Below are 451,238 nucleotides of genomic sequence, written 5' to 3'. Positions count from 1 at the left end.
CCAATTTATTGCCAATTTATTGCCAATTTATTGCCAATTTATTGCCACAGATGAGTCAACCACACACCGAGGAAATGAAAACTAACTGCGAGATGGTCATAAATACAAAGTTTATGTGGAATTTCAGTAAAAATACCCAGAGTATAAATTTGCAACACTTCCATGTAACAGACAATCCCATGACATTTCCAGGGAGAAAGCCCACATAACACAGCCCACCCAGGGGGCAGCAGACACAGAGCATTCCAAGACTCACAAGTTTCACACAGACCTCAAGGACAAGAGGTTTGGAAGGTCGGATGGATTTCCAACCCATTGGAATTTCTGACTGACTTGCCGTTAAGGATTCCTGTTCAGATCCATGAGGGATTGGTGCCAGCAGCACAATTGACATTTAAATTGGTTCTCCGCCACCCCAAAGTAATTTTGACAGACATTTTGGAGGCCCTGCAGCCCTGTCCTTAATCCAAACGCTCTGAACAGTGGCAGCAGCAGCTCCTCCAAGGCCATTTTGTCTACACTGAGGTTGCAAGAACGAGCTCCAGTTTTTAACAGAACACTCAGATTGCACAAAAGGTTGATCCTGACTTTTTGGAAACACATCAAGTTTAACACAATTGTAAACAGTCTAATTAGTACTACTGGCATGATTCAATTAAAATGTGTTTTAGCGGGAAGAAAACTGATCCTGGAAAGTGTATTAACATGACACCTTTACTGCATAGCTCATAGTTTTTCTGTTGAACACAAATTCAGCCTTTGCAGTGTTTGCTACTTTGCTGTTTGCCAGATGAACTTTGGTCACAGCTGGGTATGTCCAGTATCATGCTCCAATAAATCTCCTCCAAATGCACAGCAATGTTGGAGGGATCGATGGCTGCACAGCATCTCTTTTGCTAAAGCCTAATTACAATTTAGTGATCATTGTAATGAGATACACCAATACATGTCAAACCCCATTAATATTCCCTGCTTTATTGATGAAAACACAGGAGCAGTGACATCCCTACTAAGTTCAGGAACCCTTAGAAGCCTGGCATAGCTCATTTCCAGATTCCCAAGACAGATCTAAACTGTGGTCACTTGCTGCCTGCTTACTTAATCCCTGCTTAGTGACCCCACAGTTCAGTCTATTAGGATGGAAAACACTTGATCTCTTCGGTTTAAACAACCCAAACTCAACAGTGCCAGGCAACAACAAAGGAAATGTCAGCAGAGATTCCACTCACCACACAGAGGAGCTTCTGATCTTTCTCAGAGCATCCCACAGCCCCTGTGCCTTGTAGGACAAAGTGACACTTGTGGGTTTGTTTGCCTTTGCAATCCAAAGACAGCGCAGTGAAACCCAACTCCTGTGAGAACTCCTTGTTGTCTAAACATCCAAACACCATGAGCTGAGCACCGAGAAGAATTACCCCTGACTTTTTCATCCTTCAATTCCCAACAGTGTTCAAGAAAGCCATGTGAGGTGTAGGGATGTGCTGTACCTTTTAAAGCTCTTCAAACAGCTGGAGAGAACATCAGGTGACTGGCTCCAGGAGAATACAAAAGTGAAGCGAAATCCAATCAAAATTCCACATGGACACGCTCCCTCCTGCACCCTGAGAACCACAAGACCCTCTGGGGTACAGAACATCCTCTCTGGGGACAGGCAAAGGCATCACTGCCCTCAACCTGCGCTGGATCCAGTCCCACTGATTTTTCAGTGCCCAGTAGGTTTGGAGCCACAATTTAGGGAATATGTCCATTCTTACATTAGCTTATGCAAGTTCCTGTACCTGAACACACACCCCAGCTCCTGCTCCTGTCACGAAATATGGTCACACTCCTGGTTCTCTTTCAGACTTCCCAGAGCTCCTGATGCACAGATAATGGAAAAAAGAAACATCAGGGAAACAATTCTGTACTCTGATCTTTGAAGCGCATGGTTTTCAAGCTACAGTGGTCACAGAGGCTTTTTTTTTTTTGATTTTTGGATATAAAAGTTTAGCTTTTCAAAAGCTGCTGTGTGAGCTCCTACAACTGCTCATTCCATGGGGCACACCCCACACAGACTCTTCTCATTATAGTACAATGGATGTTATAAACCATCACATGAGACAGGACACAGACAGGAAAAGCTAAGCTTTCTTAGCAAATATGTTCTTTATGAGCATTTAAAAAAAACAAAACCCAACAGCAAAACATTACTTTCAACACAAATTGCCCTTATTAATCTCAGTCTCAAAGGAAACCAGCATTTTGCACTTGCAAGCTTGTCTCTTCTAATGAGAGATGATCTCGTCTCTGATCACTCTCCATTCTTGAAGAACAAGGTGAAATGCATGCATGTGAGCAAGGCTTATGCTATATATATATATATATATATTTTAAAAATAGTATCATGATTAAGACACATCTTACACACAGGGTCACACACCAACAGAAACAAACATACAGGACCTCACTGTAATGTTCCTTCCCAAAAAAACTCACGTATTAACCCAGTCAAAGGAGTGATATAGTGATTTCTCTAGTGACCTAAGTCTTCTAACCAACCTAATGCTGCCCAGCTGACAAGCCATTTTCCCTGTACATGTTCAGCACATGCATTTTTATTCTGATATAAGTAGCAAAACCAACAGCTTCTCCCCACCACCCACCTGTGCCCCTCTCTTTTCCCAGTGACAAAAAAGTAGAAAAAAGTGATCAAAGGCAAACCCCCAAGTGCCTCTTCAGTTCTGCCAAAAGTATTCCCAGTTGGAAATGGCAGGACTGCACTGTATATGACAAGCTTGGATTGGCAAGAGACACACAGCTCACTGACTGCAAAGTATTTCTTGCTACAGTCTCCTGATGGGAACAAATTGGGGAAAAAAAAAAACCCACAAAAAAAAAGAGTCATGCTTTGGCAAAAATTCCCCCTGAACAAAATAATTTCCTTTAAACCTTTTAAAAAGTTCCAAGACATTTTCAACATTTAGCTGCCACTCTCTTTCTGCCTGAGGTTTTCAATTATTCCAGCTTCATAGGTCAAAGAACTTGAGCTGTGCCTCTGGATCATCAAAAACTGACACATCCGGGGACGTGCTGTGGGACAACAACATGAACAAAAATGAGTGAGAAAGGTGCTTCAGTTGACAGTGATAAAACCAAACCCATTGTACACAACATTTTTGAGAGAAGACTGGTAAGGTGCCTTCTTTCGGGAGTGTATCCCTTATCTGTGCTCCTGGGGCGTTTGGGAACAATAAACATTCAGACAGAGAAGTCACAGTCCTTGCCAAGCTACCGTGGAGTTAAAAGCCCTGATCTTGCTCAGGGAGGGACACACACACACACACACAGACATTCCCCAGCTGGTGAACTGAGGCTCACACCCCCTTTTCTCTCAGAAGACACGGAGCAGATAAGACCCCCTGGTTTTGATTGTCACGGCTAAGGTTACACAGCATCTGTGCTTATCCAACAAAGGAAGCGAGTCCTAGCTTAAAAAAAAAAATAATAAAATACAAGCCTGCTGACAGAGCAGAGGTTTTGGTAAACACAAATGACAAATCAAGTTTAAGCTCCAGCTTCAGACCCTGGTCTGACACTTCTTTGGTCCAGGTGCACAAAATCCCCCAGGGAGCACTAGAGTTCCTTCTCAGTCCCCTGACTTTTGCGCTGCCTCACTGAGCTCTCGGTCTCTGACTCAGCCAGAGGTTGTTCACTCAAGTCTTCTGTTTCTTCTTCCCCTGATTCTTTCCCAAGTGCCAAATCCTCCTCGGACTCCTCAGCACTTGAGTTCGCTGCATCTTCTCCCTCTGAGAGATCCTTCCCATCCGCAGCCTCTTCCGCTTCGTCCGCAGAAGGCTCCGTAGGCTCCTCCGGCTCCTCCAGCGCCGCGTTCTCCACGTTGTCCTTTGTGACGGCTTCCTCTAAACACAACAAGAGTTTCAAAGGCTGCAGTGAGACTGAACCCCAGGACAATGGCCTGTGAAGGTGCATCACCACCTGTGTGTTCTGAAATACTGAGGGATGTCACTGACTGGGGTTATTGTCCCAGCTGGGACTGGAACCGCACGATCTTTAAGGTCCCTTTCAACAAAAAACATTCTGTGATTCTATTGAAAACTTTTATTTTTCAATTCATTCAAACAAATCTTCAGTAGTATTTCTCCTCCACTTTCATTTGGTTTTCTTGCTTATCAGGCACAGACAATGTCCACTTTATTCCACTGAGTTACAAACCCCAGACAACCCAATTTTCCCTGACTCCTGGATTATTGGTTCCATGTATTGCCCTCCCTCCTGCAAGTTTACACTCGAACCTACAATCTCTCACTCACTTACCAGGTGTTTCAGCTTTGTATTTTGAGCTGGCTGGGCAGAGGCAGTCTGAAATCAAAACCAGGATCTGTGGAAAGGACAAAAAGGCATTTATTAGCAATAATTACAAAGGCATTTATTAGCGGTTCCAAAAGTCCCTGCACTCGTTCTTTTTTAGACAGATACACACAATAAGGCTTTCTAAATTATATTATCTTGCTTGGAGACAAGAGCTAAATAAAAACATGGGAAGAAGTGCTTTCCCAGTGTGTACTAACCAGCATTCTCTGCTTTCTACTACCCATTTTCTGCCTCCTACTTGCCTAAATTTATTCAGTATTGAAGCTTCTTGCATCTTAAGCAGACAAGTTCAGAACACAGTTGAGGATTTTTATTCCTTGAAAACTTTGAAACAATCTTGGTCAAGTTTTTCTGTATTTTGGGATGTTATTCCGTTCCTACCCCTGCCTCCCCAGCATACAATGTGTGCTTCCACCTTTTGTGCTTGTTATTTAAACAGCCCAGTGCAGTTTAACCTAAACACAAGGAAGACATTTGTGCCTCCTTGTCACATGCCGAGAGTAATGCAAAGAAAAAGAGAGAGCTGACACCATGTTCAAGAAATACATTTCAATCACTGACAAGCTTTTTGGAAAGAGCTGAGAGATTAACTGTACATTTTTTCAGCTTTTGCAGTTTGGGTTGTTTTTTTTTTAAGTGAAGAAAGAAGAAAGTTTCTTTTAAATCATCATATTCATTTGCAACCAGTTACACTGACTTGATTTGCACTCCTTTGGTGAAAATCTACCATCTAGAAAAAAGGAGTTGTTTAAAACATATAATGAAAGATATTTGCTTTTATACAACAATTCTGTCCATATATTATGTATGGGTTTGCCTAACTTCAAATTTCAACTGCTTTGAAATCACTTCCCAATAATACTGAGAACGAGACTCAAATTTTTTCTTTATTTCACTAATATTTGGGCTGAAGGGCAGAGATTCAAGTTCCAAAAACAACCTTTACACTTCCTACAAGGAATAGTGACTTAGCAGCAGGTTAAACCAGTGACCAGCAGAACTGTTTAAAATGCCTTGGCAGCTGCAAAACACTTGTGGACCAAGTAGTTGGTCTGAAAGAACTTGCACTCCCATCTATATCTCCTTTTTTTAGCTCAGTTTCTTATTTGCTATTGATATTTGAGAGGTCACGGAGCCACATCATTCAAATATTCCGTGAGGAAACAATCCCAGCTCCACAGGTAAAGCAACTTGGAATTGTTTCCACTGATAAAACAACTCAGGAGTCAGGTTCTGGTCCTTCACATTCCCACAAAGAGCCAACAGGCTTGCTTGGATCATCTTCCTGATGTTTTGGAGGTGGATATGTGAATGCACGAGTAACAAGTGAGATCAGATTTGACTGTCACCAATGAGGACTCAACCCAAAAGGTCACGGGGCAGAAAGAAGTCAGATTTTGTTAAAACCAAGCTGTAATCGAGTCCCAACCTTTACCACAAGCAGGGCAGTGAATCTGCAGTATGGAATGCCTCAGAATTTTAACAGAATAGATCAAACTGTTCCAGCTGGGAGGGACCTACACGACCCTCTAGTCCAGCTGCTGAGCAAGGTGGAGCTGACCAGGTTAAAGCACATTATCGTGGGCATTGTCCACAAGAATGGAACACTGACAGGCCTGGGGCATCACCCACCTCCCTGGGAAGCCTCTTGCAGTGTTTGACCACCCCCAGGGTGAAGAAACACTTCCTAATGTCCAGTTTAAACCTGCCCAGCACAGCTTTGAACCCCCTCACATATTCTACCACTGGACACCAGGGACTGGATATTAATATTTAATAATATCTTATTAAAGCAAGGTATTTATGTATGAGGGAAGTTGGGTTTATTTTTTTCCACAAATTAATGCAAAGCAAAAGTTGTAGGTAAATGAGAAAAAGAAGTCATCTGCTTTCTTACCAAACCCAGGAACAGGCCAATCAGTAAAGTGGCCAAGATGAAGATTGCATAAGAAGCCCAAACATGAATTCCAAGAGTGCCGGTGAGGTAGTTGTGGATTTGCTGGAAATGAGAAAAAGATAATTAATAACTTTATAGCTAAAACCAGGTATGATTTCTACTGCCCACACCATTGCATAAATTGCTCTCTGATTAAGCCCTTTCATTTAACAGTATTTATACAAAAGTCTCCCCTTTTTGACACTGTTAGATCATGTTTTTCTTTACTGAGTTGTTCGCATTAAAAGGCTTTTTAGGCAAAGGATGCAACAATTCCTTCTTCCTGAAACACTCATCATTAGAGATGCCATAATGATTTTACCGGGGATGAATTTCTGAGGGAGCCTCAGAGCACACAGGGAAGTGTCCCAACATCCTTCATCCTCATGTGGCAACTCTCCATTAACTGAAATTAAGCCATTTATTTCTTACTTAAGCTGTTCAGCTCTCATAAGGAGCCACCCATTCTAAGCAGACACTGAATAAGTGATTTCACTCATAAACTCGGAGATAATAATCCAAATACAATATTAATATTGCTTTGCAACTGCAAACCTACAAATTCAACTCACTGAATGAAGCAGCCCAACGAGCCAGGTGGTCTGGGAGGAAGTCAATTATGACATTAGATCTTTCCAAACAAACCACAATTAACACTTACAAGAGCCCAGATACTGAAATTCCAGAGTACTTTAGAGTGTTAGAACAGCTTCCAGTATTTATTAAAGCACAGCAAGAAGAGTGAGGAAATGCACAGCTGAAATATTCAGCCAAGGGGAAAGTTAATTAGAGAAGGTTCCTTCCCAGTTAATCTTTCAGGAAGGAAACTATGGAGATACAACATCATTACACAACAACCACGGAAGAGAAACACCACAAGGCTATAAAAAGTTAATAATATCCAGAGAGAATCAAAGAGAGTTGGCACAGGAAACCAACAACTCCAAGTTCTGTTTGATTCCTGGTGAGTTTGATGCTGACTGGAAGTGATACAAACTATTCAAACTCTCTACTGCATTTATTTTTTGAAGCATGTTACAATATTAAGATATTTTGCTACAGTCAAATACAGTCTCAATCTTGGCTACACTTGAAGATTTTTAAGTGGATGTTCTCTGCACAAAACGGGAAAGGTCTGAAAATTCTCAGTATTTGCATGCACAGGAAAAACTTGGATAGCTCCCAAATGAAAGCATCTCAAAATATTTAAGTAAAATATCTTACATGTAAAATGTTTTATAGTGTACACTAAGCATTTCTCCTTTACTTCTGATAATCACTCTATCATCCAAATTTGTGTCCCTATGCAAATGGTGTCGACAGTTTGAATCCCCCCAAAAAATAAACCCTTTACCCTCCCTTCTCCTTTACAACACACAGTGCAAACAAACTGCAGAAGAACAAGATTTAAACTCTGAAAATGAGGTAATCTTGAGGAATAGTATTAAGTGAGATAATCTGGTAGATCCTAAATGTATTCCTGGTATTTACAACCATTTTTGCAGCAGCTCTCAAAAAAAACCTACTTTATCCCCTTAGCCCAGTTTGATAGAGCTTTGTAACTACAGCAAGATAATAAGAAAAGGAAGTGTTTTTATTATTGATGATAATCTTTGCAGTCAAACTGCCATTTTTTGCATAGATTATTAGCACTTTAAAATATATAGTGCAAAGATACTATAAACCCTATATATATATATATATATATATTTATGTACACACACTACATATAAGGCAAACTTCAATCTGATAAAAGGATAATAAAAATTTCAGTTGGGTTTTGACCACTGGGATTATTCTAATCATAAAAAGGGGGTGTAGGAAAGCCCACCACACAGTCACTTACCCTGATCCACCCCGAGAAGTGGAACAGCCCTGCCATGCCGTGCATCCTAGAAAACAAGGACATGGAAGGAACAGGTTCTAAGATGGGGGAGTTGGGATACACAGCAAACTGCACAGAAACCAGGATAAGATTCCATAGACTTCCAATGCCCTTCAGGCCCCAGTAATCATCAGGAGGAGGCCACTGCAAACCCATTTGAGACCCCGAAACCCTAAACCAGTCCCTTGAAAGAGGACTTTTGATTCTACCAAGGAAGGGCAGTTTCACAGCACAACCCTGTGCAGCTCTAACCCCCTTTTCCCCAGCTCCCAGCAGCCCTGTAGCTCCTCTCCCCATTACTAAATATCCTACAGCTCTTCTTCCTTCTCAGATAAAAAAAAAAGGACTCTCTGTGGATCTTTGAGGTGAATTTACACATAATGGCTTCAGCCAGGATGAAATGCAGGCCACTCACATCTCAGGTTCATCCTTTGTGCCATGGAAACACTCTATTTGGTATTTCAAAGCAAATCCACCCTGAAAACAAATTTTGATACACTGTGTAAGCACTACACTGCTTCCCATTCCACAGGAGGACAAAAGGCTCTCTTGTAAAGACACAAACAAGAAATCCTTAAAGCTAAAGGCTGCCTGGCCCAGTAGCCAGGAGTCAAGGAAGGAATAATCTACATAAACATGCTCTTGATTCCAGCACTCAGCAATTATTGGAAGTGGCACTTACATAATGCTCAGTGGCTGTATTATTTTTAATCTCTTTTCAAAGATGACAAACAAGCCTTAGCAGGCAGGAACAAAAGGGAATGCAGCAAATAAACTGCTTTTAAAGGTGAGAAACTGGAAAGCAGGCTGTCAATCCAGATTGCTTCTGCAAAGCTACACGTCTAGGGAATAAAGGCCTTTTGTCTGTAAGCTGTCAACGGAGGGCCCTCAGTGAATAATGAGCTATAAAACATGGCTCTTGGTAATAAAAACAAAGTGTTACATTATGGAAGATGGAGATTTCCATCCTGCCACAGGTTCCACAGCTTCCCATTTCCTCTCTAAAATGTAGCCTTGAAGATCTTCCAGTGTCCGGGAGCCTCGGTACCTGCGGAACACTCCATCGTTTGCACTGGAAAACAGGAATACCCATTGACACACACATCCCTTAAAATGGGATCCACGGCAAAAAAACCCCAAAGCAAAACCCCACATACATTCTAGATTTCACCTGCTCGGAAATCTGAGTGTTTTGGAACTGCATTCCATGATGGAAGGTCTCAGTTTTTACCAAAACTTGTTAAATATTCACTTGCACTCCAGCAAACACAAAGCACATGAGGTTAACAACCAAACCCTTTTTTAAATACAACTCAGAATTAGAAGTGTGCATATAGATGTGTATATATATCTGCATGACTCATGACACCCTGACTTAATAAAGGGTTCAGTGTTTTAGGGATGACATCACCTTACTGGAGTAGAGTTACAGGAACTGCCGTCTCTGATCCATTTTTTAAAGTACTGGTAACAGGGAAACTTAGTAAAGTCCCTTAAAGTAAGATGAGGATTTTACCACACAAGCAAAGCTCCAGCAGTAACCTGAGCTAAAATCAGAAGTCAGTACTCCTTCATTCCCCCCTACAACTCAGAGTTACAGTCCCAAACAAGTGACAAGCAGGACCCAACAGCTGCAGCTTCCAGCAGGAAACACTTACTGGTAAATTGTAGGAAGTGTCGTGACGAAGAAACGGCCACTCAAGCCTAGAAAGGGGAAAAAGAAAAAGCCACAAGCAGTTCAGTAAAACTGAAGTTTCTCAGCATTCTGACTTACCTATAAATACCTACAGATTTGAACTAGAAAGCAGCAGATGCAGAGCTGTTACCACTGTTTTGTAAATACAGGTTTAACAGTTTGTCTTCAGAAACGCTACAAACAGTAACAGATACTAAATACTGACAAACTACTGAAAAATGGTGACCTTGGAGAGTGTTTCCTGCAAGCAAATTTTTCTAATTAATGGGTTTCCCTGATCAATATTTGCAAAGAGCTGAAGTTTGTGACCAGACCAGCTCCAACCAAGAGGAAGAGCCACACAAATGCACATCGTGTTCCAGGATGTTTCCAGGTTCTTATTCTCCCTTCCCACATATCATTCCTCTTCAAGTAACTACAAATGCCATGCCAACAGAGGGAGAAAATAGCTTGGGATGGCTCAGCATTCTGTTGGGTAAAATACTGCCAGTTTAAGCCACGACAATCACTTTTGGAGCATCAGTCATGAGACAGCAGAAAGGACAAAAAAACCCCCAAATAAACAAAAAAAGAGCCTTCAGGGGTGATCAACCCCTAGATGTGCAGTCCAACTCCATTAGGAAGGGTTGAATTCCTCAAGCCAGCAATTGCCATTCATCTAAAGCACCAATGTAAAGAGTACAGTTATTTAACTTGGCCTTTTGTAAAATTCTGTGAAAATCTTTGAGGAAACTAAGTCCCTATTCAGCTTTCAATAATGCAAACAGCTTTAGGCACCAGGATTAGCCATGGGAAAGTATTGGAGCAAGAATGATTCTGCCTTTAAAGACAAAGATGAGCCATACTGCAACAAGACAGGTATTTTTAAAAGGAGTTTCAGTGGTAATGTTTTTCCTAGTTTGAATTCCTCCATGGAATAGGCAAAAAAGTGTTGTGGCTCCTTTTGTTGTCTGGGGGCTTTTCGTGGGTGTTTAAAGCAAACCATCTTTAAAGCTCCAAAAAGGAAACTTTCTTTGCTTCAACTTTTCAGCTCTCTGCCTTTACTGCTGTGAGATTCAAGGTGGTGGCAAACTTTACAAACCAGTTAAAAGCTGTGCCAGCACAGGAGATGCAAAGTAAACAACCCCCCAAGTGTAACACCGGAATTAATAAAGGACAAAGCACAGCTGCACAAGGAAAACTGGGTGGAGAGTCATAAAGAACATAATGAGCTTAAGAACAGAGAAAGTCATGGGCACACACTGAAAAGACTCCCTGAAGTTCTTACAAATACCGGGCAGGCAAAGAGAAAACAAAATAGCTGCTTTAAATCTCTTATTGGTAGCCAATCTTAGAGCAAAGATGGTCTCAGGGGAATAATAAAATCTAAAAGTTTAAAATCCGTCGCCAAAACGCATTTAAGCATCCCCAAAACTTTAGCTGGAGGTTTGCTGGTTATCTAAGGCACCTCTTTTGATCAGCAAAAGCAGATGTGAGTCAGTTACAAAATTTAAGCACAGACAGTAAGTTTTGGCGTGTGTTTAACACAAATTTAAAGTGGCTACTAGTTTAACTTGAAATACAGTTAAGCATCTGCTTGCAAATCAAAAACTGACATCCATTATGAAATCAACAGCTAATCAAGAACAAAGAAACCTTCAGTATTTGCACTCAAACACCCCCTAAAATACACAGAGGTCTAAAAACACAGCTGCTTTCATCCAACAGCTACTCAAAGAAGATCCAGAAGACCCAAGAAGACTCATTTTAATTCACAGGTGAATGCTGCAGCTGGGAGCTTAAAAAAGGCACCACAAACACACAGAACCTGGGGATCCAGAAGCACCTCCAGGACTTGCTTTTTGCATCCTGAGTGTTTCAATAGAGAAGAGGAGGCACTTTAAAGCCGGAACATCCAGTGACTGAGATGTGCTGAAGGCCATTAAGGCTCTGGAGGGTTTATTCTTCAGGCATCTGCTGCAATTAAGCCCCATGAATGGCCACTTTCTCCCGCAGGTTTTGGCAGTGCAGTTTTCTGCAGCTCTGTGCACTCATCCCGTGGGTTTCCCCCTGTTCAACACGTTTTGGCCACTTTCAGTTTGATGAAGGGGTTGCATAATCAACACTAATTAAGGTACCATTGTGCAGGCAGGAATAGGAGACACTTCAACACACCGACTGAAAGGATGGAGCACAGCTTGCGGTAAGAACACCTCAGGAACCTTGGAAAGCTTCCAAAGGAACTCATGGACCTTCAGAATTACATCAGCACCAAAGGTCACATAAGGGAATAAATGTTTGTTTTCCAGTCTGAGTATGAAGTATCTGATCCCTGCCATTCAATTTTTTTACCTTTGAAGTCCCAAGTATTTTATTTTTACAGCCTCGTATCTGAAAGTGCATTTTTGAATTACAGTCTCATCCCAGTGCCACAGTCAAGATGGAAATCCTTTCATTGGAACATTACATAAGCCAAAGAATCCCTGTCTAATTGGGAGAAAATAACTGGATGGGATTATAATGAATGCCCATTTGCAGCCTCACTCCAGGGTAACCATTGCTTTGTTAAAGTGAGAAGTTGGCTTTAAATTTACATCTATTTAAAAAAAACGTAATATTCAAATTAATCTGTTTATTAAGCTATTGATGATTACTATATGCAGCTTTTTGGCATAAGAGTTTTTGCATATGTGTGAACTTTTAACAAAACATGAACCCATAAAAGCTGATTTTAAGACCAGAGTTTAAGTAATTTCCCCGCTGTTATTTGATAAAGCGACTTGTTCAGCATGTTTTCAACTAGTAAAATGAACACATTTTACACACACTTTCTAAGGCAAAAAAAGAAAAAAAAAATCAGTAAAGCTCAGCCTTTTTATTCTAGTAACATCTCTCTGATACTGCTGACAAAATCCTTTATCCCCTCAAAGCCAAGACAAGCGTGAAGCATTCCCAAGGGATGCAGAGGTTTATACAATATTAGCACTGCTTGTACAAACACACATCCAAACCTCTGAAGGGAGACACCAAAGGAATAAATTAAGATTGCAGTCCTGCTTCTGTGGACAGCCAGGAAACCCCTTCCATAAACACATTTGCATATGTGCATCACCAACAGAAAACAACAATAGAAATAACAAATAACTGCAATTTAAAGCACTGCCACAATTAAACAAGACAATAAAGCAGCACCATCGTGGAAACAGTTGAGGACTTTAATTAAGGCAGTGCTCCCACACCCTGGAACTCTCCAGTTACAGAGCTGGAATCTTCTGCAGACACTTTGGAGGAGACAGGAATGAGACAGGCAACAGCTTTCAGGGAAGTAGATTAAAATAGAGAATAAGCCTCTTTTATTAAGTATTAAGCCAGATCACTCCCCCAATTCTTTAATCCTTCAAATGGAGTTTATAAACTTCACAGATAGGAACTACATGGAGAAATGAAAAGGTGCATGAGGTTATTTCGGTTTTAAAAGCTAAATAAGTACTAAGTGGTGCTTTTATTGAATAATTCCTGTTATTAAAACAGTCTGTTTCGTGCTATACCTGGTTCCTGAGTGACATCCACCTTCCCAACTGTGATGCCGAGATGGTCACTCTCCTTGGCAAAGCTCTCCCAGGTGGATTCAATCTGCTGACAAGCTGGACACCAAGGAGCATAACTAAAGGGGAAAAACAGGTTAAATACTTTAATATTCTTACACTTAAAGACACTCAAATTGATTCATCCTACAGAGAAAACACAAACATATCAATCACAAAGGAAAAAACCCACAGCTTTTCTTGATCAAGTCTGCTGAATAAGACAATCAGGTAGTTTTTTATCAATCCCTACGTTCTCTCTCCTGTTATTAAAACAAAAGCAAATCTCCAAAGGTTGGAGAAATTCATATCCAAACTCCTCAGCATTGTGATGGATTCTATTTACATAGGAAATAAATCCATTCCTGTGGCAGCTCTCTGAATTATTGATGCCAGGCTGTGCTCTGCAGTGGAATCCTTCATCCATCATCCCAACATTTTGTATCGATTTCCCACACCTCAGAACTTCTAGAAATTACATTTGCCTCAGCCCACTACTCCATACAGCAAAACACATCCTTTTAGATAGCACCCATTAGAGATTTAAACAGAGTGCACATCAAATCCCTACTGCTCAGACTTATTGTCTTGCTCAGGTCTTGTTTTCTCCCTGGATAATTGCAGAGCAAGAATGTTTCAAAAGATGAATTTCTGGTCATTTCTCACAGAGGAGATCGAATCAAATTTACTCTGAGCACTTCATGGGAGCTTTGAAACTTTAGTATTTAAAAATAGGAACTCTCGTCCCTTGGGAGTTAAAATGACACCATTTAAAAACACTTGTTGTATTTAAGTGTACTAGGAATTTTTAACTGTGAAAGCCACTATGTTGGGAGTTTTTTTTGAGTCACCATCATCCTGCGTGAAAGCATCTGAAAAAAAAGGACATAAATCTTATCCTGCCAAAAGACAGCTCCTCAATACATTTCAAAAAGCTGCTGGAAACAAGCCTCACATGCAGCACTGTTTCCATTGTGCTGCTGGCCTACAGAGGGCTTTTAATAATAGTCTGACAGGTACTGTACTTCACAAACAGCACTATTTCATTAGAGCAGCTTGACTGATAAGTAAGAACCACATGCATCCATCAGATAACGCTGCTGGTGTTGCTCTGAAACGAAAGACAGAAGTTGGACTGTTTTCCAAATGTGTCAAATTCATGCCATGAGGTTTTCACAATTAATACACCTGTTTAGTCTGATCTTCAAATAGAAATACGAGCCCTATCAAAGCTTATATTTACATTTGACGTTCACTAGCAGTTCTGAATGAAATTAGGTGGTATATTCAACACACATGGCTAACATTCTTATCATTATAAATATTTTCTTTAGTGCAAAGCAGCGTTAAAATCCGCCCATGTCACGGTTTGGCAGTGACACAACACAGCAATGAACTTGCCCAAGAGCACTAATTGTTGACTACCTAGTTTTTATTACTGATACTGGACATGGGATGGCAACAGTTCCATCCCATGCTACAAGTTCCAGCCACTCCAGCTGAACTTGGGCACAACCAGGATGAAAATATTTGCTTTACATTCCTGAATTTACACATCCAGCTCCTGCCAGCCAGGAAATACACTCTGTCCACATGTGTACAAGAGAGAACGTGCATGAGAAATCAGATTTCTGCAAGTTAGCACTGCTGTTTACTTCAGCATCCTCTCTTGTCTGAAGCTTTAGTGCCTGCATTTGTTATGCAGCACCTGAAGCACCGAGGAATTAAGGAGTGCTTCTTGGAAATAACAAAAAAGAAATTATATTAACAAAGTTTTATTGTGCCTCAGTCTTAAAAACATCTTCCCTTACACTTTCTCTTTCAGGAAGTTACTGGAGAGCAAAATACTTGATGCTTAGATCATCTTTATCAAAACTTCCAATTTTCTGCACCCTGAAGAACTGAGGCTTTAAGGAAGTCCTTGATTTCAACGTGGGCTTCTAATGAATCCTCTAGAACTGTGGCTGATTCATATTTCCACAGAAGTCACAGTACAACTGCCATTCTTATATTCCCCAGAAAAAAAAAAATAAAAAATCTGTAGGAGCAGGAAACAACACAGCCCAAATTTAGGGCTGTTCCCCCTCCTGCTCCTGCCTTTGCACAAGGGGGTAGCTCCAACTGTTACCTTGTTTGCAGTGCTCCCTGTGCCTTACAAGAAAACAGGCCTTTCCAATTTCAAAAATATCAGTCCACTGGAATTTAAATCAAGACTTGGGCACTTGGTTAAGGAGAGAAAGTTTTCAGTAGCCTGTTACACCTTAAAAAAGCAATTTGCTGTGCTTCACCATTTAACAATCAGATGGAAAACACCACATAGCTACAAATCACATTTCCAAACTGTTCACTGCAGGCAGGTTTCACACATTTCTCAACGCGCAGCTCTCACCTGGCACAAATTTTTACAGCTGAAATATTCCCATAGGCTGTCAGCCCTCCAGAAAAAGAGGCAGCTGACATCTATCACTGCAACAACAATTGGCCTCAGGGGGTTAAAATCACTATTTCCAAGCAGCCAGGAGTTTTCTGGTTCCTACTCCAACCCATTACACCTGAAGCTTTACACCATTACACGCAAGCACCTGAAGCTTTTTGCAGAGGGCACAGAGAAAAGCAACACACAAAAGCCAAATTTGAGGCTCTCAGACACAGACTTTGCTTTTGACTTCTATTTATCTCTGATTTAAAGCATAAAAGCTTTGGCTTTCACACACCAGCAACTTCACTGAGGCAATACAAAAAAAAAAATCCCCACCACAAGTAAAAACCAGTTTGAGCAAAGTGCCATTCAGTGTAGAGGAGATCAGGAAACACAGTGACTTTACTGAGATGTCCTGATAGTTTCCAACTCTGAGCCATTCATGTCTCTTCTTGTTCTGTTCACCAATTCCCTCATTTTCAAATAAATGTAACTGACTCCTTCTGCCTGCTCTTCCCCTCCCATTATTGATAATCTCAGTGAGGAGGTGTAACATCAAAAGTACCATTTCTTAAACCAAACTGTTTGATGGAGTTCACCTTGGGAGAACTATTAAAAATAAAGCAAAAGTGTTCAGACAGCATCTAGCAGTGTTAAAACAGTATCAGAATTCAATTATTACTTTTATTCTTTTAAGTAGTTTTGCCTTATTTGCTACAGATTTCACAAGCACACAAAAAGAAAAGACAGTCCCTAAATACAGATAGGTCTTGAGGGAGGAGAGGCAGCTTTGTAATTGCAACAAAAGAGAAGCTTCAGAAGATCAACGACATGGTTTTAGTTGACTTTTCAAGTGAGCAGGTGGAAGCCAAAGATACACAAGTTGCTCCCTGTCATTTACTGAGATCTGTATCACAGCAGCACATGCTCTGGAAGAGAACAAGGAGCTTCCTGCAATGTGCCAAACCCCTCCAAACCAGGCAGGGGAGACCTCCCAACCCAAACCCAGCTGCTCTGCCAAAGTTAAACAAGGTTTTTGTTTGTTTGGGTTTTTGTTTTTTTTACAAATTGCCCAAGTCCGAGCTCCCTCACAGAGCAAACAAAGGAGGTTTGTTATTACTTCCACTGTTCTCACTATTTTCACCTGGCTAGAATTAAAATAGAAAATTAAGATTTTTTTTTTTCTTTTTGGACTATCATCAGCAATTAAAAAAAGGGACCCTCAACAACTTTCCATTCACAAGTGTTTTTTGTTTAAGAAGGAGAAATCATCTTTAAAATATAAAGCAAACCAATCACTGAAAAATTAAGTAAATATCCTAGAGCTTCAGCAGATTAAGTTCCATCACTCTCCATGGTTTTATGTCCCCTAAGCATCTGCTACAAGAATATTTCTGCTTCATATTTTATCAGTTTTGAGAACTTGACTTTCATTCTCCCTGCTTTTTGGGTTTTATTGGGTTGTTTAGTGCTTGGAGTTTTTTTAAGAACAGGACAAAGAAAATCTTGGATACTAGCAAGAAATAAGAGACTAAACTCCTAATGACAGAAAATTCCCAATCTTATTGAACTTTCCATCTAAGCTACAGCAATCGTTAAATAATTTATTAAATCCTTCAGGAGTTTATTTACAAAAAGTGTTTCAAGCCAGCCGATTAAAAACATTAAACCATCTAAACACCAAAACATTCAGCTACATTTTTAGCACCCTGCCTTGGAACTGCAGCCAAAAGTGCTGGTGGGAGGACTGAACCCTTGTGATTATCTGGCCTAGGAGACAGCAGGGCAATATTTAATGATATATGACAAGGAGAAAAGAAAGTATGGACCTTTTCTGTAATAAGCTAGCCTTAGAAACGTGACTATTACACTGATTTTCAGAATTAAAATAGAAAATTAAGACATTCTTTTTCAGGTGCTGAAACAAAGGGGAAGCAAAACATTTAGCAGCTGGTGTAGAAACAAGTACCTAAAGTACTGCAGATGCAACAAAAGTGTAAATAGTTCCTTTTGTACTCAGAGAAGAGATCAAGTTCATTGATGGTGGGTTTTTTTTTTGTCTGCTTGTTTTAATTTACTTCAAAAAAAAGAGAACGTTAAATTAAGATAAATCGAGCTTGGAACAAGTTATGTTTACAAACACAAAATAAGCAGAGCAGAAATTAGCTCCCTACATTCCGAACAGGCACAATATTCAAGACAAAAAGAAAACTCCGGGCGTTAATGAATCATTATCTTGCTCCCACAGACCGGAGATAAGGAAATAAGGAAACTTTGTTACACGGCTCATCCCGGCAGCAAATTTGCAGCCCTCCAGTGAGGACCTGTGTGCTGCGATAGTTAGAGGAGGCAAAAAGTGTTGCAATGTCTTGCAGAGACACTTTATCCAGAACATTTTTATCAATGAACTGCAGCGGCACTTCCAGGGCCTGCAATTTTGCCAGCTCTGAATAACCGAATATTTACAACAAGTCAGCCAAGTACACACACTTCAGCTACAAGGGATGGAGGGAAAAAATACTATTTCCACCACAGGTCCCACACACAAGTAATTTCAAACTTAAGTTTCTCTAGTTGTGCACGTGGGAACAATAAAAATTAGAATTTCAGAGTAATTTTCCAGAAAAACTGACATTAAACAGCAGCAGTACCTGTTCCTCACCATGGCAAAAGGCTTCAAGAGCAGGTGACCAAAATAAGTATTTTTTTTCACAGAGATCCTATAACAACATTTGCATTAATTAAAATAAGTGCTGCTTGGAAAACAACGGTCTTGTAAAGAAACAGGAGGTTCTTCTAACAAATGAGGTTTTAATGAGCTTTATTGCAGTCCTGCCAACAGACCCACCACACAGCACGGGAGGAATCAATGGACTGACAGGCAGGACTCCTGGCTGGGATCACCAGCTCTGAACCGGATAAAAACCACCAGGAACCAAAATCCATCAGCACGAGAACTGCTGCAAGAACAGTGAAAACAAAAAAATCAATGCTAGATCTCAAACTCCTGATTAGACACGATTGGAAATGTCAAACTCTCCCTAATTCAACAACACCGGCACCGAGTTTCAATACTCAATGAAGACAAAGATCCCTCCTCAGTAAAAAAAAAAAAACAGAAAGCACTAGAAGTGCACGACAGAAAGAAGCACAGAGAAGTGAGGATCTTTCACACATCACACACTGCACAGAAAATTAAATAAAGTCTAATTTAAGCAATGCAGCAACATGTTCCACACTCTGCCAGCACTAAAGCTGACCCTGCTATTGTCAGTGCCTGTCACTCCAAGCCAGAGGGGAATGTTGCAAGTGGAATTTAGACTTGCAAAGGATTTTAACTGCTTGCTATCCCAAGCACTTCTGATTTCAGTTAGTTCCTCTTTTTTTCTTTCTCAAAGGCATACATCACTAATTATTGAAGTATTTTGTACTAGAAATAAAAACTTGTAGTTGCCACAAATAACCTTTTTCCTTCTTAAAACTCACCAACACACACATGAATCAGTAACTTCCATACAGTTGCTTCCACATGTGACTAAGATGTACCAAGTGAAAAGATTTCAATTGAAAAAATAAATTTATTTTCTCCCACTTTGAGGTTCTCTCTTTCCCCACCTTTTAGATCACAATAAATGAAAAGGGAAAGAAAGAGACTCAAAATCAAATCCAAATCCTGAGCCACCACAGTGGGCACCCCCGGGTCTCTCAGCCAGCTATTTCAGGATTGTGCCCACCTAGTCATTGATTAACACCAGGTGTCCAGTAGGATCCTGAGCAGTAAAGCCCTAAGGGAAGTGATAGTCCCTCCCCCTAATCAGAGACTAACAAGAGATATTTGGAGATATCTCAAATTCAACAGTAAAGCAAAACTTTAGGCAGCTGAGCAGGTATTTGTGCTGGAGCATGAGTTCAGCTGTTCAACCTGTTTCAAACTTAAGCACCTCCACAAAGCAGCACACACACCACAATAAAATCCTGCTTCATAGCTGCACAGCCCACAGGCACCACGTGAGTTTACTGCCTACTTAAACTACTTTTTTATTCATTGCTGTCTTAAAAAAAACCCCTCAAGCTCCTACCCCTCCTAAATACAAGCAGGTGAGCGAGGCTCCAAGAACAAAACACCGGGTGAACTTCAAGAACTGTGTCATGTCTTAAAACTCCAAACAGACAAACCTCTCTTGATGTCACCAGGACTGGAAACAGCAGCACTGGAATGTTAATGAAACCTGAAGGATCTCCCTTGAAGGAGAACTCCAGAACTCAAGGTTTGGAGTGAGGGTGTGCTGGGATATTATGTAACGCTGCTTTGGAAGCCTACTCCTGCTAAGTATTCCCTATGGAATTCAGCCCTCCTAGAGCTCGCACAGAACCCAGCGACAGCCCCAGATGGGGTAGCAGGGCCAGGAGCAGCACCTGACACTATTCCCCAGCAGGGAGCTGGGTGGAATGATCCCGTTTAACCTTGGGCACTTGGACAAGAACCCGAGGGCCAGCTGCTTCACAGAATCACAGAGTGGTCTGGGTTGGAAAGGGGCCTTGGAGATAATCCACTTCCAACTCTGTCATGAGCAGGGACACCTTCCACTAGACCAGGTCGCTCAAAGCCCCATCCAAACCGGCCTTAAACACTTCCAGGGATGGAGCATCCACAACGTCCCTGGGTAACCTGTCTTAGGGCCTCGACATCCCCACAGTATATTTTTCTAATATCTAATCTGAGCGTACTCTCAGTTGGAAGCCATTCCTCCTTATCCTGTCACCATGTGCCCTTGTACACAGTCTTGCCCCATCTTGCCTCCCAGTTCCCTTCAGGTACTGGAAGGCTGCAATGAGGTAACCCCAAAGCCTTCTCTTTCCCAGGCAGAGCAAGCCCAGCTCTCTCAGCCTTTCCTCACGGGAGAGGTGCTGCATCCCTCTGATAAATTTGGTGGCCTCCTCTGGACTCGCTCCAACAGGTCCACGTCCTTCATTCAGTGTCCTTCATTCCCCAGAAAGGAGTGGCCCGTGTAACCTTGGTCCCTCTGTGCCCACACAGGAGGAGAACCTGAGGGGCAGCTGCTTCTGTCGGGTCACCCCAGCCGAGGGCAGCGAGGGCCCGGCAGGCTCAGGGCGGGCAGGGGGGACCGCGGGCACCGCCGCCTCCCTCACGCCGTGCCCGGGCGGGGGAGCTGCGCGGCCCCTCCAGGGCATGGGAAGGCCGGCAGTGCCCGGCCTCCTCCTCCCCACTGCGGGACAGGAGGCACCGGCCGCACCCGCCCTTCAGCGGGAGCCCCTCACCGGGAGCTCCCCTCGCCCCCCCCAGCACACGCTGCCTCCGAGGCGGGCGGGAAAGCGGCCGCTACTCACAACTCCAGCATCCACTGGCCCTGCAACACCAGGCTCCAGTTGGAGCCGCACAGCACTCGCACGGGGCTCCGCGGCTCGCCGGGGCTGGAGGAGGAGAAGGAAGAGAAGGAGGACACGACGGCGGCGGGACCCAGCAGCGCCGCGAGGAGCAGGGCGCTGAGCAGCCGCCACCCCCGGCGCCACCGGCCCGGCGCCATGTTCGGCCCGGCCTCCCGCCCTCAGGAAGTGCGGGCGCGAGCGGCCGCCGCGGGGGCGGCGCCTGCGCCGGGCGGGGGCGGCTCCTCCAGGGCGGCTCCGCCCGGGGACCGCCCTCCCCTCACGGGCAAAGGCCACCTTCCCCTCGCGGGAGAAGGCGCTGTCCTCTCACGGGAAAAGCTCCCCTCCCCTTCCTGGGAAAGGCGCCCCTTCCCCTCAGGGGCAAAGCCGCCTTCTCCTCACGGGCGAAGCCTCCTGCCCCTCACGGGAAAGGCGCCCCTTCCCCTCACGGGCAAAGCCGCTCTGCACTCACGGGCGAAGCATCCCTTCCCTTCACGGGCAAAGCCTCCTGCCCCTCACGGGAAAGGGGCCCGTTCCCCTCACGGGCGAAGCGTCCCGTGCCACGGACCTCGGGGAAGGCTTCAACCCCGATGTCCCGCTCCGAGCATGGCCACCGGGCAAAGCTCTCCGGCCCCAGCGCTGCGGTGGCTGCCAGGTCGCTCGGTCAGGTTTTGTGATCCCCCTCTTCGTATTGGGGCGCCCATAATGAGGAGGCCCGTTCGCGGTGCCGTGTGGTGAGAGCTGGTTAAAAGGCTGTGAGGCGCCAGCGCGGTCGGGGTGTGCTGTGGGATCACGGTAAAACAAGTGTTCCCCAGGGCCAGGAGGGATTGTCACGGAATCCCGGCGTCTCAGAAGAGTTCGAGTTGGAAGGGACCTTTGGAGACCATCCAGTCCGAGGCAGGGTCACCTGGAGCAGGTGACACAGGAGCTTGCCCGGGTGGGTTTGGAATGTCTCCAGAGAGGGAGACTCCACGCCCTGCCTGGGCAGCTGTTCCAGTGCTCTGCCACCCTCAAGGTAAAGTTCTTCCTCATGTTGAGGTGAAACTTTTGTTTTAGTTTATAGCCATTACTCCTCGTCCTGTCGCTGCTCTGCCCCAGGCAGGCAGCCTGTCCATCCCAATGCATTGTCTACCCCATCCTAGACACATAATTCCGTGTTTTCCCTTGAATTCAGTGAGATTCCTGTCAGCCCCATCCCTTTGGCTTGTCCAGGTCCCTCTGAACAGCAGCCCTGCCCTTGAATGGAATGATTGCACCCTCAATTAGTGGAAATTAAGACAATCGACTTCCTTAGTTAGCCTGGTAAATAGACCAGAAAAAGAAAACAAGAAGACGTCATTGTACAGGTCTGGGCTGCCTCCTTCTTGTCCAATATGGAAATTCTTATTTGGCTGGAGATTATCCTGGCTTGGAAGTAACTTATGATGAAAGATTTTCTACCATTTACTGCAAAAAAAAAAAAAAGAAGTTGATAAGCTGTTGCTAAAGCATTTCTACCTTTCTTCCCCCCTCCTCCCCCTCAGTAAGCAGTAGGACTTACACCTCTGGATTTTATTCCACTTCAACAATTTATCTTATGCGGCTCCTTTGCATCACTCCCATATTTCCCCATAGGAATCTGGGCTCGATGGAACCATTCCTTAAAGCCTGAGTATTGCTCTGACCTTGATTTACTGACGCTGGAGCGATCTCGGTGTGTTTGGGAACAGAAGCAGAAGGTGCCCATAGCACCGCTCACGCTACGCAGAAATGAAACAATTACGGTGGTTTTTCCTCTTTTGCTGCTTCTCAGGAGTCATGAGGCCTCTCCCAATGACTCAGTGATATTTTCTCCTCACTAGGTGTTCCAACAGTACCTGCCATTGCCAGAGATCTGCTGACAGACATCCCTGCCTTTCTGTGCTGTGAGCTTCTTGCCACTGCAGTTAATGCCAGCTGAGGATTAAGTAAGTGAGAGCCTCTCAGAACACATATTTTCCATGTGATACACATACACTGAACTCAAAGTCTCTTTATTACAAGTTTTCTAATCCTTTAAATATTCCCGTGGTCTGTAAAAAACAAAACAAAACCCTCTAATTTATCAGTGCCCTTCCTGAGTGGACAGTTTGAAAACTGGATGTGGTGTTTTAACAATGTTTAGACCTGAGATATTTAGGGAAAGGAAAGAAATACAGCAGTAGCAATTATTCGAGAAGACACACACGTGGCTGAAGCTGCTTTGTGAGGAGATAATACAGAAAGCACTTTTTTTCTGCTGCTAGTAAGAACTGGAGAAACCTGAGAGAAATGTTAGTTTTTCTATAGATTCTTTGGAGGAAGGAAAAAAAAAAAGTGATTGGCCAAAACAGAGACAGGTTTGAGATCTGGTGGAGCCAAATTAAGAGAATCTACGTGACAACGCTGTGCAAAAGGGAAGGCTGAGGAACATTTTATTGTGGGGTGGTGCAGGGTGGTGAATAATTATATTTGCATCGTTCAAGAACATGGGAATGAATGGGGTGGCAAAACAGAGCTCCATGAAAGGGCTGAGGAGGAACATGGAAAATGATGGCTCCAGATAAACGTAAATTCAAAATAACAAGGGAAGAAAGACTTGATAATAAAAAGAGTAAAGGACTTTACAAGTAATTTTTGAGTAATTTCTAGCCACGTTCAACACAGAGGAGGTTTGCATTTCAGGCAAAGCTGCTCAGGGACGAACCAGAGTTGGTTTCATTCCTAAAAGAGAACAGAGCATTCCTGGAACAGGGGAGACATGACATGGTGCTGCTAATCCCTGGGAAGTAGGTCAGGCTTGCAAAGATGGAAGAAGGTACGTCTCATTTGAACCTGATCAGGAGCATGAAACAGGAAAAGGATAGAAAGAGAAAGCAAGGAAGGGCCAGTTAGAGAAGACAAGTGTCTGAGCCAGACTTTTTATTACTCCTGTGATTGCTTCAATTACCAAAACTTACAGAAGTTACTCTCCTTTAGCTTCATTTGGCTTCTGTTAAATCTGTACTTCTTCAGCTTCTATGTGTGTGTTGCTCTGCTGGTTTTGCACAGACCTGGAGAGCTGTAGTTGTCCAACTTCCATAATCCCACTGCTGTTAAAGAAAAGGTTCAGGAATCAAGCTGTCACTTTAGGTTTCCACAGCTGGAAGTGTATCCGTGAATATGAGATAAGTTTTGGATAGAATTTGGAGAAAAAGAAAAAAAGAAAGGTTAGTTCAATTCCATGTTTTAATCTTGACTATAAAATGTAAAGGTCAATTATAGGATGGAGATGCCAACGTGTCTTTCTCTTGTTCTGTGACGCTGCAGGCACCCATGGCACAAATATTCCTGTGCTGGATGATAATTTACCTTGGTGCACCAAAATCCATTGTTTCCTAGACTTCCCCATCAGTAATTCCACTGCTTCTCTTGAGGGACCTGAGGAAGACTGGGCCTTGTGTTCTACAACTATTTTCTGTGTGGGGAGGTTGGACTGGGTCATTCTGTGTTCACTGAACCAAGATTTTGCCTCCTGATCACGTGGCTTTCTCGTGGAAAAATGAAGGCAGTTAAAAACTTAGTGGTTTTAGTTGTGTGGTATAGAAGGTGTAGTTAGAAAATTCCTTCTGTAATTTGTTTCTATTAGGTTTATTTTCTACTATACTGAATGTTGTCCTGTTGTTGTTTTGTGTGGGTTTCTCTTGGTAAAGAAAGGTATTCCAGCATTCCCGACGTGTTTTCTTTCACTTTGTGCCATGATGGATTCATGGCACTGCCTAGAGCAGAATAAATTACTGTAACACTCATTTCCCTAAAATACACTTAATATCACCATCCATGTAATTTTTTTTGCAGTTCTATACTGGATTTCCAGAACTACCCTCCTAGGCTTTTGGAATCTGTTCTCGATGGATTGTTTGCAAAACTAGGAAATAAGAAGTTTTTTTATAACACAGAGAGTAATAATTTTATATTTCTGATTTTATTTAAATTTGTACACTTGCCTAACAAAATAACAGTTCCAATATATTTTTTATGACGTGAAAGCTAAAAGAGGTTTATAGTTTCAAACAAATAATGAAGTAGAGAGTAAACAACATGTGGCCAAAATAAGTATTCCCTGCAGTTTCTAACATGGATTTATTAACCATAAAGCTCGTTGTATTCAAGGCAAATGGTTTAGTTTAGAATAGATAAATCTGTAAAAACACAACAACACTGTAACTGTTGGGAAGTCACCACGGCTCTGCCTTTGCTATCTAATTAAAATTAACCAAAGGTTTTATACAAGACTGACCAGGAATGTTCATATCTCTCCTTCAAAAATAAGACTAAAAAAATTCCTTGGAATATTAAAAGAAATATTTAAAGAGCTTTCTTGTTCCTATGAGTGATGTTAGTGTGAATCTAATGGCTACTCACCAAAAGGTAGGTATGTAATGAGAAGAGGAAATCATATTTACAGGGCACTGTACCCATAATCCTTCCAGTTGAATGTGGCTTTCAAGAACATCTCTGACTAACTTTGGGCTCTGTTATCCTGCAGAAATGTGAACAACTGGTTGTCCTGTCAGGCTTTGTGATTTGGAGACAAGTTATCAAAGGTATTCAGCATTGGAAAATGTACCTTATTATCAAAAAATCCCACCATTCACTTGTTTTTGCTTCTTATAGTAATGTGCAGTTCCTCCCTACCTTCCTGAATGGCTGTCCTTGATCTTGCATTATTAAATAATATTAAAAAATCTGCTTTTTCATCTTTTATCCGAGTACAGAAGACACTTGGCTACCGAAGTGCAGTTTGTCACACAAAGCCTAAAACAGAAGCACGCCAGAGTACAACAGTGCCCAGTGTACTTCCTGCAGCCAGAGGTATCCACAACCCACAGGGAGCAGGGATCCCTTGTCCAGGAAGCAGGAATGCCTGTGTGGGAGCTGGAGGAACAGCTTGCTGCCTTTGGAAAGGTGACTGCTCAGCAGGGGAGCTGGGACACGAGGAAGGAGACGTGGAACCTGAAGGGCTGCTTGTGTCTTTATTTGGGATCTTCATTCTCTTCCAAGGTACCAAAGAGAGGGACAGGAATTCATTTGCAAGCCTTATGTAATATCCAGCCCTGCCAAGAGGTGCATGCTGGGGGCTCCCTCTCCCCACACAGCACTCCAGCATTCAGGAATGCCTCCGCTTCCTTATCTTTGCAGAAGGCAAGCACAGACCTCCTACAAGATCATCTCCCACCTCTACTGTGCATCTGTTCATTTTCTGCCTGTCAAGCCTCTTCAGAATTTAAAAGATCTTGCAGGAGATAGGAGAACAAGATTTCAAGTTTGAGCGCATCAGATCCGACGTGAAACATGAATTTTTATTGCTTGACTTATTTTTCTTACTTTTTTCTTTTTTTTTTAAGTGGAAAAGAGAAAGGAGAACTGCTGTGTAGGGAACTGTTGCTTGCAGTATATCTTTCTCAGCAGTAAAAATATCTCCAAGACAGAAGTACAGTTCTCTTTTTAGTCCTGACACCTCCAGAGCCTGATATATGGGGCTGAGTTAGATGGAAAGGTATTATTAGGTTTTTTCTTAGATTATGATGCAAGCTCAAGCTGGCTGGGCTCATCAGGCAGTAAATCCAATGCAAACAGCTGTGGCCAAATTCTGCTCTTTTCCATGTTGCTGTTTGTGGCCAGAATTCCTCTCCACTGGGATCCTGGTTCCCTTCTACCACTTGTGAGGGTGTGCCCAGGGCATGACTTACAGTGCAACTTGTCATTGACAGAGTAATTCTGAGTGAGTGCTATTCAAAAAAAAGGGTTATTCTTCCTTACACAATACAGGAATCCAAAATTCAGGCCTTAATCACACAGCTAAGATTTGTTAGGTATGGCACAGGGAGTTATTTATACAGGACTTTTACCATCAGTGACTTCTTTTTTCAAAAATAAGCCCTTTTCAACTCCTTTCTGGTGTAAAGAAGTGAATCAAACTGTGTTAAAGCATGTAAAGGCCTGGAGATCTCCTGTTGACTTCAGCAGGGACTGCACAAGAATTGAGTATCTGTGAGCACAGCCAGTGCTTTTCCTGTTCCAGGCAGTGTCCCAGTCTCACTAACAGCTCCCTGCAGGAATGTCAAACCCATTTTAAACCTGCTCCTAGTGCTGCCTGTGGAACAGGCTGCCCAAAGGCACAGATATAAACCCAGGCCAACCCCACAGATGTTCTGCAGCAGAGGAGCAACTGCACACTCATAAACACACCAAATAGGTGCTGTAATTCTAAAGGTCTCAACACTCCAAGATTTGCTGCAGAAAGAGTAAAAGCTCACCTGAAAATATGGCCAGTTTGAGAAAATGAAAACTGTCCTGTCAGAAGCCAAGTTCTTGCTTTAATGTCCCAAAGACATATTGCAGCAGAGCCGTAAATCCAGATGCCACTGTGTGTAGTTCTCAAGCCAAGCTTCCAAAAACCCCAACCTTTGTGAATATCTTTATTTATCAACCTAAATTTAGCGCTGAGATGAGTGACTTTGGCTGAAAGCAGCAGAATATACAGTAAATATTTTCCAATTTATTGCTGTTTTTGCAGCATCACCTTTTCAGAATTTGTAGTCATTCTTTCCCACACTAAGAAAATATGTCTTCATCTAAAAGCAGTGAAAAATAATATTTCTGGCCCCCATCTTAATAGGCATTCTGGCTTGACACAGATGCCAGTACTCCTGAGGCTCTTGTGGGGACAGTCTTCTCTAAAAATTTCCAGATTTTAACAAAGTAATGTTCATCTCCTTCAGTGTTTCAAAACAAGTATAAAATCCTTATCCTGGCCCTCCTGTTTAAGCAGTTTTCCCGTTCCTTTCCCATTGACCTGTGCATTAGGTGGAGCAAGGGCAAATCAGATTTCTTTTATTTTTTTTCCTGACAATGATTTAAAAGAGGTAAAAATTACACGAGACATTGCAAGGCACTGGAATTGCCTTGAATTTGCCACTGTAATTCTCCTTTTTCTCCTTTTCCCAGAGACAGTTGAAAATAAGCTGCTCGAAAGAAGAATTACATGCGATACGATCTGAGTTTTAACTCATCACTTATCTTGCATCACTAGTGTCCAATAGACACTTCAGGCCATTTGTTCTTTGGACAATGATCTCAAATTGTTCCTGGAATTTTAGGAAAAAGATCCCTTTCAGCTACAGCCTAAAATCAGTGGGGTGATTTTATGAGAGATTAGTTACTCGGGTGAAAATTGGAATCAATCCAAAAAGTTTTCTGTTCTGAGTTCAGAATTCTTGGCCCTGACAATACCTTTTACATAACCAAAAAATGCAGGTGAATGAAGAGCCAACTGAACAGAGGTGATTTTATTACCAGGCTGGATTGTCTCTGCAGCATTCCTATGAAATGGAACGTGCTTACATTTCATAGGAATTTATGTGGTCAGAGAAATATCTCTGCTCCAAGGAGAGGTGGTGTATAGATCTCATTGCTGGGCCATATGAAAAGAAGGTTGCAAACTCTCTGCCAGAAAAGGCTACTCAAGCTTTGAGGAAGCTGAAATTCTCGTGTTTTGTTTGCCAAGGCCACAGAAATCTTCAAATATACAGTCACCCACCAGTGATTAAATGCAACTTCCAAAGTGCCCATAAATATTTAAGCCCGGTGCAACTTTCAGACGTGTGGTTTGGTAATTAAGGTGATCAGTGCAAAGAATTGATTTTCCCTCAGGGTTTTCTGTGCAGAGCCCCAGAACACAAGGGTGTCAGGCACAAAGTCAAGTTAAGGTTTTTCTTTTGAAAGAAAGAATTAAAACAAGAGAGGGTGGGTATTTCTCTGAAGTGTGGGCTGCTGATGGGGCTTATGTAAAAGTTTCTTTCAGAGCTCCCCTTTTGCCAAAGAATGCATTAGCAGATATCCAGAAATAGCAGGTTTTATGTGGAATATGTTAAGCTGGTGAGCGCTCAGAGCCGCATTTGCCATCCTTTAGCTGTTCAGTGCTGTTCAGCTCCACGAGTGGACAACGTAAACCAGTTATAATAAGTGGATTATGTGTGGTAACAATCTAAAGGACATAAATACATAGTCTTACATGGCTTATTCCAGCAGAGCCCTGTCCTGAAAGTTCATTTTTATTGCTGAAATATTCCAGCCACCGTGTAGCTTTCTGCGTGGCAACAGTGTTCCTGGTCCTCCAGCTTCATCCATAAGCTCTTAAGTATGGATGCATTTCCCCTTGAAAGAAATGTGAAATATATCATGCACTTTTAAAGGTTTACATATCCTCAAATATCTTCTTTTTTTCCCATCTGTATCAGATGATTAAGAGCCATGTCCTTTTTCTTTGCAAATGGTGTGTAGTTCCTTATATCCCAGTTACTGAGGAGTAATTCCCAGGGACCCAGAGCCTTGCTAAGCTGCTGTTGGCACACACTTAAGGTGTGGGGCAGTTTGCACAGATGTGCCAAGCAGGAGCTGCCTAAGCCAGACTTTGGTTTTAGACCCACCTGTCTCTGGTGAGGAGATGGTGGATCCAAGCCTTTCATTCTAGTTCTGTGGCTCTCCAGTCACTCCCAGGCAGCTCTGTCCCTGAACCAAGTGTACCATTTGGCACACTGCATTCTAATTACAGCTCATGTCACAACTCTCTTTCCCAGTGGGAATGTTACTGTGCCACTGCTCAAAACACTGGGAAAGGGTGGAATTCGTATTCCTGGGCCTCGCCCAGCAGAACAGCTTTAGATCCAAGTGCCTCGGTAGCACGAGTGATGGGTGTTCTTTAAGCTGCTATTTTACACTTTATTCTCCTATTTCTGTGAATTTTCCCATGATAAATGAATAGGAAAAATGGGAAAGCATAAGACAATGACAACCTTCTCAGGTAATGCCTAAAACCCCATGGGCAGACATTTTGCTTCTGTCTTGGAGACACATTAAGGTAAGAAAACCACCAAACCTGGAGGCAACTGAAGCCAAAGGCATTTTCAAACAAGCCACATTGAGTGGCTGAGCAGACATTTGCACTTGTAACACTGGCAGAGCCTTGGCCACAATGACAGGAAAATCACTTTCTGATTTGGCCTCATAGAGAACTATACTTCTGGCAAACTTTTAGGACAGAACTGAAAATGACCTGTTTCGTTTTGATCTAAATTCAGATCCATGTGCAAGAAATGTGTCCTGCTAAAGCACAGCTTCCAGCAGCACTCCTGATCCTCCTGTCACACAATTTTTGAAGGAGCTGAATTCCATGCATCACTGAGACAGTAGGAAAAAATACTTTGTTGCAGTTTAGAAAACAGTAACAAATATTTTTATGTTACCGACCACCCCCTCCCTCACAATTTCTTAAATGCAACAATGTGATTTCTGTTGCACAAAGAATAATAAAAAAAAAAGCCATAAGAATGTGCAGGGAGTCAGGCAAGTCCCACCACACCCTAAGAAAAGAGCTCTGCTGTCATTCCCTAAAACAGAGGGCTGTCATTTGGAAATGTAACAGACAGTTCTGTAAGTCCTCTTAGCTCTCTGCCTACCATTTGCTGCTACTTGTGGTTCAGTTATTTCCCAGTAAAAATCTGTGCTGTGAACAAAAGGCCAGACAATTACAACAACTTTTTTTGGCTGGTAACAGGAACTGGTTACTTCTCCCTAAGGAGGGTTGTGAATTTTATGCCCAGAATTTCTTTTGGGGTCAGCATTACTCCTTAACACAAATGTCAAACGGAATATTAAATCTCAGTAATGCTTGGGGACTGTAAAAAAGGTGTAATGCTTCCCTTGGGGCTACTGCAGCACCAATCTGCATTTTTACATTCTATTCTTATTTTCTAAGGGTCCCTGTTAAAAGCACAAATCACTTCTAAAGGCTCTGTTTGCTCATCAGCAGAGTAATGACCAGAATCTTCTATAAATAGAAAGAAGGTATGTTACAGAATGGGCTTAAAAACAAAGAAATCCAACCACTACTTTGAGCTTCATGAAGTCTGCTTGACTAGGTAGAGAATCTTAGAATTACAAGGTCAAAAAATGAAGAGTATTATCTGCTAACCCAGGCTCAAGGAAAGGCAGAAATCACCGTAGTAGGTGAATAAGCCAAAAAATCAAAACCTGACAGAAACCAAACCAAACAAACCCCCCAAAACAAACCTCCCAAACAAACGTAAACCAAACTGAAACAAAAACAACCCAACCCCACACCTAATGTTAAAAGCCATTGCAATAGATATAAAGAACCATGTAAACAGCATTTTCCTACTCAACTGCATTTTAAAAAAACACATTGGAAGCTGCAGCCCACCACAGACTGAACTTCTCCCTACATGCCTCAAGCCTGTCTCCCTGGATAAAAAGAACCTTTTGGGTCTATGTACTCACAATGCCTGGTCATTACACAATGCCTGGCTATCCCAGAGAATTCTCTTTTTAGAAGCAGCTACACCTGAGGGCACTGATACACTCCTTGGTCCTGACCAGCCTCAGCTGGGGCCCTGCCCACACCCCTTCCCATAGGTCCTTGGGCCCCATTTAAGCTCAGGCTCGAGGGCTGTGTGCTGGTTTAAGCTGTGCTGGTCTTTAGGACTGTTTTTAGTGCCTGTATTGCAGCTTTACCTCCTGTTGGAACAGTTCCTGCACGTGGTTCATCCCCTTGCTACATTTGAGGTAATGGATGGATTTTGTTGCTTGTAACTGGTGTTCTGTGCCGTGCTTGGATCTTGGGGCATGCTGTTCTGCTTGGGTCTGTGCTGGGATCCTCCTCAGGTCCTGGCTCAGCCCTGCTCCTGGAGTTGCACTGCTTTTGTTCCACATTTTGATGTGTTAAATGAGGCAACAAATAGACAAGGGCTGGAGTGAAACCGTGGAGGGGGAGAGATAATGTAAATTGTAAGAATTAAACTTATTTCCCTGACATTGTGAAGCATCTGGACTTGCTTTAAAATCTCTGTAAGTGGTTCAGTATTTCCTGTATTAAGTTTTTTTAGTTTAATTGGCCTAAGCAAGGGAAGAAATCTTCTCAAAAGGCAAATGCTGTAATTCTGTTGCACGCAGAGCTGTGCTTGTCACAGGCTCCTGTCTCTGAAACCAACAGGATTAGAGAGTGGGATTTGCTTCTGTGCTTCAGAATAGCCTGTTTAGAGAAACAGATTACTGGATGCTAAACTAATCTTCTGAAAGAACCTACTTACTTTCAGTATGTGAAGCAGTGGAGATTACTGATGGCTCCTCGGGAGGAGGGAGCCAAGGAGTGAGATGTTTAGTGCTGTCTGTAGCCAGAGACTTTGTGTATCTTGTACATTTATTCTGAAAGCATTAATATTCAGGTGTCATATTCAGATCAAATATCTGTTTGCAGAGTGTCTACTTTCCACGAATTGTCATCAGCAGGTTCCTGGAGAAATCAGATAAGGCATGTGTATATATTCCCACCCCTAGGCAGATGCAGTTAGAGCTTTTGGAAGTGTTGCAGTTTCTGCACTCGTTGGATTCACCCAGCTACTCCTGGTTGCATTCTAATTACCATCACTGGATCTTTGTGCAGGGTAGCAGAGCAAACCTGGCATCTTTAATAAGATTGTTGTGCTGCTTTCACAGGTTTAGCTGTCAGCCTGCCTTTGTTCTCATGAAAGGGAAGGAGTGTTTGTTAGAATACAAGCTGGAAGGAGGGGAAAAAGCTAGAGGGGATGTTGGGACTTGTGAGGTTTCCTGAGGCATGAGGAAACAATGGGAGTGTGTAACTCTCCTTTACACGGGTGACTGCCTGGTAAAAATGTTTCTTCAGATCAATATTTCCTTCCTTTCTGTCCTGAAACTAATGTGTTTCCCTGTGCCAGTGCATCTTGCTGTTCTGGAGCAGTTTGCAGTATATGTTGCTCTCTGAGCTGCTTTGCAGTCTCTGCTCAGTTGAGTGTTTCTCAAAGCACCCCGGGGAGTGGAGCACTGTGAGGGGTTTGATGTTAATGAAGATAATGTGGAAATAAACTGTTCTTTTTGCAGCATCTGGTTTTAAGAGGCTTGAAAAGGTCTGTGTAAGTCTTCTTACACACAATACTGTGTGCATACCCCAAATATCCTCTTGTCCTGAGCATCTCACCAAAGGTAGGGGAGCTGATGCAGATGGAGAATGACTGATGTGGCCCAAAGTCTTCAGGCTCCTCTGAGTAGAGCAGAGTTAAAGTTGCTGCCTTCATTGCATTCTTCTAACAACTTGGTTATGGTTTTTGCATGTCTTCTCAGTACTTTCATTTATTTGGCCAAAACAAATACCTCCTGCTCTTCCCCTTCCAAATAGCCATCCTTCGTGTGAGGACAAATATTGTATTGTTGTGTTTGCTAGTAGGATTTTTGCAGCCTATATTTTTATTTTGTCCTCAGGAAAGATTTCTTTGTCAGAGGCAGGGGATTGAAAAATTTGGGCTTCTTTGGGAGGGTGTTCTGTTTCTGTGTTCTGATGCACTTGACAAGCTGTATGGCATTAAATGCAAGCTGAGGGCTTTTTCCAATGCTTTCCCTTTGTTCCTACTGGCCCCTAACATGCTGCACATCACTAATGCATTGTACAGGTGAGTGCCTTTAAAAACACCTGTGTATCAGAAAACCCTAGTGAGGAATGTCAATATTATTGCTGTGCTTGCTTGCAGATTAGAGATTATAGCAAAATACCATGTGCCAACTCATCCTGAATTAATGGAGTTGAAAGGAAAAAAAAAAGTTGCTTAGACTGAGTATGTAGAATTTCCCTTAGTTACCTGTTTATGGGCTCTGAGATCAGGTTCCTTTTTTTCTTATCTGCTTAAACTTCAACTTAAGGATTGCAAGGCTGGATCAGACATTTCTGTCAAATTAAGGCTCCTGTCTCAACACTGGTTAATAACAATTCCCTAGGGAAAGAGTACAAGTCTGGGCTGTGTGTACTATTTTTATGTTGGAAACACCTGGCACCAAAAAGGGTTGCTGGAGCATTTAGTTTAAGTATCAGCACTGAACTTTGGTGAATTTGCTTTTCCCTCTTTGAACTTGTTCATAGGTCCTTTAGCAGAAGGTTCCACAACTAAATTGTGCTTCATATTGCAAAAGCAGTTCCTGTGTTTGCTTAAGGTCTGTGGCCTCACAACCAGTGTGCTGCCTCTCAGATCTAATACTGCAAACACTAGACAACAATTTTCTTCCTCTCTTTTTTAGCATCCTGTAAACCAAGTGCTGCTCCACTGACTGTGGTGGAATCTGGGCTGCTGATCTAGGAAGTGAAAGTAAATTCCTGCTCTACATGCAAATGCAACTTGCATTTTCTCCCTCTCTCCCAGTTCCCTGGCACTGTAGTATGTTAATGACAGCTCGGAGCAGGTGTGATTTCCATTTCTGTGTGAGGAACCAGTTGTGTCCTTATCTTTTGAAAACGTGCTGACAGATTGGAAATGCATCCAGTCAGACAACCCATGTCCTCCTCAACACTTGCCTGTGTTGGTGGATGCTGTGCTCAGTCAATTAACGGTTTGTCAACAGCTGATTACAGGACAGCAAAATTAAGATGGCACCTCCTGCTCAGTGGGTTTTGCCTCTCAGGATATCAGCACCTTGGTAATGACATGGTTTTCAGGCTGAGCTTGGTTTCCTTGCCGGTGCTTCTCCCCTCCCTTGCTGGGAACCACAGTCTGAACAGCACTTTTGTTGAAGGTTTGGAAATGCTGAAGGCTTCTCAATTTTCCTTTGTAATGACGAGGAGTTAACACTGCTCATGAAATGTCTTGGTGACAAATCAAGCCTTAAGTCACAGTAAGACTGTGGAAAAATATTCTGCTTCCCAGAAGATGAATTAGCTATTTTAAACATGGAATCATAGAACAGCCCAGGTTGGAAAGGACCTCGAAAGATCATCTGGTCCAACCTGTCATGGAAAAGGGAGCACAGACAAGACTATCTAGCACCATGTCCAGCTGCAGCTTGAAAACCTCCAGTGATGGTGTCCATTTTCCTTTATGTGTTTTCTGATGCTTAGTTGGTTGTTTATTTATGGGTTTTTTTCCAGTCTGTGTTCCAATATGTCCAGCACCTTCTATCTGTTTGTACCATTTTAGGGTGCATCCCTACAGATCCAGTTCTCTGCAAGGAACAGGTACCAGGCAACTCATTATGCATTTCCTTGGCTTATAATGAGAGATAATAGGAACATAGAGTGCTTCAAGGAAAAATAATAATTAGCAATTACTTATTAATAAGTAATTTGTAAATAATAGAAATTTCCTTTTCTGCACTTAGTGCCAGGCAATAAGAGCTGCGTGGGCCAATATTTCCATCAGTGCAGAGTGGGAGGGGAAAACCACCAACAGATCAGAAGGGCAGCATTCAACGCTCGCTTTTTCCAGGAATGCATAAATGCCCAGGCTTCCTGGGAGAACATCATGATCTGTGTGTACTAAGTAAAGGTGGCTTTCTCAACTTCCTTTGGGCTTGAAATTGTGGGTCAGTAGCTTCACATCCTTCCTGCCTTGTCTGCCCAGCACACAGCTCTGCATGGCTGAGGAAAGAAGCAGGAGCCATTATCTGTGTATTTTTTTCGCTTTTCATGCTGCTTGCCATGTATAATTTACATCCTGTATTTTGTTTGGGAGTAGTACAGGGAAGAGGGTCTGGAAGGGAAATATGCCCAGATTAATTTCTAATAGTTCATATAATCTAACCTGCAGTGTTTTGAAATGTATTCAGAAAGCTTAGCAATTAAAAGTCTAAATCAGTGTGCCCACATGAAAGCATATTGAATAGATTTTAGTGTACTCTCCCTTCAGGGATAAAAGAACCCCTAATACAGCCCTAAACATCCTTCAAGATCCATTGATTAGAGAAAATGCAGTATCATTCTAATCTTGGAGAGATCTGACTTGAGTTTTTTAATGTTCTGGAATTTACTCTTTTGACTTTGCTTTAGGAGGAGAAATGTGTGTGGTGGTGAACCCGGTTTCAAGTCGCTTTAAAAGGAAACCTTTATTGAACACTTCACTGATAGTTTTTCCCCTTTTCTTCTTCTCTTCCCCAGCTTTTTATGGCAGAAATCACTTCTGCAATTTGCTTCAATGGGACTTTCCCAGTCCAGGGCCAATTGCTGCAGGCCAGGTGTAAACTGGACTGATGTTTGTCACGCTGAGTTCTTGATGAACCCTGTGTTCAGAGACACCTCACCTTGACAGAGCTCCACTGATTGCAGCAGATTGGTTTCCAACATTCCCATTTTTAATGGCATCCAAGCAATGGGGGCAGTACCATTAGACACACTAGAACTAAATTTTCATGTGAGCTTTCACTGAATTTTCACTTCTTTTTTTGGCTGTTTTCCAGTTTACCCACAGGTGTGTTTTAGAGGAGAAACTGTAGGGGAAAGTTCCATGTAGGTCTTGCATTGCAGTTAAACTTTATTGACTTCAACCACAAAGAATGTAAGAAATTCTTACTTAGCCTAAATAGTGTGTTAATAACCTACTGTTTTCTTCTTGGGACATATTTGAGCTCAGGACTCTTGATGGCTCTTGCTCCAATTTGTATTTAGAAAATTCTTCTGCTGCCTCTACAGAGATGAGAGAACTTCTCACCTTGTCCATATTATAAATGACAACCCCAACTAAAAGCAAAACTATTAAATTACACAAACTGAATCATCTGCATCTTTAGCAGCATTTTTTCTTATTTTGACAACAAGGGGAATAAATTGAATAAAGCAAAATGTGCTGTGTCTGGATTTTGGAGGTTGCAGCTTTTGACAGTCAGTTTGTTCTGTGCCCTGGAGAAAACTCAGCTGTACATAAATATAGGAAATAAAATTACTTCTTGGAGGCCTTGGTGTTTAACAATCTATGTTGGCTGAAACTTGGCAGCATGCTCACAAGCCTTCTCACCTCATTTATGGAAACAAGATTTGTCATTGCACTGTATGAAAAATGAGTCCTCTTTCTGGAATCATCTCCATTAATTATTGGGTTAAAGCTCAGATTTCCTTGCTAAAATGAATTTGGACTTTGATAATTACTTTAAAAGGAACAGTTCTGTAGTCTTGCCTTGACTTCTCTTGTCAAAACACTGCTTCTTAATGCATTGCTTTTATTGCAATAAATTGGGGGAAAAGGAAAAAAAATGTCCTAAAAAAAGTAACATGAAAAGTGTGCAAGGCAGGTGCCAGGTTGGGAGGAATCAAAATGCCCCCTTTGCTCCCTGCCACCAGCTGCTTCCATGGTGTTCCTGGAAGCAGGAAAAAGGAATTCTTGGCTGTTTCTTTTCCTCTGAGGTGACCAGCCAGGGGCATGGAGAGAATAGGAATAAACAACCTTTCCAGTTCTTCTTCCAACCCCATGAGTGGGTGAGGAACCAGGAAGCTCCTGTGGACATGACCTGTTTTTAAAATGCTCTGTGAATAACCAGCACTTTGTATCCTGTGTCTCCTTGAAACCCAGGAGAATTGGGCTCTTTGCCAGGTTTCAAAAGGTATTCAGGCTGAGCATTAGAGATCAAGCATTTTCCTGTGAAGTTGGCTTCTTAATTTAATTTCATTTTTTAAATCAAACGCAGTTGGCTTTGAATCTGTTACACAAGGGCACAAAGGAGAAGGAAACAAAAAAAATATTGGGCATCACAGTAAGTTGTGAGCTGTAAAGCTCCTGCAGGCTACTTGTGAGACATGTTCCAGCTGCAAAGCAAGTGTTGCTAAAAATACCTTAAGATCACTGTATAATTTAGTCAGCTTTGAATGTCAGATCATACAATGGAGCACATGTGCATATTTTTAAAAGAAGAGAACTGGTAAAATGAGCCTCTTTTCTGCTCAGATGTTGCTTGGAGAGATGCTTTGAGCTGGCACTGTCTCAGGTGAGGAGCAAAGGTTCTGCTCCCTCCTCTGCCACTGAACAATTCCTCTCAGCTCCTGAATGCTTCCTCTGTCTCCAAATGGATGGAGGAGCACTGATAAAAAGCTTTCTGTAAAAGGTAAATAAGAAAAGAATTCTATACTCCCAAAGTTTTTACTGTCATTATATTTATATCTTGTGTTTAACTAGCAATGACACAATCATTTAGCATTTTTAAGGGTTTTCTTCATGTTTTAAGATAATCTTTCAGTAGTGTGATAGTCTGTGGACAGCATCTTAATTGAGCTCTCATTGCTCTTGAAATACCTTAATAAGAAATCATTTTAAAAAGCTTCACTCCAGAGTAACTTTACTTAAAAACTAGGAAAACTGTTTTCCTGGTTTCTTTCATTGACCTAAAAATGCTCAAAGCATCCTCTGGAAATTCATCATCTTTTAAACAGCTTTCTCTGAAAATGGCAATGAACTTTTTGGGTAAATGTAACAGTGCATTTCCTGAATGAGAGTGTGCCGAGTCCTTCATCTTCTGAGAACCAGAAACTCCTTGGGAAAAGTAATGAGTTGTTACTGCTTCTCTCCTGGAAATGGATGGCACAATTCACCCCAGATTGCTCCATGCAATCCAGTTTTTATTGTTATTAAAGATAAATAGCCACAGGTTCCCTTAGTGGGATGTTCTTACACGAGCAATCTGGGAGTGATAGTCATGATGAAACGCTGAGCTCATGGTAGAGGAGAGAAATATCCACTCCAGTGAAATCCAGATGTTGAAATAAAAGGAGTACTAAAAAATGCCAATTTGTTTCCTTCTAGTCTACTTTTTGCATATTCACTACTATCAGTTGTGCTTGATATGCTGATGAACATAAGTTCATGCATTAAAGACTCTGGAGAAGCCATTAAAAGGAATAAGAGTTGGAAAGAAGAGGGATGCTGCCTTTGAATATCCAAGGAGAAATAAAGCCAGCAATGCAAACCTGTCCTGTCATAGGCCATCCTGGAGAAACAATCCTTTTTAATAGATCACATTATCTTTGTGATAGTATTTTAACTGTGTGTATATTAATTTATATGCATAAAGCCGCTATTTAAATGGGAATATCCAAGTATTAATTTTTGCCTAACTTGAGTGAATAAATGCTTGCTTTTATTAAAGCATTTGAGCCCAACCCTGCTCTGGAAAGACTGCCTGGTATTTTAGGAAAAGGAGAAAAGGACTCAAATGGAAATATTTTTTTTTTTAAGGTTCTTTGTATATTGGATAATGGAGGCAGGAGGGCTCAGGGTGGGATGTAGTGCGGGGACCATCAGCTGTGACAAGGCAGATCTGAGGCCAATCCCAGAATCCTGGGCAGTGGGTGTTGGTCAGTCCTGCAGATGTGTGGGCACAGATGCAGAGCCAGGATCAGCAGGAAAGTCTCAGCTTAAGATCAATTCCTGAGAAAAGGAAGTGCAAGTCCTCACTTCCAGCTTTCTTCACAGCCACTCCCATCAGCCAAGAGCTGACCTTGGGCTCAGCCAGCTAAACTAATTCCCCCCATTTGCATTCCTAGAAGGAGAACGTGCTGTGGGCTGCCAGCTGGGTCTTTAATTTCTGAGTCATTTATTTATCTGGGAGGGTCTTCCACGTGCTCTGCCACCAGCCCAGGCTGCAGGTGATCACAGCACAATCAGATTAACATTTGGCATTTTGCTTGCTGCCTGCTGACTATATTTTGAATATTTTTTTGCTGTTGTTGGTCCCTCTGAAACCAGTGGAATTGCTTTCATTGGCTTGGTTGAACTTTGGGTGAATAATTAGGCATCACATTGCAAGTTGAGAATTGTGGGTTTTGAATGGAAGTATGTTCTGGCTGCTTTTGTTTCTGCCTTCTGTGTTTGTGCATTCACAAACACCAGTTAAAATTCTTAGCAATTGCTAAGTTAGTGTGAATTTCCAAGGATTTGAATGTTTTGGATCTCACTTGGCAGAAACTTGTGGGCAACAGTTGCAGCTCTGCTAAATTGGCCATTGCCCTGCCAGTGTTTTAGATTACAGTTCACCTAAATTTTTACTATCTATGAAAAGATTAAAAACTAATTCACTGCCACACTCTGAGGCTTTGAGCTTGTAATCAATTAGACCTAGAAAAGGTTGTGAAGTTTTAGTGGTGTGGAGCTTGAAAGTGAGTTTTACTGCTGCTTTTTTGGCTCATGCAGAGATTATAGAGATGAACTCTTTCCAAGTTCAAAAATTACTTTATAGAAAACGTACAGGCCCAAACTATAATGATTTAAATTAGTGCTTTGAAGGTCAGTAAACTAGGCCTGTCTTCTTCACAGGGGAAGCTGAGATTTGATAAAAACATTTCATCCCTGGATGACGTATTTCAGCTGTGAATTGTCATCAAAGGGCCTCAAAGTCATTTCTCCCTGGTCTTCTACATAATCAGAGCAGTGTAGTGGAATTTTCCCTTGTATTTTCGTTTTTGGCTAATATTTATCATGTTTTGGGCTTATTCAGTGCTTACTCAGGAACAGAGATTTCTGCCAAAAAGCCTCCATGAAAGATTTCATGTAAAGATGTGGCTTTCCCTTGAAAAATTTACCTTCTGATAAACTCTCTGCCCTGTGAGTCACATCAGATCTGTTCCTCCTGGACAGTGACACTATTCAGTGTTGCATATTTTTATGGTAGTGTGGACTTCTTTAAGTCACTGCAGTTGTAGGTCTAGTTGAAGGACTGTCACACCTAGAAATAGGAGCAATTTGATTCCATCTGTCTGATTAACAATTAGGAAGTGTTTTTTCCAGATAATACCTCACTTGTTCCCAGCTACAAATGGAGAAATTCAGTCCAGGATTGGATCTAAATGCCTAGAACAGCTCAGATTGAAAACACTGAAGGCAAGGCAGCTCTGTGTGCACTAAAGTAGGAGAGGCTACTGAAAGGTACCTTTTAATGGGATTTTTCCCAAGAGGAAAACCTGTTTTCATTGATGTCTGTGTAGGACAACGAGTGGTTCAGACAGGCCAAGAAAAAAACAAAGGGAATTAGAACTGGAAGGAGGCCTGCAGAGTGATGGATAGCCAGTGGATTAGTCAGGACATGGAGACTTTATTTGGCATTCATGGAGCCTTCAGCCTCAAAGAAGAACCACAATGTTCCCTTGGGAGATTATTTTAAGATCCCAAAGAATGTGTGTGCCGTTCCTTGGTATCGAGCGATTCCGTCACACGCTCATCCAGCCTGGGTTTTTTAATTTAGCAGTGAAAGTGCAGAGCATCCCTTGGATGCAAAGTTACTGCTGTTTTATGGGGGAAAACTTGTTCCAGTTTCCACATCCACAATAAGTTTTATTTTCCCCCAGGATCCATTTTGCAGCACACTACAGCCTTTGGATCTCTCCCTTATATTTTATAGTCATGAGTTCTCTGCCTCTAGAAAGGCAAGAGAGATCACATTTGGCATAATGGCATTTAGGGGAAATTGTTTCAGCTGCTAAATAGAAACCTAATTCCAATTAATTGTAGAACTGTTTTCAAGGTTAACTTTCAAACATTTCTTGAGGCTTAGTTTTTAAAAGTGGGGATTTTGCAGGGTTTGTTGTTTTGGGATTAAATTTTGTGTAATCAAACCAAAATAGGGTTTGAAATGCAGCTGTGTGTGATGTTGGCATTTGGACTTGAATATCCAAATAGTTATGAGATATGAAATGTCCTTTTCCTGTGCAATGCACTTTCACCAACAGCATTACACTTGCTATTAGAATATCAAACTATGGGTTATTGTGGACATAATGCACAAAAAGAAATAAAAGGTTCACGGAGGAACATCCAGCCTAGAAAGTCTTGTCCTCTTGTCTGATCAGATGTTAAAATAAAGCACTAATTACTATCAAAAGCTGGGTGACACATATGGGCTGATTCAAGCTGATTAAAAGAATAAGGGCCTTTTCTGCATCCTGGAACAGGAAAGAAGATTTAATGATAACATATGAGTTAGTTGATCTGTATGATCAGAGTGCCCTGATCTGTATGATCAGAGTGAGATTAACTTTAGGGGTAAAGTCTAATGTACTACAATGGAACACTTCTACTTGTTTCTCCTTAAAGGTTGAGTAAAGATGAAGAAAATCCAAATTGAGAAACAATTTGGAACCTGTTGTACAGAACTTTATCAACTATTCATTTGCCAAAATGCAATATTAGCTCAAAGTTTTAGCAATATTAACAACAGCAATATAAACAATTAGCAATATTCCAATTTACTCTCCAGTCAGTCTTAACTGGTGTAAGTGACTGAGGGGTAGAGACAGGCAAGTAGAAGATGAAAATACCTTTAATTCCACCAGAGAATCTTAAAGAAGATCCACAATGCAATTCCATTAAAATTAGCTGCTTAATATTTTATGATAGATGCAGCCTTGATGTTGGCAGCATCCATAAAGGAGAGAACTTAGATTTATTTATTTTTTAATTTGCCTTTCTAACAATAGGACCCCGTTGTGCTGTTTGGCTGCTGGCAGTGTTATGCCTGAAGGGATTATGGCTCTTGGATGCTGACAGTGCCTTGTGGGACAGAGCAGCCAGGAGGTGTGGGAGCAACAGCCATGAGGGACCAGTTCTGGACTTACTTAGTCTGTCACAGCCCAGGAAAGGGCTTTTTCCTTCTTTTCTGTCACTGCAATAGTGGGTGAAGCCATGTGAGCCTCACACTGTGCTTAAAAGACTCAGCATTCCTTTCTCTTTAATTTCTCTTTCAATTCACATCTCTAATAGGCAACTGGGAAAGCAAGGCATGTGTCAAACTGGGCAGGAATGTGCAGTGTTTCCCTGTCTGATGTAAGAGGAGGATGCTATAACCAGGTGGCCCTGTCCCTAGAGAACATGCTGGGGACAACAGTGTGAAGGGACTGAGTGGCTTCTGCCACAACTCACACAACACTGCTGGCCAGTGTGGTGGAACAGTGTGGCCAGCAGGTCCAAGGATGTGATTCTTCCCCTGTACTCAGCGCTGGTGAGGCCACACCTTGAGTGCTGTGTCCAGTTCTGGGCCCCTCAGTTCAGGAAGGACATGGAGGTCCTGGAGCAGGTCCAGAGGAGGGCAGCTAGGCTGGGGAAGGGACTGGAGCACAAGTCCTATGAGGAGAGGCTGAGGGAGCTGGGGCTGTTCAGCCTGGAGAAGAGGAGGCTCAGGGGAGACCTCATCACTCTCTTCAACTCCCTGACAGGAGGTTGTAGCCAGGTGGGGGTTGGTCTCTTTTCCCAGGCAACTGTCAGCAAGACAAGAGGGCATGGTCTCAAGTTGTGCCAGGGGAGGTTTAGGTTAAATATTAGAAAGAATTTCTTTACAGAGAGGGTGATCAGCCATTGGAATGGGCTGCCCAGGGAAGTAGTGGATTCTCCGTCCCTGGAGGTTTTTAAGAAGAGACTGGATGTGGCATCAGTGCCATGGTCTAGTAACCACAGCGGTGTTGGATCAAGGGTTGGACTTGATGATCCTGGAGGTCCCTTCCAACCCAGCTGATTCTATGATTCTATGAATTGGTTAAAACTGCAGTGAACAACCCCTGCCAGATCCAAGCTGGGACTGGGCTCTATTTCCAAGCCCATGCCAGCTTTGGAAGCCAAATCCTTGGTTTGCACAGCACTGCAGCTGCACTCCAGGATCCTGCTGAACCAGCCCTACCCAGCCGAACCCCACGTCTGCACCAGGACCTGTGCAATAGGTGGCACTGTGAGTTTGTGGCTCGGGCAAACCACCCATGGGCAAGTGGGAGCTGCAGCCCAAAAATAAACGCGCGTGTGGTGGGCTGGGCAACAAGGGAAAGCTGCCACTGCAGGCAGATTGACTGACAAATCTGTTCAGATTCCTGCAGAAGCCAAATCAGACACACAGGAGCAGCACTGAGTGTTCTTCCCAGCCATGCATGTTGTAAACATAGTTGTACCTTCAAACACACCTGAGTGATCCCCCAAAAAGATGAGCAAAGCTTTCAGTGCGTGACATAATTCAGCACTTTAGGTTGGGGATCTTTGCTTTGAAGTTCAAATTTGGCAGATGGGCCCACTTTGTTCCCTCTCTCCACTATTTTCTTCTGTAGCTCTAAGAACTGCTTTTGCTCCCCATTCCTCTCTCCAGAAAGGAAGGTTTTCAAAGCATTGTGATTCCCTGTTTCTAAGTGACTGTAATTTTAAGTTTTCTACTGCTGGGAATGACATAAGTGGCTTGAGCAGAGGAATTGTGATGCTCTAAGTAGCCAGTATGCTCAGCAAATGCCTTGTGTGATTGAGATGTGTAGATGATATGATTTCAGAACTTCACATATTTCCCATTTCAGTACTTTCACCCCTCATATTGCAGTAGGTGAAGGCTCTCTGTGCAGGATGGATACCCAGTGGAGACAGACTGTTCTAATTTTTAGAATCACGAAAGGCTTTTGACACTTGCTCTATTAATTTTCCACTAAGGACACTGAGTCCTTAAAATAATAGTTTAGCCAACCTCTGTATGCACAGGCTCTGCTTGTTACTACTAAAATTGGAAGCACTCACTGTACTAATGGATTTTGGCTCTTCTCTGCAGCTTCACCTTTATCTCTTAAGCATAGATGTGATTGTTTGAACGCCGGTTTTCTGAGTAAAAAGATAAAATGTGAGTTTTGAATTAATCCTCCTTATCCTCTTTGCTGCCCTCTTCCTGTACAGTTTCCTCTTAGAAGCCCAGAACTGCTGAACACCAGTGCAGTTGCTGTTGTGTGTGAGATCAGCTGAACCAACACCGTGGAGACTTTATCTGGCTTTTTTAGCACTCCTCTTCCTAGGCTGGGGCAATATTTTAGCTTGGCCTCTGTAAGTCTCCTCTCCCAGCACATGATTTTACTATCCCAGTTAATAAAGATAGAACCCTCTATTGTGAATTTGAGACATGTACAGGCTCAAAGTTTGGTGCTGTCAGTGTATTACCAATTATTTCCTTGTGTCAGGTATTTTATCCTATTTTGATTTTTCCATTCCACAAGTTTAAAAGCTCAGTGCGAAGGCTCAGGGCTGTTTTGATGGACAAAGTTAATCACTTCAGTGATTCAAGCCCCCTTCAAAAATGTCTTCACTTGCTAACCTCAAATCCTAAAATCCCAGCTGAAGTATTAGCAGAGTTCAAAGTCATTTCCTGACTACCTAGAAGGGGAGAAAAATCAGCTGCAGCTGTATACAAGGGGGGTGAGCTGAATCTTGGAGTTGCATCACACATTTGCATGCAATTAATTTTCATCTGATTTAAGATCTCAAACTTTTTGAAAAGGAGAAGATTACTCTTCAGAGACTCTTTATAAAATTGCTTATCTTCCATATGTCTCTTTGTGAGGGGGAGAAAGCTTGTTCTAGAACACTTCAAGTGTATTCCGTGGAAAACATGTATGAAGCCATCCTAGCATGAGATTATTCATTGGCTGCATTCAAGAACTGCTAGATAAAAATATAGAGTATGAACCTGCAGCATTTGAGTCAGGGGTTATGTAAATTTTATCTGATTTTCATCCATTTCAAATCAAAAGTAGCGCATTTAGCAACTGATATAAATTCAGAAATGGAGTTGTGTATATAGTTCCTGGTGCATGCTCTGAGGCTGTCTCATACTTTTAATGCTTTCTTCTCAAAAATATCCAATTTGAAGTGGCTCTCACACTAATATGTCTGACAAACACTTTCTCCCCTTTTGATGAGCCTTTAATGCAAGTGGTGCTGTGGAAAATATCGCTGGTTTTGCTTATGCTGAGGCCCCATTTTTTCCCTTCTGTCATGTCACTATTGAATTGCTGTGATGTCTTCTCCACCCAGCAGTCCTGACCCAGCCAAGCCATGACTGCTGCCTGGTGCTGGCATGAATCTTTTGGGGTCGTCTTGGCCTGTTTCTAGAAGCACTGCTTGGCCCTTTTCCATTCCTTAGGCACTGCACCTGGGACATGCCCAGGGATTGCCTCCAGGACACTCCCAGGTTTGTGTGTGGGCTGTGAGGATACTGGTTTAGATGTGGGATAAGCATTTCAACTTCCCAAGTGAATTAGAGCACATTTCAGCAGTGCCAGGCAGTCCCTTAGATACCATTTACAAAGCCTGCAGCTTCTGTGACACTCTCCACTGTTGACCCTTCCTTTTTATTGTGCTTTCCCAGTCGTTGAAAATAGCTGAATGTCCACTATTCTTTCCAGGAATAGAAATCATTGTGTTGTGGGTTTGTTGTTTTTTTTTTTTTTTTTTTGAGAAGGTTGCAAGCAAACTGCCTAAAATCTGTGAGCAGGAGAAAAAGTACTACTGGCATTGGGTAAAAAACTGCTTGACTTCTTTTCTTGGACAGAACATGCCCCGAGTAACCCTTTCTGTTAGGAAGGCAAACAGAAATGGCCCCACTAATGACTTTGTTCATTGTGGAAACTCTGCTGTGACCCTGCTGCACCAGGAAGAGCATCCTTTTTAAAGTGCCTTGGCCACACAATTAAAGCTGATGTAAAGATGATTTTCTTTAGAGTAAAACTGCTTCTACCTGCAGTTCAAATGGCTGATGGAAGGGATGTAATGGTTTAACTGCAAATCACAGTAGGTTTCAACTCTAAATGACAAATTCCACCCTCCATGCTTTTGGAGTGATAGGAAATAAATTGTAATTCTTCAGGTGGAATATTAAGGTGCTAAGAGTTGCAACTGGACTGCTAATTAATTCTTGAAGTTTAAAATGCCAATTAAAAAAGGTACATGCCCTTGCACACACCCCCTTCCAACATATCTTAGCAGAGCTATTGAGGCAGCTCCCAGCTTTCCTCCCAGAGCTTACCAGCTCACCAGCCTCTAGAATTTAGGGGGGAGTGATATGCTTTAGGCCCTGACATCAAGAACCTGTGCAAATGGACAGAAAATAAAAAGGAAGAAAATCCCTGGGATTCCACTGTGCTTGTTCCACCCCAATTGTGAAGAGCAGCGTCAGTCCAGCAGTACAGGCACTTGGGCTGCAGAACTTTGCTCTGCTGGTATTTGTTGCATACAAATCATTGCTTTAGTTGCACTAATGAACTCCTTAGTTCATTGCTGCTAACAAAGGAATTAATGGTGGCTGCTCACACAAGCAGGGCAGCACGCTGGCTTCCAGGATAACAATCCCATTTCCTTCATCGCTGTCGTAATCAGGGAGGTCGAAGCGGGGCTAAGAATGGCAGTGACTCACAAGTGATAGCAGTAGGTATGACGAGGGCAAGGGATTAGGATATATTGGAATTAGCACACTTGGCTGGCTGGGGATACAGGTGTTGGAGAGGCTGGACAGCTCACTGCAGTGGGACTGTGCTGGAGCAAGGAAGGGAACTGGAACCTGGATGTATTTTATCTCCACTTCCCACCATATTAAGGCTGTCTTGTGTTTGCAGACCACACAATTGTTGGACAGGCGTGTTCTCAGGCAGCACATCTCCGAGTACAGCTTTATAAATAAACGTGCCATCTGCTTTGCCAGGGAGGTCTGTGACGCCTTTCACACGGGCTGAGTCAGACGGGAATTGCACACAACCCCGGGCACGTGACGGGAGAAGCGTCTGCTTTGTGACACGGGGACAAGTGTGAAATGCAGGTAAATCACTGTAATTGGTGTTCCTGGAATGCCCATCGGCCCCGTTGGTGTGTTGGAGCTGCACTCTGCCAGGCACTGTGCAAAGGGAACAGAGCCACTCCAAGATCCAAGTACTTGGAAGTCTCCATGTGCTGGATTTGAAAATGCACTAATAGGAGAGTCTGTGTGAGGAAGAGCCTCTTGCATTATTGCACTGAGATCAGCTCAGGGTACTATGAAATATTCAGATATTCTCATCTGCTACAAACCTGGCATAACTCAATTGAAATCAAAGATAGCACGGCAAGATTGATCTAACTAAAATAAACACTTTATTCTGCTGTCCAACCTCATCTGTGTTTTAGCCAGAGAGTCTGCAAAAAAAAGTGCTTTTAAGAATCAGCCTTTCCTTAGTAAGCCTTAAGAAAGCAGCACAGTTGTTTTAGATGTTATTTATTAAATATTGCTTAATTAAAAACTGGTTTAACTGAATTTGGAGCCTGAAACAATTCCCACTAATGCCTTTGAGAATATTTTATTCAACTTTATTAGCAATTAGATCTAGCCCTTAACCCTTTGGAGGCTGCCAACAAATGTGTATTTAGGACAAGCAGCTTAGCATTCATTTGGTCAGCTGTCTGGAGACTGCAAATGTTCCAAGGATTAAATAGGGTTGTTTTGGTTTTTTTTTTGCCACTGGGCAAAGCTTCCTGCCAAGTTTTCACCAGATGCATGTTAATAAAGCTGGGATTTATAAACAGTTCTGATGCAGGGATCAGAGCAGTCTGAGTGACTCAGAGCTGCTCACAGGGTAAGCAGAGTTCTCTAGTGCCTCCTCTTAGCCCTTGGTTGAACTGAGAGGCTCTAAGTAAATTAAAGTATTATTTGATAGTCAATAGTGAGAGTGAAATCCTTTCTCTGACATATCCCAGAAGAGCTGTGTAGTTGGCATGACCTGACTTATTTTGGGAATGCTCGGAGAGGCCAAGGACCAAATAGCCCTGAAGGATTAATTGCCTTGGTGGCAAACAGCAGTGCCTAACCCAGGCTGCAATTCCTTGCCAAAAGCAGCTGGGAAAGGTTGTGTTCCTGCCTGCAGAAGGTGTTCTGGGCAGTTGGTGTGACACTGAGGGATGAACATTCCTTCCTGAGCACAGGAGTCAGGTTGGAATGATGTTTGCTTTGCTGAGTTCTGCTCAGGCAGAGGTTTAAGAGCTGCACACTGAGGACACCCTGCAAGTAGCACCAGTCCAGCTGTAACTTAGAAAGGGCCTGAGACAGATAAGCCTAAATCAAATATCTCTTCCTCTTCAGGCTTGCCACCCTCAATGTAAGAGTGGAGCAGCTGTGAACTCAGTGACAAACTGAGGTGAGCAGGGAAATGTAGGAGGCAGCTTCATTCCCAACCCATTTCTGCTGACAGGACAGAAATGGGCAGGTGTGTGTGGGAGTACAGGAGTGTAAGGTTGGAAGGAGGACTTCTATGTCCTGTTCTTCCTTTCCAGGGGCTCAGAATGACTTGCTTCCTGAAATTCATGTTGATTTTCAGTGGCAAAGATGAGCCTTTTGTGACCTTGTGCTCTTTTTTTACTGCCAGGGTAGATGAGAGTCCAAAGGAACTGTCACTCACTGAAAGGAGCCCAGAGCTAAAGCTGAGACAGGAAAATCTCCCCCCAAGAAGAGACATTTAAGTTGGCTGAGAAAATATACCTGCTGTGTGGCTCCACAAATGTCTCTGGTCTTATTTTAGAAACCAAGAATCCTTCCCAGCAGCCAGAGTCTTTATTGTCTGCAACTATAAACACAAGAGTTACTGTGCATGATTGAGGCAACAGAGGTTTTTTTTTGGTTATCATGCAAGTGAAATAAAATCAGGGCTTCCAAGACTGTGCTTCCTCTCTTCCAGGATTGCTTTTTTTGATTGGCCTTGCTAGTCCAGGGAACTCACTGCTAGAGACTTGTTCCCACAAACATTTATGTTTCTATTGCAAACTCAGTCTGGTGTTTTGTCTCCTTTATTGCTCTTCCACTGAGTTGTCTGAATTTATAATATTAATAGCTACTTCCTTCTAATGCTAAGAGCTGCTTCCTTCAGAGTTGTGCACCAACATATGACCATTCTGGAGATTTTAATTCTTGCCAAATAAGATAAAACAATGGCTATATCAGAAAGGAAATCCTTGGACAAGATAGATGGAGGTGTGACTGCTAACCAGCAGCTTAGGACACTGATCACATTTTTTAGCTCAGCCTGGCCCTTATTTCATCTTGGACAGTTTAATTAACTTTAATCTTTCTGTTTGTTCATTGCAAAAATGAGGATGATACCCTTTCCATAAGAATGTGTGGTAACTTGTTAACTCCTATAAGGCTCTCAAGCTGCATTGCTATATAGTATTGAAACACACCTTCCTAATCAGAGCAGCATTATTACTCAAATTATTAACTAATTTTGCATTTTGTCTAAACTAACTAAACGCCAATTTTCTCTCATTGCATGTGAGCCTTTCATAATTCATACTCAACTTCTATTACCATACCAAGTGCAAGCAAAGGTAGGGCAGAATAAAGATACGTATTTTACAATCTATTAATTCTGGGCCAATTTAGAGAGAGCAAAATACTTAGTGGATTACTTAGGCTAATATCTGTTCTCAAGGTCAGAGATAATGGATGATGGCCCTTTCTGTGTACAATATGCATTATGCATAGTTTTTGGACAAGTTGTAATCAAGTCTAGGAATTATGCCAGTTCATTATTGGAGGAATTTATGGCATTTAGCACTTATGTAGCATTTTACATTTTTCCAGGGGAGTTCTAACTAATTAACCCTTGCACACCTACAGAGCACAACTGTGAAATACAGTTACAGGAAGTGATTTTTTTTTTTCAAAGCTAAATCAGAATTAAACTTCAAACTGTTTACCATTTGTCTTGTGATCCATTTAATAGGCCTTCCTTTATCTCTAAAAAGGAGATGCTGAAATAAGGAATGGGTTGGTAGAATTCAAGAGTGGATCCTGGAGTTTTAGTGTGACAGGTGAGCAAGTAGATAGGAAATGGAGGCATCCTGTCAGCAGGGCTTACTCTGAGATCATCCTGCTGTTGCTTAGCAAGGCCCCACAGCTGTCAGGGCAGTGGGGGCTTATTTGTTTTTTATTAATTTACCCCACTTGTTTGACTTTTGTCCTCTCCAAACACAGACCACGACTTGCAGGGTGACCAAGTGAAAAGTTGAGAACCACACTGGATGTAACAGAAAGGAGGGACTGAGGAGGTATAGAAAGTTCCTTGGCTAAAGAAGTTGTTGTTATGAGTCATTATTGCCTGGGCTTGCCAAAACCTTCTGATGGTTTTCTGTTTGCTAATTACCTACGACTGTAGGAATGCACCTCTTTATAAAGCCAGTTCCTCCTTTCCTGGGAAAAAAGCAGTTATGGCTTTAATGAGCAGACTTGTAGCCCTGCACTAGACAAGTGAGCACAGCTTTAGATGAAGGTCTTGGATGGCTCCATTTTTCTTGTGCTTGCCCCCAGCAGCCCTGCCTTTCTCAGGGAGTGAGTAAAGTGTTCTGAAAACCCTCTGGAGCTTGTTACTTAAAAACAACTCACTTCCCAAACTGCCCTGCTGTAGGCTCAGAACTGGCATGGCTATAAAAATCCGTGTTTTTTCCTCTTTCTGGGTGATTTCACTGGCTGCTTGCACTTGCCACTGGTGTTCTCATTTATTATTTCAATGTTTCAGTGTCAGGGAGAGTTGAATGAATGTGATTAGACCTGATGGCATGGACTGGTCTGATCTAACCCCCGTGTAAATCAATGTTTTCCAATCTCTTGTGAAGCACTAGAGCCAACGAGTAAGGAGCACCAGACACAATTGAAGTGGCATTTAGCTCTTAGTTATGTTTTCTGCATTACACACACAACCTGTCCTTTGTATACTGATATATCTGCTGTTTTTGCTGAGCTTTCCATAATTACCTGATTGGTTTGGGTTTGGTTTTTTTTTTAACCAGCATCTTTCTGCCTTCAGGAAGCAGAAAGTTTGGTTCGTTTTTGTTTGGTTGGTTGGTTGGTTTGGTTTTTTGTTTTGGTTTGGGGGTTTTGTTTGTTTGTTTTTGGTTTTTTTTTTTATTTCAAAAAGATCTCTGGCTGAGATCTTAATGTGCATGGATTCTTCTGACCTTATTGCTTTTTTTAAGAGATTATATATTCTTTGGCACTTTATGTTTCTCTGTTTCTCTCTACTATTTTATAAACACTAATAAGTGTTATATATCATTTTTGCCTGCTCCTCTGAACTTTCTTCCTCCTTTTTCATCTATGAAATTGTGTGAGGAAAGAGCTTTTTGGGAAGTCTCCCAGAATCTGTATTTCACTTTTAAGTCAATGTATCTTGGGCAAATTGGGGAAGCAAAAACCAGCAATATTGGGCTCTATCTCAATGTTTTACTGAGGCAGTTGCTTTTTCACTCTGGGAGAACATTGGATGCTCTAAAAAATAAATACCTTTTCTCCATAAATGCCCTTTATTCCAATGAAAATCGCCGTGGCTGCTCATATTCCCATTCAAGTCCCAATCCTGTTTTCCCACATATTAGATTTTAGAGTAAATTGTCTGGGCAGAATAAACCAAGGTATAATGAGACCTAAAAGGATCTCAGGATGTGCATTTGAGGTCTCTCTAACCCAGGGTACTGTTTTTGAGTTTGAACAATGAGGGAATGACAGGATAATGATCCTGTGAGGGCATAATTCATGGGGATATCTTTCAGCTCCCCACACTATTAGGCCTGTTAAGAATCTGAGACACTCTGAAGAGGCATTAAAAGCTGTTGATGAGAGAAGTTGTTGCCATCGAAGTCCATTAGCATAAATGAGTGGTCAGAGTAGCTGGGGCTGAGATATTTTATATTCTTCTGCTCTAAGAGGAAGTCTGAGCTTCTGAAGAGCTTTCAGGCTCAATCTTACTCGAGATGATCTCACACGCCACTTAGCATTCCCAAAGCTTTTCAGGCACTCGTGTGAGGAGCAGGCATCCTGAGAACAAGGCACACGTTATCTTTAGTGGATAAAAGAAAGGTGGGGGGAGGGAAAAGACCTCGGAGCATGACTGCAAGGGAAGACTCGTTCCTGGATTCTGAGCTTTGCATACCTGGCACAAAAAAAGACCTCAAATTGGTCACTAGAGATTCTATAGGGAAGAAAGAAAAGTTGCCATTCTGCTGTCAGAATGAATAATACATCCTTAGATACTGAAACACCACGTGGACACAGGAGACATCATAACTCTGTGATAAACTTGATATTAGGACTGGTGATACTTAGCAGTTCCAAACAGGCTGAGCTACACAGAAAGGTCACTGAGCAAAATCTGTAGCTTTTTACACAAAAAAAATTAATCCATCATAATTTCCCTCATTCCTGCCTGCAATATAAGTCACCTCAACTAATTCAGGTTTGTTTATAAATGTCTGTATCCACCAAAAGTTAGAAGAACACAGTGTTCTGGCTCAGCCTCCCGTGGCAAACAGCCTGGATGCTCCACCTGCCAAGGTGGGAGCAGCAGTGTCAGTGGGATGTGTGGCTGGGCTTCACAAGAGGGCTCTGAGCACTTTTGTCTCAAAGTGAGACAAGCAGCAGTCAGACTGCTGAAATAAAGAAGGCAGCAGCTTGAAAAGTGTCAAAAACCCCCAAAAAACTCCCCCAAAAAAGGCATAAACACTTGCAACAATGGGGAAGAGACCTTGAAGCAGCTGCCAGAACTGGGTTTGGCACTGCCAGGAGTTTTCCGGTGGCATCCAGACTTTGTTCCCACCTGGCCCTGGCTGAGCATCCTCTGTGGTGGGCACCAGGAGTAGCCTGCAAGCAAGGTAGGGCACTGCCAGCACAGAGTGCAGCAGGTAGGGGATCCCCCCTGGGGGAAGTTGTGCATGTTGGCATGTGTTCAAATCCTGCATTGTGATTTTTCTGGTGTGTCACTAGTGAAAACAGCCACTGGAATGTGGAAGTCGGGAAGTATTTTAGAACTCAGAGTTTTAAAGCAAATTTAAGTTGAATTACAGCTGTTTGTTCTCATCCTTGGGGAGGGTAGGACGTTAAATCAGATGTTGAGTGGTTTATTTAGCTGTGTTTTCAGATAATAGCTCAGCATGCAAATCAGAGCTCCATTTCTCCACGCAGTCTAGGCAGTTAAATACCTGGTGTTTTCCTTTGGATATTTTGGCATTGAGTATTCCTGAATTATGGACCTCTTAGGGGATCCCAAACTGGGATCAGAGGTCTTTGTGTCGGTCTTGATCCAAATACAAGCACAGGGCATGTGCAGATGTGGTCCAGTGTTTACTTCATCCCACTCAGCTACATACAGGCACATCATAATTTTTAGCTGTCTTGCAGTAATTACAGCAAGTTCTGTGTTTATTTAAAACATGCCATGAGAACAAATTTTAGAGGAAAATTTTCTGTCTCTTCAAACAGCACTGAAATGGACTCAGAAATTGAATTTGGCTTTGCTGCCTGTGATGTAAGTTCAGAAGTATCTAATGGAAAAAAAAAATTCAGCATTAATTGTGTATTTATACATTTGAGCCGTTTACACTCTAAGCAAATTTTACATGTTTGCTTGTAATTATGTCTTAAAATTATTTGTTTAAGAAGGAGAAAGGTTAAATCACTTGTGTATTAGACTGCTTTGCTTATTCATGTCAGCATAAACATGTGAAGTAGGGAAGAAAATGAGTATCCTTAACAGCAGACAGTAGAACAAGACTATCTGTAATCATGCTGGTGTTCCTTTGCCAGCTGGTCATATTGTGCTGATAAATGACATGAGACAGAAATAATATCTTAGAGGGATTAGCCACTGACTAATGCCTCAGTATTCCATGCAAGCATGGATCTTGGAGAGGCACATCCAGCACTTTCTGTCATCTCTGCAACATCCCTTTGAAAAAGCAATAGCAGTTACCAAAGGTTGTTCTGAACAAGGTACTTTCCTTTTTCAATTCACATGTCATTTCATAGCTTTAGGTGATCAGACAAATTATCCCTTCAATAATTGCAACCCTTTGGTGAGTGATGTTCTTCCAAACGTAATAAGTGAGTAAAAGATGGGCTACAACTTGTTATAGTAGCATTGTGGTCCTTCTACTGTCCTTGTCCCAACAACAGAATAAGTTTTTCTGATTTGTGTGTTGATCACAATTGTTAAACCACTTTCCCAAATTATTGCTGGCACATCTGCCAGCTCCCTCATTCCCTTGGGTGGATCCCATAGACCTGTGGTGTAGCAGATCACTGGCTGGTTTTCCTTGGATTATGGGGGCTTCATTCTGTTCCCTGTCTTCCAGTTCAGGGGACTGGGTACTCTGACAACAACTGGTGTTAGCATTAAAGATTGAGACAAAAAAGACATTTAAAACCCTCAGCCTTCTCCTCATCCTATGTCACTTTTCCCCTTGTACCCAATAAAGGAGGGAGATTGTCTCTTAGTGTTGCTTTGTACCAGTTCATATCACTTGGTTGGGTCTTGGTTTTCTCCTCAGTGGCAAATCAACTCTAGTGGTGAGAGATCTAAAATATTACTGGGAGAAGACTCGTGGTAAATGCTCCTATTCTCACCTCTTGCTTTCTTCTCTGTATGAAATTCCAGAGGCTGTATGTGCAGGCATTTGCTACACATGCTGTTTCTCCATATTTTTGCTCCTACTGTCTTCCCATAGTCTTGCAAACTATGGAATTTCCTGGTCTGAAGTTGGTCCTCTTGCACAAGTTCTGGCTCTACAAACACCATTTGTGTGCTTTTCCTGTGCTTTTCAAAATCCATGTGTCAGGGGTTTGTCCCGTGTGGTACAGCCCAATAAAACAGTTTGGAAACTTGTCCTGTTTATGGAAACAAGCTCTGGTTATCCGTGTTTTCTCTCACACTTCTCCTGTGTAAGACTTGTCTGCTGTAAATGCCTGTTGACTGGCAAGATTTGCATTGGCTTCTGATTTTATTGTCATTAAGGAAGCTTTCAGGTGAAAGACTTAGGAAAATCATCAAGGCTGAACCTGGAGTAAAACAAACACATAAGTGCCACCTAAAAATAATATATGCCAGAATTACACTACAAAGACTTTGAGAATAAGTTTGATGGAAACCCAAGTGCCTTTGCTAGGAGCCTTAGAGCTGAAATACACTGGTAATAATTCCTTTTATGTTTTAGAAGTATACTGTAATGAGTAAGGATCTTTTTCTTTTCATCTGATCTATTGTACTCCACCAGTTGTATTTGTATTACAATACCTGATGAATATTCATATGTAGCTCTTCATAAAGTTCTCTTAAAATCGATACTAAAAGGCTGAGATTGTTTGAGAGGTGGCAATTACTGGCTGCAACAAAATTGTTCTCTGCTGAACACTTGCAACAAACAAATCACTGCCAGAAGTGCTGCTGTTGGAAAGGGTGTTAAATAGTGAGTGTAAATCACAAAGCTATTATGGTGTTTTATATAAAATAGTTCACTAATGGATCACAAACTGTGGCAGTTACACTTATAACAAGCAGATCCCTGAGTTGAGACAAATATTAGGGTGTTTTATCGCATGAGGCTTTGAAGATCACTATATTCCTTAATTAGTGAGCTATTAAACAGTTACTAGTGAGCCTGTGAACTGTCTCCACTGAGTGACTGCTCCCATGCTTTGGAGTGGATGTTGGACTATGCTGTTAAATCAGGCACATCTTTTGGGTCCAGCTCTTTGGGATTTGATGCAGCAGTGCCAGCTGAATGTATTTTAGGAGTGCTCCAGAGCTGTTTTGGCACAGCCAACCAGGATGGCTTAGAGGGCCTTTGGAGCAGAGTTTCAAAAATGCAACCTTTGATCTGTATCTGCTCCCCTTCTGTGTGCAGTGGTGGGTTAAACTGGTTGCCAGAGAAGAACATAAAGTTATCTCTTGCTCACTGATGTGAGGAGGGGCAGATGGAGGTGTAGAGATACTGTACAGCTTCCTGTACAGCTTCCTTTAGAGGTTCTGGCAGCATTCCATGTGCACTTTGCTTGGTTGCCTCTCTTTGTTCCATGTGGGCTCTGGCTGTGGCAGAACAGTTGGTGTTTAAATTACAAATGGAGGGGGAATGGGAGTGTACTTTGAAGACATCTTACTAATACTTATCTATTTGTGAAGCTGCCTACCTGAAATAGGAAACAAACTTCTGAGTCCAAGGTGTGAGCCAGGTAAAGCAAGCAGAGCTAATCAGGAGTGAACAGGAATTCCAAGGGAAATGATCACAAATGCAGTGCAGCACATACACATCCGTGTGTGTGTCGTGGCACAGACACAGCAGCCCTGCTTGCCACTGTGGCAAAGCTGGTTAGCCCTGAAGAGGCTTCTCAGGTGAAACACTGCAGTGTAACAAATCCACAGAGAGCAGGATGGTCCTTGGGTGTGTAGCAAGCCCACCTCTGAAAATCTGACTCTGGGAAAGGCAGAGAAGTATCAGGCCAAAGGGTGCCTATTGCAGACCACTAAATATCCAAGATCAGAAAGTTAGAAGGAAAACATGTCCAAGGATATAAGGGCAGCAAATCCATTAGTCAGACTGTATCTTCTGTAGATACAGTTCCCTTTGATAAAGTCATTATTTTTCATGCACAGCTGATCTCGCATCATTTGGTATTAAGGGACACACATAATAACCCTTTAAATATTTAATAGCATTTTCATTTACTGAAACCTGTGGGTGCTATTATATATTATACATAAAGCAACCTCTCCTTTTTCATTTTCTACCTACAAAGATGTGTTGCACATGTTTCCCTCTCTCAAATTTATAAGAGACGAGAGGTTTCTTTCGGAGTAGCTGGAGATATAAAATACCTGGCAGCAAAATGGCTTTTAACTCATTTTTATAGCACTGCAAGGCAGCATCTTCTTAATAGCCTTTTCTCAGACCATAGAAATGCTGCCATTAGAGGAGAGCTGTGGCTCTATCCCTTAGGAAGGAGGTCTTCTTTCACAGAGGTTAAGACTCTTCATTAGGCTTCACAACTTTATATATCCAAGCAAAAATAGATGCCCTGTCTGTTTTCGAAGCTTTGAGTTTTTGGTTTCTTTGTGTTTTTTTTATTAAAGTGATGCAGAAAAGCCTCTTAAAGCTGAACTGTTGGAAGCAGCACAGGCCAAATTCAAAGAGCTGTTACATGGAGTGTGTGCTACCCAAGTAGGAATCTTCCCCCTTCTGCCAAAATGTCAACTGCCTCTAAATAGTTCCCCCAGCTATCCTAACAGGCATCCTCTCACTCACTTTAACTTGGTTGGTGAAGCAAGATAAACCTTTCCCTGGGAATAGGGGGAAAAACTTTGCAGATGTAACAGCAGTGATTAAAACACGACCTCCTGGTAACTTCAAGCAGAGATATGGAAGACAAAGCTACTTTAAGTACCAAAAGGCAAGTCCAGTTCATGCCTCCTGTCACTCACATTACAGAAGGCAACTAATCCCAGCACCTCCCCACTATTCCTAGAGCATGGCCCGGAATACATCCCGAGTTTTGCAGCACCTCTTGAGAATTGAGAGGTGCAGGCCACAGGTCAGGTGGAGCTGTGGCACAAAGGGTTAGTTCCTCCCTCAGAGCAGGAGGGAGGAAATGAAGAACGGATGGCTTTTGTTTCATTTGGGAAGTGGTGGGTAGTGGTTTCCTAAACCAAGAGCCCCATAAAGTGCTCTCAGCAGGGATTTATCTGCTGGCCTTGCTGCAGTCCAGCAGGCTGCTTTTTTTTAATGGCAGAAATGGGTTTTAAGAGGTTGGCAAAAGGAGCTCTAATTGGGCTTGAGGATTTAAGCGTTGCAGAGAGGAAAATAAATACTCCTTCTGTGGAAAACTTACAATGTTTCAAATAACTTGATTTAGAAAATGAAGAAGAAATTTCAGCGTGAGGCCTAATTCTCCATGTAGGCAGACTTGTATGCCATGCTTCAAACATAGTATTTTTAGTTTAATATAAGTAGGAATGTGTGCATGCATGGGTACAACATAGCTACATTGCTTATTTTATCCACATAAAGGGGAAAAAAGCTTCTCAATTCCCTTTCTCATGCCTCAGAAAACTCCTAAAAATGTGCTTGTACTCAATGTTCCTGTAAAATCCCCAACAACATGCTGAGAAAATACTATCCCCAAATGCTAATTCTTGCAAAAGATGTTTGCATGAGAACAGAGGACATAAAATGGTTCAGCAACCAGCACAGCCTAGTTTTATTTGAAATGCCTCCTTTTCTAATGGAGGAATAAACTGTATTTCTCAGATAATTACCCTTTTAGCTGTGGTGGAACTAGATGGTCTTTAAGGTCCCTTCCAACCCAAGCCATTTTGTGATTCTCAACTACCTTTGCGTGTTTCTGAGCACACAACGCACTGTTTGCCCAGAAACAAGCCAGGCATCAAACTGGCAACTTGCTGCCCAGCCCTCCCAGGGCAGTGCCTGCAAGCCAGTGCTTCCTAAAGTTTCCCAAATTCAATGCCCACTCTCCCAGGGAGACACAAATCCCTCTAGCAGGAGGAGTAGGAAGTTGCTCAGGCTGATGGAGCACAGAGGAACAGTGACAGAGCTGCTAAAACCTTCTTTGGACTTTAAAATCTTCCAGAGTCTGTGGGGATCCATTATATCCCAAAACAGCTCAGGAAGGAAATCAAGAGGACTGGTGGCATATTGGAAATCAGCCACTTCCTACCAGTGAGTGGTAGCGTGTTAGGGCACTGTTGGATTATCCTGCTGTACAAAAATAAGCCTTTTATCTTTGCAGTTTGGTTTGCACTTGCTGGTTGACTCCAGAAGTTTTTCCAATCTCCCACACGCTGACTGGAATTACTCCCCTGTATCAGCAGTCTGGTATTTGTAGCAATGAGATGGTCTGATGTCCAATATTGGGGCCTGGGGATGGGCTGAGGTGTCCGTGTACTGCCCTGGCGTAGGAAGATGCTGAAAAAATTAAGTGAGGAGGTTTTAGGTGTGGAGAATTTCCCTATAGAAAAGACAAAGTCACAAAGGCATGGAATCTCGGGACTTAATTCCTTTAGTTCCTCACCTTTCTAGTCCACTTTATATAATTAAAAGGCCTGACTATTTCCGTGAAATTGTTAGAAGGAAAGTTTTCTACCAGGGAAGCAAACTGGTCCCAAACCAATACCCGTGTCCCCACTGCCAAAACTTTACTGTGGTTTCGATTTTTCTCCAACAAAGCTGACATTTTTCAAGGCAACATTATATGGTGCAATTAGATATTAAATACAGCTTGCAAGATCCTTATTTTAGGTGAGGTTTTCCCTGGTGAGCAGTGGTGGGAAAGGCAAGGAGCTCTGACTCTGGAATAGCTGCTTCCCAGGCTGCAGAGCCACCCTTTGTGAGAACGCAGTCACGTGGCAGCACTTTGTATCTCCTGACAAAAACACAGATTCTAATCGTTCATTTCCATGTGAAAAGGCCCATGCAAAGGGCCTCTTGAGCTCCCGTGTCCCGTTTCTGCCTGTGAAAATCCCCTTTTATGAACCGATCCCCGAAAGCAATCAGTACCTCCAGCTCCGAGGAAATCAGGGAAGTGCCAAGGAGGATCAGGGCTGTGCATGATCAGGCACTCGGATTTGAAGCAGGACTGACACTGCTCTGGCTCTGTGGTGATGAGCTCATGTTATTGAATTTGGGATGACTTTGAAATGCCAAGCTGAAGTCACGTTCCTGTTTCTCCTCTATTTTATGGACTTTTCCTGAAATAGTCTGCAATGCTTTGATTCAAATCCTCCTTCAAAAGTAACTCCTATTGTGCCAGCTTGGAGATGGTATCAATGACTAGGATTTTATTGACAATAAAATATACCAATATATATCAAACACCAGCCACTGATTGATGTTTATATAACATTGATCACAAGATCCTTTCCCCCACCCTACCCTGCTCTGATTCTTGCTATTGCATCATATCTAAAACATCTCTTTTTTTTGTTTTTTTATCAGTGTTGTGAGGCATGGAGGAGAACATGGTATTTGATTAGGTTTCTTGGAAATCTGGACTCTGGTCTCAGCTTGTCTAAGACTTCTTGTAAGATCATGGTCTCTTAGGGGAGTGATAATGCTCATTTTGAGCAACTTCCTTTCTGTGTCACTGACTTAGATGGTAACAAACAGTCCCAACCTCTCAAAATGTGTATGTGCAAAACGAGCCCACACTCCTGCTTGAATTCCTGGTGTATTACAAGTTTGTAAATCATGTAGCATCTTCTTGGAACTGTAAAAGCAAATAACATCTATTATTCTTGGATTTTCTGTTGAAAAAAATAAAAAATTTGCTTACCAAATTAATCTGAATGTAGATGTCAGTTAAAGTACATCTGCTTGCAGATGGTCTGTGAAATACTGGTAACACTGATAAGGGAATATTAATTCAAATGATGACGTGCCAGGTATTCCCTATGACTGCTGCAAATCCCACTGTGTGTAGAGAAGGTATTTTTTTATTACCATCTGTGATGTTCACTCCTAGCTTTGTGCTCGTAGTTCTGTAGCTGCTGGCTGCTCTGGAACATGAGCTTTCTTTACAATAATTGCTCTTCCTTCTTTCCAACTATGTCATGACCTTTTATATATTTACAAGACCGCTGGGAAAACGAGTGTTGAAACCTAAATTCATCATCAGCTGTTTCATCGAAACCCTTGCATAATCCCATAAAAAGACAATTGCAAGATAAATTGTTATTTGCTTTCCAAGGGCCTGTTTGAACTCTCACCAAAGCTATGGAATGACTGTAACCAAAGCGTGATTGGGCCCTCTCACTTTGACCCATTAGTCCCATTCATCTCCCTTTGCCTAAAACGAGAGGACTTTGGGTGTTGTGGAGCTCAATGTCTGACAGGGAAGGGGAATAAGGAATACTCTGGAATAGTCAAACATTGCCTGTTTCTCCCTCTCCTCCTGCTGGCTGTTTTGCTGATAAATACCAACGTGTAGCCTGTGGTGGTCTCATAAAAGCCATTTTTCCTCCTCTGTTTAACCTCCTACCTTTCTCTGACAATGCCTTTTTGCTTCTAGCAGTGTCTTCTGGTGGGGAGGTCGGTAAATGTTGTTTCTGATTGCTCAGCAGGCGCCCTGTTAGGGCAGATTGCCTCCCAGACAGCCAAGTGCTTTACCCTTGAGTGCTTTCCTTGCCTCAGAGTGACAGGACCAGCAGTTTGTACCTCTCTCCTAAATCCCAGACTGCTCTTAGTTCCTGGAGAACGCTGCTCTGTTGTTTTGGGTTTTTTTTCCAAGAGAATGATGTTGGGAAATGCTTATTATAATCATTGATTAAGCAGCATATAAGAGTTTGGATAGGCCAGAACAGCTTTGAGCTTATGTGATTCAGCTTGAGCTTTGTGAGCATGGAGGACATTTGTTCTTAGTTAGACTGCCTTCAGAAGTTTTGCTGAGGCAGCTCATGGATTGTAGGAGACTAACAGGCTCTTCCTTCCATTATCCATGTTATTTTTTCAGATGAGCAACATTAGGAAGAGAATTAAATTCAAACAAGCTTCTCTGAAATGTAACAGTTCTGTTTGGTTGGTTTTTTTCCCATTAAGAGTTAACAATTCATTCCAAGAGGTATTGTGGCTCAAAGATTTGCATCACAGCAAAATTGCTCCAAGTTTTAGAAACATATTTTAGAGCAACTAGGTAAGTGGTGTTCTATTGCTTTGTGACTAATGTGTTGTCAGTTGTGGAACTTCACCCTTTACAAGTGCAGGTTCTGTAAAATAGGATGGTAATGAAAGTCTGGTGATTCAGGGTAGTGTATTATAAGAATATTTCTGAAAGCAGCATAGAGAAAAGTGTTGGTGGGTTATCACAAGCCATAAAATCTCCAGAGATGCTTCAAATCATCAAAAATCTTTTTGGCTGAACTTGTGAGGAGTATCAAAAGACAAAACAGCACTTGGGAACTCTAAAAAAAAAAATTCGAAAGCACTTCAAATTTTCAAATTTCCAGTGCATGAAATTCAACACAAATGTTCTCCTTTTTAGCATCTGAAAGAGTTATAAACCTCTTTCTATAAAGGTTTAATGGAAATGAAGTAACACCTGCTGGGTGCTCTGGTGATGCCCAGAATCCAGGGCAGGCACATTCTGGGCTGCCATCCTTGAGGAATGAAAAGGGCAGGAGTCTTCTAGAGGGACCTGAAGGATTCATTTTCATTTAAGGAAAGAGGGTTGGGCCAGATCTGAGAACAGAACTCACTTTTTCAGACTTATAATCTCACATCCTTTCTTAAGATGATCCATCCTGCTGCCAGCTTTAATATGTTTGTTTTTTTTAAACTGTACCAAATCTGTAAGCTAGACCTAAATTAATCAGCTACCATGGGAATGGGAAATGCAGCTGAGGGCTCCTTTCCTTCTTCCTGAAAGGGAAATGTTGTTCTGTCATAGCAATACACGCAATAGCTTTGTGGGAATCATGGAGGGGAATCCAGAGAGAGTGTACACTGACTCTCATTGTGCTTCCAAAAGATACCAGGAGATCTCTAATTTTCAGATGCTGCAAGAGAAGCATAAGCCAGCAGTGTCCTCTCTGCATGAAGCACAGAGGTCCCATTCACATCGTACCTACCTTGTTTAGAGCACAGAATTTCTGGAGAATTTCAAGGCAATTTCTGCTTTGCAACCCACTTAAAGCTCGTCTTTCAGTTCAGCTCACAGCTAAACTTGGATGTAAACTGAAGCAGGTGAGAGAGTCTCCTTTTCAGTTGCTTCTAATGTGCCTATATGGGGTTCTGGGACAGAAGTTGAGAGCTAGAAGAAAATAAAAAGGGCAGAGGTGCAGCTATTATACTGGCATAAACAATTGCACAGCTTTGAAGTCAGTGGACCTTTGGTGGTTTACACCAGCTGTGATTTAACAAACCTGGTAGGCCATGAAATCTTTCATAATTAACTTGGACATTGTTAAACGTGTCGGGTGTTTTATGGAGCGGTTTTAACAGTCTGCAAAAAAGTGTATTATGCTATAAACTCAACAGGGAAGCAAGAACAGGTTACAGTACATAAAAAGGGTGAGTTAACACTTTCTAGGGAATGCAGCAACTGACTTTTTGACTTGTAATTTTAACTGCTGCAAGTATTGCAGTCACTTAGTGTTCTGTTGGTAATAGTTTTTTTAATAACATGGAGGTTAAGTAGGTGGGGAGTGCTGGGGCTCAGTTTCAGCTCTTGATTCTGCACATGAAATGCTCCTGTGAAATGCAAGAGCTCAGAGCTCTGCTGGTTGCCCCAGTACTGAATTAATCCTTCCATGACGAGTAAAGGCTCAGGGTGGAGGTCTCAGGTTCCCCAGCATCTTCTATCCAAGCCATTCTTCCTCACATAGGGTGTTATATGGAGAACTGTGGGATGTTCCCTGTGGCACAGATCCCCAGATGCCAGCTGTGTATCAGGACAATCCATCTGGAGTAAAATATGGCCCCAGTGAGTGTAGCAGTGACCCAGCCAGTTCATACCCACACAGACACTCTTTGTGTAGTGGTTTCCAATGTTGTGCATTCATCTTTATTCCCCCAGTTCTTACAGGCATTTGTGATTCTAATGATTTCAACAGGAAATGGACTTTTGTACAAGATTTCCCCTCCCCTTCCAGTTTCTCTTCGTGCAGCAGCTGCTGTTGCCAGGCTGTCTTTGTTGCTATGGTGGTGGTTTATGTGCCAGAATTTTATATTCACTCTTGAAGAGTCACCTGATGGAGTGGCTGTGCCACATAACTTATCAGTCTCCCTCATAAAGATAAAGGCTGTATCTGACTGCTGTTCTGTACATATGACATCTAGTAAATGGATCAGATCAAACATAAACAGATTCCAATGGCCACTGGCCGAGAGTTTGAGGTATTAACAGCTGAATTCTTTTAGTAAATGAGTGACTTTGAGTTTGGGAGCTTTCATTTCTTTGCACAACAGTCAGAAAGCAACTTCTCTACACCTTGTGCCACTTGTCTCACTGGTGAGGTTTGAGTTTTCCTGTCTGGATGATGTGAAAGGAGCTTTTATCAGGAGGACTGAGCTTTGATCAGAAAGACTGGGTCAAATTTTCTATATTTCCTTGCTGGAGAATTGTTCCATACAACTTAATGATCCTGCTCCCACTGATAATTAAAGTATCATTTGACCCAATTTAAAATGCAATTAGGATGATAAACTCAGCTCCACCAGAAGTATATCTTTAATCCCAACTCCTGCAAACACTTGCCACTTACGTTTAATTCTTGGTATGTTCAGTCCACCACTTGCAGTGAAGCATTTTCAAGGCTGAGGCTACTGCTCCTTTTGAGAATCTAGATTTACACCAATAAAATTAGGATAGCAAGTGACGTGGAGATAATTGATACATATTTTTCTAAAATCAACTTTAAAATAGTAAAATGAATTTTTAATGCATTTCTTGTATCACCTCATGATACAATCTTGCAGTGTAGCTTTGGCTGTGTCTTCATTTGACCTGACTTTGATCAATGCTGTCTGTTATTTAAATCAGTTATTGCTCCTTTGCCCTATTTGTTTACACACATTTCCAGATGTGTATCTGAAACATTCTGTGTACTCAGTTATTCTCCTGAAAATGAAATACTGGTACCTAAGGCCATTACATAAAAAATAGTGCTTTATGGATATATTGCATTCAAATAACTTGTATTACTTACACAAGGCAATCATTTTGCTGTGCAGACTGAGAATTTTTTTTTGAACCTGCAGCAACAAAAACATCCAGAAATAGTTCCTGCGGCAACATAAGGCCAGCAGGTGTCACATCTGAAATGTACAATTTGGAATAACTATCTGAATTAGCCCATTGAGATTTTTTTTTCTAACAGCAGGTCTTTGTTTCACTGTTGGAGCTGAAAGGGACTGAGTCAAGAAGTAACAAATATACATAATATGTTAGATGTTTGCTGAGCTTATGGCACACTTGGAGGAAGGTGCCTGCTTCTTTTTTTGCCAGTCTTGGTCCAATCATCTGATGATAAGACCTTTGTACTCCTTCTGGGTGTAACAATCCCGCTGAGTGTAGCTGGTTTCCAGGTCACCAATCCCAGGCTTCGTGGAAAAGGAAGCTCAGATTTAGACACACGCTGAATTTTTGTGTTGGCAATATGTACTATGTACTAAGAAATGTGCTCCTAGCTGGAGCAGATGCTAGTGAAGCACTAGCAAGAACACAGAAGCCAGCTAGCTGGGTTGAAATTCAAATTCCCACTGATTTCACAGAGCCCAGGATTTCAGCCCAGGCTGAATCATAAGCGCTTTGCAGAGCTGTTGTTTAAAAGGCACAGTCATAGTGCCATTTCCTATTGTGCTGCTTCTTCCTTTTGATGCAAAATCCATTAGATATCTGCCATATAAATGGCGTATTTCTCTTCAGCCAGATGCCATCAGATGAGAATACTCAAGGCTGAAAAGCCTCCGAATTGCTGCAGACAATCCTTCCTATCTGTCATGCCAGACACCGCTATCAGAGCCGGTCCTGATCTCTGGGCCCAGCTCTTCGGTGTTCAGATCAGTGACTGCCAGGATTCACCAGGAATCCTGAAGGTATCATCAAAAAGTGAGGTTGTTTTTCCCTAACAAAGGTTGTAAATGAGGCCAGGCCAAGTGAAAGTGGATTATGGACCTGTTGAGAACTGCCATGGAGTTGGCACCACCCATGACACGTTTGCATCTTCCCAAGGTCTGATTTCGGTGGACTGCTGCGAATGCAAGTGCTGAAGGGATCATGGATAAGCACTGTAGCATCTGTGCTCTTTGCTTTTGTCTTCTGAGCATTTTAATGTTATTTTATTGTTATTCTTTTGTACACTATACGCTGAGATGAGAAGCCAGTTCTGAAAATGATCCTGAAAATCTCTCTCCCTCACCCCATCACTGAGCAACTCCAAATCAGTGAGGCCAAACTCAGAATTTGTTATCCTTCCTTTAAGTCATGGCAAGTGAATGGAAATGAAAGCACAGCACCACAGAGCTGGCTTTCCTCCTGATTAATGCAACACCCACATTTACACAAGGTTAATAAGAATAAAAAAAAAAGAGATCAAGTGGGTTAATTGGCCTTAGAATGTGTACGCTGCAGATTCATCTCCCACTGAAGGCAATGAGAAGCTTTTCATTGAGGGGGAGAATTTGCAAGAGGCACAGAGGAAAAGCTTTAACAACTGTGTTAAAGAGCAAATCAGGAGTCCAATATGGCAGTTTGGTAGCTTTTTCATTAAAAAACCCAAGCAAACATCTTCCCACTTAGATTGTATATATTTTTACCTAGAGCTGTTTTGAAATACTGTTCCTCCAAACCAATTTTTTTCTTCAAAGACCTTCTTTCTACATGGTTGGCTTTGTCTGTAGGAGAAGCTTGGCCTGCTGCCCTGAAATCCTAAGGGTCAATTGGAAACCTCGACAGAGAAATTAGAAATCTCATGTGCTGTGTCATCTGATGCTTTATCACTGCTGTGACTGCACAGGGGCACAACCAGAGAGAAGGTCATTGGTGGAGCACATCTAACTTTGTTCTTCAAAAACCTTTCTTTTAAACTTCTGGGTTTAGGATTTTTCTGGGCAAGAGGATGTTTTGCCATCTTTATGCCTTTTTGAACTGAGTATTCCTAAAACTCATTTAAAGTCATGTGCCTTTGTTCTTAGGAAGCCCCTTCATCCTACGAAAGCAAAAAGCTTTGGTGAAGCAGTTTCTGTGTATTTAAAGCCCGGAGCCTTTTTGGGAGTTGTTTGTGCTGCTCTCTTTAAGAGTCTTGGCATCACTGTGCAGGCCCAGCGCTGCCCTTCTGCTCTGCTTTTGCCATAACTATTCCCTCAAAGCTAAAACTAAACTAAAATGCGAGAAGTTCCACATCAACATGAGGAAGAACTTCATGTTGAGAGTGGCAGAGCACTGGAACAGCCGCCCAGGGAGAGTGTGGAATCTCCCTCTCTGGAGATGTTCCAAACCCACCTGAGCAAGTTCCTGTGTCACTTGCTGCAGGTGACCCTGCCTGGGTGGAGAGGTTGAACTGGATGATCTCCAGAGGTCCCTTCCAGCCCGAACTACTCTAGGATTCTGTGACTCTGTAACATTGCAGGGGGACCCTTTTTTCATCCCCGTCTCTCAGCAGGACAGGACACACGGCCGCTCACCCTCGCTCCCTTCTCGGGCATTTCGCGGCGGTGCCTCTCGCGGAGGGAAGATATGGCTCTGGCATTCCCAGCGCCTCCCTGCCGTCCTTCTGCCCTCCTGGGAGAGCCGGGAGGGCCGCCCGGGCCCGACCCCGCTCGGGGGCCGGCGGTCCGTGCGCTCCGGCGGTGCCGGTGCCGGGAGGTGGCGCCGCGGTGCCGCCTGCGCTGCCCTGGGCGCGGGGGAACCTCGGGGGCCGAGCCTGGCGGGGCGGGAGGAGGAGGAGGAGGAGCGGCACGGAGGGGAGGGAGAGAGGGAGGGAGCGGAGCGGGCAGCGCGGCGGCTCCGTGCCCTGCGTGCGTGCGCGTGTGTTGCGAGGAGCGGGCGGGCGGGCGGTATAGACAGGATATATAGAGGATGTGCCGCCGCATGGCTCGCCCCGGCCGCCGCCGCCGCGCCAGCTCCTTGGGCGAGCGCCAGTGAAGCGTCGTCTCGCCCTCGCCGGCCGGGCAGCGCCTCCCTGCCCGCTCCAGGCGCTCCCTGCCGGCCTCGCTCCCGGGTTTCCGGCGTCCCTCCCGAAGCGGCCGCGCCGCGGGCGAGCGGCGCGTCCATGCGGGGCCGATGGCCGGGGCTCAGCCTGGGGTGCACGCCCTGCAGCTCAAACCCGTCTGCGTCTCCGACACCCTCAAGAAAGGCGTCAAATTCGTCAAGTGGGACGATGTGAGTACCAACCCCCCCCGCCTTACCCCGCTTCCCGCTGCAGGGGCACGGCTGTAATCCATCCGTAATGGGGCTCCGGGTGCACGTGTTGCGGCCCCCCGGCCCTGCCCGCTGCGGGAGGGCAGGTGCGGGACCCTGGGGACGGGCGATGGGTGTCCCCGTCCGGGACTGGCGGCCGAAGGCCGGGCAAACTTTCTCCGAAGGCTCCCCGGTCTGCTTTCGCTTGGCCGGTGCGAGCCGCGTTGTGCTGGCTCCTTTAGCGAGCGCCTGCCTCTCCCGCCTCCCGTGTTTCAGTGTGCATGTTGCCACCTCTGTCCTCGTAACATAGTTGTTTCAACCTGTTCTTTCATCTCCCGTCTCCTTCTCCCAGCCTCTTCTTTCTGGCTCCTGTCCTCGTCTCTCTCTGGTGGGGTTGTTAAGCCCTTGGATTCATTCTCCCAGGGCTCACAGCTTTGGTGGTACCCTCGTTCATCTTCCTCTCTCCTTTCTTGCCTCAAAATCCTCTGCTTTACCTTTACCACTTGCTGCTTCCCAAGCCTTTACACTTGCATTGCCTCACACAGGGAAGGAGTGTGGTTTCCACTTCACCTTCAGTAGCACAGCTGTTCAGCAGCTGGAATTTCCTTCTTCGCGTGCCGACTGTGCCCGGGACAGTTTCAGAGAAAGGGAACTTTTCTTTATTTAGTTTTCCTTTTCCCAAAGCCCGTTGTGTCCTCTGCTAGCCTTTCTCCTGCAATACAGCATCGGGTGTTCGTGTCTCAGCTGTGCACGGAGGAGCAGGTGCCCCAAAAGGTCCGTCTGGAGACAGAGGGGCATCGTGAGACTCGAGCTGCGGTAGAGAAATGGTTGGGAAGGAAGGCAGGCGGTCTGAACATCAAAACTGTTGAGGATGACTCGTTTTGAGTGCTTTTATATTTTTGCTGCGAGTTTGGGTGTGCTAAAAACATCCACAGCAACAGCTGGAGGGGCAACAGAGAAGGGAGAAGGAGCAGTTCCTGTGTAACCACTGTTCTTGTTACATATTGCTGTTTTGCCGTTGCTTTCAGCCTGTCCAGCAGCCAAATGTGTGAGCCTGACCCCTATAAACCTGTGATAAATGCTCTCAAGGAGAGAGAGAGAACATAAGAAGCCGAACAACTTGCTGCGTGAAATTTTATTTACAGTAATAAGCAAACACAGCTTTAATAGGCTCGGCAAACTGACCTTGTCCACGGTAGTAAACATTGGCTTGATACAGGTTATTTATGTTCAGGAACTAAACCTGAATGACTTGCCTGGGAAAATGTTTTCTTGCAGTTGACATTTTCCTTAGGATAGGAAAAGGCAGCGCAACCTCAGCCTTGTCACTGCAGTTATTGTTTTATTTTTGGTAAGCTACCAAGAAACTTCCACAGGTCTATGCAGAGGTCAAGTGATTGAAATCTCCAGATTGACAGTCCAAGCTATCAGGCAGCAGTTTAAATTACTAGTTTAAGTGCTGTTTCTATGTATTGTACACATAGAATCAAGAGGAGAAGAGGTGTTCTCCATGCACGGTGGATGTTCAGTGACTAACCTGTCTGCTCTGGACTAATAGGAAAAAAGATTAAAAACTCTAAACCTAAAGGTTACAGTAATAAAATGTAGCTAAACTCTAGCAAAAGATGTGCATTTCAGGCTAAAGGTGTTACTCAGGGATGCAAAGGTGTCACCTGGAATGTGTGACTGAGGTGAGAGTCCTTTTGTGCTCAGTGAGTGCTTTCGTTGGCAATCTTGTGAAAGTTGATGCGTATTTAGCTACACTCTTGCAAAGAATTCTGGCATTAACTGATGGTTGTCTGTGCTTTGTGGATAGATCTGCACATTTCCCACCCCTCAGCCTCCCTGTCTTGCCCACAGTGTTTCTTCTCAGCAGTGGAAGCCCCACAAACTCCAAGATTTCAAGGAAAGTGTGTCCCTTTGCTACACTGGCTGTAAAAAAGATCTTGACACAAATGTGAGTTAGATGACTTTGAAAAGTATTTGCTATTGAGCAGCCAGTAAGCAACTTCAGAGCCTTTGTTTTTCAGGAAATTATTCTGCTTGAGGGTTTTAAAAAATGATTATTAATGTGACCCTCTGTGGTGTGTCATGTAAACAGGCATGCACAACCTCAGCAGTGAAACAATGGGCTCTAACGAGCAATAGTAAACTGCAACATGGAACAGTAAAACAGAATTGACCATAATGAGTATTTGGGCTCTGCTGTGCTCCCAGGGTTGCTCAAAAAAGCCAGGCTCACATGCTGATGTTGTGCACCGTTTTCCTTTTACTGGGGGAGTGAGAGCAGGAGTTCAGTTCTTCCATGTGCACTGGGACAACATTTGTTCCTCTCTGAGGCATGTCCTTGTCGTTCCCTTCCCTGCTGCTTTGAGTTGCAGTTTAAAGATGGTCCTATTGACTTGCCTTTGTGTTTGTGAAGCCAAAGTGTAGTTTTTGAATTCTTATGACTTGCACTAACTTTGAGCCCAAAGCCAAATTTTTCCAGCTGAGTTCTAAACCACCGGAAAGCAGTGGCCTTTTTAAATGGGAATGCTGGGAGGATTTAAAGCAGAGCATGAGAGGTGTGTAAGGAATTTCATGGTGTCTGGAGTAATGGTTGTTAAAGAATGTACTTGCCAGCTTTGAGAAGGATGCTGTGCTGTGCAGAACAGGGACAAAAGCTGGAGTGATAGAGACTTTAAAACCAGCTCACACGTTGGTATCCCACCCTGAGCCTCTGTGCCTGATTGGGAACTCTGAAGCACTGATAGATGTGGTACTGATGATTTGCATGGACTCCCTCTCTGAGGAACAGCAGTGGAGTTTGCTGTATGTCACTCATGAACCTCAGCACTGTGCTGATGATCCAGCTGGAGAGAGAAATGCCTGGCCCGAGCTTTGCTAAGAGGAGAGGAGGAGGTTATGGCAGCCCCTCAAGATCACATACAGGCAGGTGGAAAGCTTAAAATTCCATTTCCTTTGCAGACCACCTTCAATAGGATCAATTAAACATTTCTGGCTTTGCAAGACCAGTCCCTCTTTTGTGCCTCAGGATTGGATGTGGTAGCGCTCACACCATCCAATGCCTAATACACTCTAATACAAAAATTCCATTTGGGATCAGGGTATAAAGCACTAAAGTCAAACAGATTACTGTTGTCCGGTAACTTTGCCTTTCCTCACGCTGTTCCTGTTTTATTGTGTAACAGTATTACAGGTTGGAACACATATTTTAGAAAGAACTCTTGCTCTTGACGTGGAGTTTGGCTTCCCAAGGCATTGAGCAGGAATAGCTGATGTTGGAACAGGTGAAGGATGAATGTGGCTGGTTGCTTCAGTGGTTTTTTTGTGGATGTATCCACCTGTGTGCCTGGTTCCAGATGGTTAGTTGGCTGAGCACTCGCTTCTCCAGATCATATTTCTTCAGTTGGACTTCTATAGCTGCTTCTCCCTTAGTGGGGGAAGAGACTGAGCCCCTTAACTCCTGCTCTGGCTTTGAACAGATGTGCTCATATTCCCAGAGAGAGGGAAGGCTTCAGGAAGAACTGGCCTGCTCCCCTCTGCTGTAGTGATACCCGAGCTGTAATAGCTCTTCCTGATGAGAGCTATACAGCAGTTTAATAAATAAATAAAAAGGTGGCAATTAAGCCCATGGGTGAAGCTTTTTGGGTAGGGGGTTAAGCGTAATGTAGCAGAATGTGTTGATAGTGGAGAGGAGTGATGAATCCTGAGTATAAAGTATGACTTCACTCAGGACTGATCTGACTTCTGAAGGGCTGAAACCTGCCTTGCCTGACTCCTTTCCCTGTTTTTCTCTGGCCTGTGGTGGGAACAAGGTGGGCATAACAGAAATATAAATATATAAATATCTCAACAGCCAGAGCAGAGCTGCTGTTTTCTAAGAGCAGCACTGTAGCGAGTGAACATGATGGGACATATTCAGAAATAGATTTGTTTTCATTTCCTGCTTAAAGGCTCCCTTATCTTGCCCAGTGATAATGTGTACTCTGCATAAACACTTTGCCTGCTCTCTGGGTGGCTCACACTGTCACTTGCAAGTTAAGTGTACTGGTAAGGGAGTGTAACCACCCAAATTGAGGGCCATCACTCCGATTTTCTAGCCATGACTTTTATTTTCTCAAACTTTGGATTACTGAAGGATAGGTAGGATTGCTCAGGGGCTACAGCACTTGCTCAGTGAGCAGCAAAAACAAACCCAGGTCTTTTAAGTTCTCTTTTAATGCCTTTCTCTTGGAGCACTTTATCTTAACAAAGCATTTTTGAGCTCAGATGGTGAATGTTATGTTTGCAGCCTTCTTTATTTGTTTAAAGTCTTCGAGAAGATTACCAGGAGCATGAGATACATCCCCTTTTAACCTTAGAAGTAAATGTAACATCGGAATATCATTATTATAGATAAGCTGGGATGAAACAAATAAACAACCTGGAAGTTTTCAGAAGTTATTTTAAGATCTTGATGCTGAAGTGACTTTCTTTTTCCCCTGCCTTTTTGTGTTTGTTTTTAAACTCTGCACAAGCCTGTCACTCCAGTACATTAGTGAGGCCATGAAAAATGAGCAGCCATTGTTCTGTGTGTATAAAAGTAAAACAATGAGCTGAGGAGTTTATTTTTTTTTCTGTTTTCAGTCTGGAGGGAAGACGTTAGTCCCAAGTTCTAGTGTTTTTGCTGGCTCTTCTTTGTTGCTGATCTTTATGTAGTAAACAAATATCATCTCTGTGCTGTATAGAAATACTGTAAATGAGAAGTTATGGTTTTGGTCTTTTGCAACATAGGAGAATAGATGGAGATAAAATTTTTAACACTTAACATATATCAAAGGGGAAAGCCCTAACTGAACTCAATTAGCAAGCTCTTTATCACTTCAGTGTGGGGGGAAAAGGATTTGAGAATGAGATGCCTGTCTGGGAAGATCTGCTGGAGACTTTACATATTTAAATCATAGATAACATCTGTTATTGTAGCATCAGAGCTCTTTGGAGTGTTGGTGGATAGTAGGGAAAGTGAAAGCCAGAAAACAACTCCTAAATAAATGAGAATTCTTTGTGAAAGAGAAGTTAACTCTGAATTTGGATTGTGCACTGGATGCTTTCTTCTCTTCAGTGTTTGAATGCTCAAGACTTTTTGGTTTTTTTTAACAAAAGCTGTAGTGAAGTAGTTGACAAATAGTTAACTAATCACTATGAAGTCTTTTACCTTTTATAAAGTAAATGCTTCATAAGCTCTTTTGAATTTATTTTCACGAGGCCCACTAGATGACAAAATGTGTTCCCAGTTGTGCTGTTGTAGGTCCAAAAAAGAAACCAACATAAAAACCTACTAATTTTTAATCTGCCATTAGATACCTTGGACCTAATTTCCAGCCTGCACAGCACCACACAGTCAGATGTTCAGGATGCCTCCCCAGTGACTTCAGATGAGTTTGGGCTCAGCATCTGTGGAAATTAGAAGATGAAATGTGGAAATGTAATTCCAGCATTCTCTCAAAATCAGAAGGCAGCATTTATTCTGATGAACTGGCTTAAATGAGACTTCCTCAGCATCACACAAGAACTCTCTGGCTGAGAAAAAGAATCTTCTGTTTGGCATTTGGCTACTTTTGCTCCAAAGTTCTCCCTTCATTCCTTATTTTCTGTGTACTGGGCAACATTTAAGGACTCCTGCAGACAAATCAAGACTCCAGGCAGTGAGGGTATAATTAGCCCAAGAGTGGGGACATCCTCAGAAATGATTTGGGGTAGGACAGACTTCTGAGAAACAAATCCCACTCAGGGTGGCTCCTGTCAGCTTGCAGGACTTTAGTCTTTGATCAGCACATTGACTCATGTCCTGTGGTGCCGTCACCAAAGCTTCCCTAGGATTTAACCACTCTAACAATGAAGAATATTTTCCTACATGTTCCTGGTGAATAAGTGGGTTTCCATTTTATGAGTCTTGTAAGCTCAATTCCAGTTTTTATTTTTTTTTTTAATCCTGCTTCCAGCTTCCACTCATTTCACTTTCTCCAGCATTTTCTTCTTGCAATCTGTTGCTTTGCGTGGCAGATTTGTTTTTTCTGCCTTCGGTACGGGAGGACATCTTTACCCTTCCAGATGATTCCAGGAGTTCATGTGGGATGGGGATTTTCTCCCTGTCACTGTGGCTCAGCTGTCAGCCTGAAAAACTTCACAGTCCTGATTGTTTGGGTCATCCTGCTTAGTTCCAGTCTGAGTACACCCAGTGTATTATGGAATTTCCAGCTGATACATCTGCTGCCTGTGTGTGAACTGCAGTGTTGCTATTCCTTCTTCTCCACTTCCCCAAGCCTGGAATCCCCTGGATCTGTGGGGTGTCAAGAGAGCTCATTTTTGGGGCTGTCCCCACACTTGCTCAACCACAATTCACGCCCCTTTGCCCAAGTGAGTGAAAGAAATGCTGAAGAACATTTTGCCTCTGCCAGAAACAATTCATGTTTCTTAGCTTTGAGGTTGGAAAGCAGCTTGGCAGAAATTTTCCAGCAGGAGATGCAAGCAAATGAAATCATTGGTGTGTGTCAAAGTTCTCAGGTTGTATTTGGGGATGTTCAATGTCTCTGGAAATCCAAGGCAAGCCCAGGAAACAACAGCCTGGCTTAAGGCAGTGTCATGAGCCCCCTCTGTTGTAACAGCTGAAGTAGTATTAAAATGTTAAACATAAAAAAAAAAAGGGAGGTGGCACTTTTTGCTTGCTGATACTGGATGTAGTTTGGGGGACCCACACTAAAAATCAGACCTTGAAACAGTTACCTGGTAGGTACTTAATTATGGATTTGTCCATTGATCTTCTGTGCCTGTTTGGTAAGGATCCCAAAGTTCTCCGTGGCACTTTGTGGGCATAAATTTGAAGGCTTTTTGTTTAAAAGTATAAAACAAAGAATATTGCTAATGCAGGACCTGAGGTTGCACAGCCAATTAGGAGGCAACCTAATGGAATAAGTATAGAACAGCCACATTACTCATTTGAGGCTGTGGAATTGGAAGAAAGTAGAGAATTGGCCCTAAGTCAACAAATAAAAAGGTGGAATTAAAAGCCCTTCAGGAAAATTATTCACTTAAGTTTAGACCCAGTGTGATGTGCAGCACACTGGGACTGCCAGGCCACCCTGTCATTCCAGGAATTTGCAGCAGGAATCTGTTGGGAACTGAGCCACTGCTTGGCACAGGCACCCATGGGTGGCTCTTACAAAGCCTCATAACCCACAGTCATTTGCACCAGTGACTGGGACACCCTTTCTCCTTTTCCCTTTCTGGTCACAGCTGATTTTTGCCTTGGTCAGCTCCTCCTGAGCCTTTTTTTTATATAGTTGGAAGTGTCCCAAGAATCTGGGGCTCCTACCCAAAGGGCTGCTTGCTGTGGACCTCCAGAGGAATGTAAGAGCTCCACCCCTACTACACATTGAAATTTAATTTTAGAGATGTACAACACTGACATTTTGTCTCTGTTTTCTCATGTTCTGGATCTCAATGGGTCAGCAAAGGCACAAATGTCTGCTCCTGATTTGCTTGTCCATGAAGTTTTGTTTGCTGTTTTTTTTTCCTCCCCCTCTGTTGTGTCCTGCCCTTTACCTGCTTCTTCAGAGCTGTGTGGGGTTGGTCAGTCTGCTCAGGGGAGTTACCAGGGCAGCTCTTTGGGTGAAAAAATTGAATTAATGGCCTTCAGAACACTCTCATGAATGACTGCAGGCGTCTTATGGGTCATAAACCACATATAGTCCAGCAGTGTTTGTAAATAAACGAACCAGACAATTGTTAGTTGAAACAAGTTTCTATTTCAGAGCCTTGAACTGCTGCTCTTCTCGAATGTGTGCTGCAAAAAGGGGTTTTCATGTAGCTGTTTGATTGCTGCTGCCTTTGCAAGCCCTGATTGCAGAGTAGGATAAAAGCAACGGAGCTGTTCCAGGTGACAAAGGACTCTGTTCATATGGAGTGAGGAGAAGGACTTTCAGAGCTGACTCAAAGAAAGTTTATTTCCATTTCTCTACACCCAGAACACTGTGGCATTTGATGGTTGGGACTTTAAAACAGTTCTGGTTAGACTGTAGAATATATAAAACATTCAGAATGTAAAAACCATTCTGTTAATTGTGCTGTGCCCAATGTCAGAGTGATATAGTTAATTTAAAAAAACCCCCACAACCAAACAACTTCCTGGGGCAGGGAATCTTAGATATCCAAGACTCATCATTATCCCTGTCACGATAAGGTTTCCCTTGTGTCACCTGATGGATATTGAAAGCTCTTTCCCCTCATCCTCTGCTTTTTCCAGTCTGATTTCAGTCAGTATTTTACAACCCCCACCTACAAAAGTATTGCTTTGATAGTTCAGGCAAACCCAAACACCTTTGGGTTAAAGCAACTGGTTTGAAATGATTAACCAGCCAAATTGGTTAATCCTGGAGATAATTGCTTTGCTCCCCTCTGCTTCCCATCACTTCTCTTTCCCCCTGAAGTTGCACATATCTCATCCAAAGGGAGAAGGACACATAGGCTTTATCTTTGCTCATTTTAAATTATTTGCACACAGGCTGCACAAAATAAGCTAAAAAAGGAGAGTTATATTTCCAGAGCAGTTTGTTTCCTCTTTTTTGAATGGCACAGGTCTGAGAACCCTTTTGTAGCTGCTTGTGGGTCCACTCAATGTCCCTTCAGGGCCTGGTATATTTTAAAAATAAATTTGCCTGCTGTATCAAACAATTCCCAACTTTCAAGTGTACAAGATGTAGGAACTATGGAGAAATGGGGGGAAAAATAGATTCTACAGATTCTGATTGTCTTCTTGTACCAGAAATGGCACTTGCAGAAGTTGGGGTTTATTTATTTATGATAATGTCACTTTGATCAACTCTATTTGCACTTAAAAAAACCCTCCATGCTCAAATATATTTGATTTAAATTTGAACCTATTAGAACCCACTTTTTTTTTTCCCCTCAAAGGAATATATGTGCCTCACATATTAATGCTTTGGGAATAGGTGAAGGCTAAAGCTGTAAAACACCTGTAACACTTGAACAGAAATATGAACAGAAATAGAAATCCCTCTTGAGGAGGAAGTGTATGTTTAGCCTGGGTTCGTGGGGAGCTGAGTTAAGCTGAGGCAATTTTTCTGCCTTCTTGCCTTTCTCTTCCTTCCTGTGCTCCCTCCAGAACTTCTAAATTGAGTTTGGCACATGGGTAGAGGTCTCTAGACAGCAGTGTCTTTGCAGATGTCATGAAAAATAGAAGAGGAGAGAGGCCAGGCTGCAGTGGTGTCAGTTATTGTCAGGCACTAGAGAATCCCAGGGGTGAGGGATGGGATGAACTCCCACCTCCTGTGGAAAAGGCTTTGGCTGGAGCCTGAATCTCTGGAGTCAGGTACCTGCTGTCAGTCAGAAGCCATAAATATGGAGGTAACCAGGCTGCCTCTCTCAGAGTGCTTAGAAACGTGCCTGGTTTTAATGGATGTCACCAGACTAGACAGATGTTTAACTGATGAGGTGGAATATATATATATGTATATGCTCCCACTACTAAAACTTTCATAACTTGGCTATATAAACAATAAAAATATGAATGGGAAGTAATTGATAAAAGTCTTTATGTAGCAAATGCTGTTTCAGGTTTTCTAGGCAAATTCAGCCTTTGTAAAATTAATTTTGTGGGCGTTTATCTTGTGTGGGTACCTGAAGGTCAGGTTGTCTCAAGGTGGGCAGTGGGTCCCTGATAACTGGAGTGCTCTGCTGTGTGGGCTCTGGTTTGACAGTCAGTGTGTTGTGCCTGTTTAACTTCATCTGCTTCCAGCTTTTCTGGATTAACTCCATGTGCTGACAGGTCTGGAGTTCAGTGCTGCCTTCACAGTCATGGAAAGATGTTATGTCTGAAAAATGGAGATGAGGCAGGTGATCCTGATTTCTTTAGGGGCACCTTGCTCGTGATCCTGAATCCCTTCAGGGTGATTTCTGGATGCTGCAATTCATTACCAAGGGTGGCAGAGCAGCCTGTGCATAATTACGTGTTCTGTGTGCTGACATGGATTTCCTGTTTGTCCTTTTTCCTTCCAGGACTCCACTGTTGTGACTCCAATTATTCTCAGAACAGACCCACAAGGATTTTTCTTTTACTGGACAGATCAAAACAAGGTAAGAGAAAAGCTTCCAGCTCCAGAATGGTTCTTCCTTTCGTGTTGTGGTGTGATGGGCAGGAATCAGGAGGCTGGCACAAGTGTTGTATCAGCACACCTTCCTCTCAGGAGCAAATACAACAGGCCTGTGGCTCATCCCTGGTGCACAAATCTTGGAGAGATGGATGGAAGAGTTGGTCATTTCCAGCCATGTCAGTGATCTGATGTCCGGTGAGGTGTGTAATTGTCCTTGGAAGGACAGGCAAGGATGTGCCTGTGATGCTGTTGTGGTTTCTCTTGCCTTCTGTACACTGAGGAATTGGTCTGTGGTGCGTGGCAGGCCCGGAATTCCCAGAGGCCATAGCTCCCTTTGGATTCCTCCTCCTTGGTGGCCACGTGCTCCCCGGCCGTGCCTGGTGGGCCATGTCACCAAGTTCTCGCTAATCCTCGCTGGACACTTTCTTTCAAAAACATTCCGGTGTACTGAGGTCACCGGGATGACTGGGGAGATGTTGGGAAAGCTCATGGCCTGATTCATCCCTGCATTGCTCCCCTTGGACATCCCTGTCACCCCTTGGAATCGGCGCTGTCGCGATTCCAGCCGGTGGAGGCCGTGCCATGGTGAAAGAGCTCAGTACCCTGAGTTGGGGGCAGTTTGTGTCACACACCTGAGCAGGCATAAAAGAGTAAACTGTCGTTGCAATCATGAAGCAAAACACTGTATCAAAGCTGGGAATGAGTTCCTCTTTTTTTTACAGGTGAATTTTCAAGTGCTTGTACTGGGTCCCTGTTGAAAATGGTGTTAGAACTTGGTGGTGAGCTCTGAGCTTTGGCCTTGTGAGGAGCATCTGCCAAAATGGTGCTTCTGGCTCCAGAAACCTGGTTTGCCAGTTTGGGAGCTGTTTTTTTCAGGAATTCCTGTTGATTTTAAGTTTAGATACCAGGGCAAAAACAGCTTGAGGAGGTAGCACCCATGAAACATGCGGGCTGAACAGGCCTTTTGCTGCTGCATTAAGTCATGTTTATCTTCCCATGTTTGCTTTTTAGAGGAGATGGAACCTGGTTTGGAGTTGGTGTGTTTGGGAATCCTCTCCTGGAGTTGTAGCACAGATCCTGCATTTGCCTGTGCTTGTGCAGGGTCGTGGTGGGCCATGGGGGGGTTCATCTCTTGGCAGTCCCAGAGCTGTCAAATTGCTGCCCTCAGAAGCTGAAGGCTGGGACTGATTCACGCTGTGGCTGTGCCAGAGCACAGAGCAGGCCTCTGGTGTGTTCCTTCCCTTGCATAAACTGATTGTAGGAGCCGAAAAATAACCACCAACTTCGTAATAATAAGTGGAAACCCAGAGTTGATTGGAGAGTTTATTTCACTTTTAATATGTTTGGCACTAAGACCTCCTTCAGTTTCCTACTGTTGTCTGTAAAAACAATGTCTTGAAGCAGTTCTGTGCAGAATAGCTATTTATAGAATTGTTGTTCTCATATTCATGAAAAAATGTATTTATAATGCTCAGGGCATTTTTATTTTTTTTAAAGGTTGGGTGTTTGTACCAGAGGAGTAAGTGTCAGTTTGATTTTTAAACTTGCAAATCAAGCCTCTGTAGAGAGCAACGAGAGGGATTTTTTTCTGGTTAATAATTCATGACAACTAGGTGAAGCTTGTTTCTGAACACCATCCTGGCAGTGTCTATTTAAAGAGAGTAAACTTAGATCCATTGGGGTGCTGATGGTGCACAGACCAGGAAGGAAATGCCATTTTCTCCTTTTACAGAGCGTGGTTGGGTTCATTTTATTGTGAAATTGCAAACATATGAATAAAGGAGGCTATATAGGAAATTCTCTTTAATTTCCTTCTCTTTGTGTCAAGTGATCCTGTGGTGATAGTGGAACTATGTGAAGAAATGCCAGGACAATGCAACCTCTGTGTGATTACTTTCTCTTTTTTTTTCCCCATGCTGTTATTCTTTTAAGCAATTGCTTTTGTCATGAAGAAATCCTGTTATTTTCCGTGCCTGGAAAGACAGGCCTTGCTCTAAAGCAAGTGATGAACTGGGAGGAGGTGCCTGCCAGCTTCCTGGAGCAGACACGTTTTCCCGGGAGCTGACTCCAAGCAGGCGTGGAGGTGAGGCAGGAGGAGCAGTTGTCTTCGTAGCCCTTTGTGTGTCCTGGTTTGCCAGAGCCTGTGCAGAGCAGTAAATCACTGCCTGGATAATGGCACGGTGTTTAAATCAAAAATCTGGCTCCTGCAGTTGCTGTTGCCTTATCAGTGAAGTTACACAAATATTACGTGAATTACTGGGAGGGAAAAACAAAACAATCAAAAAACCACTCCCCTGTGCTGAAATTTTTATTTAGCTTGAGGAGCTGGTGGTTGCAGCTCTGCACCTTTTTGTGTCTCTTTGCCCAGTTGAGCTGCTTCTTGTATTTTCTTCTTCCCTTCCTTTCTGTTTCTTCTCTGTTGCAGAGAAAGGAAAATAACCTGTAGTGTGTGCTGTCTAGCAGTGGGTCTGGACAGCTTTTTAGATTTTTTTTTTGTGCAGCTAGAGCTCAAAATTCCTGGTAAAGTCGTTGTCCCTGACCCCACCTTGGAGTTCTCCGTGAGTTGCCTGCGGGGTTTGCATCCCAGTTGGTGAGCCTGGATAATGCTGTAGTTGAGCACATGAGGGTCAAAAAGGCTGCTGAGAGTCATCCTTAAACCCAAGAAGTTTTACAGACGTGACCAGTGTGGACTCCTAACTTGCTGTCCCCTGTAGCTTTCTGATAAATAAGTTAGTGGTATTTTCCTGCCACGTGCTCCTAATGAACCATCCCAGGTTTGTAGTTGTAGCCCCATGGAGACCTTTCCCACCCACACCACCCATGGGAGATGGTGAAGGTGGCAGTGCTTGTGTGATGGTCTGACCAGCAGGTCTGTTTGAGCTCTGACCTTGCAGTTTGGTGGCGGGAACGTGGCATCCTGCATCTGGAAATGCTTGCTGTGCCTGTGCATATTTAAGCATATATTGCTGTCATCAGTCAAGGTAATCCTCCAAAATCAAGTCATACGTGGCATTTTGCTATTTCCTCATAACAGCAAGGAATTAAATGCAAACCATTTTGTTTTAGGCAGATGGCAGGACAGCTTTCCGATGTTAATTGTATTTTTTGGTATGAAATTCTGTTGTTGCTGAAGATTCTGGAATATTTTCTTCATCTGTATTGCGGAGTGCTGGCTGATTTCATATTATTACTTGAATGATTCTCAACATGGGTTTTAAAAAAGAAAATTAATGTGACAAGCTAATGTCTGTTACTTATCTTATTGTTTTGGTAATGTTTCTTAACTATAGCAAATCCAGACAATATTCATTGTGTTGTCAAATTTTTATGACCCGACTAAAACATATCTCAATTCCTTGCTGCTTTTTATTTTTTTTAAATAAAATCCCATTTCTTCCAATAGTTGTTATTCTGGTCATGAGCACCGAGGAAGGATAAATCCAAACTTGATGAGGTGAAGGGAAAGTCTGCTGGAATAAAAGGGAGGGATAATCAAAGGCATTTCTCAGGAGATGAGCGGAGGCTGGAAGTGTTTGGCATGTTTAGCCAAGCCAGCAAAGCAAAGCCAGAGAGACTGTGGTTTCTGACTATGGCTAAATACATTAATGAATGCATTGGCAGACTAGGAGAAGAAATAGGTGTTGTCAGATGGTGTGTGCATTAATATCTTGCATCCTTTAGCTGGAAGTTATGTTACACAATGAAAAGGATGTTAGGAGAAGACACTTAGTCACTAACTCAGTGCAGTTCTGACACTACCCAAGAAAAGGAGGAAAGCAACTAATTGCTTTTATGATGGAACCATTTAGGTTTTTAGAAGTCTGGGGTTGGTATAATATGCTGTCTTCTTGCTCTCACTAGCACACACTGATTTCTCCCTCTTTATTTCAAAAGCTCCAGTGAGATGGCAGCATGGTAAAAACAGAGGCTGCAGGCCCAACCTCTTTAGTAGTGGTGGTTCTGCAGTTCTGGAGAGAAAGAACGGGGGTAGTTTCTCCTCTTGGAGGAACAGGGCTGTTGTAGCTCAGCCACAGACTGTGGGGTTGCTTCAAGAGCCCTTAGCAATAATCCTTGAGCTGGAGCTCTCTCATTCCATGAGGGTGCGTGAAGTGGTTCCTTATGATAAAAGACAAGAGGATTTCTCTGACCTGGAAGGTCCTCTCCCCTCTGGTGTCCTGAGGTTATCCTGAGTTCCTTTGGGCTGAAAATCCAACCCAGACTGCGAAGGGAATGTGGGAAGTGGAGTCGGAGGGCTGTTGGTGGGATTCTGGAGGAGTAGGTTTGGCTTCAGCATGTGTGTAAACTCTGGGGCAATCCTGTTGCCCTCCTCCAAATGGAAGAGGATGTGGCAGTTTTCCAGCTTCTGGGGATTTTGGCTGTTCAGTAAGAGAGTTCTTTGGTGTCTGTTTTGAATCAGAGCTTTAAAACAACGGGGTCAGTATTTGTATTGCCTGATGGGTCAAAGATATTTACATTACATTTGCATGCAAGCATACAATAAAGGTTGAAGTTAATATTTCAGTATTTAACTTACGCCTAATAATTTAATGAGAATGGATTATTGAGTAGTTCCAGGTTTAAAAATACCTGCTCGAAACCTCAACTGTTTTGGCTTCATTTATTCCAGAGCAAGGTTACCCAGTCATGCATTTCACTGCTGAAAACATCCAAGAAGTGCATCATTAAACACGTATTCACATTTCTCTTTCTGGCATGTGAAAGGGGAAAAAAAACCCCTAAACCCTTTGAAAACCTGAGATTGTAAATATCATTAATGAAATGAAAGAAAATAGCACATCTGTGTCCACAGAAAAGATGTGCAATGAAAAACTTGCTCTTCATTTTTTTAGTGTCTTTAACATTTCAGCAGTCAATGTATTTCTGTTAATTCTCTTTGATAATGAATATTGGATACGTGGGCCTCTCTGTCACACGTTTTTCCATATGAATGGATTTGCCTTTGCTTCAGCTGCAAAACACAGGAGTCGGAATGACTTGAGTCCGTGCACTGGCACAGCAAATAATCTGGGTTTTGGAGTCCTCCTAATTCATGAATTCGAGGTGTAATGTTGGGAGACACCATAGTGGCATCAGGAATGTGAGACCGGGGCTGTTGTGGCTGGAATGCAAAGGGAATTGTTTGGATAACAAAACAACCTGTAAATATTAACATCCAGAGTCGTGTGTCTGGCACATTTTTAATGGGAAATGGAAGAGAATCTCTTCGAGGACACAACTTGCTGAGGGATTGTTGTGACCATCCAGCTGAGTAGTGCAGAAATTGGAAGTGAAATCCCAAAGGTGAGTTGTACCAGTGCCTTTTCCAGGGAAGAACTGCAGAGATTGTTTTGAAGTGACCAAAATTTCTAGCTCTGCAGACAATGCAGTAGTGGAGTCAGCTTGGTCACCTGAAAGCTGCAGCTCATGGTTTATCCCAGCCACAAATCAGCAGGTGAGGGGAATAAAAGAAGACGGTGGAGAGTGGTAGGGAATTGCCACAGACAGTGAAAATGGGAGGAAATATTTCATGGAGGTCAGCTTCCCATCAGGCTGCTGATTTAAAGGAAATCTCTCAGCTTTCAAAACATGGAAATTGTTCAAGGCCCATTAGGGAAATGGTACTGCATCAAACACAGATCTCCAACAAGCATTTCCCACTGCTAAATACCTCCCTTATTGTGAGGGAGGCAGGAACAGAAAATGAGTTTTGGGTTTGATCCACAACAGAGGTTCAGTTTCTGATATGAGGAAGCTGAGGAACTTCAGAAAGGGAGGATGACTCTGGAGTCAGCCAAATTTAGGTACTGTTGAGTTCTCAGGCACAGAGACCAATCCTAACATTTTATGTCATGTGAGAACATTGTCCTTGCTGTTGAATTGAAAAGGAGCTGTGACTTTCCTATAAAAATGAGATTGTAGGTTGCCTTTTGTTTAAATGGGCTGATACTTGGTCAGCTTTGGCTGTAAATGTTGAATGTTATGAAAAAAATTGGAAATTTGAGTTTTTGTGCAAGAGACCCTTGTGATCTGGCCGCTGGAGGCTTTTTAGTTGTTACAATTTTCAATTTAAATATCTCAGTGAAGAAAACTTGTTGTCAAGTCAACTGAGATCCGCTGAAGTGACTTCCACAGAAGCTGTCTGTGTTCGAGCTGAGCTTGTGGTAACCAGAGCCACTGGTGTGCAGTAAACCAGGCCTGCAGTCTCTTCTCTTTCTTAATTAAAAAAAGTCTCTTGTGTTCATGCCTGCAGCCTGGACATAGATTTGGCTGAATGTGCAGCATCAGCTTTGCTGGCTGACCTATTATTAGCACAGTTCAAAAATTGGCTTCTAGGCCGTCGTCTTTCCCGGTGGTTGGAAGGATAACGGATCTCTGTGTGCCCATTGGATTGCCTTCCCTGCTGCAGCTCTGCCACTTCACACACTGCTCTGGAATGCTTCATATCCTGGCTGTTCAGGCTGATTTTGTGTGGGGTGATTTTTTTTCCCAGCTGTTTAAGAATAATGACCTTTAAATAACATATTGTATCTCCATACATGTGATCTTCCTGTGTGAACATACACTAGTAATCAGTGGTATGTGATAAATGTGTTAGGAGATTTTGGATGGTTTTTTTTTAGGAGTTTTGAAAATAGTTCTTGACATACAAGTGACTGGCAATAAATCCCAGGTGTGCACCAACGCTTGCTTTACCTGCCTTGAGACTTTTTCCCATTAAAAATGTGGAGTTGACCCTGCTTCCCTTTCCTGCCTACTCCTATAATTTTGGTGTTTAACACACTCTGCACACTCCAGCTGGCATCAAACAGAGCAGAAATGCTAAAGCCCCAGGCCTGGATGTCCAGTGATAACAATGTGCTCTTTTGTGCAACACTGGCTTCCTTTTTGGTTTGGGGTTAATGTGTAAGGACAGAAGATGCTCAGTAGGATCCTTTCCTAGGGAATAGTCTCTCAATCCCATCTTTGTTTCACTGACAACTTTTATTATCTAATATAACCCAGAGCTGGGAAAACACAGCAACAGCCTCATGCTACAAATCACAGGAGTTTTAAGCTCCCTCTGTGTGTGTCTGGGTGGCTGTTATTTTTGAGCAATTCCAACTGCACAGATAGTGTTTGGTTTGCCAGTCTCCTGCAAAGATTCCTCTGGGTTAGATGGTCTGTAAAACCCGCAGGCAGTCCCTGCCAGTGGTGTGTGTATTGTCCTGTCTGCAGCCTGCCTTTCCCTTTGCCTGAGGTTCTGTGCAGCAGCTGTGCTACTACAATTCTGAACTGCCTTTGGAGGGTGTCAAACCCCCCAAAAAAGGGGGTTTCCTGTGGCTGTGCTTTGTGTGCGTGTGCTGCCGGCAGCAAACCTCCTGCCTTGCCTTTTCACAGTTGGGGCTCTCCACCAGGCAGGAAATGGGAATTCATCTTCATTGCTACTTCTAATTAATCTTTCCATGTAGGCACATTTACCAGTGTCACGTGACTCCTTGATGTCGTTGTCCACCCTTTCCTTGTTAACAAAACCCAATAATAGGTGTGTGTTCTCCTCCCTGATACCCAGGTTGTGACGCTGTAGCTCTGCCGGTGTTGAGCTGTTCCTCACACACTCCCTGGGGGAAGGAGTAGGGGCTGGCATGTGAGGATATAGATTTCCTGGGATATGAATGAAGGCAGGAGAGTAATTTCCAGCATCTGGATTTTTAGTGTGAGGACTGAGCCTGCTTTGAAGAGTGGCACATGGCTTTACCCAAGACTGGCTCTGCACCATGAGAAAGGAACAGGCTGTGCTGTTGTACCAGAGCACTGCTGGTGGCTGAAGAACAGATTTAAATCCTCATCTCCAGGGCATGTCAGGCACTCACCGCCCAATTAACCCAGTACAATTGGGGGTGTATGTCTAACACTGCTCTTTCAAGGCTGCACTTAGACATCAGAAGTGAAATTCTACTCCAGGGCCACATCCCAGAGAGCTCTTGTGCTGTCTGAGGCTGGGGATTACCGGAGCCTTCCCCTGAGCCAAGGCCGGACACGGTGTGTCTGCCAAGCTTTGCTGTGCACACACCATCGGGCTGGGCTGGCCCATCCCTGCCTGCTCTGGGTGTTGGAGTCTGCCTCCAAGCTGGAGAAGTCCGTGGGTTGTTCCCTGCTGTCCCACAGCTGCCCTGTGAGCTGTTCAAATGCTGTTTGTTGAAAGCCAGCTCCCAGCAGAGTGCGGTGGATTCCGTCCTGCTGAACAAACTGCGTGGAGTGTAACGTGGTTGCTGGACAATATGTCTCACTTAAGAGGACCATGGATAATTTGGACAGGTGGTTTACTACCCAGGGAGCTGGTTATCTCTGACTGATAAACAGCAGTAAGTGCTGCTTAACGAGAGCCATAATAAAAATATTGATTAGCAGGGTGCAGCTGGCTGGTACCAAGTGATGCTCATTGAAGCCTTGTTAAAACAGTAATGAAATTCTAAAGGAAGCTTCTTTTTTTTTATTCTGGCTGCTCTGGATTTACTCAGGACACTTAGACATGAGGGCTTATTTAATAAAAAGTATTATGAAGTGGAAGACTGATGCTTGAAAGTTAAGAGTGTGGCCAAAAAAAAACGTGCAGGGAGTGGCACTAGAGAATTCAGGTGATTGATCTTGGCACTTTCAACTTTGAGACTGGGAGGAATAAAAAACATTCTATATTTAAGGCAACTTTTAGAACAATAGGGTATCTTACAAGTGAGGGATTTATTTTGTAATTTCCCTAAAAATAAAGGGATAAGTAAAATAAATGTGGCTTTTCTGCCCTCAATCCAGACTTGCTTACTCAGTAAAAAAACAAGCATAAGACCATGTTTGTCCATGGAGAAAATCCTTCTAATGAAGGTAAGACTTAAGACTTGCTGCTTTTCCCTTTTACCACTGCAGTCTGTGTTGCTTTGGCACATCTTAAAGTCATCTGCCAGGCACTCCTGCCAGCCAGTCTTCCATAACCAGATCTCTCACCCTTCACTAGCCCGTGCTGTAATTAAAACTTCCCAAAGGCATGGAAGGGAAGCTGGAAGGGGAGCTGCCATCATGTGTGTTGGGCAGCAGCAGGGCTGTCCCAAGGACAGGTGGAGTCTTGGAATTGTCCTCCCCTTCTGAGCAGTCACAGACCGCAGTAGAAGACCAGGCTGAACCATTAAACATCAGAAATGCTTCCCTTGCCCGGGAAAATATCTGCTTATGATGCTTTTGGGATTTGAAGGTGGGGGAACTTTGCCTTTCAGTTCCCTGCTCAGGGGTGTTCCCCTGAAGTTGAGTTGTCCTTAGGTGCAAATCCAGGCTATTTACCTGGAAAAAAAAAGGCATTTCCTCAAAAGCAGTGTGATTAGTTATAATGATAAAGGGTCCATAATTCAGCTGATGAGTAGCTGGTGTTTGACAGCACAGAAATGTGCTTTAGCAGCAGTTTGGAGTGATGTGTGTCTGTCAGTGCCTTGTGAAAATGGCATTCAGAGGAACTCAGTAGGCAGCAGGTGCCAAGCCCATCACCACACTGCAGCGTGTGGCTTTGGGTGTGAACTACTTGTTGCAGAGTGAGTTGGGTTATTCACATAAAATGTTATCAGTAAGTGTCACAGTTTAAAATGACCTCTGATAAATCCCTGGCTTTGGACCATTCCCTTTTGCAGCCACATGAAGACAAACCTCCAGGCATTTTTGCCAGTGAAAAGTGCTGGGGAGAGGCTGTCAGAGAGGCTGCAGTGGAACTCTGAGCACAGTGATGTCATACATCTTAGATGGATGAGGTGAAAAATCTTCTCTCATTAGACTTGCATGCAGTATGTTTTAAAATATGGAAGATCAGTTTGGAAAGTGGCCCTGCTTTGCTGCTGCCAGAAGTAGGTTTTCATCTACTGACAACTCCTACCAGGAGCTTTTGCATATCTGGGTGTTGCATATCCAGATTTAGATGCTTCTTTCACATGTGTTGAACTTCCAGTCAATATTCCCACTGAAATCAGGTACCCAGGGAGGGGGTATAGGTAAGGGAAGGAAAGCTGGATGTCCAGGCAGCTCTTCTGACTTGCAGACTAAAATATTTGCACTCACCTCCACTGTTCCTACATTTCGCTGAGGGAAATAATTCTGACTTTGCAGCCTTTGTGTAAGGGGAGAATTATCTACCCTTTTGTAGTTACAGCGTGGAGGGGAAGTGTCTTCACCGTTATCTTAGTCCTGTTGCAAAGCTGATCGTTGAAACAAGATCTCTTAATTGCTTGAAAATGCTTTTTCTCTGGCATTTCATAATGCTCAGTGAAGCCTTTCTGTTCTGCATCCCCCTTTCCCTGGCATTTACCTTGGTATTTGCGGGGGGTTCAGGCTAAAATTGTGGTCCTTCATCTTGTTGTTCCTCCTGCCTCAAATTCTGCTCCGCTACACAGCTCTGTCTTGAGTGATATCTGAGTTTCCTGGGCATGTCCTGTGTCCTCCTGCCAAAGTTGGCTTGTGCTGAAGGATGGCTTTTGCCATTTCTTTTGCTTTTCTGGATGGACTGTGCAGAGCACATGGGCTGTGCCACTGATACATTTGTGTTTTAGGTTAAAACAGCTCCTCACAAATTCCCTTCAGAGCAGGTTTAAAATGTGACAGACTTGCACGTGGGTTGGACTGGCAACTCCAAACATAATTGTGTGTGACATGTCACTCTGTGTCACCTTTTGGGTTCTCAGGCACATGTATAATATTGTAGCTAAAAATGTGGGCTTGGAAATAACAATATAAGGCTCCTTACCAAGGCCATCCATCTAAATCCTTTGGATTTGTGCTGGTACTCAGTCATGGCCACTCAGCAGCTTCCCTGGATCTCTGCCAGGAAGATGGCTAATGGAACAATCTTCTTATGATCTGTTTAGCTAAATGGCTCTAATAATGTGGGTTATTAGAGTAACAGATGCTGTTGACCATCCTGCAGTAGATCAAAGTTTGTACATGCAGGAACTGTGCACTTCCTCTCAGAGCCACGGCTGTAATTTGGAGCTTCTCATCTGTTGCCGTGCTATTGGATTATCGGAGCGCTGAGGAACAGGAGTGGTAATTCTAATGAACCAAGTCAAAAGTCTGAAGAGCCTGAAGAATGGCTCTTTGGCACCAGCAGTGGCTCTGACTGGACTTGTTCTGTGAACCTTTGCTTCAAGACCAACCTGCTTTGGTTTTCCTGTCGTGTAAAATAAGACCACGACAGACCAACAGGAGATCCCTCAGGGTTTGGGGAGAATTAAGCCCCAATCCCACCCTGCCTGGTTCAAAAGAGGGATTTGGAGCACAGAGCTTTGACATCTCTATCCCAGATTGGTGGCACTGAGCTGTTTCAGCCACTTATTAATTTTGTACATTGGAATTTAATCCACACGGTGATGGCACCAACATGAGGATAATCTCTGAGTCACGAGGGTGTTATAAATTGACAGCAAATTCCCTGGAGACTAAAAAGATGCCAATTAGATGGGTATGACTGAAAGAGTAGGATCTAGGGGAATAAAATCACTTCACACATAATCTTAATGCACTGTTTCAGATATTGTAAAATCTGCTTCGTCAGTATAATATCCCAGTGTCATTAATACATTATATAATTGGCTTGGCTTTGTTTGGAATATAGGCTGTTGGGTGGTCTGAACATTCATATATTTATATGATTAATTACACTGTAAACGATTTACAGAATTAGCCTGAGACCATGGGAACAAGCTTTTATGAGCTAATAAAATTACCTGCCAAAAAAAATAACCTCATTTCAAGTGAGGCTCAAACTGAGAAGGCTACTGTTGTCCACCATTGCAGATCTAGTGGATAGAAGACACTAGAAAGTTGTCTGAGCACCAGAGGAGATATAACTATTTACAGCTCAGGCTCCCACCTGCCTGTTTTCTAGGGATGTGGGGGAGCTTTTCCTTCTTGCCAGTGGGTCCTGTTTTAAAACTATTTGCAAGGCAGAGATTGAAATCCCTTGATTTCATACTTGCTTGTTTGGTTGTTTTTTTTTTTTTAGATGTGTTTTTTCTTCCTTGATTCTATAGGTTGTAAACAATGAAATAGTTTAACTTGCACAGTCAGACTCTTTACTTACAGAGTAAGGAAGCTTCCTTGCACCCAATGGAATGTTTTTGGACATCTTGAATGTCATGTTTGACTTGAGTTACAGTCTTGGGGAGTAGGAACAGACACTGGTATCTGCTTCCTGTCACGTAAGGAAGGATGAACAATCCTGGTTTAAATCCAAACATGCTTGAATTTTGTTAAAGACAAATATTATGATGTTATTTCTGTCTACGTCTGTACCTTTCCCTGCACTGATTAGTTGAGGTGAACATGGGGTACTTTAACCTGAATTTGCCTGAAGACACAGGCCACATTTTAATGTGGATTAATAAAGTTATGTTCTGCTTACTTTGGAGATAAACCATATCTCCCATGTCTAGATGTGCCTGTTTTTTCCCCAGAGACTGTTAAAAAGGAGATTTTTGAGTTTTAAATGTGCCACAAATGTGGACCTGGGTATGTGTGGGGGTTCTTTCTCCTCTTTGACTCCCAAGAAGTGAATCTACCTGTGAAATGCAGGATCTCCCAGGAGGGTCTGTGGCCAATATCAGTCTGACAGGAATGTTTGCTCTGGAGACTCAGTTCCAGTCAGACAGCTATTAATGAACAAACCACTCTATAAATCTACAAAGTAGAGAAAAACCACAATGTATGGCAAGGTCCTGTATGATCTGGAAATCTTTTTTAGCCATGCCTTGTGTCAACGTGATGGGGACTGGTCACAGAGCAAATGATGAGCCTTAACTTGGTAAACTTGCAGAATCCAGGAAAGCCTGTTCCTCTTACATAGTGGTTTTTTGACCTGTCCTCTTCTTGATTGTTTTGTAGCCCCTTCAGAATGTTACACTGATGATGAACAGCTTTTGAGACTGAAACCTTTAGATTAGGAGGCAAATAACTGGTGAATATTGCATTAAAGAGCAAAAAACCCTCCCTTTGCAAGCCACAGGGAGATACAGCCCAGAGCAATCCCTTGGAGCTCCAGGACCTCTTTCACTTAGACCATTTTGTAGGTACTCAAGCTAAACTGTGTGGGTTTTAAACTTTCAGAGTGAGATGAAGATGTATAGCTTTGCACTTGCCCAACTGGGTGTTGGAGGGGGCCCTTCACTGAAGTGGGAAAACATGTTTGTTCTTCTTTGGGTTTAGTTGTGTTTTTTTTTTAGCAAGATGCATAAATTTCTGTGCCTCCGAAAATTCAAAGCTGTGCAGTGTTTTTTAAGTGGGCTCATGTTGTGCATCCTGTCAGGATAGAAAGCCAGTTAGAAGGCTTGGTCTTTGAAGATAAATTGTTTTGCAGAGAGGAGCCTTTTTGTGTTGTCTTAGATTTCTCCCTAGCGATGGACCTTCTTAATAGGAGATAATTTAAGTGATCATTCACGAGTATCCACATCACCAACACACACTGGGATAGACATTTGTGTCCTCAGGCCTTTAAACCTTGTCCAGCCTGCTGAGTGAGTGAGAAGAGTCACACTTGGGGCTTCTGGCTGAATTTGGGATGCTTCATTTGGTGTCCTGGGATAAACTGGGAGTGCTCTTCTTTCGTGGTGGTTGATTTTGTAAGGTTTGTGAGGTTTACGTGGGCTGTCCAGCTTCTTAGCCCTTGCTCATGTACTCCCCTCTGTGAGGTGCTGCTGGTAAACCCCAGACCCTTGGGTTTATCCTTGAAAGGTCATTCCCATGGCTTAGGGGAAGCCACCTGAACGCTCCCATCTACCAGGCTTTGTTTGAAGGTGCCACTGATGCCCACACAACTCCCTCCAAACTCACCTGGGGCATTAGAGCTGTCTAACACCGGTATGATGCTCTGAAATAACATTTGCTTTCACAGAGTCACACAGGATAGTTGGGGTTGGAAGGGATTTTTTTGTAGATAAAGTTACAGGTGAGTTCTTTAAAGGCTTTCTTACATCAGACAGGTGGTGATTTTTAGGAGGCATCATGGCAATGCTGTGCCTGGGCCAGCTCTGATCTGCCATGGAGCAAGCTCTCCTGAGCACCCTCATTCCTGATGGTAGGGAAAAGTGAATCATTTACTGTCCAGCTGTGTTGTCAGAGCAGGATTCACTGCACCTCGTGTTTGGGGATCCCTTGGCATTCTCTGCAGTGTGTGAGCAGAGCTGCTGCTCCTTGCCTGCTACTGGAGCTGCTGGCTTGACTCCTGCCTCTTCCATCTGGCAGCAACCAGACAGGTTCTTCTCTGGGGTTTGTCCTTTTGGCAGCAGCCTTTCATTCCTTGACCATTTAGGAGTCAATTAAAATGATGGAGATATCGATGCCCGTTTCCTCATCGCCTGTGGCTGCCTAGTCCTGGAGTGACAGGTCCCAAATAATTTGAGCCTTCCTTGTGGAACTCTCAAAGGAGTGGACTGAACTTCTTTCCTTCCTTCTAATCCTACAGCAGCTGCAGGAAAGGGAAAGTCTGGTGAGGGAATATGGATCATATTAAATATTGGTAGGTGGTTTCAACTCCGACTGGATTTTTTTCCAGGCTTTTTTGAGTTTTCTGCAGTTGAATGCATTTCTCTACTAATCTGAAACCATATGAGAGTCTGATATCTTCATTAGGGGATGTGTTGTTTCTTTTCTGGCCCTATCACACCTCTGTGGATAATCATTAGCTGCGCTTAAAACTTCTCCCGAGGGCATTCCCGCTTCCTGCTTCTGCGGGTGAACAGCAACGAGCCAGAATTCGGCAGAGGGAAGGAGTTCTGCCAGCTGTGGATAACCCACACCTGTTACTACGAGTGTAATCATTAGCTTGGCCTTTTAAAGTAACTGGAAATAATTATCAGCTCAGAGGATATTAGGTGTCAAAAACCTCCCAGGCATGTCGCCTTCCCTCAGAGTGTGCGTGTGGCTGATTGTGTGCAGCCCTGGGGCCTCGCTGAGAACTCCTGTGCTTAATGACACTCAACTCCTCTGCAAGGGCGAGAGCCGGGCAAGAAAACTCGTAATTAAGGGAATGGTTTCATTTGGAGCTTTCTTTGTTGTTGTTGTTATTGTAACTTTCTGCAGTTCAGGTAATTTCGTGGTGCTCTCCCGGAAGGTGGAGTTGGGGAAGCTGCAGAACACGGAGGTTGTTGTTGCATAAGCTCTGTTTGCAGAGAGCAAACTGAAATGTTTGGATGGGCGGTACCACGGGCACCTCAACATCCCCACGGAGCTGCGTTTGGCAGCCAATAATGTGCTGTAGTGATGCCTGTTGAATCTTTCGGGTAGCAGAGATATTAATGTTTTATCCAATGCAGTAATGCTGTAGCTTAAAAAAAAAAAAAACCAGAAAACCAAACAACAACTCAATTTTAAAACAGAAATATATTTTAAAATAGAGCTATAATGGAAGATGCAGTAATTGTAGCTTTTCTGGCCCTGTCCTTGTCAATTGTAGCTTTTCTGGTCCTGCCATTGTCTTTGGAGACATAAAAAAGAAATACTAGAGATATTAATGAATTTTTGTTTGTTTTTTTGTGGTTTTATTTTTTTTGATTTTTTTTTGTTTGGTATATATAATTACTTAAATTTCTTGAAAGTGGGGAGAGCAGTCTTGGGTCGAAATTCTGTTCATGGTTCATCCTCTGTTCTTGTGAAGGGAAAACAACTTGGTTGTGTGATTCCAGAAGCATCTGTACCTGCTGTGTGAGCTGGTCTGACTCCCAGAGCTCAGGGATGCCCCTGTTGCATCAACTGAAGAAAAACCCTGGAATTAATGAGTATATTTGCTAGTTTTTTAGGGTGAATGACCTGTTTACTTTGCCTGGGGAGGGAGATTAAAACTGAAGCTGCATCTTGGTACAAGTGAAAACTGGGAATTGAACTGTGGAGGACTGGGAGAGGAGCTGCATGATCTAAATCTTGCTGGATCGCTGCCTTTTCATGTCATTTTGGGACAGGATTATTCTGATAACCATTCTGACATGCAGGTCATAAATCTCACTGTGACATCAGTGATTTGTGTTGACTTCTGTGTATTTGGGGGCAGTGATTCCCCTTAGTGAATTTGTGCCACTGCTGCCATTTGTGTGTTCAGTGAAGAAAAGTAGAAGTACTGGTTGGAAAAGTTCACTTTCTCCTTTTTTGATTGACTGGAATAATTAAGGAAAATAAACTTATAACTTTGAAGCTGACAGAAATGTAATCTGATGTCTTGTCAGGTGCATTGACATTGCTTTGCAAGGGACTGATTGACAGTTCTGGGGGAAAAAAAGCTGTAATTGTGTCCCTGTGAAACCTACAGCATTTGTCTTTAACTCATTAAACAAAGGTTATTTAAAATGTCCCTAGACTTTTCTACTAGCCTTGATGTTGTACGAGTTCTATATTTTTAAGGCAAAATGTCAATTTAAAAGGATTTCTTAAGTTGGAAATGCAAAAATGAGGAAAATTTATGTCTGCAGCTGAAGAAATGAAATTTAAGTGGATCAAGGCAGGTATTTTACTGTGTCCTTGGGAAATCTTACAGCTTTTATAGATGGATCTATGAGGCAGAGCAGCAGAACTCAGATCCTTGGATTTTGAGTTGAGCATTGGTTTGATTTTAGCAGGTGCTTCAGAATGTAGAAAATACTCCTGAGACCTCACCTTTGAGTGTGAGTCAGTGGAGTTATTCCATTACTGTGTGTTGGCTGCTGGCTGAGATTTGGGGAATGCTGGGACTCCTTCCCCAGTTTGTGACAACATCCACTTCAGGTGAAGCAGTGGGAAGTTAAGTCACACAACACCAGAGAGTTTAATGGAGGCACCTTAGAGTGTTTTTCATAGAAATCACAGTGTAATCTTGTTTTATAAGGTCCAGTTTGGTGTTGGTGTTCATTCTCAACGCTGATGCTCTGATGTGGTGTCATTTACTGTAAAATCCCAGGGTTTTTAATGCAGTTCTGAAATTCATAGCTGACCTTTACCCAATAGGAAAAAGGTTGAGCCTGGGGCTGCGTCCTTCAGATGAAACATTAAACCAAGGTCTCTTTGGCTGGGAAGAAATAGTTCCTTCAGACGGGGGGCGATGACCTTGGTGGATGGGCCAAGAGTCCCTCTCTGTCAGGTCGTGTCATTCAAGGCTGCCTGAAAAATAATATAATGCACTTCTGCTGCTCTCTGCCAGTGCCAGCCACAAACTAATTGGGAGAATGGGATCCTGACCTGTGACTGGCCATCCTGCAATGCAAACAATCCCCTGTATTTTTTTTTTTAAGCAGTCTCTAGTGTATGTTTAATATTTAAAGCCTCAAGTCAAATGTAAAAAGCTCCTTTAATAGTTACCTGCTGAATGCTTTATTGTTGGTTATTATGCTGCTTCTCACTAGGCATTTAGGAACCAGGGGAAGTTTAGAATTAAGTTTTGGGGTTTTTTTTTTAATACCTACCTGAAAGAAATTCAGTAATTAGTTAGAAGGTGCAATAGTTTATGGTGCTGGGGAGAAACCCTAGAACATTTCCACATAATCATTACCTCAAGTGTGATCCTTGCAAGAATGAAAATGTCTTTTCAGTTCATGCAATTCCTTTGCTTTGCCCCTTTTCCCTATGTCAGCTTTCCCATTAGATTCAATATGTATTTCTGATTACCAAGTGTGTGGAGAATAATAGTAAACAAATTGCTGTTGCCTTCTGTCGTGGGTCTTCTCTAGAAATTCCAGCCACTTGAGCCCTCAGCTTGTTTTATTGCGTGCCTTTGCTTGTATTGAATGTGTTCCAGCTCTTCATTTCCCAGGGCATATAAAATTGGTGAAATTCCATGGGAAAAGGGCTGTTTTGGGTACGTAAACATGCTGTCAAGGGCTTCTAGAGCTCAGGAAGAGCAGGCACTTAAAAACTGTGGGAGTTGAACACGTCCATGCACCTTTCTCCAGGCGCCGTGTCGTGGTGGGACATCAGAAGATGGGGGGGGGTTGAGATCAGGTCTCCCCCAAGAGCTTTTTCCACGTGAAGGAAGTCAGGAGAAAACAAATGTGCTGTTATTTCCTGGATTATATGTATTTACCTCCTAGAGAAGTTGTGCAATAAGTGAAGCAAGGCTTGGCCTGGCCGAGGTGGATGGAAAGTTCCAAAGGGAACGTCTGTGCATGGTTAGTGCTTTTGTTGGAGATTTGTTGCACTTGCTAAAAGGAGAAGAAGACCTGTAAACAAACAAGACAAGCTTAAGCCAGGCTAAACACAGAGATTTATTTTCCAATTAATCAGGTATTTATTATGAAATGTGTAATTTGCGAGTACTCCTTGCAAGACAAACAAAGACAGCAAATCTGTGTGTTCACTACTGTCCCAAACGTTCCATTTTCCAGCTGTCCTGCAGCCAGTGACCAAACCTGAACGTGCTGTGCTGATTCAAAGGATGTTTTGTCTTTTCCATGTTGAGCTGTTCCTTGCTTTGCCCGAGCCAGCTCACGTTTTTCCTGCGTGTCTCCTGTGGTTGTCCAGCCAAGCTCTGTCTCCTCAGCATCCTCCCATGAGGAGTCTGCCTCTTCCCCAGGACACGGGGAAGAGCTCCATGCAACCACAAATTGCCATCCAAGCTCCCCCTTCCCAATCCTGAGGCGTCAGAAGGGGAAGGATCTGTGTGCCCTGAAGGCTGGGCCTGTGACCAACACGCAGAAAAAATTTACCCTCCTCGTGTGTTGTGAGGGGCTGCCAAATCCCTGGAAGGGCAGAGGTGGTGCTTGGTTCTGTAGGGATTCTTTGGGATGTGGTGGGCACGGGGGCTGTTGCCTTGTTTGCTTTTAGTGGTGCTGAAAGTGGATTTGCAGGAAGGCAGTTGGTCTTATGAAAAAAATGGCTTTTGCTGAGAACCCTGTGAGAAATTACCATAAAAGTCAGTGTGCTGTGAAGTCCTCCTTCTTCCCACCATCCTGCTGCCACTTTTGTATTTATAGAGCCTTTCCCAAGAACCTCCTTGCAGTCCCACTCTTGTGTGTTTAAAAGTGCTGGAGGAGCAGCACATGCTGCCTTTTGCTTCTCCACCATCCTCAGTGGGAAAAGGGCTCCTCTTTTAAGGGCCTTTGCAAAGCTTTGGGAAAGTTTTGTCCTCGCTGCTGTCCTTGAAATTACTCTTTTTTTTCTGAAGGAGTGAACTTAGGGATAATTAATTGGACCTTGAAAATGAAGTGATTATCTCCCAGATAGCACGTCTGAGATGTATGTCTGCGTTCAGACAGCAGTGCCTCAGATGCTTAACATTTTAAAATGCCATTGTAAGTAAACAGTCCTTGGAAGTGTTTGCTGGAGATGGCACTGCCAAATTAAGGTGAAAATTGTAGAATCGTAGGACAGGAACTCCTGGGATACTGGGAATTTTTCGGGGGGGGGAGGAGGGTGAGTTTAACAGGTAGAATACCTTTAAAAAAAAGAAGAAATGCAGAATGCACATAAATAGAGAGAAGTGGACCCTGGGGTGATCAGTGGAAGAGGCAAACACTGCTGGTGTTATTTTCTCTGGTGATGAGGGTGGGAAATGGAGTGACAGAGTCCTGACATTTGCAAGAACTTCCACCTTTTTGACCAGCAGAAAGTGCTATTTGTCTCTTGGCTGGCTTAGGGGCATCTCTGTTACTTGTAAATACTTCCAGCAGATATTTTGAAAACAGCAATCAATGGCACAGCTTTTACTTGAAGATTTCCAGGTAACTTTCTGAGATAAACTGATAGAAATAACTCTTCACCATAAAATTGTTGCCATTCTGTTGACAGCCCAGTCAGGAGTATTTTCAGCCATTTGATAGTCGAGGCTTGAAACAGCAAAGCTTGCAAAGCTCTTACTCCTTGGAATTGTATCATTTGTATCTGTGATCCTCCCCAGTGCCAGAATCAAGTTTATAATATGCATCCTCAAGTGCTTTGAGCAGTGTTTGGGTTCGTATTTACTGGAGGGATAAGTGCTCCTTGAGCGTCTCCAAACTTGGAATGGACATGGAGGACCAGATTTAAGGCAGCCTTGTCCTGACTCTGATAATATTGTTGAACTCTTGGGCATCAGCAGAGCTCAAATGCCTGCTCACTCCTTTCCTGCTCTGCCTCCAGCACAGTAAATGTCAGGAATTATCCCCACATTATTTTAAATGCCATTGCTAAGGCCAAGTGTTTTTAAATGCCAGTTCTACTTAAACTTTTATAGATATTGTCATTGTGTTTAGGCTACAAGGAATGTTAAGGAAACAAATGACCTGTGGCTCCATGAGAGTTCAAATAAGTGATTTCCTTTGCTAGCAACCCAGAATCTCATTACCCTTGTGTGTGATTTCAAAGAAATATCAATGCTCCCAGTACAAGTGTTAACACAAGTTTTGTACCTTCGTTAAGGTGTCTATTATGGATAAGAGGAAATGAGGATTTAGAATGGTGAAGTCAAATCCTCAAGGGTTTTTAGAAGTTACTGTCAAGATTGGAGGAAGTGCTTGTAGGGACAGAAGACAGGTAGGATATTCCTTTGGGAAGGTGTGAGGGCTGGGAGTGTGTGCCAAGGGAGATGGTGGTTAGGTCAGAAAAGAACCCCCATTTCTGAGGAGCAGTGGGGATGGAAGGGCACCTTTCTTTGATCATCAGAACAGAGTTCTTTGAGCTCTTGGCAGCTGGAGCAGCAGCTTCAACACACACGTGGAAAATGATGCTGGAATTTGTGCATTGTAATAATGAACTGAGGTGCTTCTGCTTTATTCTCAGAGTAAAATAACTTCTGTCATTCATGTTCTGGACTAAAAGTGTTATTAGTTCTCCAACAGCAAACACCTTCATGTTTTTTCTATGTACAGTCTGGGTAATAAGGTAAAAGAGGAAGGAAGGACTGGGGAGAGATGTGGAGTGTTTTGATGACTGTCTTCTGGCCGTGTAGGATATGGCTCCTGCATCCTAACTGATGATTTTGTCTCCTAACTCTGTCACAATATTCTCTAGGCCAGTCTACATTTGAGTTTCAATTCATGTTCCCCCTTTCTGTGAACTCCTCAACTACTCCTTCCCTCTGGACACAGACTGATCTTGACCTTTGAAGTGTAGCTATGTTTAGAAGGTGAATTTTCTTTTTACTTTTTCTTTCCTTCTGTTCCCCAGCATACCTGACACTTGTAGGCCATCATTTAGTTCTTTCCTGCTGTAACAAAAGCAGCTCAGAAGAACGTGGGTCCGTTCACTGCACCTAAACTTCATGTTTCCAGACATCCAGGCCTCAGTCCTGCTGCTTCAATGGCATGTCCTGTCCTTAGGAAATGATGTTAATTGTCTGACAGCTCCCCAAATGCTCATTTCAGAGGGAAGGACACTGCTGAGTTGCACAGAGAGAGCACTGCTTCCACAAGAATCCTTCCATGAACGTGCATTGATATTCCTTCTGTGTTTGCCTCGCTCCGAGGAGTGACAGTCTGAGCCACACTCAGCTGCGCCCTTGAGCTAAAGGAAAATGTTACTTCCAGAATGTCTGTTGTACTCCCAAGGTTTGACATCACTGGAAAAAGAAGTTTGCATGCACAGACCTTCAAATGAACCCTTGCCTGTTGCAGCAGTTCCACGACACGCGATGGGAGCGGCTTCATGAAATTTGTTTGCCCTGTCCCACTTCTTGGTGCTGACAACTGAAAAGATCATTTCGTGGCATTATTGAAATCACTAATCCCTGCTGTCCACCCACAGCAGGTGTGCATTCTCCTGCTGAAAGGGCATGCAGAAAGGTCTTCTACCTTTCAAAAGTAAAGGGGGAACTTTTCTTTTACTTTTCCGAGGGGAACTTTGCAAAAGGCTGGCAGAATGATTTGTGCTGGTAGTCCAGACTACGACTGTCCTATCTGTTTCCCAGTGGTTAAATTGGCAGGCAGCAGTCAGTCAGCTGACTCTGCCAACTAATGAACATGGTACAATTAACACAAGCTGAACTGTTCAGTCAAAAATTTCACTTTCATGTAACAGCAGCATGAAATTTGCTGTGGAGTGCGCCCTGGATTTCATACGGTACTGGCAGTAAGTGATCATCAGAGATTAATTTAAAATATATTTTTGACATGTGACTGAATAAGCTCTTGCCAAAGGCATCTCTGTTAGTTTGTGGCACTTCTGATCTCTGCTTAATTAGAAATACTGATCTGTTCCAGTGTGTTTACGAACAGACTCTCATCACCCAAGTCTTTTTTCCCTGACATCCCTGTTCCAGTTAGTGCTGTTGTCTCTGCCACACAGGGAAAATTGGTGTGAGAGCAGAACTGGGTTTCAGAGTCTTTCCAATTTCTCCTGTCTCTGATACGTGCTAGGCCCTTAGGTGTATAATAACATTGTAGCTCAACAGATAAGTAGTGTATTAACCATTAATCTAGAATTGTGGTTGAGACACTAATTGCCAACTATGAGGACAATATTGGATACCTCTTTTAAGTGCATTAAATACATGTAATATTGTCCTGATCTGGCACAAAAGTCATCCTTCTTTTCTGTTTTACACAGCCCCTGTAGCTGCAAGGACAGCGTAAAATGAAATTTTCAAGATGTGCTTTAAGTTCTTTAACTCCTGTAGCTTGCGCAGGCAGGGCTTTCTTGTGTGTTTGCTGTGGGAAGTATCTGTCAGGCTAAAGTTAATTTATCAATGACATGATTGTTAAAATGCCCTGTCCAAGACATTCTGATTTCAGATCAATGCTTGTAAAAATATTGCCTGAGATGTGGAGTTGCCTTGAGAGCAAGAAATACGAGCCCAGAGTCGGTTTGTGAGAAGCTGGCTTGAGTGATTGCTTATTTCTGTGGAAATGGCTTTTTATATCCAATAGACACAATTAAAGCTGCATTTATTGGCATGAACAGCCTCGCTGCCATACAGGTGGAAGACAGATTATAAAGACATATGTGATATTGTAGTGAAGCCCCTGAGAATGAATGTGCTAATCAGGATGAAATCAAATTGTCTGGGTGCTGTAATGAGGAGACTCGGGTTTGCTTTTATCCCTCCAGCAAGCAGGGAAAACTCTGGGCTGCATTTTGCCAGGAGAGATTGTGCTATCATTTGGAGATCATAATAGGAGCAACAAAGAGAATGCAAGACATCTCCAATTTATTTTGGCCCACTTAGTCCAGCATTTGATGTCTCTGAGACATTGCTTACACTGTGAAGTTAAATATTTTATCTGCTACATTTAAATGAAAATAAACAGAGCCTAAAACGAGGAAAAAGGCGTGTTAAGTAAATACTTGGGGGAAAATATTCCTCTGTACTTATAGCACTTTAATAGGGAAGAGAAAAAAATAATGCTTGTAATGCATTCTTGTGATGTTTCTTTTATATCGTTGGTGCCTTTAAAGAGTGAATTAACACAGTGCCTAATTCCAGAATCCTACAGGCCATGCAGCCTCGTGGGTTAAGGGAACACAGGATTTTCCATGCTCTCCAATGGATTTAGCCTATGGCTGAAAGTCCTGTAGCACACAAATATGGGCCTTTAGGAATGCAACTGCCAGTGGGACCTTCTCTTGTATTAATGTTCGTGTACTAACCCTTAGTGTTACTATTTCTCACATAAGTTGTGAACTCACAAAACCAGGCATTTAAACAAAGTGTGGATCCTGAGGTTGCATGGGGTTAAGACCACAGTCGAACATTTTGAGATAAAATGTTACTATTTTTGGAGACACTTCACTTTCCCAGAAGCAGAAGTTATTTAGCAAGCTATGAAACCATCAGATTTTACAAGACCATCCAAACTCAACTCCAGTTTTTAAATATGCTGTTTGTACAGCTCAAAAGGCTTCAGACTCCTCTGGGAGTACTGGCAGTGGCTGGTGGGCATGGATTGAGGTTTCCCTGGGTTTTGTGGCCCTTAGAAGCCTGTTTGGGTTGTTGGTGCCAGGTTCTCCAGCAGGTCTGGTGGAGTCCTGCATATGCTGTCACAGACACTTTATGGTGCAGCCCTGGGAAGGTGTTGATATCAGAAGACTTAAGACTTAATGCTCCAGCTGGTTTTTGTTGAGCCTGATCTAACCAGCATCTCTGAGAGACGCCTTGTCCTTGCCTGGGCTGGGTACAGCCCTGGCAGCAGCTGCAGGGAAATCCAGGGAAATTCTCTGGAGGCTGTGGAGCCATCCCTTTAGCACTGACCTTTCAGGAGGGTGAAGGAACACTTGAGATGTAAGACACCTTTCTGCTCCTTGCTCCTCAAGTGTAGCACAGCTGTTTAGTGGGAATTCATGTTATACTCTGGAAGACCTGAAATGACTCACCTGGGAGTTCTTTGATTGATGGCATTACATAAGGATGGGACTGGGAATGGGGCTTCATCTTATCCTTGTGCAATTATACGCAAATATAGAAGTTTTTTTTTAACATTCATTTCTTTTTAGCTGACATTCTTGTAAAATATTAATTTACAGTGGCATTAGTTCCCTTTCGTATGTTTGCTGACTGATTCTTGTGATGCTGCAGTGCTAGAGCAGAGTTGTTTTCTAGTTGAGTCTCTTCCCACCTGGACTTCATCGCTTAAATAATAACAATTAAAATGCTCAAATGTGTGTATGATGCTCTCTGAGGAACAACTAGTAGCTTAACATAAGATCTAGGGAGTTTTCATCCTTCAGGGGGATGTATGGGCTGACTCTGGTTAGGAGTTAGTGCTTGAATACAAGAAATCCAGGGTGAGAAATGCAATGGAGTGAATAAAAGCCCAGTGCTAATAACGCACCTGGTGGTGTTTGACAGGCTGTGTTGTTTTCCTTCAGCCTTCTGATGCCTGTAAAGGGGAAGAAAATAAAGACAGCGTCAGAAATGGGCTGCAGTGAGTAAAGGACAGGGGAGAGAGAGGGTGGTGTCTGTGATATGGATGCACATCTTGAACTTGTTTATTTATAGCCTGCATGTGTCATGTATTTGGAAATAGAAGAGCTCTTTGGTCGCAGTCCTGCAGTACTTGGCAAGGTGGAATAATTCAGTGTTTTCATTTTTTAATTTTTTTAAAGACATTTGTTAGTTCTGGTGGCTTCTAACAGTTTATTAATCTGGTTCTTCTAAGGTGAGCGTGTTTCTCTTGAGACTGACAACCACTTACCGTTCCTAAATCACACACACTCAGAGCCATCAGCTTCATTTTCAGGCCTAAGCTTGAGATGTGTTTCAGCGTTGGCAAAGGGATAAATCTTGGCCTGTGCTCAAGGCCTGGAGATTTTACCATATCTGGATGTCCCCTTGCCTGCGTTCGTTCCCCCTTTGGCTCCCATCTTCCCTCAGCTCCCTGGCACCGAAGGGAACGGGCAGTTTGGAGTGACAGACGCGTGGGGTGATCTCGGTCAGGGCTTCCTCAAGGAGCCAGTGCAGCTCTTGGCATCACAAGGCTTCATTCCCAGAATTTGTCTCCTTTGTTTGGAGAACAAGAAGGATGCTTTGATGGCTGTGCAGCTGATTAAAAGTAACCAGGCTACACAAATTTCGGAGCCGGAGACAGCTCTCAGTTGCCAACTGAGTTAAAGCAGATTGTTAATGGGCGCTCCGTTGATTTGATTAATGACCCGAATCAGCTGGTTTTGAGCACATCGCTGCCAAAGTTTGCTAAACAATGGAAGCAGGAAACTTGTGCGTCTTGAATCTCTTTGCCACCGCGGTGTCACCACACATAACAAAACGGCTTTGCCGTGCCTGGGGAAGAAAAGGATATTTAAGGACTGATTACACCCCCGCCACACCCAGGCCTGGGGCCGAGCTGAGAGGGGGAACTGGCAGCCGCCTCTGAGGAACCACCTGCTTCCTTGAGATTGCAGGGATACATCTCAGCTTTCGCTCTCTGCCCCGGCATATGTTTCCTGCTCTTGGGTTTGGGACTGAAGGGAGTGTGGCTGTAGGAAAAGGAATTTCAGAGTTGCCCTGGGAGTGTCTCCAGGTGCCTATCAGACATGCTGGGCTTCCTTCTCCTTCTGCTGTGCCAGCAGGGAGGCAGGAGGGGAGGAGGACACAGCGGAGAATGTGTCCTAGCTGCGGCAGGTACCGGGACCAAGTGGCAAAGAGGAGGAGGAAATCAAGCTTGTTGATTTTGGTTGTGACTGTGTTCGGAAGTTTGCACCAGGTCAGGTGCAGGCAAACTGCTTTTTCAGCATCCCAGTCTTCCCTGGAAAGCTGAGGGTGTTTGCCTCCTCCTGGGTTGCTTCACCACAGTGTGTTCAGCGTTAGCTGCAAACTTTCCCCACCTGGCTGTAAGTGGCTGAGAGTGAGGCTGTGGATGTCCACGGCTGTGGCTTTTGCAAGGCTGGTGGGGCAGAAATGAGTGTATGAGATGACCTTTCTGATCCCTGGGGTTCAGTGTTTTCCTAATGACTGGTGGTGTTTATTCTCAGTGTAAGAGAATGTGCTGTGAGCAGAAGGCAGGGGATATAGCAGGTGTGAGCAGGTCCTTCTTTATCTCCTGCAACACCTTTCGTTTTCATCTGTGTTAAATGTGATCACCAGCTTCTATAACATACTTTGTACTAAATGCAACAGTGATGATTAAATCATTTCTAGGTTATTACAAGTCTAAACTTGAGAAAGCTCAAAATTATTTTTATATCTAATAAATATATGGAATTATTAAATAATTCTTATGTAAACATCTGAAGGTAAGACAAATACAAGTCTGCCTGCTGATAAGCCAGGACCAATTAATTAATGAAAGAGCTGGTCAGCCTGTTAGTAGAAGTACATTAAGCACTTTCCTTTTCCTGGAGGAGGTTTTTTGGGAAACCATTTCCCTGACAGACCTGACCAGCATCCGTCTTTCCGTGCGCAGTGCGGTAGCGAGCGAGGTGGCAGAGCTTTCCTTCTTCGACAGAACCAGGTGAGAACAATTTCATTGCCAGGCTTTTAAGCCAAAGATTCCCCCATTTAGGTTTTGATCAAATATTTTCTTTCATTAAGCTTTAATAATCTTATTGATGATGTATTTTTTTCATTTCAGTAAGCAGGCAGTTCGAATCGTTATTTTGCTTGGATACACGTGGCTTAAATCAAGGCATGTTTTCTGGTATTCCTGTAGGATCTAGGAGCAGCCAGGCAATAAAGCAAACTGTTGTAGAGGATCGGGGGGAAGATTTCCCTGTCCACCATTCCAAGCCCACATACTCGCAATTCTCCTGGTAGATGTTTTACAGCTGTGTAAATACTCAATTTCTGTGCCGCTGCTTATCTAGCTTGCCTGCTCCATTTCTAAAACCATAACACTGATCTTAATTCTGTGTATAATGTCTCCCTACCAACTCACACAGCTCCTTCCCCTGGGTTCTTGTTTTTAATTGCAGCTGCAGATCAACTCCCTTCAATGTAACATATCTTTCCTTTTGATCTCGATGCCTGCTTCAAACACACTCTGATTAAACATGCATCTGCCACATCCTGGGCGTTCAGCCTGAAGAACTGCTGGGAAGCTGAGGTTGCCTCTCTTCTTTCTTAGTTCAGACAGCCAGGATAGTCTACAGAAAAAAATCTTACGAGCCACTGATTTTGTTTATACTGCTATTTTAGGTGTTATAATAACTTAAGCCTAGTTTTAGTTTCGTTGTTAAAAGCACTGGGAACTTCCCTCAGGCTCCAGAGGGCTGTTGTCAAAGCACTTAAAACAGTCTGTAGATCTTTCAATAGCTTGGTTTTAGATGTGTCTGCTAGGGGGAGATGTAAAGAAAATGCAGATTTCTGTGCTGTTGTGCCCCATTTCTTCACGATGAACAAACAGGATCTTATCCATCACATCATGGTGGCTCTGGTCATGTTCTGCCCTAACACAAGCTGTGCCTGACTTGTTCAGGAGTGCAAGGACTAGGAGAGAGTCATTTATTATTCATTATTTAAGACACCTGAATGCCTGTAAGACCCCTGACATGTCCCGGTGCAGCTGGAATTCGACAGATATGTGCGTGTGCATTTTTATTTTACTGTAAAAATGCCTGTAAGTGCCCTGCATGCTTAAAATCTGTTCTGTGAGGAGATGTTTCTTTTATAGCCCTGCCAAGAGACCTCTCCACCTTTAGTGTGATGGTGTCTGCAGGTTCTCTGTGCAAACGTGACAGAAGGGGAAGTGTCGGACCGAGTTTAAAATTGTCTCGCAAAAAACAGCGATATTTTTGGAGTGTTGGAGATTACCTTGGAGCTCATTGTGGATTCAGCTTCTTCATTCTTCCTCTGCCAGCAGAGTTATAAAATCCAGCATCCAGTCTTAAGACAGTACATGTCAAATCATCCTTTCATTCTTACCCAACAGCCTTGTCTTTTCCCCGGGGATGTCTGATAATGATTTAGCCATTATTATTTGACTTTCCTGAATTGGTTTGAGTGAAAGGCTTTATAAGATGCTAGAGGTCACTTTTAGATGGAAATGTGCTTTGTGATAGTACATATAGAATATGGTCTCTGCTGATGAAGTTGTTCGGCCTTAGAGCAAAACCGAAAGGGGCTTCAAACCCCTCTTCTCACCCCTGCAAATACTGCACCGGATGTCACTCATCAGAGTCTTAAAAAGGGTGAGTATTTTTCTAGTCCTTTAGTATAACTCATGAAGCACCACAGCAAAAATACTCTTTCCTCTGGAACTGGATGACTTTTCCAGGGAGCTCACTTGAACTTAGTGATATCTTCACGCTGGCGAGCGGAACAGAGTAATGTGATGAAGTGAAATTTCATTTCGTCGGGTTAATAATGTTAAAACCATAGCCTTCCTAAAGGGTTAGGGAATGGAAGGACACATGGGAAAACTAATATAAGTTAATTTTTAAAGCAGCCTGTTGCACTGCATCAGAACTCTGTGTGGATGCTTTTCTTCACCATTAAAGTGACCTAATTCAATTTAGTTTGCTTCACTTCCAAACTTAAGTAATGAAATCATATTAAAGTCACTTTAATTCTGAAGGAATGCATCCACATGGAGTTTAACTGATCTTCTTTAGGTCCTGTGTTAAACTAATGCCAGTTGACTTCCCAGAGCATCCCTGCAAAGTCATGCCCTGAGAGCTGGAGCTGTTGTCTGGGAACTTCCACGGACTTCAGTGGCGATTTTATATCAGATAAACGTGGCAGTGAGGCCCAACTGTGTGAATTGTATAGTGTGACAAAAATGCAAATATGTAATTCATTTCTACCCTGTAGATATGCCTGCTATATCCTAATTTGGTTTAATGCTGAGTTAATGAAGCTGTAAAGAAGTGTTTTCCAAGTAGCACGTTATAATTTGTTTCATCATTATGCATATTTACTATTGCAGCCTTTTGAAATGAAAACCCACCCAGAGCATTTCCAGTGCACTTTACATTTCTGTTAGAGGTGAGACAGGGTACCTGTTGAAATGTATTTCTGGTTTGAGTGTAAAAATTGGGATTGGTTGCACCCAAGTAGCTGTAACCTCTTTGTGTAATTGATTTGTAGGATTTAAAAGAGATAATGAACGTCACAAGGTAGAGAGGCTCCTTGTAGGGTCCAGGGGATGGTTGTGCCCGTGGCATTGGCCACGTTCTGCTGTGGAGAGGGAGGGCTCTGAGCAGGGCAGACAGGGATTATTCTGCACAGTTTGGTGTGTGGGCAGGGATCATTCCTGAATGTGCCTTTTGGAGGACTGATCCAGCAGCCGCTGAGGATGTGCAGGAGGGGCTTTTTACCACTTAGCTGCTCAGAATATTCAGTAAAACATCAGGTGAGGTCTTGGCATCCAGAAGACAGGAACAAGTTGAAATCAGAAGATACACCATTTAGTAAATGCATTAATAAAGGTCTTCTATTGGTAGGTAACTGTGATCCAACATGAGAAGATCTCGTGAGTGTTGGTGGTGATGTCCCAGAAATGTTTAGCAGAGGACAGGCATAGGTTTGTTTGAGAAGTTGTATGCAAGTGTTACATTTTCTTTCTTCTACTGTTTCCCCAAAGACTAAATCTAGAGCTTAACAAAATTTTGCACTGACCTCACTGATGGTTTTTGAAGCAAACCTCAACACTCAAGGAAAAAATCCTTATGTTTTGATATATTCCTTTCGGGACACCCCAGGAAGAAACAGCCTGAAAATATCCTGGCAGATAAAAATGTTAGAAGTCCATAGAATGAAGCCTCCCAGGCATCGTGCTCCAGCTGAGCTGGCATTCTGTTTGGCAAGCAGGAATCCAGGGGGATTCACACCATATTGTGTGCCCTGATCCTGACCATTCCCGACAGCAGCTGGGCTCGGTCTGGCTTTTTGGTTTTGCATCATCATGTGTTAGTGCCTCATTGTAAGACAGTGTTGCCAATGATCGGCAGAGGAAAGGAAGAATGCTGAATTCTCAGATTCAAAATATTTACAGGAATGTTGACTCTGACTTCAGCACCCTGGGACTGGGGCCCCGTGTGGAAGTCAGTGTTTGCAGGGCATCAGTGGAATCGGGATCCGAGCTACCGCTGTCCAGAGAGCTGGGTGTTCTTCTGTGGGCTTCCTGAGTGTCCAGGGGAAACACCGGCATGAGAACTGGTAAACTTGGGTCCTGATTCATGAGTCTGAACAATGGCACGGCAGGGAAGGTTTATGCCTTCCTTTATTGGTTAATTTGTGAGGCGTTTGCAGCAGTGAGATACTGTCCCAGAGATCGGTCTGTGTGCTGCAGGGCTTCCCCGGTTTAGAGGCAATCACAACAGTTGATCTCTGACCTGAGAAGAGAATTTAAAGCCTATTAGTGTGTGATAATTGCACCCATCAGCAGTCACAGCCACAGCCATAGGTGACACGGTGGCCTTGAAATCCTGAAATGGGTCAAGAGCTGTGTCAGGTACAATTGCCTTTGAAAGTGCGGAGCTGTCTGGGAGATTTACCAGGCAAGTGGGGCAGGGTTGGCATCTCCTCCTCCTTAATCCACCCCTGCACCTCCCTGTAAAAGCCTCTGCTCTTTTTATAGGATGGTTGCCTTGACCAGACCAGATCCAGCACAGCCCTGTCTGGCAGCTACTCTTGCTGACAGTCTTGTCATCTCTGAAGAGAATCATCTATTCCTTGTCGTGACGGGGATCCTCCTCCCTGCATCACCCCATCTGTTCATCACACTCTCACCCACTAATAGAAGCAGATCCTGGAGTTTTGTGTTTGCTTGTTAGAAAATTGTTTCAGTATTGCCAGTGGAGAATTCCCATGTTCGATTCCCTTTCTTGGATTCGGTCAGTTGTCTCATGGTGTGGATGATCAGACAACAGGGGCTCTTCCAGGCTGATATATGTCTCCCATCTCTCCAGATCCTGTTTTCCGTGTGTTTGTGCTGGCTGTGTGTGAAATATATGTTGTTTCCCTGGGTTGTTAGTGGTGCTGTTGGCAGGACTAGATGCCAGAGAGAAACACTTTGCCATTAGTGTAACTGTGCATGATCCTGGTATTTTGACTTGTAGGAGGGCTGCATTTCCCAATAGAATAATAAAGGGGAAGAATGTTTAGCAAGTTGTTCATCATTTGTTGAGATGATTATGTGTCTTCTCTTCTTCAGTCTTTATCCATTGTGAATGATTGTCATGCATTCCTCTTGATGAACCTTCCCAAAATAAAAGGTACAGAGCTAAAATTATACACCTTTAGAACTGCACTCTGCCGGTGAAGAGATGTTTGGTCTTGTGGGTCAATACCCAAGAGAACACACAATCCTGTTTTCATTTCAGCTACAGAGCCTTGGCTTTACCTTGGTCAATTCACTTCATCTGTGGCCTTTTCCCCAAGAGTGGAGTAAAAGTAACACTTTTGTCTTCCCTCTGTAATTCTTGCTTTAATTTGTAACCTCTGGGCAGGGACTGCTCTGTATCTTGCCCAAGCCACCACTCACTGCTTTTGTCTCACAGCAGTAAGAGATGGGAGAGCACAAGGATCTTTAACCCTGTTTTTATCACCTTGTGCTGACAGACATTGCTGTGCCTGCTTAAAGATGTTTTGTTTTTCTTGGTGTGGCTCATTTTGTTTTGCTGTGGTTGACAAAGCAAACCCAGAAATCGTTAGGACAAGTTTGTTCTATAATAAGCATATTTCTTGATGAGGTGTTGTGTCAGAGTTTATTAAATGTAGTCTTACTTCACCCTGGTGTCTACACAAAGCTGAAGGCAATTAAGCTGTGTCATGGGCAAAGCCTTATTGTAATAACAGACAAAATCCTGAAGCTGGTCTTGCCTTTAAAATGGCACCGCCGTGCTGAGCGACAAATAACCCAGTGCTTCCCTCCAGCTGAGCTGTTTACCCAACCATCCTCTCTTCTCCACGAGAAACTTTTTAAGGTGGATGTGCTTTGCAGTCTGTCACCGGAATTGATACAAGCAGGAGGTTTCCCGTGGTGTGAAATGCAGAGTTAGTGGGTTCCCCCCGAGGGCATCATGCTGCCCTCTCCCTCACGCCACCACAGCCCGGCTGGGAGACCTTTGCTTGGGCACAGGCAGGAGTTTAGTCACGTCTAGACTGGGCCCAGCTGGTTACATCTCTAAATAGTTACTTAGTGCTGGGCTGGAATTAGTGCAGTTCAGAAAGGAAAAGTTGGTTTTTCCTGGTTCAGTAGGATACTGCACTCACCGAGACCACATTGAGCTGCTGGGAACAAGACCCTTGGGTCAGGCCAGCCTGTGCTGCTCCGGTGCATTCCCTAGGCAGCTTTTCCTGCCTGTAGCCCAAGGATTGCTGTGCAGACCTGGACTGGAGGCTGTTGGTATAAGCCTTGCTCCTCTGCACGTGGAGGTGAGTCCAGGACACAGCAGCCTCTGGGAGTCTGGAGCGTGCAGATGGCATTTGTTGTGCTGGGACACTGGGAGCAGGCAGGGATGTGGCTGACTGGCCAGTGGAACGGAACACAAGGCTCTTGTTAGAGGCAAACAGACTCATGCTTCAGTCTGAGCCTTCACATATTGTATTTATCAATACCTGTGTGGGAGAGGAAAGTGCCACAGTTCACCCTCTTGTCCCACAGAGTGAAAATGGAGCAATTCCATGGGCTTCCCCAGAGCTGGTCCTCGTCTGTGTGGGTGATGCAGACAAAAAACCCCTGGTTTTGAGGCATTTTAAATGCTTTGAGTTTGCTTTGTTTCTTGTGCCCAAACCAGAGAGAGGAGCAGTGCTGTGTAAGAGGGTGGGAGGCTGTTAGTTCAGCAATTTTTCACAGCATTTCAGTGCCTTTGGGCCTGTATTTTCTTTCCAGCTCTAGATCTGCTCAGAGCATATTGAATATTCCAGCACAAGTGTGTAATGCTACACTGAGGGAAGAGATGCTGGTATTTTTATTAGATAACTTTGTGGTTCCTCACCTTACAAAAGCCCTTGGTGTCAGTTGTGAATTTTCTGCCCTGTTTCTCTGCTGCATTTTGCTCACCAGAGCCATCCCCTGCTCTCAGTTCTAAAACTGGGCTCCTCTGTCACACCTTGGAGTTCCCATGTGTGCTGCTCAACAAATATGCAAGGCCATACTTTCACTGGGAGTGTTTTCTTTGTGAGTGAAGACCTGGTGAGGACTAATTTATTTTTTTTTAATCAAGCCACAAGACGATATTTGTTTATTCATTAAAAAATGAGCAAAAAAAGATTGAGGATGGGACAAAACCTTCCTCAGAGTGAAGGCAGTGCCTGGAGCATCTGCCAGTTTATTGGGGAGAGCTGAAGCACTGAATGCCCTGGGGCGTTGATCAGTCTTGGGAAAGCCCTGGCCTTCAGAGGGGCTGAAGGAAACAAATCCCTGACCTGGTGACTTGATGGAGATGCTGTGAGCTGTCTCTGATGTCTGCTCCTCATTGTGGTATTTCTCCTCTAACTGAGCATCTGTCCATGGCAACAGCCTGTTTGTCTGACAGAAATAGGCATCAACTTCTTTCTTTTACTGTGCTTAGAATTTATATTTTCAAGGGGGTAAATAATTTCCTTGCTTTAGACACGGGGGATTTGTGTGGGAACTACAGAGTGTGACAATTAGTGTGCCAAGTGTACAGACACCTTGGAATACAGGCCATGGTGTTGACCATTCCAGCCGTGGTGTTGAATTCTCCTTGAATGGGAATCTCAAAATGACGTTTGCAGCATTCCACAGCCTTTGAAAAATATTTATTTGGACTTGGAAGCTTCCAGGTTAAATCTGGGAGCACGCTGCGTTCGTGCAGTGGCTTTACTTTGAGAGGTTGATTAACGCTGCACTTGTAAAGTTAAATGATTTCTTCCAGTGACTTGACTGCAATAACTGAGAAGAATAAATGTCCTAATTTAATATTTACGTAGGTGTCCTACTAAAAGGCTTCCTACATCCTAATTATGTAAGAAAGAGAAGTGCTGACAGGAGACCATATATACTTGTAGGATGAGAGGCACAGATTATATATCCCTTATTTTACCTTCTTGCATTAAAACATCTTTAAACGAACTAAACCTGTTTTTTAATGCATTAAATTACAGTTGTTTCATATTTTGTTAAATAAATCTGACATTGTTCTCAGCATTTCTTAGCTTACAGATTACACTGCCTTACTTCACCCCCCCCAGACATTATTAGGGCTATTAGAGAAAATACTTATTCATAAGGAATTTGTACCTTAATGCATCTTAATTTTCTGATTTTGCTGCCTTGGCAGTTTTGTTTCATATTGGATATATTTCTTCTAATTTTCTTAATTTTATAATATTTTTTGATAGCCAGAATATAACCCCATCCTGTATTTATGGATAAACCAGGAAATAATTAGTTACTTTCTATTGTTTATTTGTGCATATTAATTTTGAAATATATTGGACCGTTTTATTTACAGGACAACTTGTGAGGGAGAAACGTTACCAACTTCAGTGCGTTTAAATCCAGCAAATTTGAAGGAGCGAGCATCTTTAGAATTCAAGTGCTAGATGTAACTGGACATGAATTTTTAAGTCCTTTTAAACCAGAACTTCATTTGTTGTGGCCATTTGTTTTAGCAAGGACTTTTCCGAGTCACACACGGCTGTTTCCTAGGGAGTGTGGGCTGTTTAAATGTCCTTTTGTGCCTTTGAGACCTCTGCTAAAGTTTTTATGAAACCCAAAACAGAGGGAATGCAATTAATTAGTGCTGTGCCTTATCATTCAGCAGCAAAGAGGAACTGTTAAATGATTTTAGAGCGCCACGTTATAATAGAAAATTATTGTTATTCTTTAATACCAAGCTGACAAATCAGGGAGTACAAGGACTAATTATGAAGGATGGAAAACAATCACACTTTACAAAGGCTTTGTTTATGGCACAAGTTTGCCCGTCAAAGCAGAGAGGATAAAGCAACTAAATTATGTGGAATCTGTCGTGCTCTTAAAGTCACCATTTATTTTTTTTTTATTGGTTGGGAATTGATGCTTCTTGGCGATTCAGATAAATCCTTTAAATCTCAGGTGCTCTAATAAAATTGTCTCCCTTTTGAGCAGCTCTCTCTGCTTTGCAAATTCAGGTGTACCCAGTGGTCCAGAGCTGCTGGTGATAAAAACAAGCAGAAGGTTTAATCAGAGCAGGATAAGGGTTGATGGTTTGGTTCAATTTGACTGTTGTGTTTTTAGTGACTGTCACGTCCCAGTTCAGACACATTTTCCCATGTCAGGGTGTAGAATAGAAGTTATAATTATGTTTAACCTGTTCCTGGGTAGGGATGGAGTTCTGCCCATACACTTCCCAGGGGGAATGAGTTAAAGCCAATTTGATTAAACGAATCTGGGTGGTAAAACAACTCCAGGCCACAAGTAACAGCCCCAGTGCACCCAACTGGTTGGCTCGTGGCTAAACTGCAATTTAAAAAGAACAAGCTAATTTCACTCTGTTCTTTAGCAGTAACAGTTGCTTTGTAAACTGTGTCCATCTGTTGGTTTTGGAGGAGCTTTCAGGGAGGTAAGAGCCGGTGGAATGTTTGCTCTGCAGCTCCGAAGTCCTTCTCAGCGCTGAGAAGTTCCTGAGCCTACAATAAACATCCTCTTCTTCCATGAGTACCTTCAGCACGCCTGGGCTGCAAGGTTAATGCTGCAGCTTGGAGCAGAGCCTGAGTGGGAATAAAAGGGAGCTGGATGATGAGGATGAAACAGGGGAAAATTCAGGCTCTGTTAAAATCAGTACCAGAACTCCCATGAGCTTTGCTGGGCTGGGCTTTTCGTTCATGGCACTTCGTGTGTCCCTTGACATAAGAAAACTTTGGACAGGGACTGAGGTGTTTGTATTTTAAGTAATTGGTGACCAAGCCTGGTCAGTAATTTCAGTAAATTTTCAGTAAAAAAACCTGGAAATATATAATCAATAATAAAAAGTAGAAATATATAATCCCTGTTAAAATTATATATGGAGGGCAATATTCTTTCACAGTGAAAAGAAGTCTGGCACAACTGTTCTTAATGTGGGTCCTGTTTTATCCTCATGAACATAGACACACACACACAGAGTCCCCTGTGCTGGCTGAAAAAATGAAATTAATGCCGTAAATCAGCTTGAGAAATATTGTTGTTTAAGTGTACTTTAGAAGATTTAAAACTTAGCTTTACATTGTCACAGTAATAGAGAATATACAGAGAACACTTTTCTCCACACAGAGAATACTTTTTCCCTCAGGATCTTCAAATGCTTCAAAATAAACCTTATGCTGCACTGATGTGTTATGTTGTGCTGAGATGTGCCATTATAGTCATATATAGATCATCCAGTTGGACTTGGTGATCCTGATGGGTCTCTTCCAACTCTTTCCATTCTACCTTTCATAAGGAGAAAAAGCTCCTGCCATGAAACATGGATTTTTTTCCACTTCTTTGCATGGTTAATCCTATGGCCCATTCCAGACCCCATTGCCTGCATTGCTGCACTGAGGGCTGGCACCTCTCATTGTCAAGACTTCTGTCATTTCTTTTGCTACACTTGTTTCAGGAATAAAATAATAAAAATTGAGAGGGAGAGGAAGAGAGAAACACTGTGCATGTGGCTTAGCTACCCAGACAGTGTACATCCCGTGGCTCCAGCAGTTATTTCATATTTTAGTTGCAATCTCTCCTGCCTAATTCTTGTAGAACAGTGTTTCTGAGTGTGAGCTCTTGTACATTTAGAGCTTTACTCTCAGGTTACTCCTGCCCTTCTTAGGAGCTGGTAGAACTTTGTTCTCTCCAAGTGGTTTCAGATGTTAAATTTTTTAACAGAGAGTGCTTAGTTCTTCAAATAGACAGCTTTTATAAAACACTTCTGTTTTCATGTGAAATATGTACGGTTACACTGGAGAACATGGAACTGTTCCCTTTTTTTGGAGCTGCCAAAGGGAAAACGTTTCCTTTTTCCCCAAGAAAATATTTTTTTTAATAAAAGTCTGAGAGTTATTTTTATCAAAATTTCCTGTGAGAAAAATTCTCCCTTATCAACTCTTCCCCTAACCCAGGGCAAGGGCTTCTCGTGCTGCAGCTTTTCCTTTTAGGAGAGCCCTGGCCATGTCCTGGTTTGGCTTGGGGAAGGACAGGGTTTTCTGGGATAAGTTAGCAATGCCATTTGGCTGTGGGAATAATGGATATGGTTAAATGCCACAGCAAAGGATGTGGTTGGTTTAGGAAGTGTTTGGGGTTTTTTTTATTCTTGTTTTAATCTTTAGCGCTTTCTGATCAGAATTTCACTTTTTCTTTCCTCTCCCTTCACAAAGGACAAGTGGGAGAGCAAGTAACTCACCACCAAATCACTCCTTCCATCCAGAAAAATGTATTTTGCTCTTGCTCTGACTACCTGTTTACTTACATAAGAAAACAAATACAGGAATTCATTATGGCAAGTGCAAAACAAAGATTGTGTCTTTTCAGATGGGTACTGGCAGGTTACTGTTGGGTGGTGGTTGTTGGCAGTAAATATTTAAAACTTAGAAATAATTTATTTTAAAAATTCACTAAAAGTTTTATGCTCTAGCATAAAAAGTGAGTTTAGGAAATATTCCCAGCTCTGTGGGGCTGGAAATAGTTTTCTTCTTTTTCCTTTGTTGTCAGGAAGAACTTTGTCCTTTTTTTTCTTTTCCCCCCAGCATGAATTACTGTAAACTTATTGTGCTGCTCATTTGTGGTTGGTGTGAGAGACCAACTTGTTGAGTGCACCTGAAGAGCTGGTTTAGGGAAGGACCAGTGTGTTGGACAGGTCCTGCTGCTTGGAAAAGGCTGGAATTAGCTGGCAGACCAGCTGAATTGTATTTCTCATCTTTTCAGGCAAAAGTAACTTTTTTTTCCCCCCCTTGTGCATTAAATATTGAACCTGTTTAATGAAACCAACTAATGTTTTGAAAAACACTCCCATCAAAAATCAGTTGAGGGTTTATTTGTTGTTTGTTAGGTAAAGTAGTCCCAAGGGAGCTGGGAAAAGTGGAGACAGGGAAACTGGTGGCTGTGATGATAGTGGGGAATTCCTGATGAGTGTGATGTGATGAGGCCTAAATATCCCCTTTTCTTAAAACACAGGATTTCACAGGCAGCTGTGGATTCCCCTTGGAATTCAAATCCATTGTAGTCACTCAAATGCTGCCACGAAAACACAGTTTGTCAATAATAAGTCACCTCATTGAGTGCAACATTCAGTTCCTTTATACTGTAAGTATCTCTTCAAAATGCTCCCATGCCAAGCAGTAGTTACTGTGTTGTGTTCTCCATCCCTCCATTGTACTTCTTACACCAATCCTCCCATTCAAAAGCACAGACTGGGGCTGAGATCATCACTAAATAAGCAGCAGTCCTGTACTTCCTTTCATCTGGTGCCTATCAATAAGTCCATTTATTAGCTGACTATTTGAAACTGCAGAATTTCTGAGATTACTTCTGTCTATTCCCTTTCTTCTTTTTTTCCTCTTTTCAGTGTACAGTAGAGCTTGTGGGTGTTTAATGGCTTTTTATAGTTTTCTTTTTTTCTTCTAAATGTACTTAACATTTCTTTTTTTTTTTAAAGAAGTGCAAGGGAGTAGAAGCAGTGAAACTGCCTGAGTGTTTGGAGCTTTTATTAACATGCTCCATCCCACAGACAAGAACATGTCTTCAAGTTCTTAAGTTCAGGTTTAATCTGGGCATGAGACCAAGGACTTCAAATTTACATCCAAATCCTATATCTGATCCTGTGTTGAACACATCCAGATGGAAGGTGATATTCCAATGTTAACAATCTGCTTCCCCTCCCTCTGTTGCCTTTCCAAGAACTTGCTGACAAGTCTTTCTGACAGTCTTTTTTAAGTAAATGAGATCAAGTATATTGAAGGTCTTTCACAGCAACAGCCTCTGAGAAAAATGAGACTTTGCAGTAGTGCTGCAGAATGGGAGTTTGCTTTTGCTCTCCCCCAGCCATGGATGGCACAGCTCAGCCCAGGGCTCCCAGATCATATAACAAGGCTTATTCTGGTCTATTCCGTGCAAATGGATATCATTTGTACACTTAACCATTAATAACTTGTGAGAATTTAATAAATAAACACATTTCTGCTTAAACCTGTACAGTTTTTCATCTGCTCTGCTGAAGAACAGGGTTTTATTTTCCCCTATTTTGTTGTGATTTTGGCTTGTCCTGGGTATAAAGCCTTGCATCTAAATTATGCACATTAGGTGATGTTATTCTAGTTCATTTGAGGGATGCACAAGCTAAATGTTTTCCCTTTATGACCAGACTATAAAACGATACAATCTGTCTTTGACAAGGGTAATTTTGTTCGTTTTCAGCTAACAATTGTCCTGCTCTTGCTGCATTTCAGCTCTGTCACTCCTCCTGTCTCTGCAGTTAACATGGCACTGTATGAGCTTTCCTGCTCAGCACAGGCTGATGTTGAGGGTTGTGTTAGAAGAGCTGTGTTTAAATTACCTGGCACCCCTGATACCTCCAATTCCCAAACAGATGCCGCCCTGGGAACATGGGGCTCTTTCTGCATGTAGGGTTGGGCCTCCCATCCCAGATCCATCCTGCTATGAAATTCCAAAGCCTCCAGCAAAGCCTTCTGTGTCCAGCCCGGGCTTCCTGCTGTGCAAATCTTGAGGAACACTTGCCCAAGAGGAAAAGGTGCTGGGGTGGAGGTCAGGCCAGGTGAGCCTTTGGGCAGCCCTGCTAAAATGCATCACAACCCATTAGGATTCCCCGTGGGGTTTTTAGCAGAGCTGATCCCCTCTGCCTTCCCCGAAACCATCTGGAATCCTGAGTGCTGCATATGTTAAAATTGGCCTGTTTGTGCTTGCTGCATAAAAGCCCTTATTTCCCTCCTACAGGCCCTGTGTGCAGTGCTGTGAAGGCAGTCCCTCTCCTAAAGAAATGGCTGGGGAGCCATTATTTGCCTTCTGCCTTTATTTCTCTTTGAAAGAAATATGTGGTAAGATTGATCTATAAAAGTACCAGTGAACAGACCCCATAAAGGAACATTTATTACAGCGTGTTTCCTGATGTGTAAAATTTGCTCTGCTGTGTAGGAATACAATTCTGAAGGAGTTTTACCAGTTGTTTCATAGAAATGTTTAGAAGTGTTTAAAATTACTCCTTTTAAAAAATGACATTTGCATACCACGGGCTCTGACTCGAACTTTTACAAGTTGGTGATGCCTGGAAGTCTGCAGATGATGTTCACTGCTGTTGGACTGGGGCCAGGTGTGATTCTGGGTTTCCATCCAACTGGAGAAACAAACACTGCTGACAGGACAGCAGCTCTTTGGGATACACAGTGGCTTGGCAGGACTCGCAGAGCACTCCCAGGTATGCAGCAGAGCCTGAGCTGGGGCTGTAACAGATGCATTCCAAGTGTAGGTATCTGCAGATACACTCAGTATTTTTGTCCTGACAATGTATTTTGCACATCTAAATAAACATCACCCTGTTTTGAGGCGACGTTCTCCATGTGCTGCCCAGGACTGTGAAGGTTTGTTGGGGACAGGCATGATGTGAACTGGAGATTTCCAGCTGTCACTTTGCACCCTCTGGGCCCAGACAGGCTCCTGGGCTTGCTGCAAACCATGATGTCAGGTCAGCCTAGAGTTGAAATTCTGTGTGTTTTCTGGAAATAGGCTGCATGCAACTCTGTCTGTCAAACTTGAGCTGCAGTGCAGTGCCACCAGAGTCCCCTCTGACCAAAGGGACACAGCCCTGAGCATTCCTGTCTTCTCGGGGTGACATCACTTTGTCTCTTCGACAGCAGCTTCTCACTTTAGGACTAATTTGTATTGACTGAAATCCAGCCTGGCTCTGGGAAGCTCAAACCTGTGCTGGATTTCTAGGTTATGCTTCCATGACCGGGAATACAGGCCATAGGTAACATCCAGTAACTTTGGTTACTGTGGAGAATCTCACAGCTCCTGGTCTGCAGTGGCTGGTCAGCTCCTGGGAAGGGACCTGCACTTCCACACCCCCCTGAAAGCCCTAAAAACTAATGGACATGACTGCAATCAGCTCACTAATTGTCTTTCCTTTAACTTTCATTAGTGGGGTTTGCATCACTCCGTTTGTCTCCCTGGACAAAGATGAAGATGAATTCAGTGGGGTTACAGCAGTGAAACAAGCTGCGTGTACACGATGTGGGGACATGATGATTTATCTGCCTGTGTGGTGGCAGGAGAGGGTGGGCTGAAGGGCTAGAAAAAAAAATGTTTAAAGAGAACTAAAACAGCATTTTTATCTATCCTTTTTTTTTATTTTCTATGTACATCTGTTCTCTGTCTCCTGCTATGAAAGTCCTGAATTGCCTGCGTGCTAATGTTGAACTAAAATTGCTGTAAGCCTTTATTAGTTGGAAGGAAGTCTGTTTTGTGGCTAAGAGGCTGGACTGGAAATTAGGAGACTTGGACTTGTTTTCCAGGCTGGATACAGACTTCCTGGGTAAACAAGAAAGGTTCACTTAAAGTAGATCAAGGTTAGGTCTTGGTCTCTAATGTGGGGATTAATAGTACTTCCTTTCTCTCTTCCTAAATGTCCACTCTCTGTTGATACCTCTTTGAGATACTTTGGATGATGTAACTGAAAATATGCTTTGTGGTTTTTTTAATTTATTCCATAGTCTTAGGAAAAAATTGTCCTTCAGTTGTTGTGGAGATGTAGGAAGTTTAAAGCAGCAGCAAGACAATCTGTGACCACTGCTGTGCTCTGAGCGGTGCCACACAGGGCTGTGGCTTGTAGGGCCCTGTGGCAGGCACTGGAATGTGCTTAATTGATCCAAGTTTGGTCAAACACTGGCCCTTCCTCATTTTAAGGCAGCGCTGCATTTATTCTAATGCTGAAAGCAGCCAGAGAACCATGTGATTGAAAAGCAAAAGGGTTAATTGTAAAGCCTCCAGGGGGTATGACTTCAATTGTTTTATAGATAAAACACAGAAAATTGGTTAAATAAAGGAAAGGGGATTTCAGGTGTGATCCTATGACCAGCTAAAAGGTGATTTGGAGCAGATGCCTTTGATCTGCAGAACACTGGAAGAAGCCTTCAGGAGGTTTTGGGGATGCAGCGTGACTAATGCAAGGCTGATGTCAGCCTTTAAGGGGTTGTTGCCAGCTATGATAGGAAGAGGGTGAAAGGTTTCAGTTGCTCCTGGTGAGAGTTCCTTGGCAGCTCCCAAAGCAGCATCCCTGGGAACATGCAGAGCAGACAAATGGGGTGTTTTGGCATCCCGTGTGGAGAGCAGCGTGGTGCCCAGCCTGCTCTGTGGCCTCTGCAGCGTGCAAAATTCCCACCAGTGGGAAGCTTTCTCAGCAGGGTACAACCATGGCTGGGCTCTGCATGGGGATGCAAAAGGCCAGAGCAGCTTTCATTGTGGTAAACTTTAATCACTGCTGCTTCAGAGTGACATTCTGGCCTGGCTCTGTGTGTCTGATATTTCCAAAGCTTCAGGTTCTCTCCACATGGGACTTTCTGCCCTCAGAGTAAGGTGTGTGGAGCTGATGCTGGAAAAGCCTTGCCAGAGGTTGCTGTGCCTTTGTCAGAAGTCCCAGTGTGTAAAGGAGCAGTCCTGCCTGCTTTAAACTGATCCATGTGGAGAGAGAGGCAAGGAGCTCTCCCTGCCCCAGTCGTGCCTGCAGCACAGGAGTGAGGAGCTCCAGAGGAGGCTGCTGAGGAACTGTTTGATTCAAACCATAGCAGGTGACAGCAGGGTCTGCTGGGACTACCCAGGCTGGGTTAGCAGTGACTGCCTGCAAGCAAAGAGCTCAGTGACTCACTGTTCATCTCTGGAGCCTTCTGGTTTCCTCAAAATGTTCCTGCAGTTGGGCTTAAATTAACTGTTCATAATTATTTCAGGATCTTTCCTTCCTCTTAAAGCTTTCTTACCCCTGCGAATGCACCAGTAGCCCTGAGACTCCAGAATGTTCTTCAGTTTACTGGAGAGGACAGAGGTGAATTCAAAGGGTTTACTTTAAATTCTTTCCTTAATACCACTCCAAGCATTATTTTGTCTTTACAGTGTGCACTATCTTTAATCCTTCTGCTGAAACTTAGAGGAATCTGTCCAGTGTTTAATTTCCCTTCCAGTTCAGTTTCTGAGGTGGAATAAAACTCACTTAGGCTTGAACTAGTGGTAAAGGTGGGAGAAACGAGTAATGACCAGTGTTCCTGCCTGTCTGACCTACAAACTAGCCCATCTGGAATTCAGCATGAAATATTCCTGCTTTCTTTTCCTCAGAGACAGCCCTTCATGGCCAGTGTTAGCAGGTGGGTTACACAGAGGGCTATCAGCGAGGCCACCTCGGGGCAGGGGCTGTGTGTGACCAACAATCCCAGCTGGAAGGCAAAGACTGAGCTGCTGGGAGCAAGGACAAAGAGCCACCACCAGAAACACTCGAGTTTCTCTCTGCAAACAACCAGGACATCCATCAGCCTCAGTAATCCAGCCAGCCCTGACTCTGCACACTCGTCTCCTTTGGGCTCTGTCGAAGTGCTGGCATGAGACTTGAGAAACACTTGACACTGTGGTCAGCAGGCCTGAGGAGAAGCTGCCTGCCCCGAGTGTTTCTTGTCCTCCTGTGTCCTCTGTCACCTGTCACAAGCAATCAGTTTGCTGCAGTGATGAAGTCAGGGCTGAAGGTGCTGAAGGCTGTGCTGGATAAGGTCTCTCTTACTGTCATCTGCTGGCCTCACTGAAGCCTTTCTCCAGACCTCTCGCACCGTGGAAGAGGTGTCTTAATGGTTTAGGAGTTGAAAAATGTAACCTCTTCCCCTTCTTTTTCCTTTAAATACCTCCTTTTAATTCTGCCTTCCTGTGCCACGTGAGTTTCTGCCAAAGCATTTCTTATTAATTCTGTGGAGTGTACACAACCTTGAGGGATATTTCATTGCATGCTTGAAAAATGAGGTTCTCATTTTTCTCATGGCTTATTTCAGACCGGGGTGATCATCAGATATGCTGAAATTATTATTTTTTTTCATTCTCTATTCAGTATTTCTCCTCAACACGGTTACATTCCTTCTATTCATAGCAGCAGCATGGTGTTGTGTTGCTCTCCAGTTTGCAAAACTTGGGTAACGTGTATTGGTGATTAAACGGGAAACAGCCGACAGGGAAAGAGGCTTGGAGAAAGCTCGTGGTACCAAATGAACATTTTGTGTCTCCGGAGTTCTGCTTTCCAAACTATCTCAGGCTCTGCATCTGTTTCAAGTGAAGCATCAATCTGAAGGTGTGTTTGACTGTGTATGGGGGGGTTTGGTTGATGTACAGTGGTACTGAGTCAATACAACAGATTCTCCAGCTATCCGTGTTTTTTTTTTTTTTTTTTTTGTGTTTTGTGTTTTTTTTTTAAAAGGAGGATAACTCTGAATGTCTATGAGTGTCCTGTTGTGCTCCAGTTGTCACACTCCTGAAAGCCTGAGAAAAGCAAATGTGGCAGTAAAGCAGGAGTCTCCAGGCTTGCTTTGTTTGGTGTTTATTAAACATCACACTTCATGTGTTCTGTCTGGTTTTCCCAGACAGGAGGTTTGGGCTGGGTTTTTTTTTTTCTCAGAACTGCTTTTTCTCAGAAGCTGGAGAGAACTCCCCTCTCCTGAGGGAGTCTTCTGCTGCATTTCCCTGGCTTGCAGATGCCTTTAGTCCCCTTCCCTCGGACTGGAAAGTGCTAAGAGGGTGGGTCATCAAAATTTGCTTTTTTACAGCTGTGTGGGACAGCACAGAGGAACATTACAGATTCCTTGGTCCTCAGTCCTCAGCAGTGACTTGCATTTTTTGAAGGGAAGAGGGTTGGGAGGCTGGAAATTCACCTCTGCTTTCCATGGAACTGTTCACTGTTGTCCTGCTCTGCGGCCCTGTTACAGCCTCCCGAAAACTTTAAAAACGAGTCAGATCACAACAGATCTGGTGATTTATGGGCAGAGCCATCCTGTAGCCGTAACTGCCTGGCTGTCAGCATGGTCACATCTGGTTGGGACTGGTGTTGTGCTGTCAGGAGCCTTGGCACAGACAAGGAGCTCCTCCACCATGAGTGCGGGGCTGGGATGAAAGGGGTGTGTGGGGAGCCCCGGTGGGGTTAATGGGAGCTGACAGTCCAACATCCCGCTCCATCTGCTCCCAGTTCATACCTCCACATTTATTGACCCTTAGGAAGATAAAGTAAAGGCTTGAGAAGCGGAATTAGTGCTTCTGAAGGCTGCAGGGGAGGTGTGGCTTGTTGCTCCTTCCATCCTTTCAAAGCTGGAAGGCGGAATAAAGGCATTTTTAAATCGAAGCTGAGCTCCTTCCCAAGGTCTGCTGGGGACGGACTGTAACCTGTCCCTCCCTCAGGGTGTCATTTGGCCCATGCTTGGCTTCAGCAACAGGGGCTTTCAGGTCTCTTGTGTTTCTACAGCCTGACCATGAGAATTCCATTCATTTACAGCTGGGAGAGAGGCACAAAGTCTCCTGGCCAGACCCAGAAGCCCGGATGTTTTGGGCAAGATGCCATAGCTCTTGGGGTTTTTTTGGCATTTCTTTCCCTAAAAAGGGTTGAGCCCTGTAGGTACAGAGTGTTGAAACATCGTGTCAGTGAGAGCCAAGGCCTGTTTTTGGGGTGGAAGGGGAACCTTGCTGAGGTTTCCCTGAGGAAACTGCAGGGAGCTCCTCAGTGCTTGGAGTGTGGCTCCTGTCACTCCAAAGCAGAGCCCAGCCCATGCTGGGCACTCATGTCAAGAAAATGTCAGAGGCTGCTTTAGGCTGATGCTGGAGCTGTTTATGGAATTTGAGGGAAATCCTGAGGGGCTGAAGGTCTGCCAGAAGGCTTTGTATGCTCTTGGCAGGTTTATACAGCTGCAGGTAACCTAATTCTGGGTCAGCCGGGGACTTGCAGCTGTGGCAGGTGGTGGCATTCGGGGAGTGGGGGAAGCTCTTTGGTGGGCCTGAGGGAGTCCTGCCAAACATCTCCAAATTCTGCCTGCCTGGTGGTGCAGAGGGAGGGAAGGGCAGCATCAATCACCCAGGACAATGGACATAACAAATGAAGCAGCAGTTGGGGCGGGAAGGGAAAAGGTGACGTGAGAAAGGTTATTGTGACAGTTCTCAGGAACATCACCTCCATTTCACCTCCTCATCTGCACGGCTGCGCTTGGAAGTTTTGATTTGTTGTGCCTTTGGAACAGAGGAAACGACCTGAAAATAAAAATCTTATCAAAGGCAAAAAGAGGGAGTGGAGGAAAAAAGAATAAAATGTTGGAGTAACCACTTCTGTGTTTTTCTTTAAGACCTAAAAAATCCAAAAAGTGGAGTCTGTGTATAGATATTTCCAACTAATGGCTGTAATTGTAACCTTGTGGGAGAGTTCCTAGACGGGGAATTGAGGATATGGGCATGACAAGCACCGGTGGTTTAGAATGATGCTGAGAAATGTCACTTTTACTGCTAATGTGCCTCGAAGTTAACGTTTTCACACCCATCTGAAACACCTCATCTATCTCCCCTCAACTCGGGATTTGGGCATTTGGAAAAAAAAAACACCTCAGTAAAATTACTGTTCTGGAATTGCTCAATGACCAGGGAGGAAAAATATTCACAAAGGAGGAACAAGTGTTTGTCAAAATTTCTGATCTGTGGAAGTGTCAGAAACGTGCTGTTTCTGTTAGAGTATTGTGTGTATTCAGCTCTGTCGAGCTGCTTGTATTGCATTTAATGTGTTTATACTACTTAATTGTCTGCTATTAAATGACACAATTTAAAGTTTATCTGTTCTGCTGTAGGAAGTGAGGGAAGTTTCTATAAAAAACATGTTAGCATTTTCATTGGCAGAACAGCCTTAAACCGTTTTTTTTTTTCTAGAAATCCGAGCCTTAAATGTGCAGCACTGTTTTCAAAACCTTAGAACAAAAATCTGCATTAAAAACATAAAAGATCTTTAACGGCCCTGGTCACAACTGATTGATAGCTTTTCCCAAACTCCGTGGCATTCCAGGTGAGATGGATGCATTTAGTATTCTTCCTTGTAGGAAATCTAGGCTTTCTGACTTGGGTTTTGCAAATAGAAATCCTAAAGTATTAAAATGTTTGTTGTTCTTAGCCGTGTGCTTTCAGTCACGTGAAAAATATCTTCCATTTTTTTCGGTTGAACTGAGACATTTGCTGCAGAACACGCTCTTATTAAAGAGGTTTGAAAGAAGTGATGCTTTGGGATTGTAACTAATATATTGCTGATGCTTTGTGGGTTTTCACGTTGTTCTTGTGGGTGACCAAGGTCATCCCATTGACAGCTCATATCCACAAGTGACACAGGAAGTAAAGATAGTGCTGGGCTTCTCCTGACCTGACAGCCAGGTTTTTTCAGGAGCCTCCCAGCTGGCAGGTCATGGTCAGACAAGCACTACTCCTGCCTGTGATCCGGGAATTCCACAATCTGGGAACCTCGGGCCGATAAAGGCTGAACTCACTTTCCGCTGGCGTCAGGGCAGGTCTGAATCAGCCCCACAGTGAGAGCAAAACAGGAAATCACCCATTCAAAAAGCCAGATTTGGTGAGTAATGGTTGAAATTATGCCATTGGTCACTTCACTGGGATGCTGGGGACTGTATAAACAGAAATGGTTAAAAGGCTCCTGTTGCAGCTTTTAGATAAACATGTTATTGGAGAATTTTAGGAGGAGTGAGAAATGTAGCTGAAGGGGCAACTTCACCCTTTTGTTTTGGGTTATGGTGAAAGGCTCTTTTTTGTTGTTTTTTCCTTCTTACTGTGCTGCTTGAAGGGTTATGATTCCAAAGAAAAGAGAAAAGGGGAGATCACACCTCATTCACATTTCCTGCTCCCACACTATTTTTTTTGTAGATCATCCTCAACACTTGCTCCAGGTAACCTCTTACAAGTGCTGGAGTTGCAGGATTTAATTTACTTTCCTCTGTAGAGCCCAGTGCTGGCACAGAGCCCATGTCTGTGTTTCCTGTAGTTTGGGTGATCCATAATATTCCAAGCGTCCATTGGAACTTGAAGGCAGTGAATGTCTGCCATGAGTAGTTTAGATTTTTTAGGAAGAAATTCTCCCCTGTGAGGGTGGGGAGGCACTGGCACAGGTTGCCTGGAGAAGTTGGGGATGCCCCATCCCTGGAAGTGCTCAAGGCCAGGTTGGATGGAGCCCTGAGCAACCTGGTCTAGTGGAAGCTGTCCCTACCCATGGCAGGGGGGTTGGAACAAGATGAAACTTAAGGTCCCTTCCAACCCAAACCAGTCCATAATTCTCTATATATGCAGCATCTAATTTGAAAACAAATTTTCCAAAACCGGAAAACTCTGAGTCTTTCAGAAATTCTCAGCCCCTTGCAATAGTGCTGGTCAAAGAGCAGTGCCAGAGTTGTGAGGTGTGTTATATGGCTGGTGTTACATGACTCACTTCTCTGATAGTTTTGGCACCTGTGTTCACTGGCAGTTGACCAATGACAAGATTATCAAATAAGACTAGATGAGCTGGATTGATGCTCTGCTGCCTCAGCCCCCTGAGCTCAGGGGGGATTTATGTTGTTTTCTGTCCTGCAGAAGTCGCAGAGCTGGGCTCAGACAGATGTCCTGCAGGAACCATCAGTGGCTCTGGGCCTTGCTGAGGGCAGGGCAGCAGAAAGGCTGGTGTGAGAGCTCAGATTTATCCTCCCCTCTGGCTGCAGGCCCCGGGCTGTGCCTCGAGTGTGGCACCTCAATCCTCTGTTCTACCCAGGTAGAACAGACACATCCACAGCTCGTTTCTCTGGAGAACATCTGGCAGAGCCTTTGCCAGCCTCTTCAGCATATGCTGCCTCTTTATCCTCTCACTTCCTCTGCACCCTCTTTCCCTCTCTCCGTTCTGAGCTGACAGCAGACCATGAATGATCAGCAGTGATGCTGAACGGCAGAGGAGCAGCATTCCCTGAGCCTCTGGTTGGATGTCACAGGAACCTGTGGGAGAGAGAAGCAGATGTTTGCCTGTGCATGGAGCTGGAGAGGGAGGCTGCCCTGCTGCAGAGTCGTTTGCAGATTTTCTTCAGAGGATACTCAGGTTCCTACCGGCTTGGGAACCAGCCCTTTGTGTGTTGTTATTGAAGTTCCAAAGGGCAGTGGGACAATCCACGGGCTGCTCTCTTTGCTTTCTCTGGGAAGCAAAAAGTGTTTGGGTTGTGCTGCATAGAAAGGTATAAAAGTCCAAGCTGTAGAAAGTGAGTAGAAAAGGCTGTTGAAATGAAGAGATAAAGCTGAAGTGTATCCTTTTTCTCCAGGCCACAGGTCACACCACTGCCCTTCTCGTTATCTGGCCGGGCAAGTGATAATGTCATAGCTAATCATGAAGCAACAAATGTCTGTCCAGACTTCTAAATACCATCCTGCAGCACTACTGTGGGCTACCCTGTGAAATGCAGTCTGTGGCAGTGATCCTGCTGACAGCTGTTCTGCTCAGCCCTCCATTCCCTGCTCACCTGGTGACTGCCCATTGCCCTCGTCCCACGCTGGCGTTCCTCCGTTTCCATGGCACTGCCTGGCATGTGGCAGCAGTGCTGGAGTTGTGTGTTCACTGTGTGAACTGTTCTCACCTGGGAAGGACGGATCAGGTCAACAGGCTCACTAAACTTTGCCAGAAATGAGGTACCAATCAATACCTTCTATACCCAGAAGCCTCGTGCCAAGGGACTGAAGGCTTGCTGAGGTATCTCTCAAAAATGTAAAAGTAGTTTTGTCTCATTACAAGCTTGGTTTTGCTCTTTCCTACAGTTTGGGGATTAAGCTGTAGGTTTAGGGTAATATCCTCAAGAATCTAGGTGATTTAGAAGATTAAATTGCAATTTTAAAAGTGAATTTTTTCCTGGCGGTGATTTAGAGTGTTGGCTCTGGTGCTTTGATGAGGACAAGGAATGCTGGATGGCTTTTAGTATTTATAATCCTTGCGGGCATTTTTGACATGGGGATTAAATAATTGTCTTTTTAAAGAAAATGGTTTTGTTTCTTACTGCTTCTGCTCCATGTGACTGTAACACCATAATGTGTGTTGATGTGCTGGTGGGCACATGCAGCAGATAGGAGGGAATAAAAACTTCCTAGACAAATGTTTGCCATGGATGCTTTGTAGCTTGTGAGTGCACCCCAAATCCTTCCTGTAAAGAAGGACAAATGCCTGACTAATTATGAGTCATGTTAATTGTCTTGGTGACAATTGTACACAGCAAACCTCACTGAGGTATCAAAGAGAACCACCACAAAGAATTTATCTGTTTACTGCCCCACGGTTATACAGGACAGGTTTCCACCTTGGATTAAGAAAGGAGGGCACAGAGTAGGGAGGCAGAAGTGTCCCTTGACTTTGAGACATGGAGGCAGGATTATTTTACAGGCTTCTTGAAATTAGGCAGCATTTTATACGCTCCAAGTACAGCTCTCACTGATTTTGCTTGGAATTAAAGATATTGGAGTCTCGGAGGTTCCCTTTCTCCTGAAATGGGGAGTGCATGGACAACCTCTTATGCAGGATTAAAAATACTACTTCCTGCAAAGGTTCTGGGGCATTTGGCACCCAGTTTGTAGGGCTCAGGTGTGCTGAAAACCCGTGTTGCCTTTCCTAAACACCAGGGGGGCTGGGATCGTGTTGGAGACGAGCAGGGAGGGTTAATGTGTGTCTGCTGCAGGGAGGGCTGGGTATGATCCAGAACAGAAATGGATTTTTGGCATGTGCCCACAGTGCTGCCCAAGCCAGCTCCCCAAGGTCACACCAGAGCTGTGTGATGATGGAAGAGGTGTGGGACCAGCCTCTGCACACTGGACTGGAATAGCTTGGAATAGGCTGGCCTGGCATCTCCAAGAAACTCTGGAGAAAAGCAGGATGCTGATGGCAGACCTGAAATTGTGACCGTAGGAATTTTGCTTGTCTTCCTGCATTTCCCAGCCTCCTTTCTCTGTTTTGTTTGAATTCCCCTAACAGCTGGAGATCAGCAGCCTCTGGCACTGCACATCCCCCTGGGAAAAGGGGACTTTCTTGGGACAGCTCTGGTTGGCAAAGCCTCCAGTGCAATCAGTGCCCCTTGGGCCGGGTGACAGACACACACAGAGATTTACCACGGGATTTATGGGCACTGGACAGAAGGTCTTCAGCATTGAAGTTACCAAAAACTACCAGTTTTGAAGTTAGCAAAAAAAGAGGAATTATTAGAGAAACCCATAAGTGGTATTCTCTTCTCTAATTGAAAGTACTGACTTTGCATTAAAAATGTATTAAAAGGAAAAAACCCAAGACATTTGAAATGCCTTGTTGTCCTTGTGAGATCACCCTATAGATATAGTCCACTTAATTGCAGAGTGCTTAATTGAGACAGCCACTGTTACTGGGACATCTCCCAGGGAGCCATGGCAGCCTAATGATTATCAATGCCGATGGGTGGGGCCTAATCAGGTCATAAATCATAATCAGTGCCATAAATCCTGCCCGGCAGGAGGGTGTTCAGTGACAATCGGGTGATTAAACGGTGTTTAAACAGGTGTTAAGTAAGTATGGGAGGCCACGTTTAAGCACAGGGAAAACCAAAATAAGATGGAAGGCAATAGGGGGCGAATCTCAAAAATAAGAGGTGCTATTTTTGTCCTACCTTTTCATTTAGTGCAGGGTTTTCCCTGATCGGTCTCAAATCTCACGTGGAATTTTTCATCTCTTATCGTGGGATGAATAGTACTGTGAATGAAAGCTGGCCAGAGGCTTAGGGAATCAGCACTAGCTCTGATTAGATTTGCCACTATATAGGGCTTCCCACAGATCCCTAAATACTCTAGGAATTTGGGTAGATTAATTTGTATATGTTCTGGGCTTGGGATTTTTTTTAGAGTGGTGGGAGGGTGTGTTTTAGCAGTAGTTGGAATAGCCCAGCTGTGAAACAGAGCAACAGGGATGCTGCTGGGATAGCTGGATCCTCCTGGGGATATGGCTTTCAGAGCCTTAGGATAAGGTGGAAAGCCAGTGGTGTGTGTGCTTGTGGTCCTTGTGTTCTGCTGCTGCCCCCTTGTCCCAAATACAAATGGCACTTGTCCCCTTTGTCCCCCTCTGGCCAAATGTCCACCTCCTTTTCCCATGGCACAACTTTATGCCGTGATGGGGAGGTTTGTTGTGTTGGGATTCTGCTGAGCGAGTTGTTCTCTCCGTTTTTGATCTGATTATGTGCCCTATTGATTTATAACCAAATACCCCTGTGACATATTTCAGGAGCGTGCAGCACTAAATTGAATTTGGGAGAGGAGCTTCATCAGCTCTCTCTGTGAAGATTAAGAACAACAGGTGTGTATTTTCTAGCAGAAAATTGCTGTTTAAGATCTGATAGAAATTCTGTGGCATCAAACAGGAACCTCTGGAGTGCAGGAATTTCATGGAAGCCTGGAGTCTGTGTGAAATCCATCCATGCATCCAAAACAGCTGCTCACAGCTGCCTTTCCTCCTCTTCATTTTCTTAGAAACAGGTCCCTTTTTGGAGCGTTTCCAGGGCTCAGGTTTCTCCAAGGTTTTCTGTGCAGATTTCCAGGTTTTCCCAGTTGTTTTCCCAGCAGCCCTGTGGTTATGAGAGCAGTCGGGTCCCATTTGTTCACTTGCAGCGCAGGAAGAATCTTTGGGATTATCAAGGAGGTTTCCCCATTGCTTCAGATGGAAAGGCAACTATTTTGTTGTTATTTTTATTTCGACGTGAGGTTAGATCTGGGTGCAAAACAACTGCAGTGCAAGGAAGCACCAACCCTCAGCTCCTGCTGTTTATTAATCAGCAGCTGGAGCTCTGGTCCTTTTGGGAAAGTTGATTTTACCTTTTGAGTCTGGTTTTGTTGTCTCCTTAGTGTTCAATAATGGAGTGGCTTTAGCAGATCAGAGAAAATATTCATCTTTTTCTCCAGAACAAGTTTTATGCGTTGGATCCCTCCACTGTAGCAGAATAAATTTTTTTTAAATTCGCAAAAAGCCATTCAACTTTAAATTTCCACGTTAAAATTTGAAATTTAATATAAGGTGTGGCAAACTTTCTTTTTTTAATTTACGCTGTAACTCCTATTGATGTTTCTAAAATAAACAATCAGCCAACCAAAACACACCTTTCCCACCCCCTGCCCTCCTCATTCCATACACTCATTTAAGGGATCATTAGGAGTTTTAAATAGAAATAGCCCTGTATTTTGTTACACAGCAAGCCTGGTGTCAGAAGATATTTTGGAACTCACAGGAAGCATTGCTGGGATTGCAGCAGCTCCTTGATTTTTTTGCAGTGCCTCCCTGGCTCTGTGGTGCACAGCCACCAGGTGCAGAGGGACAGGTGGTGATAAATCTTTAATAAGAACCATATTTAATATTGCAGAGCTAAAAACTTCCATAGGAATGGCAGAGATGCTATTGGGATGTGTTCACAGCCTCCAGGTGTGTTCCCAAGCTGGGGTAATTTCCATTCTGGCACAAAATTGAAATATCTCTCATTTCAGGTGTTCTAGTGAAGTACTGAGATATGCAGCTTTTTAAAAATATTTTCTTTTTCAAATTTCATATTATTTCTATTTCATTTGTAGATAGAAAGTTCCAAACAAGCCTGAAATTTAGTCCTTATCCTGGAAAAAACAAAACAAACAAAAATGAACTGCTAAATGACAAAGCAAAGCCTGGAATGGAAGGAAATGCCATTATTATTGCTTTCACCCTGTGAGCCTGAAACACGGTTCTAGTTGGGGGTCTGGTGAAGGGGTTTAGCAAAGACAGAAAATTAATGTTAATCTCCTGGAAGTATAAACCCAGCTTTCCTTACAACAGGAACAGTCTGGGTTGGACCTATTGCATCCCTGGATTATGAGGCCCCACTGAGGGGGTGTGTGATGGGAGGGACAACACAAATCTCTCTGAACTCTGTTCTTTGCACAAGCCCCAAAATCCCCTCCTAAAATAAGCAGAAAGGCCAGTGGGATGACGGGAGGGTTTTGCTGCCTGAGCAGGAGGGGCTGTGTTCCATCAGAAAGGAAATCATCAGGGAGAGGGATGCCTGTGCCTCGGCTCACTCCCAGGGCTGGAACACGTGGGAACTGGCACGGGAGAGAGAGCAATGGGAGCAATTCTGGGAATAAGGACTGAGGATGTGAGAGGAGAACAGAGGAGCCAGCAGGGAAGTGGGACTGAGGGGATGTGGAACAGACCTGAAGGGTGAGGTGGAACCAGCCAGCTCAGGGGAGGTGCAGAGGAAGTAGAGAAATAGATATTAACTCCAGAAAGTTCTAAACAGGTGGGAGAGCAACTCCCTGCCACGTGTTGGAAAATTTGGGCGCTTTCTTTTTTTGCCCAAATGAGAACTAACTGAGCCCTTTTTGGAACTTTGGTCCCAGTGATGAGTGTTGAATGCTTTGGAAGTGCTGGCTGTGGATAGGATCAAAATCCTGGAGTTTATTCCAAGTCTGAATTCCTTCTGTGGCAGCAGCCATCCTTTGGGATGGCTTTATTGTTTGCTTTATCCCCCCCATCATGCTGCTCTGCTGCCTTCCTGTATTCATGCTGTCTTCCTTTGTAACTTATTTTAGGGGCTGCTTTGGGCTGTTACTTGGTTCCCATCCTAGAGGATTGACCCAAAGTTAATCCAGAGATCTAAAACTATTTTTTCTTGGCCTTTCCACCTTGTTTTGGGGTATTTTTTGGCTTGAGGAACCCTGCAGGGAGCTCTTATTGACAGAGATCTGATCACAGGAGTCCCCCACAGCAACATTCTGCCTCCGGAGCAGGAGAGAGGTGATTGAAGGCAAAACCCAAACAAATCAAACATAGCAGGAAAAAATCCCCTGCCTCCAAATCCTGCAGATTTTCAGAGCTGTGTGTTTTGGGATTGTGTGGATAAGAGAGGAAAGGCATTTTTTTGATTAAAGGAAGGAAATCAGCTCTTTGGATGGCTAAAATAATGCCAAAGTAAGCAGGTGAAAAGGCCAACAGAAGAAAGAAAGAGTAGGTGCTACTGACACGGAGAAGTAACAAATCACGGGAGTAGGGGGCTAAAGGTGCTTGGTGTAAACAACACAGAAAGAGAGGAAAATGGGAGAAAAGATAGCTCTTCCTTCCCTCCAGCTTGATGTACCTTCCAGCTGCACCCAAAATTCAGGCTGGATTTTCAGCATGACTCTCCCCTGCATGGCAGGTTTGCCCTCGTGGCAGCTTCCCAGGATGGCTCAGCAGCAGCTGGACATGGAAATAACTTCAGAGCAGAGTCTCCTCCAGGCTCTTATTCCTGTCAGAGCAGGCCAGAGAAAGTAGGATTGAGGAGTTGTTGCTGTTAGTGGGTCACACGAGCACCAAAACCAGCATTTTCAGAAGACCTCAGTTTGCTAAGAGGGGGACACACTTTGTGAAAATAGTCTTTAAATTAGAGCTGACCCGTTTTGAAAGCAACTGCACGGGATCTTGTTGGATTTGTGTACTTGGAGACTGGTCTGAGCTGTATATCTGAAGATCCTCGGGAATGTTTACTGAAACTGCTGTTCTTTATATACTTGATGTCCTGAGCTTTGTGTATTTATTACCAGGCTTTTGTCTGTAGCTTCTTGGAGGTATTTTGACATTCTTCTGTGGCACTGACAATGTGGGGACTGTTTGCCTTGTTCCCAGTTCGGGGCTGGCTGGTCAACAGAAATAAAAAGGTGGTTGTGCCAACAGCTGACAGTGTAAACTCAGACTGGTGCGGGGCATCAAACTGGTCATTCTTCTCTCCTGAAAAGTGTGCTCAGTCACAAGCTGCCTTCAGCCCTCTCAGTTCAATCCCTCCCTTCTTTGTTTTCGGGGAGAAGAAATTGTTGACTTGCGCTTATAAGTTTAATCATTTGATAGAGTAGCTCTGTTGTCTTGCCAAGAAGCCTTTTTGCCTCTGCTGTATGAACAGAAAGCTGAGTAAATCAGCTGGAGATGGACTGGGAGCCTCAGAAGTGTCCATATGCCAGGAGGGAAGGCTTAGGGCAGCAGATCTGAACACCTGGTTCAATATAACTCTACAGATGCAGTGGAAGCAATTCTCTTTAATGGGATAAGCTGCAAACACAAGTCAGTGTGTCCGTGGTGAATGCTCAGTGCTCTGCCTTCCAGGGAGCCTTGGCATACCTATGATAGCAGGTAGAACTTATTCTTAGCCCTAGAAACCCGGGATGGGGAGGCTGATGTCACCGGCTCTGCAGCTCTCGCTGTATTTGGTTTCCTCCTTCCTCGGCTCTGTTTCCATCCTGTCTGTCTGCGGATCCTTCTCGCTAAAATAATCCCTTGTGAAGTGACAGGCACACGGAGACCTGGAAAAGCCAAGCGAGCTGAGGATGACTGAAGCTGCTGATAAAAGGCAATCAGCTGGAGAGAGCGAAGCTTGAGGCGTCAGATGTGATCTGTCTGGCATGTGCCTAATTAGCATGTGCCTGCAGGCATGCAGCGGGCAGGAGCCGGGAAGTTCACTGAGCAAGTTCACTTCATTTCCCTGCGCTGCTTTTCACACTTAGGGGGAAAAAAAAGGTGGGAAAAAAAAATTACTCCTTAGGATAAGCAACAGGACCACGAGAGGCGATGTAGAAAAGAAAAGAGCTTGACTGGAGTAGTGAAGCAGATAATAAGGTAATTAGAAGTGTGAAAAGTTGACAAAGCACTAGACCAAGATGAATCGCATCCCCAAATGCTCGGGAGATGGGCAAGGAACTGGAGCAGCCTCCCCGAACGAGCTGCTGACAGGTTAACCCTCATTAACTAGAGTAGGATTGGCATGTTTGCCACAACGAAGAGGGTTTTGTCCTTTTGAAGCTTCCAAAAGGCCGGGAGGGGGGCTGGCATTATGCACGCAGGTTACAAGGAAAACAAGAAGGAGTCAAAATAATACGGACGCCTTTGCTTAACAACGAGGGAAACTCGGGAGGGAGGGAGGGAGGAAGCTGCTCAAAGTTGGTGACAAGATTTATTTGCCGGGAGCGGCAGAGCTGCTGCTGAAGTAGCTAAAAGTCAACAGTGAGGTAAAAAATATTTTCGTTCCAATTCTGTATCCGGTTGGCAGTGATGAAACGAGCATCAGTGTAATTTGTGTTCCTTTGAGGAGGGTCTGTCTGGCAGCGTGTTTGTGTTGGACCCGGCCAAAGGCAGCGCTGGGGTGACAGGGGTTTGCAGGCGCTGCTGTGGGCCACGTAATAACAACCCTACCCCTCCTTGCAGCTTTTCCTGGCGTGTTTTGCTCTGGTGCAGCCCTCCCTCCCTCCCACCTTGCCATTATTTAGTATAAAAACAAGAGAAACTCTAAAAGAAACTCGTAAAGATTTATCCGTGGGGATGCTGCCGCTTGCTGCCCTCAGACAGGGGTAACAGGAGAACACAGGAGGCCTTTGCTGGAGTCAGAATCCCTGTTAAAATCTATCATTTAGATAGATGTTTATGTGGACAACAACTTCAGATTTATGCAGAGGAGAGCATTGTTTGCTTTGTTTTTTCTTCTTGTAAATGATGGCTTGAAATGAATCAGGTTGTTTCTCTCTGGGAAAAAAAAATGAGGCTGTTTCTTCAGTTTCTGTTTTTAAATACTGCATTTTATTTTCCTTATACCCATAACATAAATACTGCCTTCTGTAACAGTGAAAGGATCTGCTGCACCAGAGTTCTCTGCACAGATCCCACATATCCACATTTCTGCTCTGTCAGAACCTGCTGAGATTTTTCACATCATGTTTAAGAGCATGGGATTATTTTAGTTCGAAGATAACCTTGGAGAAAAAGTAGAGAAAGGGAAACAGGTAGCTACTTCCTAATGACATAAGGTTGTACATTCTTTTCTTCTGGCCTGACATGACTAGTTTTTGGTGTGGTAAAATTGTCCCAGGACTCTTCTGAACACACCAGGCAGAGTGAGTGCAGGGGTTTGCATCTGGTGTTGCACGAGTTGCTTCGGGTTCATTAAGACAAATGGGAATCCTGCCATTGATTTCAGTGGAGCTGCATCAGGCTCATATCCTCAATTTAATGGAAAACATTATCTGCGTGGCTCTCATTAACTCTGTTTGCAAAACAGACAGCGAGATAGGGCTCCACATTTCTTCTGAGACACACCATGATGATGATGATGATGATTATCCTGTAGAACAGACAGATGCCCCTCGTGTTTAGGAGAGAATCACTTACTGCCTGCATTTTGCCGTGGATTTTTTTCCCCCCCTATTGCACCTTGAAATGAAAACACAGAATCAGGTTTTGTTTGTTTTTTTTTTTTTGCTGGAGTTTATTTTTAACGTTTTCTTATCAGCAGAGCCCACCAACGTGCCCTTTGGAGAAAGCCACTGCAATACTTCATTGTGATGTTTGCTTGGCAGTAGGAAATCTCATTTCCTTGCACCTTTTTTCTTTTTTTTTTTTTAACCTTGAAAACTCATTTGCAAATTGTGGCTCCCAACAGGAGGGCAAGATGCCAAAGCATAATGGGCTGACACAAAAGAAATTAAGCTTGAGCAGGCAATAGAAGAACCTCCTCCTGTTGAAATCAAGGATGCAACTCCTGCTGCTGTTATTTCTACATTTGCTTTCACCTGTTCCTTCAGATGTTCATAGATTTTTTTTGATTGTTCATCATACTTGTCCCTCATCATATTTGGTGTTTTGTCCCTCCTCATATTTGTTGTTTTGTTAAAAGTCCCAATTTCTGCAGTCCCAGAACGACGCTCGCTTTGAGAGGGGAATTTTCTTGCCGTTGCAGGCGAAAAGAAAACTTTTAAATAGTTAATAAAACCTGACCAAGAGCATATAACAAAGATGCTTAAATGCATTATTTAAAAAAATCTTACAATAAGTTTGTTTAGTGGTTATTTATTGGATCACTGGACACAGCTGTAAAATACAAGATGTCATGTGCATGGACATACCCTGGATGTGAGGTTTTTGGTGATGGGGGAGAATACCCAAAACACTGTTAATTTTTCCAGCCAATCTAAAGGATATTCTGGAAAATTGAGATGTGACTTTCTTTCTTTAAATACTGAGCTACAATTTGAACAACATTTGATACTTTTTGAAAATGGCAGAAAATCTGCCAATACTGCAGATCTGCAGACACACACATTTGTAAGAGCTCTGCTGGTTGTTTTGGTTTTTTATTTTTATTGATGGATCTTTTAAGTGTCCCAGCATTTCTCAGTTTATTCCTGCAAAGGGAGGAGATACAACATGGGCTGCATATCCCCGTTTTGTTATTTTGATGTGGTTGCCAAATATTCTCTTTAAAGGTGGGACGTTTTAAGGAATTTTAATGCTTGTTTGTTTTTTTTAAACATTGATTTCCTCTTCAGCTTTTGCTTGTTTGGTTTTTACTTTCTGGTGTGTGTGTGTGTGAAGAGGACTAGAAGGGGGTAGTTTATTTTTCTTTTTTTTTTTTTTAACCACAAAAAGAAATAACTTTCTCTTCTCCCTTGTGGCCAAACAACAAGCCATCAAAGTCTAGGAGAAGTTGAAGCTGATGGTCCATGACATGCCCCACTGGTTTAAACAAACCAAAAGTATTTTTTCATATATATTTTTAAACGTGCTTGTGATTTTAAAATTATCCCCCCAAATAATTTTGGCTCGTCTGGTCGTGGGAGGACAAATGTGGTTTGGATTTCAAGAACAGGCACGTGCTGTTGCTTGCTGTAGGTTACTAAAGGCAGATTCAGATGCTGACGAGATCTGTGAGGAATCACCTCCTGTTTCTGTGAAATAGTTACTGGAAAGAAACGAGCTTCTTTAGAGGGGCAGAAAGGAGAAAACAGGGTTAATTTGCTTCTCGTGGAAAGAGAATGTCTCCTTAATATCTTTATTTTTAAATAAAGTCTGCCTTTGCCTTGCCCTACCTGTTTACCCGGTGAATGTTCTGAAAGGAACTTCATTTTCTGCTCGCTCCAAACCTCCTCCAGGTCTGTAGAAACTATGGGAACAGGGCAGGTTTAGGAGATTGTCTTCCAACAGCCTGGAATTTCCATCTCTGGGTTGGTCAAAAGCTGTGCTTGCTACACCTTAATGTGTAATGACAGGCTGAATAAACCTCAGGCACTTCATTGTGGTCAGAGGGAACATCCTGATTCTGAACTAAGGGAGTGTTCGGGTTGAGTGTTCGGGTTGCACGAGGAGGGAGATGTTATTCTCAGGAAGGGTCATTGGTGCAATCCTCCCTTGCTGACTCTGAGCAGCCCAGCCTGCTGGCAGGGAACATCAGTGTGGGGGATTGAGTGACAGGAGCTGCTGCCAGCAAATCTGTTCGGCTGCTGGAGCGGCTTTGGAGTGAAACCGAACCTCGGGGCGTCACCCCGCGGATGGAAACTCGGCTGCTCCAGGGTCTCCTCTGGAAAAAACGAACTGGCAAAGCGACCCCGGCACAACAGTGCTGCTGCAAAGCCTCCCAGGGGCAGCCCAGGCAGGGCAGAGGTGGAAAGGGCTGTTCATGGGGGACAGGAGAGGTCTCCTGCCAATGTTGAGGCGTCAGGAGGGATTGCTCCGGGAGGAGGGCCGGTCCCTGAGCAGCCTGGTGAGGAGCAGGGGTCTCTCAGATGTGCTGAGCCCTGCTCCCAGCTCAGCCTCAGGGCACCTTTCTGCTCTCCTGGGACAGGAATCTTGCTGTCCCTGCAGCTGGCCAGCCCGCTTACAGTAGTCCAGAACTGGGAGTATTAAAAGAGGAAACTCTAGGAAGGCAGTGGCAGATAAATGGAAGCAGGAACTCCAGATTGGAAGCTGTGGCACTGTGTGCTCCCACAGGGCCTCGGCGAAGCTGTTACGCTCTGCTGGGTGCCAGGATGTCACTGCCAAGGAATGTTTGCTTCTAAAATTCCCATGTAACCTTCATAGGTCTTTTAGACCCTGCCCACGTGTAGGCTGGCATAGCACCTAGTATTAAATTTGCAAATATATGCTTAGTATAAAATTACATTTTGTGCTGACTTGTAACAGTTCTCGTGTTTGTTAATACGAGAGTGGCCCTAAAAGTAACACTTTTATGCTGCTGCTGATTTTGGAGAAAATTTTAGCAAGTATCAGAAGTAGTGGAAATAGAAATTGGGTCTTTAACTTCCCCTTCCTTCCTGCACTCTGGAATCCTTGGGCTGTGTGCTGAGGGAAAGGTGTCTGTGAGTGTGGTAATAACTTGCAGCTTTCTGCTGAAGGAGTGCATGGCTGGAAGTGTTGGCTGGATAGCTTTGGGAATTCAGACCCAAGGGAGTCTGCTGGGACTTAGTGCTTTTCTCAGTGCTGTTCGTGCAGAAAAAGCTGCTGCCTGAGGTGCCTCACTTTGCACTGGTGAGACTGGCCCAGGAATGACATCCCTGCCTGCACTTGGATGGCAAAGCTTCCAGGCCTAATCCAACCCTGTGAGAAGCCACCAGTGAACTGTGCACACCCTTCCCTTAAGCCCTACAGGCAGCAGCTGAATCCATCAACCATGTGGGGACAGAGGGCACGAGTGAGCAGGAATCACTTGCTCAGGGGAGAAGAGTCCCAGCTCCTCCTGCTTCCCAGGCCAGGGAGCCTGGCTGAGGCTACATGGAGCATGTAGGAAAAGTATCTGTTTGTCTCCTGGCTGTCCATTTGTGTTGTAAAAGTGACTCTTACAAGAGGTCACACTGTCACTTTTGTAAATGCATGGGAAACTTGGAATATACAAGTTGGCAGGGTGAGGAGATGGCGAGCCTGAGGAGGGGATGCCAAGAGAGAAGTCTTATGGATGGCAGGAAGTCAAGTAGGAGCTGCAGTGAGAGGCAAGCATTTCCTGCCTGTGGCTACATCCTAGGGATGCTGTTAGTCAGGAGTCAGGGCTGGCAGGGCTTCTGGAGCTGGGTAGGGAATTTAGCCTTTTTGTCCCTTAGCACTTCCTCAGCGTTCAGCCTATCTGCAACAAGCCAGGAGTATTTTACAGCAAATTCAGATTACCCATGGCCAGCAAAAATGAAGAGAAGGGAAATGATGGGCTCTGTCAGCTCAGCATGCCAACTAGAGCCTTGCTCCACTGCTTGTCTCTCTGGATCGTGGGAACTTTTATTCCTCCTGTTGGAGTGGGGCTGAGCTCATCAGGTTGTGTCGCCTGTGGAGGCAGGGACAGGGACTGGTGGGTGCTCTCAGCCCGGCTTTGCAGCAGAACTGGCAGCCTGTGGGTGTGCAGTGGCTTCTTTCCTGGCAAAGCCTGGAGTAGGTGTCTTGCAGCCTCCTTTAGGGGGAACATCAACCTGGTTCTGCCACGGCTGCAGGAGCTGCTCACACGGGGCGTCGCTGAGAGACACGTGAACAGCCCAGCAGAACGTTTCCTTCCATCCCTCGTTCACATCAAGAGAAGCAGAACTTGCACAGGGTTTGCTGAGCAATCTGTGGCACTGCACTGGTCCATTCCTGTGCTTGCTGAGGAGCAATTTTTTTTCTTCCAGTTTTGCTTCCTGCATTCCCTGCGTGACCAGTGCAGGAGGTGCTGAGCTCTGCTGCCCCTCAACGTGCAGCAATGGTCATTTGTGTTGTGGTGTCACCCTGCAGTGTTTGTGCTCAAGGCCTGCAAAAGCTGGGTATCATCTGAGCCTTCATCTCTAGAAGGGACATGCAAAGAAAAGTTTTAGGATAGGGTTTAAAAGTTATCCCTGCCTTTCAGAAGAGAACGCTCACATTTGTGCTATATTTAGTGCGCAGCAAAATTATATTGCTGAAGCTTTTTTTGGCCTGCCATCGTTCATTTACGCTAATTTTGCTGGCTTAGAAAGAAATGTTCAAAGCACAGCTTCGCCAGAGCTCCTCTGTCCTCCAAGAGTCCTCGCAGGGTAGGGAATTCAGACGAGCTCCTGTCCCAGAGGAGTTATTCCTGGCTGCCTCCCTCCATTAGCACTGCTCCTCCTTACACCCGTTATTCCAGGGGGAGTTGAGCAACTCCCACACGAGGAGCATTTGCAAATTCCAGCCTGCAGCTTGCTCTTCTCACTCACTAGAAAGGTGCTTGCAAAAAGGAGTGTGAAAGGAAGGAGATGCATCAAGCTGTGGTTACTTGCAAAGAGCCCTGAAAGCGAGTACAGACATATTTATTTCGTGTCATGTGGTTGATATTGAAACTGCTCTGGCTCCCTCCCACCTCTCCTTTCCACCTTTCCATAGAAAAAGTCTCGGCTGTGCCGGCAGCAGGAGAGAGAAGCTGGGATGTGGCCGGATAATAAACCATTACCTGCCTGGTCTGCCCTCAGCTGAGCAGAGGGAAGGTTCAGGACCCGTGGGCATTAGATGGTTTTGTCCCATGGCAGACTCTACTGGCTCATTACAATTTTGTCACCCTCTTGAAATATCGTGTCAAAAATTTATATCAGCTGAAAGAAACCCCATAACCTGCTCAGTGGAATTGAGTCAAGCCGAGTTTAACTTTCGAACGGTAACTTTTGGAGGCAGCAGGTCCATGCTTGCACCAGGTCCTGTCCCCAGCCCTGCTGTCCCTGTGACCCTGTTGTAGGGCACAGGTTCTTTCCTTCTGGGGCTCTTTTGCTGTAGCAGGTGGCTGAGGTGCCTCCTGGCTGCCTGGTCATGGCTCTTGGGCAGTAGTAGAAGACAAAGTAGGCTTTGTCTTCTTGGCCTGGAAAGGAAAGAAGGGCTTGCCATGTAGGTATGTGTGTTGTTTAATTTCAAAGGACAGCATCGAAAAACTTTGAATTTTTCTTATTAAAAATTATTAATGCTATTTATATTTTTCTTTTCCTGTTGATGTTTGTTTGGGATTTTTCACCAGAGAAGATGTTCTGGGAGAAAGTAACTAAACAGTTTATGTTCTGCCAACACTTATGCCCCTGTCTCTTCCCTGGAGTCTTTTGCTTCCTCCTGATCCAGGCTTGTTCTGAAACCGGGAATAACTTTGCCTTTCAAGGCAGAGCTGTCCCTGCAGTGCTGTCCATGGGTGTGTGACAGCACCATCCTGTCCCTGACACACCAACGAGCTGCTCAGAGCAAATACACTGAGAAGGCAAAGTTCCCTGCACTTCCCTCTCTTGGTTTTTGAGGTCTCAGGTGTTTTTTGCAGCAGCCCTGCTTAAAACATGGATGTAGGAGACTCCAGTAAAGGTGTGGGGTTTGTCCTAAGCAGGATCTGTGGAGCTGCATGGTAGGAAAAATGGGATTTTGCAGTGCAGCTCCAGGCAGTAGATAATCCCTATAGATTAGGGGAAAAAAGGATGTTGAGTTACTGAAGGAAACATGAACAAAGAGTGTTTTTAGTAGAGGTTTTTTAGTGCTAACTTGCCATATATTTTCTGCTTAGAGGGATGCACTGCTGTTAGGAATGTAATTTCATACTGGCTGGTACTATTTCCCCCCGTATCTTGCATCTGCATCACTTACTAAATGCATTTTGAATAATTATATGGTGGAGTCCTATCTTGGCTTGACAATTAGGCAGAGATACTGCAGCGGAAACACACACAAAAGCATAATTGTAAATAATGGATATTGACTGGATCTGCCAAAAGTTGCAATAAAAAAGTCTTGCCTTAGGTCAATTGTTCCTGGCATATGGATGAAAAAAAGGAATCCAGTGGTGTTCAGTATAATATGAGCTGCTGCACATCAACATTTGCCAGCCAGCCTTTTTTTTTTTCCTTGTTTTTTTTTTTCCCTCTCATGTCTCTCACAAAGGAAGACACGAGATTTTAGAAGCATGCAAGTGCCACAGTTCACAGCCAGCACTTTGCACACCGTAGAGGTACATGTTGCTTGTATTGTTATTTTCTTTTTTTTTTTTTTTAGATAATACAGTGAGGTAACTGAGGTAACCAAGCTAACACTTGCTGTTCATCCTTCCCCTGAAAATCAGTGGTTTGGTTGTACAGACTGTTGTTGGACAGGACTTGGGTGTCACCCAGAAGGTTACCCATGAATAGGAGAGGCCCCCTCTGGGATGGACTGCTGAGTTCTGCAGTAACTGGGGTGGGGACACTTTCTCCCTCACGTCTGTAGCCCTGTGTGGTCCCATAGCCACTCCCTTTCCATGGCAACTGCATCCCAAAGACCTGATGGCTGGGGCTGAACGACCCCATGGAATCAGAAGGCTTGCTAAGGAGAAGCCATCCTGTCAGTTTAGATGGGAATTGGCCTTTGGCTCCTCCTCGGGCTCTTGGTGTAGCCAAAGGAGAGCAAACCACAAGGAGTGTTGCTGACTGTGCATCCTGGGCTCTGGATTAAGGCTCTTGGGAGCTGGAGGGAGTTTTGCAGTTGTTTGTGCCAGTCCTTGGAGAATAAGTGTGAAATTAAGATCGCTGCCTGATCTATATAAATAATTTCCGTGATGTGCTGGTGCGATGCTGCAGAGCTAATTATAGATAACTATAAATATGCCATTGGGAACCTTTTAAACGTTTATTTTAGTGCTTTTGAGGAAGTCAGTACTAAGTTTAATAGAGTGTGGTGAATTATTGACCTAACAAATTATAGCCATGGACCACAGGATGGTGTTGACATTAGAGATTGTATTGTGGTCTTTTGGAAGTCGTTACAGGATTTAATTCAGGCCGTGCTGAACTTTGAGATTTACATTGGGTGGGATGTTGACTCCATCGTATGAGGGACATATGTTAACCTGCATGCATAGCAGACAGGCCTTTTAAAATGGCTTCCATTTTAAGGTGGAAATTACCTAATAAATTCGAATCAGATCTTTTTTTTCCTATATCTTTGTGCTCGGGGAGCAGTAAATGCAGATGGATGAAGGCCTGTGGTGAGTGGCAGTTACTGCCATGATTGTTAGAAGTAAATCCATTTATTATTCCGATACCATCAGGTATCGGAAACGAGTTTTGGTGGGTTTTTTTTCCTGTTTATATAACCTTTAGCATTCTGGGAACAATCTGATTTTGAAGTTGGAAGAGAAGCAGGGACCTGCTACACGCAGATATAAAAGGAGAGGTGATAATTCTGTGAGGCCCAGAGGGCGCGTTTTATTGCCGAGTGCCCAGTTGGTTCCTGGACTCATAAGCAGTGAAAGGCGTGGGATGTGTTTCTTTCCATGGCCTCTGGAGCTGCCCAAAGGCTCGGGACACTGCAGGGAGTCCCAGCAGGAATGAACCGTGGAGCAGAGTGCACGGCCAGGGGTTTATGTGGGATCGTGCGGAAGGAATCGCCGCGTCTGGTCCTGGAGGGAAACCCGTCTGCAGCAGCTGCCAAATCACAAACACGCCAACACAGGCCTGGGGAGCACTTCTGTATTCCAGGGAAACCTGAGGAGGGCTTGTGTAGCCAAAGTAAATGGTAATTCTCTGGCTATTTCCAAGGTTTCCTTTTTAAATCCATTCGGGAAACGAGTTCTTCCTGTTTCTTTATAGTGTCTGGTGTTCGGTTTGCCTCGGATTCTGATGGAGCAAGGAACCCCTTCAGAAACCAGTCAGGCAGCAGCAGGAATATCTCCCTATTGCTGATGTCTTTCCTGGGGGAAAAGACAATGTGCAGATTCCCGTCCCTACGTGGCAAGTGAAGAAAAACCCAAAAGTCTCCAATATTTCTGAAGGGAATAGAATTGATGTGCCCAGCCTGCAGGTTGATTTAATTATGAATTTTGGGGAGGGGAACACTACATGCTATCAATGGAATAGTAACAGTACATTACTTAGGCTTTTGTTTGGTAATGGATCATTCCAAATCTGGTGAGAATCAGAGGTGAGCAATAATTTATGAGCTGCTCCAGTGCAGACACTGTATCCAGGGCAATAAAAGTCCGGATGGGTTGATTTATTTGGTGATGGTTGGAAGTACTGCTCAAATATTGATAGGATCTTCCTGGAGCACAGATTACCGTTAAACTCATAATAAAAATTATGCCAAATAGCAAAAAGGGTATTAAAATACCATTTCTACTGGGGCTAAAGCAGTGGTTTGAAGCATTTGAGCTTTCCCGATGCCTGAGGATCTGTATCCCTCCTCCAGGGCTGTAATGATGGGAATATACTGGACTGTGACTGCTGAGGAATTCTGGCATCTTGGGGCACGTCCTTGTTCAAGAAATTAATCTCGTGTTTAATCTGGTTTGAGACTGTACCTTAATTTGTTTTGCTGCTGCAATAATTGGCCGAGGTTTGTTTATCCACAAGGGTAGCTGCAATTGTAGTTTGAGGGTAATTTCAAGTCTAATATAAAACCCCAGGTCCTTCATCTTTTTAATTGGCCACGTTATTCTGTTCTCCTTTAATTGAGGTGGTAAACAATCCCTTTGAAAGACTCGGGCTACTGAGAGAGACTGAGCCCCCACCAGCCTGAATAAAACCTTATTTTAAGGAACAAACGCACACCATTAGGGTTTAAGAGGCCTCTCTGTGGAGGAAAAGGTAAATTTGGATCCGGAATGCCATGTGGAACTGGATTTTCAGAGAGATTAAAGCTATTCCTGCAAATTTTTATGAATGGAAAATTGTATTTCCTTTAGGAAGGGAAACTGGGATGTCATTACGTGGTCATGTACCCTGACCCCAGCTCTGTTGATACACAAGTAGTGTTTTGAATCAGGTGTGGAAGATCCTGGAGTTTTATAATCCAGCCTGAAAAAGAAGTAGAAAGTTTTACATCCTGTGTCTGAGTGGGGGATTTTCTTTGTTACAGAAGAGGCAAGTTTTGTAACAGGCATACACGCAGAAGATGTGGAAGAAAGAGGGTCACGAGTCCCTGTGGTTTTTATTTGTGTGTTTTTGAGAGAATTGCTGCATTTATAGCAAAGCTCTTGAAACTCTACATACATGGGGACAATATCAGGAGACAGTAAGAGCTGTATTTATGTTAAGAAGCTTTTCAGGTTTAGGACTTATCAGCTGATGCCATCGAAGAGTCAAGGCCAAAATGTTGGGTTTAAATTTAGTTTTCTGCTAAAGCTCCGCAGTGAAATGCAGAGTTGCACAAACTTCTGTGCAACATCAGTTGTTGATGTGAATAAATGAATAATGTTATTTAATGCTTTGGACACAACAGGAAAAAAACTCATCTGTGGCACCATAGGCTTGGATTCCTTTAGTCAGGTTGACTAATTCTCCCAGGGCTGGTCCAGTGAGGCAAAAAACAGCGTTACTGGGAAACAGCTGCTTCACGTCCCCAGCATTAGTGTCACAGTTTCTGCCTGTTTTATGTTTGCCTGTTATTAAGTAAAACACTATGGTCACTCTTGGCCATTCTGTGAGAAGCTTTTTGGATTTTCCACTGGTGGTTTCATATACAACACGCTGCAAAAAACAGGGGAATGTGGTGAAATGTGGTGAAATGGGGCCTGTACTTGCCAGAGTTTGCTCATCAGTACCTGGGGAAGGATAATGAGGATTTGACAGTCTGGTTTAAGTGGAGAAAGTATTTTTTTTATTGGATACACAGACAGGCCAGGAGATACGTGCCTGAACACTTGTGTGTCCCTCTACACATCACATTCCGTGTTTAATCCTGTCATTCTCATGCAGGAGCTTGGGCTCACAAACAGCAACAGGGAACAAAATCAATCACCAAATGTAACCCAAAATATCCTAATTGTCATCATAAGGCTGCAAGAGTTGACCACAAAACGTACAAATATGACCTTCCAGCAAGTTCCTGTTTATTTGCTCTGTCCCTCACCCACAGGTCTTTTCAGAGGCTGAGCTGTCACACAGGTTCTCATTTGGAGTATCTGCTGTCACCATCCCTGTCCTTGACTTACAGCCAGCCCCGGGATGTGGGAGGGATTTTTGAGGGTGACAAGCTCCAAATAAAATCTCATCAGTAAAATATCTGATCTAATGTGTCCCTGGATTAAAATCACAGGAGGTGATTTTACACCCCCCCCAGCCTCTACCCAAATTCTCCTTGTTCTCCTCACTGGATCTGTCTTCTCTCATTGTTGGTTTTCAAACCACCACTTTTCTGGGGAGGAAAAAACCCGGAAACACCTTGTTTTTCTGATTTTCCTCTGTTTACTTTCCATAGCTTGAAAAGCTCTTTTGAAGATGTTGACAAAAATAGCTGTTTCTCAATCCACGTAATTAGGGGAAAAGCATCCCTTTTCCTATAGTCTGTGAGGCCTTTTTTGTTCCTCTTCTTCCAACTGCTTTGCTTTTCCCCAGTAAGAGCCCTTTCTGGTGTTATTCTGGAGGCAGCTTTGAAAGACACACTAAATCATACACTGGATTTGTAACAATAATGTTATTACATGTGAAATTTTATTTAGAAAGAAAAAAGCCACTTGTTAAGAGAATAATTAGGCTGCAAATTTAACCACTTAGAAGTTACGAAATGCTGGGCTAAACTGCACTTCATTTGGCTCTTGCACTTTGAAAATAATATTAATATATGTTCCCCATGATTTCTTTATGTTCATTATGTGCAAATGGAGATTTTCCGGGAGTTTGTCCAAATTTGGCTGTAATTTCACACGTCTGATAGAAAGAAGAACTTGTTTGACTGCTGAAATCCAGAGGTCTTTGAGCAGGAAGGCATTAGATCTTCCTACATGCAAGCAGCAGTCGGTATTTCAGGGCATGCATGGAACATTTTCCAAAGCATTTTGACTCCCATTCATCTCCTCCGGTGAAATGTGCCTTGTTCCAGAAATTGCAGCTTCATTTGAGGGAATTGGTGAGAGATCACTCTGGCTGCTGCATTAAGGATGATAACAACCAAGCCACCCTGGGCCAGGCCATCACCCAGCAGGATTATTTCAGGATGAGTGCTTAAAGTTTGGAAAAGAAATGTGGAGCTGACATCTGGGTTGTGTAATGGAGAGTGCTGGAAAAGCAACACAGTTTCTCTGATAATGTGAAATATAAATGGATTCAAACCAATGGATTCATATGAATATCTGGGTGTTGCAGGTTGGCTGTGCCATGAAAATTGTCCTTGAGATGTCTCCAAAATGCAGGGATTGTGGGTCTTAGAGGCTCAAGGAATGCATAAAGCATTTGGTTCCTCAGCTTCTCTTGCATTTCCCTGTCAGGATGGAGCCCTCTGGTCTTCTCTTCCAGTCGTGTTTCAGTCACCTTCAAGAAGAGAAACTTTTTTTTGAAGTTCAAGGAAGTATTGACGTGCTGCTGCTGCTGGGGGAAAGGTACTTAGGATAATTATGCTCCAGAGAATGGAACTGAGAACATTTCTGGGGGAGAAACCAGCAGAATGCAGTCAAACGAGCTGCTAAATAAGGAAACATCATTAGACAGCAGGGCCAACCTTGGGTTTGCTGCTTGGCTTTTAATTCCGCAGGCTGGAAGGAAATATAAACAGGAAAGAGCAAAGAGTGCCCTGATATGAGAGGAAAAACATCCTTTTGTGTCTGTGCTGTCACCAAGTGGAGACAAGACAGAGTTAAGCCAAAAAAACCCCCCCTCCAGAACAGCCCCAAAGTGTCCATGAACCACATGCAAAGGTGGGGGTGTGCTGAGGGCAGCGCTGCACACAGCCAGCTATCAGCACGCTTCAGGTGTGGGGTGAAGTGAGTTCCTAATAATGGAAGTGTGTTCTTCAGCTGGACTGAAAATAAGATCTGATCTTCCATCTTTTTAAATGTCACCAGTTTTTTGCCGAAGGACAGCTCGGTTGGGTGTTGTGCGCGTGCCTTCCGTGCTCAGAGCAGCTGGCTCCGCAAGAGAGAGGAGCTGCTAATTGAGGCTTGAGCGCGGTGGAGGGCAAAATATTTTGGGAAACGTGGCTTGGCGTGGACTCAAGGTCTCCCAACAAGTTGCCATTGACTTCTGTCTGTTGTGTTTGCAGGATGACCCGTATTTCCTCGTTCAGCGTAAATTCCAATTTCAAGCACAGCTGCCAAGACTGAAAGAATTTGAGGCGTGTGCATGCAAATACTGTCATGGAAATAATTTCCCGCATCTACCTAGAGATTTATAAAATAATGATGAAGAATATTATGCATTCAGATTATTAGTAGATGAACATAAATTAAATCTGTAGAGATTCACCCACTGATTCTTCTTTTTTTTTGTTGCTTTGATTCTTAAAAGGCACTTATCCATAAACCCTGGGAGCGTGCAGAAATAATAATGATTACAGCTTGTAAAGAATAAATTAGCAAGAAATTCTTACTCCCCTCTAATTAATTCTTTAATAAATCCCTAACAAATAACTGTGTTCTAAAGTCACATTTACAAGGTAAGCAGCAAATGCAGGCAATAAGGGAAATTAAAGTGTGGCAGCAGCAGGTGAAGTTAAAGGGGCTGCAGGAGGATGGAGTGAGAGGACTTCCAAAACCTACCAAATAGGCCATTTATGAATTAGGATTTAAGGAATTATTCTCTGACCTGTCCAGTGGTAACTTTATGGATAAAGCTGCCTGGTGGTTGGAATGCTGAGAACTCAAAGATTTAGCTGTAAATAAACACCACTCCTTTAGATCACTACTATAGGAAAAGGTTTTTCTGCGTGCAACATTTATGGATATTGTTTATTACGTGTGTTGTTGTAATATTCAGAAACACATCAAACTCTATTTTTAGTGATTTTTACTTTCAATGTCTGAAGAAAAAGGTCCTAATTTTGCCCGCACTTATTAGGATCTGTATGGCTCAGTTCTTATTTCTTCCTAGATTGAATAGCTGCTCTTCCTTGCAGCTAATTATACAATACATATATTTATAGACAATAATCATCCCCCTCTTAGCCTTCCTTTAGCTGTGTGGTGGAAGCCAAGCTCTCTTAGTCTTCTCTAAAAAGAGCCAGTTCTGTAATGGCTTCTGAAATCTTCTCTCCAGCTTGTTTGAGTTCAATTCACCTCTGAGAACTGGCGACCAGAGTTTGGGATGATGTGTCAGTTCTGGCAGAGATCATCTTCAAAGCTCCCTGTGCCAAGGAAAAACACTTCTCAGCTTAGTTTGAGATGATGTGCCTGGCAAACTCATGCAGGCACTTATTTTTTTGTTGTTTCACCTTCACATTATTATGTTCTTTTCATCATCTGATCTAAAGCTTTGCCAGTCAGACTGATTATGCCTACAGCTGCTGGGGCTGTTTCTCTTCATTTTCTAAACTGCAGATGCTTTAGGTTTTCCTCAGTCCCCAGGTTTTGTTAGTTGTCAGCCATTGTTGTTAGTGCTCAAGCATCATATCTGGAGTCTCCAGTTGGAATTGTGCCTGGACTGTGCGTTTTCCAGTGCAGTAACACACACCAGGGCCACTGCTGGAGGAGCTGGCAGGAATATACATTCTGCTTCTGTACAGTTTCCAGTGGATTATCCTTATTTATCCATGGAAGTCACAGGTGTGTAAGCAGGGCGTGTTTTACTATGTTGTGCCTCAACCTTAAAACTCGGTGTGTTATGGAGGGAGCAGAGCAACTTCAAGGTCCTAATCTTGATAAATTTAGAGATACGAAAAGTTTTTAATGTAAAGAAGCCAAAAGTTCTGTGCTGTTGACGTGAATGAAATAACCAGTCTGCAAAGCCCTCCCCAAAACCCAACCAGTCAGAAAGAAAACCATTCCAGAACAGTGCAGTTCTACCAAAAACACCCTCACCTGCTGAAGTCATCTCTAAGACAGTAAACATAGGGCCATAAATTTGTTGATGTTCTTTTAGATGCACCCAGTTTATGCTGTGTGAATAGAAAAAGAATTCTAAAAAAGTTCAAAGGACTTGATCTTGTTGAGTGTTGGAAAACCCTTCTGTTGATGGGCAGGAGCTGTGCCTGAGCAGGAGCTGCACCCTCAGGTGTGGTGGTGGAGCAGTGCAGGGCAGTGAGTGGGAGCTGTGGCTCTTCCCCCTGAGATGAAAGTCTCTGCTCCAGCTGTTCACTGTTCGGGGCACTCTGCTCAAAATAATACACTTCACTTGCTTCAGAAATAAAAAAACCAACATAATAATGGTCTCTGAATTCTGCAGTCCCTTGTCAGTGTGAAATAATGGCACAAGAACATCACCCCCAAAATACGATATGGCCCTTTTTGGGCAGGCATTTAATCATCATAATCACACACAACTATGAGTTTTGATTTGAAAGGAGAAGTTTCTTAATAGAAGTTTGTCTTTTTTTTTAATCTGCTGCTTAAAACTTCAGTTCACTGTACTTTTCCTTGTGACTCCAAAGCTGCAAATTGCCAGGTTATTCTCAGTTGTGTGAATAAAAATCAGTCAAGTACCATTATGAAGACTGCCTACAATACACTTTTGTATTTTCTTCTGAAGCAGGTCCTCCCCCAGCTCTTTTCCTTTCTGAACATGGCTGCACCTCCTCAACCCTCCTTTTCCTCCTGTTGTTACCCAGTTGTGCGAGTGGGACGAGGAGCAGAGCGAGAGCAATTTTAGCTGAACCAAACCAGTTCCAACCAGGTGCTCATGTCCATACAACTCCCACTGCCAGCTGCAAGTAGTTTGGATGAGAAACTTCTAGTTTTGAGTGTGTTTGTGTTGCAGCCTTTGCTGGAAAGGCAGAGCCCCACTGGTAGGTAGAGCCAGATGCAAAGGTGGCAGCTGGGTAAGGGGATGCCATGGTAATGGATGTGGGACTAGGATATGGAGTTACTTCTCCAGCTCTGCCACTGTTTTCCTCTGTCCTGGTAGGGGATTACCTCCCAAACCTAGTGCTCATTTCATCCACTGATTCTTTTGTGTATTTAGGCTGTAAAATTAGGGATTGTGGCTTGGTTTTTTGGAGTGTGTACTGACACTCTGACTAACAGGTGAAGAAATTATTTCTACATACCAAGCTGAGCTTATACCCTTTTAAACACTGCTGACTTCAGACTGGTACTGTAGCATCAGACATGGCTAAAGAGGGGACAGATTGAAGTCTTAGTGCTATGGAAATTTTCCATTTTTCTAGCATTACTTCTAACACCTGAGATGATTCCTGATCACACACTGACTCTGTTGTGTCCTCTCCTGCTTCCTGACTATTTCTTTGCACTAAGATTTGTTAAATCTTTGTACCAGTTTCTAAACTGCTTTGCCACAGCATCTGTAAATCCAAGGAAATGAAATTTTCCTTAATGAAGCAGCAAAGAACTATATGCGTAGTTGCAGAAGAATTGTTTCGCTTTCATTGTTAAAAGGGTACTTAGTATGAAAATTTCCTCTCATGTTTTTTCCTAGTAGCCCAATGTTTTATGCTTTATATAAACTGCAGACTATTTTCTTAGTACTAGAAAATGTTGCTGGTTTTATGACTCCAGGGATATATGGAGAGACTGTGTGTTGTCAAGATAGCCAAAACTTTTCAGTTTGGGGCTTACTCTTTCATAGGAGTGCTTCCTGTAGGGGCTTTCAGTAGGAATGTCAGGTAAATTTGCTTGCAGGTTCTTCTTGAAGTGCCAAGAAACCTTGTCAGGTGTTCAGAGCTCATTCCCAGAGCAAATCATAAGAGCTGGTTCTTGCCTTGCTGAGGTCCTCCAACTCTTTCTGAATTAAAAACAATTAGTGACCACCCGATAAGTTTTGCTCAGGTTCAAATTTGCAGATAACTCATTTTGGGTAGTAAGTCATTCTGTTCTCATTCTGCTCAAGTGATTTTTTTTTTTGAAGAATTACCATTCCCTGCGATATCAAGCCCCTTAGCTTTGCCTGTTTGTTAGAAACGCTAGTCCAGACCTAGGGGAGCCGCGTGGTCAAATCAGTGTTTAAAACCATCCCTTCTTGTTTTCTGAGCTGCTGTGCTGTGTAAGAGGAGCAAGTGTTTGTTTTTCCTCCCGTCTCCACCACTCCCTGCCTCGGGGGGGTGTCTTTGTCACCACAGGTAACAGCAGAAATGGCAGGAATGCCCCCCCCCCCCTCCTCCACTGCCGGACCCTTCTCTGCGGGGGTCTGTAAATCCCCCTGGGTGTGCTGGGACGTGCCCGGGCTCACGCTCGGAACGGGCCTGAGGTGGATGGGGCTGCAGTGGTTTTTCTGCCAGAGTATATTGTGAGACACCAGATCGGTAATTGTTGGGTCAGAACCACCTTGTGTGTTGTGTGTGTACGTGTAAGGAAGGACCGTGCCGGCGCTGCGGTGCCGCCGTGTCCCTCACGGAGCCCAGCCGGGGCAGCCCCGGAGCAGCTGCCGCTCAAAGGCAGCGGGAAAACTTCCCCCCCCTTCCCAGCTCCTGGATCCCCTCAGCAGCCTCAGCCCGGCAGGGACAGCGGGAACACCGCCCCCCGCCCTGCCCTGGAGCCCCGGAGCGGCCGCTGGGTCACAGGGGGGGGCCTGGGGGGTGTCCGCGGGCACCGGAGCGGCTCCAAGCGAAGGCATGTGCTCCCCACGCGGTGCCGGCCCTGCCTCGGGACACTGAGAGCTGCTCTGCCACCAGGTGCCAGCGGGAGCTGTGTGACCTGTCTGCCCTCCTTCTCCTTCTTCTCTCTTCCTGTGCCTCTGCTTCTCTTTCTGTGCTCCGTTCTTGATGTTCTGGGTAGAGTAAAGCCGGAGGGATTGGATTTTGGCTGGGTGTTGTGGATCAGTATGTGCTGGGTGGGTTCTATGGTGGAATGCTTTGTCTGGATTGTGTGGTGCCCTTTGGAACTCCTGCCGAGTTGCCTTACTTACCTCTTGGGAACAAGTGTGTGGCTTATTATTCTTTTCATGCTCTCTCAAGGTATAACAGAACCCCATCTTTATTTTTTTAAAAGTAAAACTCCTGGCTGAGCCCAGGTACTACAACTGACCAACTTGATAAATAAGTGATTTTTGAGTGAAGTAGTGGAGGCAGCAGAGTGTTCTCTGTCTCTCGTCCCTCAGCAAGCAGCTGTGCCTCTCACCCAGTTTTTCATTTCGTGTGCCACAGTGGTGTTTTTTTTTTTTTTTGGGCTTTGGGTTTTTAATAGATGTTTAGAAGGCAGAGAATTCAGGAGCCACTTTACCAAGTTAAAATTCCGTGTGTTTAATTGACCCTTTAAAGAAGTCAATGGCTACTCCAGAAATAAGAGTTTAACCTGAGCGTTTGTTCCATTATTCGAGTGCCTTGTTGCTGCTTTATCCATCCGTGAGTAGAGCAGCACCTGCGAGGAGATACAAAAGGTCTGGTGGCTTTGGGGAGCTCGGTGAGTTTTAGCGTTAAAGATGTAATTTTTAATGGGCTCTTGAAAAGAATGGGCGGGAAGGTAACAAATTGTTTTGAACTCGTGAAGAACCGTGTGTAGAAAAAGACTTTGCTGTTGTCGAGGGGAGTTTTACTGTTGACTTGAGGATGTACGTGTGGTTCTGCTGCTGGTTTATTGTCGGAGCCCGTGATTCTGAGGCCTGATAATTGAATTGTGTGCTGCCAGGAGGAAACATGGAGACAGTTTCCTCAGGGACTGTCTCCTTCCGGTGGGATACAGCGAGTGAATTACATGAGGGGACTTTCAGGGGAGCACAGCAGTACCTGAGCTCAGCTCTGATTAAAATCATTGACAGCCTTGCTGTTTCTACTTGTAGCTTTCGATGCAGGTTTCTGCTAAATCCGTCTCACCAGTCCTCCGCGGTTTTCCCTTGGGAAGAGGAGACAAATTGCTGTGTTTCATTGAATTTATTCTTAATGATAATGGGGAAAAATAGGTATGTTTTTAGCAGGGGGATGACACATGACATCCCCCAGCTGTGCAGGCACCCTTTCTGAACTGGCACTGAGTGTTCACTCTCACTGCAGGGAACTTCATCCTGGAGTTAATCCAAGTGTGGCTGATGGATCAGTACACTGCCAAAATCTCCAAAACCTGGATGAGGTGTATTCCATAAATGGCTGCAAATTGCAGAGTTTGCATATGGATTTGCTCTGAACCTACAGGGTCAGATACTTCTTAAGCGCAACTTGTAATTTCTTCATAATTCTTCGCAGACAGGGTGATTAGATACTGGAAGGGGCTGCCCATGGAGGTGGTGGAGTCGCTGTCCCTGGAGGTGTTCAAGGAAAGACTGGATGTGGCACTGAGTGCCATGAACTCATTCACATGGTGGTGTTTGATCACAGGTTGGACTCGATCTCAGAGGTCTTTTCCAACCTAATTGATTCTGTGATTCTGTAATTGTTCCCCGTCTGATTTAAATGTTGATCTTAATATTTTCTTTATAACACGTTGTAAAGATAATAGTCACATGGCTTTATTTGAAATAACCTCTTTAAAATGCAAAATAAAAATAAGAGTAACACAGAACTGCATATGTTTTTTTTCTTCCAGAGATGTGCAGTGCTTTCATGTTCAGAAAAGGATAAAATGGAGTATTTCTGTATTAAAGAACCATTTCATTATGATTAACTATTCCCAGTGGAAGCCGTTGTTTGACTCTCTGTTTGAAGTTTGTTTCAGCAAATTGGCTTTTTCCCTTTGAAAACTTTGCCCAGATATTGCCATCCAGTAGCACTAAATGGTGCTTGTTTACCAAACTGGCTTTATTTTCCCAAGTTTATTTTGCTTAGCACTGTATCAGGCAACCTTTGAAGGCAGTCTGGTGTCTTTCTAGTAGACTGACTGGTATATTTAGAAGAGTTAGATAAGCTTTCAGACACACAGGTTCTTCTTCAGATTGGAAACGAGGAGCCACAGGTTTCGCAGCTGAGTGGAAAATGAGTTTATAGAGTTTGATTAGTTGTGCATCAGTTAGACCATGACCTTAACTGGCAGGGGCTGGGAGCTGTGCTCCACAGTGGCCGGCAGCACGTGGCAACGTTTCACACACTGGGGAATAAAAGACTTTCCAGCCAGAAGGGCCGTGGAAATGGAGGTTGAACTGAGCAATGTGTGACTTCCCAGCCGCAGTGAGCACTCGGAGCAGAGCGGAATTGTTTTTCTTAGGGATGTATATAAAGTGATTGGCTCTCTGGGGCAACTAACCCGTGCAGGTGCTGCGATGCACACCCACTTTTCCTGGTCTCCTTGACATAGTTCTGTGGAATTCTGAAGAACAGTCAATCCTGCTCCCAACCCACCGTGGTGCCGGTGGCTCCTCGGAATGGATGAGGAACTCTGCTCTCTAGCTGGGGTTATGTCACAAGCAAGTTCCCAAGACACTCTGACTCACTTGGCATCATTTTGGGCAGTTTAAAATAGAAGTGAGCCAGATCTTCAGCTGGTATAAATTGGTGTTACTATATTAAATTCAGATGGGCCTAATTATAAGTGCTCAAGAAGTCACTGAGGGTTGCACAATCTCTTGCCTTTGTGAGTGTGTGCTCACCCATAAAAGTGAGATTGCACAATGCACCCTCTATGAATGCATCTCTGTCCCAGCTGCTAATTGAAAAAAAATATGGTGGGATTAATAATTCACTTCTCTTGGAATATTGTATTATAAATGACTGGAGGGATCCACCACTTGCATTAAGAGATGTTACTCTATTGTGAGATTAATAAGTCCCAGCAGCAGTGACTGGAGGTCTCTAAACAGGGCAAAGTTGGACTTGCAGGAGGTTTGGTGGTTTTAATTTATTTTTTATTTTTTTCCCCAGTTGCTATGGCTTCCGTGCCTCCTGCACAGAGTGCAGTCTCCAGGCCTGCCTGGAGGAAGTCATTAGCAAAACTCCAGTTGACTCAGGGGGGGAGGAGGGTTTGGGCTGTTTTGCTGCACAGGAAAAGGGGCATTTTTCTGGCCACTACCCAAGTGTGTTTTTCCTTTACAGAAATCTGCCTGGTGGTTTGCAGTAGGGAAATAGGAGTTCTCCAGGAAGTTGATCTCTGTCCTCTTAATTGGTTGTTTGAAAGATGAAAGCAAATGCCCGGGGTGAGGGAATTCCAGGAGGTTTTTTCAAACCAAAGAGCTCCTAAGAAATGGCACATTAGGAATTCTGATTTATGCAAGCCCCGCCAAATGCTGCCTGCAGAGGTGCTTGTGTGGATGCAGATCCTGCTCTTGTCCTCTTATTTTAGAGCACAGGCTGCAGCACCTGTCAGGGTCTTGCTTCTGGAGACCTGAACATATGAATCAAATGTGGAAGTTGGACCATCCTCCTCCATCCAGGAGGATGCAGAGATGAGCAGGGTTGTTCTGATCCCTTAACTGTCCCTGGGAATGCTGGTCATTGCCTTTTCCTTTCTTGTGTCTGTTCTTAATATGTGTTATTCCATTTAAAAGGGTCTTTTTATGTTTGTGTAATGGGAAGTCTAGTTGTACTTTTTAAAGTGAATAAGTCATTAATTCAGTTTGTTGTTCTTTTTTTTTTAAAAAGGTAAAATACTAGAACAATCCAACAAAAAAAAACCAAAACAACCCAACCCCCCCCCCAAAAAATCCCAAACCAAGCAAACAAACAAACCAAAAAACCTTGTGACACTCGCTGTGTGTGGCTCAGCATCTTTGTGTAAGATCTGTTTTCCTTCAGCATATTTAATTTCCCTCATGTGTTTGCTGTTAAAGCCTTTATTTTTAGGGCTCTTTAGTCCTTGCAGTCATCGGAATCTGATTTTTATGACATGGTCTGCATGTGCCTGCAGCTTCTGTAGAACGTTTCACAGTGGGCTGGAGACCACCTCAGAGCGTGGGTGTTGTTTGTTGTGGCAAATATAAGCCCTGCTTCCTGCCTTAGTTCTTGCTCTGGGTGAGACAAACCCACGTTTAGCTCTGCCATATTCCATGGCTTTCGTTCCTGCCGGGATCTAAATGGCCACATGGATTAAACTCAAAGATAAGCCCTGCAGTGTGTCATTGCTTTACTTCAATTTGCACCTGCTGCCTTACCTGCACGTGAGGCTGTTGGAGATGGAGGTGTGGCATGGGCCAGATTTCTGAATTAAAACACATGGAGACATCACTGCACCACTCAAATGTGGCTGGGACTCAAGACATCGATTCTGCCACGACAGGAACGATGAGAACATGGGAATGTTACTGTCAAACCCAGGGAAAGATCTGTGGCTGGTAAAAAATCAGCACTGCTTTCTCACCAGGGCAGTTGTTTCCCTCTGAGGAGGAGGTGGCTGCCTCCAGGCCTGGGGACCGGTCACACTGGGAGATGGACACTCAGGGCTCGCTGTCCTGGGCAATTTTGAGGCATTTCTTGTGCAGTTGTTTAATTGAGTGGTGAGAGATCACCAGGCTTTGGTGCATTAAACTCTTGGTGCCAGTGGTGGGGCAGGATGAGAATAACGTAGTTGAGATCTGGAAGCAAAATCAGCTTCAAACTAGGCTTGAACATTGGGTTCCCAAACCGTGAGGTGCTGCTGAGCTGGAACAGGGACAGCTGTAGGCAAGTTTTTGGTACAGTGATCAGCTGTCCACATGAGAGGCTCCAGGGCTGTCAGGAGAGTGCCTGTGTCCATATGCCACCTGTAGTGGTGGAGTTTGGGTTGTTTATCCTAAAGAGGTTTACAAAATATCACCTTTTATGACCCTGCTGATACTTCTTTCTAATCTCGGCAAGTTTCATTATCCTTGTCCTCTTCTGGGCAAGCGAGAACAAAAAGTAACAATCTCAATAGTGCAAGTTTCCCCTCAACAGGCTACTTGAAGAGGGGGATAAAGGTGCTCCTGGAGTTCAGGAAATACTAGAGCAGGAGGGAATTGGGATTGCTGTAGAGGACAGAGGAGAAGGTGATGAATGTACAGTCACGTGAAAATCTGTTGGTAGAGCTTGCATCTTGATTGACAACAAAGGTCTGCAAGAGCTGTGCAGAGATCTCTCTCTTCAAATGGGGGGAAAAAAATAAGGATCCAGAGTAATTCATGGCAAAATAACATGTCCATGAATTATTTTTTTTTCTTTTCTTCTTTTAATTTAAAAGAGAAGGAGCAGTGGCTTTGTCCAGCACTGAGATTTCAAATTCCCCACGCAGTATTTGCAGTTACTTATTTCAGGCTATATTTAGTCTGTCATTGAGCCACTCTAACACGGGTTATTAGTCCAAATGCTGGTGTAAGTGAGGCAGAGAGGTTTAAGATGTGCTTTAAGACAGTCAAGTAATGCTAAATCAGGTCAGATCTCTCACTGTCCTTGCAGGACAGTTGGTGTTGCTCCTGGCAAAGCACGAGTGGTGCCATGTGGATGTGAGTGCTTCCAAGGGATCCGGCAGCCGGGATTAGCACTTGGTCCCATCTCCAGCATCCTTCCTCATTGCAAATGCGGAAATCAGGGAAGGGAGGTTCTTCATGTTACACGTGTGTAGGGGAGGGCAGGAGTTTCCTAAGAGGAGCTGTCATTACGTGCCAGTTTTATTCCAGTGGTGTAACCCATAACTCATGAACTGTGAAATGCTTTTCAAAAGTACATGTTTTTTACTGAGCAGCAGTCACTGAAATAGTTGGAACCTGTTATCTTTGTAGATATAACACTTCTTGGGTTTCATATGCACTTTTCAAAATGTTCTGGCAATAATGAAGTGGATTTTCTGTTGCAGAGGCAGGGTTCTCTGTTTCTAATGATGCCTTTTTCACACTGTGACTAGCATTAAAATGCTAAAATTGTATTAAAAAGATTAAAACAAAAGCACAGCAGCTGCTATTTAGTGAGGCAGGAAATCTGCTTGGCTTCTATATAATCTATATATCAAAAGGGACCTGCATAGTGTTGCTGTTGGAATCACTTAAGTGCACCAGAGCTCTCCTGGAAGCTGATCCCAGTCTGGACAAGAATCATTGCAAACAGTCAAACCCCTGCCAGGTGTGGGAAGTGGGACACTGATAACATATCGAGGCTCTTGGAATGATGTCATAATTATTTCTATTGCAATTTTCCCTTCCAGGAGACCGAGCTGCTGGATATCAGCCTTGTCAAAGATGCCAGATGTGGAAAACATGCCAGAGCTCCCAAGGTAGGAATTCTTGCTGTGTGCTTCCATGTTACACTGGTGACCTAGGTAAAAAAAAAAGGGAATGATATGCAAGAATTTAAAAAGGAAAAAAAATTTCCTTAGCTAAGAAGTAGTGTTCTACCTTTTCTTCATGTAACACGGTTTCTGATGGGAAGTGTTGGGATTGTTGAGCTCTTATTGTTGGATTCTCTATGGAAAATACTGCCAGGGAGCAAAAATCCTGGTTCATCGAGGTACACTTACAAGTTCTTGGCTTCCCTGATGGCATGGAGCTGATATTTGTTTGGGTCCCTGTTGTATTTTGTGCTGTTGGTTTCCCTCTTTTCCTCTTGAGGCCAGAAGGAGGTTTTTGGTTCTTTTTAAGCTGCCGTGGGAGAGGTCGGGATGCCAGCTCCCCTCAGCTTTGCCCTGACGCATGGCACACTCCTCTGCAGTCTCTAAAGACAGGAGGTTGTAGATATACGTTCTCTCTGGTGTTTTTGTTTGGACAGACACTACACATCAGAGAAAAAACCAAAGCACTCTGCTCCAGAAGCACGATAGCGCCTCAGGGAATCACAGGAGTGATAGGGGGGAAAAAAGGAATCTCCTTCGGGGCTTCAGAGTGTGGCCTTGCTGCTGCTGAGCTGTGGTTGAACATCCCAAAGGAATGATTCTTCTCCCCTCATCCTGAGGGAGGAAAACGGCTGTGGCTTCCCAGGAAGCACACGAGGCACAGCCCCACAGGCTCCTCGGCCCCCCGAGGGCAGGAGTTGGGAATGCCAAAGGTTGTCTCTCCGTGCCAGGATGCACTTGTAGTTATCTCCGAACAGACTACTGGCATTTGGTTTTCAAAGCTTCCCATGTAGTGCTGGCAGCATTTTAAAGGCTGAGTTATAATTGAAATGCAGCAGAAGTACTTTGTGACGTGCACATTAATACCAAATGAGTGCAACCATGATTAATGATTCGATGATGAATAGCAATAAAGTATTAACAATGTCTAGGACATTATTTTAAAATGCTCCCCGCTTTACAGAGGACATTCGTGTTCTTCTAACAAAATGTTTTGAGCTGAAATTTATGCACAGCTATTGCCTTGGTGACTTTTATTTATTGGGTTACATAAAGGCTGTTTTTGTTGCAGCATGTTACGGGTTTGACAGCGGTGGCATTAAGTGAAGGGTATGAGAAAATCCCCGCTCTTTAGGGTGGTGAAATGCACCACCGGTGTGAATGAGTTTGCTTTTTGTCATTGATCTGTGTGGGCAGAAGGAAAACAGCACCTGGGTTGGCTGTTGAGAGGATCTTGCCAATGGTGAGAAAAAAAAAATGCTCGTTTTGGGGCCAGTCATGGAAGTTTTGCTTTGATCCACGTTGTGGGGCTGAGCAAAGGAGTGTCGACTGCAGGTGAGGGAATGTCACAGAAGCCCTGTTTGTGTCACTTCCACAGAGGATCTAAAACTAATGTAACAGCAGGAAGGCTTGGCTTGGAGTCAAGCAGCAGCAGCTTGTGATTGCACAGAGGTTTCTAGTAAAACCTCTGGAATATTGGCTGTGCATGGAGGACACTCTTAGAAGTTCCCAGCTTTTCAGAGGCTCTTTTCCACAGCTCTGCTTCCAGGTGGGGGCAAACTTTCAGAACACTAAGAGTAGATTTTGTCAGTGGGTTGTCATTAAGAACTTAAGTTAATGGGACTCTTTAAACCTCATTTAGTGTATTTCTGATCCACTGCTGCCTTTGGATAGAAATAAGTGTCTTTTTAAATAAGTCTTGACTTAAATAAACAAGAGCAATTCCTTTTTATTTTTACTGCAAACTCAATTTCAGTGTCATTAGCAACACCTATAGTAAGATTCCAGAACCCATTGTGCTGCTACACAGGACCATCAGCAAGCAATGATTTTAGAGGACTATAGGCAATCCTAGTTACCAAAAACCAGCCTGTTCTCACGCTGCATTCAGTGCACCTTCCTAATTTCTGTAACAGAGAAAGAAACACAAAGGGTTTCTCAGTTTCTCCTCCAGCCTTGTTGGTTGACATTCCCTTTTCACAGCATTTCTCCAGGAGCCCACATATATTTAATGATTGTTCTTGCATGTTTGCTGTTGCATCTTTCTGGGTTTCTAATCCAGCAGCTCTGGTGATTTTCTCCATTCCCTCTTAGGAATAGCCTAGAAGTTTAGCCTTAAAAGTTCCCTTGAAGACATGGAAGTGCAGCTTTAATCCCAGAATTGTCACATTAAGGTAGCACGAGGAATGAGCTGAGATCACCTCAGGGTTAGAACTCAGGCTGCAGCTGTGCAGGCACTCAGGGTGCAAAACCCCATCCCCTCCTCCAGCTTCTGGTTTGTGATGATTTTTAGAGTCTCCTGGAGGCTCTCTCCTGCTCTTTGCATTCCCTGGAGACTTAAGAAGGGAGCACCAACACTATTGCTGGGTGAGGGCGTAGCTCAGAAAGGCACCTGCTAAAGAAAGACCTTCCTGAGGACCTCAGGGACAGTTACCCACAATATATAGAATATCCCAGCAGCAGAGCGTGGTCCCAGAGCCAAGGCCACGCTCTTATCACCCACTGGCATCTCTTATCTGTGCTCCCACACTTTGGGGTGCTGCAATGAAGTGTTACCACGTGGACAGGAACTTGGGTTTCTAACCATGTTCTTTAGTGGGCACCAGATCACCTGATGCTCGGGAGATGAAAAGCTTGCCCTGCAATCCCAAGTCAGTCAGCAGTGCACTGGAATGACCCCGTGGTTCGGAGGAGCTTCAGCGTCGCCTTCTCCTTGCGCGTTGTCAGGGACGGCTCCTTCTGTCTCCCTCCAGCTGCTATTTTCAGAAGCAGTAACAGAGTTTGCTGTCTCAATGCAATATACATGGAAAGGCTCATTCCTTGGAATGAAGGCAAATCTCAGGCAGCACAGGGCGCTGCAGCAGATCTCTACACGAGAAGGAAAATTAAAGTAATGCTCTGAGGAGAATGAGAAAAACCACATTAATTGTGTATGTTGGGAGAAAGGGCCCGAATTCAAAATACAGTGAAATTATACAGAAGCGATGGAGTTATAAAATGATTATCAGGACCTTGCCCTTTTAGTTTGCATTAGAATCAGATAGGAAAGGGAGCAAGAGGGATTTCGAGAGCAGGAGATTATTATGCAGTTAGTTTTTCCTTCCGAAGACGTGACTGCCCACGATTGCAGCCATGGCTCGTGCTGCTCTCGGGGACTCAGAGCCGTGTCAGCCATGGGGCAGCAGCAGCAGCAGGGTGCTCAGGGCTCGCACTTGTGATTGGAAATGCTGAAGGAATGTGAAAATCAGGAGTTGTGCCGAAGCAATGGTTTGTTTCCCTTTGTGCACATGTTACCTGGCAGCCCTCTCTGGAGCCCGGTGTTGATGTGCAGACCCAGAGATGTTGTTTCTCTTGTAAAGTTCAGTGTCGAGGTCTGCAAAATAAAATAAAAGAAACATGTGCTTTTGTACAATGAGGCGTGGAAACAGCTCTGAATGTTCACACACCACCTGCAAATCGTGGAAGTGCCACTCAGAAGAGGGTCCGTGCTCTTTAAAAGGAGTCGGGGCTAAAAATGTCAAGCCACCAGCAGATCCTGAAGGATGGTCAGGGGGTGAAAATTTGGCAGCTGCAAGCTCGCAGGACGAGGGAATTCACACTTCTTACCATCTTGTATTTACTTTAGCCAACAACAGTTTCTATGGAAACTAAAATCTTCGAGCAACCGTGCCAGTGTTTTTACTCGGGAGAAGGAATATCAGGATGAGTTGAGAAGGGATGAGGAAATAACCCCATGGCAAATGCTCAGATTGGAAACTTTTGATGCGTTCGTTTCCCCTCGGCATCCTGTTCCCCCCTCATAAATCATTCAGCAGGAAATGAATTTCTTTAAATAACATATACTGTGAAACCTGTAGGAGATGAAATTATGAATGATGGAATCACTCTCATGCCAAAATGTGTTTAGAGAGCAGTCCCCAATTTTAAAAAAGCTAGTGGCTCCCCTGCCCCAATTTTTCTCACTTTAACAAGCCAAGCTCTGCTGAGAAAAATAATTCAGATGTTTGAATGTCAGAAATTTGCCAAGACCCCACCTACTATTAATATCATCACCAGCCTTTCTCTGTTTAATGAGTTTTCTTGAAATACTCAAGTAGAGAGAGATGATTTTGGGTCTATCTCAGTTGTAGCTGAAAAACTACTGTGGAAGGTTTGCTGGTTTCTGACCCATCCACAGAGGAAAATCAGCATTTCCTGAACTAGGTGGGCTCGGAAACTAAAAGGAAAGGTAACAAGGAAAGAACCCTTGGTTGATTTGCTTCTGAGTTAGGCTCTAATTGCTGATTTATGAGCCCAGTGACTACAGCCTGTCACAATAAACCTAAATCAATCACTTGATTTCCTCCTTGTATCTGAACTTGCCTTTTTGCTGGCAGCCCGTGATTTTTATGGTCAGGTTGTTTGTTTTTTCTTTTACCAAGAGAACAAAAGAGGCCTCCATCACTTCTGAAAGATTTGAAAGCAGACCAACTCTTCTTCTCTCTATAATAAAGTCTGTGCAGGGACACACGTGTTGTGTTTAGTGACTACCCTGATTAGGGTACATGTGGGAAATGGCAGATTTTTTATTTTTTAATTTTTTTTTTTTTTACTTTTTGGCCCAGTCAGTGAATTCCCTGTTAAAGCCAGCTGTGTCCATGGATCACACAGCAGAGCAACACACCTGCTGCCCTTTGCAGCGCCAACTCCTGGGGCTTTGCCTGTCTCGAACGCTGCTTTTGATGTTATTTTTAATCTCCTGATAAACTCAAGCTGCTTTCCCTTCGACAACCTTGATGCTAAATTAGAAACTCAGATGTAAATTCTGCCTAAGCAGTGCTCTATTTCTGCCAAAAAGGAAATAAAAACGGGATATGCAGGCAGCTCACCTTCTTCCCATCACCTTGGGGATAACAGTGACAGCCACAAGCACCCGCCCCAAACTTGTTTGTTCTTTTACATAACTGCTTTTTTTTCTGTAATAATGGTGAAGTTACATCAACATGTTCTCCAGGTTGAGTTTTACTTTAATAAAGATGGTTAAAATTGAGTTATTTGGATGGTACTTGGCCAATGGTCCTGTGGTAAGGATGGGGAAATGCAAGTAGTTGAATTCCCGGAGCGTGGGAGTTGTGGTCACTGAGAGTGAGGGGGGTGTGGGCCTTGGAACATCCTTGGGGAGGGATGAGTTCGCTCTGCCCTTCTCTGCCTGCTTTCCTACAGCTTGGAATCACCTCTTCTCCAGGCTGACCTGGCTCCTAATGACACCCAGCAGCTTTTGCTCTTCCAAATTTTCTCCACCAGTGTGGGATTTATTCCTAAAAGATCTCCCCACTCCCACAGTAAAGGCCTGTGGCTTTTTCAGGAATCAAAGCAAGGTTCCGCACGGCCAAGGGGCTTGAGATTGGGTTTTGTTTTTAATTTTCTTTTCTAAACCTGTTGAAAGTCAAGTTCTTTGGGAAGAGTGTGTCTCCAAAGAGGAAGCTGTTGGTGCTGCTATCCAGGGAGCTCTTCACTCCTCCACCACCTAGAGAAATGTTGCTGTTGCCTTCAGAAGCATTATCCCTGTTACTCTGGAAGCAAAGCAAAGCTTCCTGGAAGCCAAGCAGGGCTTCCTGGAGGCTCAGTGGCCCTTCTCCTCCTGCTCTCTCAGGTCCCAAGCCCTGTCCCAAACACACTGCCTGGCTCAACTGAGGGGATGAGCTCAAGCATTCCACAGGAATGAATCCTTTGCAGCCTGCGGGGATTCCTTGGCTGCTCGTGCCCGAGGCTGAGACACCTCAGAGATGCTCACCAGCCCTCTGCACCACCAGGATGGCCCAAACTGGTGATTTTATTTACGACCCCCTAACGCTGAGGGAGCTGGGACCTCTCCAGAGGAACCATCCCTTGTATAACTTTAATCTCTGGGCAGTTCACCGGAATCACTATTTACCAACGTTCAGGGCAGAAAGCACGGGTTTTTTTTCAAAGGCTTTCACTATGAATCACTGCCAGAAAGATGTAATTATTTTTTTTCCCTGCTGGCTGACAGTTGCAGTGAGCTCTCCGTGCTGGTTGGCTTTATGCTTTCCCTGTGTTATATTTATAAACCCCACATCTCCTTTCTGTTTGCCAAAGTTCTCGGTGCAAAGCGTGCAAGGGAGAAATTCCCTGCTTTAAGAAGCACAGAGGCGTTTTCCAACTGTGATTTTCCAAACCTGACATTTAAATTGCAAAAGGTGGGCGCTCCCCAATTAAATATGTGGTATTTGAGTTCCTGAGGACACCAGAGAGCATCAGTAAAGCTGTGCTTCAGATGCTGCTGCTGAAGATGCTGCTGAATAAACCTGCACACATGCACACGTTTATTTTTTTTCCCCTTTGTCTCCTCTGGTGTGATATTTTGTGTGATTTCAAGGAGAGGTTGACAGAGACACCTTTGTGTGCTCTCAGGCACACATAATACTCCAAAACTGTATTAAATCCATCCCCAAGCCATTCCTGTGAGCCTGCAGGGGATTAGAGCAGCACACTGGAGGGCAGGGACTCAGCTCTGAGCTGAGCTGTGCTTCCTGCAGGTGGGAAGTTTGGTGCTGTGGTGATGTTTCCTGCCATAGCAGAGTTCTTTGGAATTCCCTCCACGCTGGTCCGGCTTGGCTCAAAAATTAAGAATTGTGGGGATGATATAAAGTTATTTTGGGGGTGTTATTAGCAATGCTGAGGTGTTATTATTGCCTATCACTGTCTAATAGTATCTGTTTGTTACCTTGCACCCCCTGTGTGTTCACATCCACCTCTTGACTTCCACTAAGATCACAAAATTTTGGGAAAGTACAACCCTTTTTGTTTTTCAGTGTTGCTCCAGTATCAGTGCTGTTTCATCAATAGTGCTCCAAGTACAACACTAATACAAAAACCAATAAATCAGGTATTTCTACTCATAAAAAGAAGGAATGCTACATTGTCTGTGTCATGATCACTCAGTCTGGAAAGAATTTCAATTTTTTTCATGGGAAAATGTAAAGGTACTAAATAACTGGTCTTTCCTTTGGAGTTGTAATCTCCATCTAGAAATATTTCATAAATATTACAGTATATATTTCATATATTAGTGTATATTTTAGCATAAATATTAAAGTATATAGAGATCTGCTGGTAGTGCAGTACCCTCAAGCTTCAAACGCAGAACCAACAGGCTCAAGTGAAAATGCCACAGCAGATGCATTTTTTTGCAACTGCTTAGAACAAATGATTTCAATTTTCCTGGTTTATTGAAATCCAGCCTGGTGATTTTTTTATTACATCCCTTGTTAACTGGCTGCTTGAGGAAAGCTGGTAGGTTTTAATTAGTTGCAAAGGTTTGATGGACTCATTACCATTGGCATATAAATGGCTCGTTCTTGTGGAACCAGCAAAACCATTTAGGCTTGGGAAAAAGAACCCTGGAAAGAGGGTCAGGGGTAGATCCTGAGTATCCCTGGATCACAGAGGTGCCAGGTGAAAATGCCCCCCTGCTCAGCTGTCTTTGGGCAGGACTTGTGACTCAAGCTACTTGGTTTTGAGATTTGTTAAAAAGTTTCCTTTAATATCCACATTATTTAAGCTTTAACTCCATTAGAGCAGCTTCCAGCTTCAAAGTTTTTATTTTTCCATATTAGATTAGCACCTTCCCTGTCTCACAGCTGAGCACACTTGGCTGGGAAACCACACATCCACCTAATGTTTATTCATCCTACTTGTGCTCTGTCCAGTGCAGATGTCTAAGAAAAAAATGATGGGAAGAAATTTGGCTCTCCAAGCTTAAACTTTGATCAGGAAATAATTACGACCTTGCCATAAATAATCCTTGTTTCATCACCGTGGGGTGGGTGTGTGTGTTCCCAGGCGTGTTGGACACCCCGGCTGCATCAGGGACAGGATGCCCATGGCAAGTGTGTTCCTGAGCCTTGGATCCCAGGGAAACATTTTATTAGGAATGTGAAAGCAGGACTTCCAAGAGCCAGTTACAGATCAGGAGAGCAAATGGGAATAGCCCGGGGTGCGTGTGAACTGTAAAGCAGCAAGAAACTCCGAGTGTTTCCAGTGTGAAATCAGTATATTCATGTTAAATCCATGTTACCATTTTTCCAAAGCATGAGGCAGAACCGAACCTGGTTTCTTTTGCTTTATCTCCTATGGATATTATGAAGTAGATACAAAAGCAGAGGCAAGTGTATCCAAATGGTTTGGATTTGTTTTTAATACAGTAGGATATTTCTGAAAACAAACCAAATTAACCCCCCTTCCTATTTAATTAGAAATAGGATTATGCTACCAAGTAAGGCGTACAAATACTTCATTTTTAAACAAATCCTGGGTAGTATTTGTGTGGTGATAACAAAACACTTGACCAGCTGTATTGAGTGTGAGCTGCCTGGCTGTGGCTTTCTCAGCTCCGTGGCCTCCCAGCCTAGTCCCGGTTAAACAAACAAAATTCTCGGCTGGGGAGCTCAGATGCTCCGTTCCACTCCTGGGCTGGGAATGAGCCATCCACAGGGATGTTCCTGCGAAATGGATGGCACAGTCATACATGAATTAGCAAGGTTTTCTGGCTATCAAGTGCCTCGTGGATAGATTCTTTCCAAGGAGAAGCCTTTCCACCACTAATTGAAGGAGTAACAGTTGCACATCCCCTCCCCAGCGTGGCTGATCTGCACCAGCACCGAATATTGGCAGAAATAGGGGCTGTTTTCTGCATGTGACTCTTCTTTTCTGTGGTTATTAGCACTGCATGTGTCCAATATCCTTCGTGTTTTGGCTTTAGGTGGCAAAAGTCAGATCTTCGTTCCTTTTGGGAGGGTTGATCCGCTGAGAAATCCCCCTCATGGATCTGTGTGTCATTCCCGTGGAACAGAAATCATTTTAGGGGGTGTGTAAGCAAGTAGGTGAATTAAACATTTCCCAAACTTAGCCCATCTGGAGTATGAACTTACCTTCATACCCCTGAAGTGTAGATTGAATTAGTGACCAGCCTAAAATGGCAACATGCCAGTGCTCTGGGATTGTGGAGTGTCCTAGAGAAAGCATGCAAAAAGGGCTGATTCAGTGCTCATCTTACCCTGAGGTTCAGCTCTGGTTTTGGTTGGTACGACAGTCCTGAGTTGCCAAACAACAGAGAAAAAAACCCGAGTGTGTGCCTGTTAAGTGCAGCAATCTATTAAAATGCAAGGTTTTTCTCTGTTAAAGACATTCTCCTTGTGGTTCAGGTTTGTGAGCTTCTGAGTTCCACTGGGAAGTTTGGATAAACACCCAATTCCCTTACTTTGGAGAAGAAATCCCGTTGGCTGGAAGTTCTCAGGGAGTTCTTGGCTGTGCTGTTTTGCAGTATCCAGTTTCTTTGTTGTTTTTTTGGAATTCGAATGAACTGGCAAAGGTGTGATTTAGAGTCAAGCCTAGATGGCAGCTGATATTTTCTCTCCCCTGTCGTGCACTGCCTCTACATCTGGGATTATTCCCATCAAGGGACACTGATTTCCAGATATTGCACTTCCAATGCTGGTTAATTACCACAAAACCCATTAAAAAAATGTCTTTTCCTTATTATTTCCAGGAGGAATCCCAAAACAAGTGTCAGTACAACTTGCAAGTACTGATACATCATGACCTGGGCTGTTTGAATTTGGATTTTTTTTTTCTTTCAAGAAATTTATGTCCTGTCCTGGTCCTAAGGCAGTGCTAAAAGTAGTTTATTACAGCTGGTAAAGAACTGCATTATTTTTAAAGGAATTTTTTGTTCTTGTTGCTGCTCAGAGTGAACCTGGTTCCTCCAAGATTAATGAAATACATTTAAAGTAGTCAATATGAGAAATTGCGTGCAGGAGTTGGGAATGTTTAGTGTAAATGGCCTCCAAACGGTGTTTGCTAATGAAGTGGCAGAGGCAGAGCAGCGGTGCCGGGTGAGGTCACCGCACAAAAAAGGGAAAAGCATCCACATTAATCTGGGAAATAATGGTGGCAATTTGCAGGTTGTTAAAATGCTTAAAAAAAGGACAAAGCTGAACTCAGATAAACTAAAGCCTCTGCGTGTGGGGGCACAGAAGAAACCGGTGTGTGTGGGGATGATGGAGTGGTGGGAGAAGATTCCAACCCTCCAAGGGCAGTGGGATTTTGGGCCAGACTCCCTTGAGCCTGTGAAGAACAAAATCAACACGGGCTGGTTTTCTGTGGGACGTTTTTGGTCCAGCATTCCAACCCCCAAAATGGTTATTTGGCAGTTTGAGAGGGAAAGCTCTGAGCAACCCACTCTAGTGGGAGGTGTCCCTGCCCAGGGCAGAGGGCTTGGAGCAGGAGCATCTCTGAGGCTCCTTCCATCACTCTGTGATGTCCTTGGTTGCAAGTCCTTATAATTGGCACCTCAGTCTTTCCATCCTCTTTCCCCCTGTGCTCTAAATGGTGACACCTCTACCTGTTTCACAGCAACTGTTGCTTCTGTAAATGGTTGCAGGCCACACTGATTATGATCTAACTCGTTTTTAAGACACTGGCAAGTTTATTGCACTACTTCAGTCGTGGGAACTAATTTTTTAGACTCTTTTTTTTAACATAATTCTGGAGTCAGAAGAATTGCAAACGGTGGGAGGAGAAGTGGGATTATTTAACTGCTGCTTACATGATAAAAAAAGGAGAATTTGAAAGCTGAGAATTTGAAAGCTGTGCTTAGGTCTGCTCATATTTTGATGATGCTTGGCTTTCCCCTTTGGTTTATATTTAAAATGTCTTGTTCTCTGCAAGCACAATCACTTGATATTGCCAATTAAAGTGCTTGCATGTGATACTTGCAGATTATGTAATTAAAAGAAACCCATTACTTTGGATACAGAATTGTCCAAACTGGGTTTACACATCCCATGTAAAGGAAAATTATTGCTGCTCTTTCTGTGTATGGAGCCTGATTCATCCAAGCATCTGGGAATTTGCTGCAGAAGTCTTGTTGGAAGACACCCTGTAGTGACCAAGTATTTGTTTTGCAGACCCAGGAAAGGTGTGATCCCAGAACAAGGGAACTGGGAGACAAAGCATCACTTGAGATTTCTATATTAAGTAGCCTGGAATTAAGCTGAGTGATGAGACTGTAGAATTGTTGTCAGCAGCTTTCCCCCGAGTGGTAACTGTGCCTGTTACTCATGAAGTTTATCCTGATGATAAACTCAAAACTATTTGCAAGTTTATTTGGAGTGTAAGGAAAAACTGCATTTTTCCTTTATTCTTTGAGCGAATGTCAAATGTGATTTAAAACTATTCACTCTAAAGTTATTTCAGTTGCTGTTAAATATTAGGGGGGTACTTAGAATTCTGCTGTGCTTATAAACTAGGGGAAAAGGTGAGGAGAGATGTTTTTATTTGCATGAAAACAATGAACCCTGCTGTAGATGCAGATGGATGGTTTTCCCTGTCCCCTTGGATGCTCCTGGGAGCCCGGAATTGAATTGCACGAAGTCTGGCCAGATGAATGGAGTACAGTTTGTCCACCTGCTGAAAATAAGGGAGCTGGAAATAGAGAAGTTAAGAAATGCATGTTTTTCTCTGCCTTTCTGCAGGGGATTTGGCTTGGGAATTGCAAGCCCCCCAGACAGGGTTCTGTGGTTTCAGCACACACAGGAAAGCCAAGGGCACTCAGCCCGAGCCCTCCTGGGAATCCAATTTTGCAGAGAAGGAGCCCAGGAGTGGATTTCGTGCTCACTTGTGCCATGCAGACAGTTGTTTGTGCAACCAAGAGTATTGTTTGTCCCAGGCTTTAAAACCAGAGCCTGTTTACATCAATTGCTGCAAATCAGAGTTCTGGGGCAAAGCCAAAGTCTATTTATAGGACACTTATCAGTGGGTCACGTGTTTTCCAGTTTCCTCGATGGAGGAGTGAGCCCACCCCCCAGTGAAATAAAGAAATAAATGCCTTTCTGGCTGGCCCTGTGAGCAGAGGCAGCAGAAGGGTGAGGTTGAAGTGCTGCCCTCAGTTCTTTGCTCTCACATCAGTGTATGATTTCAGGTTGGGGGGGGAGCATTGATTTGGTTTGGGTTTAGGAAGTCAAAGGCTCAGAAATGTCTGCAGGAAATCAACAAGCAAATCACCAAAGGGAAGGGATGGAAAAAAAAAGCATAAAAAAGCTGTATTTCAGTTATTTATCCTTGAGATGTGCAACAGGCTTCTCCAAAATCCCCATCACCCCGAGGGAGTCGATTGGATTCCTTTTAATTTTGCTTCATATAATAAATTCTTAGCTCGAAAAGCCAACTTGAACAGGCTCTGCATGTCCAGGATGTCTCTTTCCCAAGTTGCTCTCAAGGCTGATTACTGGATAGATCAAAAAAAAAACCACCCAGGCTGACTGGTCACGGCCCGTGTTTGAAAGAGGAAATAACGTCCCAGCTCAGAACAAAAGTGCTAATATTTGAAACCGTGGCTGGGAAAGCAATGGGATGGCTCATTGTGCTGGGGGAGCCTTCTTGAAATGAGTGATGTGGGCAGCAGCTGGCTCAGGGGCTGAATTCCTCTGCAGAGCCCGGGCTGGGAGGGCACAGTTTAGTCTGGGCACACACGGGCTGGTTAATTCAGCCGCGTTTGTTTGGGTTGCTCCATAGCTGGGTGTGTGTGTTCTGACTCATTTGTATATATATATATATATATATGTATATATCGTGGGCTTCATTAAAACTTGCCTTTTAACAAGCATCAAATAAGTTTTGTTTCTTAAGCACGAGACTGGAATGAGACAAAAAAGTTCTGAGTGTTTTTAGCGAACTGCATCAGAAGGGAGACTTGAAGGAAAAAAAATTCCATATTTTAGAAGTGATAGCTATTTAAACTTAATGTAAACCTGTTCCAAATATTTCTGTTTACTTTCTCGTTTGAAATAGTTGATATCAGCGGAAGGCATCTACATTTTGCTAGATTGGAGACAGTTTTCTGTTAAAACAAATAGATTTTTTTTGCAAGTTTAAAAAAGTGACAGACTGGGTAAGATTGGAAGGGACCACAGTGGCTCATCTGGTCCAACCTCAATCTTTTCTGTTTCTAACTTCAAATATTTTTCTATTTTTGTTTATTGATATATTATAGACAGGAGTGCTGTTCAAAGCATGAACTGTACTGCCTGAAATCTTCAGAAATGTGGGAAATGGTTTTGTTTATTTTTTTCAATGGGCCTGTCGTCTGTTATAAGTGACTTTTTTCTCCTGAAGAGAAGAGATGGGTGGTGATCACATGCCTGGTCTGGTAGGAATGAAGTACCAGCATCTGACTGCAATTATCTTGGAGACACAGCCAAGGCCCAAGGAAAGGACATTAAATGTGGATGACTGGGAGCCAGGGGAGGTGAAACGTGAGAGCAGTGACAGCAGGGCCTGACGCAGAGCGGTGCTGTCAGGGAGCCCCGGGGGGCAGCTCCCTGGGCTGTCTTGGGAAAGATGAGGCCACTTTTCCTTGAGAACACAAAGGCAGGTCGTAGTTGGGATGAGAGATGTGGAGGCAAAGAGCTCCTTGTGCAATCTCAGCAGCTGTTTAGTTTAGTTTTTATTGGGAAACAACTAAGCCAGGAAAAAGTCCAATAAGCAGCAGTTAATAATGTTGGTACAGTTTTATTGCATTGATGTGTTTATTTTCTACATCTGTGTTTACTTAACTCCTCCATAGAATCCAAACAGTTGCTGCTTTGAAGGGGTTTGAAGTGCCCTGTGAAGCACCTTCAGTTATGGATTTCAGTTGATGTTGGATTGTTTCACACTCACAGAATCATTGAGGTTGGAAAAGACCTCCAAGATCATCGAGTCCAACCTGTGACCCATCCCCACCTTGTCACCCAGCCCAGAGCACTGAGTGCCACGTCCAGTCATTCCTTAAGCACCTCCAGGGATGGGGACTCCACCACCTCCCTGGCCAGTCCATTCCAATGTTTAAACACCGCTTTCCATGAAGAAATTCCTTCTGAAGTCCAACCTGAACCTTCCCCGGTGCAGCTGCACCCACCCCAGCAATTTATACTTGTTGTCATTTCATTTTAAATGCATTTCACTGTTTCTTTCAGAAAGTTTCTTCATACTTAGTCTTGTTTCTTGAAAATTGCCCATGAAATCCCTCTCAAGCAGGAGCTCAGTTCCATGCTCTGCAGCACATGTCTGTACTTTGGGTCATGCATTCACCTGGAATCACTTGAAGTTCGGTTTAGAATCTATTTGCAATTCCAGTCCTTCATCTCTGACATGTTTCTTGGAAGAAGAAATTACGTTTGACAGCACACTTCATGTTTGAGAGCTGAAATCCAATTTGCCTCATCCCGGAGAGCTGGCCCCACATTCCTGTTAATGAAAACCCTCGTGTCATCCCGTTGTCCAGATTACCCGGCAGGAATGACCACTAACCATCCATTAACCTCTCTCAGCACCTCGGGAAGGTAAAGCACCAGCCAGCTGGGAAGATGGATATAAACAAATCATCTAATTCCACATATATTTTCATGTTTTTCTCAGTGTATTTAAAGCCTGAACCGCGTTTACTTCTGCGTGTCTATGTATTGACGTTATTTTGGTGCTGAAAGAGGTGCCTTAGAGTGAAGGATGGAGATGTTTTGTCTGCAGTGCCATCAGTGTAGTGGTTTTGCTGTGTTTGTACCAAGCTGCAGGCTGGCACACACGGCACGGACAGTGTTTGCAAATGTCTATGTTTTGCTTAAAAGCCGAGGAGCAGAATAGTTATTATTTTGGGATCTGTGCCTAATGCAATTTTCCAGTAGTAACTAGATCAGACAGTGCCCTCAATATTTGCTGGCTTTTTTTTTTTTTTTTACAGTGAAGGGAGGAATAGTGTGGATATTGTAAAATGGGAGGGAAGCACTGGGCAGAACAGTATTTACAATGGCACATGGGTTTGTGTTACTCAAGTATTTCTTCTCCATTATACTCCGTTAATGACCTTTCAAGTCCTTTCCAAGTTTGCATTTCTTCAATTTGATGAATCCTGTTTTAAAAAAATTAGCTCTGATCCATTCTTTTCTCCAACAGCCTTTAAATTATTGAAGAGAGCACTTGTAATTCTAAGTAAATCTTTTATACTGGAATAGTAAATTGTTCTAAATTGATGATCTGCTGTAGAGCTTAAACCTCAGTGAGGAATTTATGTAACATCTCATCTGTTTCCCCTAAATCTGGGAGGAAAATCCTGACAACCTTGTCGCATTTGCTTCCCTAACCTGGAATACCTCAATCTAACTGTGCACCTCTAAATCATCCGTTATTTTTTTTACTTGGAAAAACAGAGATTGTTCTTAACTGTCAAAGCCCAGGAAATATGAAACGGCAAAGCCAAAGGTTTCCAAGGCTGTGCAGGAGGCACAAGAAAGATGATCTGAATGATCTTTCCTGCAATGTGCGTGTCTGATATTTGAGGGCAGACACACATCTGCTGCCGCTGAGTGATTCTCTTGGTTTGCACGACTCCTTGGCTTTCTCTTCTCCATTGTTTGACATCAAATGGAGACGTCTTAGAAACGGCACCTGCAGGAAGGCAGCTTCCCAAGGCACGTCCTGACACGGGAACACTGGAGTCAGTGCTGTTCTAGCTCCATCCTCCGAGGATCTGCAAATAATCCGAGGATTTGCAGCAGCTGGAGACAAGTCAGTGCTCAGTAGTTCGTGTTATGGTACTGATGAAATGAACTGGATGTGAAGTTTGTGTCGCTTTATCAAGAATGGAAAATGCCCCTGCTAGCGCAGCTTTCCTGACTGTGCTTTGCCTGTTGCTTAGTTCCTTACTGGGAATTGGTGTGAGCAATTGGATGCTGGATTTTCTACTTGAAAAGAACCAGAGCTGAAATGTGTTTTTTGGAAAAGACACTGAGTGGGCAAAACAAGCTGGAGTTCGATTGTCAACAGAGCAGAGAACTCTCACAATCAGCAGCCTGAGAAGGTGCTGTAGGTGGAACTGGTGTATTCCTTTTCCTCTCCACCTTCAGCTTGTTTGACCCCCTGTCTTGAACCTCCTTTCCTTTCCAGAGGTCTCTGCACAGGTACAGGGTGAGTTCCTTCTTCAGGCAGCTCAACTCGAGGGTTTGTGGGAACACTCCCCTTCCCCATCTCTTTTTTATAGAAGACCACAGTGTGTTTTTAATAAGCTACTTGAGCTGAGCTGTAATATTTAAAACAAGAGGATGAGACTGTCCCTAGAAGCAAATTGCTATAAGATGTTTCAAAAACTCTTAAATGAAACAGTGGCTCTGCCCTGGGTACAGAGTTAAGGGCAAGGGATTCGGCAGAGAGAGAGTTCATCCAAATGCTTCTCTCTCTTCCAGGATCCATGGAGGCAATTCCCCTGAGTATCCCTGGGTAATGTCTGACTGAGGGTGCTGGTAATTAAACAGGGACTCTCTAGTCACGAAAGAATGCCCAACCAAATGCTAATTGTGCAGGAATTAGCAGCACTGGAGCAGGCTGTGTGAGGGCATGTCATACATAAGGTTAAATTCCCTGGAGAGAACAGAAATTACCTGCTGCTGGAATCTGCAAACCCGATGAAGTTGTCAAAAAGCAGGTGGGATCTGAAGGGCTACAGGTGGAGATTTGATTTCCAGCGAGGATGAAGCAGTAGCTTCTTCTGGAAATGACACCAGCTCCCTGCTTTTGATTAGCCATTCCAGAATATGGAAGCTGCAGCTGCTTGATCCCCCTCTCACAAACAGGCTGTTGACTCACAAGCAGCTTTAATTTCTCTTAGTGCAGTTACTGTCTGTGTGTTCTAAAAGCAAAAGGCACATGAAACATCAGCAGTTCCAGCACAGCTCTGACTTCATCCCTGCGTTTGGTTCTGCCACAGCTGGAGTGCAGCTCTGAAGCTTTGGAATTTAATTGCCTTTAATTGTATCTAGAAACCTACTTTTTAAAGTACTAATAGGTTGAATGAGAGCTTTCATTTTATTTTAATTTCATTTCAAAGCACTTGTGTTTCCTTACTGAATTTTCCTGTTGATGGCCGGTGGTTTAATGAAAAGATCTTTGCTGAGATTTACAGGTTTGTAACAGAAGTTCAGATAAGCAGCTGAGCCACAAACTTTGGATAAGAGGAATGCTCACAAATCAACTTCATTTTGTCTCTGGGCCCCTGTGCCAGCTATGAGCATTCTGCTCATCAAAACTATTTAGCAGAACTCGGAGCGTGACTGAGACTCGATGGGAAAGATCTGTGCAAACAAAACTGGCCGGAGGAGTTCAGATCTGCAACAAAATATTTAACAGAATGAAATCCCCAAACTCCTCATACATCAAATAACCTTTTCCCCCGAGGAACAGGATTATGGCTCCAGTGTAGAAAGTGCAGCAGAGCCTTTTTGTGAAAACATCAGTGACCAAAATTTTCTACATATTGGAGACATCTCCAGGGAACGTCTTCTCTGAATCGAATTATCCTACTCATGCAAACTGCTTTCTTCCAGATAAACAAAACCAGACAGGCTGTAAGCAGATTATTAAAATATTGTACAATTAAGGCAGCCTCTTGAAAATACAAACAGTTTTGTGTGTTTAACCACAGTTTAACCTAAAGACTTGCTAGCACAAGGCTGTGTAAACCAGGCCTTATAAACATGTGAGTTGTTACCCCAGTTTTAGTACCCAGCAGCAATTATTCAAGACTTAAACTGGCATTGGAATAAATTTCCTATCTAAACTAAATCAAAAGCTGGGAGTTTAGGTCGTTCTACACCAAGACAGGAGCACTCAGCATCCTGGAAAATCAGTCTCTTTGTACTCACAAGCAGCAGAGATTCCGTGAGTAAATCCCTTTTATCCCAGAGGTGTTGGCTGGAGTTCATGTGTTATAAAGAAGCCAGGAGGAGAGGAAGTAATGATTCCATAAGTTATCCAGTGTCAGGCTTTGTATCCAGCACTGTGATGTCTTTTGAAGTGGAGATAGCAGATAATAGAGCTCCTTTATAGCCACGTCTGCCTGAGCTCATGGAAGCAGGAAAGCTCTCTCCTGGGAGTTTGTTATCCATAGGTGTGTCTACCACTCTGGGGGATTTGACCACTTGTCTTATAAAAACATGCTCAGTTCTGCATGGAGGGTTTCTCTTCCTGTGTAAACTATAGGATTCTGTTATAAAACAGTGCTGGTGCACTTGGTTTGGTTGCTTGATTTGGGTTTTCGTAGAGAAAATTTAGGCTTTGCTCTTGCAGTTTTTATGGCTGAACGTGTGTATGTGCTTATGCTGTCATTGCTTCTAAAAGGGTGGGTTTATTCTCAGTTTGCCAGGTTTTCAGGGCTTCATTGTAACTGTAATATTGCTTCTTGCCGTGCCATTATTCCCACCTGCTGGGAATTGCAGGATGTGGGACTCCACCAGTAGCTGAGCCTCCTATAAACAGGGAAGTGTGTGTGCTCACGCCTCCATATAACACTTCTCCAAAGAGGAGTTAATATTCCCTGTGGGCACAACAAAGGAGCCGTGGAGTTGTGTTTGCAGAGAGCTCTGGGCTTGTAAAAATTCCCCCTTGGGCCTCCACAGCCACGAGCCCAATAATTCACCTGGAAGCACAGCCCCTCGGGAAACCGTGTGGGATGTTCAGCTCCTTCCAGTCTGACGTACTTGTAGAGGTTTTGCTGGAAAACCTTGGGTAGTAAAAGCTCCATCACAAACGCAAGTCCAGAAGCAAATCAGTTCTTTTCCTGGCAGAAGGTGATTTTCTTTGGTGAAATGGTTTTGTTGGCAAAATAACTCATTGAGAGCGTGAGGCTCTGCCTGCACCGAGGTGTCTGCTGGGTTGGTGGGTAGGGAAGAGCCACTTCCAAGTGCTGAGTGACAGGAACCGGGAGTGAGTGTTCCCATGCAAAACGGGAGCTTGTGATTGATTGCTGCTGTCAGTTAGACCAGGAGGAAGGTCCTGCAATCCACACTAATGGACTGGAGATACCGAAATTAAATTTGGGAGTGAAAAATGTCCTGGCTCATCCACTCCGTTGTAACTGTACACTGGCAATTCCTTCATCTTGGACTGGACCTAAAATATGTACTTTAGTGATCAGATTAAATGAAATTTTAATGATTGTCTGGGGTTATACAAAGTACTAATTAAACCCAGGGAAGTCTATTAATATAATCAGCCTTGGGAGAAGAAGACAATTTAAGAACTGGAAACATTATTTGTGGCATCCTGTCATTTCCAAGTCTGGAGACAGGAGACGAAAATTGGAACTCTTTGTTTAGAGCTGAGAAGGGCTGAGTGTATTTTATGTGTTTTATACCTTCTGGGTGACTTTGGTTTGCTCCTGACTTCTGGCACCAGCATGAGGTGACCCTGTCCAGGGTGAGCTGCACAAGAAGGAACCCCTTGGTTGTCAGCGAGTGCTTGGTTAATTCAGTGCCTTGGCGCAGGAAAATCTCATTGAAGTCTCTTAAAAATGCCCCTTGAAAGTCCCTCAACCTGGAATTCAAGGAATAGAAAGCACTGTGGTGGTGGTGGTGGATGAATCATTTCTCTTTTTGGCTTCTGTAACCTAACACAGGTTCTTTGGCATTAAAAATAATGTATGTAATAATAAAAAAAATAATCACTGAAAGGACGGTAAGACCTAATAATCTTCAGATGTCCCAGTGCACATTACAGAGTTGAAGTTTAAACCTGTAAATACTTCTTTAGCTGATAGATTTAAGGTCACCCATCATGTGGCATGGCAGGCATTTCTTTCTCCAGGATCAATAGCACTGTAAAAGTGTTGGTGTAGCATCTTTAAACCCCTTGGGGATCTTTGCTGGCTCTTTGATGCAAAGGGCAAATGTATGAGGCACCTTATCTGATCTACAGCAGATCATTAGAAAGCAGTTTTATTTTAGGCCCTGAGAAATGTTGTGTCCTTAAATACACGTGTGAGTTATACTCAGGCAGTTCTGCTCTCAGCTTTTTTTAAGTTTAGAGGCTTCGAATTGGAAAATTCCGTGTGAGGAGCGTAAAGGTTTGAAAAGCGACAGAGCTGCGTGTCTGGAATTCACCTGTTTGAAACTGCAAATGAAAATGTAAAACTGAGCAGAATGTAAAGCTTGCTGTTGCTCTGGGATTAATGTTAGGAATTCAAAACAAAATATCGGGGTTTTTTTCCAGAATTTTGCATATTTACCACCTCACAAGGTTAATTCGACACTCCTGCCTTTGTGAAACAGCTCAAAATGTGTCTTTTAATGAGGGCATAGAGGGGAAACATGTCCACAGCTACGTGAGTTCCACCTGAAAATTAACACAGCCAGCTTTTTAAACAGTTGGGCTATTTTCTGGCTGTGCTTTGAGGTTTGCTTTGTGCACTCTGAAGTGTTAATGTAAAAGCGAGGAAGTGAATTTTGGGTACTATTAGAGCCCAGCTCAAAGGCCTCTAATCCCTGGAAGCCTTTTCTGTATCATTAGTTGATGCAGGATTAAGTCTCAGCAGAGGAGCAGCTTCGTGTTCCTCTGGGGAATAACGTTGGCCCTGTAAACAAAGTCAGGACTTTAATAGCAAGGCCTGGGCTGGGCCCAGCTGAGGATTAATCATTTCAGACTAACTAAAGTCGAACCTCAAAGGCAAACTGCCTGTTTAGAAAGGGCTGAAACGGCCCCAGAATCAACAGTTCACCTGGAGTTTTCACATCACGGTGAGCAAAGGTGCAAAACCAGGGGCTTGTGAATGATTTTTATGCTCTTTACTGCTCAGCCCCACCAGGAAATACTTAATAGTTCTTAACTCTTATTGATGAAGAGTATGAAGAAATGAAGAAAGTTTAAAACCAAACAGAAAAGTAATGGAAAGGGTTCTCCTGAATCAAGTGTGTCCTCATGTCTTGCAATTGCTGGGTGAAGGTTCATGGCTTAATATAGTTCTTAATATAGTGATTGCTGTTCTTAATGTAGTAATTGCTTCTTGAATTTGTCCTTTGTGGAAACTATTCCTAAGGGAGGAGGGGAAAAAAGAGAAATAAATCCCATGTTCATCCTCTTTGAATATCAACAAATCACCAGTTTCAGCTGTTGGGGTATCTGTGTGTCTGATGTTCTGCTGACCCACCTTATTTATATTTATATGTATAAAATATGTAAAAAAAAATTGAATGTAGTTTTGGTGTATAAACAAGAAACCACTGGCACTAAAAGACTTAAAGCACTTGTTCTGCAAGGATTGTGCTGTGGATTGTGATGCTCAGGGTTTATTTTTGGGTTTATTTTGTCGAGTGTGAAGCTTGGGAAGGGTTTGTTATTGTTCTGGTCTCCCAGGAGCTTGGAAGCTGCTGCTCTTCCAAGCTGAGAATAATGGGACAAGATGGATGAAGTTGAGTCCCAGGCAGAAGATTTTTCATGCTTTATCTTCAAAGCAAGGATTGGTGTTTGCCAAGAGTTACACAAGACTCTTGTAGGTTTGTTCTGCAGAAGCTAAACATAGAACAAGATATTTAAAACCAGAGAAAACCCACGGGTTGGTCATGCAGGGATAAGTTTAGGTGCTTGTCAGCATAAAAAACTTAGTGGTACCAGCATGAGATTAAGCATGTTTCTGCAATTAAAATTGTAATTTTAATTTTGTACTGGCGATAATGACTAAATGTTAAAACTTGTTGTTTAAAAAGGATGTCAGAGCGCAGTAATTCTGAGAGAAATCTGGAGGCTACAAGGCCAATATTACAAATTATATATGTGTGTATGTAACTAGTATATAAAATGTATAAATATATATGTACACAGTGTTTATGGACGCTGTAATTGCATATATATTGTTCTGGTTTCCTGGTCTGGTGCTTTGTCACACAGTTTAGTTTCTGACTGGCACACGGAGACTCCAAGGGAATGTGGCAGGAGCCACTTTTTCTCTGCAGGCAGGTGCCCAGTGACCTGAAAGTCCTTTACACAAATTACCTTGAGGTGCCCCAGACATCTTCATTTGCTGCTCATCCGAGTGGGCTCGTGCCTAATCAGTTCTTTTGGGAATTAGAGATACCAGTGTGTATATATGAAACATGATAAGGTAACATTTGTTTGTACAGAAATGCAATAAACCCCAGAATTCTTGTATCTGTCACGGTTTTATTTAATTACCTGGCACTGCTTTAATCATCAATTAACTGCCTGAATTTTGGATGGTACTCCATTGACTCAGGCCAGCCCAGTGCTGGGGTTTATATTATAAATATAATTCAAGTTTTATCATGCAGAACTTCTTATATATCAGCAGGGGAGCAGCAGGCCGTGTGCTCAGCTCTCTCCTGACACCAGTCCCCGGAGACTTTCCCTGCGCTGTCTGCCCTGAGTCACTGCAGTGTGCTGTGAATCCTCCTGGGCCCAGCTCCAGGGAAGCACTCAGGCATGGATAGAACTCGATGATTGCAGCTCCAATTGGTCCCTGACATCAGTGGGAATACTGACGTAATTAAAATTATGCACATGATGAAGCGCTTGGCTGGGCAAAGGCCTGAGCTAATTCTCCTTTGTAAGCAGATTTGGACACAAATTGACACTACATTTCTGTTTTCTTTAATTTATTATAGGAATTTAGGGTGAAGGTAATTTAATCTCCCATCAAAGACTTGGGCAAACACAAGCATTGGAACAAAACATTTGAAAGTAATTATAATAGAGCTTGTCAAAACCACTTAGCATCTTGTAGTTAAGATGTTACTGGGCCCGAGCTCTGGTAGCTTGAGTTACCTGGGAACTTGAAGGGGTGCTTGAAAATAGATGATTAAATACAAAACAGCAGCAGAAGGTAGTGTTTTCTTTTCCCCACTGATCTTTATCAACCTCTCTGAGCACCAAGTATTAGCCTGTAGTTTGACAGTTCACCTCCAAAATATGAATAGTGAAAACAGTTGTAGTCTCATCTTTGTATTCTCTTCCCATAGCTGATTATTTCTATCTCCACATGAAAAAGAAAAAAAAAGAGTACCTTTGTGTTCAAATAATCTTTCCTGTTTTAAGATCAGGTGTAAAACTAACCCTCGGCTTTGAAGGGCTGCCTGAGGCTTTCAGCCAGCCGAGGATGTGCTCTGTGTGTTCTTTACCTCTCTCTGTGAAGCTGCTGTGCTCTGTGAAGTTGTGGCCTCTGAGTGACATTTAAATGTCGATGCCCACATTTGAGCTCGTTGTGTTTTGCTCCACATGTATTTTGGCAATGTCAGGATGCTGCTGGTGGAGGGAAGGGGAGGAGAAGCTGCAAATTTTGATTCAGTGCTTCGTAAAATGGCCACGCTCCCGTGTCTGATTGCTCCGTGCAGGGTTATTATTATTGTTATTATGTCTGAGATGCTTCCATTTATTAAATGGGTGTGGGCTATTGTTTGTAAAAAAATCTGCATGACAGGCTCAATTTTCAAGACATCCAGGCAATAACTCTGTACTAAACAAAAGGCTGGCACAGCTGTCGTGGGTAAAAGCCTATTACTAGAAAATTCTAAGTGAACTGGTTGGCTTTCTCTCAAAACTTAAAAGCAGTGGTGCTTTCTGTTGGAGCTGAACACTTGCTGAATGAGTTTTCCTCTGTTTCACTGACTGCAAGAGAAACAGGAGCTGTGTTTGTTCTGTCTTCACATCATTTCTGTGAAGCTTCTCGTCCTGCTTCAAATGAGCTGTTCCCTGAAAACAGTGCACTGGAGGCTTCCTTTTATATTTTAAATAATCGTATATTTAAATTGCCTTTATTCGTGGGATCATTTTTATTTGTCACGCTTCCAAGTGGGAAGTTGTCTTCGTGCAGTGGAAGTGTTTCCTGGCTCCATGAGGTGACTGGAGGTGGTGACATTGCTGTCCCAAGCACCAGACGTGCCTCATTTAGCTGTTTGCTCCTTTTCTCCTCGAGTCCCTTTGCCTTTCCTTGTAGCTGTCTCCAAACTGTGAGAAGCAACACTGAATTTAATACACCTAATTCAGGTTGTTGAGCTGCTGCTGGCAGCAGTGGGGAAAATTCCAGGATTTTATATTACGTATTTTTATGCTGAGTGTTGGTGGAAGGGGCACTTGAGAAATACTGGGACTTTGTGACTGATATTTTAGTAACATCACTTTGTCCTACAGAGAACCAAGGAATGGTTTGGGTTGGAAGGGACCTTAAAGCTCATCCAGTTCCAACCCCTGCCATGGGCAGGGACACCTTCCACTATCCCAAGGTTTCTCAGAGCCTAGTCCAACCTGGCCTTAGACACTTCCAGGGATGGGGCAGCCACAGCTTCTCAGGGCAACCGGTGCCAGGGCCTCCCCACCCTCACAGGGAAGAATTTCACCGTAAGTTTTTGTGAAAAGACGACATAAAAAAAAAAAATCTACATCCTGGTAGTTTTGTAAACAGAAGCGTAGAGGAAAAAGAAAACCTATTGACAATTTCTACCCCCTAAAACACATTATTGAGCTTTATGCCCCAGGAGGTCCATTCCAGCCGGTTGGAATGTCAGCTCTTCTGCCCCAGGAGAGGTCTCCTTCTCCAGAGTGCCATGGAACACAGTGGTTCTGGTTCCCCAGGTCAGCCCCAGCTTGGTCACTCTGCTGTTCATCCCAGGAAGAGCTGTGGGAATTCATCCTGCCATTCCTGAGCCGAATTCACAGCTGAGGTGGAGAAGGTATTTGAAAATCAGCTTCAAGCTGCATCAACCCAATAGCAAAAATTGCCTCTCAATATCAAATTGAGGAAGTTATTTGGTGTTTCTACTTGTAGAAAGGATCGAATCCCAGATAACTGTGATGGTTAATTGCCTGCAGAAACAAGAGGATGTGACCTTTCCCGGCTCTCAGCCTAGCTTTGCTTTGCAGGCAGTAGCTCTTGTGCAGGCTTCTGTTTGGACAGCTCTTGCATTTGCTCCCAATTAATTCCCATCTGGGTTGCTGGAAGTAGTAAATCAAGCTTTTGGAAAACCAAACCATATTAGTCTTTTTGGGGAGGAATGACTAAAGGGAGGTGGTTATCAGTGGTGCAGCTTTACAGTCCCGTTTGCCATCTGTCTCCTGCTCTGGCAGGTGGAAAAATGAGCAGAAACCCACATTTTTCCATGTAGCCTTTAACCTGAGTACGTGAACTTGGTGGTCCCAAAAGTTTTGGGAAAAGAAAACTGTCAGTTCTCCTTCAGACCAGCAGCACCTGTTAGTGGAAATATAACCAGCTCCAGAGCTCGGGACAGCACAACTGCTTTTCCTTTCATGTGGCAAAAGCCACGTGTGCATTCCCTGGAGAGTTTGTGATTTTTTGGAAAATGTTCTGTGTTAGTGCCGTGCACTCACTGTTTTTTCATATGTGTTAGGATAAGTTGCAAATAGCCATAAATGGCTTTCTGCTCCCAACAACTTTATCGTTGTGTCATCTCCTAAAGATTTAGTGGCTACTGACAATCAGCAGGACACAGCTTTAGTGTTCCTTGGGTGATTTTGAAAATGAGATTAATGTTTTTTTAAAAGAAGACCCCACTTTTCTAATGAAGCTCAACCCCAAATACAGATTTCTCTTGCCACTCGAGCCCAGAGACAGTTGCTGTGTTTGCCACATCTCAGAGATGACACTTGCTGATTGTCAGTGAGAAGGACGTGTTCTTTTGATCTTCTTTTTTAAATTAAGGGATGTTTCTGTGCTGATGGAAATATTATACCCTGCAGTCAGTGGGAGGGGAGACAGTTTGTGCGAGAGCAGGAATATCCAGTAATATCTTGAATCCCCTGGGGGTCTGTTGGAATATTTTACAGTGAAGAGGTTCTGACCCTATCACAGAAGCCTCAGGTTATGCTGACTTTTGCTCATACTTCTCAGCAGGAGTACACAGAGGTCAACATGTCAGATTCTGACCTAGTTCTTGAAGAACAATATTAAATTTTCCATGAGGTACCTCAGGGTCGGCTGTGTAGCTTTTAATAGGCAAATATTCCAAAATAAATGTAAAGAAGTGGTAAGTTATAAGCTTATAATTCAATTTTTTTTTTAAAAAAAAGCTTTCACACTGTGCCTAAGTTGGGGCTTCCAAGTACCTAAAATTGCTATTTAACTGGTGTACTGGTAAAAGCCTGTGGTTCAGGGGAATGTGCTAAAATTCACGTGGGAGATTCCGTTTGCTTCTTTGTGTCACCTCCTTGCAGGGTTACCCCTCTGCCCGTCCAGAAGTGTGGTTGTGGTGTACATATGTACTGTGTTATCCTGGATTCAACTTAAATAATAGAAAATGTGCTGTTTGATACAAGACTGCAGGAATAAATTGTCATAGAAACCTCCCAATAATTTCTAGAAAGAATTGCAGAGAAATTGGAATGTGCTTTTCTTTCAGGTAAAAAACCCTGTTTAATGTTGCAGCAGCGTCTGTGTGACTTTCAGGTGATGTGCAGAATCTAACATCTTCCTGATTTATAAATGAATCCAGAGGGAAACAAAACCCAACATCCCTCTTTCTAAATATTGTTGTTGTTCTGTGGCGATTCTCACTGCCATGAGTCCATCCAGCCTTTCTGCAAACATGGACACAGAGTCCTCTCTGGATGGAGCACAGTGTTGTCAAACTCTGTGCAAGCAGCCTTAATGAATGTGAGTCACTTGACTCTTGGAATTAATTTCTGCACAGCAAATGGATGTAATTATGTGGCTACACTGAGAGGAGTCATAAACAAACCAGAACTGTCAACCGAATCCTGCAGGAAGCGATGGGCTCCCAACCTCACCTTGTGGAAAAAAACAGTGCTGTCAGGAGAGTCCTGGGAATGCCATCCTGGGCTTTGCGTGCAAGGTGGGGCTGCTTTTGGTGTAGGAACGTGGTGGTGAAGCTGCAAGGCCTGCAGCTCCCTGGGCACCACTCACCCTACAAGTTTCCCCTTGCCATGAAACTCTCCTAATGTTGGGATTCTGCCTTCCACGTCATGGGCACGTTGTCCTAGGTGGGGAACTTTGGAAGTGGCTGAGGCATTTTGGAGCCTAAATCCTATTTGTTGGTTCCTTTGCTTTACCTGAGCACAGGGGTTGGGTTTTAGCTTTGTCCTCTGTGGTAGGATGTTTGTTCTTCATGGAACAGAGGGATTGGATGGATAGAATTTTGCTTTGGGTTGCTGCATCCCTCCATTCCTGTACAGCGAATTCTGTTTTGAAGCTTCAGACTATTTATGAATCATCAGGGTGGCATCAAAGTGCTGAGTGTGGATTGTGGGAGGGCTTTAAACCCATCCATGTGCTCATCTGATGAATGCGAGGAGGCAGAGGACAAGAAGGTGTGGTAGGAAGCAAAAAAGCTGGGAGAGCTGAAATAGGGATTAAATACCATGAGCTTTTCTCTGTGTGCAAAGCAAGGTTCTGTTTTATGCTCCAGGATCATAAAAGGGAGATTTGTCCCCGTTTTAAGCAGCCAAGCCCAGGAGTGCCTGCGCAGTCTCTCTCAAACTCCCTCTCCCAAGTTCCTCCAGTGGCTTCCCAGGAGGCGAGGCCGGAGCGTGGCATCTGTCCATGCATTTCTCTTAGCGTGGCCTCTCTCATTTCCTCGCACCCCCATCTTGGCCGCGGCCCTGAGTCGTGTTCCCCTGCGCTGGCACCGGCAAAGAGGCGATTGTGCTCCCTGCCTTCGCACCAGCCCCTCTGCCAGCGCGCCATTCACAGCTCTACAATGGGGTATTGTCCCGCCGGGATTGCGTGCTACCGTTTGGATGGGGTGGGGAAGGGGTCATTATTTTTTTGTGCGGTTGGGAGCCAGCAATCTGGAACAAACTGCTTTAGAAAGCGCCCAACTTGCCTTTCATTATCACCAAAATAAGAAGTGCATTATGCAGGCGAAAGGGCTCCACGCTGCTTGTGTTGTGGAGTGGGCTTTTTGCCTCTTGTCGGATATTTTTACCGAGCAATAAAGGCTCAGGAAAGCCTTTAAGGAACGTTAGTGTTCAGCCTTTTATGGGGGGAGGATGTGCTGCTAATGGGTGGTAATTATACCTTTGGTTGTTGTTTTTTTTTCTTTCCAAGGAAATTCACAAATCTGACTTCTTTTTCTTGGAGAAGGCAGAAATCCCTCTGTGTGTAGTGAAGTGGCTGGCGTGCTCCAGAACAAGCTTGCAGATGCATTGTTTGGAAGCAGAAGGAAGTGAAAGCCTAATTACTGAGCTGAGATGCCTCCAGAGACAAGGGAGGTGCCCACATCCTTGTACTGCTTTCTTAGGGAATCAGCACATTCAGCTTCAGGAACACTTAGGATCGTTCAGTAAAACAGAGATTTTCTAGAGTTAGAACTTCTAGCAGTCAGAAGAGGAAAATCATTATTGTGTTTTAAGCAGTGAACAGACATGTCAGATCCTGCTGTGTGCAGCATTCCCATGCCAGCCAGCCTTTGGGATGCCAGAAGTGTCCACATTGGGGTTTCCAGCTCCCAGACTTTGCTCTCTCAGAAGTGTGAAGAAGTGATGGTCCCATCGACCCTCACCTTCCCCTTGCTCTCCATCCCCACATGGAATTGCTTCAGATTTCCTCTGGTGAACTCAAAGTGATCAAACATTTCTAGCACACCTTGACCTTTGATGGTACAAATTAATTATTGGAGTTTTGACTTAGGAATTGCCCTGAAACTTTATAGTAACTTTGTAATACAGGGGACTCAGTGTTGCTCTGTTCCAGGCATGTCAATCAAGTACCTGCGATGTTTTAGCTCCTTAAATTTTGGGGCTACTTACGTGTTCACCGTGGTTTTGACTAATCTTCCTAGCAGTGTAACTGCCAGATCTCTTGCTATTGAGATTTGAGAGAAATTCTTCAACATAAGCAGCACTTCAGAGAGTTGTTTGTGCTGTGTCATTTTAAGAATGCTCTAATAGCATTGCACCAATCTTTTGTCTATGCTAATAAAAACACAGATCTCCTAAATATCCAGAATTTTGGTATGTTAATGGGTTGGGTTATTTCCCTGTTAACATTACAGACAGATGTCAAAAACCCATTAGGTTTTTAGGGGCTTTGTTATGCTTTAGGGCAGAGCTGTGTGTCGAAGCTGCTCTGGTTCTTGGCTCAGTGTCCAATACTTTCTAGGAGCACACCCAATGGGCTCCCACTGTTCATGGGTGTTTGTAGACACATCCCCCCTCGTCCCTGAGATACATCAGCCAAACAGCAGGTTTGCAGCACCAGCAGGGTCTCTGCACTACAGATCTGCTGCTGGCATCCTCACTGCTCCTAATGTACAGGAAGCCAGGGATATCTTAAGCTTTTTACCTCCGGATTTAAGTTACGGCATCCTGTGCTGGATTTCTGTAATAAGTGATCTTAATCTCACTGCAGAGCCTGTTTCTGCTGGCTGGCAGTGTTAGACACAGTCAACTTGTAGTCACTGGGCTTTTAATTTATGGTTACTTCAGGATTTATTGTGCTTGACCTGTGCTTGCATGGGAAGGTAGAACTGGGAGAGATTTACCAGGTCTTTGGGTCCTGGATCTCCCGGTTTCATAAGCTTTGCCCCTAAAATCCTACTCAACGACTTCTTAAATTACTTTGATTCCCAAGTTACTCTGTGAAAGTATTACAGGCTGAGCCACCTGCTTCTCCATCCCAACCTCAACTGACACTGAAGTTTACAGGTGTGCTTTTGTGTCCAACTGACTTTTGAACCATTCACACCATTGGCAGAAATGGGAGGAGAGCTGGAGGCGCTTCCAATACAAGTGCAGGGTGAAGTGGCCCTGGATTTTCCTTGATTTTGACGTCTTTTTTTTCCTTGAAACGATTGTCTTTCTCTCCATAAACGTTGTGTCTTTGGAGGAAATGTGTTAGTGAAATACTGAGTTGGAAAATTGAATTGGAAATGTAGGTTGTGCCAGTTGGATGGTTAAGCCCTCCTGACTGGCAGAGCTCAGCCAGGACCTCTCCCATCAGATGTTCCCGCTTGCCTTTGAGGATGTGTCAGCTTGTGTACAAAAGACTTCCTTCACCTTAATCAGCAATCTTTGCCAAATTAGTAAACCAGCACCTGATAAACAAATTCTGTGTAAGGTGGCAGCCTAAATTGGAGGTCACTCTTTCCTCTCAAATTTCTTTTCTCTTTTAGCTCGGGGGGAGCCACTTCTGACTGTCATTTGCATGTTTGATCTGTGCCCAACCTATTGTGGTGCTCTTAAGTAATACAAGCATCACATCTCAGTTCAGAGAGACTGAGTTCTGCAAAATGTGTGACTGATAGGTAATCAGAAAAGCATGAAACCTTTAAGAAAATCAGAATATTGCACAGTAATGCAGGTTCTGTGAAACCGCTTCCTCCTCGCTTTGGTGCCTGATGCCATTTCAGGCTTTCTTATTTAAATTTGGATACCTGTGGCACCTGACACTGGCCAGTCTTGGGGAAAGGGTTTATTTTCCTCAGTCTCACTTGATTCTCTGGTGGTGTGGAGGAGGGGCAGAGCATGGGCACATCCTTGTGAGAGGGATTATGATCTGGCACCCTTGGAGCCATGAAGATGGCATTGTCTCTTCTCGAATTTACATTGACATGGGATAATCCTCCAGGCTCTTTCTCTGTCAAACACCCCTTGCCTTCAGAAGTCCTTCCCTGAAGAAGCCCAGCTCCCCCCAGCAGTTCTGGGAGCTCACCAGCCCCTCTCATCTCCCTGTAAATGTGCCATTTTCCCATGGGTGTAAAACCGCTTTTCTCCTCTCCGTTTGCCAGTATGAAATAATAGGATTGTTCCAGTGGGAAAGGAAATGTGTTTTGACACCATTGTGTCAGAGTGCCACTTTGAAGGTGATTTGTTTAACTTGTGCTAAGTTCCTGTTGGCGTTTCTTTGCAGTTATTATCATTTTGTAAACATTACAGAGCAGGCTGCGGGGTGCCAACTGCTTTATGGTTTCTCTTGAATCAAACGTACAGTACAGCCCGTTCACATGACCTAATCCCCCGTGCCCACGGCGTTTCACAGCTTTGGGACCAGGATCTGCAGCAGGAGTGGATTTGGAATACAGAGCCCATGAGCTGTGCTCACCCTGGTGGAAGGGCAGGTCCTGACACCTGGGGTGACTCAGGTTGGCAGGGGAATGATTCCTTCTCCTTCCATGTACATCTGCGGCTTTGAGTTGTAAAAAACACTAATAGTAAAATACTTATAATAGTAAAATACTAATACTAATAAAATGAGGAGTTAGGGAATCCTTAGATTTGTCTTTTCCTATGCACTATAGGCTGCCAACTTCAGGTGTTGTCTCAGAGTGAGAAAATCCTAATCTTTCCATTTCTGTGAATACTGTATATAGCTTTTCCTCCCCATAAGCACACCCATTTTACACCTGTGTCTCCAGCGGGTGCTGGGGATCCCTAAGCGTTCCTTTTCACACCCTGAGACTGAACAATAGCAGTGCTGGGCCAGTTCCTGGGTGGACTGGGTGGCCCCAGGCTGTCCTGCCCCTGGGAAGACCCGGAGCAGCGGTGCTGGCCAGCACATGGCTTTGCTTGCTCCTGGAGTGCCAGGCCTCCCCCTGGGACATGTGGGAAGGTCAGAGCGTGTCCCTTTGTGTGCTGCACAGGGATCACGTGCTGCTACAATTATGCTGCTGTCAGGAGAGCGGGACCAGCAACCGAACCGTGCGCAAGTTATCGAGCATCAAAGGATTTATGAGGTGCCGCGTTTTCCACTGGGAATGTTATCGTAAGGAATGACGACAGCAGGAGGAGGTTATTGTAATTCTGGGTTTTTAGCAGCCGGCCCTGTCTCTCATCTTGTGTTGGTCAACCTCTCCAGCCAGATGGGCCGTGCTGCCCCTTCCAGAAGCAGGGACACGCGATGCTCCCTCCTGTCCCCTCGAACTCGTCACGCAAGGCTGGAGGCTTTGTGCTTGAGCGTTGAGTCTGCTGCTTCTGGGAAGCTTGGGACTGAGATATATTACAGGCTGGATGAATTCATTCTGCCTCCCCCCTGCTTTATGTCATATCACGGTGACAGAAAAAATGGCAGTAGGAAAAGGCTGCTATTGTTAAAATAATTAATCTGGCTGATAGCCTCTTCCTAAAGGGCCCTTGGGAAAGGGGACTGCCAAAAGTAGGCTGCAGGCTGGGTGAATTTGCATAGTGTGAAAGGTGGGACATTTAATAATAAATCTGTATTTGTTATCTTGGCCTTTTACAATGAAATGGAAGCGCTGCCAGCGCTTTGACGTCCAGAGTAAATACCCTACAGTATTTACTGGGGGAGTTAAAACAAAAGTGAGAAGCAGAGTATTGTGGAATAACTTTTGAAATGCTGCAAATCCTGAGTTTTGCTGGTTCTGGTTTCTGGAACTCTTGAAGAGATTAGCATAAATTTGGTTACATGAAGGATAAAGCCTGTTGTTAAAACTGGTGGCAGTGAATCCAGCACAGCATAAATTTAATAATCTGCTTCTGCTAGTTTTCATCTTTTTTGTAATGTTTCCTTGACAGAATTATCTGCTCTGAATTTAAGTCCAAATCGTCTCCCTCTGTGGATTTCATGTCTCTCGCTGGTTTTTGAGCATGTGACCATTTAAAAGGTACCCAAACTTCCCATAAAGGCACTTAGTGGTGGCACATCCATGATGTCTTAGGGATGTGACTAAGTGCTCCTGTACGTTCACCACCACGTCACTTGTCGTCTCTGGATAAATGCTAATTAATGATTATGTCGTGTAATTAGAAGTTATTCTTTACCAGTAGCTGGGCTCCTCAGTTTAAAGGCTTTTGTACCTAACAAGCAGCATATTCCAAGCAGCGCAAGTTTATAGTTTTAAAAGGCAGCATTGCTGAGCTGGGTCGGTGTAACCTGCAAATATCCTGCAACAGCTCCAGTGCCTTGTTTTCCTGCAAACGAAGCAACAGGATGGTGATTTCCAGCAGCACATCTGCTGCCAGTGTAGGGAAAGGAGGGCTTTTGAGATGCCAAAACATACTTGTTTAAGTGGGAGACTCTAGGAAACATTTTTCTCTCTCCTCTTGTCTTCTCAACTTACTGAAACATGACATGGAAGGTGTTTTTGTTTAAAACTGAAGCTTTGCAGTGCCTGTGAAGCTGCTGTGTTCCAGCCTTTCAACACCACCCCGAGTGCGGCCTGGGGGTTGTTCAGCACAGGCTGGATTGGGTTACACCAGCAAAGGCTATGGGAAAAACAAGCAGGAAACCAAACAATGGCTCGGGATGGCCACCCCCCAGCGAGCAAGTCCAGGTCTATGGGAGAGTGCCCCAGTCGTTCCCAGGGACAGGCTGATTTCCAGCCCTCAGCCAGATTATGCAACTCCCGGTGCCACGCAGGCACAGCCGCTCGGGCACACGGAGCTGCCCAGGCATCAGGGAGGCAGGGTTGGACACACAGAGCTGCCCAGGCGTCAGGGAGGCAGGGTTGGACACACGGAGCTGCCCAGGCATCAGGGAGGCAGGGTTGGGCACATGGAGCTGCCCAGGCATCAGGGAGGCAGGGTTGGGCACACGGAGCTGCCCAGGCGTCAGGGAGGCAGGGTTGGCTTCGCTCGCCGGGCTCCTGCAACCAAGATGCGTGTGAAAATTGCTATCCTAAAATCTTTGTCTGTAAATGCTTCATCCCCCTGTTCAGAACAGCCACCCTCTTGGTTTCAGCACTCACCAGCTGTCCCTGCCTGCTGCAGGGACGGGCCAGGGGTGCTGACTCAGCCCAGATGCTGAAGCACAGTTTATATACACGGGCTCTGCAGCACAGGGGTGAGAAGGGGGGGGCTGTAACACAGATTTTGGTGCAGTATTGCCGTGCCTGGAGAGTTCTCAGTATTGCTGCCTGCTTTCCTGCTTGCTCCTTTACTCACTGTGACTTCCCTCATCCTTTGCCTGTCCCCCTGTCCCTGTAATTGTCCAACACGCTGTAATTCTCTTGTCATGATTTAGAATCGATGCCTTTCCGTATATATGTCTGTGGTTCCCTGGCAGATGCTCAGGGGCAAATCTTCAGCTGGTAAAAATAGAGCTCCCTGCAACGGGGATAATTTACACCAGCTGACAATTGGCCACTCGTGCTCTGTCTTAAAATATCCATCTCTGAGAAGTGATTTGTTATTTAATGAAGAAAATGCTCCTAATCATCTCTTTCTCATTTGCAAACACCATGAACATGGTTGGGTGGGTTTTTTTTTTCTTTTTAGACCAGGCTTTGTTTTTAATAGAAGCAGTGTTGTATAATCTGGATTATAACACATGCCCATGAAAGTGTCTTTGAAATATGCACTTTATTTCTTCTTAAAATATTTTAAGAAAAACATTCTGTATTTTGCTACGAGATATGTAAATGCTTCCTACCTGCCAAATCTTCCAGTTTGGGAAGTATCCCTTCCACATTTTGGCAGGATAAGTGTAGTTCTCCCCAGGCATTTTCAAAAATCCTCTCTGAAACGAACTTATTTTTCTGACTCCAAACACGTTCTCCATTTTAAAATGCTGGTAGGTGGGATAATTTTGTATTGTGGTATCTCATCGTAGACATTAATAGGTAAAAATACAACTTGAATCTGTATTTTTATAAGCCTGTAGCATCAAGGACGCAGCCTCCCATAGCTGGAAGACCATCCTCCCATTCTACATGGTGGGGCTTGTGCAGGGCCTTGGGGTGGGGTGTCATGACTAACCAAGGACTGATGTCTCTGGAGAGGGGCCAGTCACCTCTGCATTTGATGTACTGAGGTTATTTGGTTTGGGAGAGCCAAACAAGTCTGACTTAGCGAGGATTCTAAATCTTTGTGGAGTCTGAGGCTGGTCATACAACTTGGAAGCTGTTGGGCAGTGATTTTTGTGTCCAGTGTAGTCTCAGATTTTTTCAGGGTTTTAAGTCCTAAATATCTCTGTGGTTGCTCTCCTGTCATGTTAATGTGTATGTGCTGTGTTTCCTTCTTGCTCATACACGTTCAGATCTACCCCACACTTTTTTTGTAGAGTAAAAAGACCTATTTTTACTCTCTGCTTTAGAGGATGAAACATTTGTTTAGTGCTGCTGCTTTCCTTTCATTAACTTTGTTTGAGGAAGCTGTAAGGGATGGGGGAAAGTTCAGTTTTAATGTCTAAAATAATACAGACCCCTGAGGCTGACCTGTATTTAGGATCTTAAAATGCTCCAAGTTTTATACTCCACAGACTCTGCAGTGGGGTTCCCAGGAACGCCCAAGCTCTGTATTAATTTGTTATCTGTATAAATATGAAACAATCATGTGTTTCTTTTAATTACCTGGATTGCATGGTCATATCAAACATCTTTCTCAAAAAAAAATAAATAGAGAGGCTTATTTTAAGTAGGAAAGCTGTGGAGTGAGATAGTGGAGAGATGGAGACGGGGAGATTTGGTGCTGTGCAGGATGCTGTTATTGCATTAGATGAAGTCTGGCTTCTTGCATAATGCATTAGAGCTGACAGGCTTTGCTGCTTCATTCCAAGGCACCTGAATTGTGTTTCAATTGCCCCATGCAGGTAGAAGAGCTTCTGAAGTGGGCAAAGGAGCATTGGTTTCTTCACAGTTTAATTTTGGGGTTTTCTGAGGAGGTTTTTGTTGACTTGGAGGGAGTGGAGTTTTTGTTCGGCTCGGGTTTTTTTTTCCTTTCTTTTTTCTTTCCCCTACAGCAGTGAGTTGCATCCCTCCATCAAAAAAAAAAAAAAAAAAGGAAAATAGCAAGAGCAAATGCTTGTATCTTGGTGCTGGACTTCCCATGTGGATGATTTAAAGAGTCTGATGCTTTCTCAGCATTAGCTCTGTAGGAGGAATACTGGGAATTGTGCTGCTGAGATAAGAAGGGAGAGGAAGTTGTTATTGCTTCTGAGTCCGATCACTGACAACTGAGCCTTGTGTTCCTTTCTGACTGTTACTGCTTGTTCCAACTCATTCAGACCTACTGAATAACCAGGGCTCCTCCTAACAGACACTCACCCAGATATCACAGTGTGCAGCTGCTGAACTGACAGTGCAAACCTTCCCTTGGAGCCTTCTTGTATTAACTCAGTTACTCTTCGGATTTAACACGCGGGTGGGAATCTGTTTGTTTGTTTTAAAAGCTTCCGAGGTTGATTCCTTTATACAAGTGTTTCAAAGTGTAGTTAATACAAATTATTCACACCATGAGCTGCAGAGCTTGTGACTTATTAGAAATCATTAGAAATGAGAAGCAGAAGAGCCCTGTTCCAAAGAACTGAAGCATGGGCAGCCTTCCTTTCTGGCTCTGACACCTGCCCACTGGCTGTGGAGCCCAAAGGACTCTACATGAGTTCCAGACTGATTACAGACATGGAGGAAAAGGTGAAATTACAAAACCAGAATGACTCTAAACGTCCACACTTTTGTATGAGGTAAGGGAAAAAGGTATAAGCAATTGTATCAACACTTTTTTTCCACTCTGAGGTGAGGAGAAAGCCTGTAGGAAAGACTGTGTGTGTGTCCTCTCCTTTTCCTTCCTCTTTACACTGGCTGGAACTTGCATCCAACTGGGTTTTCTGCAGCAGGTTATTTAATTTCTTTCCAGTGTTCATGCAAGGGCAAAACTACTGCAAGGCTTTGCTTTGTTGAAGGGTGTAGGCGTGTTCTGGTCTGATGACCTGATTGCAAAGGAAACAGAGAGACTGGTCCATAAGGTGTGGATCCTGTCCCTGAGTGCATCAACAACGACCCCAGTATGAGCTTTGTGGCCCGGCAGGAGGGTTGGAATCGGGGTTGTTATGGAGTCAGTGCAAGCAGGAGTTGTCTCTGACAGTGCCATCCCGGTGTATTTTGCCGGGCACCATCATCATGCCAGCTGGGAGCTGGGAGGCAGATGGGGAGCATTAACAGGCAGCACGCAGCCAGCCAGCAAAGCAGCAGCTTCTGAATGGGAGATGACAATGGATAATGCACTTTTGTCTCAATTGCCCAGTGGATGAGGGTGTCTGACAGAGCAGGCAAGACATGATGTCATTCTCCCCGGAGAAGATGTTTGCGGAGGGCTCTGCATCTCCTGCATTCGGTATCTCCTCTGCTAAGTGCTTTTGTTGCTGCATCCTGTTCATGGCAGTCCTTTGGCAGTGTAATTCTGAGAACAGGGAAAATTCCGAGCATTCAAGTGAAAATGCTTTTGATTTTGTTTGGTTGGGTTTTTTTCTGGTCTCCCAGGGAATACATTTAGTTTTCTCTAATTGATGCTGAACAAATCAGCATTTAGGCATTAATATACCAATAAATCTACTGTGTCCGTTCTTCTCTTTCAGGTGTGCACTCATAAATTGGCAAACTAGGCTTGTTAATTCCTACATCCAGTATGTGCAAAACCTCACAAAGTCAGAGAAATGGGTAGTTTTGCAGTCTTTTGAAAATACATGTAAGTGGATGCCTGAGTGTGTATGCAAATGAATTGCCCAGCACCTATGACCCAGACAATTTTCCTCGGTGCTTTTTTATTATTTGATGGATGGCATAAATGATGACATTCTTAGCCTAAAAGTTGCTGAGACAAATGGATGAGAAATGATTGAAAACAGATTCTCTAAAGATTGGCAGTGGTTGACATATTAGAATAAAGTGGTTTATTTAATTACATTCTTCTTGTTTACTGGGGGTACCTACATTTCTTAACCCTTTGATTATCAGATTAACACTTGTCCCCAGGTCAGCACCAATCATGAACAGGAGTAAATAACTACCTACAGTGTCATCAGTGTGTGGAACCCACAATTTTCAAATCAAATTCAGATGGGAGCATCCAATATCACTACCGTGCTTGCTCTCAGGGCTCCAGTGCCAAATCAGTTTAAAGCTGTGCTACCTAATTAAAACTGAAAGTTCTACCAAATATAAAATTATGACTTTGCATCCTGTGAAGTGTTGCTCAGGCATAACTATCTCACAGGTGAGATTGTGTAACTGGGCATCTGCATCTCGTCCTGGCACTGTAAATAAATACGGCTGTATGGAGAGAACATGCCCGTTTAAATTCTGTATGGTCCATATACCACCTGCTGCACTAACTATGGAAATGCTCTCAAAATGCAGCTGACTGATTTTAGGACTCAGTTTACAATTTCCTACGGATGGCCCTTATCCAATCCCAGCGAGGAGGAGCCAGGCAGGCATCTAGGATAAGAAATTTGCATCCACCACAGTTGGCAGCCTCATTCAGGCAGAATGCAGCTGCAAACCTCTCCTCCGTACATGTTCAGCTGATTTAGCCCAGCTCACTGCGACAGCAGGACTCAGAATAACAACTGCTTGCTGCACTATATAGGACTGTTTAAGTTGTTTTCTCTGTATCTGTTTGGTTTTTTTTTTGTGGGAATAATTGTCACCTACTTGTCTTCTCTGTGCTGTTCTGTGATGTTACTGACCACTTTCCTAACACCCATTCCACTTCCAAGCTGGAGAATGCGAGCCTTAGAGTTATTGACCTCCCATCTCTTCTGTGTAACCTGTCTCAGACTTCTCCTTCTAGTTGTAGTGGGGAGTCTTGAAATTTTAGTCTTTAATCATTTAATCTCTTCATTTTTATATGCATCATCTTTGTTTCTCCATCTTCTAGCTGACAGTGATTTGAGTTTTCCCTTTCAGAAAGGAAAACCATTCATTTGCCTTGTGACTATCAAAATATGACTTAGCGATAGCACAGAAGGGGAACTTACTGGAAGAAACGTTGCAACTTTCTTTTAAAACTCTTTCACTTGTGTTTTATTATCGATATTAAATGGCGTCACAAATTATACTGCAACCTCCTTTCTTTTCTTGCCCACACAGAGTGTTTAATAAAAGAAAGGAAAATGCCACTGGATCTGTGGAAGTGTCTGTATGCATTTGTCAGAACACTACAGTAGAGTGGCATTATGTTGAGGGCCCAGTCAGGGTGGTAATTATTCTCTCAGCAGTTTAAGGCTGTACCTGTTCCCTGCATTTCAAGTGCCTGCTGGACCACAAGGCACCGCAAATTGATTAAGTATTAATTGTGACATTGAAAATTTCTATCACCTATTGTCGAGCCGCACTGGGCCGTAACCCGCATTTGAACGGTGCGACCAAACCACCGGAGCACGATCAAAGTTATCCGGGGCGGCTTTTTCTGTGAAGTTCATCCACAGCCGTATGGAAAAGCACACGGTTTTGCCTTTGAGGGTGTGTGTGTAAGACGCCAGGTGGGTAACTGTGGGGTCAGAACCACCCTGTGAGGGCCGTGCCGGCGCTGCGGTGCCGCCGTGTCCATCACGGCAGCCCCTGGAGCCCACTCGGGGCGGCCCCGGAGCAGCTGCCGCTCAAAGGCAGCGGGAAAACTTCCCCCCCCCCTTCCCAGCTCCTGGATCCCCTCAGCAGCCTCAGCCCGGCAGGGACAGCGGGAACATTGCGCTCTGCTCTGGGAACAACGGTGCAGCTTATTCTCCTGCGCTGTCTCGAGGTACTAAAGAACCCTACATATATATATATTTTAAAGTAAATCTCCCGGCTGAGCCCGTGAGCGTGCGGCCCCCAGGGCTGGGGTGTTACAGGGTGCCTTGGGAAACCATTCTGTGTTAGTTCTGCACACAAAAGTAACGGTGAGGTCAAATGACTGTTTCCAGACTTAAAGGATTTATCTTGTAGGTTAGTGGAATTTTTGTGGGTGAAGCTCCGATAGCCTTGACAGCGGGATGTTATTTTTAAGAATATGGGTCAGTGCAAGCCTTATGCAATAACAGAGAGTGCCACAGCCCATCTCCTGTGCACTCTGAGACGCCCTTTTAAACCATTTCCCTCCTTACACACTGTAATCAATAAAGAATATTAACTGGGTTTGTGCTGTATTTACAAAAATCTCCACAGTTTCTTACTTCTGATGCATAACCTACCACAACTCAAGTCACACAGTAAAGGATATGTTTGCTACTTCAGGTAAAGTACCACAGCCTCCTTGGTGTTCTGTAGCCACAGCCTGCAAGGGGTGCTCTGTGCTGCCGGGGACACGCTTTTCCTTTTATTTATGGAAATTCCGCAAATTCTTGGTTATTGCAGGGAAGGGCATCATGCAGGCAACTCCTCTCCACTGCATCACAGCTGGGTGGCTTTAGGCAGTCCAGGTCCCCATGGATGAGTGACTTATTCCTGTGCTTTGGCTGCTGTTGAGCACCGACCACGTCAGCAGGTGTCAAAATCTCCATCCATTCATCACTAAGCCCAGGCTCTCCAAGGGTATTTTGGATTAATTTTTGACTTATAATTTTCAGAAGTTGGCAAAGTGCATATTTAAACCATAGCAATCATGGGTAATCAGTTTACTATAGATTTTAATGGATGTTAATACAGTTTTCCCTCCAAGTGGAATAAAAATTACTCCTAATTTGATCTCGCCATCAAAAAAGCTTTCCTATGCTTTGATTTTATTTTGTGTATTTTTAATCACTTCTCATTTCAAAGCACATAATTTTGCATTAATATACTACTGGGGAACTTGTTCTGTACTAAAAACATCAGTTGTTTTAATATTGAAGTGTTTCGCTTGGTGTATTTCCACCACTGGAGATTAAGACATTTCTCCAGTTCTGACGTGTTTCATACTTTGAAAGTACTTACCTCAAGCTGTTTTTCCTGTTTTATTTTGTCGTGGATATTTGTAGTACATACCTCAGTATCCTGTATTTCTTGCAACATCGTATTTTCCATTGGAAAAGAAGCCATCATTTATCTTCATAAGCGATATTATCCCTCTCTGTGCTTATTAACTTTTTTTCCTCCGTTAATCTGCTGCTCATCACTGAAACATATTCTTGCAATCCTCAGTAATCACCTATTCATGGCTCATCAGTCTGGTGGTCATTATTTTTTAATATTATTAATACGAATTTGATGTCACAGCGATCCATCAGCAGCTGGTTAAAAGTGATTCACTTCCACTGTTTAAACAGCATTTCCCAGACAAGCTGTGTTTGAGTTCAGAGTTGAGTCTCTGCAAGTTCTCTGTGAGTGTTTCTCGGTGTTTAAATCTGCTCGGTCACAGCAGCTGCTCCTCAGAAATGTCTGTCATTGCTATTAACTCACTAAAAGAGCTATAAATACTCCAAGTGCTGGTCTTGGCACATGGTAGCTGATGGTTATTTTTTTCATCACTTAAGGCCAGTGACCCTGTGAATTCTTCTACGTGATTGTTTTGTACAGTTTCTCCACTGCCTGGTTATAATCTGTGAAAATTAAATACCCCATTTCAGAACTAAAATCCTACCTTCCGGGCTATGATTGTCACAGGTCAGTACTGAAGTCATCACTGAAGCTTTGTTGTAATCTCAGTTAGTTCAGATAAAACACAGCTTCTGATTTAAAAAATAAAAATAAGCTGTTCTTCCTTTTTCTTATCACCTCCTTTTTTATGAGACTGAAACTGCTCATTATCATCCCGTGTTTTCACCTCTGTGAATAATTGGTTTGTAGTGTGCCATGTATAGTCCTTTCCCAGCTCCTTCCACAAGGGAGGTCTCTTCCCACATCTCTGGCAGGGATCTTGTGCAGGTTTGTGAAGGCCCTGCCCAGGAACATTTGTGAGGATGGGCCAAAATCCATCTGGGATGTCAGCCTGCAGGTTGGGCAGGGCTGGAGACCAGCATCCTACAGCATCCCTGGAGCAGGGACTGATGGCCCCAAGCCAGGCAGAAATGGGGTTGTGGGACATAGGGAAAGAAAAATAAGGTATTCATTTAAATACCCTGCTTTGCTTCTGCCCTACCCAAACCCTCATCAAATCAACTAAATAAAAATGAAACCTTAGTTTTGGCAAAACAGGATGGAGCTTTTATTGAGTGTGGACCTAAGAGATTAATTTAGTGTTCCCAGGAGCTAAGAAACATGAGAGGATCAGCAAACGAAACTGTGATTTGGGAGCCAAACTGGATAATGAAGTTGCTCCCATACTGGCTTGTCTTCATTGAACCAAATGGGTTTACCTGCTTTGCTTCCCATATTGCAGAATATAGAGTGTACTTTCTGTTTTGATTTTTCAAGCCTCTTCATTTTTCTGTGTTCCTTCAGTTGGTATTTTGTCTCTTTTCTAACTTATTTCCCAACCTCTCGAAGGAAATATATGCAGGAGTACTTAACACCCTTCCTCCCCTTCCCTCCCACGGTGCCCAAGTTGCCTCTGCAGTAGCATTCAAAAAGAAGTAATTTCCAGAGTTTTTTTCTGGCTGCAAAACGACAAAGGGATTTCTGCCTCCCTTTAAAATAGTTACCAAACTTTTGCTGTCTCATCCATAGTCTAGGCCAAAGTCAAGCAGGACATGGACCCCTGTCTGTTCAGCCCAACTTGCTCATCCACAGGTGATCCTTTTCCACTGCTTTCTGGAGAACATACTACTAACAGCAGGAAGAGGCCTAGGAGGAGACTACAAGTAGGAGCAATGTCTTAGTTTGCAGCTTGGAAGGACTTTTGATAAGCTTGAAGTGCTTCCAACAAATTTCTTGGCTTTTCTGTTGGGATATATGGAATACCTTAGAAATGGCAGCATAAGCTGCAAATTAAAGACAATTTAAAAAAAAAAAAGCTGGTTTAGAGATTGTAGTGGATGCTATGCTGTGGTAAGGCTGAATTAGCCTTACTTTCTAGACTGATATTTGTGGATTATGCTTTAATGGCTCAATCCTACAAGCTACTGAGCAAATCTGGCTTTATCCACTTAGGGCAGGCTCTGCTTTAGCATGTGCCTGATCTCCAGAAGAGTGGAAACTTCTATAGAGGTGGGTTTTTGAGCTACTTAAGGCCTGAACATTTTATTTACCTCTCATGCCATTCCCTTTCTCCTCTGAAGACACTGAATACCCTCATCTCAGCAGGATGCTCGATAAAAGCCTTTCCTGGAGAATAAAACATCATCAGCCTAAGAGAGGGTGGGCTGGCCTAACTCATTTGTAGTTGGCAATTGGTAAACCCATGTTATTACAAAAATATAAAGGGAAAAGGTGACTTTGAAACAAAACTCTGTGTTTTTTTCCTTAAGCCCCGCCTGAAGGGCCCTAAATCCTCACCATTCTGCCGGGGGGGATTCGGCACAGCCCCCTCCAGGCAAGCCCTGGGCCCACACAGCCTCCCCCAGCAGGTGTGGCATCCTGGGGCCACACAATAAATTCCTCCCCTGCACAACCTGGGGCTTTATTTTGGCAGCAGAATCCCAAAGTGGCGACCCAGGGGGAAGGAGAATTCGTATTCCAACTGCCCACACAGCAATACAGAGACTTACCACTGAGTCACCAAAGCTGCTTAGGAATATCATTACAATATTCCCTGAAAACAGCACTCCTACCTGTTAAACTGTGCAGTGTTCAGGCGTCCTGAAATTCAGTTCCGTGTTTAAAGTGTCTATTTAGAGCTGCCTGTTTCCTATGGAATTTAAGAAATACCTTGTGTCTCCAGTAAAAGGATTTTCAGCCAGGACATGTAACTCAGATGGAAGTTCATTTTTTGGATCAGCTGGAATTCCAGCTTCAGATGCTTGAGAAGAATAAGATGCAACTCTGAGGAGCAAAAAGGCTCTGTTTAACCAGAGGACCTTTGGTGCATTTGGTCTTTGGAGGAGAAAAAATACCGGAGAGAGCGTGTTTTGTTTGCATCTAAGACAGAGAAATCACAACATATATTCTGCCTCATCCTGGTATCACTGAATATTCAAAATGAATATCGTAATCACTCCTGCAGAAATTAAAGACTATGCTTAAAAATCAACAGGACTGATGTTTTAGCTCTTAGGAAAAATCCATTAATATGCCTGTTTATTTTGAAGGCATGTATCTCTGAGTACTGGAATACATAAAGCAGGAATCCAGGATCCTAAGTCTTAAGCCCCGCTGCAGAAAATAGGGATGCAGCTTTAGGGATGTGCATTGTCTGTTTAAGTCTGTGTCACCATGAAAAGAAAATCAAGACAGAAAAGAGTGGGGGAAAAAGGAAATGTCAAGGAATATTTTGACTCAAAGCATTAAGTATCAGTGTTTCAGGATTTGTGTGTTTGTGGTTTGGGAGGTTTTTTAGCTGTAGTTGCTATTGGTGTCAACTTTGCTTGCTAGAAAAGCCTTGACATGTGCACAGAGTCATGGAATCCTTTAGTCTGGAAGAGAATGGAGTCCAACCATTAACCCAGCACTGCCAGGCCACCACTAAACCATGTCCCCAGGTGGCACATCTCTTAAATCCCTCCAAGGCTGGTGGCTCTGCCACCTCCCTGGACAGCCTGTTCCAGTGCTGGACAAGCCTTTCTCCCGGGAATTGCTCAGAGAAGTTAATTTTCCCTTATGTGAGTGACCTTTAAATCCGAGGACAAAGACATCCGGAATTTGCATTCTTGGAACTGGATCCATTGAATTAGACCTGGACCTAATTGCACTCTGAATTGCAAAACCCACTCGTGTCTATGAGCTGCTTTCATATTGTGGCCTCGCTCTAATGAGGTGTTAATGGCACGGTGCATCGAATTGATCTTGGTAATTATGTTTCTGCAGCTCCACGGGATCTTGCTGACTTTTTAGGTGATGCAAGGAGAGCTAATAATGAATAAATTTAAACTGTGTAGTAATAATTACATTGTTCTTGCATGCACGTGGTATTTGTACTTAAATGGGAAAAAGTGGAGATTTGTAGTATTTTGTTCCTGCCTTTTACCCTGTGTTTCCATGTCATCTTTCACTGCAATAACTCTGGCAATTATATAAGTCCCTGCAGATCCCTAACAATGATCCCTAACTGTCCCAGGTACCATCTTTGCATAGAAAATGGAAAGACAAGGAGTTATTAAAACCAGGTTTCGGATAAACGAATTTATTTATTAAAAAGAAATCGGATCCACATATCCTTGGATGTCTGGATTATGGGAATTCCTCTCAGTTTGATGAAAGGCAGTGCACCTGCAGGTGTGAAAACAGCTGCTCTGAGTGGGTTTCATTTGGCCTGTTATTCCAAAATTTAGGAGAAATTCTGTCTTTTCTCATGTTTTGGAAGGACACCCCTGTGGGGTTTCATGTTTTGGGTATGGAGATGACCTGTCTAACGAGTGATGCCTGAGATTTCCAGAAGAACCCAAGGATTTACGTGCTGAGTTCCACTGAGATTGTGTTGGAAGTTGACTTCCCAAGTTGTTAATTCTTCATTCTTTGTCATCTCTGTATTTTCTTACCAAACTGAAAAGTTAGAGGTTATGTAGGTCAAAAAAGCAAGTTTGGAAACTAGGAAGTGTCAGTTTTAAGTCGCTTGTTTAGCCACTGACATTCTCCAGAGAAGTAAAATGAGGATTATTTTAGCGCTTCATAATTTAACTGAATCTCACTGAAATTCCATAGGAAAAGTGTGAAACAATTTGGAGGCTTAAGGAACATTTCCTTACTTTCTGTGAGAAGTTTTATGCAAGTCACGGAGAGCATTGGGAGGAGATTCCTGCATTTAGCAAAATTCCTCCTCTAATTGGAGAGACCTTGGTCTGGTCCCTTGTGGTTTGGCTACATCTGTAGTTCTGGAAGAACTGGATATTGCAGCAGCTAAATCCAGGGAAAACTGAGTTAGTATTTTACATGATGAAAGTTTTAGCTTACTCTCAAAATTTAAATTAAAAAATGAAAATCGGTTGAGCTGTGATGAAGCAAAGCCAGGTCCTTTGTGGGCTGAAGTTAATGATTCCCCCTGGATTTCAGGGGTTATATTGTCATTTATGAGATCTGAGGGGTTCTAGCTGGAAGTTTTTAGTTGGCAAACTTGAAATTTTCCTTGTGTTTGTTTGGTCAAGTGATAAAATCTTAATCAGGCTGTAAAGCAGTGAGCAGGTGGGAAAGGGAGGATGGGAGCGGGGTGATGTTAATGCAGGGAGTATCCACAGCTGGATTTGCTGTAGCAGTGCTCTTATCCTTGAGGATCTGGATGCTTGTGAGTCTCAAAACTCTTTCAAGTAATTATCCTTCAAACTGTAAAATAATTAATTTTCTTTTTGAAGTGTTTTGTCTGTGTAACTCTGGTTGCTTTTCGTGAGGGAGGTATTTTCCTCTTTCCTGTTTCAGAGAGAGAAATCATTGTTCTGTTCTTTAGGGATTTACTGTGCTAACTATGATTTTATGTTTCTCCCTCTCTGTTGGAAACTGTGCTTTTGTGCTCTCCGGTGCAAAACAAATGAGGGAACAAACCAGAAATTACCTGGAGGCTGAGCCTTTTTAGTTTAATTTTTTTTCTAAGTGTACTTCTAAAGGAATCCTGCCTGCTGGTTGAGAGCCTTCCCTGGCATTCCTGAGGAACTGCAGGAGCTGAGATGCCAGTTCAGGACTGGCAGGGAAGGCTCTGAGCTTGAGGAAAGTTCTGTAACTGTAGCACCATTATTATCTTTCTAGTGTAGGAGTGTGAGATCAGGATGTGATTGTCCTAAACTATGACTAAGATGACCAACTGGAGCATCATGAGCGTGGTATTTGGAAGCAAATAAAATGCTGGAAGTTTTTGAGCTGGCAAACAGGATTCCCTCTTTTCCCAGGAAGTTTTCCTGCAGATGTGTTATGTTTATTAGATGGAATTAGTACATATTTAAAGGACCATGGGTAGCTTATTTTAGATATTTATCCAACTAGAGCTGCAAAAAGGCATGTTTTTGGCGAGACAGTTGCCCTACAACTGTTTGTGTGCACCACAAATCTGACAGACTTCAGACATTTCTGTGGGGCTCTGCAGTTGGTGACATTAATATGTCACTGTCTATCAAAAAAATCTGAGCATCAGTGAAGGAAAAGGCTTTCAGACAAAACAGGCAATCCCCCAGGTAAATAAATTGGTACTGTCTTTGTGGGTTTTTAGCTTTATAATATTCTTATTAGGGAAAGAGTTATTGAAATGCTCTCGATTTGTTTTGCTCTGGGTTGTTTACACTGGTTTCTGTGCATCTGAAATAAAGTACAGGCTGGAAAGACAGTCACAGAGGCAGCCTGGAAAGGGCTGAAACAGGAGAGGTGCAAAACACTGCCTGTGCCCCTGGGGGAACCCTACCAATGTTCATCTTCCCTGTCATCAGGAGGTGAGATATTCTTGGCTATAGGTGGTTGTTTCTCAGGGCGAGGAGGTATCTGTAGAGATGAACCATTAATACAGGATTTTTGCTTAAACTGTAAATTCTGGTGGAAAATGTTTGCTCAGCGTTAGAAAGGTCATGTTTGTAGAGAATAAAAAAACCTGAAATCCATCAGCATAACATAAAGGTGCTGGTTCTTCGAGGCAGAATGAGAATTACAAAAATACCACCATGGAGAAAGTTTATCTTAGTGGGAAAGTGCCACTCCTGACCCAGGCCAACAATAATAAATGTGTTTTGTACAGAAGGATCCAGAATTCACATTGGCTGTGTTAAGGCCATAAGACACATGGTCCTCATTGCCATTTTGCCTCCTGCCTTTATTTTCTTCTGAGCCAAGTTTCTTTACTAATTAAATTACAATGAAAGGTTGGACTTAGTGCTTGGAGTCCTGTTTTTCAATTATACAAAACAAAATAGATTTGTAGGAGAGACAATGGAGCAAGGAGGAGGAAGTTATGTAATTGCATGGTTTTCTTCTGCTTTTGTTGCACGATTTAAATGCTAAATTTGCAGTTCTGACTCCCCTTGAATATCAAAATACCAATAGTGGCAAACAGATGCATTTCACATTTTACGGAATACAGTGTTACAGCAGAGGGGCAATCCGAGTTTTCCTTTGTTTAATGGCCTTAATGAACTTTTATTGAGGGGAAACAAATCAGTGACAACAAGAAATGATAAATACTTTAAAAATTCAGAAAAGAGCTGGTACTGTCTTTTAAGGTACAAAGTTACATGCAATATAAAAATATCAAAATTAGGAAGGAGATGATTTTTTTTAAGGAATGTGACAAACTCTGCCAAGGTAGTTTGGAGACCCATCAGCATTTTATATGAAAACTTCAGACAGCTAATTTTGGAGGCTTTTATTTTCTTGTTTCTAATTGGTGCAGTGCCACCGAGTTCAGCTGAACTGCTTTGCTGTAGATCTCCCAAGAGGTTCTGTTGGTAGTGAGTATTTTTTCCATCTCATTCCCCATATGCTCCTGCTCTGCAGTTGCTGACTCAGCTGTATTTTGGACTTTACGTGTGTCTGTGGTTCAGAATGCTCCTTCAACACAGACCCTTTCTAAGTAAATAAATTTACAGCTGAACATAATGATTAAACTTGACTCTCCCACTCGGCACTGCCTTGTTCTTCATGCTGCCTGACCCTCCTGTCTTATTAAAAACTGCCTGGTTTGCTCATCCCTTTGCTGGAGATCAAATAATCTGTAAATTGTTCTTTGTAAAACCCTTTGTGTGTCTGCAGAGTGACTCCTCCAAGCTGTTTCCATAACCCTTGGACACGAGCAAAACTGCAGCCCTTGGAGAATTAAATTAGTCTTGGTTAGGCAGTTTTTACACTGAAGAGGGGAATGGTTTCCTTGAAACAAAGGGGAGAAATTAGTCCTGATTTTGATAAATCAAATGTGCTATCAAAAGCGATGGTTTGGATTTGGTTTGGCACTAGTTTCTTGCACCCAGCTTTCTAATTCGAAGAACTTAATTACAGGAAATAGGGTCATCTCTTGTAGAACTTCTTTTGGGTTTGTGTAAGCAGCGAGAAGAATTTGTTATCTGAATTTTAAACTCTTTCACCTTTTCATTACTACTAATAGAGCTCAACAAGGCTGTACTTTGGGCTGCTTCTTCCACTCCAAGCAATTTACTTTTATTCTGAAAATTAATGCAAGGGCTGTCGAGGAGCTGGGGAAGATGAATATTTTATTTTTTGAAACCACTGCTATCAGGAGATATAAGAAAGCATTACTTACACCATGTATTTATGCTTCCTTACTGAAAATGCTACCAATTTCCAGGCAGGTTTCTTTTCCTGAAAATATTGCATCCATCTAACCGGGGTAGTTGGTCATTTCTTCTCTTCCTTTCTCAGAAAATAGTGTTATAAACGCCCATGTGGCAACAATATTTAAATACTTGTGGAGAAACTGAACTTGGGATTACACATCTTAGTGCGGCTTTACCCCAATTTAAGAAAATATTTCCAGTTATTAAGAGGCTGCTCAAGAACAATGGAAAGCCAATTGACTGAAACGGTTCGAAGGTTCAGCTCTGCATGGAATCATTAAATGAGTTCAGTTCTGGTGGCTGAGTAACTGTGAGAGCTCCAACCAGCCTTGTGTGCATAGAAATACTTCAGCAGATACAGAGTAATTGAGAGGGAATCTTTGCACTTTTAGTGCAGAAGGAAATTAAGCTCATTTCTTATGGCTCTGGGACATGATCTGAGAGAAGGGGTAACTCCTGGGAATGGGGAAGCAGCACTGATGCATTATTAAAATGGACACATGTGGATTGTTCTATGTTTTGGAACCAAATAACCAAAGTTGAGCTGGATTTAGATCTTCTTAATATTTTATTCTTCTGGAGAGAGGGCTGTTGCTCAGGGCCATTGTCACAACATGTTTCCTATCAGTTACGTCAGTTGGGACATTGAGGGTTGTGGGAAAAGAAGGAAAACAGCAAGGGGGGAATGGGAATATTCCTGGCTCCTGGTGCCAGAGGAAAGGGTTTCTCCCTTTCCTGAAGTTTGAACTGAAATCTTTTAGCTGAAATCCAGAATCTTCTCTTTTTCCTTCACTCCCCACTTGATTTCCCACATTTGACAATGCTGTTTATATCGTGAGTTGGACTATTTTATGGATAATGAGGCAATTTCTCCCTTGCTGGAATGCTGTAATCATCTAGGCACGTTTTGAAAGGAACACATAGATGGCACAATGCAAAATGGGCTGTATCAGAAATTTATGTCTTTCCCATAATAAAAAACTGCATTGTCCCTGCAGACCTTGCATCCCTCAGATCTGTCATGGCTATAGTTACATGAAATTTTCACATCGTCATAGAATCACAGGATGGTTTGGGTTGGGAGGGACCTTAAAGATCGTGCCATGGTTAGGGACACCTTCTACTCAACCAGGTTGCTCAGAGCCCCATCCAACCTGGCCTTGAGCACTTCCAGGGATGAGGCAGCCACATCTTCCCTGGGAAACCTGTGCCAGGGCCTCACTACCCTTAGAGTAATTTTTTTTTTCTGATATCCAATGTAATAATAACCTTCTCTCTGTCAGTTTAAAGCCATCCCCCCTTGTCCCATCACTCCATGCCCTTTGTCCAAAGTCCCTCTCCAGCTCCCTTGGAGCCCCTTTAGGCCCTGGAAGGTGCTAGAACATCTCCCCAGAGCTTTCTCTTCTCCAGGCTGAACATCCCCAGCTCTCCCAGCCAGCCTCCACAGGAGAGGTGCTCCAACCTTCCCATCATCCCTGTGACCTCCTCTGGTATCAGAGACTGCTCTCAACCTACTTAAAATTCTCCCTGGGTTTCAGTTATTCCGGGCTGTTTTCCTCCTGTCTGAACTGCGCCGTCACCGCATCTCCTCCGTGTTCAGCACCATCAATATTGTTTCCTGCAATATTGCGCTTTTCACTCAGTCCTGGCCCTGTGGCACAAACCTGTTGATTGTTTTCCAGAGCGTGGAGCCGAAACTATGGAGAGTTTTCGAGTGATGAATAAAACATTGCTGCTCATTCTCAGTTAAACACCCCAGAAAGCCTCTCTTCCAAAGCCTCTCTTCCCTGGGCAAAGGGACAGGGGACTTTGTGAAACTGCTTGAAAGCCTGGGAGTGGGCAGCTTTTCAGCTTTTCAGCCTGACAGTGATTTCCAGCTTCCCTTGCTTACGGATGCCTGAGTTTTTCAGAGGAGCAGCAGGTCCCATTTGGAAGCTGCCGAGCCGTGAGTTGGGATGTGGCTCGTGCTGCTCCTGGGCCGCCACTCGCAGACATTTTGGAGGCTGCTGACGGTGGGAGCTGAGTCACACAAACACCACCGGGAAAGGAAACAAATCTGGTGGAGAATGGCTCTTTTATTCCGCCATTCACTTCTCTGGAGAAGGGAAATACAGTGCAGTGCTTTTTTTTGCTTCAGACAGAACTTTCTTTTTTAGTAGTTGGGGTTTTTTTTTCCTATCAGTGAGTCACAGAAACCGTAGGAAAAAAGTTACTTAAAAATGATACAAATACTGCTGGGATATTACCATTTTGGTAGCCCATCTCTAGATTTTGAAATATTGTTTCTGAAACTGGATAAAGGTCTTTCAAATTTCTTGATTTTTTTTTTCTTATTTCTCCTTTTTTTGTGGAATTTGGTTGATAGCAGATCCATACTGCAGGTGGGGGAGGGACTAGGAATTGTTTCCATTTCAGCATGGCCAGCTCCTGTTAAAACAGGTCCTGCTTTTACCCCAGGGCTAATTTTGTTACTGAGAACTTTATCAACATGCACCTCTCACTTGAAGTCCATTATAGTCCATTGATGTGAGGCAAGCAGAAGAATTTCTCTGACCTTAATCTTAAAACTCTTGATTTCTCTTTTTTTTTCCCCTTATTCCAGTGCAGTCAGACTTTGGAGCATGAGGCAGAGTTCTCATGTGAAGTTTTTAATGTTTATTCCATTTGATTAACTATTAATATCTTGGATTTGCAAGCACTTTTGGGAGAGTAGTGCTTTGGTGCTCAGAAGTCAAGAAAATGACATAAGCAGTGGGCATATAAAGAAAAACAATCAAGTTTATTCTTATGATTAGTCACAGAAATAATCTGGTAGACTATTCTTTTCCTTTCAAAATGCTTTATTGTAGGATGCTTTCATTCCGACTTTTGATATGTTATTTACAAACTGAAAAGACAAAGAAATCCAGAATTGCAAAGAATGATCTTCATATTAAATTATCCTCTTTAGAGAACAAAAAAACCACCCCCAAACTAAATAATTACTTTGCTTGGTGCTTCGCTAATGAGCTTGTTATGTATACACAGTACAAGGAATATTAATGAAATGTTCTGTTACAGCTCCATAGCTCTTTTTTTTTTTTTTTTTCTTTCAGAAACCTAACAAGTCATTTTGTTTTCATTTTGGGTTTAACAGTGGCAATAATATCCTGATAAGGAATTTGTGTGAAAGCCCAGAGACCTCTCAGAGCTTGGTTAAAGGCTGAGAACTCCGACCTTCCCACAGTCCCCGCGATAACGACACAGCGGGCAGGGCCTGTATGTTTGAGCAGATATTTTATGAGTGAAAGTGGTAGGAAAACAACTCCATTTTTCCCAAGTGATGAAGGATTTATGGTTAGTAAGGAAACGTGGATTTTTATTTCCAAGCTCCTTAGAAATAACGCAGCAAGCCCAGCATTGACGGGGCAGGATTTTGACACCGGGTGGGTTTTGGGAACACTCAGCGGGGAGGAACCGCTGCTGCGAGGGACTCACAGCCCCCTAATTAAAGTGTCACATCCTCACACTGCCAGTGGTTATTCCCTTTGGGCTGCCATCCCTTTCCATATAGGTATTAAAGGGAAACAGCGGATTGTTGCCCGCTCTGCATCCTGCTGGAACAGTGCTGAGGCAGATCCGTGGGCGGGGAAGCTGCTCATCCCCCCTGGCTGCTGCAAATCCTCTCACATGCTGCTGTTTCCAGCAGAGATGGGTCTTTCCCTATGTTTTTGAGACTAAATGCCAAATTCTGCTTTGTGGGTGTTCCAATCCCTCTGCTGCCTCTTTCCCAGTTCCTGACAGTGGAATGGAATAAGCTCCGAGCTTAATACCTGTTAACAGAACCTTGAATTCCTATTGCAGTTGGATAAACAGGGCACAAGTATCCTACAAGATACAATTTGCTTTATATCTGCCTTGAAGAAAGCAACTAGAACTTATCAAAAAAACCAAAAGGCAGATATTTTTACCTTTGAAATAGTTAAGGCAGGCTGGAAACAACCATCCTAGATGAAAGATGGACTCGAGGCCCAGGCAGTCCTGGATTTTACCATTGCCAGTGGAAGGTGCTTTAGGAGCTCAGTATTTCCATAGACACCCCAGGTATTCACACACTGTCCTTGGATGCGTGGTGCATCCTGACAGGTGTGATTCAGAGCACCTAATTCTGGGAGGGTGAGTTCTCCATGTGTCAAAGAATCTACATAACCCAGGTCATGTGCCTAAAAAAAAACCACCCAGCAGGACGAATTATCCCACCCCAACAAGCCAGAAAATGCATTCACTGCTCACTGGTTATTTAGTTGCTTGGAGGGTTCACAGAACTCCCCACACATGTACATTTTAAAAATATTTCCAAAGAGTTTGGCTTTTATAAAGTAATTCCTGTTTAATTGTTTGGCTTTCATAGGTTTTTAAAGCTAATTTTCAGAGTTCTCTTCAGAAAGAAAAGCAGCAACACCAAAACCTCCCCAAACTTGCCAGTTCAGGATCTCAGAGTGAAACTACTAAACATTAAGTTGCAGTGGCACAGGGGCCCTGAGAAGGTTTTCTGAGAGCATTTGGAGTCAGGGAAGGAAGAGAAAGACCTACAGGGGTGTTTGGCAGCTGGGCAAGGGCTTGGGATTGTTCTTGCCATTTGATGGGAGTTTGGAAAGGATGTTGGAGAAGAGGCAGCAGGCATTTTGAGCAGGGCTGGGAGGGTAACTCTGAGAAGGACTGAGCTGCTGAGGCTCTGAGGCTGAATCTGGGACTGGGACTGCTGGAAGGGGATTTCTCCAGGTGCTGCTGGAACCAAGAGCACAAGGATTGCCTTTTGTAACAGGGTGAGGAAGGAAAACTGAGTTCACCTGTCAGTGTTTGTGGGCAGAAAACTCCCATATGGAGATGGCACAGGAGCAGTCAGGGAACTCTGACTGTGGCTTTTCCCTTTCTCTTCCAAAATCCTCGTTCTGTCCACTGCACTGGGTCTCTCCCACCTCACAGCTCGAGCCTTGACTATCTTTCCAGTAATAGTAAAGTGACATTCTGTCAGAGAACACCTCTGTGTCTTTTATTTTATTTATCATCTATTTTGTGTCTGATTCCAAGACTGTTCCCAGCATTGCTTTATTTACACATATATTTAAAAATGTCTGAATTAATTTAAATCTAGAAAACTCAGGACGTTATTCTGTATCATAGATTTCTGGAATGAGCCCTAAAATATGGGTTTTTTTTTAAAAAAAACCAACTCACTGAATTGCCATGGCTTCACTGTGTAGTCGAAAAGGTATATTCTGCAAGGCATTCCAGGCCCTCAATTCCAATACATTTAATTTCTAACACGACATTATTACTGCATGACTAAGTATCAGCATCTTAAATACTGTCCAGTGACCTTGAAGCTTCCCCACCTTGGCATATATGGTGTTATTGAATCCACAGGGAAGCGCGTCCCATATTTTCTGTTCCCACCGCCACTGCTTTGCCAGCGGGTTTCCAGGCTGCACATGGCCGGGATTTTTGGGACACAAAGAGCCAGTGTGCTCCCCTCTTTGGGGAATTCAGCCATAAGTCACTGACTAAATTACTTTTTACTTGTTCCTGGTGTTATGAAGGAGCCACCATGGAAACTTCAGGGATTGTTGGGGAAGAGGAGGGAATTCCCCCTTGCCCAGCCAGACTGCACCACTCTCTTCTTCCCGGCATCCATTCCCCCTCCAGCCTTCCCAAGGCAATATGAGAAGCGAAGGGATGTATTTAGCAGAAATTTTCTGTGGAATGAAGTTGTGCAGAGCTTGCTTTGTGTTCCTCTTCAGGAAATCAAGAATTCCTACTTCTTAAAGCTCCCTGTACCGCTAGTATTTATTTTCCTTTCAGCAACGCCGCGTCCTGCAGCTTCAATATTAGCGCTTTGTGGCACTTGCTTGGTAGTTTGCACCCCTCCAACTGCTGCCAACCATCAAGCTTTCAATGTATAATGACTAAGCAAGGTGGTTTTGTGAAAGAAAATAAGCAGATGTCAAGGTTACTGTTGATCTCGGGACGACAAGTCCCTGGTAATAAGCACTTGGCTCACAAAGACTCACTCAGGAGTTCTGCGGGAAACTTTAGCATTGTTGTGAGTCACAAAAGCTTTTGTTTTATCCAAGACAGCCAAACTCAAAGGCATGTTATTTCCAGGACACAATCAATCGGGCTGGGGTTTACTCCAGGGGTGTGGGGGGCTGGGGTTTACTCCAGGGGTGTGGGCTCAGTGCAGCTGAGGGGGCTGAGGGCTCTGCACAGTTGCCATTTCCAACTCCCACCACCTCCACGGTCTTCGTTTGCTCCTTGGCTTTTTCTCTTGCGTTGAGCCCTTCCCTTAGAAGTATCCAGGCTGTGCTTTGGGGGAAAGCTTTCCCCTCCTCTGCAATCCCAGGAGCAGGACAGCAGCTCTCAGCAGACCCCTTGGAAGAGCCTCCTCGCTGTCTCCCTGTTTCTTCCCACACGTTCGCCCATGAGCTGCCTCCTCTCCGCATCTTCTTCCCACTCCCAGCCCATGAAAGGTGTCATTCTGTGTGTGTGTGTCTCCACCCCCACACAGCCACCGCTGTCAGCTCGGTGTCCCCTGCATCCCATCCCTCCCCTGGCTGCCACAGTGGGATCATTCCCCTGGAAGCAGAGCAATCTCCTCCTGGATACAAACCGGGCAGCCTTCCACCCTCCAAACGCACCCGTGCTTACATATATATATATATATATACACATTATTTTTTTGTGCTATTTTTGCAGTTTGTTGTACCAATGTGAAACAAGCGTTGTTTGGCTTCTCAGAAAAACATTTACAAAACATTTTCCGTGGTTGGAAAACAAGCTTTGAACAAAACACCGGTTGTTTGGGGATTTTTTTGAATTAAATCCAGAAAATTCAGTAAAAACTATATATATGCAGGGGAAGGGGGGGTGGGTGGTGGTAAGGACTAAAAAGGTGAGGAGACAATTAGGCACAAAGAGGCAAAGTGCACACTGTTTTCTAACATGATCTGGCAGTCAGGTGGAGTAGCTTGCTTGTTTTCAGTCTGACTGCCCTGTAGGTGAGTGTCCATTTTTAACTTCCCCACCAGATTCTCACCTGTCTGTAACAGTGTAAATCCAGGAGAAAACCTGGATGTGATCCTTTTGCTGCTGATGTAATCAGTGTGCTGGACTGGTGTCAGAATAGGGCAATTTGTCTCTGCCTCTTTCCCTTTCTTGTTCCTCTGAATATACCTAAAACAAACCTTGAATCAAGATCCTCATTCCTGTACCCCTAAACCAAACTCTGTATTCCACCAACTCCATCATTAGGAGGTGCTTGCTGCTTAACATTAGGGAAACATCCCTGTGAAGGAACGGGAGTTCCGAGGATTGGAAAACAACCAGGAGACACAGCCTGTTCAGAAGAGATCTCTGCAGATCCCTCAGGAACCCTGTTGCTTTTGAGGCAATAGCTCACAAAAACTGTCCATTTGCTGGACCTGTGGCAGGTGAACTGTGAGAAAACTGGATTAGAATTACCTTTTAAAAGGTAGTCAAATATCAGAATTGTTATTCTGTGGGGGGTTAGGCAAGTCTGTTTCTTTTTTCCCATCTTGGCCGGAGGAAAAAAACAAGAATATATATTGAATTTTCATATAGAAAGGTGAACTGCTTTATCTTTGCAGCCTCAGTTTATTAGGAGAGATTATTCCCCCATTGACTGATCTGAACATGGAGTTTTGGACTGCCAGAGTGAATCAAACAGTTTAAATGCAATTTGTTATGAAATGATACCTTGGAAGAAAAAAATGCTTCTGGAGCCATAGTTTCCGTGGTGTTAGAGGTTACCGGCGTGCTCTCAGATAATATCATCAAATGATTCATTCTGAGTTTCTTCTGCTATTAAGGCAAAAAAAAAAACAACCTTCTGGTATAACCCTGTTTTCCATACAGATGGGTTTATGTGGCTGGGGACAGAATAGGTACCTTTAGAGAGAAGTGGCCTGAGAACAGGCCCTCTGGTTGGGAATGCTGAGACTGTTAACAAAGCACAGATTTCTTTTGGGTGTTAATGATGGGATTAAACAGGATCCAGCACTTCTTTCCCCCTGTTTTTGTTTCTCTCATTCAGCCTTCAGAATCAAATTGATGAAGGAGTGGGAGCAGGTGAGCGAGTGTCCTTGAACAGGAATTAACATCTGGTGGTTCCTTTTGTCCTTGCTGCCGTTTTTATGGAGACACTGCCAGAACAGAGCCATTAACGAGCAATGAGGCTGGGCAGCCCTAATTAGTTTGGCAGCGCTGGGATTGGGAAGGTTAGTCCCGCAGAAAACCTCTGCTATGCAAAACCAGGAGTAATGGCCCGTTTTCCAGCTGGATTCACTCTCTTTCAGAGAGTCCCCTGTGCCCGGGAAGGTGCCACCATCTGCTTTATTTCCTGTGAGCCCGCTCACACTGTTCCCTTTCCACAGTGGGATGTGTGCTGTGGAATAGTTAATGCCTAGTTTATACTATGGAATAGGTAATGCCCAGTTTGTACTATGGAATAGTTAGTGACCAGTTTGTACTATGGAATAGTTAATGCCCAGTTTGTACTTTGGAATAGTTAATGCCTAGTTTGTACTATGGAATAGTTAATGCCCAGTTTGTACTATGGAATAGTTAGTGACCAGTTTGTACTATGGAATAGTTAGTGACCAGTTTGTGTAGGATTGTTGCAGCAGGAGCAGGCTTGGGAAACACTCCGATCCTTCCCTGCTGCATCCCACGCCAACGACATCCCACTTTCTGAGGGCCTTGGGATTTTCATACATTCCTTTAGATGGGTTATTTATTTTGCTGATGTGACAGTGTAAGAACAGGCAGTGTGGGTACTTCCCATTAGTTACAATTTTGATTATCTTGGCAAAACTTTCCCTTGTTTAGTAACAGGTTATGCAACACAATTTGCCGCATTGTGTCGTGATGTTTCCACTTTGGAACTGCACTTTAAATTTAAATTTTTGCTACTTCTAAGCAAGCAAGCTGTTAAATTGTTTCTGCCCCATGTGGAAATCAAACTTTACGCTCACCTACTTCTAACCTCTCGTGCAGTTTGTTTTGGGGTTGGCTGAGCCACAATTTGGGTGGAGTTACATTTAATTGCAAAGCATGCCAGTCTTGCTGCCCTTCCTCTGCCAGGTGTAGGATGCAAAGGATGTAAATGTTGTTGCCATTTGTGTTGCCCAATTGGATTTGGTGGAAAACCGACATGGGTTGGGTTTGCAGAGCTGTTGGTTGTGTGCTTAAACAAAGAGAAATCTGTGAACATTGAAATGGTGAAGCTCTTTCCAGAGAATGCAATTGTGCCTTGGCTGGGCCATCCTGGGACAAAAATTTCCCTTGGATTTTTACTTCTGCTCGTAGCAGAGGGACATGTGATGCATTGCCACTGTCAGGAACAGAAACAAAGAGGAATTTGATTTTAAAACTTACTGGGGTGTGATTGTAAATTGAAATTAAAGTTACTGGTTCATTTACACACTGAGACTAGAGACTAAAACTGATCAGCGTTATCTGGTGAAGCAGAGAAGTTGTGTTGTCCTACTTCCCACTCCAGATGGGAACACTGAGAGCATAAAAATGTCTTGTCTGAATTTCCAAGGTTCTACATGGGTTGGATTTTTTTGTGCTTTCAGCTTTTTTGAACAAAGCTTGAGACTTCTTGATGGGGCCGCAGGGTTTCAACCCATGGTCTTTAGGTGATGGATAGAGAGACTGGAGCTGAAAAGTTCCTTTGGGAAGAATTGCACAACTCCATTAAAACCAGGCTTTCAGTCTGGAGGGTTTAAAACGAGCCAAGGAGCTGAGGAGAGATCATTCTGCGGGTGGGGTGGAAAGGGGAACACAAACTGCAAGAGCTGTGTACCGTTTGGAAAACTCCCCTAGGATGCTGGAATGTGGCCACCTCCCGTCGCTCTGCAGTGCAAAATAACCCTCCTGCTTCTCTTGTCTATGATCTTCATGGCAGTGCTGTGCATCTGTCACCAACTGAATTCTTTTACGCCTTGAGTCGCCTGTGACAGTGTTCCTGTACCAATCTGGGTTTGTGGGTTTTTTTGTTTCCATGTGAAGTGAATTCTTGGAGAAGCCAGTAGGATGCAAGGGAGCAAAATGCAGAGATTTTGTTCAGTCTGCTTAGTTCCTTACAGGTGCTTTTATGAACGATACCTAATGGGGCTGATTTTCCAAAGAACCTAAATGTGAAGGGTAGAAGCCAAGTGTCTCTGGCTTCTATGAGTATCCCTGGAAGGAGCCAGGCCAGGTTTGCTGCATCTCCAGAGGTGCTTTGCCCGTGGAAAAGGGTGTTGGACACGAGGGGGTTGCTTACACAGTGGGGCTGTCACAGACGTTGTCATTCCGTGCCTCTCCCCAGTTCCCAGCTCTTATTTCTTCCAAAAGAAGTGACAGAGCCACAAGGTAACTTTAAGTAACTTCAAAGAGTATTTTCAAGACTTTTTAATAACACAGTAGAACTTATTTAATGCTCCAGTTATAGAGGAGTGACTATAATAAGAACTCTTCAGATGTGATTGTGTTCTGTGAAGTATCATCCCTCTTAAATAAGTGGTGTTATTATGGAAAAGGCTTGTTCATACACCCGGTACATTATTGAAAATTGCTTTTATAATTCAGGTTCCAAGTAAATCTACCAGTACGGAGGAAAATTATTACTAATTTCCTGATCATAAACATCAGAAAGCACTATGGATTGGATTTTTATGGCAGAATTACACTCAGCTTGCCTGACTAGTTCTGTGGGAGTCCATGGAATTACGTGGTAGGTAAACAGAAAAGGGTTTGATATCAAGTCTTCAATGTTCTCTTGGAAATGACCAACTTGACCAACATTGTTGTGTGGTTTAAAATGTGTGTGCAACTCCTTGTGTGCTGCTTGTCACTGCCCCAGGCCAGGGTGATGTTCCAGTATCTCACAGCATTGTGTAGGTTGTTGCTTTTGGTTTAGATAAGAGTCCTTTTGTCTCTTTGCTGCCTCCTTTTCCAAACAAACACCACTTGCTGCAGTTCCCTTCTCCTTCCCTGCCGTGTCCAGCAGAGCACATGAGATCCTTTCCCATGTATGTTTTGTCAGAAAGAAGAAAAGAAGGCAAAAATAAGATGCCTTTGACAAAATCCCTGGCAGGAATTGAAAGACTCTAAACCTGCACTTGTCACAGGAGCTCTGTTGCTTTATTGCTTTGTTCCTGGTTTGAGAGATTGTTGTATCTCTTTCCTTCAATAAATTGAGAGGTCACTAAAGCTGCCCTGATCTCAGAAGACATCACTGCTGCCCATGCCAGGGCTGGCTGTTGATGTGACAGTGTGGGATCCCCCGCAGGAGCTGTGCAGACGTACCCAAAGCTTCCCGAGGCTCCCGGGGGCAGGTACAGAGGAGCTGTTTGCCAAACACAGCCCCGGGACACTCTGGCAGAGCTTCCTTAAATGTCTTTTATCAGATGCCATCCCCCTTACGTTTCCAGTCGTTTGATGAGACAGGCCAGAATGGTTTCATTTCAGGATTTTATTTTGGCTGCCCTTCAGCTGCTTGTGATTTGTGGGGTTCTGATTTCACGTGCCTTCTGAGGTTAAACTTTTGAAGTATCCACTTAAGTCAGACCCAGCCTAACACAGGAGCGCTGCTGTGATCAGCACTTAAGTGTTGTGATCTGCTGCTTTGGTTTATCTCGCAAATGATAAGGAAAAAAGGCATCATCCATCTTCAAACTTCACCAGGATGAAGTGTTAATCTTCGTTTCCAGCTCATGAATAAATAAATGTGTTTTGATGGTGTTGTGAGGAGCACAGAGGATTGTTGGAGCAGTGATCTTATCTCGGAGGGCATCTTCATCTGTCAGTGCTGTGTGTTAGAAGGGTGTTATCTGCTGTGAGTTCTGTCAGCAAAGCTTATGCAGGCATTAAAAAGTCAGGTTTTGTCAACAGCTGCCAGAAAGTGTCTGAAGGAAGAAAAGAAATAGAGATTTTATGTAGGAGAGAAGCTGGCGTTTTTTGTAGCTCCCATTATTCACAGAATTTACCAAAAACTGCCCTGTCTTTACTTTTGGGATTCTTTCCCTGTTATGTTCAGGAATTCATCATGAAACAATCTATAGGCAAGGACAGGACCTGTTTCTCTGGCTGGGATCAGCTTTGAGACCCGTGTTTGAGGCACATCTCCCCCTCAGAAAAAGTGCTTAGATAAACTCCAGCTTCCAACCTTTTTTTTTTTATTTGCCTTTGTGCTGATTTTGGCTGGGGTAGAGTTAACTTACACAAGAGTTGAAAGTAAAGGTATGATCATATCCGTGTAAAGATGGTTCGGCTGGAATGTCCTGGCACCAGCCAAACCCATCCAAATAAATGATGCATTTATTGTAACACCTGAAACTTTTTAAGGAGACACCAGCAAGAGCAGCAAAACCCCACGATATCGTAGACAAAGAGCTCTTTTGTCCAGTGGTAATTGGAGGTTTTCTCCTCAATATAGTCCTTTGCTCCATTTAATGTTCACCCAATGAGCTTAATGCATTTCTAATTGAATCTGTGACTGCCTGGCTATGAATAAAGGATTGGGCCTGATGGGAAGGGTCACGCTGACCTTGAGAGCTCTCGAGTTACAAGACATTTCAGCAACGGAGTAAACAATTTAAATACGTCTTGGGAAGTAAAAAAAAATCCCAATGATGGAGCCAAACACACAATCAAGTGGTGCTTTGTTCTACTAATAAAAAGTCTATCTCCTCTCTTGCAGTGCAGTGATTTTCATGTACTCTCTGTCAGCTCGACAACCCAGTTCATCAATTAGAGCTGCTTTTCCCCAGAAGTTTCCATCGTGTAAAGTTTGCAAACACCAAAATGCAAAGAGTGACTCTTCCTCATCCCCTTCCCCAGCCTCCAAGGGTGTTCCATCTGCAGTAACTTCCTTTGCTGCAACAGGTTCCTGTAGCCTCTGGTGGGTTCCACTGCCTGAAGAATGGACGAAAAACAAGGAGAAGAGGAAGTTCGTTGGGAAAATTCATCCAAAAGGAAAGGAAGTGGTTGTGTGAGCTGGAAGTAGGAGATGATCTGCCTGGGTCAGCAGAACATGTGGGTGTGGCCCAGAAGCAACAGGAGAAGAGATGAATGAAGTGGCAGAGCAAAGTCCGAGTGGAACGAGGTGTTTTAAGATGGCCCAGGGCAAAATACATGAATTTTTAATTATTATAATTAGTTTGGACACGGAATACCTGGAAGTGGGAGAACAGCTCCTAACACAGTGTCTCTGGATACAGCAGATCTGTTACAGGGGTTTAGGCTTTTGCTCCCCACTGTCCATCCTTGTCAGGGCAGGAAAGAAAAAGTGGAGCTGCACAGGGACAGAGGGGAGAGAATAACAATGTTCTCTTTCCTCACCTAATTTATCACCTGCATGCACTGCATTTTGAAAGCTGAGAAAATACCATTTAATAATTTTTTTTTGCTTTCCTGCACATTTCCCAAAATGCTTCTTATTCTCTTGCAGCTCAAGTCATGTGGAAAAGGGAAATTTTTTTATAGCTTCTTCTTTTACCACCTTGTGGAGTAAAAAAAAAAACAAAACCCCACTGCAAGAGCAACCGAAATACTAACTGAAATTTATGTTTGTTCTTGGCCTGACACTATTTACAGGAGGAGTTGTGATGTTCCCCTCCGAATATTCTGGTAACTGTTACGGTAAAGGCTCACAGACCTCAATTAATACTTGTAAATTCCTGCTAGTAAGTAAAAATAGCCAAAAGATATTGCTGTCCTTGGGAAAAAAACAAGGTTATTGATGTCAATAAAATATGTAATAACATTATCCAGGAGAAATATAATGTTGCAGAGGCAGGATGTCAGTGGTGTGAGCAGGCACCCCATGGAAAGGGGAATTTCTCTGGACCTGTCTGTGGGTTAAGGGCAGCTTGAGCAGCCTCATGTGCACACACGAAATTAATTGGTGTAATAATTGTTACGGCTCAAAACCTCTGTCAGGCAGAGGTTCAGTGGGATTAGAGCTGTTGGAACATTTGTATTTTTGGATAATTTTCCTTTTTACAAAGGAATAAAAGGTACACTTTAAAAATTACTGAAATAGATAACTTTGTGCACTAAAATGGCTCTCAGGAGTGTGAAGCATAACTAGAGGCATAACTAGAACTCGTTCTTGTAGAAAATAAGGACTCCATTTTTGGTCTTGATGGCCAGATTTTCATCTAGTTCCCTGAAAACTTACTGACTTCTTTGCAAATTTAAGGAAGACCTGGGATCCTTTAACGTTTTTATTTTCCATCTTCATCATGACTGGAACTGCTGTGTTTTTAGACACATCCAAACATTTATTTTCATTTTATATTCGTTAAATTGCGGCAGTTTCTGTACCCTGATAGCTGAACTCCCTCTTGCACATCAGAAGAATTTCTTACATTACTCCTTGCATGTGATTGGGATTTCATTGGGGTTTCATGGCACAGATTTCTGTGCTTTCCAAGTTCTCCCTCTTTTTTTTTGGGGGGGAGGGAACAACTGTGAGTTGATATTTAGTGCATAAGAGACTTCCCCTTCATTCTTGTCCTTATTTTATTTCCATCACTGTGTCCATTTTAATGTCTGTAGGTCTCACAATGTGCATTTAAGCTTTTAATTCCAGCTATTGCCCGTATATGAAGCTATTCATTACACAGTCAGCCTGCAAACAGGGATCAGTCGGGCAACTTTTTTCAGGACAAGGAGTTGAAAAATAAGGAAAGGGCCACTTAAGCCTCTCCACATCCCCCCAAGTTGTGAGCAGTGCTGTGGAGTTATCCCAGGGACACGTTTAACCCTGGAAATGTTCCTGGCTTAACCCCAGGAGATGTTTCTCCACACAGTGTGTGTGTGTTGAGCACCGTCCTCATCCCTTCACGGCTGGAAGTGCTGCAGCCACCGGAGAACCACAAATTTACAGCATCAGTTCCTTGAAAATATTTTATCTGCCTCTCTGGGCGAAACCCGTGAAGAGAAGAAAAACCAATGCGTGGCTGTGGAGGAGGAGCAGCAGCTGTCAAAACGTGGCAGGAAACGGAGAATTTACCAATTCAGTTTGACACGGGAGCATCCTGTGCCTCCTGGGATTTGATAGACCCGGGAGCAAGGTGAGGTTTCAAACAGGAATTCTTGTTTCGTTTCTCTCCTATTTAAACGCCCATCACGAGCAGCAGTTTGTTGCTAGGTACTGCTCGGCCGAGAGCTGGTTTCCAAGGGTGCTTTTATATTTAACTAACCCCTGCACAGCTTGCCAGGGATTTTGCCCCTGTGAGTTCTGATTCTCCCCTCGCTCCTTCCTGTGTTTTTCAGTAAGGAAAAAATCCTTCTTTCTCCTCGTAAATCTAACGGAGATAACGTCTCCCAGCTAAATATAGCAGAGTTACATTTCCTCCTTGGAACTGGAGGAATGGTGTGTGCAGAAGTGGTACAGCTGGATTGGTGCTGCTGTCAGGAAAGGTTGTAAAAAAAATAAAATCAAAGTAAGCCCTATTTATTTTTAGTTCAGTGATTTTTGAGGTTGCATCACTTAAAGAACTTTAAAAAAAATAAAAAAGTAGAGCCTTTGTCACTATTTGTTCACGGTTGATGCAAACAAATTCCGTGGAAATTCAAGAGAAAATCATGGTAGCAGAGAAGACAGAAGTCTGTGTTTCCAAGAGCAGAGGCCAACACCCCTTTCCATTTATTTAAAATAAGCAGGAGATGAATGAAAAGTTCCTTCCTTTAAGTAACCTTCCTGCCTGGGGTCTCACTGAAGGGAGCTGTTAATTGGGAACGTGTCTCTGCTGGCACAGAGGTTACGAGATCCTGCGAGAGTGAAATCCTGCTGGTTGGTCAGCAGGGCTGGAGAGCTGTGCCAGGGACATCCAACTCCTTCTGGGGCACTCTAATTTGGGGAGAAAAAAAATTTTCAGATGCTTTTTTTCCAGCAGAGGGGGAGGATGTTTCCTGAATTACACATAAAGACACCCTGTTTATTCTGAAACAGCAGCAATTGAGAGCTATAAACCCACCGTCCAAACCTGTCAACTCTTCTCACAGGGGTTGAAGAAAAAGCAAAATTGAGGACAAAATGCTGACAGTACTACTCTGAAACTTTGGAGTTTGTTCCATCAGCTTGTAGGTGTGACATGTAAAATGAGATTTTTCAAGTCCCTCTGGGCTTTAGGGGCTGCCCTTGGAGTGTATCTGCAGCACTGGATCGATCAGATGGTGTTGCCAGGCTCAGAGAATTCCATTCATCTACAGTATTATAGTACCAGCAAGGCCCTTTTATTGCTTTTCTGAAAAGGAAAGAATATTGTAACAAGGGAGGAGAAAATTTAGGGGGTGAGCTTTCCTGTTTGGAATTGCCATGAAGAGTTGGTTTCATTTCCTCCTGCAGCACCAATAAAAGCGGGATGAAAAGTCGATTGCTGTTACTGCAGCAGGAACAGGCTGAGTAAATTGTTTTGCTAAAATTCTACTCCGATCATTTTAAATGAACCCAGATATTCACCCTTCTGCAGTTTGTTGCAGAGAGACTCTCGTTCAGGGATAAAAAGTGGTGCCAGTTGTGCAGTGGGGGATGAGTCTGTTGGAAATACTCACTGGAGTGTCCCCAGCCATAAATAGTGCAGGCAACTAGTTCTTGTTCATTGCTGTAATTTGTAATTGCAGTGATGTTGGAGCAGAAACTGCCCTTTCCTCTGGTCCAGATCAGAAAGATCAAACTGTAGTAACTGGATAATTAAATGTGAACACACCTTAAATTCCAATTTACCTTTTCTCCCTTCTCCCCTGGATTTGGTACAGCGTGGAAAGCTGGGCTTGATTTTCCTGGTCACATTGCAGTGCTTTCCCTGATGTTTATGGAGATAGACTGATTTAAACTTGCTTAAAATGGTCTTCTAAGATCAGCTGCTTGCATTTGTCTCTGAAAGCTTGTGCTTAGTCTTCATCTCTCTCCTCTTACGATATTTGTTAAACTTTAACTCCGTCTGATGAAGTCCCAAGATGATACGCTGTGTGGTTATAGGGGATGTAGCTCACTGACATCTTAGATACTGCTCTGAAAGAGGCATCTGCTCTTCAGAATGGGAAATGCATTACAGTAATTGTCCTTTTTTCTCATTTTCTCTCAGCTTTCTCTTAGGCAGGACTGGGATTTTACCTCAAAGGCTGTCATTTGACCAGCCAGTGTCAGACGAGCATTTTATGGGTTTACTTTATCAGCTGAGCCAAAATGTGTGTGAAATACTCCCCAAACATGAATGAGGAGTTAAGGAAGAAGAGGAAACCTTCTTTTAAAATGCTGTGGCTTTTATAACTTGAGTAAATTTTCTTTATTGGGAGACTAATTGTAACAGGACAGCGTTTTTTTCAGGTTTTAACAGAATTAAAGCCTTGAGTGCTCTGCCCAGTGTTACCACTGGGAAATGTTTAGAGGCCGGGAATGCTTGGGAAGTCTGGAGTTAGCTGGGAAGCTCCCAGGTCCTGCTCATGGATGTCCACAGCCATTATGGGAACGATCTCGGCCTCACGGAGCACTCAGGGCTTTCGGCTTCTGGAGACTGGACAAAAGGCTGCCTTTGCAAAAGACACTAAAAGGTTCTGCCTGCAGTTTCTCTGAAGGGTCTGGAACGTGTCTTGGAATGTCAAGGCATGGAAGTGTGTGTGTAGCCTTCCCTCATGTGAGAGTCCCGCTCTCTCTCCGAGGTTAAAACAAACGCCTTTGGGAAGCGAGATAAAGCTTTCCGTGGGCCCGTGCGCCAGTTGGGAAACCGGAGCCAAGTCCCTCAGCAACATAAACACTGAGCTGGAATCAGCCAAGTTCCCTTTAACTGGGAGGATGTTTGGCTGGCTCCTCCGTGTTTCCCAAGGCTGGAGCTGCCGGGATTAGCTCACGTGCCGATGTTGTGCTTTGGCCCTCGCTCAGCTCCTGCTCGTGCATGAAAACACTGAGCTCCAGAGGGCAGAGCCTGAGATAACGTGGGCAAGAGTGGGTTGTTATTGTGATATGGAGTTCTTAGGGGATACTCAAACACATCCCAGATCCCCAGCAGTTGAGATCACCGCCATGCACCATGGATATAGGCACTTCCACTGGATTTAAGCTAATTCCAGGAAAGACCACCTGAGTTTCAGGTGTTGACAAGTACAACAAGTGGATGTTCAGAGAGAATTGTGCCCCAGGGAAATGGTGCTGCTCCATCCTTACCCCTGGTCCTGACCATAGCCCTCCAAATATGTGGAGCAGGCAGGAGGAAAAGTCTCTCATTTGCAAGGCAGCAAGGCTGGGGTTTTCTTCCTTTTTCCTTCCCCTCTTTTGTGTATTACAGAGGCTTCCTTGATTTCCCATTGGGAATTTCATGGCAAGTTTTAGGGTCAAGCAGTGCAGTGCTATTATCTGGGCAAACAGCAGGAAAGACTCTTTAACAACTGAGCACACGTTACATTGGTAGAGGTGCATCTACACCCTAATTTCTCAGTCCCAGTTCCCTTCTACATCAGTAATGCAGGATGCTTCCCAACTTGCATCGCTCTTCCTTATTTAAACTGGAGAGGGTTTGGGATTGAGAGTAATAGTGATAGAAAAGATTCGTCACCATTGGTTAGTGCAGTGTGCTGGCACAGTGCTAGAATTTGATTCCTCGTGTTTCCCAAGCTTCAGCTCTTTCTGAAATTTATGCCTGTACTAACTATTTGTAAAGTATTAGGAAGAATGAATATTTGCATTTGAGACAGTTTGGGCATAGAGAAGAGAAAGCATCATTTATTACCATAAAATAATGCTCAGTTTTAAGTCACTGTCAGAGCTGTTTCCACACATGAAGTAAAGCCAAGATGATTTTCAGGCTCCCATTTCTATTCCAACCCTGCTGCTGCAGGCAGGAGATACAAGAACTGCTCGTGTCCACTCTGCTTGAGAGGCACCAGGTTTTAAACAGCAAAATTGAACTGGCATTCTGTGCTATGTGGGGCTTCCCCCTCCACCTCAAATCATGATTATAAACCTTTCTACTGTGTGAGGTGCTCATGAGGTTTTTGTATCAGTCTGCAAAGAGAGAAAGGTAAAGTCTTCAACTCCATTTCTAAGGGAGGGAGGTGCCCTTCCAGTGGTAATGGAAAAATAATATTTCATGTCCTCATTGCTCTCCCTGAGCCAGCTGTAGGCAGGCAAACAGATCTCAAGGCTTATCAGAGATAATGCTCACACCTGATTCGTGGGCATGGGTCTGTCTCTTTGCCTTGATTATTTCAGTGCTGTTGCCCACAGATTGTTTCCACAATCCCTGCAGTGACAGAACCACTGTCTTGGGCAGGGGTCAGAGCAGTGCTGGGCTAATTTGTTTGCAGTGGTGTGCATAATACAAGGGGCAATACAGGCTTTGAAGAACAACCTGGTGTTAATGAGACTTCCATAGGGAACAGGAATGCCATCTCCAGAAGAACAGGCTGAGGTGTCAGCTCTCTTCAGAAGGCAGATTCTGCTGAGTCTGTTCCACAGCTGCCTGTGCAGTTTTCAGTCCAGCAAGGCTCAGACATTTCCCTAAAAACATTCTGTACACAGAAACGTGCTTCACTTGGGTGGTGCAGAGCTCAGCTTGTACATTCACCAAGATTGATCAGCATTAAATATGTTTTATTCTCTTGAATTAGACAGACCTAACACTGCTACAGGAACCTTCATCAAAATTAATAAACCATGCATTGTATTTTTAAGCCCTAACACTGCTGCATTCACAGCATGATTTCTTCTTGCTTCCCCTCACATGTTAAGCCGTTAAAAGAGTCCAACATCTATTTTCTTGTATTCCTTCAGATTTTTAATGCTTTTCTGTGTCTGTCTCTACTGTCAGGTAATTGGCCACAATTGCAAGATTACACCTTAAAAAGGTATTAGTTATCTCCTCTTTGGCCAGAAGGATTACTGTCAAACGGGACCAAGAGCTGTGTGCCTGGAGAGCTTTAGATGTGCCCCTGAATCCACAGCTGTTCAAAGAGCAAGGGGAGAATCAGGGAGGGATAGATGGCCTTGAAAGCCAAACCACAGGCATACATCTGGGTGTCCTCGGTAATTCTGTGTCTGTCAGATGTGTCCTGCAGGAGGAAAAGAGTCTGCCTTGGTGTTGATGTGTTTGCCTGTGGCTCCTCAGTGAGGTGGGGATGATGTGCTCCGACCCAGAGCCATCGGAGGCATCACAGAGCTCTTGAACTGCGCAATGAAGCAGCACAAAATAACGCAAAAGGCAACAGAGGAGCAACTTGCTCTGCTTGTTTTTCTTCCAAACCGGTGCCTGAGCAAAAAAAGATCTAATTTTTCCGTTGGCCTCACGGTCTCTTTTCTGTGCTTGGTGTGCCTTCAGCACAAAAACTGCTGTCACAGTGACACACTGACCCAGTTCAGCCCCAAGGCTGTTTTTGTGCAGGTAGGGGTAAAAGCACACACCTTGGTGTGCTTGTGAAAGTCCCCTGTGGTAAAGGGGACTAGAGCTGAGCCTTTGGGCACGCAGTCCTTGCTGAGAGGGGTGCCCTGAAAAACGCTGAATCCATGGAAAAAGGTATTGCTAAGCACGAATCGGAATTTTCTGGCGTTCCTCTAAGGTTTGGCAAGCCTTTTATTGTCTCCTGAAAATCTTGGTTGTTGTACACCCTACACTGGGTTATTTACTGCACAGTGTAAAGCTGTTGCTGTGTTTCTAACAGATGACACCTGGGTGAAGACCAGTCTAGACACTCCTTGAAATCCTGTCTTGAGTAAATGGGTTTTCAGCTTGAAATAAAACCTCCGTGGAGACCAGGCTGTTTGTAGGCTGAGCATATATTGGCCATTCAAAGCAAACAGCAAACCTGTCCTGTGCTATGGAGGAGATGAAACGTGTGAAAAATAGAAACTTTTTATCTTCCTTAGACTTTGCTCCTAAATCAATCACCATGTACTAGTTAGCTGTGTAAAGAGTGCTCCTTTTAGTGCAGGTATTTATTCCAGCATGTTCATGATTTACTCTAGAAATCAGTAAATAATCATTTCATTCGGTATTTAACTTTCCTTAGGGAAGTTAAACACAGGAAATGGTCTTGGAAGAAAACTTAGTATGCAGAAATTAATTCCTCAGAAGCGTAGGGAAGGCAGAACTAAGGTTGTCTGTGATACCCAGGCACACACAAGAGGTGGAAGGAGGTGGACTGTGTGTCATCTGATGTGTGTTCTACCCCTTGCCCTGTCAGTGTGAATCCTCTTGACTTGCTCAACAGAACCTCAAGAAATAGCACTGCTAAAACTGTCTGCACCTTGTCAGTGAGTGCAGGCTGCTGGCTTCCTTGGAAAAGGTGTTCATGGACAGAGCTAGAAGCAGACCAAGACTAAAATCCCAAGCCTTAGTTGACAAATGGGGTGGGTTTGAAATGATGGTGCCAATGGTATGTTCTCGAGAGGATCCCCAGACAGAGCAAATCTGAGTTCAGGCTTGCTTGGGAAGGAGAAAATCATGCTCAGGAGATTCAGGGCACTTTTTCTACTCCGTGATACCTTCCTCCCACCTCAGCTCCCGTTACGCCTCCTCGCCCTGACAGACAAAACCCTCGGTGAAGTTCAGGCTCACGGGATCTCCCACTCCTTTCAAAATGAGAAGGTTGTTACCTCAAGAGGAGAAGGCCAAGCCTGTTGTTAAACCACCAGCAGCAGGACACTTGTGAAGGCCCTGGTGTCGTGCCTGGGTGCAGCTTCTTCCTGCCACTGCAGAGCGAACCAGAGCTGCTCCAGCAGACACTGCTGGCACGAGGTCCATCCTCCGCAGGGTGGAGCGTTTTTAGAGAAGCACAAATGAATTGCTGACCTGACAAGCCCAACCACAGCTTAGTAGCTGGCTTTCAGAGAGACAGAGAAAACACTGTCCAGAAAGGAAAGATCCTTCGTGTCCATCCCATTCCCTGACTCAGATCCCTTAGGGAGGTGTCTGACAAATGCCTAACAAATGTCCGACAGGACAGTTCTAAGACACGTGTTTGGTTTATTGTATGTAGAGTTTTAACTGGTTTGTAATCCATGACATTTGCTTGACTCCAGAGAACTCATAAAAGCTTAGTATTTGGGCCATTCTTCCTCCTTCTCCTTATTATCTTTCTGGATTTCCTTGTTTTTTTCATGACACGGGATTTCTGTGGGAACACTGGAAGGACGTGGAGCCCAAGTTGTCGGGGAGCTGCCAAGTGGTTTATCCTGTTTCCTTCAGGTAGTTGTGGGTTGTTTTTATGTTTGGCTCAGTTATGCATTTGCAGATCAAAATGGTGCTTATTCAGAAAAGAGGCTAAAGGTCTCACACTTAAAGCATGAATAAATGCAAGGTCAGTGTTCTTATGCTTTCAAATTCCTATGAATTATTGTGGATTTTTTTTCCTCCTTCAGCTGGCTCCAAATATCTTTTTGAACATATCTAGTCATCAGCATTGAATCAAAAGCTTTGCAGCTATTTCTTGATTAAATAATTATTCCCAAACTAATAAACATCACAGCAGGCTTTAATTAATATATGTCAGTCATATGGCTTTTTTTTCCCTCTCCTTTTTTTTTCTCTCCCCTAAAAATACCATGCTCTGAAATTAGTATCTGCAGAATAAAGGTGTGGGCTTTTCTCTGCAGTGAGCCACGGGAAAGACAATTAAGGAATCTGTTGGTTGCATCCACTTCTCTTTCTGTTTAGGCAGGGATGTCTCTCATCTTTAAAGGTTTCCTGCTAAAACTGCAAAAACCTTGCTAGGAACTCTCCTCACCCCTGTAGGACTGCTGGACAAAACTTATAGTTCAGAAATATTAAACCCCAGGGATTGTGTGTTTTATAGGTAGCTCTGGATGTGCTGCCTAAGGATGCCAAGCATTGGCTTCATGGTTGTGATGGAGAGACGTGACATTTTTGACCCTAGATGAGATTAACAGCAGTTGCTTAATTTTGAGTTTATTTTTTCTCTTTGGAGTTGATGATAATGAATCTCTCTACGTGCACGAGCTTCAAATTAGCTTCAGCTGCTGGGTGAAAAGTGTGTTTTAATGCAGAAAGCCAGACAAAACTCCTTAAATCAGTCTAACAAAAGAAAAAAAAATCTTTTAATTAGTGGTTTTGAGTGTAGTTTTCATACCTAACAACCTGTTTTTGGTGTTCACACTAAACACAGACTTGTGGGGCAATATATAGAAACCAGGCTTTAAAATGAGCAGGGAGCCCCAGCGCTTGGAGTGGATCTCACTGCCTAACCTCGATGAAATGAATATTTTCTGATGTGCTGAAGGGATGGATAATTATTACCACATTCTGCAAGAGCTGCAGGCTGCTTTGAAGTCTGCAGAACCTTTTCCCGGGGACTTTGTAGGATTAGACTTTCTACATGAACGGAATTGCTGCCTTTAAGGAGCGTGTCTCCAGATGGAGCGAGATTCCGCTCGCGCACCCGGAGATGTAGAACGGCTTCAAACAGCCGGGAGATAATATAATGAGAACTGATATTATTCACGACCTCATCAGGAATTGCATTCATGGAGATTATGGGATGAGCCCATCTTTTGCTTGGACGGTGCCATGTATTCTGTTCTCCAAAGAGGCCGTTGTGAAACACCGGCTGAGCCGATTCATTTATTTTCAATTTACAGGAAGGCCTCCGTTCCCGTAAATATTTTTTAGGCACATGGATAACTATGCACTTAAATAATCCCTTTGAAGGGAATGGGAGAAATTATTAGTTCGTTTTGTCCAGAAAAGAGTATTCATGAAGGTTTTGGAGTTTAATCTTATTCTACAGCTTCCTTGGTTACCGGATCCTGCTTGCACTGCATCCTTTCTTCCAGTGGTTTTACATGTCTGATTTCGAAGGAGGGGAAAATTATTTGGCTTTCTGTGTATGCTTCACTATATATAAGTGATCTGTTTCGATATTTACTGGTTTTATGCTTAACTGGGTACTTAATTAATAGCAACTGCTCAGAAAACATTAAATTTCTTTCCACGAGGAAAGTAGTCCCAGGCTTTTTGAGAAGGCTGAGTTTCCCATCCCCTGTTGAATATGCATTTCCAAGCGTGCCGAGCAGTTGACTGATGTGTTTTTAAATATGTGCATATGCTTTATGACAATTAGGCAAAATTGGAACAAAGAATTTGCCAAACAAAGAGGGCAGTGAGAAAAATCCCTGCGCTCACGGTAAGAATTTGCTGCCAACCTTCGCGTTGTGCCGGGAAGGCATCTGGTCTGCAGGGACGGGAGCCTTGGTGCTGGTAGAGACCTTTGCACCTTCCCATGTGGAGAAGGGATCCCTGAGCCAGCTCCAGAGGAGGCACTGCCTGCCTTGAGCGTCCCTGAAGGCTTTCTGAGCCTCAGCATTGTTTCTTACACATGACAGGAGCCTCAGACAGATTCTTCCCTCTCCTCCTTTGTTTCCTTCTCCACCCATTGCCTTTTTCCTGTGTTTTGAATGGTGCTGGTGAAGTGGTTCATTTGATGGCACACCAGGTCGCTTTTATGGCTCCTTATCAGGCCAGGACAGCTGTCTGCCAGCAGCATTCCCTGGTGGCACCAGGGCTCAGGAAACCCCATCCATCAGTAGCAGCTACTGCGGAGCACCAGCGATGGGTTAGAAACCATTGGCTGTTCCTTAGGGAGGTCCAGGGCTGGTTTCCCGTGTAACACCGAAGCACGTGGGGTCTCCTCCACAGCCAGTTCGTGTGGGGAGTTTCCTGGGCAAAACCAGGAGTCTGGTGCTAAGATGAAATGATTAGTCAGGATAACTCCCCTGGGGCTGTGCTGGAAGTTCTACTGTGGAGACTGGGACACCTCTTTCAGAGAGACAGAGAAAACATTGTCCAGAAAGGAAAGATCCTTCGTGTCCGTCCCATTCCCTGAGTCAGATCCCTTAGGGAGGTGTCTGACAAATGCCTAACAAATGTCCGACCTCTGGGGGTGTATCTGCCAGGGTAATTGCAGGGGAAGCTGTGCCTGAATTTGCAGGCTGGTCCCAGGCCAGCTGGGGGATGGCATGTTGTAGCTGTAATGTTCTCTGTACAGCAGAGAAAGCCAGGAGGCCTTGAGGAAACATGGAATCAGGAGGAAGTGCTGACACAAGGGGATGATGTTCCATCTCTCTCTGCCCCACAGCCTCAGCTGAGGGGCTGCAACTCATTCTTTGGCCCTGGGTCTGTGTTTCCAGGCAGGAATGAGCTGCATGGATGAGCTGCTTCTCAGGAGACAACATGTGAAGGAGCTGAGGTATTGCTTAGCCCCAGTCCCTGCCCTCCCAGCAGAGGATAAACTCCGCCCTGCTGAATGCAGCTCACTCTCAGTAGGGCCAGGCTTTACTGTAAACCCCACAGGAGAGCTAACACTAAGCTGAGGACTGGGGACATCTGTGAACCTGTTGTTCCCGACCTGAATTCCTTGATAAAATGTCTCTTGGGTTTGCAATACTCAGTTCCCAGCACCGTTTTGCTGGCAGAGGATGGGCTGAACCTCCCAAGCTCCTGAAGCTCTTTGCAGCCTGGTTCTGGGAGAGGGCTTTTACAAGCAGGTAGAAATGTTTGTGCTGGCGGCAGCGGCACAGGAAGCGAGAGCACATCTTGTCTCATAAGATTGTAGCTCTTGACTTGCTGAACAGCCTCACTCTCCTACCATTGAGTGGTGCCTGGGTGTAAATGTGGATATTGTCCTGTATTTTCCCTGCAGTGGTCTGGGCGACTCTGTGCCCAGCTGTGCCCAGCTTGGTGACAGGTAAAGTCCAGCCTGGTTCTGAGAACAATGTGTGGCACTGCTTCTCTTTTTCCTGTAAGCACTTTACTCCATAATATTAGAGAGAATTCTCCAGGGCACGGTGCGTTAGAGCAGCGTGAAACCCATTGAATCCCTTTCCTCGGAGAGGATAAAAATAGAGCCAGCTCTGCAAGCAGAGCACTTTTCCTGGAGTAGAAAGAGGAGAAATCCAAGGGACCTCCAGTGCAGAGTGTTTGGACAGCCTTTAATGAGCAGCACTCACTCTTGTGCTAATCTCTCCCTCTCGAGGAATATTTCCAGTCACTCTTGAATTGTGCAGATTTGTTTTATTTTGTTCCCTCTGCTGTCGGGCTGTGGCTTAATATCAGCTGGCAGGTGAGAGCTCTCAGGGCTTGGAGGTAGCAGGGCTGAATATTCCAGCGGGAAGGGAGACAGATGTGTGATCACCACAGCAGGGTCAGGACAGCTGGGGAAGGAGGTGTCATTTATCAAAAGCCATTAACTTTGCAAGTACTCTCTGCTCTCCAGATGAATCTGGACGTTTTCATTACATGTTAGACAATGGATTGGGTCTTCTGCATGATATGAAACATTTGGGAATGCTTTAAAACATTATCTGACAAAAGCATTTCCCAAAAAACCCCCCCCACATCCAAAGAGCATTTCTATGAGCCATTCTTCATTAAGACAAATAACATTTGCCTCTGTTCAGAGCCAGAGGAGAGAGCACTTTATTTTCTCTTTGCTGGTGGGGATTGTCTACTTTTGCTGTCTTGCAACTGTGCTGTAAAATGATGTCTTTTCTTTCAAAATCAGCACTGTTACAATAGGTTATCCAAAAAAGTAATTGGCAAGCTTTCCCTGCTCAGAGCCAAACTGTCAGTAAAATATGAAAGGGCTGCTTTTTTTAATATGATTTCCAGTTACTCTTTTATTAGGCATTTAAGTTTTAGCATTAAGCTTTTTTTTTGTTGTATTATCATAAATCTCAGAGATTGTCACTGGAATAAAAGACTAGATATAAAACCTTAAGTCCAAGAAATACTGTGGAGATACTGGGCAAGTCGTAGTGATGGCACACCGTGGAGTTTGCACATTAAAATATTAATGTGTATCTGCAATTTTTATGTTAAAAAAAGATTGTGAAGGCAGATTTGCCACACACCATTTGTACAAGTGCCCGTGGCAGTGACTGGCGATGGTTAAATGTCCCTGCTGGGAACATCAGCATCAAAAAGTTACTTTATATTCAGTTCTGAAGCGTGGCTTCTCTTAATTTGATGGCAGAGACTGAAATAGCTGCGTTATGTAATGCTGAAATAAGGGAGAAAGTTGAAGCCGAGTTGAGAATCCACCCCCACAACGTAGGTGTCTGCGAGTCTGGGGTTGCATCTGAATCAGATGAGCAGAGCCTCGAGTTTTCCAAAATGTCAGAAGGCCCAGTACCAAAATTAAATGCAGACACAGAAAAGGGACTAAGCTGAACATATGGGGGAGGAGATGGGCCTTGGGAACTCTTCCAGCTTCTGCCCAGTTTAGGGTTGGAAGGGGATCTCTAAAGGTATTTGGGTGGTGAAGGGAGGAGGGGCTTGCAGGAGTCCCAGTGGGCACCTGAGGGTAGGTAAAGTCACCAAAAGTCACTTTAGAAAATGTTTATTATTTCTTCTATAACATAGAAAGAAACTTTTGTATATGAAGCCTCTGTGTGATCTGTCATCTGAATTTTAGTGCATGAACCCACCTGAGTCTAAAAAAATAATAGGAAAAAGTGGTAAATAAAAGTATCTGATAAAAAGGTGAGGACACAAAGCAAGGATTCATTCTTCTGGCTGGGTCTTCTCAGGGGTTTGGTTTGGTTTGGTTTTCTCCAGGTTGCTCTTTTTCTATCTCTTAATTGATATCCCACTCTCATTAAGCCGTGTAAATGCGTGTACACAGAATGAAGATGTTTTACCAACAAGATGAATTAATTATCGAGGCAGCCAATTAATTGCACCGACTGGTGTTCTCCAAGTCAAGCACACAGGGCAGGGTATGGTTGCTGTGCAGGATTAAACTGAAGAGTGAGACACACAAATGCAAAGCCTGTGATTTCCAGTCACCACTGTGATTTTACTTGACCGTAAATTGCTTTATATTTATGGTTTTCATGTGATTAAATATTGAACAATACTTTACACCTCGCTCCGAGCTGCCACGGATCAGAATTACACCTCGTGAATGTGATCTCACACACCAGAACAAATGGAGGTGGAACAAATAATTTAGAATAATTTAACTATGCAAAAAGTTCATTAGGAGTAAAAGCTCATTTTGCATCTTACAAAACAATCCAATGTCATTATTTTTTTGTTGTTTATACAAACTTGTGAACTTCCATCAAATATTTATATTGGCTTAATTTGGAGCTGACATTCACTGATTTACAGTGATGAGCCTAGTTAGATTATTCTAATCTAGTTGTTTGAAAATTCATTTCTGTAATTAAGTAGCACTTTCACTCAGAATTTTGCTCCAAATTGCAGCATGGATTCCAGCCTCCTTTAGCTGTCTATTCCCTTTCCTAGGAAAAGTGGGGAGGGTGCTGTTGCCATGTACATGTCCAGCACCAACTGTTTATAGTTACACTGTAATTTTAATTTCTCTGAGAAGCTCTGGGAGTGTCTACAAGCCCTACAGATATGTTTTATGGGATGGAAGAGAAGCTTTTCCCTCAGAATGCCACCTGGGAGATGTACAGCACCCTCCACAGCCTGCCTGCAGCTTGGAGTGGGAGCAGTTTGTATAGAAAGCCACATTATTGTGCTTTTAAATAGTTCTATGTGTAGTTCTATATTCCAGGTAAGCTTTGAGAAGGAAGTGGGAAGAAACTTGACAGGTTGAATGTTTGCTCTTTGAGCCTTACTGCTGCCTGGACTCCAAACCCTTTCTGTAGCCAGATCTAACCTGTGGGACTCAGGAGGACATCGGGGTGTGAAGGGCAGAGCTCCAGGATGGCTTTCCTTGAACTCAGCATCATTCCAGAGGGATCCATCAGCAACAGCTCCTGCAGACACAGGGCTGGAGCTGCTCCTCAGCACAGTCCTGATTTCAGAGACTCTGAAATTCTGTGGTTTGTTGATGATCCTGTTGGTTGTGAAACTCATCCCTCTGGTTTATCAGTTCCCTCGGGGATCTCTGCTGCTTATCGGCCCTGCTCCCATTTCTCTTCCAATATTAATTAATCTTCGTCAAGTGAAGCCACAAATTACTTGTCAGATCAATGGTTGGATTTCACCTGCTCTCCCTCGGGCTTTCAGTGGGAAAGGATTTCACTTATCCTGGCTGGATCTCCAGAGTGGATTGGACCGTTGTGGGTTCTGCCACCACGAATGAGAACAATCTGCCGTGACAGCCGCGGGTCAGGACAGGCTTTGTATCAAACCACAGGCCGTGAAATCAGCTGCCAAGAGAGACACTTTGTGAGGTAAACAGGAGTCTAAACAGCATCTGAGGTTCCACGTGCTGCCCTGAGCACTGAAGGTGTGTCGGATGGCAGAGGCAGGGGATGAACTGGGCTATAAGTGTGTGTTTGGGGAGGTCAGGAACATGCCTGGCAGTCAGCTGTTCCAGAACTGCTGCCGGAGGTGGCTCGTGCCGTCAGCAGAGGAGGTGGTTTGGGCTGTCTCGGAGCAGGGAATTGCAGCAGCAGAATCGCTGTGCTGCACGAGCATCTTCATTTGTTTTCCTTTTCCCTTCGTTTCTCTCATTTTCATCATTTTCCTCCCCGTGTTTACATAAGTGCATAGCGTATTCCCTCCCTTTATTAAATCGCAATCCATTTTCATTCCAGCAAAGGAATAAAAAACACTCGGTGCTGATGGGTTCCCTGGTGCTGGAAAGTGTCAGGATGGTTGTCAGTGCTCGGGAGAGAGGAACAACCAGCAGAACCACTGCCAAGTGTGTACAGATGTGTCATTGACACAGTTCTGAAGTTGCTTCTTTGGAGGAGGGGGAATGTGAGCAAGATCAGGACCCTGATTTAAACATCACCCGACACACAGCATGGTACTGCTGTGTCCTTTTTGAGGCATTTATAATCAGGTGCATGTATTAAGGCTTTGTCAGGCTTGGGAAGCAGGTGCTCAGGACATTCAGTTTATTAGGTTGGAGTTTATTGAATTTCCTTTGAACTCTTCTGGTGAGGTGATGTCACTGCTGTGCCTGTCACGTGCAGCTGGCTGGGTACGGGAGTCTGGTGTGCAGCAGGGAACAAACACATCACTGTGCTTTGGGGATGGAGGAAGGACCAGATACTGATCCCAAGCCTACATTTTGGCTTCCCCAAGCTAGACTTGAAAGTCTGGGTTAATTTAGACCTGGAAATGTAACTGTTTTCCTTGTAAAAGGAAAGCCCCGGCCCTGGACACCAGTTTACATGTCTTTGTCTTGTGACATCATCTCAGGAGCTGAACCTGAGGCTGCAGGGAGACACAGAATCAAATCATGGTTGCTGAGTCTTGTTGCCACCTTGCTGACATTTCTAAACCAAAAATAAAACCATTGTTGAGCCACTTTTGCTAGTCCTGGGGTAGATAGGAGAGTATTCGGTGTGGCTGCAGCACTGGATTATCTCTTGAGCCTTTTTGCTGCTGATTCCCTCAAGGAAAGAAGAAAGTTGTCCAAAAACACCACCAAGTTTTAGGTTGGAGCCTGAAACTTGCACTGGGACCCAGTCCAGTCTGGAATTCACCTGCTGCCTAAACATTCATCATCAGGAAGAGCCAAAGCACATTAAATCAGAGCTTAAATAAGAGTGAGGACATGAGTGGAGATGGGCAGAAGGACATCTAAAGATTCCAACACAGCAGCTTGGGTTTGTTTGTGCTATATTTAGCCCCCACACTGTTGCCCCACAGGAGGGTAACTTGGTTTTGCTTGTATTACTTCAAGGGCTTTGCCCGAAAGAATCAACAGGATTTTGGGAAACTGTGAGAGCTTTGTTGCTGTTGTTGACTTTAATCATTGCAGCATAAATTTGTGGTCCCCGGGGGAGAGTTTGTGTGCAATATCTCTCAGTATTTACTGCTAAAAAGAAAGATTCTTAAGTTACAGGTTATTAATTCTGTCCTAGGCACTCGCTGCAGGATGGAACTGGAGTTAGCAAAGTCTTGCCTTTGAAGCGTGATAAATGTATTTCTGGTGGATTTTATTAACCTTTCTCTGTAATTAAAAAGGCAACAGCAGCAAGATCTGAAAGTGAGGTTGGTTCAGGTAATTCACCTTTCTGACACACAGCATTTAGGTGGTTGGTTCTGCTGGGGTTTGAATTTCCCTGCAGATATTTGTAGGATTCCTCCTACTCCTTCCCGGGTCTAACTAGATGTTTATTTATAAGGACTTGAGGACAAACTCATTAGAGCTGGTTTGGGTTTTTTTTTTTGTCCTGTTTGTGCTTCTCTGCTGTGCCACACTCATCGTGGATTTCTCAAAAGTTTTTTCCCTAAAAATAAACAAATTCCACTCATTTTCTTCGTGCTGCCTCCATAAGTTCTTGACTGTTGCTGAGCCAGTGTGTTTATTTTGTAACACTTTGGACTGGCATTACCAAGTCTTTGCAGGGTGGAACTTTCCCCAGGAGCAGCTGAGTTTGGTGGCACAGGGTTGTAGCCCACAGGTTGTAGAAGCTGCTACTGGCTGTGCTAAAATGGCTTCTATTGACATAAAATATTGGTATCAGTGCTTTTTACTGTCTCAGTTTAATAAGACAATATCTCCTTAAGGTCTCTTGGATTCCTCTTCCAGTCTAAAGAAGTTTCTGTTCCCAGTCATAAGTTGGAGTCGAGATCTTTCCCCCCCCCCCAAATAAAAATATAATACACGTTTTGGAAGGAATTCAGAGGTTTAAAGATCTGCCAATTTTCAAAGACAGTTCCTTTTTCAATATTTAGAAGCTGCATCTCTCAGTGAGGACCTTCCAAAGCACTAATGCTTTAATTAGCCACTGTTTCTCTGCCAAGAGAAAGTAGTCCTGCATGCAGAGCACTTCCACCACTGAGCCTTTATTTCTTTGCTATCTGTGCATTCTGACATCCCATAATATTGCAAAAATGCTATTAAATTTCAGTACCAGTATACTGTTTGAGAGAAGGTTCTCTTGCTTGCAGAAAGCAGTGATACTGTATTTTTTTCTGTATATTTTACCCTTTTATTTTAGGTTTTTGTCCTTGCACTTGGCAGCCGCATCTTGGGGAGTCGACAGTTTGTTTTGTAACCGTGGGGGCAACTGTGTCTGGATTGGGATTTATTCACTGGGAGGGAAGGGAAGCAGAGCAGAGCGTTAACCACTGCAGAGACAACCACCCTAATTCTGTGTGTGGGAAATGAGTCTCTGTGAAAAAAACCCTCACTGAGAGAGTGTCCCAGCTGGCAGTGGCTTTGGGAGCCTGGGGAACTGCTGGAGCATCAGCAACCTGGACAGAGCCATGGCAGCAGGTTCAGGCCCACTGCAGGAAAAATCTGCTCCCTGCTGATGCTTGTGCTTTACAAATGAAACCCTTTATTTGTAGGAACAAACTCAGCCTTGCTTTGGAGGGTTTCCTTTAAGCACCGTGATTAAAGCTGCTGAGAAACTGCTCTCTGCTCAGAGTGCAGGGCCCTGATCTCTGCAGCCCAGCGCTGAGGCTCTCCATATCCTGGGATTTGGGTTGTGGATGGATCAGCTTCTGATCCTGTTGCTGAACGTTCCTGGGAGCACTCGGGGGTGTAGCAGATCCCTGCTGTAGAGGACAGGTCCCTGTGCTGCGTGAGCTGTAACCTCAGGCGAGGAGCACCCTGGGTGCTGCTCCCTCTGCGAGAGCTCACGTGTAGGGTTAGGCTGGAGGGCTGGCTCATGCCCTGCTCCTTAACTCACACTGGGAGTCCTGCTTGAACTGCCTTCCTCACCCTACCTGTCTCTGGAATTGGCTCCTTCTTTAAAAAGTATTAAAAATAAATTCCCTCCTCGGTCTGTTTTGTGCCGAGGCACAACTGTCACGCTGCTTTGGCCGCAGAGTTTTCAGAAATAACGTTCTGATGGGTTTATTGCTGTTTGTATTGCTTTAAAGTCCTTGATTTGTGACCACTGATTTGTGACCACTGGACAGTTTTATTGCCCCCTGTGAGCTTTGTGTCTGAGGCAGGATGGTTTTATTATTTAAGGGACACTGTTGATTTTGGGGAAGAACCTCCCTTGGATATTGTCCCAATAAAAAAAACCCAATCCCTTGAAAAACCACAAGGGTCTTAACACTTGACCTTTAAGATTAGACAGCTGTGGGCACATCCTTCCCATGCTATGGGGCACAGGAGTCTCCTGGACTTGACCCACTGGGCAGTGCCATGCCAGGAAAATTTCAGCTCCAGTGTGGAAGCATTGAGGGCTCTGGGGAGCTCGTGAGTGTGAGACTGCCCAGAAGGTTATTAACTTTTTGTGCCCTTCTCACCTCACCTTTAGATGTGGAGTCACTAAAAGCACAAAGAATTTCTTTTTTGGTGGTTCCAGATGCTTTTAGTGCTCTACTGTGGTTCTCCTTCAGGCTGTAGCATCTCCCCAATGAACTGACAGCCAAACTGTTGGAAAAAGGTGACTTATAAAGCAACCCAGGACCAGGGATTAGTCAGGTATTGTGTGGGGCACGTCTGATTGTTGTTCCTCTGCATTAATTGTCATTTCACTCATTAAACCCTAGACAGCCCAGCCAGGTTGTGTCTCTGGGCACAGCTCCAGCAGCTTCCTCTGGAAGCGACTCTTTTTCTGTTAACCAAGAGAGAATTTAGACAGCGAGTTTGAACAAAACACCAAACTTTCACTTTTGGGAAAGTCTGGTGAGTTAAAGCCTCCCTGTGTGTTTTCATGATGTTGTCCATACTGTGTCCTAGTTACTATTCCCTTGCTCTGTGGTTTTTCACAACCAAATCTCTACCGAGTCAGGCAAATTCCTTTGTCCATCTTTTCACTCTCACCTCATTCCTTTGAAGAGTTCCCACTCTGGGTAGACCTTCCCTTCTCCCGTCTCCCTAGATCTTTACAAAAAGGGAAATGTCATCTTTTCTGTGTGACACCTAGGAACTTATGCCTGGTGCTGTTTACTGTGAACACTGAACCTGGAAAGTTCCTTAAAAGTCCATTTAAGCCTCTGTTTTGCAGGCACAGCTGGACAGAAGAAGCCTCTCGCACTTGCTGTAGTGGTGCAGCAGCACTGGGTGCAGGTTGCAGTGACAGTCACTTTTGCTTTGTTACCTGGTACATGCAAGTGTTTGTATTTAATCCAAGTGTCATTTTCTCTCTGGAGTTGCTTAACATGGAGTTTGGAAGGCATCTGCTGTAGAAATGTAAGAGCAAAATGCTGCTGGCCCAGTGGGGGATGCTGGCCTCTTACCTCTGTTAGTTTTACACTGACACACCGTGATTACTGAGGGGGTTTTCACCTGCTGGAAAGCATCTGTGCTGGGGGTCGTTCTCTGTGTATTTGTGCTGTTTACAATGCACCTCGTTAGGCCACGGTTAGAATTTCAATGAGTTAATTTAGTGCCGGCAGCTCCTGTAGTTGCAAGGGAGCAGCCCCAGCGTGGCCGCTCGTGGTACCTGAGGATGGAGACGCTGGGAAATTATCTCACACACCTTGTCTCTGATAGCTTTAATTAGCTGGGATTTTATATCCTGGGCTCCCAATTAGCAAAGCCAGCAGCATGAACAAACAGCTTGGAAATCTGAGGGAAGTGTGGAGCCCCGAGCTTCACATATCGTGGGAACATCGTGCTACTGCTAAATCCAGGGACAAGGCTGGGCTATAAAAATCCTCATGAGGCCGTTCCTGCAGCCCTTTAAAATGCCAGCGTGCTCCATTGCATACTGCTGCAGGTGCCATTCAAGTGAAAGGAGCATGGCACCACCAAAACATGAATTAAGGTATAAAGTGGAAGTAGAAGTGGGTTTGTGGGCCTGGAAAAAGTGGAAATGAAATAACCTCCGGTCAGAATTAGCAGCGGCGTCGGGGTTGTCACACTGATCTGCACAGCCGTGGGTGCCACGTAGAATTCCAAATGGTCTCTTAAAAATGGGTTATTGGGATATCTGGGGGAGCAGAAATGGTGTTTTGCCTGCCACGAGGATGTGAAGTGACCATCCAGGGACAGAACCAGCATGCAGGTTATCTCTGGGGTTCCTGAAAGGATTGGACACGGATTAAACAAGGATACTTCACAGATGCCGCTGGCTGAGAATCTGCCTGATTTATTCAGCGTGATTTAATGGGAAAGGACTGAAATTATCAACAAGAAAGGAAAATAACCGTGGGCTAATTGTGAATCTGATTCTGCTTTTAACACCAAAGCCTCTTGTCTAGCTCAGTGTCAGGTTATTTCAGGGGCTACTGTGATTTGAAAGAGATGAGATTCTTTGATCATGGATGTCCTTGTCACTTAAAAAGTGATTAATATAATCGTGGATTAGGATGTGATCATGCAGCAAGAGCACGGCATGAGTTCTTAAAATAAACAGAGCCACCCAAGACATTTTGAATGAAAAAATTCCAACCAGGTATTCCAAATTTACCTTTGTTTTCGCTCAGATGAAAAACCTTCAGATACTTGGGAAAAAAAAAGATTAATATTGTCTAGTTTTTTCCTGTCTCCAGGAAGGTCCTCCCAGCCATGACCTGTGGGTTATTCCATGGGGGAGGCACAGAACTGGGGTGTTTTGGGGTGGTGGAGCATGGCAGAGTTTCTCCAAGTGAAGGGCTGAATTAGTGGTGGCAAATTGTACATAAACAGCACTTTTGCAAGTCCAGATTTGATCAGGCATCAGTTTTCCATGATGGTAATCCTGTTATTTCTCCTGATGTGTTGTTTTTCACTAAGTATCATTTGCCCTACTCCTAATTTACGAATATTTCTGCCTACAGAGATGTGATAAATGTCACTGTCCTTTAGCTCTGTGTGTGAGAGACTTGGAAGATGCTAAGACAAGTTATGTCCCAGCCCATGAACTACTGAAACTTAAAAAAAAAGTGATTTCTTTCCAGAAATTGAGTTTCTTTTGAGTTTTGTTATATGTTTGAATAGGGTTTGTTGTTGTTTTGTTGGGGGTTTTTTGTGGCAGCTTTTCTCATAGCGAGGAGTTTGTAAGTTGGAAGTTGAGGAAGGATCTTAGTTTGGGCATTTTTGTAACTCCACGGATCAAAAAGGTGATGGTTTTGGTGGAGAATTTCCAGGGGTTATTGGTGAGAGCCTGAGTAGACAACTGGCCCTCAGTGTATAGCCAGGAGAAGCCTTTTGGAAGATCAGGAACATCGAAATAATGCAGATTTAAACTGTAACAGGGCATCCACAGAATTACCAGCAACAACAAACCCAGCGAGGCAGCAACCACAGTGCTGGAATTTGAGCTGCTCTCCAGGCTCTGGGTGGGAAACACTTGTGGTTTCTGCATTGCTTCATAAAATAGTGATGAGGGTCATCCTTGCTAAAATTTTCAGAGGGGAAAAAAAACCCGACCAACAACAGAACAAAATAACACAAAATATGATTTCCACAGGCTTTCAGGGCATAACATAATTCTATTTTCTAACGAAAGTGAGATTTTAAATATTTTGGTTTAATCCTGATTTTTTTCCCCCCCCACGTTTCTCTTTCTCCTCAGGAATGTGTTTAGCAACAGCAGGACAGACTTTTTAGTATTTAAAAATTAGCCATCAACTGTGAGGGCATCCTGCCAAAGGGAAGGGAGAAAACCTTTCCACCATTCAGCAGCTTCAATTTATTCCTACAGTCTGATCTCGAGATACATCAGCATGTGAACATGAGAACAATGTTGTGCCTGGGATAAATACCCCTGTGCTGCTCACTGGAGCGTTCCTGCTGGCAAAAATAAAACCCGAGGCAGCTTTTGCTTACCTGTGAAAGAATAGGCTGTGCTGTGCCTGGTGCCGATGAGAAGTTAATCAGCTTTTTGTGTGGATACATTCATTGCTAAAAATATGAGATTAGATCACAACGGGGGTATAATTGCTCTGCTGGGGAAGAAAACCTGAGAACTGCATCTTGTATCATTTGGGGCTAGGCCAGGTATTTTTAGGGACATGTGGTTGACTGAATGAAGAGTTTTCTCTTCTCGTTCTTGTGGTTTGGGTTGTCCAGTGAGGAATTCCACTGCTTGCTTTTAATGCTGTTTCTCCCACTGAGGAGAGACTAAGCTTCTATTATTTAATATATATTTGCTGTCACTCATATAGAAGAAGTAGCATTTCTGTGAGAAACAGACTGATTTTTGGGATGCATCCCCAAATGAAATGTTTCTGTGCAGAACCTGAACAGCAAATCATTGCAGTAAAATTGCTGTCCCAGAAAAACCCCACCAAACCCAAAGATTGCTGTGTTCCCCTCAGAGCATTTATTGCCTGACTCTTTCATGTTTGGTGTTACATTTCTTGTCCAGTGTTTAAGCAAAATTATACAGGTATGTGCCTCTCTTTAATCTGCAAATCAGTTCCACTGTGTCCAGAGGTACTTTGTGTCTCCCAAGTTCCTGATCTAAGGTCACTAAATATTTGGGAACCTCAGCTCCTCTCCATTCACTGTCATGAAAGAAAATTCCTATAATTTAACTGTCCAGCAGCCTAATTATAAAGCCCAAGGGAATCATCCAGGCTCTCTCAGTAATAACAGCAATAACAATAATCCTGGATCTCCTGGATTTTAAGTACCTGTTTTTATTGAAAGGGAGGTGACTCATGGCTTTTGACTACTTGGGGTTGACAGTGTTGTGAATGTGGAACTACAGTACCATTAAACAAAGACTGAGGTGCAGTAATGTGGATAAATAATAGCAAATGACATTCTAACAACTTGGTGTACTTTAAAATTCATATTCTCCTTTTAGAACTTCAATAAATACCCTAATTTAATCTGATAGTGGCCAGGAGCACTTAGCTGCTGAACCCTCCTTGGTTCCTCCTAATAGCTGCACACAGAGCTCCTTTGGCTTGTGTTTTTACGTGTTGCTGTTTTGCAGAGCTGAACAAACACTGCATTATTTTATCAGAAACAATTACAAGCCCATTAACAGCAAATAAAAGCCAAGCCATTATACCCAAGCAGTCAGCATAAAGGAAAGCTGGAGCATATGTAGGCTGATTAAATGGGGTATGTTTAATTTTCCTTTCAACCACAGAAACTCGAGGGTGTTCAGCTGCTGAAGTTCACAGAAGACAGGATATAGTGAGAGCCACAGTGATCCAGGGAAATGAAGTCTGTGGTGGCTCTTAAAAGAAATCTGAAAGGAAAAGAACTGAAATGGTAATGTTTATGTCTGTGATACCATAGGTGATGGTGTTGTCTAAGATGCTGACATTTTCTCTCCTAAAATTATTTTAAAACTCATACATTTTGGCAAATGAGACTCAAATAAATACATACATACATACATATATATACATACATATAAAGCTGATTGAATGAGATATCAAAGCCTAGGGCAAGAAGTGGTGATATGGAAAGAATAATGGGCAGAAAAGGTCCAGAGAGATTGGGAAAGACTTTCAGGTGAGTGAGTGGCAGCTGCTGCTCAGGGAGATAAACCTCTGATGAACTTTGGTGATTGCAGAGCAAAGGTTCCCCTTGGCTTCCACACTGGCTCAGAAACAGGTCCTGCCCTGCTAATCTCAATTTTTTACCAAAGAGTCAGAGCTAATATCTGTATCTTGCAGTGTGGAGACATAAAAGGGAGTGGATTTGAGACATAGGCTCAGACCCATGGCCCTTATTTTCTGAAAAACCCTCTGAGAGCATTCCTTATGCTCTGATTCCTTATCCCTCTGAGAGCATTCCTTTTGCTCACTGGGATCTTGACAGTAGCCTTATGTATATATTTATTTATATATATATATAATTTCTTTACTGTCCCCGAAGTATGCTGGCCAAATTCTTGACTATTAGTGCAGCAGTTAGTTCTTCTCTAAGAACTAATATTTCTTAAACATTGCTTCCCTCCTTCCTGAAAATGGCCTGTATTAATTCCAAGAACAAAGCCATCGTGAAAGCAGCTCTGGGTTTATCTGACTCAGGTTAAAAGTCTATTAATAATTATACTTGAAAAATGTCTTAATTGGAAAAACCATCTCGGGCACGTGAGCCATCACTGCCATCCCCTTTTCCACTGCTTTCTTCCCAGACAGCCCAAGGGTTAACAGAAAACCTTTCCCTTCCTCTCAGGAAATACTTCACTCTTCATGTCTGAACACATGGGAAGGCTTCTTGCTCCTTCCCAATCTGAATATTTAAAATAAGGGAAGGGAAGAGCAAGTGACATTGTCTTATATATATCAAAGCCACTTACCTGTTTCATCTGCTGCCTGGAAAATAGTCAGTTTTCTTGGTATTTTGTACCCGAGTAATATAATTCTTCAAAGATTTTAAGGGTTTGTTTTCAGCTCCTATTGAATCAGCTCTTTTACAAAAATCTATGCCCTTCTCCAAATAGCATTTCTTTCTTCATAAGCCCATGCTAAAATGTCACATCTTTGCAAAAGAAATATGTCCGGAACAGGTCCATTAAAGTAAGGAAAAAAACCCAACAGGTTTTCTTCACATGAAAGTTTGTAAAGAGTTGTTGGAGTAATTGTAAATGTAATTAAAGTCCTTGAAAAACCAAAGTAAACCCAAAGTGAAGTTTGCGGGCACCTTTCCTGTGAATTTGCAGGATGCTGATTTTAACGGGGCTGCTCAGGTACTTCAGTGAAGCATCTGCTTCCATGTTTTCCTAAACAGGACAGCCCAGCTGGGGGTGTGCACAGCTCCTACCTCCAACGAGAGTTAGACCAGAAATTTAGGGGTGAACTTCATAAACCCATCATCCTTACCTCTCACCTTGTTCTGGACTCACTCTCCTCTTCTGCAAAGCTCCCACTACAGATCACAAGAGGAATCAGCTCCACTGAAGCAGGAGGAGGAAGGGACAGTTGTTTTCCTTCTCCACGGCTGGATTCAGTATCCCTAATTACTCTGGTGGCAGTGGGAAGCCACCACCCCATGACTCTTACATTCCAAGAATATCCCATTAAAGCAGCCCACACCCACCTCACTCTTCCTCTGTCCTGTGGGCACCTGGTTTGCTTTGGTGCCTTGTGAACGTGGCACTCGTGCAGGCTTTCATCCGACAGCCAACCGCACTGGGCACAAAAGCAGGAGTCAGTGCAGTGTGTTCCCCATGGCACAGCTTCTAAAGAGTGCCAGCACAGTTCAGCCCAAATGCTCTTTTGCTCTCAAAAGTCCTGAAGTCCTGGACACAGCCCTTCCCATTCCCTGGGGAGGACGGCACCATGTTGCGTGTAAAACACCTGGATGTCACTGGAACTAGTGTCCTAAAGCCATGGCTGTTTTGGAGGTCAGCTGGGTGCCCCACAAATACATTCCCAGTAGCTGCAAGGTGAAATTTAAGAGCAAATCCTTGCTTTGAAAGCACCCTGGACATGGATCAGGAACAGTGTGGGCAGCAGGAGCAGGGAAGTGATTCTTTCCCTGTACTCAGCACTGGTGAGGCCACACCTTGAGTTCTGTGTCCAGTTCTGGGCCCCTCGGTTCAGGAAGGACATGGAGGGGCTGGAGCAGGTGCAGAGAAGAGCAACAAGGCTGGGGAAGGGACTGGAGCACAAGTCCTATGAGGAGAGGCTGAGGGAGCTGAGGTTGTTGAGGCTGAAGAAGAGGAGGCTCAGGGGAGACCTCCTTACTCCCTACAAGTCCCTGACAGGCGGTTGTAGCCAGGTGGACGTTCGTCTCTTCTCCCATGCAACTATCAGCAAGACAAGAGGGCTTGGTCTTAAACTGTGCCAGAGGAGGTTTAGGTTGAATATTAGGAAAAAAACTTGTTACAGAGAGAGTGATCAGCCATTGGAATGGGCCCCCAGGGAGGGGGTGGATTCTCCATCCCTGGAGGTTTTTAAGGTGAGACTGGATGTGGCATCAGTGCCATGGTCTGGGAACCACAGCGGGGTTGGATCAAGGGTTGGACTTGATGATCTCAGAGGTCTTTTCCCACCCGGCTGATTCTGTGATTCTGTGTAGGGAAGGGGGGAGCTGTGGTGGGCTCCAGCAGCTCCTCTGTCCTCATGGCTGGGGGTTTGGAGGACAAGGTGAACCCCAGGCTGTCCTTTACTGAATGCTTGAACGTACACTGTTGCTTGAGCCACCCAGGATACAAATACAAATACAAATATTGAGCTGCTTTTTGAACAGAGCTTAATTTTGCTGAATTATCTTGTACATATTTTACCCCACTCTAGCCTAGACACAGCAAAATGAACCAGAAGGTACCTGGTTATGGTTTGCAGCATGGGCTGTGTTACATTCAGCATCTCTTAAGTCTTCTTGCCCAGTGCTTCCCTTAATGGCATTAATTTAGTACTTGGAAGCTTTTTTAAGCAATCTGCATAGAAACCTACCTGGAAAAGTCCTTCCTGTTTTGTTTTCCTTTTTTTCTTGTATGTGGCAATGTTGTTTTTAAAGGCAGAAGAGAACTTGCCTGACAGTTGATCTAATAAAATATGCTCTGGTCAGGTGTTTGCTCCACTGCTGCTGACACTTGATCTGAGGGGAAGCAGCTTGTTGAGCTGCTCTGAGCTTGAAAAAAATAGCAACTTGTTTTTCAATGGACATTTGTTTTCCTTTGGAACAGTAAGTGAACTTCATTGTTTGGGAAGGGTCTCGGAGGAGGCCTCAAGAGAAGCAGCAGCAAACTCATGTTGTTGTGTCTGAGAAAGTCTTTTCCTGTTTTTTCTTTAAGATGTGAAAGTTCAGCTTTCTCCTTATCGCAAAGTTAGCTGAGATCCATTCAGTCCATTAGTTTTTCTTCCTAGTTCTTGCAGGCAGCGGAGATCCTTCTGGAGCAGCTTGCTCATCCCAAAGGCAAGGAAGTTTGTTGTGCTCCATGATTTCCTTATCCATCTAATTGATCCCTTTCACTGCAGCACGAACTTGCTGTTCCATTTCTAGGTTTCAGAAAGAAGGTGCAGAGAGTCTCCATGTGTGGCACCACAAGGGTCTGATCTGAGCCAGACCTGATTCCAGTGGGATGTCAAGGGAATTGAGGTCATTCAAGTGGTATCATATAACACAAAATGACTGGTCTGGGAGAACCATCCCTTTGGTAACTTCTCTGGAATTACACAGCGTGGATTGTGTGAGTGTTCCCCTCACAGAGCTGAGAACTGCACCACGATTTTCTGTGATTTCTAGGAAGAATGATTTAGATTGATTTATTATCCAAACATCATAAAAGCTGAGTAATATCCATAGAACAAAACTTAAACAAATGAAAACAGAATTTGAGGCAAGGCACTGGCAGGAAGATGGACAAGGACATTATTAGATATTATGCACTTTACATCTGTCAAGAAGAGTGGAGCTTTTCCTTAAAGGTACCAAACAAGTTAAGAGCTCAGACAGCCCTTTCCAGAGAGGGTTGATCCTGCAGTTCCCATGAGGAGGGACGCTGGTATCCCAAAGAATTGCTCTTCAGACAGCTCATTCAGACTCTCTGTACTGCACTTGTTTTCAGAGAATGACGACCCAGGCATGACATAAAAAAAAAGAAGGATCAAGCTTCCAAAGTTTGAAGGCTGAGCAAGGATAAAATGAAGAACATGGAAATTCCATTTTATTTAGGGCTGGGCTGGATCACATTAGGCTGTAAGCTCTTCAGTGGTGCTAAATGGTAGAAAAAAAATCAAGAAACTAAATCTGTGACATGAAGGTGCGTTTGCTAAAGGTTCCAGCAAAGCAGTGGGCTATAGCAGACTGGTTTGAGAGCTGAAGTAAGTTTGTGTCAATTGTCCTCACTTTCTCTAATTTAAATTTTCTCCATTATAATTTAAATTTCTCATGCTTTTCTATTAACACTGAAAATCTCAGCAGTGGTAGGTTGGGGTTTTTTGTTCGGTTGTAGTTTTTAAGATTTTTTTTTTTTAATCCATTTGAAACATGGCTATAATTCTGGTTTTGGACAAGCTCCTGCAGTATCTCATTAGAACTGCAGTGACAGCTCTCAGCAGGTCACACTTCTGTAGGGGGTGACATCCCCTGTAGCCTGAAAGGCTCTGTCTCTATCATGAGCTTCCTACCATTCAAGAGATTTACACCTGGCCAGTAGCCTGGTTTAAAAAACAGATTAGAAACTTGATAAGCCAGCAATAAATTTCTTCTGGGAATCCTGCCCAGGAGGTTGCTCAAACACGCTTCCATTCACCGTTCGTTTCGTCGGCACAGGTTGTTTTTTTCCAAGGGAAGAAGGTGTAAAGCTGCACTTTTTTCCCTGCCCAAGCAGTACGTTTCCCAATGTTACATTTATCCCTCTTTCAAAACATGTTGTTGATCCCTTCCTCCAGCAGCTCAGTTCTGAGATGGGATTAAAAACAAAATCAAAACAGACATTTAAAAAATTTTTGCTGGGAATTTACTCCCTGTTGTTACTTGTGCTTGCACAGTGAGTTGCCACTTGCAGCTGCAGAAAGGGGCCACTACCACATATAAAGATTAAAACCAGATCATGTTTCCAAGATAAATTACGTTATATAAATATAAAAATGTATATATGTTATTATAGAGATGTAAACAATGTACAATATTCTTAAAGGATTCCGGATTGCCAAAGACACGAATTTAAATCCTTTTTCCAGAAAAGCCCACTGAGCAAATAAAACAAACCCTCACCTATTAAGGTACCTAAATGTTACGGAAAACATGGAAAAGGGGAAAAGAGAGGTCTGTAGATGACTTTGACCCTGCCTTGCTCGTGCTCTGTAGTCTCAGGTAGGTGCCAGCATGTGTCACGTGGCATTCTATTACTGCTATTTTAGGGAATCATTAATTTAAGCATTCAGGCTGACTCCAGGCACTATTGATCTCTCTATTTATAATACCAATCCATTACAGACAAGATTTTTATCTGTAGGGGGTTTAGTTTGGTTTGTGGGGTAAGTTTATCCAGCCTGTGTGTGTTGGGAGTCACTGTCATTCCAGGTAACCTCGCTGGCAAAGCTGCTCCGAAGGTGCCATTTCACAGACTTAAAAAGTTTTTCAAAGCACAGTTTTCTATAAAAAGTTTCCCTTGAAAAGTTAAATATAACAGGAAATTGCAGAAAGCTTCCACGGGCATTTCGTAGTTATATTAAAAAAATATAACTAAACCCCAGGCCTTTTCTTACTCGCTGCAAAACAACAGGGTAATATTGAATATTGCATAAATATTGCATACACATTGCAAAGCACAGAAAGGCAGCAAACTACCTGAGGATCTATTTATGTACAGTAATTAGGCAAGACCAGAGGGAATAAAGAAATAAATATACATATATATATATGCAAGAAAGGAAAAGTCTCCACTCTGTTCCTATTAATGGAATGAGGTTATGTGCTTCATCACTTCAGAGTCTATTTAGATGTGTAAGTATGAAGCATAGTTTTATTCCTCTTTCTAAAAATCATTCCAAGAAAAAAAGGCTTCTGCTGTGTGTTAACACTTTGAGTGAGGCAAGAGTTGTCGGTGGGAATATAAGGAAAATGAAATTCAGTAGAATTTTAGAGAAGCAAAAGAGAGAAAAACTCAATTTACTGAGCAAGGGAATGACACTGAAATTCAGGATTTTTGATCTCTGTTATCACAAGAGTTGTCTGGGTTTTGTTTGTTTCCTTATTTCCTGTTAAAGGATAGGGGGAAAAAGGAGGGGGAAAAAAAAGAACTTAAGTACTGCAAGGCATTAATGCTTTGTAACGCGTGCTATAAACCAGAACTGAGTTGCAGAGCTGAATTATGATTTATTGTTGGAGGTCAGGTCAAGTTTTCTGTGCTCGATCCTCCAGCCTGTTGCACAGAGCAGGAATCGTGCGTGTCTCTGGATAACCAGTTTTAGCAAGTTGCAGCATCAGGGATTTAATGTGCATCTCATTCCCTGACGGTCTGATCCGTACCCCTTAGATCCTTCCAGCTTTGGACTAAACCCTGGATTCATCCCCCTCCCTACAGCGGCTGCGCTCCCAGCCCCGCTCCCTGTCTGCTGCTCCTTGCTGGCCATTGATCGCCGCTCACCTCGGCTTTGCGCCGGGAAAACAACAGCTCCACGCCTGGGCTGGGAGACCAAAGGGCGGCTCAGACACACAGAGGTCACAGAGGCCACATTTCTCACTGTTCGGTGTATTTAAATGTGCTAAATCACCTGCGGGCCGGTATTCATACCCTGAGCGGGTGTGGTCTGATCTTGCACCTCGCTGGTGTTGGACCTCACCGGTTTGTCGTGTCAGAAGGAGCATTTGCCTTTCACTGATGTTTTCTGTGGTGTGAGACCCAGATGAGTAATTGTTGGGGCAGAACCACCTTGTGTGTGTGTGTGTAGGGAAGGGCCGGGCCGGCGCTGCGGTGCCGCCGTGTCCCTCACGGCAGCCCCTGGAGCCCACCCGGGGCAGCCCCGGAGCAGCTGCCGCTCAAAGGCGGTGGGAAAACTTCCCCCCCCGGCTCCTGGATCCCCTCAGCAGCCTCAGCCCGGCAGGGACAGCGGGAACACCGCCCCCCGCACTGCCCTGGAGCCCCGGAGCGGCCGCTGGGTCACAGGGGGGGCCTGGGGGGTGTCCGCGGGCACCGGAGCGGCTCAAAGCGAAGGCATGTGCTCCCCACGCGATGCCGGCCCTGCCTCGGGACACTGAGAGCTGCTCTGCCACCAGGTGCCAGCGGGAGCTGTGTGACCTGTCTGCCCTCCTTCTCCTTCTTCTCTCTTCCTGTGCTTCTGCTTCTCTTTCTCTGCTCTTTTCTTGATGTTCTGGGTAGGGTAAAGCCGGAGGGATTGGATTTTGGCTGGCTGTTGTGGATCAGTATGTGCTGGGTGGGTTCTGTGGTGGAATGCTTTGTCTGGATTGTGTGGTGCCCTTTGGAACTCGTGCCAAGTTCCCCTATTTTCTTCCCTAAATCATCAGTAAAAGTGCCTCTTGGGAACAAGAGTGTAGCTTATTCCCTTGATGCTATGTCGAGGTATTACAGAACCCTATATATCTATATTTTAAAGTAAAACTCTTGGCTGAGCCCGTGAGCTTGCGGCTCCTGGGCTGGGGCGTTACAGGTGGGCGACTGCTATACATGATTTGGTTTGACTGACAAGACTGAATAGAAATACATTACAAATTACTGTGTAAAGCACCGGGCTACTGTTCTAAAATACTCCAACAACAGAAATATTTTAAAGCTATTTTAATTCTGACTTGAAGTTACATCTTTAACTCCGTCTTTATGCAAACTGTGCATTTAAAACCCAGTGTCGAATGATGCTGTTGTGGGGGAGTGACATTTAGGATGTTCTCATCTTTGCAGAATATTCCTTTCCATTTTGCTTGTGTTGTAGCTATTTGTTTTTCCAAGGATGTGTTGGAAAGGGTCCAAATGGATAGTGTACCCCTCAGTGCCCTAATCTTATGTGCACAAAATATTTTTAATTCCCTTTTCAAAAAAACATTGGACTTCATAACCTTTCAGAAATATTTTGGTCAAACCCTGAGAGTTCATAGTTTTGCTCAGTCAAATACTCCACTGGGGATCCTTGGGAAATGCAGGAAAAGAGGCAGCACAAAGTGTGGCCTGGAGTTTGTGCAGGACTTACCAGCCTCCTGTACACTCTTCTGGTCTGCAGCCTGCATGCCAAACCTATTTACTCGACTTCTCCCAACTAAAATTTGATTTTTAGAATTAACTGACTGCTTGGGTAGTTTATACACATCAAAATGTGTTTTATTTTCCACTGCCTTGAAGGCTGTTTTATCCTTCAAGCTGGAAAGCCTCTTATCTAAATGAAACAGCCTTAAATTGTTGGATGTAGTTCATTAAATTCTTGGATAACTAGGAATCTCTCTGGCACTTAGCAAGTGATATTAGGAAGAGAAGTGCTGATCCACCTCCTAAATGTAAGAAATTGAATTCTGTGCAAGCTGCCATCGTTTGTACAAGGCACATTTAAAACATTTAAAAACAATTAGTAATTGTTAAACTTCCTCTGCCAATTTTCACCCTTTCTCAATTCCTGTAAATCCAGGATAACCTCTTTGAACTGAGGAGAGTTGTTAAGTTTGTGAGATAGCACAGAATTCCGTTATCTCTTGATTTCAGTGTGTCATCTGATATCGGTACTTAGACAAGGGTCATGTGAGGTTTTGAGGTGGCAAATCTCCTTTAGCTCCTTGCATTTTCCCACATGTTTATGCTGTGGAAAAGAGCCACGGGTGGATATCAAGGATACAGTTGTGGTTTTATCTGCAGAGGTGTTCACTGAATAAGTTTGCTTTTCAAAGAGCAACAGCTACTGTCCCTGGTGGTTTTCCTATGAATCATGAGAAGAACTGATGGAAACGGAGAAGCTTGAAGGACCAAATTGGGTGTAGTTGTCTTAATGCTGTATCTGCAGAAGTGTAGGCAGAGACATGTATTTATGAATGAATTTTGGTTCTGTAACACATGTGAATAATTCAGATGCCCAGAGTTGCTCACTGCACCAAATGTCTGGATTTTCCTTCATGTGCACCTCATGCCCTATAGATAGTTTTCCTTTTGGGACTGTTTCCATCACTTTCTCCTTGCACTGATTTTTCCTCCTCCTTACCTTGGCATTCTCACGCTGTTTGGCTGCTCAGAGCTGTGTAGTACTCAGAGTTTTCATCAGCGCTGTTCTCCGAGTTGACATGTTGTGTTCTTCAAGTCTGATCTCAGATTGATCCAGCCACCCTTTTTATATTCCCCTCATCAATTAGTTCTCAAAACCACAGAGTACAAAACAAATGGCTTACAATAATGTCTCCATGGCATCCCTTGAAGAATTCCTCTCTGCAACTGCTTGCCAAAGACATTAGTGCTTGGATGTTCCTTTCCTAGCGGTGACTGAACAGGTTTCCTGCACTTTCACAGGTGGTAAAATGAATCTGTCATAAAACCACCCAAATCCAGTTTCTGCATTTATTCATTGTTTTCTCTCTCTTCAGTCAGTTCTTACTCATACTCCTTGTGGATTTTACTTCTTTTGGTTTCAGTAGTCAGTTTGTCTACTAAAACAGGAATCTATTTTTTCTGTTAGATACTTATTTTAAAAGTTAAAATGTACTCAGGGAAAATCATCCTCTCTGGACTAAATTGAAGCCAACCAACTTTTGAAAAGCAATCTTAAATAATTTGTTTTCATTATGTTACTTCCTCTTTCTTAACTTTACCATCCAAAGCAGTGGCATCTGCTGTATGGTTTTGCCGTGGTTTTTTAGGTGGTTTTATGGTTGTAGTCACATTTTCAGAGTTCAAGGCACCACCCAGCTATTGAGAGCTCCCTTGGCTTTGTGGTTCCCTCACTCCCAATTCCCACTGAGCTGGACTGTCACCACGAGCCAGGACAGCTCCGTTGAGATCTGCAGGGAATAAGTTCATCCCCGCTGGCTAATTTGGCACCAATTTTCGGATGTCAAGTGTCCACATATATTTCTGCCTCTGCATTACTGCAGCTGCTGTGTAATAAGATGCAGTGAAGGTTTGTGACAGGTGGCAGTGCAGGAGAACTGCTCGTTGTCCATCAGTAGTTAATGAGATGTGAGCAGCCTGTGGTAAGCTCATGGTCTGATTTGCATGAGCTGAGTATCTGCTACAGTCCAAGAAGGAAACAATTATGGCTCTTGTTGCATCATCACTGAAATGGTTTATTTTCCTTTCTTGTGCTGCAAATGAGTTTCCTAGAATTAAATACTTAAAGGTAATGGGAGCAGCGAGTGTTTACAATAATTAAAATCAGGTAAATTGAAACCTTTAGCATCAAGCATCCCACATGACTTTGTAATTGAAAAAAATTACAGCAAAACATGTCTCTCAGACAGGTAAGGCAGAACAAAATATTGCTTAGCGTGGCAGTCTTCCTCTTTTTCTTTGTGTTTTTTTTTTCTCTCTCCTGATGAGCCTGAAACGTTGCAGTGATAAACAGCTCGTTAGTCAGATGTTTTCAGTTACAGCTCTGGCGTTTCATCTGTTGTGTTTGTAGGGGTGGGTAGTTGGTGCGTTCAGCATTACAGGCCGTCTGGATGTACATATTCCCACCAGCTAAAAAAAAAAAAAGAAATAAACCATTGAAATGCAAGTGATTGTGCTCCAGCCCTCCCGGAGCTCTCCAAAGCAGCGAGGTGGGCGCTCACGCGGTGCCTCTCATTCAGCTCATCTCAAGCATCTCAGATTTTTACAAATGACGTATAAATGAGTAGCTGATTGTACCTCAACCTCTGAAGCAACCCTATTAAAATAACTCCACACAGCAACCCAGAATTGGAAGAACAATGCATACGAGATTTATAGATAAGTGAAAATTAAGCTGCTGCTCCAGCTCTTCCTGCCCTGGGGTCTCTTGCAACTCGCTGTAGAAATCATTCAATTCGTGGAGACTTTTTATAGGTTTTTCAATGGTCTCATGCAGCCCAAAGAAAATGAGTTAATAAAAGTGACATGGAAATGAGAGAGGTTTCTTTTCACTGCTATCTCTTCATCTCTGCCTTTAAAATCATGCTGGAGAAAATCTCACAGTGTTGTGAGGAAGGAAAAGCAGCGAGGGGAAGTGTGTGTGTGCTTAAAGGTCATTTTGAAAATAATGAGCCATCTGCAGCTGATAAAACTGGGTAAAAAATGTTCGTGAGTTAGGAAACATCTAGAAGAAGATTGTGCATGGTTGTAGCTTCTTGGTATTCTGCCTTTTTGTAGCTGTCACATAAATTAGGATTTACACCGTGAGAGGTAAAGTTCTTTCATGTTAATCACAGCCTCGTCCAAAAGGACTGAGAAATACCACATTTGGTCTGATTTTGCTTAGGTGGTTTATACTGTCACTTGTTGTTTTTTTAGAACACACAGTCTTGCAAACTGTTTAAAACTTAAATACCATGAACCTGAAAGAAAAAAATCATGAGAAATATGAACAGTAAGAAAGAGAACTAAACAAATATTCCGGCTGAATATTTGCTTAATGTTTGTCATGAGAGTATGAGAGACCCAGGGAAGCTGGATTTGGATCACTTGAACTATGGGAAAGGTCAGAAAAAGAGGAATGATACGTTTTAAGCAGGCACATATTCCCTCTTGGTTAAAAGTTGTACATCACAGAGAAAGAAGTGGCTTTACTATTCTTCGTAACCTGTTCCTGGTAAACTTGATGTATTGATGTTCTTACTCCCAAGCATGGAATTGGATTAAGCTGTTTTTGGAAAATCAACTCTTATTCCGGAGTAGGTGTTTCATAGAGAAGGTTAATCAGGATTGGCTGTTTGATGGATGATTTCTGGTGTCCTTTCATCTGTGGGAAGAACAGCCCTTGGATTTCAGTGGCATCTGAGGCAGTGTTGCTGCTCATCCCAGGCAAGGGCTGTCCTAGGAATCAGTGGATACCTTGGATCTCCTTCTCCAGGCACTGCCTCTTTGTCTAAAGCATTTCTGACTCCTTTTACCTCATGCTGTGTTATCCTTCAGAAATATTCCACCCTGTTAACTGAGCAGATGGTCAAGTTGAGACCAGTTTAGATTATTGAGAGCATTTTTTTAAAGAAACATCCTTGTGTTTTGTACACACTGCCTGAGTTTGCACAGAAATGATGTCTGGATGGCTTGGGTGTTTAAACAAGATACCGCCTCTATTTCTGTGCATAGGTAGCTATGGTGATATCATGATAAATTTGGAATCCATTCTGAAACCCTAGAAGGGAGAAGGAATTTCAGAGGAGAAGTATTTGCAAATATTTTGGTTATAGATTGATCTGAAACGCTTCTGTGAAAGGTGTGAAGACATTATTTATGTTAAAACCATAATGAAGTGTTTATCTTTATTGGGCTAAATGTGTTTCTGGTTTAATGACAATGAATGTGGTAAGGATAACTTGATACAAATGAACCCATTTAAATATCAAACTTCCTGTGTATTCTGTGTAATTAGAGAAGAGAGAGTTTGGAGAACACTGTTTTGAATATCTTTGATGGAGTAATTGGAGTTTATTCATTACACATGACTGTCATTAAGACAGACAGACAAAATCCTGTCATCGGGTTTTTGTAGGTGTGATTCCCATGTATGGACATTCTCCTCAATCAGTGAAAGGGATTCCTGAAAAACAGACTTGAGAGTTTTGACTTTGGTCTCGACAAAGGAAGGAGAGAGAAAAGGAAGATGTGTTTCCTTGAAGGATGAGTCTGTCAATCCCCTCCATGGGAAGTTCTTAGCCCTCTGTTGTTGCCAGGTGTGACAGAAAGGGTGTTTGAACCGGCTTTGAGATCTGGGGGGGGTTGTTAGCAGTGAATTTAAGCCAGTTAGCAAGAACATTTTGTCTGGGGGTCCCAGTGATGCTCTGCAGCCCTTCACAGCTCTGTAAGAAGCAATGCGGAGTGTGGGACACTGGCTGTGGGATTGTGTCACCTGCAGCCCAGACACGTCCTGTAACCAGTGCCTTGTTCCCTTGTGAGGCAGAGAACAGGCTCCAGATGGAAAAATCCCCCCTGAAACCTTCCCTAGGGAGGTGCTGTACTGCCTGCTTGGCCGGGGATGCAGAGGGAGCGACTGGGCAAGAGGGAGCACTGCAGATACAAAGATGAGAAGCAACTCTTAGGAATCACCATGGACCCAAGAAGAGTAGCAGACCAGAGCTGTGTGCTTTGGCTGCTACAGGTGATGCAAAACCATTTTAACAGAGTCTTAGAGAGCAATTCCTGCCCTTATTTGATCTCCTGTGCTGGGCAGTGCTGCAGAGTTTGGTTGGATCACTCCAGTGGATCACTGGTCTGGTTTTAAGAGTCACTTAGGATTTCTTCATACTGCCCCTAAACCAGCAACTCACCCCCTGCTTAAAGGGTTAAGAACTGGTATTTTGATATCTGGGTCAAATACATGATATATCCATGCTGTCCATACATGCATGGATATACATTTTTATTGATAGACAGTCTGTGATGAGGCATTCTTGGAGGAAAGATGTTTTTCTATTTGAAGAAAATCTGTGGGAGTTTTGCCTCTAACAGAGTTACAATGTAAGGTCCTATTTTAGCAAGGTTCTTCATTTAATTTAAGCTCAAACTTGAGTGTTTCCTGGAAGACTCTTTGCATATGTAGCTATCTAATTATGCTTCTTTCCCCCCTATAGTCCCTCTCCTGGGATACATAAAGAGCTAGAAAAAATATAAATCCAGTTTTGAGTGTTTGGAAATCTTGTTCTGAAGAGAAAGAAACTAAGATGAAAGGCTGTAGCCACTTTTGTTTCAAATCTCTCCTGAAGTTGTCAGGACATAAATATAACCTTTTGGGATTATGGTGTAGAGTCTAGGGAATTTTGAAGTGCCCTTATAGCTAGGAATATAAGTTAGAAGTCAACAGCAAAATGTATTATTAGTATTAGTTTTCAGGAAAGAAAAAGTTTAAAGAGCTGGTGATTCTATTAAGAGATGTTATGGCATTTGCTGTACTGTGCAGAGCACACACTAATTGGGATTTTGGGGTTAAGAACTGCACTTGAATACACCAACCACAGTGGAAAGCAGTCCTCACAGAGGTTGGCAGCAGTGTGGCTGAGTTGCCTCTTTAAATTTGCATTATTCTTATGATTTCCAGCAAAATCTAACAAGAGAAAGTTTTGGAAGTCTGATTGAAATCTATTTTTATCCTTCTGTCCACAGAATCTTGGTTTCTAACAAAATACCATTACTCTGCATTTGTTCATGAAAGTTGCAGGAATACCTTTTATATATAAAAAAATAAATTTTAAAAATTAATTTATTTTATGTTTCTGGCTGTTACTTTTTTCTGTTTTCTGGTTTTGTTTCAGGTTGATTTAAAGTGTGGGGTTTTTTGATAATTTTCTCAAGGCAGCAGAACCAAATAGGGAAGGTTTTTTACCAAATGAGCACATAGTCAGTCCTCTGACCAGCTCTAGCCTTAATTTGACACGACTCATTTGATTTTTAATGGATTCTAAAGATCTTTGGCTGCCAATACCATCCTTGTGAGCAGGCAAATACAGAGGAGGTGACACATTCCATCTCCCTCTGGGAATGTCAACCCTTTAGGCACAGAACTGTTCCATCCAAAACACTGATTTTCCTGACCTGGTTCCAGGGTCAGTCCTTGAGCTGAAGCTGAAGCTCCTTCTGGACTTCAGTGGAAGGAAAAAAACAAGCTGCCCCTTAGGCCTTTTGACTGAAAGAGTCAAAAAGATGCTCCTTTGTCAGAAAGCATCAACATTTTTTGATGTTTTCTGACATCAGTTAATGTCAGAAATTGTTACCCTACAAAGTGAACTTTGAGTTGTGTGGGTATGGCCAATATCCTGCTGATCATTGGGCATCCCATGGGCACGTTCCCGAATGTGATAGACCTTCAGCAGCTCAGGTGTTCCAAAAATTACTATAATCAATAATAAGTAGGTATAGGTCTTCTGAATATCTGTCAAAAAGCTCAATATGTTATAATAAGGCCCCAGTCCAGCAAAGAGATTAGGCCAAAAACCAACCTGTGCCCTCATGAGCCAGGATATCAAACACACAGGGGCAGATTTGCAGTCTCATTCCTCAAAATGGAATTATCCAAATCAAAATAATCCCATTTACATAAAAGAAGCTAAATTTGGTCTTGCTTCTTGGTTGTTTTTTTTTTTTCCCATGTGCTTTTCTATCATCTCCACAGGAAAACTTGCTGACATTTGAAAAAGGCCTTTGATTCATAGAGCTTTGATAGTCTTCAAGATGTGGATAAAGGATATTTTGCTCATCTCCTTAGGAGTGTCTGCAGCTAATTGTGGTAATGAGGGAGCAGAGCTGTTCATGTGGAGAGGCAGCAGTGTGCTTTGGTAACTTAAGTTTGAGAACTTCAGACCTAAGGACTAAATAATATGACTGGATCATCAGCTGGGGGATAAGTTGTTCTTAGCAAGTGCATCTGTCAGTGCACCAATGGCAGGGGTCAGAAGGGGTGTGAATCATGTTGGTATCAAAATTATTCTTTTTCACTGAACTTAAAACTAAAAATTTTAAAAAATATGTGTTAAAAATATCTACAAAATATCTATTTTAAGTCTGTGGAGCACATAGCAGGTTACACTGAGAGAGCCCAGGACGCAGAGCGTGTGCCCTTTATCAGTAGGTGCTGGATGAGGACAGGAAAATCCACTGCTGGAAAGGACTCTGTGCTTCAAACTTGGTTAGACAAGTCTTAGACAGACCAGAGAAATTCAGCGTTTTAGTCACTCAAACCCAGCAGCCCAAAGAGGATGGGCTGTCTAATTTCTTGCCTTTAAAACCTGGAGGAAAAAGTCTTTGATTTGGAAAACTGAATTCATAGTCGTGTTTGCTTGATTTGCCACTTACTCTGCGCTTCCAAAAACCTTCCTGAGCCAGTGGCAGCTAACTCCCCTTTTGATGAATTTGCTTTGAAAAAGCATCCCATTTCAAATATGTTTCTTTTTTTCACTCTGCTGCGTGGCTAATGCCTCCCTCTCAGTCTAACTAGAGGGTGATTCATCACTGAGACATCCTATGGTTGACTGTAAATACGAAAGAAAAAGGTTATCAGCTTTCTTCCTTTGTTGGTGTGATTGCTGTTCATCATCAGGAGTGAAACCGGGAGCAAGAGGTTCAGCCAGGATGAGGAGGAGAGGAATGACAAATCCCTGGAAGAGAACGAAGCCTGAAAGACAATGCTGCTCAGTTTGAGCTCAGAAAGGATGATGCTGTTCCCAGACAGGCCCTTGAGCGGAAGCATTTATCTGTCTGATTTCGGGAGAGTGAAAAGTAGATGAATTCTCATCTCCCACAGACATAAAACAAAGCTTTGGAACATCCAGCCTGTAAATAAAAGGGAAAGTAACTGGTCTAGTAATACACCAACTTAGCAACTCCAGGGCGTTTCTGGTGCTCTTCTCCCAGATCTAAATGATACCCCTTTTTTTTGTCTCCTCATCTCTGGAACACAACTACTATTTTTATATCCCTCTCGTGTCTTTCTCTTACGCAAAAGCCTGTGATCAACTTGTTTACCCATGAAACCGTCTTTGTCTCGGAGCACAATCATATTCCTTCCTCACAGAGCCCTTAAATGGGATTATTCTCTCTGTTTTCCTGCAACACTTGCCATCCTACCCAGTATTTAAGAGACTCAGCACTGTGTGATAGGCAGCCTTGTGCTCTCTTTCCAGTTTCTATGTTATCCTTCAAAATGCTTTCCTAAAACTTGTGAGGTGTTTGGTGAACGTACCCTTAAACTCCACTGCCTACAAGCAGATATGAGGCCAGTCAGGAGATGGCCTTTAGGCTGAGGTCTTGGGAATACAGAATTTCCTCGGAGATCTATGAAAAAATGACTCTTTTTATCATCTAGTTACTCTCTTATATTAACTTTAATTTGTATCAGTTGGTGGAAATTTAGATGCTTAGTCAAGCAGTTATGAAATATTAAGAAGTACCATAAGCACTAAACATGCAGCCAGTGGGGGGAAAAGATTCACAGGACAGTGAAACTTAAACTGCAGGATATTTTTGTGTCAGTTTTGAAATAATTTGAGCTCTACACAGAGTCTCTTCCCATTGGGGTTCTATTTGCTGGCCATTTGTTAGCATTTGCACCAGACTGAAAAATCTTCTCTTTTAGGAAAGCCGAGCTTTCAAATTACACCGTATCATTTCAAAGGTTTGAATCCAGTCACACAGGGCATCTTTTCATCTCTCTTTGCCTTTTTAAACTTCATCATGAGGCCAAGGAGCAAGTAGTTGTCTTAGCCTGAAAAACACTGAGTGTAATTCTTGGAAAAGCTGCAGCCCTAATAGAAACGGAAACGAGTTGAGTCACAAAGTAACCTGAAATTTTTACTCAAACCCTCGTGTTGCCGGTGAAGCTGTGAGGCTCAGCCTGTTAACAGGCGATAGAAGTCATTGAATTTATCTTTCCTTCACAGAAATGTTATGTAGTCAGTTCTGTCTCAAGCACTGGAACAGGGTGCCCAAGGGAAGGGGTTGAGTCACTGTCCTCGGGGGGGATTTAATAGACGTGTCGATGTGGCACTTGGGGACACGGTTTAGTGATGGGGGGAGATGTGGGCTCAGTGACCTTAAAGGTCTTTTCCAACCTAAATGATTCTACATTGGATATAAAATGAAAAAAAAAAGACTAAAAACTAAATCTAAATGGAATATATCTAATAATTTAAATAATACGTGCCGTTTTGAACATGAAAAAGAAAGAGGAGGTCACTAAAATTCCATCTTTCATTTCATAGTGCTTAAGACAGTTAATTCCGGAAGTCTTCTTAATTCCTTAGGAAAGAGCAAGTTCTCATTTTTAGTTTTATCTAAAATCCACGAAAATCACAAAGAATCTCTCTGCCGAGGCCAGTGGCCTTTGGACAGATTGTGTTATTCTGACAAGCAGCAAAGCTTGTGTGTGCTTAACTTCTGAGGCAAAATGACTGGAAATAGGAATGTGCAGCCATCAGCTGGACAGCTCTTGGTCTGTGCAGTACCCAAACAGAGCTCAAAGGCTTTGCAGGATTTACAGCAGTGATTTTCTTTTTATTCTGGGTTAATAACTTTAAATATTTTAATGAGTAATTAAGCAGATCAGAAACAAGTGCCATCGTGTTAAAAACGTTCAACACAACACAAAATTTTCGAAATTGAAGTGTTTGCAGAAATAATCACCTCTTTTGGTGTAAGTATTTGCAAAAGATTTGTAATTATTTCCTCATATATTTACCTGCAGGATCCAAAGCTGCGCGAACTGTTGGATGCTGGGAACGCGGGAGGCCGGCTGGAAAATCGGATGATCACTGTGGTCTATGGGCCAGACCTGGTCAATATATCCTACTTGAACCTGGTGGCATTCCAGGAGGATATAGCAAAGGTAATACACACTCATCTGTCATGTAAAATTAATGTTTTGAGATCTGGATAAATGACACAAACGTGGAAATTGCTATGAAACGAACCCTGATTCTGTTCTAGACTTGTGCTGCTCAGTTCCCAAGAAGAAATGTGTGATCTTTTTTTTTCCCAGGAGTTTATTCAGCAAAGTCAGGCCCCAAAATGTTTGCTCATCTTCATAATGTTGCCCATAGAACCCAACTAATTCTTGTGAAAATAACAGTACACAAATTTTTAGTCAGGTAGAAGATGTAACACTGTGACTCTCCAAACACACATCAATACATTTCAGTAATTATCACCCTTTTATGCCTGTTCTAAGTGTGTGCAGATTGTGGATCATCTGTGGGAACAGAGTAGGTAAATGGTTGACTTTTTGAGGTTGGCCTGTGCCAGGGTGGTGGGAATGTGCAGCTCTCCCTTGTGCTCTCAGGAGTGTCAGCAGTCAGGCACCTTGTTTGTCTTTGAAGGTCAGTTTTAAGCACCACATTTTGCCCACTGATAGCCCTTGATAAGGATTGTGCAGTCAACATCACTACCTTAGCAAAGCATTTTTTCCATGCAGGTATCCAGTTCCTTCATTTCTGTCCAACACACAACATAAAACACGGCTGTGTGTGCCAAACAAGTTACAATTCATATTAGTACACGGTTTGGGGTTGGTTTTTTTTTCTCCTTCTTCCACTTTCTATACATTTCTGTACAATTTGCTCTTTGCTTTATCTATTTTGAACTGACATTCAAAATCTGCTCCTATTTCCACTTCCATTCACATGGGTACACTCTGGTGCCAGCCCCCAGATAGCCATGCACAGAACACACTTTCATATATGCATTTTTGCACCCTTGAGTTCACTAGATTGTGCTTAAAAAAAAGATTCTCTGTAGCCTGTTGTGATTTAACAACAGTGGGGAGTTATTTTGTCACCTCACAGGCAACAAGGCTTGTTAGACCAGGTGCCAAAAGGTCATAGTGTGAAAGCCTTCAACTAGGGGATGATATTTTTGCTTGCCAAGTTTCTATCTCTGCCAAACTTCTTTAGCCAGTTGATCAGCTTGGTAAAAAAAAACATTTTCAGTTTTCCTGTGGTATGAAAGAATAGAAACCAAATGAGTTTGTGGTGGTCCACGGGCAGCTGAGTGGGAAGTGCTGTCCTCAGGCTTGGAAATGCACAGCTACACTCTGCAGGAGTGGGTGAGGAATCCTAACACTGCAAATGATGGAAACAGCTCTGCAGGGAAAAAAGAAAAAGGAGCTGAGTTTATGACAGGAAACAAAAAGGTGTGCTAAAGCTTTTCCAGCAGGAATTGTTAGCCCTTATCAGGGAGCAGGGAAAATAACCCAAACCAGAAGTTGTGTGTCCTCCTCCTGCACCTTCCTGGCCAGCCCCCAGTCAGTGAACCATAATCTATTTGCTAGAACAGCACAGAAATTTGGTGTTCTAGGACTGTTTGCTGTTTGATAATGGAACCTTAAAATACAGGAGATAAAATCATGTTTAGTAAAAGCTTGGCTGCTCTGAATCTTGAGTAACTCCTGAGAGTCCAAGTCTTGCTTTTCATTTGTGAAGGCAGGAGAGCAAATCAGTGAATATTTGATCAGTTGGGCGCTGTGGCCTGGGGGTGCAGTTTTCAAAGCATTGCAGATTAGTTGTGCTTGCTTTGAGGTCATGTTCAATATCCTGGTTGTCTGAATGGAAACAGTTTTGAGCACTGTTGAATGCAGCTAAAAATTCCTCTTTTTTTAACTTTTTTAAGTCTTCCAACTTCAGATGAACCAGACCACAGGCTCTGGTCCTTATTGTCTCCCAGAGAAGCTGCAATAAATAAGCACATCAGGCACGAATCATCCCTCTGGGGGGCTCTGGGAAGGAATGTCAGTACAAGATGTTTTCAATGCCACACGTCAAATTTTGACCCTTCCTCCTCCTGATGTTCCAGGGAAAGCAAGTGCCAGTGGAAATTGCCCTCACCTTTCCTTTTCAGAGCATGAATATTTTTTTTTGTTAGCCCTGCATTTGTGGTACCTACAAACTGCCACATCCACTGGCCAAATTATGGGAAAATTAGGAAAATACAAGTCCTGGGTTATTCAGCTTTCCTCAGGTGCACTAGATAGGTAGAAATGAGAATGTGTTGGCATAGGGTTTATTTGTGAGCATCCACACAGTTCTGCAGAAGCCAGGATAAAGACAGAGCTTTATTCTCAAACCCTATTCTGAGCAGGTGCTCTTTGTCTCCATTCTCAACCTATCAACCTCTGTCTGCTCTACAGTATTCCATTCTCTTCCCAAATCTAGTGGCTTTTTTCTCGTTTTCCCCCAACCTCTTTCCTCTCCCTCTCTTTTGTGCCTCTCCTGCCAACCCTGTTCTTGCTGCATGGCCAGTCCTGGCCATCCAGGCCCCTCTCCAGAGCCCAGGGAAATCTGTTTCTCCTCGGTTTGATAAGCTTTGGATAAAATCCATCCCTAAGAGCTGATGAATTCCTCCATGAGTAAAATGGTGCCATCAAAGATGATTCACCAGTCACACTATACTGCGCTTTCCAGCACACATCTTTATTTTTCCAGCTTCCCCAGAGCTAGATCAGTATAATAAAATGCTGAAGCAAACCGTATAAATTCACATCCATTTGATACGGGTTTTTTTTAAAATAAAATTCCTAAGTGAAAGTGTAGAATTTCAGCAGCTTGCTTGGTTAGCCTCCCACCAAAAAGAAATGTGAGAGGAACATTGCCTTCACACATAGTCAGTTCTGATTTGAAGGAAGTGTTCTCAAGACTCCGCGCTGTCTTGTCTTATGAAAAAGGTCTCCTCTCTTCTGTTGTGCTCTGTGTCTTGGTTGGTGTCCTGATGCATGCAATGGAAGAGAGGAATCACTTCCCTCAGCAACACAGTGAACTGCTGCTTATATTCTACCTGCCAAAGCACAGAGCAGAGGAAGAACTCCTTAGTAAAGCTCACAGGGATGATATAAAATGAATTAACGTAACAGGATGTAACCAAGAGGGGATCAAGTTCAGGGAGCTCTTAATATGTTGGATGTGACTTGCTTGGAGTTGGATATCAAAAGGCTGGGTCCTTCCACTACCACACGGGACCAGAGCCTGGGTTTGTTGGCACTAGTGCAGTCCTGTTACAAAAAAACCTAGATTTGTGTTCTCCTTTTGCGTTACATCTGTCCAGGGGTCCCCTGCAGTGATCCAGGGGCTGTTACAACCTCTCTGCTTAGACTGTTTTCTTCCCACACACAACAGTCCCTACCCCTGGGTGCTCTCCCCGAGCGCTGCCTTCTGGAATCGCTGCCGCAGAGAGCGTCATTCCTGCTGTTTGAGGATGGGCTTTGCTCTCTACCCTGCAGCAAATCCAGGGAAACGGGGCCATTTGGTAGCTAAAGCAGCAAGACACATCTTGGCTCCCAGCTTGATCCAAGCCCATCAAAGGCAGTCCCAAGCATCTCCTTTATTTCTTCGGCTCTGTACTTGAAGTTCTGGTTCCCTCTCCTGCTGGGGGTTCGCTGGAAAGGTGATGTGGCCCTTGGCAGATTTGTCTGATCCTGACTCTTTGGCTGTGGCTCTGTGGTGGCTGGAATGCAGACCCTGAAATGGGAGAGACAATGAGCAAGTGTTGCTTGTGACATGTCGACTTGGCTCAGCCTGCAGGTAGCCCTTGGAATGTTTGGGAAGAGCGACGCGAGTGCTTTGAAGAGCCGGGAAAAGCTGGGAAAGGGACATGGCAGGACTGTTTATATAAATATATATATTTATATATAAATAATGCACGTGACAGGCACATAATAATTGAGTTCCCTTTACATTCCTGTCAACAAGCATTCAGACTATGAGCAGGAAGAGCTGGGGTGTGGGATACTCCTGAAGTGCCCTACTCCTGTTTTCTACCAAGTATTTTGGTTTCAAGCCCAGCAGAACCAGTGAGATAAAAGCAAAGTCTATCAAGATCTGTTAAAAGCCAACATATTTTCGGTTTCCAAATAGTATTTTGTGTTGCCATTAATCTCTGCAGCCCTTAGTGTCAGAGGGAGAAGTTTGAGCTGCTATTATTAGTGCCTAAACAAAGCAGTGTTTACAAGATGGGCCTATTTTGAGCCTGGAAAAACGAGTTGCCAAGAAGAAAAACAGATGCTGCACTTAATATGCTTTCTGTTCCAAGAGTCACAGCGAAGCAGTTGGGTTGCTCAGGGACCAGACTCCTCCTCTGCTTTCTCACACCCCTGATTCCTTCAAATCAGACCTAAGAAGGAAAAACAATGAAAGAAGGAAAATGGAAGTGGTCAGGAGAAGGTGGAGGGGAGGGTTATCTCAGCCATGCTGGTTTGCCTCCAGAACAAGTCTGATTTTTAGGTAAAACAAGCTCATAAGCTCCAAAGTGATGTAGGAATACTTCTTTCACTGGAAGTCAGTGATACTTATCATTGTCCATTTTTGTCAGAATGAAATCCCCCCCCTTTTTTTTTATTTTCATTTTTCCTCAAAAAAAAAAGAAAAGCCAAGGAGAAGGGAATACCTCCCAAAGAGTATGAGAGGCTGTGTGGCAATGGGAATTTTGGATTTGGGCTTTTATGAAAGGAAATGCATTTTTAGTTTCAAAGAAAACTCAGGAAACTTCGTTAAGTAAAACAGTGTTTGCAAAGGCATTGCTTGTTTTCATCCCTTTATTTTAAAAGATGAAATGAAGCCAATCCCAAACCACAGTCGTGATTAAAGAGGTTTGCAATTAAAGGTTGTAAATAAGCACCGAATTAGCAAGGAAAAATGTGCTGAAGTTGTCAATGAAAAGCTGCAGGAGAGACCTGCAGGGGAGGACAAGCAGTGAGAGTCTAAACCTCACATTATAGTCATGGATCAGCCACGCTGGGAACACGGGAAAGGTCAGGGACCTGAGGGAAGCACTTCAGCAACGTGCACAGATGTGAGAAAAATAAGTCAGGAGAATAAAGGGAGGAAAAGTGAGGGGAGAGCCATGGGAAGAGCAGAGCCTGCAGGCAGAGATGGGAAGTTTCTCCTGAGCAGCTGGAGGACAGATGATCAAAGGGCTGGAACACCAGGCTGGGGCTGTTCAGCCTGGAGAAGAGAAGGCTCCAGGTGAGACCTTCCAGTACCTAAAGGGGCTCCAAGAGAGCTGGAGAGGGACTTTGGACAAAGGTGTGTAGGGATAGGACAATGGGGAAATGACTTTAAACTGCCAGAGGGCAGGGTTAGATCAGATATTGGGAAGAAACTCTCCCCTGTGAGGGTGTGAGGCCCTGGCACAGGTTGCCCAGAGAAGCTGTGGCTGCCCCAACCCTGGAAGTTCTCAAGGCCGGGCTGAATGAGGCCCTGAGAAACCTGGGATAGTGGAAGGTGTCCCTGCCCATGGCAGGGGAGTTGGAACCAGATGCTCTTGGAGGTCCTTTCCAACCCAAACCATTCTGTGATTCCATGGCATTTGTTCCCTACATCAGGGTAAAAATAGGGAAAAATAACGTAGCAAGGGATAGGAGCACTGTGTAAGGATTGTAAGCACAGTAGGGGAGAAGGAGCTGTTCTGTTTGGAGTTGCATCTTCCTCGCACATCAGAGTAATTTAAAACTATTCCTACACATTTCTGCTGGCTGGGGTTTTTATAAGCTTGTTTTCTCATATTGGCTGCTAAGATGTTGGATCAAGTCAATACTTTAATTTGTAACAGTCTTCATTTTTTTTTTGCAGCACGAGAAAATCGGGTCTCTCCGATGAGGAGGGGAAACCATAATTGGAAAAATCAATTCAGAGTTCTAATGAGGCGCTTTTTACCAACAGTGTAGTTTCCGAAAATATTTTGCCTTGTGCAAGTAAACATCTCAACCAAGCCTCACTTAACCGTGTTTTCCCTTTGTAGGAATGGTCAGATGAAGTGTTCAGTTTGGCAACGAATCTGCTGGCACAGAACATGTCAAGGGACGCGTTTCTGGAAAAAGCGTAAGTGGCCGTCGGGTTTAGTGGGTGTTGCTCTTTTCCCTGCGTCTCGTTTTCCTCCTCCTTTGTTAGTCACATTGTCAGCTATTGTTTCTGCTTTGATGGCTCGACACTTCTGTAAACACAGCCGTCCTTTCTTGTGGTTTTAAAAAGCCTACTATCTCAGAGTCATTTAAACAGAAATCTTCTTAGGGTTCTTCTTGCAAACTACTAAATCCTTGCAGGAAAAACAGAATTAAATGCTGTCCTCCCCCTGTATAGCCAAGTTGTAGCTTCAGCTGTAGTATGAAGCTCTCTATTTAAAGTGAAAGAATATTCTGGACTCACTTGTTTCTGGTTTATTTTCCTTTTTCCTGCCATTGATTAAAAAAGTGAGAAATACCAGAAGTCCATTTTGCTCAGTCTGATCTCTGTGGTTTTCGTGTGATTCGGAGGGAAGCTGGGAGTCCATTCATCTGGGTCGCTTGGCAGAGTGAGCAGATTAGGAGTTGCTTTCAACGAAGTAGAAAAGCTGTTTATGAGAATGTTTGGGGTGAAACACAGGTCTGAAAGGGAAGAGAGCTAAAACTGAGATGAGTTATTCTCAGCTGATGATCAGTGCAGGGGCTGAGAGAGTTTTGTGGAGGTGATAGCTTTGAGAACAGCTTGGCAAAGCCTGCCAGAAAGTGCTGGTGTTGAATTGGGGTGCTTGCTGGCCTTTTGGGGTTCTAAAAGAGGAGATGGACCCTCCCCTATGAGTTGTCTGATTAAAGTCAGCTTGGTGTCTCCCCCAAACCCCTTTTAATTTCTGCTCGCAGGCAGAGGCTCAGTCCAGCTAAATACTGAGCTGGGCCTTAGGTTTCTAAAACAACCTCCCTCCAAAAAAGAAGTTAACCCACCCCTTTCCCAAACTTTCTAAGGCTGTGCATGCCTGATTTATTAGATGCATCTATACTTAATCAAAAAGTTCCCAACTGCTTAACTTTAATCCCATATATTCATTCATAGGTGCCTGTTCTGGGAAGGAGGGATGTGTGTGTGTGTGTGTGTTTTCTTCTCATAAGGTTTGTTGTGGTGCAGCTGAATTCAGCAGAAATTCCTGAGGAAACTTTGCAGGCTGGCTGTGGCTGGAACTACAGCTTTGTGTCTCCTGACACCGTGCCAGCCAATGGTACACCAGGCAAACCAGATACACATGGATGGAAACACTGAACGTTTCCTTTTGGCTCTGCACGTGTACAATGGAAAACCTGTTCATCTGAGCAGGTGACTTCCTTCAGCTCCATGGGTTGTAGATGGTAGGTGAGTTTGGAGAGTGATTTGGTGCTGTTTCCTTGCCTCTTACCACCCAAATTCCCAGGTGGGCTCTGCTGACAGGTCTGTACTGGCTGTACCTAAAGGGCCTTTTCCTATCCAGTCCAGAGGAGGAACGTGTTATCCCACAGTGCAGTAGAGCCAGTCTGATTTGGAGCTATTTTCTGGCAGTTATTCAGGCAATGTTAATTAAAGATGAAGTCACTGGACACATTGCATAGATTCAGTAGCAGGCAAGCATGGCATTCCCGTGTCTTTTCCCACTAATTAATAAGTCACTTGGAAACCGTAAGGTTTCTCAGGTCCTCTGCACAGATGCCAGATCAGTCACTTAAGAAATCTCTGACTTTGAAGATTAAATTATTTCCCCATTGTAATTATTCTACAAAGCAAAGGGTTGGTTGCAGTCCTATCAGAACCCTTTGGTTGAAATAGAAAACCAGATTGCATTAGAGCAGAATGAAGGGGTGTTTTCCTTATGGCATTCAGTCCCTTGGAGCGTTGGAGGTGCAATAATAAACAGCTTTCCTGTGGTTGGGTCAGCTGAGAAAAATAGGGTTCATTTGGGAGGAGAGATAGTTGATTACAGGCTGCCATTTGGGTTATAATGAACACATCTCTCTGTGGTGTGGAGTGTGTTTTGGGGTGCAAAAACGGGTGCTGGAGTGCATTAGCACTGCAATACTGACCAGGGCAGCCAGGAGCACAGGCTAGCTGTGAAGTGGAACCCAGGGCCAGTGTGACATCCAGAGTTTGTCCTGCTTGGAGTCAGCACTGCACCACTGAAATGGGTCCATTCAGCTCCTCCCAACAGGAACATCTCCTAGCAAGCATTTCAGCAGCAATAACGTGCTTGGTTTTCTTAGGTGGGCTGTAATGGCTGCAAGGGAAACAGTGGTGTCCTGTGTGTTGCAAAGAACCTGAGGGGGGAAAAGTTTGGGGGGTTGTTTTGTTTTGTTTTTTAGTTTTTCCCCACTTTCTGTTATTTCTGGCTTCCTTGGCTGTAGAGGAAAACACTGAACGGGACCAGAGTGTAGTCACATTTTTCAAAAATTAGAAGACAAAATGAAAAAAAACTTGTTTTTTTTTTATTTTATTCATTTTTTGGCTAACTGCTGTGACTTTTTTGTTTTTAATCCAGGCCAGTACTGGGAAATGGGGCAGAAGGGATAATATTTTTGTTTGGTGACACAGTAGCACGAAACACTTCAGTTTCCAAAAGATGCCCATGGGGAGTGAAGGATTTGTGAAAATGTTCCTATGGGGTATTAGCATGCACTTTGTTTTTGAAGTGGTTGCTAATGGCATTTTCTGTTGTGAAGAAAAGGAAAGTTTATTAGAACCATGCAGTTTCTTCTTCTTCTGGTAGACCAGTGGGCAAAGTGAAAAAGTGGGGTTTTTTAACAACAACAACAAAAAAAATCCTCCTAAATATTTGTGTTGCCACATTTTTCACCAGATCATGTTACTGCAAGAAAATCATTTATGGTTTTAATTCTTCTCAAGTGGGAGAGATGAAGCACTGAAAAAGTTGTGCTCTTCACAGGCTCATGGTAGGCAGTGAACAGATAGTGGTTGTAGGCCCAGCTGCTTCTCATGGAAGTTACTGGGTGACTCCTGATTCAACTGATTCAAAGCCTGCTGAAAAATCTGGGCAAAGATAGATCCATCCTCGTCCTGCCACCTTAATGAGATGGCAGAGAAGGAGAAGGGCTTTGCTCATTAATGATGTCCCAGCAGGTTTTCATTTTGGGCAGAAGAGCTGAGTGGAACTTGCCACATGAACAGAGCACTGGCACTGAGCTGGAAAGTCGGTGGAGAGGTCCTTGAAAATGGTGTAAAACTGAACTGGGATGCTTTTGTCTCCACAGTTACACAAAACTGAAGCTGCAGGTGACTCCAGAGGGGCGCATTCCTCTGAAGAAGTAAGTGCCATTCCCCTGCCTTACCATGGGTAGTCTCTGCTGACTTTTGAGTGTGAATATATGTTTGGGATGAGCATGTGGCCCCTATGTCTGGAATGATGACTTTTTCACATGTTTAGGATGCATCACAGGGAATGTATGGTATCACAGTGATGCTCAGGATGGCTCTGCTCAGATACCCTTTGGGTGTAGGTTGCCCTTGGGATCTTGAGCAAGACATTCCACTTCTCTGCCCTTGTTCATTCCACTTGTGAAATAAAAAACCCCATAATTTCTTTACCTCAGAGACATGTCGTGAGGGTGAATAGATTCAAATTGCATGTCACTGGGGTGATAGGAAGAGAGCAGGGGTGATTCCTCCAGTCACTGTCTGCTGTGATAGGGGCTGGTGCGGGGCAGAGTTAAACTCGCTGTGAGCACCACTAAACTCACCTCTGTCACTGAGCAGCCAGCAAATGGAAATAAAGAGCTAAAGATGTGATAGACTGGGAAGAGATATTCAGTCTTTAAGTCAAGGCATGTCTTTAACCAATTCTCTCCGTTTTGTCTCCGTTTTGCAGCATATACCGCTTGTTCTCCTCTGACAGAAAACGGGTGGAGACGGCGTTAGAAGCCTGTAATCTCCCATCTTCCAGAGTGAGCATCTGCATTTGTTCAGATAAGCACTGCTTGTGTTTGGGGGTGTTTGCTCTCCACTGACAGTTTGTTCAGGGCTGATGGTGCTGTGCTGGCTTTGCTGCTGGAAAGGTCCTCAGCAGCGGGTCCGTCTTCCCCACACAGAAGTTCTGCACATCTGAGTACCTTTGGCTTGAAGTTGTGTAGGGACCAGGAGCTCTTGGAAGAGGTATGAATGGAATAAAAGAAAGGGCAGAGGTTGTGGGACCTGTCCTGGAGAAATCCTATGAGGATATTTTAAAGAATAAGTGATTGTTGCCCGGTTTTCACGGTGTGATTTCAGAGCAGTGTCAGCTCGAGGTGTAGCTGACAGTGTAATCTATAGCCTGAGATGAGTGACTGGCCACACTCACTGTAGCTCATTTAAAAGGTGCATGAAGTAAGTGTTGCAATGCTGTTAATGCTGTGGGGATGCAGCCATTGTGTCCTGCTAATCCAGGAGCTCTCCTCAGCCCAGAGCACTTGCAGGAGGGTTCCTCACCCTCAAGGCTTTTTTTTTCCAAAAGGAATGAGCTGGAGCAGGTGATTCCAGTTAATGCTGGGGTGCAGATGTCCTTAGTCACAGAATCACAGAATGGGTAAGCTTGGAAGGGACCACAGAGGGTCACCTAGTCCTGCCTCCCTGTTCAAGCAGGGTTCTCCTCACAGGTGGAGATTCTCCTCCAAGCAGCTTCCTGCAGGATAATTCCTACATTCAGGGGTCCAAGAGGTGGGGCAGAACTGGTCTGTCGGGAGAACCTGCATCTCCTGATCCCTTGCTCTTGTAGAAAACTATGTGCTGTGAGGTTTCCTGGATGTTTGCTTCCCCAGTTGTTAAATAAAGGCAATTCCTACAGCTCCAGAAGAGCAATGGAGCAAAATCTTCACAAGCCAAACTTCAGATACCCCTTACAATGAGACCTTCCTTCATATGTGTGGCAGCTTAATTCCATAAAATTCCAAGGAATGCTTGCAAAGTAGGTATAAAAGATCATAATCATCTCATCTACAGTTAGGTTGTGAGGTTTAGAAACGTGGAAAGAATAGTTTTAAAGATGAGTTTTCATTTAATTGTTAGCAAACAAGATATGCAAGAAAACCTCTGAGGCACTGCTTTTAAATCAGTTGGTTTATTACTTCTGTTTATTACATATATCTGAAAAGAAAATCTAAATATCACTGGAGGCCTTGAAAGAAACCGCAGCCTTTTTGTGCTATTTGTTTAAGCAGGGCCAATTTCACACACACGTTGCTGGCTACTTGTTGCTGGGATACCATCTCGAAAATTATTCACAGCATAAAGTAGATCTTTCCTTTGGTTGGGACAAAAGAGAAACGCTCTGCATGCACCAAAGAAAACTGTGCTGTTGATCATCTTTGAAAAACATTGTACAAGTGTGAAACTGGATCTCATGGAGGTGATGGAATAGAAGAAAATCAGAATTTCAGCTACAGTTTTTTTCCTTTGGGTTCCTGTTTGTTTGAACAAGTAAAGTTTGGACTTCCAACTCTTCTGCCCTATTGTACTGCAGGACAATAAAGCCTTGGAAGAGCAGTGGACTCCAGCAGCAAGCAAGATGTGGATATCAGGGGGTTTGGCTTTTTGTGAAGGGGCATTGCTTTTTTGTTATTGTTGGTTATTTTTGCTTGTTTTGGTTTTGTTTAAAAGTGCCTTAAATAGAATTTGAAGAGCTTTCTTTTAGCTGCCTTTTTGGCTGTGAAGGCTGGTTTCTGCCTTGCAGTTAGTGTAGGGGTTCACAATGAAGCACCAGTGAGCTTGACTGTTAAAATAAAATAACTTCCTATTGAGCCCTGTCTGTGCAAATAATCGGAATTAGCTCTCAAACATGTAAGAGACTGGATACAGATGTTGTTATAAAAGCAGGCAGGTTCCCAGACAAATCATAAATCAACAGTGCTTGAAATGAGTGGAGAGTCTTAATCACAGGATAAAATTGAATGCCAGTGTTAAGGAAAGCTGGAAATGAGGGATGCTCTCATGTGGTGCTGCAAGTTTGTGCTTTGTTCATTGGTCTCAAAGAAGAGAGGAGCCCATAAGGTGTGTGGGTGGTTCCTCTGAAACGTGGATGGCTCAGACCAGGCTGAGGAAGGGGGCAGCGTATTTTAATCCCTCTCTCGGCAGACGGGCTTTGGGAATCCAAATATAGTTGCCTGAGGTTGTGCCTGGGGTGGCAAAAGCTCTCATCTCCCATCTAGATAATTGTGTTTTGTAGCCCACTGATGATGGTGCTGGGAGGAAATGGTTTTTAAAACTATCTGCACTTATGCCTGAAGACTCGTGTTGGTTTTCCTCTTTGTAGTAGGTGTTTGGAGATACAGGGTGGGAAAGTGAGGGATATTTTCTTAATTGGAACCGAGTGGCAAATCAAAGCTTGGATCTCAGGTTGTTGGAGGAGACCCACATTTGTTCAGCTGAGCATCTTCAAATCCCCCATAAAGGAAAACATAGGTTGATGGGAGATTGTAGTTCTGTGGTAATTAGAGAATCAATGTTTAAAATGAGGGGTTATAGGCAGAGGGGGCAGGGGAGAACGGGGTGCCAGCTTTAACAAGAAAATTCCCAAGCTTTTTGAGAATCCTGGACTTTGGGAAAATACAGGTCTCGACAGTCCAACCCTGAGCCGAAAGCCCCACAGGACAAAACCCTCTGGAGCCTCTGTGGGGTTCACAGATGACAGGAGACAAAGCGCCGCCTGTGCCATTCGTTTATTTATTTTGACCTAAAGCCGGAAAAATTGAGAAAAGTTTCCTTCCGTCCAACAAAGGCTTGAACCGATGCTTCCTGTTCCCTTGGCAACGGCGTTAGACAGGCAGAATAAATACAAGCACTGATTTCCCCATGAGCAGCTTCGCCTCTGACACAACCAGGGTCCAGTGGTGTGTGAAGCAAACAGCTTTGTGTCCAAGTTACCATTTTTCTTTCTCCAGTCCTTCAGATTTGGGCAGGTTTTGGAGCTGTGGAGAGGCATCACGTTGGGCCCATGTCATAGCTTTGGATTAAGGATGCTCCAGCTTCGTGCAAAGGACTTTTCAAGTCTCTCCAGTTAATAACAGCAATTCATTTTTTTTTTCACACAAAAATATAATGAGGATGATGAAAGTGTCATCTAGAAGCAGGACTAAATTTAAATTTTTCTAAATTTTAGAAAATGTCAGAAAAAACCCCCGTGACATGTCTTCTATTAGGAGAACATTTTTATTGAATCCTGTGTAAGAAATCTGATTGCCAAATGTGTTACATTGAGGGTTTAGGACAAAGATGTATGGAAAAGCTACTCTGTGTGAATCTTGCCCAGAATTGTGGCATCTTGGACGTGTGTATTGGTAATGACTCAGTGACCCACGTTGTTCCCCAGTTCTGTGAAAGCTTTGGAAAGCTGAGTGATGTGGTTTTCCTCTGTAATGCTGCTGTGTTCCTCACTGAAGCACTTGGGCTCAGCAGCACTGCCCAGCCACTTCACTGGGACCAATACATTTATTTATGCTCTAGATAAGGGGTTAGAGGGGGAGATGTCCCTTCCTCCTCCTTCACAGGTGCTCAGAGACAGAGAGAACTTTGCCTTGTGGAAGCTGATAGAAGTGTTTGTATGTTTTTTTAAACATGTACCCTCTAAGCTGCTCTGTTATTCAGGGGAATTTATTGTTCTGAGAATCTGGGCTCCTTTTGATTTCTTTCCTGCAACCTAGAGAAGCCAAACAGTGAGTGATCTGTTTACAAAGAACATATAAAAGTGCTGTATCTCTCTTTCACTCTTTCCCTCCCCATTTCACAGAATGATTCAATCCCTCAAGACGACTTCACGCCAGAAGTGTACAGAGTGTTCTTAAACAACCTCTGCCCTCGGCCTGAGATCGACCACATCTTCTCAGAGTTGTAAGAAAACACACTCATTTATTTATATGTTTACTTATTTTCCCCATTCACAGATTTTCTGGGCTGGGGGTGGGTAATCAGGTTATTTAGACTATGGCAACATGCAGTGCTTGCCAGTAACAGATTTAATTGTCAAGCAGGGCTGTTATTTAACCTTGGGTTCCTTCTTTCCCAAGCTTTTGCCTCCATTTCTAATGGCTGGAGTTTTAAAGGATTTGTTCCTAGAGGAGCTGAACTGCCAGGTCTTGGGTTTTTTCACGTGGATCAGGGTAGTTTCCAAGAAAGTAAAGGAAGAAGAGTAATAAGCAGTAGCAGCATGCAATAGGCATGAGAATATGTATAATCACCCCCAAAAGCTTAATTAAGAGTTGCAAAAAAAAAAAAAAGCAGTAACTTCTAGGATTTGTGTATCATAAATTCTCACCGTGAAATTAAATTAGCAGCTGGTTCCAGCTGATTTCATACGTTCTGTGACGAGCTCTGTGACTCGTGGTGCTTCACCCCTCGCGGCACATCCGGGCACTTCCCAGTTCCAGCACATCCTGATCCATGGAGTCAGAACGTGAAGCGATAGGAGAGAAAGGCGATTTCCCAAACACATCCCAAGACCACCAAAGCAATTACTGACACTGCTGCCCTGACACTGTGCTTTCAGGCTTGTTTGCTCTGCAGCTGAGGTTTCGGAGGAGCACAGCCCTGTCCTAGTTTGCTCCCACTGAACCCGGGGCAGGCTCTCCATTCCTCTCTGCCAGTCCTGGGTGCTGCAGAGACAACCCCGGGCACATCACTTGGCCTGGAGGCTTCCTGGGTCTCCCAGCTCTGCTCTTTTTACTGCCTCTCTAAATAGGCATCTTTTTGTTTGCTTTGCAAAGTGCCTCAGTGTTTTTAGCAGGTTTGTAATAAAAAAAGACCCAAACAAATCCTGGAATAATGAAATCAGGGCTGCTGTCATTGAGCATTAAACCCAAATAGTTGGGCCAGGATGAAGTGTTTGTGGCCAGCTCGGGATCGAATTCAATGTTGTTTTCTCTTTTACTGTTTTAAATAGCTGAATTCCAGGAATTCAGGGGAATGAAAGGCTTTTAGCATTGCTCTAAGTCTTCCCATTGATGTCAGTAATGCTGAAGGTTTTTAAAGATCCTCCTCCTACAAGTTTGATGGAGAGTCTTTGTCGTTACATGCTGGCAAAGTAAATTAGCCCGGAGACACAGCGGGAGGATGTTTTTGTTGTTTGATACTTTGAATCTTGTTTCGGTTTCCCTGGGAAGTTTCAGAACATTGAACAAGATTTCAAGGAAATGTTTTTTTAATGCCTCTGCTGTTGCTTTAATTTTTCTCCAGCGGTGCCAAGAGCAAACCATACCTTACTGTTGATCAGATGATGGAGTTTATAAATCTGAAGCAGCGTGACCCACGATTAAACGAGATCCTTTATCCACCCCTGAAACAAGAACAAGTTCAGGTGCTGATTGAGAAGTATGAACCCAACAGCAACCTAGCAAAGAAAGGTCAGTGCTTTTTATACTCTTGCTGTACTTGGATTCTGATTTCCAACAGTAACCCAGTTATCCTACAGCACATGCTAAAGGAAAATTTGGTTCAAAATCCGGTTGCATTTCCAGCTGTGTGTGGTTTGGATCATACAAGCCTGGGAGACATTATGTGGTGTGTTTGATTGGGTTCAGTTTAGAAAGGATGGGGCTGGGTTCAGTGTTTGCTTTTCAATGTATATCATTGATAGAACAGTTGCCCTGATACATGAACTTCAGCAGAAACCTTGCTGTCACATGGCTGTTTACCAGCAGCTGAAATGCAAAACTGAAAGAAGAAATCAGGGACAGTGAAACTAAGCACATGATAATTCTGTAATTTAATCACAGTATTAAGTCTAGCCTTCTGCTTTTGGATGAAGTGATGTACAAAGTGGGATGTGAGATCAGCTCAGTGGATTTCGGGCTGTAATTCCCTCTTGAACATCTCAGGTGTTGTCAGGGATTAACTGGGCATTTTGCCATGACCAGTGAGAGAAATCCTGCTCAAATCTCTGCAGATTTTTGCTACCACCACAAGTCTTAAAATAGCCTTCAGTTTGTGTCTGCATCCTGTTCTATCCCAACTCACATATCCTAATGGTCACCCCAGCTTTTAATGCGTTCGCACCTTAGAAATTGTAGGGCCTTGGGAATATCCTGCAGAACGGGTCTAACATGAAAAAGAATGGTTTGGTCCGGGGACTGTGGGTCCAGAGGCCACACAAAGACGTCTTTCCCAAAAGTCTTGAGGTTCCCTGAAGGCACTCCAGCCCCTCTCCCTGGAAGCCTTCTGACCTTGGCATCTTCCTGAAGGAAACCTAGAGCTCTCGATACCATGGTCAGTGTTGTCTCTCAGAGACTTCTGATTTTTCTCATAAGGCTTCTTATTTCTTCTACTTCAGTGAAACTCGGTGTTCCCAGAGGTTTTGCTGGAGGGTTAAATCCTGCTTCTCTATCGCATTCATGCAGACTTGCCTTTTGACGTCAGTGGGAACCCGAGTAAATGAAAACGCGTTGTGACCTCCTTTCTCATCTGGGCAAATATTAGAACAGTCCCCTGTGCTTACCTTGTTTCACATCAGCGACAGGAAAGTCTGTTACCTAAAAGATCATTCTTCTTACCCAAATATTGGCACTTCATATAAACCAAATAAAGGGTTTATTAGAAGGAGGTGTGCTAACAGAACATCGGAGTCAAAATGAAATCACCCTCTGACTAGCAATAAGGAGGAACTGAATTTAACAAGGGAAAGGCAGGTCACAGAGAGTTAATTCCTTTTGTGGGATTGTGGGTTTTTTTTTCCCCCTCTTCAAACTTGTGCTCTGAGGTCCAGCTGGCACAGCCTGAGAGCCACCTCTGTGCTGAAGATGCCACCTCATATAACACCCTGTCTGGCAGCTGAGCTGTAGCAATTGGCACATGCTCCAGTGCAAATCTCCCGAGCTTGCTGCCTTAAAATGACAGGAATTGGCTAATCAGGAATGACATGGGGACACAATATTTTCTGTACATCTGCTCCGAGTTGGGAATGCAATTCACTGTATATTAAATGAGGTGTAGGTGGGCGCTCAATCCTACACTCGTAGAATAATTGCCAAAAAAGTGCTTCATGTCTATAAAATGTCACCAAAAATGTAACTGGATATTTTAAATAATTGTTTAACCTCTTAATATGGTGTTCTCTAAAACGGGTTCTCAGTCAGGCTTTCTGCTGTCAGAAAGGACAATTCCCAAGGTCGTTGAAGTGGAATTTCCAGGCAGTTCTTGGCTGGAACCTCAAACACAGGTACCAGAGCAACTTCTGAGAGTCTGGTGCATGTGCTTCTTAGCAAATAAGATTTTATGCATTGAAAAGTTCTCTTAAATAAAAGTAGGGATTTTCCCTTGAAAACACAAATCCAAATTCATAAAATGGAAACAATGCCTTTGTACAGCACCTGAGTCCTTGCTGCCCGCGCCCTGTTTGGACAGTTCTGGATCTTCAGTTGTCTGATGGTTATTCTTTCCAATTTCCTGTCTGAGTTCATTATCTGTGCACCACCACTGTACAACAATATTCTCCTTTAATTATTCTATTATAGCTAATTAAATGAATTTTTAGTGACCAGTTGTACTGTGTGTCGGCTTTCACAGCACTGTTCAAACTCTTTTGACACCTCAGAATTTCCCTGATCACCATTGTGGCCCTTCTGTTGTACCTGTTGCTGCTCAACTGCAATATTTGGAGCACAGCAAGCAAGAGCTGTCCATAATATTTTAAACTTTTCCAACGTGGCTCCTCGGGTACCTGGTAAAATCAGGCTGCAGAGCTCTGAGTAAAGAAGGCTGCCCGTGTTCCTGCTTGTCACCGATGTATTTTTAGTTGTATTTATTGCTGGGTTTTGCAAAATCAGCAGAGACACGGGCTTGACATCTCCAGAGGTTAAGCATCTGGAGTAGTGTTTTGCTGTGGTGGAAGCAGGTTGTGATTAATGCTTTGTGTTGTGCAGCCCAGGAAAAGAATTCACGGTTTCCTTATCAGGTGGAAGCAGGAGGAAGTCCCTGGTACTGCTGAGCAGTCTCTCACTGTCAACAAAAGTGTTCTGGGGGGCTGTTAGGGCTGGTGAGGTACCATGTTGTAGTTTGGTGTTTTCAGGCTGTGAAGATTTGCAGTGGGTGTCTGGCATAACTGCTAAATATGTTCCCTCTCGTGTTACCGTGTTGATAATAGGATGGGCCTCAATAAATCGATTGCCAGGGGATTTACTGGGAATTTCTTGATTTGCTTTTATTTAATTCTTTTATTTATTTTTATTTAAAGGCTTGTATCAAAGTAAATTGTTCAGGGCCTTGTTACATTATGGATGGGAGAGGGGACATTGATGCCAAGTTTCAGATGTGTCTGCTTGCGGTGTCCAGGCAACAGTCCTGGTTTCTGGAATTATGGTAGATTTACCGTATAAACTTGCTTCACATTCTGCAGAAACTGTGCTGGTCCTTCCTGACTTAACAATGCAAATCATTCCTAAAAGTTTCTGAGTTCAGAAGGCCCCCAGTGCCTTGAGAGCTCCAATCCCAGTGTCCCAGTTTAAACCTTTCATTCCAAAACCAGTGAAGTGCTTTGAAAACCGCTGAGCCACAGCCTTGGCTCGAGGGACATCCCGTGTCCCTTAGAGACCCTAAACATGCAAGGAGAGCTGTACCCATGTACCAGACTGGCAAGGAAAGCAGTGAAGAACATGAAACCAAGGTCTGCCAGGGAAAGGAGCTCTGAAAAAGCGGCAGGTAATAAAATATGTGCTTCCCACCATTGTCCTTGGTGGGAGCAAGACAAGGGTTAGGTTATTATCAGCCATTATTTTTAGAGTGATCTTTATGGAATAAGCTTTAAAAATAGAGTCTGGAAGTGCTTTGGAGATTTTTCCTGGGTGGTGTGTCTACACACCAGATTGTACTTATTAGAGGGCATCTTTGAGATAAATAGTGGCATAGAGATGCTAATTTTTTTTTCTCTTAAGGATGCATTAATTTAAAAACTACCTCTGCTTATTTAATTTTAAAGGGCCAAACCTTTAGCTCTGCACAGAGGAAAATAACTTTGCTCTTGTATATCACAGTGTTTCTCTCTCCAGATTTTCTGAACTATACCTATTTGCTCTGTGTCAGTTTTGGTTAGACGTGTATTTAGAAGGATTTAGGGTGGTTCCACGACTCCCTTTGAATTCCAGTATTTATTCTGCTTTGCAGTGCACATTTATTGGTGGCTGTTGTGCTGAGTTTTTCTTGGATGATAAAATAAACTAAGCAATTAACACTAGATTAAGATGTAATTTTATACAGCATTTGCTATATGTATTTTTCCCATGGCAGCCTTAACACCAGGCAGCGTTCACTTCAGCACAAATGTGTTTTTTCCTCCCTTAAACATCAATGAAATTCAAACATTTTCATCCCACTGCATTAAATTTACCTTTTAGTAACTGCTTAAGAATAACTACACATTGGAGTCTTTTAATGGCAGAAGGGGGTCATTTCCTAGGCAACAGATTTTAATGGGAAAAACAAGTACCGTGCAACCATGGTTGTACTTTTAAGGCATAGTTCATAATATTTAAAGCCTAAATTCTGGTGTATAAATCATTCAGGCACATGGTAGGGGCTTCTGGCATGAAACATTTGTAGGAAGTGTTACAAAACAGCTGAAATTCTTTGCCTTCCGAACTCTTAACACTGTGAATTAAGAACACTTACCAAAAAAAATCCGTTAACTTGGGGATTTACAGTGTTTTCCAGCATTCCAAGGGGAGAGCTCTCAGCAGTGTTTCTCAGTCTCAAATGATGACAGAACAATAGATCCCAGTCAGGATTTATTACTCCTTAGAATGCTGAAGCCACACCAAAGCCATAGTCTATCCCATGCTGTCAGCTCCAAGTGCCAAGTTAGGTAGCTTACCAGAAAGCTTTTTTTTTTACATACTATTTTAAAATTAATGTATATGTGCAGCAAATGTAAGTGTGGATAATGTATCAGCATAAATAACTTTGACTCTACTTGTCAAAATGAATTTGCAAAATATGTTTCTGTAATACACTGTGTTTTCTTTTTATGAGCTTGGTTTTTGGTTACTAGTTAAGCTGTAAAATTAATTTCCTGCAATTCTTTGGAAGGCTTCATCTCAAGTAGAAGACTAAATGTTGTAAAAATCTGTGTAAAAATCTGAGTATAAAGTCCTCAATTATGAGGGTTTTTCGCATCTGCTCTACAGGTAAAGTGCATCATCTTTTTAATTGTAACAACTTGATAGCAGAAGGAATCAGTGATGAGGACTGGCAAGAATGGATTTTGCATCACTCCCTTCAGCTTTTGCTCAGAGATAAGGGACTCTTACGTCAATCCTGCATTACAGGGGTTAGGGAGACATATTTTTCTGCCTGTATTGTGCTTGACTCGGCCTCAGACTATCACAGCCCATAAATAGCAAACTTAGTCAGAAAGCAAAACTGTTGCTTTTGTGCTTGTTGCTGTTTTACTGCCTCTTTTATGGAGCACGGGGAGGTATTCAATTTTAGCAGCAGGATTTATTATTTGAAGATGAGTATCAGATCAAGTTTACTTCTGGAGACATAAAGCAGCGTGGACCCGAGGACCGAAGGAAACAAATGTAGATAAACTTGGAACAAACACTGCAGAGTTTGGCTCCTCGTTGTGACTCCTACAACTGTAGTGCTTTCAGCTGCAGAGGGCCCCTGAGGACGCAGCGGGTGACAATTGCGGCGATCCAGTGGGTGACATCTGGAAGTGGTGGCAGAGGAAGCACAGCTTTCCTGGCTCTGCCATAGGTGAGCTCGTTGCCATTTGACCACCCCCTTTTTGTGTGTCATTGTTGGGTTTTGCCTCATCCTTTGGTCGGCTGGACTAAATAAACAGTCTGTGCCTGGAGGAACTAGAAGTGACCTGGTGACCTGTGAGATTTTTGGGGTGTGTGGTGTCTGTCAGAACTCTTAACATGCTTGGAGTACGTACACTGCTGTAACACAGCAGCCATAGGAGGCAGTTTCCCTTAAAATGTCGGATGGAGTCATCTAACAGTATCCTCTAGCTGGAATGTGACTGTTCCCTATAAATACACCGGGGTTAAACACTGGGGAGGCAGAAAGAAGTGGTAAACTAAAGGACAATGTTGGCAGAAGAACACAGAGGGATCGAGTGGCCTTGAATAAATTTAGACTGGAAATAAAGAGAACTTTCCTAACAATATGGTCCTGGCACAGACTTCCAGAGGTGGTAAAGAGGGCAAAAAAAGCAATTGTTATGAAGGTAGAGCTCAATTTGTTTAGGAAAGGCATTGTCCACTGCAGCACTGCAGTGCCTGCAGCTGCAGAACCAAGTGTAAAGAGAAGGAAGGCCTTTTAAAGGGACCGAATTCCCTTCTTTTCAGTTTGTTTGTGCTGCCTTTGCAGTGCCACACCTTTATTCTTTTCTGCTTCTGTTTAATATTGATCTTTTCTTCAGCTGCAGGACTTCCTGGAAGTAAAAATATTAGCCATGCCATTTTTCTTTTTTTACATCTTTTTCACCACCTATAGCATGCTTGTACTCTCATCTCTTCCCATTATACTACACGACTTTTTGGCAAGTGCATTAATAGCTTATGTAGAGAAGTATCACTTAAGAGAAAAAAAAAAAGTATTTTTAGATGTCTTTTCCTACAACTTAGCAATTGGAAGTAAGCCAGCATGTAACATTATCCCATCTCCCAGGATCACTCCGAGGCATTCTGCAGAGGGTGTTTTTCAAAGGTTTGGGAAGACAGTGACATATTCCAGTAGTGTCCCTCTTTCCAGTCTGTCAGAAATAGCTATAGTATTGCTGGGATTAATGGTATTTTTATCTGTCTGATTTAAACATCTTTCCACTCGGCTGGTTGTCTGCCTTACAAATCTGCCGTGTTGCAAAGTGCTCGTTCCACTCCTAGCTGGGAACCAGTGTGAAGGTGGTTTTGTGGAGTTTTTAAAGATTTAATTGAGCCTAAACTGTCTGTCATGTCTTATCCTGTAAGGGATATCCTGTCAGAAACAATTCCTGCTACGTCTCTGCTGAAAATTCCAGAGCAGCTGGAGAATGGGCTCGTGTCTGTAAAACCCTGCGATGCCTCAGGGCTTTCTGCCCACCGTAATTTTTTTTTGATGGTTGCAGTTTGGGCTCGAAGTGTTCAGAAATAGCAACCTCTGAGGTAGGAAAGGGGTTCCTTGGCACTGCAAGGACACCCTTCCCACGGCTGTGTCGCTCTGCGTTGCTTTGCAGTGCCAGCTGACACCATCAGGATGTGGATTCCTTGGGGGTTTCAACAGCCAAGGCCCTGCTCTTGGATGAGAACCTGGAATACAGTAGCTGAGTCTAATGTAAAGCTTGCACAGACCAGGCCAGCCCTTTTAAGCAAAACTAAATTTGGAAAAGGAACAAAAAAGGCAAAGCAGAAAAGGCCTGCCAAGGAGTGAGCTGCAGTCCACTGTGGGTCTCTGGCTGGCTTCAGATGGAACAGTTCTTCACAGACCAACCCTGAAGTTGTTCACCCTCCTTCAATCTTTAGACTTAGGAGAGATTGGTACCAGAGTGGGGGTTTCCCCACTCCTTAACAATTACTGATCATTCAAATTTATATATATCTGTCTACCAAGGTTTTAGAAACTGTTCCAAGATTTGTTTTCCTTAACACAAAACCTCTGCTTACCAGAATCTCTGAACTGTGACCATGCTTTGTAACAGCAGAGGTTTTCAAAGCTGCTGCAGACATTTAAAGGATCAATATCCATTCAAAATAAATGTGTTCCCAACATATAAATTTTAAAAGAAGAGAAAATATTGAGTGTTTAAAATCTTCCCTGCTTAGGTGTGTGTTTTGCTGTTTTCTCTAGCACTACCAGAGAAAAATACATCCATTGCATGGGCTGTAGCCCCTGTGGGTTAGAGCCCTTCTTTCTTAGGAGTTTGAAAAGGGATGAAAAAGCCTGTGAGTTCTAATAAAATAAGTAAATAAAGAGCATGCTCAACATTGCACAGTGGCTTTAAGATCTTGTTAAACCGGATGGCTCATGCCTACAGGCACAAGTGAGATTTGGAAACATGTGTTTCTTCTCAGGTGACACTTCCTCCTTCCCCTTTGGAGATGGCAGTGTCCTTGGAATGCTCCCGAAGTTTTAGTTCTGATTGGAGTATGAGGTTTGCTGTTCGGTGTGGCTTGCCTGGAAGCTTTTAGGAAATATTTCCTCCCTGGAGTGAACTAAGTGTCTTGGGCTGCAGTACCTCTTCTAATGGTTCAGAAAAGTGGTTTTCCATCTGCAGACATTTTCTTGCCAAAAAAAAAATTGCATCCACTGTTAGTTTTCTCCGTGCACTTGTACAGATGCTAAAGTGGATGCAATAGCTTCATTAGAATGGCAAGCATTCCTGCTTCAAACATACCAAGCTCTGCTTTGCTCGCTTGATGCTCCTTCCTCTGCAAAATATTCTGGATCTCAGTGTCCTTGGGCGTGTGAGATTTCCACATGGATTAACCGATACTGAGCAAGCTCTTTTATGTGGGCTACTTAAAGCACAACGTGTTTACCTTCCCGAGTTTTCCCTCACTGACTGCTTGTCGTTCAGTGAGTGTTTACTTCTGATCTTGAATTGGAGTTACCATTCTCTGTTTATAATCAGATTTCCCTGTGTTTTGTTACAATATACCCATTCAAGGGTAGAGCAAGGAATCTTGCTCTATTCCTTTCTTACTGAGTTTTCCGTTTCTTTCTCGAGAACATGTTACCCAAGACAGCTTGTTTTGGTTTGTGGCCAAGTAACTGTCTAATTACAGCAGGTATTGGAGCAATTATAACTGAGGGCAGAATTGGATCCGTTGTGTTTTCCTTTAAGTTTGGAGAACGGAAATGAGATTTGAACACAACAGGATATTGTCCTGCTTTGATTTTAAAGGATTCAAGCAATGAGACAACCAATAAACCCACTGCAAGACTGTTTCCTAGCACAGTTAGTTGTAGCACTGCCAAGCTTTTCCAGACACTCCCCCCAAGTTTTGTGTGGCTTGCTCTGATCTCGTTACTTCCTTCTGCCTTCGGCCACTGGGACTGTTCCCCCTCATCCTTGTTGTTTATGCTTAAAACACTCATTGAAAAACATGTCGTTGCCACTTCAGGTTTACATGTTTGATTTTTCTTGTTTTGGCATATACTGTGAGGTATTCATAACGGTTCTCTAAATAACCTTCTGTATAGAGACTTATTTCTGATAATAAGTAGTCAAAAACTAGTCATGAGACTGGGTGCAGTGTCAGTGGTGCCATTAAGACCCTTGATGTTGTTGGTAATTAATTAATTTAATCATAAATTCTGGCCATTTGTAGGATTGATTGTACGGTTGGATTTAGTTATGGGTACGAGCGTTGATATATTTGATTCCACACATGTTTAACTCTTCCATCAATGTCTTGATAATAAAATGTCCTTCCAATCAATTACTTTTCTTTTTTTAATCACCTTTTGTGGTGCAGCTTCATATACAGATGCATTTCTGTTCTCTGCATCTCATCTGCTTTTCAGGGTGATAGATTTGTAGGCATCTTCTTCCCGATTCAAATCTGTATTTTAGATTTTTCTTTGCTCTAGTGATTAGTTATGTAGCTTGAATTATTATATGTGTGTTCTCATTTGATGTGTGTCCCATTTACCTGGTTCATTACAGCTTTACCCTCTTGTTTTGCTAACAGCTACAAGAGAACTGTCTGTTCTTTAAACCCTGTGTGGTTGATTCTACTTTTTCACTTTATTAAAGACTTTATGAAACCAGACCTACTGCTGATCAATGTGTCAGCATCTGGGTTTTTTATGCATTTAAGCTTCCAAATTCAAAGAAGCCCTGATCTTTTAGTCTGACCTCAGTTTATTTCTATCTGTGCTTTTTACAGATTAGTTTTTCCCATAAGAAAAAATTTGAATTTAGAAAACTTCATTAAATGCTTCACTAATATTCAGATACAGCAATTCAGATGTATTGCCCTTCCTCTGCTTATTAATTTGATAAGACTGTCTGAGTAGTACGAATTTTTGCCTTTACTGATCGTTGAGAAAACTGCTCAAATGGAGGAATTACTGCCCATTTCTGCATGGGGTGTGTAAGTGATGGTTGGTACGTAGATATTTTGATATGTCTGCAGATCCTGATCTGAGGCCTGAGAGTTTTTACCTCCTCGGTGTGTTTTATAAAACAAAGCAGCACTGACATTCCTGGGGTAAAGTCCAGCATCTCAGTTGTAGGGTTGAGGCATTTTCAGTCTGGGCTGAAGTTCTACCATATTCTCTCCTTTGCCATTAAGAGGATGTCGCTTGGACAATGCAACAGGACTCTCCTGTCCTGCCCTAGCTTGCAAAGCTGAATACAGACAGAAATTCCAGTTACACCATGGCAATACTGTAACAGCATGTGTGTCTGGAAAGCCAAAAAGGTTTTAGCATCACTTCCCAAATCGCTTGGATGCAAATGCCACCACTGTCATCAGAGTGGCTCCGGCACATCGTGTCCCACACAGTGTGCATTTTATGTAAATTCGTCCCTGTGAACTTCTCTGCTGGCTCACAGAGCTGCAGAGCAGAGAGCAGCTAATATGTGCCCAGAGTCAAGAGACACACCAGGGGTATGTGCATCCTACTCAATGCTGGGCATGAAGTTTTAATACCTAATGAGCTGGAAATTGCAGTGCTGGTTTGTGAGATAGAATTCCCACTGGGACACGTTGTACAGATCTCTCATAGAGTTATCAGCTGTCTGCTTTACTTATAGGATTCTAATCTTCGAGTTGAGAGGACTGCTCGGTTGTGTGGGATCACAGCAAATGTGATTCACGCTGCAGATTGCATTGGAATAGACCTGATTTCACTGTCAGACAAAATACTGTTGTAATTCTGTGTCGCTGACTGGGAGATGGGAAGCACCGATTGTCTCTCTTCCTTTTCTGTTTGTTTTCTGTTTTACTTTATTAACATCTCTTGGCACAATTATACTTTCCAGTTACATTCTGAGTGGATAACAGCATGAGTGTAAACAAATGGAAAGCACTATGGAGTTTGCAAATATATGGAAAGAAATGTTTAAGATCCACGTGACCAAACCTGTTGACAGCCTACAAGCAAATGCACATTATAATTGTGGTACAAAACATCGACAGATTTTAAGGGACGAGCAAAGGCTGAGCAAAGGCTCTTCGATGTTAAAGTTGCAAGACTAAAGTGCAAAGAGAAGTGCGCAGATAAGTGGTCTTTTCTGCTGTCAGTTGTGCCTCTCTTGTTTTCTGTCCCAAGCCTGCCCAAAGGACTGCAAGGCTTCCTGGGAGCAGATTGGGCAGACTGCAGGGAAAATGGAGTAGCTGCACGTCCAGCGTACCTGACAAAACAAGGGGATGAAGTTTAGATCCAGCAGTTGGGTTGAGAGGTTTGCAGGGTTAGCTGCACTTTTATATTTCCCCCAGACTGCTGCACTGCTCGGGTTTTGGTCTTTATCCTGGGCCTCTGCAGAGGGCACTGAGCTGGTGGAGAAGGTTCTTTTGGAAGCTAGGCCCTACTTTGAACCCCCATGTCTTTTATCTTGTGCTTGGCACAGTGCTGCCGGTGCTGAGTGAGCAGGGGTTTGTTTATGTCCTCCAGTTGATGAGCTGGCAAGCTCCCAGGGACACACAAGCATTTCCACATCCAGAACAACATGCTGGTCATGCTGGCACTTTAAGGGGATTGGGAAAACAGCATCTTGTCAAGTTACCTATGTCTCATTAAGCAGCAGAAGAAGGATTGCTGTGTCAAAAGCAGCCTGTGCTTCTGCCAGCCCTGGAAAGTGGAGAAGAGTTTTAGAGGGGGCTGTTATCTGTGCCTGTGCTGGCACAGGGAATGCACAGCGCCTTGACCCTGCACAAGGACTGTCATGGGCCCTGATGAGAGAAATGTCCTCAGTTCTCTGCATCTACTCAAAGAGGATGATGAAGAGACAATAAGTCTTCAAGAGGAGCCTCTGAGAAGTATATTTACAAAGTAAAGGCTATCCTGTCAACCATTTCAGCTGGCTGGCTGGAATTCCTGTTTCGTGGTAAACTTGTGAGCACTGTCTCCCAGGAAGGGGAATATTCCAGATCTCATAAACTGCAGAGGAAAACATTTTGATTTATGAGTGTTGACAAGATCCGAGGGCCATAGAAAAGAGGATTCACTTAATTACTGTAAATTTTGTGAGTTTTCAATAGATCGTTTGCCAGCAGTATGTCACCTGCCTGAAAACAGCTTCCAAGAAAAAGGATCTCTGGGATAACTGAAGTGACTTCTGCTGTCTTTACGGCTGACCAAATGCTGACCAGAAAAGAGCCTTGATACTTACAGACAAAGTAACAGTTACATTTTTATGTGGTTTTCTTTAGACTGCCATCCAGGAGCATTTATGTGTCTGATCCAGTGTGGAAGGTATGGGATTATGTAGCCAGAGCTAATATGGAAATATTGTGAAATGGTCAGAACTTGCCACTTCATTGTGCTCTTGGGGGTTTTTTCTAACTATTTTGGAGCAATCAGTTGGAGCCAGGGATGCAGAAAAAGATAAAGCTGCTGCACAAAGACTTCCCGTGTTTCATATAATGAAGCTGATCACAGTCAGGAAATTCAATGGAATCTCTCAGCATATTCCTCTTCTAGTAGGAAATTACTTCTCCTTCCTTCCAAATTTTAGTGAAAAAATGCCACATTTGGTTGACTTCACTTGACTGTCAATCTGGGGGTTCTTTTTTTGGTCTCTGCATGAATTTCACCACCCTGAAGGGTGGTGCACCCTGGTCGTATGGAGCAGCAGTTTGAGGTGTCCTATGGAACCACTTTCTAAGAAACTGCTTCGTACTTTGCTGCAGGAGAAACACTGCTGGGGACGTGTTTGGAATCCCCTCTGTGGGCTTCCTCTTCCTTTCTGCAGTAGTGATGTTTGGATGCAGCAGGTGAGACTATCGCTGACAAACTCCCTGCCGAGCAACTGGAAGATAAAGCTGAGCTTCCAAATCAGAAGGGCAGGGCAGAGAGGGGATTGTGGGCACCCACAGAAGGACTGCTGGCATGGGCAGCTAAAGTGCAAGCAGAGCTTAGATCCTCAGCACAGAAGAGTAGTGCAGGGCTAAAGCCAGAACCTGGTTTGGATAGGTCTGTATGAGTTTGGACTAGATTTGTCTTGTGAAATGACGGCAGGGGAACTTCACAGTGTGTCTGCATGGGCAAGCGGGCAGTCCTGATAGTGAGGGCACTGTGCCCTGCATTTCATACCTAGAAATGGGTAAAATGTTCAAAATACACTGAGAAATCAAGGTCCCTTTCTTTTAAAAGCCTCCTTCCTGTTTAGAGAGTGGGTTTTGGAAGGTACGTTGGTGTATAAATACAAAGAGAGGCATATAAAGGCATTTCTAGACTTTCCAGTGCCTCTAACTCTTTAAAGTTTTTAATTCAGGTACATTTGTAGAGTTACATCAAAGTTTATATAACCTTTACACAAGTGTTCAGCTACACATTTCTAATTTTGAGGCACGGGGAATGTCTGTGACTAGGAATACATTAGACGCTTTTGTATTTCCCCTCAACACTTGTTCTTATATTTTCCAGACCCGTTCAAGTGCACAATATAAAACATTAAAATTGATCTGCTATTTATTTGGCAGGCACCAAACTTTAGCTGGCCGCTTATGCATGCCTTGACAAATCAAATCCCCCGTGGCTGACTTTCATCCCAAATTTCCTCGGTCCGCTGAGGCCGGAGACCAACACCACATCTGAGCGTCTGGGGTTCGGTGCAGGAGCTGGTGGTTCTGACAGACACTGAGATTTATCCAGAAGGGCTGAGTGTGAGAGAGAAAAAGCGCAGAGTGTGAGGGGAAAAAAGTGCAAAATGTGAGGAAAAAAGTGTGAGGGGGAAAGTGGAAAGTGTGAGGGAAATAATGGAAAACGTGAGGGGGAAAAGTGCAAAATGTGAGGGGAAAGTGTGAAGTGGGGGAGAAAAGTGCAAAGTGTGCAGGGGAAAAGTGGAAAGTGAGGAGAAAACGTGCCAAAGCGTGAGGGGAGAAAGTGAAAACTGTGAGAGGAAAAAGTGCAGTGTGTGAGGGAAAAAGTGCAAAGTGTGTGTGGGGAGAAGTGGAAAGTGAGGGGAAAAATGGAAAGGGAGGAGAAAGTGCAAAGTGGGAGGGGAAAAAAGTGCAAAGTGGGAGGGGGAGAAAGTGCAAAATGTGAGGGGAAAATTGGAAAGTGTGAAGGAAAAAGTGCAAAACGTGAGCGAAAAAGTGCAAAACGTGAGCAAAAAAGTGCAAAGTGTGAGAGGGAAAAATGGAAAGCGAGGAGAAAATGTGCCAAAGTGTGAGGGGAGAAAAGTGCCGAGTATGAGGAGGAAAAAGTGCAAAGTGTGAGGGGAAAAGTGTAGGGAGCAGCCCTGTGAGCCCTGGAGGGGAGAGGAAGAGGAGAATGAGGAGCTCCTGCCCAGTTCAGTGTGAGGCGTCCCAGTGGCACCGGGGGAAAGAGTTAAGTTTTGAACATTTAAATTGGCCAGACACCACAGGAAAAAGGAGACATTTTTAAGTTTGTGTTGTTTAGGTGTTTTAATAGAGCACTACTAAGTGACCCCATGGGGAGGGAAATTCTAATTAATTGGATAAATTAGAGAAGAGATATTTGAAGGGGGGAAAAAAAAGAATAAATTTCTAGTGCTGGCAAACTCCAAACCCTGCAGAGGGAAGGATCTTGCTAAGGGCTGTAGCTGCCGACATGGCTTCTGCTGTGGTTACATATGTGTGCTCTGCTCCATCTGGCTTTTCCAGCGTGGCTGAAGGAGTCAGCTGGAGTCTTGTCCTTCATTGCATTGCACTCGGGGTTATTTAGGAAGATCTGGAACCAAGCATTGCTGAAAGTGGTGGTAGCATTTCTATAAACACCGGTGAGTTTTGGGTCTGCCTCTGTCCCGACAAGAGACATCAGATCAAATTTGACATGACAGTGAGGAGTGAAAAAGTCAAGCCTATTAACTCTACAATTTTAACTATATAAAGCACACTGGATATTTTGAAAGTTTCATCAAAATTTTAGAGCTCAGATAATTTTAGCACTAAAAGGAAAGCAAGAGGATCTGTCATGCCTCTGTGTCTTTGCATTATGGGTCTCTTTTCTCTAACTTTTTATATCTAATTAAATCTTTCTATTATATACCTGAAGATAAAAGGTGACAGCTATAGTGGAAAGAACTGATCACATATTATTTTTTTCCTGGCAATGTCTGTGGCAAATTTGTAATATGCTTAAGGAAACAGAGAGCAAACCTTACTGATAAATTGAGGCTGTTTTGTTTTGCATGAGTGTCCACTGAGGGTCGTCCTCACTGCAGTCGGCTTCAGAATATCATTGACATCGGTCACAAACAATGTACTCTTTAATTTCCAGGATACAAAGCCCCTTTGACATCTGCCATCTTTGTTCCGCAGAGAAACTCTCACTGGTGCAATATTGGTTGTAATTGAACTTGCAAATTGCTTCACTTTCTGAAATGCTGACTGCTTAATTATGATGGGGAAAATAGCGTTCTCCCGCCGTAAGCTCAGACAACTGTGTAACTCAGAAACTCTCTAATTATGCGTGTGAATAATACTTGCTGTGATTTATGCTAATACCGGCGGCAGTGCACAGAAGGACCACTCTGCAGACCTGGTCTTACTGCAGTGTGGAAGGAAGCAAAGAAGCAGAGTGAACAACTAAATAGAGGGAAGGGAGGAAGTGCAGGCCCAGGCTTTGCTTCCCGTTAATTGCAGAGGTGCTCAAGTTCACCCAGACAGGCTTCAAGAGATTGTGCAGTTCAACTCCCAGCTTAACCCACAGGTTTTCCGCGGGCTATTGTCCGGTCTGTTGGTTTATCCTCAGCTTCAGGTCTCCATCTGAAAAATAAGGACTGCAAGGACCCTGTTTGTCAGGTACACTCTGAGGATTAAACACAGAGATCACTTTTGAGAACCTTGAAAACTACATCTGTATGAATCGACCCGACTGTCCATATAACAAAATGGAAGCCTTTTTTTCTGGATAGTCTGTATGAAAACTACTACATTTCATTTTAGCCTAGAGCAGAAATGACAGGAAAACCCTCCTAGTCTGGCTGAAAGGGCAACACAGAGATACTGAACATGAGTCTGGATGAGCTATCTCAAACATCAGGAGCTGCAACTCGCTGTAATGTAACATGGCTTTGCTGGTTCCCCGTGGAGCAGCAATCCCATTTGGATCTGAGCTGGTTTTCCCTGTGTGACGTTGCTTGTGCAGTCTGAATGCACACCACAGACCCTGTCTGTGTCCCAGTGAACTTGGTGCCAAGTTCTTAGGTGGATTTTAGGTCAACCTAACTCCATGATAGCACCTGATACTGTTGGCATTCTAATGTTCCTCTGGTAAGTTCATGCAGCAGAAAAGTTGCTCCTAGATCTTTAGTTTTGGGAAAAACCTCAGTGGCGGGTTTTTTCCCCAATTTTCACCGTCTCAGAATTTTTTTGTGAAGAGGAAAGTACGTGGGCCTCTGTCTGTGGATGATTAGTCACTCTTTAGCAAAGCAGCTGTGGAGCCTGACAAGATTGTGCTCAGATTACAGCCTTAAAATAGTGGATGGACCTGATGGTTTTCTTTCCAACAATTGTTGTCATAAGAATGAATGATAATTGCTTTGCTCTGTATAGTCACTACAATTCTTGTCATATAAGTCTGTTTAGTGCCACCAGTCTTGGGTTGTTATGAAAATGAGGATCTGCACTTAAAGGCTGTTACATCTTCTCCTCTCTGATCAAGAGCCAAGTCCTCAGATCTAAGCACAGATTTTAAGTAAATGCTTTACATGCTATATTTGCATCATGTGGTTACAAGCTTTAAAAAGAAATAAATTATGCAGGGTTGCCTGTTACTTGTTCATCTGCTAGAAAAGTATGTGTAAGCTTGTATGTTTTAGGATAAAAAGAGAGAGCAGCAGAGTCAGGAGCAGAACCGAAGTCTTCTGGTTTTCAATGCCACAGTCAAGACGACTGAGGGGGTTTTTTAACAGACACACTATGCAGAACATTTTGGGTTGGGGACAAAGGATAAGAAATTCTCCTTGTTGAGAGTCACCAAGCGCATAGATGCTTCAAGGTTTTTCAGAGATACAGCAGATCTGTTTTACTGTAGAGCTGAATTAAGTAAAGCTATATGGTTGAGTAAATCAACAGATGAAATCTAGACAAAATAACAAAAAATACCGGGCAAGAAAAACTGTCTCTAATTTGTTCAGTGAAGCATTAATCTTCAAATGTAAACTACTGGATTTTTTGTTGTTGTTGTTGAGTCTAAATGTACAAATTGACACCCTAAAGTCAACTTTATGCAGAAAGCTTGGCAGCAGAATTCATCCTGATGTAATCAGCACAGCTCCACTGAGATCAGTGATGATATTTAAGCTGAGGGTAGGACTCAGCTTTCTAATTTGCCAGCAGCATATGAAATGATCATTTATGCTGGCACTCCAGTGAGAGATGAACGAGAAGACAAATATAAAAATTACAAAGCAAAGCTTAGTTCCCACTTGAAAGGTGCTTCTTTAGTTTGTTTTGCTTTGCAGTTCTGTTGCATTCATATACACACACTGAACCAAACTCAGGAGAGGTCGATGTTACCTGTGTTTGTGGCTCTGGGCAGGTTTCTTGGTTTCCTCTAGAAAGTGTGCTTTGTTTGGTCTCCAGAAGACTCCTTTCCTTGATAGGCTTAGATTTATTTTCTCTGTTCCTACAGCCTTCTGTAGCTCTGATTCCCTTGTGCCCTTGATTGTCTGTAGGCACTGATTGTGAAATTATTTATCTTTAGTACAGCTAAAGGGGTGTGAGTTACCTGCAACTTGTGTGACTGAAAATGAGGTGGTAGTAACAAAAGACTATATGGATAACTGGGTGAAGGCTGGTCTGATGGTTGTATGGTCTTTCACAGGTACCTTAACATCTGTATGTCACAAAACCTGTACTGGAAATTAACTGGTGCTTTCCCTGGCTCTGTGTTTCTCTCAGGACAGATATCAGTGGATGGATTTATGCGATACCTGAGTGGAGAAGAAAACGGCGTCGTTCCACCTGAGAAACTGGATTTAAATGAAGATATGTCTCAACCACTGTCACACTATTTCATCAATTCCTCACACAACACCTACCTCACAGGTACAGTGTCGGACAGACCTGATTTCTTTATCTTACAAAAATTCTTAGCATATTTTCAGTGGTACCATAAAATACACTAAAACCACCAGCAGGAAATGATGATGGAGTTCAGCCTTCGGGGAAGCAAGAGAGGCTCTTGGTTGTTGTTCTACCTCTACACAACTGCATCAAATACACACAACTGCATCAAATATACTTCTATTAACAGGTGAACAGCAGTTGTGTTGCTCAGATACAGTCTGGTCAGAAATTTTCCCTCAGTTTAGATAGGGTTCCAGATTAAGGTCTGTATTTGGGGAGGAGAATGAATGATGTACTTTTTATGACAGCTGAACAAGTGTGCAGAGCAGAATATGGAAAACATCTCTGTAGCTAATAAATTTCCCCATAAACATTAAATCTGACAGTTTGTTAAGCTCCATGAGATTTGCTTGGATTCAGAGATTAGGGAGGTTCCAACATGGCACATAACTTTCTGGCAGTCCATATATGCAAGGGGTGGAATTCTGCTCCCTGACTGTATCTCATATCTGAGCTGAAATTTTTAGGTGGTGTCATGTTTTTTAAAAGGCTGAGCACCCAGAAGCTCCTGTTAATTTGAGTTACAGTCTGAACTGTATTGTTTGCACAGCAAATTGTCAACAATACTTTAAAATTCAGAAAAAACAAAGACAGTTTAGGAATTCAGCTTCTGGCACTCGTTTTCTAGTCTAAGATACTGTTAACTTGTGAGAAAATAATTGTAAATTTACTATTTTAGTTTAGTTTATGTAGGAACAAATGTTTTTGACAAGCAGATGTGCACCGGGACTTCTGTCTCTCCTGTTTGATTTGATGTTTGTTTTGTCATGTTTGACAGAGACTCAGCATTATGTCAAATAAAAAAAGTAATGCTGCACTAAGTGCTAAAAATGTGACTTCTGCATAATATAGGTTTTTTAATGTTATTGACTGACTGGCTTTAACCGACCAAGTTTTTCTGAATGCCAGTATGCCAAAACATAAACAAACCCCTGCAGTGGTGAGGCCCAGTTTAAACAGACCTCGGGGGAGTTATTTTCGTCTGGTTTATGTTTGTTATAACACTTCGTTCGGCACCTCCTGGTGCCTTCATAAAGTGAATGAACTGTCATTGTTTCCATTAGGTGCCATTTTTCAGAGGTTTATATATTGGCTCTGAAATGTGTTTTGTGCTAAAACTCGTCACATAAGTATTTGGTTTGACAGCTATTTCGTTTCCCTGAATTAAAAGAAGCGAAAATCAGTGTGGCCCCTTTTTAAGTTATGATTCCAATATGCAGAAATTTATGCTCCTTGGAAGAGTGCAGACGTGGCCAAAGCAAAAGCAATTTTTAACTGTGATATTTTACAGGCCTCTTACCTCCAGTGTGGACTTTGTGTTCTGTCAGTGAGGATTAGGACCCACATAAGCCAAATGCTGCGGCTTTATACAGATTTTCTGGGAGACAAGAGTAAAGCTGTTTTACAAATGTGAGAGGCACAGGCCCACGGGGAGGTTTAAAGACAGTGCAGTTTAAAGTTGATCTGAAGAGATAAAATACTGCTCTCTCCTCTACCAGCATGAATTTATAGCTATACCACAGATGTTTGTCAGGGCTGGTCAGGACAGAGGTGTGATCCAAAGGTCTAGAGGCACAGAAGCCAAAGAACAAAGAATTGAGGATGGGAATTCCTGATTAGTCCAACCTACTCTAGATTTTTTTAACTGCATTGTGAGTGACCTTACATGTTTAATTATTTACCTTGACACTTGCTAAATTTACTTTGACTTGTATGTGAAAGTCTGCAAATCATCTCAGACTGTATCTACAGGTTTCTCTGCCTGCATTCCTAAGTAACTTCAGAAGCTACATTTGGAAGTACAGTCTTCAGTCTTTTAATTTATCATAATATTCCTGGCATAGTAAACTGAGGGGAGTAAATCAGAGTAAACTCGGGGAACAGTGCAAAAGAAGTTTCAAGCTCTTTCCAATTCCATCTTAGAGTGTCCATTTTCACATTTACAGGCCCAAAACACAAGCCCTTCCCTTTTAGTGGATTCATTATGTTCAGTAGATGTGTGGCAGCTGGCCAACAATGGGATTAATGATTTGATATTTATTTGATATTTATCTGTTTATTACAAAAACCGACAGCCTCAGATTTTGCTGTGAGGCTGGACGAGGATACAGCAATCACATTCCCATTTGCTCTCTTCCAACAGGAAAGTAAAATTAAGAAAATGAATGCTAGCAGACTATTCTTTTTCCCAAGCAGAGTTTGAAGGATCTGCTCAAGTGCTCGTGGCTTTGGAAGGGGGAAGCACCTTTGCCCTCAGTGAAGCCGTGAAATAGCAACTAGTTGTGTAATAATTATTAGGACAATAAGAAAACCATTCAGTCTGGCAATAGTTTATGATTACTGTGCTTAATGCCCTCCCATTTATCTCTCCCTTTGTTAGTTTTTTTTAACCCAGAAAAAGCATGCACAAAGAAGCAACATTATGACATAAAAAGAAATGTGCACACTCTGAATTTATTTTTAATTACACTGATCATTTTCCTAGCCTCTAGTAGAAACCCTTGGCAGTACATCAAGTCCTGATTATTTATTTAGGAGTGTTACTGCTTTCTTTTTCTTAGGGAAATGTAATTTTCAAGAAAAAAGGTAAAAATCCGTGAAGTAAGAAGTGACTTATAGTGAACTTGGGCTAACTTAAAGAAATGTCATCTTCTGCAAACTTTTTTTTCCCGTCTCTCATCTTTTTTCTCACTGGTATCATATTTATATCTTTATTCCTGTTAACCCTTAAAGTGCAACTCTGCTTTTTTCTGATGCCTCACCAGTCTCACCTCAGGTCACCTCAGGTCACTGCTGTTGTCACAAGCCCTTAATGCATATTTTGGCTAAAAGAAAAAATAATATCAGCAGTAGGTGGCAGAGCTATCCGTTGAGCACAAGTGGCCAGTGTGGGACTATCCTATTCACCTTCAGCATCTGCTTCCCTTCTTACAGTGCAGTACTTTCAGTTGATTTTAGGAAAATGTCCCATGAGGGGCATGTTCTCTCCTTTATTGCTGCTGTGACCTCTCCTCTGCCATCCTCCAGCTCTTCTGTTCTCAGCAGTTCCTCAGTGCTGACTGTTGCTGCTTGTTATCTACATTCAGCACTTGCTTGAAACCTTCTTCACCTCCAAAGCCTCCAAAACAGCATCTGTGCAGTTTCCAAGCTGGAAAGCACCCCATGGAAGGGAAGGAAAGCTGGGTGATGCCTGCTCTGAGCACGTCATACCACCAGCAGAGGGTTTTGGCTGGCTGTTGTGTTGAGCTCAGAAAGGTCTGGCAAGACCCAAGGCTCTGTTCCCTTCCGGCCCCACCACATCATTCCTGATGGGAGACTGAGATCCATAGAGCCAGCGGCATGGGAAGTGCTCCCTGAGTAGATCCTGTCCTCAGCTTGGATCAGTCAGCACTGGCTCATTTTGCACAGTGTCCCATCAGGTATCATTTGGCTGATTATATTTTTCAGAAAAGTGAGTTTTTGTCAAAATCTGTTTCTCCTTAGCCCATACAGGGTGCTGAGATGCAAATGGGATGGTATTACTGTAGATGCTGCTTGTATTATAGCAGGGAATACAGAATGCTTTCAATTTCCAGTATTAAAAAATTAATCTGTACTCGGGCTATTAAAAATATCCTGGAAGCGTTCCCTTTAGTGTCTGTGTGATCATATTGTAAAATGCAAAAGGGATATTTTGGAATAAATGCAAATAGAGATTCACACAACAGAAATTTCTAGATAATATATGCAAAAAAATATTTGAGGGAACATTCCTCATGTTCTGTATTTCAGAAAAACCCGCTATTGAGACTATTAAAATACGTGCTGGCATTTTGCACTCTGACTGGGAGTCTTTCTGAAGATTGTATGGTTTGGAGGTTGGATACCCTCCTATCCTTTGTGGGAATCCTTCCAAAATGCTTAAGCCTTATTAAGAAGGTAGTGTGGAAAAGTGTCAGATGAAAGTGATGCATGTCATGGTTTAGTTAAGCACTTTTGAAGGTTGAGGATCTTGCAGTCCAAAACACTGAGCAATGATAACAACCAGGGGTCTCTCAGGAAGTAGAGTTTGTTAATCATAGAGTAGTTGGTTAATCCAAATTTAAAATGTTATGAGGGGAAAGAAGGACAACATTGGAACAGTTTTCTGAGTGAATGTAGCTCAGTGGATCCATATTTTCCAGAGCTTTCCAGCACTGGCCAATTTCTTCTGTTACTAACAGGTGCTTCCCGTTGGTTCCAGTGGGAGCTGAGAATCCTTGTGGATTTGAACAGGAGCAACGTTAATACCTAGTGGACTATTTATGATTGCTGCTGGTCCTGTATCAGACAGAAACAGGAAACAAGAGTTTTCAAATAGAAGGGGGTTTGTTACAGTTTTTAGTAGAAGATAAAAACAGAGCAAAAGCAGACAATGCAGCAAATCCCAAATGTGTATTTCCCAGCAGAAAACTGAAACATAGAAGCACAGAGACAATAAAATGAGCATTAGAGTAATCTGCATTATATTATGTGCCAGTCTAGATGAAGTATTTATATGTCCCCCATCAGCAAAGAATCTTTATGTAAATTAACTGCAGCCTTAAAAAGAAAGTGAATTCCCTTCAAGAAATTCAGGTAGATCTTTTCAGGAAGTCTGTTAGAAAGCAGGAAACTGCATCCATTTTCTTCACTTCTAAAAGAAGCACTAAGCCATTCTTCCATTACCTCTCTGCTGCAAGAAATTTCTATCCACGTGAGTGGAATCAAACCTGTTGCAGCAGTTGAAGCCACCCTGGCTGGATATGCTTCCCTGAATCCAACTGGACTTCTGTGATGGTTTGGGTTGGGGTTTATTTTTGTGTGGGGTTTTTTTAATAGTTCCTGAGTTTGGGAAAAGGTGAGTTTTCCTTGTTTAGACTTACATTGTGTCATTGTTGGAAGCTGTCAGTTCCATTAAATGTCTCCCTACATAATGCAGTATAACATCAGGAAATTTAACTGACCACCTCAGTGCAGTGGTTAGTGAATTAAATATTGATTTGAGACCTCAAAATGGTACCATTAGTGACTGCAGGAGGTTTGTTTCATCTTGTACCGAACTGTATTGCATGTCGTGAGAAAATGTCATCTTTGTGTCCTGAGTCGCATCTGAATTTCTTGTCCAACTGAGCCTTTTTAATTATTATAATTTTGTTTCATGTGTTTGATGCTGTCTATCAGAAGTTTCTGAGCTGACTTCAGCTGGGTTATTTCTCCTCATTCATATCTGACTGAGGGTAGAATCCCAACCACGACACTGACCCGGCCGAAGTTATTTCCATTGCGTTCTTACTCTTTTCCCGTGCCTTTGAGTGTCGTTCTCCTCAGCCGAGGATAAAAGCTGCTGTTAACTCTGATTATTGTCAGGCTGTTTGTATTTACTCCGGAGGCCCCGAATGACTTCCCTCCTTTCCTGTTCTTGCGCTGTCACAGCTGGACAGCTGGCTGGCAACTCCTCGGTGGAGATGTATCGGCAAGTGCTGCTGTCGGGCTGCCGCTGTGTGGAGCTGGACTGCTGGAAGGGGAGGACGGCGGAGGAGGAGCCCGTCATCACACACGGCTTCACTATGACAACTGAGATATCCTTCAAGGTACGGCAGGACAGCACAGGACAGCACAGGACAGCACGCTGCTCTTCGGGGGCTTTAGCCAGAGTGCATTCTTCCGTGTAAAACAACGTTGCTGCAGAGGGGTGGGGATGTGAGGGCAAAAAGGTGTTTTAAGAGGAGATTTCACAGCATGTGCAGAACCGTTGGAAGAGAAGAGTTGTAGTATTTGGATCTTGCACAGGTGATGATGGCAGTCAGAGGAAAGGGGATGATATGGTGCGGACTGTGCTCCTGTGCACGTCCCTGCAGGGAATCCCACAGGGAGGGAAACAGGGCAGACCTCAGCCAGGGCTGAAGGAGCAGGCTGTGCCACCACAACGGGGTTTGCACGGTGTCAAAAGGGGCTGTGAAGGGCTGGTTTGGGTTACAGCTCCACAGCACACAGCAGGGAGCAGATGAAGGCCACAAGGATTTGAGCAGCAATACCCAATGCATCAGTTCACTCTTTTGCTCTTCTTTGTCTGGTGAGTGGGAGACAAAAGTGCTGAACTGAGGCAGGAAATAGCAGCTATCATGGAAATCTCTACAACTTGAAAGCCTTTAAATCCCTGTGAGCAGAGAATGTGCTGCTCGTGCCCAGGTGAGCAGGTTCCATCCACAGGGTCCAGACACTCAGCATTATGTTCACAATTTAAAAATATTAATAACAATGTGTGCAATGTTATCCTTGTCCCTGATGCTTGGGATCAGAGCCAAAACACTGGGGGTTGAAAAAGAGAAATTAGTATCTTTGGAGATTGTGAGGGGATATTTGTGGCATTCAAACCCAGACATGTCATCTGTATTACTGAATTTCATCTTCCATCTCCTTTTTCTGTAACAGAAGGCAGATACTGTACCCTTAGCAGTAACCTTAAAACGTTATCTTGTTATTCTTAAACATGTTATTGATCCAGGGTGTTAGAGGAGCCACCATGGAGGTGTTTTCCTGTAGCATCAAGATTGAGAGTCAGCACAGCTTATAATGATATACCAGGGTATCATTTTTGAAGTGTGAAGAAATAATTCTTCTTCGTCTGAGACACTTAACTCACCGTGGAAATACGTTTCTCGACTTAGCTGTGTGCAGGAATATGTGGGAAAATGTCCATTACTGACTTTGGTTATGTGACAGGGATTAAGTGTGGCTTCTGTACTGGCCACAGCTTTGAGGTGTCTTCCACACATGAAGCAGGAGTTGTTGGGGTGGGTTTTTTTGTCTTCTAGTGCCATCCTTTAGGAATAAAAAAGCGAACAATACCGCCACACAGACACAACACCAAATTCCACCTGCATCAGAACGCTCCTTTTCTTCCAACTTGTTTTCTCTAATTCTTCACTGATTGAGTTAATCACAGGAAAACGTGAAACAGCCTTCTTGCACGTTTGTTATTAACTTTCTGGTTGTGTTTATGTGCAGCCAATTATGTTTATAGGCGTAGGGTTTGATTGCTGGAAGTCCTTTAATTAAGGAAGATAGCTCTCAACTGCTTTGGTCATGAGCAGGAATTTAAAATCAAGTTAATCTGATTCTTGAAAGGATCATTAGCGGGAAGGAGGATTATCCCTGGATATTTAGATGTTGAACCCTAGGCATTGTGTTTGCAGGAGAGATAGTGGAAGGTGTTTTAAACCTCCTCAGGAATATTTCATCTGTCACTTCAGGGCCCGAGTTTTTTCTCCAAGTGGAAGAATGGAAGAATGTAAAAGCACCTCAACTGCTGATCTCTTTTCAACGCTCCAAGTGTTCTGCTTGGCTGGGGAGGAGCAAAATGGCAGTGAAATAACGTGTCAGAAGTGTGTGAATCAGTTCAGAGTGATCACTGGTTCTTGAATGCCGAGTCACTTGTCTGCTCACACTCTTGGTGTGACCACGGCACAAAGTGGCTCTCTCAGTCTGCCAGTTTGCACTGCCTCATGTGGACTTCCTCAAGGAATCTCTGAGTGTTCTTTGCCCGTGTGTGTACCTTGGAGATCTGTTTTAGGTGGGTCATTCTGCAGCTGGAGTCAGGTGTGGGACCTGCCATGTTGTTCTTCTGACCTTGGAGCATTTGCCTTGGCACCTGAATGCGGTGCAAGCTGGAATCACCAGCACACAACTTCCTCCACCGAACCAATATCTGAGCTTTTCATCCCCAGATCTCATCAGTGTGATCCTCATTTTACCCTTCTAGCTTACTTTCCCCACTCATGCAGGACTTCATCCCCTTTTGCAGCTGGGAAGGCAGTTGCAAATAAGTGTAGCAGAAGAATGTGCCAGAAGCTCAGCTTTTGTTTGAGGAAGTGGATTTCTTGGTGTTACGCTTCTCAATGGAGCCTTTAAAAGTGCAGAGAAAGAATAAAAGGAATCCCCAGAGAAAGCTTGTTTAAAATAAATAGATCTTTTAGGTTTTAGTCATCCTTATGGGTTCTTATAAACACCAGAGTGTGAGGCTCTTAGAAACTCCAGAGTTTGACAGCAATGCATATGGAAAGTCTTTGGTGTTTTATGTTCTTTTGAAAAAAGATTTGTGTTCCAAGGGGGAAGCATTTCATAATTTGTAACAGTGAGTGCATTACTATGTTGTGCACCCACTAAAATTAGTGTTAGCAAATGATTTTTTTACTGGATTTCCATTTTCCATCAGAGCTGAAGGGAAACTTTATGGAAGTTTCAGTTCCTGAGTCCTTTATTTGATGATTACTACACAGCCAACTGTTTGAACTGAGTAATGCTTTCTTTTTTTTTTTTTCCCTTTCTTTTGCCTTGAAGGGATTTCTGTCATAAAAAAAAAGAGGGAACTAAAATTTGTGAGTCAGAGTAACTGAGGATTTTATGGATACGTGCTTGTGCTGATGTTTGGGAGATATGCCTTTGTCAGAGCATGTTTATTATTATGCAGAACAGTACATGAAAGTCGTGGCTCCAGGCACTGAGCAGCTCCACACAGAGACTGAGTTTTTACATTTAAACTATTGATTTTTGGCAGGCATGAGCCATTCCTTGAGAAGTGTGGTGCTGGAGACCCATCAGACATTTTTGAGATTTGATTACAGTTCAGGTTGGCAAATCTGGTTGTGGCAAAAGCGCATCCAGAGCTTTCTGGGATGTTTAGAACCAAAGGTCTGATCCTAGGGAATGACTTCAGACCTTGTTGGGTCTTTTCTGCCTTCAAGGACTAAACCACTGTTTCTTTAGAGCCATAAATTTGTAACTGTCTTTATTTTGATTCTTTAGGAGGTGATAGAAGCTATTGCTGAATGTGCATTCAAGACGTCGCCCTTCCCAATCCTCCTTTCCTTTGAAAATCATGTGGATTCGTAAGTAATTACCACATTTTCTTGGATGGTGTTTGGTTTTTTGTAAGGTCTAGGCATGGAATTATGGATCCATTGGTGACAGCTTCATTATAGGACAACAGCTCTTACCCAAAAATAAAGTTGTATCAGCCCAAGTAACCAAGGTGATCAGGACGAATTGGACGTGTTCTTAAAAACCTGCCTGGATTGGAACCTTTTATATGAGAGAGTTTGAATAATTGGGAGATGTATTTTGTTAAATTTACAGTCTCAGTGTGTCCTGCTGGGATGTAGCAATGCTTCCAAGAAAACAAGGCAGAATTTCACCTGTTGGTGACCCTGTTCTGCGCTAGAAGAATAATCTGAGCACAGAGTTTGTTCTGTTTCTCGTGGGTTAGAAGTAGGGGCCAGAACCATGGACTTCTAGGGTTGCAAAATAGATGATGGGGGTGGCCAGGAACTGTTTGTTTCTGCCAAAAAATAACGGTTTGCGTAAGTTTTTTGTTCATTTTCTTTGTTTTAGTTACAAAGAAAGGACAATTTTTCTTTGTAAGAAGAGAAAAAATGAACTTCAGGACTTGTCCCAGTGCTCTATATTATAGTTCTGATTTCTTTTTTTTTTTTTTTAAGTCTGACGTTGGTTTTGAATGCAGAGACCACAAGGTTCCAAGTGGGGTGACACTGACACATAACATGTGCCTTAACTTGAATTGCCTCTTCCCTTCTGTTTTGATTTTTTTTTGTTGCTGTGAAATATTTTCAACACTTCTGGGGCCAGTTTGGACTGAGGAACTCTTTCTTTTTTTCTTTTCATGTGAAATAAAAAGTGATCTCGGGGCCAGCTATGAATGATTTAGGACGAATCAGAAAAGATGTTGGCACTTTTGTTTCTTGCAGAGGAAAAGTCTGAGGGCTAACTGCTTCTCCATTGTTTTAGGAAGAACATTCTCCAATGTATTATGTTTTGTATTCATTCCTCTGGATTTGTTAAAGTATACATTTGTTGTGTTACTGTAAGGCAGAGAAGAAGCAGCATCTAAATTATTTGGACCAGAAGGGTTACATTTTTCTTCCTTTAAAGTCATTATGACTTAAATCTTCAGCTATTCCAGGGTGATCTGTGCTATTTTAGGAAAGTAAAGAAGTGAAAGAAATTTATAAAATAAACTCCTGTCAGATGTAAGCCACGTACAAAAGTGGCTTCAAAACTGTAAGGTGAAGCACTGTCCAAATTAAAGGTGGTGTGATACTGCAGGAACGTGGCAAAGAGGGAGCAGAGTTACTGCTGCTTTACCCTGGTCTTTGCAGTTTGCCCCAGAGAAACCATTGGACCTTTCTCTCCAGGAATCTCCAATCGTGGAATAATGAATTATCCTTATGTGTGTTCTTTAATGTCCTTTTCCATGCCTTGCTATGACACAGGTTTTTGGCAAAGCGAGTTCGCAAAGCCAATACCAAATATTTTCTCCTTCTGAGGCTTTATTGGTATTTATTATTTTCTGCTGCAGTAAATCATCAGACTCCCATGTGTACGTTTGCTGGTTTTGCTTTGGCTGAAAGTGATTTGTAGTTATTTTACTGACTGCTACAATTATCCCCCCATCCCTTCACTAGTTGCTAGAGAAATCTGCAGTCAGTCATGCCACTCACAGAAACCTTCACCTGATTTCATGGAACGCTCCTTTTGTCTTTTCATTTACTTGGAATGTTGTTTTACTCCTAGATCTCAGAGATGGACTTTGCCCTAAATGTTAACAAAAAGTGCTGATGGTTTTATAGAATCGATGTCCAAAAAAAAAAAAAAAATCCCATTTCATCAGTTCCTGCTTTTGGGTGACCTTTTTTTTTTTTTCTTCTGATTTTCAAGGTACAACAGTCATTTTGTGAATGAGCAGTGAAATTCTGGTCCCCTAAAAACTTTGGCATTGGCTTAAACACAAATATGGTTATTAGCAATAGTGTAAATCACCTCATTTGTGTTTCCCTAGAAGGGCTTCTCTCTGACATCTTTTCAGCCCTGTGAAGAATTTTTTATTTTCTTTACTATAACTCCTCTCTTAGTATATTCTTTCTTGCCTGGTTTTATACAATGAAGGTTATAGAAAAAGAGGCAAGCACACAACATTTAGACTACATAAAACATTATGTGTGCCATCGTTTATACCGAAGCCAAAACATGCACGCTGAAAAAAAGACAGTACTAAGAAAAGATGTGGTTCTGTCAAAAAATAGAAGAGTGCCCTGAAAATGTTGAAAAGACCTCAAGGAGACCTTGAGGTTTGAAATTGGGCTTGCAAGAAGATAAGCAATCTGCAAAATCTGAAAGCAGACACTCTATAATTAGAAAGGCACTGATGACATAGCAAAAAGGTTAAGTGATCCTTGAGCAGTATCCATATAAGATTGCTTCCAAGATTAAATTTAATTACAGTTATTCATAGTGCTGGTTTCTTGCTGCAATTGTTATTTCAAATATTAACAGGATTTTTTTATCACTTCTTCATCCTACACTTGGAATTATTTTAGACTCTTCTGGGAAGCATCTGTGCCTCTGTCTTAGGCAGAGGAAGCATTTCTGCAGAAGTGATAAAATTGGAATGTTGGGAGCAGTGGTTGTGCAGTTGTGCCAGAAGAGGTCTGTGATTGACCTTCCTAACAGGCATAGTATAAACACAGTAAAACAAAGTACGGGCAATACAATGATGGCAGTGAAAACATTCCTTAATCTTCTTTATATTTCCATATCTCCAGGTATCGTGTTCCCACTTTTCTCTCCCCTTGCCCTGGCACGTTTTGGGGGGCATATATAATTAGTCTGTGTGCTACCTGTCCGTGTCTGCACAGCAAAAACCATAAAGCAGATAAAGTTAGCTCTTCTCAGACAATCAATTTTCATTACAATACATGAATGCTGAGAGAATTTCCAGTAAAACAGGTGTGGACCAAGAAATACTCGGGGTTTTTTTAATTCCCCACACAACTGGGGGAACATGTGGATGTAGAAAAGCTGGTGTTTCATCTATTCCTCTGGTTCATAACTTTGAAAGAAGGGAAAATAAAAAGTAACTGGTATTCCAACTTTTTAAAATACTTTAATAATGATATGTAATCTACTATGACTAATGAACTGTCTTGCAACAACACATACATAGATTTATATATTAGAGAGAACACCAAAAATAACTACCACACAGTTGGTACTCCTAAATACTTTTGATTCTGTCTTAGGAGCTTACAAAAATATCTGTACATATAGTCCAGTTCACAAAGACAAGTGATTTTGTCGTGTCGAGATTTTTCTCCTTTGGCCTTATTTACTACCACAGGGCTTTTATATAGCGTTAAAACCCATTCGTTTTTCCCATAATTTTCCTTCTTTCTGCCTCTGGGATGCAGTGACATTGGAATTTATACACTGAACCAACGTAATGTTGCATTACATTTTTCTCATTTGCAAAAATGAAAGTTCTCGCTGTGCCCTCTTTGAGGTAAACATGTAATTAAACACAGGAGAGCAGAAGAATTTGTTCTAGCTGTGCTGATAGCTGGAAATTTATTGGATTTAACTTGTGCCTTTTTTTGGGGATTCTTGTAGAAAGGGCTTTTTTGGAGCTGTGCCCGTTTAAAATGATGATGTCACGTGTAATTACTGCATTTTCAATAAATGTGCTCAGATGATTCAGGGAGATGTGCTTTGAACTGTCTGGGTTCTAAGAGCCAATTCAAAATTGGCTGGTGGAGAAGGCTGGAATAAGATTTCCTCTAAGGACCCATGGATTTCTAGCACATACCTGCTGCTTGCTGGAGTGAGGTGCCTTTATTTCCCTTGGGAGCTGGTGGCTGGAAGTAGCCAACAGAACGTCTTATCCTGATCTGTTCTTCCCATCACCTTCTCCTCTGTGGGTTCTTAGTTCCACTGCCTCTCTTGTCTTCATCTTTATTTCCCATCCTCCCCTGGGAAAGCTGCAGTGCCCAGTTGGTAACTAATGACCAGCCAAGGCTGCAGTGCTGGTTGAACTCCTGGTTTGCAAGAGAAAAATGAGCACTTTTATTATTTTTTTTCCTATATACCCAGCTCTATTTTGTCTTAAAAAAAAGAGCTCCATGGTAACACAACAGCTTACACCATTCCTGCATCTCCCATGATATGCAGATCATAATTAACCATAGCTTAGGAAGTTATATTGAGTGATATAATCCTGTCCTTTAATCAAGACTCCCCAGCAGAGTATCAAAAAAGGGATCCTTGCAAGATACCTGAGCTCAGACGTTACAGATTTTAAACAGGCACATGTAACAAAAATACACAGTGTCTAAAATTAGAAAGTGACTGAAGCACTGAGCTGCATTTTAAGATGATTTGAGTAACATTTCTGAGCCACGTAACCTATCTCCAGTCCTAAAACTTCCATCACAGATATGCAGGAATTATTTCATCCTTTGGTTGCATTTTGGGAAAATTCGTTACAGGTAGAGTTTACTGAGGTACAATTTACTTCTAGAGGGTGGCATGAAAACTGCTGAAGTAATTTACTGTGGTAAAAATTGACACTCTTATCTGATTTTAGACAAAATTTTTAAAAAAGAATTTGACCCCATACCCAAACAAGCTTTTGGGGCAAACCCAGCCCAAGTAATTCCTCTTCCCCTTCTTCTGTGTGGCTGTGCTTTATAGAGACACAAAGGTCTCTGAGAGAGGGGAGAGGTTCCCTTGGCTTGGGAAATTTGGGACACCTGCACTGGAGGTTGTTTTCTGGGTAACTGGTTTGGGTTTTATGCCTTAGGGTCAGGTATGACCAAAAGGACAAAATCCAAATGGGGTTGTGGGGTGTTTGTGTGAGAAGAACGCCAGGCATGTGTATAAAGTAAGAGAAGGGGGAAAGTATTTAAACTTTGAATAAAAACATTGCCTGAAATAGGCAAATTCATGTAATGGTTATTTCACTGTTATTCAGTTGACTAGTGCCTTTACCTCGTGTGTGATCCTTTTGATAACTCTATCAGAGGAATCGAGATAATTGAATGATATATTTTGGTCTCTCTAAAAAATTCACAGCAATTGCGTCGGGAAATTATATCTAGTTTAGGGCTATTAAATATTCCATTACTACTGCTTTCACTCTGTAGCATTAGTAGAACTCATTTCTTTCTTTCTTTTCTTCCCCTCAGCCCTAAGCAGCAGGCAAAAATGGCAGAGTACTGCAGATTAATATTTGGAGACGCGTTGCTTATGGATCCACTGGAAAAATACCCGGTAATGTGGCTTGGGATTTGTCAGATCACAAATGTCTGAGGGAATTTTGATTGAGGTGTTTCAGCCCTGTCTTCTTCTTCACATACAGCCTCTCAAAGCAGAGTCTAAAGGAGGGAGTTAAACAACGTGAGCTGTTGGTGACTTAAGCGTAGTTTTTTATGCAGAGGTTGTCCTGATGTAGTGAATTGTAATCTCCTAAATGCAATTGATCCTCATTTTATAATGTAGGCCTTCTTATTTGAGCTAATACTTATTTGGGTTATTGCTGTAGACATTTCATAAAGCATTTTCCTTCTTAAGTGCCCTCAGTAGCCCTGTTTCATTTTAATGTTGAAGTTACATCTTGTGCAAAATCCATCTCATTTTAACGGGGCTCACAGAGGTTACAAAACCACCCTGTGCCATGTGGGCCCTAAGACATTGTCATAAGCTTGTTTCTTTTATTGTGACAAATCTCTCTTCTTTTTTTTTCTGCAAGCTTGAAGCTGGGGTTCCCCTTCCAAGCCCCATGGATTTAATGTACAAAATTCTGGTGAAGAATAAAAAGAAGTCGCATAAGTCAGCAGATGGAAGTGCAAAGAAGAAGCTGTCAGAGCAGGCTTCCAACACATGCAGTGATACATCCAGCATGTTTGAACCTTCCTCCCCCGGAGCAGGTATGAGTTGAACCTACAGATCCATTTCTCCCTAAAACACAAATGCTTAATTTCAGCTATAACTCAGCCCATTTACAGCAAGGTACAGGTACACAAGCGTGGGCCTTGCTCAGTAGGAAACAACACTAAGTGTCATTGAGCCAGGAGTGGAATCTTTGAAGGCTCAGGGCTAAGGAACCCCCATGGAATGACCCAAAGCTCAGTGATGTGTGCTGACATTTGTCTGCACTGCTTATTAAGCAGAGTGAGCTGCCAACTCCTCCACCCTTGGCTGCCTTCTCTGGGTGCCCGAGCCCAACATCAAATACAAATGTTTTCTTGTTCCTGTTGCCTCTGAGCTGTGCCTGCTATTTGATGCCTTTCCCACTGAACCCCTTGCCCAGCAGAGCTGCTCTGGTTTCCTGCAGTGTCTCGAGATTTAGGGTAACTGGATGAGATCCCTGTTCCTTAGACACCAGGGCTCAGCCTGCAGTTGTCCTGCATTAGTCACATCACAGACCTCTGTGCAAAGATGTTCTTCTGTTCCAGAGATGGAAACAGGCAAAAATAATATGGCAAATAAACATTTGTTACCCATGAGTTGCCATCAGGGAATGTAGCCAGTGGAAGCACAGTGTATTGTGTTTATCTTGTTCCTTTTATTAGCAGAATTTTTAAAATCAGAAGTGAAATATAAAGGTTGCTGTAATGCCTATATATTCTGGTGATGCCTATGGGGGTCTTCAGGGCTCCATTGTGAGTGTTGGTGTACAGAAATGAGTAAGAGATGGTCTTTGTCCTGGAGAGCTTAAAACCAAACTAGAAAAACAAAGAAAGGTGCAGAGAAAAAGGTAAAATGTAAGGGTTTGCTCCTAACCACAGCAGCAGATTAGCAACTAGCAAGACAAGCAACAAAATCTCTTTATCCTGATTCCACACACTGGAATTTCTTCTCCTGTCAAGACTGAAATTCTGGATTCTTAAAGGCATAGGAAATTATGCCTCAGCAGTAGAATACTTATAGAGCACATTGAAAGCTCTTCTGCAATATAAGTTCATTACTATTTGCCATTAAAAAACTTTTTTCTGTTGTTTGTAATTTTTTTCTAAACTCTGATTAATTGAGCTGAAAATTTTCCTGCTGGCAGTTTGCCTCAAGCTGAATTAAAAAGAAAGAAATCCTGGTTCGTTTGTGGATAACACTGTTTATCCTATTAGAAGCAAAGAAAGAGTTTTCAACTGTTGTTTTTTAGAAAGTATCAAAAGGGCCTGGATTTCAAAGGAAGATTTATCCTGGTGTCAGGGATGATTTCAGACTATTTTCTTGATTTGCTTTAGACAAATCCCAAGCAGCAGGAAAATAAACGTGTTCCAGATGATTTTCCACCATTTGAAATCGGCTCTGGGTTCCTAACTCTACATTTTTGTTACCAGCACACGGTCAGAACCAGTGGCAAAGTACATGTCTTTTGCTTTCTCAGGGCCTGGTTTTGCATAGAGGGCAACAGCTTTGTTTTTCAGGAGCCTCTCTGGGAGCTTTTCTAGGAAAAGACCTGGGCTGGGAACGCAGGTGTTGATGCTGCTGCAAGGCAGGAGGGTCAGTCCCATAACAGAGTGTGTAATTATACAAATTAACTGTGAATATTATGTCTGTATTACCTCTGTAACAGCCTCTGATTATGCAGAGGAACACTTACAAATTAGAAAATACTGGAACTGAGGGTGCAAAATTGATGTGGTCACTTGGTTGAGCCGTGACTGCCAGAATGCACTGCTTGTAGTGCTGGTGTCAGCCCCTGTTCCTCCTTGAGGACTTGTGCCTCTTTTGGAGAATGCAGTTAGTCAGTATTTTCCCTCTCTCTGGATCAATACTTGATCCCAGATACTGCATCCTCAGTGAATCTCTGTGGGGGCATCCAGGCTGAGCATGAGCTCTTGCCAAGTAGCAGTGAATTTATCTGAACAGTACCTGTGGGAAGGGAAATAAAATTAAGCCAATCTCACCTAAGGACAGGCGAACCTGACAAAGCTTAGGAACAGTTTAAGGATGACTGACAAGGAACACCCAGGATCTCATTTTTCAAGAATACTTTGAATTTTTAAGTATTCAGAGCACAGTTCTGGAGGTTTCAGCTAAAGCTCAGAGCTATGAGAATGCAGTGCTGCTGTAAATCAGGTGCCAGTTTGCTGTCTGTGAACGTTTAAGAAAAAAAGAAAAATCACCATTTTATGAGACCCATGTGGCAAGACCCAGTGAGAAGCAGAGCTCAACAGTCACCAAGACACCCTTCTTCTCACTCTCTCATTCCTTTGTGCATCTCCACATCAGCAACAGGTGATGCTGGAGCACTTGTGCCCCTCTGTACCCAACACCAACGCCTGTAATGCAACCTCAGACTCACGAAAGGAAGCCTGATTCTTAACATGAAGTGTTTCACTACTCCAACCTTAATATAATCTTTACATTTGGCAAGCTGGGCATGTTATTCAGATAACTCTGTTGGACTGTGTAGCTCCTGTCAGAGCTGCTGCTGATCTCCAGGAGGAAGTTGTGCTGATTTAGTCTTCTCGAGATTCTAAATGAGTTTTTTCGCAGCAGTGCAAAAACTGTGGAGGTTCTTACTTCAGCTATGACAGCAAGTGTCTTACACTGCTTGAGGTCAGATTGTAACCCAAATAAACCAGGCTTTTGATATGTTTATAAGACACACCATATGAAAGTGATATAGTAGCAATAATTAAAGAATTCCAAAACGAGCTTTGTGGAATGCCTTGCAGGATGCTCATGAACCTGCTGTAAAAAGTAACTTCAGTTTTTCCAGTGGAAAAAACTTCTCCTAAAAGTGCAGCAAAGCTGACAAAGCAGAAAGTGAAGTAGATTGTAGTTTTGGCAAACAAGCAGCTTAGACCTGCCTAGTTTTGCACAACGAGCAGAAGTAAATAAGGAAGATTTTCCAAGTCCTGTTACAGTGCAGAAAGAGCAGTGGCAGTTCTGCAGGGCCATACGTTTCACCAAAAGGAGACCCATACTGGAAGCGGCTAAAACTTGCTAATTGAACACTGTTTAAATTTCCAAGCAGATTAATAGTTTCTCATTGATAGGATGACGTTTTTTGTCAGAGTTGTGGGTGCTGCAAGGGAAGAATCATGGGAAGACAGGGAGAGGGGGTAGAATTGGCTCCGTGATTTTATGATGCTTAAATAGAAAACTGGATAAAAGGGTTTAGGCTGGGTGTATGTAAATGCATTAGTACCTTGCTGCTGCTTGCCAGCTGAGGCCGTGGCCCATTGTCACAAAGCAAAATAACCATTAGGAAACTGAATAAAGTTTACTTTTTTCCTTTTTAAAAATCAGCAAGCACTGACATACAGTGGAAAAAAAACCCCAAAGGTGATTCCCCCTGAGGTGCTGGTGGCTGCCTAAATGTTACAGAGCTAACAAGCTGCACCAGCAAGTACCACATTCGTAATCCATGCTGGCTGTTACTTTGAAGGGGTCTGAGAAAGCAGATTACCAGATCCCTCTGAATTTCAAGCCCTGTCTAACCTTTTGTTTTATTAGGCTCTCAGTGTCTGGTGTGCTGCTGAGGAACTGTGAGGATGGATAATGTTCAGCACACTCTTCCTTGCCCCTGGTAACAGGGATTTGGCTTATTGTCCCCAGCTCTCCTTCTCATCCTCCATTCAGTGTTACTGTGTGGAACCCCTCTACCCACCTGTTGGGATTCAGCCTCCTTTGTTCACTCATTACATTGCCCAAGGAGCACTTCTGTGCCTTCCCCACGCTGTCCCACTCACTAGGGACAGCTCCTGGAAAATGTCCTTGAAACTGCCCCACTGAGGAGTTTCCTGTGCCCTTCTGCCTACAGGTAGTTGACAGTTTCTGTGTTGTAATTTACCAGTTGTGTTAGGGAGCAACATCCTTTAAATTTCTTGGAATTCTTCTGTCTGCCCTCGTCCATGGGCAGGCTTTTGTCTCTATTTGCAGGGCAAGCCTTGGAGCAGGGCTCTCTATTGTCACTGTAGCGTGGAGAGGTCCTGTCCTGACCTGGGTTTGTAGCCCCAGCAAAATGCAAATTGTGATTATGCCATTAGAGCTAATTGTCCCTTAAGCTCTCACATGCATGTGGATGTGGCCTGTGCACGGTGTCTGTGCCCTCCTGGGAAGGGATGGCACCACGGTGGGATCAGTGAGCACGAAGGTGTCCACAGCACAGACATCTCCTGGGCCTGGCCAAGGCTTGCTCTGGCTTTGTGTCCCTGCAGTGTGACAGGGAGGGTTGGGTGTGAGCACAGGACCCTGCCACTGGGTGAAAGGCAATGCAGATGTAGTCATGCTTTCTAAACCACTCATTTTTATTCTGTGTTTGCAATCCTGTCCCTGTCTTGCTGTCTGATGCAGAACTTGAAAATGAGATTTGATCTCCTTGGGAGTGTCCCTGTTAAGTATTTTCAAATAAACCAGTGATGTGTTGCATACTTTCCCCCCTGGACACTTCCAGCAAGAACAGGCTGACATGTACCTGGTGTCTCAGCACTGCGAGTTGACTGGAATCTGCCTGCATCCCTCATTTTGTGGGCTGTGCAAAGTGTTATTTTGCCAGTCTGGTTAAATCATTTGAAAGCTTCCCATCCCAAGATTGTCACTGCGAATCCTGTGAGAGCTGGGCTGGCTCTGTGCACTGTGCTGAGGTTCCTGGAGCCATCCCTGGAGCCCGTTGAGCAATCGTGTTATTTTCTTCAATGAAACGTTCAGGAAGAGATGTGTTGATGAATAAAAGCCTGACATTTCAACATCTGCATCTGGAAGGAAATGCAGCCTGGGTAGTCATCATTTGGTTGTGAAAGGCACACTCATGTGCTCTCCATGTTCAGAAGGGTCCCACTGGGCATGATTTAAGGCCTGCTGGAACAAAGAGCAGTTTATTGACTCAGTGGGCTTTGGATTAGACCCTAAATTGACAGGAGGAACTGAGACTGAATTACCATCCTCTGGAGGGTTTGGGAATGCTGCACAGTAGTCAGATTTTTTTTGCTGCCACTGCTGAAACAAGCTGAAAGGTTTGTGGAATAAAATCTTTAGGGGGAGTTGTCAGTCTTATAGGTGTGGATTGGTGACTGCAGTATAAGTTAAATCTTCTTTTCCAGAGTTTTCTTCAGATGCACAATGTACACTTTATGACAGCCAGGCCCTCAGGGGGAGTTTCTAAAGAGAAAGCTTGATATTCCTTAATGGTTTAATTTCTGATGCAACCAAATCAAAACATTTTGGAGGCGAGGGGAGGCATCCGTTAATTAACATTAAAGAACTTGTGTCTTGCCCAGAGGAATTTGATGAGTGCACTGAGACTGGGAGCAAGGCAGTAAATGTGTTTTATCTGGTCCTCTTTACTCTGAGCACAATTTCGGGGAAAGGATGAGCCTTTTGCGTCGTGCTCACATTTTTTGGCTCACACTGCCCTCAGCCGGTGCAGCTGGGCTCTGCCGCCGGAGCCCTGACGGAGGAACACCACGGCGGTCTGCCAGGGCAATTGGAGCCCCGTTCCTGCAGTTTGGCTCCCGTGCCAGCCCCTCCCAGCTGCGCTGCCTCAGTGCACGGGCTGGGATACGTTCAGAACAGATGGATTTTGCCGAGCAGCCCTTGATAGCACAGCACATGAGAATCTCATCAGCTTTCGTGTGTGGTTTCCTCACCCCGACCGTGGTGTTACGTGCGAGCTCCTCGGAGGGGGTGAGGCGTCCACCGGAGGTCCTGCACGGATCCTGCAAGAGCAGGAGTTTGAACTCACATCTCCACCCCCTGGGGCTGTGCCCCGAACATGGGAATATCTCTCCAGAGCAGTTTGTGATGCCGTGTCCACGCACTGCGCTCTTTTGTCAGTGCTGATTTCCAAAGCTTCAGACATCTGCAGAGGAAGAGTTTTAGCTTGGTTAGGCAATAAGGACTTAATTAGTGCCGAAGAGGGATGAATCACGAATCCCTCGAGACCAGCGTGTTTGATTTGTGCGGTGACAAAAAGCACATGTACGGCTCAGTCTCCTTCAAGCAGTGCTACTTGCACATCTTTGTTGAATTTGTTGCTGGTGACTGTAACTGTTGCTTCAGCCAGTAATTACCTTCTGCTTGAAACTTTGCAGGAGAAGCAGACATGGAGAGCGACGATGACGACGACTATGATGATGACTGTAAGAAGTCGTCGATGGATGAAGTAAGGGTGCAGATGTGTGTCGTGGGGATGGATCGGTTCCGGCGGCTGCGGGTTGGCGTGTGTTACCAGGAGCGGGGCTGCCATCCAGTGGAGAGAGGGAGGCAGAGCACTGGGAAGCTGGTTGTTAATCGGTTTGGAAGCACGTCCTTGCTTTGTTTGTTTGTACTTTAATTTTCTGAAGATAAGGAACGAACAGCACCGCGGCTGATCTGTTTTAAGCAGCTGCTTGTGGTGTGTTTAGCGTTGTTGGAAGCAAAACTTGACATCCCAAACTTAGAGCTGTATTTATTATTTATCCAGCAGCACTGTGCCTGTGTAAAGGTAATGCAGTCCCTTCCCTAGGAGTCACATAAAAAGAATGAGTATAGCAGCAGTTTAACATAAAATTTACATTTCATGGCAAATTTTCTTCTTTACTGTGTGATGCTCCCTGTGTGAAGCATTGCCTTCACTGAGCCAGGGTCAGGGGAAGATGCCACACCTGATAGGGAACTGAGCTTTGGTGTTTGTGGCCCCTGATGGACAGATCCAAGCTGCAGCCTTTTTCCCCTCTCTGCCCCAGGGTACTGCTGGGAGCGAGGCCATGGCCACGGAAGAGATGTCTAACCTGGTGAACTACATTCAACCTGTGAAGTTTGAGTCATTCGAGGTATCAAAAAGTAAGTAAGCTAAGCATGAGCAACACCTCCCCCTGGAAATGACCTAGCAAGCGTTTGGCAGAAAGTTCTGGAGAAACACTGCTTGGCTTCCTCTCAGTCAGATACAGACACACAGACAGAAGGTGTTCCCTTGGTATCTGGCCAAATAAATCCATTTTTATTTTGAAACCTATTTTAGTCAAAATACCCAACTTCATCAACAGGAAACATGCTGACATTTCGAAACCATTTTTGACAATTACGTGCTTACCCTGCCTTTGTTGCCCATGACTGAGGAGTAACTGAAGCAGTTTGAGAGAGGTGGTAATAAATATATTCCTACTTCTATTTTGCCTCTGCTATTTTATAGAAGATTCAGAGGAAGCAGAGTGTGCCCTTCCCCATATGCAAATTCACTCTTTTCCTGCCTCTGTGTGTTGTATAGAAAGGCCATAATTTCATCCCCTGCTGACTTTTACAGAAGATGCCTTGCTAGGAATGCTTTCAGTGGCATCCTCAGTAAACACTGCAGCATCTTTTCCTTCCTTGGTGCACCACCCCCTACTGTTTACCTGCCCTTTTTCACTTTGCTTTGACAGGTTTTAATGTGCTTTTGGCGCTTTTTAGTTAAGGAAGTGTATAGCACTTTAATTTATTCCAGATCCGTGGTGGCCTTGGCAGAGGACAGATAATTGTTGCCTCAGTCCATGTCTCTGTACAAGATTTTGCATTTACTTGTGATGAATAATAAACATGTAAGAAGTTACCAACTGTTCATTTGCATGTGGGTATTTATACAGACACACACACAGGCGGTCACAAAATCCTACAGGGAGCTGGGCTTGTTCCCTGGAGTAGTGTCCCTTTGGATGTTTGTAATCTCCTTCAGCTCTAATGAGAGTTACAAGAACACAGTGGGAGGGAGATGTGCCTTCTGGAAAGGAAGCCATGTGAATCCTAGCAGGACAAGTTGATGCAGCTGCTATAAAATTGTCTTTTTTTTTCTGTTCACATGCCTGTGCCTTTCCAAATTTTGTGTTTTGTAGAGAGATGCTGCTGTCCAGATTTTTATCCTAAGTTTTGATGTGATTTTTGATCAATCATACTGTGTCTGTGAACTAATAATATTAAGGAATTAAATTTCTGGTGTCTCTGTCAGAAAAAATCATTATGTGGAACACGTGGCCTGTTCATTAAAGCAGAGGCCTTTGGTGGTAAATGTTGCTGGCTGGTTAAAGCATGACTTGTGGGTTCTAGTCTTAGTCCTGGCCTGGACTCACTGCTGGATCTTCATTAAATTCAGTGAGGATGAGCTGAGTAAAAAAGGAATTAGATTAGGACTGTTTCTTAGTTTGCTGCCTATCCAGTTCTTTCCCAGAAATTTTACTTTTGTTTACTTGACTTCGAATGTAAGAGATCCAGAAGTGTCAAGATCCATACTGGTCTTTTATACAGTTTCATTGTTTCATTGTTACAGCATTTTTCTATTTTAATATTTTCTAATTCAGAATTGGTTGGGATTTGTGATCCTGGCCTCCACAGCACCTCACTGCTTCCATCACTCCCACATTTTAAAAGTGCATTTTCTGGTCTTGCATCTAACTTGTTAACAGAAATATTGAATAGCCATGGATCAACCAGTCCCCTGATTGCCCTCACTAGAAATGTTCCCCTCTCTCTGACAGCAAGTAGCTGGAACTGTATTTTTCCGTGTTTTTCAGACAGTTTTTCAATGAGTTTTTTGTTCACTCTGTAGTGACTTCCTCCTGACAAGATAGCATGGTATAAGCATCTATCAATAGAGAGAAATGTCTGTCCTGCACAGTCTTTTCTTCAAAGGGCAGGTTCCTTAATTCTCTCCAGCTATTACAAGGGAATAATTGTTCTTATTTTAATTAGGAGTTTGATTAAGCCCTGGACAGTTCGTAACTGAATCCTTTAACATATACCAGTTCTGGTTTCCTACAGATGCTCTACTTTAAGATAAGGCTGAGAGATAAGAGTTTAATAATATAACAAATTCAACACCTCTGTTCTAAATGGAATAAATGCAGTGTATGTGTGTGTGTGGTTAGTGCTGTCCCATCAGTAAGGGGAAAGCTGGAATAAGAATAATCTCAGTGTGTTTATGAGAGCTGAGATGGAATTGAGCTGGCTGGAACAGTCTGGAGAAAGAGAGGATATTGTGTGTTGGAAAGGAAGAGGGAGTGGTAGGAGAGCACCTCTAGGGAACCACAGGAATCTTTCACCATTAGGAGATAACAGCTATGAATAAAAGCAGTAGCATGATGGCTGCTATTTAGAAATAGGGACCACAATGAAGTCCCAGTCTCTGCTCCCCTAGAGGGAGAGAATCCCTTTTGAAACACCATGTTTGTGCTCTGACTCCAGCATACCCTGAGAATGGTTTGTAGCTCACGGGCTAGCAGCACATTTTTCTCTCACGTTGGCCCAAACTATCCAATTCTTCATTTCTTTGGATCCACTGCTTCCTTTTTGGCTTCCTGTGAGGAAAGTGCCCACCTGTTTCTGTCCTGCTTCTCTCTACAAGACAAGTGCTTTTGTTCAGTTTTATCACCTTCCTGCAGCTTCACAGTTTGACTCCAAGAAACTGGCCAGGCTGGCCTCCTGGCCATCCCTGGATTGCTGCAGCACAATTCCTTCTAAAACTCCATGAGGCCAGTTTTCTCTGTCTTGTTGTTGGCTTTCAATGAAGTGATGAGGCTAGAGAGATCTTACTCCAGCACAGGCCCACATTCCCTCGTTTTTAAAGAGGCCAGTGCTGAGGTAACCAGTGGATGTGACCTCCAGTGCTGTAGCCCCTTTTAGGCAACATACACAGCTGATTGGGATGAAATGGGAAGCTGTTGATTTACAGGACTTCCTACCTTCTGTAGAAAGGTGTAAAGGAAAAAGCTTAGAAGGGTCTTGCCTTAGGCTCCCTGCTGCCCGTGGTGCTTGGGTACATTGAAAGGCTGTGCCCACATCAGCCAAAGGTGAGTAACAAATGATACACAAATTAATAGTTAGTCCTACTGACTTAAATGCTTAGGAGAAGCTCAGGTGTCGCACACAATTCCTGCTCTGACGTGTCCCTGGTTTTATCTCCCCTTTGAACTTCCAGAGCGCAACAAAAGTTTTGAAATGTCTTCCTTTGTGGAAACCAAAGGGCTGGAGCAGCTGACGAAGTCTCCTGTGGAATTCGTGGAGTATCCTTGACTTTCAGAAAGCTGCTTTCTAAGTCTCTCTGTGTCTGAGATCTGTTACAGAGCTTTATTGAAATTTGGAAACAGGAGCTGGGGAAATAGGGAACATAAATGAAATTTGTAGATTTGACTGTCTTTCTAAATGAATTAATTGGCCTGAGTTCTGATGAGCTAATTTAAAAATTGTCATGAGTCCTTGTGCTGCGGGCTAGGACTAGAGGGAATAGGCATAAACTACATATTGAAGACCTGATTCTTTGTATTGTCATTGTTAAATTTATCATCCTGTATGAAGTGATACAAGTTATGGCGAGCAAATTGTCAAAATGTGGCTGACTTCTTTTTCTGCAAGGTGCTTGCTTTCCCATCATACCTCTACTTCTGAGAACTCTGAGCTGGTTTATTGCCACATAGTTGTTTTTTTGTGTTTTTTTAATGTCTTCTAAAGGAAAGCTAAGGAACGTTTCTGTTTAGACCTTTTGATGTTTCTCAATATCTCTCACCGTGGCTGCAGTTTAGAAAGAACGATCAGGATAAAATAGTGCCTCAAAGAAGATTCATGGGAAGCTACTTCCACAGATAACCTGCAGCATGTTCTCATCTCAGAGATTTATACAACTTGTGCACTCATCATTTCTGTCTCTATACAGAGGCCAATTCCAATGCTCATTCCAGAAAAACCACTTTTCTAACTGAACATCTCTCCCTGCTTCAGAGGAAGATTCCCTGTTTATACAGCTAACTGGCTTCTATAATTGTAACCTTAGGAAAATCCCAAATTAGAAACCATAATGATAAATGGAATTTTATGAACGTGATCTTTTATACAGGACCAAACAGCACCTTTAACTGTCCTGTATTTATCATATCTCCTACAAAATTGTGGCCCTCTGGAAAGCCTTATGGTTGCAGAAATCCAATAAGGAACCCACTGCCATTCCCTAAGGAACACCTGCACTTCACACTGCAGTCACACCTCCCTGCAGAGTGGTTTTTGTCATGTGTACTGTGTCTTAACTACTCGCCATTTAGATACAACAAAATGCAGCTGAGCCGAATTTACCCCAAGGGAACACGTGTGGATTCTTCCAACTACATGCCACAGGTCTTTTGGAATGCTGGCTGCCAAATGGTTGCTCTCAACTTCCAAACTGTAGGTAAGCCGTGCTGTTCTCTGCATTTCGAAACCTGTACGTGTCCAGTTCTTTGATACAGTTTCTGATTCATAGTTAGGAAAGGCTTTTATGCATCTAAAGGTATCCAGTGATTGAATTATACTATAGAGCTGCTAATTAACATTTTTAACACAGATTTTTACTGTTCATGTTACAGTCAGTGTGAAATTACAGTAATTGTTGTTATTTTATTGCTTTTTTGAATTATTATCTATCCAGAACTTAATTCTTATCAATATTTTTAACACCTAGATTTGTCTATGCAAATAAACATGGGAATGTATGAGTACAATGGCAAAAGTGGGTACAGGTTAAAGCCAGAGTTCATGAGAAGACCAGACAAACACTTTGATCCATTTACTGAAGGTATAGTGGATGGAATAGTAGCCAACACCTTGTCTGTCAAGGTATGTACAAAGCTGGTGAAAATACTCCCATGGAAATGTTAGAGCATAAATATATTTATATTTCTGTTGTGCAGTGACCTAGCAAATAGCTATACTAAGTAAAGAAAATAAAATACATTTAATTTCATGGAGTGACATGTAATTTTTATATTCTGCCTCACATTTCATGTTGTAGGGTAAATAAATGCATTTTTATTGTATGTATTCTTTTCCACAGAAGTAATTACAGAGTCACAGCATCACAAAATTGGGAAGGCAATGGATTTAAGAGCAGTTGGGCTGTGTTTTCAGTAACAAAGGGCTGGATTTAAAACACGCTGTTGTGAAGTGGGAGGTTGGACTGGAATAGCTGGAACACCACAGTGTTTAGTGTAAATACATTTTTGTGGTTCTCTGAAAGTTCTCCAGCAGAACTGTGGAACCCCATAAATGTCAGCTGCAATTCATTGCCAACTTGCTTTTCTTTTGAAGGACCTCTAATGAAGTTCAAGGACTGCCAGGAGCCTGCAAACTGAGAACTGCTCACATGAATATTTAGGGGGATAGATTGAGTTGGCTATGACAGGGTGACAAATTGATGCTCTGTCTATCTCCAGTTATAAAACCATCAACTTTCTCAAGTCCTGCTACTCCTTTAATGGACTTGTCCATTAGAACAGTGTCTGTAATTTGGAATCCACCTGCAAAATACCCTCCTGTTTTCACTGGGAGCAAACAAGCATTTCCTCTCAGGCTGCAGGCAGGAGCAGAGCCATGCTGGGAGGGAGGTGAATAAAGGAATAATGTGATGACATGCACAGTAAAAAAAGAGGATGTGTGGGATGACCTTTTGTGGTGACCTGTAATCACGGGAGCTTTCAGTGCCCTCCTGGGGGTTTAGAGGCACTTTCTTCTGCAATTATAGTAAATGGAGGTGGAAGTCATTCAATAGCTATTAGGAGATGCACAGAGTTTTTAGCAGGAATGAGCATCCAGGAGAGATGTCTGCTGCTCCTGCCTGCTCAGGGAAGGCTCTGCTGGTTATAATGTCAGTGCTCATACAAGATACAGCTGAGAATGGATTAAGATTTACTTTAGGCAAGCCTCAGTTTGTTAAGGTACAGTGATGCTGCTACACACCCCTGTGCCTCCTCAGCTTCCTGAATAAATTGCAGACCCTTCTTTCATAGTAAAACTCCTCACCCTCTGTGAAGGGCCTTTCTTAGAATATCAACTTCTGAATTTTTTTTTCTCCCTCACAGCTGTAATCTCTCTGCTGTCTATACCACTTTTTTTTTCCCCAGCATTTTTTGAACCTGTTGATAGAACTTAGGAGTTCTCGAAGATACCGTGTTGTGGAACTAGGCAGCCGGATTGAGGATGAGATCCAAATGAGTATTCCTGCTGAGGGAAGGGCAGCAGCATGATCCCAACCACATTATAGCTCATAGGGGAATTCAGGACCACGGGGTCACAGGAAACCAGGCCTCACAAGTTGTTTTTCTGTGTCTGCGATGAAACAGTGGGTTTGGTTTTTTTTCTGTTTGTTGTGGGTTTAGCTTTGTTTTGGTTTTATTTTGAATGCATACTATCTGATCACTAATGGGAATTATCCATCTGCATTTCAGCCACTCATTTCCTAATCCACCAAAGTGGTCTCTTAACGATCCTCCTTTGTTTTGGCTTCAGATAATTTCAGGCCAGTTTCTGTCTGATAAAAAAGTCGGTACCTACGTAGAAGTGGACATGTTTGGCCTGCCTGTGGACACCAGAAGAAAAGCTCTGAAGACCAAGACCTCTCAAGGCAATGCAGTTAATCCTGTCTGGGAGGAGGAAGCCATAGTGTTTAAGAAGGTCAGTGTAGCACTTGCTTCCCAAAAGGGCATTTTGCTTTTTTTATCTCTGTCCATGGTTTACTGAAACTTTGCACTTGTTAGAAAGAAGAGGAAGAGATTCTGAATAGTTACTTCTTGAACTGTTTGTTGTTAACCACTTTTGCTGAACTTTGGCTTCTCTGGTTGTGCCAGCGACTGCTAAAATAAGCGAGTTTGAGGTCACCTTGGTTGTTTCCCTGGCGCAGCTGGAAGCAGCAGATGTGGTGATGGGATCAGCACACACAGATCCCAGCAGCAGCTCAGCTGAATGGTCGTGGCATTTTGCCTTGGCTGAGCAGCCCTCCTGGTAACCTGGGAGCTGGACAATGTAGATACAGCCCTAGTGACCTGCTGGCTGAGCCAAAGCAATCTGCTGTCTGTGCTCAGCACTGGATTGTGCTGGATAAATACAGCCCAGGTGAGGAAACCACATAAATCCCATCCACTTGAGACATAACCTTCTGAGCTGCTCATGCAATTTGAACAGTATCACTCAGACATAATTCTCTAAACTTTAAAGGAGCAGAAAATACTGAGCATGTTTTAGGACTGTGCAAGGCGAATGTCTTATTGTGCTCTGCAATCCACCTGAAGCCAAAATTTGAACAGAATCTCTGGCTTTTGCTTATTGACCACCCTGATTAAGTGTGTGTATATCTATATCTGTATCTGTCTGTCTATCTCCTGAGTCCAGGTGTGTGTAAAACAATTTATTTCATATTTCTCCCAGCAAATGCAGTTCACAGAGATGTTTATATTGTGGGTACTTGCAGCACTGCTTTCTAAGGAGTAGGGCTCCTTTCCCTGGATATTTGGCCTTCTGAATGACTTCCCTTTGGCAGCCTGCCAGAGCTCAAGTTTGGAAACATCACTAGCATTTTTCTTCTGCAATGAACTTCTAATTAGTGTACTTGGTTTCTCTATTTAGTTAACGATCGTGCCTGACTGCTTCTGTGCTCGGGGAGGCATAAGCTACTATTTTTAGTAATGTTAAAAATAAATTAGAGAAGCTCTGAGGTTTGGATTGTTGCTTTTTTCTTTTCTTTTCTCTCAATGGCATATATTCTGAAAAAAATAAAGGCATATTTATGCCCAATTTTAAAATATGTGTATTTCTATGTAAGTAAGAAAATGAGATGGATTATGCTACACAATTTTTCAAGTAGTGGTAAAGATCCCTAGCTTAGTAGGATGGTTTAGTGACCTTTTCTGATTCTTGTCTAGGTGGTTTTACCTTCCCTGGCATGTTTGAGGCTGGCAGTGTATGAAGAAGGAGGGAAGTTTATTGGTCATCGGATATTACCGGTCTCAGCAATTCGACCAGGTAAAGCTATTTCTCCATTGAGACAGACATTGTGGAATGAAGAGAAACAGCAAGGCAGAACCTCAACTGCTGTAAATCAGACTTGTTATTTGAATAACCTGTCTCAGCTTTGAAAAAGAAAAATACCATATTTCACCAGAAATTTAAATCCAGGAAAACCAATGGAATTAAATCATCAGAGGCATGGTTGGTACTTACTTGTCTCCAGTACATCAACTTCATGCTGGACAGCTTTATCCTAAACAGTGCAACTGTACACTTTTAAGAGGAAAGAGGGCAGCAACAGCCAATTTTGATGCCATCTTTGTGAGAATAGGAGATGGCTGGGAATTAAAGCAAAGTAAAGTATGCTCCTCTCACGTAATTTCTACACTCATGCAAAGACTGACCTATATGCAAGCTGTTGTATCTCTGTAACACCTTTAAATCAACCCAAAAATACTTTCATCTTCATACTGAAAATTAAAAGAAAAATATCATTAGTGGTCTCTTCTAAATTATATTATTATTTCTGTTATAATTAGTGGCCACTTAAATGGGAATTGTCTTGTGCGACAGCTCAGCCCTTGTTTTCCAGGCCAGAGCCTTGTTAGAGATCCTTTTTCAGAAGGATGCAGTGACATTGGCAGTTTGAGCAAGAGGAGTGTTCAAATTCAGTGCCAGCTTTTCCAGTGAGGGGAAGAAACTAAATTAGGGCAAGCATATGGGCCATAAACATGCTTCCAGCTTCACTCACACTGCAAAAGGAAGAATATCTCTATCTGTACCTTATCTAGTCAGTCCCAGCAGCAGCACAAAACTCACCTGTCCCTGTATCTTACAGTTGTCCATATTATTCCTGAAGAAGAATCTCCACACGTTTTTCATGAGCCAACTCAGTTTATCAATCCAGCAGAAAGCTGTTTTACCCCAGCTGCATTTTCTGCTGGCTCAGTGGCTATAACTGCCTCATGGGGGACCTGCCGAGCTCCAGAGGAAGATGGGTGACTGGGGAGGAGAAGGGGGATGAGAGGGATTTCCCCCCTGTGGTAAAAGTGAGCTCTGGCCACGGGTCCCCTCTCGTAGGGCCTTGCCCCACGTGCAGCACAGAGTCCATTCATCACATCACCGAATCCTGGACCTGGTTTTAAGCTTTTGCTCCTTGGAACAAAGACCACTGTGTGAAATCATGCAAAGGACTTCTGAGAGCTGTTACCCACAGGCCTATTTTCTGTCCTTTTGACTAATCATTAGTTTACACCATGTGATGGAGAGCAGCATGTTGGGGTTAGTTTATTTAAATACTGAAAATTTGTTGGAGGAGGTTGAGAGAACTGAGAACTCTTTGTAGTGTGTAATTTCTCTCTTTGCTGAGATGCTGTTGAAAACTGTATGATACTGTCACACAAAGCCACAGAGTTACCAATATTCCCAAAGCAAGGATTTAACTGTTACTTGGAGAGGGAGTTGTTCCTATCAGCCAAGATTCCCCCAGATAAATGCATCCTGCTCATGACTCGTATCCTGACACTGCCCACGTGTGCAGCTCCCAATCCATGCCTTAGGAGAGCAGCCTCAGGCATGGTGGGAGAGACACCAATTTGTGAGGCAGAGGGTGCAGCTTTGCAGCACTGCAATGCTGTGTGAGTTTGGTGGGGCTGGAATTCCTTCTCTCCCATTCCTGTGCACTTCCATCACTGTCTTTAAACTGTCAATAATGTGTCTGAATGTACAGGGAGGCATTTTGGGGAGTTAACTTGATGGAAGACTCCTGAAAATTGAGAAAGAGCTATGAAACTAAAAAACATCCAGACAAAGGTAATAAAAGAGAATGCATAAAAAATTAAATAAATTACAATTTTCAGCATTATTCACGTATGTAAAAATAAAGGGAAAATATGATTTTAAAAGACAGTATCATGTGCCTATCCAAGAGTCCTGTGTCTGTGAACTTCTGTCTGAAACCCTTCAGGTAAATCTTTCCCTTCCAGAAGTCCCTGGAGTTGGTTGCTTAGTTGGAGCCACACTATAGATAACAAATGATAACACAATTACATTGGAAATGCCTGTGGAAGGGTTTATGCTCTGAACTGGCTGTCTCTTTATTTTGCAGGCTATCACTACATCTGTTTGAGGAATGAGAGGAACCAGCCTTTGACACTGCCAGCCCTCTTTGTGTACATAGAGGTCAAAGACTATGTACCTGATACTTATGCAGGTAATTCGGTGACATTTTCCTACTGGGGAATATAAAGGTTAATTGAAACACAAAATACATGTGGTGTAGAGGACTTGCCAGATTGGGATAACAGTCCTGTGAATAAAGGCCTGCATCTGATGGATCATTCTGTCTCATCACTGGCAGGAGATGGCCTGATTTACAGGGACTTGCCTGAGGTTTGGGATTAGGGCCAACTCTTTTATTTTCAGCAGACTCTAAAGGAGGAAATACCCCGGGCATCTGCCATTGGAACACAAATGAAACTTTGCTTGCACGACACACTGGGGTGTAATTGTTCCCTAAGCAAAGAGCCGTGCTTAAGGTAGAGAATTGTATTTTGGCATTGGCTGTAAACAAGGGTAGGTTTAAATGCCATACTGTGAAAGACCATCTCCAGTGAAAAACAGTGTTCTGTGTAGCTATTTCAGTTTTTTTAAACCATAGAACTTTTACAGAACTTTTTACCTCTCTGTGCCTCGTGTGAAGCAGGATCCTAATGGGCTGATGCTGTAAGCTTCAAAAATGTATAATAAAAAGACTGCAGAAAATGCACATCCATGAGACCCAAGCACAAAATCAAGGAGGGTTTGTATTTGTACATGGTGATGTCCTCCCCTCAACTGCTCTTTCTGGGTCCTGGGAGTATCTATCAGCAGCAAACTTGTGTGGAAAATACTACCTCTTTCTTAAACCCTGAGGAGCACTGGAACCATAACACGAGGGCTTTGAAACTCAAGTATTTGCCTTATTTCTAGATGTGATTGAGGCCTTATCCAATCCAATCAGATACGTAAACTTGATGGAGCAGAGAGCCAAGCAACTGGCTGCACTGACTCTGGAAGATGAGGAGGAGGTAAAGAAAGAGGTAAGGGAGGTTTCTGAGCCTCTGAAAGTTACGCTGCAGTATTTGAAAGCACCTGTTTTGCTTAGAAGGACAAATATTGAAAAGCCTTGGAAATGGTATGTGAAGTTCTCCTGTAGAATGAGAGTCAGGTAACACCACAGCCAAGGAGCTTTGCCCGTGTGTGTGGTGTCACTGAAGGCAGCATGCTGTGCACTGAGGAAAACTGCTGTTCAGAGGTAAAGAAGATGAAAAGCCGTATTGCGTGTATGCTGCACAACTCTGTTATGTACTAACTGAAATCTTTGTAAGTCATTACAAGTTGTTTTGCCATGTAATGCTGGTTCCCCTTACAGAATACTCAACTCTGTGTCAGTGGCCTTTCCTGAAAATATTACAAATTGTACAGAATTTCAGACTGATTCTGGAGAGCTTACTCTGTAGAGAAACATTAGTGTAGCTCAGATTATCATTTCTCTCTGTATTCACTGCAAGCAAACGTGTCCTAAAGAGACAGAGGATGATTACACAGTTATTTAGGTGGGAAGGAGCCTCTGGAGTTCAACTGGTCCAACCCTTCATAGATGTTAGAAAGAGTGATGAAGAGGGAGGAGGAGACCATAGTCAATAAATGTTCAGGCCTGTTGTAGCTTAGCTGAAAGCTGTGGGAGCCACAGTTCCAGTTGTTAGGTATCTGTTTGGGTAATGTGGTTACCTACAGACTGACCTGTAAACCTGTTTTTGTGTATAATTGAAGGTGTGCATACAAATGCACAGATGTTACTCTGAGCATAACTGAGAATCCTGACAGTTCAGCTTTGGATCTGATGAACTCTGTACACATTCAGGTGTTCTCTCTGTCCCAGACATTGTCACTGGGACATCTTCTAGTGTTTGAAAATATCAGCTTTGCCTTTCAAACATTGCTTGTGTCAGATGTTCACTGTGTGAATCAAAAGGCACTTGGTGCAGGTGTCTAGTGAAGATGGAGAAATGCTTTGTAATCCTAAGCTGCCCTCAGCTCTGGTGCCTGTCTTCTTCAATTCTCAGATGCACAGAACCTCACTGAACTAGATTTTGTAACCAAGAATACATTCCCAAAGCAGACCAGATGAGTGAAAGTCATTGCAATTCAGTGGCCAACAATTTACTCTTTGTGCAGTGTCACAAGTTCTGCTGAATGAGGACACTGTGAAATGCTCAGTAGTATCTTAGACATTTATCTAGGACACTCTACACATGAGATTCTATATTAATAGCAAAGAGGTTTTTTTTAACATAATCTTTTCAATACCTTAGAGGTCATTTTTACTTTTGAAAACCTACAGATTTTCCTGGTGTGTACAGGCTTATTTGTTAGTTGGAAACATTCTGCCATAAACTATCTTCTACAGCAAATAGGAAGAAGGAAAGATGACTTGTAGTACTACTGTGTGTCAGGGAGCTTGGGAGCTCCTGAAGGAGCTGTTTTGGGGTAGCAGCTGTATGCTGTAAAAGAAAACTGAAGTGATTGTGGTGGTGCATTTGCTAAAAATGGGGAGTGGTTTGAGTTGGCTGCAGTATCCAGGGACAGGTACAAAAATGCTGCTTCAAGTGGCAACCTGAGTTCACCACTGTTACCTTCTATTTATAGAGGCACATCCTGGGTAAGATATGCAGCCAATCTGAACTTGGAAATGGTGAATTACCTCACAATTTTTTGTGATGGTAACATTTGCTTCATCTGGGCTGGCTGTTTTCTTCACTTACACTGGCCCATGACAATCACACTGGTTAATAATTGCAAGTGCATTCACTGGCAACATACCTGAACAAACCCAGGTGTGCTTGCCAGAAAAGTACCCATAAGTGCACCTGTATTCACTTTTCCAATGTCCAGTTGCAAATTTACACACTACAAATGATGGTGTGCAAAGCTGTGCTGTCTCCTAGCACAGATTCCACCTCCCCACATCTCTTTGCTTCCCCTGAGCTGGGCTCTTGCAGCTGTCAGAGGAAAACTAAGGGGTTTTTTGGTTTGCTATCTAGAACTTTAAACCTCAAACTCTGAAGGAAGTTCCTCAGGCTCCTTGCAGAGCAGTAGTCAAATAAGCTACTTAATAGTGAGTTGTTTTGAACAAGTAAATCAGCCTTTCTTTAGGCTTCATGTTACACTGCCTGTTGATAATCAGTGTAATTACAGAAACAAAGAATGCTGAAGAACTTAGAGAAGTTCCAGCATCTTTTCTGTATTTCTTTGTGAATTTTCCAGCATTAAGTGTAACAGGAATTCTACCTTTCTGGTCAGTTCTTGCTTTCCAGCCTGGCCTTGGAACAGCTGTTCTTGGAGAATGGAAGCATGTTAATACCTGCACCGTGGGTTTTGCACCTTAAACTGTATTTATCTGAATAATTTGTAAATCTTTCGGAGCATATAGGTGGTCTTGTCTTCCCCTGCCTACTGTCCTTTACAGACAGGAGGAATAATCCAAAGAAATTTCATTGGGAAGAGTTAATCCCAGCCTAAAGTAGTTTGATGTAACTGGCTTGTACATTTCCACCCCCACAGCCACGGGAGCAGAAGTGTGTAGGGGCCTGGGAAAAGCCAGACAGAGTAAAATGCACTTTGGCTGTGCCTGTTGGTGAAATGTCCCTGGGCCTGCCTGTTAATTCCCACCACAGAGTTGGAGTCAGGAGGCCTTCCTGGCTCATTAATGTGTCTGACCTGTTGTTTATGCCCATAAAACAGCGTTGAAATGGAAGCTGTTGTTTTGCATGCCTGGGTATAAATCAGATGAGGCCATTCAGCTTTTTTGGTTAAATAAAATTATTTTGATAGGGGCAGCAAACAACAAAACATCTCTAGGAGAGCAGCTGCACTTTGCACATCCGATAGCACTGTTTAAATTGAAAATTCAGGCACAATTTTACAAGTCATAACGATCACACCGAGGTACAGTAATGGAAATTAAGTTGATCTGACACTTCTTACAGAGAGCTGCTTACACTGGGTTATGCTTTGCCAAAGAGGATGGAGGCAAACTGGCTTAAGAACTGCCCCCCCTCAATCCCAGTACGTTGGGAATACAGCTCCTTCTGTCTGTAGAAATAAAAATAGACCGTATCGATGCACATGGGTATGTTTCTTCCTACTTAGTAAATACACTAAGTATATTTACTAAGTAAATACATATATATTTATATTTATATATATTTACTAAGTATTGCAAAGGACATGGCAACGTGTGAAATGGAAACCAACTTCTGAGAATATTGAGAGTATAAATTAAAAGGCCTCGATTACGTCATGTTTTAAAAAGAGCCTGAAATATTCTCCACCAAAGAAAAATCATGTTTACTTTGGCATTCTGAGTGATGAATTATGAGAAGAGAAAGTGCTTTTTGATGAGATTAGACTGCTTGATGTAGTGAAAATTACTCTTTATTCACTTGGTGATCGTGTCTCACGTTTCTGCTTTGGTTTCTGAAAACAGCTGTTTCATGTCCAAAACTGACAGGCTGCATTAATAGTTTCTCAACAAGCTGTGATGCAGCATTTTGCAGCACATACAAACCTAGTCTCCAAAAAAGAAAATACCCACTTTCCCCATGCAGTGACTTTTGGGGCACAGACCTGCCGGAAGTCAGGAATTCCAGCTTTATTTGCATTAAATGTTGATGATCTAAGTATTGATTTTATTAAACTAATGAATTGCAGCCTGTGAGGAGCATTTTAAGGAGAATTAAGGGGGATAACCATGTCTGTGTGTGTTTGTCACAGCTACAGCTTTTGCCAGTCACACTTCCTCTGTCATAAATGTTGGCTGGGCCATGTTTTTCCATATCTTACTGCAGTTATTCCTGCTTGATATAAATGAAGTTGTTGGCACTGGATTTCAATTGTATCACTTGTCTCTCCTGTAATTTTGGTAGAAATCAGCTGTTGAGACAGAAATTATTTTGCAACACACAGTGTGTTGTCAGGGCCAGGCTGAAGGGAACCAGCAGCAGGAGCAGTGAGATCAAAATGCATTTTACCTCTGTTGATGCAGTGCAGGCTGATATTTTGCAAAGTGTGGAGTGGTCACGGGGCGGGGGGGGGAGGAAAAACAACAACTGTGGTATCCTGCCTCTGCATGCAACGTGATTACCATCAAAGAGTGGAATGGAAGCAGCTGAGGGAACAAGTCCAGAACTGCCCCGAGGACACCATGGCAACTGGCCCCTCGCAGGGACAGCAGGAAGCAGGGCCTGGCCATTTCCAAATAGGAATTGCTTTGAATGACCTTCTGTTCGCTCAGCGCTGGGGGCTTGCTTAAAACCTCGTGCTCCCAAGGAAAACTGTGAGATGATCAGTGTGTGGTACTGAAAGCCTGAGCCTTGAGGAGACTGGAGAGAAGAAAAAGATTGTGGAAAATGCTTAAATATTTGGATACCACAGATGTGTTCATGCAGCAGGATGGAGGTACTGTTTACATATTATCCTTGGAGTGTAATTACAAGAATGTAGGATCTTGGGAATCAGAAGTATGTCTCTGTTCTGGAAGAGTGGTGATTAATGATAGTGCTGTGTCTATCTATGAAATTTAAAAGTAATTTTGTGCACACGTTTTGTTCACAGCAGGGATTTGAGCAGCATTTTCATGCCAGCACCCACATTATTTCTAGAAAGATTTTATGGCAGAGAACAGTGCTTTTCAATAAAATACGGGTTTCACATCTGGTGCAGCTGATGTATACTGTACTGAACAATGTCCCTGATGAGTTATATCCACTTAAAATACTTTTTCAGAATAAAACATGCTCTATTTCTTCTTGAAATCTACCCTGCAGAAACGAGCCACCTGGGTTACTATGGCTCTTAAAGATATCTTTTTTCGTTGTTTTCTTTTAGGATGATTTTTAGATGTAACATTTACAGAATTTTAAAGGAGCATAAAGTAGACTTGCAGTTAAGCCCATTGGTTGGGGAGAATAATGAAAATCATTATATATTTTCAGATTGACCACGGAGATGCACCATCTGAAGCTAACAGTGAACCAAGGCCAACACCAGCAGAGAATGGAGTGAATTACACAGCCTCTCTTACACCGAAACCAGCAACTCAGGTTGTCCACAGCCAACCAGCACCAGGTAAAAAAATTAAAATTTTACAAGTGCTTTGTGTTTAAAGAACAAAGGGGAGTTGTGTGTGTTTGGTTTGGTTGGATAAAATAGGTAGAAGCTTTCTCACCACTTTGCTGTTAGGGCTAGTCTTCTTCAGATACACAAATATCTTCTATTTAAGCGTTGCTTTTGTGGTGAAACTGAACTTCATTACAAGGAAGAAAATGTGCTAGGGTTTTGTTGTTGTCATTGTTGTTGCAAGTGCAGAAATCTCTTGGAATTGTTTTTACAAATCTGCCCAGTTTATACACATAATTACATCTTGGTCCACACACACAAAAACAGTCTTAGGTACTTATCTGTGTTTTCTGTGGACATACGTCCTGTAACAAATGCTTGTCAAACCACAGTGTTTGTAATTTTATGACTGCAGTCTGCACAGGCTTAGTCTGACTGACTTCCAAGGAGCTGGATCCTCCTTGTGTGCAGAGATTTTGCACTGACCTCGTAATGCAGGGCAGTCGCACTGTCAGCCTGGTGCCACTGAAATGACTCCTGTGAGGGAGTTCGGTGGCATTCCCCTTATAAATAAACCAACAAAGCTCAGGTGGGTTTTTGGAAGGTCACCTTTTCGTGTTCCTTCCCAGGGTTATGTTGTTGTCCAGCTCAAGGTGTGCTTTCTCGAATGGTTAATAAATGCCCATGTCAGTGTGTGTCCTGTGTCACCTGCCATGTTCTGACACCCAGTCAAGCAGCACAATAATGGCTGTTGTTGTAAAAGAATTAGAACTACTCATCTCTTTTACCTCCAGGTTCGGTGAAAGCACCTGCCAAGACAGAAGATCTTATTCAGAGTGTCCTCACAGGTAATAAATGCACGGGTCACACTGCATGAATGACATGCTTTTTTGTCAGGAAAACAGGTTTTTTATGGAATAGGCCCCCTGGCTTAGGCATTTCTTTGAGTGATTAGAACTGCAGTAACTCCTAGAAAATGTACGTGCCATGTTTTCTTCCTCAGATTTGAAGTTATTAATGTTTGAGCACATTCCATGAGATTGGGTGCCAACAGGGAATTTTTTAAAAATATCCCATTGTTGTAGTTTCACAAGCACCAAGGTACCATCTAATGCAGACGAAAGACCAGCATTATTCTGAGAACAGGAGCTAAATTTTTCCTGAATATAGTGAATAGGAGTGAAACCATTTTATCTTCATTAGCCTTGCAGTGTTTCCAGTGCTCCTGCAAAGCTGAAAATTACCATTTCACTGAGCAAACTGGCCTGCCAGTTACATGGGGCCTACGGTTCAACTGGGAGCCGTGTCCTCCAGCTTGGAGTTAGTTTAGATTGCAAATCTCATAAATCAGTTGATTTTATAGTTGTTCTTCTACATTAGAACCCGCTCCATGCCCAAATCCTGTGCAGACCTACATTTAGGTGTGGAAAACAGGTAAGATGTGATATTCTGTGTGTTGGTTGCCTCTTACTCAGTCTCCCTCACGTGCAGTAGAAAGAGCCTGGCCTGGAGCGTGGGAGCACCTGCTGGCCTCCCACAATCCATCTGCTGTCTGGGGAGGGATCTTCAGCCTGCCTTTTCCAGAGCTGTGACCCCAGATCATGGAAATCATCATTCCTTCAGGCCCATTGTGGTTTTGAATTCTGCTTTGGGGTGAGCTCAGCGTTCAGCCACCAGTCCTTGGCTGGACTGGCAGCCAGGGCACTCTAACTCTTCTGAGGCAGAGTCTCCACCAAGAGAAGGGAAGTCTCTCCCGAGATTCCGTGGGAATACTGGGACAGATGCCTCCAGCCAGTGCCCAGGTCAAGGCAGGAGGACAGGAGAGTGAGGGGAGTTTAGGCATCAGCATGTTAACAGGGCCCATCCAGAGGGAAGGGAGACCTGAAGTGTTGGGACAGTGGGTACAAAAAGGACCTGTGGTCATATCTATGTAAGATCACATTTTTATATGTTGGGCTGATGAAAATCTTCAGCATCTGAAAGGGGTTGAGGAAAGAAAGCAGAAGGATTTTATTTTGCTACACTTCTTGGTGTTCTTAATTTTCATCTCTCTTCTTACTCATATCAAATAAATTTGCCACAGTGTTTTCAGTCTAGTTACCTTATTTGCAGGTAAATCTACTCAGTTAGTTCATGCTATCATTTAATTTACCCACAGTGAACAGGCTTTGTTTCATTCCTGGCTTCACTGATTGAAATCGTGCATTGTTAGAAAATTAAAGTGGCTTTTGTTATTGTCATTGTAGAAGTGGAAGCACAGACTATTGAGGAGCTGAAACAACAGAAGGCTTTTGTTAAGCTTCAGAAGAAGCACTACAAGGAAATGAAGGACCTTGTGAAGAGGCACCACAAGAAAACCACCGACCTCATCAAAGAGCACACTGCAAAGTATAACGAAATCCAAAATGACTATCTGAGGAGAAGAGCAGTTTTAGAAAAAACAGCAAAAAGAGACAGCAAGAAAAGGTATGTTAAGCAGCTTTCCTGATCTTGGTAGTAGAGGTCTTTACTCAAGTCTTCTTTTCTAGTAGCCAATAAATGGAGGTGACATTAGAGCACAGAAAAAAATCAAAAGCAGCAAGATCCCTAGTTAATGGGGATGAGAGCATTGTCTCCAAGTGAGAGCCTTGAAAAAAACTCATGATAGAGGGCATCAGATGTAGAATTAGAGAAAAGAAACACCTGAAGGTTATTAAGATCTGACTACCATTTAAATCATGATTGATCCAGAACACTTGGGGAATCTTTTAATGACTGCTTGGCTTTGCTTCTGCGTGCACACTCCTTCTGTGCTCTCTCTTTTTCCAAGCCTTGCATCACCCTGTCCCTTTGTGTGTTTTGATACAATTTTTGTATTTTTTGTTTAGGTAATAGTAAAAAATGAGGGTTGTATTTATCATTTTCAGTTTGAATTACAAAGACTGTAATGACTTACTAATCTTCACACAATTATTGCCTTGTTCCTATGATAAGGAACTGTATATTAATAAAGTTCAATTCTTAACTCCTGGCAAACATGCATACACATAGATCCAATCGGTGTCTGATACTCTTGCAATTGAATTTTTATTTCTCCCACTGGTGCATCATTCTTGTTTTAACATCATTTATTTTTTAAAGTAATTAGATAAGCACAGAAGTCCTTTAACTTTTACATGAAGCTGATATGGCTGCAGTTCTTAAGTACGAAGACATTGAATAAAAAAAAAATTACTGATACTTTTTGGTAGGAGATCATCAGAGAAAAAAGCTGCAAGCATGGTCTGGCTGCCAAGCTTGTTGATAGTCCCTCTAAATGTAAGTGACTGGGATTCAGGCCATAACTTGTCCCTAGGCAGGAGCTTATTCATTTAAGCTCTACTGATGACAGAATGTCATTGGGCTTAATAAGAGCTTGACACTCATAATATATCTACATTCAGCTGGCCTTAACTGTTGCCAGTTTTCAGGCTTCCATGTTCTACACTTGAGTTTAATAAACTCCCTTAATGACTGGTTGTCAACTGCAGGCACAGGGGTGTTTGATCTGCTGTGTTTTCTGTCATCAGAGTGCGTGACAGACAAAACAACGTCATGTTTCTGTTTTCTCTACCATATTCTGTTCACGTTTAAGCAGAATATCAAACCGAATAAATACAATGACTTGTTTATCTTCGAGCAAAAAAGGATTTGTTTTGTTTGGGGTTTATTTTGCTGTGTTATGATCTGACCATAAATCATTCCTGATATCAGGCAGTAAAACCCTGCAGTTCCAGTCCGTGGAGCTGTCACAGGAGTTTCAGAGACCTGAAGTTTTATGGGCAAATAGAGAGAAGTCTGAAGGTTAAAAAACCGGAGGTTACATTTTAAAAAGGCAGGAATACATTTGTAGGGGGTTTCAAACCTGCAAGTACATTTTATCTCAGGCAGCAGCCTTCTAATGGAATCCTGCATCCCAAGGAAAAAGGCGATTTGTATCATTTTAAATTATTACTGAAGGTATTTGCCTGTAACTGCAAAGTATAAATCACTACTTCATCAGGAGTCCCTGTATCAGACAGCCATAAAAATGTGTTGTCTCTGCTCAGAAGCAATCTGTGCTTCATGCCCTTGTCTAAAATTGAGCCCAGATTCAGTAAACTCAATGTCTGCAGGAAGTCTGAAATATTTATTTATCCACATGCACAAGTGTTTTGTTGGTGTTGTTCTGAAGTCCCTTTAACGATCGTGTCTTGTAAAAAAACAGTATTTGAGCCAGGGTTTAGAAATAGGCCTTAATTCTTTTTCCCAAATATGCAAGAGGAATGTCAGCTTTAAAATGTGTAATGGAATAATACACTGATTGTCATATTCATTAATGCTGTCTTCTGGCTCTGTAATATTTAAATTCCCCTCACCTATCACACTGACACCACTTAACCTCTTAGCAGAATATTCAAATACAATAAAAATACAAGAAATAAAACGAGGCTACCTTGGGATTTGTGTCCTCGGGCCGATGGAAGCAGATTCCCATTATTTCAGTTGGAGCCACTCTTAATTGACAGCAGCTGCACACTCGAACCTGGGAGAGAGGAGAGAGGCAGCCAGTGTGGCAAGTTCTCTGCATTGTAATCCCTGCACATTTCTGAGTAGCAAACTCATTTTTCTCCCGGTGTCAGCCCCCTCTGTTCAAGGTTTTGTTGTTTTGTCCATCTCCTGCGCTGTTCTGACGTTTCCCAGGCAACTGATTTAACACCTGAGCACGGCAGCAAACACAGCAGCAGAGCAGGGACACAGCATAATCTTAGTTTTTCATATATTTTCCTTGGGTTTGGTTTAGTGCTGGTCTGAGAGTGATACTGGTTTTGCTGCTTGTTTTTCACTTGAGCAGTTTAGTGTCCTCACGTCTTCTTTCACGGTTACATCCACCCTTCCTTGTGTCTTAAGGAAGAGTAAAATACACCCAAACTGTTCCTTAGTGTTGCTTTTTAGCTTCCTTGACGTGTTGTTCCTTTGCTCCCGTGTGTTGCCCGTCTGAGCTTTGCTCCCCATCGGGGTGTTCACTTCCCTTCCAAAGGCAGCAAATCCATGGAGCCCTTTCCTCTGTGCGTGCTATGCATGGCATTTCCTGAAGGGGGGACAAAATACCAAAAAAAAGGGATGTTCCTGCCATTTTAAGCGTTTTGTAAGTGCAGATGTAAAGTTGGGCTTTTAAATTTATTGCTGTGAGTGCAGGCAAGGATGACTCAGTTTCCAAAATACTTTGCATTCACCGTTTCTGCTGAGGGCTGTGCAGCTTTGAAGTTCAGCTTACGTGACTGGAAGTGGATAAACAAGTTCCATGAGCATCTGTTTATGGGAAATCTTGGCAGTATAGCTAATTTATACTAGATCTGGTTGACAGCACCATGGTGGGTCAGTAAAGTGAGGTTTAAAAGCAATAGCCATCCTGTTAATAAACTGCTAATACTGTTTTTTCCCTAAAAGATTAAATTATTGGACTTATGGCAGCTAAAATCACTTATCTTGTGGTGCTGAGGAAATTATTAATGGGATATTTATAAACGTTAGCCTTAAAAACAAGTGTAAGTGAGGCGGAGTGTCCATGCCTTGTGACTGAAACCTCGGGGGGGGTGTGTGTGCCTTTGCAGGTCTGAGACGGGCAGCCCAGACCACAGTTCAACCATTGAGCAGGAATTGGCTGCACTGGACTCTGAGATGACCCAGAAGCTCGTGGAGCTGAAGGAGAAGCAACAGCAGCAGCTGCTGAACCTGCGGCAGGAGCAGTATTACAGTGAGAAGTACCAGAAACGAGAGCACATCAAACTGGTACGTTTGTCGTGGCTCTGCTTTCCCTCAGCCAGCTCGGGGCGGGCAGTGAAGACAGCACGCCGGAATGACATGGAGCCTCCTTGTGTCACTTTGCCACTAACACTTCCAGCAGCTTGGAAGGCTTTGCATGGAAGGCAGAAAGGCAACAGGGTTGTTACTACCTCTAGTTACATAAGTCTCAGTTTGCTGCAGCTTTTGGATGATGATCCTGTTTTTTGTACAACGCACAAGGAGGCAGGATTAGCTGGAAAATATATTGAAACACCATGAAAATAAATAAATGAGAAGAGATTCAAACGTTCCCCAGGACAGAGAGTCGTGCCAAGGAGTGTTCCTGTTGCAGATGAATGCTCTGAGGGGATGCAGGACATAATCTGTACATGGTGAAGAAATGTTTTGTGTCCATTAGTCCAAGTCAGCTTGTGTTTTTACAGCTGGAGTTTGGCTGACAACTACAGCAGGATCATAGGCCCTCTGAGCTGAAATAGAGGAGCTTGGGCAGATGGCAGCTGATGCTAGTGGATATTCTTAGGCAGAAGAGAATACTTTTGACGGGTGTTATGAGAGTGCAAACTGTTTCTTAACTCCAGACAATCAATCCTCTCGCAGTTTTTTCAATTACCTGATGTTTTGCCTCAGTACTGTTGGGTGAAGTGATCTGTCTGCTCTGCCCTGACGTCCAAAAAGAGCAGATCAGAGGAGTGACGTGTGTGGATATGTCTCAGCAAGGCCTTTGCACAAATTCCAGTAACAGTTGGGGGCTGCAGCTAAGAGATTTAAAGTTTTATAAAAATGAACCATTTTGGACCCACATAGTTGGGCTTACATTGTAAGGTAACTCATTTCTCTTTCCAGAATGGGAAATGATCTTTCTCAAAAGCAAAATCACATTTTTGGCATTATCCAGGCACACAGTGTCCGACTAAATTCATATTTTAGCACAGAACTCTCAGACAGTTTTCCCTCTGAACTGTGCAGGAGTTAATATTCCAATTAAAATCTGCCTTGCAGCTGAGAGATTCCCTCTCATGTCTTTCTTTTAGAGTTGAACCTATTGTCAGTACCTTTATTCTTTTATCTAAGGAATGAAAAGCTGGATCAGACCAGCTATTATTATTGTACATTCCTGGCTCATCAACCTGAGAGGGTTTGTCTTACAGAACCAAACTTTAACTAGGGGGGTGATTAAACCAAATTGGTCCAATTTCCCACTCTATTCTGTGTTCATTGAAGTCTCACACAAGCCCTGTCCCTGTGTCCTCTCCCATCAGCATCCCCACCACAGGGCTGGGACTTGCTTTGGGGTTTCAGCATAAATGAGGTGGGACCCAGCACTGAGCAGCAGATTCCAAACCAGCCACTCAGATCCTTTTGAGTCCACAATTCTGCTGTCAAAATACAGGTTATGCTCGTCTGTGCTTCTTGGCTATTCAGTGACACGGGAATTCAGTTTGTAATTTGTGTTGTGCAAGTTCAGTCTGTGACCATCTCTGAATTATCACGGGCGTTTCAATCCCTGGCAGAGGTAAAATCCACAACACATATTTTGGTTTTACATTTTAATGTGGGGAAACTGAACCACCTGGATGCACAGAGAAGCAGTAGTTTCTGGGGAAGTCGGGCACACACCAGCCTGGCTGAACTCCACCAGTTAATAATGTGTTTACACTGATAAGAATGTTGACTGGCTTTGGATCTCTGGGAATTAATCTGGGAATGGCGTAACACTTTCTGCTGCAGACTTTTGAGGAAACTTGGATGCCTGTGTAATATTTAGCTGCAAATACACATTTTTGTTTCTTGGGATTTTTTTTTTTAGCTTATTCAGAAGCTGACAGATGTAGCAGAGGAGTGTCAGAACAGTCAACTAAAGAAACTAAAAGAAACATGTGAAAAGTAAGTGCTGTTCCCCTCTCCATTGATTGCTGCTCCTTGGGGGTTTGTTTAGATACGTTTTGAACTTGCCTTTGTTTTTTATGCTTCAGAGAAAAGAAAGAACTGAAGAAAAAAATGGACAAGAAGAGGCAGGAGAAGATCACAGAAGCAAAGTCCAAGGATAAAAATCAAATGGAAGAGTAAGTATATCCCTGGATCCGTATCCTTGTAGGTTATGAGGAGGCCAGAGTTTTCCCAACTGGAAAATCAGAGGAAGGTCTCCATTCTAAACAGAAGGCAGCCTTTAGTCAGACCTCACCAGAGCAGTGGAGTCCTGACTTCCACTGATACTAATTCCATTTCCTGGCACTAATCTAATCTCCTGCTCTGGGAGCAGGGGAGCCTGGGTCAGCATCAGGGGTGCTGGTGTGTGGGGTGGGGGCATGACAGAGCAATCCCCCAAAATGCTGTTATTCCAGCATTTATTCCAGACTTAGTGGCTTCAGCTCCTGCAGAGCTTGATTTCACCTTCACTTAGATTTTTATTCCTGAGTTATCTTTTCTTCTTAACTCAAAGTTTCTCTCCAGAAGAAATAGCGACAACATACTTTAGGTTTACTCTGCTTTTGTGATAAAATTGCTCTCAGATGTTCAGCTGGTGATTCTCCTCCAGTGATGGTGTCACTTTGGGTGGGAGAGAGAGAGGAAAGCTGAGCTCTGAGGGTGCAGTTTTACTGAACAAGGACAGGAGTATCAATTTCATTTAAGCACCACCAGACAATGCAAACTGTAGTTGTGCAAGTTGGTTATATTCTTCCCAAGGGCACAGCATCTAGGTTTGCTTGTCCTCCTTCATTCATTTTGGCAAGTAGCTCAAAAAGAAAATGGAGCCTTTTTATCTTGCACTGTTATTCTTGTGACCAGTCTTTACTTTAGTAGCATTTAAGGGCAGTTAAAAATACAAGAGGAACAAACAAAACAAAAAAGAAAATCCGAAATGTTTGGGTTTTACCACCTAACAAAGGCACAACTGTGTTTGATTTTCTACAGGTAAAAAGGGTTACCCAGGTTTTGGAGCCTCTCAGCAGACAATCTGTGTATTGGGTAACACTGAAAGAGGTGAAGTGCTTCAGATGATTTAAGAATCAGTGCTATAGGATTTTAATAAACGTCCAAGGAAAAAAAAAAACAAAATGAGAATAATTGATTGTGAAAAAGAGGGAGAAATACTTAATATGGTTAGAACTGGTCAGGGGGCCTGGAATTCGTATTAGAAAAAGGTAGTTGGGCATTACGGAAATGTTACAACAGTAAAAAATCAATGGCAGTAGGAAATGATTTGCTGAGAGGTTAATGGGACACCGGTGAGAAAGGCTCAGGAACAGACAAGTAGCAATTCTTTTTTGTTTTCCCTTCATTTTTTTTTCTCGTTCTTCCCAAGGGCTTTCCTTTACCGGGCTTTTCAAAGAACCTTTGGGAAGGGTGAGATGGGGACAACATGGGAAACTCAGCTTTCCTCTGTCTGTGACACAGCTGATCCTCACGCTGGCAGCAGGGCAGGGAGCAGCAAGACCTTCTGGTGAATCCCAGTCAAGTTATTCTGGCTCAGCTGTTGTTTATCTGAAGCTTTTTAGTCGGATTTGGGAAAGAATTTTGCACAGAGATGATACATTGTATTAATGATTCTTACCTAATTTTCTTTCGTCCACCCCGGGCTTGTGTAGCTGCCTAAAACAACACGATTTTAGTGCCACCTGAACAGCATTCGCTGATCTTGACTGAGGCAATTCCGTTTTAGAATTCTGTCCTGAAACTGGTCAGCTGAAGTACCTACAGATTGTTATTCTGTGTGCTTTTATGTCTTGTCTTCAGCCTTTGACCGATGGTTTCCGAATAATTGTCCCACACAATGACTTTAAAGTATTTCCTCCAAGTTTCCGTGGGGACCCAAGTCACGTGTGCCCTGCTCTGCGTGGGATCTCCGTCCCTGGCTGTCACCAGCAGTCCCTGCTCTGACAGAGGCTGTTTCTCTGCTCCATGAAGTGCCACAGCGTGGCACTGTGTGCCTGCTGATGGCTGTGTGTGCTCCCAGGCCGATCTGGAACACCACCACCGCTTGGAAAACGTGGTATTATCCTGTGGGAAAAGCCTGTTGAGGAAGAGCAGGGGGTTGTTGTGCAGGGCATGGGGAAGTCTGAGCCCTTCCTACAGTGAAGATGTTACAAGGGCACCTACAGGAAGCTCACCAAAGTTAATTAGTCAGATCCCCACATTCACAACATGGCCCTAATTAGATCACAGAGAGGTGAGGGGATTAAAATCCGTGTGTGTGATGTTATTGACCACAATAACTTGTTGATTGCTCCCCCCCCAGAGAGAAGACAGAAATGATCCGATCCTACATCCAGGAGGTGGTGCAGTACATAAAGAGGGTATGGCAGGCCATGTGTTTATTTTTCATTTATAGGGGTAAAATGTCAGCTTTCATCTTCTGGGTGATATTAAACTGCAGATTTCGAGCTTCTGCAGCTACTGATTTTTTACAGGTGCAGTGTAGACTTTTCTTCCCATTCCAGTTAAAGGAGAACTGGAATTTCAGGCAGTTCTTCATTAATTATTAGTCAGTGTTTGAGGGATGGTGCAGAGAGAGGCAGATTTTAATACAATTTCATCTTTGAATATCCTTTGTGTACTCATGGAAAATGTAACAGTTTTTTTAATTGGTTGCTCTCTCTTTAAATGCAAAGATTGTATAAGGAACTCTGAAAGTCAATAAACATTTAATTGCAGAGTATATTTTAACTTTAATTGGATTTGTACAGTTGCTGAAACGTAAAAAGCATTTTGTGAACTCTGTAAATACGAGTCAAAGAATTTCATTACAGGTGTTAGCTTTGAGCTTTTCTGAAGCTGTGGGTGGTTTACACTGGGCTGAAAGTGTGCACTGCAGTGTTTTGATGTGTGAAATCACTGTGAAACATATGCAGCTACTGAGTTGTCTCTTAATTTCAGTGCACAGATAGTTCAGTTCAAAAGTTCATTTCTCTCAGGAAGGCCTTGATTTAGGAAGCAAGCTGAAGAATTAGCAAACTAAGCATGTTAAGTTCCTGTTGGAATTAATTCCATGTCTGAGTGCTTTATTACATGGGGCCCAAAATTGATCAGCATGTTCATTTAGAATTCCAGGATGCAAATCCCCTTCTTCTGCGAGCAGGGTCCATCTCTCACAGCTTGTATCAGAAAAGCTAAAGCAAAATAATATTATTTTAAAAACTGCATTATGCTTTTGATGGCATTAGGAGTCTACAGCAAGTCCTTTAGACATTTCTGATCCTAAATCCTGTGTGTGAAATCTGATATACATTGTTCACACCCAACTGTTAAAACAGTGGTGTGTAATTTTATATTGGAATTATTGATAGTTTTGATGATAACTTTCTAATTTTAATGGATGACATGTTTGTTGGGAAAGAGGTGGGAAAGGGAGGATGTGCAGTCTCTGAAACAAGGTTCTCTGCTATTTTCCTACAGCTAGAAGATGCTCAGAGTAAAAGGCAGGAGAAACTTGTAGAAAAACACAAGGAGATCCGTCAGCAAATACTGGATGAAAAGCCTAAGGTAAAGAGTTTTTGAACATATGTTACACTGCTAAAAGTGTCCTTCAGGGAAGAAAGTGTTCTTGCAGCAGGTAGGCTGATGTTTAAACATGAGAGGATCCATTGGCAGCCTCAAAGCCGTCGTCACTGATACTCAGGGTGAAAAAAGTCAAGTGGCAGCCTAGCGTGGAGCACCACTCCAGGTGCAGGTGTCAGAAACAGGGCTGATGTTTTAGCACTCGTGTTGCTGAAAAGCCTTCGGTGTGAGAGGTGCTCCTGGCCAGCAGAGTGTGCCCTTCCCTCCTCTGTGCCCCAGCGGCACGGGAACAAAACACAGTTTACATCTGAAAAGAAAAAAGAGATATCTCCTTAGCATCCTCCCCGCAGGTACTCGTGGTCGTTGGTCAGGATGTGTTTTTGTGCAAAACAACGAGCTTTCCCGTGATAATAGTGCTTAATATTCTGCGTTGCTTGCTGGATTTCCTCCCTTTGGTTTTGTGTTGCATCTGCACTGTGACATTCTGAAATACATGTTCTGATCTTTGTGACTCATGCTCCTAGTGAAGCTGGTGGCAGTTTTGCCCTTGACTTCAGTGGAGAAGGTTCAGAGCCCTCCACCTGTCCATGATTTTTCCTGTAGAAAGACCTAGGGAACTATGTAATCAGACTTCTATGTGGAGGGAGACTTGTTTTCAGCAGAGTTCATGTCCAAGTATAATCCTTCACAGCCCATTGTGTCATGTCTGCTTTCATTTCTTCTGCTCTTGCTCAGACGTGTGTCCTCAGCTTCACTTTTCATTTCTTGTCTGTGTCCACAGTCCTAATGTTTTTGTGCTTGTATTACAGCTGGAATTCTAGCACTGAGTGTGAATTAATCAGTGTTGTCATGTCATTGCTGTGAAATAGCCAGAGAATAAATTAGGCTAAGGTCTGAATAGCCAGAAGTTTGCAGTAGTTTGGAAAAACAAAAATGTTTGCACTTCCAATTTCCCACTCATCTTTTTAAAATCATGCTCATAAATGAGGTGGAACTTTTTGATGTTGTGGGCATCTGGGTGTAAAGACTATACATAATATTATGTTTTATATTTGGTGCTGTAGGAGCTTCTCGGGCATGTGAACTGGAATTGAAACACTGGAATTTAAAATGCCAGACAATAATCTGCAAGTACTTCTAACACTGGCTTTTCCCGAATACTTGAGCACTTGATTACTTCTCCTTGTGTCCTTTCTTTTATTCTTGTTTGTTGTTTTTTTTTTAATTTATTGGTGTACTGAGGAGTAGCACAAAGCACTGACAGTTTGTCACTGAGGACTTGAGTTATGTTTTGAAAGATTGTGCTGGACTGGCAGTGTGAGACTCTTCCATCAGCTGTCCGCGTGCCAAGCGTTAGGTCATGGCAGAGAACAGCTCCAGATCCCTCTTTTCCCCTGGATCTGGCCACCAGTGAAAGCACTGCAGTGATCATCACTCTCCATCCCTCCTGAGACACCCTCTGCAGTACATGTGCCTCCCAGGGCCTGGCTGCAGGGCTTTTTTTCCTTCCCCACGCACTGAAACGGGCACTTTGCTGGATTTATGGTGCTGTGTGCCTCCTGCTTGCATGAGAGGATTTAGGGAAAACATAATTAGTTATTTTATTAAGTCTCTTTTTATGTTTTGCTTCACGTCCGTATTTCATATCCATATTTGCTTCCTTAGTGACAGGGCCTGTGATATAAAATAGATCAAATGATTTCCCAGCTGAGGAGAGCTGATGTATTTTATGCAGGCAGCAGCCTTCCTGGGGGCTGCTTTTTTAACAGCCCAGCCTCTCCTGCTTCAAACACCCACTACAATTTATGCTAGCCGTGTTAAAAGGGTTTTCTGGCAGTATCAACTCAGCCCCAAACAAAGAGCTCAATATATTAAGAGGGAAAGAATCTTCAGTATTCTTCCCAATAATTCCACTGGAGACAGATTTGCCATCATCAGTCACTGCCACGAGGTTATTTATTACTGACTCACAGTTTGTTGTGTTCTGACTCTGTGCACAGAGCTCTTCCCCAGCCAGGAAGAATCCTGTGTCACAAAGTGTTGCCAGCAGAGCTGCCACACTGCTGGGGTTTTGGTGGCCTTTCTCAAAGTGTGAGTTTGCAGCTTTCTCTCTTGTGGCGTGTGGAGGTCACCAGAAGAAAATTTGCCTTGGAGTGCTGACATTTTAGACAACGGTTTTTAGAAACTGCACAGACTGGATGCAAGTCAGTTCCCTGTACTGGAGGCAGAGGTTTTGGGTTTTTTTTGTTTAAAATACCATGTGTCAAGATGAAAGTGCTTAACTTGAGACTGATTTACACCCTAAACTCAGCCTCTCCCTCGTGTATGTCATTTCTTTTTAATGTTTGGATGTGAAACTGTTTTGCAGCTTTCATTTGCAGGGCTATTGTATAGCAAAAAGCTTTTTTTCTCCTGTAAGAGCTGGAAACTTCCTGAGCTGGTGCTTTTAGGCAAAAAGGTTGGAAACAGTTCTTCAGCTTCTTGTGGTCTTGCTGAAGTCAGGGTAGGCATTGGCTTTAGTGAGGCCCAAAGGTCGTACTCTGTATAAATAATGATGAGATCTTTATGAAAAACTAATCTCTGCTGCTGCAGAAACTAGAAATTGAGTGTTATAATCAAATCTGTGTGTGTGTAACCAGGCCAGCCACTCCCACAAACATGTTTGGCAAAGGAGACTATCACCTAGTTAAGAAGTCAAGTGCTGACTGACTGGAGGGAAAAATTCTCTATCTTGCCATTTTAGCGAAATCATATGAGAAACAAAGTTCAGATCTCTCCTGCTGCTCTCTCCTCACAGCATCATTACCCAGCAAGGCTGTTTGTATTTTCTATCACTCCTTATTTTTCCCTACATTATCTACTGGCAGCTATATTATCAGCAACAACTTGTATTTTCTTTCTCTCCCATTCTACTTCCTTGTCTCCCTCTCTTAGTCACTGATACACATTAAGGTTGTCCTGTCTTTATCTTCTTCCCCTTGGGCATCTCCTCTGCCTGCTGTGGAGGCTCTGCAGAGAGCCAGCTCTTTCCACTGCAGTGTGTATCAGAGCAGGGTGTGATTCTGGATTCTCCGTGTGCCTGGCACACGTTGTTATCTGAGCTCAGAGCAGCCCATCGAGGACGGGCATGGTCATTGTGTCTCAATTTCTGTGTCCTCGACAGCTTGTGCATCAAATTAAACATAAATCAAGTGCATTTCCTTCCCCCCACACACACACACCCTCGCCTCCAATTTCATTGTAATTACAAAAATCAATACACGTGAGACACGACAAGGAATTAATTATTTTTCGGGGAATCGGCTCAGTTACAGTAAATAGGCCCAAGCCTCCTCTAATTGAAATCAATGAGACTTTTGTTAGTCATGCTCACGGGTCAGAGCTGCACTTAAATCTCAATATAATGGCTGCTCCTGCAGTCAGCTCCTGCTCCCAGCAGAGTTTTCTGCATTCTGTGGGCTTCAGTGGGCCGTGCTCTTGCAGCCCCAGCTGCCAAGGGAGATGTAACTCCTGTGGTTCCTCAGCCCGTGCCTGTGTTTCTGCTCACACTGCCCACAGCCCCAGCATAGCCAAGGCCTGCCAGATGGGCTGGGCTCCTGGAGGGATGTGGAAAATGGCACATTCAGGGAGGGCTTTGTCTGTGGGAGAAGGTCCATCAGGCCTGCAGAGGCACCACGAGCTGTGCAAACTTTGTCCCAAGTGTTACAGCTCTTCGGCCTTCCAAATGAATGAAGAGAATGTACAACTTTAAGGTGTGCAACTCCTTTTCTCTCTCCTCGAAAAGTATAATGAAAACAATTTTTAAACATTGTCAATCAGTTCTTGATAATGGAAAATAGAGGCATCTGATGCATACTAACTCACTTTCATACATTTATGATCTCCTAATTTGGAACATGTTATTAATTGCACCCCGTGGGAGTTGACACTGCTACGTCCAATCAAAATTAATATTAACACTGCACCTGAAAAATTTATGAAGGCACAAAATGATGAATATTTAAGTTACAGAACAATTTAATAGGATGCTGATCTTTTACATCAGTCAAGCCTCTCATAACTCCTGAGTCTTCTTCCCGTTCCATAGGGCTGGAAAGGCCCTTCAGGGTCTGGACACTGACTCCTTCCTTCTTGGTGTTATAGAAATGAAGGTGTTCGAAAATCCATAGATTTCAGATCGATGCTTTCTGGTTTCCTAGGATATCTAAAAACACCCAGCTTGCCCTGTGATTTAGGTGACACTTCGGGGTCATTCTCATGCAGATGATGCCGGTGAGTTAAATGGAGCTGTTACCTGACACAGAGTCAGCAAATGTGTTTTACAGCACTTTTAGATGTTATTTCAGTTCCCCTCAGAGCTCAGAACTGCTCTATTTGCTCATCTGGAAGGGAACAGCTCTGAGGAACTTTGATGAGTATTCCAGTGTCGTGTCAGCTCACTGCATAATTCACAACAACAATGCCCTGTCCTCCACAATCCCTTTTTGATCCTTTACACCTCTGCGGGAAGCCAAACTGTCTTTTGGGCTAGCTGCACTTAATTCAAACACTTCCAAGCTCATTCCAGCTCAACCTCAGGCAACTCTTCAAGAATTCTGGGGAAGGAGTTTGGAGCAAAAGGTTATTTCAGTTTACTGAGGTTCATGAGACTTTGTGTTGCCTGGATTTGGGTTGAGTGGTGGAAGTTGCCCTCCTTCACTAGTCTGCAGACTCATTGATGTGAGTTGATAGCCAGTGTAATATTTGAAAAATTCTCCTTTTATTTTCCCCCCGTTTAGGCAAAAATTTCTTTTGTTAGTTCACTCAATTTAAACATTTCCAAAGTTTAAAAAGAAATCTCCCTTGAATCTGTGGCTGCTAAGCTAGAATTATTTGTGGCATTATCTGCCAAAAAAAGCAGAGAATTAAGAGGATTGAAACAATTTACTGTTTGTTTCGCTGTTCAGCTTCGGGTCTTGGTGCTTTTGTATTCATCAGAGGGAAATAATAAAATGTTTCTCTACCTCATTAAATGGGCAGCAGCATGGAGAAATGAATGGAATTTTCTGAGCCTCAGTGAACAACAAATATTTGAGGGGAATATTTGAAAAAAACCCAAAATCTAGACTGAGATTTCCCAATCTTCCTGTGACTTCATCTTGGCATCTTCCCACTTCAGGATCAGAGGTTGCATTTAAATTTTGGGATGCAGTGTTCCCAGCCTGTTCCCTGGAGGATCCTGGCCCTTTGCTCAGCACCTCTCAGTGTTAAACCCCAAGTGACCATCAGCCTGACTGTCTATTTAATAAACTTAGAACAGCTTAAGCCCTGATGGTTTCTGAAATGTTGTATTAGTGCAGTTGCTAAGCAGTCCCCAGCTGCACAGTATTTTTTTAGGGGAAACCAGGGTTGTCCCTTTTTTTTTCCCTGTTTCTCCCAGTGGATAAACTCTGCTGAATGCACTCTCAGCCTGGTAATTGAGTAGTAAATAATCTCACTTCACTCGTTAAAATTAAACAGTCTGACCTTTATCCTGTGCCAGTTTTATACCAATAAAACTTGCTTAAGTTCTGTGAAGTGACTACCTCGTCACTAGGCCTGAGATCAAAAGAATCCAGTCCCAACAACAGGATGCTCAAAGGATTATTTTTGATTAAGACCTTGCTTGTTTACATTTTTCTTCACAAATCCACATTTTAAATGATTGTTTATTTTCCCAGCAGAATAAACATTACAGTGTGAGAAATGGGTATCAGGTCACAAAAGACACATCTAACAATTTGGGGTGATATTTGTTGTGCTAATTAAATGTCTTCACTGTTGCTCTTGCCACATACATATTCTTGGCGACATTAACTTTCAAATGAACAAATCAACTCATTTCCAGTGTGAATATGCAGAATGTTTTTTTAATGTATTCTATTGAATACTGGTATCGGTTCATTTGAATAAAAATGTCACCAACTCTTTGTAGGAAGAATGTAAACATCGAGAAATATGAAAATCTGGTCAAATTAAATTGGAGTTTATTGATAGAGGAAGATATTTTTCATGGATCGTTCTAGTGGAAGTCAGAGGAAATCTTGGGTTTGATGTGGAGCAATAAAAGGGGAGATAAATTACTGGAAAGGGCAGACTTTTTTCAGTTTTTCGGTGGTGTAAATCAAAAGGAACATTATCAAGTGAGCAGTGTCACTGGTGATTTAAACACGTTAGTGAAGGCAAGAGGGTGGCCCATAATGGAGGTCATGTGGCAGACAGATTGGATTTGTGAAGGGTAGTGAGATGTTCCTGGATAGCATGCTAATAAATTAGAACTGTGAAGTTGGGTCGTGTTCTTTTAAGAGAAGTGATTTTAGAATCCAGCTACCATCTGTGGACAAAAGGGTTCACAGAAATTTATATTAAAAAAAAAAATCACAAATTTGAGAATTCTTCCTGAAAAAAAGAAACTTCACTGATTTTTTTTTCTAATTTGCACAAGTGAATCTGTTCTATATTTTACCTGTCTCAGATAAGCACGTGACTCATGTCTCGGCCCACTGTGGTTAATTATTTAATTAGCCTTCCTGATACAAGAAAGATGAAATGCAAAGTGGAGCTGAGACTGTGCTGCAGTCCCAGCTGTTCCCCACTGGTGTCCAGCTTTGTGGGATACAGCCCAGCACTGGGAGAGGTCCCTGCTGCTCAGGAGCTCCCACGTGGCTGGAGGGGGAGCAAAGTAACTCCCTATACCCAAAGTAACTCCCTGTATCCAAATTCAGAGGCAGCATCCCCCAGGCTCCCTCCTGGGACAGTGCAGAGGTGAGAGGCGCAGAATGGTTTGGGTTGGAAGGGGCCTTAAGGACCATCTCATTCCCCCACCCCCTTCCATGGGACACCTTTCACTGGACCGGGTTGCTCCAAGCCCCATCCAGCTTTGCATCCACACTGCTCCTCACCACCCCTGTGGCTCCTGCCGCATCCCGGAGGTGCTGGATGGCAGATTAGCCCAACTGGGTGTGACTAATGAGCAATAAAGGTGTCGTTATTTACCATTATGCAGATAAAAGATGTGTGTTCCCAGTTCCTAACGGCCCAGTGCCGTGATGATCCATCAATCTGACAGGAGAGACCTCGTTTCCTGGCAGTGGGGCCGGTGTCTCAGAACACCCATCCCCAGGTGCAAACAGACCCACTGGTTAAAAGCAAGAAAACTACTTTGCTTGTACAGTAGCAGATTTTACAATACTGCACTGTTCCTCTAATTCTTTTACGTGCTTTATTTGAGTTAGAAAGCAGATCAATTAAAGGAAGAAGAAAATATTAAACTGCTATTAAAGTGATCAGCTGTGTAATAAACATCAAAAAGTAAAAGCTACGTTTTCTCCCCTTGGAATGTAGAATTATGGGATGGTTTGGGTTGAAAGATTCCTTAAAGACCATCTCATTCCAACCCACCTGCCATGGGCAGGGACACCTTCCACTATCCCAGGTTGCTCAGGGCTCCATCCAGCCTGGCCTTGAACACTTCCAGGGATGGGGCAGCCACAGCTTCTCTGAGCAAACATAAAATTACTAAAGTAGACCTAACTTATAATTTTGATATTTGTGAATAGTTAGTCCTTGTCAAAACAAGTAAAATTCCTATGCAGAGAAGAGTGCAGTGTGTTCTACCGTAGACTGAAAACTGAGAAACGGGTGGGAAAAATGAATATGTAGCTTCTTTCTGCAAAGCCGAGTTCAGGATGATAATAACATGCTAGAGAGAGCACGCTGCCTCTGCAGAGGATTCCCCTCTGTGTACTGTAGGTGACTGAGGATGACAAGAAAATGCCACCCTGGAGTGAATAGTGTGTGACACTGGAAGGCCCCTTATCTGTTCTCTGTGGCCTCGAACACTTTCACCTGCACTGTCCCATCCTCTGCTCGACCACAGAGCGCACACGTGTTGGGGTTGAGGCAAAGTGCCGGCTGTCACTCAGGCCCTGCACTCCTCTGACCCACTCCTGCACTCCCTGTGGTGCAGCAGTCACTGCTTTCCACAGCAAAAAAATTCCCAAAGAGGGGACAGGTGGCCAGCAAGGTAACAAGTGCCTGTGAGAAAACAGAGCACGAAACTAACTGGTGTGTTAACATTGCGATCTCTGAAGAGAAAGCAACTGAAAGAGATGTTAAAAAATTGAAGAAGCCGGGGACTGCAAACATTTTGTGTCAGGATGTTTAGCTTAGGCTGCACAATATTTAAGCCTGACGAGAGAAGCCTCTGCTGTGGAAATGTTTGTGGTTCTGCAAAGGCAAGTGCTCTGCATGTTAAATCTCAGCGAGCAAGAGGGCACTGCAAGCTGTTGACTCCCCTTCACCTTTCCGTGAGCTGGGACAGTACTCCGGGAAAATACATTATAAAACACAAGCTACATTATGCATGGTGTGTGCATAGGTAGTATGTTTGACATGCACAGTGGTGCACACAGGCATTCCTGGTGCACACACAGCATCTCATACACGTGCTCATCGCTCTCAGTCAGTCAGAGAGAAACACCACAGAAGCAGAACCAAAGGCTCTTTGACACTGTCTCCCACAGCACACTCCTGAAAAAGCTGGCAGCCCGTGGCTTGGACAGGGGCACTCTGTGCTGGGTTAGGAACTGGCTGGAGGGCCGGGCCCAGAGAGTGCTGGTGAACGGGGCTGCATCCAGTTGGCGGCCGGTCACCAGTGGTGTCCCCCAGGGATCAGTGTTGGGCCCAGTCCTGTTTAATATCTTTATTGATGATTTAGATGAGGGGATTGAGTCCATCATCAGTAAATTTGCAGATGACACTAAGCTGGGGGGGAGTGTCGATCAGCTGGAAGGCAGCAGGGCTCTGCAGAGGGATAGATTGGAGAGTTGGGCTGATTCCAACGGGATGAGGTTCAACAAGGCCAAGTGCCAGGTCCTGCACTTTGGCCACAACAACCCCATGCAGCGCTACAGGCTGGGGACAGAGTGGCTGGAGAGCAGCCAGACAGAGAGGGACCTGGGAGTTTGGATTGACAAGAAGCTGAACAGGAGCCAGCAGTGTGCCCAGGTGGCCAAGAAGGCCAATGGATCCTGGCCTGGATCAGGAACAGTGTGACCAACAGGTCCAAGGAAGTGATTCTTCCCCTGGACTCAGCACTGGTGAGGCCACACCTCGAGTACTGTGTCCAGTTCTGGGCCCTCAGTTCAGGAAGGACACTGAGGTCCTGGAGCAGGTCCAGAGGAGAGCAACAAGGCTGGGGAAGGGACTGGAGCACAAGTCCTGTGAGGAGAGGCTGAGGGAGCTGGGGCTGTTCAGCCTGGAGAAGAGGAGGCTCAGGGGAGACCTCCTCACTCTCTACAACTCCCTGACAGGAGGTTGTAGCCGGGGGGGGTTGGTCTCTTTTCCCAGGCAACTCTCAGCAAGACAAGAGGGCATGATCTCAAGTTGTGCCAGGGGAGGTTTAGGTTGGATATTAGAAAGAATTTCTTTACAGAGAAGGTAATCAGACCTTGGAATGGGCTACCCAGGGAACTGGTGGATTCTCCATCCCTGGAGGTTTTTAAGAAGAGACTGGATGTGGCACTTAGTGCCATGGTCTAGTAACTGCAACGGTCGTGGATCAAGGGTTGGACTTGATGATCCTGGAGGTCCCTTCCAACCCAGCTGATTCTATGATTCTTGTACAACCGTGCTCATCATTAGAGCTACAGCAGCAACATATTTCTTAATTATCAGACCTTCAGTGCAACATGACAAATGACATGAAATTCAGTTTGACACAGCTAATGGAAAAATGTTAAAAGAAATATTAATGCTTGGCGTGCGAACTCATTAGAGAGATGTTTTAAAATGCATAAAACGGGGGAAAAATATGTTCTTTAATGAACAGAGAAATAAAATCACTGGTCCTGCAAAGCTTGTAGTGTATGAACAGCTTTGTATATGCAGGTCATTTGTTAGGATAGCGTTCATGTCTTGGTGCAGAATCAGCCTGCAGAGCCCAGGCACTAATGGAAATAGTTCCGTGTGTCTGTGCAGGAGGGAGTGGTGGACACTGAAGTGCCTGTTGAAGGTGCAGATTGCTTTAAGCGGGACACTCACAAGATGGGTGCTGAGTTCATCTTACTTACACTGAGACGCTTTAGGACAAAAAGTAAAATGTTAGAAAGGTGTAACAGAAACAGCAAAGGTAGTGTGAGAGTTTCAAAAGTAGACCTGAACTAAAAAGGGTATTTAAAACCGTGAAGAGAATAGCCCGCTTCAGGGGGGCAGGTGGGTTGTTTTTAGAAACAACAAACATTTCTGCAACAAGAAAATGTTGTTGTTTTGAAAGGCAGGATCTTTCCCAGGAGTTTAAGAGTACTCAGCTCTGTAGGGGAAGACACATCCAGAAGGCAGAGAAAAGCGACAGGGCAACCAGCACCTCAGGCACATATTTGCAGTGCCGAGTGGGTGAGCTCTCAAGGGTTTGGCAGCCCTCGAGTCAGTAGCAGAGTAGCTGGGAAAGATGTCCCCTGGAAAGATTTCTTTTCATTAAATTTCTCCTGTGACTCACTTGCAATAAATCAGCGTTTTCTGCCACAGGAGCTCCCCAGAGTTGCTGCAGTTGCATAACCCAGTGGCTGTGGGTGATCCCGGGCTATAGGCTGGACTGGGGTGACTCAGTGCCTTTCCCATTATTCAGCCCTTGTTTGGAAGGGGGTTCTTGCCCAGGGATTGTGGAGGGTGACTAAGCACGTAAACTGCAGCTCTGTACCTGTAAATGATCTCTTTTGTGGAGTCCCAGAGGTCTTTAAGCTTTGTGTGGAATAAGAAGATGTGCCTGAGAAGGGGAGGCCTAATCCAGGCAGGAGCTTAGGTAGGAGCCTGGCTGGTCAAGGCAAAGTCTCCTAACGTTAACTTTTAAACTTTTAACATTGTAATGAAGTCTTGTCACATTGAGTTTTCCAAGTTATGAGCACGGTGAAAGTTCATAATTTCTGTTCTTCTTCTCCACCCCCCTAAAAAAACCTGAAAGAAAAACCAGAGTCTTGATGTTCGTCTGATTGAGAACTAGTGAAGGCATCAGGGAGAAAATGAGAAATACCAATGAAAGGAGGTGTAATGGGAAATGAAGTATAGATTCTTGGATAATTCTCAGTTACTGGATTTTTCACTTTATATCCAGGGATTGGATCTGTCCAAGTGGCAGCCTAGAGTTCTGTGCTCAGGAGTCTGTGAGCTGTAAGCACAGTGGGCTTTACTCTGACAAGCAGTTCCAGGATTCCAAGTTTATTCAACCAGTGTGTTGCTGCAACACCTACAGTGCTTTTGTTTTGAAAGGGCCAAACAGACAAGAGAGTTTGGAGGTTAAAGATTGGATTTCATCAGATACAAAACTTGTTAGCTTATATTTTCAGCATGAATAAATCAAAACATATTTATATCAAAATCTTTTGCTGTATGTTTGGGGTTTTTTCCTCTTTCGGACCTGATCAGCTATTCACACAGTCCTGTTCATTGTTCAGGTACAGTTTCCAGCAATATTCTACATTTCCTTTGATTTGTCTCACTCATTTGTTGAAGTGAAGGTGCCTGCTGACAAGCAATTTTATGCCAGTTTTAGTGAAACAAACACCCTTGATTTATAAATCCGAGAAACCTCCTAAACCTCTCTTGGCAACAGAAAGAGACCTCAATTACCAGGAGATAAGACAAGGAAAGCTAATTTCTGTGGTACCATAATGTTGCCCACTGTCTTTTTTTTTGAAAGATGTGCTCTGCAAATACATATTATAGAGCAAGCAAAATGCATATAGGTCAGATTGTCTTCTGAAATCTTCTGAAGATTATTAAATGAACATTACTTAGGAGCCAAGCTGTGACCTGTAACCTCACTAATCCCCTCCTGGCCAGTGTGAATTTTAATCAAAGGAAATTATAACGAAATGGAGTAGATACAGTCCAGTTGCTTATATTGCTAAATAAATGTGTTTGTATCTATCTAATAGTAAATATTTGATTATGTATGCATATGCACACATGCTGACTAGGCATATTAAGAACATGCCTGTGCTATGATTGTAGAGATTAGTTTGATATCTACATTTTGGATGCGCCTGTGAAACTACAGTTACAGCCTTGCAGGGTGTAACATTCAGTATTATAAAATGGTATTAGTGATTTTCAAACTGGCTCATGACAGTCTGAAAAGGTGTGGTGCCCCACTGACCTGGTTTGGTCAAGCCAAGAGGAAGCAGCGCAGAGCCCTGAGCGTGGCCGTGCAGCTCAGGGAGGAGCAGCAGCTGATCAGTGATGCAGAGGCCTCACCTCCTGCCTTTCACTCTGCAGCAAACACAGCCCCAACCTTGTGGCTCCAGTGCCTGCCTTAGACAACATCAATTACCATCACTCCTGCTTATCTGTGTGAAACTTCCCTGGTGCTCCTGGAACGATATTAGGGATTTGTTAGGTTAAGCACGTTTGAGACTTTGAGGTGTTTAGATAATAAGGGGTATATAAATGCAAATTAGGTAGTAAATGTAGGAGAAAGTCATGGAAGGAGGGTTTCATTGAGAATTAACTGCTAGATAAATTCTCTTTTTAGCAATCCCTGTGTAAACTGCAGTGACTGGTCCCTCCAAGGAGAGGCTCTTTGCAGTGCTTAAGCAGGTACCTGTTCCTCAGTGCTCTCATACAGAAGGAGCTCAAACATATTTATATCCTCATCCCGAAGATTAACACGTCGTGAATAATGACAGATTGCAAACCAGGGAGATGGATTGGCAGGGGAGAGGACAAGGGAAGCATCAAAATGCCATCCTGCATTCCCTTTGTGTGTGGCTTCCCAATTAATGTGTAGACTCTCTCCTCTTAATGGAATCTTTACCTCCGGAGCCACATAAACCATTCTGCTTAGCACTGTTTATTTTTTCACTCCTGTTTATTGGGAGTGCCTAGTGTGATAGCTTGAAAACAAATGTTCCCTCTCTTCCAATCACTTCACTTTCCCATTTTTCTAATTGGAAATGACATTTTTAATTTGCTTCCGTGTTTATTAGTCGGGCATTCCTGCTTCCTGGGATTATCCTGATGCCTTGACCTCCCTACCTGCCCCATCTGGCGTGGGAGATAGGGAAAGCTCCGTCACTGAGAATTTATTGTAACAAAGTTCAGATTAGCAGAGGTAGTTTCACAGTTTGACATTCTGTGTTATGGTGATACTTCAAGGAATGAAATGTTTCTACTCTGAGTTTTCTGCTCTATTCTGGCAGGCAATTCTTGCTCCTGCAGACAAGATGTACCAGACTTCTTGCTGCCCTCATTATGTAATTACTGTGTATCCAACATCACTTGCTCAGTGGTGGAGTTGTGTAAGGACATTTACAGACTAATCGAGATCCTCTGGTTTTTTGAACTTTTGTATTTTTCTTCGATTTTATCTTTGGCTGAAGGGCAGCATCCCGAGGTTTTTTAATTTTCTTTACATGCAGAGTACAAAAGCTCAGTGATGATCACCTTGCCTGTGATGCTGCTGTCGTCAGTGCTCGTCTACTGAGCCCTTCCCTACCCCATTTCACTCAGAGTCGCTCGCAGTTTGTTGTATCATTAAAAAATAATGTAACTTTCTAGCTCACAGAAATACAGAAAATTGTAACAATTAGAGTCGATGACATATTGTGAAAAAATTCTCCAGCGTTTTGTGTTGGTTTGCTGAGCTCACTGTCTCCTCACCTGCAGACACTGTTACTCACTGTGCAGAGGGCACTGGGGAGTGTCCTTTCCGTGGTGCCTTGCTGATTGTTTTCCTGATGGCAAATGGCTTTGCACAGCTGCCACTGAGGGCAGTGCTCTCCAGTAACTTTGGTGATGGCTTTTCAGGTCAAGGCTCCTGTTTCTCCTTCAGACACTGGGCAGAGTTATTGTCTGATGCAAAAGCCTGTGACAACAGGCAATATTAATAAAACAGCGTGAAACACTCTCAGCGTGTCATTCACCTTACGTGAATAGTAACAGCTTGGCCTAGGTTTTATATGAGGAGCTGCCTTTGGAGCAGTAATTGATCCCACTCCATCTTTTGCCTTACTAGATTTGCATTTTCCCGTGGAACTACCTTGGATAAGATCATCTGTTCTGTCCTACACTGCCTGCAGTGCACTATTATCGTGATATAAACCCACAAATTACTCCTATTTAATACTCCAGTTTCCCTCTCAGGAGTTCCCTGTCAGTAGGCAAAGGACTCCTCGACATTCCTCAGCTGGCCCTCACAATCCTTTCTGCAGCTCCTGATGCTCTTCCTGCTTTATCCTGTCACTCTTGCTTGAGTCCTCGCTACACAAAACTTAACAACATCATTTCTGTACAAGTGCATGTGCAGCCCTGGATCATTAGTTACTCCGAGTGTGGCTCTTGAGGCACCAGGAATCAGGAGAACCTTCCCCCAGCACAGACCATATTGCTTCTGCCAGGCTTCCCCTCATGGCTGGGGGGAAACAAAGCAATATCCGGCAGCAGTTACACTTTACATATTTTTTATTCATTTCACATAATAGCTTTTAAAATGTTTCAAACGCTTGGCAGCTTCCATTTCAGTTATGGGTGTCTTTAATAAGCAATTAGATACAGGCTTTGGGGGCATTCTTTGTCTCCTGAGCATGTTAATTTGTAAAGAAGCAGAATTTCTAACTTGTCTCTTAACTGCCTCTTAACCAACTTTTAACCCACAATTTAATCATTTAATCCCCTTTCATTTCATCTTGCGTGTTGCACTTCCCTCTTTGTTTGATGCAGAACACAATGTTGGAAGACACACACCACATTATTGTCCTTGACCTCCCCGTGACTCCTTAATTCCACTGAAATTCCTTAACTTGTTGCTGTTGGGTTTCAGTTTTTCCTGCTGTTACCCACCAGTAAAAAAACTAGGATTCAGTTCCTCATGAGTGACATTTGGGGATTATTTCTGCTGAGTTATGTTCAGTTATGGCATTGATCTTTAGCAGTTCATGTTGCATGTTGCAGTGTTAATATTTGGGATCAGTCTGTGGCCTGAATAGGAAGTAGCCCTTTGTGGGGGCTGCTGACTGATCCAGAACGTGGTGGATTCCCTCTGTCCGTGGTTTATCTGCTGCAGACATTTCTTTTCCAATGCATTTTCTTCAAGAATGTTGTGTCCCTGGGCTGTGCTGTCTCAGGATGTTCAGTCAGAGGCACCAGACAATCCCAGTGCACAGTGAAGCTCCTCCACCTCATCCACAGGGCTCGGATCAGCCTGAGCTTTCCCTGGATCTCAGCCCATCAGATGGAGCAGCTTCTCTTCTCCGCTGCCAGAAGTCAGGCTTTCCCAGTTTCCACTTTTTCCTTGTTCTTCCCCAATTTGTACTTTTTCATAGCCAAACTCTCTTGGCAGCTCAAGGTGAAGTGCAGTTGAATGTTCTCTCTGTTGCTGACAAAGACAGCCCCTGTTGGGTGGTTTGATTTCACCCCTGTCACCATTTAAGCAGCAGAAAAATTTAAATAGTTTTCAGGGTGTTCTTGACCACTGCAGCTGGTACTTCCTGCCGTGCAGGGACATCTGTACAGGCCATGCTGGCTTCCCAAATAACAGTAACAGGGATGTCAGAAACACATGAGGCGCCCACAGGACAAGAAATATGAATAATGAAACGCTGCTGGAACGAGATGACTTGGATAAACAGCTCTTAAATGGCAACATTTTCTCCTGTTTTTTTCTGTATTTACATAGAATAATTCTAATAATTCTAATTCTAGGCTTTTAAATTATTTTTTTTATTATTATTTGGAGGTGTAGGTTTTAGTTATTTTACTATAAATTACTGATTAAGAACCATAACTTTCAAGCTGGTATCTGTCTTTTTAATATATTGATCTTTCCTATTTGTTGTTTTAGGCTACTGTCCTTTAAAGACATCCAGCACATCAAATCAGCCTTTTAGAATAGTTGGGTATTTGGGCTTATTTAGGGTGACAATTTGATTTCTGAAGACCACGGAGTCTGGTGTATGGTCACTGCAATGGTCAGTGTAGATCATTACATGGTTTTTCTAATTAATTGGTCATAGTGTAAGGGACCCTTAGAGTTCCTGAAGAGAGAAAGGTAAAATTATAAACTCAAACACCATCTTTGGAGTACTTCAGTGAGTTATGCCCTTTTGAAAATGTTACCTATAATGGCATCCAGATGTCTACGCGTGGTTTTATCCCATATATCTGGCTGGATGTTGAATATTCACCCTTTTTATGATTTGAAATTCATCTGGTGCCATAAACAGCAGGCAACCGTGGGCTGTAATCGTCCCATTCTGCATTTCTGAAAGGTTTTATTTCATTTTATTTCATTTTATTTAGTGGCTGAAATCGTACCATCCTCTTTTTCTTTTCTTTTTTTTTTGGCATTCTTTAGTGGACTGTTGATAGACAACATCAGTGTCTGTGAAGAAAGTTGGTGTTACTTGGGTTGGTTTTCTGTGCCAGTGATTCTTTCAGCTTCCTTTCTTGAAAATAGTGGCTGTTAGAACATTAGAGACAGACCAAGTTTTGGTGTAAAGGTAATATTTCACTGCCTTGTGGGTTTTTTGGGTCTGAGCCTCTTCACATACATGGAAATGTAGAGTGATCTGCAGATCATTTGTTAAAGTTTAATGCTGTTGCCAACCAGCAGTGCCAGAGTATTGCTATCCTGGGAATATTTCATCCTTTTCACCTTTTCTTATTTCTGTGTGGGTCTGTGCAAATGTGATGAGTAACAACTGAAGAACTGGTCAAGTGGGATGCTCTAATTGCATTTCCTCAGGCTTTGCATTTTCAAGGCTTTTATCTTTCCACATTGCTGCACTGTTTAATTCAGCTGAATTAAATGATGAGTCTTAAAGTGAATTTTTATGAAGTAAAGGGGCTGTGATATAACTGAAGAGTCCTTCAAGGGCAATAGGTGCAAAACTGGAGGTAAGATAAGACTGACTCATCTTACCTGAATTTAGATATCTACAAGAAACCTGTGCAAGTCTCAAGTCCTTCAAGGGAAGGGAGTGGTGCAAGCAATTCACCTAACCCAGTTTTTATTCCTGCCCTGCAAGGACTAACAGAGAACTCACAGACATTCCAATAGGACCTATGGCATATATTTTGATTAAAAATTACATTGAGTGTGAGGGTTTTAAATGGTGTCAGCAGGGCCAGCTCAAACCTCTCTAATTAAAGAGACAGGCATCACGCTCCTTAAGCAAAGGAGGAATTGCGATGAACTCTTCTGACAGGTGTGAAACTTTCTTGAGGCATGGGAGAACAAATATGGGATGACCTCAAAACTGCTGCACCTAATTTTTGTCTGTGAAGCAGATTTCTTTTGAAGAATAATTCTTGGCATTTCGATCAGCTATTAGAGAAGATTTTTAAATGACTCTTTAAAAAGTGATTTATCTTTGCTATTTATTTGTTTCAAAATGAATATAGTAACATTAGGTTGCAGTACTTTTAAATTTTTCTATAAACCCCACTAGATCTTGTACAAGGGTTCTCTGATCCCAGTTTGTAGGTGGTAGTGAGGAAGGGAATGCCTGGAGATGCAGGAGGAAGATGAAAACTGGGAGGTGCATTTGGCTGTTGTGTTGCCTGGCAATACAAAGCAGTGCCAGGATGCTCTGGGTTAGGCTCTTCAGAGCAGCTTCAGTTACCCCAAACATACTGGTGAATCTATAAGTTGAAGCTGAGATAAGATTTGTGATTTGCATTGCGTGCCTTCAAATCAAAAGGAATAATAATGAGTACCATTGCATTTTATACATATATACACCTGTCTTTATTTAATAACAAAAAGCAAGGAAAAATTATAGAAGTTAAGACTAAATGTTTTACACTTGCATTTCAAAAACTTTGAATCTAAAATTTTAAGAGTGACTAATAAAGTAAGAGAGAGTAGGTTTTATTGTCGGGGAGAAAGGCAGGTTGTATTTCTTCTGTGCTTTTGCTTGTGCAAGCAAATTAAGGCCAGGTATACATTCAGGTTTTGCTCTTTAATGCAGCAAGAACAGAAGCTGAATTTCTGTTGCTCGGAGCCTTCTTAACCTCCAAACTGGCTGAAGAAGCTTTTACTCAGGAAAAAAGAAACTCGGGAAAATATCAACTGCCTTTGCTGCTCATCCAGAGAAAATGAGGCAGCACAGACAGAGCCAAGAGAAAGGCTGGGGTATGGAAGTATGAAACGGCACATTCTCTAGGAAGCTGATCCCAGCTGGACTGCAGTTTCCAGGCAGGATTAGTCCGTCCCTGGGAATAGCTGTGAGTGAGCTGCTCCCCATGGAGCTGCCTGGCCCCGTTGGTACATTGGACAGCGCTGGGCCTGCCGCGGTGCCGCCCTGCTCCGCTCCGGGCTGGGCAAGGACACAGACCAAGGGCGTTCTCCTGTGCTGGGGAGGACAAATGGTAACTGGTTCCCTGGGCAGAGTTTCACAGCGGTGACACCTCAGCCCAGCTCTCAGCTGATGGTGAATGACAGGGTATGAGGGGGGGAAGTGTTCTGGAGCTGGGTGACTGTAGGTGAAACCTGCTGGGCACTCGCGTTTCTAGGGACACACTCACAGTGCTTTCAGTTCCCTGGGAATTGCTTCACAGACAGCAGAGAGGCAAAACAAGGGGAAGCTTAAAGCAGTGCTTATGACTTGAAAATATCTTGCATGGTAGACAGACCATGTCTTTTAGTTCTGGAATTTATTCTGTAACCATTTCAGAGAGAGGAAAAAACTCCCTCTGTTTATCTTCCCCACTTGCCTTTGTTCTTTACTATCCTTGAGGTTTTGAGGACTTTTTGCAGTCTCACTAAACTATACTTTTCTCCAAGCACACGTTTCCAGAAACTGGGTTTGATTGTGTTCTAGTTCTCCTCTCAGCCATTTCCAAATTGGGAACTGTTAAATTCCTGCTACTTTGCCATGGGACTTTGGGCGGGTTTGGTTTGGGGTTTTTTTCCCTTTTGACTTACTCTTCGTTATAACCCTAAAAGCACATCTCGTGTGGTCAAGAGAGCAGTTCTCTGAGCAGATCTGGCATTGGGCTTGACAGCTCTGGAGGAGTTATCCCTTGAGTTAGGAACCAGGGAAGAGCTGTTTTGCTCCAGAATGATTAACAGGGTGATGCCATAGAATATGTGCCCAGGCAAAGGTTTTGGATACCATACATTTTTTTGCTCCTGTGACTTAATTTAGGCATTCCATGTGGCACTTCAAAATAAAGAGCACCATTATGGAAACAGAGTTTCTCTTGGCCTTTGCCCAGTATTATACTAAGTGATCACTTTTGAGGACCTCTATTGTAGCTATTGCCTAGAAAAAGAAGTTCAGCCATAATAAATAGGTTGTGTACACATTCAACAAAACTTTAAATATTTATGCTTTCTAATTTATGGTGTGTGCTCCGTTCCTTAAATAAAGAGCTATCCTGAATGTTATCCATCCAGCTCCTCCTAAAAAACAAACCAGAGCACTAACCCAAACAAAACTGTTCAATTGTATTGCTATTCTTAGTTTGCCCCAGTTCCATACTATTTAAGAGATTTCTCCCTTTTGTGATTGCTTAGTGATTGTCTCAGACCACAGCTGAGTGGTGAGAATGATGATCTTTTCTAAAATGCTCCTGCCTCTGAGACTGTGATTCAAGTATGATGGCTAGTGCCCATCAAGTGACCTCAAGTGATCATTGCTGTCTTTGTTCTCAACTCAAACATAGGAAAACAAACAATCAGAACTCCAGTTTTGAACCCTAACCGCAGGTGGGTTTTACCTGCATCATGTCTACAACCAGCTTTGTTAAAGTTCATTAGAAAAAATTCAAGCCTCCTACTTTAGTTTTGATGTTATTTGCTACAAAGATAATTAAATTTTAAGTTGAACCAAAGAGGGGGGTAAAAAATGAGTGGACTTGACAGCAGAAGCAGGATGAGGGGATGTAATTTTTAAAAAGCATCTCTGTTTACTTTGTTCTCATTTAAGGAGACTCTCTTCAATTATGTTTGGTTTTTTGTGTCTGTACCAAGAGCAAACAATTTCCAAGCAGTGTCACAGACACCTTGGCCCCTTTCCCACACAACAGCAAATTAAACAGATACTTTGCCCCTTCCACAGACTTTTGAGTCGAAAAATAATCAGACCTAGCAAAGGAGGGGGCTGCTCTGCTAAGCAGCCCAGGGAGAGCTTATTTTGACTCACTGAGTGAGCACTGTCAGGGCTGGGATATGTTTCTTGTGCCACTGCACAGCCCCGATGGGCACGAGACACTGCAAGGTTGAATTCAGTGCTGTTCATGCTCCATTATCACATGTGGTGTCCAGCAACTAGAGAAATAATACCCTGTGCTTGGCATAGCACTGTTGTCACATGAAGGTCAGGTCAGATCCTGGTTCTTTGGGCACAGACTCTGTCTCTGCAGCGCTGTGGGAGCTTTGCTGTGGGTTTGAGGGAAATGAGAGACCTTAAATTTGTAACAGGGTCGCCGACCAGACCAGGCTCTACTGTGCATTTTGTGCCTGCAACTGAAGATATTCTGTGTGAAGAGGTTTACGTGGAACAGAATCTGTGGAAACAGGTCCACCAGATGGACGTAGGGACAGGATTTAGATTTGTGCCACGAGGATCAGCTTTTACCAGGGTCTGAGGCTGAGGTACTGCTGAGGACAAAGACACTTGTGTCTTGTATCCTGGAGTAGTCCTAGGAGTTATATTCTACTTCATAAAAATACTTAAAAAGTATTTTTAAAACAAGCTGTTGTTCTATGGACAGTGAAAACTCCAATTTACACATGCACATTTGGCTTAAAATGTATGTTTGGGCTTCCTTTTATTTAAAAGGAAGAAGGGATTTCTCTGATTTTTCATTCTGAAAGGGGTGCTTGGTATTTTTTCCATAACTGTTGTGTTCTTCTCAATAATGACGTAAATGCTGATTTTTGCTACTTCTTTTGGATTACTTTCTCTCTCCAAACTTAATTTATAGCCAAGTAACAGAACTTCAGGACTTATCACTTTCCTGGGTAACCCTTTTCTACACCAATTATTTTCACTTACTCTGTTACCTCTAATCACCTTATTAGCACTGTCTACACTATGATACAACTGCTGCTCCCTGTGTTTGGCTTTCCCTTCTCATTTCCCCCCAAATAAATAAGATTAATATGTGATGGGATGATTTCCAGCCAGCATCTGTCACCTCCTCCTCAGTGTACAGTACACTGTCAGACTTGCTTCTCTGCAGGCTTTTTGGGCCCTGCCTTCTCACAGCCTGGAGGATTTGTGTTTTACAAAGCTTTCTGTTCTCATTTAGAAGAGTTACTGAGTTGGATGTGCCTGCATTTGTGCACCACACTGAACCCTCCCGAGGGTCTGGTCCTGAACGTTCTTGAGAGGAGCTGCTGGACACTTTTAACAGCTTCATTTATGGGTGCCAAGCCCTTGAAAAATCTGTCAGAGCTGAGTAGATTCAAAATGGGCGTGGAGACCACTTCAGAAATGAAGTGTTTTCAGAGCTGAAATACTTGTTGACCAGTACTTTGACAGGAACAAAAACTTTGCTAAAGCCTGAACTGCAGGACTTAAGCCAGACTTCAGGTACCAGAGATCGGGACCAGGAAGGCCTGCTGGAAGGTGGGAGTTATTTTATCTGCTCTTTTGCCTTTGTCCAGCATCTGGTCCTGGCCACTGGCACAGGCAGAGCACGGGTCTGATTCAGTCTGGCAATCATGGCTCTCCTAAAGCCCTCAGCAATTCGGGGAGTGTGGCCTGCACTGACCAAATGTCACTTGTAGTATTCCCACATACCTTCACATTGTAGTTCAGGCAGAAATTATGTCATCCTGCTTACCCTGTAAATATGTATAAGAAACTTTGAGCATCTCCCCATGACTTTTCCTATATTTGATTAGGAACCCTATGTGAATTTTGTCTGTATCACGTCTTTATCCTTCTCCTCTGGAGCTGACATGTTACTGCCAACATTATTTTTCATGCGGTGCCAGCATTGGGAATGTTTGACTCTTCATTAGTTGTCCATACGTAAACCAATAACTTGTAATTACTTTTGAGAGTGCCTTTAGGACACGAGGAAATGGCACTCAGGCATCCATATGCCCTGTTTTAGAAGGAAGTGGGAGGCATCATGCTAGTGCCCTGCTGGAACAGATGTGCCTGGTATGCAAAGCGCACACGCCACATGTGGGGGAACTATGAAACAAAATTAAAATTTTAATCAAAGTCTCCCTGCATTTCCCGAGCACTCAAAGAGCAGATTGCTGGGCGTGTAAGTGGGTCACACGTGGTGCTGAGCGATGGTGCTTTGTCCTTTGCCATCTGGCAACATGAATCAACGTCAGCTGGATGCAAACACAACTCTGCAGAGGTGACCTTGGTAACGGGGTCGGTCTGCCGAGCAGGGACTACAGGAGGGTTACCTGCAATCACAGGAACCCTTCCAGGGAAAACCCAAAAGCAAGGTTTCTGGATTCCAGGAAACCTTATGGCCACCAGCAGCAGTTTGGTTTGTTGTGGCTGTTTGTCATGGCAGCCACATGGAGTTTCAAGTCGTGGATTACTTAAATCACTTTAATGACCAAGAATCCACTGAAATTCAAACTATAAATGAGATGGAAGATGCCAGGTACTGGTTCATTATGGTCCATTGCTGCTAAAAAGAGAGATTCCGGATATTCCCCAAGGATATGTGTTTGAGGAAATGTAGCTTATGAAGCACTCTGTCTTTAAAAGCCTCTGAAGTTTAACCCTGCAAATAGAAGGTATTTGTAGCTCAGTTGAAATGACACTATCAAGACAAATTAAGCTGTAAGTTTTAAATCTGTGTCTGAAATACAAAATTAATAGAAAATTCCGAAAGGAAAACTGTGTATAGTAAAGTTTCCCTCTGTTGTTTCCAACTCAAACCAATACAGTGTTCTCCATGTACTAAAGGCTTTGCTGGAGTGCACAGTTAACTTGCATTTTGCTGCCTTACTTTAGGTGTCAATGTTTGAAATCTTTGGCTTAAGCATCTTGCAGAGTGACAGAATTAGAATCCGGTTCTGATGGTTCCCAGCCCCGTTTGGAAACCACTAATCCCACAAAGGAGTTTTGTGGTCTGCTCAAGTTTTCCTAGTTGCCTGCATTAACAATGAAGTCAGAGTTTCCCTTGTATGGAAAACAAAGAAGGGGACAGGCAGATTTATGGATTTCCAGGTCCCGTGCTGTCTACAAAATGGATTTAACACCTGCCAAACCTCCAGCAAAGAACTTCACTCCTGCGTTGTGCTGAGGAGAGGCAGCGTTTTGTTTCTCACACAAGGGAAACCCTGGGAATGATGGAAGCCATCAGGTTTGCTCAGCCTGCCTTCCTCACGTTATGACTCATGTGGTTAAAAACACCACCACCAGATGAGAACACAATGCTGTTGTCTGCACACAAACACACTAATTCAAACTGTGTGTTCACAGACTGAGACGTAATTGTCTTCAACATTCAGAGTCATTTGGTTTCTCCAGTTACAGCCAGGCCCCGTTGGAGTTTACAGCTTCTTTTATTATCATTGTTATTATTGTCATTATTATTTCTGAAAGCATTTTATGGGAGCATAAAAACTACTCTTCTTGCACAGTAAGTGTATCAAACCACATTTATTTCTGTTTCTGTAGTACTAAAGCAAAGAAAACTGCTGCTTAAAAGTGTGTGTGAGGCTGTTGTAAGAGAGGGTGCGAGCAGGAGTTCGCCAGATGTTTGTACCTGCTCATTGTATGGGAAATATATTCCCAGATATTTTCAATATATGAAGGAAAAAGTCACTTTTAGTACTGAAACTGTTAAGTAATTCATCTGAATTCCTGTGTCTCAGAGAAAGTCTGCAATAACTCACGGCATATGTCCACGATATGTGGGACAAGCATAGCATCTAGTTGTGCTTTAAGCTTGTTTTCTTTTTTATTTTACATAAGTATTATAAATTGACCTGCAGCTCCGGGCTGCCTTGGGTATATCTAGATTTGGGATCAGTGTACAGTGTGAGTTATTTTTAGATGTGAAATACTCTTGCATCCACAAAGAGCGTGGTTATTCACTTGCTATAAATGCACTGGGGAAATAAGTTATTTCAGTGCTTTTTAGTGGTTTGCAATCATCTTCTTTTACTTTATTGGATTGAAATCTTTTTCCAGTTCTCGGGAACTGTTCAGTTGGATGAGTCTGTTTCTAATTGATCACCAAGTTCAGACATGGCAATGGGATCTCTGCGTTCCAATTCGCGTGTCTGGTTTCATTTCAGAGACATAATTTGCAAGATTTATCCTGACTTCATTAAGGTTTCATTGGGCCCAGGACAGAACTGTGGTCTCTCCTGAAACTGTGAATTCTTGATTTCTAAAGATCTCGGTCTGAGTGGCAATGTTTGAATCAGGGCAGCAGCAGGCATTTCCTAGGACATTACTGGGTTTTGCACAAATTCCGGAAGTTGGATCGCTGCAGAGACTCTTGTGACAGATTCATATTCAGAGCAGAACTTAAAACTCATTAAAGCCCATAGTTTGGAGTGCAAACTTCCACGTAAGCACTTCCTCATAGCACTGTGTGACAGAAACCAAAGGGAACAGTAATTCCCTAATAATGGTACAGACTTTTGGAGCACATGTAATTGTTTCCAAACCAGGCAAAACTGAGCAGACGTTCAGAATGCCAGACAAGGTCTGTAACACCTGGAGATTGGAGATGGGGAACATGCCTGATCCTACTTGTGTAGGTGTATCCTCAGTCATTTCCCAGAATCTATTGATTTTGTGGGGTTTAGATAATACTATTTACAAACCAACTGAGTCTAACTTTTCTCTCTTAATTAAGCAAGTTAATTGAAAAATGTCCTTAGAAATTAGGTTTCTCCCTTGACACTCCGTAAATAAATAAGTTATGTTGGAAAACAAGAGGAAGATTAACAATGGGCTTCAACAAACAGGAACAGCTTAGTTCTCTAAACAACAAAAGTACATTTCATCCTCCAAATATCAACACATGCATTAATATTTATACCCACTTTATTGTGATTAATTTGATTGCATTCTTTTAATAAGAAATGCAGATAGAGTGCTGTTGCAGATATTCTCAGGAGGGAGGGAAGTGCCCGCTGTCCCTTCACAGTTCCCTGTACAGGGGTATCAGCACTGCTGGTTTCATCACCTTGCCAGGCATGTACAACTACTGGAATAAATGAGGCTGCAGGGAACCAAAATGCTGCTGTTTGGTCAGACTTCACAGGCCCTGTGTGGGTTGTGGTTCTTTGATCCCTTGGAGAGCTGTGTCCTGAGTCACCCGTGTCCCACACCGGCCTCGGGTTTCTGCCCTGCTCTTCCCTGCAGTTTGCTGGGTGAGATAAGCGACCCCCAGCTTTTCCTCCTTATTTGTGGTCCCGCCTGTTAATGTAAATTCCAGTTGGCAGCAGATTACAATAATGCACTTAATTAATTTAAGCTACAGCAATAGCAAGCAGATGCAGAATTTGCTCAGCCACGCCTGCACGAAGGGCATCATCTTTGGGAGAGCAAAGAAGGATTGCTGAGGATACTCTCTGCTTTAGCTACACCAATTGAAGTTATCCATAAATTTGAATGGAAATGCAGCTCAGGCTGCTGTGATTGATTAAATCATGCTAAGATGAGCCTAAGCAGATTTTAGCCTTTTGCAGTGGGAATGAGGCACTGTGGAGAAGAAGAGAAAAGCTGATTCGCTGCTAAGGGAAAGTAATGCACATTCTTGCTGGAGTTGAATCTTCTTCCAGTTTATAAGGTTTAGTGAAAAGAGACAGGGATGGCCCAGTCCTTCTCCTGCTCCCTCACGATGGAGCCCAGTGGGTGCTGCTTTCCCAGGAACTTTGCAGATCAGATGGAGGCTCAGACCTCAGGAACACGAGTGCTCAGGGGCAATGTACTGAAAGCACTGGGCGGAATTTTCCTTAATTCAGGACCACTCCAATATATCATTTTTTCTTAGCTGTTCCCAGGCTTTCCTGACTCAGCTGTGTTCCACAAGTGAAAGAATTGGTCTGTATCTGCCCAGCACGATCAGTTGAAAATATTTTTGTACAGACCTGACAACAGAAGTGTGGGTGGATAAGGTTAAACCCAGATGCCACCTGCAGATATCCCCTTGGCACACAGCGGGGGTATTATTCTCTTCAAGGCCGGAAAGGGCTGGAATTGAGACAGAACTGGGTGGTCCTCAAATTTAATGTGCCAAGAAAGAGTTCCAGTCCATGTGCTCCTGGTGCCTCAGGCTGGAGATAAAAGCCCGGTTAAGCCATACTGCACTTCAGAACGTGGAGAAGACAAACCTCAGCGAGTGTCTCCTGTTTTCCCCTCGTCGCCTGACCTCTTTTTGGCCAATTTGTCATTGCTTAGAGGAGTTGTTTTTATAAACCTCAGAACTAGGTGGTAAATCTAGACCTAGTCCACCAGCTGAGTCAATAGCACGCTGGGTTTGTAGCTCATTTTTCAGGGTTATAATCTGTTCGGAACAGGAAATCCGTGATTTTAATTAGCAATAAAAAGGAAATAGTCTGCTGTGAATTGATCTTAAACAGGTACTGCTGTACTAAATTAGTTCAAAATAAGTAGGATTTTCCATTCAGCAAATTGATATTAAGACATCTTGAGTTTATTAGCAGTTAGCTGCATTATCTGTCTGAGGCCAACTTTGGTTTCGGAAAGGAGTGAAGCTGAAAATCTGTTCTGAGACACAAACAAATGAGCTTATCATAGAGTACAGAGCATCAGGACAGAAGGGACCTCCCCCATGTAGTCATTTGAAGAACTAATTGTCATATGTATTCTGTCTTACAAAGTAAATGGAACTAATAACAATTTTTCACAAAGCCCCAGCATTTTCTGTTTGTTTATTTCAGAAGCGTTTAATGAAATTTCGGGAGATGACGTTTTCTTGATGTGTTTGTGCAGAGGATCCTTTTATCTGACACTTCGTTAGGGAAAGGATTTGGATTTGGAACATTCTTAGGAAATAAATCTCTTTTTACTGCAGAGAAAACTGTGCAATCTGCTATATTTAATACAGAGCAGGACCTCAAATTGCCTAACCTATCACATTACCTCTGTAAGACAAGACTATGCTATTGCTTTCAGATTCTAATAGCATTAAAATTTGAGCTAATACCTTGTGTTTCATACAGTTTTGCAGATGGGAGAGCTGAGACCTTGGCAGTGAAATGACTTGGGGAAAGTTGCAAAGGAAATCAGTTTGTCATATAAGACAACTGAACTGTTTCATTTGTGTGAGGCAGTGAATCAGTGAGACGTCCATTCACCTGATGCTTACCTCAATTTCCCTGGCATTTACTCCTAATCTTTTCAGAGATGTTACTGGTGTCACTTTGAGCGTGTACTGGTGTGCTTTGGAATGACATTTCAGGATAGGAGAAGAATTTTCTTTAATTTGCAGTCTTTTAATTTTGAGTATCATTTACAGAAAGGCAGTTTCTGAGACAAGGAGCTACTGGAGAGGGTCCAGTGGAGGCCACAGAGATAATGAGGGGTCAGGAACATCTCTCTTATGAGGAGAGACTGCAGGAGCTGGGCCTGTTTAGTCTAGAGAAGACTGAGAGGGGATCTCATTAATGCAGATAAATATCTCCAAGGCAGGTGCCAGGAGGATGGTGCCAGACTCTTCCCAGTGGTGCCCAGTGACAGGATGAGGAACAATGGCCATAAATTAAAACACAAGAAGTTTCACCTCAACATGAGGAAGAACTTCTTTCCACTGAGGGTGGCAGAGCACTGGAACCCAGGGAGGTCATGGAGTCTCCCTCTCTGGAGACATTCCAAACCCACCTGGACGTGTTCTTGTGTCACCTGCTCCAGGGTGACCCTGCCTTGGCAGGGGGATTGGACTGAGTGACCTCCAGAGGTCCCTTCCAACCCCAACTATTCAAGATCAGAGGACCTGGTCCTTTACATCCCTTGATGATAATTTACTTTCCAAATCTGTCTGTTAACACTTCACACTTAAAAGCAATCAAACACTGTCGTGCACTTGCTAAACTGGGGCAGTGGGTTCATGTCAGTGGGAAGCTTTCAGGCTTTACTCTCTGTGACCTGTTTAAGGACAGAGGGAAGCTGGAGCCATCCCAGGATACTGCTGCAGGCTGTGTTCTTGCAGAAATAACTGGGTTAGCTGATGCTGAGCTAAGCATCACGCAGGTAGTTCCAGCTTTGGGTACGAGGTACCTTGTGTTGCATTTATGCAGTGTGGACAGAAAGCTGGGTTTAAAATGGAGCTAAGCTAATTTCCCTTATTTTATGGTTCATCTCAGAGAACAGAGGTCCTCCTGGGTCCCTCTTATGTCTTTTATATATATATATATATATATATTCTATACAAGTTAGTCTTTGAAACACTCAAGTTTTAAAGGCTCAGTGAGAATTCAGCACTGCTTAACATGAAATATTGAGATACTTGGTCTGTATGAGAGGAATATTTGAATGTGTGATCAGGACAGAATGAGGCTTTACAAGAGGGAAAGTGTCCTCAGTAATGCAGATTGTTGAGTGAAGTCTTGGACAGCAGCTGAGAGCTGTCCTGTGGTAGAAGGGTTTTGTGAGCACTGAGTGTTTTCTGCAGAGGAGCTTGCACGGGAACAGGGCTGTTATGGGACAGCTGAAAAGGTTTCATTAGCATATAAGAAAGAAGGCAGTGATTCCTAAAGCTTCTTGGTGGCCGTGGCACCATGGCCAGGGAAAGAATTCTTCAGTTATTTTAGTGCTTACTGAAACACTAACAAAAATAAAGTAATTGTTACTCCTTTGTGATGAGCAACTGATTCAAGGGGTGCCCGACTTACCCCTCAGATCAGACTAAAGCAATTTGCCAAATGCATCCGTGGAGTGGGGAGTGAACTTTTCATGTGCTCTGGCTGACACCAACAGGAAAATTCAGGCTGACTTCAGGGGGGCAGCCCGTGTCCTAAATGAGTAAGTCTTGTAGATTTTCAATTCAGGGCTTCCACTGAGACACTCACAAAAATTTGTTGGCCTCATAACCACAGGGCGTTAACTCTTCATGCAGGACCAGAGGATGAGAGTCCCAGACTGGACTTTTTGTAGCTCACATTCATTATATTAATGGAAATAAGCTTCTGAGGAATAAATTCCATTCTCTTGACCTATGTCTAGCTTACAAGCCAGTAAATGTTATACTACATGTGGTAAAGGTGATAAATAACATGTTTTGTACATATAGAATTGAAGTGATCCTCTGCACGGACCTTGTCTAGAGGTTTGGGAGTTTTGTTTTGAGCTTAAAGATGCATATTCTGACTTAATCTTCTGGCATTTATGGAGCTGTAGTATCATAGCAGTTGATTTTTTTTAAAGGTAGTCTGTTACTGATCTAAAGTAATCAATAGCAAGCAGGAATGGAAATTTCTTGCCCAGGAGTGCATCTGAAGACTTTTCTTGCTGCAGTTGGATTATGTTTGTGTAACTTTAAGGTGAAGTTTCATAGGGATGGGTTTCCCTCATGCTGTTGTTAAACCAGTGGTTTTCACTGACGTGCAGTAGAATTAATCTGAATAATTTTTTTTTGTGTTTCGGTGAGTGAGGTCAAAGCCAGGACCATGTTATTCCTCATGCATTTCTCCCTCTGTCTGTCTACTTCACAGTCAGTCTTGGTCAATGGATAAGCAAACCTCCATGTGCATTGTCTTTGTGACAGGGATGTGAAGGATCTTTGCTGGTCCAGGGAAGATGAGAGTATAACTTGATTTCACTACTCTCAAAAAAGGAACGCAAGTTGCTGCCTTAAATGTTTTTTGTACTGTTTCTGTGTCGCCATGGGGTGGATTTTGTCCTAAGTGTCTGTTTGTGTGACCTTGCTGTGGATCACACCCATCCTCTGCCCTTCTCTTTTCTGTTTTCCTTGGTTTGGCAGTTCATCTTGTTTGTAGATACCTGTAGAAGAGCCCTCATGTAAAGCACATCTGGCACATTGCATTGAACAGGAACTCTACAACACACAGCACAGCTGGAAACAAATTCTGAAGAGGAGCCATGGCTCAGGAATTTCTTCTTCCATAGAGGACAAGGAAGTTTTGCTTGGTCCATTTCCCCTCAAACTGCTTTTACAAACCTCTTCTACTCTCTGTAACCTGGTGATGTTGTGCTGCTGTGGTCTCAGAAAACCCTGTCAGAGTGTGCCAAAGGCAGAGCCAGCAGCAACACCTTGAGCTGCTGAGCAACTGAGAGGTGTGGGAATTCTCAGGAGGACTAAAGGATGTGTTGGGAGGCAGCTCTTGTGGATAAGCAGTATTCCCTTTTTTTCTTTTCCCTGACACAATACACATTTCTTCATCGTAGCTTTAAAGGTTCATAACAGATAATTGTAAAGAACAGTCACAGTAACGAGATTTGATGGGAGGTGTGAGATCAGCACAATTTGCTGGGGTGACTGACAAGATTCTGTGCCCCATTTCTGTGTGCCAGTAAGAACAGAAATTTGGACTAATTGTGGCAGTAGTTCTTTATAGTAATGGCACAGTGAGAACACAACACAGCTTTTCATGATGGCTTAGAAACCAGAAATATAAAATGCAGCCTGTTTTGTGGCCCTTTGCACAAGTGAGGACTTGTTCAGGACCATCACATAATCCAGAATATATTCAACTTCAATATTTTAAAAGCTTCAACATGCACTGGATTGGTTGCTGGACTTTCTCTAGAAAACTTCTGGGATTTACCAGCATTAGGTAGACAGTGACTGTGAATAGCAGATAGTGTTTTAACACTCTCCCTGTCATCAGTGTTCTTCTACAGTGCAGTTTCCATGTGTGTCTACTATAAAATGGTGTCTCAGCACTAATAAAAGCAATGGATACTTGGCTGCTGATTTGGAGAAGTATTTCCTGTGTTGTGTTATCTCTGCATTGGAGATTTCCCCAAGAGCTGCTTAATGCAATGTCTGCACACACAGAAAGAGGCTGCTCTCCCTGCAGTCCAGAAATACTTGGGCATTTCCAAATCCAGGTGATTTTGACAGGTACAGCCCTGACCATCAGAATAGAAAAGAGCTTGGAATTCAGTGTTTGTTTTAATCCCCATGTTTCTCTCTGACTTCCTCTTTCTTGTGCTGCAAGACCATGCCTGGAGCTCCAAAACTAGAGAGCACCCCTGTGGTAAATATATAATATATGTCTGCTGCACTGGCATCATTTGGATCAGGAGCATCTCAGTGGTGCAGGTGCCCAGACTGTGTTGCCACAAGCTCAATAAACAGCCCAGGTTTGGAGTGGTGCATACCCTACTTACAGCTCAGGAGTTGTGTCCTGTAACCTTTTAATTCCCTCCGACTGTGGAATTCATGCTATCCAGATATCTCTGCTACTTTCCGTGGACTGTGTTTTGATAAACAATCAAAGGGAAGATCCTCAGGTTGTTTAAGTACAGGGGGGTTTTGTTGTTATTTTTGAATGTTGCTTTTGTTGAAATGTTCACTTATTTCTGATGTTCATCCTCCAGGTAGGTAAAATCTGCATTTTGGCAAATGTGTGCCTGCTTTGCACACCCAAGTCCTGGGGTGTGAGCACTGGCCAACACTCACCTGTATGCAAAGTACACTCACACTTTCCCAACCCAAGCTGTGTCCTTTAACAGGGAGCTGCCTGAAAACGGTGCCCAAAGTAAGGAGAAGTAATGATGTTGCACAAACTAAGGAATTCGGCAAGAGGATGTGTAGTAGTGTTTCCCAAGACTGGTTTTAAGGGAATTTTTAATCAAATCTCAACCTGCTTTCAGTAGTTTCAAGCCTCATTGAAGTAACTAGGCCAACATCCACAGTAACAAAATGTTTGTGTGCTGCAAATGTATGTGTAATTTTGTAAAAATTGCCAATTTTATGTAATTTGCTTTATCTGATTTGTCTGTCAGTGGGAGCACAAATCCAGTGAAGTGCATAGATCAAAGGGACAGAAAAATGAAGTGCATCAGGAGAAGTGATAAGGGACTATGCAAAACAAAGTAGCTTTCTTTTTTCACTTTACATTTCACCTTCTTGCTGCTACATTTTTTTCTGCTACAAACTGTCACCTTCTGCTTCCTCAGCTAATATTTTAGGTTCATTTTGCATGTCAAAATGGTGCAAGCTGCCACAGTCACTGGCACCCATTTCCTGACTGTCTGAAACCCCACATGTATCTTAGAACACCATTTGTGTCAGTGTTAATGCTGTAGCTTTTCAGCCACTGCTGCCAAGGTGAGAAAGAGTTCGAGGAGAAAATAAATCAAATGGTTTCATTCATTTGTTGCAACACAACATAAGAAGGTGGCAGAAGTCCCCTTACACCGAATTTCAATCAAATCCAGCTAATTATATTTTCTGCCTGCATTGTGACTCAATTAGAACGCATTTATGAATCTGCATGAAAGTAAAATGAGGACACAGTGCTCAGACATATTGTTCTGCTTCTTCACCCATTTCCAAGGAAGTGACTCAATAATTATATTCAGTTTAAGAAAATGCTTTGGGAGGAAATGGTTTGTAACAAATTTTAAAAGTACTACTTCAGTTTTTAAGCTATTTCATCTTTAAATATTAAATGAGACGCTTTATTTTGTGTTATTGTTTGTTTCTATTTCTTTTTTAAAGGTTTCCATTTTCAGTTTGATTTGTAACAAACGTGACACCTGAGACAAAGCACAGGTTGCCTCAGTGAACTCACATGCAGTTATTCCATGGCTGGCTCTCACCTAGGGTGTGACAGGAATGCCATTCCAGCTCTGGCTCCCAGACAATGCAAATACGACCCTGTCTCAAATACATGATAGAGCATAAAGTGTATGATGTGGGAAGTGTCAAGATTTTGGTGGCACCAGCTGTGTCATGCAAGAGCTGTGATTTGACTTCAGCAAACAGAACCGAGTTCAGGGACAGGCTCATGCAATTACTGTTCCTACAGAGCAGTAAATCACTTAATGCTGAAATAACACTTCTTTTAGTGTAAGACAAGACAGCTACCACAATAATGTAACACAGCAGAGAAGGAAACACACTGCAGCCACTTGAAAATGGCCTGGCAACGTTGGTTAAAGACTGCACTTAGCAAGAACAAAATGCCACCTTTTTTTTCAGTTCCTGGCTATAATTTCATAGCCATCTTCTAGTAACTGCACAAACTTGTGTCTTTTTGTTGCTGCTGGATTACCTTCAGGACTTCTCTGATCCAGACCTTAGACCTCTCCAAGAGAGAGAGAGTTTAAGTTCAGGGTGCTCAGAGTGGTGCGTGATGAACCCGGTGAGTCAGCTCCGAGTGGCTTCGGGGGGGACAGTCTGACAGTCCTGCTGCTCTCCTGCACTACCAAACCCAAGGTTCAGCTCCAGAGACAAAAACCAGCTCGGGATGAAGGCGAGTGAACGATAGGAACACCTCCACCAACAGCATGTCCCACCCCTTGTCCTGCCCAAGCACTCGAGCAAGACTGACCCAAAGGGAGCAGGCTGGAGAAGGAGCAGCACCACTCTTGGGAGCACTCGGGGGTGTCCTGGAAGGTTTTCCATCCAAACTGCCCTGAGTTCCTGGGATTAGGCCAGAGCAATCTCCTCAAGCACACACTTAGGAGGCGTGGCTGACACTCATTTTTCCTTCAAGACGCCCTTCTTTCCCCTTCCCAGAAAAAAAGTGACACTTCTTGCAACGCGCAGAAGCTGCAACTACACTTGGATCTCCCACATAACACAGCTGAAATATTGTCCTCTTTTAGCACGGAGTGACAGGTTGTGATAAACAGACTGGTTTCTCTGGCTGACATGTGCCTAGTCAAATATTAATGAGCCAGCACACAGAAGCATGAAGTAATCTTTTGTTTTTCATTAAGTGCATAGATTAAAGAGATGTTGTTTTACTGTAATGCACAGAATTATGTCATTTCAGCTTAGAGTAATTGTTCATCACATCACATTGAAATGATCCTTGATTTTGTTTTAAAGAGCATAGAAGAACAAGAAGTAGAGGAAAAACAGAAGTAGAAATGGAATGTGAGACTATAGTGAAAGTGAGTGAAAAATTCCCCTTTTTATCTAGTAATGCTGATGTTGTTTTCATTTTACATGTCAAAACTTAAGTCAGGAGCATCCACAATTTACTGCCTGGTGGTTTTTCTGAAATCTTTGAGCGATAACAGCCCTGATTATTACCTGCTAGCTGCATAACATAAGCTGCCACTGACCATTACATCCTTTTGATACCGTGAAAGCAATTTGTGGCTTCTTCCAATCATACCCCACCCCATTGTCTCCCTTGCCTGTTTTATTTACTGCTGCTTTTGCCCCACCTCAGTGCAGTGGTCAGGGGCTGTGTGTAACAGCATGATTGTACCAGCTTCCTTGGCACAGCCCTCTGGGTCATGGGATTGTCCTCTGTTCTCTGCTCACAGTAGCTGCAGTACTCTCAGGTTAGAAAACCAGGCACCACCAAACGTCTCTCTGAAGAGGTGATTGATGCGGGGGTAGGAACTGAGAGCTTCTGAATGTGGAGGTATGAGATGGGCAAAGGTGTTGTAAGGTAGGAATTCTGGGTACCTCTGAAGATTAAGCTTTCCAAGCAGATAAATGAAGGATTTGTCATCTGGGACACCAGAGTACAGGGATAAAGAAGGGATTAACCAGGGCATCACAGCAGAAGGAAGAATTGGGGTACAAAGAGAAAGAACTGATGAATGTGAATCAGTAAAACAGGATTAGTGAAGCCTAAAAGGGAAGATTTAAAGGTAAGAGAGTGAGTTTTCCAGGGAGGGGGAAGGGAACAGAAGACAACTAGGGAAAGGCAGGCAAAGCCTGAAAGAAAGATTAAAGTAGATTAAAGCAAGAGAGTTTCTTTCATTGCTTTATGGAAGGCCTAATGATTAGAACAGAGTATTATTTCAGGTGTATCTGCTATCAGGAGACATGATTATGTGTAAGCAAACTTCCTGTATCCTCCTGTAAATACAACCATGCCAGGAGGTCTTGGGCTTTCACTGTCGAGGGGGTAGCACTAAGCCTCACACCTTTGTCACTGAATCAGGGAATCCTGCTTGTTTTGTATTTTTATGTATTATTTCACTTTATACTGCTTTCTTCTGGAATGCTTTGAGATGCTTTGCTTGCCTTTGAGGAGAGAAGCACCACGGTTCTCAGTGAGGGCTGTGTTTGGTAACAAATCCTGCCTTCCTGCCGTGGTTACCTGGCTGCAGAGGATTTTGGTTCATTGCCAGGCAGGCAGTGTTTGCATTTCAGTGTCCTGGGGCGCAGCTCACTCACGTGTGCAGGAGGAACAGGAGCCTTCTCAGGAGAGCTGCAGCTCCTCCTTGCTGTGGAACATCCCCCTGTGGCTTTTCACTCCCTCCCACAGGCTGTTCTGTAATTCAGTCCTTCCCAGGGACAGCTCAGACTCAGTCCTGGGCACTGCTCCTCTCCCTGGCTGGTGCTGGTCCCAGTGTGAGCAGGGAGGGCACAGGTTTGCTGTGAGCCCTGCTCTGCTCCCTGGCCAGCACCAGTGGGGGGGTTCCTCGGGCTTTCCCCTGGGTTCTTTTATTTGCCTGTCTGGGGGGGGTTGTTTTGGGGTTTGGGTTTTTTTAAATACTTACCATGTCTGTATTTCTATGGACGTGTACTGGTAAGAAAGACAGAACCAGCTCTGTTTGATCTGTGACTTGCACAATACAGATTGGCTTCTATACTTTACTGAAAGGCAAGTGCTAAGTTGGATTTATAAGCCAACTATAACTTGATTTGTCAGGCTTTTTTTGCTCACCCGTCTCTGGCCACACAAACCCCCACATGTATCTATACCCACCATGACATGCTTATGGTTTATTTGAGGGTTTTTACTGTTGCATAATAAGGGATCGTTTTTTTCAAATGCTTGTTAAAAATAACACAATTGCAAATGTTGTTTAGTTCTCTCATTGTGGCAAGGTTAGAGATTAAAACTGTGAGGTGGGGCCTTGATTTCATGAGTGTTGTTTTCCTCTTGGACACAGGCAAGGCAGCTAAAAGTGTGTGTTTCCCGAGCACAGTAGCTGTGACAAAAGAAAATAGAGCCCATAATGAATATGTTGGCACCTTGACAGTATTCAGAAGAGAGACTTTCTGAAGATGGCAAAATTAAACTGGCAATTGCTCACTAGGGAGCTGGGATTTCTTTGTTGTTTGTGTTTAAGTGACAGGAGAATATTGATTTCTCTTCCTGAGGGATGTGCTGTCTTCCTTTCCTGAAAAGCAGGAGGATGGGAATAGAGATGAGCTGCCTTGAAACAACTCACTGAACATTTGAAAAAGCAGAAGTACTTGTTTTAACTCTGTTCTCCTCATACATCCCTTACACTTTAAATAATACGAGGCCAACCTCACATCTCCTGCCTGCTTCAAATTAGGATATCTTGGGAGGATGGTGGGGACCTGGGCAAATCCAATTGCTCCTGCACAGTTAGAAGGAAATCAGACCTCAGAGAAGAGCCTCCTGTGGCAGCAATTAACCACTTCTGACACCACTGGAGTCTTTCTTTCCTCGGCCTCATCCTGCTCTCAGGATTTCAGCCTTATAGACTGTGCAAGGGAATGGTATTAGGAGAAGCCATGCATGGTGGAATTACCATTCAATGTATCCTATGTATGCAAGGAAACTGGGAAACAAAATGGGTTGGCACCGAGTACTCAGGGAGCTCTGAAGTGGGGGGAAGGAATCCATCATGCCAAGGTCTGCCTCGCTCCAAAGCAAATACAGGAATGATATGAAGAAACATTTTTTTATTCCACCTTTTTCTGCTCTAAGCTCTCACTGCTGCATCCACAGGACAAGGCCTCTGGAATGCTTTGAAGTACCTGGACAAGAGTGGGCAGGCAGAGGAGAAAGAGAGTCAGTTTTTCCTGCAGGCCAGAAAGGAGTGTCTCAGCTCTGGCTCTGGTGTAGAAAACCACTGGCTTTGGGCTGAACAAACTGATGACCTTAGAGAATATTTCTGTGCTGGAGAGGCACAGAATCCTTTGAAGCCACAATAATAGCTGGGCAGAAATCTAGAGAATTGCCTGAATTACAACTTCATTCAGGAGCTGTTTGAATCCTCTGGTGACTACATGTTAGAAAGCTACAGGAGGAACTTCAGTTTAGTTCACAGTTTTGTTTGTCAGCAGTAGAAACTTAAGATCAAATTTTGAGACAGAAAAAAAAAATAACATAGACTTACAAGTCTGGTCTGAACATGCAACTTTTTTTTTTAATTCTGTGCAAAATGGCTTTTCTACGAGGATGTTTTTGCCAGTTCATCAGAACTCTAAAAAGTAGGGCCTAAAAAGGTACTGCTGCACTTCCCTCACCCTTTAAGCTGTTTCATAGGAGCACATTAGTGCATGATGGCTTTCCAGCGGGGCTCTAGCCGTGTGTAGGTGTTGTCTAGACTGAAGCTGTCCTTTGTTCCAAACCTGGAATGTTGGAAGCCTTTTGCTGGCTGTTGCACACAGTTCTGCACAGTACAATGTCAGCCTCCACGTTTAATTACTGCATGGCCTGTGGGAATGGTGCTGCAGTTGTGGAAGCTCACATTCCAACAGCTTTATTTTCACAGAGTAGGTGTCAATGCCTGAATAAAACATATGGTGTGGAGCTCATGGGGGCAAATTATTTCACAGCCTGCTGATGCTGAAGGTTAGTATTTCTAGAAACAGGTCACAGTCACTTATCTGTGGTCCTTCTTTAGATTATTTCTATTAGTATATTTAGAAGTGCCTTGTTTGGATCAGGGTGTTATATAGGTCGGTGAGATCTCAGTGTTGTTAATATTTCTGCTCTTATAATGCTCCTTTCTGCTGAAAATTTTGCAGGTTCAGTTTTCAGGGCAGAGGTCAGGTTTCAGAGATCAGCACTCTTGATGGGATTGATGGCCTTGGCAGCAATTAAATGTTTCCCCGTTCTTTTGCTAACACACCTTATACCCCATAGCTTGGATGCTGCTGGAGGTGTGAGAAAGACGAGCCTGTAAAGCCAAACAGCATGGAAATGGTGGGAGCTCCTGGGAATGATGGCTCACTGTCAGTCTTTTTCTCAGGGAATCATTGTAATTCCGAGCAGGGGCTCGTGCTCTCCATGGCATAATGGAATAAATCCTGCAGTAACTTCTCCCCAGTTCCATGTCAGTGTTAACGCCTCCTCTTGGCCTGGAGTACCCTTCATTCCCATTTGTATTCAGACAGACACTACTGCAGCTCCCACTTGAAAATACTAATTGGTTGAAAATTAATTCAAATTTTTAAATTATTACTTAGCTTTTTTACTTTTGAAGTGTTGTTTTTTTTTTAAGGACTGCAGTTAATTTCTTGTAATATCAGCTGCCATTTAATGATTGCAACTCATACACAGATTTAGTTCAGAGATATAAACCCGTGTTTGAGGATTCTAATTTCTGTGGAAGGAAGACACCATTCCCAAGATCTGTTTGAGCCAGCTGAATGCTGCCTTTGGCTCCTCATCCATGCTGCAGGCAGAGAGGATTTGGGGAAAAAAACACATATCAGTGAATGGCTGCACTTTTTAAAGTAATCCCTTCCCTTGGTCAGGCCCTGAGGACAGGCCCACGCTGTGCCTCTGACAGGTGCCAGCAGGAGCCAGCTGGAGTGGCACAAATGCCAAGCTGTAGTTCCAATGTTATCAGGGAAGCAGTGTGTGACCAGACAAGAGAAATCCAGTTGTCCTCAGATCTGCTCTGCAAAAACAGCAAGACTTAAGAGTGGTTTGAAGGCTTCTTGGAGAGCCTGGAGCCACAGCAGCAGGAGAGAGAGAAATTAAAATTGGTGTCTTCTCCTGATGTATGGATCAGGTATTCCTCTGCATCCAGCCTCCCCCTGACTTCCAAAGGAGTAACTTAACAATTTAAATTCCCCATCTGTTGCATTTTTAATGATCCCATTGCAGAATCTCCTTAAGCAGCCCTGCTTTGGGTTATATATGTTGCTGTCTTTCCTTTGCATTAATCACTGGAGTTTTTTTCTCTTGTGCCTGGAAACAGCCATGGTGTTGGCTCAGGAAATGAATGCCCTGGAAATGCACCCCTGCAGGTTAAACACGTGGGTAACGGGTTGTGGCCTCGGCAGTCGGTGTTAACATGTGACAAGAGAGAACAGCAAACTGAGAAAGAGTTCCCCTGGGAATTCAGTGCCCCCATTAGCTCTCCTGCCTTATCCGAAGGGCTGAGGAAACCTTTTTTTGTTAGCCAAGGCAGCTTGGTGCTTCAGCTTAATTTTCATTGCATAATTTTAAATACAGCTCGTGCCAACAGTGCTGCAATTAATGGATAGCCTAAAGTCTTATTATTTCAAACTAATTGATATGCAAGAAAGTTTAAATAACATAAGTGATAAGAATTTTTTAGGAATAACTTCTGTAACTAACTCAGGATAATCTTTTTACTGTTATTTGGAGTATCAGATGACTTAATTATTTACTTGCCATCACTAAATTTAATGCCTGTGGGTATTTCTATAGTTCTAAAATGCATTTCCATGAGAATGGGAAAAGATGACATTTCATAGTCCTTGTTCTAAAAGGGGGTTTTGCAATTTAATACTCTCATTCATTTCTGATACTTGTCAACCACCCTTTGGAATAACTCCAAAGTTCCAGATAGATTTCTGTTCTCCTCAACAAAGATGTGTTCTCTACACATATTTTAAATAGAACTTTAAAGCAAGCAACCCATGTTTTTAAAGTATTCTTTTGCTTCTTCAAATCACTTGATCACTTATGAAAGGCCTTTATTTTTCTAGTGTTCATTAAGCTTATCTTCAACAAGATTGTGATCAGAATTGGCATCAGAGAATACACTGTAAAGCTGTAAGACCTCTCAAGAACTTTTTAATGCTTTTGGAAGATGTCAAGTACCGAAATAATAATAAAACACTGATAGAGCATTAAAAAGATAAGTTCTTATAATGAAAAGAGGGTTTGTTCTACTGCCAGGTTTTTTTTTCCTTAAATAAGGTTTCGCACGGCACAAAACTTTTCCAAGATAGAAGCTACCAATAGTGATACAGATAAATGAAATCAGATTAAAAACAAAGTGGGGCTCTGAGGGGATCATGTTAGGCATTTTGATGGCATGCCTCTCTGTGGAAAGAAAAGCAAAGGGCTTAGTGAAGTTCCATGAGATTCATCTCAGCTCGGGCTTGACCCTCCAGTGAACTAAACTTTGATGAACTGTGTTAACTCAGAAGGAGAGAAGCCAGGGACCAAATCCAGCTCACGCTGATGTCAGGAGAGCAGCTCCCTGTTCCTGTAGTAGGGCTTGAGGTCTGGGTGAGGCCCCAGTGTGACCTCCTCGTGCTGTGGCCACCGAGGTCGCAGAGGGCAGGGGCCACCAAAGGATCCTGTAAGTAGTTTTAAGCTGTAGTACCCCCTATTTTCCTGTCTCTGCTGGCTTCTAGGGAATTTGCCTATCCCTTTTCCTGGCAACAGTAAGGTCTGAGCACAGAGCTCAGTGGTGCCTTTGGCAATATCGTTGAGAGATATGTTCATGAGGACTTCAGGGTGTGCAGCTGCCTGGCAGGGTGACCAGAGTGCCAGAGCACAGAGTCAGTGCTGTGACACACACATGTCCTGCCATCACAGCTCAATGAACATATCCCACCACACTTGAGAAGCGGCTCTGAGGCTGGTTGGGCTGCAGCAGGATCAGGGTGGCCTGATTAAAAGCTTTAAGAGGGAAAAGCACCACCAGCGGTTTCCCTTCCTCATGGAGGTCGCGTGCTCAACAGAAACCCAGATCAGGTTGTACACAGAGAGAGAAAGGTGGGCAGGTCTGGATCAAGAAAGGCACCTGCCCTTCTCTGTGGGAATTTGTTATCTCTGCCAGTCTGTTGGAGCTTGGATTTTAAGCAGCAGCCTGGTCCCTTTTCCAGGCTCTTTCATGCTTTGCAGTTTGCTTAAATTGCAGGACAGTGAAAATCCCTCAGACACGGCTTTTGCACCTCTCTTTTGTGAGGCAGGTTACCCCCAGATCTGCTAGGGAGGGAACATGGACTTCATTCCATTTTGTGCCAGTGGTTCCTTCATTTGATCTGGGCAGTTTGCATCTGTACTCATGTGCTTGCCAGGACTGTAGACCAAAACCCATCAAAGCCAATCACTGTCCTGAAGACTGAAGTGAACTCTGGGGATGTGCTTTACCAGGCATGAGTTCAAGCTGCTCTGTGCAGCAGTGGGACGGGCTTTGTCTTGTTTTTCTGCTGGTATGAAATTACCTTATATGTCAATTTTTGCATTGAGGGATACTTGCTGAGCATCAGTGAAACCGTTTTGTGCATGGGTCATTTAAACTTGATGGGTAACCAGAGAGTTGCTGAAGTTTGCAGTAGTCAGCGTTAATATGACCTTTGGAAAAAATGTTTAAATAAAAAACAACTGAACTGAAATATTAATCCCTTGAACTTAATCATGAGGATGGCTCTGTTAACCTCCCATTGCACAGTACTACTTAATCCAGTAATAGCAGAGCAGGCAAGAAGAGGAGGGGTTTTTCCTTTTAAGTTTCATTGTAGTATCATGAAGTAAAAACCTTCAGGCTATTTTTAATTAGGTTGAACCTCTGGTTAGTTTGCTCTTCCATCAAGCCCTAAAGTTTTTAAGAGTTGCAGTTTAATTTGACACTGGTTTTGCTTCACATGTAAAAAAAAAACAAAACCAAACAAGTGTGTTGTGTAATGCAGCATGAAATGATGAGGAGTGGTGGAAATATGGATGAGCTCATGGTGGAAGTAGAGAGATGTGAGGATAATCATGGTATATAAACACAGAGCAGCCATAAACGTCCCAGACTCAGAATCCTGAGTAGCAATGATGCATCTCCATTTGATGGTCATTAGATAATAATGAACATATACATCAATACATAAATTTGGATCAGGTCCCAGCTTTTTGTCATTTTTAAAACTCAGCCTCAAAACTTTCCTGACCCTTGGAAGTACAAAGGCCAAAATACTGAGCCGTCATTTCTGGAAAATGGAAAATGAGGGATGGTAGCTCTGTCTCTGCTGTTAAATTTCTGCCAGGCTCTGGATGGATTTTTTTTCATTAGCTTATGTAAAAAAAGAATGGATCTGTCACTAAATTGGCTCATCATTTGGGGAGAGCCAATGCACATCTCTGCTAATAGTAAAGAGGAAGCCAGATTCATGTTGTTAATGAGTTAGGAAATATTTTGGAATAGCCTTCGTCGTTACAAGGGATTACAGAACCACAATTACTTGAAAAGATTTTCAAAAAAACTTCTAAGGCTTTGATCTTTATTCAGAGTGTGCTTGCTTCCTAGTGTAAAAACATCCATTTTTAACAGGATATTAACAGAAGGACTGACTGCTCAGTAATTTTCCAAGCAGACTTTTCAGTGAGGCTCCATCCTGCAGAGGCTTTCTGACATGGAGAGCCACAGTCAGTGGCAAGGTAAACTTCAAAGTGCAGCTGAGGGTTTTACCAGTGGGATTATTTTTGAGCTAATGATGGCTTGCTTCTAAACCTCCATGCAGTTCCCTGGCAATTATCGATGACATGGAAATTGCAGTGAGCCTGTACTTTAGGAAAGATGCCTCCTCAAGATACACAGACCTCAGTGTGCTGTAGGAGCTCTAATTACTCAAAACTTGAGAGTTGGGGCTGAGTAGGAAGGGCAGAGCAGGGTATGGCAGGGAAAGGAGGAGCCAAGCTTAACCAAAGGGTGACTTTTCCTTTGAGTAGCACAGTGATGCCACTGGAGAGAAACAGAGAAATAGATTATTTATCTCCTTCCCTGTTGTCATATTGGAGAAGAAATCTCTGTGCTCAGAGGGACTTTTCTGTGATACTGATGGGCCCTGTTAGAGATGTCCTGCCAAGAGTCAGGCACAGGCAACACTGTAATTATCTCTCAGCAAGGTGGATGGAGAGACTGGAGAGCACTTTGTTAAACTGAATTTAGAGTTCAGTTTAGTCCAGGATCCACCACCTTTTTTTCGGATCAGCTCCTGAGCCCTCACACGGGAGGCCTTAAGCGCCTGAAACTTTCTTTTCTTGTCCCTCCTCTTCCAAAAATAGCCAGAATCTCTCACTTTGCAGGACAGCACTACTTTCAGGCAAAACACATTATATGTAAAGTGGCCCTGTGAATTCCAGGCCCCCCTCGGGGGGACATCCTGCTCGGCTGCCATGGTGCTGCACAGCTCCGAGTCCCCCGTCCTCCGCTCCTCCCGGGATTTGAAATATTTCTGGAATATACTGTTGCTGTTCTAACCTCAAGAAGTCATTTAAAAGGAGTTTCCAAGGGACTGTTATGACCTCTTGAGATGAGAATTACAACACTGCTGCTCTTCCAAAGCCTGTGCTGTTGGACAGTCAGCTGCCCGTTCACAGGCTGCCTTGGAGGCATCTTGGAAGTGGGAAAAATCGCTCGTTAGAAGGTAATGGATGCACTGATTTTTTTGCTTTAGTTTGTTTTGCAGACAGTGTCCAAAATATGGACAGCAATTTAAAAAAGGACTGGTTAAGAAGCTCTATTTGAGCTCTGTCACTCCAGTTATTTACCTTGGATCCACTCCAATAAAACAAGGGCAGTATGTGCTGATAGATGAGGCTTCAGTGGAGTTTCTCTGGATTTATTGCATTGAAACTGATAAAAATGAGAATTCTCCTTTGCTTACAGTGAAGCTAACTTACTCTAGTGATGATGAAAAGGAGCAGAATCTAGCCATAAAATGTTATATATATGGTCAAAGAAAGGGGATTTTTTCCCCATTAATACCAACTCAAATTATCTTTATTCATATGCATCATGAGATGCATAGGTCACGTATTTATGGAGTCATCAAAGAACGACTTGACAGCTTAAGAAAGCATTTTATCCACAAAAGGAAACTACTACATGAAATAGTGATCAGAGAGAAGAGTAATTCCAAGTATACAGGTTGCAAGACCCAGAGCAGGGCTTTGCATGAGAATAAACAGCTGTACTTTTGGAGGAATGGGAAACAAGAGTTCCTATGAAGAAAATCCTTTCATAGAATTCACTATAAGCTATAACCTGGGTAGCACTGATGGGCACCTCATCACTCAAACATTCACTTTTTAATTAGCTCTTGGAATAAATGTTGGTTTACTGCACAGAAAGTAGATACGGGTTTCTTTATGAGAGTGTTAAAATCCAGGAGCCCAGGTCCCAGGTTTCCTTGCAGTCCCATTGGTTTAATTGAGGTTGCAGTTAATAAAGGTGGAGACACAGATTGATGAAGGCCCTAAGGTTACAGTCTAGTGCCTTGAGACAGCAGGTATGAAAGGGACTCATTTATATGGGGACTTGTTGTACCTCGGGGAGGTAGTGCAAATCACCTCTGCTTTAATAGGAAGAGACAGCGAGCTGAAACATGGCAGATAAGGGGGGAAGCTGAAGGGGGAGTGGATGTGTAAGGCAAGATAACACAGTCTCTGGTTTCTGGACTCCTTGATGAGAGTTATTGATTTTTTTCAAGCCTGTCTCGGGACAATTTCTGAGGGAGAATATCTGGGCTGTGCAGCCTGTTGCCGCAGGAAGGCAGGCAGGGGTGGCAGCAGTGGATCAAAGTACAGCTGCTCCTGGACAAGTGCCCCTGCCAGGTCTCAGGAACAGAGACTTTGAGGGGCGGGAAGAGCTGCCTGGTGTGTTCAACCTTGTGTGAAGAAGGACCAGGGGAGAAAAGGGGTGTGAGGTGGGGCTGGCAGAGAGCAAGTCCTGGAATTGGTGTCCTTGTGTCTCTCATGGACTGAAAAGTAACCATTGTTTGAAAATGCAGTGGTGGGCTCACACTGAGTGGAGACTCCTTGTCTGAGGACAGGGATCACTAATGGGAGCTTTCCTGGCAGCATAAAGACATTTCCCACCCTGGCTGTTGTTACCCAGTGCAGGGCTGTTCCTCGGGCCAGCTCTGACACCCAGTGCCCTCAGGCTTCCTTTAAGGATTCCACACTCCAGCGTCTTCTGAGATACAACCTCAGCTACCTGAACAGTTTCATTTCAGGCTCAGCTTGTTGTCCTTGAGTAGCTTTGTTAAGCCCAAATGTTAACGTGGTGGCAGGTCCCTTTTTGCACTTGCTTGATGTCACTGGGAGAAAAAGAAAAAGGGAGTGTCTGGCGCTCTCTGCACGTGTAGAGTTAACCCCTTTCCCAGGCCTGGACAAACAGCTCCCCAAGAAACTGCTGTTCCCAGCTGCTTTCTTTGGGTCATTGTTCCAGACAGCAGGGATGGGCATATCAGTTTTGGAAAGGTCCTGCAGAGGAGTCCCACATTGCCACCTGAAGTCCCCGTCCCCAGCCAAGTGCTGCAGAGGGACTGTGCCCATGGGGCGTGAGGGCAGCTGAGCAGCGGTTACTCCTTTGCCTTCCCAGCAGAAATCTGCTCAGTGGGGGGAATAACATGGTCCTTAATAAGAAACTCCTACTGTTTCCAATTAAACAAAAATTGCTGCCTATAAATCACTTGATCCCTGAGCTCTGTTCCTCAATTTCACTCTCCCTGTTATTGAGCCTCCATCTGCTTTTAACAAGTTCTTGCTGCTCATGTGTCTTTTAAATGCTGCATCCCTCCAGAATGGCTTTCTAATTAAGTAAGCTCTGAAAATGAAAAGCAGAGGAACAGCAGCTTTCCTGCTCTCTGTACCCTTAATCTGGGAGTCCTCTATGTGCTATTTTGGAAGCTAAATTGAGGTCGCTGACATTACGCATATTTGTTGTCTGATGCAGGCTTAAAAGCCCCAAATCCTCTATTTAAAATTATCTTTAGGCTCATGGGTCAAACATTTGCAGGAAGAAAAAGAAGTATTTGTAGCTTTAGCACATTTAGAGAAAGGGGGGAGGAGTGAGAAAGGAGCTCCAATCTCTGACCAGTATTTCTGTTGCAATGTGCTACTGGCCAGTGAAAAGATGAGTGTTACTGGTGTTAACAAAATAAACATTTCCAATGACATGGGATAAGGAAAACGGGAGTTTTCCCAAACAGAAATTCCCTGTAGAGGTTGCAGCCCCCCTTTTGTTAGGAATTGTGTAGTGACCAGTTACTGCCTCTTGCCAAAATACATTCTGCTGAAATTGCACAGAAGAAATGAGTGTGGATGAGTTTCTCATCAGTAAAACAAAAAGAACAGGTACTGTTTATGTGGAATTAAATGTTATCCTGCATGTGGGCAGTGCCATGGCAGTTATGGATACAAATTAGTATCACATTTCAACTGGTAAATAAATGCAATAACCGAATACCAAAAAAAAAGGCAATTTTTAAAAAATATTTTGCTGCCCTCTGCCTCAAGGGGAAATGACACAACTTCCAAATGTCTCACATTTGGAATCTTGACTCTAAAACTGTGAAAAACCTTTTTAAAAACTTAAGAATAAAGAGTTTGCTGTTGGAAATTGTCAGAAATTGTTGGAGATACCAAACTGTTCAGTCCTCAGAGGGCATTTTTACCTGGGTTGTTGACCCAGGACATTTGGATAATTTTCCTTTCGTAATTCACTGCATCATTCAGGGAAAGAAAGTGATTGGGGAAACAAAATAAGGTAGATTTAAAAGGAGAGATAACAGAAACACAAAACCCAAAAAACTGGCTTTACAAAAAAAATCCCAGTGGAATGGAAAATCTGAGACTTAAAAAAGTGACTTATTTGGAGTCATATCAAATTTTGGGAGAGGAAGAGCTTCATCAAAACAAATACGGCCACACTTAATGTTTTTGATTCAACAAAATGGCGTTTTAGTGGGGTTGTTCCCCCAAAAATGTGTAATCAATTGTATTTCACACGTGACTTCCTCAAAACATTTTTGGTTGAAGATTAATTATTTAGATGCTTCTTAAGGGGTGACCCTTACGTTATTTTTGAGGTGAAAAAATATTTTTAAAAAACGTGGGAGCTGGAACGAATCCCAGCCCGGGTGGAAGCGCGGTGGGTTTGCGTCAGAAAACTACCTCTGGCAATGGGATCTTAACATCGGGAGAAAGGTGCACACCAAGCCTGCGGTGTCTCCAGCTGCACAGGGGGAAGGAAGAGAAGGCAGAATTGTTTGGAAAAGCACTTGCATTACTAACTTCCCAAACGCCGCTTTCAAGGTACAAGGGGAAGGAGCAGCGATGTTCCCATTAACGACTTCAAAGGTGTCACAGGAAGGGAGATGGGTTGGACATGTTTTGCCCCAGAGTTTCCCTTTCCCTTGGGCTGCCGGAGGTGAGGGGAGGAGGTGAGGTGGAAGCAGGGCTGTGTATCCACCGCCTGTGTATCCACCAGCTGTGTATCCACCTCTTGTCTTCGAGCCCTCCTGGTAACTCGTGTTGGCAGCACACTGAGTTTTCCACGTGATTGTTTTATTTTTGTTCTTGGTGGAAACAGAAGTTCATTAGATCACGGTGCAAGTATGTGAAAGTCTACAGGGGCTTGGTCAGGATCATTTAAAACCACAACCTCTGCTTCTGTAATTCTTTATTGATCACAGTTGCTGGTTTAATGCTGTGTTAAGCTGTTCAGTTGTTAGTTTTAACAATAACAGCCAGGTTATTGTTGTAATTTAAATGTAAATAGTTTTAATAATCCCATCTGTTTCCTTTTCTGAGTGCTTTTTCCTTGCTTTAAGCTGAACAACCATAATGATTTTCCCCTCCCACATTCCAAGGAAGGGTTGCCGAGGCCTTTTCCTGAGTGATGACCCTTTTTGGAGAGCAGTTGTGGTGGAGGATGCCGAAGAGCCCTTTGAATTGGGAGGGAATGTGATCGGATCAGCTGGGCAGCTGGCTGGCTGCCAGGAGCTCTGGAGTGTAAAACCCTGCTCCTGGTCTGTCCCTGGAGCTCCCAGGAGCTCGGGGCTGTGCTGGTTCCTCAAGCTGCAGGTGATGGCATTTGCCCGGGGCACGAGGGAGCACTGCCAAACTTCTGCCTGAGGTCAAAGGGATCCTTCGGGCTTGGTTTCCCTGAGGAACCCCTTGTGGGGTGCAGCTAATGGAGGCAGGGCAGGCACAATCAAATCCTTGCCGTATCCAGTGAGAGATCCATGGAGACCCAGTGGTCTCCAGCCTGTTCCAAGCCTGTGCTGGTCTGTCTAGTTTGATAAGTGATCATGTAAACGGAGTGGGGAGAGCCCTTCCAAACTGGCACCTCAAACTGGTAGCTTTGATCCCTACCTACTTTAATTTCCTCTGTACTTTGCAGATAATAAAACTGATATTTACCTGGGTTTTGCAAAGCTGATGTGAGCATCAGCTGATGATCTTTAACTAGCACTGTGGGGTAAAAAGATAAAGGGTAGGTAGATAGAAGCACACACTCAGGAGTTAGAGCTTCTGGCACAGCTGTCAGCAGTGACTAACACGTTCATCTCCTGTCCCCAAGGACCCCACTTAATGACAGCTCTGAATTTTAAAGTATTAACTCGTTGCCTGTAAGCAAAGTCCACGGGATGAGATTTACCTGAACGAGAAATACTGTGGCCAACTGCTCGTGGGATCCTGAAACCACGTGGAGGTGACATTAATGAGTTGTTTTCGCTGGGGGTTAAAGGGAGGACAGAGGATCTATAAGAGGGCAGACAGTGAGATAACAGAAGGAAGGAGGCTGTTGTGTGTTAATGAGGACAGTGGTCCAGATAACAATCTGCCCGTCTAATCATCAGTCTCAACTCCCCCCCTTGTCTGACTCCAAAATCCTAAAAGCAAGTGTAGGTCACCTTGTTTAGTAGCTAGAGAACAGAGAAATTGGGGTAGGTGGACTTGTGATGGGAAGCAACCCAAGGGGACAGCAGACTGAGCAGTAAGGCCACGCCGGGCTGGAGCCTGGTGGTGCTGGTTGTGCAGGGAGGTTTTGACTTACACACACACTAATGTGGCACTTTGTCTTGCTGTCAGCGAGCCAAGTAACAGATGTGTGTGACTGCTGCTGCTGCTGCTGGGAGGGCAGCTTTCCACTCATTTCCATGAAGTGTAATGTCCCTGTAAAGCCACAGAATATATAGAAGGGCACTGAGGTTTTTAAAAGAAAGACAGCTGGATTCTTTTGGGCCAGCTGGTTTTAAGCAGGCAACTTGTTTCTTTAACCTTGACCCTCAGCCGTTTGCCGGTGTTGTGCCAGGAGCTGATGGTTTGAGGAGGAACACAGTCCAGGCACTGTGGGAGTGCCCTGGGTTTGGGAGCCCCAGGCTCCCTGAGGAAGTGAGGGATGGAAGTCTGGCAGTGGGATGGCTCGTTGTGCCCAGGCTCACCCCTTGTTGCAGGTGGAGTCCTGTGTGATAGCCTGGGGGTCAGGGAATGAATGGGATCTGAGGGGCTTGTCAGGAGCTGAGCAAGAGGAAGTGACAGGGCCTTTGAAATCAAAAAGAAAACTAATTTTTACCCACTGTTGCAGTTTTAATCAACCCTCCTTGTCTACTGTCTGCTCCTTCTCAACTAAATTCACCCTTCTCATGATTAGATATCTATATAGACTGTCTCTAGAGGCACTGAAGAGAGAAAGGTAGTTCCAGATTTGTGTCATTCCTATTAAACGCTCGACTTAGGGGGGATTATCCACTGGAGGCGCTTTAGGAGGTGAATATTAGACACAATTGTTACCTAACAACATGCTTATGGTTGCACTGGGTTCAGATAACGTTCAGTTTCTGAGGGATTTCAAGTATTTCTATTGCTCTTAAACCTAATTAAGCAAATCAAGGTTCTGAAGGAAGTTGAGAGCCAGGAGACTTCCCCTGACTTACAGTTTTACACACCTCCTCCTGTTCCTGAGGTGCCCAAAACTCACAAATTCCACGTATGACAGTAAGATGAGGAAATGCAGCAGCCCCGTCTCTGGCTTGGACAGTTCTCTGTAAGGAAATTCATGCCGTTTTATAAAGCTCTGTATTCCAGTGCTCTGGAGCCTTTTCCACGATTCCTGGATCTATAGAAACTCCTGTACCCAGAGCTGCCTCTCCCTGCAGGAGCTCTGGCTTTGCGGGGTGCTCAGCCAGGGCAGCTCAGAGGTTTCAGAGGTTCCTGAGCATGGGAAGGCAGCAGCACTTGGTGTGCGTGGTGCACAGTGAGCTGGAGCCTCTGCCAGCGCTGCTGTTGCAGAGTCATCCAGGGAATGCTTTGTTCCACGACTGGCATAAATCTCCCTCTAACTGCGATAGCATCTTTGGGTAATTGTCACAAATACACAGAAGGACTCTCCTTCCCCTCCCTCCTCCCTGCTGTTTGTTAAGCAGGGCGGGTTTTCAGCCATGAACTGTGACCCAAAGCACAATCGCACCGCAAAGGTAGAGCTTTTTCCCTAGGGTTTAATCCTTGGATTTGCAGTGAGTGCCGTGCTGCCGTCGCTCAGACCAGCGTGGATGTGGCCTCTCAGGGGCTGAGGAACTCCCGGGCTGCAGGAGATGAGCTGGGCAGGGAGGGATGATGATCATTAGGGAGTTTTCCCTGCCAGCCACGCTAGGGCACTGTTCCCTCTGGTAACGCCTGTACTTGTGGAAGTGATAGCAAAATGCAGACAAAAAGAGGATCCCTTCAAAAATTTGTATGTAGACATAAAGGCAGAAAACAGAAGAAGAAGGATGTTGTGGTAGTGGCTAAAGTTGACAGAATTATGTATTTTAGAGGCAGGGTATATTTTAACAGAGCTGTTTGTGCCTCAGACTTGGGTTTTATCTGAGGTGCAGAACCGAGGCCAGAACATCAGGAAAATTGCCAGAAACAAGGCAGGAAAAGAGCATTAGCAGGGAAACCAAAAGGAAAAGACAGATCTTAGATCCTGAGGAAGAAAAGCTGCAGAATTTGTCTAATTAAGGAATGTAGAACTAGACCGGGTGAGCTGAGGACATTGATTTGCACATCAGGAGAAAGGAGAAGAGGCCTCACAAAAATAAAGTCAGAGATGCAGGATGAAAACCAGGACAGAAGCATGGGGAATGGGATTGGAAGGGCTCAGAGGGAGGGGTAGTGGTAAAGTCACATGCTGTGGACAGGTCAAGGATGGTAAAGACTAGTATAGGTCCTGATGTTAAGGTGAAAATTTGTATTGCCTGGTGAGAGCTGGTGCAGTGGGGTGAAGGAGACCTGGAACTACGTAGGAGGGACTCAAGCACAGAGCTGAAGGATCAGAGTTCATAGCACCTTTATCCTGGAAATCCTGGAGAAATACATAGGTGAGAATACAATTACCTAAGGAATTATTGCAAAACTGCTGCAGCTACAGTTAGCAGAACCTGACTCCCTCTTTTTAAGAAGGTGGGTAGATGGATGGATGGATGGATGGAGTGGATTTGGCTTTGGAACTCACCCCTTTTGCTTCCTGCTGTGCTCATATTGGTCATGATGAAAAAATTGGCTTTGTCTTCAGTGGAAACCTTCATACACGTTAATGTTTTCTAAATAATGGATCGTGCAGATCCTAATATGGGCACTAAAAACAAAGGCTGTACAAATAAATACTGGGAAAGGACCCACTGCTTCCTGAAGACCGATAGCCAGATTTCTTTCTGCATGCCTGTTGCATCCTGTTGATGATCCGACACTTTTTCCCCAGTAATGTCCAAGACACATACTGCATTAATCAGATAATGTAACTTTCCAGATCCAGCCCTAAGAAACGTAATTTAAACTTGTTTTCCCTCCCTCTTGGACTCCCTGTGACAACTGACTTTTTCCTAATGGTTTCTCCTACCCAAGAAATCTGGCAAAAGTTGTTATATTGTTCTGAGAGCAACGTTTGTGGTGTGATTAATGTGTGATTAACTACCTGGAGCTTAATAAAGGCCTTGCTCTTTCCAAGGCTTATCCATGATCCATACTGCACTTGAACTGGGTCTTGTGAAAGCCAGTGGGAGTATGGACACCAGTACAGTTAAATCCACATAAGTTTGAAGGATTTGGGTACCCAAGGATGGTGCCCAAAACCAGCCTTACGCACAAACGACCGCACGTTTCCTTAGCTTTGCAATGACTGCATGGAAATTAATGGGGGCTTTGGATGCTTGGTGCTAATATTAAAAAAAAAAAAAGGAATATGTTCTTGAGTAGTGCAATAATGTGTTATTAATTATATCCCCCTCCCTCCTGGTGTGGTACTTTCCCCATACTGTAGCACTGGTCACATCAGATACACCTGAAGGCAGCTTGTCTCTTTTGTTGTAGTTGCAGGTGGAACTTGATCAGGAATATCAAGACAAATTCAAAAGACTGCCTTTGGAAATCCTGGAGTTCGTACAGGAAGCCATGAAAGGGAAAATCAGTGAAGATGGAGACCACAGTTCTGCCCCCTCTTCCCTGGCATCCGACAGTGGAAAATCCAATCATAAACCTCCGCAAAGCGAAGAGGAATTGGAGGAAGATAATCCAGAGAAAGTGTTTGATACTACTTTTTAACTGCCCCAGAAACAATGTGGGTGTGCCAGGGCACACCGCTCCCAGCTGCCCGGCTCCGCTCTCCCGGGGGGAGCTGCTTCGGGAGGCAGGAGGAATCTGCATTCGAGTGCACATTTCCCCAAAGGAACACTTTATAAAGAGTATCGTGCAAAGGTCTTCATTCTCATTCTCCATCTGATTATTATTCTGAAGCGTAGTGCAGTTGCAATGGGAAAATTAATATGTTAACCACCCTCTCCTCTTTATTTTTCTTTTGGTTTTTTTGGCCCAGTTTACAATGGGTAATTTTCTGGCCATGTTCACTGTTAAGAATGTTTAATGAAGACCAGTGTATTGTACAGAGACAAATGTGTGCAGATTTCCTTTTGAAGTGCCAGTGCAAAGTGCTCCAAACTAATAGAGATCCTGGAGAATATTATAACAGTACTTAATCATATTTGTTTCCTTCTTTATAACTGCACCTTGACAGCTGTACCATCATTTTACATTTGCACTGAAACATTTAATCCTTTTTAGCTTTGCAAGCACTGGTGGCTTGCTGTCTTGATATTATTGTGTTTATCACATGGAGAGACATGTATTTGCTGCTGAAAATCCTTGGAACTGTGGGGACAAGAGGAGAACGGAGAGAAGAACTCTGCGTGGAGGTTGTCGGTGTCTGTGTACCTCTGTGTTTGTTACACTGTGTGAGTGCATATATGTTTGTATATATATATATATAGCTATATGTGCACACACATCTGTCTATATACACACACACAGCATGTTTCTATTTGAAGTTGATGTGGTCTCTTGGCCAAATGAAATGTTTCAGGGATGCGTGAGTAGAGCGAGTCTTTCTGAAAGCCGACATCTGGGTTATACTGCTATAGAATAATCATTGGATCATAGAATTCTTTTTGTGGTGTTAGTGTTGTAAATCAAAGTAGTTTTAGAATATAAATTTGATATATATTTTGCAGATTCAGAAGTATTGATTTTAAGTATCATATTTTAAGCTTACTGAATTTGATAGGATTATAAAATGTTTAGGACTACAGTATTTGAAATCTAACAGAATCTTCCATTATTTTTAAGACTGAGGTTCAGTTTTACTGAGGTCTGAAATTTAAAAGCAAAATGTAAAAAACCTGATCACTGTTATTTAAAAATGTATATTAATCCGTTGAACTGACTTGTTAAAATAAGAACAATCAAGGTGAGTGTACTGCATGATAAGCGTGAGAGAAGTAACAGCACATTCTGAGAAACTGATACCAGGCAACAGAGAGACATTGTGAAAGTCAGGATATTTGAAAAGGTAAGGAAATGCTGTTCTCTGTATTCCCATACTGACAGGAACAGGAATTACGAGACATGTCAGACAGATTCTTATTTGTACCCAAGCCAATGCAGTCCTTCCCCTCGGCCTTAGGGCAAAGGAGAAACCAGCTCAGAGGACACAGATTTGCCTCAAGACGCTTGATCCTGCAAACTCATGTTTTCCTGGGCACCCCTGGGCTCAGGAATTGTTTGGGGAGGAACGTTCACATTCACGTTTGCAAGATCGGGGCCTTACTTAGTATTGAAAAGCAATCGGAGAAAGCAATCAATTACATGGGGAGGCATTTTAACACATTGTAACAGTTAAGTTACCTTACTTCCAATTCCCTCAGGATTTTAGTACTTAAACTAACTTATTTTATTTAAATTTAAGCAATAAAATACAAATCGAGCTTAAGTTTTCAGTTAAATAATGGTGTATATATATATAAGTTCAAATCTTGGAAAACAAACAGTATTTTGATGTTTCTTTTTTAAACTCAAGAGCAGAAAGAAAGAAAAATTGCACATTGTTTGGAGATCGTATTTTGAATTAAACTGCTCTGGTTTATGATGATGAAATCAGTGCACATGAAATTCAAAAATCTGACTTTCATCTTAAAGCTAGGAAAGGTGAATCCTCTGTTAATCCTTGTTTTGCACTTTGAAATCAATCTTAATCACTCATTGAAAACGTAGAGTCGAGATGTAATGCTGCATTTTATAAAGTACAAATGACATATTGCCTAAATTATTAAAAGAGTAAACTGATAGCAGTGTTCACACTAAAACTGAAGGCTATTGCATTATAGAAACAGTTGTACAGCACAGGCTTCGTGGTAAAATCTTGGCTCCTTTGAATCCCAGCGCTACGTTCCCGTGGACTTCAGCGGAGCCAGGACCTCACCACAGCCTTCGAAGAAACTCGGGCAAACGCCAATTAACCTTTTCTTTATATTTAAAAATAAAATAAATATGGATTGAGTAACCTCTCAGCTGTAGTCATTTTACAGTACGTTTGTATTTGACCATTTCCTGTACTCACATTTTTTATATCTGTACAGTGCCACTTTCTGCAGGTGTAGGGTAGTGTGTAATCCTGTACATCTTGCATTGTTCAAACTATTTCAGTGAAACAGATATCATTTAATATTGATATTACTTGAACTAGAGTAAGATAATGAAAAAAAAAGGGTCTTTATGATGTGCAAGTCTTGTGCCTTTTATGTATTTGCCTTGTTCCGTGTTGAATGTGTGGAAATGCTGTATTGTGGACTTTTCTGCTGTATAGAATAGAGCTGTCTATATTAAACTAGGTCGTGCACTTCAGATATCTTTACACTACTGAAAATAGCTTGGTTTTGGCAGTATAAACAGAATTTTAAAAATTCTTATGAAGGCCAGACATTTTAGATTTAACATGTTCATAATTATGTTAATTAATGCTCATGTATTAGCTAAACATTCACTGAAAGATAACTAAAGGGACATCATTGCTTGCCTTTCTTTGAAATCAGTGTTGCTCTTGTACATTGTATTAATAGTGTCTGTGATTGATTAGTCCTTGATGATTTGCTTTCAAACTAGGATGAAATATTCCAGTTAACATGTACATATTTTTTCGGTTCCTCGATCTATGATTGTTTCGGAGGCATAATTCACATTTTTGTAAAAATTCTATGCAATTTTGTGGCATGATGTTTCTTCCACTTGTAATTTTATGTGCTTACATTACAGATCCAAAGGACAAATAAAAATTTCTTAACACAAGACAGGTTTTCTCTGTTCCTTGACTCAGGAGCCTCAGTTGACTCAGGAGACCTTACCCTGACCCGTTTGTTCCCTGGAGGGCCAATGCCACGAGAAGTCAGTGAAATCTCCCTGCAGGCTCTTGTGTTCACAGCAAGAACAAGAAATTTCACATGCCTGTGCTTCCATCCCGTGCCCCTCCCAGCAAAATGTGTGTTTGCTGGTACTCTGGAACAATGGGAAACAAAGTGCACAGGAGCCAAGGAACTGGTAAGAAAATTTATCGGTTTACAGGGCAGGCTTTTGTAGAACAGCTGGGGCGTGATTTTCAGCCATACTGATAAACTGCTTCAACAAATTACAGCAGCCTTACTTCTGTTCCACTGCCCCAGCTGCTTCACTAATCATCTATGCAATTATATATGTGCTCTGAAATGTACCTTTGCAGGGCCTTCCACTGAGAGCATCGAAAAATAAATCTATTCCTTTGGCTTTTGACTTTCCTCCCCTATTTAATTTACAGTGTAAAAAATTATCTCTGGGAGAAGAGATAAGCAGGTATATTAATCCAGGTACTAAGGGATACACCTGTTAAAATAGTTTCCAAGGCAGCAATTGCTCACTAGAAGAGGTGTGGGGAAATGGGGTCTGGCACAGGGGTAAGGGTGGGAAGGGAAGGGAGGAACAGAGCTGAAAGCTGAGCCTGTGAATTTGACAGACAGGCCTAAGACTGGGACAGGAACAGGGGAGTGGGGAGGAATTAAAAGAAAAATGGGTACATGTCCTTCCCCGAAGATGGTGATGGCCAGAAGAAAAGCAGTCCCACCACAGAAGCAGACTTCCCCACCACTTCCCCAGTCCCCCACCAGCTGGGGAAGATGATCAAAGACTTCATTTTGCCCTCAAAGTGAATGCTTTGATAACCAGTGCCAGTGCCAGGTTCTGGCACAAGTAATTGATCCTCAGCTTCGTAAGCCTTAGATGGGTTTTCCTCCACTGTGATGCAGCTTCCAGGAGAGGGCTGGAGGGTGCCCAGATCCAACTGAGATGTTGGGATGGGCACTGGGGAGCATCACTAAGTGGGACAGGAGGAGTCTGGAGTGGGTGAGCAGTCTGAAGGGGTGTGCAACCAGGTCCCAAAAAGCTGAGCCTGCTTGAACCCAAGAAAATAATTTTCAGGTAAGCACCTGTACCTTTGAAAGCCTTAAATGGAGATTTAAACTCACAAGGACTATATACCATACCCATGGATTCTGGGAGAGCTCTGTGCACCAGTTACATCTGCCAGCCCTGTCTAAAGCATGCAAGCTCCTGAAGCCACTAAGTTTCAGCTGCAAAATTCAGGTCATCGTTTTTTATTGGCACAGTGGATTCAACGACTGCACTTGGGTTATTTGGGTGCTCATTCAAAGACTTCTTTCTCCAGTACCTATGTAGGGAGTGTAACACCCTAATTCTAAAGTCAAATTTCTCTTCTAACATCAGGCATCAAGGAGTCAGGTAGTTTCTGGCTGTGATAACATTAATTAGTGGGAAAACAGCTGAGTTCTCTCCTGGATTTAGCCCTGGCCATGCACAGAAGACACCGAATGCCAAGTGAGACCAGGGAGTGAATGCCATTTCCCATGGGAAGGAAACAGTTAATGCTGACTTCCCTGCCCAGACATGGAGCATCCCTTAAATGCACACAGCAGGATTCTCTTGGCCATCATCAGACCTAGTCCCTCCTCAGAGTGATGGCCCTGCCCTTGCTCTTCTCTTCTTCAAGGGCTCAGCAGGAGAAAGAAAAGCTTAGCAAAAAGGCCGGGGCGGGAAATTAAAGCCACGTGCAAAAAGCAGCAGGTGATGGTCACTAATGAAGTTAAGGAAGCCAACTGCAGAAAGGCATTCTGGAATTAAAAAGGGTCCTCTAAAGAGAAGGTATCTGGTGCTATGCACTGGTAGGACAGTGGGCAGGAGGAAAGGCTTGCAGGTTGTGCTGTTTTCCCAAGTGTGGGTCCAGTTTACTTTTTCTCAGTGGAAGGGATTAGAGGCTCAGTTCACAGCTTCCTCAGGGTCAGTGTCATGGGGTAGCATGATCAAAAGGAGGATCTGAGGGCAAAAAAACCTGAAGAAATGAAAACTCCCGAGTGTTCAGCCTGCAGACAGTAAAGAAGAAAATATTGGAGGTAAAAGATTAACTACTGTATAAGTGATATGATTTTAAAGGGCTGGAGTTTGTGGAATGGTGGGCTGCAAAACATGCTGAGGAGACCATGGTGTGCTGAGAGGTGCTAATCTGGCTGGATCCCCCTCCAGTTAGAGGGGCTTTAGGTAGCACTGGAGGAGCCAAGCTCTAATTAGGAACAAATTGAAGCCAACCTGATGAATGGGAAGAGAAGAAATTCAAAGCCTGCTGCTGTATCAATGGAGGAAGGCTGGCTAATGAGCAGGAGGGCTTGGCAACTTCCATAGCCCAGAACTGTAATGCAATTAGTGTCACTGAGCTGCTGTGGGATAATTGGCCTGTTCAAATAGGTGATTACAGCCTGTTTAATGGGGATCAAATAATTTAAAAAGAAAAAAGGGGAGTAAATCAAACTCCATTCTATTCTTGGGAAAGATGAACTTTAGTTGTTAAATGTTGCTGCATTGATCTAATCTACGGATGGCAGGAGCTGTGAGCAGGGCAGGTGAGCTGCCTTCAGCTGGGAAAGAGGTTACAGGTGTGAAATACTCTGTCCAGGTTTTGTACCAGCACTTTCAGGAAAATGCAGAAAAAAGCCAGCTCTGTACACTCCCTGGGCTTCAGACCGAGAGCTGAGAGCTGGGCTTTGCAGCAAAGCCACTGGAGGCTGCCAGATGGAAGCCAGAGGAAAGCAAGTTAAAGAAAGACCATAATCTCCTTTATTTTCTTCCTTTCTGCATAAGCACACCAGAGATGATTAATTGTAAGTGCTAACAGGAAAGGGGGATGATGCACTGCCTTAGGATGGTGCCACACTCTGTTGCTTGTGCCACGCGGTCCGTGTGGATGCAGCACATCCTTGTGATGGACAAGCCAGACCAGATGATCTCACAGCGTCTCCTGGACTTAAGGGCTGTTGCTCTTAGTATAATGTTCTTTTCTTGGAGGGCTTTTTTTCCCCAGGAGGGCACTTTCACATGTGATCACTCAAGGCTGTGATTCCTTTTGGAAAGACTTTCTAATATCCTCTTAATTGCCAGGGTCAGTGAAGTAACCCTGAGCACGGTGTCTGTGATTCAGCCATATGGGATGTCTCCCAGCAAACGAGTCACCTCTCTCCAAGGGTGTAAATCAGTAAAAGTGTGGCATCCCAGGAGCCCTCTGCAATAAATAAACTCAACCCAAGTGCTCCTGCAGCTCGCCACCAGCTGAGCAGAGCAGATGAACTCCCTGGCTGGAAGGAAACCCAAGCCATAAAGTCTGTGGTAAGATGCATCTCTGACTCATCAGAGCAGCCTGTCAGCCTCAGGGAAACAGCTGGAGACAGACCAGCGAGGAGGAGGCAGTGGCTGCTGTGTGCCATGATTCCATCCAAGAGTGCAGTGATCTCAGCAGAGAGCTCAGTTCCTCGAGCTTCTGTCTCCATCTAGGTGAAAAGCCTCTCCCCATGAGAAGGGGCTTCTAGAAGTAGGAAACAGCCTGTATTCCTTTCAGTAAATAAATGTTACGCCCTGCTTTCACTTTGCTGCTGCAGAATGCTCCCTCTGAGCGTGAAAGCCCGAGACCGTCAGCAGGGCTGTTACTGCCGTGATTTAAGGGCTGGGAGAGACCACAGAGGCCCCTTCGTGCTGCTGCTGCCTTCTGTCCCTTGCTCAGAAACCTGCAGGCAGCTGCCAGGCCCAGCTGGAGAGGAGGGAAGGGAGAAAGGTCCTTTCCCACTCCCGAGGAGGTATTTTCCTGCACCCGTGGAAGTGCTGAGCGGGCAACAGGTGCCCCCTGGGCAGGGCTGGGGAAGGTGCAGAGCTGGTGCGAGTGGCACAGGCTGTCCTGTGTAACCTGGGTTTGTACCACACAGGGGGTGATGCCATGAAATGCCACTGTGCCTTGGGACCCCAGCCCCTGCTCCCTGCGCTGCTGAGAAACCCTGTGCTGCCTCTCTTGTGCTGCAGGACCCAATTTAGCTCAGTGCATTGGAGCATTCACCAGTGAGCACCTCCTACATCTTGCTGCTATTAAACTCCTTTTATTATATCAGGGGACTAGAAATAGGAAGAAAACACCCTGGTATCGCCTTGATAGCAACAAAATAATTACTCTGCTTTCCCTGAGGAAATCCAGCTTTGGGCGTTTGCTCTCCCTTTGAGCTGCAGCCTTCCATGAAAAGCAACTCTTTTCTGTTGCCATAATTTAAAACCCATATCTGGCTTTACAAATTCCTGTTCCCTCAGCCCAGTGACAGATTGGGGAGCTGTGATAACTTTCTTGTGTGTCAAAGTAACTAATGAGAAGGGAATTATCTCTCTCTCTGTGGAAATGCCGCTGTTCCCAACTACTTGAGGAATGCTGCAGCTCCCCACCGGTACTGGGGCTGGCTGTGGGCTGGGGGTGCCAGCGGCACCAGGTGGGGTCCAAGGCACGGGGACAGGCATTTGCTGATGTTGGTAAAAATCTTGGGGTTTAACTGGCCCTGCTTCACTGTGAGTTAAGGTGAATCTGACACAATTGTCCTTATCTTGTTTCACAGAGTTAATGCAGTTAAACATTTCCTTTGTGAATATTCCAATCGCTCGCAAGCACTGAGATGGCTGCAGCAAAGCGCCGTTTGGTGATACACAGCACTGCCTTAAAAACAGTTGCATGAAAACCAGCACAGGACCCGCACACGAAATGAGAAGGGGTTTGTTTCTACACAGAACGATTCCCCCAGCAGGTCCCTGCCTTTCCCTTGGGTTGCACTTTCGTTTTCCAAGCCTTTCCCGGCCGTTGGCACTAGCTGACGCTCTGCAGCAGCCTCAGGAGCTGGAGGAGGCGAGGGGCAGCCTTGCCATCCCCAGCAGAGGACAACCCTCAGGCAGGAGCAGGCAGATCCCGTGATTTCTGGTCCTGCTCCCCCAGGCAGGGAATCACACACAGTCTCTGCCTGACTCGCTGGTTTCAGCCTCAGCCCGAAAATGCGTAAGAACTGTGTGATGTTTGATCTCATATATTTGCAATGTCAATGTGCACTGTACCCCCTAGTTCTTCCCTGTTCACTTGGTTTCTGAGCACCCTGGAGCACTGCCAGAAGTAAAGAACCAGCTCTACAAAATAATGCTTACAGCTTTTTGTTCCAGAGGGTGATTTCTTCAATATTTCTTAAAGAAATACAGAGGCTATTTCTTGAGCAGCAAACCTAACCCAATGTACAGCTCAAGGAGGGTTCAAACCACATGCATTGAACACTCCCCCTTCTTCCTTCCTGGGATTTGCTACCTGGTGTTGTGTCTGCTGCTTCCCCCTCAGCAGGACCTTGGTCAAGCACAGCCACCCCCCTGGCTGGGCAAGGGAGCCCCTGTGGCTCTGCCTTGTTTATTTTGGGTTGTGGTGACACGTTCCTGTAGGAACAGAGGAGCCTTGGCCTCTCCACCCATGCACATCTACCTGCTGACAGGTATCAGCACCTAAGGAGCATCACCAGAGCACCAGAGCTCTTGATCCCCTCGTTAACTCCACAGCAATTAGTCCTCAGTGTTGTGAGCTCTTTGTGCTACAAACTTCTTTAAGTGTCAGAATTCACTGGACAGGTATTAATATTGATTTTTAGCCTATCTGGAATAGAGAGTGAAAAATCCAATACTGGTTTTTATGAAGAGCCATTTCATACTTTCATAATAGATGTCATAAAATTCCTTCAATTACTGGGGTCTCTTCAGGGGAACTAATTATTGTGCTATGCATACCTAGTCTGAAAACTTAATAATATCTCCAGATGCTGCCAAAAGTCCTTTGGAGGTCTTACGGCCCACCAGGGAACCCTCTGCTCTGGTTTTTCTTTTTTTTCTTTCTTTTAAATGAACTATCAAATGTTCAGTGAGGGAGATGGACTGGAAACCCTGCATTCACACAAAGTCAGGGTGGTACTGTTCCTGTAAGGCAAGGAGGGAGGATATTTATTTTATTTTTTTAATCTCTAGATGACCTTAGATTTGCCTCAGGTCAGCTATTTAATGGTGACTGCCCAGTACCACACACTAAGGGAACTGCAGGCAGATCCCTCCATCTCCTGTAGGAATTGCCCCCGTTGTAGGAATTAGCAGGCAGCTTTTGGGGTGCTTTTCTAGGGGGGAGAGGTTGTCCTAGTAGAAGGTGAGCACCAACAGAGGCAGAGCTGTCTTAGTGGCTCCTTGCACGAAAGCCGCCAGATGCTGGGCATTTTTTCCATTGACAAATGCTCACCAGAGTGGTGGGTTCCACCCCAGCACAAAGGCATTTTGGGTGATTGTGGTCATGCTGGGGAAGGTGTTACTGCAGTATTTCCCCTCTTTCAGAGCTGCAGGCACCAAGGCCCGTTGCAGTCCGTGGCAGTCTGTACCAGAGAGAGAGGGGTGTGGTGCGAGCTCCCAGAACAGAAGGCTGTGAGTCCTCAGCCCTCTGCAAAAGCCAGAAGTGTTGCCCATGAGGAGTCAAACTAGAGCCATGAAACGAGCTCCCACCTTCCCCCGTTGTTAAAGAAGGAGGCATGAAGTGCCTGAGTCTGTCTCAGATGACAAAACCATGCTGGTGGATCATGCTAATCCCTTCATGCCTGAACCCCAGCTCCTCTTGGGTGCATTACTCATCCCTGTGGCTCTCCAAAGAACTAGATTTTCCTTTAGATGTCTGATTTTGCTGAAAGATCTGAGAAATGCTCAAGGGCGTAAATTATTCTTTCCATAGCCTATGATAATGTATGATTCTTAAATTGCCACCAGATCTGCCTCCTTCAGATAGTGGAATGAAAACAATATTGTGCTCTCCCCAAGTCAAGAGGAGGATCTGGTCCAAACCACGTCGTCTTTCAGCAACCCAGCAGCATCATGGATGCAGATGGTACAAATGCCTGGAGAAACGCAAGTGCTGGAGGATCAGAACTCAATGGCAGCCACTCAAATTAATCTCTTATAACAGCCCTCAGAATTGGGGCCAGGTTTGTAAGGATGTTAAGTCTGTCAGTATGGCGTAAATCAGTGTACACTGCGGGGTGATGGAGGAGTGGTGTCAAGTAGAGCAGGAGCTGGTTTATTCCTCAGTACTATCACCCACTCAAAACCTAAACTGGGACATTCATGAAGCTTCATTTAAATAAAAATTGAATTTTTTTATTTATTTCTAACTGTAAGAATTATCCCCACTAATATTACTGGTGCTTACAGCAGTTACCAGTTGCATGTTTGCACCTTCCTTGACTGGCAGCAGAGGTGGCACCGTTTCTGAGCTGTGAAATGGAAACTGTTTTCACATGGCTGTAGGAGATGACACTTCCAAAAAAAAAAAAAAATCAGAACACCTGTAAAATCAGAGATAGCAACCCTAAATCACTAAAGCCACAAAACCACTAAGACAGCTATAGAAGTCAGGTAACAGATTAAAAGCATGCAGTATTTATATAAAGGGAGGGGAAAGGCTTGGAGGATGTTTCTATACAACCATTTTGGGCTATCTGTCTGGCTAGCATTCCTTACCACAGCAGAAATACAGGCAACAGCCAACAAGCGCCTGATCCAGCTTTTCCTGGCAAAATTGCAATCTGCCACCAGTTACAGCGGGAAAGGGACTCATCCTACAGTAAATCACATCCACTTCCCAGGCAGCTTTTCTGGGAGCCACACTGTGGCTTTGATTGCAGATGAAGCCTATTCAGGCACGCTGACAGCCAGGCACTCATGATCCCAGCAGCTGGATTCGGGATAAATCCGTGCTCTCCCTACAGGAGACTTGTAAGGCAAGAAGCACAGGCATCCATACACCATTTAGGCAGGGTCTGCCAAGACTCTTCCTATTGCCACAAAGATGTTTCTGCCACATGGGAGCCGAAGAGATATGGAAGTATATTAATTTAATAATGAAATAGCGAAGGCACCATCTTTTTTTATTGTAACTGATGAAAAGCCTGTGATGCAAATTGTTGTGCCAAGTTGCCTCTTCTAGCCAACGTTTTGGCACGTTACATTCCTATCTAGGCAGCTTTTAATTATTAACCACTTAAAGTGTTTTGAGAGCTGGGTTTCAGTGGATTTTAAGTGATGGATGATCAGGGATATTAAATACTGAGCCCAAGTCTCAATGTGAGGGTGTTGGCGGTGATCTCACACCATTACTTGTGACTGTGGGTGGCTGCAGAGATTGACAGCTGAGGCTGCAAATGTGAGAAACTCTATTCTTAAGTGTGTCTCCACATGAGACTGGCCCTGTGGGTTCACATTTTTGCATTGCTATCCATTACAGCAATTGATTCTTAGCCAGTGTCCTGGATTAAAGCAAAACAAAAGCTTCTGCTTTTCCCACATTCACTTCCAGAGGTTTTGAGATGTGCTCTATCATTCTCAAGAGTTTATTGTCGTTGGCCAAGTAGGACTTCCCATGGATGAGAGAAGATACATCTGGAAACACAGAGAGCTCCTCGTTCAACAAGAAATGACACCAGTAACATGGGATGGTTTGAAATGGATCTCAGTATCAGTGGATAATGGATCTCAGTGGTCGTGTGCCTGTACCTTGAGACAGTGATTGATCTGAAAAATGATACATCCATGTTACCCTGGGATCACAAGTGTTTGGACTGACTATATTTTGAACTCCTCGTCAAAGCTGAACAGTACCAGCTCTAGAAACTATTGATAGCATACGATCATTTCAAAAGGGAATTATTTTGCAAGTCTTTTATATGTGCATTAATATTAAATCCTCTGGAAAATTTCAGAATGTAAGTTTGCAACGAGTCCCCTGTGACAGGACATCCCCCATGAGAAAGAATGAGAGGGGAGAATGTAGCTCAGCAAAGCTGACAGTTTAAACATCCCCAGAGAAAAATATAACCAAGGAAATTATTTTTGTGTATGTGCTTGGTTTGTTTTATTAAGCAAATGACCCATGGCACTTCTGCAGAGAAGAAGATAGATTTTAGATAGCAAAACTGTGCTTCTTACTTGGGATCATTGGGTCTCAAGATTGTTGGAAGTTTCAGCTTTTAAAAGATGCCTTGGTCCTGTGCTCAGTTCAGATAAATGACTTGGGCAGTCAACCCTGGGACTTTACTGTGTATGGATGTATGTCGTGAGGAAGAAAAGAGCCTGGACTTATCTACAGAGACTTGGAACATTTGGGGCAAGTGTTCCAAATTAAGAATGAAAACATTCCATGATTTACGTCAAAACTATAAAAATAAGCATTTTGCACAGCTCATGCTCTGACCGAAGTCAGCATCTCTCATCCAAAACACGTCAAAATTACTTTGAATTACTCCAGCTCATGACAAATGGAACTCTCCTTGGTGTTCCATGGCTAAAATACCTGCCCTGTCTTGATTTTCCTGTAAGCAATCTCAGCTACAAGAGGTGCTGTTATAATGATTTCAGAACAATGCCATGGTATCCGTGGCAGGGGACACAGGAAAAGGGGGAAGGGAGAAAGCAGAAGGCATTATTTGTAGCTTTTACTATATTAATGTTATACCATGAGCCTCCCACGAAGCTCCAGCTAAGCCTGTGGCCCCAGTGGACTAAGTGCTGCCTTAAAAATATGTGCTCAAAAAAGGCAAGCAAGAGAAAAGGGCTGTCCCTGTGACAGTGTCACTGTAAATGCACTGCTCAAGCATGGCAGAAGCTGTGGGTACAACCACTCCACTTGTAAAATCTGGGCTTGGAAGCCAGAAGTGAGCACTGAGCTTCATTCTATACCAGGCCTGCTCTAACAGCAAATTCACAATCTTCTTCCTGAGGGATGGATATACACCAACCTCTTCAACATCCAGCGTTTGGGAACCTGACTGTCATGCACCAACAGCACAGCACAGCCTGAACAAGGGGCAGGTCCATGCCAAAGCACAGCCCCAGTGGGATGACATTGCTGGTGGTGCTGCAGATCTGCTGCACACCTGTAAAAGTGGCAGGAGAAGCGCTAAGACCAGTAAGAACAGGAATACCTGCGTGTCAAAGGAGCAGATGAGGGCAACCTGAAGGCACGTGTGTTAGTAGGCCATGAAGAGCTAACAATCCACAGGCAGCTGCTGAGGCCACCTGATGCAGGAAACGGGAGAGTGAGTCAGATGGGACAGGGTGGAGGGACTGACCCTCATCAGCTCCAGGGGGGTATAAAAAGGCAGCTCCAAAGCTAGGCTGTGGTCACCATCCCAAGAAGAATCTGAGTTGTTTTGCAGTGGTCATCCTTTGCCCTCCATGGCACCGTGAAAGCTCCCAGATGTGCAGCCTGGACATCAGCATCACGCAGCCCTGTGGTTTTCAGCTGCTCACGAGTAAGTAAATGAGAGTACAAATGAGTGAAATCGTGTTTTGTTTCAAACTGAAATCACATTCTGCTGGCATCCAGGTTTGCTGCAGCAGGATGCAGTGTTCCTTCCCACAGCTGAGACTCTGCAACCTGATTTCCTGTGGAAGTGTTTGATGGTGTCATGGGTTTGTGAGTGGAAGAAAGATATTTGGTATATCACTCTGTGCTGTAGTTAAAGCTTCTCTAAGCTGCCAGTGAGGATGCCTCCTGCCAGCAGCACTTGGGTGTTGCTCCTTAGGTTGAAAACTTTCCTTTTTGCTGCAAGGGCTTCTCCACAAGAAGTGCCAGGTGCAGAGTGAAGCCCTCGAAGGCATTCCCTTGACAGAAGGGTGATGCTGATTGAGCACAGAGTACAGCACCAATTTGCAGTGTAGTGCCTAAGAGAAAAGGTACTTCAGCTGGCAGAATAATTTGCAATAATGAGGGATGAAATCTAAGCTTTGCAGCATACCTCTTGTCAAACAAAAATGTACCAAAGTCACAGTGAGTTTCTGGAGTACTTGACAAGCATTTCTTCTGGGTAGGGCCCCATAACATAGACTTGCCTCACAAGCCATTTGTTTTGCCTTACAAACTGTCACTGTTGAGGTAATGCCTCCAGAAGCTGGAAGGGAGTGTGAGTGGAGCTCCTCCATCAGCACTTCTGCTTTCCCTCCCCAAGGTGGGAGGAGTGGCACATAGGAGGAAACTGTATGTGTCTCTGTGGAGAATGCCAAGGAGGCAATACAAATGAGCAGGATTGTTTGTGTTGGGTTATGAGATGTTGTTGCTACACAGCACTATGTGCTGGTTAGAAGAAAAAAAAAAAAAAACTTAATACTGAATTTTTGGTGCTAGAGTGGCTGGGTATATCTGCTCTAGGAATGTTGCTGGATTAGGAAGATGGATCTCTAGCATCCAAAGGTGGGCAGAACAAAGACCTCTTCTGGTGACCAACCCCTCCAGGTGATGCTCCTGAAGGAGCAGAGTGATGGGAACACAGGATTTGGGTCCCAGCAGGGCTGCCTTGCTTCAGTCACATACTGTGCTGAGTGCCTGACTCTTGTTTGCTGCTGTAGAGGTGACTCCAGACAGTATCAGGTTGTTTTGAGGGCTGCTGTGTTTTCACATAACTCTTGGCCTGTACAGGATTTGACACTGTTGTTAAAGCAAGAAATGCACCTGCATTGCCCAAACCCCTCACTAAAGTCCTGGCATGGACATGCACAGCAAGTACCAGCACACAAGGGCTTTGTGTCAATGGCACTTGGGCAGGAAGTCACTGTGGTATCTCCCACAATCTGCACTACTTTGTGTGGATGTAGAGTGGAAACTTAACTCTGAGCATAGCTAGTGATTCCTGGGACAAGCTGCTTTGGCTTTTTTTCTAAGAAAGGCAAATTGGCAAAAGGCTGTTCATCCCTTCCCTTTAGCTGGGGCTGAGGTCTTCATACTGTATGAAAAATGAATTAATCCCCTGGGGGAGAGGGCTGCTATGAAATAAAAATCAGATCCATGAACCAGACAGGCGTAAGAGGAGAAACAGTGGTTTGGGGGTAAACAATAACCATCTCTGGCCAAAGAAAAAGCCAGGGGAAGAACCCATTGCATATCTTCATTGGCATCCAGTCCTCTTCCTCAGTGAAAGTTGGCATATTGCAGAACAGATGATTTCCCTGACTTTTTTCTTCTCAGTGCTTTACACTTCCCAGGAGTTGTTTCTATATGACTGTAATAGAGCTGTCAAAATAACAGCTTGTGGTGGAGGATGCAATCACACCTCCCAGCTCCGTGCTGCCCCCTTCTCCTGCAGCACCTGCCTCTAATAAGAGGCTTGAGGACGAGGCCACATGAAGGTGACACTGGCTGTGAGCACAGGACGTGTCTCACTGCCCATCTGGCTGACCTTGCCAGCAGAGCCACGGCCTTGGGCTCACCCATGCCATCCTTGCCAAAGCTTTATAAGCCAGGCCCCAGCTATGGTGTCCTCTGCTCTGTGACCTGCAGAAGGCCTTTTGCACCCAACAGCCTTGTCGTTCTGCATCCTGCCCTTCCTGCCCAGCATTTTCAATCCTGCCACACTGTGCAGACAGCACATGGAGCACAGTCCCAGCAGCAGCCAGCTGATGGTGTGGGATTTGGACAAGTGCTCTTCCACTGCAACTTGAAGGGCAATGAGGGTGGAGGTGGGACAAGATCTGGTCCCCATCCACTGTGAAATAGTTGTTGAGTAGGATATTGAATATACCTCCAGGAGGAATTGTATTAGGACCATCTGGCCAGGACTGCCTGGAGGGAGGGAGGCAGCATCTTGGTGCTGGGGCAGTGATGGCTCTCCCATGCCTGGGGAAAAGGGTGGTCATTAGGAAGTGTCCAGCCCTTCCTTCAGGAAATACTTGTGTAAAGTTGAACTGGTGGCAATATCAGAGCAAAACATTAACGAGGGACTGGAGTCACCATCCATCAACGTCCATTGGTGTTCACTTGGAGGCATCAGTATCTTTCTCCCTTCTTTTATCAGACATCTTAAGTCACCTACAGGTTCCTGCTTGCAAGGTCAGCATTCCCTATGCATGAGAGCAGTAGCTCTTGCAGGCTGAAGCTCTAGGCTGCGTGGGTCCGATGCACCAGCTCAATCAGATGTTTAAGTATCTCTGCAGGAATGATCACTGTCATTTAATTTGCTGATTAGTGTTGTCATATCTATTTGTAGGATACAGTATAATTTATGGTAAGATCCCTGGAGGATCTTCAGCAAATGCTACAAGTAATTGAATCTGCTGATTTCGAAAGGTCAGGTGAAACCCGAGCATTATTATAACACAGATTAGGTGATGACAACACCAGGCAGCTTTACATTTCAAATGTAAAAATCTGGATTTACTGATTATCGCTATATACCACCACTGTGGAAGAGGAGTGAATGATCAAGAAGCACAACTTCTGTTTTCAACTCTTTTAGTAAAAGCAATGTAGTTTTTGAAGAGAAGTAAAAGGGACTTGCTTTTTCAAATCAACGGGTGGGGGGAGAAGGATTTCAGAGAGAAGTGATTAGGGAAGCATCAGGAAGTTGTTTGGGTTATTTTACTGAAGAAGTGGCTCACTGATGAACTCTGAGGCTGAGTGCTGCTATTTCCAGCCCTGGCTGTGTACGATACCCCGAGCTGGCACGGCCACTTCCCGTCTCTCTTCCAGCAAACAAGCGGATTTCCCTTATCAGCAGAACTAATTCTGTCTGGCTGACAAGTTATAAAAATGAAGTCTTTTAATTTGGATTGTACTGTCTTTGGAGCTTGTGTCTGCGGAAACAAGGGAGAAGCAGAAGGAAGGTGGTCTGGCAAGCAGCAGAGACAATCAACTTTTGAGGGCACCAGGCTACAGGAGCTCACTGAGGAAATGGTTTGCCCAAAGAACAAAGCTGATGGAGGATACCAGTAACACAAAGCTCAAGCTGGGGTGCTGGTTTGTCTGCACTAAAAAAGCTGCATGCTCATAATAAGTTGAGATTTCTTTGCAATAAAACCAAACTTCTTTTTTTTTTTAAAGAAGAATTTTTTTTTTTTGAGTACTAAATTTCTGTTGTCAAACTTCTCTGGCCTCTTTAGAAACCTCTTCAGCCTTCTGGAATAACATTAGTTCCCACCTGCTTTCCACAAAGTAAGTTCCCATGACAAAGTCAATGCAGAGCTTGGCACAACCAAATTGGCAAGACAAGGAGTGGATTGAAAGAGTGACTAAATTTTTGCAGAATCCCTATAAGGCTGCTGCTTGCCCCAGCACCCTGTATGGTGTCTAACAGGCCACACACCACTGACTTCTCCTGGAGCAACTCCTGCCTACAGGTGCTTTGCACAGAGGAAAATGGCTGAGTTCATAAATCTTGCAACCAAAGTGCCTAATAAAAAGGGTAAATGCATGTTTGCTTGTAAAAGCCCTTCCCCCGAATGGATCAAGCAATTACTCTGTGCTTTTTCACTGCAGAAATATGTATATGCTGCAAACTTTCTTCTTTAGCTGCTCTGTAAATCATCAGCCTAGAGCACTGCAGGCCACAAGAGCTGCCAGGACAGCAAACCCAAGCTTGAAGCCCACAAAAAGGCTTAAATACCCACCTTACTTTAAATAGCCTGGTGACAGCAACATGGATGTGCCTAAGGCTGAGTGCTCCCGTGCTCTGATGGATCAGGGCCTAAACACACATGGACACTTCAAACAGAGGCATCTGTCAGCAGAAACTTCCTCTCCTCCAGAGGAGGCTTCGCTCCCAGCTCCTGCGTGGGAGCTGGGGCACATAAATCCCCCAGACTTTGTTGTTCTGCCAGGAAGCAGGAAGAGAGCAGTGAAAACCTGCCAGGTCAGTTAGAAACCAGCTGAGTGACAGTGCTGCAAAAGGGCCACCTGAAAGTAAGCAGATGAAGAATAAAAGACAAGAATGGGTGAAGTCAGAAGGCAGCCTGGCTCTGGTTGGGTGCATGTTTGTGTGCTGCAGTGGCTTTGAGGCTGTGGATGCTCCCTCCTGTTTTCCTGCACGTCTCCCTTTGTGCCAAACCCAGGACACAATGAACAGAACCTCTGCCATGAGTGGAGAGGGGACACCAGAGCAAGGACCCTGTGATCCCAACAGCATGGACCTGTTTTCTCTGTCCCCAGCATCGCTCCCCTGGGGTGATGGCAGGTGCCACTGATTGCAAGGATATGCAGTAGCCCACGTGTATCAAATGGGGACCTGGGAGGTTATTTTAGTGCTCTCTGGGGACAAAGCCAGGGCGCGCAAACATTGATAAATAACCGCTCCCGGTTCTGGGTCTCTTATATAAGATGATGATTATAGAAACTGTGGTGTACGAGGGGGTGGAAAGGGATGCAAAGATCAGAGTTTTTAAAGGAAAGTAGGTCTGGGTATTTAGGGGGGAAATGGAAATTGCCAGCCTTCCTTGAGGTCTGACAAAACCGAAGAAGGTGGTGCTGTGTTGTACCAATGTCTCGGGCCGCGGGACAAAACGCAAGAGTTCTGTGCTGGGAAAGTGCCACTCAAAGACTTATAGAGATCTTCTCCTCAGAGGTGAGCTGATGTATGGGACTGTCAGCTGAGCACAGTGCTGGGAATAAATGATTTAGTAGCACAAATGGTTTCCAAAGTGAGCTAGGCAAGTATTGTCCCCAAGTAACCAACTGTTCACGTTCCTTCGCAAGCACAAACGGTACTTGAATTATCACAGGCATGCAGAAAGCAATTTTGTAGCCGTCCTGGCACTAATGTTTGTTGGTTAGTGAAGAATTTTTCACTATATATTTTCCTTTCTTTTAAGCCTACTGAAGGATTAATGCTTAGGATACTTTTTAACCTTAATCAGAAAAGAAGCAGCTTCCAAACTAGATTTAGGCACCTTTAAATCACATATCAGAGAGAGGCTGCATTTGGGCTACATTAAAACAGGCTGCTATTTTATGCATAATTGTTTAGAGACAAATAAGGGAGGGTTTCATAGCGTAACACAGTGCAAAGCACTGAATGTTACACACAGCTATCTGCCACCTCCTCCTCTTTTAAAAACCCGCTGTAACTCGCCGGTTCCCTACGCTGCAATTTGTTTTCTTATGGCCGGGTTGTGAAAGCTGTGGGAATGGAAGGGATCAGTTATTCTAATCTGTAATGCGAGTATCAAACCCCACTATGCCTTCAGCCTAATTGTCGTGGTAACATGTGCGTTTATAGGTTCAGTGGTGAATGTCTGGAGGTTACTCTTCACTGTTTATGATCTGATCAGAGTCGTACACTAAAAAGTAGAATATTACAGCAATGCAATTCTGAGTTACCCTTCCTGAGTTGTGTTTCTCCCCCTGTTGGGTTTCTGGCCGCTGTATCAGAAATGGCATCACAACCTCTTTCATAAAGGAGGTTTTGCTGCACTGTCATTGGAAAGTCTCCTTTGGAAACATGGTTGTGCTAATGTGAGATATTGGGTTGAAGGAGGGCTGTAACACAGTGGTCTGGATCTAGGAAAATGATCAGATAGCCAGTCTACAGGACGACAGGGATGTGGTCTGGATGCCATTAGCGCTTCTGTCTCTCTTGTTCCAGTACGTGCCTATATTTGGAGCGCACTCCACAGGAAAATTCACACAAGGACACAACTCCTGCCCTGAGAATCCTCTTCAATGTTTTTGGTACATCCCTTCCTTTGGGCTAAGGCTGCTCTCATTGCAATTAGCCGCAGCTTGTGTTGCAGCTCTTGTGCGTAAGCCTGGCTCAGCTGAGCAGTCTCCCTGACCTCCGCAGGGCTCCTCATATGCCTAATTTAGGGCTGGAATTTGCCAGAGGGTCGGCACCCACTGGGATGCTGATAAGTAAGACCTACTCAGTCTGTAGACAGGCTATTTTAGATCACCCCAAAGACTGCCCCTGATGTGCACAGCCTGAAACACAGACCAGATCCAGAAGATCTGCTGGATTGTCCCAGCTGCGTGGTGTGCCCCAATCCCATGGCATTTACTGGGTCTAAGGGGCATTTGTGCTCACAGTGATGGCATTAAATGAATGAGAGATGAACATGTGTCTATGGCACAGTGTTTTCATGAGGCAGGACTGACAAATGAGAAGCAAAAGTATATCTGGGGAACAGGTCAAGGTGCACTGACATGAGTTTTAGAGGTTATGGGTTGCAAGGACCCTGATTGTCTCCCTTCTCTCCTGCAAGGCTGTGAAGGGAAGAGCTAAGGCAGCAAATCCAGCTCTTGTTTTTAACTTCCTTCACGTGCCTGCTGACATGTTGTTATGTGAAAATCCCGGCAAGGGGTGAGAAATGGTGTGTCTGTGGGAGTTGTATAAGTTTCTGTGTGTTTAGCAATTGCTTGTGTCCTTGTTTGCTCTTCCTTGCAAGGTCTGTGAATGGAGACCATTGTATACAAGGACATGCAATGGCACCCAGGTGCTCCTTGGCTATAAAGGAACATTTGTGCAGTGGCAGCTGAACCATGGAGACGGTAGCAGTAGGTGCCTTGTCTAGGTTTTGAAGGAAAAAGGAGTATGTTCTATTGAATAAATCAAGGCTTTGTTAGCTAGGCCACCTTATTCCTGCAGGGAATCCGTAGGAAGGGTTTGTATTAAATGTTCTCTGATGATAATGATACTTTTAAAATAGAATTCAGAATATTATGCCACCTAAATCTTGATAGCCCATTCCTTCAGCTCAGAAATGCTAATGCAAGGTGTTCTTATATTCCATACTTTATGGCTGCTCCAATTTCTTTTCTTTTTTCCACTATGTATTAATGTAGAGTTAGAGGCTTTATCTCCACGACTACACAGTCCCCCTCACGAGCCTCTCCAGACATACAGTTTAGCAAGAAAAAAAAGCTTGCTTTGTTGGTCAGCATTATACAGTGTAATTAGGAGAATGAATAGAGATGCCAGAAAGATTTATGGCTTTATATTTTTCCAGAGATGGGGAGGGCAACTAACACACAGTATTGATTTCATGACAAACTGGGGATCCTCAGTTCAGAGTAGCATTTTTCTCAATATCCGCTTTAGAAATATCGCCCTAAGTGAAACGATTTTTTTTATTTTTATTTTTTTTAGAAAATAAAGGATAAATGGGCAAAATTTTCAAAATTTACTGCTTTTTTTTTCTTTCCAAAACACTCAGATATGCTTTGATAACCTAGAATACTGAGGGATTTGGCACTCATGGAAAGTCCTACCCAATGTTAATCCACCCTTCAGAAAATGTGCCTTAACCTCTCTACCCCTGAGGCGCAGCTTTGCTGAAAGTGTTGCAAAAAGCTTTGCTAGATCTCCCCAATATTTTTTTTTAAATCACCTAAAAGTGCAACATTTATAGACTCTTGGAAAACAATCCAGGACACAGCATTTCAGTTTCAAATCCAGCTTGTAGCTGGTTTCAACTCTCTCTTTCAGAACTACAATAGGAATGCGACCACTCAGTGACATCTTTTTTTGGCTGGGTTTGTGATACTTCTTGAGATGAGCTTTTGGTTCCAAAGGGGTGGTGAGCTCTGCTCCCATCCCTGGGATGCGAAGCCTGAAGTCTAATTACGCTGTTTTCATCTTTCTTGGTCGTTCCCTGCTTTACTGCTGGCAAATTTAGCAAAAAACCTCCAGTTGTGCTGAGACTGGAAGCAGTTGAGGCTTGGGGTTGGAGCTTGAATAGCATTGTAACCTCTTATTTTCTGCCCTGTCTGGCTCTGAATGGCAGCTATGCAAATTATATGCATACACTTTCTACTGTAGGTTATTTTTTATGGGGGCTTTCACTTTGATAGACGAACTTTGAACAAGTAATTTGAAACTGGTAACTTTAATCAATGGAATTTTTTCTTCTTTTTTTTCCCCTGTGAAACCAGCTTCTTCCACGTCACTTCTAATTCAGCCCTAGTTAAATACTCATGCTTTCCTAGGAAAGATCTGCTCTTGCTTAAATCAGAAAGGCAAATACAAATATAATGCAATATCCTGTCTACCAAATGTGTGGGACGTGCAGATGAATAACTTGCAGTCAAGCTTTAAGTGCAACTTAGTCCCTGTTCTTCTTTGAATTCTTTGAAAAAGAGGTCTGCACTAATAATGGGGCTCTTTAAATTCCAGTTTGAAACCAGTTGCAATGAAAAGTCACGTACTGTTATATAGCTCTGGACCTCTGCCTTCAGAAATTAAAAGCCCAGTTCCTACTGACTTTCTAAAAAATTATTATTTTTTAGTAAGAATAATATGCTTCCCATGTCAGAAGAGGGTTTCTTCCTAACAAAACCTTTCTTTTGGTGCAACTCAGTGCCTGTCACTGTTGGATGCTTCCCAGAGCTATGATCAGACCATAGGATCTCACAGCATCTCTCACAAGGACCACTTGCTCTATCCCTGGCATGTGTGCCCTACATACCCCTTGCCCAGTCTCACATCCCAAATCCCAGTGCACCAGCACCATGGGGTGTGCCAACACCTTTTTTTCCCAGTATAAGCCCAGCTGTAATAATTTCTGTATTTTATACCCACTTTCCAAATATATAAATAACCACTGTCAGCTCCTGGGTCTACAGGGCAGCACAGCAGAGTGCTAATGAGAGACCTGTTCTTTGCCACCAGCTCAGCTCTGTGTGGGCAAATAGGTGTTAAACTGAATTTTAATCTGCTGGCAATGAACTTCTTATTATATAGCTCTGCCTAAGGGCTTGGCAGGTTTGTGCACCACACAGGGTTAGTGTGTTCAGGTGAAAGCTGAGCTCTGGGTGAGGATTGAGGAGAAAGCAGACAATTCACTGTCTCTGATTGCCAGCAATACATACATACATCTATGTAGACTGAAACCCTTTTTCTCCTCTATCTGCAATTATATGTGCTACTATTCTTGTTGGGATGAGCACTAGCTGGAGGATATTTCTGTTTGGATGGAAAAGTGGAGAGAAAGAAAAGAAGTATCAGCCCCCCCCCAAATGTGCTTCACAGAACCGTGCATACAGCATACGCACTAGATAACTGTACCACAAACTGGTGGTCCTGCCAACTCTTATTTGCCATCCCAAGGATATCAGTTGGAAAGCAAGATACAAGGCACATAAATCTTTCCTTTTGTTGCTTTTTTATCAGGCTCATTTTAATCTGCTTGCCTAAATTAGCCAGAGGTGCTGTTAGTCAGCAGCACCACACCAATTTCTGTGAGCAGGGCCTTGGGGCTTTCTGTGCTTTATCAGAAGAAAGGTGTATTAGCATGAGATGTACGCTGAGTTTATTAGATACTGATACTTCACAGCTCTCTCCCCCTCCTGTCCCCAGCTCTATTAGTAATCCAGTCACCAACTTCTGTCTCTCCCCTTGTTCTACAATTCCACACACTCCTGCTATTGTGTCTGCTGCATCTCTGATTCATAAAGCTTCTTGCTTCAACTTCACATCACTTTTGCAGGATAACTCCTAGCATGGTGCTGGTAAGAAAATCTTTTTACCTCTTTGATAAGACTATGACCAGTACAAGTGTGGGGCAACTGATGCTTATGGGGAAAGGAACAAGGAAAAAAAAGTTTTAATATAAAGAGTTCTCATCACAGGTTCTTTAAATGCAATTGCTAAAGATGTTGCACAAGTGAGTTTCTGCACACATCTGTGGTTTTTTGAATTGTCTTTTAAGTTTTTCAATGCCATTTTAATTAAAGTCTTTATTAGTGAGTGCGTCATTTAAAAGGACTGCCATTTTTTATTATTATTTTCTACTTCAGAATTTTTACAAGTGACATACTATAAATGTTTTGCTCTAAAGGGGTCATTCTGGGAGAAAGCAAGAAGGAAGTGTTAGATCAGTCATGCAAAAGGTGCGATGTGAGACATAGCTTGTTTTAATGAATTTTGTTCACTAAGTGAGTCTAATTTCTGGTCACAGCAATTTTGGTGCATTGATTTCCAGCCCCGCACTTGCCTGGTAAACAAGATCTCATCACAGGCCCTGGTTTGTGTCAGTAAGTCCTTTCTGCTTAGGCAAATCAAATATTTTAATCTCCAGGTCCTCCCAGCTTTCACACACGATTGCATGCACTCACTAAATGAAGAGGCTGCAGGGCCAGGGGTGGGAGGAGAAGCCTGAAGGTGCTCACGTCCCCATTAATGCTGAGGAGCTGATGGCTCCTTGTCCCAGGCTGTGCCAGCTGTTGGCAGCTGCACAGCTTCTCTCTCTCCACCTGGGCAGTGTCAGCCTTGGCTGGTGCCTGGGAGGCAGGAGGAAGGTTGGCTGCTGGGAGGTGCTTGGCTGCAGTAGCAGGGAGCTCAGAGCAGACTAATGGGTGTTCTGGTACCCAAACCACTCCAAGGACGGCTCTCGTACCTCCAGCTTACTCTGTGCTCACACACAGACTGTTGTGCTGATGTGGGTTCAGCATTTGCCTTTTTTCAGGTGTAGCAATCAGGTTACTGAGCAACTGAACTCAAAATTTTAAATTTGGGTCTGTAAGGGAAGCAAAATTCTGAATACAAACTGACTGCCACTGCTCAACTGCTTGTGGATTTAGATTGCCATCTTTAGGTATCTGCCTGTGCAGGTTAATCACATAAGCTCTAACAAAAACTTCCATAACCTCAAAAATAAGAAAAAGCTCATCTTCCCCCCAGTTTATCCCATTAGCCCACTGCTCTTTACCATTCCTGTGGCCAGATATCCCATGACTTTACTACATGTACTGAACAAGTGTTGATGTCTCAGCTGTAAGTAACACCTAGTAAAGGGAGCACAGTATATATTTAAAGTGTGTAAGGACCCAGCAGATGTTGTGCCAAGATTAGTATGTAACATTTTTTGTGCCTATCTGATATCTCCTCCTTGGAGGATTTGTTCTTGAGAGTTGTATAACACCTTTTCTTTTGCACTGACCTCTGAGATAATGTGCATCAGGAACGTCATATTATCAAGAGAGCCAGGCAGTAGCTTGGGAGTTGGTACAAGGGCACATGAATAATGGCATTATTTCCAATCAGAAAATTGCTAAATTTAAGTCTATTACTGAATCCAACAGAACACTGTGCAGCTTGGCACCTTATGCAGGGCGTGCACCTACATAAGATTATGTTTATAACAGGAATCAATAAGGTTTGAAGAAAAAGCTGGAAAAGAAAAAACCTCCATGAGCATGTAGAAGGGACTACTAAATGTTTAGTGGTATTTTTAACTGATCTCTTGGTTTCAGAATGCTTTTTAATAAATATCCTTCACCCACAAAGTGAAATGGTAAGCTACAACCTGAAAAAAATCCCCAGGCACGGGAAAAACTCTTACCAGGTTGGAGCTGGTTTTGCCTTCAGCTGAGATGTTGCACGCAGGGCAAGATGAACTCCTGGTACCTGCTAGATCCATGCATCCATAACAGAAAGGACTAGCCATAGTGCTTAATTTAAAGCTATCCCCTGTGAGGCTATTGGTGTGAGTAGCAGAATGTGGAGCAATTGTGTGCTGCTAAACATGAAGTCCTTAAAAACTAATCCTTACACTCAGTTTAACTGCCACCAAAGGAAAACACTTTGAGCAGGGATGGATTCCTATTCCAGCAAATGTGGCATCACTGGGTCTGTTTTAAGCAAGGTTGTTATTACCAGTAAGGTTTACTGTCTATGCCTAAGAACACAGAACTAATAACCTGCAAAAATTAAGACAGTGCAAATGTAATTCTAACATTTCCCAGGAGTGTCTGGCTTTGCAGCTCTAGAAGTGCTGGTACAAGGCAGGACTTTTTTTTTCTTTTATGGTAATACATTTGGTTCAGCATTTACCATCAGGAAGTTCCAAAAGTGACGATGCTAATTAACTACCAGAAAAAAAAATGGGACTTTCCTATTCAAACAGCAGGAAGATGAGCCAAAACTAATAATGGCAGTGGTGGTTTCTGTCTTGTGTTTATATGGTCAAAAACGGGAAGCTGTCTGACATTGATAAAACTGCTCTTGAAAAGTTGTCACCAAAGGTCTAAATTATTCATTTGAATGCATCGTTACTAAACACACACCAAACAGGAATCAGGCTCTTAAAAGATGAGCTAACAAAATACTGGGTTTGCATGTTTTCTCTTTGTTGATTTTTTTTTTTTTACAGTGGAGGGAGGAAGAGTAATGATGTGCTGGTTTTTACGCTGTATTAACTAATTATAGACATTAAAGATGAAAAACACCTATTATTTTATTCAAATCTTCCCCCAGCTATTGTTGTAGCTGACAAATCCAGTTCTTCTGAATACACAGTTTCGCAAACTGCTCTTTCTTTGTGCACGAAAGAAAGCACAAAACCACCATAAAATAATCGGCAATGTAATTCCCTTACCTGCCTAGGCCATGGGTGTCCTTCCAACTTCCAAGGTCACTGCTAGGAGTTGAGAGGTCCTCTGTGGGCGACGCTTTATTTGCTGGAAGTGTGGTTTTTCCTCTCGCTCTCGTCCGCAATCCCCTCTCCATAAAGCTGCTCTCGTAGCGTCTGCAAACACAATGCACACAGCGTGAGCACATGCTGTGTTGGAAAGGTAGGATCACATGGAATCACCTGGATTTTATTAAAAGAGGAGTCAAAGTAGACTCCCACAGTGTGTGTGCGAATGTTTTCACTTCTGTGCTTTGTATACTGTGCCATTAATGGATGTTGGGGGGAGACAGGGAATATGTTTTTCACCGTCCCGGCTGGTGTTTTAGCCCTGAAGGGAAATCATGTAAAAGAAATAGGCTGGCAGAAGTCACTCATTGCAGGAAGGGTATGGAATAAACTACTTCATGTACTTGATTACAACATCAAGAACAGGCTTTTCTATGCACTAAAATCAAAAGACTTGACCTCAAGTCTAGGGTTGGTGATTGCACATGAGCACAGTCTTGATAAATAACTGAGATCACCAGTATGCGCCCCGTTGCATTTTCTCAGGACACTTATGCCCTATCACAATACCTGCATGCCTTTGCAGTTTCCCTGAGACATCAGGACAAGCTTGATGAGCACCAAGGTAACCCAAGGCAGCAAGGGAGGTCATCTCTCAGATTAGGGGAAAACTGAGGATTTAAAACCCTACTGAGAGGAGGATGACGTCAAGTCTTACCCAGTTTCCCCTTTTTTTATTTTCCAGTCACAGAGGATGAGTTTCTTTGTAAGGGTCAACAACACTCTAAGGCCACTTGAGACAAAATACCTACCCTGACAGCTCCCTGACCCTGGGGACCCGTTTCTGCCTTTTTTCAATGTCAGCGTGATTTTCTGCATCCCTCCTCTTAGGTAAGGAAGGGCTGAGATTCACCCAGTAACTGAAGCACCTGAGTGCTGGCAGCCTTCAGGATTACAGAGCAGGGAGCATGTACATAAAGCTTAAATAAATGCGAACGGGCTGGTTTGTTCTGGTGGGAAAAAGAAATCTGTGAAGTATTACTGCACTCGAGGTTCCTGAAAATACTTCTTGAAACTATTTTCTTGGGCAAGCATGGGGTTGCTTAAGTGAAGATGACACATCAAAGCCTAGTTTTGTCAGTTCTTGACAGTTCCTAAGAACCCACGATGAATTAATACTGCAGTAAACTCATGCAATTCCTCCTGTGTTTCATTATGTTAGCATAGCATTGAAAGGAATTATTGTCTGGTTTTGATTTTAGGTGTATTCCCCCGTTCCCATGTAAACTTGAGGCAGAATTGCACCATTTAATGGTTAAGAAAAGAAAGGCAACACCAGGAAAGCTGGTTTCTCACCTATGCCTTATTGCCTGGAGTTCTAAATTAATTATCCCTCTTAAGGGAAAATGGATGTTGAATGGGGAATAAGGCACAGCTGTTGAAGCAGTGTATAAATAGGAAAAGGTTTTAGGAGGAAAAAAAAAGTTAGATTTGTAAGGCAACACTACTCTTGGATTTGGACTATTAGGATGAAATCAGCACTAACATAATGGCCATATCAAGGCTGGGGGTGGGTAGGTTGTTGCAGTTCTGTTTGTGTTTCATCCTTTAAGACAGGAATTAAAGCACACAGGCTGTGTGCTCTACTCTCTGCAGCTCTACTGTACCCAGTATCCAGCAGCATTTCAGAGGGTGTGTTTGTAAATAGGTAGGTAGGAGATAACCCTCATATGGATGCAAGGCAGGTAAAGATGTCCCAAAAGACAGTTTAAGTCCTATTATACCCTGTCTAAACGTATTTGTGTGTGCAGACAGACCATTACTTTGATAATACTCTTGGACAACCTTCTGGCACTGCATTGCTTCTGTTTAAGCTTAGTCAGCACCAACCACTTAAAAGTGTGTATGGTTTAACTGAACCCAATTAAACCAGCCCTGTGTAGACAAACGCTGAGATTCAGAGCAGTTCAAGCTGTGTTGGTTTCTCCATAGGCAAATGGAGTTCCACACGGGATATTATTGTCCCTTTTTTTCATTCTGGGAAAATAATTTTTGCTTCTCTCTCTCTGTGTCTCACGAGTCAGTACATCTGAACCACACATGAAAAGAGAATCAAATGCAGGCCAAGCGATGAGGCAGAGCTGAGCAAGGCTGGATTCTTCAATTTATGGTTCCCCAGATATGACAAAAGGAGAAGGAAAATCTCGCAAACAAGGAATTTTTTGGTTTTGATCATACAAAGTTGAGGAATAAAATTTCTTTTAAGGCCTAAAATAGTCTGTGAAAACTGCACCACTGAGTTTCATGCCAACTTCTGAAACAAATAGTTTTCAAAACTGGAAAAGTTCACATTCTTTACCTACAAGTATCTCTCTTCCCCTCTCTCTCTCCAGTGGTTGCTAACTACTCACCTTAAAGAAACCTTCCGGTTCCTCCTTGGAATCTAAGCAGAAAATCAATTAACTATAGTATTAATGAGGCCTGATTATGGGTTTTCCCCTGCCTGTTGTTGTCTTCACCTCCTTTTTCTGCCATTATTTAACTAGGGATTCCAGACACACAAAAAAAATCTTATCTATTCCTTTCTTTCATCAAACACTGATGATTAGAGTTCCTGCTTTTATGACTTTCCTGATAAACATAATTTTAGATTAGAGTGTTTGGAATGGGCAAATTTAACCAGGAACTGCTCGGAGAGAATTTCATATTAGCATTGCCAGTGCTCATTGATGGTGTTGATTCAGGATTATTTGTGCTGAAGTTAAATTCTAGATTTGGGGAGTTCCTTCTTCCTTACTGGCAGACAGAATATCATCTGTGCTATTCCTTCACAGGATATGAGAAGAAGGATGAGGTTTCTCTCCTTTCACGGCAGGAGGAGTATCTTAAGAGTGTTGAATCCAGCACAACTCAAAGCTGTCTTCTGAGATGGGATACCCAAATTGTTCCTTTATTCTATAATGTGGTGGTACCACTTTGCCTTCCAAGGACAGATTTGGAGCCTTGTGGCACCTGCTTGGGAGGAAGATGCCCAGGGCTGCAGTCTGTGCTTGGGATAAGGGCTTCCTACCTCAGTACAATCCTGCAGCTTTTCCTCTACTTCAGACTTTCATTGATCAGCGGCAGCTGAGTTACATTCCTGGCTCTGGAGCTGTAAATCTCACTGCTTGACCTCAGGCCTGGCACCCAGACAGTGAATTGTCTCCCATGTATAAGATAATAGTGGGATGATCTGGGTTATCTCTCCCAATATACAGGTTCCAGCCTGACGAGGATGAATCATCTGCACTCTGTGCCTCTGGCAGTCTTTCCTCTGCTGAAGGCACAGCACGGTGCCAGCAGATCTGTCCACGTTGATCATTAAAGAGGCTTTTTGTACCACGAGCAGGCTCTGGAAAAAAAGAGGAGAGTATTTCTGTTCTGGGTAAAGCCCTCCTCTTCCCGACTTTGTGCATGAAGCCAGGTCTTGGACTGGAAAATTGCTGAAGCCTGGACTAACAGGAGAGATTGGCACAGATCTGGGGTCCTTGGAAGGGCTGAATGAAGAGGACCAGGAATGGGAAGGGAAGGGAGGAGAGGAATATGTACCAGTATACAAGAATTTCAGGTTGTTTCTTTGTCTAGGTAGGCCAGCTAAGGAGGATTGTTGTGTGGGGTACTCCTGAGGCCAGTCTGGCTGAACATCTCTCCTGCTATTGCTCCTGAGTCGTGAGCTGAAAATCCATGGTATGTCCAAGGCCTTAATGCTAGAAAAGGATGGTTACAGGACTGAAGAAAACCTCATGTGAGCAGTATTGTTCTGGGGTTTTCTGGGACAAGGGAGTCATTCAAGGCCCTAATGCTGTCAATATACAAGAACTGAAATCCAGGGCAGGGAAAAAGGGAATGTGCCTGAGAGCAGGGATGTTGGAGGAGGAGGCTGAACTCTGATGCAGCACAGGGAAGTGAGCTTGGGGAAGCTCACCCTGGGCAGGAATTACAACACATCCACTCACTTCCAGAGAACAGATAAACACGATGGAGATCACCCATGAACTTTTTTTGTTTTCTTCCCCATGGTTTAAAGACCTTTTGTAACTCTTTAATTTAAACCAGTGGAATCAGAGCAACATAAAATTAGTTTCTCTGGGTCCTGTTCTGTAAGCATCAATTATAATGTCTAATCTACATGAAGTGCTGCTAAGTTTAGTAACGGGCTCTTTATTATGCAGCACCCAAAAGCATTCAAATGTATTCACATTAAGATGTAAGATCATACAAATGTTAATTGTGGAAACATCCAAATGTTAACAGTTGGTTTTTTTGCCTCCTAAGGCTCTAAACAGATATTTTCATTAGGTTGCCATGTTGCACTAAAATACCTCCATGTTCCACTTTCAAAGAGAAATTTCTGAACCGGAGCTTTGTTTGACAGTGGGCACAAAACAATGTACTGTCAGAAAGTAGAGAAAGCTTAGAGGACTAGCCTTTATTTATGACAATGACCCTAGAAATCAAGATTTGCTGCTTCCTCGAAGAGTTTCAGTGGTGGTAGAGGAAGGAGGGATGCACTGCTGTGAACTCGTAAATCATTTATACTCTCAATTAAAAATTTACTCAACACCCACAGTTTTTGCCTGAGATATGGCTGGGGAAAAAAAAAAAACCTGAAAACTGCTGCCCTCTCCTCCAAGGTCATATATCTTGTCATTTAAAGGAATATTCAATTTTGTTCTATAGTTGACACTTTATTGGCCTCTCAATTGCTTTGGGAATAAAATTGTGTATTCTTTTGGCTTCCTGTTCAGTTTTCTCTGCAACCCAATGGTTTTCTTTCCATTATAACAGATTATTGTGTAGCTTTTGCATCAGTGTTACACTTTTTTGACATCTCTTATCTTTTACTGTGTCTTCTCTTTCTTTCTTGTCATTATTGTTTTTTCCATGTCCTTCCACTCCTCTGCCTGTGCTGAATTCTTTTCCACAAAAGTCATCCTTGCTATTGTAGTTCATATTTTAGTCTCTCTTTTCCTTTGCTTTAATTTGTGTTCAATACTCCTGACTCTATTTTCTCATTTAAGTGCCTCAAAAGGACCGCTAAACCAAACAGAAATGATAACAAAACCAACAGCAAAACGACCATTCAGAAAAAGAAAGGAATAATATGGTGCATAAACTCGTGTCAGCAAGGATGATTAATTTAAAATAAATTTTAAAAAAAAAGTGTGAACATGGAAGGAACAACCTAATCACTTATTTAAAGCAGTTTTGATTTTGTATGAAGGCAGAACAGGCACATTTTGTAATATATAATGTAAGAATTTACAGTGCACCCAGGCCAGTTTCATGTCATATTCCAAAGGATGTTTTTAGAAGGCATTTTGTATCACTCTCTCTTTTTCTTTTGAGGATTTGATCAATGATATTTTTAATAGGTCATGGCTTGTAAGGCTGCTTCTGTCTCCTTTTGTACCCTAAGTTTAAAACCCTACTCTTCTCTTGCAACTTTGGAGACAGGAGAAAACTGACATTAAAAGAAGTAAGAGGTTGTAACAGTATGGATCATACCTTGGCAGAACCACAAGCCTCATGCATCATTCAGGAATCATTTAATTTTCATAGTGGTGAGTTATCCCTGCTTGAATTGTGCCTTCATCTATTAGTTAAAACTCATGTTGCAACCTAAAAACTTTAAAATTAAATAAATAACTAAATTACACTTACAGTAGTGGAATAGCTGAATTGCAAACAAACAAATGAGCAAGAAAAGACTCCAAAGCTTTCCAGATGGCTGGTTCCCACTGATGTACGTTTTTTCTCTGGAGCTTCAAAACATGTTTAAATTATGAAATTTGGTGTGATTACAAGAACTTGGCAAGCACTCATTAAGGTTTTAGTCTGAGGAGTGATACTACAGAGTTAGAGAACTGGAGATGAGCAGCCGTGGAGCTGTGTGGCTGTTCCTGTGCGTGCACAGCGTTGTCAGTGTGGGGTGTAGGGCACAACTCTCTGCTTCCCAGGCTCTGACTTCTTCATGTGCTGCCCTCCTGCTGCTTCCGGGGGCCAAATCCATCCTGGTGAAACTGGTGAAGTTGCATCCATAATTTATTTGACTTTCTTTGCTCAGAATTGCTTGCTTAGCACCCCTGTGCTCTGTGTCCAGCTTCTGCTGCAGCCAGGTGACTTGGTACCTGTCTCTGCTCCTCAGAGTCAGTGAGGACCTGGTTTTGCTGCTGCAAATCCCTTTGTGCTGCTGGGGCAGACTCACTGCTCCACAGGGAGAGCCCCTTCCTTTGCTGGCCTACCAGAACAGGGGGAAAGGCTTGTGGTGGGTGATCTGGAGTGGGAGGTAGCAGTCGTAACAGATGATTGGAAGGAAAGGGAGGGGGAGTGGAGGATGACAACAAGGGAATACAAAAGCAGTATTTTTTACTGTCTGTTTTGAATATGTTCTGAGGCTGGCAGTGCTGAGTTTTGAGTTCAATCAGGGTCTCACACTCTTCATTCAACCTGGGGTCAAGCTGAGAAGTAGGATCAGGTTTTGTACTCCAAGGTCAGGGGAAGCACACCCCACTGGGGCAATGGTGGGGACAAAGATTGCTGACGTGCCTCTCACAACAGATTTGTCTTGAGAGAAGTGGGAACCTTCCTTTGCATCTCAGCTCCTCCTGGTTGCAATCATAAGAGACTCTCTCCAGCTCCTTCAAGCCCATCCATCATCAGCCCTTTAGAGCCAGAGGATAAAACCCTGTTAGACTGAGAAGAAATTCAGTGCCTGATCAAGACTGCTAGTAAGGACAGCACACATTTTGTGTGATGCAGTTGTTGTCTGGGTGATGTTTGAATGAAGTTTTTCTTTACTAGTCTGATGATAGAGACTGCTCCCCACTCTGTGGCATGGCCAGGTTGGTTACTGATACCTCAAGGCACAGAGTTATGGGCAATGTTAGCATAGTGAAGAGAGGGGGAAACCCCCCCCCACAAACTAAGTTAAAAACCCCACTGGTGGTCTTCTAGTGAAAAAAGTTACCTCTGGAGTTATCAAGTACATTACACCATTGTGTGGTGCTGCAGAGAGCCAACCTCTGCTCAACACCAGACAATAGACAATCTGAATAGACTCTGAATAATTCAACTCCAGTTTAATTATTCAAGAAGAGGATGTAGCAACTATTCATGTCAAAAGGAGGGAGGTGACGGGTAACTGCAGTTCTCCTGTGTGAGCCTGGTGCATGCAGGATACTCACTGTCCACACTACATCAGAGGTCCCTCAAAAGGGACCTTCTATGACCCCCACCTCACTGGTCTGTAGTCCTTGGCATGGCTGAGACAGTAACGTGCCCTGCAGCAAGCACCTACATAAGCATTCAAGTGACCAACCTGCTCTGTACCTACCAAAGTGTGGTGTGCTGTCTGCTCCTTGGATTTACTGCCAAAAGACAGTTCCTTTGGGGCTCAACCAGCTGCTGTCTTATGCATTTGTGGACTCCTGCCATGTGTCACTGCCAGTATATGAATTAAAAACAAATGCTGGATGTGAGGTGAAGGGATAAATAATAGCATAGCAGGAGGAGATGCGCCTAAGCCCTTGCAGTGGACTTAGTGTGACTCCTTTCTAATAACTTACTGTCCATCAAGTCACTACCATGTGTAATAACCTGCAGATGGCTCAGCAGTGGGTGGCATTAATATTCTCGGGCCCCCCTGGCACACAGGGGCCCTGCACTGTCCTTCCCCCATCTCCTTGCACCGGCAGACGGCCTCTTGCCTTGCTCCTGTCAGGTGAAGTGCACAACCTGCACTTGTTGTCACACAGAACATGGCTGGCTGCTCCCAGGGGGCTTGTACCCCTCCCCTGGGTGGGCAGCAAAGGACAGTCCCTCTGATGTCACTGACTTTCTGCAATGGTACCACAGGACAAATGTGACAAGCAGCAGAAGAACTGAAATATCAAGGATATTCAGACACTATGCTGATGTGATTTTTTTTTTGTTTATTTGCTATTCTATCCAGAATCCCAGTCTGATTACACACACTGCCACCTTCAAGGGACACCTCTGGTGGTGAAGCAGTATGAAAAGCCTCTGGTTACTGCACATGCACTAAGACTTGCATTGTACAAATACATATACAGACTCAGATGACATCTAAATGCTCACTGCATTGACATTATGCAACAATTTCTCAGGGGAGTTTTGAGAAAGACAAAACAATCTGAGCCCTGGAAAAGGGAGAATAGGAAGGTGTCTCCGTATTGTTATTAAGTTACTTTTCCTATAAGATCTAATGAAAATACAGACGAGAGAAACAGATACAGATGATGTTTTACACCGGTCTGGAAGGGACCTTCCACTGCAAGCCCTGGGTCACAGAATCATGGAACGGCCTGGGTTAAAAGTGACCTTCAAATCATCTCATTCCAACCCCCTGCCATGGGCAGGGACACCTTCCACTAGATCAAGTTGTTCAGCGCCCCATCCAGCCTGGCACTGAGCACTTCCATGGATGGAGCATCCATAACTTCTCTGGGCAACCTGTGCCAGTTCCTCCCCACCCTCACAGCAAAGAATGTTTTCCTAATATCAAATCCAAACCTACTCTCAGTTCAAAGCCATTCCTCCCTGTCCTGTCACTCCAGGCCCTTGAAAATAGTCTCTCTCCATCTTTCTTGTAAGTTCCCTTCAGGTACTGGAAGGCCACAACTAGGTCACCCAGAAGCCTTTTCTTTTCCAGGCTGAACAAAATCAATTCTCTCAGCCTTTCATATAAGCCATGATAAAAACACAAAAACCACCAACTGAAGAGTCTCTAGACTTCACTGCTTACATTGAAGAGCTAATGCAAAAACTTGCTGCTAATGTTAGAGAGAAACCTTGGATTTCCCACAGAAATTCACTGATGGTGAATTGACCTCTATTGTTATAGATGAATCACAAGTATTCAGATACACATTTGATGGGACTGAAAACAAAGGACAGTCAACTGCTAAACTACAAATCACACAGGAAGGTGCATGGGTTGGACTGCTTTTGTCTTCATTGACTTCTTTGAAGTCTTTCTTCAGACAGAAAAATCCTGAACTGAAAAATCCTTGCATTTTGCATAAATAATTAAAGCAGAGTCCTGAGTGAGCACAGATTTGTTACAGTTCATTAATAAGTTTTCCTTTATGATTTTCAAAGAGCAGGTTTTATGTAATCTGCTTGTCTTTCTATATATCATTTAAAACACTGAACACTGTTGTTTCAGCCTCGAAGTGTTGATGCTCTGATGATTTACTTGCAGGCAGTGCCAAAACCCTTCAGCTTCCCTGACCACTTAGGCAAAAGGCAACTTGATTTGCACCACTGCAGAGACACTCAGGAAGATGAGAGGGGGAGCACAAGGAGGTTTGAGAGCTCAGCAGGCAATCTTAGTCTCACTGGCAATGCATAAATACATGGAGGGAGAAACTGGAGGCAAGATGCACTCTCTCCTGCATTGGGTCAGTGGGGCTTTGCTCTTCTAAAGACAGTAATGAGGAATGAACTCTTGAAAGTGAGAAAGGAGCCCCAGGGCTGCCTCCTTGGGCTGCTGACTGCAGCACATAGTAAAGCCTGGCAGCAACAAATCTTGTTCAGGTCACAGTAGATGGGGACAGGGATGCTGATGAAGGACAGAGATCCTTGACTCACACATATAAACACTGACTGGCTCCTTGTCTGAAGGGCTTAAGTAGTACTGTGCTATTTTTGATACTGATGCCATTTTCTTGGAAGGTGGAGATACTGGTACCTTAAAAGATTCAAAAAGTATTGTTCAACGCTAAATTTAATTTCATGTCATTAAACCAGGCAAAGAAACGGAACCCTTTTTTTTCCTAACATCCAAACAGAAAAACACAATCTCATTAGCAGCATTATCCTGAAAGCTCTGTTTTCCTCCCTGCTGCATTATCCAGCTTCTGGTGGGACTCTTCTCAAGCCCTATGCTTCTGCCCTGCTGTATTCAGAAGACCTGGAGCACAAGCCTGAAGATAAATATATCCCAGCACAATGAAGAGGCTAATTAGCATCCTGAATAGACCCACTGTAGCACTTTTGATTAGTAATATTCACTCCTTTTAATAAGAAAGACCTCAAAAATAATAATTGCAATGTCTGTCATTAATATTATATTGTAGGCAGAGGAAAAACATTCCCTTTGTTCCCACTCATTCCTGTGATATCAATCTTTGTATGTGTAGCTTCCTGAAAAGCCTAGGAAGAAGCTAACAGTCTTTCTGAAAAATGATCATAGGTAATTTTATTTTGTAATGAATCAGAGATCTGATACTGGAAGAAATTTTGCTGCTTAAGAGAGCCAGCATTCATCAAGGTAACCTCAGCTTTTTTTTTTTTTTTAAATCAAAGCATTTGATGGGATATGGGTGCACAGACCAAAGCTATCAGAGCTGATACAAATGATTGGGACCACGAAGGTCAGGATGGTATTTACAGGTGTGGAAAATGAACAATCTTGTGAAGAAAAAGCCCTGAAAGAAAGGAAAGCTCCAAGAAGAAAATCTCGTTCATTTTGCTGTGTCCTGCCTAACCAAAATATTTGTGTAGCTGAACATTTTGCAAGGGAGAGCTGTTAGAGACATCTACAGTTAAAACTGCCAAGACTTTCAGTATTTTGCCAAAATTTTAACTACCATACTAAAATATTCCAAGCTTGCTGTCTGCCTCAAGCTGCAACAAAATGGTCCTGCAATGTTCACAAAAATGGTTATGCAAAAAATTAAAAGTACTTTTAATCAAAATAATTCACCCCAGCCATTTTTTGGAAGTAGACCTGAAATGAAGTGTATGCCTCCTTCAGCCTTCAATTTGCCCCTCGAGTGACCATTTGATTGTCTCTTGCATTGCAGACACAGACCTGGCTGCAGTGTGAGACTTGGAAAATCGCCGCTCTAAGTGGCTGCTTTGCAATCGACTTTGCTGAGCCCAGTGTTTTACCCATCAATACCAACCCCAGCACCATTAGTGGCAGATGATAACACATCGAGTAGAGCCTTTTGGCAGCAGGAGCAGCAGCAAAGTCCTCCCTGGGGAGTGTGGGGATGTAAAACCATGTAGCCACATGCACTGTAGCTACTGCACACAGCACCAAGCCCAGGTTAATAAGGCACACGGTGAGGAATATTAGCTTGGGCATCATTCTAATGCACTTTCCAGCAAGTTCTGAGCACAAGCAGCCTTCCCCAAAAGCCTAGGCTGACATACTACCTGTGGCATAGGAATCCATTCCTGTGCAAATTGCAGGATGACAGCAGGGAAGGATTGAAAAAGACAAAAAGTGTCTTGGTTGGCTTGCACATGTCAAGGACTGTGAGCAAGGAAAAATATCTTTCACTCCTAGCTCTGAAACTATTTCTGTCACAGCATTATAGTATCTACCTGCAAGCAGACCAAAATATTTAGCCATTTAGTCAACTATTTATAACAGCGATTAATTATGCACATGAAACTTACCTTAGTATTCCACAGTCAGCTAGGAACATCCAGGCTGAGAAATAAAATAATCATGGTCTGACCAAGAGGTGGTATAAATTGGTAAGAAACCACGTGTTAGATCAACACAGGATGTGTCAGAGATGGTCTGTCTGCCTCTGAACCAATGCATAGATCCACTGTTTCAATATTCTTACTGAATTTTGCATGTTCAAAATTCAAATAATCTGCTGTGTTTCTACTTTCAAACACTGCACATGTCCAAGGAAAATTTTGCCTCAAACAATATGAAAATGAACCACCGAGAATAAACTCCTTTGTGCGGATATTCTGAGACATGGTGGGCTTGTGACTGTAAAATGTCCTGAACCTTTGTACCAGATAAAAAAATGAAAGCAAAAGAACATGTTACTTCACCAAACTTTCAATGTCTGGAAAAATATTTTTTAATTATTTAATTATTAATATGCTGCACCTTGAGTAGGTTCCTGTGAAAGCAGCTCTAGTTTTTTGCTGACGTGATCAGGTGATATGGGACTCTACCTCTGCTATAGGCAACCATTTTAATTGCACCAGGTTTCAGCTGACAACTTCAGAGGTTAGGAATTTTTCTGCTGTGTTCCCTGGGACATTTTGTTTTCACCTGGCATGAATTGTTGGCACCATTCATCTTTTCCCAAGTCTTCTTGCAAAGTCACAAGGGTGAACTCTTTAGCATTCGCATATGTTTATAGGTACCATTTATAAAGCTATAACTAGCAAATATTGTCCTGTATTGACAAGCCACTCTTAATGGGGGAAATACTAATATTTTTGTAAGGAAGAAAAGGAAACAGGACAGCTGTATGTTGTCCACAGCAAGACAGCAAGTCAACATAAGAACTAGTTGTAAAATTGGAGGTTCTGGAATTCACTCCTAACTCACCCCTCACCAGCCAAGTCACACTGACCACTGAAATCTGGAGAAAATTAGTGGAGAAACAAAGACGAAAGTGTTGTCATCAGCTGCCCTGTGGTTAGAAGCCCAAGCATGTAAACAGAGTTGTACCACAACAAAACTCACAAAGTGGGAATTAATCTTGATGTGTGGGCCTGACCCTGCCGTTGACAGCCGTGTGGGGAGTTTCAGACCCACCGTATGGCCCTACTTTCTATGGCTTTAAACACCTTTTAATGTGAAGTGCACTTGCTGCTAGAAGTGACTCTGTGAGTACCTTCGGTTTCCTTGCAGAGCCGTGGTCTGACCGTCGTTCCTTTGATGACTGCCCTTCTTTCAGGGAACCAGTCAGGTCAGGGAGCCAACATCGGAAGGGGAAGGACTGTGTGTGAAAGAACAAAGAACAGCTTTTTCTAAAGAAACTATACTTCCACTAATTCTGAGATGCCACTACTTGCCTGCATTTCATGCAGTTGCCCAAACATTTCAAGTCCCTACATTTTGCTAGACCTGTTTTAAGAACCACAGTAATTAAGGTAATAGGCCTGAATTTTACCCTGGAATAAAACCTCCTTGCACAGGCAGGCGGCCATAACCCACTGTCATGTAGTAGCCACTTTTGGGAAAAGGAGATAAGAAATCATGGGGAAAGCCAGGCAAAGTTATGGGCCGGAATAACAGTGTCAGTACTCATAGACTCTGCAAGCTCTAGAGGTCTGAACACAAACCACACAGGGATTCCTAAGGAGAATCCAATACTGTTTGCTAGTGAGTAACTGATTATGCCTCACTGGAATTAAAATACGTTTTTGTTACTACTTTTATAATAATTTACTTAATTTACATACAGCCCAGTGGCAAAAGGAGAAAAAAATGAAAGGGGAAAAAAAAGCAATGAAAAGGACGTGGAGCACTTCATTTAGTATTCACAAATGTATCTATTTGACATTCATTTAGAAACAAACACTTTGAAACTGCAAACAAAAATCTCTTCAGTATCTCCCATCCATCTCACATTGAAGCCAGTCGCCTCCATCTTTAATGGCTATAATTGCTGCTCCTATATCCTGTGTGTTAACTCGATCCCTTTAGCCCTGCCAGCAATACTGGCCTTCATCCAGCTCACGTGCTTCTCATGCAGGTTCCTTTGTTATTTCCTTCCTGCACCTCCTTTTGCCTGATACGCCCACCCCGAGCCTTTAGCTGCAGCCTTGCTGCCCTTCATGGATTTCTAAAGACCTACCTCTACCACCATGCCCATGAGGAATTTCTAATTGAGTAGACATAAGCAAATGTGAACATCTGCTTAACATGACACTTGCCTCAGTTACAGAACCCCCTCAGACTGTAGGTCTGCTGTGCTGACAGGCTGTCCCTGAAATCACGTGTCCCCGCTGCTGTTGCTCTGTCACCCCTTTGCTTACTTCTTCGTGGCAGCTCTTGAAGGCAGAATGATTTTTTTATCATATCCTGGTACAGCACCTGGTGTTAGAAGGGGGGAGATCTTGTTCCAAGCCTGGATTTGTGCAGTCTGTGGTACAGGATAATATAGCCTGAGATATGGCCACTGCATTACTGACTTGAGTAGTTTGTGGCAATGCAACGCCCTTATTATGACTATCTAGTGAAACTACTTTAGATTTTCCTCCACTGCTTCTTCAGCTCACCCCAGATAACATGTTCAGCTATAGCTGCTGCCTCTCCTGTCCCTTCCCAGTGGTCGGCCATCAGGGCCCAGGTGTCCAAACTCCACAGTTCACTAACAAAGTCCAAGAGGACGGGCTGTAGGGGAAAAGGGATGGGGAACCTGCCTCGGCTGTAAAACTCAGCAGCACTTTGGTTTTGTGGGTGCTTTACGCTTTTTGCTTGATGTGGAGGAAAACATTTCTCGTAAAATCATGAGGGAAAACTGAGACCCGGCACGTGATGACAGCAAACAGGGGAGTACGGGGTGCTACATGGGCAGTGCGTGGCAGTGGTTTTCAGCACTCATGAGCTGTGGGAGGGCTGGCCGGAGGACACCGGGAGAGGGAATCCCACACTCCAGACCGCCTGTGCGCCCATCTCAGCTTGCTTGAGCCTCCTCCACGGCTCACTCAAGGAGTCCAGCTGCAATTCCGAGGCGAGGACTGCGAGACTTTGGGAACCTTCCAGCGGCCTCTGCAACATCCCCATTCTCCCCTCCGTCTGCGCGGAAGGCAGCAGGCCTGGCGGGAGCCGGGAGCACACACGGTGCGGGAGGGGAAGGAAGGGGGATTTCCTTCTTGCCCTTCCAATACCTGTAGTAAACAGCGGCTCGGCGGCGCGGGCATCCCCGGGCGCCCCGCACCCCTCACACGCGTGCGGTACCCGCGGGCGGGCGGGCGGGGCGGGGGGTGCCTGGGGAGCCCCGCGGTGCCGCCGAGCCCGGGGCCGCACGGGCGGAGCTCCGCGCCCGCGGCCCCGCCGCCCACTTGCCATGCGCTGCCCGCAGCCCTGCGCGGCGGCGGGGGGAGCCGGCGGCGGCTGCCCGGCCCGGCCCGGCCCGGCCCGCCCAGCACAGGCGGCGGCCGTGGGGTTTCCCCCGTCCCTGCCGCGTCTCTCTCCGCGCTGCGGGGGTTGAGGCGGGCGCGGCGGCGGGGGGGAGGAGGGAAAGGAAGGGAAGGGAAGGGAGGGGGGGAAGGAGGAGCCGCCGCCGCTGTGAGGCGGGCGGGTCGCACACACACACAGACACAGACACGGCGTGAGGAGGAGGAGGAGGAGGAGGAAGGAGGAGGGAGAGAGAGGAGGAAGAAGGAGCCTCGGCGCCTGAGGTGAGGGCGGCGGGAGCGGCGGGAGCGGCGCGAGCGGCGGGGCGACCATCGAGGCGGGAGGTGCGGGGGGGGGGCGGGGGGCTGTCAGCGGCTTCGCGCCCTTGGCGGGGGGGGAGCGGCGCTGCCCGGCCCCCCCCGCGCCGGGCCGTAACCTTGGGCTCCCCCGGCCGCGATGGACGGGCGCGCACATCCGTGTGGGGCGCGCGCGGTGTGCCGGTGTGGGACGGGGACGCGCGTGTGTGTCCGTGAGGGACATACGTGTGCGGGGGTGTGCACACGCATGTCCCTGTGCTCCCTGCGAGGCGGCTCCGTGTGTGGATCCGCGTGTGGATCCGTGTGTGGATCCTTGTGTGCGTGTGCGCGCGCCGGGCGATTGGATTCTTCTTCCCCTCATCTCCCTCGCTGCCGTAGTTTCTGAGTGTATCCGGATTTTGTCAGTGCTGGGCGGTGTGACAAATGTTTCTGTGTAGTTAAGTATAACTTTCTTGGCGGTGTTTTTTTCTTCTTCCTTTTTTATTTTTCTTTTTTTTTTCTCCCCTTTTTTCTTTCCCTTGGGAGTAGAGCAGGCTCACCTTTGAAGACTGTTTGTTTTCTTTCATATATATCCAAAGGTCTCTGGGAACACAAGTGCTTCTGTTGCCTCCGTCTGCGTGGTTACAATTTACAAGGCGTTTTTAAATCACTTAGTGGTGATTTTCAAAGCAAGGTGCAAAAGCAGCGTTTCCATTTCCATTCCATAGCCATTCCAAGGCTGTGCACCGTATTCCATGCGCGGCTTTGAATTATGTGCAGTCAGACACCTGTTACTTAATCCTGTTTATCCTTTCCAGTTACAGTTACCCAGCTTTGTCTTCCTTTTTTAATGTCTCAAAATAAATTACAAATACTCTTTTATGCTGTCGTGTAGTAGGAGCCCAGGGATCTAATGCACTTGTGAGGTACGTAATGTGTGTTTGTTAGGTAACACTTTCTCAAAGGGAGATGGTTTTGGAAAGTTACAGAATAATCTTTATCTCTGGGGGAGTTTATATAATGTTAAAGTGTCCGTGGGGATGCGTCTGTAGGAAAGGCTGGTGGTAGGGGATGCACAGAATCCAAGTCTTACAGAGTATAAATCTTCAGTGAGGCGCAAATCGCGCTCTCTCAATACGTAAATAATGTTTGTGTTTTTCAAACTTCGCTTGATGTTGCACCATGGAATTTTCAATTTATTAATTGGAGTTAATAAGGATACCAGAGAAAATGTTGCATTTCTGATTCTGCAAGAGCATGGAGCAGATTCTTTGCTAACACGTTTTGTGTTGACGGTTGTGTTCTGTAGTTTACTTGGGCAGTTTTAGCAGGCTGATGGTAATACTCACTTGAGGTTGATTTCTCCAACTTCTGAAAGTGTTATATCAACAGGATTTGCAGGTTTTCACTGGATGCTACCTAATATTGCCATGCACCACAAAATAATTATTGTTATATGGAGCTGAGAAATTTTATATTGTACAGAGACAGTTCCTAAATACGAGTTGGGAACAGATTTATTCCTCTCTGCAACTGATAACTTCATAAAGTAATTAAAAATAAATTACAGATCTCTAGGATGAGAATTCTCTTCCACAATTGTGCCTTCAAATGTCAGTTTTGATTCATGTCTTGATGATATCGCGAAAAACCAGGTATTGACATGAAAGTCAAACCTCCGGTGAAAATATAACTGTGCATAGCTGTCAAAATAAAATGTGAAGATCTTGTTTGATTGCTGGCTGCGGTTATGTACTTGGTAGAGTAACAATGCCTTTTATTTTATAGACCTGTGCCCACGCATAGGAGCTTTGTTCTAAAATAGTGTTTTCTGTCATGAATTTATGCATAACCTACACTCTCTGCTTTTTCTTAGTGTGCAGGGAAGACAGAACCTTGAGGGTGAAGCAAGAAAGACCAGAAGGGGCAGGAAGGAGAATTCATTTGAATTTCCCTTACTGACAGAGGAAACACATCTTTGTTATATATCACCCAAAATCACTGGTTGTGTTGCTTTCACCTTTTCTAAAACAATGGCAAGTTGTTTGGGCTTCATATACGCTGCTGACTTCTGCTGCAGACTTTGGACGTTTGTTTCAGTAATATCTGGCTGTGATGGTGAACTTGGGGCTACGCTGGGAGCCTGTCAAGTGTTTGTTACAGCTCTGTAGGAACTGATGGCTTTATTTTCCCCAGGTTTACTTATACTGTGTTGAAATAGGAATATCTTTTCTGTGCTTACCGAAAAGACTTGTTTTATATTTCTTTTTCTTTTTTTTTTTATCTTGTCATTTTTTTGTGGTCTACATGCATTGTTCAGTGGTTTGTTTCCTTGGTGGTTTAAATAGCTCAATTGCTGTTCCTTCCTGTTTGTAATTTGCCGAAGACTGAAGTCTGAAACTGCCGTTTTAATATTTTCCTTAAAATTGAATTAATCCCTTTTCCAGGGGAAAGGGAGAAAGGGACAGAGGAGTACTTATGAGAACCAAAACTTAATGCAGGCATCTTACCTAAGACTGACTACTTATGAAAATTGGTACCTCATTGATTTCAGAGGAGGTTGCTTTCCTCTGTAGTTTCAATCATCCGTCCCATTAGATTTTTGGAATTGTAAATTAGTTTAGAAGTGAAATTTTCCAAATCATAAATTCTCCGGTTGGTTGCTAGTGGAAATCATTACAAAGGGTTGCATAAGCATCATTTGTAGGATGGCGGATCAGTAGCCTGGGCTTAGTTCCATTCTCTAATAAATAGATGCATTGTGCTGCTTCAAAAATTGCAAAATTGATGGCTTGAGTTCATTTACTAATTTTGCAAGATACGTAATACATCTGGTTTGGGGAGGACTCTTTGATGTCTGCAGGAGTTGCACACAGTGGAGCTGCTTATGATCCAGACTGTTAACTCTTCAGAAGATTTTTGATTATATTGTGTAGGACATCTTATTCTTATGAAAGATTCATGTGTATCACCACATCAAAATTACCTCTGTGCGTGCATCAAAGGCTCAAATCCACTTTATTCCTCAGGACTTTCTGAGAGCAGGTTTTGTGGTCCCCTTGCTGCTGCAGGAGAAGAGTGTGATTTTTGGACTTTGTCTTCCAAGGAGCTTTTGGACTTTGTCTTCAAACCCAGCCTGTGAAGGGTTTGAATAGATGGGATGTCGATGGTGTAAACACACAAAATACCATGCTTTGCCATTAACCAACTTTCTTTGCTTATGTCTCACTCTTTGAACAGTAAACTGTGAAAATCTGTTGTATCGGTGCTCACCCATCCTTTTTATGGTAGTGGTTTCTGCAAGTTTGGTAAATATGGGTCAAGAGATTTGTGAAACTCTGCAAGAAGACAGATTCCCAGCCATTCTGGAATTAATTAATTGTGCCTAGTAGTAGGTTCCGTGTTCCAGAAAGGCATGCTAATGTATCTGAGTGCCTGGAATAGGGTGCCCCAACATGGGAAACAGCAGCAGAAGAACCCTTTCACAGCTGCCCTTGCGGTGCTAATGCCGGGAATCTGCAGTTTGCAGGGCAAGATGCTCCCGAGCGGCTCCTGTGAGTCACAGAAATAGATGGTGCAGCACAACTGTGGCTTTGGAGATTCCTCTCCAGTGGATTTGTGGATGATGAGCTGTTGATGTTTTCCCTTTGAGGGCTCTTGGAGGAAAATCAATACTCGTATCCCCTCCTTCTGGAGACCAACATCATCTTGTATAAGGTAGTGAAGTGCTGTGGTTTCTTTTGTCAGATTGCCTTACAAGTCGTTCTACGTATCAGGAAGTCCTTAGTAAAGTTGTACCTGTGCAACAGCAAAAGAATCTTGATTTTTGGAGAAGAATGAAACAAGACCTTTCTCCTTCTCTCCTCTGGAGAGCCCGTTAGACTGGTGTGAAGTCATGCTGTCCTGTTTTCCTTGTTACTAGACTTGGATAAATGGTATTTGTATTTGGTTATAATGTTTTTTTTCACCTCCAGAGTTCTAAGGAGGACCAGCCAGTCTTCCTGTGGGAGGGAGCTGGTTCCTGGGGAGCAATTAGGTTGCCTTGGTGTAGTGTATCTGCTCATGGAAACGGAGAAATACAAGGTATCCTGCTTTTGGGGCCACTTGCCTTTTTCATAGTTTAGGTTTCTGTGGCTGCTGCTTTGATCTCTCTGTGGCTTCCCATTCTTTTCTGTTACATGTTACTGGTGTGGAGCTCACTCTTGATCCTGTCCCTCGTTAACAGACAGCACGGATCACAAAGACAAGGGATATGGTGTGGAGCTCTTGTCCTTCCGTGTTTAATGACCACCTCATAGGTGAACCCATAATCTGATTTTCTGCATTTGGTCCATGCTGCCCTGATGAAAAACCTGTCCAATAACCAGTAAATGCTCCTAATTCCTGATGGTGTGTGTCTCACCTTTCTTTTTATAATAGCAAGGTGATTAAAATGTGAGTTAAGTAGGTGATTGGCAGCTGTCATACATCTAAAGTTCGAGCCTTCTTCCATTTTATGTGGAAGCTATAATTGTACCACCGTGAGGCCCTGCACTTGGAGAACTAAGGGTGACTTGCTCTTTTCTCAGAACAGGAGCTTGTTCTTTCACGGGTAACAAAACCTTGGAGCTTTAGGCAAATGAGGTGAGACAGTCTGTTTGGAATGTGCTCTGTTGTAAGGTCTGTTTGCGGAGTTGTTGAAATTGGTGTCGCTGAAGTAACACCCTCTCATTTCTGAAGGAGCTGGTTCTACTCGGTTGACTCTGGGCATCTCAAATTGCAACTTTCTTTGTGAGCCAACCTTGCAGTTGGCAATTTTAGAAGACCGGGAGAAGATGTGTAACCTTACAGATGCTGGGTTCAAAAGGGATTGTTGAGATTAAATACTTTACATTGTTCCTTCTCAGATGTTGTGCCGATAGACTGCTTACTTGAAAAGTTTTAGTCTAGGCTTGGTGTTTGTATTCTGTTGTTTTTATGTGTAACACCATCTGAAAATATGAAGGTAAAAAAATTTATAGATGCCGTCCACTTATCAAATAGGTATCTAAAAGCAATTTATGTCTGCAGTTAGTCTAGCAATAAGCCAGCTGAGAGAGAGGAATGTATATTCACATTCAGAAATGTTTGGGTGCACTTTGGTAAGGAGGAAATGGGTATGAAGAAGATACTAAAGAGCAAGCTATTTATTCCTGAAGTTATAGATAGATTTCCTCTTCTAACAATTTCTACATTTAACTTGAGCACACGCACTCCTGCAGACTGGAAGGAATCAGGAGCTCAGTGACTAATGAAGGGGGGCAAAAAGATTAAGGACTTGAAAGGTTAATGAGGAGCATCTCTTGGATTCCAGTGATCTAGAGTTTCCATGATCCTGTGAACAGTGTGATGTTGTAGAAAGCAGCAAGTAATAAGGAAGTGCTATGGGACGTAAGCTGTGGTTTTGAACAAGATAAGTTGCATGAAAGAACTTCTGATACCAAAGTGGTATTTTTTGCTCCTTCATCTCTTAGGCCATTCTAAAACTCTGTGGGTTCCTAGATTTTTCTCCCTCTTGAACGTACTAATTTCCCATGCCTGAAATTGCCGTGTCTTTCACATTTGCTTTTTGTTTTTCTTTCCTAAGCTTTTGGAGATGTCGGTTACCACTGTTGCTGTACGTGCTGTACTTGTTGCATGCACAGATCTTCTCTACTCTCCTCTTAGCTGAGTCTTTGTGCTGGATCCAGGATACTTGTCTCCCTCTCTGCCATGAGGCATCTGTACTGCTGCTGCTGCAGCTGCTGAAAGGAAACACAGGGAGGAAAGGAATTGATAGCTGTAGCAAGAGCCTATTTTGAAATACACAAGTTAGGATAAACTGTCTTAAAAAAACCCAACCAAAACCAGACACCAAAAGACCCAAACAATTTTGAATATTCATACCTTCATGCAAGTTGGGTTTTTTTTTGTTTTTTTGGGGGGAGGATTTTTGTTATGTAAACGTAAGGACATGTCTATATAATTTATACAGAATTCCTCTCAGGAAAAGAGTGAGTTGATATGGAGTATGAATGTCTTATTGGGAAGTAGGAAATAAGTGGTTACTTTGGCAAGGCTACCGTGATCTGTTGAACCACACAGAATTGATATAATTTTTTCTATCGAGGACCGTGATCAGGGAAGGAAAAGCACTTGTGAGGAAGGAAGGGAGAGAGGCTGGTGAATTCCCGGTAGGTTTGTTTGCAGGGATGACAAAGAAGCATAACTCTGTTAAAGGAGAGGTTGGGTGGCATGGTGTGCTGACGAAATGGACTGTGTATTTCTCCTAAACCTTGACTGCAAGGCGGACCGGGGCTGTTGGATGATTTGATTTTACTATTTGTTTTTCAGATATAGTTCTTGAGGATTAGCACAGATTAATTGGGAGCTCTGGTGGATTTGGAGAGCTGCGCTGCATGTCTGACATCAGCAAAGAATAGACTGAGTAATTATTGCTTTCTGGTCTTTCAGTCTGTGTTATTTGTGTGCTGCTTCCCTAGCAAAATATGCCTAGGAATAATTGGCATACATTAAATGACAAGGAAAGATGGAATGTGATTGCAGGTATATCAGAGCAGATTGCAAATGAGGTGCTGCAGTCTGGCATAAGAGCTGGGAGTTGCAGGGAATGTGAACACTTTGGCATCCCTGCCCGGCTTGTTGTTTTCACATTGGAAATCTCCTGTATCCGTGGATGCTGCAGGTGCAGGGAAGCTCTTGGAAATTCCCCTCAGCGTGTCTGCCATCCCTCACATGATGTGCTTATCTGCTGCGATTGGTGAATTCCCAGGCTGGAGCAGAAGGTGGGGGCTTCAGGGAGCGGCGGGGAGAGATGTGACCTGGGAGGATGATTGAGGGCTCAAGTAGGGCAGGCTGAGCGGGGAGGGGATTCAGCTGCTGCTCCGTGTCCCGGGGGTGGTGTTGCCATATTCTCCAGGCACAACAGCTGGGGCTCTGAGACCCTGCCAGGCTCCTCTGCTTCCTCTGAGGCTGGGAGAAGCAGCCCCTGCTGTACATCTACATTTCCCCTGGGGGAGGACTGGCGGTCCTGGAATGTCTCTGCTGCAACTGAACTGATACAGTGATTTATTTATTTTTCCTCCAAGTCCTTCGAATCTGGCCATATGTAGCAGAGTCTGGCCGTTCTTTTTGCTGATGCCCTGGGTTTTGGCTGTGAAATACAACACAGTAGCTTTTTGATGACCTGTGACTGTAGCAGGTGGCAGAGAAGAGAAATAACTTCTCAGAAGACCTTGGCTCAGGTCAGAACAAAGAGGGCAAAGTTTTTTTAGTTGTACAGGTTGTTGCTTCCCTGCATTCAATATCATGGGTATGATTTTGCTAACCTCAAGCAGACCTTTTTCTACTTGGATGGTTCCTAAAGTGTTATGTGTGTTTGGCCTTGTGTGCTTTTAATTTTTTTTTCACTTCTTTTTCTTTACAAACTGAGAAAGTGGTGGAATTGGCTTATATGGCAAGCCTGGTCAACAGACATTGATAAAATGGTCTCCTTTGAGATATCCTAATGAGAGCATAAGCATAGAAAAGTCACAGAAAAATAGTTTATAACTGTGTGTCTTTATACAAGAAAATTACTTAAATTGGTCTTTGCATCAGGTAATGAAAGTATTGGCAGTGCTATTAGAGAAGTGATTCCATCTCTTGCCCCGTGGTATTAATGAAGACTGACACCTTGGAAGAAGCAGATGGTACTTTACTGGGCTTGCTCCAGGGAAAGTTAAAAAGTTGCTATGGTGCTGGTGGACTCAGTAACCTGTATTGGTACTTTTGTGGATGGATGTAGGGATTGTGTGCATAGGAGGGAGTGCCCCAAATGTGTCTCTTGTGGCCTTGGCTGTTACTGATGGTCACACACTTTTCTGGATCGAGCAGGCAGTGAAGATGCAGAGAGGCTTGGGTGGATGGGAAAGGGAACCAGCAGTATCAGTCTTCTGCTTCTTGATTTTTGTCTCTCTGTGAGATCATCACTGTGGAGAAATGTTGAGTGTTGTTCCTATTGCATGTTTTTGTTTGGTGTGTATGGAAGGTCTTCAGTTCTGCTGCTCTGGTTGGGTTCATTTAGGAGAATTCTTACTAGTGAAGTCTGTACTGCGAAATTGTGGTCCCTGTGTGGAGAAAGGAATCACAGCTCATTTAAAACCTTTCTCTGATAGTCCAGATCAAGTATAAAAACTTAGTAATTTCTCTGCTGCATCTTCATTTTCAGTGCTGATTCTTTCATTGACTTGCAGCCTCAGAAAAAAGATGATGTGTTGGTTTTTGGCTACAGTGACAGTCTACCAGTTGATTTATTCAGGGTTTTTGGAGGGGGGATTTTTTCCCCTTTTTTTTCCTTAAAGTTTTGTTTTTCTTATTTTTAAAGATTTTTGTTTGTTTGTTTGTTTTGTGCAGATTCCTGTATGTTTGTTCCTTACAGCTTTCCTGTGATGGACTAAAAGCCTCCTGTAACAGAATTCCATTTCCAGATACGGGGAAAATCAAAAGTATATCTCTTCAGTAATTCTTTGTTGTACAAACAGGTATTATTTTGTAAATGCTTTTTGTATATTAAAGCACATGATGTGAAAACAATACTTTCCATGAGCAGCTGTGAATTGGCATGAAGTAGTTTACTTCTGAAAAAAAAGTGATCTTTATTGCTGGGGATTGGTTTTTTTTAATGATGCCTGTGACACTTTAGTTTTCAAAACTAGATCAACTGAATCAATCTACCAAGAAATACATACTCTGATTTATATATCTTTGATTTAGTTATGCTCAGTTTGTTAAACAGTGCCCTGTAATCGTCCCTGATCTCATCCTGCTTTCATTTCTAATTTATCCTTGAAAAGGCACTGCTCACTGTAATTTAGAATAACCCTACAGTAGAACAACTGAAGATTAATATTGTGGAAACAGAGATCTAAGTGCAGCTCCCTTAGATATTTGACATGCTAAAAACATCTATTGAATTGATGTGAAATTATGTGCAAAAACACACGGGTCGTTAGTGGTTCAGGTAATTTTGGATCATCCAACGATTGATACAGTGAGCAGTTTTCCGTGATTCAGGTGCTGAGCAATGTGGTGATTACTGTGAAAACAGGAAAACAGGTTTTGCTATTCACAGGTAGAAGTGGCAGTGGGATTTGTATTGCTGTGTTAACAGTTCCATTATTCAGTTTTAGGGAGCTGGCTCCATCCCACTGTA

The 451,238-nt window shown here is 43.4% G+C and overlaps 3 protein-coding genes and 2 long non-coding RNA genes across 10 annotated transcripts in view; 4 read left to right on the top strand and 1 right to left on the bottom strand.

Annotated features, from left to right (window-relative positions):
• The window catches only part of TMX4 (thioredoxin related transmembrane protein 4), a 21,699-nt gene extending 266 nt beyond the window's left edge, over positions 1-21,433 (bottom strand). The window contains exons 1-8 of the mRNA XM_027693297.1: positions 21,220-21,433; positions 13,416-13,531; positions 9,851-9,896; positions 9,136-9,264; positions 8,154-8,199; positions 6,269-6,370; positions 4,315-4,378; positions 1-3,899 (exon numbers count right to left, since the gene is read on the bottom strand). The exon at positions 1-3,899 is cut by the window's left edge and continues 266 nt beyond it. Coding sequence (XP_027549098.1) covers positions 3,613-3,899; positions 4,315-4,378; positions 6,269-6,370; positions 8,154-8,199; positions 9,136-9,264; positions 9,851-9,896; positions 13,416-13,531; positions 21,220-21,416 — 987 coding nt within the window. The 5' untranslated portion in view covers positions 21,417-21,433 and the 3' untranslated portion in view covers positions 1-3,612. The remainder of the gene's footprint in view (positions 3,900-4,314; positions 4,379-6,268; positions 6,371-8,153; positions 8,200-9,135; positions 9,265-9,850; positions 9,897-13,415; positions 13,532-21,219) is intronic.
• A 112-nt stretch (positions 21,434-21,545) lies between these two features.
• LOC113972416 lies at positions 21,546-24,525 on the top strand. The gene is made up of 3 exons (XR_003535895.1): positions 21,546-22,192; positions 23,097-23,201; positions 24,304-24,525. It is a non-coding gene; the product is annotated as an uncharacterized LOC113972416 (long non-coding RNA).
• An 89-nt stretch (positions 24,526-24,614) lies between these two features.
• On the top strand, positions 24,615-27,186 carry LOC113972417. Its single transcript, XR_003535896.1, has 3 exons — positions 24,615-25,838; positions 26,010-26,199; positions 26,296-27,186. It is a non-coding gene; the product is annotated as an uncharacterized LOC113972417 (long non-coding RNA).
• A 41,039-nt stretch (positions 27,187-68,225) lies between these two features.
• PLCB1 (phospholipase C beta 1) lies at positions 68,226-403,552 on the top strand. Of its 2 annotated transcripts, XM_027693457.1 has the most exons (33): positions 68,227-68,517; positions 78,592-78,669; positions 160,510-160,578; positions 265,864-266,004; positions 271,902-271,981; positions 275,143-275,196; positions 275,757-275,832; positions 279,645-279,745; positions 281,087-281,253; positions 298,870-299,016; positions 304,531-304,688; positions 307,903-307,985; positions 313,134-313,218; positions 313,697-313,874; positions 319,992-320,062; positions 320,625-320,721; positions 323,825-323,909; positions 324,939-325,063; positions 325,334-325,488; positions 327,157-327,321; positions 328,566-328,665; positions 330,758-330,862; positions 331,621-331,730; positions 336,687-336,819; positions 337,605-337,658; positions 339,057-339,276; positions 342,423-342,600; positions 344,423-344,499; positions 344,589-344,678; positions 346,853-346,910; positions 348,010-348,096; positions 382,069-382,133; positions 400,250-400,343. In XM_027693457.1, exons 1-32 carry the CDS (start codon positions 68,419-68,421, stop codon positions 382,105-382,107), a joined length of 3,465 nt encoding a protein of 1,154 aa, XP_027549258.1. In that variant the 5' UTR covers positions 68,227-68,418; the 3' UTR covers positions 382,108-382,133; positions 400,250-400,343. The 2 variants fall into 2 exon arrangements, with proteins under 2 accessions (XP_027549257.1, XP_027549258.1); XM_027693456.1 differs by lacking the exon at positions 382,069-382,133 and having other exon boundaries at positions 68,226-68,517; positions 400,250-403,552.
• Positions 403,553-441,976: 38,424 nt separating this feature from the next.
• The window catches only part of PLCB4 (phospholipase C beta 4), a 194,718-nt gene continuing 185,456 nt past the window's right edge, over positions 441,977-451,238 (top strand). For 4 of the 5 annotated variants that reach the window (XM_027693333.1, XM_027693331.1, XM_027693332.1 and 1 more), the window contains exon 1: positions 441,977-442,015. The gene's annotated coding sequence lies outside the window, so the exon portion shown is untranslated. Of the gene's footprint in view, positions 442,016-448,807; positions 448,831-451,238 lie in introns of those variants that run through there. The other variant, XM_027693328.1, reaches the window with a different exon arrangement.

This window comes from Neopelma chrysocephalum, unplaced genomic scaffold (assembly GCF_003984885.1).
Source record: "Neopelma chrysocephalum unplaced genomic scaffold, ASM398488v2 Primary Assembly neopelma1_91, whole genome shotgun sequence".
Taxonomy (NCBI): domain Eukaryota; kingdom Metazoa; phylum Chordata; class Aves; order Passeriformes; family Pipridae; genus Neopelma; species Neopelma chrysocephalum.
This window is presented reverse-complemented; position numbering and strand designations above follow the sequence as displayed.

What these genes read in the sequence shown, in the direction of transcription:
- PLCB1 (XM_027693456.1), top strand. Translation starts at nt 68,419, where the DNA reads ATGGCCGGGGCTCAGCCTGGGGTGCACGCCCTGCAGCTCAAACCCGTC. An exon ending in AGGAGGAGGTAAAGAAAGAG is followed by an intron (nt 331,731 to 336,686) that starts GTAAGGGAGGTT and finishes ATATATTTTCAG; the next exon opens with ATTGACCACGGAGATGCACC. An exon ending in GATAAAAATCAAATGGAAGA is followed by an intron (nt 344,679 to 346,852) that starts GTAAGTATATCC and finishes CTCCCCCCCCAG; the next exon opens with AGAGAAGACAGAAATGATCC.